This window comes from Capra hircus, chromosome 10, assembly GCF_001704415.2.
Source record: "Capra hircus breed San Clemente chromosome 10, ASM170441v1, whole genome shotgun sequence".
NCBI classification, from domain to species: domain Eukaryota; kingdom Metazoa; phylum Chordata; class Mammalia; order Artiodactyla; family Bovidae; genus Capra; species Capra hircus.
In genome coordinates, this window is record NC_030817.1 from 89,501,534 (window position 1) to 90,056,029 (window position 554,496).

Genomic DNA, 554,496 nt, shown 5'->3' on the forward strand with positions numbered 1-554,496 from the left:
CTGGCCTGAGAGCGTTTGGGAGGGGCTGAAGTCAGGACCTTTGGAAGCGCACTTAGGATCTGGTAGTGATGGGAATCAGAGCAGAGTCTGGGAAGGTCAGAGAATGAAAGAGAAAATGTGCTTGCAAGAGATGCCAAGAATGATCAACCAAATCTTTGGTGATGATTAACCTGGTTTTAGAGAAACAATCATCTTGTGGCAAATTAAAAACACATCTTTCATCCTTACCCAACCGCCAGGGGCAGATCTGAGGCTGAGGAGAGATCTGCAAGCAAACGGTGCTACCAGTTAAGCAAGAATTGGCTCTCTAGTTTAAACAGGCACTTGTCACATGGGTTAGACTAAAAACCTCTCAGGTTTCTGGGAGAGGGAAGGCCTTGACCCCATAGGCAGGGTCTGGACTGCCTTGAGGCTTCCTTCCGGAGTCTATTCAGGAGTGGAGGTGGAGCTGGAGTAAAGGAGCCAAGAAACTTGACATTCAAAGAGAGGAAGTTCGCACACAGGCAGATTGGAGGGCTGGATTATTTAGGGAACGGGGAGACTTATGGTAGGGGAATCGGAGTACCACATCCAGAAGACTCTTTTGGCTTCCTCTGAGTGTGTTTTATTAGGAGAAGGGAAAGAATTAGGAATGAACATTAAAAAGGGAACTATATGAAAACAATGATATTTGAATTAGTAAATTCCAAATTCAGAAACTTGAATATTGCACTATGCGTGAATAACCTGCTTTTAAAAATAACTGAAAGTCACTTATTTCTAGAAATAAAAAAATTACATGCTGAAACTAGAAAGTGTAGAAATACATACACATACACAGTGCAAAGAAAACCAGTTTACTTCTAACCCCAATTCAGCTGTTAAATGTTGGTATATAAAATTCCATCTGCAATTGAACTATTAGGATTTTTCCAGTTTTTTTCCAGTTCTTTAATATTATTAATAACATTCTGACAAATACTATTATACATTCATTTTGAATACTTGTTTTAATAATTTCCTAACATAAATTCATGTAAATAGATGTGCTGGGTAAAAAGAGAGGCAACTTTCAAAAGCTTTTGGTAAATACTGACAAGTTACTCTTCAAATCATTATACAAATTTGCTCTTCCACCATCATTGTAATAGAACACCCATTTCCCCTCATATTCTTGTCAAATCTTCTATATTAACTTGTATTTAATTAAATACATAGCTTGGTTGAATTTTTTTCCCAAACCTTATTGACCATTGGTGTTTCTTCTTTTTATCGGTTTTAGCTTTTAAATTTTTTTGTTTCTTTTCTTTTAAAAAAAAAAACTTGTTGGAGTAGACTTATAATGTAGTGTTTAGTTTTAAGAGTACAGCAAAATGAATCAGATATGTATATTTATTTATTTTATGTACAGAAGTGTGTATATGTTAATTCCATTCTCCTAATTTGTCCCTTCTCCCCACCTTTCCCCTTGGGTAATCATAAATTTGGTTTTGAGATCTATGAGTCTGTCTTTGTTTTGTAAATAAGTTAATTTGTATCACTTTTTAAATTAGATTCCACACATAAGTGACATCATATGATTTGTCTCTGACTCACTTCACTTAGTGTGACAATGTCTATGCCCATCTGTGCTGCTGCAAATGGCATTATTTCATTAATGACTCAGTAATATTCTGTTGTGTAAATGTACCACATTTTCTTTATACATTCATCTGTCCACAGACATTTAAATTGCTTCCATGTCTTCAGTTCAGTTTAGTAGCTCAGTTGTGTCTGACTCTTTGCGACCCCATGAATCGCAGCACGCCAGACGTCCCTGTCCATCACCAACTCCCGGAGTTCACTCAGACTCACGTCCATCGAGTCAGTGATGCCATCCAGCCATCTCATCCTCTGTCGTCCCCTTCTCCTTCTGCTATTGCAAATAACAGTGCAGTGAACATTGGGGTGCATGTATCTGTTTGAATTACATTTTTTCCCCAGCTATTAGCCGAGAAGTGGGATTGCTGGATCATCTTGTTGTTATATATTTAGCTTTTTAAGCAACCTTCACACTGTTCTCCATAATGAAAAGAAAAGTGAAAGTTTAGTTGCTTAGTTGGGTCTGACTCTGCGACCCTTTGGACTATAGCCAGGTTCCTCTGTCCATGGGATCCTCCAGGCAAAAATACTGGAGTGGGTTGCCATTTCCTTCTCCAGGGGGTCTTCCCAACCCAGGGATTGAACCCAGATCTTCTGCATTGCAGGCGGATTCTTTACGATTGAGCCACCAGGGCAGCCATAACGGTTTCCATAATGACTGTACCAATTTACATTCCCACCAACAGTGTACGAGGATTCCCTTTTCTCCACATCCTCTTCATCACTTATTGTTTGTAGATTTTTTTTATGATGGCTGTTCTGACCTGTGAGGTGATCCTTCTTTGTAGTTTTGATTTGCATTTCTCTAGTTATTAGTGATGTTGAGCATCTGTTTTTGGCCACCTGTAGATATCCCTTCTTTTGTGAATGGGTTATGTGTGTATTTTCCCCATTATTCTTTTGGAGATGTACATCTTTTTCTTATTTTTTAAGAGTTTTCTATATGGTAAGGATATCCATTCTTTATCTGTCACATACATTGCAAATGTTTTATTCACAATGTTCTATCTTCTGGCATTAGAATTAATCTCACAATTTTTTAAATGCATTGAAATATTTAAAAAATTTTAAATATATAGTTACATATGTCAATATTTGTGGTTCTTGCTATGTGTGTTATACTTAGAAAATTCTTTCCCACAACAAGATTGAGACATATTCACATATATTTTCTTAAAGTTCTTTAGTTGTTTTAAATGTATGTATATGTGTGTATATTCTATAAATAACCTTTTGATCCATGTGGGTTTAATTTTTATATTTTGTAATTTTGTATATGGATTGTTAATCAGTCATGCTAGCACATTTGACAAACTTTGTTCTGGGGACTTTTGTTCAGAGAGGTGTAGTTGGTGCTGGGAAAATGGATCCTAAGATCAATGAAGTTTTGACCCACTTGTGTACTATAATGCTTATTTTAGGAATTAATAATAATAACCACTAGCAATGTAATAAGGAATCCTAATTAACTTCAACTCTGGGCTTTATAAACATATTTCAGCATGGAACACTCTCTTTGCAACTCAACTACTAAATTCAAACATATATTTTTTGCATGTCTATTTTCAAAGATAAAGGATTATAGGAATTTAAAGATAAACAAGGTATAATCCTTATCCTCAAAAAGTTTAAAACCAAACAGGAATTATAGTTTAACAGAGACTGTTTTAGAGGGCAGAATAGGATGCTCCCTGTTATAAGTGGATGAAACTTCTTGGGCTCATCCACTGAACTTGTACGAGGGCAGAGGAAAGTGAAAAGTCAGACGAGAGTCCCAGTGACTGGCAGCTGGTGCCATGCTGAGCCTGGTCTTTCTCAGTTTGGACTGATGGTGGCACATCCAACCAGGGGCAATGAAGACTGTAGAGCTAGCGTTTAGGTGAGATGAGCAGAGATACAGATTTGAAGACACCAGTATAGAGGAGGATACATAATCTACCTTAGGGTAGATTAACACCTTGAGAGAGAACAGAGGGCTAACACGTGAGCCCTGGGCTGTGGCTACATTTAGGGAGCTTCAAGGAAAGCAGAAATATGGCAGATGGCATCAGAGAGAAAGATGGAGAACCTTGAATAAATTTAGAAGTCCTTGGAATAGGTTTGTTTTATTGGATCATTCCGAGATTACTAAACATTAATTGGTAACTTCCTGAATGAGAAGCTTGAGACAGAGGAGGAAAGGACTTGCTCAGGGAAATATCATAAATCAGCAGCTACATGTCAGTCCACCACATGTGAAAAGCTGAGATAGGAAAGAAAATGGAAATTACATACAAGGACTACATCATTTAGAAATGCAAAGAGTTTAAAATACATTGTTCAGTTGCCATGTTGTGTCCCACTCTTTGCCACCCCATGGACTGCAGCACGCCAGGCTTCCCTGTCCTCCACTATCTCCTGGAGTTTGCTCAAACTCATGTCCGTTGAGTCCATAATGCCATCCAACCGTCTCATCCTCTGTTGCCCTCTTTTCTTCCTGCCCTCAATCTTTCCCAGCATCAGGGTCTTCTCTAATGAGTCGGCTCTTTGCATCAGGTGGCCAAAGGATTGGAGCTTCAGCCTCAGCCTCAGCCCTGCCAATGAATACTCAGGTTGATTTCCTTTAAGATTGACTGGCTTGATACATGGCTATAATTTCAAAATCATCACAAATATATTTTGGCCTTTCTGCTTAAGGAAAAAAGAAACCAGACTAGTGGCAGAAAGAAAGGGTAGTGATGGGCACCCCATGAACTAGGTCCTTTTGAGTTTAAGGGTCAACTCTTTAGTTTTGAAGAGTGTGCAGAAGAATTTGCCAATAATGAGCCAAGAACCGCTGAAAAGTGTTGACAGGGTCACCAAACGTTAGGGTTTGTGAGAAATGTTTGATAAACCATAGGCAAAGGAAGCCTAAGTTCTGATAAAAGAATGCGACATTCATTTGGGTCACAAATAAAAATCTCATCTGCTTGAAACTCTTCTCCCTGCTTCCACAAGGTCATCTTCTCTGGTTTGTCCCATTTCTCTTTGATTGCTGTTCTTTGACTCCTCTTTCTCTTCCCTTTCCTTAAATTTCACATTCATGGACATGGTTTCCCAATTCCAAGTTTCACATCCTCCATCTATAGAATCAATTCCTTAAACTATTCTCAGAAGCTATTTGAATCTTATCCTGTCTCTGTTCAGTGACTCCTCTTTGTCCATAAACAAAATCAACGTCCTCATCCATCTACTCTTGACGATCACTACCTGTAGAAGGGTTTCCTGAGGGTGGGGGATATCAGACAGGGCCAGTGCCAGGAAATGACACTGGTACTGGTGAGGCTATTGGGAGGGCATCAAGGTTGGCACCTCAACTAAACCACTGTATCCAGGTGTTCACCCTCACTCAGCCTGTCTTACCTGGACTCTGGATTATTGTTAGTGCTCCAAAGATGGTCCCCATATATTACCAGTATAATTTTTTAAAATGAATCCTCGCCCCCAATCAAGGAATAGCTAATATTATAGTTAACATTCACTGATTGCTGACTATGTACTAGTCATGGTTATAAAAACTTTATATGCATTAATGAATTTAATCATTATGACTCCTCTTTAAAGATGGGAAAATGAAGGCAAAAAGAAATTGAATAATTTGCGCAACTGGTGAGTGGAGGAGCCTGGATTCAACCCAAGCAGTCTAACTCCTGATACAGTATTTAAACAGCCTAAGTAGGGAGAGAGGAACATAGTATTCAGAAGAGACAAATGGTTCCAGCAGTGCTAAGAGATAGAGTTGGGTGTAAAACAAAAGGGACGAATCCAGTAAGCAGGGGTGGGCAGGCAGCCAAGACTCCTACCTGCTAGAAAGTGACTGGGTCACTCTGACCCGATCATTCTTCCAGACCAGTCCACTCCTCCCACCCTTACATGCCCCCTGGCTTCCTGCTACTCCCATCCTGGAATGTGCTTCTCTGGGGTTACCCGCTCCACACTCTCTAGTCCATGAAAACCTCCTTCAGTCTCTAACATCTTCACTTTCTGCAACCACTCATCACACATACAGAATTTCGCTACTCACACAAGTATATCACCTCACACTGCTTTATATGGTTACGTAGCGGTTTCCTGTGTTTCTTTCTTATCCCTCCATTTCGGTGAAGGCTCCTCAAATCAGGGGCTTTGTACGGTGTTTCATTAGTCCCCTTCCCCTCCTCCACAATCCCTTCATAGTGCTGGCCGCATAAAAGGCATTCAATGAGTACTTGCTTACTCAGATCCAATTATTGTGGGAAACCTTCTTAGTGACCTTTGCATGAATAAGTTCTCCATCTTTAACTTTCTATTTGTATGTGTCACACAATGGAGATCCATTGTTTTAAATTGTGTCCAGAACTTCTGTTTACTAAGTATGGTTTCAGTTATTTCATGAAGACCAAAAAAAAAAAAAAAAAAAGGATTGTTGGCTTCCGGAAAACATTTTTTATAGCATTATTATTGGCAACTCATGCTGACGTGAAACTACTTCTTTACTTTGGCTGAATTTTGAATGAGATTCGCATTCTCTGTGTTTCTTTTGGAGTCAACTCTTCTCTCATGCAAACTCCCTAAGGTTGCCAGCTAAATCTCTCAGTATGAAGCAGAAATGACAATGCATACAGAAAAAAATGATCTGGCTAAAAGTCCAAAATCTGTGTTCATTTTACTGCTTTTAGTTAAAATGTTCTGCAGGCAGCAAGTCCAGAATTTCCAAATGTTTGCCATATGCGTAAGCCCAAGCAAATCAAACAATTTTCAGTTGTAAGTGGGTAATAATCTGGCCTACCTTCAGTCTGACTATTTGGGCTTACAGTGGGAGCAGTAGCAGAAAAATATAATTTCTCATTTCTCAGGTCAGAATCATCCCAGGACTCAGCCAGAATTCTGTACATGCCAGTGACGGCCTCATCTTGCCGATGTCTTTGAAAACCTCATCAAAGAGTTTTCTTTTCTAAATGATGATAAATCCTCATATTCTAATCTAGGAAAGTTATTCAACTTCCCTGTATTTAAGTTTTGTCTTCCAATTAGATTTCAAACTGTAAGTAAGTAAACCATTTTTAACATTCCTTTGTACCTCCTACTTCTATTTCCAGTGCTCTGAAACCCATAATTCAAAAATTTTAACTGATTCATGATCAAGTCAACAAAAGCTTAAATGGCTTTTCCATCAGAGGTTGAAGGTGTTTTTTTGGTATTCTGTATTTAATAGATATGATGATCCTTTATTCATAAATTTTGCTCATAAATATTTTTCCTGTTTTAGTTAGAGGGCCATTTGCACTAAAAAATAATTTTATTTTTCTCTTCCTCAAATTGCACACCTACTTGGTCCCCATCAGCTGGTTTGAGGCTGGCCTCATCTCCACACCCTTGCTTGGACTTGGTCTCTATAGACCCCTGCATGTCTGTTTCTTCTTGCTGATCATTTTCCATTAAGCCTCTCCTTAGTGGAATGCATCAAAATGCTTGCTCATTAAAGAAAATTTCCATTGTTGCCAATATACTTACTATATTCTTCTAAGGCAGAAAAGTATATTTTATTTGTATTTTAATATGCAAAGAATGACTCAAATCAGCTTTATTTGATAAAGCTATGGTTTTTCCAGTGGTCATGTATGGATGTGAGAGTTGGACTGTGAAGAAAGCTGAGTGCCGAAGAATTGATGCTTTTGAACTGTGGTGTTGGAGAAGACTCTTTAGAGTCCCTTGGACTGCAAGGAGATCCAACCAGTCCATTCTGAAGGAGATTAGCCCTGGGATTTCTTTGGAAGGAATGATGCTAAAGCTGAAACTCCAGTACTTTGGTCACCTCATGCGAAGAGTTGACTCATTGGAAAAGACTCTGAGGCTGGGAGGGACTGGGGGCAGGAGGAGAAGGGGATGACAGAGGATGAGATGGTTGGATGGCATCACGGACTCGATGGACATGAGTCTGAGTGAACTCCGGGAGATGGTGATGCACAGGGAGGCCTGGTGCGCTGTGATTCATGGGGTCCCAAAGAGTCGGACACGACTGAGTGACTGAACTGAACTGAACTGAATATTGACAAGAGTGTGGAAAAAGAAATTCTAAATCAATGTTATTGACACTGTAGGGTTTTGGGGGATTCATTGGCAGTATCTACCAACATTTTATTTTATTTATTTTTCTTTCATTTTGCATCTTTATTTTTTATTATTATTGTTTTTTTACTTTACAATATTGTATTGGTTTTGCCATACATCAACATGAATCCACCACGGGTGTACACGTGTTCCCAGTCCTGAACCCCCCTCCCACCTCCCTCCCCATACCATCTCTCTGGGTCATCCCAGTGCACCAGCCCCAAGCATCCTGTATCCTGCATCAAACCTAGACTGGCGATTCATTTCTTATATGATATTATACATGTTTCAATGCCATTCTCCCAAATCATCCCACCCTCTCCCCCTCCCACAGAGTCCAAAAGATTGTTCTCTACATCTGTGTCTCTTTTGCTGTCTGGCATACAGGGTTATCGTTACCATCTTTCTAAATTCCATACATATGCATTAGTATTCTACCAACATTTTAAATGTCCATGTTGCCTTCCCCAGCTGATCCTCTTCTGGGACCTACTTACACAAGTTGTGAAGAGAATTGTGTAGAAGAATGTTCACTGCTTCTGTTATAATAAAAATCTAAAACAACCAAAAGGGCCAGCAATGTTGGATCTGAGAACTAAACAAGGGTTCAATCATGTACAGGGATACTCAGTACCAATAAAAACATTGAGGTAAATCAGTGTGGACTGACATGGAAAGGTGAAAAAAATTCAAGGTATAGAGCAATATAATCGTGTAAACCCATTTCTGAAGAAAATCCTAATAGCAATTCTGAAAGAATACGTGAATAGCAGTCATCTCTGGGTGGTGGGATATCTAGAAACCTCCTTTTCCTGATAGATCATCTGGGTAATGCTTGAACTGTCACAGTAAGCAAGTCTAACTTTTTAAATAAGTAATCATGACTGTGTGATATTTTTATAGATTAATTTACAGTGGAGTTGTCTTTCTTCTTCCCTCCCTTTTATTCAAGCAGGTTCTGTTTTTCATTTCCTCCAGGAAGGTAACAAAAATTAAAAATAGCCTTTCCAGTCATCCTGGCTGTTATGTTCCAAAAGCACAAACCCTTAGGGAAAGGGAATTTATTATGTGCCTAAGCAAACTGTCTTATTGAACAGCGAGGGGAAGGCAGAGTCTTGCAGAAACAGAAAAAGAGGCCACTTGATAGAGAAGCTGAGGGAGAGAATGTGAGAAGCCCTCAGAGGGAGAAAGAGATCTTTCCAGTTTCTAGAACAGAAATAACTTGTACGCTGTTCACTGTTCTCAGTAGCTGGCAGGTGGGGCAGGAGACAGGGGTAAGAAGGGTAAGATTCCAGAAAATAAATGTCTGTATCTAGGCTAGGAGTTACAACTCAGAGGCCTACAGGGGCTGAATAGTTGACATCAGTGAAGGAGGCAGAGATGGTTGTAAAAAGTCAGCAAGGAGTTGTGGGCTGTGGTGTCCTGGAGCGGAATGGCTCACGTAGGATGGTGGTGGTGAACCCACGGTCTGCTGATAGCTGCCTAACAGGAGGGTGGGCCCATCATTGCCTTCTGATTTTTCAATGTAAAGTTTAAGACAAACTTAATTTTTAATTGGCTCAGTTGTACAGGTCAAACTAACTATATATTTTAGTCCATTTGGGCTGCTGTAACAAAATACCATAGACCAAAGGGCTTATAAACAACAGAAACTTATGTCTCAAAATTCTAGAAGCCGAGAAGTCTGAGATTCTGGAACCAGACAATTCAGCCTGCTCCTTGGTTCACAGCCACCTTCTTACTATGTCCTCACATAGTGGAAGGGGCGAGGGGGCTCTCTGGGTCCTCTTTTTCAAAGGCACTAGTCCCTTTCCTGAGGGCTCTGCCCTCATGACCTAATGACCCTCTAAAGGCCCCACCTCCAAATACCGTTACCTTGTGGGTTAGGATTCTAATGTATGAATTGGAGAGAGGAGGGGACATAAATGTTCAGTCCACTGCAGTATATTTGTTTGGTTAAATTCAAACTACAGGCCACACAAGGCTGAAATGATGGAAGGAAAAGATGCAGCCTTACAAAATTCCTGTGGTGCAAGCATTGGCCAAGCCTTAGGAGCTGCGGGCATCTCTTTCCACAGATGCCAGGGTAGACCAGGGCCACATGCTCCTTCCTACCTCCAATGCCCTTTTGAAGACCTCAAACCATAGATGCTGAATTAAAGAAGAGATGAGGAGATGAGAAACCCAAGAGGACCTGATGCTATGCTTTTTATTTACCAGTAAACAGGTGGAGGGAGACAGAGAAATGAAATTGAGTGAAAAATAAAAGGATTAACACTATAGATTACTTTTTGTAATCCTCGTAGGAAAAGCAGAGGTGCGCTGCCTAGCACCCCAGAAGCCAGCTTCTTAAGAACCACAGCTGTGTGAGCTCCTCCCCTGCACACCCAGCAAGCAGAGGCCTCTGCCTCACTACTCCTGCTCTCTTATCCCCCTCACCATCTCCACAGACGCTTCCTTCCCTCCCCCTGCAGCCCATGCCAGGAGGAAGCCCCCCACCCCTCTCTCATCACTGTCATTAGGGCATATGTGGAAGTCAGGCCCGTGTGACTAAGAGGCTGGGAGTGAAAGGCAAGGAAATAAGAGTTCCTGGACTCCCTGGTTGGAAACTGGAACAAGTAGAAATGTAATCAGGAGGGATTTCTCTACTGCTTTGAATATTATAGTTTGGCCTTCTTACATCATGATGTGAAGACTGGCCAGGAAAACTAGATCAACACTTGATTAAAATATATATATATATATTGGTGAGAGGCATTTTACACTCCACCAACCTACAATCAAACTCACGGTTCTCTTCACCGTTTTCTTCTCTTGCATCTCTACTTTCTCTACCTTATTTAGCCCATCGAGTTTCACAGCTTAGGGTCACACCACTACACACGTGGTCAAATCCTAGCTTCCGGTGCAACTTGTCTGAGCACCAGACACACACTGTCCAAGGCCTTGGACACGTCTCATACCAGGACATCCAGGTTTCCCAGAGACCTTTGGGAATGGTAATAAGGAGCTCCCTAGAGTTGAGGGTGCGGGGAGGGTGGACGAGGAAAGTGAAGAGAAATAGGAAAAACGCCCTCCCCTTGCTCCAGGGGAACAGGGAGGAGGGTGTGCAGGCCAGGGCGCTTAGCTTGGCTTGCAAAACACCTGCTGAATTTCAACCCCTGGGCTGACATTCTTCCTCCCGTCTTTCCTTTCACTGTCACTGTTTGCTTCAGTCGACCTGGCATCTCCCAGTCAGCTTAGATGCCAATTCTCCCGAAAGTCTTTCCTGACCCCTGAGCTAGAACTGGGTGCGCCTCTGCACCGTGCTGTTCCCTCTCCATTACGCCAAGCGCACTCTAGAGCAATTCCCTATGATCTGACTTCACAACACCTTAGACATAAAGGGAGCTGGGGGAATGAAGAAACTTAGCTTTCTTCACTATGTGTCTATTAAGCAGTGATCCTATTTCATCTTTTATTTATGATTTAGACAATTGGGCAAGAAATACTGAATTTCCTTGTTTTCTTCCACCCTATTTATTTTGATTCTAAGCCTCCATCTTGCCATGTTGGGGGTATTTTAGTTTCACACACTGTTAGGGCCCCTGCAGGACCAAGACCCTGGGGAGTTTCCTCTGGATGTCAGTCACCAGGACACCAGACACCCACACAGTTAGCCGCTGTGCTGATTCTGGGTGATGCCTGGGGGCACTAGGGTCCTATTCAAGACCAAGAGATACGCAGTCCTTTTTCTGAGGTCTCGCCACCTCCATGGAGCAAGGGCTCTGCACCCCATTCCTCATCCCACTCACCTCCAAGGCTGGGGAAACCCCTCTCACCTCCTGCTTCCCTCCCACCTCTCCTTGGGTTTCCAGCGCAATTTCCTCATTGCAACTAGGCTTTTAAAAATCAAAAATCAGAAAGGGAAGTATCCTGCCAGCAGTTTCTGCTTCCTCCCTACTCTAAGGCAGAGTCAGAACCTGGCTCCCTACTTAAATGAAGATAAAGAAAAAAGTACAGGAAGAAAAGCATCAACTTGGCATGTACACACTGCTGCTGCTGCTAAGTCGCGTCAGCTGTGTCTGACTCTATGCGACCCCATAGACGGCAGCCCACCAGGCTCCCCCGTCCCTGGGATTCTCCAGGCAAGAACACTGGAGTGGGTTGCCATTTCCTTCTCCAGTGAATGAAAGTGAAAAGTGAAAGTGAAGTCGCTCAGTCGTGTCTGACTCCTAGCGACCCCATGGACTGCAGCCTACCAGGCTCCTCCGCCCATGGGATTTTCCAGGCAAGAGTACTGGAGTGGGTTACCATTGCCTTCTCCGATGTACACACTACTATATTTAAAATAGATAACCAACAAGGGCCTACTGTAGAGCACAGGGGCTTCAGCCTACTATTCTGTAGTAACCTAACGTAATAACCTGAATGTGAGAAAGAATAGGTACGTGTATAACTGAATCACTGCTGTATACCTGATACTAACACAACATTGTTAATCAACTATGCTCCAATATAAAATAATAATTTTAAAATTCAACAAAAAAAATCATTTGTATCACAGGAAATTTCTCAACCTTGTCCGCTCCTTCGGGCACCCCTTGGTGTGACTGATGCCTGGCTCTACCCAAAGGTGTCCACATCCTAATCCCTGGACCTGTGAATATGGTACTTTATACCCTAAAAAGGCCTTTGCTGATGTGACTAAATGAAGGATCATGAGATGAGGAGATTATCCTGGATATTCTGAGGGAGTCCAAGGGGCTCAAACACAAGAGTCTTAATAAGAGGGAGGCAGGAGACTCCAAAGTCACTGTGGACGGTGACTGCAGCCATGAAATTAAAAGATGCTTGCTCTTTGGAAGGAAGGCTATGACAAAACTGACAGCATGTTAAAAAGCAGAGACATCACTTTGCCAACAAAGGTGCATATAGTTAAAGTTATGATTTTTCCAGGAGTCATGTATAGATGTGAAAGCTGAACCATAAAGAAGGCTGAACACTGAAGAATTGATGCTTTCAAATTGTGGTGCTGGAGAAGACTCTTGAGAGTCCCTTGGACTACAAGGAGATCAAACCAGTCAATCCTTAAGGAAATCAACCCTGAATATTCATTGGAAGGACTGATGCTGAAGCTGAAGCTCCAATACTTTGGCCACCTGATGCGAAGAGCTGACTCATTGGAAAAGACCCTGATGCTGGGAAAGATTGAAGTCAGGAGGAGAAGGGGACGACAGAGGATGAGATGGTTGGATTGCATCACTGACTCAATGAACAGGAAGCTGAGCAAACTCCAGGAGATAGTGAAGACAGGGGAGCCTGGCATGCTGCAATCCATGGGATCATGAAGAGTCAGACACAGCTTAGCGACTGGACAACAACAACAAACGGTCACAATCAGAGAGTGAAGACATAGGATGGAAGCAGAGGCCAGAGAGGAGAGAGGCACCACTGCTGGTTTTGAATATGGAGGAAGAGACCATGAGCCAAGGAATATAGGCAGCCTCGAGAATGTGCAAAAGACAATGAAATGGGTCCTCTTTTAGACTCTCCAGAAGGACACGGGCTTGCCAACACCTTGATTTTGTGCATGTGTTCTTAGTCACTTTCGTGTCTGCCACTTTGCAACCTTATAGACTATAGCCCACCAGGCTCCTCTGTCCTTGGGGATTCTCTAGGCAAGAATACTGGAGTAGGTTGCCATGCCTTCCTCCGGGGAATCTTCCCAACTCAGGGGTCAAACCCAGGTCTCCTGCATTGCAGGCAGATTCTTTACTGTCTGAGCCACCAGGGAAGCCTGCCTTGATTTTAGCCCAGTGAAACCAGGTTTGAACTTCTGACTTCCAGAACTGTTAAGATAATACAATTGTGTTGATTTAAGTTTCTGTGTTTGTGGTAGTCCTTTACAACAGTAAGAGGTACCTAATAGACACCTGAGGACAAGTATAATATATACCGTGTAGGACCTTATGACATGTCCTGCACAAAGGACTCAAAGAAAGTTCATACAACTGAATTCTCTGTCTCTCATAAACAGATACCTTAAGGATAAAGGTGGCATATTGGACTTAAAATATGGCTTGGTTTACAGGAGTTTGGCAGGATCGTGTTTTGGTTTAAAAATGTATTGTCCAGCGCTTTGTTCTTGTTCTCTCCATCCCCAGCCTGCTATAATGAGAGTTTTCTTTGTGCACTGCTCTCAGGGTGTGGGTAACATGGCTGAAAAGAGAAAGACCCTTTCCAGCACCTGGCTTTTGAGCATCCAGGGAGACACGCACCTAGCTGGAAGGCAAGCATTGAGGGTAAAGGATTTTTTGAAATTTTATACACACACACACAAAATTTCCTTTTAAATATCAGGAGCCACAAGCTGGTCAAATTAGAGCATGGGATTTATATCATGAACCATGTAACAGAAAAAAATGTATAATTATGTAAGAGCCCTTCCTACCAAAAAGAGACATTACACACCCAGGAAGGCAAGAGAGATCCCTGGACTCTGAGACTCAGGCTCAGCTGCACTGGGTCTTTGAGAAATGCCAGTGCCTTGCCCTCTGCTTCTCTGGACCCAGCCAGAAAGAGGGTGGGAGAACAGGAGAAACTACAGGTAAGCTTGGGAGATCCTGTAGCAGAAAGGACTGCTGAGACAAAGCAGATGCAGGTAACCTGGCCCCAAGGGCAGTAGGTAACAAGGTGCTGAGGGCAGCTGGCAAAGCTGCAGAGATAGGCAACAGATACCAGGTATGTTGATGGGACCAGACCAGGCGATGCCCTTCAGTTCGACAAGCGGTGCCATGTGGCGCCTGCACCCTGCCCCAGTGCCAAACGTTCCAAAAGCAGCCTTGCCCCCAACCTCACCATTCATGTGACAGGGAAGACTCATATTTCTGCCTCAGCATTTAATCCAAAGAGATTGCTTGATTAAGGGACCCTGAATTGATAATATTAAATCTTGCAACCATTGGCAGAATTGAGTCCTATGGAGCAAAGTCATTTCAGTATGGAGAGACATAGGAAATTATATTTCCTCACATGAAAAATTTTTACCCTAGTAAAAATTTATACCAACAAATAACTTCAAGCAGAGCTGAAATGGAAACATTTATTGGAGTGACACCTAACTTTTGTTATTTAAGATTTGTTTTTATCCATCAAACTTTAAATAATTCCAACTTATGGTGTCCTATTTAAGGGATTTTCTCCTCTCTTAAGAAAAAAAGATTTTACAGTAGTTCTACTATGGTTTTCTCTTTGAAGCCAAGGTAAAAAATTAGATTTTATAGATAAATTCTACTTTTCATGCGTACGTTTTATCATAGGTATTTTTCTCCCCTTTTCAAATATGAGTTGATCATTAAAGGCCTCATCCTGGAAGCCTCCTTGATAGAAAGGGAAGATAAGAATCTGGATCCACTCAGGGAAAGAAACCCAGAATTGATTTTTTTAGGTGTATCAGCATAACGTAGTGGAAAGTAACAAGTCCAGGAAAGCAGTTGACTTGGCCTCTCGGCTCCCGGGATGGGAGTCCAGTCTCTAGATGGGAGTTCCATCAACTCATTCATACCCTGTTCCCTTTTCCCCCATTTGTAAAGTGAGGCTGGAAAAGATGATGTCCAGGGCAGTGCTTCTCACACTGTAATATATGGGTTTTGAAAAGTGTGGGGATCTCCAGGAGGGCCTAACATTCAGCCTCTAACCAGATCCCAGGTCTGGCTGATGGTGCCCACCCTCAAACCACACTTGGAGTATCAAGGCTACAAAGAACCACCCAGATCTGAAATTGTTTAGTTTCATTAACTCGTGCACGCCTTCAGAGTACTGCCATTTGTTCTCATTTTTAAAAATACATTTTGGACAGCTGAAAAGGGCCCATATTGTCCAAGTCTTAACTGAATTAGGGATTGGAATCGCTGTGAAGGATTGCAGGTCACTAAAGCAAGGACACATCTTTTCTCTCTGGCTCAGTAGTTCTAGCCCCTGTGTGTGCGTGCTAAGTCACTTCAGTTGCGTCTGACTCTTTGCGACCCTGGATGGTACTATGGCCCACCAGGCTTCCCTGTGCCCGGGATTCTCTGGACAAGAATACTGGCGTGGGTTGCCATGCCCTCCTCCAGGGGATCTTCCCACCCCAGGGACAGAACCTGCACCTCTTATGTCCCCAGCGTCGGCAGTGGCTCTTTGCCACTAGCGCCACCAGGGAAGCCCGGAAGTTCTAGTCCCTACAGCTGCATGTTCACATCACCTGGAGCACTTTCAAACACTCCCAGTGCCTCTGCCCACCCTCTCCTCACCCCCGCCCACCCCCAACACACGCACTTACCAATGCACCAGAATGCAATTTAATTGGTCTGGGAGGGGCCCAGGGACCAGGTGTTTCTCAAAAGCTCTGTTTCTCTTGTGATTATAACGTGCAGTGCAGATGGAGGGCCACTGCAGGCCAGCTTCTCCAAGTCTGAAGGCACTCCAGGTATGAACAAGTTGTTTTTACGCTCCCCACAGCTGTTAGCCATTAACTTGGGCATTCTCGTGGAAAGCTCAGTTACATTATACAAGTCATGTAAACATTTCTCTTATGAACTTGTAATTCAATAGGACTTCTCAGCAAGGGAGATGATGCAGAGAATCTAGTTTTGTTTGGTCCTTTTCAGAAAAAAACAGACAATTATCAAATTATACTGCATTCTGTGGCTCTTGGATGTACATGGGCTTTAAGGGAGATTTGGTCTATTTTCCCCTTTGTAAGGCTCCACTTTAACCAGCCAAGTCGGCAGAAGCCAGCAGAGACAGTAAAAGTTCCTGAAGGTTCAGATGTCAACAGGACAATCTCTCCCTGGAGAATAACCCTTCTGGAAGGTCATAGTGGTTAAGAAGCCAGACTGTCAGTTGGAATCCTAGTTCCACCATTTTCTCACTATAGGACTCTGGGCAATTTTCTTAACCCCTGAGTTTCCTTATGGATAAAAATGTAATGGTGTTTAGGTTATGAAGAGTGAGATGGGTTAATGTGTATGAAGTGGTTTTTTTTTTTTTTGTACAATGCTTGTTATGTAGTAATTTTTATTAATATTATCATGCACCCTGTGAGATTAGAAGTGGGATATTACTATTTCCCCCTTTGAAATTATATTTTAACGTTGCCTCAGCAAGACTAGAGCACACGTGTACTTATTTAGAGAATGATTAGAAAAAGGAATGTGGCTGCTCCCAGGCCTGGGAAAGTCAGTCTTAGGTAAATTAAGGCTGAGTGATGGCAGATCTTATGCGCTAGGCCAGAGAGTCTAGATTAATCTTGTCGACAGTAAATAGCCATTTAAATTGTTTGAACCAGAGAATGATGTGATTGTTTTTAAACAGACCTGTTTTAAAACAGACCAGTACAGAATGCAAATGGGGTATGCAAGTGTCTCACCCCTTCTCGAGCTGCTGGAGTTTTTCTGCCCTACTTCTGCAAGTGGTGCTACCACAGGATTTGCATTTGCAACTTGTGGTTTTCCTGAAGCAGAGAAGAGTCCTCAAAACACTGACAGTTCAAGGTCTGCCCCAAGAGGCTGACAGCTGAATGAAACCTTGAAGCCCCAGTGTCCATTCTGAAAACTCCCAGCCAGCGACAGCCCTGGAGTAACTTTATTTTCCCCCTAAATTTTAAAACAGTTATCTGTATCATCTAAGGCACTTTGAAGATTTATATTCCAGTGCTTCCCCCAGCCCCCAGCAAAACCTGAAGTGAAAAAACAAGGGAACTAGGAACAGTGTCATGTACCCTCCTGGAACCACGGAGGTCCTCCAATACAATGGGAATTTCATGTAATGGATAGGAACTCTTAGCCTGCTTCTAAGTATTTCACGGGTTTAGGGTGAAGAAGTTTACAATGAAGATTTGGGGCTTGGCCAGATAAACTGTAGAATGTGGATTTTTCAAAAAACATTTTTACTTTGTATTCGGATATAGCCGATTAACAATGTTGTGATAGTTCCAGACGAACAGTGAAGGGACTCAGCCACAAGAATATGAACATTTTTACAGGCTGAGAAGTTTGCCCAAATCATCTTCCATATGTTAAAACCAGAGTACATAAAATCAGGTTGCTTGACTCCAGCCTTCTAAAAAAAAAAAAACAACAAAACACTCTTAAATAAAATAAATCTATTTCTTCCAGCTCAGAAGTAGGAGGTATTTGGGAAGTGGAGCTGAAGTGATGCAACTTCTAAACCTAATTATTTCCTAATTTGGGGAGAATCCGAAGAATTGAACTGTGGTGTTGAGAAGACTCTTGAGAGTCCCTTGGACTGCAAGGAGATCCAACCAGTCAATCCTAAAGGTATCAGTCCTGAAATGGAAGGACTGATGCTGAAGCTGAAACTCCAATACTTTGGCCACCTGATGTGAAGAACTGACTCACTGGAAAAGACCTTGATGCTGGGAAAGATTGAAGGTGGGAGAAGGGGACGACAGAGGATGAGATGGATGGATGGCATCACCGACTTGATGGACATGAGTTTGAGTAGGCTCCAGGAGCTGGTGATGGACAGGGAAGCCTGGCGTGCTGCAGCCCTTGGGCTTGCAAAGAGTTGGACACAACTGAGCAACTGAACTGATTTAACTCTTAAAATGTTTGTTCTCCCTCAAATAAGTGGTCATATCAAATTCTCAATCATCTAGATATGCGGAAGTTCAACCCATGTTTATTGAGTGCTTACCATGTGTTTCATTAGTCCCTGTGTTAATCAGTTCCATAGCAACGCTCTTGACTCAGGAATATCATTAACGCCATTGAACAGACAAGGAATCTGAAGCATAGAGAAAGGTTAATAACTTGCCCAGAGCTACAGAGATTGAATGGGGCAGAGCCAGGATTCAAACCTGAAATAGAGAACCTATGTGGCTACATGGAAATGCAGTGACTGCCCTGAACAAGATGAGAGCCTCCTGGGGAGAAACGGAGTGCGTGCAACCACGCTGACAACTCAGGTGACTGTGCAGGAAATCAAGAGGACAGGAATGTTCAGGGAGAGAAAAGACACGGCTGTCGGGGTCAAAGAGGCTCCTGAGAAGAGTAGGGTGGGAACTGGGGCAGAAAAAGGGAAGGCATGTAATACTGCTTGGCAGAAAGAGTAAAGACATTCCAGGTGGAAAAAACCAAGTGAACAAGGGATGAAGGCAAATATTAGGCACATTTGGAGAACAGTCCTACTGTGCTTTAGTAAAGAAATGTAGCAGAGGCCATGGAGACTGACTCCACAGAAGCCAAGAGAGGTAGTGAGGGTCCTAACCAGCTGATAGTTCAGTTCAGTTCAGTTCAGTCACTCAGTCGTGTCTGACTCTGGACCCCATGGACTGCAGCATGCCAGGCTTCCCTGTCCATCACCAACTCCCAGAGCTTGCTCAAACTTATGTCCATCAAGTTGGGGATAACATCCAACCATCTCACACTCTGTCATCCCCTTCTCCTCCCACCTTCAATCTTTCCCAGCATCAGGGTCATTTCCAATGAGTCAGTTAGATGAGCATTAGATGGCCAAAATATTGGAGTTTCAGCTTCAACATCCGTCCTTCCAATGAATATTCAGGACTGATTTCTTTTAGGGTTGACTGATTTGATCTCCTTGCCATCCAAGGGACTCTCAAGAGTCTTCTCCAACACCACAGTTCAAAAGCATCAATTCTTTGGCACTAAGCTTTCTTTATGGTCCAACTCTCACATTCATACATGGCTACTGGAAAAACCATAGCTTTGATTAGACAGACCTTTGTTGGAAAAGTAACAGCTCTGCTTTTTAATATGTTGTCTAGGTTGGTCATAACTTTTCTTCCAAGGAGCAAGTCTTTTAATTTCATGGCTGCAATCACCATCTGCAGTGATTTTAGAGCCCAAGACAATAAAGTCTGTCACTGTTTCCATTGTTTCCCCATCTATTTGCCATGAAGTGATGGGACCAGATGCCATGATCTTAGTGTTTCGAATGTTGAGTTTTAAGCCAGCTTTTTCACTCTTCTCTTTCACTTTCATCAAGAGGCTCTTTAGTTGCTCTTCACTTTCTGCCGTAAGAGTGGTGTCATCTGCATATCTGAGGTTATTAATATTTCTCCTGGCAATTTTGATTCCAGCTTGTGCTTCATCCGACATTTTTGCATGATGTACTCTGCATATAAGTTAAATAAGCAGGGTGACAATATATAGCCTTGAAGTACTCCTTTCCCAATTTGGAACTGGTCGTTTGTTCCATGTCCGGTTCTAACTGTTGCTTCTTGATCTGCATACAGATTTCTCAGGAGGCAGGTAAGGTGGTCTGTTATTCCCATCACTTTCAGAATTTTCCAGTTTGTTGTGATCCACACAGTCAAAGGCTTTGGCGTAGTCAATGAAGCAGAAGTAGATGTTTTTTTTGGAATTCTCTTGCTTTTTCTATTACCCAATGGATGTTGGCAGTTTGATCTTTGGTTTCTCTGCCTTTTCTAAATCCAGCTTGAACATCTGGAAGTTCTCGGTTCATGTACACAGACTTTTTTTGGGGGGGCCACATGGCATGTGGGATCTTCCCTGACCAAGGATTGAACCCTCACCCCTTGTACTGGCAGTGTAGAGTCTTAGACACTGGACCACCAGGGAAGTCCCATGTAATAGACTTTGATGTCATGTTTGTTGAATGAATGAAGTGGGGAAAGTGTCAAAAAGAGCAAAAGATGGAAGAGAAAGTAGACTTGATATAAATAATTCAAAGTAAACAATAAAAGAACTTTGAGTTTTCACACATGAGTAAGTGGTGGGTCTGTGAACTTAAATGGAGACATCAAGAAAGCAAACTGGCTTGGAGCAATTGCCAGTCCATCCCACAAGTTTCTGGCAAAGGTAAAATCAACTGAGGTTAGTACAGTGCATCTGTAGCTCTATCTGAAATATACCATCTGCACTCATTTATTCACTAAACATTCTTTTTTTAATTTTTATTTTTACTTTATTTTACTTTACAATACTGTATTGGTTTTGCCATACATTGACATGAATCCACCACGGGTGTACATGAGTTCCCAAACATGAACCCCCCCTCCCACCTCCCTCCCCATATCATCACTAAACATTCTTAAGCATTGTGCCATGTAGTCACTCAACAAATATGTCATATGATAAAGGAGAATTAAGCTGCAGTTAGAACTAAGGTTGCTAATCAACTGACAATGAGATAGGGAGAGTGGCCTGACTCCCCAGGTGAGCTCAATGTAATCACAGGGCCTTTCAGTTCAGTTGAAGAGAGTGGGAGGCAGTGGAGGTGGCAGAGCCAGAAGGAGGTAAGATGTTGGAAGCTCGCTTGGAGAGATGTCCGAAGCTTGCTGGGAGAGATGTCAGATCTCCCCCTGCCACTGCTAAATTTGAAGAAGAAAGGGGGCTGTAAGCCAAGGAATGTGAGCAGCCTCGAGAGGCTAGCAAAGGCAAAGGAACGGATTTGCCCTTAGTACCTCCGAGAAGAAGCAGGCCCGCTGACATACTGATACTAGGCTGGTGTAAAAATCTTCTATTTTGGACTTCTGACTTCCAGAAAAGTAAGTTGCTTTATATTTTTGTTGCGTTAAGCCACAAAATTTATGGCATTGTGTTACAGAAGCAATATAAAACTAATATGCTACTATACATTTTTTATTTAATGAAAATGTAGAAATCTATTTTAGCAATGAGGAAACAGAAGCATATTGATTTGTCCCAATTTTGGTAGTTGTCCAAATTTTGACTACTTAACATTATTCTTTCTTGGCAGCTTCCTGGTTTTCCTTCTACCCCGCTGACCACCTTTTCCTTGGGCCCTTTGCAAGAGCAATTCCTTTTGGTAGTGTTTCTTAGGAATTTCTCCTCAATACTCTCTTTTGAATTCTTTTTCTTAGGTGATCTCATCCATTCCCGTTCCCATCCCCTCTCATTCTGTCCGAGAATATTTGAACTTCTTCAAATATTTCTTTTTATAATGAATTACTCCCTAAGTGATATTCCTAGTTGAGACCCCTCCTATAGCTCCACACTATTTAAGCTTGTCATCTCTCAACTCGACATCATTTGTTGAGCTAGGATAGCATACAAACATTTTAAACCTAACATGTTCAAAATAGAATCAATACCACCGGCAAAAGCAGTTCCCCACCCCCACATTCAATTATGTTTGGCTTAAGTCAAAAAGAAGAGTCAAGCTTCATTTCTCTTTCCCTAACCTTCGTGTTCATCCCATCAGCAATCCATCCACTTCAGCCTTCCTTCGCTACTGCCTTCCTAGTCCAAGTTACCATCATTTTTCACCCCCAAAACCATAGTTGCTCCCCTTCAGCCTCTGCTTCTATCCTTGTTCCTCCATGGATCTATTTTCCTCACCACAATGAAAGTGTCCTTCTTAGGGCACAAATCAGATCTTGTCATGTCCCTTCGTAACACCCTTAAATGGCTTCCATTGGACTTAGATCCTAACTTCTTTGCAATGACCGGTGAGGCTCTGCCCAAACCAGCTCCTGCCCACCTCTTCTGCTGCTACTAAGTCGCTTCAGTCGTGTCTGACTCTGTGCGACCCCATAGACGGCAGCCCACCAGGTTCCTCCGTCCCTGGGATTCTCCAGGCAAGAACACTGGAGGGGGTTGCCATTTCCTTCTCCGATGCAGGAAAGTGAAAAGTGAAAGTGAAGTTGCTCAATCTTGTCTGACTCTTAGCGACCCCATGGACTGCAGCCCACCAGGCTCCTCCGTCCATGGGACTTTCCAGGCAAGAGTGCTGGAGTGAGGTGCCATCGCCTTCTCCCTTCTTCTGCTACTTCTCCCTTTCTATCATGTACGTTTTACCATTCAAAAGGGGCTTCTCTGAGCTGCTCAGTCCCTGAAGTTCTTTCCTGTCTCACAGTCTTTATAACTGTGGCTTCCCATTGGTGGGGTGCATGTGTCCACAAACACAGACGCACACATGTGCATCTCTCGTCTATTACTCATGCTTCAATTTTCAGCCTAACTGTTTCCTCCTCAGAAAGGCCAACAGTAAACCATACTTTCTAAAGCATTTTAACCTTGTCCCCAACCTCTCTTCAAACTGATTCTCTATCCCAGCCTCCTTTCAGGACTTATTATAGCTTGCAGTTATTTGTCATTCTGGTTACTTGTTTGGATTTTCTTTTTTTTCCCCTCCAACTGTATAAGAGGTTTTCGTCTTTTCAGAAGACAAACCCTCTACTTTGCTTTATGAGGCAGGTAGCAACCCCAAACCACAGACAGATTTGGGCCTGCACTGGAGTTTCTTTATTTGGGGAGGGAGGCTTTCTAGAGTGTAAGTTGCAAAAGGGCAGAAACTGTCTGTCTTTGTTACTAGTGTAACCTCAGAACACTATGCCTGACACATAGGGGCTGAATAAATATCTGTTGAATGTTGAATAAATACTGTAAGTACACAGTAATGTTCAAAATGGCACTGAGAGTCCCCATATCACTATCCAAGGGTGTTACAACTACCTAAGTAGTGAGTTTTAATTTTTTTCTAGCACAGTGAAAATAATTTTTTAAATTATTTTATGTATCTTTTTGATTTTTGGCTGTGCTGGGTCTTCATTGCTGCGTGGGCTTTCTCTAGTTGTTGTGAGCAAGAGCTTCTGTTTTGGCAGAGCACAGACTGTAGGGTGGGTCGGCATCAGTAATTGCGGCACATGGGCTCAGCAGGTGCAGTTCCTGGGCTCTAGAGCACAGACTCAATAGTTTCGGTGCAAGAGCTTAGTTGCTGTGAGGCATATGGGATCTTCCCGGATCAGGGATCAAGCTCATGTCTCCTGCATTGACAGGCAGATTCTTTACCACAGAGCTACCAGGGAAGCCCCAGTGAATTTGAATTCAAGTCAATAAAAGATCATAGCCAGTTGAATTTACATTTGCAATATCCTTTTTTATATTCCATTGATTGTGCTTATTTATATATTAAATCAAATATGCATTTAAAAATTTCATGTTATGACAAACAACATTTTTTTAACCTAATGACCTTTTGTACCAATTAACTTCTTTTGACCTTTATTCTTCATTTGTGGTAAACCCACATGGTATAGATGTGTATTTGGAAAAAGGAAATGTGTATTTAGAACAGACCAAATCAGCACATAGGATCACACTTTTTTCCCCCCAAAATTGGAGTGCTAAAGAGAAATTCATGGGCCATATATGATTTGTAGGAAATCCCCAGTAAGAAATAAAAATAGGATATAAAAGAGATTCAGATTATGTATAGCAAATGACTAATTCTTCTCAAATAGGTATTTGGAGATGAGCTAAAATGTAGTACCAGGCAAATGAAATAATATATCAAGCTAAGTGAAGTTGCTCAGTCGTGTCCGACTCTTTACAACCCCATGGACTGTAGCCTACCAGGATCCTCCATCCATGGGATTTTCCAGACAAGAGTACTGGAGTGGGTTGCCATTTCCTTCTCCAGGGGATCTTCCTGATCCAGGGATTGAACCTGGGTCTCCCGCATTGCAGGCAGACACTTTACCCACTAAGCCACCAGGGAAGTCCTAATACTAATATGTTTAATCTCAGATAAGAGTATACTGAATTCATGGTTAGTAGCCCACTCCTTTGAAAAATATCTGTAGCATAAGAAACACTTCCATTCTTCCACCACCCTTCATTAGAGCAACATATATCCAATCCCCCAAAAGGGACAGAGTTGTGCGATCTGTAAGTTTGAGGGATTCATGTTCAATCAGTAAACTTTTATTTTAAGGCTACAGAATGCTAGGTGCTTTGGAAAATAACAAGATGAATGAATCCCCAAACCTGATTTTATATAGGTTATAATCCGGTTGGAAAAATAAGGCAAAATATGCAAAGAGTCAACAACACAGGAGGACTTGAGGTTTTACAAGACAGGACGGTCAGTCTTCAGCTTCCCAGGTGGCTCAGCAGTAGAGAATCCACCAGCCAGTGCAGGAGGTGCAAGTTCAATCTCTGGTCTGGGAGGATCCCCTAGAGAAGAAAAGGACACCCCACTCCAGTACTCTTGCCTGAAAAACCCCATGGACAGAGGAGCCTGGTGGTCTACAGTCCATGGGGTCGCAAAGAGTTGAACATGACTAAGTGACTGAACAACACCAAAACCATGGTCAGCCATGGGGCCCACCTGTAGTACAGATCCTTTACATAAAAGATTTGAGCATCCTTGGATTTTGGCGTCTGTAGAGGTCCTGGAACTGATCCCCCACAGACAGGGAGGCATGACTGTACTAACTGGCTGAGCAGACTCTCCCTAGGTGAACCTTCCATCACAGGCTGGTTCTCAGCAAAGACTTCCCACTTTTCTCCAGGGATCCTGCAGAAGGTTGGCCATGTTGACCTGGTCATGCTGAACTAGGTGAATTCTGTGGTGTCTTCCAAACCTAAGTTAAGAGAATTCATCTACAAATTATTAAGACAAGAACTTAAATCATAAGGATACCAGCCCATTACAATGTCCATATTTTCACAAACACAAGGTGAAGCAGGAGGTGCCCATGGGTACCTTGTTGTCTTGCTATTTACCTTTGGTAGCAATTGTTTTGCTTCGGTCACTATTGCAACCAGAATGGAATTTCTGTCTGGTTTTACTCTATCTGTGTAGCAGTGAAGGGCATGAGTTCTGGAGACAAGCCACATGCACTTGAATTTTGGCATTACTAGTATAGATTTTGAGGGGTGTTTCTTGGCCTTTAAGGCTCAGTTTCCAGTCTGTAAACTGGGAATGACAATGGACCTGCTCATAGTGTGGCTGCGAGGATCCACACATAAATAGTGCTTTAATACACTTAAAGCACTTAGTGAGGAGCCCACAACAGAGAAAACCCTCAGTACACATCACTTGTGATTATACAATTGGCATAATAAACCATACCTTCCTGTGCAGTCCATCTCTTGGATTTCACCTTTAAATTTGCTCTATCCTATTATAGGGGCTTTCTAATTGAATCTGTTTTGCAACTATGATGCTTTGGGAACAGTGGAGTTTGAAAATGTGAAGTGTGCCTTCCTAAACAGATGATACAGGGCAGCATGGTGCAGTGCTGAGAGCAGGGGCCTGATCCAGTCCTGCACTGGGGCCAGCTCTGGGACTGGACAGCATCAAGAAAATGAGAGGGTTACATGGAACTCTCTTTATGCTCTTTCCTGGGTAAAATGGACTGAAGTCTTTCATCCTCAGTGGGGCCCTGGATGGAACGGAACAATCAATCATGAAGACAGATAGGAGGAATGGAAAAATCAAAAGCCTAAACACTGACTATTTAAGGGAGTCTGTGAACCAGAGTACATCCTGTGCATGCTTCACTATGCAATGAATGGTCCTCGTGTACTATGTAAAGCAAGGTGATAATAACTATGTATTCTAAATTACTGAAATTGTCCTACATTTTAATAAGGGTGTACCTCATTCAACTGAGGAGAAGTTAAAGGTGACACCAGCCAGACTGTGCCATACTAATCACATAGAGCTCCTCATCATAAGCCTCCATGCTATGGACAGGGGTCACAGCCTAGCTGAATAGAAGATTGCCTGCTATATAACCCCAATGTGTTGTTTGATTTGCACCAAAGTGTTTATAGATTACAGGATCAAGAACAGATGTAATTGAAAGAATCCTTTTACTGCCTGATAACCACCAGAAGCTTGACTCTAAGCCAGGCCACATGCTCTCTGTGTATTAGAGGCCCCAGGAACCAAGGGCACATGTTTCACTTTCCCCCTTCCTTCTACTCCCTCCCTCAGATTTATCTAGAACCTCTATTTTGAGTGCACTGTGCATTCAAAGAAAAAGATGCAGTGCAGGTTTCCAGGAATTGACAGCGTCACGGAAGAGACAGACACATAAAGTGACAATTCTAGTCTAAGGGGGGATATGTGCAGTGCAGAAAGGTGCTCAGACTATGGAAGCATTAGAGGAGGACTGTCTGGCTAGAAGGCGAGCTGGAGAGGTGGGAGGCAACATAAATGATGAAGATAATTGAAGGATGGTGGATGCAGACTCATAAAAGCTAAATACAAATTAACCAGATAAATAAATGGGATAAGGAGGAATGGGCACCCCAAGCAGAGTGAAGAACATGAACCTAGGCAGCAGGAAAGACCACTGCTGCTGCTGCTGCTAAGTCACTTCAGTCGTGTCCGACTCTGTGCGACCCCATAGACGGCAGCCCACCAGGCTCCCTCGTCCCTGGGATTCTCCAGGCAAGAACACTGGAGTAGGTTGCCATTTCCTTCTCCAATGCATGAAAGTGAAAAGTGAAAGTGAAGTCACTCAATCATGTCCGACTTTTAGTGACCCCATGGACTGCAGCCCGCCAGGCTCTTCCATCCATGGGATTTTCCAGGTAAGAGTACTGGAGTGGGGTGCCATTGCCTTCTCCAGGAAAGACCACAGTGACTGCCAAATTCACCATAATTAGTTCCAAACTGCTGAATCACAAAGTGCAAGGCAAGAGGTGGGAAGATAGACAAAATGGATTGGCAAGGACTGAACTAAGAAAGTCCATTTGTGGGAAGCTAATTAGCCTAGACTAGTGGTTCTCAGTGTGGTCCATGGTCCTGCAGTATTAACATCACCTGGAAATTTATTAACATGTAAATTCTCAGGTCCTATCCCGGACCTTATTTAGTTCAGTTCATTTTAGTCGCTCAGTCGTGTCCGACTCTTTGTAACCCCATGAATTGCAGCAAGCCAGGCCTCCCTGTCCATCACCATCTCCCGGAGTTCACTCAAACTCACGTCCATCGAGTCGGTGATGCCATCCAGCCATCTCATCCTCTGTCGTCCCCTTCTCCTCCTGCCCCCAATCCCTCCCAGCATCAGGGTCTTTTCCAATGAGTCAACTCTTTGCATGAGGTGGCCAAAGTACTGGAGTTTCAGCTTTAGCATCATTCCTTCCAAAGAACACCCAGGACTGATCTCCTTTAGAATGGACTGGTTGGATCTCCTTGCAGTCCAAGGGACTCTCAGGAGTCTTCTCCAACACCACAATTCAAAAGCATCAATTCTTCGGTGCTCAGCTTCCTTTACAGTCCAACTCTCGCATCCATACATGACCACTGGAAAAACCATAGCCTTGACTAAACGGACCTTTTTTTGTTCAATCACTAAAGGCATGTCCAAATCTTTGTGACCCCATGGACTGCAGCATGCCAGACTTCTTTGTCTTTCACCATCTCTCAGTTTGCTCAAACTCACGTCTACTGAGTTGGTGATGCCATCTACCCATCTCATCCTCTGTTGCCCCCTTCCCCTCCTGCCCTAAATCTTTCCCAGCATCAGGGTCTTTTCCAATGAGTCAGCTCTTCACATCAGGTGGCCAAAGTATTGGAGCTTCAGCATCAGTCCTTCTAATGAATATTCAGGGTTGATTTCCTTTAGAATTGACTGGTTTGATCTCATTGCTATCTGAATTAGAAACTCTGGAGGTGGGTCCAGGAACTGATGTTTGTGCAGGTTATTCTGATGTACTCTATAGTTTGAAAAACACTCACCTAGACTTTATCCTATAATAGGAAGGGAACTTTAGAAGAGTGAGATGTGCTGATGCATTTTTAAAGTGGCACGAGTGGTAAAGAACCCGCCTGCCAATGCAGGAGATGTAAGAGACATGGCTTCAATCCTGGATCAGGAAGATACTTTGAAGGAGGAAATGGCAACCCAAGTATTCTAGCCTGGAGAATCCCATGGCCAGAGAAGCTTGGTGGGCTACAGTCCATAGGGTCGCAAGGAGTCAGACGTGACTAAAGTGACTTAGTACACATACTACTGCTACTACTAAGTTGCTTCAGTCGTGTCTGACTTTGTGCGACCCCATAGACGGCAGCCCACCAGGCTCCACCGTCCCTGGGATTCTCCAGGCAAGAACACTGGAGTGGGTTGCCATTTCCTTCTCCAATGCATGAGAGTGAAAAGTGAAAGTGAGGCCCCTCAGTTGTGTCCGACTCTTAGTGACCCCATGGACTGTAGCCTACCAGGCTCCTCCATCCATGGGATTTTCCAGGCAAGAGTACTGGAGCGGGGTGCCATTGCCTTCTCCACATAGTTGATTTTAAATGTTGTTAATTTCAGTACAGCAAAGTGATTCAGTTATTCACACATAGAGCTATTCTTCAAATTCTTTTTCCATTTAGGTTATTCTAGAATATTGAGTAGAGTCCCTTGTGCTATACAGTAGGTCCTTGTTGGTTATCTATTTTAAATACAGTAGTGTGTTTTTGTTAATCCCAAACTCCAAATTTATCCCTTCCCCCCACCTTTCCCCCTTGGTAACCATAAATTTGTTTTCTAATTCTGTGAGTTTGTTTCTGTTTTGTAAATAAACTCATTTGTATCATTTTTTTGATTCCTCATATAAGCTGTATCATGATATTTGTCTTTTTCTGTTTGACTTAATTTACTTAGTACCTCTAGGTCAATCCATATTACTACAAATGGCATTATTTAATCCTTTTTATGGCTAAGTAATATTCCAGTGTATACCACATCTTCTTTATCTGTTGATGAACATTTAGGTTGCTTGCATGTCTTGGCTATTATAAGAAATGAACTTTGGAGTGTAGGTATCTTTTCAAATTATGGTTTTCTCTGGATATATGCCCAGGGGTGGGATTGCTGGATCATATGCTAGTTCTATACTTAGTTTTCTAAGCAACCTCCATACTGTTCTCTGTAATAGTTGTACCAGTCTACATGGCCACCAACAGCATAGGCGTGTTCCCTTTTCTCCACACCCTCTCCACCATTTATTGTTTGTAGCCTTTTTATGATGGCCATTCTGATAGGTGTGAGGTGATATCTCAGTGTAGTTTCATTTTGCATTTCTCTAACAACCCATTTTTTGATTGTTTTATATATATATATACACACACTGAAATATTTTATATATACACTGAACTATTTGGTAAAAAATTTCAGATACCAGATACATAAGCTGTTTGTATATTTTGGAGATTGTTTCCTTGTCAGTCATAATTTTGCTTATATTTCCTCCCATTCTGTGCATGTTTATGGTTTCCTTTGCTGTGCAAAAGCTTTTAAGTTTAGGTCCCATTTGTTTATTTTTGTTTTTATTTCATCACTCTAGGAGGTGGATCCAAAAAGACAACGCTGTGATTTGTGTCAGAGAGTATTCTGCCTATGTTTTCCTTTAAGAATTTTATAGCACCTGGACTTACATTTCGATCTTTAATCCATTTTGAGTTTATTTTTGTGCATGGTGTTAAAGAATGTTCTTATTTTATTCTTTTATATGTAGCTGTCCAGGTTTCCCAGCTCCACTTATTGAAGAGACTATCTTTTCTCCATTGTATGTTCTTGCCTCCTCTTTTGCAGATTAATTGACCACAGGTGTGTGGTTTGTTTCTCGGCTTTCTATCCTGTTCCATTGATCTGTGTTTTTATTTTTGTGTGAGTACAATACTGTTCTGATTACACAGATGCATTTTAAGACTCTGCTCAGGTTGCTACTTCCCCACAAAATCCCCACCCCCGTCAATAGCAAAACCACCATGTTGACCTTCTAGCTCAGAGAAATCTGGAAGACTTCATGGTTTGCTGGCCCAGGCAATATTGGATAGCAGGACCCCAGCCCACCCATCAGATGTTTCTGGAAGCCCATTTCCATTACAAGGTGCATCTTCTCCTATTAATCCTACCCAAACAATGTGAGTAAATACAGAGGATTCTGACATCACTTCTAGCTAGTTCTGGTTAAAGATCAAATTCCTTCAGGCCTACCACTGAGTTCGGCAACCACAATGCTGTCAACATGTCAGCCCACCACTTCACAGGCTTTTACTCCTCCTCACACTTTCCACTGATGCTTCAGAACTTGGTGAACATCAGTCCAGCTTTTCCTTCTTTCCTTCCCAAGTTCCTGCACACAATAACTCAGAGAGAATCCAGCCCTTCCCTGGTCCTGTGGCCACATCTTGATTTAGTCTTTCCACTGATCCTGTAAAAAACAAATCCTTATGTTTCATGATTTTTAGAGATTGTTGCTCTAATGAACAGCCTCTCAAGAAGATGGACTTGCATGTGAAAAGCAAAGTTAATTATATCTTTTGTGTGTGCTAAGTCGCTTCAGTCACATCTGACTCTTTGCAACCCCATGGATTGTAGCCCACTAGGCTCTTCTGTCCATAGTATTCTCCAGGCAAAAATACTAGAGCGGGTTGCTATGCCCTCCTCCAGGGGGTCTTCCTGACCCAGGGATTGAACCCACGTCTCTTAGGTCTCCTGCATTGATAGGCAGGTTCTTTATCACTAGTACCACCTGGGAAGCCAGATGTTTATAAAACTATGGAGCTGGATATACCAACGGTATTTTTCACAGAGCTAGAACAAATAATTTCACAATTTGTATGGAAATACAAAAAACCTCGACTAGCCAAAGCAATCTTGAGAAAGAAGAAAGGAACTGGAGGAATCAACCTGCCTGACTTCAGGCTCTACTACAAAGCCACAGTCATCAAGACAGTATGGTACTGGCACAAAGACAGAAATGTAGATCAGTGGAACAAAATAGAAAGCCCAGAGATAAATCCACACACCTATGGACACCTTATCTTCAACAAAGGAGGCAAGAATATACAATGGATTAAAAATCTCTTTAACAAGTGGTGCTGGGAAAACTGGTCAACCACTCGTAAAAGAATGAAACTAGAACACTTTCTAACACCGCACACAAAAATAAACTCAAAATGGATTAAAGATCTAAATGTAAGACCAGAAACTATAAAACTCCTAGAGGAGAACATAGGCAAAACACTCTCCGACATAAATCACAGCAGGATCCTCAATGAACCACCTCCCAGAATACTGGAAATAAAAGCAAAAATAAACAAATGGGATCTAATTAAAAGTAAAAGCTTCTGCAAAACAAAGGAAACTATAAGCACGGTGAAAAGACAGTCTTTGGAATGGGAGAAAATAATAGCAAATGAAGCAACTGACAAACAACTTATCTCAAAAATATACAAACAACTCCTGTAGCTCAATTCCAGAAAAATTAACAACCCAATCAAAAAATGGACCAAAGAACTAAATAGACATTTCTCCAAAGAAGACATACGGATGGCTAACAAACACATGAAAAGATGCTCAACATCACTCATTATCAGAGAAATACAAATCAAGACCACAATGAGGTACCATTTCACACCAGTCAGAATGGCTGCGATCCAAAAGTCTACAAGCAATAAATGCTGGAGAGGGTGTGGAGAAAAGGGAACCCTCTTACACTGTTGGTGGGAATGCAAACTAGTACAGCCACTATGGAGAACAGTGTGGAGATTCCTTAAAAAAATGGAAATAGAACTGCCTTATGACCCAGCAATCCCACTGTTGGGCATACACACTGAGGAAACCAGAATTGAAAGAGACACGTGTACCCCAATGTTCATTGCAGCACTGTTTATAATAGCCAGGACATGGAAGCCACCTAGATGTCCATCAGCAGATGAATGGATAAGAAAGCTGTGGTACATATACACAATGGAGTATTACTCAACAATTAAAAAGAATTCCTTTGAATCAGTTCTAATGAGGTGTATGAAACTGGAGCTGATTTTACAGAGTGAAGTAAGCCAGAAAGAAAAACACCAATACAGTATACTAACACATATATATGGAATTTAGAAAGATGGTAGTGATAACCCTGTATGTGAGACAGCAAAAGAGACACAGATGTATAGAACAGTCTTTTGGACTCAGAGGGAGAGGGAGAGGGTGGGATGATTTGGGAGAATGGCATTGAAACATGTATAATATCATATAAGAAACGAATCGCCAGTCTAGGTTTGATGCAGGATACAGGATGCTTGAGGCTGGTGCACGGGGATGACCCAGAGGGATGGTATGGGGAGGGAGGTGGGAGGGGGGTTCAGGATTGGGAACACGTGTATACCTGTGGGGGATTCATGTTGAAGTATGGCAAAACCAATACAGTATTGTAGAGTAAAATTTAAAAAAAAGAAAAATAATTACAACTATATACCTCTCACTACAAAATAAATAAATAAATAAAACTATGGAGCTAGATAGAATATAGCTACTGGGAAAGGGTATGTCCTGAAAAATATTTATCATAAAGATAATATCTTCACAACCTACAAAAATATACATTTGGCACATTTTGGGATATTCCCCTGTCATCAGTCAAAAATTACACAGAAATATATAGTAAAACATTTCAGATACCAGATACATGTAAACTTTTGAGAAACTGGTTCATCCTAACTGTAACCATGTAATTTTCAAGCTCTATTTTTAGCAGTGGCATATTTTCTAAGCACATTTACACTGTCTTCCAACATATAAGATAAAAGTGGAACCATTCTGGTTGAAGCTCAGAAAGGGAGGAACAGCATGTCTCCTCTCAGCGCTTTACTCGTTCCCTTTGCTGGTCTCTGAGATGCCTCCATGGGCCCCCTGATTCAGAACCATTGATCTAACTTATTCTCAGCAGGCATGAATAGTCCCACTTCATTATTAAGGGTGAGAGTAGCTATATTAGCCAGAATTCTCCAGAGATATAGGGCCAACACGATGTGTATGTGTCTGTATTCTAATTCACTTTGTGTGTGTGTGTGTGTGTGTGCGCGTGTGTGCGTGTGTGTATGTGTGTAATGTACAATGCATACAGAGGGAGAAAAAAAGGGGAGAGAGATTTCTTTAAAGGAATTTGCTCATGTGATTGCGAGTGGCAATCACTGAAATTCAGTCCCTGAAATCTGCAGATTAGGCCAGCAGGCTGGAATTTCCAGTCTGCAGTCTGGAGTCTGAATGCAGTCCCAGTCTGCAGTCTGGAGTCTGAATGCAGTCTGGAGGAAGGACTTCTTCCTTCTTTCTCCAGGGACTTCAGTCTTTGCTTATAAGGCCTTCAACTGGTTGTGTGAAGCCCATTCACGTGATGGAGAGCAGACTGCTTTAGTCTACTGATTTAAATATTAATACCTTCACAGCAATACCGTCACAGTCTGGTGTTTGACCAAACAACTGGCAGCATAATCTACCTAATTTGGCAAATACATTAACCATCACCGGAGCTGAAACAGAGTGTAGCATCTGATTTTCCTAGATGCTACAGCAGTAAGAAAGAGCTGGGTGACCAGAGATGAAGAACAAACATCTTGAAGTGCAAATATGGCCAAAAATGGTTCTTTGAAATGAATAATGTAAATAGAGGTCTAGCAAGGACTGTATTGGGAAAAGCAGGGAAAAGCAGGCCTAATTTTGATGAATTTGCTCTACAAATTCATATTTGTACAAATACAAATGATAGAGTAGAAATTAGTCACTAAAATGCTGCGAAAAACTGAAAACTTTTCATTAAAGATGTACTGACATTTGAGGTTATTACACCAGCAGTCTGGCGTTTCATGCATAACTGTGACCTATTTCTCAGCAACTGGTTCTTGTTACCAGGGATGTTAATGAAGGAAATGAAATTTTTGCCTGTTGAAAACAGATCATACTTCTTCCCCAAAGGAGTATTAGTTCTTCAATCTAAAAGAAAATAGTTCAGAAGGAGAGGATGAATGATAACCAATATAGATTGTTCATGTATTTAATCACTCAACAAGATTTTAGATCAAAGAAAGCTGTAATCTCTTACACTTCACGGTTCAGGTCTCAAAATGCAACCCACCCACCACCTCACCCTATCCCCCCACCTCCCACCCCACCAAACCCATTGCCAACCTGGACTACAGAAATTATTATGCTGGTAATATAATCTCATCAATTAGCCAGAGCTGTTGGATCAGGGCAGCCATTTCTATATCTACAACCTGGAGGTAATATGGCACAAAAGCTCTTGCCCACAGAGAAGATGGTGACTAAATGACAAATCTAATTTTCCCTTTGACAAAGTATCAAATCCTAAAAAGAAAGTCAGTTAAAAGCAGCTGGTAAGGGGAGCAAAGACTGAAAATCATGGAGACAAGCCACAGGATAGGAATACAGAGATGACCAAGGCACAGAACACCATTTCACAGTCTAGTAGAGGTGTTTGACAAGTAAAAGAGAAATACAGCACCACATGAGAAACACTGGCATCGCAAGGTACACCCAGAGTGTAACATGACATTACACTATGGGAACACAGAGAAGGGATGCTGAGGTGACTAAGGATGGCTTTCTGGAGGGCTCCTTGGACTTGCACTATTCAGGGGTGACATGGGTCCCCAAAGATAGAACTGGATCTTGAGGAATAGAAATCTTCTAGTTCTCAAATTACGATGTGATCGCCACGGAGCCCAGACATGTGTTGTTGGCTGTCTTTACATGACTTCTGGTTCTGTTGCTCTTACTTGGTCCCCATGAGGCCCTAGATGCCTCTTTTCCTTACTCTTTTCCCCCTGTGTATTTAAAGTAAGACTCTCTTATTTGAGACAATCAAGAGAGTCAGTATGACTTGTAACCTGAAGACCAAACATGCCACTTTTGGTTAACTTGTATAAAGCTTTGCAAGTTGAGGCCAAAACACCTAAAAGCCAGAGGTTTGGTTCATGATAAATCATAGTGTCCTTAAAATTCAAATTTCTCAAATGCAAAAAAAAAAGACATACTTCATTTAATTTTTATTATAAAGCCTGAAAGATTTTACTTACACTATTGTGACTGAAGTATACAGTCAAATCAAGGGTATTTATAACCTCCTTTCTAATTAGGGATTGGAAACTATAAAGTCCAAGAATCAAAATGAATGGCTTAATTTGTTCAAACTATTTTTTAAGTGTTAAAGTCATCCACAGAACACTGAATCAAAATGAAAATTAAACACACACATGCACTTTATGAAAATAAGAATTAGATATATATTTTCAAACCTGTTTTTCATTGACATTTTCTTTGGCTCAACCTCTTCGTTCTAGTTGGATTTCCTTAGTTGTCAGACTGCTAATAGGATATAAAAGAAACAAAACATAGACAACTACTGGTAAATGGACAGAAATTTATTCCCATTTATAGATTAATTGGGCCATTAATTACAGTAATTTTACCCACAGTAGTGTTAGTGGCACTATTGGTTGTGCAAAATTATTTGTGAATGGTATCTTACAAGAGATAAAATTACTGAGTTAAAAATTTTAAAAATTCATTCTTTCTAATTTTGAGAAGGCTCAGTTACCACACAGAGTATAACATACATAATGCAAATATATGCAAATTAGAATTGACTTGAAAAGGCTGAACTTAAAATATCAATAAAGTTTTGCATTCAGCACAAAATTAGAAATAAAGTAAATCTATTTTTTAATCTTGAAGAGCTATAATTTTAAGTTGGAGGAGGGATGAATAAATTACCAAATGTGTTTATGTCACTGACATATGCCTTGGCCACGTTCACTAGTAAACATTGTTTGTCAGTCCTATGGGAGCAACTGGATATGAAATATGCAAGTTTTGAATTCTGCCAAGTCTTCAGGAACACATTACTCATAAAGTAAAATTGTGCTCTCTCTGCTCTAGTCATACGCCTGTACCATTCATATCAATTAAGTTTCTTTAGCTTCTGACTGGCATCTGAATCCTAAGAGGCACAAAACAAAGTCATGAATTTAAGTTTCGGGCTGTTAAGTTGTGATGGTTAGTTTTATGTCCCAACTTGACTAGGCTGACGGGGATGCCCAGATAGCCGGTAAAACATTTGATCTGGATGTGTCTGTAAGAGTGTCTCCAGAAGAGGTTAGCAGCTGAATTGGTGAACTGAGTAAAACAAGTGGTCCTCCCCAGTGTGGGTGGGCACCATCCAATCTGTTGAGAGTCTGAATAGATTAAAAAAGGTGGAGGAAGAACACTCTCTCTTCCTGAGTGAAGACTTTCATCTTCTCCTGGCCTCATACATCGGTATTCCTGTTTCTAAGGCTTTTGGACTCAGGTTGAGATTTATCCCATCAGCTCCCCTATTCTTAGACCTTTGCATGTGGACAACTGTCCTGATTCTCCAGCCCATAGATTGCAGATCAAGGGACTTCTGGGCTTCCACAACTGCTTAAACAATTCCTATAGCAAATCTACTCTTCAGTAGATAGATAGATCGATCCTATTGATTCTGTGTCTCTGGAGAATCCTGATACATAAGTGATGCTTAGAAAATCTGAAATGTATAGCTAATTGTATACAGTCATCTTCTAAGCTTTTAGTTCATTAAATTTTGCCATTTTTACATTGTGAAATCCTTTGACAGTCTAAAGAAGGATTATCAATCTATCCCTCAGAAAAACGCCTATGTCCACCTGTACACTCCCATGTGCCTACATGTATCATAGACCTGAAGTAAAGAACCTCATTTGCTACACAGTATTCATAGAAAGGAGGTCCACAGGAGCAAGTGCGCACCCTCTACCACAGCCACCGCTGCCGCAGCTCAGCAGTTTGTAGCATACCACATTCATGTGTATGTTGCATGTGGTCCTGAGTTCAAATTACTTCTCAGTATTTTCCCTTCAACCCTCTGAAAGGCCCTGGGATTTCTATTTGTATTCAGGATCAAAGAATTTTAGACCATTAGACTAAAGATGAAACAAGATGCCTGGTGTGACAAATACTTACAAATATTATTTTTGGTAACCATTAGAAAACAGAAATGACAAGCAAAACAAGATAAAACCAGAAACAGAACAAGCTACTCAGTGCGCTAAATTTCATATAATAAAAGTAAAGCATGAATGAGCTAATTATGGGCATTTTTTTCTCTTAAAATAGTTTCTTAAATCAGTTTCTATCAGAAACACACATACAGGCATACACACACACACACACATACACACACACACACAGATACATATACAAGCATACATAGTCAAGCTCTGAAATTGCATAAACATATCCAGAGTGTATGAATTTTCATTTAGAATGCAATTCTTCATTTTTTAAGTTACAAAATGGTTTATTTAACTGAAATTTTTTATTAAACTGCCTACCATATGTATATATGAAATGATTATCCATTCAGAAAATATAAATAGTGAGTTAAAATTATCAAAATAAGAGAAACGTCTATTTTAAAAAAAGACTCTTAAAAACTATAGAAATCATTATTTTCTCTAGTAGGCAAAAAGCTAAAGACCATTCTCAAGGGGAACAACAACCATTCAAAGACCGTGAACTATCAGATTTCCAGTTCTGTTAGTGGGGATGAAAAACAGCCATTTGATGAAGTTAAGATTAGAGCAAGTGTTAACAAAATAAAGTCAGCTACATATTTTTTAAAAATTCTGATACCATTAAGGGAGCAAGGGAATTACTAGAAATAACTCTGAAATTCTTTCCCACCAATACTGAATTTAAATTCTTTTTACAGCATCTGTCTGTTAATAACTATGAGAAGGAAGAGTGAAACAAACAAAAGAAACAAGTTCCTATATGATAAGTATTGCTTTGTTTCTGGTTCCACTATGAACAAATATATATACTTTTTTAATTTTATGGAATTGGGCTTCCCTGGTGGCTCAGTGGTAGAGTCTGCCTGCCATTGCAGGAGACATCGGCTCAATCCCTGATCTGGGAAGATCCCACACGCCACGGGGCAACTAAGTCCATGCGCCACAACTATTGAGCCTGTGCTCCAGAGCCCGGGAACCACAACTACTGAGCCCGTGAGCTGCAACTTCTGAAGCCCATGTGCCCTAGAGACCCATGCTTAGCAAGAAGAGGATGCTACCTCTTCTACCACAGGGAGCTGTGCACTGCAGCTAGCGTAGCCCCAGCTGGCTGTAACTAGAGAAAAGTCCACACAGCAAAGAAGACCTAGCAGAGACAGAAATAAATACAATTGTAAAAATAAATTATAAAAGAATTTTTAATGTTCTCGAAGTTAAATACTGTATCTTAAATGTTTATAATAATTGCATTTGAGGTGATTTCTAGAGACTTAAAAGAACAATCATAAAGTTTATGGGTTTTGCATTTACCTTTAGAAAGGCAAATAATCTGCATTCTTATAAGAAAATGACTGCTGTGAATTCTTGGGTTCCTGTTCATGATACACAAGATTACTTTGTCTTAGGAAAAACAAATTATGATCAGATGGTTTTTGAAGCAGAGCTCAATCAAATTCCTTTCATGGACTGTGGGAAGTGATTCAGGATGTATCAAAACATTCAGTCTGAAGACATTTTAGGGACTAGTTGTGTCTTTAATGTTTTCCTGAAGCCAAGCTCAGATTTATCTAAGACATGAGAGGCGTGAGAGCCCTAACTTGAGTCTTGGCACATGAAAAGGCCTCTGGAAAAGAAATGGAAAGAAGACATAGCCTCTGAGGAAACCTGGATAACTATGAAATAATGACTGGATGTGACAACCTCTATGCTGGGGCTTCCCTGATAGCTCAGTTGGTAAAGAATCTGCCTGTAATGCAGGAGAGCCTGGTTCAACTTCTGGGTTGGGAAGATCCCCTGGAGAAGGGATAGGCTACCCACTCCAGTATTCTTGGGCTTCCCTTGTGGCTCAGCTGGTAAAGAATCTGCCTGCAACGCAGGAGACCTGGGTTCAGTCCCTGGGTTGGGAAGGACTACTGGAGAAAGGAAAGGCTACCCACTCCAGTATTCTGGCCTGGAGAATTCAATGGACTGTATAGTCCATGGGGTCCCAAAGAATCAGACACGACTGAACGACTTTTTCTTTCTTTCTCTATGAAAGGGGGCTTTATTGGAGGGAATGCAACAATCCAGTGCATAGATTATCAATGATTAAAAATAATAAAATAAACTTCTAGAATTCCTTTATAGCTGTGAAAAAAATACATTTGATGAAATACCTTACGACTACAATCACTTGCAAGCAGAAGGTGCTTGCAGTACACTTAAAAGATGGCGTAATCTGAAACAAAAATTCTCAACCAACAGGTGATAAGTAGCAACTAAGGAAATTTTCTCAATTTTATTCTCTACAAAATCCATTTTTAAATCTTGCCTCAGGCTGCAGTTTTGTCTTCTGAATAATAAAAATTTGGAAAGTCCCAGTGTCAACTCTCCAAGAAGAAATTTCATGGTAACAGCTCAGTGGTTTTCTTTGACGACAAAAACACAGGAAGGCAACGTTACATTCCATCCGCATCAGAGAATGGAGTGAAGGTTGCATTTCCTAGGCCTTCTTTTCTTCTCCTAGAATCTATTCTCCTTCTCTTGTGGGTTCTTCTTTGTGCTGATATATATTATAGACAGTGTTTGATAGAAAACTTTAATTCACAGGTTCCAATTCCTTCTCCCACACACTCACTATGCATCTTAAGTAATATCCTTTACTTCCTTGAACCATAGTCTCATCATTTGCAATACAAAACTGGAAATACCTACCACTCAGGTCTTCCTTCCTAGTGCTTCACTATAATTCATCTTCTAAAACATGCAGTATCTTTTCCCCATATAAATACCTAGGAATTACTTTGGTTTGAAGGCAACTATTTTTTCAATTATTTGTTTTCAATTTTCCAACTTATCATGGATTTTTTTCCACTGTGGCTTTTGAAAAGATACAAGGAAACATCTTACTATTTCTTTTGTCTCATTTCCCCATATTTCTTATTTATTTATTCATAGAAACAAATATCACATGCATACTGTCTGTCCTCTTCCCCCACCATCCTATAAAATGTTACCAATCTGAAGATTTCTGTCTTCACTGACTGTCACTCCATCTTCACTGTTGAAAATTCTTTGAAGGAAAATTGCTCTAAGATGTATCTTTTTACCATCAATCCACACCCATCTGCATGCATTCCCACAATCCCTGCTGCTTACCTACTTCTTCCAACTGACTTGTGATCTATGGGGAAATCTGTTGACCTACAGTGAGCATTTCTAGCTTGAGTTCTGGTTCCATCCTTCAAGGGCTCTAGAAAAGCCCTCTTAAGCAGGAGTTCCCAACTGGGTTCACTATCAGCATCGTTCAGGCAGCTTTTTAACTGTTAAATCAGAGTCTTGGAGGCTGAGTGGGAGAGTAAACACAGGAGTCTATTTTATGAAAAGCTCCTGTAGGTGATGCAAATGAAGACTAAAGTTTGAGATTTATTTGCCAGAACCTCTCAATTATTTTCCTAGCTTATAAAATGCCAAGTCTTATTTTATGGTGATATTATGAAGGTTAAACAGGCAATATATGGGAAAGAGTGTTATAAATTAGAAAACTGAATATAATTATGAGTCAATATTTTGTAGGGTTTAGAGAGGAATAAGTTCATTATTAATCACTTTGGCAGCAAGCAGCATACACAGAACATTAGAAAAGATCAGTACTGATGATCTGACATTCTCACAGTATAAAATCTCAGGGTGGACCAGGATACTACTTTAAAAATGCATAAAGAGGGTTTCTTTTTTAAATTTATTTATGTTTAGTGGGAGGATAATTGATTTACAATATTGTGTATGATTTCACCATATATCAATATGAATCAGCCATAAGTAAATGTATATCTCCTCCCTCTTGAACCTCCCTTCCCCTTCCCACCCCATTTTACCCCTCTAGGTTGTCACAGAGTGCTGAATTTGAGCGCCCTGTGTCATAGAGCAGATTTCCACTGGCTATCTAATTTTACATTTGGTTATGTAAATGCTTCAGTGTTACTATCTCAATTCACCATACCTTCTCCTCTCAGTGTATCTTCCCCACACCTGCCAGGGCCACAAGCCTCTGTATCTCCACTGCTGCACTACAGACAGGTTCACCAGTACCATCTTTCCAGATTCCATATCTATGTGTTAATACATGGTATTTGCTTTTCTGACTTACTTAACTCTGTATAGTAGGCTCTAGGTTCATCCACTTTATTAGAACTGAGTCAAATGTGCTCCTTTTTATGGCTGAGTAACGTTCCATTGAGAAAAGGGAACCGCTTTGCACTGTTGGTGGGAATACAAATTGATACAGCCACTATGGAGAAGAGCATGAAGATTCTTTAAAAACTAGGAATAAAGTTATCATATGACCCAACAATTCCACTACTGGGCACATACCCTGCTGCTGCTGCTGCTGCTGCTGAGTCGCTTCAGTCGTGTCCGACTCTGTGTGACCCCATAGACGGCAGCCCAAGAGGCTCCCCTGTCCCTGGGATTCTCCAGGCAAGAACACTGGAGTGGGTTGCCATTTCCTTCTCCAATGCATGAAGATGAAAAATGAAAGTGAAGTCGCTCAGTCGTGTCTGACTCTTTGCGACCCCATGGACTGTAGCCTACCAGGCTCCTCCATCCATGGGATTTTCCAGGCAAGAGTATTGGAGTGGGGTGCCATCTCCTTCTCTGATATACCCTGAGGAAACCATAATTGAAAAAGACACATATACCCCATTGTTCATCACAGCACTGTGGTATGTATACACATAAAGGGGTTTTAAAACCAGTAAATGAATGCTTTTACTGCAATTTAAAGTTTAAAAAAAAATCTAAAAATAAAATTCATTCTTTCTGACTTGAATTATATTGATTTCATTATGAGAATTTGCTTCCCAAAGTCCTGGTCTTCTAAGAAACTAGAGAAATACCGGAACACCTTGAAGCCAAAATAAAGAAAGAAAATTGATGTGCAAATATTGGTCTCTGTTCTCCCCATACTTTCGTCATTTCCTGGAATTGTAATAACTGAGATGCCAAGAGAGGTTTACTAACTCACTCTCCATTTTGTGCATTTTTTATTGCAAGGGAGTAAATTGTACTCTAATAGCCTGGAAAAATTACTGTAGGAAATGACTTTGGCCCTAGAGAGTTTCTAATTCATTATAATTTCCAGGATAAAACATTCACCTACAACTTTTAAATCCTCAGAGGGTTTAATCTTCTTAGGCTAATGCAAGCAAACAGACTGGCAGAAAGGAACAATTACTCTAAAATAATTGTAACTATCTTTTCAGGAAGACCATGGGGCTTTGCACTCAACCCATCACTGATGTTTTAACTTTTCCCTTTCATTAAAATAGAAATATTTAAAGTTTACTTTTTCACTCTTAGAGGGGAAAATCACCTAATAAGCTTGTAACTTAAATCTACAACCTATGATCCACAGTTCAAGCTCCATTAGTTCAACATCAATTTGTAGTATCTGGCCTCCTGTTCCTCTCTGGCGTCCTAGACACCGTTTCACCAAATACCCTTCTCTCTGTATGGAACTCCTTCTCTTGTTTCATGCACCAGTTGTATAATGAGCTGGCTTATGCTGAAATGACCTGGCGTGTGCAGCCGAAAAAATACCATGGACATCCTGTCATCACATGCTCTTTCATCTCCTTGGAAATTCCCTTAGCAATCTCTACTTATACTCAAAATTCAGCTCAAGTATCATCTCCCCTAGAAAGTTGTCTGGCCCTTAGCTTGTTTAGCTGCCCTGAATCCCCTGGGATTCCCTATCATTCTAGGCACCCCTCGGCCCTAGCACTCATAAGGCAACAGGTGAAAATGGTTTCCATATCTCCCACACGCACTGGATGCTAAGGTCTTTCAGGTAAAGGACAATGCCTGATTTCACTTTATATCCATAGTATTTGGCTTAGGGTCTGGCACTTATGGGCACCACAGATGGTTGAATGAATGAATAATGTAATCTAAAGATATGTTGCATGAAACTTCAGAATCAATTGTGCCATGTGCAAGTATTGCAATTATGCATATTTTCTAATTTTTTGTGTAGCCAGCTTTTGTTTTTTTTAGGTGGGAGGAGGTGAAGTCCACTTCTCTGATAAGCAAGTAGGCAATCCAGTCACCTTGGATGATTCAGAATGTCATTTGAATGCTTCTTACTTGTTAAGCAACTGTAAGCCTGGATCCTCTGGCTACAGAAAAGAGCACATGAAGTCCACTCCCCCTGGGTAGGCAAAATTCAAGAAAGGGTGGGCTTATTTGCATAAGGATATCTTATGCAAATAAGACTTTGAGAGGTCTTCCCAGTGGGCCAGAGTGACCCTCAACCATGCTCAGGAGCAGGGAAGACGGGAAGGAAGAGTCCCCAGAACAAACTTTGAGGGTAGAAAGTTATGATAATTTTTGGCTGAATGCATGACTGAGCTGATAGAGAATGGCAACAGAGAGCCTGGGTCTCAAGAGACGGCAGCTGTCAGAACTGCCTCAACCCTGACTCGGGGCACTGGCACCCTGGGAAAATAGCTATGTACGAACCAAGGGAGCTGGTCATTAGGAGATGTAACAATTGCGGGGATCCAGGCTGGGAAATAGATGGGGAAACAGTGGAGACAGTGTCAGACTTTATCTTTTGGGGCTCCAAAATCACTGCAGATGATGACTGCAGCCATGAAATTAAAAGACGCTTACTCCTTGGAAGAAAAGTTATGACCAACCTAGATAGCATATTGAAAAGCAGAGACATTACTTTGCCAACAAAGGTCCGTCTAGTCAAGGCTATGGTTTTTCCAGTGGTCATGTATGGATGCAAGAGTTGGACTGAAGAAAGCTGAGTGCCGAAGAATTGATGCTTTTGAACTGTGGTGTTGGAGAAGACTCTTGAGAGTCCCTTGGACTGCAAGGAGATCCAACCAGTCCATTCTGAAGGAGATCAGCCCTGGGTGTTCTTTGGAAGGAATGATGCTAAAGCTGAAACTCCAGTACTTTGGCCACCTCATGCGAAGAGTTGACTCATTGGCCAAGACTCTGATGCTGGGAGGGACTGGGGGCAGGAGGAAAAGGGGATGACAGAGGATGAGATGGCTGGATGGCATCACTGACTCAGTGGACATAAGTCTGAGTGAACTCTGGGAGTTGGTGATGGACAGGGAGGCCTGGCGTGCTGCGATTCATGGGGTCGCAAAGAGTCGGACACGACTGAGCAACTGAACTGAGGCCTTTCCTTTGGAGAAGGCGATTTATGGACATAGGAGCCTGGTAGGCTGCAGTCCATGGGGTTGCGAAGAGTCGGACATGACTGAGCGACTTCGTTTTTACTTTTCACTTTCATGCATTGGAGAAGGAAATGGCAACCGACTCCAGTGTTCTTGTCTGGAGAATCCCAGGGATGGGGGAGCCTAGTAGGCTGCTGTCTATGGGGTCACACAGAGTCAGACACGACTGAAGTGACTTAGCAGTAGCAGCAGCAGCAGGCCTTCCCTTGGTATGGAGCTTCTCACTGGAGAGCTTGTGGGTCATCTTCACTGCTATGACTCAGGTGTGTCTTCAGACCAGCACTAACAAGAAGAAAAAAAGCAGCAGACCAGTTATAATCCACCCCCTCATCTCCCACTTTCCCTCCTTGTTCCAGAGACTATGAATTGGTTGCACTATTTTCCATTGCTGTTTCCCAATATAGAGATTGGGAAACTGAATACATGACTTACTTCCCAGCTGTTTTGTAGTTAGGAGTAGCTGTGTGGTCCAGCTCTGGTCCAAGAATGATACACAAACAGAAGTCTCCCAGGACTTCTGATTATGCCTTTGGTTTTCCATATAAAATGGGGAAAGACCTATCTGGTACCACCCTCCCTCCTTTTATCTGCCTTAAATACATTGCTGGACACCTGAGCCTCAGCAAGCGCCTTGCAGAGAAGGGGAAACAAACCATTTCAATATGGATAGCAAAGTGAAAAACAGAACCTAGTGCTACCATGGAACTGCTTTATCTGCAGACTTCTCATCAGGTAAAACAAAACCCTACATATTTAAGCTACTGTCATCTGTTACGTGCAGTTAAAGCATTCTTAGTTGATACCACACTCACACCCCCAGTAGTATTCATCAGACACTAGCACAAGCAATACCTAGACATACGGGGGATGCTGCCCTTAACAGGACATCTGGATGTATGCTACTCAGTACAGAATGATGCTCTTAGGCATGGAACTCTGGGATGCCTGGGGAGACACTGTAGGTATAATTATGCTAATTTTTAAAGTTCAGGTTGGAAGAGCAAACTCCAATTCTAAGGCAAATATGGAGTATATTTATGATCAAATGATTCTTCTACAACCTCTATTTCCAGACCTCTGTGTGAACACTAAATATGGATTTAACCAGAGTGAAAGAAACATTTTTCTAATGTTATATATGGAAAGGAAAAGTAAATTGAATGAGAAGCCTGTTCTAACATAGGCATCTCAAAGTCTAAAAATGAGAACTGAAATATTTAGGTCAAATACAAACCAAATTATTAGTAGTGGTTAACACTTGGCTCTGTAATTAGAGTCAGAGGGAAGTGAGACAACTATTGTGCTTTTTTAGATTTCTGTATTCTTTGAATTTTTGTTACAAGAATGTATTACTTTGCTAACAGGAAAAAGTTTCTGATAAATAAAACCACCACTAAGAAAGTTTCTATCAAATGCTCTCTATGCATTCTTCCATTTAATCCACAACACTATGTGATGAGCAGTATGTTCAATAAAGAAACTAAGATGTAAAAACTTTAAGTAACTTCACAACACCATACAACTAGCTATTGAAAGAATAAGGACTTGAAGACTCTTCAGTCCAAATCAGCCCATACTCTAAGTACAGGGCAATACCGCCTCTCCCAGATGTTTTTGGATATGTACATATTCTTAGCTCTTTTTACCAAGCCTGAATAAGAAACATATTACAACATAGGCATCTCAAAAACTAAAAATAAGAAGTGAAATATTTAGGTCAAATACAAAACAAATTGTTAGTAATAACAACTGACTCTTTTTAAGGAAACTGTCTTCCAATAACTTCCTCCCCTCTCTCCTTCCCCAGAGTATAATTATCTTTGGAAACAAGAATGATCCTACCTTGTTTTAGTGTCTCATTAGGAATTACTATTCACACTTGTCAAGACCATCTAAAGCTGATGCATACTTAAGAGTTCCACTCTGGTAACTTTGGGAAAGGGATTTAAATGCATTGGTTATTCTTAGAATAAGAACTATGTACTCAGGAGGAGTTTCATGGCACAAAGAACTGGTAGCAGGTTATGTTGTTTCTCTAGCCAGGAAATATGTTTAAATGTGTGGAAAATTAGTTTTTCAGAAGCAGACTTCGTAACTATTATAAACTATCTACGTAAGAAACAGAAAATTAGGACTGCACCTAAGGTCAGAGGAAATGAGTACTTTATTTGATTAAAAGGCTGACATGAAATTTCACCTACCACTAGTCAGAACGGCTGTCTGGAATATTTCACAAGACTCCAGATTCTGCATCTGTTTTTTTAATAGCTCTTGAGGCCTATATAAGAACTTGACCCTGGGTTATCCAAACTAAGTCTTGGATGATCTTAGTTAAAAAAAAAAAAAAAGGCATATTTAAAAAGACTATGAAATTACAACCTACAACCATAAAGTGTGAGAACATGAAACAACTCTAAGTGGGAGAGATGTTTGAATTCTCTGCTTATTCAGCAATCCAGCAATAGGCTATTTTAGTATTATTTTATGTATTATATGTATTGACTTTTCAGTGCAAAAAGAAGTATTGCAGTATTTTTTCAGTGCAAAAAAAAAAAGACAGAAAAGCCTTTATAAGGTATCATGCCGCTAAAGGAACATGAAAAAAGACTCAGGTTTAACTCCAAGTCTTGCCATTAAAAAACTGTATGACTCCCAGATTTTCATCTAAAGCTTAGACTTGCATACTCGTCCCCTCAACTCTACATAACCTAGTTACCATTTGGTCTTTCTTTCCCCCCTAGATTAACTGCATTGTGGTCAGAGGGCATGTTCTGTATGATTTTAGTCCTTTAACAATTATTGAGACTTGCTTTATGGCTCAGCACATGTCAGTTTTTTTAAATGCTCCATGTTTGCTCAAAAAGAATGAATATTCTGTGGTCAAGCAAAGTAAGATTAAGTTTATTAAATGATACTTGATAACTTGTGAATGGTTAACCTTGTGTCATATAGTTTAAAACTGCTATTCAGTTCAGTTCAATCACTCAGTTGTGTCTGACTCTTTTCGACCCCAGGGACTGCAGCACACCAGGCTTCCCTGTCCATCACCAACTCCTGAAGCTTGCTCAAACCCACATCCATTGAGTCGGTGACACCATCCAACTATCTCATCCTCTGTCGTCCCCATCTCCTCCTGTCTTCAATCTTTCCCAGCATCAGGGTCTTTTCCAATGAGTCGGTTCTTCACATTAGGTGGCCAAAGTATTGGAGTTTCAGGTTCACCCTCAGTCTTTCCAATGAAGATTCAAGACTTGTTTCCTTTAGGATTCACTGATTTGATCCCCTTGCCGTCCAAGGGACTCTCGAGTCTTCTCCAACACCACAGTTCAAAAGCATCAATTCTTCAGCGTTCAGCTTTCTTTATGGTCCAGCTCTCACATCCATACATGACTACTGGAAAAACCACAGCTTTGACTAGATGGACCTTTGTTAGCAAAGTAATGTCTCTGCTTTTTATTTTTTTATTTTTTTATTTTTTTTTCCTTTTTAGCAAAATAATGTCTTTGTTTTTTATTTTATTTTATTTTATTTTATTTTTTTTTAAATTTTAAAATCTTAAATTCTTACATGCGTTCCCAAACATGAACCCCCCTCCCACCTCCCTCCCCATAACATCTCTCTGGGTCATCCCCATGCACCTGCCCCAAGCAAGCTGCACCCTACGTCAGACATGGACTGGCGATTCAATTCTTACATGACAGTATACATGTTAGAATTCCCATTCTCCCAAATCCTCCCACCCTCTCCCTCTCCCTCTGAGTCCAAAAGTCCGTTATACACATCTGTGTCTTTTTTCCTGTCTTGCATACAGGGTCGTCATTGCCATCTTCCGAAATTCCATATATATGTGTTAGTATACTGTATTGGTGTTTTTCTTTCTGGCTTACTTCACTCTGTATAATTGGCTCCAGTTTCATCCATCTCATCAGAACTGATTCAAATGAATTCTTTTTAACGGCTGAGTAATACTCCATTGTGTATATGTACCACAGCTTTCTTATCCATTCATCTGCTGATGGACATCTAGGTTGTTTCCATGTCCTGGCTATTATAAACAGTGCTGCGATGAACATTGGGGTACATGAGTCTCTTTCAATTCTGGTTTCCTCCGTGTGTATGCCCAGAAGTGGGATTGCTGGGTCATAAGGTAGTTCTATTTGCAATTTTTTAAGGAATCTCCACACTGTTCTCCATAGTGGCTGTACTAGTTTGCATTCCCACCAACAGTGGAACAAAATAGAAAGCCCAGAGATAAATCCACACACATATGGACACCTTATCTTTGACAAAGGAGGCAAGAATATACAATGGAGTAAAGACAATCTCTTTAACAAGTGGTGCTGGGAAAACTGGTCAACCACTTGTAAAAGAATGAAACTAGATCACTTTCTAACACCGCACACAAAAATAAACTCAAAATGGATTAAAGATCTAAATGTAAGATCAGAAACTATAAAACTCCTAGAGGAGAACATAGGCAAAACACTCTCAGACATAAATCACAGCAGGATCCTCTATGATCCACCTCCCAGAATTCTGGAAATAAAAGCAAAAATAAACAAATGGGATCTAATTAAAATTAAAAGCTTCTGTACAACAAAGGAAAATATAAGCAAGGTGAAAAGACAGCCTTCTGAATGGGAGAAAATAATAGCAAATGAAACAACTGACAAACAACTAATCTCAAAAATATACAAGCAACTTCTGCAGCTCAATTCCAGAAAAATAAATGACCCAATCAAAAAATGGGCCAAAGAACTAAATAGACATTTCTCCAAAGAAGACATACGGATGGCTAACAAACACATGAAAAGATGCTCAACATCACTCATTATTAGAGAAATGCAAATCAAAACCACAATGAGGTACCACTTCACACCAGTCAGAATGGCTGCGATCCAAAAATCTGCAAGCAATAAATGCTGGAGAGGGTGTGGAGAAAAGGGAACCCTCCTACACTGTTGGTGGGAATGCAAACTGTCTCTGCTTTTTAATATGCTGTCTAGGTTGGTCATAGGTTTTCTTCCAAGGAGCAAGTCTTTTAATTTCATGGCTGCAGTCACCATCTGCAGTGATTTTGGAGCCCAAGATAAAAATGTCTCTCACTGTTTCCATTGTTTCCTCATCCATTTGCCGTGAAGTGATGGGACCAGATGCCATGATCTTAGTTTTCTGAATGTTGAGTTTTAAGCCAACTTTTTCACTCTCATCTTTCACTTTCATCAAGAGGCTCTTTAGTTCTTTGCTTTCTGCCATAAAGGTGGTGTCATCCGCATATCTGAGGTTATTGATATTTCTCCCGGAAATCTTGATTCCAGCTGTGCTTCATCCAGCCTGGCATTTCACATGATGTACTCTGCATATAAGTTAAATGGGCAGGGTAACAATATACAGCCTTGATGTACTCCTTTCCTGATTTGGAACCAGTCTGTTGTTCCATGTCCAGTTCTAACTTGTTTCTTGACCTGCATACAGATTTCTCAGGAGGCAGGTCAGGTGGTCTGGTATTCCCCTCTCTTTCAGAATTTTCCAGAGTTTGTTGTGATCCACATAGTCAAAGGCTTTGGCATAGTCAGTAAACCTGGTAATCTGGCAAATGGACTGAGAACCCCCAGGGAATTTGACTTTGGAGGCCAGTGGGAATTGATTACAGAAGTTACACAGGACTGGGGAAACACAGTTTTGGAGGGCACAAACAAAACCTTGTGCACACCAGGACCGAGGAGAAAGAAGCAGTGACCCCACAAGAGACTGACTCGGACTTGCCTGTGAGTGTCCAGGAGTCTCTGGTGGAGGCGTAGGTCGGCAGTGGCCTGCTACAGAGTCAGGGGCACTGATTGCAGCAATGGGTGCCTGGCATCTTTTGAAGGAGGTCACCACTATCTTCATTACCTCAACCATAGTTTGGTCTCAGGTCAAACAAGAGGGAGAGAACACAGCCCTGCCCATCAATAGAAAATTGGATTAAAGATTTATTGAGCATGGCCCCGCCTATAAGAACAAGACCCAGTTTCCCTCACAGTCAGTCTCTCCTATCTGGAAGCTTCTATAAGCCTCTTATCCTTATTAGTCATTGGGCAGACAGAATGAAAACCATAATCACAGAAAACTAATCAAACTGATCACATGGACCACAGCTTTGTCTAACTAAATGAAACTGTGAGCCATGCCCTGTAGGGGCAAGATGGATGGGTCACATTGGAGAGTTCTGAAAAAACGTGGTCCACTGGAGAAGGCACTGGCAAACCCCTTCAGTATTCTTGCCTTGAGAACCCCATGAACAGTATGAAAACTCTTATTAGGTGACCACGAATTTACAAGTGTTACAAATTGAACATTTTATTATTATGAAGTGATCTTTTATCTTCAATAATGCTTTTTGCCTTAATCTTTGCTTTGTCTTTCTTATCTGATATTAAGGCTGTCTAATCTGACCAACTTTTTCTTAACTAGAAATCAAATGGCATATCTTTTTCTGTCCTTTTACCTTTAACCTTTCTGTATATTTAACTTGTATCTTTTATAAACTTTGTGTAGTTGACTTTTTGATCCCACCTGATGCTTTTAATTGAAATATTTGACCCGTTCGCACTTGTTTACTAGCATTTGTTTAAATTGCTCTTATTTTGTGCTATTTATCCCACCTGTTCTATTTTCATTTATTTTCCTTTCTTGCTGTTATTTTTGTTACCTACATTTTTTCCCTCTCACCGTGTGAAAGTTTTCTATCCTTTTAGGTGATACCCTAAAAATTACAAAATGCATACTTACTGCCTGTCATAAGCTAAGCAATCAATAACCATCTCCATTTCCCAGGGAACTTAAGAGTACATTCTCTCTATTGACTCCTCTCCCTACTTATACATTGTTGTTGTTAACATGTTAATTCCATCATGTTTTCTTTAAAATTTTGCATTTATGAGTGTTTTATGCTCTCATTCAGATTCACCCATGTGTTTTACCACTTTGCTCCTTTATATCTTTTGTCTTCTCTGCCCTCCCATCTGGGATCTCTTTCCTTCCACATGAAATAAATATCCAGAATCTCCTTATTTTTCTTGATGGCCACTCAGTTCTGAACTGTGTTTATCTTTTCCTTCTTTCAAAAAAAAATTTCACTGGATATACATTCTGGGTTAGCAAATATTTTTCTTGCAGCCTTTGGAAAATATCATGCCACAGCCTTTGATTCAGCTGTTGTCCAGCTTCCAATAGTGTGGATGTAATTGGTCTTTTTCTTTGACATCTTTTAAGATTCTCTTTGCCTTGATGTTCTGTAGTTTCACTGTGTGTCTAGTGTGGATTTCTTTTTATTTAATCCACTTAGAAATTTATAAACTTCTGAATTTGTGAATTGGTATCTTTCATCATTCTGGAAAATTCTCAGTAATTATCTCCATATTTGGTATCTCTGCCCCCATTCTCCCTCTTCTCCTTGTGGAACACCTATTAATTATTAACATGTTAATCTTTCTCTCTCCATCATCCTGGACTTTTAATCTCTTTTCTGTATGTTTCATCTTTTTATTTCTCTGTGGTATATTTTGGATAACTTTCATCACCTATCTTCTAGATATCGCTTGCTTTTCAGCTGTGTCTAATTTAAAGTTTTAATCTTAGTTATTGTATTTTTATTTCTAAAAGTTCTCTGTTGGTTCAAGTCCACTCTGGTAACTTTATTGTTGCCTGTTTTCTGCAGATATGTTCAAGCTTGGCTTTTGCTGTTCCAGTAAATCCTTTAACACATTCATCATAGTTAAAAGTCTCTGCCTCACAATTTCCAATACCTGGGTCATTTCTGAGTTTAGTTGTGTCATTTGTTTCATCTCTTGACTATGAATTTTTTTTTTAAGTCTTAGAATTTTTGACTGAATGCCACACATCTTGTGGAGAACAGTTGAGAAAGATAAATAATATTTATACATGGCCACTAGTGTGAGGGACTGAGTGAGTTAAGTCAGTGAAAACGGGCTTGGCTTTTATTATTTTTACCTTTGGTGTAATACAGCCCGTGTACCTTCAGGGATGGGCTGAAGTCATCTTGCACTTGGGTCAGACCTGGGTGCTGGAGGATCTGTTCTTCTTCTCCACCCGCAGCTTTGAGCCAGTCCTGCTTACCTGCGTCACCCCACAGTCTCAAGCTCCCCCAGTGGTGAACTGCACGTCTCCCATTGATAGCAGATCTCCGCTTGGTGTGGGTGCAGTATCCTGGGCCGAAGAGGTTTTCTACCTCTCCCCAGGGGCCAGAGGTTCTGCATTTACTCCTTCCCCAGCGGCAGTGGGTCTGTGCCTGGGCCCTGGAGGCAGGAAGGTATGCTCTCTCCAGCAGCGGTTAATGTTTTTTGTTCAAAAAAGAGAAAGTCTGAGGAAGTGGTCAGTGTTTCACCTCTGTCACCCAAGAACATTAGATCAACCACTGCCTGCATGCCTGTGTCTTAGAGGGATATCTTCTCACCAGACTCCTGCCCCAGTAGTTCTCACAGCACCCAGGAGAAGCTGGTGGAAAGGAGCTCCCAGGAGAATGTGAACTACCGTCATGTCAAAACTCCCACTTCAGTTCAGTTCAGTTCAGTTCAGTCGCTCAGTCGTGTCCGACTCTTCACGACCCCATGGACCTCAGCACGCCAGGCCACCCTGTCTATCACCAACTCCCAGGGCTTGCTCAAACTCATCTCCATTGAGTCGGTGATGCCATCCAACCTTCTCATCCTCTGTTGTCCCCTTCTCCTCCTGCCCTCAATCCTTCCCAGCATCAGGGTCTTTTCCAATGAGTCAGCTCTTCACATCAGATGGCCAAAGTATTGGAGTTTCAGTCTCAACATCAGTTCTTCCAATAAACACTCAGGACTGATCTCCTTTAGGATGGACTGGCTGGATCTCCCTGCAGTCCAAGGGACTCTCAAGAATCTTCTCCAACACCACAGTTCAAAAGCATCAATTCTTCAACGCTCAGCTCTCTTTATAGTCCAACTCTCACACCCATACATGACTGCTGGAAAAACCATAGCCTTGACTAGAAAGACCTTTGTTGGCAAAGTAATGTCTCTGCTTTTTAATATGTCTCTATGTTGGTCATAACTTTCCTTCCAGGGAGTAAGCGTCTCTTAATTTCATGGCTGCAGTCACAATCTGCAGTAATTCTGGAGCCCCCGAAAATAAAAGTCTGTCACTGTTTCCATTGTTTCCCTATCCATCTGCCATGAAGTGATGGGACGGGATGCCCATGATCTTAGTTTTCTGAATGTTGAGCTTTAAGCCAACTTTTTCACTCTCCTCTTTCACTTTCATCAAGAGGCTCTTTAGTTCGTCTTCACTTTTTGCCATAGGGGTGGTATCATCTGCATATCTGAGGTTATTCACATTTCTCCGAGCAATCTTGATTCCAGTTTGTGCTTCCTCCAGCCCAGCGTTTCTCATGATGTACTCTGCATATAAGCTAAATAAGCAGGGTGAGAGGATATAGCCTTGAAGTACTCCTTTTCCTATTTGGAACCAGTCTCTTGTTCCATGCCCAGTTCTAACTGTTGCTTTCTGACCTGCATACAGGTTTCTCAAGAGGCAGGTCAGGTGGTCTGGTATTCCCATCTCTTTCAGAATTTTCCACAGTTTATTGTGATCCACACAAAGGCTTTGGCATATAATAAATAAATAGTCTATATATATATATATATATATAAATATATAGTCTCTCTCTATATATAAATATAGAGTCAATAAAGCAGAAATAGATGTTTTTCTGGAACTCTCTTGCTTTTTTAATGATCCAGCAGATGTTGGCCATTTGATCTCTGGTTCCTCTACCTTTTCTAAAACCAGGTTGAACATCTGGAAGTTCATGGTTCAAGTATTTATTGCTGAAGCCTGGCTTGGAGAATTTTGAGCATTACTTTACTAGTGTGTGAGATGAGTACAATTGTGCAGTAGTTTGAACATTCTTTGGCATTGCCTTTCTTCGGGACTGGAATGAAAACTGACCTTTTCCAGTCCTGTGGCCACTGCTGAGTTTTCCAATTTGCTGGCATATTGAGTGCAGCACTTTCAGAGCATCATCTTTCAGGATTTGAAATAGCTCAACCGGAATTCCATCACCTCCATTGGCTTTGTTCGTAGTGATGCTTCCTAAGGCCCACTTGACTTCATATTCCAGGATGTCTGGCTCTAGGTGAGTGATCACACCTTGACTATCTGCATCATGAAGATCTTTTTTGTACACTTCTTCTGTGTATTCTTGCCACCTCTTCTTAATATCTTCTACTTCTGTTAGGTCCATACCATTTCTGTCCTTTATTGAGCCCATCTTTGCATGATGTTCCCTTGGTATCTCTAATTTTCTTGAAGAGATCTCTAGTCTTTCCCATTCTATTGTTTTCCTCTATTTCTTTGCATGATCACTGAGGAAGGCTTTCTTATCCCCAAGAAAAAGAAATGCAAAAAAGCAAAATGGCTGTCTGAGGAGGCCTTACAAATAGCTGCGAACAGAAGAGAAGTGGAAAGCAAAGGAGAAAAGGAAAGATATAAGCATCTGAATGCAGAGTTCCAAAGAATAGCAAGGAGAGATAAGCTCCCACTTACTCTAAGCTAATATTCAGTCCATACTTGCCCCTAAATTCTTCAAAAGTTTAGCTTATTTTCATTGGGAGATACTTTTTCATGGGTCTCTCATGTTTGTGCATGATCTATGGAGAGGCACTGACTGCCTCTGTTCTGTCTCAACCACCTTCTCAGCTGGGGTAAAAAGAGATAGTATCTTCCTTTGGAGAGAGACACACTTGATTACTGTCTACTGTAATGAAGCTGTCTCCTTCCAGAGCAAAGGACAAGCATGCTTAATACTCATTATAAAATATTTAGGTTCCTGGAGCTCAGAGTACCTCCCTGAAATGCAACCCACAGCATGTATAGGTGTCACCTGGCCCTTTTCTCATTGCCCTGTGGGACTGGGGATCAGGGAACCAGCACAGATACTGACACTGATTGATACTATTAGGTTAAGTAATGAAGTCCCTTGTCTCTGATACAAGAAACTGTGGCAAGCTAACTTATAATTTCCAGGCAGGGACACATCTTAGACCTTTCCAAGTGTCTTTACTGGCAGCCTCCTATTCTCTGCCAAAGGCAAAACAGTTCCTCTATTCTGTACTTTAAGAGGCCTGTCATTCTGGAATTCAGTTCCTTTGGCTGCCTTCTCTGATGTGTAATAGAAAAGTTTTGATTTTTGTTTTCTTATTAAGATGGGAGGAACATTCTCTTGCAGCTTTCGACATCTTAAATGGAAGCACAACTCCCAAGGTATACCTAGTTGATTATTTTCTATTACCAATGATAGACACGTACAGATCTTTGAATATAATGTTCTGCTTATGCATGTTTAGTAAGTTTTTAAAAGAAGCATAAGTTTGGGTAATGAACTCCAGGAAATGTGAAATGAATGAAATATTTCATCATAAGGGCTGGACCAAGGATGTTTCTTCCAGCATAGGTGAGTCAGGAGAGGGTAAAATAATTTGATTCATGAGGAATGAAATGTTACTCAGAAAGTACATATGCACTGACCAACTCTTACAGAGATTCAGGGAGATACATAGGAAAATTCCAACACTTGAAGGTAGAGAGAGAATGTCTGAAACTCTCACGTATCAACAGGAGGATGTGACAGAAACACCTGAAAAGGATAAAAGGCTAGGTAGAAGCACAGCAAGTGGTGTTTTGAGGATTCATAGATTTTCTCTTTGCTGCTTTTTTCCCTCTCCACACTCATGATCCCTGTTCTTAGCAAACAGAATCTAGATTTCTTCTGTAAGGCTCACTTCTTCTGTACTGTGGAAATCTGGTTAGGGCTGCCAGTTAGTCTTCCCCTAACCAACATTCCCAGGAGTCCCTGAGACATGAAAGACAGGAAAACAGCTGGAGAGAGAGACAGAAAAATTACTCAGCTGGTTAGTTCCTGCTATACAGATCCCCAAACAGCTTTTGTTTGTATTTTTTCAAAGCATAGCTTAACTCTATGAATTACCAATATTCTTACTTTGCTTAAGTTAATCAAAGCTAAATTTCTGTTGCTTGCAACCAAAGAAATCCAACTGATACAGGGAAAGTGGTCCAACAGACAGCATGATAGAGGCCACAGGAAACTTTTAAAGGTAGCCTGAAATCCAGATACTTTATTTAAAATTATTAAAAACACATATTAATAACTGTCAAAATTTCTGGCTATGGTTCAATGACTAATTGATTTCAAGTTTTTATGTGCTTCCAGTTAATGGTTAGGCTGGTGACATTTTACTAATACAAGCTATATTTGGAGTTCACTCTCATATCTCCCATGTAAGAAATAAAAAACAAATGAGAGAATGAACTGAAATAATACAGATTACATGTCATAAGAAAAACATCTAGGAAGGGTGCTGGGAGGAACAAATGATCTATGTTACAATGAAATATACAGTTGACCCTTGAATAATGTGGGGTTTAGGGGAGCCAACCCCTGAACAAACAGCTTTTTTACAGTTAGCCCTCCATATCCATGGTTCCACATCTGCAGAGTCAATCAACCACGGATGCGATAGTACTGTAGAAAGTATTCAGTGAAAGAAATCTACATGTAAGTAGAACGGCGCAGTTCAAATCTGGGTTAGTCTAAGGGGCAACTGTATATATATGAGAATTTTATATATATATTGTATGTAATATATATTATTATATACAAGAGAATCATTATATAACATATATAATATATATTATATATATCTTACTCTGCATTCTTTTTATGGTTATTTCATTACTTTTAAAATATAAGGGAATCTAAGAGTTTGCCATAGATTAGTTTAACTCAAACTTGGGCTTATTGACATTTGGGCAGGATAATTCTTTGTTTGGGGCGGGAGGAGCTATCCAATGCATTATAAGATGCTTATCAGCATCCCTGGCTTCTACTTAGCCCCACTATACGCCAGTAATGTCCCTAGTAATGATGATCTAAAATGCCTCTTGACATTACCAAATGTCCCCCTGGGGGCAAAACTCTCCCCTGATTAAGAAACACTGGTTTTATAGAAAGAGACTCAGACTTAGAGAATGAACTTACGGTTGTTAGGGAGTTTAGGATGGACACGTACACACTGCTATATTTAAAATAAATAACCAAGAAAGACCAACTGTACAGCACGGGGAACTCTGCTCAAAACTGTGTGGCAGACTGGATGGGAATCAGTTCGGGGGAGAATGGATACATGAATATGTATGGCTTCACCGGTGTCACCAGCCATACGTGGCTGCTGAGCACTTGAAATGTAGCTACTCTGAAGTGAGATGTGAAGTAAGCGTAAAATATGCACTGGATTTTGAAGACTTGATACAAAAAAAGAATGTAAAATAACTCACAATTTTTATGTTAACTGAACTATTTTGGGGTGGTATACTTAAATTGGGTGAAATAAAATTAATTTCACCTGCTCGGTTTTATATTAATGTGGCTACAGAAAATTCTAAATTACATATATTGCACATTATATTTCATTGAACAGCCCTGATCTAGAAACTTGAAATGACTCAGTATTACTTTTTAGTTAAATAAATTCTCAAGTCTATCAGATAAGCCAAAAAGACTTTGGGAAGCTTTTCACAGCCCTATAAAATTAGCTCACTTTTGAGTATCATAATTCTTGATTATCATGCCTGAGCGGTTTTTTGGTTTCTTCAAACCAACTACTTCTGCTCGAATGCTTCATTTTCAATGTTCCAATCGATTCCTCTGTGGTGGCAGATTTATCGTCAGGCTGTTCTTTATCACTTTCATGCATGTCAGTTTCTTTTATACACTCGGGAACTTTCTGAGCAAGATGCTCAGATGCTGCCGCATCCATCATACTCAGAAAATCATAAGCAGGCAGAGGAGGCTTCCATTCCTGAGCAGGTAAAACTTCTGCAAGGAAGGTAGAATCAAGGGTTAAAGAAGAACAGATATAAAATCTCATCACATGAATATACTAGAAAATGTTTTATTTTGAAAAATATATTTATAGGAGTGAAGGCCTTATCAGTTTTCTTTATCTATAGGAAAGCTACATTTTATTATCATCATTGTCTAAGAAACTTGATACATTTGTCAGTACTAGACATTTTCATTTACAGGCTGTGCTATAAAGATAGGTATTAATAGGCAAAAAACATAAAGGTCCACAATCTTGCTGCCTGTTAACCCATACTGAGGGTTAAAACATAGCAATATGTGTAATGAGATTACATACAGCCAGGGACAAGTTAAAATGAAGTCTCTTGCTTCCCTCCCTACCCCGCCTTTATCCCCAAAGTACTGTAACTATCGATCATTCCAGATAAAAATTTTGGACCATATATTTTAATACATGTAAATGTATATATACATTTACATTTAGAACAGTTTTGGACCACACACACACACACACATATATATAATTTAGCAAAATATTTCTTATATTTTAAAGCACTTTCTGTTTTGGAAGATTGCTATGGAATCAACTGTACTATAAACAGGCAGTGATTAGAAGCACTTAGGAGGGCTTCATGGCAGTGAGTCTTAACATTATTTTAAAATATTGGTCATTAAAAGAATAAAAAGGATTTAAGCTGATAACATATATATGGGATAAATAGACTAGCTTTACTCCATTTAGTAAACAGATTTCACACAATTTCAGAGTTTAGATGCCTATTCAAAATACTACTTGAGAAATTACATAAGGAAAGGTGCAAACTAAACATTTAAAAATTAAATTCCAATGAAAGAATCTATATACTTTTATATGAAAAGAAAGGAAAGCTCATAAAGTAAAAACCCAAGCATCTCTCATAAATCAAATAAAAGCTTAGGACATTCATACAAACTCTAATTTAGGATTAAAACACAAACAAAAACCTGCATCAGTACATATGTATATCTATACTCATTGATATGATTTCTTCACTCAGGCTCAAGTATATGAAATCCGTGGTACATCAGCAAGGTATTACATTTAAGTTACCCCTATAATTGATGTTTCAAATTACAGTGTTGCCCAGATAACAGACTCAGATATAGTCTACTGTCAGTGTCAATAGTGACAAACGGATAGAATAGCTTCTTGAATATAATGAATAGGTAAGAAGAAACATAACTGTCCTTTGCAATATGCAGATGGAGTATCTTTAAGAGAAGTCCAATTTAAAGCACAGCAAAGATTTAGCAATATTTATTTTCATGGTAAGCTCTGCAGCCGAGTGGTCTGAGACAATGACAAAATGCCTGAAACCGCACATTCTAATTCTGCTCATTATTTCCTCAGGAACTCTACAAAGATCTTAAATAAAACTGTACTCTCCTCACATATGGGCAAGAAAGACACTTATCAAATTAATACTGATAATAATAATAATGACTAACATTGATTGAGGCTTTACTATATATCAGGAATTATGTATTTAATCCTTACAGCCTCATGAGGTAAGTAAAATTATTATCCCAACTTTATATATGAGAAAACCAAGTCCTAGAAAGGTCAGAGAACTTGACCAAAATTAAGGGCAAATGTCAAATAAGAACAGCCAGTGGTCACAATTTCACAGAAATTAAGATGTGCAGCAAGCAAGGTGAGGTGGCATGGTATTACAGACGTGGGCTCTCCTAAGGGTAGCTGCAACATTCGTGTCTCAGACCTGCCTCCCAGGATGTAGTGAGAGCAGGTCCTGGCAGCACGGAGGATAGGCCGCCAGACAGAAAGCTCCTGCGTGGACCTTGGCTTCTTCCCTGCTGCAGAGGCTGCAGGAATAACTTAAGATCAGGAGCAGTGATACAAAGAAATGATGGAAACCAGAGGCACCACCATCATTGCAATGGGAGAAATACTAATCTCTCAGGAAACTCAGAAGAATAATTCTGATCCTTGGTAATGGTTTGAGTTGAGAAATCAAAGCCCCTAAGGAGGCCCCTTGTAGGAAAGGATCTCTATACGAAGAATAGTAAATACTGTAGGTTTCACACTTTAAACGTATGTCTCTGCATACTTCATTTTAATTTTTGAAATAACTGTAACATAGAGTAGGGACTATCGGGAGGAAACAAAGGGAAAAAAACCACACAGTAGTCAAGGAGGCTGGGTCAGAAGTTCAGGTTTGTCTCTGAACATCACATGACCTTTTTAAAAGTTATTCAGTTGAGAGGTACTCTGGCCTGACTTACATATCCTATCTGATGTAGTCAGAGTCCATGAGGCCTCTGTGTCACAGCAACTGCAAAATGACAGCACTCAGAAGCTTCTATAAAATAGCAATGCAGACAGAGAATGCAGCTTATCTGAAGAGTCCAAGAGCTGCACCTGAAAGGTCCCCTCTGCTGTGTGGCTAAAATGAAGAGGCCATCAATGAGTGATAACAACCACAGAAAGGCTTCTTTCAGATTATGACAAACCGAATAGTCAAATTTAGTTACTTTTTTACATTTGTAAATGCTAAAACTAAGACACCATCTCAGAAAACTGAGACTTAAAAATACCGTCCCAGAGGACCCAGAATAGCCAAAATAATCTTGCATACAAAGAACAAGGTTGGAGGAATCAAATTTACCAATTTGAAAACCTATTTCTAAGATATTGTATTCAAGACAGTGGGGTAACTGGCATAAGACATCTGTACAGTTGATAGAAAAACATGTACATGAATGTTCATAGCAGCATTATTTATAATAGCAAGAAATGGAGACAGTATAAATGTACATCAACTGATGAGTGGAAAAACAAAATGGGATATAGCCATCCAATGGAATATTATTCATCCATAAAAAGGAATGAACCACTGATTCATGCTACAACACTGATGATCCTTAAAAACCTACACTGAGTGAAAGAAGCCAGACACGAAAGGCCACATGTTGCATGACTCCTTTCATATGAACTGTCTAGACTAGACAAATCCAAAAAGACAGAAGATAAACCAGTGGTTAGGGAATGAAAAGAGGGGAGAATGGAGAGTGACTGTGAATGGCTACAGGGTTTCTTTTGGGGGTGACGAAAATGTTCTAAAATTCAGTAGTGGTAATGGTTGTGAATGGTACAATCTTGTGTATATAACAACAACAACAAAAAAAAAACCCAAAACACATTGCATTGTACACTTTAAAAGAGTGTACTTTATGGTATGTGAATTGTATTTCAATATCCAAATATCTAAAGACTATTTAGACATAAGAGTTTAGTTAAAACTGCCTAATTTAACAAAAATGAAATGGACAGACCTCCTGGGAAGAACAAGCATGTTGCAACGATTGCAACAAATAAATTCAATAATATGATTAAATATACATAAACATACATAGTGATAGATTCACAAAATGCAAGCTGAGAGACAGCATAACACTGAATTGGAGTTTATATACCAGAATTGTGTGTGTGCATGTACACATATATTCACATGTGTTCACATACACACATACACAAACTCATTTCAGAACTCAGTCATAAACAGCATCAAAATGTTGTTATAAAATAGTTCATTTGGTTTCCAATAACAAAACCTTTATAAGGGCCTTAGGAAACTTCATAACATCACTATTTCCTCAACAGACTGATGATCTAGGTTATTACATGTTAACTAAATCACAGCAACAGGATTGTTGCCACAACTGTACATAAACTAACAAACACATCTATGCCACAAGTACAAACCCACAGAGGTTTTAGAAAAATAGCAACTATGGCATGCCATGTCTTGGGCTTCCCTTGTGGCTCAGACGGTGAAGCATCTGCCTGCAATGCAAGAGACCCAGGTTTGATCCCTGGGTCAGGAAGATCCCCTGGAGAAGAGAATGGCAATCCACTCCAGTATTCTTGCCTAGAGAATTCCACAGACAGAGGAGCCTGGTGGGCTACAGTCCATGGGGTTGCATAGAGCTGGATACCACCGAACGACTACACTTTCACTTTCATGGCATGTCACAAAACCAGCACTGTGAATTCTGGGCCAAGATCTATCTTCTTGTGGTCCAAAATTCTGGCTCTGGAGTACAACAGAGCCATGTTGAAATCCAAGTTTCCTCATTTACTGGTTAATTATATGACTGTGAGCTAGCTATTTAGCTCCTCTACAGGTATGTCCTATGACTCCTGTGAGAATACAGGAGATAATTCATGTGAAGCATGTAACTTCGTGCATGTTATCTACAGAGCATTCGATAAATGTTTAGCCATTATTAAATTTAATATAACAGCACTCATTTTCTGTGGGTAAGAAAATCTACCATAGAGCAGACTGTATGGACAATGCTGTCAGCATATTAATATTTAGAATATTTACAAACATTACCATTCAATTCATTCTGGCATTCATCAGCTATAATTCAAGTTTAAAAATCCATGAGACAAAATGTAAAATTGTACACATTAAAACAGGAAACTTACTGATAGGACTTTCTAGTCCTGCTTCTAATTTCTTCAGCCACAATAAAAGGTTCTGTTTAGTGACAGCCTGGTCTGAAGGAAATGCAAACACGCGGCCACCTGAATGCAGATTCACCACAACAAGAAGAGGAAGGGGAGGCAGGGTACCAAAATATGCCTGTAAGACTCCTCTCCCCACTGGCGTCTTCTTCCTAGAAGAGAGAGCAACTGAACATATTAATGAATATTTCTTTCTATAGCAAAATAACAAGAACAACTGTTTGTAAAACATTAACCTTTAAATACAGCACCATACCAGGAAGTTTATTTTATGGAAATAAGTCCTAAAAATCAAGAGGTCTATAACTACGTTACTAGTAATCAGAGTCGTAAAACATTTCTTTTAACATGAGGTATGTACTGTGTATCTCTTAGGAGAAAAAAGGCAGCATGAGAGTTTTAATAAAATAGACAGAGTCCACAGGCTCATCAATTTTGTCCTGCTATAATCAATATATATTCCTTTCAAACTATAGTCAAGTATCTGATCATGTCAGCTCAAAATTAAATGGCCCAGTCAGTTCAGTCGCTCAGTTGTGTCCGACTCTTTGTGACCCCATGAACTGCAGCACGCCAGGCCTCCCTGTACATCACCAACTCCCGGAGTTCACTCAGATTCACGTCCATCGAGTCGGTGATGCCATCCAGCCATCTCATTCTCTGTCGTCCCCTTCTCCTCCTGCCCCCAATCCCTCCCAGCATCAGAGTCTTTGCCAATGAGTCAACTCTTCACACGAGGTGGCCAAAGTACTGGACTTTCAGCTTTAGCATCAGTCCTTCCCAAGAAATCCCAGGGCTGATCTCCTTCAGAATGGACTGGTTGGATCTCCTTGCAGTCCAAGGGACTCTCAAGAGTCTTCTCCAACACCACAGTTCAAAAGCATCAATTCTTCGGCACTTAGCGTTCTACACAGTCCAACTCTCACATCCATACGTGACTACTGGAAAAACTATAGCCTTGACTAGACGGACCTTAGTCAGCAAAGTAATGTCTCTGCTTTTGAATATGCTATCTAGGTTGGTCATAACTTTTCTTCCAAGGAGTAAGCGTCTTTTAATTTCATGGCTGCAGTTGCCATCTGCAGTGATTTTGGAGCCCCCCAAAATCAAGTCTGACACTGTTTCTACTGTTTCCACTGTTTCCCCATCTATTTCCCATGAAGTGATGGGACCGGATGCCGTGATCTTCATTTTCTGAATGTTGAGCTTTAAGCCAACTTTTTCACTCTCCTCTTTCACTTTCATCAAGAGGCTTTTTAGTTCCTCTTCACTTTCTGCCACAAGGGTGGTGTCATCTGCATATCTGAGGTCACTGATATTTCTCCTGGAAATCTTGATTCTAGCTCGTGCTTCTTCCAGCCCAGTGTTTCTCATGATGTACTCTGCATAGAAGTTAAATAAGCAGGGTGACAATGTACAGCCTTGACATACTCCTTTTCCTATTTGGAACCAGTCTGTTGTTCCATGCCCAGTTCTGTGCATACAGGTTTCTCAAGAGGCAGGTTAGGTGGTCTGGTATTCCCATCTCTTTCAGAATTTTCCACAGTTTATTGTGATCCACACAGTCAAAGGCTTTGGCATAGTCAATAAAGCAGAAGTAGAGGTTTTTCTGGAACTCTCTTGCTTTTTCCATGATCCAGCGGATGTTGGCAATTTGATCTCTGGTTCCTCTGCCTTTTCTAAAACCAACTTGAACATCAGGAAGTTCACGGTTCACGTATTGCTGAAGCCTGGCTTGGAGAATTTTGAGCATGACTTTACTAGTGTGTGAGATGAGTGCAATTGTGTGGTAGTTTGAGTATTCTTTGGCATTGCCTTTCTTTGGGATTAGAATGAAAACTGACCGTTTCCAGTCCTGTGTCCACTGCTGAGTTTTCCAAATTTGCTGCATATTGAGTGCAGCACTTTCACAGCATCATCTTTCAGGATTTGAAATAGCTCAACTGGAATTCCATCACCTCCACTAGCTTTGTTCATAGTGATGCTTTCTAAGGCCCACTTGACTTCACATTCCAGTATGTCTGGCTCTAGGTGAGTTATCACACCATCGTGATTATCTGGGTTGTGAAGATGTTTTTTATAAGGTTCTTCTGTGCATTCTTGCCACCTCTTCTTAATATCTTTTGCTTCTGTTAGGTCCAGACCATTTCTGCCCTTTATCGAGCCCATCTTTGCATGAAATGTTCCCTTGGTATCTCTAATTTTCTTGAAGAGATCTCTAGTCTTTCCCATTCTGTTCTTTTCCTCTATTTCTTTGCATTGTTCGCTGAGGAAGGCTTTCTTATCTCTCCTTGTGATTCTTTGGAACTCTGCATTCAGAGGCTTATATCTTTTCTTTTCTCCTTTGCTTTTCACTTCTCTTCTTTTCACAGCTATTTGTAAGGCCTCCCCAGACAGCCATTTTGCTTGTTTTCATTTCTTTTCCATGGGGATTTTCTTGATCCCTGTCTCCTGTACAATGTCACGAACCTCTGTCCATAGTTCATCAGGCACTCTACAAACTATAAATGGCTACAAACTATAAAATAAGAAGATACTTAAAGAGACAGACAGAGAAAAATAAATGCTATACAGAGTAACACTAACACGAGGAATCCTAAAAAAAAAAAAAAAAGTCAGACTCAAAAACAGAGTAGAAAAGTTGCCAGGGACTGCAGGGTGGGGTAAATGAGGTGAGACTGGTGAAAGGAAACAGACTTCTCAGTTGCAAGATGAATAAGATCTAAGGATTTAATGTATAACACAGTCACTATAGTTGATAATACTGTGCTGTACCATTGAAATTTGCTACATGAGCAGAACTTAAATGTTCTCACTCCACCCCATCCCAAAATTTACATTTATAAAACAAATATATGAGGTGACGGATGTGTTAATTAACTAGATGAAAGAGTTTTTTCACAATGCATACATACATATATGTTTAAATTATCTCAATGTACATTTTAAATATCTCACAAATTTGTCAATTATGCTTGAATAAAGCCGAAAAAAAACTCACAGCAAAAAAAAAGAGAATTATTGTAAAAGAGAATTCAATCTAAAACAAGATCATCTCAGACCATCTGAGGCAGTTTAGTTACTAAAATATCATGATGACTTATATACTGGTTTCATAACATTAACTCCAAAGGTAGTTTCATTCTCTAATGAAAACTTAATAGTATTTATTACTTTCTTTACTTTTTACATATTAAAAAATAAAAACTATACCTACAGATTTAACCAACAAGGAGTAACTGAATCCAAGTATTTCTTTTTTGCCAGCCTCAGTATTGTTTTTTCATGCTGAAGATCTATGCCACCATCACTAAATAAAATAAGTAATGGTTTCTGAAGTCGTAAATAAGTGGGAAGATTTTCCACAGTGATCTCTGGCTGTTTAAAAACAAAACAAATCAAGAAAAAATGGAAATTATAATACATAAAATAGAAAATAATGTTCAAATCACTCTTGCATGTTAGTTTGTAAAATGTATTTCAAACAAATTTTCATTTAAGTGGAGATTTTACTATATTGATTAACAAGTATGAATCTCAGGAGTGTTTTTTATTTAAACTCATCTTGTTTTAACAATGAATTAGTTATTTTCTAAATAAAACTACTAATAGAATTTGGAAATAAAGGAGCTCCTTGTTTTTAAGCATGTAGCATTTCTAGTAATTTCTTATGTTAAAATCTAGATCAAACTAGTCAACACACATATGACAAGTATTTTTCCTCTAGCATAAAAGTTTTTTAAAAATATATAAGCTAAGCTTTAAAGATATAATCTTTTAACACCTATGATTACTTAAAAATTAATAAATCTTAGTTTGTTTCAAAATTGAGTTTTTAGCATAATTAAAGTAATCCAATAATATGCTAAAACAATTTTAAAGGCTCTTATTTTGGAGAGGGTAAAAATAAAGAAAAAGTAGTAAATAAATCTTACTCTTTTTATTAAAAGAGAACATTAAAAAAATATATTTGTAGAAGACAATTTGTTTAGGCTGTTATTAACAAGAATTGAAAAGAGTAAGAAATAAAATACTTAGGATTAAAAACAGCAGTGACTTAAGAGTATTAAAGGCTTCTACGATTTTCCATTTTTAGTATCACATCTATTAATTCATCTTCTGGATACACTTGTGAGCTGGATTAAATCTTCCTACATCAGAAAACAAATCCCCAGCTGACAGATGAGGAAACCAAGGATGAGAAGTTGACTTGCTGAAGTCACACAGCTAAGTAGGAGGAAGAGTTAAATGAAACTAGCAGCCAGGGATTTTGTTTACCAGTAAGCCATCTCACTGGGTCACACCAGAAATCCAAATGAACAATTTTTTTTATCGGAGAAGGCAATGGCACCCCACTCCAGTACTCTTGCCTGGCAAATCCCATGGACAGAGAAGCCTGGTAGGCTGCAGTCCATGGGGTTGCTAAGAGTCAGACACGACTGAGCGACTTCACTTTCCCTTTTCACTTTCATGCACTGGAGAAGGAAATGGCAACCCACTCCAGTGTTCTTGCCTGGAGAATCCCAGGGATGGGGGGCGCCTGGTGGGCTGCCGTCTCTGGGGTCTCACAGAGTCAGACACGACTGAAGCAGCTTAGCAGCAGCAGCACCCAGGGATTTTGTTTACCAGTATGCCATTTCACTGGATCACACTAGAAATCCAAATGAACAATTTTTTTATGGTGCCAACCACCTCCAATTCACCCTCAAACACCAAACTCTGGCACATACTTCTTCCTACTTAGTTCTCAAAGCCACTTTCCTCTGCCAGTTTTCATTTTTCTTTGAATTCTTTCTCTTTGACCACTCAAAATCCTCTTCTCACACCTTCCTCTTTCATGATTTAAATCTTAGGTCCCCTTTTCTCCAAACTCCCCCATGTTGTCTTATGTTAACTATCGTCATTTCTCTTCTACTTGAGTTATGTGCCCTTCCTAAAACTGACAGATCTTATCAAACCAGCAGAACAGATTTGATGGATATGGTGTGATGGAGCCATCACAGCTCAATTCAAAAATTTATTGAGAATTTTAAGATCTTATGCTGGGTGGGTGCATGCGTGTGGGTTCAGTCTCTTGCTTGTGTCCGACTCTGTGTGACCCCATGGACCACAGCCTGTCAGGCTCCTCTGTCCATGGGATTTTCCAGGCAAGAATACTGGAGCAGACTGCCAGGGGGGATCTTCCTGACACAAGGATCAAACCCGTGTCTCCTGCATCGGCAGGCAGATTCTTTACCAGTGCACCACCTGGGAAGCCCCTTATGCTGGGTACTGAATCAAAAAGAAGTAAGATGCTTACTCTGCCCTCAAAGAGTTCATAGTTTAGAGGAGGAGACAAGTGTGCAAACTGCTGTGAGCCAAGAAAAAATTTTAATGTATGACAGTAAGACGACCCCAGTGGCTCAGTGGTAAAGAATCAGCCTGAAATGCAGGAGACACAGTTCGATCCCTGGGTTGAGGAGTTCCCCTAAAGGAGAGCATGGCAACCCACTCCAGTATTCTTGCCTAGAAAATCCCATGGACAGAGGAGCCTGGTGGTCTACAGTCCGTAGGGTTGTAAAGAGTCCAACACGACTGAAGTGACTGAGCATAAATAAGGAAGCCTACTGCTTCTAAATTAAAACTAAAAAACAAGGTAGGGGAGCTCATGGGTGATTTTAGGAAGTGATATTTGACCTGGGCCTTGGATAAGGAAAAAGAGCTTGACAGACTGAAGTGTGTGCTAGAGTGGGGATTCCAGACACAGGGAGCAGAGAGGCGAATGAGAGTGCAGACCCGTGTTAGGCATACAGAGTATCTGCGGAACAGTGATAGTGAAGTGTCCCAGACTCAGGCAGGCCAGAAGACCGCGTGGCTGTAAGACCGCGTGGGAAAATGACTAGAGAGGTTTTCTAGACCCCGGGAATACTGAGAAGATTTTGTACCAAACAAGTCACATGGTCAGGCCTGTTTTAGATGACTGACCAGAGTATGAATTTGTGGAGAGATAGACCAGTAGTGGCAGGCACTGCTCTCTCCTGTCAGAAAGAAAGACTAAGAGTTATGCCAGTTTAGTTAAGGTTAGAAACTCAAAAGTTAGGACTCATCAGCTGGTATAATGACCCATATAAGTTATGGGTATAGATACTAAGTCTCACAAAGAATGAATGTAGCAAAAGAGGAGAAAATGGTTGAAGATGTAATTCTAGAGTGGCAAGATGGCTGAAGGTATACCTGGAGAGGACGGAACTGCAAAAGCCAAAAGAAGAGAGAATCTTAAAAAGGAATGGCACAATCAAGGGTTTTGATGGCTACTCAAGAGGCTACTCAGAGAAAAAGAAAAGGTCATCAAATGTGGTTACTGGAAGATGACTGTTGGCTATTTGAGTATATAAGAGACTATAATTATGTGTGTTCCCATATTCTTATTTATAAAAGCACAAAAATGAACTCAATGTATTTGAGAAAAGTGCTAAACATATAACCCAACAAATAGTTCTAAGGGTGACAGCCTTAAATATACTATTGCTTAATTGTAATAACTACATAGTTAATTAGCATGTAATTAGCTATGATCTGGGGCTTCCCTGATGACTCTGATGGTAAAGAATCTGCCTTCAATGCAGGAAACCCAGGTTCAATCCCTGGGTTGAAAAGATCCCCTGGAGAATGGAATGGTTACCCACTCCAGTGTTCTTGCCTGGAGAGTTCCAATATTCTAGCCTGAAAAACTACACAGGAGCCTGGTTGGGGGGTGGATGGGGCGGGGTTATGAAGTCAGACACAACTGAGTGACTACCACTTTCACTTTCAAAGATATTCAAGACACACTGTCAAGCAGACAAGTGTATACAGGAGCCTGGAGAGCAGGCCCAAGGTCTGTGTTGGCCATATGAATTTGTGAGCCATTACATAGATGGTATACATGTCATTCTGTGGGCTTCCCAGGTGGCGCTAGTGGTAAAGAACCTGCCTGCCTATCAGGAGACATAAGAGATGCAGGTTCAATCCCTGGGTTGGGAAGATCCCCTGGAGGAGGGCATGGCAACCCAGTCCAGTATTCCTGCCTGCAAAATCCCATGGACAGAGGAACCTGGTGGGCTACATACAATCCATGAGGTCATAAAGAGTTGGACATGACTGAGCAACTAACATTTAACTAACTATAAGCATTATTTACCTGGACTAATTTGTCATCAGGTTCATTAAACTAAAGTTTGATGTTATATAAAAAATGTTTATCATCTGGCCATCCTATGCTCTTTTCTATCCAGAGGGAGTCTTTCTAGTACCTAAGGGCAGGCCAGAAGATAGCTTACTCCTAGCTAGCTACTGTATACAGTAAAGTATGTATACAGTATACAGTATACTGGATACAGTACAGCTGTATACAGCTCTCGACTTAAAAGCTCTAACACAAAGCAGTATTAGGAAATTTAACAACAGTACTCATGGAATCTTTTTAAGTTTCAGTTGAGTTCAGTCACTCAGCCGTGTCCGACTCTTTGCAACCTCATGAATTGCAGTACGCCAGGCCTCCCTGTCCATCACCAACTCCCGGAGTTCACTCAGACTCACGTCCATCGAGTCGGTGATGCCATCCAGCCATCTCATCCTCAGTCGTCCCCTTATCCTCCTGCCCCCAATCCCTCCCAGCATCGGAGTCTTGGCCAATGAGTCAACTCTTCGCATGAGGTGGCCAAAGTACTGGAGCTTCAGCTTTAGCATCAGTCCTTCCCAAGAAATCCCAGGGCTGATCTCCTTCAGAATGGACTGGTTGGATCTCCTTGCAGTCCAAGGGACTCTCAAGAGTCTTCTCCAACACCACAGTTCAAAAGCATCAATTCTTCGGCGCTCAGCCTTCTTCACAGTCCAACTCTCACATCCATACATGACCACAGGAAAAACTATAGCCTTGACTAGATGGACCTTAGTCGGCAAAGTAATGTCTCTGCTTTTGAATATGCTATCTAGGTTGGTCATAACTTTTCTTCCAAGGAGTAAGCGTCTTTTAATTTCATGGCTGCAGTCACCATCTGCAGTGATTTTGGAGTCCCCCAAAATCAAGTCTGACACTGTTTCTACTGTTTCCCCATCTATTTCCCATGAAGTGATGGGACCAGATGCCATGATCTTCGTTTTCTGAATGTTGAGCTTTAAGCCAACTTTTCACTCTCCTCTTTAAGTTTCATCAAGAGGCTTTTTAGCTCCTCTTCACTTTCTGCCATAAAGGTGGTGTCATCTGCATATCTGAGGTTATTCATATTTCTCCCGGCAATCTGATTCCAGTTTGTGTTTCTTCCAGTCCAGCGTTTCTCATGATGTACTCTGCATAGAAGTTAAATAAGCAGGGTGACAATATACAGCCTTGACGTACTCCTTTTCCTACTTGGAACCAGTCTGTTGTTCCATGTCCAGTTCTAACTGTTGCTTCCTGACCTGCATACAGGTTTCTCAAAGGCAGGTTAGGTGGTCTGGTATTCCCATCTCTTTCAGAATTTTCCACAGTCTATTGTGATCCACACAGTCAAAGGCTTTGGCATAGTCAATAAAACAGAAATAGATGCTTTTCTGGAACTCTCTTGCTTTTTCCATGATCCAGCGGATGTTGGCAATTTGATCTCTGGTTCCTCTGTCTTTTCTAAAACCAACTTGAACATCAGGGAGTTCACGGTTCACATATTGCTGAAGCCTGGCTTGGAGAATTTTGAACATTACTTTACTAGCGTGTGAGATGAGTGCAATTGTGTGGTAGTTTGAGCATTCTTTTGGATTGCCTTTCTTTGGAATTGGAATGAAAACCGACCTTTTCCAGTCCTGTGGCCACTGCTGAGTTTTCCAAATTTGCTGGCATAGAGTGCAGCACTTTCACAGCATCATCTTTCAGGATTTGAAAGAGCTCAACTGGAATTCCATCACCTCCACTAGCTTTGTTCGTAGTGATGCTTTCTAAGGCCCACTTGACTTCACATTCCAGGATGTCTGGCTCTAGATTAGTGATCGCATCATCATGATTCACTGGGTCGTGAAGATCTTTTTTGTATAGTTCTTCCATGTATTCTTGCCACCTCTTCTTAATATCTTCTGCTTCTGTTAGGTCCAGACCATTTCTGTCTTTTATCGAGCTCATCTTTGCATGAAATGTTCCCTTGGTATCTCTAATTTTCTTGAAGAGATCTCTAGTCTTTCCCATTCTGTTCTTTTCCTCTATTTCTTTGCACTGATTGTTGAAGAAGGCTTTCTCATCTCTTCTTGCTATTCTCTGGAACTCTACATTCAGATGCTTATATCTTTCCTTTTCTCCTTTGCTTTTTGCCTCTCTTCTTTTCACAGCTATTTGTAAGGCCTCCCCAGACAGCCATTTTTCTTTTTTGCATTTCTTTTTCTTGGGGATGGTCTTGATCCCTGTCTTCTGTACAATGTTACGAACCTCATTCCATAGTTCATCAGGCGCTCTATCTATCAGATCTAGGCCCTTAAATCTATTTCTCACTTCCACTGTATAATCATAAGGGATTTGATTTAGGTCATACCTGAATGGTCTAGCGGTTTTTCCCTATTTTCTTCAATTTAAGTCTGAATTTGGTAATAAGGAGTTCATGATCTGAACCACAGTCAGCTCCTGGTCTTTTTTTTGTTGACTGTATAGAGCTTCTCCATCTTTTGCTGCAGAGAATATAATCAATCTGATTTCATTGTTGACCATCTGGTGGTGTCCATGTGTAGAGTCTTCTCTTGTGTTGTTGGAAGAGGGTATTTGCTCTGACCAGTGCATTTTCTTGGCAAAACTCTATTAGTCTTTGCCCTGCTTCATTCCGCATTCCAAGGCCAAATTTGCCTGTTACTCCAGGTGTTTCTTGACTTCCTACTTTTGCATTCCAGTCCCCTATAATGAAAAGGACATCTTTTTGGGGTGTTAGTTCTAAAAGGTCTTGTAGGTCTTCATAAAACCATTCAACTTCAGTTTCTTCAGCATTACTGGTTGGGGCATAGACTTGGATAACTGTGATATTGAATGGTTTGCCTTGGAGACGAACAGAGATCATTCTGTCGTTTTTGAGATTGAATCCAAGTACTGCATTTCGGACTCTCTTGTTGACCATGATGGCAACTCCATTTCTTTTGAGGGATTCCTGCCCGCAATAGTAGATATAATGGCCATCTGAGTTAAATTCACCCATTCCAGTCCATTTTAGTTCGCTGATTCCTAGAACGTCAACGTTCATCCTTGCCATCTCTTGTTTGATCACTTCCAATTTGCCTTGATTCATGGTCCTGACATTCCAGGTTCCTATGCAATATTGCTCTTTACAGCATCGGATCTTGCTTCTATCACCAATCACATGCACAACTGGGTATTGTTTTTGCTTTGACTCCATCCCTTCATTCTTTCTGGAGTTATTTCTCCACTGATCTCCAATAGCATATTTTGGGAAAATATATCCCTAAATTTAAGCTTGGTTAAGAAGTTATGATTTATTCTAATTTTCCTCTTTATAGTTTTCTGTATTATCTGGGGAAAAAAGCTAACATCTTATAAAGATTTCAAAAACATTACACTATTGATGTGCTACAGAGACAGTCATTTAATAAAGCCATTAAAGACAAAAATGTTACTTTAATAAATAATTTAGAAAACCACATCCTAAAAATTTTAATGACTTGATTAATTATAAACTGTAACTTTAATTAGGGAAGGGGAGTTAGTGGTACTGAGGCCACAAAACGACTTAAAGAACACATTCTTTAGCCTAAAATGTAATATTGTTTAGATCATCATGACAAAAGACAACAAGAAGAGGATATCCATTCAGTATTTATAGTTGATAATACTGCTCCCATGTCACTTTAGAAATGTAGAAAAGCATCAATTTATAATATTCTAGCTGTGTTTAATATTAATGTGAAACAATCAAAATCAAGAAATGCAGGTTACATCTGTTGTGCCTTTAAATCCACTATTATACAAAGCAGGCGTCAGAAAAGGACTTTGATAAAACACATTTTTCTCTACAACAGTGTAAGCAATACTAGCTAACATTTGCTGAGTGTTTACCAGGGGCTGCCGTCTATGGGGTCGCACAGAGTCGGACACGACTGAAGCGACTTAGCAGCAGCAGCAGGAAACACTGTACACAGAGCACTGAACACCCATTCTCGTTCAGCCCTTACAATAACCATTTTACGCATGTGGAGAGACGCTTACATACAGCCAGCAAGGAGGCAAGCGAGGACTGGAAGCCTAGCGTGCTACCCTCTGGAATCCTTCAGCCCAGATGGAGTACTTCAACCGGCCATTAGCCACAAGCATCTCAGCAAGAAAAATAATCCAAAGACATGTAAACTTTTGGCAGTGGATTAAAGAAGCTGTATGCATGATGGGTGAATAATAAAACAGAGCAACCCATTGAATCTAGAGCTCACCAAACATCATGCTCTGTGCCAACAAAAGATGGAAAACCATGCATTAAAACACACACAGTTTTAACCGCTCTAGATTTTATTTCAAACATCCTTATTATATACTCACAAATGTTTCCAGTGATGCATTTGTTATTATTTGAACTATGTCTTGCACATGGACGTTAACTAATGGAATGCTCTCTATTTTGCCTTCTTTGTGTCTGGCAAGCAGCAGGGCTGGAAGAGTTACGGTATATTTACTTGACCTGTGGAGAAACGGAGTATTAAAATTCCCAACCGAAATACAGCAAGTCATCAAAAACATGAACAGTTAGGCAAAGAAGTCACAATGGAGGCAGCAAATGGGAAGCCCTACTAAGAAAAAAGGAAAAAAAAAAAATTTCCAGGCGAACTTAGCTCTTATGTGAGGCTATCTGAGCAAGTTCAAGAGCCTTGACAACCTAGATTAGAAGAAAACAACAGATACTAATCTAGCCAGATTTTTCTTTTTCTAGACAATTCACTCATCAAGAAAATGTCTAAATAGGACTAGGAACACACTGAATGGTTCTTAACTTTTTGGACTGCTCACCAAACTGCTGAGCAAGGAGATAGGCATTTATGAGAGTAGGCCTATATTTGCCAGGCACTATACCAGGTGCTTCTAGTTACGTTTTTATTTAACCCTCAGAATGGCCCTGTAATCCTAATTTTACAGATGATGAAAGAGTGATAAATAGCGGAGACAGAATTCACACTGAGGTATTCCAGATACACAGTCTGAGCTCTCTCCATTGAAAGAGAACCTGAACTTGCTTTCTCCTACCACTACTTTTGCTAACTAAACCTAAGAGAAAATCACTGAACAGGAAGAAATGCCTGTGTGAAATTACCAGTGATATGGTAACATTTATATTATGTAAAAACTTAATTCATGCTAAAACAAAGTATAAATCTGAAGACTGAGCTTTCTACTGCCCACTCATCTTAGTGGATGAGTCAGTTGTAAACAAAACATACTCTGAAAACTACTGGTCTAGAAGACAGTGGGTGATTATCCATGTGTCAGTTGAATAGATCTCATATTCCCTAAAAGTCTAGAGTTTGGTATTCACTTTTCAGAAGTCACTGATTTCTTGGATAGAACAGGAGCTCAGTCATCAAATGCGTCATCAGTGTTCAGGATGAAAGATTTAATTAAGCTCAGAAATCACAATTGGAAATAATATAGTCAGAGGGTAAGAAACACAAACAACTCCATGTGCATCTGAAGGTGAGTCATTAGTGTAGAATGTGATGTATATTAATAACATCTAAATTTTCAGTACATTCATTCTGCAGCAATTGAAATATTTGATAGTTTACAGGAGCCCCAAATTCTACAAATAAAGCAACTTAAGTGGCTGGAAAAAGCACTGCTTAAGTGTATGTCTGCAATAACAAAAGTAGAACTATCAGTTCATCACCTAAAACTCTGGGAGAAATATGTAAAAACTCTGATTTTTATGCATACCTTGATGGCAAATCAAAACCCAGACACTCAAGATGTAAAATTCCTTAAAACTATAACTACAAAGAATTTAAACTGCAGGTAACAGAATCCAAAGAGGAAAGATTTTATAGGAAGATGAAGTGCTATGAATCCAATGTTGCCTCATGGGGGGCTCTAGCCTAAAGAAGAATTTTGAGTATGTAAAAATTCTAAATAGCCAGATAGTGCTTTACAGATTTTCCCAGGATGAAATTAAAAATTTAGCTATGTTGCTGCCCTATTTTCCTTAAAAAAAAATCATGTGAAGACAGGTAATACATTATTTTGCAAACTTCCTCCTCCCTAAAATTATAATACACTTACAGTCTCAAAACATCTTCTTGGGAATAAATTCCTGTGGTAACATATCCTTTTAGGTAGCTTCCTGCTTCAGTGAACTCTTCTTTCGCTATAAATATACAAACAAGATAAAAATCTGAAACCTTTAAAGTTATATGTGCTATTCGACTGATGAACAGATTTATAGATGCTGCTGCTTTATTATTAATTATAAATATATTTCAGTGTAGACCTTGTAGCTTCCCTGGTGGTTCAGTGGTAAAGAATCCACCTGCCAAAGCAGGAGAAGTGGGTTCAGTTCCTGGGGAAGGAAGGTTCCCTGGAGAAGGAAATAGCAACCCATGCCAGTAGTCTTGCCTGGAGAAGTCCATGGACAGAGAAGCCTGGCGGGCTACAGTCCATGGGGTCACAAAGAGCTGGACATGACTGAGTGACTAAACAAGTGCAGACCTTACATACCCTGTTGGTTCTAAAATAAACCTGTGTTATCATGATATTTGACTATTATTAAAATGTACGTTAATATAATGCAACATACACAATGCACATAATGTAATGTTCTGAAAATAAATGTACTCTAAAGGTACAGTTGACCCTTGAACAACATTGAATTTGAATTCCCAAGTCCACTTAAACATGAATTTTTTTCAATGAATAGAGTACCTGTATTTTCATTTTATAGACATTTAAACTAGGTGTGGGGAAAGGTTTATGTTCCCCATAAACTCAGAGATGGGGAGATCACAATGGGGAGATGGGGAGATCTCAATCAGAGATGACAAATATGGGGAACCAAAAGAAGGAGGGTTTGAGTCCTAATTCTACCCAAACTGACTGAGCTTCCTGCCCTTGGGTAGATCATTTATCAAACCCATTGTTTTTAAGGCAGAGACAGCAGCATGGAGATTTTTCAGCGCACAGGGGGTCAGCAACCCAAACCCCCTCATCTTCAAGGGTCAACTGTAATTTATAAGATTTATAGTGTTCTGATCATACAGATTTGTTACATAAATATTTGTTGCCTTTTAATCTACTTCTGCTGCTGCTGCTCAGTCACGTCAGTCGTGTCCGACTCTGTGAGACCCCACAGACGGCAGCCCACCATGCTCCGCCATCCCTGGGATTCTCCAAGCAATAACACTGGAGTGGGTTGCCATTTCCTTCTCCAATGCATGAAAGTGAAAAGTGAAAGTGAAGTCGCTCAGTCATGTCTGACTCTTCGTGACCCTATGGACTGCAGCCCACCAGGCTCCTCGGTCCATGGGATTTTCCAGGCAAGAGTACTGGAGTGGGGTGCCATTGCCTTCTCCATAATCTACTTCTAAGGTAAGGTAAATGGAGACAGCTGTGCTACATGGAGCCTGGAAAGACAAGCAGGTATGTGAAATGATGCATGCCTTATACCACAAAACCTAAAAGGACCTATATGCATAGAAAAAGACAGAAGACTGGAAATTCCAGTCCTCTGACAGTGTCTGTGTTAGGGTTCTACAATTATGAGGGATTTCCATCTTCTTTTTTTATTTCCTGTATTTTTCTGTAAGGTGTTTTTGTTACTTTTGAATTTTGATTAATTTGTGTATTAGTCTTGTCCCATTTGTTATGATATGCATATTCAAAATAAGAACTATTATCTCTGTAGGTTTTGTGAATATCTTTTCATAAATAATAGCATATTCTGGATCTTACAACCCAGAAGCAAGTCTGAATTAAACAGCTATAGACTAATGAGAAAAGAGCAGAGATGGACTTTTGTAAATGATGTATTCTTGCCAACTGAAGGTCAGATGATACCTCGGCTGGCTGCATGAAATGTTCACAGCAGTTCAAATAGAAAAACAATGATGGAAGAACTGAATCATAAAGCACCTAGAGGTCTGGGTATGCTGAACCCAGAAGATCTGTCCCTTAGCAGTCAGTACTATATTCATGATGTGAGCACCAACACTGTTAACACTGGGTAATCACCAGATTGTCTAAAAATGATGCATGCTTTCCACAAGACTGAGAAACACTGTAGTAAAGCCACTTACTAGGGTGGCAAGATCCACCTGGAGGCAGCACTGAGAATTCATTTATAATCATAAATTTAATGAGAAATGAGTAATCCATGAAAACATTTTCTTTAGCTTGTGTTACACCAAACTAGAAAAGATACGTAAGAAAACAAGGCAACGAGAAGGAACTGAGTGCCTAAACTCTCGCTTCGAAGAGAAATTTCTCTAAATTCTGATCAGTAATTGATGCCTGTTACCTAAAGCCGTGACATAATGGAACCTGTTTTAGTGACTTCTTTTTAAAAGAAAAAACTGCAGGGAAAGACGCTAACATTCCATATAATTTGCTCATTCATAAGATTCTAAACTCATGAATATGTTTATTGGAAGGCTCTTCATGAGTCTGCTGCTAAGTCACTTCAGTTGTGTCCGACTCTGTGTGACCCCATAGACGGCAGCCCGCCAGGCTTCCCCATCCCTGGGATTCTCCAGGCAAGAACACTGGAGTGGGTTGCCATTTCCTTCTCCAATGCATGAAAGTGAAAAGTGAAAGGAAGTCACTCAGCGTGTCTGACTCTTCGCGACCCCATGGACCACAGCCTACCAGGCTCCTCTGTCCACAGGATTTTCCAGGCAAGAGCACTGGAGTGGGGTGCCATCGCCTTCTCCGCTTCATGAGTCTACTTGTTCATAAATCCTAAGAGTTCCTTGGGGAATGGGAGTATTTAAGACTGTAGACCTCAGATCTATATCCGTTTCCACTAAATCAAAGTGTAAATTCCCCTTTGAATGTTTGAAACCAGGCACATTCTCCTCTTTGGTGAAAACTGCCATGTATGTCAGAATATATGGCAACCCCTAAATAAGGAAATGATCAGTTATCTAAATAAAAAGTTTTTTAACCGCTATAAATATACTTGAGATGTAATATTCATAGTGACTTATGATTGTTTTACTTTAAGATTGTTTTACTTAAGATTGTTTTAACTTTAAGCATATTCAATTGCATAAAATAAATACATTAATTTAGCAATACTGCTTCTTTCCCCTGTTACATTTTATTACATAGTTATATTTATACACACACATATGTAGATTCATCTGTATTTTAGCTCTGTTAGCAAGAGGCAAGAACACCCCAGTAACTAAAAGCATTCCTAACCCCTAGATCTCAGCTTTTAGATTCAATGTCTCACTAAAAGAAACTGGATTCCCTGGAGAACTGGCTGATTCTAGGAATGGGGCTGGGAACATTTTGTGGCAAAAGGACATTCAAAAAACAATGGAGACATAGCAAAAGGTCACAGGTACCAGGGATGAGGGGGAAAAATGTATAATAGAATGAAAGGGATCTTAGGACAACCTGAGCAAATTAATGATAGCGACTGATTGTAATCCATTGAATAAGAACTCAGGTAACCATACTGATAAACAAATGAGTAGTGTGCCAGCTAATAAAGGTAGAAGGAATAATGGAATTGGAAATTGCCCACTTGGCAACTATCACAGTAATACCTCTTTCAGGCAGTGAGTGGATTCTAAAACCGGTATGCAAAAGTAAGATGAGAAACAGGACATTTACAGAGTTTTAAATTATATTCCCACAAGGTATTTATTAACTATAAGGGGAAAAGTAGTAACTTTCTAGTGGAGGGGCCTGAAAAATACACCAGCAGATAAAAGAGACATTTCAGCTTTCATGGGACTCACATTAGTCTTCAAACCATTAGAATCTACACGAACAACAATTAGTGTCTCATACAAAAACTGCTCAGCAAATGCTGCTAGTTAGCATTTGTGAATATAATCAAAATGAACATAAAAATTTTATGGATTCATAAGAGCCCTTTATTGTTTTATGTTTTCTCACTAGATGCTGAAAATCCAACAACTATTGCGGGACAGTTTTTGCAAACAAAAACAAACAAACAAAAAAGAGGAACTAATAACCTGACTTAAAAGGCTTAGAAGCAACCAATCCAGTAAAAAAAGCATCATATCCAGACTACACCACCTTTATGTATCAATACTTCAGCATCATGCTTTTGAAGTTTGTTGAAAGGTAATCATATGTAAATTTTATCATCATTTGTATAGAAATATGGTCAAGTACAGTGTTTCTGGGGGTCATGCAAGTGCCTAAGTGGAAAAGAATCTGCCTGCCAATGCAGAGATGTGGGTTTGATCCCTGGGTCAGGAAGATCCCCTGGAGAAGTAAATGGCAACCCACTCCAGTATTCTTGCCTGGGAAATCCCATGCACAGAGGAGGCTGGCAGGCTACGGTTTATGGACTCACAGGAGAGTTGGATACAACTTGGCGACTAAACAACAACACACTGCTCCTTATGTCGATCTCTAAATAAAATACATATGTATATACACACATATATGAAAAATTCCTCTCAGCAAGTACAATCAGAGAAATATTTTCTCTACAGGTGACTCAGCACCCTAACTTGCATTTTGCCATTTATTATATAATGATGATAAATTGGCAAAAATTTCATCTTTGTTTCTATTTGCTACCAGATAGCTCAGGGTTGAGTTTTAGGATCACTGCATTGTTTCTAGGTATTCTACCTAATTATCTCCTACTTTTATTGCTTGACTCTTATCCTTGTTTTAATGATTTTATTGTATTTGTGCTTTTTATTATCTAAAGACTAATTCTGTTCTGAAGGAGGCCCAGTGTAAATAATAAACAAGAACTTCAGGACACCAGGTACCTGAGGTAGGAAGAAAACAGTCAATGTGGCTGAAAAAACATGAGAAAGGGAAAAAGGAGTAAAACATAGAGTCATTTACTTCATGATTTTTCACAGAATAGAAATTTAAAAGTTATGCCCTCTGGATTTTGCCTTCTAAGATGGTAAGCCACATGGCACATATTAACAGTCTTATTCTTCTTTCTAGTGAGTTCTTTTTTTTTTTTTAATTTTGAAGACAAAGTAGAAAGAAAAAATACTAGACAGCAATTTTTAGAAAGCAAAATTTAATAAGAATCAATAGTTAACAGTATCAACTATATACAATTGTAATGCTGGACATTGGGGATCTTCTTCCCATACAAACATTCTTAAAATATTTCATTCAGATTTTGAAATTCATCTTAAATAAAAGAAAAATGAAAGAGGAAGTTTGCTACATAAATGGAAACAGCATGAGAATGCCAACTAAATATTGTTACTTGCCATCTGCCTCTATAAGGATGAGGTAACCAACCATTTTAGTTGTGTTCAGTTGAACACACCCTGAAAGGAGTTCGGGGTGGGAATCAGGAATGAGGCACTCTGCACTCTGGGAAAAACTGGCGGAACAAGCCTTCAGATAGATATCTTCAGAAGATTTTATGAACCCAATTTCTTGTATCTTTTCGTGTCTAGAAAAGCAGCACTAAAATCATTAACAGAGACATCTGCTCCTTGTGACTAGCAGCAGTCTTCAGTCAAAACGTGTGCCTGACTGCATGTAATCCTCTTCACCACAATTACATATATATTGCCTCCCCGCTCAGCTCTTCAGAGCAGATCCCCAAAACTACTGGAGAGGTTGGCTCCAGGCTATAATCATTTTGCCCCCAAATAAAACCTAACTCACAACTCTCACGTTGTGCTTTTTTTTTCAGTTGACATGATGAAGAAAACACTTTTTGCTACCCATTCAAGAGGTCATCCATCTCCAAAGCCAAGAGAATAACATTCTAAGCCAACACCACTGGTTAGAATAAATGCCCTGTGACTCTCTCTTTAAAACTTATTGAAAGACACAGTCCTTTGAAGGACAAAAAAAGTAAAGAGAGGCAGTTTAAGTATGGAGAAGTTGTAATGTTAAAAGAACACTAGAGCCAACCATGTAGAGAGAGTTCTAATTGCTCAGTTGTGTCCGACTCTTTGCAACTCCGCGCGACCTGCCAAGCTCCTTTGTCCATGAATTCTCCTGGTAAGAATACTAGAGTGGGTATTCCACTCTCCAGGGAATCTTCCCAACCCTGGGATAGAACCCGGGGCTCCTGCCTTGCAGGCAGATTACCATCTCAGCCATCAGGGAAGCCCACTGGTGGGCTTATGATACTATGGAAAACCAATGATACTATGTAAAACAAACAAATTAAACTTATTAGTATAAGCATTGTATCAAAGCTGAAGGCAAAAGCATTAATTTGAAATGCATCAAAAATAAGATGAATTAGTTTTCTTAGGTTAGTCTCCCAAGGAAATAGAAATAAAAGCAAAAATAAATATGACCTAATGAAGCTTACAAGCTTCTGTATAGAAAAGGAAACAAAAAATAAACCAAAAAAAACAACCTATGAACTGGGAAAAAAATATCTGCAAAGGATGCAACCAATAAAGGCTTAAAGTCCAAACTACACAAACAGCTGAGACAATTCAATAACAAAAAAACAAACAACCCAACTGTAAAGATGGGCAGAAGGTCTAAACAGACATTTCTCCAAAGGAGACATATAGGGGCCAAGAGACACATGAAAAGATGCTCATCATCATTATTAGAGAAATGCAAATCAAAACTACAATGAGGTACCAGCTCACACCAGTCAGAATGGCCATCATTAAAGTCTACAAATAATAAATGTTGGAAAGGGTGTGAAGAAAAAGGTACTCTGTTACACTGTTGGTGGGAATATAAAATGGTGCAGCCACTATAGGAAAACAGTATATGAAAGTTGCTCAAAAAACCAAAAACAGAGTTGCCATATGATTCTGTAATTCCACTGCTAGGCATAAAACCAGACAAAACTAAAATCTGAAGGGTTACAAGCACCCCTGTGTTCACAGAAGCACTATTCACAATAGCCAAGACACAACTTAAATGTCCATCAACAGATGAACAGATAAAGAAGATGAGGTACATACATATATAATGGAATACTACTCAGCCACAAAAAAGAATGAACTAATGCCATCTGCAGCAACATGGATGGACGTAGAGATGATCAGACAGTGAAGGAAGTCAGAAAGAGAAAGACAAATACCATATGGTATCACTTATATGTGGAATCTAAAATACAACATAAATGAAATATCTGTGAAACAGAAACAGCCTCACAAACCAGAACAGGCTAGTGGTTGACAAGGAGGGAAGTATGAGGGAGGGAAGAATTGGGAGTTTGGGATTAACATATACAAACTTTTACATACAGGATGAATAAACAATAAGGTTCTACTGCATAGCGCAGGGAACAATATCCTATGACAAACCATAATGGAAAAGAATATAAAAAAATACATGTGTATAACTGAGTCACTCGGAGGTACAGTTGAAATTAATACATTATAAATCAACTATCCTTCAGTAAATTAAAAAAATACGTAACAAATTTTTTTACAATGAAGCATAAAACAAGCAACAAAAATTTGAGTAAGTTTAGAAAACATGTGTAAATGGCTGAAGTTCACTTAGAAGAGTTAATAGGCAAAAAAGATAAATTGTCAAAAAGAAAAAGAGACGACCCAATCATAGTCAACATGCTTTATAAAATAAATAGACTAAGTATCAACAGGTAAAGTGAATAAAATAGAAAACATTTAAAACGATATTAGCTATTCAGAAAAAGACAAACACTACATGATCTGGCTTTCATGGGGTATTAGAGTAGTCAAATTCATAGAAATGGACAGGAAAATGGTGTTTGCCAAGCGCTAGGGAAACAGGGAAAGGGAGTTGCTCTTTAACGAGCAAAGAGTTTCAGTTTTGTAAGATGAAAAAGTTTTGGAAATCAGAATTTGCACACAATAGAAATACAGTTAACACTAGTTAACTATACACTTATATATGATTAAGAGGCTAGGTTTCATGTTATCTGTGTCTTATCACTCACAAAGTTTAAAAAAGAATATTCAAAACAAGAAGACAATATAGCATAAGAAAATATTATAAAACAACAAGAAGAGACAGGTAGCTATTAACTGATCAGAATGATAAGGATTTTCTATAGCTAAAGCAATGGAAGAAATCTCAAAATCAATAAATTTGAAAAAAATTTTAACTATTACATATAAAATTACTAGGCAAAGCTAAAAAGCAAACAACAAGCTGGGGGAAATAATCGGAATATTAATAAAATGACAAAAGCTTAATATCTTTAGTAGATAATAATCTCATAGTAATTCCTTAGACAAATGTTAAAACCTTTTTTTTTTTAAAAATGAATAACATATATACAGTTTACAGAAGACAAAGCTATTCACCTACTGGGAATCCATAGCTATTAAATAGTCTAAAACCTACACAAAGACTCATAAATAAAAATACTCTTTACAATACATAGCAAAAAGGAAATAAAAGAAATTATTTGTTGGTAAACAGTTAAATAAATTATGGTATATTCATCCAATCAAATATTATATAGCCATGATGTTTTTGAAGAATATTAATCACATGGAAAAATGCACCCACTTAATGTTAAAAATAAAAACAGCAGATACTAACCTAAATACACAGTACTAGCCCAATTATATTAAAATGTATATTAATATTCAACACATAAGTTCACAAAAAAAGAGGGAAGAAATTATATTAAAATTTAACAACTCTATAAAGATTTTTATTTTTCTTCAAACTTCTTTGTATTTTCAAAATTCTCTACAATTCAGTTCTCTTTAATTTAAAAAGATACTAATTCTTTAAAAAGAAAACAAGTAAACAAGCCTTCAACTATACATTATGTAATTTAAATGTTCAGTTCCACTTACCTCTTGTCATGGTTGGGCTAAACAGTCCCAGTACTGACATGCTAGAATAGGAGACTAGGTCTTTATATAATTCCCCATTTAAATATTCTTCTGCTTCTTGGACAGACGTAATGTTCACTGGGCATGAAATCCTGTTGCTGGATGAATATTTATAGTCAAAATTAATTTTTAAAAATACTTCTCAGCTTGTTATATATATATATATATATACATATATACACACACTGAATTTAGTATATTTCATAGGATAAACATCTTCATTTTGTCTTTATTTTGTTGTTGATTATTGAGATTGTCTAAAATAAATACAAATACAAAATAAAGACACTATTCTAAATAAACAAACAAAAAAATCAGTCTCATTAAATAAAATTTCTATCTCCCCAAAAGTGCTAAAAAGTAATAGGCTCTTCTCATCAGTGTTCATACTTCCTTAACCTATCCAAGGTGTGTCAAATAAGTAAGGGAATTAGGAGTTGAATAGATCTAAAACTTAACAAAATCTTAGGAAGCTGAATACTTACAGTTGAATAAATCTTAAGAGGTCTTCAGTTCCCAGCATACCAGAGTAAGATACCGGGTTCTGGCCTTCCTTGTACATCTTTACAACAGGGAATTCAGTAACATTTTGCTTGGTACACACATGAGACCAATCTGCACAGTTTACTCTAGCAAGCAGCATAGTGGATGTGCCTAAATAAAAAGAAAATGCACATTTTTATAAATGTTAATGTAGAAAACTCAGTTGTTGAGAACTGTTAATGTCTTTGTATCCCATTCTTATTTCAACTTCTCGGCAGCATGACACACCCCCGGTGCACTCTCTTCCCTTGGTTCTTTGCAGCACCTCCTCCTATTGGCTGCAGCCTCTCCCCAGCTGCCTCCTTTTGTTCCATTTTGCAGGCTCTTCCGCCAGTGGAGTCGGGAGTTCCCTCAAGGCTCAATTTCAGTTGCTTTCTCTTCTTGTTCTTCACTCTCTTTTAGACAATCTCAATAATCAACAACCACCTAATAAATCCTAAATTTATAGCTTTGGCTCAGGATCCTCAAAGTTCCAGATCCATGTATCCATACTGCCTTCTCTAGGTCCCTTTGAACAGAAACATCCTCAAACTCAAGACGTCTAAAACCAAACATGGTTTCTTTCCTCTGAACAGTAGTGAACGTTGCCATCCTGTGCGACTCTGAAAGCAAAGCATCACCTTTCACACCTCTTTGTTCCTAAACTCCGCAGGTCTTACATCATGAATCCACATGCCTTCCAATTTTACCACCTAAATTTTGAGTACCTCTTATATCTGTCCCTTTCTCTTTACTGCCACCACTCTAGTCATCACTTCTCCTAATTCATCTCCCAGAATTTAACATGTCTCTACACTGAAGCTAGAGATATCTTTTCAAAACTCAAATCTATTTTGGTATCAGCCCACCTCTACCAATTTTACCAGTCAGGTCTTTCCACCCTTCAGATCTCTGCATGTGTGACCATTTCAGAGAAGCCTCCATTGACACCTTGATCTACATCTGATTCTTATACTCCTAGAGGACCATGCTCTTTTCCCTACCTCATCATGGAGTTATGTGCTCATTTGTGTTGTTATATGATTTGAGCTTCCTGAGAGCAGGGACTGTGTCTGGTTTCCTCAACTGGTTTTCCAGAATCTAGAGCAGTCCTCGTATATGAATACCTTAAATGTGTGTGAATATACTATCTAGGGCCTCCATGATATTCACCTAGGGCTTCTCTGATAGCTCAGACTTCTCTAATGGCTCAGACAGTAAAGTGTCTGCCTGCAAAGTGGGAGACCTGGGTTCAATCCCTGGATAGGAAAGATCCCCTGGAAAAGGAAATGGCAACCCACTCTAGTACTCTTGCTTGGAAAATCCCATGGACAGAGGAGCCTGGTAGGCTATAGTCCACAGGGTTGCAAGGAGTCAGACACGACTGAGCAACTTTACTTCACTTCACTTCTCTGATAGCTCAGTTGGTAAAGAATGTGCCTGCAATGCAGGAGACCCCAGTTCGATTCTTGGGTTGGGAAGATCCCCTGGAGAAGGGATAGGCTACCCACTCCAGTATTCTTGGGTTTCTCTTGTGGCTCAGCTGGTAAAGAACCCGCCTGCAATGTGGGAGACCTGGGTTTGATCCCTGGGTTGGGAAGATCCTCTGGAGAAGGGAAAGGCTACCCACTCCAGTATTCTGGCCTGGAGAATTCCACAGACTGTATAGTCCATGGGGTCACAAAGAGTCAGACACGACTGAGCGACTTTCACTTTTCACTTTCACATACCCAACCTGTCTCAACGGTATAATTTCATACATATTTATTTAATCTAAATAATTTCTTTTCAGCCTGAGAAAAATATAGCAGAACCTCAAAGAGAAATTCCTACTTGTTCTATACTAATACAGTTGACCCTTGGAAAGCACTGTGCAGGCCCACTTACGGATCTGTTTCAATAGTAAATGCTACAGTGCCATATGACCCAAGGTTGGATGAATCCATGGATGTGGAAACTTGGATACAGAGCAGACGTGTATGCTGCTGCTGCTAAGTCGCTTCAGTCGTGTCCGACTCTGTGAGACCCCATAGACGGCAGCCCACCAGGCTCCCCCGTCCCTGGGATTCTCCAGGCAAGAACACTGGAGTGGGTTGCCATTTCCTTCTCCAGTGCATGAAAGTGAAAAGTGAAAGTGAAGTCGCTCAGTCGTGTCCAACTCTTAGCGACCTCATGGACTGCAGCCTACCAGGCTCCTCTGTCCATGGGATTTTCCAGGCAAGAGGACTTGGGTGGGGTGCCATTGCCTTCTCCGGCAAATGTGTACACGGAGGGCCAAACCTGTAATACTTGGATTTTCTCCTGCATGGAAAGTCAACGCCCCTAATCCCTGCGTTGTCTAAGTCAACTGTATATGCAAAGTTCTCCAGTTCTCCAAAATATGTAGTTAGGTGCAGAGATATCAAAAACCAAATAACAAAGTACCATACAACTCAGCTAATGAAAGAAAGGAAGAAAATCTAATAAAAGGAAATTTTAATATAGTATTAGATCAAAGAAGGAATCTTTGTATATCAATTTATCCTAAATTCTAAATTAGGATGTAACCTACCCATATGACTAAAATTGTGAAACACAATATTTTAACATTTTATCATCAAAAGTTTTAATACTAAAAATCCATCCTTACATTACGATCCTAGATTCTATCTCATAGGGTCTAGCCTGTCTTATAAACCTGCTACCTAAACAATGTCTATTACATATTATGTATCCAATAAAAATTTGTGAAATGTACCCTGATTTATTTCTCCATGAACAAATTTTCAGTGTTTACATTAAAGTATGTTAATACCTGAATATTATATGAGCATACAAAGACAAGTCTTTATTCCTTCTAGGCTTAGATCTACTCTATAAAGTTCTCTTCTCCTTTATTTTAGTCGTTTAGTCAATAAATATCTAGTGGTGCATGTACTGGTGCTTGCTCAGATGGAGCATCATACTATGTATTGCCACCAAAGGACGGGACATGGTGTCATAAAAAACGTAGTTCTCTCCCTTCAATAAGCATCCTCAGTGGGTCTACCACTGCTTAAAATGTCCCAGCAGTCCAAGCTGAAAACTTTGATGTTATCTTTAAAACTGAAAAAAAAGAATACTGATATATATTATTAAAAAATGATAAGGTACTTATACTGAAGTTATCACATTTTAATTTTCTTTGCTGTAATATGGTTTCAATACTTAATCATGTTTCAAATGGAGCAGTCTAATGTTCTAAGATTACTGTAGTATTACACTCCACATATTTTAACAACACAGCAATTTCAAATAAGGAAGAAAAAAACAGACATTTGCTGCCACCTTGTGACTGAGTATAAAATATTCTTCATCCTCTTGGACTAAGAAATAAAAAGTGGCTTTTCCCCAAAACAACATGAAAGATTATACAACTAAACACCCAAAGTATTACAATATTGTCCTAGCTTATAAAATTATAGTATAGGCTTCATCAAATAGACACAAAACATTATTGTTACCTATAGTATGCATTTTTATATGAAGCCCCATGAATTTCCAAAATAATCCACCTATCTGATATCTAATTACTAAAAGAATTGTTATTCATAAAGAACATACTAATTGAAAAAAGAAATCAGGTCTTTAGGTTGGTTAATCTGCTTTTTCATTCTACAAACACATACAACTCAGAGTCCTTGCATTGAGGGGTCAGGTCTTTATTTGGTCATTAACAGAGAAGAAAGTAAGAGAACCTCCTTTCATTTTCATTTGGTATCTAGCCAAATGGGCTGGGAAGGGGGGATAATTCTAGTATTCAGGGACATTTTCCAACTACTATTTTATTACGGTTTATATTTTCCTACTTTTTCTTTTTTCTAATCATTTACTAGTAAGGCTGGAAAACCTAAGAGAAGAAATTTAAATCAGTCTGCAGACTGCAACCATAAAGGAGAACTAGAGAGTGACAGGATTTGCTTTAAAAAATAAATTAGGTATCATATTATCTACAGACTTAATCATCCCTTCACTTGGGGAATGAAATAATCAAACGATGGATCAAATGTAGTTTGGAAATGAATGGAAGAGAAATGGATCAAAAATGGTTTTTTATATCTCAGATGCTTTTATTATTATAGAACATATTGTACTTAGGGTTGACTTTCTGGAATCAACTTCTTGAATTCACAAAAGCTCCATACACACACACACACACACACACACACACACACACACACACACATATATATACACACACACATATACATATATATACACATACATACACACACAAGTTGTATACCAGTACACCTTTTCCACAAAATAAAACAAAATTTATGAAACTCTACTATATTTGCTAATTTATTTACTCAACAATTATTAAACACGAGATATTCTGTAATGTAAGACAATGCACTAAGTCCAATGAACTGAGTATAAGGCATACTTTCTTCCCATAAGGAACTTTACTAAACAATAAAAGAGGCTGTAAGCTAGTGTCCCAAAAAACTAAATGGTGGATGCATTTCTGGAGTAGCCAAGAAAAAGCCCATTTAGCCATAACAGCTTTTATTAACAAGAAAAACAGAGTAAGAAGAAATCATACTAAAGATACAAAGCATGATCTGGACTGCCTTATTTGAATGATTACAAAATATTATACTTACCTAATCCATTACTCTCTCTCTCTTACTAACAGGCCTCCCCACTCCTCCTTTTGTCTTTACTGGGACAGCGGCATAGACATTTTGAGTTCATTGCTTGGATTACTGATTGTCTACCACTGAATCAGTTTTCATAGAATAGTTAAAATAAAAAGATTCTGGCTGTCTATGTCTGATGCAGGATACAGGATGCTTGGGGCTGGTGCACGGGGATGACCCAGAGAGATGTTATGGGGAAGGAGGTGGGAGGGGGGTTCATGTTTGGGAACGCATGTACACCCGTGGTGGATTCATGTCAATGTATGGCAAAACCAATACAGTATTGTAAAGTAAAATAAAGTAAAAATTTTTAAAAATTAAAAAAAAAGATTCTGGCTATTAAGAAATTCCCTACCCATGAAAAGCTAACTGTATAGCTTCAAGAACACTGGGATCTTAGAGCCTTCATTAGACTGTGAGACTATAGTTAATATTTAGTATATGTTTAATAATATTTAACAGTAACTGGCATATAGTAGGCACTCAATAAATGTTTGCTAAATGACTGAATTCAGCCAAAAAGTTTACTGGATCAAGTATAAAGCTATAAGACAGTTTAATGAAGACAATCAAAGGGAATGCTCTTAACAGTTTTGAAACTCATGGTTCCTTAACTTATTAACCGTGGAGTACTGACTTACACTGAAGTTATCACTTTTTAATTTTCTTTGCTGTAAAATGGTTTTAATACTTAATCTTGTTTCAAGTGGAACAGTCTAATGTTCAGTATTAACTTACTATGTTTGTTGTGGAGACACAAACCATAATAATCTGAAATTTTATGTGGTTTTCTACATCTTTAGCGTGACACAATTTTACGAACAGCTATAGCTCAGAACCAGGAAAATAAACATGCCTACAGCAGTGTAATACCTTTCAGTTTAACTGCCACATCGATATAGGACTGCAGAAATGCCATGGATACTGCTTGCCCTACATTAAAATAAAAAATTAGATAGATATTACAACATACATATTTCCAAAGTGTCCATACTTATATATAACAAACATATAGATTAATGGGGTATCAGAATTATTTTATACTAAGAAATATTCTACTATGCAGCACTCAGTATTGTCCACACATTCAAGAGAGTTCCAAATACAACTAATTTTCTACATTCATATGGCAAGGAGTATAGCTGAATGGCTATTGTTTGAAGATAAAAGCAATATAATGCCGATAAACCTACAATAACTGTTAAACATTAGCTTGAATAACATTAAAATAACATTAAATCATTAGCTTGAATAATAACAATTTTCCAAATTAGTAAGCTTAACATCTAGTTTAATCATAATCTTCAATTTATAAGTCAGATATATATAATCAGGGCTTCTCTGGTGGCTCACACGGTAAAGAATCTGCCTGCAATGCAGGAGGCTCAGATCTCCTGGAGAAGGGAACGGCAACCCACTCCAGTATTCTTGCTTGGAGATCCCATAGGCAGAAGTGCCTGGCAGGCTACATTCTATGGGATTGCAAAGAGTCGGATATGACTGAGCGACTAACACTTTGACTAAACTATATATAATCAGTTTTACAACCCTAGAAACAGCTCTGAAGTAAACTGTTTAAAAGTGTGGGACATATGAAAGCTAATGTCATTTTACAACATGTAATAACAGAAGGCACAAGTACAATCTGCCTACTTTAAATGTCCTAATATGCAGTACAGTAGTCACCTCTAAATGTTCATAATACTCACAGCCAGCATAGAAAAGTACTATGCTGTCAGAAGCCGTTACTGTCGCATGAAATGTCTCTTCTGTTAATTCCACAGTGAGTTCCAAAGGTAACTGTTTCTTCCTGTCTCTGTAAACAGTTTCTTCCACTTCATCATCTTGAATTTCTGAAATGTTTGAAGAGAAATTAATGTAAATATAAATGTATAATTTAAAACATTTAAGTTCTCTCAGGCAAGCATATGAAAATTTGGCACTTCACAGAAACTCATGAATTCATACTATCTTAATATTTAAAATGCATGATATTTAGAAAACTTTCCAGTTGTCTGGCTTCCTATCTAAAATGACTGTCAGATGCTTCCTGACCTAGAAATGATCAAGTTTTAGTTAATTCCAAAAGGATTTACTTATACTTGTCAAGAAATAATATAATAAATATAAAATAATAAACTTGTCAACAAATAACATTTGTTTCTAATCAATATATTAATATATAACCTAAAAAAAGTCCTACCACACATTTGACAGTATTTCTTTAGCTTCTACTACATGGCAAGCACTATGATAGACACTAAGGAAAGTGGTAAGCAAAGCAGACACAGTCCCTGACCACACAGTTTCTATCTATGGAAAAATCAGTCAATAAACTCATCACTAAATAAATATACAACTATAAATATGATCAGTTTAAGAAGAAAGGCAAAAGATACAGTGAGAGATTATTAACAGGGAGATTTTAATTGGGCAATCCAAAGTCTACCAGATAATCAAGAAAAGAATGTTTTAGGCAAAGAGAACAACATATGCAAAGACTCGGGGACATAAAAGAGCTCAGCATCCACTAGGCACCAAGGGAAGGCACATTTGACTAAAACAAAATAGACTGAAGGAATGACGTGAGAAAACTCTAGGGTTTCTAGATCATGTGTGTATTAGTCACTCAGTTCAGTTCAGTCACTCAGTCGTGTCCGACTCTTTGCGACCCCACGAATTGCAGCATGCCAGGCCTCCCTGTCCATCACCAACTCCCGGAGTTCACTCAGACTTACGTCCATCAAGTCGGTGATGCCATCCAGCCATCTCATCCTCTGTCGTCCCCTTTTCCTCCTGCCCTCAATCCCTCCCAGCATCAGAGTCTTTGCCAATGAGTCAACGCTTCGCATGAGGTGGCCAAAGTACTGGAGTTTCAGCTTTAGCATCATTCCTTCCAAAGAAATCCCAGGGCTGATCTCCTTCAGAATGCACTGGTTGGATCTCCTTGCAGCCCAAGGGACTCTCAAGTGTCTTCTCCAACACCACAGTTCAAAAGCATCAATTCTTCAGCACTCAGCTTTCTTCACAGTCCAACTCTCACATCCATACATGACGACAGGAAAAACCATACCTTGACTAGACGGACCTTTGTTGGCAAAGTAATGTCTCTGCTTTTGAATATACTATCTAGGTTGGTCATAACTTTTCTTCCAAGGAGTAAGCGTCTTTTAATTTCATGGCTGCAGTCACCATCTGCAATGATTTTGGAGCCCCCCCAAATCAAGTCTGACACTATTTCCACTGTTTCCCCATCTATTTGCCATGAAGTGATAGGACCGGATGCCATGATCTTCGTTTTCTGAATGTTGAGCTTTAAGCCAACTTTTTCACTCTCCTCTTTCACTTTCATCAAGAGGCTCTTTAGTTGCTCTTCACTTTCTGCCATAAGGGTGGTGTCATCTGCCTATCTGAGGTTATTGATCTCTCTCCTGGCCGAATCTTGATTCCAGCTTGTGCTTCCTCCAGCCCAGCGTTTCCCATGATGTACTCTGCATATAAGTTAAATAAGCAGGGTGACAATATACAGCCTTGACGTACTCCTTTTCCTATTTGGAACCAGTTAGTCACTCAGTTCGGAGAAGGCAATGGCACCCCACTCTAGTACTCTTGCCTGGAAAATCCCATGGGTGGAGGAGCCTGGTAGGTTGCAGTCCATGAGGTCGCTAAGAGTTGGACACAACTGAGCGACTTCACTTTCACTTTCCACTTTCATGCATTGGAGAAGGAAATGGCAACCCACTCCAGTGTTCTTGCCTGGAGAATCCCAGGAATGGTGGGGCCTGATGGGCTGCCATCTGTGGGGTCGCACAGAGTCGGACACGACTGAAGCGACTTAGCAGCAGCAGCAGTCACTCAGTTGTGTTCAATTCTTTGTGACCCCACGGACTGTATGTAGCCTGCCAGGCTCCTCTGTCTATGGGATTCTCCAGGCAAGAATACAGGAGTGGGTTGCCATTTCCTCCTCCAGGGGATCTTCCCGATCCGGGATTGAACCCGCATCTCTTGTGTCTCCTTCTCCTGCATTGGCAAGCAGGTTCTTTACCACTAGCACCACATGGAAAGCCATAAGAGGCCATATAAACCAAGAAATTTTGATTTTATTCTATGTATATTGAGTTATGGGTAGATTCTGAATATGTAAAAATCGTTTCATTAACCACAATATATAGAAATATTGAATCATTATGGTATACAACTAAAACTAATATAATGTTACATATCAATTAAATCTAAAAAAAAAACTTTTCATTAAGACAGACAGACCCACCCACCCATTCATTCATCTATCCATTAAAATATGTAGTAAACACACATACATACACATATATTCTGAATTCACAAATGTCCTGTTGGAAGTTTGTACAGATCATATGGTAACACTGGAGGAACATCTAACTTGATTAGAGACAATTAAAGCTTCCTAGAAGCTGACACTAGCTGAACACTACTAAAAGAAAAATGAAACTTAAGGAGGCAGCAGAGGAATAAGAGTAACATGAACAGCATGTACAAAGCAACAGTGGCATGAAAAAGCATGATGAAGCTGGAACTCTGAATGTCGACCAAGCATCTGATAGTAACAATTCTTATCCAAAATCACTGCAGATGGTGACTGCAGCCATGAAATTAAAAGACGCTTACTCCTTGGAGGGAAAGTTATGACCAACCTAGATAGCATATTCAAAAGCAGAGACATTACTTTGCCAACAAAGGTTCGTCTAGTCAAGGCTATGGTTTCTCCAGTGGTCATGTATGGATGTGAGAGCTGGACTGTGAAGAAAGCTGAGTGCCGAAGAATTGATACATTTGAACTGTGGTGTTGCAGAAGACTCTTGAGAGTCCCTTGAGGAGATCCAAGCAGTCCATTCTAAAGGAGATCAGTCCTGGGTATTCTTTGGAAGGAATGATGCTAAAGCTGAAACTCCAGTACTTTGGCCACTTCATGTGAAGAGTTGACTCACTGGAAAAGACTCTGATGTTGGGAGGGATTGGGGGCAGGACAAAAAGGGGACGACAGAGGATGAGATGGCTGGATGGCATCACCGACTCTATGGACGTGGGTTTGGGTGAACTCTGAGAGTTGGTGATGGACAGGGAGGCCTGGCGTGTTGCAATTCATGGGCTCACAAAGAGTCAGACACGACTGATCGACTGAACTGAACTGAACCATTTAGATGTAGTAATAGCATTATGCTAATTTTAAAAGAATCCTTACATGTCTGAAATACAGGGAAATATTTATGGATGAATTTATATGTTTGGAATTAGGTGAAAAATAATAAGTAAAGGGCTATGATTGTAACAGGATTAGCCACTGACTGATAGTAGTTGGGTGAGGCCAGGAAATGGTTATCTGGAGGTTTGTTCTATTATCCTATTTTATGATACATTTATAATTCTCTGTAATAACATATTAAAAAGTAAGGAAGTGAGAAAGACAATGCATTCAGAAAACTAAACTATTATTTTCCATATGATTTCCAATACCATAAAAGACTAGACCTAGATTAGTATCACATCAGCAATTTTTAGCTGTGTGACTCTAGTCAATTACATAACTCTAGGAGTTGCAGTGTTCAAAGCTGTGAACCATAAGACTTACACTAGTAATTTTAAGATACTTTCAAATATCACATTCTATGACACTAAAAGTTATGCCCTCAATATCAAAATTAATAAAGGCCAATTTTCTCATTTACAGTATTTTCTTACTATTCACATATTTTCACTTTCCTGCCAGTCCACTCTTATTTCCTAATCCATCCTTTCTTCTCTTACCTTGTTCTAACACCTTTCTGCTTTCCCATTCTCTTAATAAGCCACTTTAGTTTTTAAATATGTTCACTCCTCAGCTCTACATTTCACCTACTTATCAACATGTATATATATTCTTTTTAGTCACCTAAGTTTTTTTCATACTCTTTTTGTGGAACCCAGTTCATTTAATTCTGACTCTGTGTATTCATTCCCTTTGAAGAGCATTTTTCTGTATATTCCACTTTTACATGGTAACAAACTCCTTCCAAGCCTCATCTATCTTTCCTAATTAGTGAGAAGGAATGAAAATAAGAGGGCAATTGTGTATTTGGGCACAACATCATACTATATTATGAGTCAATATGGATTACAAACATAGGAAATTAAGACCAAACACCCCCCACCCCCAAAACACAAGAACTGGGCTGAGGAGCAAAGACAGGAGAGAGAAAAAATGAGAAGGCAGCACCAGAGGGCAAGCTGAAGCCAGAGAGCCACTAAGTAAATGAGACATGGCAACAAAATTTTGAAAAAGGCAACTTCCACTGAGGACAGGAATCCTGTTAAACTGACACCTGGATGATTCCTGTGACTTTGAAAGTTTGAATATATGAAAGGTGATAGGAACAAAGCAAGGAGCACAAGACCAGAACACAGACCTGCCTGAATAATGATGATGCTATGGAGAAGAACTCCGGCTTAAACCATTAGCAATTCTAACCTCTGTATACCAGAAAACTGGAGCAGTGCTCAAACCATGAAGTTGGTCATATATCAGTTAAAGCTCAGAGGCCTTACTAAATTTATAATACAGATTTTGATCTTCATAATCAACAGATCTCATGAAAAGAATATGCAAATTCCTTCCTTCCTGGGACTCGTAACAACAGGACTACATAAAAAGTATTTACTCAACAGGACTCGTGATAAAAATTCAATAATTTACTAAACAGGATACATTTAGTAAATGCACAAGACATAATCCCTGCCTTAGACGTTTCTAACAGACCAGTACAGAAGGGAGAAAAGCAAATGAGCAATTTCAGAATAGGATATGTTATAAAGAAGTATCAGGAATGATAATGGTCATAAATGAAATTTCAAGTCAGAATGCTCCACGTGCCATTTGTGACTTTGTGCAGATCATTTAACTCTGCCAAAACACAGATTCTTCAGCTACAATGAAGGTGACCTCAGCTAACTCAGAGGATAACAATCAAAGTAAAGAATGTGTGGGAAATAGCCTTGAAAACTGTAGAATACTTCAAAAGGTAAGCAATAGAACAATAAAAAGAAAAACAGAATTGGCAAAATTCTGTTAAAACTAATGTTAAAATTATTTTGACATTATGTTAAAATTAATTTAACGCTAAAATATTAATGTTAAATATTTAAATGTTAAAACAATTATTTTTAACGTTATTAAAAATAACGTTAAAAATAAGTATAAAAATGTTATCAAAGTTTACTCCTTTTACTGTTAACAAGTGGATTCATTTACAACTATAAATATATAACTATTTTCATCAGAATTTCATACCCTAATAGGAATAACAAAAATAAATATTATATTGTGGCTCCTGGGTCCTTTTTAAACAAGGAATAGACCAGTAGCACTGAAAGGACTGATCTGGAGGATAAAGGCACAGGCAGAAAGAGAGAAGCCTGATATATAACAGTGAAAGGTATCACACTAAGCAAAATAGAGCATCTTTGTATCTTTTCACCTAATCAGCTTGCTAAAATGTGATTCAAAATTAATTTCTTCAGGTCTCTTCATATTCTTGAATGTGAAAGTTAATTCACTGAAATGTCACTGACCTTAAGGATGCTGGGCAGGAATGGGAGGGGAACATGAGCATCAAAAAAACACATTACCTATATTTAGCTCTTCCATGTCTTCATATTTGACCATTTCCTCAATGTTCATGGTACTTTCCAGATGGAATACTATTAAATCAATATGACTTAATGCCAAAAATTCCACTTGCGTGTCCTAGAAATACATTAATTTTAAAAGATATGACTAGAATATAATGAACCATTTTAATATATTTTACTTGTTTGACACTAAAAAGAAATTAAACTTGTGAATTTCAATTTTAATATTTAAAAATAAAAATGGGAAATTAACTCCACAATATTAAAAGTATCTAAACATTATAGAAAGATAGTGCATGCTACTAGAAAAGAAGGCAAAACATGGAACTGAAAGTCTCATTTGCTTCTTGTCACAGTTACATTCTGCTGAAATCTGAAGTATTTTAACAGTAAGTCCCACCTCAATACAAGATACAAATATATGCAATTTTATTGCAAATAGCACCAAAATTCTTTTGATATTTTACATGACTTAGTGACCAAATCACCACCACCACTCAAAATAATACTTAATCCTAAATAATTCCACTAGAGAGGCCCCTGGTGGCCTAGCAGTTAGGATTGGGGCTTTCACTGCCCTGGCCTGGGTTCAATCCGTGGCTGGGGAATTTAGATCCCACAAGTTGTGTGGCATGGCCAAAAAGAAGGGGGAAAAAAGTAATTTAATAAAAATAAATAAATAATTCCACTACAAAGTTCAATTGACTGTTTAGCCATAAACATAAAGATAATACCTGGTGCCAGGTATTTTAAGAATACCAAATTATATTCCATTGAAATTATTCCATTAAAATTTCTTACACTAAGGCTCAACCAAAACTTTTTTAAAACATGAAATTTTAGGCCACTAGATTATTTTAGTAATTAACCCTGCTGCAATCTCACAATCAAACTTGCACAGATGAGGAGTTGTTTCTTATGGATGAGCAAAGAAAGTGGTTTCTGGAGATGGAATCTACTTCTGTGAAGCAGCTCTAAAGATTGTTGCTATGAGAACAAAAGATTGAGAATCTTACAAAAACTTAGTTGATAGAGCAGCAGCAGAGTCTGAGGGGATTGATTCCAATTTTGAAAGAAGTTCTACTGTGGGTAAAATTCTACCAAGTAGCATTGCATACTACAGAGAAATCATTTGTGAAAGGAACAGTCAATCAATGTGGCAAACTTCATTTTTGTCTTATTTTAAGAAATTGCCACAGCTACCTCAACCTTCAGCAACTACTGTCTTGATCACTCAGCAGCCATCAACATCAAGGCAGGGCCCTCCATGAGCAAAAAGATTACAACTCAGTAGAAGCTCAGATGACGGTTAGCATTTTTTAGCAGTAACTATTTTTTAACTAAAGGTACATACATTAACTTTTTTAGACATAACGCTACTGCACACTTAACAGACAATGGCATAGTATAAACATAACTTTCATATGTACTGGGAAAACAGCATGAACTTTAATTCTTCTATAAAACCTTTTCCCCAATAACAAAGTCAGTCCTATTTTGGAATCTTTATCTAATAGTAAAAAAAAAAAAAAAAAAGCTTCAGTAAGTATTCTTTTGATTACCTGGTCTAAAAGCAAAGCATAATGACCTCACAGTACACATATCTGAACAGTATTACAGTTCTCAAAGTATTTTACTATTTGATCTTATAAAATATAAGTTAGAAGGAGAGGTTTTATAACTATTTCACAAATGAGAAAACTGAGCTGGAAGAAGTTAATTCAGTTATCTGGGCCCAGAACAAGCAGGAACGGAGTCAAGTCTTCTGACTCTTTAACTCAGTACTCATCAGTCAGTTCAGTTCAGTTGTTCAGCTGTGTCCGACTCTTTGCGACCCCATGGACTGCAGCATACCAGGCTTCCTTGTCCATCACCAGCTCCCAGAGTTTATTCAAACTCATGTCCATCGAGTCGGTGATGCCATCCAACCATCTCATCTTCTGTTGTCCCCTTCTCCTCCTGCCTTCAATCTTTCCCAGCATCAGGGTCTTTTCCAATGAGTTAGTTCTTTGCACCAGGTGGTCAAAATATTGGAGTTTCAGCTCAGCATCAGTCCTTTCAATGAATATTCAGGACTGATTTCCTTTAGGATTGACTGTTTTGATCTCCTTTCAGTTCAAGGGACTCAAGAGTCTTCTCCGACACTACAGTTCAAAAGCATCAATTCTTCGGTGCTCAGCCTTCTTCACAGTCCAACTCTCACATCCATACATGACTATTGGAAAAACCATAGCTTTGACCAGATGGACCCCTGTCAGCAAAGTAATGTCTCTGCTTTCTAATATGCTGTCTAGGTTGGTCATGGCTTTTCTTTCAAGGGGCAAGCGTCTTTTAATTTCATGGCTGCGGTCACCATCTGCAGTGATTTTGGAGCCCCCCAATAAAGTCTCTCACTGTTTCCATTGTTTCCCCATCTATTTGCCATGGAGTGATGGGACCAGAGGCCATGATCTTAGTTTTTTGAATGTTGAGTTTTAAGCCAGCTTTTTTACTCTCCTCTTTCACTTTCATCAAGAGGCTCTTTTTTAGTTCCTCTTCACTTTCTAGCATAAGAGTGGTATCATCTGCATATCTGAGGTTACGGATATTTCTCCCAGCAACCTTGATATCTGAATCCAGTACTCATACTATAGACTTATGGAAGAGAATTTAAGTTTAAACTATCTGACCATTTGTAAACATATCAACAATTTTTTAGCATATGTTTAAAATATTTAGAAGATATTCTGAAGAGTTCTTAATTAAGAAAAATTTAAGGAAATTTTTAAGAATTTAAGAAATTCAAAAATTTAAGAAATTTACAAAGGAAATACAGGTGATCTCACTAGTCAAAGTTATCAAAGACATGCAAATTAATATGGAAACTTTTTTGTGTATAGAAATAATTTTTTTTAAACATTACTACTCAGTACTGGCAAAGATGTATGAAGAACAAGGAATTCTAAATCCTTCTGGTAAAATAATATTTCTGGAAGGAAATTTGACTGTGTATTTTAAAAATCTTTAAAATTCCCATTGACATGTACACACTGCTATGTTTAAAATAAAATGCCTTCCCATGGAAGAAAAGAAAGAAAAATCACATTCAGGAAAAAAAAAATATGAAAGTCAATTAACTTCACACATGAAAAGTAAAACAGTAGAATCCAAAGAAAACAAAAACACTAATCTGAAAAGATATATGCACTCCAGTCTTCACAGTAGCATTATTTACAATAGCCAAGATATGGAAGCAACCCAAGCGTCTATGAACAGAAAAGTGGGTAAAGATGTGGCATACACATGCGATGAAACATCACTCTGCCATAAAAAAAGAGTGAAATTTTGTCATTTCCAATAACACAGATGGACCTGGAGGATATTGTGCTCGATGAAATAAGTCAGGCAGAAAAAGACAAATGCTGTACATTATCACTTATATGTGGAATTTAAAACATAAAACAAATTAATGAATATAACAAAGCAGAAACAGACTCACAGATATAGAGTACAAACTAATGGTTACCAGCAGAAAGAGGGAATGGGGGAGGAGATTAAGAGGTACAAACTACCATGAATAAAATAAATAAGTCACAAGGATATATTGTACAGCATAAGGAATACAGCCAGTAGTTTATAATAAGTTTAAATGAAGTATAATCTATAAAATTTTTAAATCACAAAAAAGATTAATTAAAGTGGTTAAAGGCCCGAGCTCTGAAAAAGAAAAATCTCATTTAACAAAATTTACTTCTAGAAATTTAGCAAAGGGAAATAAATCAGTGATGCCCAAAACAGTGTTTAAAGGCAGGCATCACAGCACAATACCAAGTAATGAAATATAACTGTATGTGAAAGGTAGAATGCATATAGCATAAACCTAAATTTCTTTAAAAATATGCATATGTAGATATGCATATCGGAGAAGGCAATGGTGCCCCACTCCAGTCCTCTTGCCTGGAAAATCCCATGGATGGAGGAGCCTGGTGGGCTGCAGTCCATGGGGTCACTAAGAGTCAGACACAACTGAGTGACTTCACTTTCACTTTTTACTTTCATGCACTGGAGAAGGAAATGGCAACCCACTCCAGTGTTCTTGCCTGGAGAATCCCAGGGACGGGGGAGCCTGGTGGGCTGCCGTCTCTGGAGTCGCACAGAGTTGGACACGACTGAAGTGACTTAGCAGCAGCAGCAGCAGCAGCAGCAGATATACATATATTTATATAAATATACAAACACATGGAAAAAGATTAACAAATGAAAATAACACACAACAGTTGAAAATATTAACAACAGTTATCTCTGAATAGTGGCAATTCATAGAATTTTCCTGTAATAAGCATATGTTACTTTAGGACCATGTGTATTAACCTCTTTTAAATAAGCACACGTTGTAGACCAACATAGGAAATGACCAACCTCTTCTGCTCTTCTGACGATAACATTAGTATCCTGAGGAATGTCCACTTCTGAAGAGTCCCTTTATCAAAATGGAAATAAATGTTATATGTTGCCATCCAGGAGGTCAATCTAAAATTGAACTGAAAATTTTATACTAAAAATGTTTATGAAAAAAGATTACAATTTAGTGAGTCTGAGAAATTTTTCATGTAAATACAGACCAGGTTTTCTATACTCTATCTTAATCTACACCTTCATTTAGTAAAGTTTAAAGGTCTAAATATTAATCAAGCTGATAATTAAAGACTTAAACTCAGCAACTGGCTCTTAACTATATTAGAATCTATTAGAGACTTGAATTTATTTACCAGTGAACACATTACCAAGAAAAATACTAGTGTCTTGCTAAATAGAGAATAGTTACTATTCCATGTTTAAAATACCTTAACAAAAGTAGAACTCCAGCTTTTCCCAGAAGACGCCAAGCAACCCATTCTGCAGTTGTTCTATCAGCTTCATAAGTAGCTTGTTGACCAACAATAAAAACCAGTGGTAATCCTAGTTGTAGATGAACAGTTGAAACTTGTCTAGGATCTCCAGCAACTTCAGTCTTCATTTAGAAAAAGAACAAAACGTCTTCACTATGTGATAATAATGTTCCAACATTTGGATTTAAACCCTGCTAATAATAAGTGAAAAAACAAGTCTGTGAAATAAATCCACAATTAACAAAAATGGTCCCATGGTTTTCTAAGTTTCATGCTCCCATGTACCTATATAATTTAAACTAACATGAAACTAACAAATTTTACAAGTAGTTATACAGATATTTACAACCATAAAGAATAAGGATATCATAGAGAAACCAAAAAAAAGCAATAAATAAAACTGTGGTGTTGCTGAATAAACAGAGATTTGAAATGAAAACAAAACACATAACGAATCCTTCCATATAAGAATTTAACATATATAATGACATATTACAGAACAATGAGGAACATCTGAGCTGACAGCAGCTTGAACACACATCTTACTTCACTCCTTTCAGAAATCCCAGGACAACTTCAGCAGTAGGATTTTTCAAAACAGATGAACATACATACATGAAGGGAAAAGAGTAAAGGCAGCAACGTCTTAGAAGCTAGAGAACAACAAAATCCTAAGCCATGAGAGGAAAGGATAAGAAACAATTTCACTTTAACTGCAGAATCCTGAAACTGCTCAGGAACTGTCAGTTCCTGGAGCCTCTGGAAGAGGGAAAGAAGGAGTAGAAGGGGAATGATGGCAGGAAGGCTCTAGAGTAAGAAAGAACAGACAAAACCTTTGGAGAAGCAGTTAGATCTCTAGATCGTCTTCCCTAACTCCATGAGCTTAGGCGACTACCCCTGCATCATACCAGAAGAAATCTGGGGGGACTGCAGGAACAGCTGAGTGTGAATACCATGCTCAAAGCAGAGGGACAGAGCAACCAGATGCTGAGACTCATTCTATCCCCTCCCCGCTCAGTTTCTGGTAGCTAGCAGCTAGACTTCTGTATTCCAGCAGAAAACTGGAAGATCCTTCTCTGGGGATCCTGAATGACCACAAGTTAAAGCCTAAAGCTACTGACACTGTGGCTCACCAAAAAGCTGCCCAGGTCCAACCACCCTATGGAGCTCAAAGTTAACAAGGCTGATCCACAGTCTCAGAATTTCCAGCCAACTTCTTTAGTTTCATATTCTAAATCATGAACAAGGAGCAATAAGCATCTGAGGAAAGCCTCTAACATGAAAGACCAGAACAAACAGAAAAAAAAGTAACATGGAGGAAACAGATTATTCAGGAAGAAGAAAGGTTCAGAAAACCACCACGGATAAGCTCGAAAAGATGAGAAGATACTGAATCCACAAAAAATGAAAACTAAAGTTGAATAAATCTGCCAGAAAGTACGGCAAAAGACAGCTGGAAAATAGAAAAGATAATAAAATTGAGGGACTAGTTCAAGAGACTCAACATTCAAACAGGAGTCCCAGAAAGAGAGAAGGGAGAAAACAGAAGGGAAGAAATCATCACTGAAATAAACAGAGAAATTTCCCACAACTAAAGGAGCACGAGCTGCCAGATTGAAAGAGCCCACTGAGTAAAACCAGCACGGGGATAAAAGCAGATATGCACAAAGATGCTTTCTTGCAAATTTTCTAATAATAGAAAATCATTTTTCTAATCCTTAAAGTTTCCAGAGAGAAATCTGTATTTAGCTATGGTAGACATAATTCTAAGAGGACTCCCCAAATTTCTGGTGTACTCATTTTAGATTATACCATGTAAGATGGTCACAGCACAATGGAGCAAGATTATCTGCTGGCTTTGAAGGAGAAACTTCCAATTCTTTTTTGAGAGGGCCACATGGCCAGAATCTGAGAACAGACCATAGGAGCTAAGAGCAACACCAGCCATAAGTTAGCGAGAAGGTAGAAACCTCAGTCTCACAACCACACAGAACTGAATTGTCTAGACCTGAATGGGTATAACAGCCTGAAGGAACTGAAAAGCCTGGTTTCTTCTTTGAGTATTTGGAGAACCATAAGCAATTCAATATTAAAAAGTGAAAACAGGAATAGATAAGTAAGGCTGGAGAATTTGCAAAGGACCTGCTGCTAAGTCACTTCAGTCGTGCCCGACTCTGTGCGACCCCATAGACGGTAGCCCACCAGGCTCCCCCATCCCTGGGATTCTCCAGGCAAGAACACTGGAGTGGGTTGCCATTTCCTTCTCCAATGCATGAAAGTGAAAAGTGAGGGTTCCCTTTTCTCCACACCCTCTCCAGCATTTATTGCTTGCAGATTTTTGGATCGCAGCCATTCTGACTGGTGTAAAGTGGTACCTCATTGTGGTTTTGATTTGCATTTCTCTAATAATGAGTGATGTTGAGCATCTTTTCATGTGTTTGTTAGCCATCCGTATGTCTTCTTTGGAGAAATGTCTATTTAGTTCTTTGGCCCATTTTTTGATTGGGTCATTTATTTTTCTGGAATTGAGCTGAATAAGTTGCTTGTATATTTTTGAGATTAGTTGTTTGTCAGTTGCTTCATTTGCTATTATTTCCTCCCATTCAGAAGGCTGTCTTTTCACCTTGCTTATATTTTCCTTTGTTGTACAGAAGCTTTTAATTTTAATTAGATCCCATTTGTTTATTTTTGCTTTTATTTCCAGAATTCTGGGAGGTGGATCATAGAGGATCCTGCTGTGATTTATGTCGGAGAGTGTTTTGCCTATGTTCTCCTCTAGGAGTTTTATAGTTTCTGGTCTTACATTTAGATCTTTAATCCATTTTGAGTTTATTTTTGTGTACGGTGTTAGAAAGTGATCTAGTTTCATTCTTTTACAAGTGGTTGACCAGTTTTCCCAGCACGACTTGTTAAAGAGATTGTCTTTACTCCATTGTATATTCTTGCCTCCTTTGTCAAAGATAAGGTGTCCATATGTGTGCGGATTTATCTCTGGGCTTTCTATTTTGTTCCATTGATCTATATGTCTGTCTTTGTGCCAGTACCATACTGTCTTGATGACTGTGGCTTTGTTGGTGGGAATGCAAACTAGTACAGCCACTATGGAGAACAGTGTGGAGATTCCTTAAAAAATTGCAAATAGAACTACCTTATGACCCAGCAATCCCACTGCTGGGCATACACACTGAGGAAACCAGAATTGAAAGAGACACATGTACCCCAATGTTCATCGCAGCACTGTTTATAATAGCCAGGACATGGAAACAACCTAGATGTCCATCAGCAGATGAATGGATAAGAAAGCTGTGGTACATATACACAATGGAGTATTACTCAGCTGTTAAAAAGAATTCATTTGAATCAGTTCTGATGAGATGGATGAAACTGGGGCCAATTATACAGAGTGAAGTAAGCCAGAAAGAAAAACACCAATACAGTATACTAACACATATATATGGAATTTAGGAAGATGGCAATGACGACCCTGTATGCAAGACAGGAAAAAAGACACAGATGTGTATAACGGACTTTTGGACTCAGAGGGAGAGGGAGAGGGTGGGATGATTTGGGAGAATGGGAATTCTAACATGTATACTGTCATGTAAGAATTGAATCGCCAGTCCATGTCTGACGTAGGGTGCAGCTTGCTTGGGGCTGGTGCATGGGGATGACCCAGAGAGATGTTGTGGGGAGGGAGGTGGGAGGGGGGTTCATGTTTGGGAATGCATGTAAGAATTAAAGATTTTAAAATTAAAAAAAAAAAAGATACAACAGCAAATGAACATTAATTGTATCTTAAAAAAATAAATAAATAAATAAAAGTCTGCAGAACTAAAAAAAAAAAAAAAAAAGAAAGTGAAGTCGCTCAGTTGTGTCTGACTCTTAGCAACCCCATGGACTACAGCCTACCAGGCTCCTCCGCCCATGGGATTTCCCAGGCAGGAGTACTGGAGTGAGGTGCCATTGCCTTCTCCATGCAAAGGACCAGATCATTAAAAACCATGTATATCCTAAGAAAGTAGGCCTTCATTCTGTAAATAATTGAAGCCATTTAGGAACTGCAAAAATTACCAGAACAAGATCATATATGTGTGTTTAAAATATATTACTATGCAAGCAACAGGGAGTATGAACTTAAAGAGAGGGAAATATAGGAATATAGACCAGATCAATTCCTATTACTAAAGTAGTACACAAGACAGAGGAAGATAATAAAATTGAGGGACTAGTTCAAGAGACTCAACATTCAAACCTGGATTGTTTGAACCTGGATTAAAGCACTGGCTGTTAGAATGAAGAATTCGAGAAGATATTTCAGATCTAAAATCAGATGCAGAGAAATGCAGGAATTGAGAATGATGTTCTAGGCTTCTGCCAAGAGTGACTGGACAGTAAATCAACCAAGATAATGGAGCAAGAACAGATGGTAAAAGACAATGTCAGACACGTAGAGTTTAGGAGAAAGACATCTAATTAGTAGTTAAATATATGGGACTGCTGCTAAGTCGCTTCAGTCGTGTCCCACTCTGTGCGACCCCAGAGATGGCAGCCCACTGGGCTCCCCCATCCCTGGGATTCTCTAGGCAAGAATACTGGAGTGGGTTGCTATTTCCTTCTCCAACGCATGAAAGTGAAAAGTCAAAGTGAAGTCGCTCAGTCGTGTCCGACTCTTAGTGACCCCATGGACTGCAGCCCACCAGGCTCCTCTGTCCATGGGATTTTCCAGGCAAGAGTACTAGAGTGGGGTGCCATTGCCTTCACCAAAATATACAGGACAGGAACTTCAAAGAAAAATCTGACCTGAAAATTCAGATTTAAAAATCAAGAGTAGTTAATGCCATAGAAACAGACTGAGGGTGTGTTCTGAGCCCCTATCATTGTGTATGTAGCAAAGCACCCCAAAACCTAATGGCTTAAAATAAAAGAATCATTTCTGTTGTCCATATGTCTACAAACTCATCTCTGGCCCACGTCACATTTGTGGGGCATTTTGACTGGAGGGTGAAGGTTCCACTTTAAAAATGGCTCATTTACTAGTTAGCAAGCTATTGATGACTAGTATGAGCTCAGTCAGAGCTGTGGGCTGCGGCTGCTGCTGCTGCTGCTGCTGCTGCTGCTGCTGCTCCTAGGTCACGTCAGTCATGTCTGACTCTGTGCAACCCCATAGATGGCAGCCCACCAGGCTTTCCCGTCCCTGGGATTCTCCAGGCAAGAACACTGGAGTGGGTTGCCATTTCCTTTTCCAATGCATGAAAAGTGAAAAGTGAAAATGAAGTCGATCAGTCGTGTCTGACTCTTAGAGACCCCATGGACCCTAGCCTACCAGGCTCCTCCATCCATGGCGTCTTCCAGGCAAGAGCACTGGAGTGGGATGCCATCACCTTCTCCGGAGCTGTGGGCTAGGGGCCTCAATTTCTTTTCACGTGTCTTCTCCTCAGGTTTAATTTCACAGCAAAGTTGCCGGGTTTTGAGAATGAGCCTATCATGATAATAAGATGCAGCTGTGCTATGTATCTACAACAATTAAATGTCCAGGAACCCTATCTGCTTAACACACAAACACAGAGATTCTCCAACCTGCATCTATTTTCATATGTTTAGAAGTGAAACAATGCATGTAACTGCAGTGATCATGCATTCAAAGTTTATCAAAAAGCCTGAATCCCAGCTTCCATTTTTATTAATGTTTATAGATAATGTTGACTGGCGAGTAGACAAAATCCTGAGAATTCTTAATATCTCAACATTGGCAGAAAAGGAAATGAGGATGGAGAGAAATAATGAAGAACTGTACAATGAATTCATGAGGGCTTTGGGGGAAGTGGAAGATCAAACCAAAATCAGAGGATCTTCTCCCAAAGGACATAAGATAAATATTTCCCTCTCCCATGTGAACAGAAAGGAAAAAGACTCATACACTGTTTTGTTTTTTCTTAGTTGCTTGAAGTCAAAATCCAACCAAATAAAAACTGACCAAAATAAAGAACTCAAGAATGAAGCCAGTAGAACTGGGACTGATGAGCTCTGAATCTATTTAAATATGAAAGCAGGGCTTTTTTCTTTTAAATGGGAATTATGATTATAGAACACAATATAAATACTATAACTTTTACAATGTAAAATAACACAAAACAAAAATCTGGAGGGCAAAGAGGAACTGAGATGGAAATATTCTCATCTTTTACACCAAGGAGCAAATCAATATTATCCAAAATGAAAATATGCAGTTTTCTTAAAATAATAATTTTCACTTCTCAGTGTTTTCAATAATCATTTCAACACTTAGGACAGTATTTCCTAAACAGCCCTCTAATGATGAAACAATTTCTCAAAAGTTCCATAATTCCTCTAGTTTCTTATCAGTTTCTTTTTCTTCTAGTAAATTCAAATAAGATTAAATATAATGCTTTTTACTATAAAGTAGCTCATGCAATATATGTCCATGGATCCATTCATCCCTCTATCTATATGTATCTATATGAATGCAGAGATGACTGGTTGAACCTAACAGTTCATTTCTGAATGATGGGAATTGGTGGATTAAAAAATTTTCATTCTTTATACTTTGCCACACTGTTTGAATTATTTATAGCACATATGCACAATTTTTATGTAAAAAGGATATGATGAGTGAGAAAGCCTATTGAAGGTTTTACATATGCTCAGGACAACCCTTTAAACATCCAGAGAGAAGTCAGTTGATCACCTACTGAGTCTAAGATTCTTCCAGTCTGACACTAAGGAAAGTGAGACACCAAAAATTCTATAATGCAAATATTTATAAACTTTTAAAACAGGAATCAAAACATTCACAAAAGAGGTCTTTTCTTAGCCTATGATGTAATCTTTGTGATCTTAGAATGGTCACAGTTCATTATAACTACCACAGAATAGTTCCACAGTTCATTATAACTACCATTATAATTACACAATGCTATATTGGGTTGTTCAAAACAACACTTCAAGGCATTAAAATATCATTTTATGAGTACACAGTTTATCCTCTAATCTACCTGTAATAAGGTACTACTCCTAAATCTGCCTAAATGAAATAAATATGTTCAAGGGGAAAAGATATAGCTCATCTAAGTTAAATACATATCTATGAATCAAAACAATAAATTTTACATACAAATTATCTAACATATTTAAATAAGACACATACCAGCAGAGGTGCTTCCATTGTCTTAATAAATCGATGAATGTTCAGCGTAGTCAGTGACTCTTTCATTAGTATTCTCCTACATGGCTGGGTCAAGTCCAAGACTGGTTTACAGTAAAAAAAGTAGAGATGTGGATATTCTATATCCTCAGGGCTGTAAATTAAAAATGAGGGACAGACCAACTTGAAGTTCAATGTGTGATTCTTCTACTATGCAGAAAGACATAATAAATCTCTTTGCCCTAAGCCTCGTGCTTTTGAATTACGGTTTTGGTAAAAGCCTAAAACAGTATAACAAAATTAAGTGGACCAAAGCAAAAAAAGAGAATAAAAGGAATTTTTGAGATGTATAAGCAATTTTTTTTCCTGAACTGTTTCATATGGTAACTTTTAAATTAGGTTAGAGACAGGTCTACACAATTATTTTTAAATAATAGACTGTCACCTTGAGGACAATGAGATTTCCTTAAAATATAGTTGCTTTTCTACAGCTATGCTAAATAAAGCTTTGTAACACAAATCTTCTAGGTTTAATTTAAACCCAAATCTGTTTTGAATAAACTTCAGCCAAAACATGCCTTAAGATAGACACCATGTGACACTTTGTGAGAGTTAGTGAGTTTGTATCTGAAATATTAGAAAACCCAGCAAATGTGGCTTATAATTTGAGTTTTGGCATTCCCTTCAAAATGAAAATTCAAAGATAAACTTATAGTAAGTAAGCTTTGCCAAAATTAAAATAATATTTTATAAATCTTCATATGGCATTAGTACAGTCTGGCAAAATACTACAAATTTCTATTTTTACAATGTTATTTTAATTATTGACACATGCTGCAACTGAGCACCAAGATTCACTACTTTTCATTACAAAGCAATATCTAATAGATTCAATGATTAAAGAAACGATCACTCAAAGATTAGTTAATGCTGACTATGTTAGGCCCTGTGCTAAATATAAAAGACTAAGATGAATAAGATATTTCACATCCTTGAGGGACATGGGCTAAAGGACATATATTTAGTAAAAAAAAAAAAAGAAAAAACCCAAAAAACAAAAACGTGGTTCATAAGGACTATAATATACAGGGTGCTATGAGAAACAAAGAAACATTTCATTCTGCTAAAGTCAGGGAAGAGGAGGAAGGAAGGGGAAAGGAAGATCATCACAGAGATTAAAACAGTAAAAGAATGACTTCTCCAAGAAGATAAGACCAAGGAGTATTTCAGACAACAGGAGCAATACAGTCAAGGCCCCAGTCAAAGCACATAACTTTTTTGAGGGAAACCATAAACAGTCACATATTACTGAATGGGAAGTGTTGAGAGCAAGATGACCCAGCTAGGTTGGACCACATACCATAATTTATGAAATAATAAAATTATGTTAGAAAATTATCTAATCAGAGATAAGCTGGTTGTAGGTAACAGAAACCAAAAAAGTCGGGGTAGGGGGAACTTACTAGTTTAGAAGGGTATCTCACAGAATACAAGAAAAATTCAATTAAGTGGATCAGAGAACAAATGTACAGATCTGAACAGCAAGAGTTCAGGGTCCTTCATTTTGCCATGAACACTTTTTAGCTCCCCACTCTTTCTGCCTTACTTCTACATAGGAAAAACATTCAATAAGCAAGACAGTTAAAAGTGCTGTATAATCCAGTTTCTCCCATGTGCAATTCCAAGTTCCTGGAAGTAGACATCTCATTTGCTCAGGTAAGCCCATGGACTGGTTGACTCTAGGTCAGGTGGCCACCTCTGACTTAACAGACTGTGATAACTATGAAGTAGGGGTAACACCCTTCTTGGCCTATACACAGATACTTTAAGAAGGGAATATGGGGAGGTAGCAGAAAGTACTGCAAGGAGATCCAATCAGTCCATTCTGAAGGAGATCAACCCTGGGATTTCTTTGGAGGGAATGATGCTGAAGCTGAAACTCCAGTACTTTGGCCACCTCATGCGAAGAGTTGACTCATTGGAAAAGACTCTGATGCTGGGAGGGATTGGGGGCAGTAGGAGAAGGGGATGAACGAGGATGAGATGGCTGGATGGCATCACGGACTCGATGGACATGAGTCTGAGTCAACTCCGGGAGATGGTGATGAACAAGAAGGCCTAGCGTGCTGCGATTCATGGGGTCGCAAAGAGTCGGACACGACTGAGCGACTGAACTGAACTGAGCAGAAAGTACATGTGTCTCTACAGCATGCTACCTCTTTTACTACCCATCATATATACCCTTTTCTTGTCTTATCATTAAAAAAAATTGTTATTGGAGTTTTGTTGATTTACAATGTTGTGTTAAGTTTCAGGTGTACAGCAAAGTGAATCAGTTAGACATAAACATATATCCTCTTCTTTTCCCACGTAGGTCATTACGGAGCATATACCCTTCTTAACCATTTCAAACATACTCAGGTCCAACATAACTATTACTATACAAGATTATCCAAAGTTATCACCCTGCAAGAAGAACAGTACCTAGAATACAGACGGCATTCAATAGATAATTGTTGAATGAGAGAATGAAAAAGGAAAGAAAAAATTTAAAAAACAGATGGAAGATTTCTGTGTGTTGATTTTATATCCTGCAACTTTACTATATTCATTGATGAGCTCTAGTAATTTTCTGGTGGAGTCTTTAGGGTTTCCCATGTAGAGGATCATGTCATCTGCAAACAGTGAGAGTTTTACTTCTTCTTTTCCAATTTGGATTCCTTTTATTTCTTTTTCTGCTCCGATTGCTTTGGCCAAAACTTGGTGGTGAAAGTGGACACCCTTGTCTTGTTCCTGATTTTAGGGGAAATGCTTTCAATTTTTCACCATTGAGGATAATGTTTGCTGTGGGTTTGTCATATATAGCTTTTATTATGTTGAGGTATGTTCCTTCTATTCCTGCTTTCTGGAGAGTTTTTATCATAAATGGATGCTGAATTTTGTCAAAGGCCTTCTCTGCATCTATTGAGATAATCATATGGTTTTTATTTTTCAATTTGTTAATGTGGTGAATTACATTGATTGATTTGCGGATATTGAAGAATCCTTGCATCCCTGGGATAAAGCCCACTTGGTCATGGTGTACCATTCACCATTGCAACGAAAAGAATAAAATACTTAGGAATATATCTACCTAAAGAAACTAAAGACCTATATATAGAAAACTATAAAACACTGATGAAAGAAATCAAAGAGGACACTAATAGATGGAGAAATATACCATGTTCATGGATCGGAAGAATCAATATAGTGAAAATGAGTATACTACCCAAAGCAATTTACAAATTCAATGCAATCCCTATCAAGCTACCAGCCATATTTTTCACAGAACTAGAACAAATAATTTCAAGATTTGTATGGAAATACAAAAAATCTAGAATAGCCAAAGCAATCTTGAGAAAGAAGAATGGAACTGGAGGAATCAACTTGCCTGACTTCAGGCTCTACTACAAAGCCACAGTCATCAAAACAGTATGGTACTGGCACAAAGACAGACATATAGATCAATGGAACAAAATAGAAAGCCCAGAGATAAATCCACACACATATGGACACCTTATCTTTGACAAAGGAGGCAAGAATATACAATGGAGTAAAGACAATCTCTTTAACAAGTGGTGCTGGGAAAACTGGTCAACCACTTGTAAAAGAATGAAACTAGATCACTTTCTAACACCGCACACAAAAATAAACTCAAAAATGGATTAAAGATCTAAATGTAAGATCAGAAACTATAAAACTCCTAGAGGAGAACATAGGCAAAACACTCTCCGACATAAATCACAGCAGGATCCTCTATGATCCACCTCCCAGAATTCTGGAAATAAAAGCAAAAATAAACAAATGGGATCTAATTAAAAGTAAAAGCTTCTGTACAACAAAGGAAAATATAAGCAAGGTGAAAAGACAGCCTTCTGAATGGGAGAAAATAATAGCAAATGAAGCAACTGACAAACAACTAATCTCAAAAATATACAAGCAACTTATTCAGCTCAATTCCAGAAAAATAAACAACCCAATCAAAAAATGGGCCAAAAAACTAAATAGACATTTCTCCAAAGAAGACATACGGATGGCTAACAAACACATGAAAAGATGCTCAACATCACTCATTATTAGAGAAATGCAAATCAAAACCACAATGAGGTACCACTTCACACCAGTCAGAATGGCTGCGATCCAAAAATCTGCAAGCAATAAATGCTGGAGAGGGTGTGGAGAAAAGGGAACCCTCCTACACTGTTGGTGGGAATGCAAACTAGTACAGCCACTATGGAGAACAGTGTGGAGATTCCTTAAAAAATTGCAAATAGAACTACCTTATGACCCAGCAATCCCACTGCTGGGCATACACACCGAGGAAACCAGAATTGAAAGAGACACATGTACCCCAATGTTCATCGCAGCACTGTTTATAATAGCCAGGACATGGAAACAACCTAGATGTCCATCAGCAGATGAATGGATAAGAAAGCTGTGGTACATATACACAATGGAGTATTACTCAGCCGTTAAAAAGAATTCATTTGAATCAGTTCTGATGAGATGGATGAAACTGGAGCCGATTATACAGAGTGGAGTAAGCCAGAAAGAAAAACACCAATACAGTATACTAACACATATATATGGAATTTAGAAAGATGGCAATGACGACCCTGTGTGCAAGACAGGAAAAAAGACACAGATGTGTATAACGGACTTTTGGACTCAGAGGGAGAGGGAGAGGGTGAGATGATTTGGGAGAATGGCATTCTAACATGTATACTATCATGTAAGAATTGAATCGCCAGTCTATGTCTGACGCAGGATACAGCATGCTTGGGGCTGGTGCATGGGGATGACCCACAGAGATGTTATGGGGAGGGAGGTGGGAGGGGGGTTCATGTTTGGGAACGCATGTAAGAATTAAAGATTTTAAAATTAAAAAAATAATAAACTAAAAAAAAATAAAAAAAAAACAGATGGAAGAAAATTAATACTGTAAAGTAATTAACCTCCAATAAAAAAATAAATTTATATTAAGAAAAAAGAAAAAATACATTCATCTCTTCTCCATTAAGCGGTGGGGCTTCCCTGGTGGCTCGGATGGTAAAGAATCCGCCTGCAATGCAAGAGACCTAGGTTCGATCACTGGTTGGGAAGATTCCTGGAGAAAGGAATGGTAACCTACTCCAGTATTCTTGCCTGGGAAAAACCACGGGCAGAGGAGCCGGCAGGCTACAGTCCATGGGGTCACAAAGATTTGGAAATGACTTAGCAACTAACACTTCTCCTCCATTAGGTGACAACTCAAAGCCATTGTTAACTACTTGACCTAGAAGTGATGTCATGTGCTTAGTTGCTCAGCCATGTCCAACTCTGTGAACCCATGGACTGTAGCCCACCAAGCTCCTTTGTTCATGAGGATTCTTCAGGCAAGAATACTGGAGTGGGTTGCCATGCTCTCCTCCAGAGGATCTTCCCAAGCCAGGAATCGAACCAAGGTCTCCCGCATCGCAGGCAAATTCTTTACCATCTGAGCCACTGACTACATATTCTGAATCCACAGTCCTTCCCTACCACATTGGGGGCAAGTATGATTCCTCACCACTTTGTTAGCCATGAATAAACCTCTCCAATGTGCCATATACTGACAAATTTAGGGAAAACAGAATAACTGTATGTTTTTAATTCTCATTTAAAAAATGGAGACAAGCAAAAATCTTTCCAGAATATTACCATGTTTAGTCATTGATCATTGTATAGTCTGGTCTTGCTGAACAGATCTGTAAGAAAAATGAGAGGATCCATACCTTGCCAGTAAATATCCAACCCTCCCTTACCAACTGAGCTACAAGGGAAGCCCCCATATTTGAAGCATGTCACTGTTATTAGCAATTATTCATTAGAAAGATAAAGATGATAACAGAAGAGAAAGTACAAACAATCCTCAGAGAAACTGTGGGGCTACCCCAGAATCACCATGGGACTGAGAACAGGTGGGTTCCCCCATCCCAAGATGGGAATTTAGCAGTCTACACTGGCAGTAGCAAAGTAGCTGTCTAAACTACTGCTCATTGTATCTTGAGATGCAGTGACTACATATCATAGAGCTTCATGATACTATCAGCATGTTTCTCAAATTGTTAAGAATATTAATTCTTATACAAATAGTAAACATGCATCAAAGTTTTCTTTAACTCGAGGGAACTAGCAGAATGGCAGTTCAATAAGAAGAAGGAAAAAGGAATGTTGGTTGATATTGTACAGAGCAATAAATTTTCTTTGCAAGTACTTCATTCTTTGCCTATGCACTCCCAACAACCCCCCCCCCACATCATTTCACTTTATCAGTTTTCTATGCACTAACAACCAAATTTACCAAACTGTAAAATATCTGGGATTTAATTGTGTGCGGTTTAACAAATAGTCACTATTTTCTGAGCGATAAAGAGCACTCATTAAAACTCTTGCATGGTTTTAAAAGAGTCACACTATCACCCTTTTGCCTTGCTTTGGATTAATTTTCCTGAATAATATTTTGAAGCCAAACTTAAAAGTCTTTCAAATGCACTGGTGTTCCTACGTCTCTTGTGTCCCTATATACTAAATGGAAGAAAAACTTTATCCCTGGGTTGTCCAGCCAACAAGAGTCCAAAGAAGGTCTCCACCTACAACTGTAAGTTAGAAACTAGACAAGAAAATAAAACATTTAGAAAACATCTGTTCAAAATTGTACTCAAATATATTTAAGATTTTTCTGGTATAGTAACTGATGGAACCCTCAAAGAATCTCTAGAGCTTAGTCATAAAACCTGTTATTTGATCCCCTATCTGATAACTGGGGTAGATATATTTCTAAAATACACATGACCACTCAAGGGCTCACATCTGTGGCTTATCCATATTGCCTTGGTTCACCTTAGTTTAACATCACTTTTGTATCTTTAAGCTCATTTTAGTACAGCCCTTGTGGCTCAGCTGGTAAAGAAACCGCCTGCAATGTGGGAGATCTGGGTTCAATCCCTGGTTGGGAAGATCCCCTGGAGAAGGGAAAGACTACCCACTTCAGTATTCTGGCCTGGAGAAGTCCATGGACTGTATAGTCCGTGGGATCGCAAAGTGTCGGACACAATTGAGAAACTTTCACTTTCACATGATAGTAATGAAGAGGATTTCAGGTTTCATTTATATATTCACATCTGCTTACGATTCCTGTCAGATTAGTCCATGCTGTGAGAGTATGACAGAAAGGCTGAAAAAAGTAATGTGAAATAAGTGAAACTTAAAATAGTTTACTTATGTTTCTTATGCATACCCAATACTTTGCAGAAGGGCAATTTCCGTGGTTAAGACAAATTGGTATGTGGTCCCATACACAAAAGCAGCTTCCATAACAGCTCTGTGCTCTAAAAAAGAGAGGGGAGGTGAGAGGGAAGAGAGGTTAGTTTGTGTGATTTTATTTTGAATACTTTCCTACACCCTTTTATGCTCTACTATGTTTAAAGAAAAATCCTTTGTAGGGATCCCAGTTGGGAAAATGCAGGCAGTTAAAGAAGTTATAAAAAGTCTGTTCTAGTCAAGTCAAGGTAAGAGCAGAACTAAGGAGTTAAAAATGAGTTATACTTGAAGATATATGACAAACCTGTGACAGTTTTTTCCCAGTAGTAGGGAAGAGAATATGAATTCGCCACACAACTTTCATATGTTATATTTTATGTATGAATATGTCTGTATGCTATTTATGGCTTATTTTTTTTAATCAAACTTATTCTTATCTAAAAAGAGACAATTCTATAAGGTATATTTTTTAAATGAACAGTTCCTCTACCCTTGACCCCATTTCCAATTTCCGAGGGACAACTACTTCCAACTTTCTCACTCTTTCTTTAGGTATTTACCTCCAAATCCCTAAATGACACTCTTACACTCTTTATTTCCTGATTATTTGTGTGTGCTAGTATTGTCTATTGACTTCCCACTATGAAAGATGATAAACAGCTCTCTTTTCTGAAACCTCATTCCACAAATGTACACAATTCTATCCCCTCAATTTGCCCAATATAGTCCTAGTTTTTATTAGATCAATAGTCAGTTTTCATATTGTTCAGTTCAGTTTAGTCGCTCAGTCGTGTCCGACTCTTTGTGACTCCATGGACTGCAGTACTCCAGGCTTCCCTGTCCATCACCAACTCCTGGAGCTTGCTCAAACTCATGTTCATCGAGTCGGTGATGCCATCGAACCATGTCATCCTCTGTCGTCCCTTTCTCCTCCCGCTTTCAATCTTTCCCAGCCACAGGGTCTTTTCCAGTGAGTTAGTTCTTCACATCAAGTGGCCAAAGTATTGGAGTTTCAGCTTCAGCATCAGTCCTTCCAATGAATATTCAGGGCTGATTTCCTTTAGGATTGACTGGTTTGATCTTGCAGTCCAAGGGACTTGCAAGAGTCTTCTCCAACACCACAGTTCAAAAATATCAGTTCTTTGGCACTCAGCTTTCTTTATAGTCCAACTCACATCCATACATGACTACTGAAAAAAAACTATAGCTTTGACTAGATGGACTTTTGTTGGCAAAGTAATGTCTCTGCTTTCCAATATGCTATCTAGTTTGGTCATATCTTTTCTTTCAAAGAGCAAGCATCTTTGAATTTCATGGCTGCAGTCACCATCTGCAGTGATTTTGGAGCCCCCAAAAATAAAGTCCCTCAATGTTTCCACTGTTTCCCCATCTATTTGCCATGAAGTGGTGGGACCAGATGCCACAATCTTCATTTTACAAATGTTGAGTTTTAAGCCAGCTTTTTCATTTTCCTCTTTCACTTTCAACAAGAGGCCCTTTAGTTCTTCCTCACTTTCTGCCATAAGGGTGGTGTCATCTGTGTTATCTGAGGTTATTGATATTTCTCCTGGCAATCTTAATTCTAGCTTGGGCTTCATCCAGCCTGGCATTCTGCATATAAGTTAAATAAGCAGGGTGACAATAAACAACCTTGACATACTCCTTTCCCAATTTGGAACCAGTCTGTTGTTCCATGTCCAGTTCTAACTGTTGCTTCTTGACCTGCATACAGATTTCTCAGGAGGCAGGTAAGTTCAGTTCAGTTCAGTTGCTCAGTCATGTCCGACTCTTTGCAACCCCATGAATCGTAGCACACCAGGCCTCCCTGTCCATCACCATCTCCCAGAGTTCACTCAAACTCACGTCCATCGAGTCCATGATGCCATCCAGCCATCTCATCCTCGGTCGTCCCCTTCTCCTCCTGCCCCCAATCCCTCCCAGCATCAGAGTCTTTGCCAATGAGTCAACTCTTCGCATGATGTGGCCAAAGTACTGGAGCTTCAGCTTTAGCATCATTCCTTCCAAAGAAATCCCAGGGCTGATCTCCTTCAGAATGCACTGGTTGGATCTCCTTGCAGTCCAAGGGACTCTCAAGAATCTTCTCCAACACCACAGTTCAAAAGCATCAATTCTTTGGCACTCAGCCTTCTTCACAGTCCAACTCTCACATTCATACATGACCACAGGAAAAACCATAGCCTTGACTAGACGGATCTTTGCTGGCAAAGTAATGTCTCTGCTTTTCAATATACTATCTAGGTTGGTCATAACTTTTCTTCCAAGAGTAAGCATCTTTTAATTTCATGGCTGCAGTCACCATCTGCAGTGATTTTGGAGCCCAAAAAAATAAAGTCTGACACTGTTTCTACTGTTTCCCCATCTATTTCCCATGAAGTGATGGGACCGGATGCCATGATCTTCATTTTCTGAATGTTGAGCTTTAAGCCAACTTTTTCGCTCTCCTCTTTTACTTTCTGGTATTCCCATCTCTCGAAGAATTTTCCAGTTTGTTGTGATCTACACAGTCAAAGGCTTTGGCGTAATAAATAAAGCTGAAATAGATGTTTTTCTGGTATTCTCTTGCTTTTTCGATGATCCAAGAGATGTTGGCAATTTGATCTCTGGTTACTCTGCCTTTTCTAAATCCAGCTTGAACATCTGGAAGTTCATGGTTTCATAATTTCCTTTTGAGAATTTTTTCACTAGTTATAACTATATTTTTTAAAATTTCCATTTAGATTCCTTGCTAATTTATCCCTAAATTCTTCTGCAACTAAGGCCCCCAACACTTCAAATGTATCTGTTTTACTATCTATTCCCTCTCTTTGCAGACATTTCTGCAGAGTCTTCTGATTTGCTCAAATGTGGACTCTGCTACTCAACCTGCCCCAACTTTCATCCTAGGAACTCACTTTCATTATTGTCCTGGGGATTCTCTGATTCTCACTCTTGTGTTGGGGCCTTGGCCTGTTACCCTCATCTCTCCGCTAATTTGTTCCCTCGCTCCCATTTTCTAGCTCCTTTCTGGGAGAGGATATATGGAATAAACATTTTTTGCAAACTTACCCTTCTCAAAGTGGCTTTATTCTACTTTCTTACTAACTGTAGTTGTCTGTATATTGAATTCAAGGTTCAAGTCACTCCCCCTAAGAATTTTGAAAGCATTCCTCCATTTTCATTGGCTCCCAAATCCAAAGTCACCCTGATTCTTGATCCTTAAACCGCATACGTTTTTCTTTCTGGAAAATTTTAGAATAGTGTTCCCAATATTCTGAAAATTCAAAATGAGATCCTCTGGCATGGCTCTACATTTAAACACTGCTGGGATTCAGTGAACCCTTGCAATTTGGAGGCTCAAATCCCTCAGTTCTGGGAAGTTTTCTAAAAGCATTCCTTTGACAACTTCTTCCTTTCCATATCTTATTTTCCTTTTTTTTCCTCACTGCTGTTTCCAGGTAGTTACCTTCCCCTCCCTGACCTAACCTTCTATCACTTGAATCACATTTCATCAGATTACTCCACTCAGCACTCTGCCTTGTCGGAGTCATCTACTACCCCAGCCAGGGTTAACCCCCCTCATCTCACGAAAAATTTAGCTTCTGTCACACTGTCACGCTCTCCGATTTTCCTATCCCCATAGATGATCCTTGCAAAATCCTAGCCTTTCAGTCCTTGGTCTTGTCTGGAAATGCCAGTGATTTCTCCCCAGCCCTACCTTAACCATTCATGGCCACTGTCCTACTTCACCCTTGTAATCACCAATCTGCAAAGCCTCCAAATCTTCAATGTCTAGCACTCCCCCACAAAAAAAACACATACACACACCCTTCCGTCTCTGGGTCACTTGTCTAGTACATAACTTTAACCTTCCCGCATTTACAGTCTTACCGTTTCACTGTCCTTCACCTACCTCAGGTCCTCTCATCCCTCCTAGTCCAGCTTAAATTCCATGGTCAGTCTTTATAATCACTCACCCACCTGTCTAGCCAAAACACAATCCAAGTAAAATCAAACAATCTGCCTATTCTGCACTTACACCCATGAAAGTGAATACGACTGGGGGAAGAAAGCAAGAGCCTGCTAGCGTAACCGTGCCCACGGTCTAATGACTGGCATCAACTATCACTGCTGCGCAACAGCCATTCTTTGTTTTCAGGCCTTCTAAAACAACTAGTTCATCTCTTCTTTCCTCATACTATCTGATCACTTTATTTCTATTTCATTAAGAAAATGAATCAATTAAGTAAAACCAAAAAAGTTCCCAGCACCGTATGTATCTGCCCCCTTAACTAAATGGACGCCAGTATTCTCTGTCTTCTCTCCTAATACCATAGGCAAATTTTCCACGCTCCCAGCAAAGAGCCTCCCCTTCCCCCATTCACTAGGTTCCATCTACCCTAGTCTACTCAAAGATGTTGTTCCAATAATTGTTCCTTCCTTTTTCTCCATAATGTATTTTCCTTTTTCTACAAGATCTTTCATGTCAACATACAAATACGCTTCTTAAAACATTCATCACTCAACCCCACATACTCCTCCAGCCACTGCCTCCTATCCTCCTTCCCTTAATAGCAAAATCTTATATGAGACTCCATAGTCACAGCCTCCAGCTGCTCTCTGCCTATTCTCTTACAGCCTAGTCAGGCACTGATCCCTACCACTCTACAAAAATCATGTGTATCAAGGGCATGGGTAACTTCATATTGCTAAGCATAATGGTCAACTGGTAGTTCTTATCCTAATCAATCTTTCAGCATCCTTTGATACAACTGCTACTATCTCTTCACTAAAACCCTATCTTCACTTCATTACCCACACGTCATTCCTTCCACCTCCTCCACTGACCCGTGAATGATGAAGTATCTAATGAGCTCAGTCTCTTTTCCATCTAGCCTCACTCCCTTAGTGGTCTCCTCTGGTCTCGCAACTTTGTCATAAATGTATATCCCTAGTCTGTATTCCACCATCAAATGCAGACTAGTAATATCCAACTACAACTACCTTGTTGATATCTCTACTTGCCTGTCTAATGGGGATTTCACAAGTATGGTGTCCAAAAGTCGATTGCAGAGCTTTCTTCTCCAAACTGTTTCTAGTCTGCCCCACCTTAGTTATTAGCAATTTCACCATTCAGGGAGGGAACTCGGGCCAAAATCCTAGAGCCATCCTTGTCTCTGCTATCTCTCTCAATCTATAATCCAGGATGTCAGAAAATTCAGTACCTCTTACAATCCAAACTACTGCTAAAATTCGAACGTATTTCCATTGCACTGCTGCTGATACCCTGGTCCAAGCCACCCACCACCATCTCCTGCCTGCATTATTGTGCTAACTTCCCGATTTTCTCCCTTATTCTACAATTGCTCCTTCTACTCTATTCCAAGCCCAGAAGTCAGACTGGTCCTGTTAAAATATAAATCATGGATTTCTGGCTCCACTATGGCAGTGTGAGTCCCTGTATAGTTCATCCCTCTTACTGACTTTAATTACAGACTATGGACAAAATACACTAACCTGAGGGGTCCTGAAAAGCAAACAATTAATAGGCTGATTGTGGGCTATTATTTTACATGTACACTAAGTACTATATAGCCATCAAGCTTTATGTCTATAAAAACAGAATTTTCCAATAAATAGTTTTATTTCATAGAGCATATACAATTTTAAATGTTTTTAACAACATTTTAAAATATTAACTTGTCTATAACCATTAACAAATAAAAATCATGAAAGCATAATTATTATTTGCTCATAAAACATTTACAAATTTATTTATGACAAAATTACCTATTAAGGCTAGGGTGATGTCAAAATTTTTTAAAAGTCAAGAAAAATATGTCATAAACAGCAAACACCAAAATAAAAATGGAAGCTAAGTCAGTCAACATTTACCAAATACTATAAACTACTGAATACTAAATCAGGTACCATGAGCACAGTAACAGCAGACACAGAGCACCTACTATATGCCAGGAACCTTTTTATTTTTTCAAATTCACTTGGTCCTCACAATAACACTAAGAGGTTGGCACAATTATTTTCACCATCTTAGTGACCAGGAAACAGGTTAAATAAATCAGTTGTCCAAGGTCATGTGCTTGCTTCGGCAGCTCAGATACTAAAATTAGACTGATACAGAGAAGATTAGCATGGTCCCCGCACAAGGATGACACACAAATTCGTGAAGCATTCCGTATTTGGGGGGCTTCCCAGGTGGTGCTAATGGTAAGGAACCCACCTGCCAATGCAAGAGACATGGAAGACGTGGGTTCGATCCCTGGGTTGGGAAGATCCCCTGAAGGAGAAAATGGCAACCCACTCCAATATTCTTGCCTGGAGAATTCCATGGACAGAGGAGCCTAGCAGGCTACAGTCCAAGGGGTCACAAAGAGTTGGACATGATTGAAGCAACTGAGCATGCCAACGTCATACTGTAAGTAGGTGGTAGAACAGGGAGTCTAACCTAGGTGTCTGGCTCCAGAGTTCTTGTTCAATCACTATACTATGCTGCCTACTTGAAGAAAGAAAATATAATGGTAAAAGATCCTTTAAATTTATTTTAAAATATTAAGATGGTAGTTAAAATACATTGTGTTAAGTCCTTCAACATAGACGCACAGCAAAGATTAAAGCAAAAGTTGATGAATACCTGGTGTTCCAATGGCTCTGACATATGAGAATGCAATGTTTCTTTTCCCTTTTAGAGCATTTTCTATGTTCTGAAGGTCTCCCAGGGTGGTAATATATTTTACTTCATTAAAAAGAAGAGCACTGAAACAAACAGATATTACTGGTAGAAACATCTGATAGGCACTTAGTTATTTAATACATATTTTGAGTAAGTTAAAGAACCTAATCAAAAAAGAAATTTAATCTTCTAAACAAACTCTCAGTAGTAAGAACCTAAGAATTTCAATACTGAATTAAAATCACTCTCTAAATCATTCTTCTGTCACTGAGAACATCAACCAGGGACAGTTATGAGAAATAACTGCTTATCCTCTAGCACAACAACCTCAATAGAAACTATATTTACTAACATTCTCTTCTGGCCAAATAATCCCTTACAAACCTCTCAGCCATAGACACATTTGAGCCCTTCCCATGTCTAAACTAAAGCCTTCTTTCCATTGCTTATAAGGCCCTGCATGGCTTGGATCTTGCCTACTTCTCCAACATCATTTTGTTCCACCATTCCTCATGTCTACCCTATTTTAGGCAATACCTCAGGGTCTTTGCACACACCGTTCTCTTTGCAGAAAGCTATTCCCTCTGCTCCTTCTCATACATACTGTCTCAGCTTAAAAATCATTGACTTAGAGAAGCCTCTCCTGTATAAGTAGGCCTGCATCATTTTCCTCTTGAATTTCATAATATTTGATCCTTTGTAGTTCTTATCACAATTTGTAATTATTCATCTATATTTTTTACTTGTTTATCCCTGCCTCTCTCATTAAACCATTACCTTCTTGAGGCAGGGACTTTGTCTATTTTGTCAGTATATCCATAATAACTTAGAATAGAACCTGGTACATTTAATGTATAGATCAGAATAACTGATCACATTAGTTCATTGAAAAGAATCTGCTTTTAAAAATTCTACTTCTATATAAATTCTCTGTAACTAACAACAAATTCCACTTAATCTCTACATGCATATCTCTATCTGTGTGTGTATTTTTGTTAAGCTAGACTTTATGAATTTTGAAAGTTGTTCCAGGTCCACATACTTAAATAAGCAAAAATGTTAGTCACTCAGTCGTGTCCAACTCTTTGTGACCCCATGGACTACAGCCTGCCAGGTTCCTGTGTCCATGGAATTCTCCAGGCAAGAATATTGGAATGAGTAGCCACTTCCTTCTTCAGGGGAGCTTCCCGATGAGGGATTGAATCTCATTGCAGGTGGATTCTTTACTGTCTGAGCTACCAAGGAAGCCCAAGGTTCATTCCAATAAATTAGTCAATCAGTTTCCTCTTATTGAAAAACATAGCACTTTCCATTAATATAGCAATTCTCAAATTTTCTGGTCTCAGAATCTCTTTATACCCTTAAAAATTACTGAGCTCTTCAATGGGTTTGCATTTATGTAGGTTTCATCTATCAATAGTTGCCAAAACAGAAATTAAAACAGTAATTTAAAATGTTAATTCTTTAAAAAATAAAAATAAACACCATTGCACCTTAACACTTTTTATTAAAAATAAAAATTTCAAAATGAAAGAAAAGTCTAATAAGAAGAGTGACATTACTTTACACTTTTGTAAATCTCTATAACATTGAACTAAATAGAAGACAGGTAGATTCTCATGTTTGCTTCTTTGTTCACTCTGTTGTGACACCACAGACACATCATGCGGTCTTTACAAAGTGCATTCATGAAAAAATGAAAGTGAAAAAGGCAAATATCTCAATATTATTATAAAAATATCATAACTTCAGGGGCACCCTGAAATGGCTGCCCTAAGTTACACTGCTTAAATATTTACCTACACATTACAGATTTCTTCCACTTTTTAAAAGAAACATGAAACTTAAATTTCTGTAATTCCCAGGGCTCTTGTTTTATTTTTAAAAGAAATATTTACTGAGCAGTACTATTTCCTAGATATTTTCACATGTTTTCATTTAAATCTTCAGGTGGCACTATTGGTAAAGAACCCACCTGCCAATGCAGAAGATGTAAGAAATGCAGGTTCGATCCCTGGGTGGGGAAGATCCCCTGGAGGAGGGCATGACAACCCACTCTAATATTCTTGCTTGGAAAATCCCATGGCCAGAGGAGCCTGGCGGGCTATGGTCCACAGGGTCACAAAGAGTCAGACACGACTGAAGCGAATTAGCACATTTAAATCCTCAGTGATATTCTTGGGAAATTTCTTGATACACACACACACACACACACACACACACACACACACACAGAGGAAATAATCTCAGGGGTTAGGTAACATGCTCCAAGACATACCAGTAGTCACTGGTAGAGATTTTCAAACCCAGGTCACAAAGAGTCAGACATGAATGAGTGACTGAGCAAGCGAGTGATCCACAAGGTAATAATAACCAAAACTAATGACATTCATAATCTCATGATCTCTGGGGTTATTCCCAATGGCTTCCCAACTTTAATATATTATTAAATGTTAATTTCCAGAGTATAGGGACACTTAGGGATCTCTAGGATCCATTCCACGAGCCGGTGCTCTTTTATTCCAGTTCCAAGGAGGAGAAATGGGTTAAAGGAAAAATCTGTCTTAGGATTTTCCTGCTCCAAAGATGCGATAAAACACCATGAGCCTGCTCTGACCTGGGGGCTCTTCCTGCCCTAGAAAGGCCTTCCTTTCCCTTGGCATACTCTTCCTGAGACTCTCCTAATACAACCACTAGGCACATAAAATATCTGGTCAGGAATTCAGCGGGTGTCAGAAAAAAAAGGAGGGGGGAACTCAGGAATCTACTCTACCCTGCTTTTAGAGCAGCAGGTTGCTCAGCCTTTTTTTCAGAAAAAAAAAAAAAACAACACCCACTTTTTATTATGTTCTGTTACTATTCAAATTCTAAAAAATCCAATAAAAAGGAACTGTTACCTTCTATTTTGCCTTACCAAAACCCCTAGGGCAAAATGACAAAGAGAGAGGAGGGAAAAAGGGCAACAGCATGGGGAGACAGACAGACAAGTTACTTTATCTAAATTAATTACAGTTGGCCAGTGGGCTCTGTATTCACAGATTCAACCAACTATGAATGGAAAGTATTCCAAAAAAATAATTCCACAAAGTTCTAAAAAGCAAAACCTGAATCTGCCATATGACACCTGTTTACACAGCATTCACACTGTATTAGGCTAAGTAATCTAGAGATGATTAAAGTTTACAGGAAGGTGTGCATAGGTAAGGGACTTGAGTATCTGAGGATGCTGGTATAGGGGAGAAGGGGTCAGAAAGGGAGGGGGTTTAGGGGGTACTGAAACCAGTCCCCCTCAAATACTGAGGGATGACTGTATATTACGCAAGGCAGAGCCATGTATAAAATGAAATATCCCAAATACTTCAAAAAGCATTTTCTAAATAATACAATTAAAAAAACAAACTGAAGCCAGTGAAATGTGAATTGAGAAAACAAGTAATAAAGTTCAAAAACATCAGGAAGGGACCAGCCTGGTTCAGGAGTTTGAGAGGAAGATATTTCCAGTAGGATCTTTCTCCAAAGCATATACATTCTCCTACTAGCTTACCACTTGAAAAATTCTTATCATCAGAAATAATCTTATAGGCTTATAACATAAGATTTCTTTTCCTCCAAAATTTTGAACAACCAAAATGTGAAGCTTCCCAATTCATTCTTCCACCAACCCAGTATTTTCTGAACACATAACACGTGTCACGCACGATGCCACGCTCTAGCAGAAGGACTGTGTATAAGAGGGCACACTCTGGGGGTACAACCATTACTACCAAAATAGGATGCTTGTGGTGATAGAGGTGGATGTGTTTATAATATTAGTTACTACCAAATTAACAAAGAGCTGTGAGGAATTCAAACCTAAGGTAAGTAATTACTTTATTACAGTTTCTCCCAGTATATCACTATCAAACAGGAACCCAGGTGACAATACTGGGTAGGAACAAATCTGACAGAGATAAAGGATTTAACAATAGCTCAAAACCTATCAGGAAGGGAGCAGCCTGGGCACAGCTCAGGAGTTTTAGAGGAAGACACCTCCAGTAGGATCTTTCCCCAGAGGCTCTATAGCAACATCACCTAAAGTCGCGCTACCCAGGCTCCGCAGTAATGTGTTAAAAATAAATGTTAGCAGAAATTATGATAGTTGAAAATAATTCCCATAATATTTGTAGTTCATATTATTGTCAGGAGTATATTAACCTTAAAAGGAAAGAAACTTTCCATTTGACCAAATATTGCCACAAGAATATCAATTAGCACACCTTAATAAAGAGTTAATGAGATTTAAGTGTTTCTTTACAGCCCTAGACAATCTTTCCTTTTTGGATCATTTGATGATTTCTAGATGCCAACAATGACTAGTGGCGGAAATGGCCTTTATTAGCATTTAGACTCTTTACCATTTGAACCACCAGGGAAGCCCACCTTTGAGATTACAGTGCCTCAGTCTCCTATATCTCTATCTGACTTGCCTCAGGAGTGTTACATAAGGTTTTCTCAATCAACAAATAAAGATTAATTGTTACTTAGTGAAGTAACACTAAATATTATCTTTTTCTAAATATTCCCTTTCTTAATGCCATCTTAAAGCTGGGAAGTGACATTTTCCTTACAGTTTCCAAACTTTTTGGCTATATATATTTTAGAAAATAGAGCTAAGAATTTTTAGACTCTAGATCTATAATCTTACCTCTATTTTAAATTTTATTTATTTTGCACATTTTAACACTTTTGTAGGACTCGAAAAGTATCTGAAAAGTTGAAGAGTGAAAAGTTTACCTCCAATTCTTTCTTCCCATCCTAGCTTTCCCATTCCGTTTCCATAAATCAATCATCAGTTTCTTGTGAAACTATGAAATATTTATACCAAATGCATACAAGAACTGAAGAGTCTCTTGATGAAAGTGAAAGAAGAGAGTGAAAAAGCTGGCTTAAAATTCAACATTCAAAAAATGAAGATCATGGCATCTGGTCCCACTACTTCATGGCAAATAGATGGGGAAACAGTGGAAACAATGAGAGACTTTATATTCTTGGGCTCCAAAATCACTGCAGATGGTGATTGCAGCCATGAAATCAAAAGACACTTGCTCCTTGGAAGAAAAGCTATGACCAACTTAGACATCATATTAAAAAGCAGAGACATTACCTTGCCAACAAAGGTCCATCTAGTCAAAGCTATGGTTTTTCCAGTAGTCATGTATGGATGTGAGAGATGGACTATAAAGAAAGTTGAGTTCCAAAGAACTGATGTTTATGAACTGTAATGTCGAAGACTCTTGTGAGTCCCTTGGACTGCAAGGAGATCCAATCAGTCAATTCTAAAGGAAATCAGTCCTGAATATTCTTTGGAAGGACTGATGCTGAAGATGAAACTCCAATACTATGGCCACCTGATACAAAGAACTGACTCAGTGGAAAAGACCCTAATGCTGGGAAAGACTGAAGGCAGGAGGAGAAGGGGACGACAGAGGATGATACGGCTAGATGGCATCACTGACTCAATGGGTATGAGTTTGAGCAAGTTCCAGAAGTGGGTGATGGACAGGGAAGCCTGGCACACTGTAGTCCATGGGGTCTCAAAAAGTCAGACACAACTGAGCAACTGAACTGAACTGAAATGCATACATGCGATAAATATATATTATATATGCCTTTGTTAGACGACTATTTCTCCTAGATGTCTCAATGTTCCTGTGCAGTCCAGCTCTCCTGAATATGAAAACTGATAGGACACAAAGATGGAAAATGTCTCCTCTTAATCTTGTCTTCTTTTCTCTGAAGCCATCTGCTTCCATTCAAAGGTAATAAAATCTTTCTTATCTTCCCTGGAGCTACACTCATATTTAGGGACAGAAACCTTTATCTCCCACCCCAGGGAATTTAGTTAAATTCCAGAGAAAAAGATAAGCACTCTATCTCTAGAAGGAAAAAGTAGATATGCCAGCTCCTATATAAACTAAGAGATTCATAATTTAAGCTCTTCTCCAAACCTTGCTGTAAATACAGATGTTAAGAATACAGCTTTCACCTTGCAGCTCCGTGGAGAACTGGATAAAGCAATCCAGTACTATTACTCTGACTGCTGTTATTGCTGTGTGTGATTGCCAATTCCAAGACTTGGCATTTCCACAGGTATATATGTAAGGACACTAACATCGAAGACCCTTCACTTCCTTTCTTATACACACAGAATTCTGTTATACTCTAAACACTTGGTTTATTGCATTAATGTATCCTGAAAAATCAATGTGTGAAAAATCTTAATAGACCATTAAGTCAACATACTTTTAATCACTGATGTTTTAGGAATATTTTAAATGTTCCACCAAAAAAAAAATCACAATTTAATTGGCCATTATGGTTCAAAAATATGCAGTTCTATAACTATTTATTGTAGGATTACCCTAGTTTACTGGAGAAGGCAATGGCACCCCACTTCAGTACTCTTGCCTGGAAAATCCCATGGATGGAGGAGCCTGGTAGGTTGCAGTCCATGGGGTCGCTAAGAGTCGGACCCGACTGAGCGACTTTCCTTTCACTTTCATGCACTGGAGAAGGAAATGGCAACCCACTACATTGTTCTTGCCTGGAGAATCCCACAGACAAGGGAGCCTGGTAGGCTACCGTCTATTGGGTCACACAGAGTTGGACACGACTAAAGTGACATAGCAGCAGCAGTAGCAGCATGGTTCAAAAATATGCAGTTCTATAACTATTTATTGTGGGATTACCCTAGTTTACTGGAGAAGGCAATGGCACCCCACTTCAGTACTCTTGCCTGGAAAATCCCATGGATGGAGGAGCCTGGTAGGTTGCAGTCCATGGGGTCGCGAAGAGTCGGACACGACTGAGCGACTTCACTTTCACTTTTCTCTTTCATGCATTGGAGAAGGAAATGGCAACCAACTCCAGTATTCTTGCCTGGAGAATCCCAGGGATGGGGGAGCCTGGTGGGCTGCCGTCTCTGGGGTCGCAGAGTCGGACACGACTGAAGCGACTTAGCAGCAGCAACCATAGTTTACACTTGTTATTCTAAGATTTTACCAACTCAATTCTTCCTCTATTTTCTGAGACTAAGAAATTGTCTAAGACCTTAATCTTTTCTGTTTCAAGTATAAATAACTGTAGATTACTAATCACATACAAATTTATCTGTATGTGTGTATTAGAGGATAATGGAAGAAAAGAACCCATTTACAATAGGAATAGAAGACATAAAATGCCTAGTAATAAATTTTACTGTCCAAACATCTACAAAGAAAAAATTAAAACACTACTAGAGGATAAAAAACTTGAATAAATGGAAAGACATCTGGTTATGGGATGGGAAGATTCATTCAAAGATGCCAAGTATCCCTAAAATAACTTATAAATTTAATGCCAGTAGGATTTAGTCAGAGAGAAGAAGAAATTGGACAACCCAATTTTAAATGTCACATGTAAATAGAATAAAAATGTAATTCTAGAAAAAGAAATATGAAGGGACCTGGATCTTTCGCATGTGCTGTGTTGTGCTGTGCTTAGTCGCTCAGTCATGTCCAGGATCTTTCAGGCAGTAAATTATAAAGCCTCAGTAATTAAGGTAACAGTAAAAAAAAAAAAAAAAAAAGAAAAATAAAAAAACCACAAGACAGATTAATGAAACAGAAAGTCCAAAGTAGGCCCAAATATATATGAGCATTTAGTATAAAAAACGGCATCTTTTTAGATTAATCTCAGTTCTGTTGGGATAACTATTTAACCACCTGATTACTATATAGCTAAATTCATTGCTCATACCATTCACCAAGTTAAATTCCAAACAAAGCAAAGATTTAAACGTAAAAATGAACCACTAAGACATTAAGAGGAGAAATACACCCATATAAATAGAATCTGATCTTTGACAAAGGAGTAAAAGCAATTTAGTGGAGAAAGGCTAGACTTTTCAAAAATGGGTGCTAAAGCAACTGGACATCCACATGCCAGTAAGTGCACCTAGACACTGACTATACACCTTTCACAAAAAATAACAAGAGACCTAAATGTAAGACACAGAAGAAAATCTTGGTGACCTTGGATTTGGCAATGAATTTTTAGATACAACCTAAAGCATGATCCATGAAAAAAAAATTGTAGTGTTGGATTTCACTATTATTAAAAATTTCTGCTCTACAAAAGACACGATTAAGAGAATGAAGAACAAGCCGCAGACTGGGAGAAAACATTTGCAAAACATATATATCTGATAAAGGGCTTGTATCCAAAACATATAAAAGAACTCTTAAACTCAACAATGAGAAAAAAAAAAAGCATTTACAATATGAGCAAAAGATCTGAGCAGATACCCCACCAAAGAAAATATACAGATGTCAAATAAGCATATTTAAAGATACTCAATATCATATGTCCTTAGGAAACTGCAAATTAAAAGGAAATACCATTACACACCCAATAGAAAATCTACAGTTAAAAAGTGAAAGAAGAAAATTAGCAATACCAAATGTTGGTGGGGATGTGTAGCAACAGAAACTCATTCAACGTAGGTGGTAATGCAAAATGATACAGTTTGGAGACGGTTTGGCAGGTTTTTACAAACCGAATCAGTCTTAAAATATGATTGAGAAATCACACCCCAAAGATTTAACCCAAATGAGTTGAAAAACCACATCAACAGAGAAAACCTACACATGAGCTTTATAGCAACTTTAATGATAACTGCCAAAACTTGGAAGCAAGCAAGATGTCCTTCAACAGGTGAAGAGATAAACAGTGATATATCCATACAATGGAATATTACTCAGCAATAAAAAAAGAAATGAGCTACCAAGCCATGAAAAGACATGCAGGAATCTTAAAACATACTGCTAATTATATGCAGCAGCCAATTTGAAAAGGGTACATGCTGTATGATTCTGAAACCGAGCCCCCTCTAAAATCAAGTCCCACTGACAACTTTATGATTAACTTCTATATCCAAAACTGTATTCCTTTCTTGTCCCCTCTGACCTCAACCCTGTGCTAACTGAACAGTAATCAACAGAGTCAGATGACTAAAGTTGCTGCTGTCTATAACATTGTTAACATACTAAAATTGCTGTCATGGATAACTTATCATTAAGGTACAGACTCAGGTTTTTTCTCCAGGGCAGGATGAGCTATCAGACCTCCCTGACTCCCCGCCCTTCCGGGGTCATGGTCCACCCAACCAGATGTTAGTAAACTGTAGGTATCCTGACTTCTGAAACTACAACTAAGAAATGTCACAGAAATGTCACTAGACAATGAATAACCCCAGCTTCTCTGTTCTTCTCCCCCAGCTCCTAACTCAGAGACCAAATTGGAGTGGACCTGAGGTTTGTCTCTCACTCACTTGCTCAGCAGCCTGCAATAAATCCTTACTTTGCTGCAGTCACTGTCAGAGCTTGGCTTTCTGTGAAAATCTGACACATGAGCCCTTTTTCTGGGTTACAGTTCTATTTACACGACCCTCAAAAAGGCAAAACTATACAGTAAAAAGATCAGAGGTTGGGGGGTGGCAGAGAAAGATAACTAAGAGGAGTGCAGGGGATTTTTAGGGCTGTGAAACTTATCCTTTGATAAATAACGATGGATACATGTCATTATACATTTGTATACACACAACTACACAAAAAAGAGTGAATCCTAATAAAAAGTATGCACTTTGGTTAATAATAATGTGTCAATATCAATTCATCAACTGTAACAAAGGTACCACACCAATGTAATATGGTAACAGAGGACACTGAGTACAGAGAAGAAATGAAGAATTCTCTGTATTGTCTGTTCAATTTTCTGTAATCCCAAAACTGCTCTAAAAACTAATCTGCTAAGTTTTTAAGTGAATTGCTTTGTAACAAAAGCAAACGGGAGACCTTGGTACAACTTAAAATCCAGAAGTCAAAAGAAAAAAGATAAATTTGACCTGATAATATATTTTTTTTAATAGGGAAATTCAAAAGATAAATGACAAACAGGAAAATGTACAGTTTCTATCTCCTTTATATACAGAAAGTACTTTGAAATTAATAAGAATAAAAGTTCAAAATGTGATAGAAAAATGGGCAAAAAGTTCAGCAACAAGTTCAGTTTCATTTCTATGAATGGTATGCAACTGAAAAGAGTACAAGATAGGAACTGCTTGCCAGGAACTGGATATTTCAAACTGATGCTCTTAGCACAAAGAAGTAGAATGATGGCTTAAGAGGCATTCTCTTTCCTCGTGGAGGAAAAAAAAAGTACAGCTCTGATATGGCATTCTATTTATTCAGCACCATTCTTCAAGGTTCTAAATATCATTACTGAAAATTTTTGTAAAGTACTGTATTCCACAAGTCATTTTTCTTATACTTTAAACAAAAATGAGGACATTGCCTCTTTGGCATTCTACTTTCCTGATATTTCTTTTTTTCTGCCCAGTTTCTTCTTCCTCTATATGTTTGTACTGTCCTAGAATGCTCCCTAGATGACCTACATGTTGACAACACTCCTCAGGAATGCAAATTCCTACAACTGCCTACTTGAGACTCAGATAAGATGAGCATCTGACTTATTAAACTAGACTCATTTTTTCCTGTAACCTTGCCCTTCTTCCTTTGCCTATCTCAGATGGTGATCAGATCAAATTTGGGGTAGAGTGAGGAGGGAAGGAAGGAAAAGAAGAGATCAGGGATTATTCAAATTAATCGCTACCAAATTCAGTTAATTTCTCCTCTCAGAGGGCTTTTCTGAGAAGGCAATGGCAACCGACTCTAGTCCTCTTGCCTGGAAAATCCCATGGACGGAGGAGCCTGGTAGGCTACAGTCCATGGGGTCACAAAGAGTCAGACACGACTGAGCAACTTCACCTTCACTTTTCACTTTCCTGCACTGGAGAAGGAAATGGCACCCCACTCCAGTGTTCTTGTCTGGAGAATCCCAGGCACGGGGGAGCCTGGTGGGCTGCCGTCTATGGGGTCGCACAGAGTCAGACACGACTGAAGCGACTTAGCAGCAGCAGCAGCAGCAGCAGCAGCAGAGGGTTTTCCTGGTGGCCTGGTGGTTAAGAATTTGCCTCGCAATGCAGGGGACGCGGATTTGATCCCTGACTGGGGAACTAAGAGTCCCATAGGCTGCGGGGCAACTAAGCTCATGGCCTCAATTACTGAGCCCGCACACTCTGGAGACTCTGTTCCACAACTAGAAAGTCTATGCACCCCAACAAAAGATCCCACAGGACACAACAAAGACCCCTTGGCCGCAACTAAAACCCAACACAACCAAACAAATAAGTATTTCTTAAAAATTTCACCTCCTCACCATTAAAAAGAAACCTCCTCTTTGCTATCTTTATTTCCCTAGATTCTACAATGGCCACACAATGGTGTCTACATGTATGTGGATCCCATGGACTTGTCTCTCACCCACCAGAAAGAGCTCTTAAGTGCTAATCTGATCACATCTCTTACTGCCTACAACCTTCTGCTGAACAATCGGTCAATTAGGACAAAGAGTAAAAGTCACAACCAAGCCTTTATTTACTCACTGGGACAGTTCAGTTCAGTTCAGTCGCTCAGTCGTGTCCGACTCTCTGCGACCCCATGAATCGCAGCACGCCAGGCCTCCTCATCCATCACCAACTCCCAGAGTTCACTCAGACTCACGTCCATTGAGTCCGTGATGCCATCCAGCCATCTCATTCTCTGTCATCCCCTTCTCCTCCTGCCCCCAATCCCTCCCATCATGAGAGTCTTTTCCAATGAGTCAACTCTTCGCATGAGGTGGCCAAAGTACTGGACTTTCAGCTTTAGCATCATTCCTTCCAAAGAAATCCCAGGGCTGATCTCCTTCAGAATGCACTGGTTGGATCTACTTGTAGTCCATGGGACTCTCAAGAGTTTTCTCCAACACCACAGTTCAAACGCATCAATTCTTCGGCGCTCAGCCTTCTTCACAGTCCAACTCTCACATCCATACATGACCACTGGAAAAACCATAGCCTTGACTAGACGGACCTTAGTCAGCAAAGTAATGTCTCTGCTTTTGAATATGCTATCTAGGTTGGTCGTAACTTTTCTTCCAAGGAGTAAGCATCTTTTAATTTCATGGCTGCATTCACCATCTGCAGTGATTTTGGAGCCCAGAGAAGACTCTACACATGGACATCACCAGATGGTCAACACCAAAATCAGATAGATTATATTCTTTGCAGCCAAAGATGGAGAAGCTCTATATAGTCAGCAAAAACAAGACCAGGAGCTGACTGTGGCTCAGATCACGAACTCCTTATTGTGAAATTCAGACTTAATTTGAAGAAAGTAGGGAAAACTGCTAGATCATTATGTATGACCTAAATCAAATCCCTGATGATTATACAGTGGAAGTGAGAAATAGATTTAAGGGCCTATGTCTGATAGAGTTCCTGATGAACTATGGAATGAGGTTTGTGACACTGTACAGGAGACAGTGATCAAGACCATCCCCATGGAAAAGAAATGCAAAAAAGCAAAATGGCTGTCTGGGGAGGCCTTACAAATAGCTGTGAAAAGAAGAGAAGTGAAAAGCAAAGGAGAAAAGGAAAGATATAAGCATCTGAATGCAGAGTTCCAAAGAATAGCAAGAAGAGGTAAGAAAGCCTTCTTCAGCAATTAGTGCAAAGAAATAGAGGAAAAGAACAGAGTGGGAAACACTAGAGATCTCTTCAAGAAAATTAGAGATACCAAGGGAACATTTCATGCAAAGATGGGCTCAATAAATGACAGAAATGGTATGGACCTAACAGAAGCAGAAGATATTAAGAAGAGGTGGCAAGAATACACGGAAGAACTGTACAAAAAAGATCTTCATGACCCGGATAATCACGATGGTGTGATCACTCATCTAGAGCCAGACATCCTGGAATGTGAAGTCAAGTGGGCCTTAGAAAGCATCACTACGAACAAAGCTAATGGAGGTGATGGAATTCCAGTTGAGCTATTTCAAATCCTAAAAGATGATGCTGTGAAAAGTGCTGCACTCAGTATGCCAGCAAATCTGGAAAACTCAGCAGTGGCCACAGGACTGGAAAAGGTCAGTTTTCATTCCAATCTCAAAGAAAGGAAATGCCAAAGAATGCTCAAACTACTGAACAACTGCACTCATCTCACACGCTAGTGAAGTAATGCTCAAAATTCTCCAAGCCAGGCTTCAACAATATGTGAACTGTGAACTTCCTGATGTTCAAGCTGGTTTTAGAAAAGGCAGAGGAACCAGAGATCAAATTGCCAACATCCGCTGGATCATGGAAAAAGCAAGAGAGTTCCAGAAAAACATCTATTTCTGCTTTATTGACTATGCCAAAGTCTTTGACTGTGTGGATCACAAGAAACTGTGGAAAATTCTGAAAGAGATGGGAATACCAGACCACCTGACCTGCCTTTTGAGAAATCTGTATGCAGGTCAGGAAGCAACAGTTAGAACTGGACATGGAACAACAGACTGGTTCCAAATAGGAAAAGGAGTAGTCAAGGCTGTATATTGTCACCCTGCTTATTTAACTTATATGCAGAGTACATCATTAGAAATGCTGGACTGGAAGAAACACAAACTGGAATCAAGATTGCTGGGAGTAATATAAATCACCTCAGATATGCAGATGACACCACCCTTATGGCAGAAAGTGAAGAGGAACTAAAAAGCCTCTTGATGAAAGTGAAAGAGGAGAGTGAAAAAGTTGGCTTAAAGCTCAACATTCAGAAAACGAAGATCATGGCATCTGGTACCATCACTGGGACAGTGCTAGAGGCAAAAGGGGAGGAGAGACACTAACTCCACAAGCTCCATTCCCTTCCCAAACCACAGAACAGCTCCAGGCCAAAGCCACTGGGCACAGGAGTCATCTCATTCAAGGAGCCCCAAAGAGCTGGCTCCTATCTCTGATGTGAGTGGGCACCTTTCCTCTATGAGGCCTGATAGACAAAGCCTGAAGCTGCCTGTGTGGTTGGGCCTGGAAGATCCCACAAGGACTGTGGCCCAGAGTTGGCCTCCTCACCCTTCACTGGCTACCCCAAATCCTCAATTCCTTCTCATGGTAAACAAAGGTCCCCTCTGCTGACCCCATGCCAACTTCTCTGCTCTCACCTCCTGCTTTACACACATTTGAAACACAGTAAAAACTACCCTCTCCAAACTATCTTGACCTCCCTGCCTGGGCTCATAGTTCCCTCTGCTTCTTTCACCTTTCATTTCTTCACTGAGCAAACCCCTGTTTATCCTTTAAGACCCACCCCAAATGTTTCCTTTCAGGAAGGCTTCTTACCAAATATCCACCCTCATTCTAGACCCAAGGAAATATTCTCTATCCTGTTGACGTTTAAGCCCTTATGAAGCTCTGTTTCACTTACTATATAATATTTTCTGTTTATATATGTCTTTGCAACAAAATGCTAAATTCTTAGAGGACAGAACTGTATCTTATTCTGTTTTGCATCTCCAATGCCTTAACAAGTATCTGGTACATAGCAGGACCCTGGGAATACTCTATTTGTGGTACTGAAAGTGAAAGTGAAGTCGCTCAGTCGTGTCCAACTCTTTGGGACCCCGTGGACTGTAGCCTACCAGGCTCCTCTGTCCATGGGATTCTCCAGGCAAAAGTACTGGAGTGGGTTACCATTTCCTTCTCCAGGGGATCTTCCCGACCCAGGGATCGAACCTGGGTCTCCAGCATTGGAGGCAGACGCTTTAACCTCTGAGCCACCAGGGAAGCCATTTGTGGTATTAGTGTCCTATAAATCAGCTTTTGTACAGCAAAGGAACAGGACACCACAGCAGGATTGAATGACATAAGCCCCACAGGCTACCCAGTTCAGGTAACAGGGTCTCCAGCTCAGGCAGCCTCTCCACCTCTACTCCCCAATAGTTTCAAAACCACCTTTGTCATGGAGCTAGCGTGAACCTGCTGCTCCAAAATTTGCTGTCAAACTTGCCAAAGACAAGCTTAGTATCCCCTCCCCCATCCCCTGAAGAACCTTTCTCTGATTCTTCACCCTTATTTCTGGGTCAAAGATAGTCATTGGGTGTCCACTGTAAAAAGAGCATAAACGAGTAACCTTCTTGAGAACTAATACATCTATGACTTGAATTTTTTGCTAAGCTTTTTATCACCCCCACTATCAAGATAGCCATCCCTTCTTTATCCTGCGACAGCCCAGGAGCTCTCTGGAATTCCTTCTTCAAAAGACCATCTCTTATCACTTACAACTAGCTGTTCAGGCCACAGGCCTCAGGGTTCACAGTTAGCAGAGATTTCTAAAGACTATTCACTAATATTAGTACTGGAACATGTGATAACCGTACCTTTTCACCTTTGAAGTTGAGAATGTCCTGTAACTTAACTTTCACCCAGAGCTTCCCTCATGTGTCAGCGGGTAAAGAATCTGCTTGCAGTGCAGGAGACACAGGAGATGTGAATTTGATTCCTGGGTTGGGAAGATCCCCTGGAGAAGGCAATGGCAACCCACTCCAGTATTCTTGCCTGGAAAATCCCATGGACAGCAGAGTTTGGTGGGCTACAGTCCATAGGGTCACAAAAAGTCAGATATGACTGAGTGACTAACATGAAATTTCACCCAAAGTCTCATTTTTGTGAGAATCAGGTAGAAGAGAAGGAAGATGGGAGCCGCGCAGAAAATAAGATACTCAATGTCAGAAAAGGTCTCAGTGGCAAAAGAACCACAGTAAACGTTAAATTGAAAAAGTCCATGCAAAGTCATGTCCTGAAAAGTCGTAGCTGTTAGCTCTGTCACCAAAGATATTACTGCTTCATTTGAGGAGGAATGGACTCCAGGTGAGTCTGAATCCCAGGCCTAATGATTCCATGCTAGGAGAGTTAAATTAGATTCACTCACTCAATAAACATTCAATATGTGCTGAGGATATGTGAAATGTTTCTGTACTTGCTGAGCAGGCACAGAGCTACAGACTCCAGAAAAAAATCAGGCAGGGGTGAAAAGGAGGCTAGACATTTCAAAAACCCTAGTAGGAATAGCAAAGATGAGCTTCTGACCTGGTAAAATCCTCACTCCACAGACAGAATCAAAGGCAAGAGCAATAGTATGACCCAGGTGGCCAGGTTGTACCATTTCCTACTTTTATGCAGAATATTTCCATGTTTCTGTATGCTTTGCCATTCAAGAAATTATAAATACCCTACAGGGGAAAACAGGCTTCCCTTGTGGCTCAGCTGGTAAAGAATCTGCCTGCAATGTGGGAGTCCTGGGCTTGATCCCCGGTTGGGAAGATCCCCTGGAGAAGGGAAAGGCTACCGACTCCAGTATCCTTGCCTGGAGAATTCCATGGACTATTTAGTCCATGGGGTCGCAAAGAGTCAGACAAGACTGAGCAATTTTCACTTCACTACGTGGGAAAACAGACAAGCAATATGTATAAAACTGATGCTTACAAATATAATGTTAAGGCCCTAAAGTATTACAATGGATTGCAATTGTCTAAAATGAAATCAATAGATAAATAACAAATGAGTAAGTGAACAAGTGCCCCCTGAACTTACAAGAGAACATGAGCAACGATAGCATCCACGTCAAACAAGGTATCCGTTGGGAATTCTCTCAGTGGTATGTTGCCCCTGTAAAGCATCACAGAAAGATTTCCTTAGCATGCAATTCACTTGTGGCTCTAACACACGGACTGGAAGTTCTTTGATGTTAAAACCTGTGTCTTACTCACTATCCAATGCACTTGCCAGAGCACTGGTCATAACATACACTCAAATACTTACTATACACACCTCATAGACAGGCTCACTTTGAAAAGCTTTGGCTCTGTGGTTGGCAAAAAGACTGGGAAAAAACCTGAGTCCCAACAAGGCTTCCTCCCAGCCTCCCTGTCTCACAGCATACACAGATGCCCCCAAATGGGCTGGGAAGGAGACAAGCAGAAGAGACAAAGAAGGGTCCTTAGCAGCAAGTCCTGGAGGAGAAAGGACCTGTCCCTACTTCCTAGGCCAAATCCCAAGAGTTTGCTGACTCAGATTAGCAGACCCCAGTATGGAGAAATCTATAACCTGGAAATCTGTAGACCCCTCAAAAATAAAGTAGTAAGGCATTTATTTCACACCTAACCTGACATAGCTACATAGAACATTACATATCCTAAGTGCTTGCTTACCAGGCATTTGCAGTCAAAGCTTACATAAGATTCTCATATAATATCCAAAACAACCCTGACAGTTAAGTATCATTCTCCTCCATCTATAGATTAGGAAGCCAACGTGGAGGTAACAAATTTATTACTTAGACTTTTTTGCTAAGCTTCATATGATCCCCACTACACAGAGCTTCCTTCTGGCTTTGTGACATTTTGTATACTTGAATATTTTAGAGGTATAGCTTTATATTTATCCATCCCAGTGAAAAAAAAACTAGTTTACCTGAATAAATATGCTTTCATCAAGTCCTTTTCACTTCCACAGTATTTCGATGTTTCTTCTGTGACACAATTAACCTTTAAAAGATTATATTTAACGCTTAAGAGTGTAGAGCAAATGGCAGAGTTTCTTGGTTAGGGAAACACAAAGGCAAGTTCAATAGTGCAGTGTATCTCCAGATCACAGTTCTTATTTTACTTTTTTTTTCTGGTTTATATGCTGTAACTGCTCACTTATTCAACTGCTTGAGGGAACCCAGAGAAAGAAACCCAGAGAAAAGTTTCTATACCAAAGAGTTATATTTAATCATACACAATTCAATTCAATCTTATGAAGGAAGTAGGAGGCAATGACTTAGAAAAGGAAGGAAACAATAAAGGCAAGACAAAAAAATCATGGGCAAAAGCCAGGAAACAGAGAAGTGAATGGTAAGTTGGAACCACAGAAGCATCTCAGTAGCTAGAACACAGGTATGACAGATACTGCTGGCTCCCCACCACAAATCCATCTCACTCTTTTTGCTTCACTAACAGAATGTCACTAATAGCAAGTGCCCCCATTAAAAGACTTTTCCAGACTCCCCCAAAAGCTAAGGATAGCTATATAATGTTAGGAGAAGTCACAGGTTTGGCATTCCCAGGAGGGTCTTCGGAGAAGGCAATGGTACCCCACTCCAGTACTCTTGCCTGGAAAATCCATGGACGGAGGAGCCTGGTAGGCTGCAGTCCATGGGGTCGCTAAGAGTCAGACACGACTGAGCGACTTCACTTTCACTTTTCTCTTTCATGCATTGGAGAAGGAAATGGCAACCCACCCCAGTATTCTTGCCTGGAGAATCCCAGGGACGGTGGAGCCTGGTGGGCTGCCGTCTATGGGGCTGCACAGAGTCAGACATGACTGAAGCAACTTAGCAGCTTAGCAGAAGGGTCTTAAAGGAGGTTGACTGATACTCATGCTCTTCCCACTCCTTGCTGACAAAGAAAAAAACCTAACAAGACAGGTAGGCACCAGCGGTCATCACGGGCCATAAAGGAGCCTTAAAGGAGAAATCCTTGCTAAGGATGGTGCAACAGAAAGAACGAGTCTGAGTCCCTGATGATTTTAGAGCAGCCGCAACACTCTTGATAGTTTACAATGAAGACTCTATGTGAAAAGCAAGAGGACGATCCTGGCAGCAACATGCAGATGAAATGGAAGGCATGAGAGCACAAAGGCAAGGAAGCGAGTTGACAGAATATCACATCGGTACAGGTCAAAGCTTCCCTCGTAGCTCAGTCGGTAAAGAATCTGCCTGCAATGCGGGAGACCTGGGTTCCATTCCTGGGTCAGGAAGATCCTCTGGAGAAGGAAATGGCAACCCATCCAGTATTCTTGCCTGGAGAATTCCACAGAGGAGCCTGGCAGGCTACAGCCCATGGGGTTGCAAGAGTCAGATACGACTTAGCGACTAAACCACCACCACCACCACAGGTCAAGAAGGGCTTCCCTGGTGACTCAGAGCGTAAAGAATTCACCTGCAATGTGGGAGACTAGGTTGGATCCCTGGGTCAGGAAGATCCCCTAGAGGAGGCATGGCAACCCACTCCAGTATTCATGTCTGGAGAATCCCATGGACAGAGGAGCCTGGTGGGCTACAGTCCATAGGGTTGCAAGGAGTGGGACACCACTGGGTGACTAACACTTTCACTTTCACAGGTCAAGGATGATGGGGTCCTGAAGTAAAGCAGAAAAGGACAGAAGAGATTCAAGAGACTTTTCACAAATACAGAAAGTAAAACTAAGAAGACTGAGCATATAATATGCACCATGGGACACAGAGGGGAAGGAAAGAGAGAGAATGAAGAGGCTGTCAGACAAGGCAAGCGGGTTGCCTGCAACATAACTTACCAAAACTAAGGTTGGAGGAACAGTTAGTATTTTGTTTTGGATTCTGTTAAACTTGCTTTTTCTTTTTTACTGGGTTCTTTGGTTGTTTTTGGTTTCAGGTTAACTTTAATGGAGTTTGAGGAAGCACAGTGACAAGTGGAAAAGCTACATTTGTTTTATTTTTCAAACAGCTACTAAAAGAGAACTGATACCCAGAAAAGATATGAGGAATAGAGAACCAGAATTAAAAGTCAGAGTATAGTCATATCTAAAAGCCAAGAACTTTATTGTAATTAAAAACAAATTTTTTAAACTCAGAGCATAGGGGATGGTTGATGTTATGATAACAGATTCGTGCCTTCATTCACTCAAAACACATTTGAACACCTATCATATGTTAGTCACTATTCTCTTCATTGGGAGCACAGTTATGTTCCAAATTAAAATCTTTCTCTTTAGAACTCATATTCTAAAAGCAGAGACAGACCATTTAAAAACTAAATAATATGTAATGTTAAGTACTATGAAGGAAAAAAAAAACTTACTATGGGGATAGTGTATGACCTAAAGAAGGCTTACCTTCATCAAAGAAGGATTCTCTGAGGATGTAACATGTGAACAAAGAAGTGAAGTAATGGAGTGATGGATGCAAATATAAAAATATGTGGAAGAGATGAGGGGGAAATACCTGCAAAGGCCTTATGGAAATACACATCTAGCAGGTTCAAGTAACAAAAAGACAACTAGCAAGTGTCAGGAATAAACTGAGGAAGGAGGAGGAACAGAAAGTGAGATAAAAGGAAGTCAGTATCCAAAGAGGAGTTTCGATTTTAACACAACTGTAATGGGAAAACTTTCTGAGATCTGATACTTTTGCTTACATGTGGAGAAGGGTTTGGTGAGACAAAAGTGAAAGGAGAAAGGCCAAATAGGCAGCTGTTGTGGTTTCCCAGAGGAGAAGTGAGCATGTTTGGACAAGATACTGGAAATGAAGATACCGGAAGTGGTCAAGTTTGCATGGTTTTGATAGTAGAACCTGAGTGAAAATGAAGGTCGCTCGGTCGTGTCCGACTCTTTGCAACCCTATGACTGTACAGTCCATGGAATTCTCCCGGTCAGAATACTGGAGTGGGCAGCCTTTCCCTTCTCCAGGGGATCTTCCCAACCCAGGGATTGAACCCAGGTCTCTCGTATTGCAGGCAGATTCTTTACCAGCTGAGCCACAAGGGAAGCCTAAGAATATGGGAGTGGATATCCTATCCCTTGTCCAGCGGATCTTCCTGAACCAGGAATTGAACCGGGGTCTCCTTCATTGGAGGCAGATTCTTTACCAGTTGAGCTTCCAGGGAAGTAGAACCTGAAGAACTTATTAATGGATTGGTTATGATAGAAAAAAGATGACCTAAAGGTTTTTTGCTTTTAAATCTACATTGATAAAGTAATATAGTCACACCAGCTTTCTTTTGGTTATTATTTGCATGATATAGTTTTTGTCCTTTATTTACTTTGAGAGTTTCTAAAGCCTTGAAGATACATTTCTAAATATCTTACAATTGGGTTTGGTTATTGTTCCCAGCCTGACAATCGTTTTCTTAACTGGAACATTTATCCATTTGTAATTTAGTGTTTTCTTCATCTACATCTGCCTAAAGAAATCTTAACTTTTGAAGACAATCTCAAAATGCTACTTTTTGTGACGTCTTTCCCAATACCATAATATGACGTCCACTTTGATAATCATGTAAGACTTCTTTCTTTTAAACCTCTACAGCATTTTATTTGTACCTCTTATAGTGACCAAGTTCTGCCAGTTATTAAAATGGTCTGCAGGAATTCTCTGGCAGTACAGTGGTTAGGACTCCAAGCTTTCACTGCCAAGGGCCCAGATTCAATCCTTGGTCAGGGAGCTATGATTCCCAAAGGTGTGCAGTGTAACCAGGGGAAAAAAAAAAAAAAAAGTCTGTGAATGTGTTTTGGATATCTACTCTCCAAAGAAAAAGATCTCAGTCATTTTCCTATCTTGAGAAATGGAATATTTCCTGCCGTATCAGTAAACAAAGGATGTCACGGTCATCAGTGATGGCAGCCACCACTGAAGGTGGGCCCTGAGAAAACTCAGGATGTGAAAATATAGGCTACTGGCACCAGATAGCTGAGGTACATATCAAAGGAATGATTTCAGTGAGCTCAGACTCTTGCATATTCCCATACACAGAAAAGCGCTAAATTCCTTAACTTGAGATATCTGATTTTCCTTTAATTAACAGCAATCAATTTTGACATTCAAATGACCTGCCCTTTTTGACAAAACTCCTACAAAATCTGGTTGTCCCTGTTAACTCCTCAGAGCTCTTCTCTCAGGGTTACTTGAGATGCTGGCTCCTGGGTTTTAAGTCCTAAAAAGTCCCTCCTAAGAAAACATAACTCTCAACTTTTAGGTTGTGAATATTTTTTAAGTCTACAATCCAATAAGAGACTAAATAATAGTGAGCTCATTTCACTCTCATAAACAATACTGAGTATCTACTATGTACCAGGGACTGAGCTAGGTACTCAAGGTCTAGGTCTATCTCTTTCACCACAGTTTCCTTTCCACACAGCTTAAAGTCCTCAACTATAAAAGCTTTATGAACTGTTAGTTCATAAAGGTGATCTTTAGGCATGAACCTTCATATTCTACTCCAGTTAGCAGACACATAGTTAAATTAGTTTACTGACTGCTAGATAAACAGTATGATTATCCCTTTGGAGTGTCATACCCAGTATTTTGTTTCTAAATCTCAATTTTTGTTCAAAGCTTGAGCGCCATTACCATTCTAGAGAATAAACTGGTTCACAGTTAATCGAGACCCTGAGACCTCTATACAAAGAAAACTGACATTTAAAAAAAAAAAAAGATTTTTTTTTAAGGTATGCTTTGTCGCTTAGTTGTGTCCAATTCTTTGTGATCTTTGGACTATAGCCCATCGGGCTCCTCTGTCCACAGGATTTTTCAGGCAAGAATACTGCAGTGGGTTGCCATTTCCTTCTCCAAGGAATATAACTATGATATAATAAGAAATATATATTTGGTCTCTACCCCTCGTTCCTGACACAGAGCTCCTGGTGGTGGTTATGGTGGTTCAGTTGCTAAGTCATGTCTGACGCTTGCAACCCCAGAGACTGTATCCCACCAGGCTCCTCTGTTCATGGGATTTCCAGGCAAAAATACTGGTGTGGACTGCTGTTTCCTCCTACAGGGGATGTTCTTGACCCAGGGATCAAACCCAGGTATCCTGCACTGCAGCGGTCTCCCGCATTGCAGCGGTCTCCCACATTGTAGGCATATTCTTTACTGACTGAGCCTCTAGGGAAGCACCTAAAACCCTGTAATTTCCTGAATGATGGAGTGGTAGGAGTATCTTTTGTTCTAATATTTGGTCCTTTAACCCCAAATATCAGAGTTTCTAAAACCCCTGGAATCTCTGGTAGTGATAAGAGTGTCTGTCTGTATGCAAATGAAATGACTGGCAGTTGGGGCCCCTAGATAGCTTCAGGAAGGGTGCTGGTTGCCAGCAAAAGGCAAGGTTAGAGAGTGGTAACTTTCAGCCCCGCTTCCCAGCTCCTGGACTTGAGACTCTTCCAGATCTTGCCCATGTATTTCTTCCTGGCCGTTCCTGAGATTTCCTTTATAAGAAGCCAGTAACAGTTAAGGAAAGTCTTTCCCTGAGTTCTGTAAGTCTCTGTAGCCAATTATGGACCCTGAGGATGGGGTTGTGAGAACCCCCATCTCTGGCCAAGTTCTACAGAAGTCGTAGGAAAGCTGGGGATCGTTCACTCCCTGTGACTGGCATCTGAAGTGAGAGCAATCTCACAGGACTGTACCCTTCCCCTGAGGGGTCTGTGCTAACGCTGGGTTGTTGGTGTCAGACCTGCTTGGTGTGGAAAACAGACACATTTGGTGTCAGAAGTGTTCTGTGGTGAGAGTGAAGAGTTTCCCTTTAAAAGTCACAGTCAGTTAACTTTTCTGTTTCCTGCCCTGGGAACTCAAGCTGCAGGGATCAAGAGAGACAGTAGCCATCTCTCAAAGGAGGAAGGTTAATGAACTAGTAAAGAAAGAACGCACACAGAAAGTCAGGGAGACACTGATCTGAAGGAATTTAATGATCATTGGGTAATTAATCATTCCACTTTCTGAGGTACAAATCCTAAGTTTAAACTAAATGAAAGGCTCATGAAGCCGTTTAAACCATGAAGCATCTGGAAATTTTCCATAATACCCCACAGCAAGTTTGAACACTTTTTGAGAAATTAAATACGTGATTTCAAATTAGGTTGTCTTAACATTTTTCTAAAAATAAATATGACAACCACAACAGAAGCAATTATAAAGATAGAATATGAAAGAACAAACAAAAACACACACTTCAATTACTTCAATTTTGATACCTCAGTTTGTGCTAATACAAATGTTTTAATAGTTATGAATATCTATTATGATATATTTCTTAGGCAAAATAAAAAGAGCCTATATATAAGACTGAAAAAATGACACTATAGCTCCAATAGAATGCTTTACAAAATAAAGCTCTAAGAATTTTAAATAGCTTTTCCCGCTGTAATTTGTACTAATTTGTACAATAATTTGGAACCATCTATACTTCTGCTTATTCTTATGAAAAAAAAGATAGAAAAAATATTTTTCCAGTTTGAAAAAAATGTGAAACAACATATTATTTTTAGATACTCACTCTTAGGTCACACAGCTGTAAAATGTTTGTCACTAATAATTTATTAACATAAATATGTTTTTACCTTTGCTACTGAAATTCCATAGTCCTGGAGAGGTTTAGCAGCCTCATTCAGTTCTTCAAGAAACATAGAAGTTCTTGGAGACTCTAAAATAAGAAATGTTTTATGAATGTTTTATGACTTGCCCCTTAGGAAAAATGAATTTTTAAAATTAAAGCCAAAAGCTGCAAACTGCAAAAGAAATATATTAGTTTGCTCAATTATATGCAACAACAAATAAGTAGCTAAACAAACCCAATTACATAGTTTTGTACCCTATTTCCTATTGCCTCATTATTCTTATTTCTAATATTTTTATCATGAAATATTTTCATTTTGTGACCTTAAAAGCTTTCTAAACATAAACTGGACAAATAAATGTTTAATTTAAATGGAACAGATGTCATTATTTTTCCAAGTTTAATACTATACACAACACACACGTACAAAAACTTCAAAATTATTTTAACATACCATTTTCAAACCCTAAGTATAATAAAGTGTTAGTCACTCAGTCGTGCCTGACTCTTTGTGACCCTATGGACTGTAGCCCGCCAGGCTCCTCTGTCCATGGAATTCTCTAGGTAAGAATACTGGCGTGGGTTGCCAAGAGATCTTCCCAACCCAGGGTTTGAACCCAGGTCTCCTGCATTGGAGGCAAACTCTTTGCCTTCTAAGCCACCAGGGAAGCCCTATAAGGGAGCCAACAAATATGTGAATTCACTTACTAATTCCAAGAATAGTATTTTTTAAGGCACGAGAAATTTTAATAGAACCGTGACAATGATCAGTTATGTTCAATAGCTGTATTAATTAATTCAGTATAATTAACAGTATGGTTAAAGCAGAGTATTAAACTTAAGCATCAGTATTACTATATTTAAAGTTTTAAAACACTTTAAAAATATTTACATGCTAAAAATATCAAAATGTTTACTTTTAGAAATGACAATGAAATGATATTACTCATAGCTAATTCTCACCTAGTATTTGCTGGATTAGGGACATGAACTAAGTCACTTAATCGTCACAACAAATTTATAAAGCACACACAACTTCCTCATTATGGATGACAAAAAAGACACACAGAGAGATTAAGTGACTTGACCCAGGTCACACAACAGGTGAAGAAGCAAAGTCAGGATTCAAACCTAGGTAGGCATATCACACTAGCAGCTTTAAAGCACATTTTATTAATCCTGACAATAAGTTCTCTCTGAGCATAATGATTAACCACCAATAGAAACATCACAAAAATCATATTAAAATATAAAAAATACTTACCAGCTTGACAAAAATAAACTAAGGTGGCTTTTCCTGGTTGCAATGTACTGAAGAATGTCTGAGGACTCAGCTCTGGAGAGTCTACTGCTGATGTATAAAAAATGCACATCATGACAAAAGAGATGCCAGCTCTAAACACACTGAACCTGGAAGACGTCATCAGCTGCGGCTGTATACAGACAGGAGAATCTATTTTTTTCACTATTTTTTTCTGTTGCCCAGGACAATACCTGGTAAGCGTAGGTATTCGGCAAAGTTGTGCCCCAGGAATTTGTTAAATGAATGAATGAAGTAAAATCTGTAAAAAGAATAATATAAGAAATTCGTCTCAGGTTTGATTTTGCTAATACTTTACTATTTCCTCCTAGTACAAATATGAGAGGGGATGATATATAATGACATTGATTTGATAATACTATTAATTTTTGATACAAAAGATATCAAAGATGTCTGGAAAACACAATACTAAGTATATTATGTTTAATAGCTATTTACTGGTGTGTGTGTGTGCTCAGTTGTGTCTGACTCTTTGTGAACCTTTGAACTGTACAGCCCACTAGGCTCCTCTATCCATGGGATTTTTCAGGCAAGAATACTGGAGTGGGGTGCCATTTCCTCCTCCAGGGGATCTTCCCAACTTCAGGGATCAAATCTGAGTCTCCTGCATCTCCTGCATTGCAGGTGAATTTTTACCACTGAACCATCAGGGAAAACCCACTTACTGGTGTGTGTTAAGCTGTCATTTCTAAGGATTCTAAAATTAATTCTCAAACTTTACTCAATCCATTTTTTTTTAAACAGGGCATTTAATCATTCTCTACCTAGAATGGATTTACAATTAATACTCAAATAGCAATTAAAACCACTGACATGAAAATGAGATCCAAAATATATGTCTACATTCTTGTTACTTTAAATCCTCTAGAATAGGGCTCCACAATCTCTGGGATCTAATGCCTGATGATCTGAGGTGGAGCTGATATAATAATTATAGAAATAAAGTGCATAATAAATGTAATAAATTTGAATCATCTTGAAACCACCCTTCCTGCCCCCCACCCCCATACATGGAAAACTTGTTTTCCACGAAACTGGTCCCTGGCACCAAAAAGGTTGGGGTCACCTACCCTAGAGGATATCTACTGAAACTATTTAAGAACATTCCTTCCAAATATACATTTAGTAACTTTTGATGGATTTAAACAGTTTAGAAAAGCAAGTAGGTCCCTCAACTCATATTTTAATTCAGTTCTATCTTCTGAACACAGATTTAGTCTATATATCATCTTCTTATTTTCTTTCATGCTGTACTTACTCCCATGCTGTTCTCTGTGTCCACTGTCAGTTCTCTTTTCTTATACTTTTGCTACTTTCAAATTTCTTTTGAACAATTTCTTCTTTCAGGAAGCTTTTCTGCTGCTGATATATTTTATCTACATTTAAAAGAACATAGTTTGGGGAAATTAGTTTTTATATTAAACATCATAATTTTAGAAAGTAAAGATACACCAACAGGTATAGGTGAGAATTTTAATTTTAATTATAAATAGATTCCTTATCTTTTAAGCAAAAGATCACTATGTCAAAACAGGAGACAGGAAAAAAAAAGTAGCAAGAATTACTCATAAGGATAGGAGTGGAACTTTTCAGTAAAGAATGAAGAGATTAAAGAATGAAAAATTTAGGGAAAAAAATCATACTAAATTAGACATTTATCATTTCAGTGGTCATGAAAACCATTTACTCTTCAATTTAACATTTCAGGGGTAATGAGAAACAATTTAGTTCTCAATTTACAATAGAGCTGATAAACTAAAACCCCATATACCTTGCTTTTTCAACACTATAAGCACATAAGGTTGTCTCACGCAACAGTTTAACAGCTACTGTGCAACGTGCCTGGCTTTTTTTCCTTCTGTCACAGTCACTGAAAACACTCAGATGGTCGCTGTTTGTCAGCATAGGTCCCAGATGGGGTGCAGCCCAGAGAACCCCCAGATGGTATGCAATGAATACATGACAGAGGAAGAAATAACATAGGTTTGTTGTCTTAAACCACTGAGATTGGTGTGGCAGGAGGGGGTGGATTACTGCAGCATAATCTAGTTTATCTTCACCAGTATATAAATCACAAGTGAGGTGCTGCCTTAACAAGAACCCCACACATAGGTAGGCTCAGGGGCCAAGCAGCAGGAAACTGTTCTGAGACTACTCATGGGAACTCTTTCTCTTCGAGGAAACACAGAGACATGACCTCAACAAATGATTCGTGTTAAGGAATAACAAAACATTTGATAAAACTGTCGCTACAATAATTTGGAAGTGAGAAGTACCTAATGAATTTATGAGCATGTAGTTAGGTTCATGTGGCTAAAGAACTTATTTATGGCCCTAAGAGAAGAGGCTGGAAGACAGAAGATGAGTAGTATGTGATAGTTGCTGTTGATTACGTTTAACGAGGAAATAAAAGAAAGGTATTCAAAGAAGCACCACCATCTAAAAGTCTAGCTGTTCAAAACTTAAAACAATTCCTAAGTCCCCACCTTTGCAGGGTCAGGAAACACACTGACAAAACTGCTCAGCCACAGAAAGAAGGCCATATTCTCCAAAGTCCAACTTCAGATGTGGCCAAAGATGATAAAAATCAAAGGATCTCTTGCAAGCCAAAGCCAAGGACCATAAAGAACTATGCTCTAGGGCATGTGCTAGAATATTAACTGTCACTGGTCTACAGAAGGCAATGGCACCCCACTCCAGTACTCTTGCCTGGAGAATCCCATGGACAGAGGAGCCTGGTAGGCTGCAGTCCATGGGGTCGCTAAGAGTCAGACACGACTGAGCGACTTCACTTTCACTTTTCTCTTTCATGCACTGGAGAAGGAAATGGTAACCCACTCCAGTGTTCTTGCCTGGAGAATCCCAGGGACGGGGGAGCCTGGTGGGCTGCCGTCTATGGGGTCGCACAGAGTTGGACACAACTGAAGCAACTTAGCGGCAGCAGCAGCAGCACTGGTCTACAATAATGAGAAAAACACAGAAATTGACTATAAATGTTTAGCAGCTTTTATAGCAATTTCACAAAGTAAATCTGTGGGCTAGTCAAACGTTAACTAGTCATTTGATATGCTTTTTTATTTCATTTTTCTTATACTTTGAGCCCTAGCAACATCTGTCCAGCAAGGTTCCAAAAACGCTACAGTTCAGTGTCTGGTTTATGTCTTCCATTCTTCTCCTCTTCAAATATTATTAATAAGAACACGTATTGTAGTTATATGTCCCTACAACTACTCTATGAATTCAACAGTGTAAGGGAAACAGATAACTTATGAAGTCCAGAGATCATGGCTACTAAGCATTACTCAGAGATCCCAGACTTTGAGCATGACACAGTGACTGAATGGGAGTTAGGGGTTATCTCCACAGGGAGGAGCCAAGGATGAAGTACATACAGGAAGAAGAATATAGTTGTTTAGTCACTAAGTCGTGCCTGACTCTTTGGGACCCCACAGACTGTAGCCTGCCAGGCTCCTCTATTCATGGGACTTCCTAGGAAAGAAGACTGGAGTAGGTTGCCATTTCCTTCTCCAGGGAATCTTCCTGACCCAGGGATTGAACCCATGTCTCCTGTATTGGCAGGTGGATTCTTTGAAGTACATATAGGAAGGAGAATGTCTACTCACAGAAATGGTAGAGTGTCCAAATGTTTCTAGGTCTCTACATGTGTTAAAATTCTACTTCCCCACTTCCTCGAGTTAACATATGGCCATGACTTGATTTGGCCAATGAGATGTGCAAACTATCATATGTAACTTCCAAAAGCTTTTAAAAGTCAGTGTGTATGTGTCATGATACACTTTGTCTCTGTCACAATGATTGAAAATACTCAAACTGTTAAACCAAGTCTCAGGAAGAGGGCAACATGGGACAAGGCTCCCAGTCTACTAGTGTTAAACATCTTGCTTTAAACTTTCAAAGATTTAGGGTTGTTATTACACTGTAACCCAACCTAGCCCTATTTGTTTTAGTAACAGCTAAGAAGAGAGTGACTTGAACATAAAAACATATCCTAGATCTTAAAGGAATATATTTCAAAGAATTCACAAGAAGTTGACCCAATTTCAAGTTAGGAAGATTTTAAAAGGGAAGATGTCTCTAAAATGCAACTGACTGTTACCACAACCAGTGCCAATATGAAAAGAAAATGAACTCATGTGCAAAAATTTGCCAATACTACACACAGACACCTCCCCACTAAGTGCAGACTCTTAGCTTCTAGATCTGGAAAGAGCCCTCAGTTCTTCAATATGATGCTCCTGGCTGAATAATCAGAGTCAGTATGTAAGATGTAACTTCTGCCTCATCTCTAAACTATAAAGAAGTATGCATGCACAGGTCATTTAAAAGTTGGGAAAAAGTATGTGACATTTAACCAAAGACAAATACAAGAGGATGACAAACACTGTAAGAAAGGATGCATGAAGTTTAAGTACAAAAAGGGCTAAAGCTTGTAAATAAAATTTTAATGACAACAGAAGTCTGTTTTGCTCAGCACCAGAATTCTGAGAAAGGAGGAGGAAGTACCTCAGGAGCAAAAAACACTGATCCTCCTGCTAGTGAGAGGGGTAGACAGGATTTGCCCTTCTGTGCAGATGGAGCAGCTGATGGCCCTTTTCAGTTGAAGCAATCTCATCTGGGAACTGGGTCCCATATATAACACTTGGCAAACAGTTCTCCTTTCAAAGACCACTGTGCTAATCTCCTCTCCCGAAACAACAATATTCAACCATTGTACATCAGGGACACATTTCAAATTTTAGGTTTTCCAGGCACAAGCTTTTCTAGAAGACCCTTGGTTAGTTTCTTCTGTAAAGGCCTAAATTCCCCTTATCATTAAACATAAAACTAACAGTTTCCCCTTTTGAGAAAGAGGAAATCAGCAACTCTAAACATTAAACAAAGATCTGCAGGCATCATTCTCTGGGAAAAGCCACACTTCATATTCTGCAACAAATGGGGCATATAATACTTGCAAAGTTCCTGTAAGAACATCCTGTCAAAAATTAGCTTACTTACAGTTTAACACCGCTATGGGAGAACAGAACCTGTTCACTGAACCGGCCTCCAATAAAATGCTGAATAGATCTCATAAATGATAAATCTCACAGTTTATCATTAATGACCCAAAGGAGGCAATAAAAGGATCAACACATCTCCACTTAAAGAGCTTCCCTGAGGGAGTGAGGCAAATCTTCTATCTACACCTCCCCATATACATGGCCCCAAAAAGGAAGGAGAAAAAGGTGACTATCCTGATTTCCTATGACACTGAAATTAAAAAAAAAAAAAACAAAACTCACAAGCAAAGATGTGAAACGAGTATGTGTGTGTGTGTGCTCAGTTGTGTCCAACTCTTTGCAACCCCATGGACTACAGCCTGCCAGGCTGCTCTATCCAAGGGAATTCTCCAGGCAAGAATACTGGAGTGGGCTGCCATTCCCTTCTCCAGGGGATCTTCCTGACTCAGGGATCGAACCTGTGTCTCCTGTTTCTATAGCATTGGCAGGCAGACTCTCTACCACTGAGCCCCCTGGAAAGCCCATGTGTGGTTTACTCTCACTTTAAGTAGAGAATTTCGGGAAAAAAGAAAAACCCCTTCATGGATAAAATCTATTCATGACCTGATTCATTGATTATAAAATATACAAAAATGCTTGGAGCTGGTGCATGGGGATGACCCAGAGAGATGTTATGGGGAGGGAGGTGGGAGGGGGGTTCATGTTTGGGAACGCATGTAAGAATTAAAGATTTTACAAAAAAAAAAAAAAAAAACATACAAAAATAAAATATGCCAGAAAATAAGTGGCTTTCCTGATTTTCACAAGTGCCTAAAAGCACATAACTCTGAATCCATGCTTAATTGATGTGCTTAAGCACATTGCTGCTGCTGCTGCTAAGTCACTTCAGTCGTGTGCGACCCCATAGACGGCAGCCCACCAGGCTCCACCGTCCCTGGGATTCTCCAGGCAAGAACACTGGAGTGGGTTGCCATTTCCTTCTCCAAAAGCACATAACTGCAATCAATTAAGTCACTGGGGCGAGGAGCTCTCTGAACCCTTTCAAATCAGTGTACTGGCCTAACCACATTCTCTATGAATACATGAGGCAAATGCCTTATGCTGCAAACAAACAAAGATCCTTCTGTAGAGCACTGATTTTGGATTAGGCCTGTGAACTTCTCACTCCAAGTTTACCTGCTCAGCTGTGTTTCATCTGAGGGATCTTCACAGAACAGTACCAGACCTCAACATCCATCAGTTTGTCGGCACACCCTATACAGAACTCAGAACACACCAACATGTGGTGCCTGGCTGAACTGTTGTCCCACAATCTGGAGACTTTTACTTTCCCTGTGAATCTCTTAGCTAGGAAAGAAGGCAGCAGCACGCTTCTTAGGATGGTGAGTTAGGAAAGGCTGACTCTTAGCTACACAAATAAATGTAGCAGTGTCTTTCACAGGGATACTTAAATAACCCATTCTAAGGGGAACACAAATGATTCTCTCATCATTTTGCACTACTTTGCTCATTTTGTTACCAAACAACTCTCCTCCCCACCAAGTCAACAAATATGTCAGTCCACTGTATGTGGGAAGATCTATTTACTCCTCACTTATTTACAGCATTAAGTAATATAATACAGCATTTGTTTCCTTATCTCTGAGCCCTAGATACAGCGCAACCATCCACCCACACACAGGTCCGGTCTTTGAAGGAATACATCTGGAATTTAAAAAGCACAGACTATTACCCTTTTCCTCTCCAGACATCCATCATATACTTAAAATTCTGATTGTCTCGTTTTGCCTAACTTAACGCTCACAGTATCTTTCCAAATTCTAAGTTTTAAACGCCCACTTTCTCCCTACTCAGAAACAGCTTCCATACCCATCCCATTCTCTTTCCACTCCCTTCCCATATCCCATTCCACTCTCTTCTGGAACATGTCCTGAGGGAGGCAAAGGTCTCTTACTTAGACCTTCCGTTCAGCCTTCGCCTCATTCCTCCCCACAAAGGGCTCACTTTTTATAGGCGCTCACGCTAGGGAAAAAGAAGAAAACAAAACAGAAGCATTCAGGTGAGGCCCTATTTAAGCCAAACTCCACAGCCGGGTGGTGCGGTCATTGCTGAGGTAGATCCACCAGGTCCGAATGCCGGCAAGCATCCCTGCTTGCAGATACCATAGCTCTCGTCTCCAGGACCCGCGCTGCCACCTACGTACCCGAGACCTGAGGACAAGACTTGCCGGCTGGGATCTGGACTGCGGACCGACAGTTCCCTCCACGTGAAGGATGAGAGCCAGAAGGCGGGGCCGTGCTCTGCCTGCCCAGTAACCGCGAACCGCTCCCCCTACCTGAGAGCTCACTGTCCTCCCGCCTCCGCAGCAGCAGCCTGCACCGCTCATCTGAGTCGAACGCCTGAGCAAAAAAACAACCCACGAGGCTCCTCCCTGTCCTCGTGGGCCTTCTGTGCGGCCTCTCCAGCCAATGGGAAGCGCGGGGGGCGTGCAAGAGCCACCCCGGTGACAGGCGACGTCTAGTCCGCCCGCCAGCGCTAGTAGGCCGTGCAGTAGTTGGGCCAATCGGCAGCGTGGTTGGGGAATGAAGGGGAGGGAGCAGGCGGGGAAAGCGAATGCCCAATGAGATCGTGGGGTCTCTGAGCGACGGGTCCTATGGCCTGTGGTCTTCCGAGCGCGGCGCCCAGGGGGCGTGCCCTCCTGGGCCAATCGGCTGGAGCCCAAGGTGCGGAGCGAGCGCCTCAAATGCTCGGGTTTCTCAGCTGATTGTCTCCAGCCGAGAGTTGTTTTTTGCATCTACCGAGCCGAGCCGGAGCAGGAGGAGCCGAGACCCCCGGGGGTGGGGGGCCGGGGAGAGGAGGGGGGGGGTCCGAGGAGCCGCGGCTGCTCTCCGCGGGGCTCTGGGTCCTGTCACGGCGCTTCCTGGGGTTGGAGGTTGGGGTGGGTGGGGGGTCAGAGGGACATCCTTCTCCCCCTCGACGGCGGCTCCGAGTCCGGCCCCTTCCTTCCCGCGCTCTTTCGCCCGCCCCCCAGCCCCCTCATGAGGGTGTCCATGCCGGGTCCGGCGGCCGGCCGCGAGCCCTCGACGCCCGGCGGGGGCGGCGGAGACGCGGTCGCTGCCGCCTCAGGCGCCGCGGTGCCTGGCTCGGTGCAGTTGGCGCTGAGCATCCTGCACGCCCTGCTCTACGCCGCGCTCTTCGCCTTTGCCTACCTGCAGCTGTGGCGGCTGCTCCTGTACCGCGAGCGGCGGCTGAGTTACCAGAGCCTCTGTCTCTTCCTCTGTCTCCTGTGGGCAGCGCTCAGGACCACCCTCTTCTCCGCCGCCTTCTCGCTTAGCGGCTCCTTGCCCCTGCTCCGGCCGCCCGCTCACCTGCACTTCTTCCCCCACTGGCTGCTCTACTGCTTCCCCTCCTGTCTCCAGTTCTCCACGCTCTGTCTCCTCAACCTCTACCTGGCGGAGGTAAGGCGGGAGGACCGGCACGCGGGGCCGGGCGGGAGAGTGGGGCCGCCGCGTTTCACTCGGGCAGAGGATCAGTGGCGGGTTGAGGGGGTGGGGTGCGGACCGGGAGAAGCGGATCCGAGAGCAGTCCAGGGAAACTGAGGCACGCTGGGAGTGTGCGCCAGGTTTCTGGCCCTAAACTTAAGCAGCAGATTGATTCGACTACTGAGGGGTTTGGGGAGTTGGGGAGGGGGGGCGGGTGGTGAGTGAGACTGTCTGTTCAGACAACTTGAAACAGCAGGACCAGCCTTTGTCTGGCGTTCCGGCCCTTGTAAGCGAAGGTGTCGGTGTCACCGACAAAGTGGCATCGCAAGAAGTAGCAGCCGGGGTAGCTCTGCCGAAGCTGGACTCTGTTGAGAGAGGTTGGATGCTGAGGTAGCAGCAGCTCTGCTGAAGCTGGACTGCTGCCAGCCATTACGTCACCAGGCAGAGCTGTTCCTCTGCTATTGTTACTGCGTTTCTTTTATTAGAAGCTTATATTCCCTCCTGCATCTCCTTACCCGGGGCTCGATAAGCCTCGCACAGATTCCGTTCGATAGTTCCCCGGCAGGGTTAATAATCAGTAACCAATCCCGAGGGTCAGTATAAAGACCTCCGTAAAACCCCGAGTGTGTTTGCCCCAGTGGCTTCATGCCTCGACTATTTATTCTACCTCCTAAAGCCTAGTCTTTTTTATTTTTTCCAGCGAATTAAGAGAAAATACTAGTTTAACCTGCGCCTATTGCAGAAACAAACCACCAAACTGTTTTTGCAATAACTTGCTTAATAGCTGGCACCTAATCACACCCCCTTTCTCTTTTATGAGGAATTGCTGGTTGGTTTGCATTGTTCTGCAGCGCTTAGGTATTTGACCCATTTCAAACAGGTTTGAGAGTGTAAATTTATCAATCATGTGTGCCAGCTAGTGGTATTTAAGCCACGGAATTTTGAGAATTCCCCCCCCCCCAAAAAAAAAAACCAACAACAACAACAAAAAACACCCCACTCCCCTCCCCCCCACCCTGCAAAAAAAAAAAAAAAAAAGCTTAAGGAGGGGAGGAAACAAGGTGACATCATATGCTTAATACTGACTAATATAGAACAATATTGGTCTATGCAGCTAATCCTCTCAAAGGCTTTTGGAGGTGATGAGAATTAACATGGTTCTGAGCAAAAGTAAAAAACATTTGAGGCAGATTGTGTATTTGTATTTCCTGCGTAAACCCAACTCTTCTCCAGTAATAGCTATAAAGTTGAATGCATAATTTTAAAAGCACAATCATAAATTCAGCTTTTTACCACACTAAAAACAACAGTTAAGAATATGTAACAGAATTCCCAACCATTTGGAAGTCCAAGCAATACAGTGACAAAAACCCAAACAGTAAGCAGAAATAAAAAGCATGGGTAAATAAGTCAAATAAACATGCCATAGTCATATCATTTATTTGCAGGTGTTCTGATCTTCTTGTTGTTGCTTAAACTGTTACAGCACTTCAGTTCTTTATAGTTAAGCTGATACACTGTATTCTCCCTGGCAATTTCTGATACACTACCAGCACATCTCATCACTAAAACTTTGCTTTAGCTTCAGATATAGTTTGCCTAAGCATGATTAGCAGTCCTTAAGCCATGCATATCAGATAATTTGTTTTTTCCTATACCATTTTGACTAACAAAGTCATATTAATGAGGCATTGTAAAACAGTTGGGCATTTCATAAGTAGCTAAACACCCTTTTACTTTTTCTTGAAATATAACATATACCATAAAGTACATAAAGCTTACATATACAGGTAGGTGAAATTTTATATATGCATACACTCATGTTACCACCACCCAGATTAAGATATGCATCATTTTCAGTGCCCCGGAGGTCCCCTTGGAGAAGGCAATGGCACCCCACTCCATTACTGTTGGCTGGAAAATCCCATGGACAAAGGAGCCTGGTGGGCTGCAGTCCATGAGGTCACTAAGAGTTGGGCACGACTGAGTGACTTCACTTTCGCTTTTCATTTTCGTGCATTGGAGAAGGAAATGGCAACCCACTCCAGTATTCTTGCCTGGAGAATCCCAGGGACGGGGGAGCCTGGTGGGCTGCCGTCTATGGGGTCGCACAGAGTCGAACACGACTGAAGCGACTTAGCAGCAGCAGCAGCAGCAGCAGGAGGTCCCCTTGTGCCTTCTCCCAGTCATACCTCTCACCCTAAGGTAAACACAAATTGACTAAACATTATCACAATAGGGAAAAAGCATCTATATTTAAGCTTGAAATTCTGAAAGTATACTTCTATAGCGTAAACTACAGAATATCCAGATTGGATTTTCAGACTTTTGATTGCTGTTATTCCTAGATAGTGAGGAAGATATTTAAATGTCTAAAAGTCTTCCTGTTAAATGGATATCTTGTTTGTGTCATGTACTTTTTAAAAACAGTAAGGTTCTATTATCCTAGAAAACATAATTTGGAAAGAAGCTGGGCTAAAGTTTTTTTTTCCTTTTGGAATGTCTCCTAGAAAGAGTGTAAGTTGTTTGTCTATCCTTGTCTTTTTATAAAACGAACGATTTTAAGACACATAACTATACTTAAAAGAACATATTTTTACCTATTTAAAAAGAGACATTTTTAACCAGAAATCATTTCCATATTCAATAGAAAAAATACAAAGGAATCTGTATTTAAAACAGTTCAGTTCAGTCACTCAGTTGTGTCTGACTCTTTGAGACCCCATGGACTGCAGCACACCAGGCTTCCCTGTCCATCACCAACTCCCAGAGCGTACTCAAACTCATGTCCATCGAGTCAGTGATACCAACCAACCATTTCATCTTCTGTCGTCCCCTTCTCTTCCTCCTTCAATCTTTCCCAGCATCAGGGTCTTTTCCAATGAGTCAGCTCTTCGCATCAGGTAGTCAAAGTATTGGAGCTTCAGCTTCAGTCCTTCCAGTGAATATCCAGGACTGATTTCCTTTAGAATTGATGGTTTTGATCTCCTTGCAGTCCAAGGGACTCTCAAGAGTCTTCTCCAATACCACAGTTCAAAAGCATCAATTCTTCGATGCTCAGCTTTCTTTATAGTACAGCTCTCATATCCATACATGACTACTGGAAAAACCATAGTTTTGACTAGACAATGTTTGTTGGTAAAGTAATGTCTCTGCTTTTTAATATGCTGTCTAGGTTTGTCATAGCTTTTCTTCCAAGGAGCAAGTGTCTTTGAATTTCATGGCTGCAGTCACCATCTGCAGTGATTTTGGAGAAGAGATTTTGGAGCTCCCCAAAATAAAGTCTCTCACGGTTTCGTTTCCTCATCTATTTGCCATGAAATGATGGGACCAGATGCCATGGTCCCATTGAATGTTGAGTTTTAAGCCAACTTTTTCACTCTCCTCTTTCACTTTCATTTTCACCAAGAGGCTCTTTAGTTCTTCGCTTTCTGCCATAAGGGTGGTGTCATCTACATATCTGAGGTTATTGACATTTCTCCCTGCAATCTGGATTCCAGCTTGTGCTTCTCCAGCCCAGCATTTTGCATGATGTACTCTGCATATAAGTTCAATAAGCAAGGTGACAGTATACCGCACTGGAGTATTCCTTTCCCAACTTGGAATCAGTCTGTTGTTCCATGTCCAGTTTTTGAATTCAATTTTGTATCAGTTCCAAGTAACTGGAAGAACTATGGATCACTCTGAACGAATAAGGCTTTCCCAATGAGTTCTTTGTATTACAGCAGAGTGGTAGGGAAAATCTACATGGTGACAAATACAAAACTTAACATTTGGCTTTTTTTTAAACCAAAAGACTCTTATATCTGTTTTAAATAGTTGTGCTTCTTGATTACCCAATCTGTTGTATTAAATGCCAGTTTCATTTTACTTTTGACTTCTTTAAAGTATTTGTTGTATCCACTTCTCACTGATTAAAAACATATAGCAACCCACTCCAGTGTTCTTGCCTGGAGAATCCCAGGGATGGGGGAGCCTGATGGGCTGCCGTCTATGGGGTCTCACAGAGTCGGACACAACTGAAGCGACTTGGCAGCAGCAGCAGCAGTAGTAGTTTAAAATTAAATTCTAACTTAAAGACTTAGTTACAAAGAACCATAGAGCAGTATAAAAATAAGGTTTGTAAAACAACCATTACTACTTCGAAAACATTGTGGTAATTATTCTAAAAATAGGTTTTCAAAAAGTTAAGATTGCCTAAACCACTCTTTCTTTTCTTGACCATACTTGAATGGAATTCAGGTAAAGGGAGGTAGCCCTTTCTGAAATAATTAGATTTACATACTTACCTCCTGGAACAAATAGTTGGAAAAAAATAATAAACCTATGCACTAAGTTTAAAACACCTATTGAACTTTTTCCAGCATGATTAATAGAACATGTACTTTACCAAAGAAAAGTTCGCAGTCTTGTACTTGTACCAGAGAAGGGGTCAATCTTTAAAACAAATTATCTGATTAAACATGCTACCTACCATTGGAACAAGTAAAAGGACTTAAAATGAGAGTTGATAGTATCTTTGCAGTGTTGTTGATGCATGCCAAAATCAATGAGTTCACCTCCACGACCCATACTGACATGTTTTCCTTGCAGTTTTGTAACATGAGTGCCAGTTGCTTAATCACAATAAAATGCAGTTACTAAATCACAATGCCGGTACAGCTAGGAAAATTAAATTCAGAATCTTAACTCTCACATACATGGCTGCTGTCATTGTCCCTGACATTTGATGTATTCTTCCAAATATTGATGGAATGTCAGAGAACATGATGGAGTTCAACTTAACAGGTACTTTCATTTTGTTATAATGGTCTATGATTTCTCACAAAAGTACTTTTATCACCTAAAATAGAAACTCCCTAAGGATAAGAAGTTACTTTATCATATTTTAAACTCATAGAACAGTAATGAATATATTTTTGGATGACAATCTTGAAAAGACCAAAATCTTGAAAATAATTTAACCATCTAAAATTTGAGAGTTAATTTTGATGAATATATGAGGTAAATTATTTGTGTACTTCCTGAGATCTTTATATTTTGTGCCTAAAACATTGCCTGTGATATGAATGCTAAAATTCTCTTAGATTTTCTTGGTTCAATTAGTTACTTCTGATTACTACAGGTAAAATCTTACTGATGAAGTTGCTTTAATATATTAGAGTTTTACTTAGCAAAACTATTTTTATATCATGGCAAATGGCCCATAATAATTAGGGCTTTGCTAATTTTGTTTTAACAAATTCTATTAAACAGAAAAGCTTGCAAAACAAATTAAGTCTCACCTCATGAGTCAGTTACCATCTACTGGAAACTATACTTTTCTCAGTGTTAAATTTTTATCCATAACTGTGATTACAAACTGTTTTTATCCAAATCTACTAAACTGTTCTATCCATTAACTAGATTATATTTTTCTTGAGAGCATCTGTAAAGCAGGAGTTTGAGATATATTTCTATGGCAAAGACATGATTACAATGTCTTACATTCTATGTGATTTAGTATTTTCAAAGCACTTCACAACACATGTCTTCACAATCCCTATGATATAGGTAGGTATAAACAGTGTGATTTATCCAAGGTTTTATGTCTAATATGTATCAGAAATGAGACTACTGTATAGCCCATGAGCTATAAAGTCTTGTCAAGTGGTCTCCTGCCTATGAACTTTTCTGAATACCATTTATACTGCTTATTATTTAGTGTTCGCTGTTTATCTTGCTTTCCCATTTCCCACCATTTCAAACCTTTTCCACTCTTCAGCAAACTTTCTTCCTCCTTCTTAACTCAGCTTATGACCCTCACCTCCTAGTTTATAGAAGTAGAAACCAGGGCCATCTGGAAGAACAAAGACTCAGAGAAATGTCTTAAAATGCTGCAGAGAGCATTTAATCCCTTTCAGTGAATGATTGAGTTTGTAAGTGAGGAAGTTCTTCAGAGACAAGAAGCCATAAAAAAAGAAGTGAATGTGAAATTGTAAAGTACCACACAGATGTTTGTCTTGGGTTTTGGGGGTGGTTGCTTGGTGCTTCCTGCTAACCTAAATCCTGAATTTCAGTGTCTTGGAGTGACAACACATTGGTATGAAGAGGTGACATTGGAGGCAATACCTTGTGGTGAGGTCTAATCAGAGAACTCCTCCCCTCCAGTTAAAGGCTAGAATTCTTGAAATACACATCTTAAGTACATGAATTAGGGAGAAAGAAAGGTTTTCAGAGGTTGGTGGTGGAATTTGTGCTTGTCTCTGCCATGGCTCTGGGTGAAGGAGATACAAATTGAGGGAAAAGGTCTTCTCTGAAAATGGATAGCAAGCTTATTCTCACACAGGTTTGAAGCCTGAAATCACACTTCTGTGATTTTAGAGGAGGAAAAAGCTCAACTGGAAAAATGTAGTTTAATGTTACCCTGACTTGGTGGTAACCTCAAGCACCTGGAGGGAGCAAATCCAAATAATCTGTTGAGAAGTATACTATAAACCCAGAATTCTGACAAAATTCAAAGGAACATGAGCTCAAAATGAAAAATCACGCTGAGGACTCTTCCTTTCAAAGATCGAAGATGTCAGAATTATCAAACATATAGTATAACATGTCTATTTATTTGATTTAATAAGGTAACACTATTGATACATGATAAATAATGTAAATTAACTAGGCACATTTGGAAAGAAATAATTTTTTAATGAAAAAACAATTTAAATTACAAACTGAAATGAACTGAACAAATTAAATAGCTAAAAATAAATCATTAAGCTGAAAGATATGAGGAAGAAATCACCCAAAATATATCTCAGAGAAGTAAAAGATGGAAAATAAGAACAGAGATTAAAGAATTAATATATAATGTATTGGAATTTTACAGAAATTACTTTAAAAAATAATGACTTAGAATTTGCCCAAATTTATGAAAGATGCTAAATTTAAAATTCAGAGAGCAAAAAAAAATCCAAGACAGGTTAAAGGTAAATGAACAAAGAGTAATATCTTAAAATGCCAAAGATAAACTGTGTTTAAAACAACTCGATACAGATATTACAAAAAAAGGAATGAAAATTAGTTTATTTTGGCATTTCATTAACAACTAAGGAATCCAGAAGATGGTGAAACATTTTAAAAATGCTGAGAGAAAATAACCAGCAACCTAAAATTTTGCTCACAGTAACACTGTCAACAACAGGGGAAAATAGAAGCCATGTTGGGGTGACATCAGCAAGATAGTGATGGACCATCCATCCCCCTACAAACATACCAATTCAGCAACAATTCACAAATTCCCTGTGTGAGAAATCCAGAAATTAATCGAAAGTCTCCTGTATAGCAGGTGAACACAAAACAAAATCATCAAAACCAGTGAGGAGGTTTGGGACAGACTCACATTAGAGTCCCTGACCCCAGCGCAGTGCCATACAATTGGGACGAGACCTAGCTCTGGGCTTCTCCCAAAGGAAGGGGTTAGTTCATATGTCCAGCACCCCAGTGTTTTGTAGGGTGCTCCCCAGAGGTGAGACCTTCTATCTTACCAGTCTTGGAAGTCTGAGGTGTCCAATACAGTTTAGCTACCTGGAGGAGAATGGGGATAGCACCTTCAACTGGCAAACAATATAGCTCCCCTACTTCCTCAGCAGAGAGTGAAGAAACCTGGGCTACAACTTCCTGCTACTCCCTGAGGAGGGAAAGAGTTGATCGAGGGCCCCATAGTCTCTGGAAAAGTTGGTTGATGGCAGTATTCTGCTGTTCATGGCCAGTCCATGAAGATTGGGGGAGATACCTATTTTGTATAATACCTATTTTTTGTATAATGTATTATAATGTATAAAACCTATTTTGTATAATGTATAACTAATGCAGAGAGTTGAGGCTGAGGAAAATGAATCAAAGATGTTTCAAACAAAACAAAATAAATATCCAGAAACCCCAATGAAGCAGAGCTATATAATTTGCCTGACAGAAAATTCAAAATGACTGTTATAAGGATGCTAACCACAGGCAACAGACCAAAGCATGAACAACTTCAACAAAGCAGAACTTCAAAAGAGATAGAAAATATTAAGGCAGTTTCTCATCATCCAGTTTTAGGACTTCACACTTCCACTACAAGGGGCATAAGTTCAATCACTGGTCAGGGAAGTATAATTCCACAATCCATGCAGTGTGAACAAAAATGTGTGTATATGTATGTGTATATATATATATATATATATATATAAAGTACAAAATCATGGAGCTGAAGAAAATGAAAACTAAAGTGAAAAATTCAGTGGTTTGTCAACAGACTGGATAATAAAACAAGAGAAAGGATCAATGAATCTGAAGACAAATCGCTGGAAATAATTCAGTCAGAAAAAGGAATAAACAAGGCTAAAGGGACTTTCTGGTACATCATCAAACCAATATACACATTGAATCCCAGACAGAAAAGAAAATACCAGAAAGGTTATTCAGTAGTAATGATGACTGAAAACTTCCCAAAAGTGGAGTAGAAAATAGACATCCAGATTCAAGAAGTCAAAAGAATATAAAGAAATGCACACACTCCAAGACATGTTATAATCAAATTATCAGAAGTCAAAGACCTTTGAATTTTGAAAGCAGAGAAGGAAAAAACTTGTCACATACAAGGGAACCCCTATAAGGCTATGAGAGATTTTTCAGCAGAAATTTCACAGGTCAGAAAACAAGCGGGATAATCTAATTAAAGGGATAAGGGGGAGGGGGTGGGTGTGGGACTGCCAAGTAAGAATAACATACTCTGCAAAATTATCCTTCAAAAAAATGGAGAGAGAATGATTTTCCCAGATAAACAAAAGCTAGAAGAGTTCACTACTAGACTTGTCTTATAGGAAATGCTAAAGCGAGCTCTTCAGGTTGAAAATGATGCTATAAAGTAACACAATAGCATAAGTATGAAACTCATTGATAAAAACAAGTATACAGACACATACAGAAATTGTATTACTATAATGGTGGTGGGTAAATAATTCTGGTATAAAAGGTAAGTAAAATATAAAGACTTAAAGATATTAAAAGATACACAAGATAAATAGATATCAATGATGACACTAAAAGGTTTGAATGTGGGCAGAAGTTTAAATATAGAGTTTGTATGCAATTGAATTTAAGTTATCAGCTTTAAATAGACTGTTATGTAGGATATTTTTGTAAGCCTTAAGATAAACATGCACACATATGCTATAGAAGTTACACAAAAGTAAAAGGGAAAAGAAAACAACATGTATTAATACCAAAAATTAACAAAACAGGAAGACAGCAAGAGAGAAATAACAGACCAAAGAACTATAAGACTAATAGGAAAACATCAACAAAATGGCAATATAAATAATTTCTTTTTAATAGTACTTTAAATGTAAATTGATTAAACTCTGAAGTCAAAGGACATAAGAGTTGCTGAATGAACTAAAAAAATGAAAGACCCAACAATAAGCTATATATAAGAAACTCACTTTCAACTCAAGGACACACATAGAGTAAAAGTAAAAGGATGAAAAAAGATACTATAAAAATAATAACCAAAGAATGTAGGTGTTACTTTAGTTAGACAAAATAGGCTTCAAGTCAAAAACTGTCATAAGAGACAAAGAAGGACATTATATTATGCTAAAAGGGTGAATCCACCAGGAAAATGTAACAAGTATGAATGAGTATGCATCCAACACCAGAGTACCTAAACGTATAAAACAAACTGATAAAATTGAAAGGAGAAATAAGACACTAATATCATAACTGTAAGAAACTTCAATGCCCTACATTCTATAATGGATAAAGCATCCAGACAGAAGATCAATAAAGACAGCAAGCATTTGAACAATACTATGGACCAAATGGCACTAGCAGACATATATAGAACATTTCACACAACAGCAGCTAAATATATATTCTTCTCAAGTCTTAGCATATTTAAGAAGATTAAAATCATGCAGAGGGTCTTTTCTGACCACACTGGAATTAAACTAGAACTCAGTAGCAGAAGTAAAACTAGAAAATTTACAACTATATGGAAATTCATATACTCGTGAACAACCACTGGGTCAAAGAAGAAATCAAAAAGGAAATTAGAAAATAAGTTATGACAAAAGAAAACACAGCATACTACAAATGGGTTGTGGAAAAAGCAGTATTAAGAGAGATTTCTAAACCAATAAGCATCTGTATTTAAAAAGAAGAAAGATCTCAGATGAACAGCCTAATTTTATATGTCTAGGAGCTGGGGGACAAAAGAACCAACTAAGTCCAAAATTAGCAGATGGAAGGAGATAAGAAAGGCTAGAGCAGAAATAAAATAAAATTTAAAAATAATAGAAAAACTGATGAAACTAAGTTTTTTGAAAAGCTGAACAATTGACAGATTCTTAGCTAGCCAATTAATAAGAAAGACAAAATAAGTAAAAGTAGAAATGAAAGATGAGACATTACAACTGATGCCACAGAAATAAACAGGATCATAAGAGGCTACTACAAACATTTATGTACCAAAACTTGAGTAACCTAGAAGAAATGGATAAACTCCCAGAGACACACCAAGACTGAATCATGAAGAAAGTATGAACAGACCTATAACTAACATGGAGAGTGAATCAATAATCAAAAACTTCCCAATAAAGAAAACTCCAGACACATGGCTTCATTGGACCATTCAACCAAATATGAGAGAACACTTCCTAACAAGTTCAGTGAGACAATCATCACCTTGGTACTAAAGTCAAAGATATCACCTGAAAAGAAAACTACAGGTCAGTATTCCTAATGAACATAGATTCAAAAGTCCTCAACAAAATATTAGCAAACTGAATCCAGCAGCACATTAAAAATATCCAACAGCACACCATGACCAAGTGGGAATCACCCCTGAGATGTAAGGATGGTTCAGAATAGGAAAATCAACCGATGTGATACACCATATTAACAGAATAAAAGATTGCACGTTTTCAATAGATCTCAGAAAAGGTATTTGACAAAATTTAACCTCAGATACGCAGATGACACCACCCTTATGGCGGAAAGCAAAGAGGAACTAAAGAGCCTCTTGATGAAAGTGAAAGAGGAGAGTGAAAAAGTGGGCTTAAAAAACTCAACATTGAGAAAACTAAGATCATGGCATCCGGTCCCATCACTTCATGGCAAATAGATGAGGAAACAAAACCGTGAGAGACTTTATTTTGGGGAGCTCCAAAATCACTGCCCATGGTGACTGCAGTCATGAAATTAAAAGATGCTTGCTCCCTGGAAGAAAAGCTATGACCAACCTAGATAGCATATTAAAAAGCAGGGACATTACTTTGCCAACAAAGGTCCATCCAATCAAAGCTATGGTTTTTCCAGTAGTCATGTGGGAAAGTGAGAGCTGGACTATAAAGAAAGCTTGGACTATAAACTTTCAGCTTGAAGCTGAAACTCCCATACTTTGGCCACCTGTTGCAAAGAACTGACTCACTGGAAAAGACCCTGATGCTGGGAAAGATTGAAGGTAGGAGGAGAAGGGGATGACAGAGGGTGAGATGGTTGGATGGCATCACCAACTCAATGGCCATGAGTTTGAGCAAGCCCTGGGAGTTGGTGATGGGCAGGGAAGACTGGCATGCTGCAGTCCATGCGGTTGTAAAGAGTCGGACATGACTGAGCAACTGAAATGAACTGAACACCATTTTATGATAAAACCTCAACAAACTTAAGAATAGGAAAAAAATTACTTCAGTGTAACAAAAAAAGCTACATCATTTTATGTCTTGAGATATTTTCTAATTTCCCTTTTTCTTTCTAATTTTCCTTAACAATAGGAAAATCCAAAGTATATGGGCAAATATTTTGAAAGACACTTGATAAAAGAATACATATTCATGACCAAAAAACACAGAAAAAGACGCTCAAGATTACTTATCAGGAAAACGAAAATTGCAACAATGAGATACCAGTAAATATTGACTGGAAAGACTGAAATTTAAAAGATCATACCAAGTATTGGCAAAGATGTGAATTAATAAGAAAGTATACCCTGATGTTAGGAATGTAAAATTTTATAACCACTTTGAAAAACAGTTGGACAGGTTTTAAAAAGTGAAACACGTCATAAAACAGCTACTGAAGTTCTAAATGCCCAACAGAAAGGAAAGCATATGTCTCTGCAAAAACCTGAGTGTGAATGTTCAAAGTAGATTTATTCACAATGGCCAAAACTGAAACTGACCCAGATATCCATAAAATGCAAAGGGATAAACAAAATATGATATAAAGTATACAAAGGAGTATATTTGGCAGTAAGATAGGAACGTGCTAGTGATAGGCACAACAAGGATGAATCTAAAGTAGGTCAGATGAACAAAAAAATGAGCTCAGCTCATACTATACCACTACATTTATTTTAAATTTTAGAAAACCCAGACACAGAAAATAGATCACCAATTGCTTAGGACCTGAGCCAGAAGGGAAGGATATACAACAAAGAAGCAGGATGAAATTTAGAGGGTGTGGAAAGATTCTGTTTTTGACAGAAATAGTGGTTTCTTAGGTTGTTAAAGTATGACAAAATTCATCAAGTTGTACACCTGCATACATATATTATGAAATCAATGAAATGGATCCTTCCTGAAAAAGGTGCAGAGTTTTGTTTGAAATTTAATGAGAGTAAGACCTAAAGTGTCCAACAAAAGTCCTTATTGTCAAAGCTATGGTTTTTCCAGTAGTCATATATGGAGGTGAGAGTTGGACCATAAGAAAGGCTGAGTGCTGAAGAACTGATGATTTTGAATTAAAGTGCTGGCAAAGACTCTTGAGAGTCCCTTGGACAGCAAGGATATCAAACCAGTCAATCCTAAAGGAAATCAAATCCTGAGTATTCATTGGAAGGACTGATGCTGAAGCTGAAGCTCCAATACTTTGTCGACCTGATGTGAAGAGCTGACTCATTGGGAAAGACCTTGATGCTGGGAAAGATTGAGGGCAGGAGGAGAAGGGGATGGCAGAGAATGATATGGTTAGATAGCATCACTGACCCAATGTACATGAATGTGAGCAAACTCCAGAAGATAGTGAAGTACAGGGAAGGCTGACATGCAATCCTTGGGTCACAAAGAGTCAGACACGACTTAGTGACTGAACAACAACATTAGTTAAAATGAACTCTAAATAATTTACACCTTAACTTATGGGAAGTTGATTTTGTTCTAAGTTTGAACAAGTATAAAGAAAGTACCATACATCCCATGATACACCATCAGTGTCTGCCTCGCTCTGCTATACTGTCCATTGCTTTAGGTTGGTCACTGTTGTATATTTGTTTTGAAGGAAGTTTTGCATGCTCTTCAGCACCTAGCACTGTTACATATGTAGATAAGTGCTTAATGAATTGGATGGTAGGGCAAATGCATGGTAAGGTAAAGGAATTTAAAAGAAATTCTTTTCATCTGCGGAGAATCTCTAGGTTTAGCAAAGTTGAACTTTGCATCTAATTTGTTTTAAGTAAAGACAAACTTTTATGAATTAAGTATCCTTGTTATCTTTTTGTTATAACTTTAAGGGATCTATTTAAAGTAGTATAATTTCATCAATTCTAAAAGTCTGAGTTCTACTCCAAATTCCGTTTTACCTGGCTAATTGATATTTTCCAAATCACTAGTTTTCTGAGCCAGTTGTTTAATTTGTAAAGTGGTTAGTCTCACTGATATCTAAGATGTGTAGTTGTCATTATCTGACAGTGATAAAGCATCTAGAATTTGAGGGTTTCTTAAAAAAAAAATCTCTTCTTACTGTGTGACCTAGTTCTGAAATCTAATACAGTGTCTGTATTAGATTAAAACACACTGTCTGTATTAGATTAAAACACACTGTCTGTATTAGATTAGATTTAACTTAAAATTCACAGTGTCTGTTAAAATCAATCAAAGTTTAGTTTGTTTAGGATGTAAATATTTAAATATATAGAATCATCTGCTTTATAAGATATAACTGTATTTCAAATATATATATTCTAACTTTTAACAAAAATTCAATTATTACAGCTGCTATTTTCCATTAGCATATTGATCATGTGCTACAATTTTTTTCAGCTTTAGTCTCTCAGTATAAAAATGATTGTGGGGGGACAAATTGAGAGAGTAGCACTAAAACATATACATTACCATGTGTCAGCTTAGCCAGTGGAAATTTGGTATATGATGCAGTGAGCTTAAATCTGGTGCTCTGTGACAACCTAGAGGGCTAGAAAGTGGGAGGCAGGTTCAAGAGGGAGGGGACATACCTACGGCTGATTCATATTGATATATGGCAGAAGCCAACACAATATTGTAAAGCAATTATCCTCCAATTAAAAATGAAATTTTCAAAAAAAATGCTTAGGGCTTCCCAAGGGGCGCAGTGGTAAAGAATCCACCTGCCAACGCAGGAGACGCAAGGTGTGCAGATTCAAGTCCTGGGTGGGGAAGATCCCCTGAAATGGGAAATGGCAACCCACTCTAGTATTCTTGCCTGGAAATGGACAGAGGAGCTTGGTGGGCCACAGTTCATGGGGTCACAAATAGTCAAACACAACTGAGCGCACACACACACACATAAAAATGCTTAAGTAGTATTTTCTTAAACTTGTGTGTTCTTTCCACAGCTATCATTTAGAACTTTGCCCAGTTGCTAATCAAGCCACCTGGGCTGGTTGGAGGTGATACTGTGTACTCTAGAACTTTTCTGTCATACCATGGAGTTAGCAGGTTTTAAGCTAATGTGAATGATCACCATCACTGATGATGGTCAAACTGTTACTGTCCTTAAGATATCTAGATGGAAAGAAAATAATCAGTGTTCTTTCTGCTTTCTCCCCTGGGATATTCTATTACTTCTGATACATTCTGCCTCTTTTTATGACCACCATTATCAGTTAGAATGATATTGTCCAATGAATTTGGCTCTCTGTCTCTTTATTTCCAAAAAGCAATTCTGCTATCTTCCTAATTTGAAAAGCATGAAAGGTTTTATGAAAAATCAGTAATATACAATGAGGAATTTTATATGGAAAAACTTTTTAAAGGGTACCACAGTTTCATCACAAATTCAGTTTAGTTTCCAAAGAAGTTTATAATGTATGAAATTCTTAGTTTAGAAATAAATTATGTTTACTCCTTAATATAACGTATATTAAATTTTCAATAAGAAAGCTATGCATGGTAAACTAATGTGTAGCCCATGCTGCTACTGCTGCTGCTAAGTCACTTCAGTCATGTCCAACTCTGTGTGACCCCATAGACAGCAGCCCACCAGGCTCCCCCGTCCCTGGGATTCTCCAGGCAAGAACACTGGAGTGGGTTGTCATGTCCTTCTCCAATGCATGAAAATGAAAAGTGAAAGGGAAGTCGCTCAGTCGTGTCCAACTCTTCGCGACCCCATGGACCACAGGCTCCTCTGTCCATGGGATTTTCCAGGCAAGAGTACTGGAGTGGGGTGACCATAGTAGCCCATAGTAACCTGTTTTATTTTGGGATGATTTTCAATAATGACAGCTTACAAATTTTCCTCCTTAAAAAATTAATACTTCATTCCTGAAATAAATAGTTATTTATGCTTTTTTAAAAATCAACTTCTAGTTAAGTAAAGGGTATAGTAAAGGTACTTTATAGTCTGCAAAAGAGCACAAAATAAAGACGTTAAACTGCTTCTAGGTCATTATATTTTACTAAACAGATTATTTGGTTTCTGAGTATATTTTTCTTGGGCATATTAATTCTGCAGATCTTGCACAATGAACAGGTAGTTGCAGTGACATATGTATGACTATTATTAATAAAGCAGTATTTGCCTCCTTGAAAATTAAGGAATTGAACTCTGTACCATCAAAGATCTAAATGTATAGATGTATCAGAGAAAACCAGGATCCCTATGAGCCTTGAATTAGGAGTCAGGACACCAAGGTTTTAATCCTTTTAATTTCTCGTGTGTTCTTAGTCCACTTCATCTCTAAAGCATAGCTTTATTTATAAAATTAGGTTACTGAATTAAATTTCTAAGGTTTGTTTTTGTCCAGGAGAAACCAGGATAGATTTCCAGTTGTCCTTTCCCAGTAGTCTTATAGACAGTGCTTATTCTCTTAGCAACAACATGTGACAACACCTATAAAGTATTGCCAGCCAGGAGAACTCACCTAAGACATGGTGTCCAGGGTTTTTTTATTGGGAATCAGTCAAATAGGCATGGTCTCCCTGGCGAATTTTAATTACTCAGTCTCCCACCTCTTCAAAGGTCAAACATATTAAGTGGTCTAGGTCATATAAATCATATATTAGCATAAATTATTATGGTGGTCACATGGCTACCATAAATCACATTGTTAGCATAAATTATTTGGTATGGCCCAAGTCCCCAGGTAAACAAAGGTGTTTTTATCAGGCAGGATACTCCAAGGATGCAGAAATACCTCCCAAGTGCTAGGCAAGAACCAGATCTTTCTGTGGAATGTGTAGAGTTTATACAATTATGGCCTGCTGAGTTAATCCCTTATTGCATACCTTTCAGTGAAGTAATTCTCTAAAACCTTCTTGAGAAAATATGCTTGATAAGCAATTTGGGGGAGCTTTTTATGTCAAATATTTTTGTTCTACTGTTATATTTTATTGTTAGTTTAAGCAGCTATAGAATTCTAAGTTGGAGATAATTTTCCCTAAAGATTTTTAAGGTGTTGTTCCACTTTAAATGTTGTGATTGAAGCTTGCAAGCCATTCTGTTTCTTGATCCTTTCCATGTGAATTGTTTTTATTTTCTTGAAACCTATTAGATTTTTCTTTGACCCTAGAGTTCCAAAATGATCTCTCTTCATGTTTTCTATACATTTTGCTGGGCATTGAACATGCCCTTTCAGTTTAGCCATATGTATGCTTTGGTTTGGAGAAACATTCTTCAGTTTTTTCATTGATCTTTCTCCCCTCCTTTGTTTCTGTTCTCTCTTTCTGGAACCCCCTAAAATTTGGATGTTGGACTTCCAAGACAGATCTTTTTCTTACCTCTTCTCTATTTTTCAATATGTCTTTATTCTCTAGGTTTTTGGGGGAAGATTTCTCCAACTTCTAGCCCCTCTCTTGACATTTTCATTTCTATTAGCTTGTTTAATTTCTAAGAGCTCTTTTTTGTTCTCTGAATTTTTTTATTAATAGCATCTTGTTTTTGTTTCTTGAGTGAAGTAGATTTTCTTATCTCTCCAAGTCTACTAATTATGGGATTGTTTGTCTAGTTTTTTGTTTGTACTTTTCTTTTTCTATTAGTTTGTTGGGATCTCCATCTTTCATTGAAAACTTTAGAGTTATCCAGTTATCCTTGGCTGTCTTTTCATAATTAAGAGTGGAAGCTCTCAGCATGTGGGTGAGGCATGTACACAGTAGACAGATTGGCTAGACAATTTGTTAGGGAACCCCTGATACTGGAATTGTTACATTTGGGTCTTTCCTCTTGGACTGATCAGATTTCTCAAGAGGAAAAATCCTTCAGAGAATAAAGCTGTGGTTTACAACACTTTGCGAATCTAGTCATGGAAGAGAGTTTGGGCATGGGAGACTCCCTTTGATTGATATTTATCACTAGTCTCCTTGTTTTTGGAATGGTACCAAACTATCGACTATGCCTGCCATCTAACTCATACTCTAGGTCAGAGTAGCCTCTACAGAGAATAAACACCCAGGTATCTGCCAGAATGAATAAGTGGCATTTCAGGGCATGGACTAGGGAAAGAGATTTAGGGACTTCAGTTCAGTCTCTCAGTTGTGTCTGACTGTTTGCAACCCCATGGACTGTAGCACGCCAGGCCTCCCTGTCCATCACCAACTCCCAGAGTTTACTCAAACTCATGTCCATCAAGTCAGTGATGCCATCCAAGCATCTCATCTTCTGTTGTCCCCTTCTCCTCATGCCTTCAATCTTTCCCAGCATCAGGGTCTTTTCAAATGAGTCAGTTCTTCACATCAGGTGGCCAAAGTATTGGAGCTTCAGCCTCAGTCCTACCAATGAATATTCGGGACTGATTTCCTTTAGGATGGACTGGTTTGATCTCCTTGCAGTCCGAGGGACTCTCAAGAGTTTTGTCCAACACCGAAGTTCAAAAGTATCAATTCTTCACCGCTCAGCTTTCTTTATAGTTCAACTTCTATCCATACATGACTACTGGAAAAACCACAGCATTGACTAGACAGACCTTTATCGGCAAAGTAATGTCTCTGCTTTTTAATGTGCTATCTAGGTTGTCATAACTTTTCTTCCAAGGAGCAAGTGTCTTTTAATTTCATGGCTGCATTCACCATCTGCAGTGATTCTGGAGCCCCCCAAAATGAAGTCTGTCACTGTTTCCACTGTTTCCTCATCTGTTTGCCATGAAGTGATGGGACCAGATGCCATGATCTTCGTTTTCTGAATGTTGAGTTTTAAGCCAACTTTTTCACTCTCCTCTTTTATCAAGAGGCTCTTTAGTTCTTTCTTTGCACTTAGGGACTTAGCTGCTCATAAACAGCTTTTATCCACCTCTGTTTCAGTCACTTCCACTTCTCAGTTCCAGTGGTACTTGGTTCTCTTGGTTCCTGAAACTTTTGAAGATTCTGAAATATTTATCAAGTTGGTTCTCACTCCTCCTCACTACTAGCTTGGGATTCATCACATTGTGTTGATGATCCCTAAGACCACCCTCAGCCTCAGTGATTTGCTAATAGGACTTATGTACCATGGTTACATTTTGTTGCAAGGATAGGGTAAAATCAGTAAAGGTTTCAATATATATGGCATAAGGTCCAGAGGAAACCAAGCACAAGCTTCCAAGAATTCTGAGGAGAGTCAGAGGATATGCTTAATTCCTTCCTTGATGAGTTGTGACAGCACATGTGAAATGTTATTTACCAGGGAAGTTTGTGAGAAACTCAGTGCCAAAGTTTTTTTATTGGAGCTTAGTTATATAAACACTCTTTGCCCAACCCCCAAATTCCAGACTCCCATAGGAAAAGCAAGTGTTGAGTACAAACTATATTGTTTGTACAAATAGCCTGGGCGCAATGAAAAACCTTTCTCATTTAGGGAATGGTGAAAATCTTCCCCCAAATCCCAAGTTCCCAATGCCAGCCGGTTACCAGCCTTACAAGTGGGTAAGGATAACAGTCTCAGGAATACTATGTTAACTCTTTTCTGCACACAATATCCATCTGCTTTCTAGCTTCTAACACTTTATTTATCATTTCCCATATTACTCACATTTATAGGTTTATCTATTTTAAGAAAATCCCTTTAGTATTGTCTTAGCGGAGTTTCAGGTTAGAACAAAATTAGATATGTATCTTCAGTATTAATCTAGAACTTATTGAATTATAAATCAAAACACCTCAGTTTAATTGCATAAAACCATTTTTAAGCAACTTGAAAAAAATCAGGCTAAGCGCTAAGCAAAGAAATCTAAAAAGGTGCTAGTATCCTAAGAAACTGACAGAAAGATATTATATTCTATGTATCCTAGAAACTTATTTAATATTTATTTTAAAAATATTTAGAAGATTAGAAGGAGTTTTTAAAACATGAAATAGGCACTGAAAGAGAATATGTGAGAAAAATCTGACTACTCAATTTATAGCTAAGGTAACTAAAAGTCTAAGTTTTAAAATCTGCAACAGTAGCAATGGCAGACTTGGGAATGGTGCACTGTGTTCCACAGGAACTTAAACTGAGATGGAAACTAAGGAAAGCATTTCTATGAAAGAAAGCTACCTAATTGGAAATACATGCCTTTCTGTTTACCATGGGCTTCCCTTGTGGCTTAGCTGGTAAAGAATCCACCTGCAATGAGGGAGACCTGGGTTCAATCCCTGGGTTGGGAAGATCCCCTGGAGAAGGGAAAGGCTACCCACTCCAGTATTCTGGCCTGGAGAATTCCATGGACTGTATAGTCCATGGGATCACAAGGAGTCGGACACGACTGAGCAACTTTCAGTTTCAGTTTCTATTTACCATGGGAAAGAGATTATATTCACCACAATTTATTTTTGCATCAATTTCAAAGTTTATATAGATATGTCCTCTAATAAAGTTTCTATTTCAAATCAACAAATGAAGGAAAATTGACAAAAAGAAATTCTGTAGAAAAGCACACATTCTATAGGTATTTCAGTATCTACCATTTCTAAGCACCATTGTTCTGCATGCCCTGGGAGACAGTAAATGATACACATTTCCACTGTAACTCTTCCTCAGATATTGAGATACCTGTATTAAGTAAACTCATTAATGCTCCCTGACTTCAGACTGTACTACAAAGCTACAGTCATAAAAACAGTGTAGTACTGGCATAAAAACAGGCTCATAGATCAATGGAAAAGAATAGAGAGCCCAGAAATAAACCCACACTGTTATGGTTGATTAATCTAGGACAAAAGAGACAAGAATATACAGTGGGAAAAAGACAGACTCTTCAAAAAGTGGTGTGGGAAACTGAGGGGCTACATGTAGAAGAATGAAATTAGAATGTATACAAAAATACATATACAAAAATAAACTCAAAATTAAAGATCAGAAGCCATAATCTCCTAGAGGAAAACATAGGCAGAACACTTTGAGATGTATCATAGTAATATGTTTTGGGTCTGTCTCCTAAGGCAAAGGAAGCAAAAGCCACAACAAACAGATGGAACCCAATCAAACATAATAGCTTTTGCACAGCAAAGGAAAACATCAACAAAACAAAAAGACAACGTATTGAATGACAGAAAATGTTTGCAGATACGACTAATAAGGAGTTAATATCCAGAACATATAAACAGCTTATTCAACTCAATATCAAAAAAACAAACAACTTGATTTTTAAAGTGAGCTGGAGACCTGAGTAGATATTTTTTTCCAAGAGAAATATATAGATGGCTAACAGGTACATGAAAATATACTCACCATCACTAATCAGAGAAATACAAAACCAAAAACCACATTGAATATTACCTCACACTTGTCAGCATGGCTATCATCAGTCAAAAAGGGCACAACTAACCTGTTGGTGAGGATGTGGAGAAAAGAGAGCTCTTGTATAGTGTTTGTGGGGATGTAAACTGATAAAACTGCTGTAGAAAACAGAATGGAGGTTTCTCAAAAACCAAAAGGTAGAGCTATACCCTATGATGCAGCAATTCCACTTCTGGGAATATATCTGAAGAAAGAGAACAGACTAATTCAAAGAGATACAGGCACCTCAGTGTTCATAGCAACATCATTTATAATAGCCAAAATATGTAAATAAATGTCCACAAACAAATAAATGAAGATGTATACATACAAATGGAATACTATTCAGCCATGAAAAATGAACTTTTTCCATTTACAGCAACATGGATGGACTTGGAGGGTATTCAGTTCAGTTCAGTCGCTCAGTTGTGTCTGACTCTCTGCAACCCCATGAATCGCAGCACGCCAGGCCTCCCTGTCCATCACCAACTCCCAGAGTTCACTCAAACTCACATCCATCGAGTCGGTGATACCATCCAGCCATCTCATCCTCTGTCGTCCCCTTCTCCTCCTGCCCCCAGTCCCTCCCATCATCAGAGTCTTTTCCAATGAGTCAACTTTTTGCATGAAGTGGCCAAAGTATTGGAGTTTCAGCTTTAGCATCAGTCCTTCCAGTGAACACCTAGGGCTGATCTCCTTTAGATTAGAATGGACTGGTTGGATCTCCTCAAGAGACTCTCAAGAGTCTTCTCCAACACCACAGTTCAAAAGCATCAGTTCTTCGGCACTCAGCTTTCTTCACTTTCCAACTCTCACATCCGTACATGACCACTGGAAAAACCATAGATGGACCTTTGTTGGCAAAATAATGTCCCTGCTTTTGAAAATGATATCAAAGTTGATCATAACTTTCCTTCCAAGGAGTAAGCGTCTTTTAATTTCATGGCTGCAATCACCATCTGCAGTGCTTTTGGAGCCCCCCAAAATAAAGTCTGACACTGTTTCCACTGTTTCCCCATCTATTTGTCATGAAGTGATGGGACCAGATGCCATGATCTTAGTTTTCTGAATGTTGAGCTTTAAGCCAACTTTTTCACTCTCCTCTTTCACTTTCATCAAGAGGCTTTTTAGTTCCTCTTCACTTTCTGCCATAAGGGTGGTGTTATCTGCATATCTGAGGTTATTGATATTTCTCCCGGCAATCTTGATTCCAGCTTGTATAAAAGTGCTACACTCAATATGCCAGCAAATTTGGAAAACTCAGCAGTGGCCACAGGACTGGAAAAGGTCAGTTTTCATTCCAATCCCAAAGAAAGGCAATGCCAAAGAATGCTCAAATTACCGCACAATTGCACTCATCTCACACGCTAGTAAAGTAATGCTCAAAATTCTTCAAGCCAGGCTTCAGCAATACGTGAACCGTGAACTTCCAGATGTTCAAGCTGGATTTAGAAAAGGCAGAGGAACCAGAGATCAAATGGCCAACATCTGCTGGATCATGGAAAAAGGAAGAGAGTTCCAGAAAAACATCTAGTTCTGCCTTATTGACTATGCCAAAGCCTTTAACTGTGTGGATCACAATAAACTGTGGAAAATTCTGAAAGAGATGGGAATACCAGACCACCTGACCTGCCTCTTGAGAAATCTGTATGCAGGTCAGGAAGCAACAGTTAGAACTGGACATGGAACAACAGACTGGTTCCAAATACGAAAAGAAGTATGTCAAGGCTGTGTATTGTCACCCTATTTGGAGGGTATTACACACAGTAAAATAAGTCAAAGACAAGTACTGTGTATTATCACTTATATATGGAATCTGAAAAATAAATGAATGACTATAACAAAAACAGACTCACAGATATAGAGAACAAGCTAGCAGTTACCAGGGAGAAAGAGAAGATGAGAGGGGCAAGATAGGGATATAGGTTAAGGAGTACAAACTACTATATATACAGTATGCAAACTAGAGGGATATACTGTATAATACAGGACTATAGCAAATACTTTATAATAGCTTTAAATGGAGTATAATTTACGAAAAAATTTAAATTTCTATGTTGTATACCTAAAACTGATATTATAATATTATAAATCAGGGCTTCCCAGGTGGCAGGTAAAGAATCTGCCTGCCAATGCAGGAGACGCAGGAAACTGGCTTTGATCCCTGGGTCAGGAAGATCCCCTGGAGGAGGAAATGACAACCCACTCCAATATTCTTGCCTGGAGAATTCCATGGACAGAGGAGTCTGGTGGACTATAGTCCATGGGGTCGCAAAGAGTCAGACACGACTGATTATAAATCAACTATACTCCAATTTCCTAATGTTTGATTAAAAAATAAAATGGCCCATTTATTCAGTTTTTCTTATATTAAGAAAGACCTGAAAAGATATGGCCCCTCTGACTATAAATTGCCATTGGCGAATCATGTAGCTATATATGTTATTTACCATTATAAACTTCTGGAAATCTACATAAAGTAAATGTGTTTCCTGAACTATCCTTCACTGTCTTAACATCTTAGTAAATCATAATTGCTTGACATTTTATGATATTAATTTTTTACCTAGCATCATGTCCTGTTAGCTATATTCTATAAAATACTTGGAATCTACTAATATCAGGTCATCATCTTTAATATTATTATAATCTAAATGTGGTCAAAGCAACTGGTTGTGTTTATATGATGCATTGTAACATATTGCAAATCTGGGAGGACTGCTGACCTTTAATTTTTTTCCTTATTCAGCTCCACTCCCTCTCATACCCATTATTTATCCCATACCATGACCTTTTGAATTACACTTTCTACTCTGTCCCTATTCTCTTCTTCATTTGAACCTTTTAGATGCCTTCACTGAAATCTAGCTTTTTGCAGACTTGTGGGAAGAATAATCGGCTATTTTATGTTTCCCAATACTGTTTACTAACGTTCTACCATCACCATCGCTCTTAAACACATGCCATCTGATTAGATCATCATTGGCTATCATAATAACTTCCACTTCCATGGATGAATCATTACTTTCCTTCTCCTAGTCTGGTCTCTTGTTATATAGATCTTTTTCAAAGCCCATATTGATAACCCATCCAATTCTCTCACTTCAGTGGTTTCTCAAAGCTCTAAAACCTTCCATTTCTATTTGAGCTGCTCAGTAGCATGATCATGCCTTGGATAAGTTCTTGAAAATTAAGCAATTCTTTTCAACCAGTTTCTTCTCTTCCCCTTATACATCTTGAATTCGTCCCTTTATTTATTTTTTACCCTCATCCTAACCTTTACTCACTTTACCCTTTTTGTTTTCCCCACTCCATTAGCTTCTGTCTGATGTGATTTGCATTTAGTACCTGGCCTGTCTAGTATTTCTCTTCTCTTGACTATGTTGTGCCCTTGTGGTTCACTCACCTACTCTTTCTTTCTCTACAGTAGTTCCACGTCACAGTTCTAAATTATTACTTGAAAAGTACAATGTAGTTATCCTAACTTTTTAATGGCATGCATTTTTTTTTTCCTGTTAGGTTGTTTCAATTTTAAAATTAGGAACCCTTTCTGGCCACATCCACTGTCAACTGCCTGACTTTAACTGGACCTGTCTGTTTCTGAAAATAATCTTTTATAGCCCTCTATCCATGTGTTCCAAATGTTTCCCATATTCAAGTGCTTAAATCTAACATCCCTTCTCAGGATATGACCTTGCCTCCTGCTTTACTTAAAAAAAAAGAAAAAGAACCATCTGCCAAATTCCCTCATCCATTTTCTCTATGTCAAAATTGCTACATCCAAATTTCTTATTTTAACAAAGTGGTTTGTAGATTATTTTACATTTTCTGTACAGATCTCCAAGTTTTTACTCAGCTATCTTTTCCTCTGTCTTATCTCAAAAGTATGTGTTTTCCTTTTCAGAGCTGACCTGCCTCACCTAGAGCCTTCTTTAACAATTGAGCTCTCCTTTCCTTTCTCCCACTCTCCTCCATTTACCATTTCACCCTCTGTAGTTCACTTCTGATCAACAGATCATTAAATCAGAAATTGTGACTGTCTGAGGTTTTATTCTATTTGAAAGTTGATAGGTTAGCCTCCCACAGTTTTATAGACATATACCAAAAGAAAGCAGAAGACCCATAGGTCAGAGAAAAAGGCCATTTATTGTTCATGGGAAAAAACAAGAAGCAACCAAAGTAGTGTTTTGAACCAGTTCCCCAAGCCCAGTTCCCATAAGGCAACCAGTGAGGGCCAGATGTTAACTGTGTGTGCAGCAAGGTGTGTTACAGGAGAGATAACCCCAAATAAAGAAGACAGGCAGACCTTGTCTTTATTCTGAAATGTAAGCAAATCTTCACCAAGGAGGGAGATGAAAACTTTACTTCCCTGGAATGTCTTCAGGGAGAGAGATGTTCTCTCTGTTATACCAATCAAAAGATAGATCTTCCCTCTGCCACTGGGATAGACACCATTTCTAGTTTTCAAGGAAGTTCACTGTGTAAATCCCTTGCATAGCGGAAACCCTGGACCGTGCAGAAACATGCAATATTCCAATACATGACTTCCAGTCAAAAAAATATGCAGGTTTCTCTTATCTCCTATCTTAAGAAATATCTCATATAGTCTGTGCTCACTGCCTTTGTTGTCTTACTTCCTTGCTTTTTCTTCTGCAATTCCACTGAAAACTATTCTCTTCAAGTTATCCCAGTCAAATGTTCATTCTTAATTATTCTTGACTTTTTGCAGAATTGAACAAAGGCTATACTTTCTTCCTTTTACCTCTAAGCTACTCCACTGCTTTCTATGACTAGTCTGATTCTTAAGGCTCTGTCCCTTGCTCATCTCTCTTTTCTTCGCTTTTTGGGCTTTTTCACTTTTACTGTAAAATGTGAACGTATCACAGGTTGATTTCTCATTCTACATTTGTTTTCCCAAGTATCTTCTACTTTGAGTTGCAGCTATCACCTCTCTAGGTGGTTATGATTTATTTCTTATATTCCAAAACTCACCTGTTATCTCTATCTCTGCTGCTGCTCCTGCTAAGTCGCTTCAGTCATGTCCGACTCTGTGCGACCCCATAGACGGCAGCCCACCAGGCTCCCCCGTCCCTGGGATTCTCCAGGCAAGAACTATCTCTGCCTATATGTAATAAATTTTAAAACTAAAAATCAATTACATGACCTGCCTTTAAAAATTTTGTCAGTAGGACTTTGATTCTAATAGTTCTTTAGATTCAAAACTTGAGAATGAGGAAAAGTAGACTCCCTCCCTGGTGGCTCATACTGTTAAGAATCTGGCTGCAGTGCAGGAGATTCAGGTTCGATCCCTGGGTTAAGAAGATCCCCTGGAGAAGGGAATGGCATCCCACTCCAGTATTCTTGCCTGGAGAATCCCATGGACAGAGGAGCCTGGACTGAGTTACTAACACTGTCAATTTGCTCAAATGCAACAGCTTTAACTGAAATTCTTTTTGGCATTCTGATCCATTGTCTATACTGACACCTAATAAATTACTCAAGCATAAAAACTATTGTACAGTTTGTGAGAATTAAGTTCTAATCCTTTTACATTTTTATACAAGTCTTCCATTATTGGACAGCTGCTTTTCCCTTCTACTTGTGCCATATTTCTTATACTCACTCACACCACAACAACATACCAAACTACTTGCTTTGACCTAAATTCACTTATTCAAACAGTTTCTGAACCTACTATGAACCAGGCATTATGCTGGGCACTGGGACTATAAATATGAGTAAGTTACAGTCTCTCTTAAGAGGGGGATAAAAATGTGAATAAGTGCCATAGAGTGTGGTTTGTAATGCAAGGATACAGGGTGGTTTCCTTCTTCCTGAGGCACTTATGGTGAACAAAGAATGACACTCGAATAAGGTGTTGAAGGATAAATTAGAATTTGTTATATGACCATGAAGTCTTATTTCAGGTAAAGTAAAAACATGTACAAAGGCATAGAGATGTGAAATGAAACCCCTTATGTGAAAGTGAAAGTGAAGTCGCTCAGTCATGTCCAGCTCTTTGCGGCCCCGTGGACTAGCCTACCAGGCTCCTCTGTCCATGGGATTTTCCAAGCAATAGTACTGGAGTGGATTGCCATTTCCTTCTCCAGGGGATCTTCCCGACCCAGGGATCGAACCCAGGTCTCCTGCATTGTAGACAGACGCTTTACCATCTAAGCCACCAGGGAAGTTGTAACTCAGAATAAGCAGACCGTAAGACTGAAGACAGGGATAAAAGGATACAATGATGGGAAGGTGGAGCTAGGTGGTAAAAGGCCTTTGCTGTGTCAAAGGCGTGTGGGCTTTTTCCTGGAATGGTATGATCAGATTCATTTTTTTAATAAAGTGTTCCAAATAGTAATAATTTATTCTGGCAAGAATGATTGATAGATGCTAAAACTAGTATATGAAAGTTTGAAGAATAAAAGATATTTACTAGAAGTTGCATATCTCAGGAAGCTGCTGTATAACACATGGAGTCCAGCCTAGTACTCTGTGACAACCTAGAGTGGCAGGGTGAGGGGAAGAGAAGAGAGACTCAACAGGGGGCAAATGTATATATAATTATGACTGATTACCGTTGTTGTACTACAGAAACCAACACAACGTTGTAAAGTAATTTTCCTTCAATTAAAAATAAACATAATAATAAAAAAAGAATCTAAATAGCTCTCCACATGATATTCATTACAGTGGGGAAAATAGTGACTTAAACCTGGAGAAACCTGGTGGATACCATCTGATCAAACCAATGATCCAAGTTAACATCACAGTAATGGGGCGAATCAGCATCTTGAGCTTCCTAATATAATGCACTAGAAGAATGCAGTGAGATCATTTCTGTGGTTTTCCTATCAAAATAGGAATATTCTGAAAATATTCTGAATCTAATCATGAGGAACTATCTGATAAACCCAGTGAGAAGCATTCTACAGAATCACTGGTCTGAACTCTTTAAAACTGAGTATCATAAAAAACAAAGGGAAAAAATAACAAGGAACCAAGTATACAATAAACCTATGTGCAATGTATAATCTTGGATTCCCTCCCCCACCCTGTGAATGGCACTTTGGGGAGCAAATGGCAAAATCTGAATAAGGTCTGCAGACTAGATAATGATACTTTATCAATTTTATTGTTTTTATAATTGTACAGGGTATATAAGAGAATTTCCTTTATAAAGGAAGTATTATATACACTGAAATACTTAAAGGTAAAGGGGCATTGCATATGCAACTTACTCTTAAATGATTTAAGTCATATATAGTATGGATGTGAGAGTTGGACCATGAAGAAGGCTGAGCACTGAAGGATTGATACTTTGGAATTGTGGTGCTAGAAAAGACTCTTGAGATTCCCTTGGACAGCAAGAAGATCAAACCAGTCAATCCTAAAGGAAATCAAATCCTGAATATTAATTGGAAGGACTGATGCTAAAGCTGAAGCTCCAATACGTCGGTCATCTGGTGCAAAGAAACAACTCATTGGAAAAGCCCCTGATGCTGGGAAAGATTGAGGGCAGGAGGAGAAGGAGGCGACAGAGAATGAGATGATTAGATAGCATCACTGAATCAATGGACTTGAGTTTGAACAAACTCTGAGAGAGAGTGAAGGACAGGGAAGCCTGGTGAGCTACAGCCCATGGGGTCACAAAAATTTGAACACGACTTAGCGACTGAGCAACAACAAAACATACTCATGTATAGAATTATTCACAGTATCCAAGCAGTATTTTCCACAGTACCCACAGCAGCATTATTCACAGCATCCAAGAGGCAGAAGCTACTCAGGTGTCCATCAGTGGGTGAATATAAAAACAAAATATAGTCTATACATAAATGGAATATTATTCAGGCTTAAAATGGAAGATAATTCTGACACATGCTCATGTGTGATGTACGTTAAACCTTGATGACATTGTGCTGAGTGAAACAAGCCAATCACAAGAAGACAAATATTGTATAATTTCTTTTATATGAGGTACCTGGATTAGCCAAATTCATAGAGACAGAGATTAGAATGGTGATTGCCAAAGTCTAGAGGGGAGAGGAACAGGGAGATATTGTTAGATGGATCCAGAGTTTCAATTCAGGAGGATGAAGAAATCCCAGAGGTGGATGATGATGGTGATGGTTGCATAACAGTGTGAAGGTACTCAATGCAACTGAACTGTACATTTGAAAATAGTTGTAGTTTTATGTTATATATATTTTAGTACAATTTTGAATAAAAATAAAACATGTAGAGAGGTGAGAATAAAGGGAAAATGGCAAAATGCCCAGTTATGTTCTAAAGATACAGATGGAGTTAAGAATGGAAGCAGAGAGACCAATTAAAAGGCTGTAGTAATAATTCAGTATAGTATTAGTGACAAAATAGATACGTCTGAGAATGATTTAGTGGTACAATTTAGAGATTAATAAGGTGATATTTGAGAATCCTTTATCACATCTAGCTTCTGGTAGATGGTAGCACTGTTAACCAAAATGTAATAGATACAAGTAAACTCACAAGCCACTATCTTTGCCTGAACATTTACCTAATACTCATTTCTCCATCATAACTTGACTCAAATGTAGCTTCCAAAGCCCTCCTTGACTCTTTACAGGCTTTCCTGATAGCTCAGTTGGTAAAGAATCCACCTGCAATGCAGGAGACCTGGGTTCGATTCCTGGGTTGGGAAGATCCTCTGGAGAAGGGATAGGCTACCCACTCCAATATTCTTGGGCTTCCCTTGTGGCTCAGCTGGTAAAGAATCCGCCTGCAACACAGGAGACCTGGTGTTCGATCCCTTGGTTGGGAAGATCCCCTGGAGAAAGGAAAGGCTACCCACTCCATTATTCTGGCCTGGAGAATTCCATGGACTGCATAGTCCATAGGGTCGCAAAGAGTTGGACTCGACTGAGTGACTTTCACCTTCACTGACTCTACGCAATCTCTCCTCTTTCGTCTTGCTGCTGCTGCTGCTGCTAAGTCGCTTCAGTCGTGTCCGACTCTGTGCGACCCTGTAGACGGCAACCCACCAGGTTCTGCCATCCCTGGGATTCCCCAGGCAAGAACACTGGAGTGGGTTGCCATTTCCTTCTCCAGTGCATTCCTGGACTGAATTAGTCTTTCTCCATTCTTAGATGTTGTGACAGTATCTTTTGCATTGATATCACCATGTTTCAAAATAGTTAGTTTATCTCTTTCTTTCATATACTGAGCTCCTTGAGGGCAGAAACAGATACTAGGTTTATGAATCCATGGTACCTTTCATAGTGTGTGCTCAGTAATTGTTTGAAATCAGTAAGTTATTTAAAGACTTACACTAGGTTTCTTTATAACCTTCTGTACTTGCCTCTTTCTAGATTCCCCCACCCCACTCCCACTCCCACCCCTACTCAAAGTTCTTATCTATTTCAACAGTCTTGTAACTAGTCTTTCTATGTTTATTTATTTATTTTGGCTGAGCCTCATATGGACATATGCGATCTTAGTTCCCCAAGCAGGGATTAAACATGCACCCCCTGCAGTTGATGTGCAGAGTCTTAACTACTGGACTGCCAGGGATGTCCCTAGTCTTTCTACTTTTGGCCTAGTTTCTCTGTGGCTGCCTGTACATTGATGCCAGATTAATGAAGTATTTTGGAGTGCTTACATGAAAACCTTCATTATCTTCCCACTATATAAAAAGTAAAGTCCAAATTCACCAGTCAGGAATTTAGACCTTCCACCCATGTTCTCAGAAGTTACCATCTTTATATCAAATTTACCTTATCTACACTTATCTTGATTCATCAAGTATTTGAGGACCTGCCTTTTGCAAGACTTTATGAAAGAAGTAAGTTTACTAAATACATGTTTTTCATCTTTGTGTTCATTTTTTGGTCCTTTGTTTCCTTTAATGATTTCATCTTAAGCGGAAATAATATTTGGAGAACACTCAGCCATATTCATATTTAAGTAAGTTGTTCCATCTTAAGATAAGTTTAAAATAGGTTACAAGCCATCCAGCACAATGTTTGGCTCAAAATAAAAGTTCAATAAATGTATATTTATTTCAGTTTAAAATATTACATATTGAAACTGAATTATTTCAGTTTAAAAATTTTAATTTTAAAATTTAAAGATAGAAATTTAAGTTTAAAATTATACCAAAGAAAGTTATTAATTTATTATATTAAGCCTTTGAAAACCTGCCTATTTTTGCTTCAGTGGTTCAACTGCTAACATTTGAGGTTTACTTGCTATTATTACTTGTTGTATCACTTTGAAACGCATATTCAAAGCAAATTTAAGAATACTGTATTACACATGTTTTCAAAACCTTTTTTCTATACTCTTTTTATAGGTTATATGTAAAGTCAGATGTGCAACTGAACTTGACAAACACAAGTAAGTTTCATGAGTAGCATATGTAAATTTTGTTTACAGTATACTTCTCAAGGTAGAAGGGCTTGGTAGTTGAGGGTGCTTTAGCAGTTTTGTGGAAGATCATGCATTTAGATTAGTTCATGTTCATAGAAAGTGGACGGAATAATCTGGTCTTCTCCCTTCAGCAGTATTGCTGCCGCATACCTTTTTTGGTGCTCTGCCGCTGTCCCACTTCAGATGTCAGATGTAGCTTCATAGGGTTCCTCAAATTCTCAAGATCGATTATGCTCTCATAATCAAACAGATTATGCTGTTTGGAGTGAGAATGTAAAGTGTCATTCCATGAAATAAATAATGTTTCTCTACTGATTCACCTCAAAAATGAGATTGCTAAACTGGGGAGTCAGGAGCCTTGGGTTTCAGACCAATTCTTCTATAAACTTGCCAGCAATGCTCCTCATCTAACCTCCTGATGCTTTTTTTCTTAAACTACTATAATTCCCTGGATGTATGGATAATTTCAAGGTTCATTTTAGGTTTCAAGCTATATAATTATTATTTTTATTATTTAACCTGAGAGAATATTAAGATCTAAACTTCTCAAACTAGAACCCTTGTATTTGGCATGTATAAAGATTGATTGTTACAGATTACACATTGCCTTCCATTTTCCTTGTGTAAATTACTTACAAAGGCAAACAACATTTTATGATTTCCGCTTTTGAAAGTGACCCAAAGTAAAGGCTACTAGGATGGCAAGTAAATTTCTGGATTGTGTTAATTTGGAGTATAAATGTATTTGAATTGAGTTACTTTCATATAGATAGCTATTCCAGCTACTTGATACAGAGAGCCACACCTTACCTGAAGAGTTTTTATGAGGTAGTCTAATTTTTCTTAAGGGGAAGTAGTTACGCATTCTACTTTGGGAGTAGTTCTGTATGCATAATAAATAAGCCACTTTATAAGAAGATGGGATACTGATGGGTATATGAAACTCCATATATATTGTCCCTATGTTCCTCTTTAGTCGTGTTTGAAATAAATGTTTGCTATAATCAGATGTTCATAAAGGGGAGAATTGTTTAAAACACATTTCCCTTACCTTCTAAAGTTAATATTAGTGATCAATTTAAATTTATATATGGTATATTAATTTTCCAAGCAAATTTTAGAACCCTGCTAATTCTTAGAATGGAAAGGTCAATGAAAATATGCTCAGCAGTTACAAAATGAAAAATTCAGGATTACTTTAATTAGTTAAGATAATCCTATATTACTCTTCCTGATAGAGGCAACTGAATTCAAGTCCACATGAGATTATTTTTAAACTCATGGTTTAAAATCTGATGCCATTTTTAAATGGCTTAGTTACTAATACCATAATTGCAAAAATATCCTAAGTAACTCTGTGTAATTATTAAATTTGTATTTTATGAAATTACAAACAGTTTAAACTGAAGGAATTATTGTACTTAAAGTAACACACTCAATATTAAATTTAGTTTCTCATTAGTTTTATAAAAACCTAATAAATTCATTTTTTCTTTCAGAATTCTGTTGCATTTGGGCTTTATATTGGCAAGCCTTCTCTTTTTAGTGGTGAACTTGACTTGCGCAATGTTAGTCCATGGAGATATCCCAGAAAATCAGTTGAAATGGACTGTGTTTGTTCGAGCATTAATTAATGATAGCCTGTTTATTCTTTGTGCCATCTCTTTAGTTAGTTACATATGCAAAATTACAAAAATGTCATCAGCAAATGTCTACCTCGAATCAAAGGTAAGTGTGTTTCTTAAATTTATACTTGACAGTCTAACTTCAAATCCTCATCTTATGAACCATATTTTAATGGAAATTTTATATTTCTTTAAAAAGCATTCTGAATGTCAGGTACATTTCTGAGCATGAAAGAATGGTCACAAGAAATTAAAAAGTATTCAAAACTTGGTGCTCACTAAACAATGGTTTTTTAAACAAAGACACTTATCTTGAACATATTGTATTTTCTATGACATATCCTCTGCATTGGAGGCTATAATTTAACTACATAAGCCAGAATGTATACAAATGTATCACAAATAGTCTAATATTCAAGGCCATACTAACAACTTAGGTTTCATCAGTAAAGGTGACAGTATTGCCATTTAACAGATTTACCACTTTATGTCTATATATATTTGGGTTCGCAATGTCAAGATGTCATACTGGTCTAGTGTTGTTCATTTGTATAAAGTTTTAGAAAATGTTACTTCACTCCATAATATGAAGTCCCTATGGTATTTGAAACAGCTAGTAATGTAACTGAATTTATAAATGCCTTGCTTCTCCCTTTCCGTATACTTTTGGGTCAGGAAACAAAAGCCAATGTTAACCTGTTAACAGAGACCCATGAATGTTTCTGCTGTTGCTGATTGACAGTGTGGTTGAGTGGTGAATCGGTATCACAGTGTATATGTGGCATTGGGTGTGGGGTATATGTGTATGGATATTGGGGTGGGGGTTTATATGTACATATGAGCTTGCTTTAATTTGGCATCACTGCCTATTCACTGACAATAAGCAAGATAGTTTCTTAAGCAGTTCTCTGAAATATTTTTTAGACTTCTGTATTATTATTACCCTTAATATAATCCAACTAAAGCATGGAAATCAACTTGTCCCCTAAGTTTAGGTGAAGATTTTAATTTTGTTTTTTAAACTTATATCAATAGAAATATAAATATAGAAACAAGAATAGAAATAGAGGAGAGAAAGAGAGAGAGAGACATAGACTTACTTTCAAATCCATTAATCTTGCCTGGAAATTTTTAAATTCAACTTCTAACAGTTTGCTTCCTTAAAGTCAAATATTTTAGTTAATTCTGGCTTCCATATAAGTGTTAAGAAGAATACAACCACCGCTGTTGTGGTGCATAATCTTTAGATGTAGCAACAGCATCTTTTCATAGTGGGACACCACCAGGATAAATTCCTTACCTCTTTGGTCTAGTGATGAAACATAAATAAATGAGGCTGAATTTGAAGGCTTGTTTTCTGAATACTTAGAAACTTTTTAAGTTTGGTTTTGCTCACTGTGATATACAGAATTCTCTGAATGTAGTTAAGTTACCAATGTGAGGAGGGAAGTTAATCTGATAATTCCTCCAGAATTATTTTAAATACCTTTCCTTTACTATCATATGAAAGATAGTCACTTAAATTTAAAAAGTGCACGGATTCAGAATTCTCTCGGAACACTACAGAGAAACATGTTCAAATACATACCTATAAAGGTAAATATAATATGAGATAGTAAATTATTCGTATTATACGGTTCTGTAGTTCTTGGTTTTCCTAATTAGGTTTGTTCAAATAGTACGTCATCTTGCTTTCACATTTTCTTTGTAAAATCTCTCGACTCATTTTTGTTTTCTGACTTCTATAACAATATATAGTAATGGCCATTTCTTTTATTCAGTCAGCAAATGTTTGTTGAGCATCTGTCTCCTCCACTTTCAAACTGACCTTGTTTCCTGCTATCCCTAAGAGGGTTTCCTTAAAGTTCAGACTTTGATCTTCTGTTTTTCTCTTTATTCTTCCTTCCTTCTTCTACATATTCAGGATAATGAGGTCCTCCATGATTTGTCTCAGTCTTACCAACCTTATTTCTAAGTAGTACAGGTATGCGTCCCTGTCTCCATACCTTTAGGCTGTTTCATCTTCCCAAAATGTCTTTCCACTCCCAGTGCTCTGTTCCGTGGTTTGTCCTCATCTTACCCAACTTTAAGGCGCAACTTTAATGTTTCTCCTTTTTATGACCTTAATTTTGTCCCTTCTTCTTCATCTCCAAAATAAAATTTAGAAATAACTTTGTTTGAATTCTCTTAATTTTATTCTTTTAGCTACTAGATCAGTGCTGTGACTTGGTTCTTTTTCAAAGTAGCAACTCTGACTTGCTTTTTAAATATTCGTTATTATGACTTTGAATAGTTTATTTCTTCTCTTTCAGTTTCTGATTTTCTTACATATGTAAGGTTGTTACTTTGTTCCATATCTATGTTCTTATATAGATACTTAATTTATTATTTTAAATTAAACTAATAAAGGCATTTAGAGCAATATGTTTTCTCAGTACTGCCTTGGCAACTTTCCATAATATCATTACTGTATATTATAGCAACATCTTTTGGATTTCAGCCATGTCTTAAATACTACATATTTACAAATTGGTGTGAATTAAATATTATCTCTACATATAGATAGATACTAGTCTACCTTCACTTTGGTGAAAAGTCTAAAATTCAGATATATGTTCTCTTTGGGCCCCCTAACTTCCACAGGAAGTTATCAGTTTTACCCTCTGCGTGATTGTCCGTGCGTATGACTCTGGCCTCCTGAACAATGTAGAATTTCTGTACTCCAGATTCTTGTTGGAGAAAATATTAGTTGTTAAACTCAAAAGCTTAATTTCCAGAAACATTACCTGAAGGATATACAGTCTATCCGTTTCCTCATCTGTTGCATATCTATCCTCTGCCCAATTCAGTTCATTATAGAGTTGTATTCTGAGACTGCATTATACCCTGGATAGAATTGTCTTTCCTGACATAGACTGGCACATCATGCTTTGGTCTACATCAGGAAATGTGTAAGAAATTTCTTGTGAGAAACATTTGTCTTAAAGTCTTATCGTATTATGTTGTTGTTCCCTAGAAAAGATCTTTTTCTCCAGTTCAGTACCGAGAAAAATATTAAAGTTCTTTTCCCTGGCTCCTGTGTTGTGCAGAGGCAAATCTGTGGCTCATCTTTATATCAGTCACAGGTGATCTCATGATACCCAGTTGTGTTCTGGGTCTACCTCTCATTTCATTTCACACTCTTACCCCATCCCCGCATCTTACCCCATCCCCACATATTCCTATATTTGTTTTTTATTCTGTAAGTATCTCTGTAACTACTTCAAATTCTCTTCTGCAATGAGGATGACATAAATTTAAAAATGTGGTTGGATATACTTTGAGATATGTTTATATCTCTTTTTCATATATATTGATTTTTTAATTAATTTGAAATGACCTTAATGAGAGACAGTGTATCATAGTGATTAAGAGCTAAAAAAAAAAAAAAAAGAAAAAAACCCTGGGATCAGAGAGATAAGGATATAAATAAATCCTGTCTCTCTTGTTCATTGGCTGTATGACCAGTTGAGCAATTGGACAAGTAATGAAACTGTGCGGATTATTCAGATTGGGATTTGAACCCATGGTCTTGCTATCACACACCTGGTCTCAGCCCTTAATGAAGCAGATTCTTGATGTCTCATTGAAGAAAGAATTCAGTGAGAGACAAAGTGATAGGTAAGAAGTGGATTTATTTAGAGAGAAACACATTCTACAGATGGAGTGTGGGCCATCTCAGAAGTCAAGAGGCCCTGAAATATGGGGTGGTTAGTTTTTATGTTGGAGAAGGAAATGGCAATCCACTCCAGTACTATTGCCTGGAAAATCCCATGGACAGAGGAGCCTGGTAGGCTACAGTCCATGGGGTCGCAAAGTGTTGGACACGACTGAGCGACTTCACTTTCACTATGTATTGGATAGTTTCATAGGCTAATGAGTGGGAGGATTATTCCAAATATTTTGAGGAAGGGACAGAGATTTCTAGGAATTGGACTATTGTCAACCTTTTGGTTTTTGACAGTCCAGCTTGAAATTGTCATGGCACTGGTGGGTGTGTCACTTAGCTTTTGCTAATGTGTTATGATGGGCATGTAACGAGGTCCACTGGAAGTCAGATCTTCTGCCACATTGGACCTAGTTGGTTCTAAGTAGTTTTTGTCTTGTCCTGTGGCTATATCAGGAGAAGGCAATGGCACCCCACTCCAGTACTCTTGCCTGGAAAATCCCATGGACGGAGGAGCCTAGTGGACTGCTATCTCTAGGGTCGCACAGAGTCAGACACAACTGAAGCAGCTTATCAGCAGCAGCATGACTATATCAGTTGGACACGACTGAGCAACTTCACTTTCACTTTTCACCTTCATGCATTGGAGAAGGAAATGGCAACCCACTCCAGTGTTCTTGCCTGGAGAATCCCAGGGACGGGGGAGCCTAGTGGACTGCTGTCTCTAGGGTCGCACAGAGTCAGACACAACTGAAGCAGCTTATCAGCAGCAGCATGACTATATCATTCTTTTAAAAGTTGTTCCCTGCCACCTTCCCTCCTGTTTCAGTAACAGCATCTCTAATGGTCACTCTCCTGGTCTGTAGAATGAAAATAATGATAATGTTGATCTCATAGGTTGTTTGCGGATAAGAGTAGTACCTACCTTATAATGTTGTTATAAAAATTAAATTAAAATGCATATAAAGTGTTTAGTATAATTCCTAGCACTTAGGACAGCCTTATAAATGTTAGCTATTATGATCCTAATGTATACAAAAGGATGGTAATGTAGCTTCAAAAAGTTCTTGAATACCTAAAATTGTTGGCAAAATGTGTCTGGAGACAGGTCCTCTATATATAATCAAATTCTCCAAAGGAACAGTGAAAAAAATAAGAATTACCGGAGAATAGGATTTCTCTTTTAAATATTTTAATTTTGACTCTTTATATTCCTTTCTGCACAGATTTTGTAAAGGTTGAAGTCTCTGACATTTTATCTAATAAATGAGTCATTTTTCTTAGAAATTTTTGGAACATGTATTGTTGGGAGTATATAATGACCTTTTTTATTTGTTTTTTAATTATTTTCCTAATATTATTTTAAAACTTTTTGTATATTGCTGACATTTCAAGTGTGTCTCATTAACTTTAGATAAAATGTTTCTTTTTGACAAACTCTTTATAGGGTAAACAAATACTTTATATTTATTAATATGATCATTTGTCAGTATTAGTCCTTTTCTCCAATTAAGTTTTTTGAATTGCTCTTTGCTTTGCCTTTCTTTGTTTGTTTTCTGTGGTATATTTGAATTTATTTACTTTTAATCAGAATTATAATATAACTTTTAACATTAAAATACATACAATAAAATAATTTTTATTCTAATATTAATTTCCATTTTAGGAAAAATAAGCATATTTATAAGAATATAAGAGACATGTTATTTTTAATGGATAAAATAGTGGCACAAAAAAGGTTTCAAATTAGTTAATTTAATTTAAAAGCTCAACTTTTGTACTCACCTTATCTTTGAGTGATCTTTCATACAGATAATCCCAACTTGCCATTATAGGAGCCAAAATAATGGCAAGTTGGGATTATCTGTATGAAAGACCACTCAAAGTTAGGGTGAGTACAAAAGTTGAGCTTTTAGCCTTACATCTCTAATCAAGGACATGTACAATTTTATATCTGGATAAGAGTGTAAAACAAATCATTGTCTGACTCAAGGTTAGCTTGTCTCCCTGCCTAGTTAGCTGTTTGCAAATAATGCATTTTCTGTCTCTCTCTCCTGAATGTCTAACAGTTTTAATTACTATGCAAACCTTTCTGTCCCATGTTCACTCAACTCTTGATCCATATTAATTACTATATTGGGACGGAAGCCATCATCAGCATCTTGCAGAGACATAGTAACATTCAACTAAACTATATTTTTGATCATTCATGGAGACCAGCTGATCCTATAAGACTAAAGAAGTAGTTTATGATTACTTAGGCCACATTAAAGTAACAGGCTATAATACCATTAATGGCGGTCATCCACCACCCTGAAATATGACTTCACCAGAATTTGTTGAGGATGATGGTTTTAAAAAAAAAAAGCATCATCCTCTATAATAGATATGATTGCTACCTTCCCAGTATTCTGATTTCTCTCTTGAGTCACTGGAATTTTTTTCATTCATCTTGAGCTGTGGTGCTTCTTTAATTTACTGCCTTCATTATTCCAGTTCTTATACTGCAAGTCTTATTTCCTATTCCATTGCACCACACACTTGTCCCATTTGAAAAATCCCTGCTTATAACACTGGGTCTTTAATCTTTTATCTCTTCCTAAGCTCAAGTACCTTTCCTTTATACTTCTAAATTCTTCTACTAGACCAGCCAGCATTTTCAGAATTTTTTTTATTTTTCCGTGGACATAAAGACCATCACCTTAAAGCCATCTTATCTGTAACAGTAGAGTCATTAAAGCCAGAGATCTAATTCCATAATGTCTTAGCACCATGAAACTATTTTTAAACTGTTTAGGCCTTATAGTTATCAAAATACATTTTAAACTTACTAATTGAGATTACTTTGTTTTCTTATTTTTGATGCTTAGTTTGGCATTCTAATTTCAAAATGGAAATAGCATTTATGAGATGGATTCAGAAACATGTGCAGGTTTCTACTTCTGCTATTGGCCAAGTAGCTCCTATTGGACTCAACCTTCTGCAGAAAACAAAGATAAATCCTGGAAAAAATATAAAAAGCACTGACAACACTGGAGAGCAGCCTCTTAGAAGAAGGAACTGACACTGCATGAGTTTCCTGTTTTTTACAGCTTCTAGCCTGAGGAAAAGTCCTGTCCATGGGGCAGCCAAAACTTGAAGAGAAACCTGCTGTTTTACTTGCTTGAAGAATCATAGGGCAAAATTCAAGAAACTATTCCAGATGGAAAGTCAGTGGAAAATCTCAGGAAGAAGACAGCCAAGTTGAGGAAGGTCCAAATGCTGATTTTAAACTCTGCCAAATTTTTATCTGATACCTGAACTAGACGTGTTCAGGACATACTCTAAGCGGCAGCACAGTGAAGGTTAAAGAAATTGAACTGAGATTTCAGCTGCTATTCATGCATGAGAGACAGTTTGAGATTTGAGTCTAGCCAGCTTAATCATTTGCTAAAAATAAAAAAATTTTAAGGGAAAAGAAAAAAAAAACAATACATTTTAGAAAACTATAACAGCATCCAAACTCTAAAACATGGCACTCAGAATGTCCAGGACAGAATCCAAGGTCACTAGATATATGAAGAAACAGGAAAACTATAACTCATACTCAAGAACAAAAAGAAAAACTCAAAAAGCAATCATTGGTGGCAGTCCCAGATGTTGACCCAGATGTTGAATTTATTAATGATTTATAATATGCTCAAGGATGTGAAGTAAATATACATTAATACTTGAATGAATGAATAAATAAGAAATCTTAGAGAAATAGAAACTATTTTTTTAAACTACCAGAAAGTTTAAAATTTAAAAATACAGTATTTAAAATTAAATAGTCACTACTTGGGCTTAGCAGCAGATTGGAGATGAAAGAAGAGTCAGTGAACTTAAATCAATCAGAAGTTATCCAGTCTGAAGACCAGAGGATGATGGGGGACAGGGAGGGGAGACGACAATGAAATGAACAGAGTCTCAGGGTCAAATTACATATAATTGGAATTCCCAAAGGAAAAGAGGAAGAAAATGAGATTGGGAAAAAAACGTGTGAAGACATATGACCTAAATTTTCCAATTTTGATGACAGACGTAAATTTGCAATTTCATGAAGCTCAGCAATCCCAATCAGGATAACTATAAAGAAAATCTCACCTAGGTTCATTTCAGTCAAGGTGCTTAAAGTGAGAGTGAAAGTGTTATTTGCTCAGTCATGTCCAATTCTTTGTGGCCCCATGGACTGTAGCCTGCCAGGATCCTCTGTCCATGGGATTTCCCAGGCAAGAATACTGGAGTGGGTTACTATTTTCTCCTCCACGGAATCTTCCTGACCTAGGAATCGAACCCACGTCTCCTGTGTCTCCTGCATTGCAGGCGAATTCTTTACCCACTGAGCCATCGGGAAGTTCTGAAGTACTTATAAACCTAAAAAAAGAAAATTTTTCAAATGGAGAAGAATGGCACATACATAAAGGAACATTGATTCAAAGGATCAGTCACTTCTCATCAGATGTAATAGAGCCTGAAGACATGGAAACAATATCTTTGAAATGCTGAAAGAAAAATATTATCAATTCTGAAATCTATATCATGCAAAAATATTCTTAGAGAATCATGAAGAAGTAAAAACATCTTCAGATAAAAGAAAAAGAAAACAAAAAAGATTCACTACCAACAGACCTACACTATAAGAAATGCTAAGAAAATTTTACAGACTGAAGAGGAATAAAATTGGCTTGAATTTTAGCTCTTCAGGAAGGAATGAAGAACACAGAAATAAAAAATGTGTGGGTAAATATAATTTCTTAATTTCTTTAAAATAAATATGACTGTGCGAAGCAAAAATGATAATGTGAGGCTTAGGTGTGTAGATATAATGCATAATTCTCGGTATAATATATAGAACAACTATAGCACTGTAGCATAAAGGACAGGGCTTATATTGTTGCAGTTCTTATATTTTACATCAAGTGGTAAAATAGTAACAATTATTTAGACTATGAAAAGTTAAGGGTATATTTTATAATCCCTAGAGCAGTGATTCTCAAACGTTTTGGTGTCGAGATCCCATTACAATACTAAGAATTGCTGAGGACCCCAAAGAGATTTTGTTTATATAACTTATATCTACCTATATATACATTTTAGAAAAAATGAGAAATTAAAAATATTCATTTATTCATTAAAATACCAATAATAAATCTATGTTAACATGAATAAAATTTTTATGCTAAATAATTATATTTTCCAAAACAAAAGTAAGTTAGTGAAAAGATTGACATTGTTATACATTTTGCAAATCTCTTTAATGTCTGACTTAATAGAAGACATCTGGATTTTCATGTCTGCTTCTGCATTCAATCTGTTGTGATATGTTGTTTAGGTTGAAGTATATGAAGAAAATCCATCCTCACACATATATGTAGTTGGAAAATGGAGGAGAATTTAAATAGCCTTTTCAGATAATTGTGGATATTCTTCTTTAATACTACACCAAAACTCTGAAGTGGAGGTTTCTTAAAGGTTAGTTGCCATATAGAATCTAAAGCCATATTAGTGAACTTTTTGTACTCTCCATTGGTCTGTCTTACACTTTGAATGAGTTATAACATCATGCATTGATCATAGGAAAAATGGTCACAGATCTTCAAAATGTTGATACATTTCATTAGATAATATCCAGAATCACTTTTGTTAATACCACCACCAATCTCATCAAAGAAAGTATTTAAGTTTGGGAAACTGCCAGTCTTACAGTGGATACAGGTACTTACAAGTTTTCAAAAATTCTAATTTTCACTTGAAAGATCATATTTCATCATTGGCAATAAATATTATTAGATGTTTTCTTTGACATGACAGGCTCATTTCATTTATTTTTGAAAAAAGAAGTATGCTTATTAACCGTCTAAGCAACCATTGTTTGTCTGCCATAGCTGTCTGTTAAGTAGAAAATGGGGTTGCCTGAAAAAAGTGGCTCACAAGTTCAGCTCACAAGTTCAGCTCACAAGTCAAACAACCACCACATAAGTGCTTCTCCTCAAGACAACTGCTGTGCTTCAGTACACAGCAGAATTACTTCAGTGCGTATCTTATCTCATCATGCAGAATATTAAATAGATAGGTACTGTGGGGTCAGTACTTAATAAATATTTTCACTATTTCATTAGGGATATTCTTAAATGAACTTTCTTTTTTCACTGGGAGTGCATAGTAGTAAAGAACACAATACTGTTTGGTACCACTGCATTGATTTGTGCTACAGCCCAGTTTTACCCTCGACTGTTTCTGTATCATTAGTGAGATTATCAGTGCAATTGGCCCAGGATAAATATACCCTCGACTGTTTCTGTATCATTAGTGAGATTATCAGTGCAATTGGCCCAGGATAAATAGTCAGAAGAATTTTCAACACTTTGAATGTTTCAATACTACTTCTCAGGCATTGACATAAGAGTATCTTCTTGTATGATATGTTGGTGCTGACACCAGATGAATACAAACAAAATTAGTCCTGCTATATCAGATTTATTTATTTTTAAGGCAAAAATAGTAACACATCTATTGATAAGACATTAAATCGCTGTGTTTTTAGTTAAATCTTTGAATCAGTGAATTTCTGTCTTGGAAAATGGTAATGCATGTTTCATCCAGGAGGCATTCAGCAATGTTAACTTTTCAAGGCTTTACTAGTCTCTCAGCTATTGTGATTGGTTTGCCACCCAATGCAGTATAACAACTTAGCCTATAAAATGCCTGAGTGGTTTTTTAATTTCAGTTTGCAAAGCTATAAAAACAATTTGTGGTATTTAAATGCTCACCACACCTACATTTACAATTACAATTGTTTTGCTTTAATCTCTGAATGATTGATCTCAAAATGATGCTGCAGCTTAACTTGGACATAATGTTCTGTCACAAAAGACAATAAGGTAAATTATTAACATTTATAAAACTTATTGAAAGGTAGTTCTCATTGCATTTCATTTGATAAAACAGGAAATCAGTTTCACCCAGTTACTTTATATAGATTTCTTTCTTCACTGAGTCATAGAATTCTAACACTTTCAACTTTCTCAGTATCTTAGAAGTAAACAGAGGAGCTGTGTGTAGAGAAAAATATTTGTTATTCTAATGAATATACATAACATAAAATTTACCATTTTAACCATTTTTAAATGTACAGTTCGGGGACATAAAGTACATTTACATTGTTGTGTAACCATCACCACTGGCCCTCTCCAGATCATCTTTATCACCCCATACTGAAACTTTGTACCAGTAAAAAGATAAGTCCCCATTCCTAAGCCAATAATCCATTTTTAAATATGAAAAGAATTATAATTTTTCATTTTAGAGTAAAGTGTGATTAATTTCTAAAATGAGTTTAATGTTTAATATTTTAAGCTTTTATTTAAATGCTTAAATATTATGAAACAAACCTATTAATTGTACCTATTCTTGTTGTGCTGCCATGTAGATACAAGGAAATATTTAGGATTTCATTCCATTTTTTTTTCTTTTGCCTGCACCCTGTGGCTTGCTGGATCTTAGTTCCCCTACCTGAGATTGAACCCAGGCCACAGCAGTGAAAACATCAAGTCCTAACCACTGAATTACCAGGGAAGTCCCCCTTTCTCTTCTTTTCTTCTAGGATTTCAGAATAACTACTTGTTTGGAGATTTCCCTGATGGTCTGGGGGGTAAAACTCCATGCTTCCGCTGCAGGGGGTATGGGTTTGATCCCTGGTTGGTAACTAGGAACCCACATGCCATGTTATGGGCATTGCCAAAAAAGAATATAAACCTTTGATAATAGTGAGGTTCTAGCAGATATATCAGGTATAACTAAAGAAAATTAACAAGAACCCAGTAAAGATACAGAGAACAAGCTGACTTAATCTCTGAAAATGAATGTATTTGTACCCTGAATCTATTCTATTAGGAATCTATTAATAGGAAACATAAGAACACACATGCACATAGAGTGTTGATGCCATCGCGTATCATAAAGCCTCTGGAAGACTCTGCTGCATATACAAAAGAGAATGAAAATATATTAGGCAAGTAACAACTTAGTACTCTTGTTTTTAATCATCTTGATTTTGATTTTTAAAATCCCAGGACCACACTTAAAGGACTGCTGCCCTAGAGCAACCACTTAAGGCAAAAAGAAAACAATAAAGAATAGAAAAGTATAGTTAAAAGTTCAATAGATAAAATGGAGTTCTAAAAGATATTCAATTAACCAAAAGATGCAGAAAATAATGGATAGAGGAACAACAAATAAATATGCAAGGAGTAAAATGTAAGACCTAAATTTAGACATGTCACTAATTGTATTAAATGTTAATGGACTAAACACTCCTGTTAAAAGGTAGAGACTGTCAAAATGAATTAAAAAAATAACAAGACCCATCTATACTCTGACTTCCAGAAGGCACTTTAAATATAAAGATAGACATAAGTTGAACAAGAAAGCTAATATACTATTCATTCAATAAGTGTAAGAAGGCACTTTAATATTAAGCACAAGAATTGTCAAGACAAAGGGTATTACCAGATATAAAAGTTAAGCAAAGAATATTATCAAATATAAAGAGGTACAGTTCATCAAACACATAAAAATAATAGATGTGTATATAAAGCCAAATAGTAGGAATAAAGAGGAGGAACTTACCAGGTAGTAAGAAACAAAGGGATAAAAGTCCCCACAATCATAGTTGGAGCTTTTAGCGCCCTATGCTCAGTCCCAATTAATGAGCTTCAGGAGATGTAGGTTCAGTCCCTGGGTTAGGAAGATCCCCTGGAAGAGGGCAAGGCAACCCACTGCAATATTCATGCCAGGAAAACCCCATGGATAGAGGAGCATGGCAGGCTACAGTCCATAGGGTCTCACAGAGTTGGACACGACTGAAGTGACTGAGCACACACACGTAATCTCTTATACTTAGAGATACAGAATCTAGCAACATTGGTTTAACATTTGAAAATCAGTCAATGTAATTCACTATATTGAGAGAACAAAGGAGAAAAGATAAATAATCATTTGAATAGATGTAGCAAAAACATCTGGCAAAATTCAGCACCCATCATGATTTAAAAATAACCACAATGAAACTTTAAGCCAATAGGTAATAGAAGGAATGTTCCTCAATCTGATAAAAGACATCTCTAAAAAACCTGCAATCTGTGTCACACTGGAAGTATTGAATGTTTTACCCTTAAGGTTGGTAACAAAGCAAGGAAGTCTGTTCTCACCATTTCTATTCAACAGTCCAATAAAACAAAAACAAGGTATAAAATTAGAAATTAAGAAGTAAAACTTTTTTATGTCTATGACTCCTTTGCTGCCCTGCATATAGGATCTTCAGTTCCATCTTTCTAAATTCCATATATATGCATGCATTAATATGCAGTATTTAACTTTCTCTTTCTGACTTAATTCACTCTGTATAATAGGACAACCCAGAGGGATAGGGTGGGGAGGGAGGTGGGAAGGGGATTCAGGATGGGGGGACACAAGTATACCTGTGGCCGATTCATGTTGATGTATGGCAAACACCATCACGATATTGTAAACTAATTATACTCCAATTAAAATAAATTAATATTTTTTAAAAAACCACCTAGCCCATCAAAAAAAAAAAACCACAACTGTCTCTAATTGCAGATAACATGGTTGTTTAAGTAGAGCATCCCAAGGAATCATGAATATAGCAAGTGCTCAGGATACAAAGTCAAAATGCAAAATCACATGATTTTCATATATACAAGGTATAATCAGTTTGAAAATTAAATTCAAAAAGCAATTCTATAGCATAAAAAAACCCAAAATACTTAGGAATCAATTTTGCAAAAAGAAAGCAATACCTCTATACTGAAAATGACTACATATTGCTGAGAGAAATTAAAGATCTAAATCATTGAAGACCATTATTTATGGACTAGAAGAAACAGTTTTTAAGATGACATTTCTGCATAAAAGATCTATCAATAAAATGGTTATTGTAGTGAACAATGCAGAAGGTAGTTCTGAAAAAGAAGAGTTAGACCACATGACTTTGAAACTTAGTGTAAAACCATAGTAATTAAGACAAAGACAAACATAATAGAGAGCCTGGAAACAATCCACACTTAAATAGTCTGGATTTTTGACAAAGGTGCTAAAACAATTCAAAGGGAAAGCTAGTGGTGCTGGAACAACTGGATATCCACATGAAATAAAATGAACCTCTAGCTGCATCTCATGTACACACAAAAATTCAAAATGGGTCACAAATTTAAATATAATTCAAAAAAGCCTAAAGCTTTTAAAACTAAACGTAAGTGATTATCTTTACAATTTGGATACAGGCAAAGATCTCTTCAGTTCAGTTCAGTCATTCAGTCATGTCTGACTCTCTGCGACCCCATGGACTGCAGCACGCTGGGCTATCCTGTCCATCACCAACTCCTGGAGCTTGCTCAAACTCATGTCCATTGAGTCAGTGATACTATCCAACCATCTCATTCCCTATCATCCCCTTCTCCTCCTGCCTTCAATCTTTCCCAGTATCAGGGTCTTTTGCAATGAGTCAGTTTTCGCATCGGGTGGCCAAAGTATTGGAGTTTCAGCTTCAGCATCAGTCCTTCCAATGAATATTCAGGACTAATTTCCTTTAGAAGATCCCTTAAGCAGGTCATTGAAAGTAATCACAAAATAATAATAATAAATTAGACTTAATTAAAATTAAATTTTCCCATCAAAAGGCAAGACTAAGAAAATGCTAAGGCAAACCACAGACTTTAAGAAAATATTTGCGATGCATACATCTGACAAGGAATCATTTCCAGTAGATGGAGGGACTGTCTACAACTCAATAAATTTTAAAAAGACAGACCAATTTAAAAATGGTCAGAGATATGAGCAGACTTTTCAAAAAGAAGATGTACAAATGGCCAACAAAGTATCGTTAGTCATCTGAGGAAATGCAAATTAAAACCAAAATATCCACAGCATGGTTAAAATTAAAGAGATTGACAACTCCAAATGTTATCTAGGAATTGGAACAACTGGAACTCTCATATTTTGTTGGAAATATAAAATTGTACATCCATTTTGGGGAAAGATCTCACAGTTTCTTATACAGCTGAACTTAAACCTATCACATGACCCAGCAATTCCAATCTGAGGTATTTACCCAAGAAAAGTGAAAGAATATGTCCACAAAAAGATCTGAGTAAGAACATTCACAGAAACAGTCTATCAACAGGAAAAGTGAATAAACAAATTCTCGTATAAACAAATTCATGTAATTATACAGTGGAATTATTGGGGTTAACTGTCCTGGTTTGCCAGGGACTCAAAGGATTTCTGGAATACATGACTTTCAGTGCTAAAACTAGGAAAGTTTTTTTAACTAGGAAACTTTTGAGCAAACCAGGAGTTGGTCACCCTAATTGTTCACCTCAGCAGTGTAAAGACCTAACTACTGATACATCCAACAACATGGATGAATCTCACAATATTATGCTGAGTGAGTGATACCTACACAAGAGTTCATATTCTATAATTCCATTTATGTGAAGTTCTAGAGTAAGCAGAACTAAGTTGTGGTAAAAACAAAAGCAGGGGAATATTTGTGTCTGAGGGGCTGGCTGGTGGGGAACGGATGTCAGAGAACATTCGAGAGTGATGGTAATGTTCTTTATTTGTATACACCAGTTGTCAAAACTCAGTGAATGGTAAGTTCAGGTTTCTACATATCTGTGTCCTGAAAGTACCTATAAACAAATACTGAACTCTAGTTAATGGTAAGTATACTGGACTGAGGTCTAACTCTTCTTTACTTGTCAAGTGTGGAAATTTCTAAAACAGTGGTATGTAGGTGTCTGAGGTAGAGGAAGGGAGAATCATTCTTTGAGGATTGCTCCTGAGTGGAATTGTTTGTCATGACTATTCAATTTAGAAAAATTTTCTGTAGCTTCCCAACAGCACTTTCCATATGGCTGAATCCTTATATTTTATTTTATGACCCTATATTTTGTGGGGAGAATCTTAATTTGTTTTCTAAATTGGTGGACTTCTTTCTCTATTATATGTGTGCAATTTGCCTGCAATTTTGCTTTGTTAATTGCTCTGATACTATTCTTTGCTCATACTTCTTTGCAGTTTTTGGTAATATTTACAAGTGTAAGTAGAGAAACTCCATATTATAAGAGCAGTCATAGTATTACTTTTAGCACTCATAGTATTTCTTTTAGCAGTGACTATAAATTTACTTATGGTTATATTAAAGGATGATAATGCTTACAGCATTCCAACTTTTCTTGTTACTTAACTTTTCTGTAATAATATAGTACTTTTAAAATGGAAACTGGATTGCTTTCAGATTAGCTTTTTATTAGCAACATTTTTATGATTCATAATAAATATACACAGTAAAAATGCACATTGTACAAAAGCTTAGTCTTGATTAAAAAATTTAATCTTGCTAGGATTTTATTTTCACACATACTTTTTGCTGTAATAGTGGGTTAGCTCAGAGAAGATAGGCTGTTGCTATCCCAAAATCTTTCAAGATATATTTAACCTTTAAGTTTGCTTTCTTCTCATTCACCTCTAAAAATGTGTTGTTCTTATGAGGATGTCAGTTATAATAATGTTTCTCAATCCTACAAAACTCATTGAAACCGTCTCATAAATTTTAATAACCTATTTCTATGCTGAAATTAATAGATTGTTTAACACACATAACTTCAAAAATTCAGTGCAATTGCCCTAATTATAATATAATGAGAAAATAAAAGGAAAGTAATTAATAAATATTCGACTGTGTAGATTTGAGGGTCTGCCACAGTGGTCGGATGCTTGTATCTACGCACAGAAGTTGTGAATGAGACTATAAATGCAGACTGTTACAGGTGTGTAGCTTTTGCGCTGTATACCACAAGCAGTATTGCTGCCACTTTCATGCCTTTCTGAAATATTTGACTGTTCTTGATAAAGGTCTGAACAAAAAACAAAGGACAAATTTCCCTCAATTTACATGTTATGTGTGTTTCTGGATATGTTGGCCCCTATTTAAAACTATACAAGCATAATCTTTGTTTATAAAACAGATGTAGGTTCTGGCTCAGATCATTATGGATAAGTTTTTCATCTTCATAAATGTCCAAGAGGACTTGGGGAAGTTATGAAGGTCAGATAATTCTCTTATGTGGAGAACTCTCCTATAAATTGTCAGTCTTCCAGCAGCCCTGGCCCTTGTGTGGTGAATGCCATCATTTCCGCTTAATCATTGTGACATTAAAACACAAACTTCTAAAACACCGTATTAGGTGTTTTTCACAACATATGTTTGGCAATTGTGTTATTTTTTAGAATAATGTCTTTAAAATAAAAAGGATTACAAAGGAAACCAACTGTATTCAAATATTTTAGGTTAAGAATCTGCAAAAGTGGTCACCACACCCTTCTCCAATATACACACTCCAGTTGACAACCACTATTATAACCAGTGTTATAACCACTGTTATATAAGGCTTTCTTTCTATATTTCAGGAAATGGTGAAAGCTTTAGCGTTAAAATATTTTGGATTTGAAAGTGCATTTGGGTGCCTGCATCATTTTGTCATCAACATAACAATATCAACAGAGGATTAACATCAACTCTAATAGAACAAAGCAAATAGTACAGAAATTGTATTTCTATTCTAATTTTGCTTCTTATTGGAAATTAAGTGTATCAAATGGACTAATGTTTCTATTTCCCATTCTTTTCTCATTGGGCCTAAACTACCTCTCTGATTAACATCGATCATTGGCCAACTTCTTTATTCATATATTACTTAAGGGAGTAAGGTAACCTTGGCCAAACAAAATCTTCCTCCAGCTGCTGCTGGGCAAGTTGACAAAGAACTTATATGTATTAACAGGGTAGTTGAAACACAAGTGGTTCTAAAAATAGGAATTGTAAAGCATGATAATCAAGAGTTGATTTCAACTGGCACTCACTCAGTGTTTTCTAGGGGTGCATTGCAAGAGGTGACTATATTGTATATGGACAATATATACCATGATAAATGTGCAGGCTGTTGTGATGATGACTTTTATTTCTTTTAGGGTATGTCTCTATGCCAGACTGTTGTCGTAGGCTCTGTGGTCATTCTTCTGTACTCTTCAAGAGCATGTTATAATTTGGTGGTGATCATCATTTCTCAGGATACATTAGAAAGTCCATTTAATTACGGCTGGGATAATCTTTCAGATAAGGTAAGAACCTAGCATGTATTGCAAATCTAAGTGTATGATAATGAAATTAGCCTGACTAGGAGAATGTTTTAAGTGTTTGACTTACAAACACTTTTATGGAATCTCTAGCCACTATCAGTAATCATACTTCAAAGTTCTGTGTTTAAAAATTCTCATTCATATGTAGCAATTGAAATCATTCTTCAGAAAGAATTTCTCCCAAAGTAGTATTTTCTTTTCTTTTTGTGAATAATATCAACAGTATATTAAATCTATTGGTCATAAATCTATTTTACTAATTTGTAAAGGATAGTGTTTAAGTATCTATTCATAAGTTGATATTCTGTCATTAGCTAGTAAATGTGGTTATGTCTTTAATTTGCTATGATGAAATGAATTCTCTCTTACCCAAGAACTACATATAATCTAAATACTTGGTTCAGTTTTAGATGTATGACTTTTATGAAAATTTGGCATTATCAGTCTTGAAAATCGGTGCACATTCATAGTTCCTTGGGTATCTAGGTGTTTTCTGTAGTGACTCCTGGGACCCTTGTTATGCATATTTGACCTCCCAGCATTCTCCATCCTTCTGCTAGAAGTAGTCTGACCTAGGTGCATGTCATATCTTTATTTATATTAATTTAACTTTGACTGAATTTAAGCATCCTGGAATGCTATTTTATCAGGATTTTAATTATCTTTCAAAGAAGGAATTTTCACATTTGGTTCCGTGTGGCAGATTCCCTTCACTCCTTTTCCCATTTCTTTTTCCCCACATCTATTAGAATAGAAACAAATTCAACATGGAATTTAAGCCCAAAAGCATGTTTTTAAATAGTAACAGAGCTGAGCGACTTGCATGTTACATTTCTCTACAGGTGTAACTCAGGGTAAGTGCGATTATTTTGCCTTTGGAGCAGCTGGAACCTGTAGTCTCATTTATAACCCTCCTCAGACTATGGGACCTAAACCACCCATACCACTACCCATGTATTAAAAATATTTTCATAAATTGATGTGTTGATAAAGTTAATACCTCTTTATTCTACTTAACATCAAAGCATTTTATGATCTTTAAAGGATAAATATCATTACATGAGAAGCCATAAAATATGGAAAATTAATTTAAGAGTTCTATGTGCTTTAAGTTGATCTTTTAACTTACCCTACCTGAAGCAAGTTGTTTGTGGAGGGTGATTCCTTACCTGTAAGACTGATTTTAAAACTGCTCGACCATATTCTATTCACAGGCTCATGTAAAAGACATAAGTGGAGAAGAGTATATTGTATTTGGAATGGTCCTCTTTCTGTGGGAACATGTGCCAGCGTGGTCAGTGGTACTGTTTTTCCGGGCACAGAGATTAAACCAGAATTTGGTATGATATCATAACATTACCTAATGCCTGTTCTCCTTATTTTAAAAAATAACAGAACATTTATATTGATTTTCTATTTTTGGCAAAGACTAAAAAGGATTATGGACTCAGCCTCCTTTCTTAGTTGAAAAGTAAATCTTCATATTCTATCTACTACTCTGTTCACAGGCACCTGCTGGCATGATAAACAGTCACAGTTATAGTTCCAGAGCATACTTCTTCGACAATCCGAGACGATATGATAGTGATGATGACTTGCCAAGACTGGGAAGTTCAAGAGAAGGAAGGTAGTTGCACTGAATTAGTACCAACATAGATTAAAAAAAAAAAAAAAAGCTTTAACCCAAGTATGAAAAGGGTGATTTGCTGATATATATCAATAAATAAGATCATTTAACATTGGCACATAGAACAGTAGGTGTTAAACCCATGATGAGACCTGTATTATAAAGAATTATCATCTGCTCCTAAGTCCATATATTACCTTTATTTGAGAAATGCCTTTGGGGGTAAAACGGCACCCTTTCATTTCAGGATCCCTTGTTAGATCACAGCTGATGGGGGTTGGTGAGCAGAGAAGAAATACTATTATATGTGTTTCCATGTCTACTGTGCTGTTCAGAATGCACAGGGAAGCCCTAAATAAAACCTGGGAAGGCTAGCTTCCAAAAGAAATCTTCAGTGCCCTCCTTGTTCCGAAATCATTACAAGTCCATCCCATTAGCTTTGGTATCAGTGCAGAGAAAGCCTTAATGCACACTAAATAATGCTTTGAGTTTGATACAGCATTTTCTATAATCCTCACTTCATCTGGACAAGTTACTTAACCTCAATTTTTTGTCTGTTTTTCATCTGTAAAATAGGGATAATAATAGAACCTCTCTGATAGGATTGCTGTGAAGGCTGAGTGCATATGTGTGTAAACATACATATGTATGTCCTAGAATAAAGACCAGGACATAATAAGCACTATGTTACTATTATTATCTGATAATTAAGTTCTACTAATTTTGAATGGTATTTATTCATTCTTTTCTAATATGTGATACAGAATCAAGGATATTAGATATGTTATTGAATTTTGTAGAAAGCCATTATTTGGTGAAGAACATAATTCATTCAAAACTAGAAGTGCCAACATGAGTTATTATATCCTGATCACAGTCCTTTTTTGCCCCTTTTTTGCAGTTTATCAAATTCACAAGGTTTGGGCTGGTACGGCACCATGACTGGCTGTGGCAGCAGCAGTTACACAGTCTCTCCCCACCTGAATGGACCTCTGACAGACACTGCTCCTTTGCTCTTTACTTGTAGTAACTTAGATATGAACAGTCACCATAGCTTATACGTAACACCACAAAACTGATGACATTACCAAGCTGTGATTCTTCAATCATTTTTCATGAATGTGTATATTCAGTGTGTTTAAATTCCATCTGCATAAACATTCCATTATCCGTTACAACTGAAAACAAAGCCTGGAAATGTGGCTGAGTCCAGTGGAGGACACAGCTGTTACTTTTGACCTCGTCCTGGTAAAATGAAGTACAATGGAAAATTTGGAGCCAGAGAAAAGAAGGATTAGATCTTAAGGGACTTGATGGCCTCCAAACATCCTGACTGTGGAATATCAAACGCATATTTGCACTTTTATCTTTGTTCTGAAAGAGTACACTGCGGTCCCCAAAGTCATACCCAGTGTTCACACTGGGATGTTATGTTGTACATCAAATCAGGAGGCAGTTTCCCTACAAAAATCAAAGCCTGTATATTCAGCAGTGTACTCCATGTGGAATTCTTACCCAATAAAGTTTATAGTGTGAACAGTGCACAGAATGAAGGCATAAAAATGTATCATTCTTTTGAAAGATCTATTGAAAATATGTAATCATTGAAGATAGTTCTTTTAAGCATGATTGTACAGTACTAACTGAAATTATTCAAACAATCATTTTAAAGAAATTATACTAGTAATCCTTTACAGGGAGGACCAGCAGTGTTCTTTGGAAAGCCACAGTCATTTCTTCAAGAGCAAAGAATACTAATCAAAATTATGTGGCTACTTTGAGAATTGGTCAAGTGATTATTCTGTATGGTTAAGATAATGCAGTAGTTTAAGCATGATTCTTCAAGAAAACAACAGCAATTTTTGTGTAGGGAGATATTGATAGAAACTTCTTAGGACTGAAGTTTACAGATGCATTTAAGAATTATTCAGAAAATATACAATTCTAAGTTAAAACATGAATACATTTTCAAAGGCATTCAATTAGCTGAAATAAAAGAGCAAATCTTACCTATTATTCCTATGAATCAGGATTATCCTCAGGTAAATTAAATCATGATGTGTTATTGCAGTGAACTCAAGTGCAATACTTTATAATACATATAATTCTTCCTTTAGTTTTCATTTTTATATCTTGCATATGGGCAAAGCCAAATTAAATTTAATTCAAATTAATTCCAGCACTAGACTAAATGAACAACTTATGTGAAGGTACTAACTAGGTAAGTATAAAAACCAGTGGTTAACATTATTGGAGTACTTTTAGAATTACATTAAAACTGTCTTGAACGTCCTATCTTAGATCTAAAATATATATATATATATGGTAGGCTAAAGTGATAGAGAATTTTAAAATGCACTTTCTACCAGTGTCTATATGGAAAAAAGTAGATGCTAAATACCTCAAGAGCCCAAGGTAACAGGCAACATTGGGAAGTTGTCACAACATGCTTAAAGATGACTATATACGGTTATTTGGTAATCTATTTCTTCAGAACTGGAACTAATACAACTGTCCTTTTCTGTCTTTACTTTGATTAGAAAGTTATGTTCTTTTTCTGCTCTTACATAAAACATCTTTTAACTTTTTGATTGATTCAGTAACTTCACAGAAGTATAACAGTAAGTGAAACCCTAAGAAAAAAATGAAAATTTTAATGCTTTTGATCTCTTGGGAAGCTGGTACACAGACAAAGAAATTTCATCTTTTTATTGTACAAAATAATTCTGAATTCAGTCCAAAGCATAAACTTATACATGTCACTTTGGATTTATAAAATTTATAGTATAGAATTTATAGGTCATGACAGGACAACATACCATGCACTTACCTGAGCATATTTTTACTGCCACTTCAGTTACTGGGTTTCTTTTCAGAATGCCGACTATTTATTGTCTTAATAATGTTAGGTGTTTAATTATCTAGAGCTGTCTAAGAAGATGTGTTGCCTTTGTTAATCCTTGGGGTTCAAAGTGATACATTTTTTCTAGGAAAGCTTCCCCAGACTTCCCTACATAATGCTCCTATTTGACCAGATAAGTGAGGATTACTTTTTAAAAATATTCCAGATAAAATAACCTGGTTTTTTCAGTTGCATTAGCTGATTCTTCCAAATCTGAGATTTGTAAATTTCTTATCCCTGACCAGGGAACCTAAATTCTTGCATTTGTCTCCTTAAAGACATCTCCCACAATAAATCACCAAAGACAAAGAAAGATAAACTTCTGGCCCATTTTTTGTTTAAAAATTTCAAAGCACTAAGAGCACTTTAAGTCTGGTCTTGAAAGAAGGAGTTGTTTATCAAATCAAAGGGCTATCGATCCCCTGTTCATCCTGCACTGAAGCACATGATGACAATTTCAAACCTTCTTTTTGGTTCACTAACTAGAAAAGAATTTCATTGCTTAAGTGTGTAATTCTACAGTGATTAGCAGTACTTGTTTTTATTGTTTCATTTGGATGGTCATTAATTTTGAAACTCTTGCCACTCATTATAGCTGGTAGTAGTTTTATGAAAGATGTAATTTATAGCTAAAGTGGCTTTTTTAAAGCATAGCTGCCTTTTTTATTGTTTAACAGTGTTTCTCAGCTATAAAATCAGTGTCAAACTGGTTATAAAAGTATAGCTGTGGCCAATGAATGTATTTATTTGTTTCACTAAATTGTAACAAAACACTACTGTTAAAAATAAAAGTGTTTGTGCTTTTATTTGGAGGTCTGGTTTTCTTAATCTCTTTTAACAGACTACACCCATTGAGTTTCTGTCATGTAAGGATAAGATGCCTACCATAGAAAAGAAAAGAATACCTAGAGTTCCAAATGACAGTTTACTTTCAGTGAGATTGTCATTACAGATATTCCTCGGCTTGTCCTAAGCAAAAATGCATCGAATACAGCTGGCCTAGAACATTACAGCTTAGACTGAAAGTGAAAGTGAAGTCACTCAGTCGTGTCTGGCTCTTTGCAACCAGGTGGGCTGTAGCCCACCAGGCTCCTCTGTCCATGGGATTATCCAGGCAAGAAAATTGGAGTGGGTTGCCATTTTCTGCTCAAAACACTTGTATTAAACTACAGTTGGGCAAAACCATCTAACACAAAACCTGTTTTGTAACAGAGTGTTGAATATCATGTAGAATTTATTGAACACTGTACTGAAAGTGAAAAACAAAATGGATGTATTCGGTACAGAATGGTTGTGTATGCGTTGTTTACCCTTGTGACTGCGTGGCTGAGCGGGTGCTGTGGTGCTGCCACTGCCCCAAATCATGAGAGAGGTCCGCACTGCGTATCACTAGCCTGGGGGGAAGAGACCAAAATTCAAGAGTGGAAGTACAGTTTCTATCAAATGTGTTCCGCTTTTGCACTGTTGTCAAGTTGAAAAATCTAAAGTCGAACTATTGTATACGTGGATAACTGTATGTACTGAACGTTGAGATGACTATGTACATTAGCTGTACACTAATTAGTATTACACACTAATTTGATATGAAATGCCATACTTTAAAGTACCAGTTATTAGATAGTATGTGCGTACGTGCTAAGTTGCTTCAGTTATGTCTGACTCTGCGACCCTATGGACTACAGCCTGCCAGTCTTCTCTGTCCATGGGATTCTCCAGGCAAGAATACTGGAGTAGGCTGCTATGCCCTCCTCTAGGGGATCTTCCTGAGCCAGGGATCGAACCTGCTTCTCTTACGTCTACCTGCATTGGCAAGTGGGTTCTTTACCACTAGCGCCACCTGGGAAGTACCATCTGGGAAGCCCATATTAGATATTACATGTTTATTGAAACATTAAGCTAAGAAAAATCCTTGTGTGAAAGAATTTACAACACCTCTCTCCTTCCCCTTAGATTCTTAAACAGGTAGAAATTTATCTAGCTCATAATCCTGGACAGCTTTTCTTTGATTATTCAATAAATTCTTCACTAATGTTTTCCCCTGAAAAGAGAGTTCTTACCATTTTTTCCATAATAGGCCCCTTTCATAACTTGCCAAAACCACACCAAATTTCTAATATAGTTTCAGAAGCTTTATTAATCACCTAAAGTCCAGAAATCCTTGGGCGCCTACTGACTTACTGTGAAGAATATTTGGAGTGAAGGTATGATCACTAGCAATAATAAAGTTGTCATTTTAAAAGCAGTTTATTCAACAAACATTTATTAAGTGTTCATATGCCAAAAACTATGCTGTGGAGATGCAAACATGGATAAAGTTCCTTTTCCTGCTCTTAAGGAGCTCACATTCTAGTAAAGGAGACTTAAAAAAAAAACCAATACAGTACAATAAGTGACACAGTAGAGGTAGGTTGTAATTACAGTGGTGACACAAAAGAAGAACTTAGATGATCCTCCTTGGATGGAGCAAGGGTGAATTCACAGAAGTGATTGCTAAGCTGGACCTGCAAGGATACATAGAAATTTCCCAAGTGGGGAAGGATGGCTAGGGCACTTGATAGAGAAGAGCAGGCACCAAGGTGTGGAGGCCTGACGATGCTGCATCTGAAGAACTGTAAGTCTGTTTTAGCAGAACATGAGGTTGGGGGAAACAGAAAGACCCCTATCAGAGTACTTGGTTCACCAAGGAAAGAGGTCTGGTTTCCTCCTAAAGGTTCATGAATTCACTGTGTGTTAAGCAGGGAGTAACGTGAGAGTGCTTCTAGAAAGCCCACTTTGGTAACATTGTGAAACAAAAGAGAGGAGACAGGTTGGGTGCAAGGAAAAGGTTTGTACTTTAGGGAAGAGCAATGAAAATGCAAAGACAGTGATATATCAGAGATATGGAAATAAAATCCAAAGAGATTAGACACTGTCTGGACAGGGGAGTGGAAGGGTTAGCCGAGAGAATTTAGATGATGACGGTTCTAAAATTAACCATAGGAAGGAGCATAGGCATAAGAGTAGGTTTGGGGCAGAATAACTTTTTAAGATACACACAGGTGTCTGTGGGACAACCAAGTGAAGATGTGTAGAAGGAAGATGGTCTGAGAAGTTTGGGCTAAAGATAAGGATTTAAGAGATGACTGAATTGGAAGGACTCAAGAGTGAGAAGTGGTGCTGAAGACAGCAGGAGTAAAAGCCTAAGGAATGACTTAAAGAATACATGAAAAGAGGCACTCAGAGTGAGGGCAATACAAGAAACTAGTGGAAGACAGACATTTAAAGAAAGGGCTGTCAACAGTGTCAAATGCAGAAAAAAAAGAAACGGCTTGTGAACCAAACTGTAGATTTAGAATTGGGATTTAGACTTCAAAAGACAAGATTGTTAGCTACTAAGAAAAAAAAGCCAAGTTTCAGTTAAAGGAGCAAGTGGAGGGGGACAAAGTGAAGACAGGAATATTCTTTCATAAAGTTTAGCTGTTAAAAAAAGAGAGAAAGTAGGGGCATAAGATGAGAGTTAGAGAGTTACGCAGGCAAAATAACCATTTAAACCCATCTACCAAATTTTCAGAGTACCACCCATGTCCTTACACTCCTATATTTGGTGCTCACTTCATAGTCTTTTGAGTCTCTAAGAATACTGACTTCATAGTAGGCTAATACCTTTCTTTTCCTGCCCTATTCAAATTAGGGGGGAAAAGAAATAGAACATATATTATTGAACTTAGTTCTGTGATAATTAATTTAAATATATTGAATACATTTTCATACATTCACTCAAAAAATATTTATTGGACACCTACTATGTGCTTGACACTGTATCAGGCCGTAGGGACATAAAGAAGAAAAAGTATACAGTAGTGTTAAGTAGCATTTCTAAGCCATTATATAAATAAACCCTGCTTTATTAATAATGTTACATCTCAACCTGATATACCTGCTAAGACGTACAGAAAGAGCCCATAACTTTGAGGTATACACTTCCTTTTTTCCTACAATTACTGTGTGCTATAAATTCTTAAACCCCTTCAAATATTTTTATCATTGAAGATCTTCCCTTAATGAAGACTTCTAAAAATTATAGTTTAGTTATGGGGAAAAGAAAGAAATGAATATCACGTGCAAAACCCCAAAATTTTATGCCTATGACTATACAGCATTAAAAGGGTAACAAAATTCAAAAAAAGAATTTTAGATTGGAACTCAAAATGATTCCTTATTCTGAGGCTTATAGTAGTATATAGTTGCAGATATTTTTCCTGAAAAAAAAGTCATTGAAACATTATTCATATTACACATGGTTCAAAGGACATGATGCCTGTAACCGACCCTTCAAGAGAAAAAAATAGTATATGCATGTATATATACAGAGATAGCATGAGCGAGAAAGCAAATATGAACAATTAAGGAATCTGGTAAAAGAATTCTTTGTATTGATCCTATCCTGGAAACATTTCTATAAATTTGAAATTATATAAAAATAAAAAGTTTCCCCAAATTTTTATTCAGAATCAGGGAAAGTACTATGAGAATAAATATATAAATCTATTCAACTTTTCACACTGTTTAGAAATCCCTTACACCCTTGAATTATCATTGTATCTTTCTACACACCAAAATAAGCCAATCAAAATAGCAAAATAACTCTAAAAGTGATTTGTTTCATACCAGTGTATTGTAGGGTTGCCAAATAAAACACAGGACTCCCAGGTAAATCTGAATTTTAAAGGAGGAATAAGTTTTTGGTATAAGTTTGTCCCATATTACATGCAACATACTTATATTAAAAAACTGCTGTTTATCTGAAATTCAAATTTAACTAGGCATTCTGTATTTTTATTTGCTAAATCTGTTCACCCTAAATGTTGAACATTTAGGTTGTTAGTAATTTAGGCTGTTAATAATGGAACATAACATTCTCTTATAAACACTTTTCACATTGGCCATAGTTTAATTTATATTATGTCTTCTTACACAAAATTCTAGTTTGAGAGACTTAAAACATCATTTACTTAGATTTACCATATGTGAATTTGATAATCCTGATGATTTTACTTAATATTAAACATTAAAGATGTACCACATTATCAAAGGTTTACTTTTACTCACAATAATATTACACATAGATTTAACACAATTTAAAAAATTGTTATTTAAAACAACATAATTCCCTTTTACAAAAGCAGCTTTATATAAAACATTTGACTTAAGACTGTCATTGCTATTTATGCCTTTGAATGAAATTCCATTCTTTGGCCTCCACTGTCCAGAAACAGGCACTTTTCAACTTGCTTTCTTTAATGAATATTTTGTAACAAGTTCCTGAAGTTTTCTAATTCTTTCACACTTGTTGAAATTCTGTAAACAAAGTAAATTTCATTCAGAAACTATTTTAGATAACTTTTCTCTACAGGTTATTCACTTTGCATTTTCAGAACACGGAAAAAAATGTTAATTTATTTCAGCAAACATAAAGGTGCATAAAACATTTAATCTGTTTTGATGCATTTTTGTTCTTAATTTGACATATTAAAACTAAGATAACATTCCCCAGAAATCAGTTATTTTTAATTAGTCACAACTAAGTATTAAAGTTTCAAAGTACAAAATTATAAAGTACATATTATATTTTTAAGTATTCATAAGTATATTCATATGCTTATTATTTAAAGTATATAAGTATATACTTTATACCTAGATATAAAGTATAGGTATATACTTTATAAAGTACATAGCATTAAAATATGTATTTAAAATATGCATAAGTATATGAACACTTAAAATAATCAACTTACCATATTTATTAAATATACAAAGAATCAAAGCTTTTGGACTACAAAGAGTGAGAACAGTAAACATGTGACCAAATTGTTTTCACTAACTTATAAAAAGTTTGTTATTTTAAGTATACTTTAGCTCTGTTCTCCACCATGAAAAAAAGTAGCAAAATACTCAAATATAACTGTCAAGCTTCTGTGTACTAAAGAATAATTTATTAAATCAATTTTTAAAGTGAAGAAATATAGCCCTTAGAAATATGTTAGTCTTTTTTAATATAAATCTCTGCATTCTTTAGATTTGATAGGCCAGGAGGAAATGCATCTGTGCTTAAATTTTATAATGTAAGTTCCTAATGTTAAGCTTATTTTCTAATCATTTTGATGAAAATTATTTTTAAAAGCATGATTAGCCTTTTTACACAATGGCAAATTCACAAATTTTAGATGTACACCTACATTACACAACATGATTTTTTCTAGGACCTTCAAAAAAACATTTGGATAGCACACAGATTAGAAAAAGTTTACAAATTCTGTAAGATGAATACTGAAGCACTCAGTGAATTAATAATGATTACAAGAGTCAAGAGGTGATATAATGATTGCATGTATCTACAAAGTTAAAGTATTTCATAAGATCACAGAATTCTGTAGGGAGATAATTTCACTAAATAGGATATTTCTTACCCAGTTTTACCTGATAGTATATGTGTTACATTAGACTTACTTGGCTTGCAAAAAAAATTTTGGTGCAAACTAACCTTCCAAATGCATTAAATAATGATACTATTTCTTGTCTGGTTAGATGGAATTCATAACTGGGTCCACTTTCTGGCATATTTGCAATCAGTTTCTCAGAAAACAAGATCTTCAGAGCAGTGCCCAAACCCTGAGTCTATAAGAAATAAGAAAAAAAGAAAAATCAGAAAATTCCTTGTGCAAAGAAAGAAAACAGGATTGAGCTTGATATGCTTACCTGAAGCTTTCCCCACAGTCGACATTTCAAACAACCAACACAATCCATGATTCTTGAAATATTTCTAAAATGCAGTCGAAAATCCTCCTAAAAATAATTTAAAATGTTATTAAGATGTAGTATATGGTAAAATACTAAGTATCTCTAAGTATCTATGTGCCTCACTGTGTGCAAAACACTGGAGAGCACCAAAGGGAAGAAAACTGAAATCAGTGTACACGGAATACCTCCTGTACACCAGAATCTTTACATATACAATTGTATTTCACCTTCACCACAAATGCAAAAATGAAAGTCACTCAGTTGTGTCCGACTCTTTGCAACTCCATCGACTATACAGTGCATGGAATTCTCCAGGCCAGAATACTGGAATGGGTAGCCTTTCCCTTCTCCAGGGGATCCTTCCAACCCAGGGATCGAACCCAGGTCTCTCGCGTTGCAGGCAGATTCTTTAACAGCTAAGCCACCACGGAAGCCCAAGGTATTATTACAATCTACACCTAACGAATTAAAAACATAAGGTCCAGAGCAGCTAGGTAACTTGCCCAAATTCCCATATCTAGTAAATAGCAAATCTAAACCCCAGGACTGCCTGCCTCCGAAACTAGACTATCTGTAAATATACAGAAAGTAAATGAGATGTTCTATTGTATGTGATTATTAACCACATGTCAATATCAGGAGAGGGGGCAGAAGTTGTATGACATCATTTACCAAAAAAGAAAAAAAGGAAGGGAGAAAGCAATAATAATGGAAGGAGCAACAAGTAAAAACCTTTGGTTTCATAATAGTTAAATGAAAGCCCTTCTCTCTGGTATTAGGAAAAACAACCAGATCTTTTACCATTTATTATTAGCATACATACTTTATTATCATACAAAAATCTACAGAATATGGTGAAATCCATGTACCCTCCACCAAGTTTCAGAGAGAAACTCATTAAACTCATCCAAAAGCAGTATGTCTTTAAGGGGTAAGGAGGAAAGAAAGGAAGCCAAGAACATATCCTTCTTTCACACCAGTGGAAAGTACTAATTAATTCTCCAGTGACTCCCCTGTCCTGAATTTATAGTGGAATCCCAGGCTTACAGTACTCGCAGCAGGAAATCTGACATACATTTCAGATGAAACATTCATTATATCAAATGGCCTATAATTTGGTAAGTATATAATATTTTGTTTGCTTGTTTTTATTGTGCTAAACTACACACTGAGCTCAATCAGAAGAGAACATAAGCAAAGATCTAAAAATGGGAATAAATCAGCAAAGACTGGAACCGACTATTCAAAGCAGACCTCAGTTCACTCTGGAGACAAGTCTTTCCCCAGATGCATCATTCAGCCTGAGACTTTGAAACAGTCAACAGCTGTACCATGTAGAAGATTTATAATAAGGTCCCAGGTCTTATATCTTATTAATTTAATACAAAACCCAAATTATTAATGTTAAATATTACCATATGTTAGCAATATTCTATATCATGTGTTTCTATACCCTTTAGAATAAGTAAGAAGTAATTCTAATTTTCAACTTACTTTTAAAAAATATTTACCCAGCAATATTACTCTAAGTAGATTTTTGGTGATTTGAGGTTTCCTTTAAACTTGTATTTCAACGTCAAATTAAAGAAAACTCACACTTTTAACAAGAATAACAGAAACAGCGCTAAAATTACTCTGCAGTTGATGTTCCCATCCTATGAGGTGCTGACCTCTGGAGGATTTATAGTTGATGTAAAAGTCTATAAAATCCCTGAGTCGACAAGTATTTGTATATAGACAGAACAAATAGCTCACATGTACACACTATAAATTTTCAAATGGATATAAATGTTATGGTCAATAAAACACAGCTTTTACTTTACAAGTGTCAATAAATGCATGGTGGATTTTGGCAGTTATATTTTCACTAATAAAACATTATTATCATGTGGAAAGGCGTGAAAGCTCTTGACTTAGACTTATACTTTAAAAGCTTGGAAGCCTCTAAACAATGATAATGGTTTTGTACAGTGTTTAAACTCAGTATCTGAATCTATGTTCACTAATTCAAATACTTGACTGTGGCAGCTCTTGAGTCTTTGTATGACATATATGGAGAATAAATGTGGTTGCCTAACAAGAGTCAAACTAACATTGTAAAATTAAAACCAAGCACAAACGTTTAAATGAATGTAATATAAAAGAACCAAATTAATAAGCTAGAAATTTACTAGACCAGAACAAAGAGAAAATCCTTATGACTTCCACAAATAACAATCAATGTCCAATAACCTGAGTATATTCTAAAATTAACTCAGATTAGAAAAATGTATTATCCTTAAAATAAACAGACCCTAAGTCACTTACAAATTCTCCTTCTTCATACACATAGTTTTAAGATCAATACTAAAAATTACAGTCAGTGAGGAGAATGATCAAACATTCTGTGGTTAAACAATGTGATCTATATTCAAAGAAACCAATTGGCTAAAACACAATTCTCACCCAATTCTCAGATGTTTTATAAGCCTTCAAGTGAGATCCTATTCTGGGTTGAAGTGAACACTGAATACTTCTCTTTCGTACAAGTCCTCTACTTATAACCATACACTGATAGAGTGTAAAGGAGACAAGAAGAGATATTAAAATAAGCTTATGTGACTGTTCAAATCCGTGATGTTCACTATAAACTACAATTTCAAAAAAAAGTTAATACCAATATCAACAAGTTTCCTTGGTGTTTTATTCTCTTCTTGTAAAAGGACTCAGAAAAATTATGTGTTGAATTTCATAGGATATCAAAGCTGAGTATTTCGGAGTTTCGATAAAATTAAAACAATGTGAGAAATATTTCTAATCTGCACAATATAAAACAAGTAGATGTCAAAACATTCTCTCCATAAACCAGCAAGTGTACTAAAAATAAGACAGATATCAAAAATAGTAGGGGGAAAAAAGTCATCACAGCATCTTCCCCCTCACTTCTAAGTTCCTGGAAGCTGTTTGGGAGGTTATATAAGCACTGAGGTATGTATTTCTAGCAAGAATGCTTTAAGTAGGAGGTAGATGGGCAGTCAAAAATAACTATTATCTAACAGCAAAAAAAAGCAAGAGTGCAAAAAGTATTTTGTTTGCAAGCTATGAAAAACAAGGTTCTTTCAATATCGAAAGAAACAAAAAATTAGAAACAAAGGGATACTGTCATAAATATTCTGATGAAACCAGATCAAGCCCACTTCTACTGAGGACCACCTGCTTTACTTACCTATTCCTTTATAATTGAGAATAATAATATAATTTTACTTAAGTCTTCAAAGTGAAAGTGAAAGTTGCTCAGTCGTGTCCAACTCTTTGTGACCCCAGTCCATGGAATACTCCAGGCCAGAACACTGGAGTGGGTAGCCTTTCCCTTCTCCAGGGGATCTTCCCAACCCACGGATCGAACCCAGGTCTCCCACATTGCAGGCAGATTTTTTACCAGCTGAGCCACACGGGAAGCCCTTCTAAGTCTTCAAAAAGACTTAGAAATCCCTTGAGGATGGAAGCCATCTCTCCCTTTAATGACAAAAATCACACTCTACACACAATGAGTGTTTAAAAAATCTTTTCAGTGAAATTTCTTATTTGTTGTATTTTGAGGTAAATAGATACAAAGATGGTCTTGTCTGGAGTCATACCTCCATTAAGAGGCAAGACAAAGACCAGACCCATCCTGTGCGATCTCAGGTCTTCTGTTCTTTCCAGGACTGCATGCTGACGTACCTAAATGCCTTTGCGTGTGCAGTCACTCACTTATGTCCGACTCGTCGTGACTCCATGGACGGTAGCCCACCAGGCTCCTCTGTCCATGGAATTTTCCAGGCAAGAATACTGGAGTGGGTCGCCACTTCCTTCTCCAGGGGATCTTCCCAACCCAGGAATCGAACCCGTGTCTCCTGAACTGTCAGGCAGATTCTTTACCACTATGCCACCTAAGAAGCCCTAAATGCCTTTAGTTCCCAGGGAATGATATGAATGACAAAGCAACACTATGCCCTCTCCCCCTAAAGAGCATTGTACAATTTAGCCAAAACTATTTTCAGAATTCTCTCCAGTAGAAGGCAGTTTCTGCTTCTCCAGCTCTCGATCCCTTTCCTTTCATTCATAAGCTCTATTTGCTACACAAGAGAATCAGTGTGAAATGAAACCCTTCTGTAAAGAGTACATTCACACACACATTTCCGTTATGTTGAAAACAACACAAACTAAATCTTAAGTTGGATCTGCTTTTGGACTTCCTCTTTTTCTTGAGGAAAAGAAAGATTATGACTCTGATTTTTTCTTATAATTTCAAGAAGTATATTCGGATTTACTGTTAAAAATAAAAACATGGCCTTATAGTCATATCTGCATGTGAGTTTACATTTAAAAATTAAAGTGTAAAATTATTACCTTTAGTTTGTTTGCTTCTTTTTTATTCCCAGCAAAAAATGAATTCTCATCAAAATGCAAAGGAAATGACCTGCATTAAATAAAACATATTCTCTGAATAAAACAAAAGAAATAATCATTTTCATGCATTATAAAATATTAAAAGTCCTGCTAATACAACATTTTGCTGGTCAGTGATGAATAAAACAAGTACAACAGAGTAGAACAGATAGTAAAAATCAAAATTCTGATGCCCCCAACAAATTCTTATCCTCAAATATACAAGCTAACTGTATAACATAGTAGAATTAGGGTCCAAACCCAACCTGTTCAACTAAATATAAAAATAATGAAAGTATCAAATACCAAAAGAATGGTTCTTAAAACTAAAAATATGCACCTCTTAGTATATAAGTCAAATGAAAATAAAACCAAAACTCAATTTTAAAAGACCTATGAGCAAAATTAGCTTTTAATTATTTCTTAGATAATTTTCCTTTAAGTTGATTACTTAAGAATTTAATTTTGGATATCACTTGTCACTCTTATTAATATATAGGTTGTATGAGTTGTAATACACAATTTACTTGATTTCATGAAGTATTTCCAGGAGTAACATTTTGTTTTCTGCATCCTGATCTTTATTTCCAGTGAAGAGTTGAAAATCTGGGCGCTCAAAGAATGGAACCACTTTAGATAAAGCCCTTAATTCTATTAAGTAGAGAAAATACAAGTTCTTAAGTCTTCGTGGACCTTCTCCTTCAGTTAATATTCCATCAAATCGCTGTTGAAATTCTGTAATGTTGTGTCCCCATTTTTTTTCCAACCACGTATCTGAGAAGAAAGAAATAAATATTAAAAAGTGAATTTTAAAATTAAGTTTCATTGTACTTATATTAGGTTATTTATGCTACAGAAGCTAATTTTATTTTATATTTTAAAATGCATAACCAATACAACCATGAAAACTGCTTTACATAATTGAGCCTTTAACAGTTTCATATTAATATTTTATCTTCTAGAACCCATACTTAAAAGGAAAATAAACTCAATTGCTTTACTGAGAAACCAGGGCTAATCCAATCAAATTTCTGAATATAAATATATTCATAAAACCAAGATACAGAAGTCAAAGATGACTATCTGAAATTACTAATGAGTTTGAAGTCCTAATTAAAGTTAATACGATTTTGTTTCTAAGAAGTAAGAGATACTTTAATTCTAGAATAAACATGTTACTGATGAAAATCCAACATGGTCTCATTTTTCAACAGCAAAAAAAAAAAGCTTTTACCCATTAAACTGCAGGCCTGAAGCTGACATCCAAACAGAAGGATTCAGACACAGTAGTATCTAATGAAAACAACTTTGCTCTTGGGAGCTATTTCAATTCCCACAACAAAACAAAACAACATTTCCAAAGTGATGTGTAGATTTTGAGCAGCTTCTTAAAAGAAAGTGAAGACTGCTAAGAATAGGCTGAACTTTTCCTGATAATGTCCACAGTTCCCACATTCCTGATTACTGCCACTTGGGAATAAATTTTTCCTGCCTAATATTCAACAGGGCCAATCTTTTCCCATCCAGGAAATACCAAGGACATTTTAAGAATACCCGAAATTAAGTGCGGTAAAGTGAATAAAAGTGACTATTATATACCTTGTAGAAGATACCGTGCACTCAAATGCACATTAATGCTTGCATGGAGGCCAGATATAAGTCTGTAGAATGCTCTTTTCTCTACGCAGAGGCCTACAAAAGGTAATTTGGAAATAGAAATTTCATATGTGAAACTTGCAAGATATAAAATTAATTTTACATGTATTTTAAAATGAAAAAGAATTAAATTTGTTTAAAAGTGTCCAATTACCTTCTAGCCAACTGTAAAAAGTATTCTCTGAAATTAAAAGAAAAATAAGTCACAAGATTATAAAAATGCCAAAATTTATATTTTTCAAAAGTTTTAAAATATTATAGCAAATTTGTGCCAAACAGCAATTTAAAGGTCCCAGTCTTGTTTGCAAAGGAGAAAGGTTCCTGGTATGGATTCACTTTAAGCGCCACTCAGTTGCTCAATCTTCAGAAGGCTTAGCATTGCCTTAGGTGGCCCTAGCCTTATAACTTTCTGGATAAAGTGTTTTATGTGAGGTCAAAACACAGAAATTAAAGAGTAAATCTATACATAGAAAAATACTTAGCCTTAATAACAATTCATGTTATAAAAATTAAGAACACATTATACACTTTTTAAAATGAGAGAAGTCAAAATTATAAAATAGTATTATTGGAAGTATATTATTAGTCTATGGCTGATAGTATTTTATGCCATGCAATATTTCAAAAGAACAATTTAAGGAAATGTTACAAAAACCAAATATCACTTATATTCTGTGACCTACAGCAATCACTGTTCATATACTTAGACCTGATAATTGCTCTCAGAATTGTGCTCTAAAGAAATAACTCAAAATGGAGGTGGGGGGATAATACATTCAAAGATGATTATGTTCTACATAATTTTTAAAACCTGAAATAACTAAAATGCACAAGGCCTGAGCTAACATGATAGAATACTATGTATCAGTTAACATGACTGAATAATACAAAACTTAAAATGACAAGCGTGCGGAACAGACAATGCATGAAAATGTTTGTTTGAAATAATATGTAAAAAGGCATAAGAAATATTACACCTATGTGAACATTCTATGTCTATATCCACTAGAGATGACAAACATTGTACTATATGGCCCTTTTCACCAAAGTTGTTTATAATAATATTAATAATGAACCAAACAAGCATAAAAGTAATGGAAGAAATGACAAATAGAATAAACATACATTTATATATTTACAGATTACATAAAAACTTAAAACATTTGTGTCAGAAAACTTTATAAACATAAGCAAAATGCAGAGTAAAAAGTATGTTGCAAACGCAACAAAGGATAATATCTTAAGTGTATAAAAAGTTCATACACCAAATAAAAATGCTAAAGCGCCCATTAAAAAGGGTGAATAATATGAACAGAGAATCCATAAAGGAAAAACACAAACGGTAATAACAGATAAAAATGGTTCTGTCACATCAATAATAAAAATGCAAATTAAGCATATCTTGTACAACATAGGGAACAAAGCAAATATTTTTAAATAACTATAATACAGCCTTTAAAAATTCTGACTCACTATGTTGTACACCTGAAACATAATATTAGACATCAACTATGCCTTGATAAAAAAATTAATTAAAATGCAAATTAAAACTGTAAAGACAGAACTTTAAAGAGTAAAGAAAAAATATGATACTTAATTTAGACAAGAGTCAGGTAAAACTAGGTGGCACAATGACTGGAGGGGGTGTAAATTATTAGCACACCCTTTCAATGACAAAAAGAATCTGGTCGTCTGTATCAAGAGCCTAAAATGTCCTTATCCTTTGATCCAGTAAATCCATTTCTAGAAATCTAAGTTGTTATGGATGAATGTTTGTGTCCCCACCCAAAATTCATAGATAGAAGCCCTAAACTCCCCCTTCCTCCCCCTACCATATGATGGTATTTGGAAGTGGGTCTTTGGGAGATAACTAGGCTAAGATGAGGTCATGGGGGTGGGGTCACCATGATGGAATCAGTATCTTTACAGCTATCTGTAAGCCTGGAAGAGGGCCCTCCCCAAGAACCAAATCTGCTGGCACCTTGATCATGGACTTCCCAGCCTCCAGAACTCTGAGAAAATAAATGTCTTTTATTTTAGCCACCTAGTTTATGGTATTTTGTTAGAGCAGCCTGAGCTGATGAGGACACAGGCTGAGGAAGCAAGTTGACATGGTAATAATAATATATAAAATCATAATGTATATATTACAAACATATTAGTATAAACATGAAAATAATGATAATTATCAAAATGTTAGCAGAGAAGCAGTATGAAGTAGTTAAAAGCATAGACCCTGAAATCAAACTGCCTGATTTGAATCCCAAACGCTGCTACTTACAAATCACATGGTTTTAGCTGATTTGCTGAACCTTTCTGGGATTCATTTTCTGTCTATAAAAATGGAAATAAAAATCCTAACAAAATGTCCTAGGATTGTTGGAAGGATTAAATAAACTCATATTTGCAAATTATTTTGAAAAGTACTGGCATGTCTTCTTAGCCATTATTAATGTCAATTATTTTGGGGTTGTGGGATTACAAGTAATTTGTTTCCTTATTGGGAACCTCTATGTTTGGGGTTTATTATTTTTTTTAAGTTAGGACCTAGTCTTCCAAAGAAATTTTCATTTAGTTTTATAGTCCTGAAGTAGATTGTCTGTGAATATGTTCCAATTAGATAATCGCCTAATATGTCAGCTTTCATATTTTACCAGAATGAACACTTAAAATTACACTCATAAATAAGATGTTTTCTCTAAGGATAGCCTCTACAGGTTAACCATCTTTACTTTGATAATGAGACAGGTTAAGATCTTGCAATGGTATTAAAAAACTGAAATAGCTTCGTTTTTCCCTTTTAAAATTTATTAATTGTTTTTTATAAACCCTTGTGTTGAGGGCTGACTTTTCAGTACACAGCAGTGAGGGAGCTGCTCTGCTACATACGAAACCCTGACCCAGAAGCAGGTCATCTGCCAATGGTTCAGCACCAGGTTCCCCACGAATGTGTGGTGCATGATGGGTGAGGGGGCGGCCGCCTTTCTGGCCACGCCCCATGGCCCAGGAGGAAGGGCTCTCCACACTGGTAAAATAGCTTCTTTTAATGTAGCCAGAATATAGCATAAAACTGGGAACACCCAAGGTGGAATAAAGTTATTTATAACTGGAAATTATAGGACCACCACTAACAGTAACAAAATATGAGACACCTTTGCAAAAATAATCATACTACTAAAGAATTTCTCTTCCAAATAGTCTAGTTATGATTTAGTATTTTATTTAGCTGCTACCATTACTATAAAATAAAGTATAATAATAAAAGAACAAAGTTATAAGACTTTGGGATTCTGTTATCTAAAGCAACCCGTAAAAATAATGCTCAGAAGACAGAGAATATGGTGGGCTTCCCTGGCTCAATGGTAAAGAACCCACCCGCCAATGCAGGAGACATGGGTTGGATCCCTGGTAGGGGAAGATCCCATATGCCACAGAGCAACTAAGTCCGTGCGCCAAACCACTGAGCCCACGTCCTAGAGCCCAGGAGCCACAACTGCTGAGCCCAAGTGCCACAGGAGAAGCCACGGCAATGAGCCCATGCACCACAGTGAGAGAGTAGGCCCTGCTTCCTGTAACTTGAGAAAACCCTGCATGGCACAAAGATCCAGCACAGCCAAAAATAAATAAACAAAATTTCTTTTTAAAAGAGAAGTGAATTTAGAGTGAAAGAAAAGTGATCCTTTACATTTTAATAATCTCATCTAGCGAGAGTAAAGCTACATACTGCTGAGTCTTCTCATATTGCTAAACACATGGCCTTAAGAATAACAAATATCATTCCAATCTTATTCATAAAGCAAAAATATTCTCAAAAAGACACAGTAAACCTAAAATACGTTAAAATTTGGGCATTACAATAACTTAAAGAGGTGGCAATGATATCTACACCCAAGAATCAGCACAGGCTTGGAAGCCAGTAGATGAATGCTCTGATCATACCTCTTCAGTTCCGTTCAGTTGCTCGGTCATATCCAACTCTTTGTGACCCCATGGACTGCAGCACACCAGGCCTCCCTGTCCATCACCAACTCCCGGAGTTTACCCAAACTCATGTCCTTTGAGTTGGTGATACCATGCAACCATCTCATCCTGTCGTCCACTTCTCCTCCTGCCTTCAAGCTTTCCCAGCATCGGGGTCTTTTCAAATGAGTCAGCTCTTCACATCAGGTGGCCGAAGTATTGGAGTTTCAGCTTCAACATCAGTTCTTCCAATGAACACTCAGGACTGTTCTCCTTTAGGATGGACTGGCTGGATCTCCTTGCAGTCCAAGGGACTCTCAAGAGTCTTCTCCAACACCACAGCTCAAAAGCATCAATTCTTCAGCACTCAGCTTTCTTTATAGTCCAATTCTTACATCCATACATAACCACAGGAAAAACCATAGCCTTGACTAGATGGACTTTTGTTGGCAAAGTAATGTCTCTGCTTTTGAATATGCTGTCTAGGTTGGTCATAACTTTCCTTCCAAGGAGTAAACGTCTTTTAATTTCATGGCTACAGTCACCATCTGCAGTGATTTTGGAGGCCAAAAAAATAAAGTCAGCCACTGTTTCCACTGTTTCCCCATCTATTTGCCATGAAGAGATGGGACCAGATGCCATGATCTTAGTTTTTTGAATGTTGAGCTTTAAGCCAACTTTTTCACTCTCCTCTTTCACTTTCATCAAGAGGCTCTTTAGTTCTTCTACACTTTCACCAAAAGGGTAGTGTCATCTACATATCTGAGGTTATTGATATTTCTCCCAGCAATCTTGATTCTAGCTTGTGCTTCTTCCAGCCCAGCGTTTCTCATGATGTACTCTGCATAGAAGTTAAATAAGCAAGGTGACAATATACAGCCTTGATGGACTCCTTTTCCTATTTGGAACCAGTCTGTTGTTCCATGTCCAGTTTTAACTGTTGCTTCCTGACCTGCATACAGATTTCTCAAGAGGCAGGTCACGTGGTCTGATATTCCCATCTCTTTCAGAATTTTCCACAATTTATTGAGATCCAAACAGTGAAAGGCTTTGGCATAGTCAATAAAGCAGAAATAGATGTTTTTCTGGAACTCTCTTGCTTTTTCGATGATCCAGCAGCTCTGGTTCCTCTGCCTTTTCTAAATCCAACTTGAACACCTGGAAGCTCATGGTTCACGTATTGCTGAAGCCGGGCTTGGAGAATTTTGAGCATTATTTTACTAGTGTGTGAGATGAGTACAGTTGTGTGGCAGTTTGAGCATTCTTTGGCATTGCCTTTCTTTGAGATTGGAATGAAAACTGACCTTTTCCAGTCCTGTGGCCACTGCTGAGTTTTCCAGATTTGCTGGTATATTGAATGCAGTACTTTCACAGCATCATCTTTTAGGATTTGAAATAGTTCAATTGGAATTCCATCACCTCCACTAGCTTTGTTCGTAGTGATGCTTCCTAAGGCCCACTTGACTTCACATTCCAGGATGTCTGGCTCTAGGTGAGTGATCACACCATCGTGATTATCTGGGTCATGAAGATCTTTTTTGTATAGTTCTTTTGTGTATTCTTGCCACTTCTTAATATCTTCTGCTTCTGTTAGGTCCATACCATTTCTGTCATTTATTGAGCCCATCTTTGCATGAAATGTTCCCTTGGTATCTCTAATTTTCTTGAAGAGATCTCTAGTCTTCCCCATTCTATTGTTTTCCTCAGTGATCATGCCTAGAACCTTCCTATGGGTGACCCAGCGCATCCCAGATTCAGTCAATAAAGAAGAAATTTTCCTTGACAGAGGCCGGGAAATGCCTCACTTTCACACACATAAAATGTATGAGTGAATTATCAGAGTCTGAGGCAGCCTGTCTCTACTGTCTGATCCCAGGCACAAAGAGTCATTTTTCCTTAACCTATGCTGTCCCTGTCAGCATCTTAGATAAACAAATAAATAGTAACTTCTCAAGTCTCACGTGTGGGAAGAAAAAACAAGTTTGCCCACAAACTTCTGAATATAAGCAAATTCATATCTGTCATGTATGATAAAGAAATTATACTTACCTTCGCTTTTACCTGAAAAAAGAAAAAAAAAAGTTCTATTACTGAAAACTCCTTCCAGATGCCCCTTTTAAAATGCTACACTTCCATTACTTTTAGTCCATCAGTTCACCCACATAGATAGCATCTGAGAGTGATATGCTTGTGAATGCAACTCTTTCTGGTCATAAAAGGAATTATGCCTAATTTAACTAAATGGCCTCATTTCCAAGAGCCTGGATAAAGAGTAGTTTCAGCTTGTTCAAGATTTAATGTGGGCTGACAGGAAAGAGAAATGTAATCTATCATCTAAGAGTACTCTTAAATATCTCAAGGACTCACAGTTATTTGGCTGTCAGAGCCTTTTTACCTATTTATTTATCCTACAGCTATAAGACAGTATCTGCTAAGGATCTGTGTTTTTGCTTCAAAACTCCCAGAACTTCATTATAAAAATTTACCTTATTCAGCAATATTTTTAAAGACTATGTGTAAGATCCAACTATGCACAATCCAGCAGTTTGCATGCAGCTGCTCATTAAGTACTGAAAAACTGTCTTCATTTTGCCACTTTTATTTAATGCCATCATTTATTAAAGTACCAGATGCCCATTGCAAATATATGTTATAAAGATAAGACAAAGACAAAATGAAAAATATCATTCATAACGCCCTTGCCCAAAGATAAATACCATTTACATTTTGGTAAGTGTCTTTTTTTCTTTGTGCACAGGATAGTGAGATATTATACTAATTATGTTTTTATAAAAAATATATTAATACATACTGTCTAATACCTGCTTCTTTGCCTAAATGTGCTATTGATCACCACTGATATAAATGAATACAAAATTTTCAGCAACATTTAGAATGGCTATATTCCACTATATAAAAATACCATAACTCATTTAACCAGTTCCCTGATGATAAAGACTGACATTGTTCCCATTTATCTTTAAAATAAGCAAAGGTGGTTAATTAACTTATCAGATCATACTGTGACTGACTTCACATAAGAGTGAAGATCATCTCTTGCCTAGGAATTTGCATCTCATCTGATATTAAATCAACAGTTTCCACTGAGTACCATATGTGACTTCATATAAATCAAAAGCTGTGTTTAAAGACATTCTTTCGTTCTAACCTTAGAATGACTAGTCTGCCAGCCTTTATGGAATGATGCAATCTCACTGCTTTCCAGAAGTAAATTTCTGTTTGTTGACTTTATAAGATCAGCAGTTTTTCAAATAAATTTAAAAAAATGAAAACTATTCCACATTTTCTAAAAGTACATCAAAGAATTCATCAGTAAGCATATCTTCAGAAAACATGGATATGTATTTCCTCGGGAAAAAGCCTGAAATCATACACTTAAAATGGTTTATTCAACAAACTGTTCTGCCTGTTATAGACTGGGCAAGGTTTGTGACTTTCAATTTTACATCCCCTCTGCACCTATCCAGTGCCTAACACATAGTAAATAGTGGATAATCATTTGTTGAAGGAACAAGTGATTTTCACTACTGTAGACAAGACCATTAAATGAGGAGGGCGATTTTCATTGATCATTTAACTATACCATCTATTATGTTTCAGGCTCTTTACTAAGAGATGAAACCAAGAAATGCTACTCATATGTCCAAAGTACTAGGGGAAATCAATAGTTACATGGTGGTGGTGGTGGTGGTTTAGTCACTCAGTCGTGCCTGACTCTGTGCGACCCCATGGACTGTAGCCCACCAAGCTCCTCTGTCCATTGGATTTCCCAGGCAAGAATACTGGAGTGGGTAGCCATTTCCTTCTCCAGGGCATCTTTCGACCCAGGGACTGAACCTGAGTCTCCTGCTGGGCAGGTGGATTCTTTACCACTGAACCACCTGGGAAGCCAATAGACACATAAATAGTAGCAAAATAATGCTAGCAAGTGGAAAGAGCTGAAAGAGGAACAAAATAATACATAAGATCATTTTATGAGGAGAGAGATTACTGCCAGTTAGGGGAGATCAGAGAAATTGATGGAGTGGGCAAGGAAGCATTTAAGCCAGACCCCGAATATAAGCAGAAAATGAAAAATGTTAATGAGATATAAAGTCAACTGAATTTGAAATCAGACTCCCCAGATAAACAATATAATTTCAAGTTTTAGGAAAATGTAACGCAGAAGTTTTTTGGATATTCATTGAACTGAAAGATGAGTAAAAACAACTGAAAGCCTGAACACACACATTCTGCAAAAATATATTAAAAATGTATGATTTAAACTTCATCCTATGATAGTGTAAATTCATTATGAAAATATTCCTTACTAAAGTGTAAATATTTTCAACACCAATTTCTCTGCAAGAATGAGGCATAACTTTTATGAAAACAGGAATATATGATCTCAAATGCTCCTGCCAATCCTTATCTTGCCTCCTCCTTCCTTCTAACCAAAGTTGACTAGCTGATAAATAACAGTGCAAATAAATAACTCACCTTGACCAGAAGCCAAAGGATTTAAAGGTCTTTTAATTGTCTGTGGCCTAGAAACAAAAAATTAAAGTATAAAGTATAAATATGTTATCCATCATGCTATAATTAGTTAAGTAAACGTGAAATTCCCTCAGAAAGTTTGTTAATAATTACGTGCGTGCATGCGTGCTTAGTCACTTCAGTCATGTCTGAATCTTTGCAACCCCATGGCCAGGCTCCTCTGCGCATGGGATTCTCCAGGCGAGAATACTGCAGTGGGGTGCCATGTCCTCCTCCATCCAGGGCATCTTCCCAACCCAGAGATTGAACTGCATCTCTTATGTCTCCTGCATTGGTTAATAACTATATCTAAAATCAAGCGGCTTTACTGATTTTATAAAATATTTATTTTTTCTAACTGCTATAAGGGAGGATGGTTATCCATTTTAGTGATAAAGTTTCTGATCTCTTCCCACTGTAGCAGCCAAAAAGTCATTTCATAATCATTTCTTCAAACAAAGCAAGATAAAAAACACCAATCAAGCTCTTCTCTTAGTTACTAACATATTTTTATATTTGTTATATACATGTGTATGTCATAAAATATACTCGTTTCAAAGACAAGCAGGAAAAAAAGGCAAATACTCAACACAAGCACTAAAATAAAAAGGGATAAAAACAGTTGTGGTTAGATTATTTTCCACTTTGATAGTTTTAAGTCTATCAATTTGCTCTGTGGCCATCAAGTTTGTTATAATTTCAATCAAGATGGTTTTTAATAAGTTTAAAATAAGTATTTAATAAGAAAAAAGAGAGTAATGTCACTAAAATGTTTTTAAATCCCAAATTAAATCTAGTATCACTAATAGAGTATAGGGATCATTTTAATGTACTTTATTTATTTTACAACTGCACAACTTGAGACACTTTGAGAACAGAACACGTAAGCTATATTTTAACATACTCAATTTTAATGCCCCCTACATTGTTTATATTTTAGAAATATTATGCAGACAATGATATAAATCAATTAGGGAACAATAACTAACTAATAACTAATACAAAATCTAACAAATGCTTTAGTTGGGCTCTATTTACATTTATATAAAAAATTAGGAAAAAACCTCTAAAGTAAGTCAATAAATTCTATAAATCAAACATTCCTAATAAGAGTCAAGAGAATTTAAACGAAACACACGGCAGAAATGAGTAAATAATGAAAACTCTCCACTTTCTAAATTGCAGAAATTCTGCAAGTTAAGAAAAGAAACTGCTGATCTCAAATGCTTATATTTGACACGAAAAGTAAAAAGTATTTTTGCCACACTTGGGAACTCCAGAAATCTTCCCAGAATTATCCCCACCTCTGAGATAGCATCACACCCATGTGCACACACACATCCCTTCCAAAACCCAATAAGTACCCTGTTTACAGCCTAGAGGCTTACAAGTAGGTAAACTTGAAGCACGTCTTAGTCCCCCACTGTTCAGAGTGACAGCTTCCATTGTAGTCAGTAGGAGGACAAAGAGGGTTCTTCCACTTACTATGTCTTTGACACTAGACAAATCACTGAACCTTTCCAAGTGTCAGTTTCTCCATCTGTAAACAGTGATGACTACAACACAGAGTTGCTACAAGGACTAAGGAGGAAATGTTTGTAACATATTTAAAACAACAACTGGCACAACACGAGTGCCCAAATATCACTTGTTTATAATAAGTAATATTTTTCTCTGAAAAGAACTTAACTTTAATTTGAAAGCAGATAAAATAACCACAGCAACAAAAAAAGAGGTGTATAGAGCACCGAAAAGAATATGCAGCTATATACCCTAATTTATTCCCTGCACTAACTATATCATCTCTCTGGCTCTAGGTTAGCTCACCTGAGATTCTATAACCCACTTAAGGAACATTTGAGAAATGCCTACAACACTCCCCAAAACGTCCAATACTATCCTAAGTCTTTTAAAAAAGAAAAGTATTTGTTGACATGCATGTCTACATGTTTCCCTAGAGGGAAACTGGATTAATGAATGAATATGTTACTATGTCCAAATACATCCTTTAATAAAGTGAATTTGATTTGTAATTTGAAGTCATTATGATACTGTTTGTTTATAAAGAGAAATGAGCACATCTTCCAGGGATTTTTAAAGGAAAATGACACATACTTAAAACAGTTTTCTTCATAGATGACATTCCATATCTTCCAAGCATCTGGTCCCTTGTAACCCGTGTAGCGCTCGGGATTAAGGAGCAAATCGACATACTCAGCATCAGGAGACTGTATATCTGTAAAATAAAATGTTTTATAATAATCTTTCTTTTTTTTTCAGTTACCTTAAAAAGCTAGTATGACACACTGTATCCCATTGATTCTAAGGCACTACAAATGTTAACAATGCATTTGGGACTTAAAAACACCTTTTAAGGAGAAAAATACAAGGGAAAAGAAGAAGGAACAAAAACATCCACATTAAATTACACACCAGTGGCAAAAGCATCCTGGTTTTATAAACGTTAAAAAAAAAAAGGAATATGTGAATTACAGAATTGAAGGAACATAATAATTCGATTCAGGTAAGCTATCCAGGCAAAGAATATATGTACATTTCCCATCACATTAACCACAAGCAGTTCATAAGTAACTGAGGTAAATGAAGACATATTGGTGCCACACAGTTTGTTACCAAATACTTCCTTTTTACATGACCACTACAAAGCTGTCCCAAAGGCATAATCCTAAATAAGCAAAACATTATAAACAAGATATTTGTACCAGTATTATTTATAAAAGGGAAAATTAGAAGCATCCTAAATGTCCAACAGAGCAGAGCACAGGCTCTGGAGCCAGAGTACCTGGATGAGATGACTGGATGGCATCATCGACCCAATGGATGTGAGTTTGGGCAAACTCTAGGAGCCAGGGACAGGGAAGTTTGGCATGATGTAGTCCATGGGATCACAAAGAGTTGGACACAACTGAGTGGCAGAACAACAAACAACCTACTACTTATTGACTTTGAAACCCTGAGCAAGTCATGTAAATTCTCTATGCCTCGGTGTCCTCATTTGTAAAATGGGGATAATACTCATAGTGTTACTGTGAGACTTAAAGAAGTTTAAAGATGCAGAGTGCTTAGAACAATAATAAGAGTAAAATAAATACTAACTAGTGGCATTAGAAGATCCTCTGGAGAAGGAAATGGCAACCCACTCCAGTATTCTTGCCTGGAGAATTACATAGACAGAGGAGCCTGGTGGGCTATAGTCCATGGGGTCACAAACAGTTGGACACAACTGAGCAACTAACACTTCCATTTCCATTTCCACTGGTATTATGATATATAATAGACCACTTTACAATCAAGAGAACTATTAAGTACAAAGGCAACCTACTAAAATGAAAAGATAAGCACTATAGAAAAGATAATTATAGATATATGTGAAAACCACTCCAAAATTGGTGGGATATTGGTTTCTCATATGTTCTATAAATTTGTATAATGTATTAAAACTTTAAAATGAAACAAAAGAAATATGACCCCTAGTGCAACCCCCTCCATTGTTCTTGCCTAGAGAATCCCAGGGATGGGGGAGCCTGGTAGGCTGCTATCTATGGGGTTGCACAGAGTCGGACATGACTGAAGTGACTTAGCAGCAGCAGCAGCAGTCCTCCAGTTGCCTTATGGAATTAGTTAACAATACAGCAATAACCTAATTTATCTATAAAGTTTAACAGCATGAACTAACAAAGAATGAGGAAGCGAGTGAAAATGGCCTCAAAGCAACCAAAGTGGATGACAAAAATCTGAGCTGAAAGGTGCTTACGTGACAGTCCAGCAAGCTCTCTACAGTATCTACTTCTCATTTAAAAAATTAAGATAAACTAAGCTTGGTTATTTTTAACCCAATTCACAGTTCATTAGAGTCATAAATTAGAAGGAAATTTGCTTCTGGAAACAGCACAGTGATAGCACCTAGAAATAACTGAGAGTTCAAGGTAAAAGTAGCAATTAAAATAACTAGAAATAAAAATAAAAACTTTAAAAACAAATCTGCATGGAATCACCTAGTTTAGGAACAGATAACTCTGTTCATCTCAATTATTAATAGTACTATAGAGATTACTTCAGTATAGCAAATTATAATAAATTTATAAAATATAACACTGACTATCAAAATATACAAATAATACTCAGCATTTAGTATTTTAAGACAGAAAACAAACCACCAAGGAATGATTAAATTTTTAATATTCTGCTTCATTATAGATAAACATTAGCTGACTCTCAATTTTACTTATGACATAACTTCATCTCTCTCCAACTTCATTTTAAAAAGTTAATATAACCATATTTTTCCAGATGACAAAAGTTCAAATTTCTAATTAAGATTAGATGTCAACTACAGGAAAAAAACTATTAAAAATACAAACACATGGAGGCTAAACAACACACTTCTGAATAAGCAACAAATCACAGAAGAAATAAAAAAAGAAATCAAAATATGCAAAGAAACAAATGAAAATGAAAACACAACAACCCAAAACCTATGGGACTCGGTAAAAGCAGTGCTAAGGGGAAGGTTCATAGTAATACAAGCTTACCTCAAGAAACAAGAGAAAAATAAAATAACCTAACAATACCTAAAGCAACTAGAAAAAGAAGATATTAAGAACCCCAGGGTTAGTAGAAGGAAAGAAATCATAAAAATTAGGGCAGAAATACATGAAAAAGAAACAAAAGAGACCACAGCAAAAATCAACAAAGCTAAAAGCTGGTTCTTTGAGAAGATAAATAAAATAGACAAACCATTAGCCAGACTCATCAAGAAAAAAAGGGAGAAGAATCAAATCAACAAAATTAGAAATGAAAATGGAGAAATCACAACAGCCACAGAAATACAAAGGATCACAAGAGACTACTATCAGCAATTACATGCCAATAAAATGGACAACTTGGAAGAAATGGACAAATTCTTAGAAAACTACAACTTTTCCAAAACTGAACCAGGAAGAAATTCAGACCCATCACAAGCATGGAAATCTAAACCTTAATCAGAAATCTTCCAGCAAACAAAAGCCCAGGACCAGATGGCTTCACAGCTGAATTCTACCAAAAATTTAGAGAAGAGCTAACAGCTATCCTACTCAAACTCTTCCAGAAAATTGCAGAGGAAGGTAAACTTCCAAACTCATTCTATGAGGCCACCATCACCCTAATACCAAAACCAGACAAAGACACCACAAAAAAAGGAAACTACAGGCTAATATCACTGACGAACATAGATGCAAAAATCCTTAACAAAATTCTAGCAAACAGAATTCAACAACATATTAAAAGATCATACATCATGACCAAGTGGGCTTTATACCAGGGATGCAAGGTTTCTTTAATATCTGCAGATCAATCAATGTGATACACCATGTCAACAAATTGAAAAATAAAAACCATATGGTTATCTCAATAGATGCAGAGAAGGCCTTTGACAAAATTCAATATCCATTTATGATAAAAAAAAAAAAAGAAACCCTCCAGAAAGCAGGAATAGAAGGAACAAACCTCAACATAATAAAAGCCATATATGAGAAACCCACAGCAAACATTATCCTCAATGGTGAAAAACTGAAAGCATTTCCCCTAGAATCAAGAACTAGACAAGGGTGCCCACTCTCACCACTACTATTCAACATAGTTTTGGAAGTTCTAGCCATAGCAATCAGAGCAGAAAAAGAAATAAAAGGAATCTAGACTGGAAAAGAAGTAAAACTCACTGTTTGCAGATGACATGATCCTCTACATAGAAAACCCTAAAGATTCCACCAGAAAATTACTAGAGCTAATCAATGAATATAGTAAAGTTTCAGGATATAAAATTAACACCCAGAAATCCCTTGCATTCCTATACACTAACAATGAAAAACAAGAAAGAGAAACTAAGGAAACAATTCCATTCACCATCGCAATGAAAAGAATAAAATACTTAGGAATAAATCTACCTAAAGAAACAAAAGACCTATATATAGAAAAATATAAAACACTAATGAAAGAAATTAAAGATGACACAAATAGGTGGAGAAATATACCATGTTCATGAATTGGAAGAATCAAGAATCAACCTTGATTCATGAATCAAGAATCAACCAATATAGTGAAAATGAGTATACTACCCAAAGCAATCTATAGATTCAATGAAATCTATCAAGCTACCAACGGTATTTTTCAGAGAACTAGAACAAATGATTTCACAATTTGTATGGAAACACAAAAAAAACTCAAATTAGCCAAAGCAATCTTCAGAAAGAAGAATGGAACTGGAGAAATCAACCCGCATGACTTCAGACTATACTACAAAGACAGGACTATCAAGACAGTATGGTACTGGCACAAACAGAAATATAGACTGATGGAACAAAATAGAAAGCCCAGAGATAAATCCATGCACCTATGGACACCTTATCTTTGACGAAGGAGGAAAGAATGTACAATGAAGAAAAGACAATCTCTTTAACAAGTGGTGCTGGGGAAACTGGTCAACCACTTGTAAAAGAATGAAACTAGAACACTTTCTAACACCATACACAAAAATAAACTCAAAATGGATTAAAGATCTAAATGTAAGACCAGAAATTATAAAACTCCTAGAGGAAAACATTCTCCAACATAAATCACAGCAGGATCCTCTATGACCCACCTCCCAGAGTAATGGAAATAGAGGCAAAAATAAACAAATGGGACCTAATTAAACTTAAAAGCTTTTGCCCAATGAAGGAAACTATAAGCAAGGTGGAAAGACAGCCTTCAGAATGGGGGAAAATAACAGCAAACAAAGCAACTGACAAAGAATTAATCTCAAAAATATACAAGCAGCTCCTACAGCTCAATTCCAGAAAAATAAATGACCCAATCAAAAAATGGGCCAAAGAATTAAACAGACATTTCTCCAAAGAAGACATACAGATGGCTACCAAACACATGAAAAGATGCTCAACATCATTCACGATCAGAGAAATGCAAGTCAAAACCATAATGAGGTACCATCTCATGCCAGTCAGAATGGCTGCTATCAGAAAGTCTACAAACAATAAATGCTGGAGAGGGTGCAGAGGAAAAGGAATCCTCTTACACTGTTGGTGGGAAAGCAAACTAGTACAGCCACTATGGAGAACAGTGTGGCGATTCCCTTAAAAGACTGGAAGTAGAACTGCCATACAATCCAGCAATCCCACTGCTGGGCATATACACTGAGGAAACCAGAGTTAAAAGAGACATGTGTATCCCAATGTTCATCACAGAACTGTTTACGGGTCAGTTTTCATTCCAATTCCAAAGAAAGGCAATGCCAAAGAATGCTCAAACTACCGCACAATTGCACTCATCTCACATGCTAGTAAACTAATGCTCAAAATTCTCCAAGCCAGGCTTCAGCAATATGTGAACCGTGGACTCCCTGATGTTCAAGCTGCTTTTAGAAAAGGCGGAGGAACCAGACAGCAAATTGCCAACATCCGCTGGATCATGGAAAAAGCAAGAGAGTTCCTGAAAAACATCTATTTCTGTTTTATTGACTATGCCAAAGCCTTTGACTGTGTGGATCACAAGAAACCGTGGAAAATTCTGAAAGAGATGGGAATACCAGACCACCTGACCTGCCTCTTGAGAAATCTGTATGCAGGTCAGGAAGCAACAGTTAGAACTGGACATGGAACAACAGACTGGTTCCAAATAGGAAAAGGAGTATGTCAAGGCTGTATACTGTAACCCTGCTTGTTTAACTTCTATGCAGAGTACATCTTGAGAAACGCTGGACTGGAAGAAACATAAGCTGGAATCAAGATTGCCAGGAGAAATATCAATAACCTCAGATACGCAGATGAAACCACCCTTATGGTAGAAAGTGAAGAGAAGCTAAAAAGCCTCCTGATGAAAGTGAAAGAGGAGAGTGAAAAAGTTGGCCTAAAGCTCAACATTCAGAAAACGAAGATCATGGCATCTGGTCCCATCACTTCATGGGAAATAGATGGGGAAACAGTAGAAACAGTGTCAGACTTTACTTTTGGGGGCTCCAAAATCACTGCAGATGGTGATTGCAGCCATGAAATTAAAAGATGCTTACTCCTTGGAAGAAAAGTTATGACCAACCTAGATAGTATATTCAAAAGCAGAGACATTACTTTGCTGACTAAGGTCCGTCTAGTCAAGGCTATGGTTTTTCCAGTGGTCATGTATGGATGTGAGAGTTGGACTGTGAAGAAGGCTGAGCACCAAAGAATTGATGCTTTTGAACTGTGGTGTTGGAGAAGACTCTTGAGAGTCCCTTGGACTGCAAGGAGATCCAACCAGTCCATTCTGAAGGAGATCAACCCTGGGATTTCTCTGGAAGGAATGATGCTAAAGCTGAAGCTCCGGTACTTTGGCCACCTCATGTGAAGAGTTGACTCACTGGAAAAGAGTCAACTGGGAGGGATTGGAGGCAGGAGGAGAAGGGGATGACAGAGGATGAGATGGCTGGATGGCATCACGGACTCGATGGACGTGAGTCTGAGTGAATGCCGGGAGATGGTGATGGACAGGGAGTCCTGGCGTGCTGCGATTCATGCGGTCGCAAAGAGTCGGACACGACTGAGCGACTGAACTGAACTGAACTGAACTTAGAATAGCCAGGACATGGAAGCAACCTAGATGTCCATCAGCAGAAGAATGGATAAGAAAGCTGTGGTACATATACACAATGGAATATTACTCATCCATTAAAAAGAATACATTTGAATCAGTACTAATGAGGTGGATGAAACTGGAGCCTATTATACAGAGTGAAGTAAGTCAGAAAGAAAAACACCAATACAAGTATACTAACACATATATATGGAATTTAGAAAGATGGTAACAACGACCCTATATGCAAGACAGCAAAATAGACACAGATGTATAGAACAGTCTTTTGGACTCTGTGGGAGAAGGTAAGGGTGGGATGATTTGAGAGATTAGCATTGAAACATGTATATTATCATATGTGAAACAGATTGCCAGTCCAGGTTCAATGCATGAGACAGGGTGCTCAGGCTGGTACACTGGGATGACCCTGAGGGATGGGACGGGGAGGGAGGTGGGAGGGGGATTCGGCATGGGGAACACATGTACACCCATGGCTGATTCATGTCAACGTATGGCAAAAACCAGTACAATATTATAAAGTAATTAGCCTCCAATTAAAATAAATAAATTAATTTTTTTAAATAAAATACTGAAAGGCTATAAACAAACAAACAAAAAAAGTCCTAAGTAAGACAAATGCTTACCTTATAGACTTGTTATAAGAAAAATAAAAATAATATATGAAAAAAAAAGATTTACAAAATACCTATCCTCTACCTACCATTACATACATTATTTATTTCTTATAAAGCTGTCCTTTTTGAAAAAAATATTCACCCTTCTGTAAAAGAAGAAACAAAAATATGTGGACAAGTTATTCAGCCAAGATAACAGAACTCCATCATATACGGAGTGAATTACTGATTTGTGACACAAAAGTAAGCATGTAGCTTTAAAAGGACGCTTTGGTAAAGGTATTCCCGTTCTTTCTCTAATACTGCAGGCCTAATAAAAATATAAGTTGCCATGTTACAAGGCGAATTTTATCTCACATAGCAATGTTTAGGCCAAAGAATCCCTGCAGAAAAGATGGCAAAATTAGGGTTGCTGCTGCTGCTGCTAAGTCGCTTCAGTCGTGTCCGACTCTGTGCGACCCCATAGACGGCAGCCCACCAGGCTCCCCTGTCTCTGGGATTCTCCAGGCAAGAACACTGGAGTGGGTTGCCATTTCCTTCTCCAATGCATGAAAGTGAAAAGTGAAAGTGAAGTCTCTCAGTCGTGTCCAACTCCTAGCTACCCCATGGACTGAAGCCCACCAGGCTCCTCCCCATCCATGGGACCTTCCAGGCAAGAGTACTGGAGTGGGGTGGGAGAGCATTTTACCATCCTTTCCTTATTGGCCTAACACTAGGTATAAGTCCACAGTTCTTTACCCAACACCCCTGGGCCCAAATGTGATTTGAAATTCAGAACTTTTCAGATTTTAGAAGAGTAATATAGTACATGCAACATATGTTGAATATTATTCCAGCAGAGATTGGGGCAGCAACCTTTAAACACATAAATATTTCTGTAGTAAAAAAACATGAATATTCATACTGAGTGAATCTGCACTAAATTTAAGGAGAAAAATAGTCATTTTTCAAAGTTTCAGATTTGGGAATTAGAAACAATGGATTACAGATATGTATCTGCTAAAATATGGTCATGGTTTTCATTAAGTAAAGTTTATGTACTTTTTTCCCCCAAAATAAAGCCACAGGTTAAATATGAGTACTTTCCCTTTTTCTTTTCCCTTTTTGGGGGAGGGGAGTGTTTCAGATTCATCTTTTGCTTATAATTAAAATGATCTATATCATTCTTTTCACTAATTTTTTTAAAAAAATCATTAGTCTGTTCCAAAAGAAGCAAAGTAGGATACAAAAACTCAACTCAATTTAATTTTGTCTAGCCAATTAAAATGCTAACAAGTAAACTTACGAAAAAGCAGATACTGAAAAAAAACAATGGAAGACTGGGAGAACCTATAAATCTAATTTAAAAATCCATAAACCAAACGGTTCTAATGCATTCTAGGACTCCTAGATTTTAATCGTACCAAAGCTCTGGCTTGGTTTTATTTAAATGTCACAGACATAAATCATGGTTCATTATTTTCTTTCCAAAAAACAACACAAATGATCATTAAGGAAAATATTTAACAATCCAAGGTCAGTATAACAAAGCAGGTTACACAAAGTACCTGTATATATTACAAAAGTTAAATATATATATTACTAAGTACACAGAACTGCAAACTCAGGAGGTGATTTTTTTCTCCAGAAACTGGGTTTTCTTTTTAAAATGTTTTATTGTGGTAAAATATACACAACATGAAATTTGCCATTTTAACCATGTTTAAGACTACAATCCAGTGGCATTAATTATATTCACAATGTTGTGCAACCATCATCACTGTCTCCAAACTTTCCTATGATTTCAAACAGAGACTGTAACCATTAAGCAATAACTCCCACTCTCCTTCCTCCTAACTCCTGGTAACTTAAAACCACTTCCTGCCTGTATCAGTTTGCCTATTCTAGATACATCATGTAAGTGGGGTCATAGGACACTTGCCTTTTGCACTTCGCTTATTTCATTTAGCCTAATGTTTTCAGTGTTATCCATATTGCAGCATGAATCAGAACTTCCTTTCTTTTTATGGCTAAATCTCATTCGACTGTAGAGAAGGCAATGGCACCCCGCTCCAGTGTTCTTGCCTGGAGAATCCCAGGGACGGGGAAGTCTGGTGGGCTGCCCTCTACGGGGTTGCCAGAGTCGGACATGACTGAAGTGACTTAGCTGCAGCAGCAGCAGTCCATGGTATGGGTATACTACACTGTGTTTATATAGTCATCTGCTGATGGATACTTGGGTTGTTTCCACCTTTTGGCTGTTCTGAATAAGGCTGCTGTGAACACGCTGTACAAGTATCTGCTTTACTGTTCTCAATCTTTGGGGGTAAATGCTGAGGAGTTGACTGTTATGTCACATGGTAATTCTGTGTTTAGCTTTTCGAGGAACTCCCTCAAAAAGAAACTGAGGATTAGAAACTGAGGATTTTTTTTCTTTAAATTATTTCAAAAGAATATTTTTCTTTAGGTACAATCTTAACATGCATAGTATAAAAAGTGTTATACCATCAACTTCACAGAAGTTGTCTGAGGAATCATCATGCTTGGTCCACTGAAGAACAGCCTTCTGCGTTTCCTCACTTTAAACAAAGAAAATGGAGTTACTCTTTTTAAGTTAACATTTCACCTGAAAAAGCGTAAAATACTACTGCAAATAAAACACCAAACCTCAGAGATTCATCCACAGCCCCAAGTCGTTCAGCTTGCTCACATTCTTCAATGAGACTATTGGCTTCTTCAGAATACTACAACAAAAGGGAAAGAAATAGAATCCAATTAATTGTATTCTTAAAACTTTTAAGAAGACTGTCAAAGGAATTTGAGGTTCTTTTAGAACTAGCATCATCCCCTTGGTTTCAAAACTTTACAAGAAAAAAAAAAAAATAAGCCTCACATTCCTCCTGAAGCTAAAATATAAGTAAAAGGCTTTGCTCTTTGTTTTGTTGGAGAGCACAATTTACTATTATGTTTACAAAATAAAGAATAATTTATAGTCCAAGAACTATCAAAACGTCCACTAAGAAAATCTTTGAGGTTAAAGAAATCAGTTGGCAAGGAGTCATGGGGCAGTGTTCCACTTTTCTAATGACCTAATTGTGAGCATCAGTTTTCTTTTTCATAAAATAAGTGTTTGGGCTAGATCATGTGTGTCTACAATCTATTTCAACTCTAAATACTATGATTCTAAAAATGCCCTGGAGGCTACCAAGTCTTATAAAAAGTACTCCAATATCTTTAGGTGCTTAAAATACATTCTGTAACAATTGTATTTCTTTGCAAAGTCAAAGCCACGATATGAATTCTGCTTGCTGTGTACAAGGGAAGTAAGTATGGATCATGAGACTTTACAACACACCAGGCATCACTACCATACAGCTAAAAGATGACACTGAAGCAGGAGACCACAGATTCAATCACTCAACAAATATAAACTGAGTGCCTATTATGTCCTTATTGTAAGGATGATCGTACAAATGAGTGTCCAGACGAGGACTCTTTTGAGGATAAAAGTGAACACTGAAATAACTGAAATGACATAACTATTTGAAATGATTTGTTTCATCACATTGGTCGACCTAAAGACAATTCAACTCAAAAACCACTATCAAAACGAAAATTATTTTTTATACATAATTAGGACTTCTCTGGGGGCTCAGTGGTAAAGCATTTGCCTGCAACGCAGGGTTTGATCCGTGGGTTGGGAAGATCCCCTGGAGAAGGAAATGGCAACCCACTCCAGTATTCTTGCCCAGGCAATACCACGGACAGAGGAGTCTGGAGGGCTGCAGTACTTGGTGTTGCAAACAGTCCGACACAACTGAGCATGTGCTCACACATACATAATTAAGTATAAATGGGTAAAGGCGTATGATGTATAACTCTTACATGGTTTTTAAAACTCTATGTATTTAAGCATGCTAAGACAGTTCAGGCAAAATTTTAAAAATTAGTGAATGTTTATAAAAAGTGTATAAAATGTCTTTATATTAATCTTGCAACTTTTCAATAAGTTAAAAATTATTTCAAAATAAAAAAGTTAAAAATACTTATCAAAAAGTAAACAAAATTTGTTCAAAAGATAACACACACTTATGTATTTTAATATACCGATCTATATTTAAGCAAAAGTTGTTTATTATTGTGATTACCTGAATATTAAAATGTAAGTTAAGGATAATAACTATTCCTAGCTCTTATTTAATAACTTAGTTAGCTTTGTAAGTCACATCTGTCTCAAAACTATGTCAGTGGCATTTTTTCTGAAGAAAAATAATTTTTCTAAAATGCTTATTATTTTCAATGTTTTACAAAATTGCCCACAATCTTCTTCAAAGTTAATTTTAAGGTTAATTTGAAATCATCCCTACTTTCAACTGACTCTTCTCTAAAGATACAGTTTTTAATTGAGAAGACTTCCCTCCTGGCTCAGCTGGTGAGGAGTCTGCTTGCAATGCAGGAGACCCAGGTTCCATCCTTAAGCTGAGAAGATCCTCTGGAGAAGGAAATGGCAACCCACTCCAGTATTCTTGCCTGGAAAATCCCCATGGACAGAGGAGTCTGGCAGGCTACAGTTCATGGGGTTGCAAAGAGTTGGACACAACTGAGCCACTTTCACTTTAACTGAGAAAAATATTACTTCTACAGGTAAATATATGAAAATATTTTAGCCCACATATTTTCACAGTTCTATTCTTTGCCTCTAAGTACATCTCTTTAATAAATAAGACAAAATAAATAAGACATCTCTTTAATAAATAAGACAAAAATCATTAAATAAATTATCTTCATTTTTTAATTAAATGTTTTGCAAATAGAAATGAAATTGTAAGCGTTCTTAATTTAAATCCATTTCAGGTCATAATTTGGGATTCCCTCATAGCTCAGAATATAAATTTATCCAGTTAAAAGCAAGAGTTCATTAAGAGGAGACTCTTCCCACAAGGGGAGAGTCTCCAAAACACAATTGTAAAATTTCAGAATTTAATCTAGTATACCATTTAAGCTTTCTTCACTTAATATCTAAAGTTCTTTCCTACTTTTCATATCAGTGAATAGCCAGGTCTTTGTTTACAAGTTTTGTTATAATAAGTACAACTTGCTAAAGCTTCAAAAGCTGAAATCTGTTTTGTTCTTTTCTTTAAGCAGTCCATCAATAGATACTTTGAATAATGATTCTCTACTGATTTTGAAAATGCAATCAACATTTAGAGGGCTCATTTCTTTAAAAATGATCAATACCAATGAAGGATTCTTAGACTATTTAACAAAATAGTTCTTCAAAGGCTCAAGCATTTATAAAATTGGATTGATGATGGAGAGCAAAGAAAGTCCACTACCATGCTAAAGTAATATTTTATTCAGCATAAGCATCATCCCCAAAACTTCACAGTCATTACTTAGTATATATATAAATACAAAATCTTATTTTGTTGTTCAGCTGCTCAGTCATGTCCAACTCTGTGACCCCATGGACTGCAGCACACTAGGCTTCCCTGTCCTTCAGCATCTCCTATATATTTTGACAAATATATATATTCTGACAATAGTAATTGTCAAATAGATAGAAGTAGTAACTTCTATCTTAAGTAGTAACATATCACAGCATGTCAGGATATAATTATGAATTATGTATGTACCTCAACCAATTACAATTCTGATTTAGTTAAGATTTCTTGATTTAGTAAGGACATTTCCCGATTTACCAGGACATTGTTTCTTTTTCCTTAATATTTTATTATGTGCCAGGTCTTAGTTGCAATGTGTGGGATCTTTAGTTGTGGCTTGCAAACTCTTAGTTGCAGGGTGTGGGATCTAGTTCCCTGACTAGGGATCAAACCCAGGCCCCCTGCATTGGGAGCATGGAGTCTTAGCCACTGGACCACCAGGGAAGCAGGACACTGTTTCATCAAAATTGAATAGGTGTATCATCCCCCAAAAAACAAATACTTCATCTTCAATTTTGAACTTCAAATGAATTTATACTAACATTCAGTGACAAATGCTTTTCTTCAACAGAATGAACTTCTGAAAATTTTACTTTGAGCATCAACTGAATGAAAAAAAATCAAACAATTTCTGGGACTTCCCTGGTGGTGCACTGGATAAGAATCCACCTGCCAATACAGAGGACACAGGTTCACTCTCTCGTCTGGGAAGATCCCACATGCCTCAGAGCAACTAAAGCCTATATGCCACAACTGCTGAGCCCGCGCTCTATACAGAAGCCCATGCAAAGCAACAAAGACCCAGCACAACCAAAAATAAATCATTTTTTTAAAATTCTGGAATTAAAATGATTATTTGAAACAGCTGATGATGGCATCATTTAATTACATGCAAAGCTCTGCACTAGAGCCAACACATTAATAGCTATGACTTCATTCTTCGTATATGAATAAAAAAATGCAGAATCAAAAATGATCAAAATTAGTTTAAATCTAACACGGAAAAAGTGCAGAACAGTCATTGCCTCTAGGGAAGGAGTATGGATTGACTAGGATGGGATATGAAACAACTTTCTAGGGTAACAGCAATGCTCTGTATTGAAACAGAAGTCTAAGTTACAAAGGTGCATGCATTTAACAAATGCACACTTAAGATGTGTGCACTTCATTATATATCAATTTTATTAAATGTACATGTAAGCAAATATTAGACTCTACTCAATGATATACTTCTAGTTATATATATATTTAGTTAATGACATATAGTGAGGGCAATGTATACTGATGCTTAAAACTTATTCAAAATATATCCAAAAAATAAAATGGTTTAATGGATGGCTAGAAGGATGAACAGATAGACAGATAGGTAGTAAAGTGAGTTTATGAAAATGTTAATAGTAGAATCTAGGTGATTAGTATGACTAGTATGATCCAGTGTTGACAGGAAAATTCCTTCAACTAGGCTGTATGTATGAAAATTCTCATAATAAAATATCAGAAAATTTTAATTTAAAACAGTTATTTAGTCTAAATGGAAAATCACACATCCCAAAATGATATGTAAATGTATCATCTGCAGCTGCACATGTAAAGCTGTCTTAGACACAGTCTTCTTAAAACAACCACTGACTTACAAAGTAGATGCTCAGGCTTTGTCAGCAGATCTGTGTGTTTTGATTTTCATATGATCAGTGATACTTCCATGGTTCTTATGGATGGTAAACAATAACCCTTGTGTGAGTTATATATCATCATCAACTGCTGTGAGAAGTGGAAATTCAGTACTTCATTTTTCATTAAACATGTACTTTCTTTGTCCTCTTTTAGTTCTTTCAGCCAAAAGGATTCACTGTAAAATTTTAGAAGTACTAAATATAATAAGTGGTTGATTTGCACCATGCAATGAAGGATAAAGCCACTATAAAACAGGACTACTCTCTCTATGCAGGACTACTCACCCTCTGCTTCTCATACGTATTTCTCATAAACCTAATCTATAATTTCCCAGGTTTTTCACTGACCAGTCAAATAGCTCCTTAGGAGCTTAGGACATATAACAGGTATGACGCATACCAAGTGAAATGCATGGAATCCTATTTGAAATCGACTGTTAAGAGCTTCCAGGTGTCTCAGTGGGTAAAGAATCTGCCTGCAATGCAGGAGACGCAGGATATGCAGGTTTGACCCCTGGGTCAGGAAGATCCCCTGGAAGAGGGCACAGCAAACCATGCCAGAAAAGCCAATGGACAGGGGAGCCTAACAGGCTACAGTCCCTAGGGTCGCAAAGAGTTGGACTGAAGCGACTGACCACGCATGCACATACATTAAGGCATTTACAAAACAACAAGAGAGACTGGAACCCTGACTTTGGTTATGTGGGGTTTTTAAAGTATCATCTGTCTTAGAGATGCATACAAAGTATTTGTAAACAAAATGATTTATCTCAGACTGGCTTTAAAATAATTGGGAGAATGGAGTGGAAGGGATAGATGAAACAAGATTGACCACATATACTGGTAATGCCTTAAGCTGGGTGATGCATACAAATTTGGGGTTCCCCCTACTTTTATTTTTCTTTTAAGCTTTAATTTTTTAAAAAAAAGGTAAAGAAAGTGGAGGGAAAAGAATTAGAGCCGCTGAGTACAAATAACTTTCAAGGAGTATCACTGTACAGAGGAGCAGAGAAGTGAGGTATTAGTTAGTAGAGGAAGTGAGTTTTTTTAGTTTTGCCCAATACTAGACACATTAATAAGTATATATACAAACCTTGTAGCTTGCAGACTTAATTCCATCAGGAACTTCATCCTGAAAAAAATTTTAAAGTGCTTTTAGATGACAGTTATTCTATCTTCTGAAAAAATATTTTATACTTCTATGATTTATAAGAAGAATTCACAGAACAAATGACTGAAGTTAACAGGCTAATATTTAACTGAGAACAATTAGGCAGTCTTCATATTATTTCTTAAAAATAAACAAAAAATTCAGTAAGTTATGCTGTGGATTGATTACACATATTAGAGAATGGAAATATAAAAACAGAATCTTAGCCATTATTCTTTTTAATGCTCAAACTGTCCCGCATTTGACCACTAGGAGACTAAGTGCTGGCCTGTGTCTTTTTCATGTGGCCTGTGTCTTTAGCTGCCCTGGTGTCTATTATATGTTTCCCCAGTAATCTTTTTTTAAAAAAATATTTCTGTTTATTTGGCTGTGCCGGGTGTCTGTTGCTGGCACGCTGGATCTTTGTTTCAGCATGCAGGAAACTTAGTTGCCACATGCAGGATCCAGTTCCCCAACCAGGGAACCAAACCCGGGTCCCCTGCATTGGGAGCAAGAAATCTCAGCCACTGGAGCACGGGGAAGTCCCTAGCCCAGTAATCTTTAACAGCACTTTTTGTTTCTGTTATGACAATATACTCCAGGCTCATATATTTCTTGTCCCAGTCTAGGAATCGACCATTTTTTAAGGAACTCTAGTTCTTTCCAGAGGAAAATGGTACTAGTTTTTAGTTCTGTGTTGACCACTGTATAACATAGGATCTATCTGCCTGTCCTCAAAGTGATGCTGTGAGTAGAGATAATGATGTATGTGAGAAAGTGCTGTAAATTGCAGGGTCCTATTCTAATGCTAAATATATTCAGTGCAGTCCTGAAATAGATTCCAAAGGGAAAGACCCACACAGAGATGAACACTTTATTGTGTACTCATCTAGACTTTGAACTAGATCAATGTATAGTCTTTTCCTATGACCAGATATTTAGATGGTTTCTAATTTTTTCATATAATAAACCAGGTCAAATGTATAGGTTGATTTCAGCAGAACTGACATTTTTACAATATTCAGTACTGCTTTATGGTCATCTTTGGACATCTGTCGAATTATAAGTGAAAATCTTTGTAGAATTGCTAGGTCAAAGGATATGTACTATTTTTATTGGCTACATCTTTCTAATTAATCTCCAAAAGACTTAACCACTAGAGTGTTCATTTCTTACTCCCGGGCTAATGCTGAATATTGTTTTTCTTTTTCACATTGGCCAATTAATAATGGAAGTGAAAGAACATTGTTCTGATTAACTGTAAAGGTAATAAATAACTCTCAGAGATAGTCCAGCCTCCATGGGCACACAATCTGCCTCATTCAAATATTCTCTGGAATCGGGTGCAAATCAAAAGACATGCATTTTAAAGTCCCATTGTTGTGTTGCATTAGTCGCTCAGTCGTGTCCAACTCTTTGCGACCCCAAGGTCTGTCCATGGAATTCTTTAGGCAAGAATATCAGAATGGGTTGCCATTGCCTTCTCCACTGAAGCCCCGTATGAAGAACAGAATTTTAATTTTTTATCATTTTTCTATCTCCACTGTGTCCCAAAGTATAACCTGAACCAAGTACATACATGAACTGAAAAAAGAAATCAAAGTGTTGACAAAAAGAAACTGGTCTTGGTTCCTCATTTAGCTCAAAAGGTATTAACAAAACATCAGCAGACCTTCTGTAGTAGTGAGTTCATTGTGTTTAACCTTGTACGTGTATTGCACGTGTGATAACCGCACTGTACTCATGATGCAATGTCAATTTTTTTTTCTTCTTTTGGCCACACCATGCGGCCTGTGGGATGTTAGTTACCCAACCAGGGATTGAACCCAGGCCCTCAGCAGTGAAAGTATGGAGTCCTAACCATTGGACAGCCAGGAAATTCCTGTAATGTCTTTTTAAGATACATAATGAAGAATATAATAGTGAGATGTCAAGATTTCAATGTATAATATAAATGCTAGATGGGACAGCTGATTATTTAGGCTGAAGCAAGTATTTCAAAGTATTTGAAATTACTTCTAATCACTCTCTAGTTGTGATAGACTGCCCTACTCAGGAACTACTAGAACTGAGACCAGGCTTGTCCTAAGAGGAATTAAAAAGGCTCATTCCCATGTTGTCATTTGGAATGGAGCTTCTTGGTGTCTCTCTCCTCTGCTCACCCTTTCCTCTACTCCTTGTGTGTACACCTTCAGCCTATCTATTATTGGCTTATCACATTTGTATTGAAATGATCACTTAGTGTTTCTCTTGCAGTACTTCATCATGACAAGTGCTCATCTTACATGCCCAGGTCCAGGTACATGGTAGACCCTCAAAAATATTCACTATTGAATAAAATTACATTCAATTGCTTATCGCTAGTCCTTCACCAGTCTCCACTCCATCTCATCTTCCGCTCCCTACTCTCCACAATGCTACCAATAACCTTTCTGAGTCTTCGGTCTAATTATGGCCCTCCTCTGCTACACTAAAATATAAGAATATTTTGGGGGTGAATAAATACCTTCTGTTGTTGTTGTTGTTTAGTCACTAAGTCATATCCGACTCTTTTGCTACCCCATGGACTGTAGCCTGCCAGGCTCTTCTGTCCATGGGATTTCCCAGGCAAGAATACTGGAGTGGGTTGCCATTTCCTTCTCAAGGGGAACTTCCCAAGCCAGGGACAGAACCTACATCTCCTGCATTGGCAGGCAGACTCTTTACCACTGCACCACCAAGGAAGCCCAAATATCTGTTTTTTTAAAAAAGACTTCTCTCCATCAAGAACCCAGTTCAAGAAAAAGAAAGAGAGGGGGAGGGTATTGGCATGAAAGGCACTTGACTCCAGTTCGACAGAAGGTGCAATAAGTAGGTTCTCTCAGTTTCTCAGTACAAATTGCTAGCTTTCATAGAATTATTTTATTTTAGCATTTCTGTGGGCTCAAGTCAGATAATAAACATCTTAAGTTTTAGCTTCTTCAATGCTAAACTTGGCTGTTTTCTCTAGGATTTACAGTGAAATGGATTTCATCTGTCAGTCCGTCAACCTGGGGATCAATAAGCTATTACTTTATGCGATGCATCTCTCAGGTTGTTCTGCCCTCTCCAATCTTCTTCTGAAGGTGGCAACCCTTAGTTCTACACTGTGTTAAAATAATTACAAATAATGCTGTTGCAAGATGAGATTCAAATTTGCAATAATTGCCAAACTGCTTGTTCTGACTAATGTTAATAATAGCCCATTAAATGTGCAAGTGCAATTAAATGTCTTTAACAAGAATCCACCATAGTTTTAGCATTTTAAAAAGCCATATAAAAAAAGTCCTTGGTAAATTTGAATTTCCTCAAATACTTTTCCTATTACTAAATATAAATACTAGAATTAATGAAATAAAATGAAATATTTAAATAGATATCATTTTAATGATATGCTCATGTTTTAAATCATAGCAACCTAAGGTATTTCCTAAGTTAACCCTTGACTTTTCAAAATGCTGTGTCTATGAGGATTAAAATAACTAAAAACTTGCTTTTTGTTCAGCTAATGATAAAATACTCATAAATAACACTTTACATTTGCCTTATTCCTCATACTAGACACGTATATGTAGCAATATTTACATGTGTACAAATAAGCTGCTTAAAATGACACTATCACTTCACACCCAGGTGGCTCAGAGGTTAAAGCGTCTGCCTGCAATGCAGGAGACCTGGGTTCGACCCCTGGGTTGGGAAGATCCCCTGGAGAAGGAAATGGCAACCCACTCCAGTATTCTTGCCTGGAGAATCCCATGGACAGAGGAGCCTGATGGGCTACAGTCCACAGGTTCACAAAGAATCAGACACGACTGAGTGACTTTACTTTCACTATCAAAAACAAACAAACAAACAAAACACAGATAATAGCAAGTGTTAGCAATTTTAGTGAAGTCACTCAGTCATGTCTGACTCTTTGTGACCCTATGGACTATAGCCTGCCAGGATCTTCTGTCCATGGGATTTTCCAGGCACGAATACTGGAGTGGGCTGCCATTTCCTTCTCCAGGAGATCTTCCCGACCCAGAGATCAAACCTGGGTCTCCTGCACTTCAGGCAGACTCTTTAATGTCTGAGCCATCAGGGAAGCCTCTGTGTTAGGAAAGATGTGGAGAAACTGGAACCCTTGTACACTGCAAGTGAGAAAGTAAAATGGTACAGTCACTGTAGAAGACAGCATCAGTTCAGTTCACTCAGTTGTGTCTGACTCTTTGCCATCCCTGGACTAAAGCACACCAGGCTTCCCTGTCCATCACCAACTCCCAGAGCGCACTCAAACTCATGTTCAACACATCGGTGATGCCATCCAACCATCTCATCCTTTGTCGACCCCTTCTCCTCCCGCCTTCAATCTTTCCCAGCATCAGGGTCTTTTCCAATGAGTCAGTTCTTTGCATCAGGTGGCCAAAGTATTGGAGTTTCAGCTTCAGCATCAGTTCTTCTAATGAATATTCAGCAGTGATTTCCTTTAGTATTGACTGGTTGGATCTCCTTGCAGTCCAAAGGACTCTCAAGAGTCTTCTCCAACACCACAGTTCAAAAGCATCAATTCTTCAGCACTCAGCTTTCTTTACAGTCCAACTCACACATCCATATGTAACTACCAGGAAAACCATAGCTTTGACTAGACGGACCTTTGTTATACCTACTACTGTGGGCAAGAATCCCTTAGAAGAAATGGAGTAGCCCTCAGCCAACAAGAGTTCGAAATGCAGTACTTGGATGCAATCTCAAAAGAGACAGAATAATCTCTGTTCGTTTTCAAGGCAAACCATTCAATATCACAGTAATCCAAGTCTCTGCCCCAACCAGTAATGCTGAAGAAGCTGAAGTTGATAGTTCTATGAAGACCTATAGGACCTTCTAGAACTAACACCCAAAAAAGATGTCCTTTTTATTCTAGGGGACTGGAATGCAAAAATAGGACGTCAACGGGTACCTGGAGTAACAGGCAAATTTGGCCTTGGAGTACAAAATAAAGCAGGGCAAAAGCTAACAGAATTTTGCCAAGAGAATGCACTGGTCATAGCAAACACCCTCTTCCAACAACACGAGAGAATACTCTACACATGGACATTACCAGAGGGTCAATACCAAAATCAGATTGATTATATTCTTTGCAGGGAAAAATGGAGAAGCTCTATACAGTCAACAAAAACAAAACCAGGAACTGACTGTGGCTCAGATCACGAACTCCTTATTGCCAAATTCAGAAGATAGTGTGGTGTTGCTCAAAAAACTGAACTAAGAATTACTAACGATCCAGCAATTCTGTTTCTAGGTATATACCTCAAAGAACTGAAAGTAGAGATTCAAACATATAATTTGTACATCTGTGTTCATAGCAGTATTATTCACAAGAGCCAGAAGGTGAAAATAACCCAAAAGTCAATCAACAGGTGAATGAATAAACCAAATGTAGTACACACATACAGTGGAATGTTATTCAGTATTTAAAAGAGATGAAAATCGAGTGCATGCTCCAATATAGATAACCTGGAAAATATGCTAAGTGAAACAAACCAGACATAAAAGAACAAATATCATAAAGATTCCCCTTATACATGAAGTACCTAGAGTAGTCAAATTCATAAAAAAGTAAAGTAAAATAGTGACTTCCCATGGTTGAAAGGAGGGAGGAATAGGAATTTATTGTTTAATGAGCATGAAGTTTCAGTTTAGAAAGATGAAAAAGTTCTAGAGATGGATGGTGGTGATGGCTGTATAACAGTGTGAATGTATTTAATGCCAATGAACTGTGCGCTTAGAAATGGCTAAAATAAAATGGCAAATTTTATGTTATATGTATTTTATCTCAATAAAAGAAAGTAAAATAAAAATATGTACTTGTAATATAATAAATAAATAAATACTTGTAAAGGAAAAAAATGCTTTCATTGAAAAGGGTAAAATTCTCTGCTTTCAGGGTGGAATACTTCACATTTTAATGATCTCAGAACTCCTAAGCAAGGCCAGTGGTTTTGTTCAAATCCCTGCCAAGGAGGAAAATGAATACATCCTCAGAAAAGGGGAAAGACTGCATTTGTACCTTAATAAATTTCACTTTTTTAATACTACATAGTAGTATGCTGTCTTAGCTTTAGTTAAGACATAAGAAAAACAAACCAAAAGGGACTTTCCTAGTAGTCCACTAGTTAAGAAGCTAGCTGCTAACACAGGAGACAGGGGTTCGATTCTTGGTCTGGGAAGATCCCACATGGCATGGAGCAGCTAACCTGTGCACTCCAACTACTAAGCTTATGCTCTAGAGCCCACGAGTCTCAACTACTGAGCCTGCACGCTGCAACTACTGAAGTTAGTGCACCGAGAGCCTGTGCTCCACAATGAGAAGCCACTACAATGAGAGGCCTGTGCACCACAGTGAAAGTAGCCTCCACCTGCTGCAACTAGAGAAAGCCCGCACAGCAATGAAGGCCCAGTACAGCCAGTAAAAAATACATAAAAATATTAAGCCAAAAGAACAATAGCTTTTATTACTCTCAGTAATAAATCAACAGATTATATTAACCACAAAATCTAAATTCTACTATTATGAAGACAGAATAATACAAAATAGGCTTTATAGTCATAAGCTTAGAGTTTTAATATGTTGATTTTAAACAATGTTATATGGCGATTGCAGCCATGAAATTAAAAGATGCTTACTCCTTGGAAGGAAAGTTATGACCAACCTAGATAGCATATTCAAAAGCAGAGACATTACTTTACCAATAAAGGTCTGTCTAGTCAAGGCTATGGTTTTTCCTGTGGTCATGTATGGATGCGAGAGTTGGACTGTGAAGAAAGCTGAGCGCCGAAGAATTGATGCTTTTGAACTGTGGTGTTGGAGAAGACTCTTGAGAGTCCCTTGGGCTGCAAGGAGATTCAACCAGTCTATTTTGAAGGAGATCAGCCCTGGGATTTCTTTGGAAGGACTGATGCTGAGGCTGAAACTCCAGTACTTTGGCCACCTCATGCAAAGAGTTGACTCATTGGAAAAGACTCTGATGCTGGGTGGGGTTGGGGCAGGAGGAGGAGGGGACAACAAAGGATGAGATGGCTGGATGGCATCACTGACTCGATGGACATAAGTCTCAGTGAACTCTGGGAGTTGGTGATGGACAGGGAGGCCTGGCATGCTGCAATTCATGGGGTCGCAAAGAGTCGGACACGACTGAGTGACTGAACTGAACTGAACTGATATTTAACCTAAGGATTCAAATATTATTTTAGTTCTATTGGACCCTTTCAAAAATTGCAATTATTCCAAAAACCGTGACAGTTCTTAAATGTAGAGACTGTTCTTACTGAGTGACAAGGCTTGACAGCACAATCCCTTCTTCCACACTGGCTGATATCATTCCAGAAAGGACATGGCCTTTTCAGGTTTACCTGCAAAATAAAATTAGAGAAAAGTTATAAAAATAAGAATCTCAAGATTGTAACAGACAGATATTGAATTATGATACTATAACCTGGTCGTGTTATCAGTTGCAATTATTCTACTTCATCCATTTACCAATTGTCAAGTTTCAGTGATAGTGTAAACACGTAGCTGGTCTAAGCAAATGGGTAGACTTGGTCATAAAGACAAAATAGGCTACTAAACAGCTCGTGAACAGATAGCAACTGGAAGCCAAAGTAGTTCATGTCATCACTGCTCAACTTACAATGTTTTTTTTTTTTCTTCCAACTCACAGCCTTTCAATGAAAGTAATAGCTAACAGACAATTGTGAACACAGAGTGTACTGCATAGTACAATGATCAGGTTTTCTATACTCTTTCAACAGATAACTCAAGATAAAACATCACAAGTTACTTGTTAAAATAATACTGGTCAGAATAAAGTCATGCTTCTTAAAAATACTTCTTTTTTTAATTAATTGGAGCAAATCTGATGTTTTGGAATGTTATGAACAACTCATGACTTCGATAACAATATAATAGCTTCTGTTCAGACTTCAATTTAACCAGCTAGATTCCAACACTAGAGTTCAAAACTCAGCTTTTGAAATTAAAAGTATTCAATGGGTCATTTCAGAACCATATGGTTCATTCTTATGAACTGTATTTTCCTAATATAGCCTTACTCAGTTTTAAATAATAAACACAATTTTGCAGCTCAGTGATCCCTAAGAAAATGTAATTATCCATTTAAGCTTTAAGTATTCCTATACCACCCCACAAATTTTTAAATACCTTGTAATATCTAAAGTAGTCACTTTCCAGGAGTTTTTGAAGTCTTGGGAAAAGCCTGTAGTTATTAAATTTATCAATGGTTTCAACATCACAGGTACAATCATCCAAGTAACCACTAACCTGTTACAAAGAAAATGGAATATTATATCAAAACATCATAGATGCAACAGAGTTTTTTCCTCACATGGTTATGATTAAAAGAGCCCTTTACTCAACCAGCCCCTAGCCTCTTGCCTCCATATAATTTTCTGAGTTAGGAGATGGCTATAATTGAGTAATGCTATTGCTCTTACTATTACCTATAGGAATGCAGTGGACATCATTTGTAGGGAGGGTGTACCGAGCTCAAAATGATACACATACCCCCAAAGAGTTGGTTGGTTCCCTGCAGCCATTCAGTATTCCCATCCCACCCTCCAGAATGACCGGGGGTGGACTTCTAATCCAAAACAAGTCATTGACTCCACTCCAGGACTCTGGAATTGAGGCTAAGAAGGAGCAATGTCTCCCTCTGTCACTAAAGAAGTAAACTCAGATCATATTCCATCATGTGAACTGAGGAACACGTAAACCAGCTAGCTGGCAGAGAGAGGAAAGATTCTACAAGATACACAAAGAAGCAGAAATAGAAGATGGAGAACATATGTTAGCTGAATTCCCTAGAGTTTGCCTGCTCCCTCTTCTACCATCTTTCCTGAAGGCATTGCTGCTGCTGCTGCTGCTGCTGAGTCGCTTCAGTCATGTTCGACTCTGTATGACCCCACAGACGGCAGCCCGCCAGGCTCCCCCATCCCTGGGATTCTCCAGGCAAGAACACTGGAGTGGGTTGCCATTTCCTTCTCCAATGCATGAAAGTAAAAGGTGAAAGTGAAGTCGCTCAGTCGTGTCCGAGTCTTCGAGACCCCATAGACTGCAGCCTACCAGGCTCCTCTGTCCATGGGAGTTTCCAGGCAAGAGTACTGGATTGGGTAGCCAGTGCCTTCTCCACCTGAAGGCATTACCACCTTTGAATTCTTTGAGACCCAGTATTCCTATAATTCAGTTGTCTGTCTTTCCTTTTAGTTTCCAACAGGATGTGTAGGTCACGGACAAGGTTGGTGAATGTAAGAAGTGATACTGAATTTATAAGTGAAACAATAATTTGTTTTAAGGATATAACAACCCTCAAATATTGGCCTTGATAAATTTTATAGATTTGAAATGATGCTAAAAATTACTTATCATCAGCAACACTGAGATGGCAAATTAACCACAAAGCCAATCCTGATCTTCAAATGCTTAAAACCAATGTCTTAACTGTATTTAAGAAATCAAATTATTAAATCATATTATAATCATATGCAGTGGGAAAACATATTATAATCAGATAATGTTATCAATTGTGAAGGTAAAATTCTGAGATATTTATTTGGGATTAGGCCAACATCTAACAGAATTAATTAAGCATTGCCTTAAATAAGTAAAAAACACATTATGATTTTTAAGTAACTTTTTAACTTTTTTTAATATACAGCATGCTGTAGAAAAGAGATCCTTAGACTTTGGCATGAATATCTGCATTATAAACTACTCTGGATTATATTTTTGGGAGATGTATTGCCAATAAAATAACAACTTAAAAATCTATTGGTAAGGAAACAAATAAAGAATAATTCATTGAAATACTGAATTTAGGTGTTCTCCTTTTGGAATATGTAAAATCCTACACCATTTTTTAATTGTAGAACATCACAAAACAGTAATGGAAATTTTTCACCTAAAAAATAAGAATACTTGGAATGATGACAGCAATATTCAAGAGATAAGTTTTGTTTGTTTGTTTGTTTTTTATCCAGCTTGCCTAGTCTTATTTGTTTTGGACTAAAGAATTCAGTTTCTAGAAATCTGAGTTACATATTTTGTCACTGTAATAACTATTTTCATTTCATATGCAAATGTGTTCTTGTTTCCTGCTAAAAATTTTCTCAGTATACAATAATCTTAGAGTCCTAATTCTCGGTACCAACAAAACAAAAGTGCTTCTGTGCGTGTGTGTATAAGTTGCTCAGTCGTGTCCAACTCTTTGCGGCTCCATGGACTGTAGACTGCCAGGCTCCTCTATCCATGGAATTCTCCAGGCAAGAATACTGGAGTGGGTTGCCATTCCCTTCTCCAGAGACTCTTCCGGACCCAGAGATTGAACCTGGGTCTCCTGCATTGCAGGCAGAATTTTTACCACCACAAAGGAAGTCCAAAGTCCTTCTAACATAGATAATTTGATTTTTCATGCCTCTTTCTTTTTGTGCTTTCAAGGCAAAACTTCTAAGAACATAAAATAAGCTACTGTTTCTCCCGTTGGATACAAATTATTACACAAAGAATAATAGGCACAAAAGCTGCAAAGGCCAAAGGGATATAGGCCAGAGAGTCACATTAAATCACAAAAGAAAAAAACACAAAAAGACTGAGGAAGAAGGGTTTGAGGCAATCCATTTCTCCCCCTGAGGAATTCATTTTTAAGGTAAAAACCTATCCTCCTCTCTTTGGGGAAGCTCCCCTAAGGTACCACTCACCCCCAGCTACGTTAACTGTCTTTCCCAAGGGCTCCAACCACACTCCACAGACTCCTACACAAGAATGACCTCACTGTACTGAATGTATCTATATTTCACTCCCTCTCACTAAACTTAAGAACCCTGAGAGCAAATTCGTGTTTGTTCATTTTTGTATTCCTGGGACTGAGCACTGTACTTCTAGAAAGCACACAGTAGGTGCTCAACGATTATTTTTGGTTTGGATTGGTGAATAAGTGAATGAAAGCTGTCCACTGTCACTCGCATTCACTGGAGCCCAGCACCGCGCTGCCTAACTGTAACTAGGCACTTTCCTGTCACCTATAATGGAGGTGAGTGCCCCAGACCACGCCAGGTCAAAGGGCAGAAAGGTGCTCACAGGGGAGTGAAAGCAAGCAGCAAAGACAAACAAATCTCTGGGTCCAATATTCTGCTGATCGACATCCTAATTACAAAGAGAGTGATAAGAAGCTCCAAACCAGAAAGAAATACATGATACCTCCAAAGCAGAGGTGGTTTATAGCCTAGAGGCCACCGAGAAGAGAAAGCAGGACAACAGTAGATTTAGATATCTTCTGCCTCTTACCTTAGATATTAAGCGGGAGGTATTACCTACTACAATTCAGCTCGAAGGGCAGCTAAGGTGGTGGAACAGGGGTGACAGGAGCTTCACTGGATGGAAAGAGTCCAGCAAAGGAGAGGCAGGAAGATACTCGGAAATCCAAACCATCTGACTGTTCAGAAAAGCTTGCCAACAGGCAGCAGAACCTGATCCCTGGAAGGAAGTCTACCAGGTATGATACTAGACCCAGTTCTAGAAATTAAAGAACCATCTATGTTATCAGAACAGTCTCAGGAAAAGTCTAAGGTAGAATTCCAGTTAATGGACCCAGGGCAGAACCTTGGAAATGAAGCAAAGTCCTATTACCTAAACTAAGACCAAAAGATAGGTGCTGATATATAAGAAGGATGGCTTGATGCTATACTTCAGAATGTGCTATGGGGGCATAAGTAACCACTATACTATCTCCCAAAGTGAAACAGAACTGTGGCCCTACCATAGGAATTTGAATTTTTTAAAAAATGCACTCCCCTACCTGCTCCCACAACACATACACAAAGTGACTGATGAATGCCAAAATGTGCAGCTCACTGCTCTGGGCTTCAGGTAATAATCAGCCTTGGCGGGGCAGGAGGCCAAACAAATAGGAAGCAATGGAACGGCCCTTGCTGAGGGGTGGTAGATATATGGACCGAAGTAGGCCTAACACTATTCAATTCTGGTCTCCTTAAGAATAGGGAAGTCTTTGAAGGCCTTATATTGCTTTCTTCCAAGCAATCCAGCAATCCCCTTCTCCCACCCTCGAGGGGAGGCAGTGTGTAACAACAGGGTTAGCAGGCAGGCTCTGGAGTTAGACTTCCTAGGGTTGAGTCTCATCCATGATACTTCTTAGTTGTTGACATTCCCCATGCTTTTCAACCTAATGGCTCAGCAGTAAAAAGTTTACCTGCAATGCAGGATACTCAGGAGACCAGGGTTTGATTCCTGGGTCGGGAAGGTCCACTGGAGGAGGAAATGGCAGCCCATTCCAATTTTCTTGCCAGGACAATCCCATGGATAGAGGAGCCTGGCAAACTACAGTCCATGGGGTAGCAAAGAGTTGGACACGACTGAGTGACTAACACTTTCAATTTCCCATCTGAATACAAAAATATCGAGGTAGTCAAAAAGTTTGTTGGAATTTTTCCATAAGATATTATGGAAAAACCTGAATGAACTTTTTGGCAAACCCAACAGAATAGTAGCTCTCATCTCAAAGAGTTCATATCAGGATAAAATGACCTAGTGTAAAGCCCAGTAACTGTTGATCATTATTATTACCCTACCACTGCTTAAATGTTTACAGTGACAGGGATCTTAACTATTCCCCCAAAGCACCCTACAACATTCTTTTTTTAATGAACAAGATTTTTTTTTTAAAGCCAAGTTTGCAGTTAAAATTCTCCAAAAATCTTACATCTGTAGCTCCAAGGGAACACAGAACTGACAATCAACAGTTAACTCCACTACTTTCTCCATTGACTCTGATTGGTTTGAACCAAATTCCAAAATACAAAAGGCAAGGGAAAAGAAAATAACACTGGTCTGCTTGTTCTCAAGTTTTTGGATACAGGTATCCTTATCTTGAGAGTCCCTTGGACTGCAAGGAGATCCAACCAGTCCATTCTGAAGGAGATCAGCCCTGGGATTTCTTTGGAAGGAATGATGCTAAAGCTGGAACTCCAGTACTTTGGCCACCTCATGGGAAGAGTTGACTCATTGGAAAAGACTCTGATGCTGGGGGGGATTGGGGGCTGGAGGAGAAGGGGATGACAGAGGATGAGATGGCTGGATGGCATCACCGACTCGATGGACGTGGGTTTGAGTGAACTCTGGGAGTTGGTGATGGACAGGGAGGCCTCGCGTGATGCGATTCATGGAGTCACAAAGAGTCAGACACGACTGAGCAACTGAACTGAACTGACTGATCCTTTACTTTGCAACAAAAGACAAAATAAAAAACACTATCAAAACAGTTTTTTTTTTCTCTAAATAGTTTTATTGTGTCCTAAAAACTTCCAGTCCTACGGTAGACTATTATTTTTTTGCAAAGCACTGTAAGAGTATACTCCTCATACTTGAATGAAGTAGCTTTTAAAGTGCTCAAAGAAAGCTTTTAAAGTGGCAAAGAACTTTAGTTGCATTTAATTTTACTGAGTTTTGTGACCATTAAAACATACACACAAATACACACACACACACACACACGAGGCATTCATTCGTTGACAGACTGGAACAACTCTGTCAAAAGAAAGCATAGATGCACCAAAAAGACTCTATCCTGGGTAGTAGGCAACTTTCTAAGGACGTAAAACACTAAGAGCAGTTTCTGCTTTAAAGTCTTGGTCTTGCTATAACTAGAATCATTGTTAAATGACCCAAAGCATAGCGACCAACATGAAACACACTTTGGTCCACATGCTTCGTTCAGAAAATGCTGGAATGCAGGTGGCATTCTCTCCAATATAACCTGTTTCAAAGATCCCTCTGACTAAGCTTTAATTCTGGGCTTATTTCCACCCACCACCCAACATATTATTACTGTCTTTTCCATTGTCCTGCCACTCTGACTAACACAAACTTTTTTAAATTGACCTGAACAAGACACCCAGACAGGTAAACTACATGTACATAGAGTCTATCTACAATGCATTCCAAGCAAGAAATAATCCACTTCTGATGTAGCCATTTTGGATTATCCAAACTATTCCCCTTTCATTAGGCTGATGGAGATTTACTGGATTCAAAGAAGTGGACCTGAGTGTTTATTAGCACTAACTATATTGAGTGACAAAACATTCTGAATATAAAAGTTTACAAATGCATTTCTAATTAATTTCACTGAAAAAGGTGTCCATACTGCCTCCTTACTTGGCTTCAATATCTCTTCTTGAGATGACTTCTTTAAAATGCATCCTGGGATTCTGTGAATTGGGACTAAAGTTCAGTTATATTTATTCTCTCGAATGGTGCATAATGAGAAAATAATTGTCGAAAAGAAATAAACTCTGAAAAATCTTCACTTACTTCAAGCCCATATCTGCTACAATACTATTTTAATTTAAAGGAAGGGTGAGTCCTTATTTATAGGATTTTTATACGAAACTGTTCATGTGTTAGACTTCACTGACTTGTATACCAAAAGGTTTAAAAAAAAAGCCAATTTTCTGTGTAAGATATTTTTTTAACATTTTTTTAACAATGATACGAGTGGCAGTTAGGAGGGGGATGAGGAATGTATAAGGGAGACTCATAACTCATACAACTGGTCACTTATTGTCAGCAACTAAACTGAAGCACTATTCTCAAAAGAACTTACAACATACAGTGAAAATGGTTTTACTAGGATGTGATGTCAACTAACAGGCATATGCAATAACTAAGTTTACAGATTCACTGGGGAAAAAAAAATGCATTGGGAGCTATCGACCCATTTTTAATTAAGAATATACTTCAGCTAGTATAGCGTTCACATATTTGATAAGCACCAAATATGTACCAGTCTGTGTACTCTGGAGTGGCAAGAATTGTAAATTGTAATTTTCTAATTTACTTTTTGATCTCTCAAAGTCTGTTCACGTTAGGCCTCAATAAATGCCTGTTGAATTTAGTCCAATTATTTGTAGAGCTTTGCACATACTTCAGTGGCTTTCTGAGGTCCAACAACTACATGCTGCTGCTAAGTTGCTTTAGTGTGTCCGATTCTTTGCAGCCCTATGATTGTAACCTGCCAGGCTCCTTCATCCACAGGATTCTCCAGGCAAGAATACCAGAGTGGGTAGCCATGCCCTCCTTCAGGGGCTTTTCCCAACCCAGGGATAGAACCTGTGCCTCCTGCATTGCAGGAGGATTCTTTCACCCCTGAACCACCACGGAAGCCCTAAATACATGCTGCCCTGGTCCAAATCAGAACCCTCATGTACAACAAGCCAGGCGCCCATGCAGCAGCGGTGAGGAGTGATGTGTGGTAACTCAAGGCAGAAGTGGTAAGGACAGGCAACAGGAAGGAAGATAGGGCTACAACTGGCAACAAAAAGAGAATCAAAAGGACTTTGTGGCCAATGCTAATAGAACCAGAGAAGATCTGAACTTTTATTGCCAAACCTTAGGTGAAAATTTGCTTTTTTAGTTTCCAGCACGGACAGAGGAGCCTGGTGGGCTGCCGTCTATGGAGTCGCACAGAGTCGGACGTGACTGAAGCGACTTAGCAGCAGCAATATTTATTAACTAAAAACAAAACAAAACAAAACACAACACCAAGGATCCCCGCCTCTCCTCAGGCCCCAAAGAACATGATTTACTAAACTGTGAGCTCTTCAGGGCAGGAATTATGCCACTGTATTTCTGTATTACAAATTCTCAGATCAATTTACATAGTGTTTATAAGTGTTTGCTGAATGGATCATTTGCACCTTCCCTTTTCTTTCTCCATTTTTAAAATTTTATCTCTCCAGTTGATACATACATGTCGATATGTTTGTCTCCATTTTTCTCTTCATGTTTATTTGTTACCATCCTCTTCCTCCTCTTCTCACCCCCATCCCTTCCATTACTGACCATAATGGAACTAAATAAGTTAACAGTAAAATCTACTTAAAAGGAACAATTTGGATACCCATCCCTCAATGTTGTATAGAATGTCGTTTTTATAACAGAAATCAACCAAAAGGTGACTTTTAATAATAATGACATTAAAATATCACATCTCCTGGATACCAAAAACCTGTATGTTTCTTTGAATATTTTGCTCAAGGAATCCACATTTCTTACTAACCGAAGGAAATAATTATAAGCTTGTAATCAAACTTGTACACTGAGGACCGGTCTCCCAATTGGAACCAGCAATACGGATGCCGCGGTTAAAGAGTTCCACTACACTCAGGAAAAAGAAAGGACACAGGGCGACCGCGGCCCCAAAGACACCAGGCAGTTGAGCTTAAGACACTGAAAAGCCACACGAAGCCATTCTCCTGCCTGACAGGAAGATATGAGGGCAGCCCCCTTCAAAAGTCCGTCCTGACCAGAAAGGGTGGAGAAGGGACCCAGCAGAAGCACAGCCCACGCTGTTCCAAGCCAAACTGGAAGTTTAAAAGACCCAGCTTCTGTGAAAATAACAAACTGTGTGTGTGTGTGTGTATTCTGTGAAAATAACAAACCAACTAGGTAGAAGCAGACAGCGGTGTACCCATACCTCTCGCCCCAAGCCTGATCAGAAGCGCGGGAGGGCGCCCTGACATCGGTTCAGGGTCTTCGGGTGGGGGACCTGCTCACACCAACCCAGGCGAGCCGCAGAGGACCGAGCCCCGGCCAGGGAGCAAGAGCACAGGGGGCTTCTTCCGGAAGGGTGGAGAAATAAAGACACACCTCCAGCGCCCCACCTGCCCCGGCGCGCGGCACGCAGCGCGAGGCGCGGGCAGGGGTCCCGGGACCCGCAGCCCCGCCGCGCATACCCCTTACCTGGCAGAAGCACCTCTGCGCCGCCGTCTCTGGGGGCTGCTGCTCGCCGTGGCCCGAGCCCAGCAACCCCACGGCGACCAAGAAGCCGATCAGGAAGCCCCAGCGGCGGCCCATAGCCGCTCCAGCCGCTTGTCGTGCCGCGCCTCGGAATCCCCAGCGCTCGGGAGCAGGCCGTGCGTCCGCAGATGAAGCCCGCGCGGGCCAGCCCCCGGCCGCGCCCCACCCCCCGGCCGCCTCCCAGGCCCGCCCTCGTCTCTCCTTCCTCTCAGAAGCCGCCACCTCTCGTTGCAGCCTGCGGACGTGCCGGGGCGCCCGCGCGGGCCGCCTGGGACCTGAGGCCCGCTTCCTCCCCGCGCGTGTGGCTGACGCACCGACCGTCTTCCCGACTCCGCCTAGCCCGGAGAGCCGCGCCCGCTCCCGCCCCGAGTCCCCTGAACGCCCCGGGCTTGGGTACTCGACCAGGCTGCCGCCACCAGCCCCGCGCGGGAGTCGGGGTCCTCCCAGCTCCGAGAGCCCGAGAGCCAGAGCCAAAGCTGGAGGGGGTCTGTCTCTCCCGGCAGGGCCCCGCCCCAGCCTCCTCATTCCGGCCAATCCTTCCCTATCTCAATGCGAAGAAATCAAACCGTGAATTACGTGTCCACGGTGGCCCTGGCTGAGTCATAAAGCTGAAAAGGATACTTGTGATCATCAATACCAGAGCTGTATATGTTGATTTTCTAGTAGTCACATCAAAAGAGCAAAAACAAGCAGGTGAAATTAATTTTAATAATTGATTGACCCAATATATGAAAAATATTTCAAAATATACTCAGTATTCAACGATTCATAATATACTTTACATTTTTAACTGTGAAATCTGTCATATATTTTATACGAACTAGCCACATTTCATAGTCAAGTGTGGACCGAGGTGGGAAATCACTCAATTTTATAGGAGGAAACAGGCCCAGAGAGGTGTGGGGATATGACCTAGGCCTGGGAGCTGGCGTGAGAGAGCCAGGTCCTCTGAGACCAGCCCCGGGACTGGTCCCTCAGCTTTGTTTGTTTGTTTGTTTGTTTCTTAAAGGATACATTTTTCAAGGTGAAACTGGAAAGCTCTCCAGTGTCTTACACATTGCATTAAAAGTTAAAACATTTCAATTTTTCTTTTTTGTAAACCATTTTTTGTTTTTTCTTAGAAAGTCATCACTTATTGACTTAACTCTAGGATATGGTAGACCTAAAATAGATTTTATACTCCTATTTTTCTAACTGAGAAAAATAGGCATAGAATTTATATACATTATTAAAAATCAGTGTCATAGAGGTGAGACTAATACCCTCTGCTCTGTACATCAATGCCAGTGAACATGTAATTAAAAAGTCACTAGTCATCTGTTATCCTAGTGGGCCGAAGTAGCTCTGATCTAAGTATCTACAACATGCTGCTGCTGCTGCTGTTAAGTCTCTTCAGTCGTGTCCGACTCTGTGCGACCCCACAGACGGCAGCCCACCAGGCGCCCCCATCCCTGGGATTCTCCAGGCAAGAACACTGGAGTGGGTTGCCATTTCCTTCTCCAATGCGTGAAAGTGAAAGGAGAAAGTGAAGTCATTCAGTCTTGTCCGACTCTTAGCGACCCCATGGACTGCAGCCTAGCAGTCTCCTCCGTCCGCGGGATTTTCCAGGCAAGAGTGCTGGAGTAGGGTGCCATTGCCTTCTCCTCTACAAGTTAATACAATCACTCTCTTTTTACCTGGAAAGTTGTCTTTTCATTATACTGTGTATGGGTTCTCATATCCCTCTAGGGACAGACCTAACTTATTCGATCCCTCATCATGGGTCTTCCTGGTTTCCTCTTCACCTGGTTCCAATGTCTAAATTAATTTCAATTCAATAAACTTACACTCTGCCAGAATGAGCCTGACATCAGAGATACAAAGATGTATGAAACCCAGTCCCTGCACGTGGATGGACACCCCATGGACGTTAGTATGTCATCTTTATGACAGCTTTACTTTATGTCTCTATTACTGAGTTGTGATCTCTTTTAACTCCCTAAACAGGGATTATGCCTGTGACTCCCAAAAATATTTGCATGCATTTGTAAAAATAAATGAATATATTTCATATGGCTAGAGTATTAACGGGCTTGCATGGTGGCCCAGCTGGTAAAGAATCTGCCTGCAATGCAGGACACCCTGGTTTGATCTCTGGGTCAGGAAGATCCTCTGGAGAAGGGAATGGCAACCCACTCCAGTATTCTTGCCTAGAGAATTCCATGGACAGAGGAGCCTGGCAGTTTACAGTCTATGGGGTCGCAAGGAATTACACGCAATTGAGCGACTTTCATTTTCAGAGCATTAATGTCTGAAGATTAAACTATCAAAATGAGAGACACCATATGAAAAAGAGGAAACTAAATGAATAAAGCCTAAAATTGCAGAAAGAAGCAATCTCAACCTCAATCAGCTCTGAATTTCATGGTGATGTAATAGCCTGAAATTTGGAAAAGTTTAAAAACATCAATATTCCCATGAAAAAGGCTCTATTCCATGACTTAAAACTCTTGCCCAGAACAGATTTCTAGCAAACATATCAGAAACAATCACCATTTAAGATAATCTTTTTTACTTTATTGTCTCCCCCTCCCCCCTCCCGCCTTATTGAAGTATAATTGACAAATAAAATTGTAAGATAATTAAAGTGTATATCTTGGTGATTTGACATACAGCGACATTTGACATTGTGAAAGGATTTCCGCCATCGAGTTAACACATTTATCATCTTACATATTTATCCTTCTTCCCTCCCTTGGTGAGAGCATTTAAGTTCAACTCTCAGAGAATATCAGTGATACATTAGAGTGTTATCAACTATGGCTACTGTGTTACACAGTAGATCCCCTGACTTTATTCATCTTATAACTAAAAGAATGAACCCTTTTACCAACCTCTTCCTGCTTTCCCCACCCCCTTGCTCCTGCCAACCACTTTTCTACTCTCTGTTTCTATGAGTCTGACCTATTATTATTCTATATATGAGTGATGCCATGCGGTACTTGCCTTTGTCTAGTTATTTCACTTAACACAGAACTCTCAAGGCCCATGCATGTTGTAGCAAATGGCAGGATTTCCTTTCTCATGCTAAATAATAGTCTGCTGTATATGTATACCACATCTTCTTTATTCATTTATCCATTGGCAGACACTAGGTTGTTTCCGTACTTTGGCAATTGTGAATAATGCTGAGTAAATGGGGAAGTACAGATATCTAGGGAATCCCCTATTTGCCCAGTGGTTAAGACACTATGCTTCCAAAGCAGGGGGCACGGGTTTGATTCCTGATTGGGAAAGTAAGATCCTACATGCTGTGTGGTGTCAAAAACAAACAAAAGGAAGTATGGATATCCAGGTATAAAGCCAGAAGTGAGATTGCTGGATCTTACTTTATTGTCTTGATAATTATAATTATTCCTTTCACATTTGTAAGGGATTTTAGACTGTATAAATGTTTTTACATATTTGAATGTTTTATACATATTACAAAGATTACTGACATTTCCCTGAGAATTCTTTGGGTTGGTCCTTTGTGTGAGCTCACTTCTTCAACTCTGCCTGCTCTGGCATCATCTTGTCTATGTTAAGGCCCATGAAATAACTGATTAGTCATCAAATAACTATTTAAGGAGCATCCACAGGGTACATAGTTCAACCTTGGATCTCTGAAAGTCCAGCCTCTCATCTATTATAACTTCACTAAACAATATCAAATGTTTTAGAGATGAACAAGGTTACTACTTTGTTATTCTAATACTAGCAATCATAACAATAACATGACTTAGATTTAATGTACACAGCATTTCTTGTTGGAATTCTGATTACTCTGCAAATAACAGCTATTATTATTTTTTTAATGACCAAAGCAGGAAATGGCTTGAGGCCAGTTTCTCAAAATGGGACATGGAGATTTTTGTAAGAAGCTTCTCGCTACATAAAACAATTTCTGACAGAAGGAAATGATTAAGGAAAAAAAATGTGGTCAAGGAAAAAGATTCTTATGACACACAAGAGGAAGAAAGGCTAAGTAAAAACCTAAAATGTCTGTGCTGATATTTGGTTAGATCTATTTATGTAGCGAGTGAATATTTACTGAATGTGTGTGCACACGCCTTATCAGTAGACTTTCTGTTGAGCTGCTTGAGATCATCTGAATTGGAGAGTTGTTTTGCTCAGCCGCTAAGTCACATCTCTTTGTGACCCCATGGACTGTGGCCTGCCAGACTCCTCTGTTCATGGGACTTCTCAGGCAAGAATACTGGAGTGGCTTGCCATTTCCTTCTTCAGAGGATCTTCCTGACCTAGTGATCAAACCTGCATCTCTCGCATTGGCAGGCAGATTCTTTACCACTGAGCCACCAGGGAAGCCCAAGATGGGGCGAGCTGCCACCTAAGTTCTGTCATCATCTTCTCTGCCTCGGGTTTCTGAGAGAGCAAACTATATATAGTAACTGGCTTCACTTCTTAATTTCCCGTTCACACCTTAGCCCATTGTGCGGGCTGGTTGCCAACTCCACCTTCCTACTCCTCTTTACCTGACCTTCTTATCACCAAATCCAATCACCATTTTTCATTGAAATCATAACATCTTCATTGCTTTGACAAAGCCGATTCCTTCTTCCTTAGATTCAATTTTCTACGTGGCAAACACGCCAGATCCTCCTTATAGTTGTCTGATATTATGTAACTTCCTCCTTCATGGGCTGTCCCTCAGCCCTCCTTTAAGACGTGAGTCTTCCCCAGGATTCTGTCCTTTCTTCAGTGCTTTTCTTTATCTATTCTCTACCTTGGAGAAACTTGTCCAATCTCATGATTTTAAATATTTCCTTTATGCTAATAATTCCCAAATCTGTTTTTTCCAGTTCAGATCTCTCCCTTAAGCTTCTATGGGATGCAGCCATCTGGTTTTCTCACATTTGATTACATTACCACATACATATGTAGACAGCAAGAAATCAGAAAGTCAGTCTCAGTTTTCCCCTCTCTTTCACCTCCCATGATCTACTGATGAATCAAATCCCACCAGTTCTGTCATCAGTTTATTCCCTCCTCACCATCCTTATGACCTAGGACTAGTTTCAGCCCTGATTGTTGCTCACCTGATTTATTACAATATTTCCTTAACTGATCACCCAGCTTCTAGGCTTGTACTCCTCAAAAAACAGTCTTCCCAGCTAACCTGATTTCTCAAAAATGTAAATTACATCTCTAAAATCTGCATGCTCTTGATCTGGTGCTTCTGAAGAATTAAATTCAAGATTCGCAGCACAATATTTAAGGTTCCCCACTATTTCTCCAGCTTCATCTCCAACAAGTCTCTGCCTCATAGCTAGTGAACTGCTATTATCTCTATAGAGACCTTGCTGGGCTGGCGGTGCTGGTGGTAAAGAATCTGCCTGCCAATGCAGGAGACATAAGAGGCTTTGGGTTCGAGCCCTGAGTTGGGAAGATCTCCTAGAGGAGGAAGTGGCAGCCCACTCCAATATTCCTGCCTGGAGAATAGACAGAGGAGACTGGCAGGCTACAGTCCACAGGGTTGCAAAGAGTCAGACATAACTGAAGAGACTTAGCATGCATGCGCAGAGACCTTGTTTCCAGATGCCACATCTTTGCTCCCCCTATTTCCACCCCTGAAATGTTTTCTCCGCTGTCCCACACCCATCAACTTAATACACCTGGCTAACTCCTTTAAGGGGCTTCCCTTGTGGCTCAGCTGGTAAAGAATCTGCCTGGAATGTGGGAGACCTGGGTTTGATCCCTGGGTTGGGAAGATTCCCTGGAGAAGGGAAAGGCTACCCACTCCGGTGTTCTGTCCTGGAGAATTCCATGGACTATACAGTCGGGCACCACTGAGCAACTTTCACTTTCACTTTCAACTGCTTTAAGATTCAGCTCAGGCAACTACTACCTCCAGGAAATCCCCCCATCCCTTCCTCTGTGGTTGTATAGATTCCTCTTCTTTGGTCTCATAAGAGCATATAATTGTGCCTACCACATGGAATTAAATATAACTTACGTATAGATTTTCCACGTTCAACAGGCAAGTAGGGAATTTGCCTTTGGTAGTCTCAGTTTTCCCAGCACTCAGCATTATGTTTGCGCTTCACAAGATGACCTCGGAGTGAGTTAGTCAACTTACAAACAAATTAACTAACGAGCGCGAAAAGATGACAGCATGAGATGTCACAGGGCAGTGTATGATTACAATTCAAACAACCACTGTAAACTTGGAAACAAAGGGATCATTTTGGGCAGAAGTAATTTTGGATCAGGGAGAGGACAGAGCAGAATTGAAATTGACAATAGAAAATTAACAAAAGGTGTGGATGTGGGAAAACTGATGACAAGAGAGTCTCAACTACTAATTGATTCATTAGAAAAAAGAAAAGAAAGTTATCTAAAATTCATTTAAAGATTAGGACTCTCCAGTCAAGAAACAAGGGTGGCTACAAACCCAGGGACTCTAGACTCAGCATGATTCCAAAGACAGAGGAAACTCTAAAATGAAGAAGTGTAGATTAAGTGAAATCCCTCCATGCTGAATGTTAAAACTCCTCCCCCACCTTCAGCAGACCACCTGTAATGCTCAGTTTCAAAACTGCAGACCTTATACACTTCTTTCCACTCACCCCATCACTCCTGATCTTTTTCTCTTCCATTCTGAAAGGTGATTGGAATCCCTGCTGGTCCAGTGATTAAGAATCTGTCTTCCAAAGCGTAGGATGTGGGTTTGATCCCTAGTAGGGTAACTAGCAGGCTGAGACAAACAGCTTGTGTACCCCAGTGAAGACCCAGAACAGCCTAAAAAAAGAAAAATAAAAGGGGATTGGAGAATTTTCTAGGAATAAACAATGGCATCAAAAACAACAAAACAGCTGGTCCCCCCCACTCACACTACTGTTTTTTTTTTTTTTTTTACCTTTAGTACCTCACTCATTCTATGATCAGAAAATTAAAGCTCACCAGATTAAGGAAAGCCTCCAGAGTAAAATAGACCCAAATAAATAGGAAAAAAGGAACTCTGAAGAAACAGAGAGGGAAGAAAGGAAGACAATCAAAAAGCTATAGCAGAATCATCAAAGTCATAAGAACGGGATTACATTACAAAGAACAAGCAGGGAACAAGGAAGAGTTCTTGGAAACTAAATATACGGTAGCTAAAATGAGAAGTTTCAACAGAAACACCAGAAGAAATATTGATGAAATCTTCTAGATAGTGAAATAAAAAGACAAAGATGTAGAAATAAATAAGAGATGGGGAAAAAATAGAGAATTAATTCAAGGAGACAGTGTGACTAATAAGAGTACCACGAAGGGAGAACATACAAACAGAGAAGATAGTCTTAGAAGTAATTCAGTAAAATAACCAAAATGGGAGAACGGTTATCTAGATTCATGGGGCACACTGAATACCCAGTCAGTGGATAGAAAATTCTCCTAACAGAGACAAAAAGTCCAGAAAGAAAAAAGAAACCCTAGTTTCTGACAAAAGACTGAGACTCAGCAAGGCACTGCAGAAGCCTGGAAGCTTCAGGACAATGGAGCAAGGCCTTCAACATTCTGAGAATTTTATAGCCAGTTAAACTGCTAATTAAGTAGCAGAGCAGAATTAAGATATTGTTAGAGACGAAGAATAATGTACATTTTTACTCCTTTCTCATAAAATCACTGAGAAGATATGATCCAACCAAAAAAGAGAATAAGCCCAAAATGAGGAGACCTGAATATCGGGAAAGAGAAGATAGTACGCAAGACAGGGGTTAGGGAAGTTCTAGAAGAGAGTTACGCAGCATCCCTACAGAGCCCAGATTAGAGCAAGAGGACCATGGCCTCCGGCGGGGGGTGGGGTGTGGGGTTCCTCTAAGAAAATCAGGACAGGAGGGATACCTAATGTGACTTTCTAAAAAACACTGTTTAGAGAAAAAGTGATTAAAAAAAAACATCGCTAACTAAACACGTTTTAAAATGAGGCAGCTTTTAATCACAGGAAGTTCAAAACAGTTTTACAATAAACCTAATGTAACTATAGCATATTGTTTGACTTGGGTGGCCTCACAATAAGATAAATACTGGACAGCAATTTAACCAAAACTTGTGTATATTGGATAGGGGAGGTGGAGGTAGGGAAAGTGGGAATCTGGAATAATAAAAAGGTGCTGAGTCTTTATCTTATTAGGAAGTCAAAAGATAAATCCTAAAATTGATCTAACAAGAAATAACAGCATAAGCATATTACTTAAAAATGTGGTGGTAAATCCCACCCCCCCCCCAAAATGTTAAGGAATTAAAGAATGGATCTCAGAGGTAGAATAGAATGGGGCAATGGACTCTTTTTCAATCTAAGCCTCATAGTACTTAAAAAAATTTTATGTATTACCTTGATCAAAAAAGGGTATTTCCCACAAGTCTAGGAATTCCAACTTCTTGTTCTACCTCAACATATTACTGCTCAACCATAGAGGCATTCAATTAAGTCCATTCTGATAAGTATTTCAGGGTAGATACTTGAGATGGCAAATTTCTAAAAATTCTAGTGTTGTAGCTGATGTGTAAACAAGAAAAAGTAGTTGCCACCTGCCTATCTGGTACTGTTTCCCGGTTTCTCTCTAGAAAAATATTAGTTCTTGTATTAGTTATCCTTCACCGTGTAACAAATGATCACAAAACTTAGTGGCTTAAAACAACAAGCATTTATTATCTTCAGTTTTTGTAGGCACTGTTACTTGCCCATCTGGTACTGTTTCCCAATTTCTGTCTAGAAAAATACTAGTTTCTATCGTGTTAGTGATCCATCACCATGTAACAAATGATCACAAAACTTAGTGGCTTAAACAACAAACACAGTATCTTCAGTTTTTTGGGTCAGCAGCTCAGGAACAGCTGAACTGGGGTGCATGACTTAATCTCTGATGATGTTTCAATTAAGCCTAGAGCTTCAGTCATCTGAAGGCTTGCCTAGGCCTGGAGGCTCTGCTTCCAAGACGGCTCACTCACATGGCTATTGGCAGAAGGTGTCAGTTCCCTGATGGCTGCTCCTTTCCATGTGAGTCTCTCCACAGATCTGCTGATGTGTCTTCTTAGTGTGACAGATGGCTTCCCCCAGAGGGAGTGATTCAAGTCAGAGTAAGGAGGAAGCCCGAGTGCCTTTTATGGCCTCGTCTCAATGGCTGTGGACTGTCACTTTCGCTTCATCCTAGACCCGGGGGAAGGAAATTAGGTTCCACTTCTTGAAGTGGGAAGTATCAAAGCATTTGTGTACATATTTTAAAACCACAACACCTATCAATGCTACATTAGGTTAGGAGACTATCTGTAAATGATTTACTGAGGATCTAAATACATCTCATCACTGTTCATTATGAAATCACTTATAATGATCCTTTCCTCAGTAACTAAGATATGGCCTAACTTCTCACCCCACTTCTTCTCTGCTCTGCAATATTTTAAGTGCCTTGAGAACTGATGACATTTCTTAGTCTTTTTGTATCCCTGTATATCTATCACAGTGTTTAAAATATTCACAAATTTATTCAATAGTATACATATGTGTGTGCGTGTGTATAGATGCTTTCAAATTGTGGTGCTAGAAAAGGCTCTTGAGACTGCAAGGAGATCAAACCAGCCAATCCTAAAGGAAATCAACCCTGAATATCCATCGGAAGAACTTATGCTAAAGCTGAGGCTCCAATTCTTTGGCCGCCAGATGTGAAGACCTGACTCACTGGAAAAGACCCTGATGTTGGGAAAGATTGAAGGCAAAAGAAGAAGGGTGTGGTAGAGGATGAGATGGTTAGATAGCATCACCAACTCAATAGATATCAATCTGAGCAAACTCTGGGAGATAGTGGAAGACAAAGGATATACAGTCCATATACGTGTGTGTGTGTGTGTGTGTGTGTGTGTGTGTAAAACCATCTTCTGAGGATACAATAATGAAGAAGAAATAGTCATAGTTCTTGTTCTCTCCGAGTTTATAGTCTACTGGGGGAAAAGACACATTTAATTGCATTTAAACATTTGAGCACACTTATGAAAGTACACTTACCAATTAAGTTGCATTTTCTGATGGACAGGGATACAGTCTTAGAGGTGTGTATAAAAAAGGAACAGGACTGTTCTGTTGTAGGCATAGAGAAAATAGACAGGAAGTTCGGCTGAAGTGGAATTTTGCCAGATGGATGAAGAAGAGTCAAAAGAGTTTAAAATGTTGGTGTGTGTTGAACTAACAGACCAGTACCTATAAATATTTATTGAATTGAATCAAACTGAGGTGCCTTTTTTCTTCTTTGCCTCTTCTTCTCTTCTTTACTTCTTGATGTCAGAGGTGAAATACTCTGGTATGGATAGACTAGTTTGACCAGAATAATTGTACCTGAGTGGGAGAAGGACTAACCCTGCTCAATCCACCTTCCTTGCTTATTGTCTAATTGAAATTTCCAGTTATATTTGGAAAAAACAGAATAGAACATTCACACAATGTCTGTAAGATTTTTTCCCAGTAAATTCAAAGACATCTTTTATATTTTCTAATAGCTTAATTTCCTAACAAAATTTTTGGTAGTTAAATTTACTTAAATTTGAACTTTATATACATACATAGGCTGTACCTATTTAAATTCAAACATCAGAGCCGCTGGATGAGATGAAAGCAAATGGAGTTGGGAATGTGACTGATTCTGTTGAAACAACTCTAAATTCTCCCCAGGAGTAATGCTGAGAAGAGGTACAGCAATGTGGACCTGTACCACAAAATCTGAGGTCATTACCACTCTTAAAATAAATAACTTAAAATAGCACTATTGAATACTTGGGGCTTCCCTGGTGGCTCAGTGGTAAAGATTCTGCCTGCTAGTGCAGGAGATGCAAGAGACATGGGTTTGAACCCAGAGTTTGGAAAAGCCCCTGGAGGAGGAAATGGAAACCCAGTCCAGTATTCTTGCCAGAGTAAGATACGATTGAGCATGCACACATGTATTAATAGCTTAGAGGCACACTGTGCTGTTTAATACTCATGACATCCCTATGAGATAGGTAAAACATCCTACTCATTTTACAGAGATTTTTGAAAGATTAATTTGTCCAAAAGCACAGAAATCTTAAAACAGTTCTATCAGGTTTCACGTTCCTTACTCAGTCTACTTCAGCATCTTCATCTTGTGCCCCTCATCTCCACAACCCATCCCTTCTGGTCTCATTGGCCTTCTCTCTGTTCCAAGAAATGAGGTAAGCCCCTTTCACCTTTAGGGCTTCCCTGACAGCTCAGTTGGTGAAGAATCCACCTGCAATGCCGGAGACCTGGGTTCCATCTCTGGGTTGCGAAGATCCCCTGGAGAAGGCAAAGGCTACCCACTACAGTATTCTGGGCTGGAGAATTCCACGGACAGTATAGTCTACGGGGTCGCAAAGAGTCGGACATGCTTGAGCGACTTTTACTTTCACTTTCCTTTCACCTTCAGATCTTTGCATTAGCTGTTTCCTCTGTTTGGAAGGTTTTTCATCAGTTTCTTGCATGGTTGGTTTCTTGTCTCAGATATCTGTCCTAAATTACTTCTCTTCACCTTACTCTGTAACATTATCCTGTTTTATTTACATTAGAGTACAGCATTTATTGGGCTTCCCTGGTGGCTCAGACGGTGACCCGGGTTCGATTCCTGTGTCGGGAAGATCCCCTGGAGAAGGAAATGGCAATCCACTCCAGCACTCTTGCCTGGAAAATCCCATGGACGGAGGAGCCTGATAGGCTACAGTCCATGGGGTCGCAAAGAGTTGGACACGACTGAGCGACTTCACTTTCATTTCACTTTCAGAGCATTTATGGACTATGCCAAAGCCTTTGACTGGGTGGATCACAATAAACTGTGGAAAATTCTGAAAGAGATGGGAATATCAGACCACCTGACCTGCCTCTTGAGAAATCTGTATGCAGGTCAGGAAGCAACAGTTAGAACTTGACATGGAACAACAGACTGGTTCCAAATGGGAAAAGGAGTACGTCAAGGCTGTATATTGTCACCCTGCTTATTTAACTTCTATGCAGAGTACATCATGAGAAATACTGGGCTGGAGGAAGCACAAGCTGGAATCAAGATTGCCAGGAAAAATATTAATAACCTCAGATATGCAGATAACACCACCCTTATGGCAGAAAGTGAAGAAGAACTAAAGGGCCTCTTGATGAAAGTGAAAGAGAAGAGTGAAAAAGTTGGCTTAAAGCTCAACATTCAGAAAACGAAGATCATGGCATCTGGTCCCATCACTTCATGGCAAATAGATGGGGAAACAGTGGAAACAATGGCTGACTTTATTTTTCTGGGCTCCAAAATCACTGCAGATGGTGATTGCAGCCACGAAATTAAAAGACGCTTACTCCTTGGAAGGAAAGTTATGACCAACCTAGATAGCATATTGAAAAGCAGAGACATTACTTTGCCAACAAAGGTCCATCTAGTCAAGGCTATGGTTTTTCCAGTGGTCATGTATGGATGTGAGAGTTGGACTATAAAGAAAGCTGAGTGCCGAAGAATTGATGCTTTTGAACTGTGGTGTTGGAGAAGACTCTTGAGAGTCCCTTGGACTTCAAGGAGATCCAACCAGTCCATCCTAAAGGAAATCAGTCCTGAATGTTCATTGGAAGGACTGATGTTGAAGCTGAAACTCCAATTCTTTGGCCACCTGATGTGAAGAGCTTACTTATTGGAAAAGACCCTGATGCTGGGAAAGATTGAGGGCAGGGGGAGAAGGGGACCACAGAGGATGAGATGGTTGGATGGCATCACCAACTCAATGGACATGGGTTTGGGTGGACTCTGGGAGTTGGTGATGGACAGGGTGGCCTGGTGTGCTGCGGTTCCTGGGGTCGCAAAGAGTCAGACACGACTGAGGGACTGAACTGAACTGAACAGCATTTATTACAATTTGAAATCTTTTTTTTTTAATTTTCCCGCCAGATCACATCCTTAGTACTTCATTCACTGAGTGAAGAAATGAATCAATAGCTTATTCCTTCTGTACCTGGAGATCCTAGATAGTATTGTGTTATACCAACAGGTATACATGGATAAGCCATCAGCGCTACTTAAAGAAATATGTATATTCTCTATTTTACTCCCATATTAGTTTATTACAAAGTCTTCAGTGGTTCCAGGACAGCATGACTTAAAACACCAAGGCTTCTCAGGGGACAGCACCCTGCTTTACCCAGGCAGACCAGCAGGGGACGGTGTAGGTGGAGGTCTCCTTCCACGGGCTCCGGCGCCCTAGACGCAGAAGTTGGAGAAGGGCAGTTCAGAGGCGGAGCCAACCGGAAGGGGCGGGGTCACCTGCGAACCTGCCCTTCCAGGGAGGCTCTTCTCCCTCGCCCCGCCCCGTCCCCCGCCCGGGCGGCCATGGCCATTCCCGGCATCCCCTATGAGCGACGGCTTCTCATCATGGCGGACCCTAGAGATAAGGCGCTTCAGGACTACCGCAAGAAACTGCTGGAGCACAAAGAGATTGACGGCCGTCTCAAAGAGTGTGAGTGCACCTTTCTTTCCACGTAATCTAGTACCTGGACCCGCTTCTGTCTCTGCCGAAGTGGAGGCCTTTTGCCGAGTTCGGCAACCGAGTCCCGGGGATGAGAAGGCCTCAGTCCAGGGACAAGGCGCTTTGTCATTCCGCCCAGTATTTGGGAAGCCGAGCCTTTTCGGGCGTGGAAATGATCTAGTCTGGTCCAGGTGACAGACAGAACATCCCCAGTTCTGAGATGAAAGTGGAAAATGACCCGACAAAGAGTGAGGAAGAAGTTGGTCAGAGATGTTTCCCAGATTGAGGTGCAAGGAGTGCAGTGTTGGTGGAGCCCTGGGACCCGGAGCGGGGAAAAGACCTGAGTCAAAGAAGCTCAAGCACGAGATGAGATTCTAGGGGGGTTGGCTTGTTAGTGGAGAAGAAAGCCGAACATGGGGTTTAAGGGATACGGCGTATCGGTCAGTAATAGCCTTTTTCATCTTTACTCGTGGTTTGAATTGTACTGCATTAATTACACAAGTTTCCCTTACCTCCTGAACTAAATAAAAGAGTTTTGTATTTTTTTCTTAATGCACCGTCACCGACGTAATGAATGAAAACCTTAACCATAATTCTGTGGAGCTTTATTTAGGTTAAAAAGCCAGAAGGTAACAGTGCATGTAGATAGATGAAGTGAGGAGGGTCTAACTCTTATCATTTGGATTTGTAATCTCAGATCTGGAAACGTCAGAAGGTCAATATCTGTTAAGAATGTTACCTAAAATGTGCTCAAAGAAGTTAAGTATCGCCCATCAAGAAAATAAAAATACGTGCTTTCTCTGTAATATTTCGTTTTGAAACATGTCATCTACAAACAGCATTGTTACTTTTGTGTGGTTTGATACAGTGGATATAAAATATATGTAAAGTGAAACAGACAAAAGTTAAGATTTGGTGCCTTAAACTCGCGAAGATTACTTAATTCAAAATGTTCAAATTATATTATTTCAGTAAGGGAACAATTAAAAGAACTTACCAAGCAGTATGAAAAATCTGAAAATGATCTGAAGGCTCTACAAAGTGTTGGGCAGGTAGGTAATGGAGTTTGGGATGTAGAGGGTGATGGTGATTTATTTTTTTAAGCTCTTGGCAAAAAATAATGCTCTCTTTTTTCTTTATTAGATTGTGGGTGAAGTACTTAAGCAGTTAACTGAAGAAAAATGTAAGTGTATTAGATTGTTAGTAGAGAGAAGAAGAGCAGGGTTACCTCCTTTCTGTCACCAGCTTTGAATGCTTATTGCTTAAATGAGTATAATGAAGATAGATGATATTCTTACATAAACTGAGTTTTCTTTCAACTCTTGTCTTTTGGAGAACAGAAATAAAATGCAACCTGCCATCAATGTGGATATATTTAGTTTTTACTTTCTATGTTTCAATTTGTTTTTTCATTTCTTTTTTCCCCTTTAGTCATTGTTAAAGCTACAAATGGACCGAGATATGTTGTGGGTTGTCGTCGACAGGTAACATTTTATATTTGTATAGTGCTTTATAATTGAAAAAAGTGCTTTCAAGTAAGTTATTTACTTTTCCAGGCCCCAAAGGTGACTTGTTCAGATACAGCTAATTATTAGTAAAGCCTAAACTCAAACCATGGATTTGACTCCTGATGAAAGCTCAGTCGTGTCCGACTGTTTGCAACCCCATGGACTATACTGGCTATGGAATTCTCCAGGTCAGAATACTGGAGTGGGTAGCCTTTCCTTTCTCCAGGGGATCTTACCAACCCAGGGATTGAACCCAGGTCTTCCACATTGCAAGCGGATTCTTACCAGCTGAGCCCTCCTGGTAGTCTATTTTTTGCTTGATTGCATTAGCTCAGTCAACTCTACACACAGAGAAATCAGAGAATCTTAGAACTGAAAAATAACTCAGGTTATTTTATTTTAATGTCTCTTTTTGAAGAAGACTTAAAAGATTAAACCTTATAAATTACACTTTAAACATTCAGAAATATTACTTATCAACTTTCCTATAGGTTAAATTGATTTTGTATGAATTGGTTTAGATTAGAATACGTAAACTGAGATAACTCTGACTTTTATTTTGCAGTCAAAAACTGACAAACAGATTTGAATTATTTAGTAACCACTGAAGCCAATTTATGTACTGCTCTGTTCTTTAGGAAATGCCTTTAGCAGATTTTAAAAAACTCATTGGAAGAGTTCTCTCTGAGTATTTGTTATATCAGGTTCAGGTTTTAAAACATTGATCTGACATGGCTATAGAATGGAATTTTACCCAGGGACTAAGTTCAGTCTTAAGATTTTACTTACGTATAAGTGGGATGATATTTTTTAAATCAAAATTTTAGATGCCTAATCCTATAAAGGATATTTATGTCCCTTTTAGGACCCTTTGGATGCCGAAAGTTGGCATTTAAAGATATTTCATGACTGTACGAGGGCAATAGAGCATTTGAAAGCTGAAAAATATTAGAAAGGCCGGAGTATATATTGCCTGTAGATATAAATGAAATAACTTCTTATTGATCTCTGTTTAAGCTCTTGTTTCGAGTACAGTAGTCCTTCATCCATGGGGGATATGTTCCGAGACTCCCAGTGGATGCCTGAAACCTAGGCATATACCAAACCTCTATGTGCTGTGTTTTTTCCTATACATACATACTTATTATGATAAAGTTTCCATTTATAAATAAGGGAGGGGGAACTACTGTATCTGGGAAATATTTTTAGTTTAATCCATTATATTAAACCTAGTTTTTAGCTTGCTTCCACTTCAGGTTGCTCTATCCTGTCCAACTCTTCGCTACTCCGTGGACTGTTGCCCTCCAGGCTCCTCTGCCCATGAAAATTTCTAGGCGAGAACACTGGAGTGAGGTGCCATTTCCTCCTCCAGGGGATCTTCTGACCCAGGCATTGAATCATGTCTCCTGCATTTGTCTCCTGCATTGACAGGCAGATTCTTTACCACTGAGCCACCAGGGAAGCTTCCCACTTCATTTTAACTGGCACTAAATCCTAAACCAAGCACTCTTTGCAAAATTCTGTGAAAAGTGTTCAGTAATTTGTCTGATTCTGAAATTGTATTAACAAGCAGTTTTCTAAACTATTGAAAAGTAACTTTTTTTTGAGAAACAGCCTGAGCGTGATTGAATCTCTTTGGATAGATTCTATCCAGTTCTACCCAAATAAGTTACACTGCCTAAATATGCCAATAAATTATTTAGTATGATTCAACTTAACATGAAATATGTTTGCCATAGTGTCTGACAGATAGCAAAGAAATGAATGAAGGTTGCTGGGAATTTTTAATTCTTTAGAATTAAAAAAAAAAAATCTCTAGAGGGAAACAGTGCATTTCTCCCCTATCTACTGTGATCATGGAGTATATTCTTCTCAAAACCATAGTTTTTAAAATAAATTTAATGGGCATACTTGTAAGGTGCTTTCCTTTCTTCACAAATGTTCACTAAGGGATTTCTATATGTATACTTTGCTACCGGTTTCCTAAGTCACTGTACTACAGTGCCTAAATCAAAATGATGAGCAAAACTATTAAATAGTGAGCCTTTGAAAGTAAAATATTGCAGTCAGTTCTTGCTTCAAAAACAGTCGTTGGCTCCTCAAATTTTGTGTATTAGGGGTTTCACGTTTCACAGTGAGATTGCACAAAAGGGCACTTTTTTAAGAGGTAGCGCTGCATGTTGTTTATAATCTAATATTAGTGTTCTCTCTGAAGGATAAAAATGATTATTTGGCTTCTAACTATGCTCTTGTTATACTGTTATACCCCCTTTCAAGTATTTATGTAACACTTTCTGTTTTATAAAATTAGCTTGACAAAAGTAAGCTGAAGCCAGGAACAAGAGTTGCTTTGGATATGACTACACTAACTATCATGAGGTATGTGTCTTATACTATTTAGTTAACCTTTTATTGTCGTGGAGGGAATATTTTATCCAAAATCGGTGCTTCCTGAGATCACTGAATATTTTGCCACTTTTCTGCTTTTACTAATTTCAGATTAACTTAAACATGATTTTATAAGATCTCCTACAGGTTCTTGTATAAGCAGTCATTTATACTCTTTGTAGGCTGAGACAAAATATATCTTTTAAAAGAAAAGTACACTTTATCATTACAGATATTTGCCAAGAGAAGTGGATCCATTGGTTTACAACATGTCTCATGAGGACCCTGGGAATGTTTCTTATTCTGAGATTGGAGGGCTATCAGAACAGATTCGTGAATTAAGAGAGGTTGGTAGTGTATGCTTTGTTCTCTGAACTTACCAAGAAATGGTACTGGTTTTAAAATGCCTGAAGGCCAGCGCCTGTGGTGTCTGGGTCTCTGGAGCCTGGGCTGCAGTCTGGGGAGGCTGAGAGGCAGATGGCAGCGCTATCAGCTCCTCTCCCTGCCCCACCTCTGTCCTAGGGGCCACGCTCTACCTGTGTGGTGGTAGGTGGGCTGTCTGTTAAGATGTGTCATGTACATTTGTATCAAAAATAAGTAACCATGAAAAAGAAATGCCTGAAGGAAGAGAGAGAATGTAAAATTACTTTGTCCAAATAATGTTGACTGAATATTATATAAATAGTATTTTTGCTGAGAGAAAAATAGCTCTGAAGCTCTAGCTATAAAAATGATAGGTTTTTGTAATTTGGAGATAATCTGGTGTTCAGTTCAGTTCAGTCAGTCGGGTCCGACTCTTTGTGACCCCATGAATCGCAGTACGCCAGGCTTCCTTGTCCATCACCAACTCATGGAGTTCACTCACTCACGTCCATTGAGTCAGTGATGCCATCCAGCCATCTCATCCTCTGTTGTCCCCTTCTCCTCCTGCCCCCAGTCCCTCCCACCATCAGAGTCTTTTCCAAGGAGTCAACTCTTCGCATGAGGTGGCCAAATTTGGTGTTAGAAAAATCTTACTCTTTTTCTATGACAAAGAAGGGGAAAACAACTAAGAATAATTGACATATACTGAATATATTGAATAATCGATATAATCCAATGCTCGTGCCATCTGTTAGTTTGATTATCTTATAATTTACTTGGGTTGGAGCACATTTGGATAGTGTGTGTGATGTAGTTTTTTCCCATAACCTCGTTATGCTATTACCCTTATAATAGAGTAAGTTATCTGTGTCTTACATATTTTATTTTGTTAAATCTGTTTACTGTCATTTAAGAAAAATACTGGCTTTGGGTGGCTTAAATGGTGTGCTGCATTCCATGGGGTCGCAAAGAGTGGGGCACAGCTTAGCGACTGGACAACAGAAACAAGTAAGTTCTTAGGTGAACAATCAAATCAGGATTGCCTTGCTTCACAGCACAGATAGCTTCTTAACAATTCTCTTTTAAGCAGATTACATTGTCCTATTGATTTCATCCTAATTTAGGATGGAGATACTCAGGAATGAATTTGGTTAATTAGAAAAGCTTACATTATCTGATTTTAGCACTTTAAATTTTCTGGAACTCTTATTAAAGGTACAGATTCTTAAGCTCTCTGCATGGTTTTGATGTAATGGATTAGGGGTAGAATCAACAGGAATTAACATTTAAACAAGCATTCTGGGGGAGTTGCGCTAATGTCCAGTCGTTAAGACTCTGTACTCCCGGTGCTGGGACCCTGGGTTCCAGCCCTGGTTGGGAAACTAAAATCCTGTATGCCTCATGGTGTGGCCTAAAAAGCAAAAATAAGCAAGCATTCCAGATGATTATAAAACCAAGCTTTTTAATTTTTTTAAAACCATCTTGAGGAAGTACTGGCTTAAGCATAGATAAAAGCATGTTATTTTCACTTAGTAGTTAATGAAAGGGCAGAGAGAGAACTGGTGCTTCATGAAACAGTGAAATCTTTTACAGTGGTTTGCTGCATCAGCCATAGGAGCAGAATCTCTCTCTCTTTTTCTCTCTCTCACACACAAACACTACAGACATGCAGTCCCTTTTCCATCTGCAGACAGTTGAGAATATTAATTAAACACACACACGCACACCATGAACATGCAGTCCCCTTTTCCATCTGGAGACAGTTGAGAATATTAATTGCCCACAATTTTGGTATGTCTTAATCATACCTTATGTGCAAAACTATTCAATAAAAGTTTCTCTCTCAAGTTACTGGTAAACAGTGGCAGACTTCATTTTTTGGGGCTCCAAAATCACTGCATATGGTGACTGCGGCCATGAAATGAAGAGACGCTTGCTCTTTGGAAGAAAAGTTATGACCAACCTAGACAGCCTATTAAAAAACAGAGACATTACTTTGCCAACAAAGGTCCGTCTAGTCAAGGCTATGGTTTTTCCAGTAGTCATGTATGGATGTGAGAGTTGGACTATAAAGAAAGCTGAAAGCCGAAGAATTGATGCTTTTGAACTGTGGTGTTGGAGAAGACTCTTGAGAGTCCCTTGGACAGCAAGGAGATCCAACCAGTCCATCCTAAAGGAAATCAGTCCTGAATGTTCATTGGAAGGACTGATGTTGAAGCTGAAACTCCCAATACTTCGGCTACCTGATGTGATGAGCTAACTCGTTGGAAAAGACCCTGATGCTGGGAAAGATTGAAGGCAAAACGAGAAGAGGTTGACAGAGGATGAGATAGTCGAATGGCATCACCGACTCAATGGGCATGAGTTTGAGTAAACTCCAGGAGTTGGTTATGGACAGGGAGGCCTAGCATGCTGCAGTCCGTGGGGTCACAAAGAGCTGGACACGACTGAGTGACTGAACTGAACTGAACAAGTTACTGGGACTGAAGAGTTTAAATTGGACAGTCAAATCCTCACCTTTTTGGTCCCTCACTTTGCTTTCTTTGAATCAGTCTTAGGGCATTGAGCTGACTGTGGCTCAATAGCAAGGAGGGATAAGGGAAAGCCTTCCACAGTGATCAATGGAAAGAAATAGCGGAAAACAATAGAATGGGAAAGACTAGAGATCTCTTCAAGAAAATTAGAGATACCAAGGAACATTTCATGCAAAGATGAGCACAATTAAGGACAGAAATGGTATGGACCTAACAGAAGTAGAAGATACTAAGAAGAGGTGGCAAGAATACACAAACAGAAGATCTGTACAAAAAAGACCTTCATGACCCAGATAACCACAATGGTGTGATGATCACTCACTTCGAGCCAGACATCCTAGAATGCGAAGTCAAGTGGGCCTTAGGAAGCATCACTATGAACAAAGCTAGTGGAGGTGATGGAATTCCAGTTGAGCTATTTCAAATCCTAAAAGATGATGCTGTGAAAGTGCTGCACTCAGTATGCCAGCAAATCTGGAAAACTCAGCAGTGGCCACAGGACTGGAAAAGGTCAGTTTTCATTCCAATCCCAAAGAAAGGGAATGCCAGAGAATGTTCAAACTACTGCACAATTGCAGTCATCTCACACACTAGCAAAATAATGCTCAAAATTTTCCAGGCCAGGCTTCAGCAGTACATGACCCAAGAACTTCCAGATGTTCAAGCTGGATTTAGAAAAGGCAGAGGAACCAGAGTTCAAACTGTTAACATCCATTGGATCATCGAGAAAGCAAGAGAGTTCCAGAAAGACATCCACTTCTGCTTTATTGGCTATGCCAAAGTCTTTGACTCTGTGGATCACAACAAACTGTGGAAAATTCTGAAAGAGATGGGAATACCAGACCACCTGACCTGCCTCCTAAGAAATCTGTATGCAGGTCAAGAAGCAACAGTTAGAACTGGACATGGAACGACATACTGCTTCCAAATCAGGAAAGGAGGACGTCAAGGTTGAATATTGTGACCCTGCTTATGTAACTTATATGCAGAGTACACCATGTAAATGCCAGGCTGGATGAAGCACAAGCTGGAATCAAGATTGCTAGGGGAAATATCAATAACCTTAGATATGCAGATGGCACCACCCTTACGGCAGAAAGCAAAGAAAAACTAAAGAGCCTCTTGATGAAAGAGAAAGAGGAGAGTGAAAAAGTTGGCTTAAAACTCAACATTCAGAAAACTAAGATCATGGCATATGGTCCCATCACTTCATGGCAAATGGATGTGGGAACAGTGAGAGAGTTTATTTTGGGGGGCTCCAAAATCACTGCAGATGGTGACCGCAGCCATGAAATTAAAAGATGTTTGCTCCTTGAGAGAAAACTATGTATGACCTACCTAAACAGCTTGTTAAAAAGCAGAGACGTTACCAACAAAGGTCCGTCTGTTCAAAGCTATGGTTTTTCCAGTAGTTATGTATGGATGTGAGAAGTGGACTATAAAGAAGGCTGAGTACCGAAGAATTGATGTTTTTGAACTGTGGTGTTGGAGAAGACTCTTGAGAGTCCCTTGGACTGCGAGGAGATCCAACCAGTCCATCCTAAAGGAAATCAGTCCTGAGTGTTCATGGGGAGGACTGAAGCTGAAGGTGAAACTCCAGTACTTCAGCCACCTGATGTGGAGAACTGACTCATTGGAAAAGACCCTGATGCTGGAAAAGATTGAAGGCAGGAGGAGAAGGGGATGACAGAGCACGAGATGGTTGATGGCATCAACAATGCGATGGATATGAGTTTGAGCAAGCTCCAGGAGTTGGTGATGGACAGGGAAGCCTGGCATGCAGCAGTCCATGAGGTCACAAACAGTCGGTCACAACTGAGCAACTGAACTGAACTAGAACATTAAGAGCAGAATTTATGGTTTTATTAAGACTACTATGACAAAATGCCAACCTAAGAAAATTTTAAATAACATTTCTTTCAGTGACAGTTTTATAATTATTTTTGTTGTATTCAAATGCAAAATAGTGTGGATCTTTTTGGGTTTTTTAGCTTAACTGATTTCTTTTAGTATAACTTTTTTGTTGATGCATAGGTTATATTCAGTGAAATTTTAAATGTACAAGTTTTTAAATGTACAGTTGAAGTATGTTTTGACAGGTTATATGCCTGTGCAACCATCACTTATGCCAAGTGTGTGGTTATTTTAACAAGTGTGTTAAATAAGTAGTACAAATTACCACATGCTTGTTTAAAAAAATGAGTATTTTTATGTATTTATTTGACTGTCCTCATCTTAAAATTGTAGCATGCAAGATCTAGTTCCCCAGCCCAGCCTTCTGCATTGGGAGTGTGGAGTCTTAGGCACTGGACCACCAGGGAAGTTCTGCCACATGCTTTTTAATTAATTTTTAAAGTATTTTAAGCTCTTTAGATTTAAGAGATATCTTACATCTGCCGGATAAAGACCTCTAGTATGAATGGTTTTACATAGCACGAATTCTAGATCTATTATGAATTATGTGTGTACGTTAACAGCTCATATTGTACTTAAAATATTTGAAAGTACGTTAAAATGTTAACTAACTGTTTAAGAAACCTGCAACTTCTTTTCTAGGTAATAGAATTGCCTCTTACAAACCCTGAATTATTCCAGCGTGTGGGAATAATACCTCCAAAAGGCTGTTTGTTATATGGACCACCAGGTTGGTGTTAAGCTATGTCTGTCTCAGTATGAATCAATGAATAAAACAATAAGATATAAATATTTAATGTCGCCATTTCAGCCTTCATTCTGTTCAGAGTAAGGAAGCAACTGGAGATGTGTGTCTATAATTTTCTTAGCCTTGCTTAGTCTTATGTTTCATAAGCATATATCTTAACATATTGTGATTCTAGCCAGTTGTCCCATGTGGTTCACAGACCCATGGGTATCCCAGAGATACTTTCAGGGCATCTGCAAGGTCAGAACTTACTCTTGTAATACTAAGATGTTAACACAGTGAAAAAGGCAGCTAACATCTGTGTTGATGGTGCAAGGGTGCTCATGATATAGCATGAATCAGTTAAGTCAATGGCACAAAATGTTACAATAGTCATTGTCTTTGTGGCCACTCAACATGTGCAGTATGAAAAGAGGCCAGTTTCACTTTAAAATGTCCTTGATAAACTGGTAAAAATATGAACTTTTGATCCTTGAATAATGTCTTGTATTTTGTGAGGAAATGGAAGATACTTTAAAGTATTTCTGTTGCATTCTTAATAGGGTAGATATCTCCAAGAAAACCATTTGTGCTGTTATTCAGTTGCCTGCCGAATTCGCTGCTTTTCACAGAGTGCCATTTTACTTGAAAGAAAAATTTACAATTAGTTATCAGACTGGTTACTAGTAACCTTGCACATATTTTAAAAAAAAATGAAGTTAGCCAATCCTGTTAAACAACTGACCCCATCTGTAACTGTTGATATAATTGGAACTTTGCACATGAAAATTTGTTTTTGAAAACTTTATATCTGGTACTATGAGCTTGACAACTTTTCCATTGTGTTAATACAGGACAGAATGAGATTGGTGATGGTATTAGCAAATATGATTTTTAAAATATTGTATAATGGAAAATGCCAGTATTGGGAAGATTTTAATAATCCACTGTATCAGTAGTTTTCAGATAGCCAATACTTAATATTACAATATCATATCTAAGTAAAGATCCACTCAGTGTGCAGTATAGACCAATGGATTTTAATATGCAAGTTTCCATCATAGTTTGTTACTAAGTAGGGTTTGGTATATTTCTAGAGTTATGTATTTGGTTGGCTTAAAATGAGAAAGGATATTTTGAATAAAATGGAAATTCTGTTCAGGACTTGGCCTCCTTTTGCAAAATTTACTATTCAAAGGATTACATTCTTAAAAGCTTTTGAAAATTTATCTTATTTTCCCTCAAATTTATATTACTTTAAAAAAATCACTTCTTTTTTCATTCCCAGGTACAGGAAAAACACTCTTGGCACGAGCTGTGGCTAGCCAGCTGGATTGCAATTTCTTAAAGGTAAAGGGAAGATTCTTGGTGTAGTTGTTGAAATTAAATTTGAATTGTCTTATGTTTACCTTAATGTTTTTCCTTTAATCAGGTTGTATCTAGTTCTATAGTAGACAAGTACATTGGTGAAAGTGCTCGTTTGATCAGAGAAATGTTTAACTATGCCAGGGACCATCAGCCATGCATCATTTTTATGGATGAAATAGATGCTATTGGTAAGAACAACAGTTTTAAAAATTTATTTTAAACTTTTCTTGAAAGTTAGGAAAACTTTTTAATCTAAAAGAAACTTTTCCATCTTTTTTCACCTCTAATTGCAACTTCTGTGAAGTAGCAAGATGAATTATTTTTTAATTCTTAAAGTTTAACCAATCTTAATAAACTTCAACATTGAGAAAATGAGAAACATACCAAAATCAATTCTAATTTTATCAGTATAATTTTTGTTAATTAATTTTCATCTTAATACTTTAAACCCTAGAACTATCATTTTTGTATTGTTTTCTTAAATGATGCTTAAAGAGGAGGAGTAACACAGAAGTTTCCATATCGTTATTCTAGGTGGTCGTCGGTTTTCTGAGGGTACTTCAGCCGATAGAGAGATTCAGAGAACTTTAATGGAGGTAATATTTGGTGAAAGTGGTTTAGAAGAAAATCAGTATTTATAAAATGAAGTATACATTGGGTATTTGAAAGTCAAAATATATACAGTGGTTTAAATGAAGAATGCACTTACATATGAAATTTGAAAATATTGCCAGGAATGAGCACTTTTCTCTGGCACAGTCTCTAGTAAGAAAATGAGTCCTAGGAAACAATAGGGATATCCAAAAATTTTCATTTGATTTACTGCTGTACTGTTCTGTTGTTTGAGCAGACTAGCTATTTAAATATTTAAATTGTATATTGTACTTACATTGTGAATGTGATCTTGTATTAGTTTTATAGATATTTCACAAGTGACAAATATATTAAAACTGGTAACAGTAAATGAGTTGTCATTATGTATTAGGCTATTCTGGAAATTACTAATACTTTGCTCTATTGTTGACAACAAAAGAAAGCTAAAATTGTTTTGATTATTGAAGATGGATGCTGGGGTATTGAAATGTATATTAAAGCTTTTTCCCACTCTTAAGTTCTGTGAAAGTGATGGCAAGATTTTAAACACATTTTCTAACTTCTATAAATAGATAGGTAGCATTGGTAATACATTGTCAGTTTCTGTCTCAGTGTGGGTATTGGAAAATTGTTTTTTATAAATGTTTCTGGTCTGCTCAGAATATACACAGTATTTCAGAATTAGTTGAAGAGTCTTTTAGAAGCCTTAAATTGAATTATTTTTAAAGCAACACATGCTAGTTTTATTCATGTAGCTGATATGTTATTAGCTAACATTTTGGGAATGTTAGACATATTGACATAAAGAAATAGACATATTGTCAGATTAGCTTTGTTTTAAAGATGTTATTGAATGCGGTTAGATTTTCCAGCATTTACTCAAGAAAACTTTAGAAATTAAAGGAACTATGTCTCAGTATTTCTATATATAATAGAATTATTTGAAAAGATGTTTAATGGATTTATTTTCAGGTTTGTAGAAAATCATTGTGTCCAGTTATGCTAATGTAAATTTTATATCTGGCATACCATAAGCACTTGAAACGTTAGTTATTATTTTCATTTTAAAACTAATTCTATCAAAAAATTTGAACTTGGAAATCAGATCCACATAGTTTAGTTTCATAATTTTTGATTAGATGGATGCCTTCAGATTTATTAGACCTAGTCTGAAAGCTGTAGAAAGGTATATAGTTAAATAATCTACCTTGGAACTTTTAGCATGAAAAATATATCCCTTTATGTAAGAAAAAAATATTTCATCAAATTATCATTCTGTATATCATATATCTATCTGTAAGCAATATATTTCATGGCTTTAGGCATATAAAAGTTGTGTCTGAAGTTTTTTTAATGGTTGGGATATTTTATAAAATGTACCTTTGATTTATATTCACAAATACATTCTTAGCTACTGAATCAAATGGATGGATTTGATACTCTGCATAGAGTTAAAATGATCATGGCTACCAACAGACCAGATACACTGGATCCTGCTTTGCTTCGTCCAGGCAGATTAGATAGAAAAATACGTGAGTTAAATTTCTTTGCCTGCTGTCCATTTCTCTTTGTCTATGTCTATTTCTGTATCCCAAACCTCCTCCTCACCCCCTACGCTGTTTAACAAAGAAAAAACCTGACTGTAATAGAGTTTTTTATAATTTTCTTATTTTCAGATATTGATTTACCAAACGAACAAGCAAGGTTAGATATATTGAAAATCCATGCAGGTCCCATTACAAAGCATGGTGAAATAGGTAAGGAAATAGCTTATTTTTTATATATTCATATTTGGTAACCGTGAAGCAAAATACTACTGGATATTACCAATAGTCTACCAAATTGAGTTTTAGATTCAGGAAACATGGTGGTTTTGAATTCAGCTAATAGTTATTGAGCATCTTCTCTGTGCTGAGTTGTTCTAAGTGCCTAGGATATAGCAATGAACAAAACAGACAAGTTCGTGCCTTCATATAACTTGTCAGGAGAGACAGGTGAAGTGAGTAAAATATTCACTTGACTCTTGAGCAACGTGGGATTGAACTGTGTGGATCGGCTTATATGTGGATCTTTTTCTCTAGCAAATGCTGTAGTACTACCTGACTGACTTTGGCTGAATAAACAGATGCAGAATCATGGATATGGAAGGCTGACTATAAGTTATGCATAGATTTTCGATTATGGAGAGAGCTGATGCCTATACTTTTTGTGTTCTTCAGAGTCAACAGTCTAGTATATTCAGTTCAGTTCAGTTGATCAGTCATGTCTGACTCTTTGCGAGGCAATGGACTGTAGCATACCAGGCTTCCCTGTCTATCACCAACTCCTGGAGCTTACTCAAACTCATGTCCATCAAGTCAGTGAAGCCATCTAACCATCTCATCTTCTGTTGAACCCTTCTCCTCCCTCCTTCAATCTTTCCCAGCATCAGGATCTTTTCCAATGAGTCAGTTCTTCGTCAGGTGGCCAAAGACTCCTTCGTCAGGAGTCTCAGCTTCAGCATCAGTCCTTCCAATGAATATTCAGGACTGATTTCTTTTAGGATGGACTGGTTGGATCTCCTTGCAATCCAAGGGACTCTCAAGAGTCTTCTCCAACACCACAGTTCAGAAACATCAATTCTTCGGCACTCAGCTTTCTTTATAGTCCAACTCTCACATCCATACATGACTACTGGAAAAATCATAGCTTTGAACAGAAGGACCTTTGTTGGAAAAGTAATGTCTCTGCTTTTTAACAGGCTGTCTAGGTTGTTCATAGCTTTTCTTCCAAGGAGCAAGTGTCTTAATTTGATGGCTGCAGTCACCATCTGCAGTGATTCTGGAGCCCAAAAAAATAGTCTCTCAAGGTTTCCACTGTTCCCACATCCATTTGCCATGAAGTGATGGGACTGGATGCCATAATTTTAGTTTTCTGAATGTTGAGTTTTAAGCCAACTTCTTCACTCTCCTCTTTCACTTTCATCAAGAGGCTCTTTAGTTTTTCTTCGCTTTCTGCTGTAAGGGTGGTGCCATCTGCATATCTGAGATTATTGACATTTCTCCCAGCAATCTTGATTCCAGCTTGTGCTCTATCTGGCCCGGCATTTACATGATGTACTCTGCATATAAATTAAATAAGCAGGCTGACAGTATACAGCCTTGAGGTACTCCTTTCCTGATTTGGAAGCAGTCTGTTGTTCTGTGTCCATTTCTAACTTTTGCTTCTTCACCTGCATACAGATTCTCCAGAGGCAGGTCCGGTGGTCTGGTATTCCCATCTCTTTCAGAATTTTCCACAGTTTGTTGTGATCCACAGAGTCAAAGACTTTGGCATAGCCAGTAAAGCAGAAGTAGATGTCTTTCTGGAACTCTCTTGCTTTCTCGATGATCCAGTAGATGTTATGAATTTGATCTCTGGTTCCTTTGTCTTTTCTAAATCCAGCTTGAACATCTGGAAGTTCTTGGGTCACGTACTGTTGAAGCCTGGCTTGGAGGATTTTGAGCATTATTTTACTAGTATGTGAGATGAGTGCAATTGTGTGGTAGTTTGAACATTCTTTGGCGTTGCCTTTCTTTGTGATTGGAGTGAAGACTGACCTTTTCCAGTCTTGTGGCCACTGCTGCATTTTCGATTTGTTTGCATATTGAGTGCAGCATTTTCACAGCATCATCTTTTAGGATTTGAAATAGCTCAACTGGAATTCCATCACCTCCACTAGCTTTGTTCGTAGTGATGCTTCCTAAGGCCCACTTGACTTCGCATTCTAGGGTGTCTAGCTTTAGGTGAGTGATCACACCATCGTGGTTATCTGGGTCATGAAGATCTTTTTTGTATGGTTCTTCTGTGTATTCTTGACTCCTCTTAGTATCTTCTACTTCTGTTAGGTCCATACCATTTCTGTCCTTAATTGTGCTCATCTTTGCATGAAAATGTTCCCTGATTTTCTCCAATTTTCTTGAAGAGGTCTCTATTATTTCTGATTCTATTGTTTTCCCCTATTTCTTTGCATTGATCACTGAGGAAGGCTTTCTTATCTCTCCTTGCTTTTCTTTGGAACTCTACATTCACATGGGTGTATCTTTCCTTTTCTCCTTTGCCTTTAGCTTTTCTTCTTTTCTCAGCTATTTGTAAGGCCTCCTCAGACAACCATTTTGCCTTTTTGCATTTCTTTTTCTTGGGGATGGTCCTGATCTCTGCCTCCTGTACAATGTCTTGAACTCCGTCCGTAGTTCTTCAGGTACTCTGTCTATCAGATATAATCCTTCAAATCTATTTGTCACTTCCACTGTATATTTGTAAGGGATTTGATTTAGGTCATACCTGAATGGCCTGGTGTTTTTCTCTACTTTCTTCAATTTAAGTCTGAATTTGGCAATAAGCAGTTCATGACCTGGGCCACAGTCAGCTCCCAGTCTTGTTTTTTCCAACTGTATAGAGCTTCTCCATCTTTCGCTGCAAAGAATATAATCAATTTGATTTTGGTATTGACCATCTGGTGATGTCCATGTGTAAAGTCTCTTGTGTTGTTGGAAGAGGGTTTTCTAAGACCAATATTTTCTCTTGGCAAAATTCTGTTAGCCTTTGCCCTGCTTCATTTTGTACTTGAAGGCCAAATTTGCCTATTATTCTGGGTATCTCTAGACTTCTGCTTTTGCTTTCCAGTCCCCTATAATGAAAAGGACATCTTTTTTGATGTTAGTTCTAGAAGGTCTTGTATGTCTTCATAGAACCATTCAACTTCAACTTCTTCAGCATTATTGGTTGGGGCAGAGACTTGGATTACTGTGATATTGAATGGTTTGCCTTGGAAACAAAGAGAGATCATTCTGTTGTCTTTGGGATTGCACCCAAGTAGTGCGTTTTGCACTCTTTTGTTGACCATGATGGCTACTCCATTTCTTCTCAGGGATTCCTGCCCACAATAGTAGATATAATGGTCATCTGAGTTAAATTCACCCATTCCAGTCCATTTTAGATCAGTGATTCCTAAAATGTTGATGTTCACTTTTGCCATCTCCTGTTTGACCACTTCCAGTTTGCCTTGATTCGTAGACCTAACATTCCAGGTTCCTCTGCAGTATTGCTCTTTACAGCTTTGGACTTGACTTCCATCACCAGTCACATCCACAACTGGGTGTGTTGTTTTTGCTTTGGCTCTATCTCTTCATTCTTTTAGGAGTTATTTCTCCAGTGATCTCCGGTAGCATATTGAGCACCTACCGACCTGGCGAGTTCATCTTTCAGTGTCCTATCTTTTTGCCTTTTCATACTGTTCATAGGGTTCCCTTCTCCGGTGGACCACTTTTTGTCAGAACTCTCCCCCATGACCCGTCCATCTTAGGTGGCCCTACACTCATGGGTCATAGTTCTTTTATTTAGACAAGGCTGTGGTCCAGATCAGTTTCATTAGTTTTCTGTGATTGTGGTTTTCATTCTGTTGCCCTCTGTTGGATAAGGACAAAAGGCTTATGGAAACTTCCTGATGGCAGAGACTGACTGAGGGGGAAACTGGTTCTTGTTCTGATTGGTGGGACAAGCCCTGGGACAATGCTCAGTACATCTTTAATCCAATTTTCTGTTGATGGGCTGTGTACCCTCCCTGTTGTTTGACCTGAGACCAAACTATGGTGGAGGTGATGAAGGTAGTGGCGACCTCCTTTAGAAGGTCCCCTGCACATACTGCTGCAACCCAGTGTCCCTGACCCCACAGCGGCCACCACCGACCCACGCTTCCGCCAGAGACTTCTGCATACTCATGGGCAGCTCTGGGGCAGTTTCTTGTTGGGTCACTGCTCCTTTCTCTTGGGTCCTGGTGCACACAAGATTTTGTTTGTGCCCTCCAAGAGTCTGTTTCCCTAGTGTGTGTAAGTTCTGGTGGCTTTATGGTGGGTTTAATGGCGACCTCCTCCAAGAACGCTTATGCCATACTCAGATCCACTGCGCTCAGAGCCCCTGTCTCTGTGGCAGGCCACTGCTGACCTGTACCTCCACAAGAGACACACAGACACTGTTCTGGCTCAGTCTCTGTGGGGTCTCTGGGTCCTGGTGCACACAAGGTGTGTTTGAGCCCTCCAGGCGTCTCTGGTTGTATGCAATTTGATTGTAAACGCGATTTTGCCTCTCCTACCATCTTGCTGGGGCTTCTCCTTTGCCCTTGGGTGTGGGGTGTCTTTTTGGTGGGAGCCAGCATTCTCCTGTCGATAGTTGTTCAGCAGTGGGTTGTAATTTTGGAGTTCTTGCAGAAGATGAGCGCATGTCCTTCTGCTCCGCTATCTTGACTTGCCTAATACATAGTTACTGGATGATGATAAGTACTGTGGAGAAAAATAAAACAAGAAAGGGGGAATAGGCAATGCCAGGAGCAGGTATGAACATGTATACAGTTTTGAATGGAGGTAGGGAGGGGGAAGCACAGGGAAGGCCTTACCAAAGTGATTTTTAAGTAGTGACCTAGAAGAATATTTGGGGAAAGATCATGCAGAAGGATCAGCAAGTAAGAAGACCTTGAAGTAGATGCATTCCTGGAACATTCTAGGGCCAGCATTGAGATCAAAGTGTCTGTGGCAGAGTCAGTGGGACAGTAGCAAGTGAAGTGGGCTTCCCTGGTGGCTCAGCAGTAAAGAATCTGCCTACTGTGCAGTAGAGGTGGGTTTGATCCCTGGGTTGGGGAGATTCCCCTGGAGGAGGACATGGCAATGCACTCCAGTGTTCTTGCCTGGGAAATCCCATGGACAGAGGAGCCTGGGGGGCTACAGTCCTTAGGGTTGCAAAGAGTTGGACACAACTGAAGTGACTTTGCAGCAGCAGCAAGTGAAATAAATCATAGAAGTAATGGGAATCAGGTTTTGTAAAACCTTATTGAGGCCACTGAGTAGGAACTTTGGCTTTTGTTTTTAGTGGTATGCATGCCATTGGAGGATTGTGAGCAGAGGAATGATATGACCTTTTTATTATTTAACCTGCTATTGCAGAAAATTGGAAATACATAAAACTAGAGATGACTATAATCTTATCAAGTATTAATTCCCCAGCTTCAGTAATTAACTTTTGGCCAATCTTGTTTCATCTGTAATTTCTTCTACCTCTTACTTTCCCTCTGGCCTTTTAAATTGCAGGCATTATATCATTTGTAAATTTTTCAAAATTCACTCAACTTAATTAAGATCATTCTGGCTGCAACCAGAGGGACAAGGATATAAACAAGAAGATCGATGAGGAGGCTATTTCAGTAATGCAGGAAAAAGATGGTGATGGCTTGGTCTAAGGAGGTAGCAGCATTTTTTGTACTAATGTGATTCTGGACATGTTTTTAAGATAGAGGTCATAGGACTTGCTAATGAATCAGATGTAGGGTGTGAGCTAAGGAGAAGAACCAGGAATGACATAGGTTTTTGACTCATGCAACTGGACAAATGGAATTGCCATCAATTAAATTTGAGGTAAGACGGGAAAGATTAAGTTTTAGAGGGAGAATGAAGAATTTGATTCTGGCAATATTTAATTTGAGATGCCAGTTAGATAGCCAAATAAAGATGTTGATCAGTAATTCTTGGTGCATCAATAGTTCATTGGAGAGGTCTGTGCTGCAGCCAGAAATATGGGTAATGTCAGCATAAAAATGGTTCTAAGGAAGTGACCATGGATAGAGAAGGGTTTTAAAAACTGAGCTAATTCCAGCATTAAGAAGTTGAGAGGAAAAACCATCAAAGGATACTGAGAAAGGGTAGTCACAGAGGTAGGAATTAACCAGGAGCTGGTGGTATCCTGGAAATAAATGAAGAAATTATTTTAAGGAGGGACTAATTTCCTGTCAAATGCTGACAGTGGGCCTGATAAGAAGAGTTCTGAGATTGGATTTACTAGGTGAGGATCATTGGTGATCTCATGAAAAGAAATTTCTTTGGAGTGGTAGGAGTGAGAGCCTTATGCAGATGGATGTCAGAGAGATGAGGACATGAGGCATTGAGTTTAGACACTTCTTTTAGGAGTTCTTTGGCAAAGGGGAGAAGATGTGGAGGTGCAGCAGAAATGGAGATTAGGAATTGGGGGAGTTTTCTTTAAGATGGAGGGATTTACTTTTTTTTTTTTTTTGCTGATGATAATGATCTAGGGGAGAGAGATAAGTGAAGACTAATTGATTAATTGTCTGTGGTTTCAAATAGAGATTCACATATTCTAGGTTGCCTGAGAAGGGCGTCTTATCACAGATTTTCACATTGTAGTAGCCTTTGTTGCCTCTCTTCTTCCTATCCTTCATCAAGTCTATAATTGCTTAGCCTAATCAGCAGATCTTCAAGTCTGTCATGTGGCCAGAAAGGTCATGTAGCTATTACTGTTATCATAGATCTCACCACTTGGAGCTTTCACAGAAATCAGAAAACCTAGCCAGTAGTTATGCTAGCATTTAAAACTATGGTAAAATGATGTCTGATGACTTATTTTTGGTGTAGTTTGTATTTGTTTTAATGATTAAATTCCATTGTGGTTACAGTTGGTTTTGAATGTTCTAGATTTGTTCAAATTACAGACTTGGTTTGTAATTTATAAACTTGGTTACAGTTTTAGAGTCATAACATGACAGGTACATGAAGTTCACATGTGTTTAATTGTGTCTCTGTGTAGAAACAGGTTAAGATGCTTTCAGATCTCAATTGTTTCTTGGTTTTAGAGTTTTAGAAGTACGTTTATTTCTGCTTGGTGCTGGTTTACTTAACAGAAGTATTGCTTTTAGTTGTTGATATTGTGGAATATTGACACAGATCATGCCTAGCTGACTTATTTCAAAGCAAGCTCTTAAGTTAAATTTTCTATATAGTCATAAATCAAGTAAAGGTCTACTGTAACTATTTTTTTTTTACACCTAATTTCCAGTATTTTTCTAAAACAGATTATGAAGCAATTGTGAAGCTTTCAGATGGCTTTAATGGAGCAGACCTAAGAAATGTTTGTACTGAAGCAGGTAAGGCTTTAAAGTACAGTTTTTACTCTTGATTTTGATTTGTTTAATTTGCTAAAAATGAGCTTGGGTTTGTCCATATGCAGAGCCTGGACTTTGCAAGGTTTTGAGTGCTTGTTATTTTCTGGGAAATTGAGTCCAAGAAGTAGGAGAGAACAGGACAAGTGAGATGCAAAGAGGGAAGGCTGTTACAAGGATATATAGCTAAAGTAACTGTTGCAGGCAGGAGGTGTTTGATTCTGATGAAGCTTCAGAGAAACATACAGAATTCTTTCCAGGACTGTCTGGCTGAAATATGGGAGACCAGAGCATTTATTTACCAGCTCTTATCCTCTATTCCTCCATGGGACGAGATCTTCTTGGGAAAGTTAACTTCTTGGCACTTACAGATGCCTCTGGGTAGGGTTTGGAAAAACATACGTGTGATAGCATGCTGTCCCCCTGGAGTAAGTCTGAGACCGTACAAAACTGCCACGCCTGTGCTAGAAACCCAGCCGAGCCAGCACTGGGGGTCACTCCATCTGCTGCAAAATGGTTGACAGGCCTTCTGACACTAGTCAGCCAGTAGTTCAATTTGAAAGGTGGATTTATGAATTTTGTGTTCATGCAATTTGTGGAAATGTAGTAGTTTTTTAGTATGGTTTTCTCTGTGAACTGTATGATTTTTATTTCCGGTTAACAAGTGGCTTTAAAACCCTATAGAGTCACTTAGATTTGTCCTCCACAGAAAATTTTTAAATTAAAAAAATTAATATCTACAGTAGATTTTAGACTTTCATAGGTTGCATATGAACAGTTTTTAAGTATTACGATATGTGATTTCCTCATTTTCATTTTACCTTTAGCCTTATTTTTAACGTTTCTCGTAAATTCACCAGTGTTTAAAGAGGCTGCTCAGACATGCTTCTCCATAGGAGTATCTTCATGGGTATACTGAGTGTCAGTATCTGGATCAAAATCTGCAGGTCCAGAAACTCTCAGTAGAAGTCACAGTAAATCATGCTCGCAAAGACTTATTAATAAGCAAAAATATTGAGGTAAACTCAGTAACCTACACTAAAAGCAAAGCAAAGTGAAGTTGCTCAGTCGTGTCGGACTCTTTGGGACCCCATGGACTCTAGCCTACCAGGCTTCTCTGTCCATGGGATTTTCCAGGCAAGAGTACTGGAGTGGGTTGCCATTTCCTTCTCCAAGGTATCTTTCCAACCCAGGGATTGAACCTGGGTCTCCCACATTGTAGGCAGACGCTTTACCAACTGAGCCCAGGGAAGCCCACAACTTAAATTATGACATTCTCCTTTCAAAATCTACATTGGACCAACTTATTAGAAGATTTTTTGGTGAAACTGAAATCCAAACAAAAGCAGTGTCATAATCTTAAAAGCTGATACCATTAAGTTATATTCTTTTTCCCACATTTTTTAAAGTTTATTTTTAGCTATTTCCCAATAAAGAATTGTAACATGGTGTGGATTAAAATTTAAGCTTTTTATGCTTCTCATCTGGAGACTGAATTTGGTTTTCTTTTTATTCAGCTTCAATTTTTTTTTGTTAACATATCTTTCTGTGAGTTAAAATATATTTAATTCAATTATAGTTGTCTTTTCCCATTCAAATCCTGAGATTATCTTTTTTTTTGGATTAGAATATATCTCAGATTCACTCATTCACTAAAAATTATTTGGAAACAGTAATATGCACAAGGTTTGGAAAAATAGCTTGCCTAATTAAATTACAGCCTTCTAAACAGGTTTTAAAACTTCACTATTAAAAAAACTAGTCATTTCCATTCACCTAATTTCTGAGGATAGCGCAGAATAACTATTGCCAAGATTTCTTATATAGAAATCTTGAAGACAAGAAGCAACCCTTGAAATTTTCTATTGCAATCCAGTCATTTAATCTTAGTGAAAATTCAGTATAAGCAGATCCTCAGTGAAAATAGTAGTAGGATTCATTTATTTAGTAGATAATTTTATTTTACCAGTTTTAACTTATTGGGAAATTAGGTTTGTTTGAAAATCTGGGACCTACATCTATGACACAATTAATGTTTTTCAGAAACACCTACAAACCTTTACCTCCTTGTTAAGTAGTATTTGACAAGTAACTTGTCAAAAATTTGAAAGCAAAAATTGAATTGTGTTATTTGAATATGAAAGTCATTATCAATTTGTACATGAAAAAGGTAAATTTTCTTACATGAATAATGCCATTGGTTTTTGTTAAAGCCGACTGTTGACTTTATTTAATTCTTATTCTCTAAGTTTTTGATTATTAACAAGGAAAAGGTATCAAAATTACTGGAGTTGTTTTGTGTTTTCCCAAACCATAGATCGGAGAAGGCAAATGGCATCCCACTCCAGTACTCTTGCCTGGAAAATCCCATGGACGGAGGAGCCTGGTAGGCTGCAGTCCATGGGGTCGCACAGTCAGACACGACTGACTTGACTTAGCAGCAGCAGCAGCAAACCATACATGCACTCCCTCCTTCCAGGGGATTGCTGCATGTAGAGTTAGGAAAGAGCTGCCTAAAATGTGTATGTATTGTTGATAGTTGGGTTTTGTTCGTTGGCTTCCCTGGTGGCTCAGACAGTAAAGCATCTGTCTGCAATGCAGGAGACCTGGGTTCGATCCCTGGGTTGGGAAGATCCTCTGGAGAAGGAAATGGCATCCCACTCCATACTCTTGGCTGGAAAATCCCATGGATGGAGGAGCCTGGTAGGCTACAGTCCATGGGGTTGCAAAGAGTAGGACACGACTGAGTGACTTCTCTTTTACTTTCACTTTTGTTTTTTCAAGATGCCTTTGGATACAGGGACTGTGTGAGCTGGAGTTAAGTATCCAGATAATTGTTTCATTGTTTCCTAATTTTTGGTTTGGAAAATAATGCTCACTATAGCTATGGAAATTAGTTGAACAATGATAGTGGTTTTTAACAAATTGGAACTGCTTGCTGAGAAGTAGTACATCTGGGTTCCTTCACATTTATTCCGTAGAATAATATTACGTTGTTTACTTTTCTTTAAAGTTTTTTTAATTGAGATATAGTTTTAATTGATATATAAACTAAATTGACATTTAGTCTCATATGTGCAACATAATGATTAAGTATTTGTATATATTATGAAATGACTACCACAGAAAGTCTAGTTAACATTCCATCATCACACATAGAAAAATATTTTTCTTGTGATCTACTCTTAGCAACTTTCAAATATAAAATGCAATGTGAATAAGTATAGTCACCATGCTGTACATTACATCCCCAGGACTTACTTTTTTAAGTGGAAGTTTGTACCTTTTGACTACCTTCAACCCATTTCACTTACCCTTCTTCATTATTTTATAATAAATAATCACATATTAAATATAGCAGTCGTGTTGTTTTATTCTCCACAGGTATGTTTGCAATTCGTGCCGATCATGATTTTGTAGTACAGGAAGACTTCATGAAAGCAGTCAGAAAAGTGGCTGATTCTAAGAAGCTAGAGTCTAAATTGGACTACAAACCTGTGTAATTTACTGTAAGGTTTTTGATCGCTGCATGACATCTATTGGCTTAATTTTTAAAAAGTTAAAGAAAATAATGTATGTATTGGCAATGATCTCATTAATAGCATATGAATAAAAATGTGTATGAATAACATTGTAAAAATTAGTAATTCAGTAATTCTGCTTTTAAGAAGTACAGAGGAAATTTGTATGTTTGTTAATGTTGCATTTATTGCAGCAGAAGTCAGAAGAGTATGTTGAAGCTTTTTGTATTTGCTGTGTGAGTATTTTGTAAAACCTTGAAAATGGTTTGAGATAGTAGTACCAGGGAGCATTTCTTATGACTTATTTTATATCACTTGTTTTCCTCATCCTAAAAAGTTTAATAAAATCTGTTTAATTTAGTTCTCCTACAAATATTCTTGTCTTTTATAAGACTACATTTACAATGGTCTATTAGGTTCTTTAGTAAGTATAATAAACTAATAACCAAGATGAAGTTGTATTTAGATCGTAGATTTTTGAACTTGAAAACAGTACCTACACTCAGTGTTCAAGACCATTTTACTATATGTAACATAGATGTGTGTGTGTGTGTGTGTGAGAGAGAGAGAGAGAGCGAGAGAGAGTCTATATCTGTATATCCCTCCTTCCAGAAAGTCTTTATTTATTTTTTGCCTTCTATGATTAGGCTGTATGATAGTTGATTGATACAGTATATGCACATCCATACCTTTTTTTTAAGATTATGATTAAAAGTAATGTTTGCTATTAAATGTGACTTGGTTTTCTTGATTTTTGTAAGATGATAATTTCCTTTTGAGGTTTATACACTCTTCTCAGAAAAACTTACACATATGTACACACAATTTTGCATATATTAAAACTTGCGAGATGTATTATTTCCCAAGCTGACCCATGGATTCCATAGGTATCTATGGATACCAGGCTCAGAGTGTCTGATGTAGGGGATGTTGATGTCAGAAGTGTTCAAAACAAAAGTTCTGTTACCTATACACAATTCTTTCTCATATTATGTGGGAATTAAAGCTTTAACAAATTACAACAGGAAATCATCATTGGGCATCAATTAAGATTATGTTATTAAAGGTGCAGTTAAAAAAAAGAAACTGTCTTCAGTTTAGTAAACACTGAAGAAATGAATATGACTCAGGTAATTATAAAATCATTCTTCTAATAAAAAACTTGCTAGCAGAGTTATACCTGCCTTTTTATGACTAAAAGAGAACCGTTTACAGATAGTGGTAAAGAAAATGGAACCCTCAAACTAGCCGATTTAATCCTTAAAAAATTATTAAACAGTTCTATTTCTCTGTATATTTAGTGTGTTTCATAAATATGACTATAAAAAGTAATAGGATGTCAGGTTTAGGTCAAATATCAATGTGATCTTTTTTATTCTTTCCATTGTAATTTGCAGTTGTTGGGGGGCGGGGGGTCGTTTTTAAGAGTAAGTTTGGTGTACAAATCTTGAATGTTTAAGTGTGGGTTCCTCCACTAATCTTAATTTTCTTCATCTGTTTAAAAACAAAAAAGATACCATTATCTCCCTAGGCCCAGAGAAAGTGTTATATACCTGAACTTTATTAACAATATCGTATTAACCGATTAAAACTCCTTTTAAAAAGATACTGAAAGCCATATAGTTTATAGTTTACTAATACGTTGAAGTGTAATAAGCTTAAAATTAAAGGAAGAGACCTTCAGTATTATGTACAAATTAGTGAGCTATCAATTTTTCTTATTTAAGATTTTTTCTTGATATTTTCCAATTGTCATATTCCCAAGTATTGTTAAAAGTACACCGTTTCGGTTTGCATAAAAGTGAGTGTTTCATTATCTGTGTCGTATTACATAATTTTCAGGTGAACTCTTCATTACTCTTTTGGTTATAACCTCACCACAGATTGAGCAGGATTCTCAGGAAGGGAGAAAACTGTAGTTTCCTTTCGTATGCCAGTTTCGTATGGGGGCTAGGATGTCTTCAGGGTTCTTACACCAAAGTAGGGATTTGCGTTGGATCCAGAAAGGGCAGAGTTGTTTCAGATTATCCCACTGCCTTTCCCAGGACAGTCCATTCTCCTGCGGCAGCCCCACCTCCTCCACATCTAGCGAGCTCCCGCCCGGGCGCCTCCGGGGCCCCGCCCCCCCGCGTCTGCGCGCTCGCGAAGGGGCGGGGCGGCGGCGCGCTGACACCTGGCGGCCGCAGGCGGGGCGGGCCGAAGGCAAGCGTAGGCTGGGATTGGCTGGGGCTGCGCGGGGACGGAGGGAGGGGGAAGGAGGGGAGACGGTTGTAGGGCTCGTGTTGGTGCTAGAGCTTGGGCGGCCTGAGGGGCGCGGAAGCACGGGGGGAGGAAGACGGCAGCAGCATGGCGGCCGGATACGAGCCGCCCAACCCTCTTCCCGGCTGTAGCCGCCGCTGTCGCCGGGACCCTATAGTCTGCGTGTGTTAGTTGTAAGCCCGCTGCCTCCCGGTCAGTCCTCCTGTCTACCTTTCCTTTCACCGCCACTGCCTGCCCGAGGGTCGGCCGGCGGGTAACTCCCACTCCTACCCGGCCCCACCCACAAACCCGCGGGCCAGGACCATGGAGGACGTGAAGCTGGAGTTCCCCTCGCTCCCACAGTGCAAAGAAGACGCCGAGGTGAGTCTGGCAGTGACTAACACGCACAGGCCTCAGTGGCTCTTCGCCGAGGGGCGGACCCCAGGCCCCAACCGTCGCAGCCTTCACCTGCTGGTAGCCCTGTTGCCTCCTGAGGGCGTCTCGGGACCCCGGGGCGGAGTCTCGCGCTCCGGGGCCGTCTGCCCCGACCACGGCTCCCGGAGTTCCTCTTCCCCTCCGGAGACGCCCGGGCCGGGTCTGGTCTACTTACTTCAGTCCTTTTTCCCCCCGATTCGGCGTCGAGGACTTACTTCAAGTAAGATAACCCTTTTATTGCCAAAGCAATGCAAGGATATGTTTTTAATCTCATTTTGAGGGATAATCTTTGGTGTCATCGATTGACTTGTGGGACACTTGAGCCCACGTGTGGAATTGATGTGGGGCCTGAACTTGGAAGTGTGCCTTAACAAGTTTCCCGAAGTAGTTGGTTTGTTTTGGTTTGATTTGATTTTTGGTGTTTTTGAGGCAAACCGTGATCATCAGAGTAAAATGTCACGAAACTAGCTCATTTGAATCTGAAAACGTCAGTCAAAAAACTTGCCCTTTGGAGGGAAATTAATATGGGGAATAAAATTCTTTATAACTTGGTCTCCTGATTTCTAACTCGGGGTTTTTTTCATCCCACCTTACATCTTCCCTCCCTATCATTTGTATTGCATTTTCCCGCATCTATTCCTAGTTTAAAATGCTTTATGGTATTGGAGACTACTAAATTAGAAATTTTCTGAAGACAGAATGCGCTCTAGTAGTCTCAATTTCTGCTTTTAAGAGATCAGTTTATGGCAGGTATTCATTCTATTAAATGTCTTCTTTTGTGGTTGGTTCACTTTTTTTGATTTGGGGGATCATTTGCTTGTGATGATAATCCTTGAGAATTTCATGTTTTAAGAGTAGATTCAAATAGGAAAAAAGAGAATTTAGGTTAGGTTAAGAATGATTTTATACTTTTTTCTTTTATATGGAATAATGTGAATGAAGAGTATGCTTATATATCTTTGAAATGATTCAGTAATTTCAACACTAGGCAACCTTAGAAATAATGTAGAGCTTTCCCACTTTTAAGATGAAGAAATTGTAGCTTACTAAGAATAAATGGTATTCCTAGTGCACTTTGGTGTCCTCATTCTTAATTCATTGTCCTTTTAAATACACCTCAATTCTTCCCTGTTCTCGTCTTAATAGTTCTAGTTTAAAATGTTTACATACTTTGCATCTAATCTTATTAAATGATAATACATCTTATCTTTGCAAAGATTGTAAAATTCTTAGGAACACAGCTTGCTTCTTTCCTACTTGCTGCTTTTCCTGTGTTGGAGAGAAGTAATACTTAACCCTAGTACATAATGATATTCATATCGTCTACTGAAAGCCAGATCGTTCCTTATTCTGTAGCACTGGATGTTTGTTATCTCTCAGTTACAAGTGACAGAAACCAGAGGAGCGTAAGTAACAAGGAAAAGAAGTAACTAAATCCAGAAAGTTTGGAGTGCAAACTGGTCTCAGAGACTTGACTGCAGCTACTACTAAGTGTTGTGTTGGAGAAGACTCTTGAGAGTCCCTTGGACTGCAAGGAGATCCAACCAGTCCATTCTGAGGGAGATCAACCCTGGGATTTCTTTGGAAGGAATGATGCTAAAGCTGAAGCTCCAGTACTTTGGACACCTCATGCGAAGAGTTAACTCATTGGAAAAGACTCTGATGCTGGGAGGGATTGGGGGCAGGAGGAGAAGGGGATGACCGAGGATGAGATGGCTGGATGGCATCACGGACTTGATGGATGTGAGTCTGAGTGAACTCCGGGAGATGGTGATGGACAGGGAGGCCTGGTGTGCTGTGATTCATGGGGTCGCAAAGAGTCAGACACGACTGAGCGACTGAACTGAACTGAACTGCTAAGACGCTTCAGTGGTGTCCGACTGTGTGACCCCATAGACGGCAGCCCACTAGGCTCCTCCGTCCCTGGGATTCTCCAGGCAAGAACACTGAAGTGGGTTGCCATTTCCTTCTCCAGTGCATGAAAGTGAAAAGTGAAAGTGAAGTGGCTCAGTCTTTAACACTAACAGACTTGACTAGATGGTATTAAAATGCAGCAGTACTGCCCCTGCCTTTCGTTAATGCCTGTCTCTATTTTCTGTCAAGATCTGTTCTTTTTCTTGGGCTTCTCCACAGGTATCAAGTTTGACCATCAGTTGCTTGAGGGTCAGACCCTTAGAGCATTCACATTAAGGGGGAAAGGCACTTTTCTCTAAGCTTTAGTGTTTAAAATCTAGTGGATTGGCTTATCCTTGGTATCAGTCAGGAGAGCCAGGAAGGGGTGAGTATAGTGAGGGATCCAGTCTAGGTCGCACACTTCCTGGGCTAAGGGGACCGAAGTTTATCATTGGTAGCCCTCCCACCAAGATGATAGGAGCATTTCACAGAAGGTGGAAGATGCTTTCTGGCCAGACAGAACTATAAATAATCATCAATTAAATAGGGCATCTAGTTAATTACACATGGTAAAGTGTCTAATAAAACAATGTTAATTTTTTAATTTCCAGTGAAATATGTAAAGTGGCAAATGATCTTACACGATTATGGTGACTAGCCAGCATAGTTTTTTCCACATAGGAAGCACTCCCAATCACATGCCAGTCTTGCTTAAGTAAAAAAATTCAAGTACAGTAATTTCAGTGAAGACTGTTAATGATTGATGTAATCAGGATATGATAACTTTATGATCCTGTCACCTCTATAAAAATATTACTTCCAAGTTTCTTGAAATACTGCATAGAGCAGTCTTCCTAGGATGGTTGCTAGCAAAAATTTAGATCAGCTTGCAAAAAGATTGTCATTCCTTTAAAATTGCTGTAATTTCCTGTTGTTTTGAGGATGAAGTTCAGACCCTTAATGTCATCAGCATGGTCCTGTGTGAACTGGCATCACCTGCCTCTCTTAATCATGTTATGAGCAACTCTTCCCCTTGCTCCATTCGGGCCCTATCCATAGTCACCTTCTCTCCATTTCTGGAATGCTTCTATGTTTTTCTCCCTACCTTAGAAGCCTTTAAGCTACAATTTTCCCCTGCCATGACTGCCAGCACATTCCCCTTGCCCTCTCCTGATTAACTACTTATTCTTGGCCTAGATCCCACTTGAGGCATCATATCTTCAGAGAAGCTTTCCCTGATTTTGCCAGTTCCTCGTGTCCACTCTCCCATCTCCAGATTAGTTCAATGCCCAGGTGTCTGAGCTTCTGTAGCACTTGCTGGACTTCCCCAGTGGCTCAGCTGTAAAGAATTTGCCTGCAATGCAGGCTACTCAGGTTTGATTACTGGATTGGGAGGATTTCCTGGAGGAAGAAATGGCAACACACTGCGGTATTCTTTGCTGCGAAATCCCATGGACAGAGGAGCCTGGTGGGCTAGAGGAGTCCAAGGGGTCACAAAGAGTCGGGAACCACTGAGCGACTAAACAACAAGGGTAGGCTCACTCAAGGAACTTCTGAAAAATAACCAAGCCTGGACTCCTTTTCTGAGTTAATTGGTTTAAGATGGAACTAGATAATTCCAGTGGCAGTTAGTTTAGAAATAACTGATTTGGACTACTTCTCTGTTTTTCCATATCCTCCCAACCCTCTCATTTTTAAAGTAAAAATCTCTTTTGGTCCTTTGGTTTAAGCAGAACTTGAGCTAGGCCAGAAGGAAAGAGCTTACTCTGAAGAGGACCTTTTTGGGGGTGGGGAGCAGTGAAAGAAACTATAATACTGCTTTTTCTGTTTTGTGAAGTGTCCCAGCTCAGGTATAGTATTCTGATTTTTTTTCCCTTAACTGCCCCAACCTGTTGTTTAAACAGTCCTCTTGGTATTTGTAAACATTATGTTTCAACTAGCGTAAGTTGGTACATTTATTTGTTTATTGGTCTTTGAACATTTTTATAGCATTTTTTCTGTCCCCTAAGTGTGACTTTATTATAGGTCATTTGCTTGAGAAGTAAGAAGAGAGCCTGAAAGACGTTTTAATATGTGGTATCTTCTAGCTCATTATTGATTGAAGGATTTTCACTTGTGAATTCCCATCAGAAGCATGGTGTGTTTCACAATTAAGGATATTTTGGCTTAACTGGCTTGCTGTGGTTTGAGAAACATAGTTGGACTGCTCGGCTAATCAGCAGAGTTTGGGAAATTGATTCTACTAATTAATTACAGGAGTAACTCAAAATACATCATATCAGTTATAATGAGAGTCTGCTTCATTAACACTAGCATCTCTAAAGAGGTGGATTTTTGAAACAATGTGGGCAGGCTGAGATTAAGGTTGAGTGTGATATATGCAAGACTTGGTTATTAGATATATGTTCAGACAGATACATGTCTGGTAGAGCAAGACTGTGAGCATAAATGACTTTCAAAGTCCTGATGTAAAGGCAGAATTGGTAGACAAGGCATTTGTTAAGATTTGTTCTGAGATCAGGATCTGATGCTGACACCAGGAAATGCTCCAAATGAAATTTTCTATGAGAAAAGACGTTCTAGGTTTCAAAGGAACCATGCCTGTTACAGCAAGTCATATAACAGGTGAATAGGAGTAATTTTTATCTGTCCGGTGAATAGGAGTAATTTTTCATTCTCTTCTATACAGCTTGCTTCTTACTCCTTTATTATGTCTTCTGTAAATACAGCATATGTGTTCTATCGAATACAACCTTATGAGAAGCTCAAAATTTATTTGAAGCCTCTTGTTTCACTTAAAAATTCATGTAAATTTTGAATTCTGTTCATATGTTCATGTTTGTTTTAATATGAATGTTCTAAGATAGTGGTCAGTGAAAATATTTTTTTCCTCAGGGGGTTTGAGGGAGGTGGAATTTATGATAAAATTGACACCAGAAGGAAGCACATGTTTTTCCTGTGGCTTTAAGTGCCATCAGGTATATTGCCTCATATTCCCTAGAATATATGTACACCACTTCTCTATATATGGTCCTCTGTTGTTCTTCTTTTGTCACACATAATGTAGCTATTTCAGTTTTGGTAAATTCAAATGTACACATTTCTTTAATTACATTCTTTCTCACAACTCTGACAAGTTTTTTCAGAATATAAGGCTGCTAGAGAATCTTTAAAAAAGAAAAGTAAGATCCATAGAGTGTAGTGCCGTGAATCTCCTCAATGCATATTCTTTGCAGGTACTGTGCTCAATGGTTAAGGGTTCTGTGACTAAAGTGACAAGAGTATTTGACTTGTTTAACATTTTTTCAATATAAGAAGGTTATAATATATTGGTAAGTTATAAAAGCAGATAAACAATTCAGTTTGTACAGTTTGATTACATTTACCCCTCTACTGGCTTGTAAATCATATACTTTTTCCTATTCTATTAATCTCTATAAGCTAATCATATAGTCTATATTTGTTAAAGTATAACTGTATGTTTGTTTATAGTTCCTTCTTACATTGAAAGACTGTATAGTGTAGTGATGAACAAACTACTTGAAGTCAGGTTATGTAGGCTCTCAGTGCCTAAAGTAGAAATGTAAAATAGAGACAGCAGTACTTTTTCTTAAAAAAAACATTAGATGTTCTTTAATAAGAGTCTGCTGGTAGTAAACTCTCTTTTGTTTGTATGGAATTGTCTTTTATCTCACTCTTGTTCTTGAAAGATGATTTTCTCAATATGTATCCTAGACTAACAGTTATTTATTTCACCACTTTGAATGTATTACTCTTCTGTCTTCTGGCGTTTCATTCTTTTAGTTGAGAAATCAGTTAGTTGAATTATCTTTTCTTTATATGTAATCTGTTGTCTTTGTCCGGATTCTCTCTCCTTTTGATAGAGATTATAAAATTTACATAGAGTATAATGCAGATATTATGTACAATGAATGAGTTTTGTTAAATATATACACCAGTGTTTACTGCTTCTATCAAGATATAGACCATTTCTCCCAACATAGGAAGTTAGCTCATGTTTCCAAGCAGCCCCTACCACACCCCACATTAGGCAATGAATATTATAATTTCTATAGCCATAGTGTAGTTTTGTCAGTTCTTGAACTTCATATAAATGGAATCATGCAAAAGAAACTGTTTCATTTGTGACTTTTTTCACTGATCATAGTATCTGTGAAGTTCATCTCTGTTGTGTTTATGAGATGTTGATTCTTTTTTGTCGCTGAGTACTGTTTAATTGTATGAGTATACTATGTATAGACGTTTGGGGTTATGATGAATAAAGCTGCTTTGAATACTCTTGGACAAGTCTTTTTGGTGGACTTATGTTTTCATTTCTCTTTAGCAAATCTTTGTTAAGAATTGCTCAATTAATAGAGTAAGTGTATCATTAGCATTTCATTTTATACTCCCATCAGCAGTGTTTGAGAGTCCCACTGGCTCCACATCAACACTGGCATATATAGTACTGTCACTTTTTAACATTAGTCATTAGTGGGTATGTAGTAGTTTTAATTTGAATTTCCTTAATGACTGACTAATGATGTTGAGCATGTTTTCATGTGATATTGGCCTTTTAGTTACCTTCCATGAGATGTCTGTTCACTTATTTTCCCATTTTAAAAATTAGGTTTTCACTTTATTGTTGGTATTTTGTATTTTGGATACAAGTCTTTTGTTGAATATATGTACTACAAATATTTTCTTTCAGTTTGTGGCTTGATCTTTTGTTTTCTTAGCAGTATACTTCAGTTGATCAGAATTTTTTAATTTTCATTAAATCGAACTTACTAAATTTTTTTCCTTTGTGCTTAGTACCTTTTGTGTTCTCTTTAAGACATTGTTTCGTTTCCCAAGGTTGCAGATATTCTTCTGTGTTTTCTTCTAGAAATTATATCATTTTTGCATTTATGTTTACACACAAACACACATACTTTTTTTTCATTCATTCAACAACTATTGAGTGCCCACTGACTTCCCCAGGTGGCATTAGTGGTAAAGAACCTGTCTGCCAATGCAGGAGATGGAAGGTAGGTTTGATCCCTGGGTTGGGAAGATCCCTGAAAGAGGAAATGACAGCCCACTCCAGTGTTCCTGCCTGGGAAATTCCATGGACAGAGAATCCTGGCAGGCTACAGTCCATCGGGGCTGTTGAGAGTTGAACACAACTGAGCTCCTAAGCACACAGGAGTCAAACATTATTTGGGTCAAGTCTCATAGACCACACAAAGCTGCATCTCTTTGATTGACTGTGTGCCAAGCACTGTCATCAAGTATTGGAAGTAGATTACAACAATGAAGACACATGAGACATTTGTGTGTGTGCACATGTGTGCATGTGTGGTCAGGATCAACATTTATTTTATTTTCCAGACATTTATTCAGTTATTTCCAGCATCACCTGCTGAAAGACTTTTCTTTCTCCATTGAATTACATTGGTGTCTTTTCAGGAAAATTAATTGGCTGCATATATGTAGATCTTCTGGCCTCTATTCATATTTTCCATTCTTCTATTTGCTTTTAGTGTGTGAAAAAAAAAATCTTCTTTCTGTGTTTGCTATGCTGAGCAGTTTCCTCTTTTCCTGTTTATCTGTGCATTTCTTTTCCTTATAAGCTGCCTATTTCTAAGGTACCTTTAATAGTTTTGGGAAATTCATATTAATATTGTATATAATATGTCCCCTTTATTTTTTCACCCTTCCTTCTAGAACTTAGATTCTATGGATGTTAGACCTTTTACTTATATCTTACCTGTCTGTTAACTGCTCATATTTTCCAACTCTGGATTTAGGTCATTTCATTAGTTCTGTTTTCTAATTCACAAATTCTCTCTTTAACAGTGTCCTTTCTTCTGTTTAGCCTATCTGATGACTTTTCATTTCAGTTGTACATTTTCAGTTCTACATATTCCTTTTGGGTCTTGAAAAAATTGATTTCTTAATTTTTGGTTATACTTAAGGGTACTCTTTTTTTTTTTTGCATTCCAGTCCACTATAATGAGAAGGACATCTTTTCTGGGTGTAATTCTAAAAGGTCTTGTAGGTCTTTATAGAACCGATCAACTTCAGCTTCTTCAGCGTTACTGGTTGGGACATAGGCTTGGGTCACCATGATATTGAATGGTTTGCCTTGGAAACGAGAGATCATTCTCTTGTTTTTGAGATTGCGTCCAAGTACTGCATTTCGGACTCTTTAGTTGACCATGATGGCTACTCCATTTCTTCTAAGGAATTCCTGCCCACAGTAGTAGATATAATGGTCATCTGAGTTAAATTCACCCATTCCAGTCCATTTTAGTTCGCTGATTCCTAGAATGTCAGTGTTCACTCTTGCCATCTCCTGTTTGACCACTTCCAATTTGCCTTGATTCATGGACCTAACATTCCAGGTTCCTATGCAGTATTGCTCTTTACAGCATCATCAAGGCTGTGTATTGTCACCCTGTTTATTTAACTTATATGCAGAGTACATCATGAGAAACAACTGGGCTGGAAGAAGCACAAGCTGGAATCAAGATTGCCAGGAGAAATATCAATAACCTCAGATATGTAGATGACACCACCCTTATGGCAGAAAGGGAAGAGGAACTAAAAAGCCTCTTGATGAAAGTGAAAGAGGAGAGTGAAAAAGTTGGCTTAAAGCTCAGCATTCAGAAAATGAAGATCATGGCATCTGGTCCCATCACTTCATGGGAAATAGATAGGGAAACAGTGGAAACAGTGTCAGACTTTTATTTTGGGGGGCTCCAAAATCACTGCAGATGGTGATTGCAGCCATGAAATTAAAAGACACTTACTCCTTGGAAGGAAAGTTATGACCAACCTAGATAGCATATTCAAAAGCAGAGATTTTTTTTGCTAACAAAGGTCCGTCTAGTCAAGGCTGTGGTTTTTCTAGTGATCATATATGAATTTGAGAGTTGGACTGTGGAGAAAGCTGAGTGCCGAAGAATTGATGCTTTTGAACTGTGGTGTTGGAGAAGACTCTTGAGAGTCCCTTGGACTGCAAGGAGATCCAACCAGTCCATTCTAAAGGAGATCAGTCCTAGGTGTTCTTTGGAAGGACTGATGCTGAGGCTGAAACTCCAGTACTTTGGCCACCTCATTCAAAGAGTTGACTCATTGGAAAAGACCCTGATGCTGGGAGGGATTGGGGGCAGGAGGAGAAGGGGACGACAGAGGATGAGATGGCTGGATGGCATCACTGATTCGATGGACGTGAGTCTGAGTGAACTCCGGGAGATGGTGATGGACAGGGAGGCCTGGCGTGCTGCAGTTCATGGGGTTGCAAAGAGTTGGACACGACTGAGAGACTGAACTGAACTGAAGGGTACTTTCATAGTGAATGTTTTATCATATCCACAAAGACAGCAATATTTTTTATTGTTGTAATTAATATCTGAAGTTTTTGTGGATGTGATTCAGTTGTATGGCTTCTGATACTGGCTTATTTCCTCCTTTTTTAAATGAATTTTTAAATTGTGAGTTCTTAGAACTTAGCTTTTGAATTATTACTGATTTAGGTTTAGGGTATGTTCCTTCAGAGAGAAAATGCATTTACTTCTCCCAGGACACTATCTATTCAGGACAACTTGACATTAAATTTTCACTTGGTCTCATGAGTCAGACTGGTTAAGACCTCATCCCACTAGTACCACCACCACCTACTCAGACCCAAAGATAGGAAAGGCAGGGGTACTCATTTCTGTGGGGATAAAGTAATCTTCTACTCCCTCCAGCGTGTTTTCACTGAAGGTATTGCCCCTTGGGGACCCAGCGTTTTGGTCATAATCTCGTTTCCCACTTTGAGCAGGTCCTAGGCTTTCTCTCAAGTGCAGTGCCATTTAAAGTAAGACCATGGTGAGAATGTGGAACAACTAAAACTCCCATCCATTGCTGGTGGGGGCATAAATTGCTTTTGGAAAACTTTTGACAGTGTCTGGTAAAGCCAGATATAGGCTTACTCTGATTGTCATTTAATTGCCACTTATATATTCGAGAGAAATAAATGCATATGTCCATCAAAGGTCATATAAAAGAGTTTTCACAGCACCATTATTCATAATTGCCCAAACCTGAAAGCTACTTAAATCTCCATGAACAGGAGAAGGAGTCAGTTGTGACTGCACAGCAATAAATTACTGACATACGCAACAGCATAGATGAATCTCATAGACATTAGGTTGAGATAAACCAGACCTAAAATAGTACTGCTGTATGATTCTTTCCTGGTGGTTCATTAGTAAATAATTCTCCCGCCAGTGCAAGAGATGAGGGTTTGATCTTTCGGTTTGGAAGATCTGGAGAAGGAACTGGCAACCCTCTCCAGTATTCTGGCCTGGGGAATCCCATGGACAGAGGAGCTGAGTGGGCTCTGGTCCATGGGGTCACAAAAGAGTTGAACACGACTTAGTGACTAAACAACAAATGATTCCACTTACATGAAGTTCTAGGACAGACAAAACTAAAATCTGTAATGATAAGAGTCAATCTGAGGACAGGAGATACTGACTGAGAAGAGGAAAGAGGGAACTTTCTAGGATGATGGAAATCTCCATCTGTGTTGTGATTTTGTGGGTAAGTATATTTGTGAAAATTATCTGAGCTCTACATTCAGATTGGTCATTTTAGCACTTCATTCTTACATCCATTTTAAGAGCCGACTCATGGTAAGAGATCCTGATGCTGGGAAAGATTGAAGGGAAAAGGAGAAGGGTGTGGCAGAGGATAAGATGGTTAGATAGCATCATCAACTCAGTGAACAGGATTTTGAATAAATTCTGGGAGATAATGATAGTTAAAGTTGCTAAGTCATGTCCAACTTGTTGCGACCTCGTGGACTATACAGTTCTTGGAATTCTCCAGAATACTGGCGATTCACCTGCAATGCGGGAAACCTGGGTTCAGTCCCTGGGTTGGGAACATCCTCTGGAGAAGGGAAAGGCTACCCACTCCAGTATTCCAGCCTGGAGAATTCCATGGACTGTACAGTCCATGGGTTGCAAAGAGTCAGACTCCACTGAGTGACTTTCACTTTCTGGGAGATAGTGGAGAACAGAGAAGCCTGGCCTACTGCAGTCCATAGGGTCAGCAAGAGTTGGACATGAGTTAGGGACTGAACAACCTGCTGTCCTCATAAAATGAGTTTGAAAAGTGTTCCCAGTTTTTTTGTTTTTTGGGAAAGTTAGTAAAGGATTGATACTAATTCTTCTTTGAATATTTGGTTGAATTTACCAGTGAAGTTGTCTGGTTCTGGACTTCTTTGTTGGGATGATTTTGATCACTAATTCAATCTCCTTGTTGTTTCTTCAAATCTTATTATTGGGTTTTAAGAGTTCTTTTTATGTTCTATATAGATACAGTTTATTTATCAAATACATTCCTTACAAGTATTTTCTCCAGTTCATGGCTCCAATTTCAGTTTTTAACTGTGAATGCTTCTTACACACAACAGATATTTGTATCATGATGGAAGTCCAGTTTATTGAATTTTTTCTTTTATGTATTGTGATTTTGGTGTCATATTTAAGAAGTATTAGCCTAACCCAGTCACAAAAATATTCTCATATGTTTTCTTCTAAAAGTTGTTATTTTGGGTTCACATCTAAGTCTACAACATTTTTGTTAAGTGTAAGATATGAATAAAATTTTATTTTTTATTAAAAAAAAAAGAACAGAAACATAAGACTGAAAAGACTAGCAGATCTTCTCAGGATGCTGTGTTTCAGTGTTTACTGCCCTTGCTGGGTTTGTGCTTTCTTGTGTTTGTGAGTGTGTGTCTGTCTGGGGACCCTCACTTAGTTCATCTGTGCATTTAAAGATACTTTTGAATTTACAGTTAATATGCCTCAGTTAAACTTCATTGGCTATGATACTGCCACTGTGCAAAGCTAAAGATACTTTGGAAGATATATTTTAACAGTCATTTGGTTTCTCAGGGTTTATAGACCAATTCTACATTGTTGAGAGTTTCAAGATTTGAAACAAAAAATTTATTTTGTTTCTCTTTATAAAAAAAAAAAAAAGGAATGCTGATGGTCATTGTAGGAGTATATATTCTCTCTTTACATTACAGAAGTATAACATTTCTACCTTCTGTGTTAAAAATACTTTTCTGACTTGGGGAATCTGGATAGAGGGTAAAGGGAATTCTTTGTACATTTTTTTAACTTATCTGTAATTCTAAAATTTTCTAAAGAAATTTAAAAAACCTTTTTGCAGTTTTAATTTTAGAAACCTAATTACTATTTTTAATTCTGAGTTTCAAGCAACTAAGCTAGAAACTTATAGAATGTAGTCCATTTACAAATGAAGACTACCTGTAGTGTATTTGATTCCTCATTTCAACTCACTGTAATTGCTTTTTTCTTCTTCTAACTTTTTCTATCTTTGCCATTTTGCGTTGGCATTTTGCATGGAGAAGGAAATGGCCACCCTACTCTTGCCTGCAAAATCCGAAGGACAATGGATGGAGGAGCGTGGTAGGCTACAGTCCATGGGGTCGCAGAGTCGGACATGACTGAGTGGCTTCCCTTTCTAACTATTTTATTTTGGTCTGCATTCCAAGAATGAACTCTGTACTGATGTAAAGTGTATCTTTAAAGGGGCTTGAACTAGACAGAATCAAGCCCAAGTGAGATATGGGAAAGGCTATTTGATAAGCATCTAGCAGTTTAGATCAGGCATGGCAGATAAATACCTATCATATTCTGTTCTTTTTTCATCCGTTGCAGATGTTCAATGACCACAGCACTCTTTTCTTCCTTGAATTTTTCTCCACATAGGGTTTAATTAATAGCTGTCTGAAAGTGAAAGTTGCTCAGTCGTGTCCAACTCTGCAACCCCATGGAGTATACAGTCCATAGAATTCTCCAGGCCGGAATACTGGAGTGGATAGCTTTTCCCTTATCCAGGGGATCTTCCCTACCCAGGGATCGAACCCAGGTCTCCTGCATTGCAGGCAGATTGTTTACCAGCTGAGCCACAGGGGAATCCCATGAATACTGGAGTGGGTAGCCTATCCCTTCTCCAGCGGATCTTCCCAACCCAGAAATTGAACAAGGGTCTTCTGCTTTGCAGGCAGATTCTTTACTGGCTGAGCTATCAGAGAGGCCAATAAAGTGAAAGTCGCTCAGTCGTGTCCGACTTGGCAACCCCATGGACTATACAGTCCATGGAATTCTCCAGGCCTGAATAGTGGAATGGGTAGCTTTTCCCTTCTCCAGGGGATCTTCCCAACCCAGGGGTCAAACCCAGGTCTCTCGCGTTGCAGGCAGATTCTTTACCAGCTGAGGCACAAGGGAAGCCCAATAGCTATCTACTGTCAATTGATTAGAGGTGGCAAAATGACAAGGTGTCTGTTTTACATCTCTGATTTAGAGTATCATTTTTGCGAGAAACATCTGGAATACCTATACTTTTAATTACTGAACTATTCAGTCTGTTTTAAAGTGACATAATCATAATTTTGGAGGCCTGACTACTTAGAGTCAACTTAATCATTGTTTCTTGTCAGTTAAATTTTCACATATTTATGAAGCCACTTGATCTGCTGTGTTTATAGAATATTCTCTAAGTATAATGTATTTTTAAAAAATCCGTACATTTGTATATTACATCTTTGACCTTTAATTGGGTGACATTTTTCATAATGTTATTTACTTTTCTTATGTTTTCCTTCCATTTTTAAGGAGTGGACCTACCCTATGAGACGAGAGATGCAGGTATGACAACCTTCTTTATTCCAGCCAACCTGTATTACTGTTACTATCATTATTAAATAATTTAACCTAATTTCACAAAGGATTTGAGTCCCATTGACTCATGATCTGTAGGTTCATCACTGAGTATTTTAAATATTAACATATTAAAAGTTAATTGTGGCTCTTAAAAAGATGGGAGATGAAATTTCTTAGAATTACTGAAATAGTTATATATGTATGTGCTTAATGAGTCACTTTGTTTTTCTTCATCTGAAAAATTGGGCACAGTATTTGTATTATTTCTGAAAGCAGTTTGCTTTCTGTGTTTGTGTAGTTTGGATAAACTCTGGAGAGTAGACTGTAAAGCAGATCACCCTTTTCGCTTAATTGTTCACATTTGTGTCTGATTTCCAGTCAACTTCAGTTAATTTAGTGAAGTTCTCCAGAAGATTGAGTTGAATACTCACACTATGTGGAGGAGAAAATGGCAACCCACTCTAGTATTCTTGACTGGAGAATCCCATGGACAAGGGAGCCTGGCAGATTACAGTCCATGGGGTCGCAAAGTGTCGGACACGACTTAGCAATTACAGAGATACAGAAAGCAAACTAGTGGTTACCAAAGGAGAGACAAAAGTGTGGTGGGACAAATTAGGTGTCTGGGATTAAGAGATTAAAAACGCCTATGTGTAAAATAACAACGTTTTTATTGTATCAGATAAAGAATTATAGCCATTACTGTATAATAACATTTAATGGAGTATAATCTGCAAAAATACTGAATTACTATGCTATACACCTGAAACTATAATATTATAAATCTACTATACTGAAATTAAATTTTTTTAAATTTTAAATAAAGAATAAGCAGGTGAATTTTCCACAGGAAATTGATAAAGACTATTTTCTGGATGGTACAAACCAACATTTAATAAAGGGAATTTATGGAAAAAAAATACAATATGGGATGAATGAATTAGTGATAGCTTGACATTGTATGGGAGACAGTGATCAAGACTATCCTCAAGAAAAAGAAATGCAAACAGGCAAAATGGTTGTCTGAGGAGGCCTTACAAATAGCTGAGAAAAGAAGGGAAGGTAAAGGCAAAGGAGAAAAGGAAAGATATACCCATTTGAATGCAGAGTTCCAAAGAAAAGCAAGGAAAGATAAGAAAGCCTTCTTCAGTGATCAGTGCAAAGAAATAGAGGAAAACAATAGAATGGGAAAGACTAAAGATCTCTTCAAGAAAATAGATACCAAGGGAACATTTCATGCAAAGATGGGCACAATAAAGGCCAGAAATGGTATGGAACTAACAGCAGAAGATATTAAGAAGAGGTGGCAAGAATACACAGAAGAACTATACAAAAAGATCTTCATGACCCAGATAATCACAATGGTGTGATCACTCAACCTAGAGTCAGACGTCCTAAAGTCCAAAGTCAAGTGGGTCTTAGGAAGTATCACTATGAACAAAGCTAGTGGAGGTGATGGAATTCCAGCTGAGCTATTTCAGATCCTAAAAGATGATTCTGTGAAAGTGCTGCAGTGAATATGCCAGCAAATTTGGAAAACTCAGCAGTGGCCACAGGACTGAAAACGGTTAGTTTTCATTCCAATCCCAAAGAAAGGCAATGCCAAAGAATATTGAAACTACTGCACAGTTGCACTCATCTCACACGCTAGTAAAGTAATGCTCAAAATTCTCCAAGCCAGGCTTCAACAGTATGTGAACTGTGAACTTCCAGATATTCAAGCTGGATTTAGAAAAGGCAGAGGAACGAGAGATCAAATTGTGAACACCCGCTGGATCATCAAAAAAGCAAGAGATTTCCAGAAAGACATTTACTTATGCTTTATTGACTACGCCAAAGCCTTTGACTGTGTGTATCATAACAAACTGAAAAATTCTTAAAGAGATAGGTATACCAGACCACTTTACCTGCCTCCTGAGAAATCTGTATGGCAGTCAGGAAGCAACAGTTAGAACTAGACATGGAACAACAGACTGGTTCCAAATCAGACAAGGAGTATGTCAAGGCTGTATATTGTCACCCTGCTTATTTAACTTATATACAGAGTGCATCATGCAAAATGCCGGGCTTGATGAAGTAGAAGCTGGAATCAAGATTGCTAGGAGAAGTATCAATAACCTCAGATATGCAAATGACACCACCCTTATGGCAGAAAGTGAAGAAGAACTAAAGGGCCTCTTGATGAAAGTAAAAGAGGAGAGTGAAAAAGTTGGCTTAAATCTCAACATTCAGAAAACTAAGATCACGGCATCCGGTCCCATCACTTCATGGCAAGTAGATGGGCAAATAGTGAGAGACTTTATTTTGGGTGGCTCCAAAATCACGGCAGATGTTGACTGCCACTATGAAATGAAAAGACACTTGCTCCTTGTAAGAAAAGCTATTACCAACCTAGACAGCATATTAAAAAACAGAGACATTACTTTGCTAACAAAGGTCCATTTAGTCAAAGCTATAGTTTTTCCAGTAGTCACGTATGGATATGAGAGTTGGACTATAAAGCAAGCTGAGTGCCAAAGAATTGATGCTTTTCAACTGTGATGTTGGAGAAGACTGTTGAGAGTCCCTTGGACTGCAAGGAGATCCAATCAGTCCATCCTAAAGGAAAGCAGTCCTAAATATTCATTGGAAGGACTGATACTGAAGCTGAAACTCCGATCCTTTGGGCTCCTTATGTGAAGAAGTGACTCATTGAAAAGACACCGATGTTGGGAAAGATTGAAGGTGGGAGAATAAGGGGACAACAGAGGATGATGATTGGATGGCTTCAATGGCTTGATGGACATGAGTTTGAATAAGCTCTGGGACTCGGTGATGGACAAGGAAGCCTGGCGTGTTGCAGTCCATGGGTCGCAAAGAGTTCGGCTATGACTGAGCAGCTGAACTGAACTTACTACATAGCAAAACTTTTTGTTGAGTTTTTCAGCTCTGCCACTCCCAAGGTCAAGCAGTGTCTCTCCTCAGGAATTCCTTGACCTCTAAAAAACCTGTTTCTCTTAGTGAAAATTCACTTATTAAAAATACATGATTACCTGTGAGGTATTTTACTTGGTGCTATGGGGAATGCAAAGATGAGTAAAATCTAGTTTCTACATATAAGAAGCTATTAAATTAAATCTATACACAAATAATTCTGATATCCCATAGAATTGAAGTACAAAATTGTATTAGTATATAGGGTATGGTATATCCCTTCTGAAGAGCTTCTATATTGAATTCTCATAGAATAAATTTTAATTCATGATTCAGATGTTATTTATTTAAATTGCTGAATCTTGTGCTACTTTTCATTTGACTGAATAAGATTTTGTGTAATTCCAAAAGGATGATATTTTTTATAACTTTAATTTCTAGATTGTAGCAGAGAATAGAAGTAAAATTAGAGGTGTTTTAGTAATCGAAAAGACAACAATACTAATTATACTAAAAGACAAAAATACTAATTTTCAGACTGCTTATAAAAAAGCACTGTGGAAGTTCAAATACCTGACTTTTCAGAATTAATTTAAATTTTAAATGTGTCATCCTGTTATATACAGCACATCTGCATTTCTCTTCCCAGTCATTTGCTCAGTGTTGCTAGAAAATTCTCCCTAAATAATAAACTTTTAAGCAAATTATTATAACAGCTATGAAAATACTTACATGGTACATATTTTGTGTAGATTTAAATTACTGGTGGTAAATAGCTCAATATTTTTTTCTAGGAAATTCTGCCTGGTTTGTTTTTAGGCCCATATTCTTCTGCCATGAAAAGCAAGGTAAGAACTTTAAATTAGAGTCATCAGTAGACCTTATTAACCAACTAGTTGGGGTAAGTTTTTTTAGTAGAAAAAGTTTTGTTTGAGGAAGGGTCCACTGATATTGCATATTACCAGTAATTGTGACTCTGGAGTACCTACTTCTTTTCAGATTTTATTGGATCAGTGATTCTCAAGTGTTTAACAACAAATCACAAGTGAGGTTTTGTATTTTTATTTTCCTCATGAAATCCGTGTGTTTAAAATACTTGCCCCAAACGGACCTTTAATAATTTATTTACCTTCCAAGATACCTGATATTGCTAATCTGGATATTGGACATCTGTAATTGCTAATTATAGTTTCTGAGAAATATGAGATGTAATTAAATCCCCAAATAAGATTATTTAACATATTAGTTAAAGGGTAAAATAGAATATGCGTGATGAGCGTGTACAAATACATTCATAGAACCTACATATTTTAATTGAAATGATTCAAATTTTGTTTGTTTTTCCAAGCTATGGAGATCTAGAACCTCCAGGTTGTAAAGTATTGTATTATATATCTAGGTGTCCTGTATATTTACGCTGAAATCTATTTCTTCAGTTACACAATTGAAAGGGTAGATCTCATTCAGATGTATGTATTAATAGCAGTGTTGTTACCAATTCCTAGAGGATTCAGCCCTATGAATTATGTTAATGCTAATTCTCTTTGAATTATAATATAAAACATTATATCACAAATGTTTTCCCTAATACCCTGCCTATTTAGAAGTCGGTTTGATACCTGAATAGGTTTTTTAAAAACCTTAGAATTAAAAACTTTTTTTGAAATAATTTGATAAGTTAATGTCATTCATTTTGGAACTGGAAAGCTTTTTGACTGTTGAGTCATATCTAAGAGTAATAGTGGTAATTTGATGGCCTGCAACTAAGTTGAGAAGGTGGGATGTTGATAAAAATATTTATCTAAATAAGTACTTAGAAAAAGATATAGTAGATAACTGTAGACTTTATAACTATAGATCTACTTTGTAAAAACAAAGTTATTGCCCAAATAATGTAATACTCACAAATACTGGGGTTCAGAATGATTTGAGACTATATGCTTTTGGTATTCTCACTGTGCTTTATAAATATACGTATTATACTCTTTGTCATATTAATTTGTAAGTATTTGTTTACAGATACGTTGTCTCAAAACCTCTTCCCCCCTAACTTTGCTGTGGTCTCATTAGACTGAAGAAAAGCTTCAATGGCAAAATTTGATTATTTTCCACCATAAATCATTATAGTTCAGCCCATATTTCTTTTCATATCATCATATAAAACAGTAACATCAGAAGAATAATAGAAATAAAGAAACCTTAAGGAATAAGCTCCTAATAAACTCATTTAGTTTGGCCTATCTTTTATTACATTCAAATACAGTTTTAATAAAAGGGATATATTTAGGGTCTTTGTAGGTAGTGAACTGTTTCTTTTTATAAAATTTTTTCTGTTTGCAGGTATGAGATAAGGTTATAGTTTGCTTTGTATAAATAAAAGTCTGTTGAAAACTAAAAAAAAAATATTTTGTGTGCTGTTATATTTGGGTTCCGTCTTAAGGTTTGTTTTTACTTGGTAATCTAATGTGCCTTCCAAGCTTGATAAAACAAACAGGTTTTATCCTTGATTATATATGTCTTGTAGTTTCTCATATTAATGAGTAGGTATGAAAAGTTCATATATCAGAGATCAGTGATAGACAAAGGAATGAATACTGAATTCACTTTGGGGGTTTTCTAAATGTGAATATGGAACATTGATTTATTATTAATCCTGCCAAATTCTTAACCTCCTTTCCCCTATCTCAGGATGTACTCAGGAAATACAAAGATAACTGAACTGTAATCTATGCCAGACATAATTTTGCTGCAAAAATTAACATTTAGAAACCACATTTTCTTGGCTTAAGCTGCTATAATAAAATACCATCGAGTGGATGGTCTCAGCCACAGACATTTATTTCTCATGGTTCTAGAGGCTGGGAAGTTTGAGATGAGGGCGCCGTCATGGTTAGGTTTTGGTGAGGGCCCTCTTCAAAGGTTTGCTTCCTTCTTGAGGTAGTCTCACATGGCAGAGGGATGAAGCTCTGATGCCTCTTCCTCTTGTAAGAGCACTAATTCCAGCATGGGTGCTCCACCTCATAGCCTCATTTATATCTAATTACCTCCCAAAGGCCCCAGAAACGAATATCATTACCTTTGAGTTTAGGGCTTCAACATAGGAATTTTAGGGAGACACAAGCATTCGATCTGTAACAGGTAGAAATTATTCTTTAACTTTTTCCATGAATTATTAGTATTGCTGTTCTATTAATAGAGAAAGGGAATTAAATATATAGGATTATAAACTGAAAATAGAAAACACAGGCTTATTAATAATTCTGATTCTTCATGATTTGTTCATTCATTTCTTGAACATGTAATAATTGAACAACAACTATGTTCCAGGCACTGCTTTATACATAGTGTAAATCAGTGAACAAAGTCCTTATTCTCGTGGCATATATATTCTAACTATATAAATAACATGTTGTCTGTAAATTTCACTGAAACCTATAGTCACGTACAAATAAAAACTTACAGTTTTTAGAGTTATCATGTTAAATTTCTTTAAATATAGAGCCACAAAGCATCACAGAATAATTTGGAGTTGCCAGTTTTAACTTTAGGAGAATTTTTAAACCCTAGAAGTTAGTTTTTGTGAATTGTATAAATTAATTCTGGCTTAAAATAGAAAAACTGTACTTCCTGGGAGATGCAGAGAGCAGTCTAGAGATTTGGGCTCCAGCACTGCTATTAACTAGGTCAGAAATGTTGAATAACTTTATGTTAGAGTAGTTCTCTCTAATAAATAAGAAATGTAGCCAATATGTATAACTGCCATTTACTAAAAATACTTGCTATGTGTCCCAGTCTCTATGCCAAAGATTATCTTACAGAATTCTTACAACTATTCAGTGAATAGGTATTGTTTTCCTAGTTTTCACGTGAGAAAATTGAGCCACAGTGCTCAGGTCATTAGCAGAGCTGGGATCTAGAGCTTGGCCTCCATAGCTCATGACTCTGTATGTAGCCCATGCCTTTAACCACTATATAGTATTAAAAATAAATAATAAAGAGTGTATAAATGTAAATTATAAATAAAGTATGTTATACATAATATAAAGGTCAAAGGGTTAATATGTATAATGAAGGTAGAGTATTGTTTCCCAAATAAATTATCTTTAAGGTCATATCAAGCTCTAAAATTATAGATATAAAATAATTCTATAAGCCTTTTGAGAACATGTAGTGTATTTGTCTTGAATCATTGAAATATTTTGCTGATGACTTCAAGCATGTTGTTATGAAATTAGCTTTGATTCCTTGTATTTAAAGCTCAGATGTGGCTGTATTAACTATAAAGTTGAGTCCTGTGCATTTTCAAATCTCTATTACAGTAAGATGAAGTTTTGTATTTCAAACTATTTCTCTCTTTTTTTAAATAGCTACCTATACTACAGAAACATGGAATAACTCATGTAATATGTATACGACAAAATATTGAAGCAAACTTTATTAAACCCAACTTTCAACAATTATTTAGGTAAGAATTGTTGATGTAACGTATAAAAATGTTATGGGTATCAAACATGTAATGTTTTATTTTAAGTTGATTTTATTATATTGAACTTTGTATATATATGTCTTATAAAGATGGGTCATACAGTACATCATTTAAAGAATAAATATTTTAAATAAGTAATTTATGCACATAATGTAGAATTCTAAATGTTCAAAAGAATGTGTACTGAAAAATAGTTTCCCTATTCCTGTCCTATAAATAGTCAATTCCCCTCTCTACAAGTATCCATTGTTACTTCTTTTTGAGTATCTTTCTGGAGTTATGTTACATATATATTCACAGATCAACTTAGGCTTTTTAAAAAAAAATTATGTATTTTGGAGATTGCTTCATATTATTACTTAGCTACATTCTTCTCTTTTTTTTTTTTTTTTCATTGCATCTTCTGGCTAGTAGAACCTCAGTTCCCTGACCAACTGGGCCACATCAGTGACGGCCTAGAATACTAACCACTAGCCCGCCAGAGAACTCCTGTGTTATTCTTTTTAAGTAGACAGTAATCTATTGTATTACTCCACTAAAATCTGTTCAAACTATCTCCTATTGTTAGACATTTAGATTGTTTCCAGACTTTTGCTAATATAGTGACTATCCCTCTATGTCATTTAATTCATATGTGAATATATCAATAGGATAAATTTGTAGTAGAATGACTAGATTAAAGAATGTGAGCATTTAAATTTTAATAGATGTTACAAATTGCCCTCCAGTGAGTTGCATCAGTTTGCATTCCTAGTGCAAAGTGAATGACAGTGACTCCTTCCTTGGTATCTCTCTCAGATAGAATTATAAAATATTTTTAATTTTTTCCAGTCTTGTTCATTTGCTAGTTCATGTCTGACTTTTTGCAGTCCATGGACTGTAGCACTCAGGCTGCCCTGTCCTCCACTGTCTACTGGAGTTTGCTCAGATTCATGTCCATTGAGTTAGTGGTGCTATCTTAACCATCTAATCCTCTGCTGCCCCCTTGTCCCTTTGCCTTCAATCTTTCCCAGCATCAGAGTCTTTTCCAGTAAGTCAGCTCTTCGCATTAAATAGCCAAGGTATTGGAGATACAGCTTCAGCATCAGTCCTTCCAATGAATATTCAGGATTGAGGTTTTTTAGGATTGACTGGTTTGATCTCCCTGCAGTCCAAGGGACTCTCAAGAGTCTTCTCCAGCACTGCAGTTAGAAAGCATCAGTTCTTCAGTGCTAAGCCGCCTTTAAGGTTCAACTTTCATATATGTATATAACTACTGGAAAAAATATAGCTTTGACTATAGGGACCTTTGTCAGCAAAATGATGGTTTTGCTTTTTAATACGCTGTCTAGGTTTGTTGTAACTCTTCTTCCAAAGAGCAAGTGTCTTTTAATTTCATGGCTGTGGTCACCACACCATGCAGTGATTTTGGACTCCAAGAAAATAAAATCTGTCACTGCTTTCACTTTTTCCCCTTCTATTTGCCATGAAATGATGGAACTGGATGCCATGATCTTAGTTTTTGAATGTTGAGTTTTAAGCCAACTTTTTCACTCTCCTCTATCACCCTTATTAACAGGCCCTTTAGTTCCTCTTCACTTCCTGCCATTAGAGTGGTATCATCTGCATATCTGAGATTGTGACATTTCTCTTGGCAATCTTGGTTCCAGCTTGTTATTCATCCAGCCCCACATTTCACTTGATGTAGTCTACATATAAGTTAGATAATCAGGGTGACAGTATACAGCCTTGTTGTCTCCTTTTCCAGTTTTGAGCCAATCAGCTTTTCCATGTCCATTTCTAACTATTGCTTCTTGTCCTATATACAGGTTTCTCAGGAGGCAGGTAAGGTGGTCTTGTATTCCCATCTCTTCAAGAATTTTCCACAGTTTGCTGTGATCCACACAGTCAAAATTTAAAGAAGTAGAAATAGATGTTTTTTCTGAAACTCCCTTGCTTTCTCCATGATCCAGTAAATGTTGTCAGTTTGATCTCCAGTTCCTCTGCCTTTTCTAAATTCAGCTTGTATGTCTGGAAATTCTCAGTTCATATACTGTTTAAGCCTAGTGTGAAGGATTTTGAGCATAACCTTACTAGCATGTGAAATGAGCACAATTGTATGGTAGTTTGAGCATTCTTTGGCATTACCCTTCTTTGAAATTGGAATGAAAACTGACCTTTTACTGTCCTGTGACCACTGCTGAGTTTTCCAAATTTGCTGACATATTTAGTGCAGCACTTTAACAGCATCATCTTTTAGGGTTTTAAATAGCTCACCTGGAATTCCATCACTTCTACTAGCTTTGAGCTTCCCAGGTGACACTAGTGGTAAAGAACCTGCCTCCCAAAGCAGGAGATACAAGAGACGCAGGTTTGATCCCTGGGTTGGGAAGATCCTCTGGAGAAAAGAATGGCAACCTACTCCAGTATTCTTGCCTGGAGAATTCCATGGATAGAGGAGCCTGGCAGGCTGCAGTCCATGGGGTCTCAGAGAGTTGAACATAATTGAGCAACTAACACACACTACTAGCTTTGTTCTTAGTAATGCTACCTTAGCCCACTTTACTTCACACTCCAGGATATCCTGCTCTAGGTGAGTGACCATACCATCGTGGATATCCAGGTTATTAAGACCTTATTTGTATAATTCTTCTGTGTATCCTTGCCACCTCTTCTTAATCTCTTCTGCTTTGGTTTGGTCCTTACAGTTCCTGTCCTTTATCGTGCCCATTGTTGTGTGAAATGTTGCCTTGATATCTCTAGTTTTCCTGAAGAGATCTCTAGTCTTTCCCATTCTGTTGTTTCCTCTCTTTCTTTGCACTGTTCATTGAAGAAGGCTTTCTTATCTCTCTTTGCTATTCTCTGAAATTCTGCATTCAGTTGGATATACCTTTCTTCCTTGCCTTTCACTTCTTTTCTTTCCTCAGCTATTTGTAAAGCCTCCTCAGACAACCACTTTTCCTTCTTGCATTTCTTTTTCTTTGAGATGGTTTTGGTTACTGCCTCTTGTACCATGTCATGAACCTCCATCCATAGTTCTTCAGGCACTCTGTCCACCAGATCTAATCCCTTGAATCTATTTGTCACCTCACTGTATATTCATAAGGGAATTGATTTAGGTCATAACTGAATGGCCTAATGGTTTTCCCCACTTTGTTCAATTTAAACCTGAATTTTGCGATAAGGAACTCATAATCTGAGCCACAGTCAGTTCCAGGTCCTGTTTTTGCTGACTGTATAGACCTTCTCCGTTTTCAGCTGCAAAGAACATAGTATGATGTTGGTGTTAACTATCTGGTGATGTCCATGTGTAGAGTCATCTCTTGGGTTTTTGGAAAAGGGTGTTTACTATGACCAGTGTGTTCTCTTGGCAAAACTCTTTTAGCCTTTGCCATGCTTCATATTGTACTCCAAGGCCAAACTTGTCTGTTATTCTGGGTATCTCTTGATTCCCTACTTTTGTATTCCAGTCCCTTATGGTGAAAAGGACATCATTTTTTGGTGTTAGTTCTAGGAAGTGTTGCAGGTCTTTGTAGAACTGGTTGTCTTCAGCTTATTCAATATCAGTGGTTAGGGCATTGATTTGGATTACTGATGTTGAATGGCTTGCCTTGGGGACGAAGCAGGATCATTCTGTCATTTTTGAGGCTGCACCCAAGTACTGCAGTTTGGACTCTTTTTGACTATGAGGGTTCCTTCATTTCTTCTAAGGAATTCTTGCCCATAGTAGTTGATATAATGGTCATCTGAATTAAATTCACCCATTCCAGTCCATTTTAGTTCACTGATTCCTAAGATGTCAGTGTTCAATCTTGCCATCTCCTGCTTGACCGTGTCCCGTTTACCTTGATTCATGGACTTAATATTCCAGGTTCCTATGCAGTATTGTTCTTTATGGCATTGGACTTGACTTTCACTACCAGACACATCCACAACTGAGTGTCATTTCCACTTTGGCCCAGCCACTTTATTCTTTCTGGAGCTATTAGTAATTGCCCTCTGCTCTTCCCCAGTAACATATTGGACATCTAACCTGGAGGCTCGTCTTCTGGTGTCATATCTTTTTGTCTTTTCATACTGTCCGTGGGGTTCTCCTGACAGAAACACTGGAGTGGTTTGCCTTTTCCTCCTCCAGTGGACCACATTTTGTCAGAACTCTTCACTACGACCCGTCTGTCTTGGTTAGCCCTGCATGGCCTCGCTGGTAGCTTCATTGCCTTATTGCAAGCCCCTTCACCACCTGATCTGGAGTAAATAAATTGCTCTTCAGCCTTGTGATCTCCTGGAGTAAAAGTTGTGTTGTGTAGTTTTAGTTTGGCTTTCACATTTATCTTAAAATGATGAGGTTGAGTGTCTGATTTTTTTTTTTTTCTTTATTTTACTTTACAGTACTGTATTGGTTTTGCCATACATTGACATGAATCCACCACGGGTGTACATGCGTTCCCAAACATGAACCTCCCCTCCCACCTCCCTCTCCATAACATCTCTCTGGGTCATCCCTGTGCACGTCTGATGGTTTTTAATGTTCTTTATTTTAGCTTCACTTAAAAAGTAAAGCATATATTACACATGATACAAAGACTAAAGGGTCATAAAGGTATGAGAGGAAAAATTTCTTTCCTTCCCTAAACCCAACTACCTGATTTATCCCTAGCTAGGAGGCAGGTACTGTTAACTCTTCTTTGGATATCATTCTAGAAGTATTTGTATAAAATCATATATGTTAAAAGTCTTTTAATGTTCTGCTTTATTTTTTTAAAAATGAAAACAACCTGAATGTCCCTCAGTGTAAGATATTCTAAAATATATTGTGTGAATACATAATAGACTATGTAGTCATGAAAAAGAATGAAATATTTGTGTATGTGCTGATATAGACTAATCTTTACGATTTATTGCATGAAGGAAACAAGGTGCAGAGCCACGTGTGTGCTCTCACAGTGTTTAAAGTATGTGCAGTAATTAGGCATTATTCTTGTAGATGTGTAGGAAATTTCTAGACTGACAGACTAGAAACTTGACAGTGGTTACTTCTGGGAAGGGAAATTTAGGATCTGGGATCTACACATTTTTCAGTTAAAGAAAATTAGTTTTAAAAAGGGGATTGCATGTAATCTAAAATGAAATAGATTGATTTTTTTCTAATTGCAGAAGATACACTTGTTCTTTATACATATTTATGAAAATACAGAATGACACCAAGAAAAATATTTTAAAAGCCATCCATAATTCCACAACCCAGAGGAGCTTGACTTTAACATTTTGTTAAATTTCCTTCTAAATTTTTTGTGTTACGTATGTTTCATGTATACATGGGCTTCCCAGGTGGCACTAGTGGTAAAGAACCCACCTGCTAATGCAGGAGACATAGGAGACGCAGGTTCGATCCCTGGGTCAGGAAGGTCCCCTGGAGGAGGGCATGGCAACCCACTCTAGTACCCTTGCCTGGAGAATCCCCATGGATAGAGGAGCCTGGTGGGCTACAGTCCATAGGGTGGCAGAGAGTTGGGCACAACTGAAGCAACTTACAGTGCGCGATTGCATGCACATCATGTATACACACATCTAGACTTGTATATATTAAAGAAAATGACAGTGTTATATTTTAAAGTGCCATACTATACCTTTCTAATTTTTGTTTTTAGTGCCAAAATGTCCTGGGTATAGCTTTTCTGTGATAAGTCCTGAATTTATTGAAGTTGCTACCACCAAAGTAACTATTAAAGCAATATTGACTTTACATTTTAATGTTATAACTCAATTACTTAACTAAGTAAGTTGTGTTAATAAACAGATCGTCTTGGATGGATTAGAAATGAAAGTTTCTTTGTTTTTTTGGCTGGAGGTGGGGTGAGGGGAGTGGTTGTTGAGGCTGTATGACAAGGCTTGCAGGATCTTAGTTTCCCAACCAGGGATAGAACCCTGTCCCCAACAGTGAAAGCACCGAGTCCTAACCACTGAACTGCCAGCAGATTTCCAGAAATGGCAGTTTTTCACAAGATAAAGTAAGGCTTGTATATTGAAATGACTTATTTTAAATGTTTTTCAAGGTGTAAAATTTGAGGACAGACGGTCTTTGGGTTGCTTGTTGCTCTGTTGTAGGTTAGTTCAAACAATGAATGTTTGACTCACGGCTCTGTCAGACTGCTGCATTCTATTTCCATTAGTTTTTTCTCTCTCAGGCTTTGGTCTGTCTCTGAATTGTCCTCTGTAGGGTTGTGAGGAAGGGTGGCAGGGCCATCCAAAGAAAACTCTTCTAGTCTTAGGGAAGTTGCTAGGAATAGAAGAATAACAAAGAGGAGAAAATAGGCAATTTTTGTCTTTATTTTCTAGGTCTACTTTGATCTAGAGGAAAATTTCTTCCTGTTTATGATTTTTCTATTTTAAGAAGATAGACTTTTTTAATATACATATCAGAGAAATGTTAATGTGTTAACTGTTCTTTAAGGCTTTAATTGCTGTGCCTTCAAACATTACAAAATATATGGCTTGGTCCTTGGGAATATGACATTTTGAAAGTTATTTTCATGGTTGTCAAGAAATTTTTGTATTTTTTATATATGAAGAGTTTTATCTGAAAGTGTGCTTAATCATACAATATTCTATTTTCAGATATTTAGTCTTGGATATTGCAGATAATCCGGTTGAAAATATAATACGTTTTTTCCCCATGGTAAGTAACAGTATTTTAATATCATTTAATATTTATGATTTGCTTTCTTAATTGTGCTTTTAAAACTTAATGAAACATGATTTTCTCCTATACTGCTATTATTTGTAATGTCTGAAAATTGTGGGATTGTATTTTAAAGAAAATTGACTATTTTAAAAATCTTTTTTATGATCTCCAAATATTTGAGAAATTGTATTTCAGATTTCTTAAATGCAAAATAATATTTAAACTTATAATAATTATATCTGTAGCATTTTGGAAATTTTTGATGTAAGGTAATTTTTATTCATATAAATTAGGAAAATATTTTCAGTATATTTTGTTTCATTATGTATATATGTTTGTATTGTATGCTTATGTTACTCTGTGTTTTATTATAACACACTGTCTTTTTCCTTCAGACAAAAGAATTTATTGATGAGAGCTTACAAAGTGGAGGTAAATAATTTTTCTTTCATTTAACTTATGTTTATTTTTAGGAAATTATTCATTATAGTTAATTTTTAGTATTTGTCTTAAATGAAGAATATGAAAATTATAATTATGTATAATAGACTTTCCAAATTTCCCAAAACTTATTTTATTTGGATAGACTTTCTTAAATATCTCTATAGAACTATTTTCATGTTGTCAGCTTTAAATCTTTTTACTCTAAAAGTCTATTGTAGTTTCCACACAGTTAATATAAATAAATTCAAGGATTTGAAAATTAGTAAGTATCCAAGTTGTGTATGCAGAATACATAAAATGCTCAAGATTTATTTTACTGTGGTATGATACATGGTTTCAGTATATTTTAGCTGCTGCATCAGGTATCTTTCTATCAGAATAACTATTTCTTGTTTTTCAGGAAAAGTTCTTGTCCATGGGAATGCAGGGATCTCCAGGAGGTATGATGTTAGCAATAATCTTTCTTTCTCCAGCATTTAATTAATGAGTATGTTTTCTGTTTTGTTTTTTTTTTCTAAAATATTTTCCCCCTCTTTAGTGCTGCCTTTGTTATTGCATACATTATGGAAACATTTGGAATGAAGTACAGGTAAGAAAGTATTCTGAAACCTAGCCACAGTTTAAATTCTCATTAAAATGAAGCTTAACGGAGACAATTTGGGCACTAGAAGTCAATAATCTACTGATTTTTGTCATATAGTTATGGTTGATTAATGAGGCCCTCTTATCCTGTGATTAGTCTCTTAACCTCTGTAGCCTATCTGCCTTGTAGATCCACTTGGGCTATTTTGTTACTTTATGAAGCTAGTTGTTTTATTATTTTAAAAACCCAAGATAATTACAGTTGGAGTTACCCATGGAAAACTGGTTGCTTACTACTAGGAAATTGGTTAATCTAAGTTTTAAAATTCTTATTAGACAAAGATGTAATTGCTTTCCTTGTTTAAAAGGTTAATTTATTATGTTTTCCTTTAACAGTAGTTGGGTGAAAAATTGCTTAATTGTTTTATTGCCTATTCACAATTTATTATTTGTTTTATGCAAAATCATCTTTTCCAAGCATATTGCATAGATGAAAGGGAGAGAGAGGCTAATGTGCTTTTCACCCTAAAACAAAGCTGGCCAATGTACAGTATTTCCTTTCTTAGAGTGTCTTGTACAAGTTACAAATCTACTGTAGTCATTGATACTCTTTCACTCATGTCCCAGACTAATCCATTACCAAATTCTGTTTTATGTCCTAAAATATTCCTTGATTCTGGCTCTTTCTCATTATTGAATCACCCTAATCAAGCTCTAGTCATGTCTCATTATTTAATCTCCATAATACAAGCTCTTCCAATAGTTATCATCTTAGTGGTCTTCTGTTTTCTTTCCTCTAGTCTGTTCTGTTCTTCACACTGATTGTTTCAAAAGATAAATCATATTTCACCTTACCCTAAAAAGCTCTCAGAGGTTTCTGATCCTTAATAATTCTAAATGTGGCCAGTGAAACTTCACATGACATGCCTGTATCAACCTTCCGTTCTTATGCTGTGTACTCCGTTAACCTTGTCCATTTGAGCTATGTTCAACATTGGATCCACATGCCTGACACATAGTGGACATTCAGATCTTTTAGTTCATTTGGTATTTTTATCTTAAAATTATAATGGAAAAGTTTGCTTAAAGGTGTTCTTAAATATTATTTGAATACAACTGTTTTGTGTTTATTTCATTGAAAAGATTAATGCTTGGTAGATTTTGTTTTATATATATATTTTTATTATTTGGTGCCATGTCAGCAATACTAGTGAAAATAACTTCTATTTATTGGGTCTCTGCCAGATGCCAGATACACTTCTGGACACTTTTATCTCAACAACACAAGGAAGTCCATATGTTTCTAATTTAACCAGTAATAAAATCTGAGCATGTAGTGTGTGTGACACATGCTATACACGATATGTTATACTTACTATCTTCCATATTCACAGTAGTGCTTAAAGATAGGAATTGTTATGATCCCCAAGTTACACATGAAAAAAATAAAGCTTAGAGAAGTTGAAAAGTATCCCCTAGAACACAGCTGGGAAGCAAAGGATTTTCCCACTGCAGTTCACTACCTCTCTGTAGTACAAGCTGTCTGATTATGATTTTCTGTTTTAGGTAAATTGTTAGGTAAGTTCCTACTTTAGATAAATTCTGGGAAAATTGAGATTAATTCATGAAATAATGTTACTGCCTTAGTTTTCCTATGTTTTTTGTTTTCAGAGATGCATTTGCTTATGTTCAAGAAAGAAGATTTTGTATTAATCCTAATGCTGGATTTGTCCATCAACTTCAGGTAACTTCTCTCTTTTTCCTCGTTAAGGCAGTCAGCTGCTGCTGCTAAGTCACTTCAGTCGTGTCCGACTCTGTGCGACCCCATAGACGGCAGCCCACCAGGCTCCCCCGTCCCTGGGATTCTCCAGGCAAGAACACTGGAGTGGGTTGCCATTTCTTTCTCCAATAAGGCAGTCAGAAAATATGATAATTAAAAGCTTGTATTCCTATAATTTAGTTGTAGTACTTGGTAAATACTTAAAAATTGCCATAATCTGACTAATTTCTTTGTTCAAGTTTGAATCTATTTAAAAGTATTTTTTTAAAGCTGCCATTGACAAGAAAAAAAGGATTAAAAGCACATTGTTAAATCTAAAGTAAAACAGTTGATCTTAGACGTGTCCTCCATTTTCCCTCTATTTTGATTACATACAAAGCATAAGAGAAGTTTGGTTCAAAGTGTGTTACATGTAGCAGCTTTTTCTGTTTTATATGCTTTATCTTCTCCGTGTTCTTTCACACTTTGATGATGTGTAGAAGATACACTAAAAAGAAAGTAAACCTGTGGATTATCTGATTAATTTTTTCCAAGATGAAAAATCGTAAGTCAAAGAATGTGCTCTGGCTGATTGCATCCAGTTATGCAGGAATAAATCTTACATTGAAACATTAAGAGCACTACAAAATGTGTTAGTTACCAAACTTTATTTACTTCATTTTTATTTTATTTTTTATTATTTTTATTTATTTTTTGCCATCTCTACAGTGTTTAAATTAACCTCACATCCATCATTTCGGTCAGTCCCATAAGCAAAGCAGTCAGATCAAATGGCGTTGCTTGGAAACTTCCATGTAGGAAGAAAAAAATTTTCTTTCCAGTTTAAAAAAAAAATCTTTTTGCTTTCTGCACGCTGACATAGAGGTAAAAGAAAAAAAAATGACTGCAACTTAAATATGGAAGAACTCTTTGCATAAATCCACAATTTTACACATTTATCTCAATCATGTGTCAGTGGGAAATCACCAACTATTTCAAAACAGGAAAAATTATATGACAGAAGAAACAAAAAACTTGACAAAAAATATATCTCGGTATGAAAAGTACTGTGTCTTGGTGTCTTCACATCCTCCTCTTCTGTGTACTTATATACAACACATTGTTTGCTCGGATAAACGCATCCCCGTACTTGTTCTTCAGCTGTCCATTTACATACTCCTCTGTCTGCTCCAAGGCTATATTCATGTATCCAGGCAAGCCAGGACCCCTCGATAATCCACTCCTGAATTTAATTTCACAACAACTGATTGCCCGATGATTTGCTTCAGGAAGTCACTGGGTGTTTGCTTCCGCAGACTCACTTTAACAATCATGATCAGAAATCTTGCGGCCGGGATCCGAACCCCTACTCTGGCCACCCACAAGCCTGGCCTCCGCCGACCCACCGGGCGAAACCAAAACTGAAAATCCATTTTTATTTTTAATTCACTTTTAGTTTTTATTTCATTTTAAAAAGAGAAAAATAGGTCATGAATAAAAAAATAAAAATTCAGTAATGCTTAAGAAGAATACTTGAAAAGTAAGTCTCCTTAATAGTATATTTTGAAGATCATATATAGCTCTACCTCCATAATATTTGTGTGTGTGTTTCACAGTTTTATGTGACCAGTTCCTTATACATAGGGCTTTAAGTTGTTTCCAGTCTTTCATGATTTTAAATAACATTGGAAAGAATGTCCTATGTGTGAATGTACCTGTAAGATAATTGATCAGAGTAGAATTGCTGGGTCAGAGGGCATTTGAAAGTTGATGTTGCTGAATTGCCTTTAAAAAGACTCCGGGAATCAAAGAGTACCTGCTTACGCATACCTAATCAATACCAATAGCTAAAGTGTTTTATGAAACTTTTGGATCATTGTTGTCATAGTGGTAAAAGTGACAAGTGCTTATAGTTAGCCCATTTTTCTAATAGGTTGTTGGTCTTTTTCTCATTGGTTTGTAAAGATTCTTTGTAGAAAATTTATCTGTAGCCAGTGATTTGAAGGCTTCCCTCCTGGCTCAGATAGTAAAGAATCCACCTGCAATGCAGGAGACTTGAGTTTGATCTCTGGGTTGGGAAGATCCCCTGGAGGAGGACATGGCAACCCACTCCATTATTCTTGCCTGGAGAATCTCCATGGACAGAGTAGCCTGATGAGCTACATACAGTGCATGGGATCGCAAAGAATTGGACATGACTGAGCAACTTAAGCACAGCACAGCTAATGATTTGAAATGCCATTTTTATTATATACCAAATTCTAAATCCACACTTGAGTCTATTTCTGACTTTGTATTTTGTTCCATTGATCTGCTTATTTCTGCCTTTGTATCAAAGTTTTAAATGCTATAATATTTGTAAATAGTCTGTATTACTTATATTAAGTAATTTAATCAAGATTTCCTCCTTAATGTTCTGAAATTTTCCTGCCAAGTTCTTAACACGTATTTTGTGGTGTGAACTTTACTGGAAAGGGTGCAGAAAGAATTGACACCTTTAAATTTTCCAAAGAGTATGTTTCTAAGAGTATGTTCCATTTATTCAAGTCAATTTCTGTGTCCTTTAGTGTTTTAAAGTTTTCATTGTATAAAATATATGTATTTTTTATGAAATTTATTCCTAGCTATTTTCTTTTATTCCATTATAATTAAAATTGTTTTTTCAAATTTCTTTCTAGTATGTTTCTAATTACTTATTTGTTTATAGGAAAGCTGTTTATGTTTTCAATTGGCAATCTTACTAAACTCTAGGACCAATTCTAAAGAATTTTCCAGTTGATTGTCCTACATTTTCATCTTCAAATCATAATAATTTTGCCTCTTTTCTGATTTTTTTTCTTTCTCACTTTGATGGTCATTGTATCAGAACAATTTGATAAGTAATAGTGGTGTGATATTCGTACTTTATTCTTGATTTCAGTGTCATTGCTTTTATTATTGCACTGTGTGTGTGTGTTTCAGTGAGTATTTGCTTGTGCATATTTAAAAGGTTTTTTATCAGAAATAGATACTGATTTTTAACTTAAAACAATTTTTTATGAAATGACTAGTTTCATCCTTTAAGTCATTAATATGATGAATTGAATCACATTATGTTGGACTTGTTAATTTTGAATCATTTTGATTCACAAATGAATCTCACTTTGTTATGGTAGACTATATTCCATTAATGTGTTGCTAGATTCTGTATGTCAAAAAAAAATTTTTTTTTTTTTAAGATTTTGGAGTTAGTTGAATAAGTGAAACTGGTTTATAATTTTTTTTTCTGTACTACCATCTTCTGGTTAGAGTGTCTGTCATGGTTTTCTCATTTTTAAAATGAAAACTTGCCTTCTCTTTATGTGATCTATGAGTGAAGCTGCTCAGTCGTGTCCAACTCTTTGCGACCCCATGGACTGCAAGCCTACCAGGCTCCTCCATCCATGGGATTCTCCAGGCAAGAATACTGGAGTGGGTTGCCATTTCCTTCTCCAGGGGATCCTCCTGACATGGGGATCGAACCCAGGTCTCCCACATTGCAGGCAGACACTTTAACCTCTGACACCAGTGCTCTAGAACAGTGTAAATTAGATTGGAGTTAACTGCTTCTTAATGTTTGATATATATATAGTACCTGTGAAATCACTGGACCTTGATTTTTTCAGTTTAATTGTTATTAATTATTTCATTCATTCATGTATTTTGAGAGTGAACCAATTCTTGGACAGCTTTCTTCATTTGGTTAATAGTTAGGTCTGATTTTCGTAGACTGTTTAGGTCTCTTTGGATGGTTTCATAATCTTCTATATAATTTCATTGGATTTGAGATAAAATTGAAGAAAATAATGTTTTGTATTTTTTGATATCTTCTAATTTCTGTGGTTATTCTTTTCATTCTTTTTTTCTAATTTGGTATATCAGTGCTTTCTTTTTCCCCCTGATCTGGTTAGTTTATATAATTTTTCTGTATTTGAATTTCTTCTTGCTTTGTGCTTTCCTTAGGTTTTTGTTGTTTTTGCTGCTGCTGCTGTTATTCTTTTGTGGATTTTCTCAGGTGCTTGCTTAGTCGCTCAGTCGTCTCTGACTCTTTGCAACCCCATGGACTATATCCCTCTGTTCTTGGAATTCTCCAGACAAGAATACGGGAGTGGGTAGCCATTCCCTTCTCCAGGAGATCCTCCCAACCCAGGGGTCAAGCTCGGGTCTCCTTTACTGTCTGAGCAGTAAGAATTCAAGACTGTAAATTATCCTCTTAGCATTTCTTTAGCCATATTCTACATATTGTACATAGATTTTGCTATGTAACATTTTTATTCTTGTTATAATTCGATATTCTGTCATTTCACTTTTGATTTTATTTTTTACTTAGTATTTGAGAGTTTTCTTTATAAATCATATAACTAAATTTTAAATGTTTTGTGGTATAATAAACAGTTGTTATTATGACTATTGGAAAAGAAGATATATTCTCTGTTTTCAGGGCATAAAATTCAATCTGCAGTCATCCTTCTATATCTGTGAGGAATTGGTTCCAGGGCCACACACACCCCTCTACTCCCTCACCATGGATTCCAAATCTTATATAAAATGGCATAGTATAGTCAGTTCTGTGTATCTGCGGGTTCTGCATTCATGGATACAGAGGGTACATTGTATTTGTTCACTTCATCTTTTGGGGGCTTAGAGGTGAACTGAAACTCACTTTGCTCTGTTTCTGTTTATTTCTTTAATTCCTCTAGTTTCTTTGCCAATTTTAGTGCTTCATTATTTGGTAGATAAAATTCAAGTAGGATCTTCATTGTAGTTATATGTTCATTGTCCAGTTATTTTACTTTGAAATTAACCTTAATATTGTGATCCTTTTTTGTTTGCATTTGCCTTGTGAGTTTCTTCATTGCTTTTCTTTCCGCCTTTGTAAATCAGTTTGTTTTACATGGATTTCTTGCATGTGCCCTATGGCTGGATTTTGTTATTTTGATTTGTTACCTGTATTTGTCTTCAATAGGTGAATTTATCCCACTATTTTTGTACTAAAAATGACATACACTTTTGTCTGTCATTTTATTTTCATATCATGCTTTCTCTTAAAATACATCTTTTTTAAACTTTTCACTACAAATTGATGAATTTTTTGTTTGTATTCTTTTGATACTTTTTAAATTTATAAGTTGTTTACTTAATGGGCACAATCTAACTTTATAGTATATACATATGTTCCTTGAGTTATCACATTTAAGTAACTATCAATGGATTTCCAGTATAAAAGATAAAAATTTATATACCTCTACTTTCTTCCTTCCCCTTCACAACCTGTTTTGTTGATACTAATCTTAGTTCTTCTAGGAGGTACCGCTTACACTTCTTAAAATATTTAAATATTATACCTCTTGTTACTTAGCAATATAGGATAATCCACTTAAACTATGTCCTGTTACATTTCCTGGATTTTACTTTTTCTACATTGTTACAAATTATAATATTTGCATTCTATGCTATAACGCATTTTCTCATTGTTCATGCTGAGTTCTATATTTAAATAGGATTCTAGCTTCTTTATTCAACTCCTGGAGTTTGAGCATTATTTTCAAGAAGAGTTCTTGGAAACTAAGTCCTAGCATTTTGGAAAATGTTTTTCTGTTGCTCTTATGTTTGTTTTGGCCACACTGCATTTCATGTAGGATCTTAGTTGCCTGACCAGGGATCAAACCCATGCCCCAGCAGAGGAAGTACGGAGTCTTAATCACTGGACCACCAGGGAAGCTCTGTTGTGTTATGTTTGAATGGCAATTGGCTAGATTAAAAAAAAATTAATACTTTTTCTCTTATGAGTTTGTACACAGACCTAACATTGAATAATTGTCCCTAGAGAAGTCTGACGGAGAAGGCAGTGGCACCCCACTCCAGTACTCTTGCCTGGAAAATCCCATGGAGAGAGGAGCCTGGTAGGCTGAAGTCCATGGGGTCGCTGAGGGTCGGACTGAGCGACTTCCCTTTCACTTTTCACTTTCATGCGTTGGAGAAGGAAATGGCAACCCACTCCAGTGTTCTTGCCTGGAGAATCCCAGGGACAGGGGAGCCTGGTGGGCTGCCGTCTGTGGGGTCGCACAGAGTCGGACACGACTGAAGTGACTTAGCAGCAGCAGAGAAGTCTGAAGGTAGCCTAATTTTTAAAACTCCTCCCTCTTAGAAGACTTGATTGGGAAGAGGAGGTGTTGTCTGGATGAGCATAGGATGCTTTATTAAGTATATCTTTTTGATTGCTCTATATTAATTTCCTTTTAGTTATAATATGCCCTACCACTTAGAGATTCACATCTTCCTTTATACAGAAAGTTTTCTTCTAATGCGTATTTGACTATTGTTGTTCTTTTTCACTTGCCTGTTTTTTTCTCCCAGAGACATATTTTATATTGTTTTCTTTTTTTTTTCTTCCATATCTACCATTTTCTCTGTAATTATTTTCAACTTTGTTTTTTTGTCTTTTGGCTTGATTTTTGGCAAGCTTTTCTTTCCTTTCCCATGCTTTGCTGTTTCATCAGATGTTTATTTGACATTGTTATAAGCAGTGGCAGTAAAGCAGAGAACAAAACAGAAATCCCTGACTTCATAAAACGTATTTTAATGAATTAGACAGTAAACCAACCTGGTGGGCTGCCGTCTATGGGGTCGCACAGTCGGACACGACTGGAGCGACTAAGCAACAGCAAACTGAAATATAGTAGGTCATGGAGAAGGAAATGGCAGTATTCTTGCCAGAGAAATCCCATGGACGGAGGAGCCTGGTGGGCTACAGTCCACTGGGTCGCAAAGAGTCAGACATGACGGAATGACTAAACTACAACAACACAAAAGTAGTAGATCATATGGTCATAGGTCACAGACAAAAATAAGAGAGCTGTTAAGGTCATATAAAGAAGTGTGACATTAATCGCATTTTTGAAAGGTGATCAGGAAAGGCCTTATCGCAAAAATGTTATTTGACCAAAGACCTGAAGAAATTAAGAGAATGAGCTATTTTGATACTTGGGGGAAAGCATTCTAGTTAGAGGGAATATGTGCAAGTGCCTTGAGATGGGAGTATGCATAGTATTTTCAAGAAGTGTGAGGAGGTCAGTATAGCTGCAACAGAGTGAGCAAATGAATAGTAATAATAGATTAAACCTGGGAAGTAAGGGGCCACGTGATAGGCATTTATAGGCCATTATAAATAAGGCCTTTGACTTTTAAGTGAAGGAATAACTGGGTCATCTGTGTTAAATGTAGTATACCATGTGTATATACTGTAAGGGTTGTTGGGGTTAGGGCAGAAGCAAGTACATGAGTTACAAGGCTATGGAGTGATGGGAGGGAGTCAAGAGAAAATACGGATTTAGACAGAAGTGATTGTTGATGAAAAGAGATCAGATTCTGGATTTACTTGACAGTATAGCTTACAGAATTTGCTATTGGATTGGAGAAGAGAGACTGGGATGATTCTAAGCCTTTTAGTCTGAACAGCTGGAAGAGGAACTGTTGCTTTCTTGTATAGGAGAAACTGCATGAAATTTGAAGGGAATAAAATCGAGACGTTTTTGGTCATGTTAGGGTTAAGAGAGCTATTAGATAGTGGGCAGGTCTGCACATAAGCCTGGAGTTCATGAGAAAGAACCTTATATCTAGGGGTTTTCGGCATATGGATGCTACTGAAAGCTTTAAAACTCAGTGAGATCACCAGAGAAGGGAGTGTGGGTAGAGAAGGATTTCAAAACCAGAAACTTCATGTACTCCCAACATGTAGAGATTGAGGAGATGGGGAATCAGCAGAGGAGGCTGAAAAGAGTGGCCAAAGAATTGGGAAGAAAACCAGGATGGTCTGGTGCTTGGGAAGTCAAGTGAAGAAGGCATTTTAAGAGTAGGAGATGATCCTTTGTTTCAAAGGTTGATAGGAGTACGTCAAGGCTGTATACTGTCACCCTGCTTATTTAACTTATATGCAGAGTACATCATGAGAAATGCTGGGCTGGAAGAAGCACAAGCTAGAATCAAGATTTCCAGGAGAAATATCAATAACCTCAGATATGCAGATGACACCACCCTTATGGCAGAAAGTGAAGAGGAACTAAAACGCCTCTTGATGAAAGTGAAAGAGGAGAGTGAAAAAGTTGGCTTAAAGCTCAACATTCAGAAAATGAAGATCATGGCATCTGGTCCCATCACTTCATGGGAAATAGATGGGGAAACAGTGGAAACAGTGTCAGGCTTTATTTTGGGGGGGCTCCAAAATCACTGCAGGTGGTGATTGCAGCCATGAAATTAAAAGACGCTTACTCCTTGGAAGGAAAGTTATGACCAACCTAGATAGCATATTCAAAAGCAGAGACATTACTTTGCCAACAAAGGTCCATCTAGTCAAGGCTATGGTTTTTCCAGTGGTCATGTATGGATGTGAGAGTTGGACTATGAAGAAAGCTGAGCGCCAAAGAATTGATGCTTTTGAACTGTGGTGTTGGAGAAAACTCTTGAGAGTCCCTTGAACTGCAAGGAGATCCAACCAGTCCATTCTAAAAGAGAATAAAAGGACTCATGGAAGAAATGTTACAATGAAAGAGAAAACAGAAAAGAAAAGAAAAACAGAAAAAAGAAAATAAACCACAAAAATAATGACTGAGGTGGCTTTGTTGATTCTCTTTGCAACCCCATGAACTGCAGCACGCCAGGCCTCCCTGTCCATCACCAACTCCCGGAGTTCACCCAAACTCATGTCCATCGAGTCGGTGATGCCATCCAGCCATCTCATCCTCTGTCGTCCCGTTTTCTTCCTGCCCACAATCCCTCCCAGGATCAGAGTCTTTTCCAATGAGTCAACTCTTCCCATGAGGTGGCCAAAGTACTGGAGTTTCAGCTTTAGCGTCATTCCTTCCAAAAAAGGAATGGTCTGTTCTCCTCTTTGTTGATTCTCTTACAGTCATTATTTTTGTGGTTTATTTTCTTTTTTCTGTTTTTCTGTTGAGCTCTAAGAGTTATGTCGTCTCTTTCATTGTTACATTTCTTCCATGAGTCCTTTTATCTCTTCTTTGAACTCGTTTCAGAAATGCCATATCTCATTGATTTTATGGAGAATTATTCACAAATTTCACCTGCCTCGTGTAATTTTCATGCAGTTTTCTTCATATATGGACTTTGGTTATAATGTTGCTTTTTTCCCCTTACAAACACCTTTACATAAGACTTATATTGGTTCCTTTTTGATTATTGGTCATCTTTGAACTGGAGACGTTCTTCTTAGATAAGCAATTTTCCCAATAATAAAGTTGTGGGAAGAGATTGGGAAATATAGGCAGCTTAAATTTTCCCAGTTGTTTTGGAAGACTTTCTCACCAACAGTTTTTTCCAGTAGTACGACTCTACTCAGTGAATGGAGAAAAAGAGCCCCTCTGTCACAAGTTTTTCTTGTTTAGGTTCATAAATACTACATGCACATTGGAATCACCTGGGGAAGTTTACCCATACCATTAAATGAGAATCACTGGCAGGGGGCAGCCAAGGAGAGCGGTAAGCTGAGTATATATACACTGGTTTTAAGACTTCTCAGGTGACCCTCAGGTATAGTCAGGCCTCAGAATTAGTGATTCAGTTTTTACTTTTAGCTGACCAAGATTAGCAGATGCTTGGCAACAGTTTCTCCTCTACCAGGCTTGCTTCTTGCAAAAATGCCAGGTGTGGATGTTCACATTTTCCTTGATAGACCCACACATACTTCATACTATGCAAGGGCTTCTAAGATTTGTCTTAGGTCTGCCACCTCTTTTGGAGAACTCTAAATTGTACCCACTTTGTTTGATGTATGCAGCCAGGTATCTTCTGTGCATAGCTTAGTCTGGTTCCATTTTTTTAATGTTATTGTGAAATATAATACACATACGTAAGTGCATAAAGTATAAGCAAACATCCATGTGACTACCATCTAGATAATGAAATTGAACATTTTCCAGAATTCCAAAAGTCCTCTTGAGACCTCTTCCTAATTATAATTCTCTTTCTCCTGTCATAAAGGTAGGCACTGTTCTTTTTTCCTTACTTTTCTTTCTCATATTCAGGGTTATCGATGTTTTGTAGTTTCATTAAATCAGGAGTTCTCTATATATCTTGTTCTATCTCTTCCCTTTAAGGAAAGAAGGTACATGAATGCCTTTATTATTTCATCTTTAACTGAAAGTAGAGACTGTTGATTTTAAGAAATTAGAACCAGATATATACTTGAACCAGATATATGCTTGAAGATTGAAGGCGGGAGGAGAAGGGGACGATAGAGGATGAGATGGTTGGATGGCACCACCAACTCAATGAACATGAGTTTGAGCAAGCTCCAGGAGTTGGTGATGGACAGGGAAGCCTGACGTGCTGCGGTCAATGGGGTCACAAAGAGTCAGACAATGAGTGACTGAACTGAACTGAATATACTTGAATCCATTAAGTGCTTTATATTAGTCTGATTTTTTAATATTTTATTTCATTTTCTTAAGTCAGAGATCTGCCCCAGTGGCAGAGAATATGTACTGATTGCTAGTTCAGTGTGTAATACCCTAGTGCAGGCTATTGGCTTGATTTAATTTATAGTCTCATCAGTATATGTGAAATTATAAGATAGGAATTTTAAGCATTTTTGTTATGCCATATGGCATTGGAGTTTTCAGTATAAACTAAGAATACCAGTAATGCATGCATTAACCACTTTTTAAATTTCATTTTGTTTTGGGTATCCAAGAATTTAAATGTATATTCAAGTTAATTAAAATCTTTTCTAGGAATATGAAGCCATCTACCTAGCAAAATTAACAATACAGATGATGTCACCACTTCAGATAGAAAGGTCGTTATCTGTTCATTCTGACTCTACAGGTAAGGATTTTTTCATTTTGGAGCAATTTGGGGAGATAGATGATATGAAAAGTAGAAGAGAAGACGCATCTGTCACTTATTAGCAAGTTACACTGAGCAATTTAAATTGTTTAGAAACTTTTCAATGGGCTATTGAATTAAAATAATTTGAAATTTTAATTTTATGATTAATTATGTATTATACAGAGCTTCTGTGTGTAGGCCACTAGTTAAGTAGAACATGCTGGTTGGAAGATCAGATTTCCATTTTGTTGAGCTTTAAATGTTTAAGTAGTTTAAAGTGAAAGTGTCAGTTGCTCAGTGGTGTCCAACTCTTTGTGATCCCATGGACTGTAGCCCGCCAGGCTCCTCTGTCCATGGAATTCTCCAGTCTAGAATATTGGAGTGGGTTGTCATTCCCTTCTCCACAATTTAGTATAGCTGTGTTGCAAAGATTAAAATAATAAGAGGGGTCTGGTACCAGAGGCCCTAAATACACTTAGGTGATCTTACTGAAAATAAAACGTGGCTACTAAGTGAAAGCAGGGTGACTCAGTTTCTCTTTTGCCATAAATATTTGTCCTTTTTTCTTCCCTAGAGTGTTTCCTCCCCCATTTAATGATCCAGGTTTGCTCTCAAAATCTTTTTTAACTTTTACATTCCTCTCCAAGACCTTGCTACCATTTTTTGTCTCCTTTCTTTTTATTAGAGCATTCATGGAATTTATTACTTTATTATTTTTCTCTCCCAGAGTTCCTTTCAGCCTTATTTGCAGCAACAGCCTTTTAAGTTAGGAAAAATAGGTTACATACCTGGTTAGTGTTGGATCTAGAAATTGAACACTGGTGATCTCATCCACAAGTCCATCACTATATTATACCTCCTTAGTGATGAAACTATATAACCACTCTTCAAGCTTAACTTCCTAGTTGTTATTGACTCTTTAGTTTGCAACTTCTATGTAGTCATTTTCCAAAATGGGAGGGTCTGTTTCTTCAGTAACAAAAATTCTTTCTTTTTATAATACCTTTAATCTCAGTATAGTTAGGTCTGTATTGGCCTCCCATCCTAAGTGTTCCATATATTGTGGCCAGACATATTTTCATGAAAGATAATTCTAATAGTGGTTTTCTTCTTATATAAAAGTCTTCATTGGCTTAATTTTTTACTGAAGCAAACACATCATAGATAGTTAATTAAAGGCCCTTATGATCTTTATTTGTATCTCTGAATGTACCTCTATATATGCACAGCAGAAAACTGAGCTACTAATGCTTTCCCATGTGTCTTCTATTCTCCACCTAGAAAGCATCACATCCAGTCTCTCCATAAAAACTTGGTTCAGATGTCATTGCCTCAAGAAAACATGATGATTAACTTATTCTTACAGTAATTTCTAGTTTTTCCACCATAGAGCTTTATCTGTACCTCCTCACTTTCTGCCTGGAATTAGTTATCTATGTCTCTCAACCTCCTTTAGTAGAGTGCAGATGTGGCACTGCATCTGAATCTGTTATAACAGCTGTGTTTAGACTTAAGGCTTTCCAGGTGGTGCTAATGGTAAAGAGCCTAGCTGCCAGTGAGGAGACATAAGAAACATGAGTTCAGTCCCTGGGTCAGGAAGATTCCCCTGGAAGAGGGCATGGCAACCTACTCTGGTATTACTGCCTGGAGAATCGCATGGACAGAGGAGCCTGGTGGGCTGCAGTCTATAGGGTCGCAAAGATCGGACACAACTGAAGCGACTTAGCACGTACGCACACATTTAGACTTATTCTAATGACTAGTATATTTTCTTCTTTATTCCATCAGTACTATATTTCTGTTCTTTTCTTATTAATCTTATAGTGAAATACTAGTTTCCCATTGGAATCCAGTCCACCCTCTGGACTAACATTATTAACCATGATTTAGCACAACTTTTAGGGCATAAGTTTGAGGTGATGTAATTATTTGGCAGATAACGCAGCAAACCCTTTACCAGTTCAGTTGTTCCCTAAAGTTTTCCTCCATTGAGACTCAAATTTCTTGATTATGATTGTTGGGCATGTACAATCCCACACATACTCTGTGTGGGAAATTTCTGTACTAGCAGACTGTGATATGAGGAGTAGATAAAAGAAATTCTCTTATCTGCTACATGCCTTCCTTCCGGTTCTACACTTGTTGGTAACAATCAGTTTCACTGGAAAAACATTTTTGACAGCATCTGTGAAAGCAAAAGGATAGTTACATCTACAAAATAAAATTATAACTTCATAAAGTTATATGAAGTTCATAAATAATGTTCTGAGTCATGTTTCTGATGGATGCCTATAAAATGGTAACCAAACATTTATGAACTGTTATTTTAAAAATTAATGTTCATTATATAAAATAACTTAATAATTATTAAGAGGGACAGTGTCATGAAGATATTAAGTTCTTTGGGTAATCTGTAACAAAAGTATTTTATCAGTACAAAGGTTTACTAAAAATTCAGTCATGAAATTTTCATTGTCATATATATGATAACACTTCATGAAAAATGAAGCCTTTCCTAGCTGTAACATTCTAATGAATGAATTTAAGTTCCCATTATACTATATATTATGTTCATGCAATAACTTTTAGGCAGTTTGAAGAGAACACATGAAGAAGAAGATGATTTTGGAAACATGCAAGTGGCAGCTGCACAGAATGGCTGATTCAAGAGCAACATTATAGAGGATGTGAATTTCTATTTGAGGAGAAAAATACTACAGACAGTAATAATGTAAAATGGTAAAAACACAAGTAGTTTCTTTTCAATTATGTTGCTTCCAGACGTGTTTCTCTGCGACTTGTTGAGCAACATTTTAAGATGTTGGACTTCTGTAATAGATGGCACTGATGGTTTCACTCCTTTTTTTTTTTTTTAATTCTTTACAGTTTTATTATAAACCAAGAATTTTGGACTTGCAAAGAGGTATTATTGCAATAATGCACTTTTCATACTTGAAATTTATTTGTATGATATAAAGTTGTTACTTTAAACAAAATGCAAGTTAGGGGGATTTGTTTATAAAATCTGGGTAATTTATAACAAAAGAATTTCCTAAAGTTTGCTAAAAATTCATTTTATGTTCTACATAGTACATTTTTAAAATAATTTTACAGTTCAATTTTATGATGGAGCCTCTTACAGAAACATTAACAAATGTAGGAATCTGCCACATTTCTTTTTCTAGTATAACTCAATAGTTTATCTTTTAATTTTTTAAACTTCTTGGTCCCTTATTAATAATCTTTAAATCATGACAGCCAACTGTCTTTATTTTAACATGATCCAAGTATTGCTTCCTTTCCTATTACCTTCCTAATTTTATTCTATAGAAAGAAAAAGTTTAATGAACAAAGGAAAATGTTTGCTTTATAATACCAGATGTTCACAAATACAAGGAGAGTTTTAAACTTTCCTTTAGCATTCTTAAAAGCCAAATGTTCTATTTCTTCTTTTTGGAGTCGTGTAGCCCATTTTTTCTTTGTCCAAAATGGTTCTAAATATAATAAACCAATGTAGCACTATTTTTCCTAAACAAAGCCCAAAAAAGAAAAGTGCCTTGCCTCATTAGAAAAAATAATATATCCTTATGACCTCTAAATTAGTATGTAGAACAGTGAAAAGTTTTGAACATTTTTCTATAATTTTTTTAATGATAAATTGATTTAAACTGAAAGTCTTAAGGCTTGAAGAAACCTGAGTAAATTATTTGAAATATGGAACATTTACTCCTTCATTTTATGTTGTCTTAATGATTCTGTGAGATTGTTCTGGCTCAGACAGTAACTTTTCTTTGAGGATGCATTTTTTGTAGAAAAGTGATTGTGGAAGACTTCAGTGTATACAAATTAGTGTTGTAATCAGTTCTTTACATTGAGTTAATCCAAATTTCCCCCATAATTTGCATTAGCAAAGTCACTTTATGGATCCTAGGTTCTCCATGTTTTTATTTATACATATAAAAATTGTTCTTAAAAAACATTTTTACTATTTTAAGTATGATGTTGGGGAGGAGAGGAGTGTTTTAACTTTTTATAGTTGATGATTTAGGGTAGCACAAATGAAACTCCTTTGTATTTCATTTTTCTCAGTCCTCTCTTGAGGTGCTTTACTGATGAGAGTGATTTCCATACCTTCCTTTGGTACCAAGAGGTACCACATAAGGTAACCTATTATACCAACTTATCTACTTTGCTTTCCTCCCTGAGGTGAAATAATACAGGAAAAGTTTTTTTATGCAGCATAACAGGAGAGTGGAAGTGAATCAAAACTGCTTTGTTAATTAAGCGTTAATTCTGTTGACCCAGATGGTTTTCTTTTGATTTCTCTTCCCTTCCCCTATTTTACCACCCTAAAAACAGCATATTGTCAGTCCCTTGAGGTCTTGTATTCTGTTGTATGATTGGTGTGTTGTATCACTGGGTGTGCTGGTCTAGTATAGTCAAGATTTGCATTGAGTGTTCAGAAATTCCAGTTGGTAAAAGTGCCAGATAACACAGCTTCCCTGTATATAGATTACTATTGGGTAGGTCAGCAAGGACTCTTTTGCAAACTAATAATCTATGATGCTCCTTCCACAAAAACTGCTTAAAAGAATCTTCATAATAGTCCATTTAGGTTTTAAAAATGAGGCAGTTAAGATTTTCTAAATTGATTTCTTAAAATATACATATCCTCTCTAGTAGTCTGGCCAAGAATACAGGTTTGGTTATTGAATTATATTCGGTAATTTTCCACTTTTAATCACTGTAATTTTTATGTTGTCACTAAAGTGCCTGCCCAGCACTGTAAAGACTCTCACAGACACTAGAAAAAGGGACTTCATTTTCTTGAGTACAAATTAATATGGACAAAAACTTTATTTTTTCTTTCATATAAGAACACTGCAAGTTTTTTTTGAGTATATTCTTCCATCCAGTGTTCAACTGGTTCTTCTGGTAGCTCTTCCTATTCTTTTTATTTGGTTCCGTTTCTATAATTTCTCTATTTCCTTTGATATTTTGTGATAGCTAATTATAGTACATTCAACCAATCATGATTTATTTTATAGAATATTTGAATAATATATGAGTGACTCAGCACCCAATTATAAGCATTAAATATTAATCTGGGCACAGAATTTAAAATATCACATCAGAACATAGGAGAACTGCTTTATTGTCCATTTTGAAAGTATGAAACTTAAATATTGAAAATATTCAACTAGAATAGCAGTATTTTTACCTTGTAATTTCAGTCCATTGGTCTGTGTTAATTTCGTATCAGGTGTATAAAGAGCAGTTACCTTTGTTTATTTGTATCTACTCTGTGGTGGAAATGTTAAACCATGATAGCTTTTGCTACCAACTTTCAACCACTTAACTTTCAGAGCAGTATATTTGTTTTGGGAGGATTTTGTGCTTCATCTGAGTTTAGAAGTAATGTCAGAAAATGTTAAGCATGTCCTTTTAAAGAAAATATAAGGTTTCTAATTGTCTTATTACCATGGTAATTTAAGTGAATTTAGAAGTATTTAACTGCAATCTTGAATTATAAAGTTGGGATGCATATATAGAGATATATATCAAAATCTCAACTTGATGTAAAGTAAATGAGCAGTTACCTGGCGGATTTTTTTTTTTTAATAACTGTTTAATCCATAATTCCATAGCAGACTTAGCTTCACCTCAATATTTTTGTCCATTCATCAGTGCTCCAATAAGAAAATGATAGGAAATAGCTGAAAATTACTAAAAGATTTTATTTTTTTTTTTAATTTATTAGAAAAATAAGTTGCTAGGGTCTTTGAATGCTGGATTTTTTTTGTCTTACCCATCCATGGCAGCTAAAAAAAAAAAAAAATCACTCAAAATATTCAGGTTTACATGTTAGCTCTCTCTCATAGGGAGTTGCCATACCTCACAGTTCAAAGTGTATTCTATAGATCAGTAACATTATACTGACATGTAATTGCAATTTACTATGCAGCAAAAATGATTCAAGAAGAAAAATAACCTACAGTGTCTATTTACCTTTGTATAGACAATTGCTTAAGTTACTCTGCTTTTAACATTTGTACTTGGATAAAATGCTTATTATGTATGTATAGGAATGTCACAGTGCAAGATGCTGCTAGCTCAGGCACAAAGTATTAAAATTATTTTGTGAAGATTGGTGGTTGTATTAAAACTGTTGTGCCATTATACCTCAAAAAAGATTGAAAAGTTCATTTGTACTGCTTATGCCATAACCGCTTGACTTAGATTGTTGTCTTCTAGGTAAAAGTAACCCAGTTTTAATCCTGCACACGGATTAAATATGAAGGACAAATGAACATTGGATAATGAGAAGCACTTAAGGGTATTTTCTAAAACATTGTGATTACACACATAAAAATTATAGTCAGTACAGGGAAGTCCCAAGTTTAGGCTCAAGGTATTTTTTAATGATTATTTGAACAAGTTTGGAGTTGAAAGTGAGGGAATTTGTGTCTGAAGGAAGAGGTAAGGCCATTCATAGAACAGCTTCCAGCTCATTTAAAAAAATACTTCTTGCTTTTAGTTTTCCCCTTGTTAGCCTACCTACATAATATCCTTCATCAAATCTGAGATGTCATCATCAGCATCACTACACCATCTTTTTGATCCCACTAAAAGGCAAAAATATTGCTGAATAAATCATGACAAACCATTGATCATAAAATGCATCCAGATTTCCAAATGTTACATGTAAAAAAAGATGTTTTAGTCAGTAAAATACAAATATATAAAACACATGGAGCAAAATAAAAATCACAACTGCCACTTGATTATACCTTTTCAAAAGTGAAGAGTACTCAAAAATGTATTACTGAAATGTATCTATGCAGTTTTTTTCATACTCAAGTTTACCCACAGGATGCCTTAGTGAAATCAAGCTTCTCTGGTTAACTAAAACTAAATGCAGATCATCAATTTCCTCAGTGACACAATTTTTATGTGTTATACCTTACCTACAACTTCTGTTTCCTATGGGGGGAATTCAAGATAAGACCGTAAGAACATTATTTAAAGGGATTTATTGAAATAGCCACCTTATAGTTTTACTTCACATTGTTTAGTGGTAAGAAATGTAATAAAACATTTGCCTTTTACTAGGGTCCCACCCCCACAGCCACATAGGGATCTTAGCTCCCCAACCAGGGATCAAACCCATGCCCCCTGTACAGGAAGCAAGGAGTCTCAACCACTGGACCACCAGAGAAGTTTCCATTAGGGTTATTTTTTAACATGGGTTTTTAAGTACCAGGATATACCTAATAAAGCTACTGTTACCAAGGTTATAGGACTCCTTTTTTTAAAAAGCGAAATTTAGTTTTGTTGCTTTCACTAGGAACACACCAGTTCATCTGCCTAGGTCATCAGCAGGTAAGTAGCACACCTTTTATTAGTAAAGAATTTCTATTATTTAGAAAGTTAACTAGCTTTGCTGCATGGAGGGAAATATGAAATCTAGTTGAAGCAGGTGTGGGTCAACAGGATGAGAAACAGGTGGTTTTTACTTTCTATTCTCCTTTTACAAAGAGTACACTAAATTAAAGTTTTACTAACCCTGACTCGACCTAATAATTTCAACAGACAACTCAAGAAAAGCACAGGAAACATTAGGATTCTAACAAAATTATTCATATGAACAGGTTTAATGTAACATGGAATGCAGAAGATAAGAACCAGTAGTGAAGTATCTAATTCTTATTTCAATTAAAAAAAAAATTAAAATCAAAATAGGATAGTGACCAGAATAATAGTACCATTATAGTCACATTAAATAGAAAAGCTTCCATCAACATCTTAAGGATGTAATAAATGCAGTCTGATACATTTCAAAATGTTCCACAACTTTGTAATCCATTTTTCATAAAAATGTTAGAAGACAGGCTTTGGACACCCCATGGAAAGATGAGAAATAAGGTTAGAAATATATAATATACCAGATTTATTTACTAACTCACTGTTAAAAAGTACCTTATATTTTTCTTAGATATTTAAACAAATGAATAATTATTATATTTCACATATAAGACAGGTAGTACTTCAGCTACATTAGAATTATAACAACTTTTAGGTGTATATTTAATTGTCACATTTTATAAGTTAATCTTCATTTCTACTTCTTGTAAAGGTTCACCAGGTTGTCTGCCAGTACAGTATTAGGATTGGCAAATGTTGGACTGTACTACATTTAGTTATATCTAACATCCAATTTCATGTAACATGTGAAATGACACACCCTTAACTGGTATTTAGATATATTTCTTTGAAACAAAAATACTAATTTTATGAATGTGATAAGAAACAATCTTATTCACTGTATGCTTTTTTTCTTTTAATGAGCAGTACAGATAGCAGACACATAACTCCTTACTACCTATACTCTGACCACTAAGAAATGAAGCCAAACTTTAGAAAAATACAATGCAAGAAAAGATTCAAGTTAAAAATATACTCCTTTGGTTAAAAATCATCCCTTTAATAATTTATTTGTAATCTAAACTCAGCATGTCCCACCAGCCCAAAGTAATCTTCTAAGTGTCATTATACTTGTATAACAATCCAGTATTTATAGAGGTCACCTGGTTGCAGCAACAAACTATTTTAACTCAAGGAAGAGAGTATAGCCTTGCTGCATCAGTTCCTTTGATAGATGTCTTTCTTAAAAGATTTTACTTTAGAAACCTCCGGCACATGTAGTTTTCTTCAGATACTGTATATCCAAACTTTTTGTAGAAACCAACATTTTGTGGTAGACATTCCAGGGTAATCTTATAACAGTTCAGTTTCTTGCTTAGCAAAGTAAGGGTTGATAATAACCTGAAATTTTAAAAAGGGTTGGGGGGAGAGGCATAGAGCATTTGTTAATAAAAACAGATATTAATAACAATGTGAGTGAATAGTTTACAAAACTTTGTTTACATTGCAAATAGGTTTATATTATGGCCTTTCTCACTATATTCATTTAAAATTCAAGTTACAAATATATAAAGCATTTAAATCACCCAAAGCATTTTATTTTGTTCCAGATATACTTTATGTAGTAATCTCTGGTCTATTAATAAATAGAAAACTCACCCCAAACCCTCTTTACAAGTAGATTTTAAAATTAATGTTAACACCAAAGACTGGCAGCCTTTTTAAAAATATGGCCAAAATTAAGTCTTTGTATCTAAATTCTATTCATACTATTTAGTCAGTGTTGAATAGTCAAGACTGTTCAGTCAACATTCCCACATAAAGTGGACAAATAATTGCTTTGTTCTTTATCATTGTAAAAGCTACCTAAATATCTGTGAAAGAATGTATCAGGTTACCTATGGATTTAGTCTAATTAATATGAAGTGGAAACAAAAACATATACATCTTTATAAATCCTTAAAGAATCCAAACCAAGTATAAAAATGTGATTCTAACTGCCTTAAGGAGAGAAAACTAGGAATTTCTCATGTTGCCCATATAGAAAAAAACCTCATCATTCTGAAGACGGAACCTCTTGCTTGAAGTTACACAATTATAAAAGGTATGGCTAAGTGAACGTGCACCAGAAATACTAGAAATTGGTCTCTTTTGTTCACTGAAGTGAAATCGCTCAGTCATGTCTGACTCTTTGCTACCCCATAGGCTGTAGCCTACCAGGCTCCTCTGTCCATGGGATTTTCCAGGCAATAGTCCTGGAGTGGATTGCCATTTCCTTCTCCAGGCGATTTTCCCAACCCAGGGATCGAACCCAGGCCTCCCGCATTGTAGACAGACGCTTTACCATCTGAGCCACCAGGGAGGATATTTGATAGGTATCAAATACTTTGACTAGTATCTAGCACATGTGTTTAATATTTACTGAGTGAATTCCTTAAAACTCAGAAAATATTTAAAAGTAAATTCTAACCTATGAAAGTTAAAAGACTTAGATAAATGTATAGAGGATTATACAGTGTAAGGCCAGTTCAGTATATGGTTCTAAAAGTCATATGACTGAGAACATGTCGTTTGTTTTTAAATATGATAGACAAATTACTTGACTCACCAAAAGTTTCTTCTTCCTAGTAATATGAAAAAGTACTACTATTAAAAGTTAATAACTTTAAGGTGTTGGCTGTTTTAACAATACAGTTCCAATTTCCAAACTTTATGGCAAAAATTATATATAAAAATACTTTTCATTAAATCCAGTCTAAGCTATAGAGTGAGAATGGGTTCATAATTAATGAGGCTTAAAAAACTTCAAACAGGGAAACATTTTTAACAAGTATCTTGGCAAGAAAATGTAAACTGAAACACAGAGAGTAGCTACTTTATCTAGGGTTACCTTGTTTCTGCCTACTTACAATTTGCCAAGCTGCTTTCCTCTGCATTCATCACTAACAACAACATCTTCTACTCGTCCTCTCTGAAAATATTTACAATGTTTAAAAGACTAAGCATGTAGGTTTTGTTTTTAGTTAAATCAACAAATGATGGTAAGAACTCATTGATAAATAAATGTTTTATAAACCTTCAAAAATTGCAAATTTTTAACTTATTATAGAGGAAATAATACAGTGAATCAATTTGTGACCTAATTCACCCATATCCTGAAAAATCCCATCCCATTATTTAAAAACAAATCTCGGAATCCACATCACCAAAATGTAATCTTGTTATTAAGGTACTACATCCACTATCCTATTCCTGCTTAAAAGCAATTTATTTCAGACATACAAATACAGTATACTAATTTCTAGTACAGAAACCACATCAAAATTCATACCTCACAGAATATATTCCAAGTGTTTCAATCATATTCTCACTGAGTTATCTAGATCTTGTTTTCTTTACTATTTCCTGTGAATCATGAGGAGTGAAGGGACTCTACAGGCATTAGAAGGGTCATGATTAGAACATATTATTCTGAACCTTTTACCAGTGGGAAACTTATGGGAATTGGTGTTAATGTAGTACATTTCAAGTGTCATTTTTGAAAAAAATTAGCATTAGTGATTCCAAACATTACTGCCAAATTCCACAGTGCTGACTTGATTTCTCTACGTCTGTACCAGTTCTCTTCAAGAAGATTAGAGATAACAAGGGAACATATCATGCAAAGATGGACTCGATAAAGGACAGAAATATTACGACCTAACAGAAGCAGAAGATATTAAAAAGAGGTGACAAGCATACACACAAAAACTGTACAAAAAAGATCTTCACAACCCAGATACGATGGTGTGATCACTCACCTAGAGCCAGACATCCTGGAATGTGAAGTCAAGTGGGCCTTAGAAAGCATCACTACGAACAAAGCTAGTGGAGGTGATGGAATTCCAGTTGAGCTATTTCAAATCCTGAAAGATGATGCTGTGAAAGTGCTGCACTCAATATGCCAGCAAGTATGGAAAACCCAGCAGTGGCCACAGGACTGGAAAAGGTCCGTTTTCATTGCAATCCCAAAGAAAGGTAATGCCAAAGAATGCTCAACCTACCCCACAATTGCACTCATCTCACACGCTAGTAAAGTAATGCTCAAAATTCTCCAAGCCAGGCTTCAGCAATACATGAACCATGAACTTCCAGATGTTCAAGCTGGTTTTAGAAAAGGCAGAGGAAGGAACCAGAGATCAAATTGCCAACATCCACTGGATCACTGAAACAGCAAGAAAGTTCCAGAAAAACATCTATTTCTGCTTTATTGACTATGCCAAAGCCTTTGACTGTGTGGATCACAATAAACTGTGGAAAATTCTGAAAGAGATGGGAATACCAGACCACTTGACCTGCCTCTTGAGAAATCTGTATGCAGGTCAGGAAGCAACAGTTAGAACTGGACATGGAACAAAAGACTGGTTTCAAATAGGAAAAGGAGTATGTCAAGGCTGTATATTGTCACCCTGCTTATTTAACTTATATGCAGAGTACATCTTGAGAAATGCTGGGCTGGAAAGAGCACAAGCTGGAATCAAGATTGCCCGGAGAAATATCAATAATCTCAGATAGGCAGATGACACCACCCTTATGGCAGAAAGAGGAACTAAAAAGCCTTTTGATGAAAGTGAAAGAGGAGAGCGAAAAAGTTGGCCTAAAGCTGAACATTCAGAAAACGAAGATCATGGCATCCAGTCCCATCACTTCATGGGAAATAGATGGGGAAACAGTGAAAACAGTGTCAGACTTTTATTTTGGGGGGCTCCAAAATCACTGCAGATGGCGATTGCAGCCATGAAATTAAAAGATGCTTACTCCTTGGAAGGAAAGTTATGACCAACCTAGAAAAGGTCCGTCTAGTCAAGGCTATGTTTTTTCCAGTGGTCATGTACGGATGTGAGAGTTGGACTGTGAAGAAACCTGAGTGCTGAAGAATTGATGCTTTTGAACTGTGGTATTGGAGAAGACTCTTGAGAGTCCCTTGGACTGCAAGATCAGTCTTGGTTGTTCATTGGAAGGACTGATGTTGAAGCTGAAACTCCAATACTTTGGCCACCTGCTGCGAAGAGCTGACTGATTTGAAAAGATCCTGATGCTGGGAAAGATTGAGGGCAGGAGGAGAAGGGGACGACAGAGGATGAGACCATCCTTATGGCAGAAAGTGAAGAGGAACTAAAAAGCCTCTTGATGAATGTGAAAGAAGAGAGTGAAAAAGTTGGCTTAAAGCTCAACATTCAGAAAACTAAGATTATGGCATCCGGTCCCATCACTTCATGGCAAATGGATGTGGAAACAGTGAGAGACTTTATTTTGGGGGGACTTCAGAATCACTGCAGATGGTGACCGCAGCCATGAAATTAAAAGACGTTTTTGCTCCTTGAAAGAAAAGCTGTGACCTACCTAAACAGCCTGTTAAAAAGCAGAGACATTACTTCACCAACAAAGGTCCATCTGTTCAAAGCTATTGTTTTTCCAGTAGTCATGTATGGATATGAGAGTTGGACTATAAAGAAAGCTGAGAGCGGAAGAATTGATGCTTTTGAACTGTGGTGCTGGAGAAGACTCTTGGGAGTCCCTTGGACTGCAAGGAGATCCAACCAGTCCATCCTAAAGACCAGTCCTGGGTGTTCATTGGAAGGACTGAGGCTGAAACTCCAATACTTTGGCCACCTCATGCAAAGAGTTGACTCATTGGAAAAGATCCTGATGCTGGGAGGGATTGGGAGCAGGAGGAGAAGGGGACGACAGAGGATGAGATGGTTGGATGGAATCACCGACTCCGTACACAAAAGTTTGGTTGAACTCCGGGAGTTGGTGATGGACAGGAAGGCCTGGTGTGCTGCGATTCATGGAGTCGCAAAGAGTCAGACACGACTGAGCGACTGAACTGAACTGAACTGATACCAGTTCTAACACACACAACAATTCATATTAATAACATTTTCTGTCTCACAGCTCTTAAGAGGATGGGAAAATGACTAAGTGATTTCTAGAAAGCAAAACTATTCCAGGCGATATTTTGCTCTCATTTTGCATTAAAAAGCAGTGGGAAAACAGACTTGTCTGATGGAAACTCGAAGTTGATATCCATTTTACTCATAAGCATTAATGTGAACACATACCTTAGCACAGGAATGGATGAATTTATGTTCTATTATCAGAGTTGCTGTAGCAACTATCTGGCCTAAAGTTACATCTTCCACAACTGTAACATAGTAATCCCCAGATTTCTTCATATGCTCAAAAGATTCTGTGGAAATTGGAAAAGAGTGTTATATAGACATTAAACTTTATTAGATGCCAAAAAAAATATTAGAATTAGCTGAAATAGTTTAATGAATATTTAAAGCTATTTTACTACAGTAAATTACAACTTTGTGTCTAGAGAAAATGTCAGTTATTAAGAATGACCATGTATTTGAAACATCAGCAGTCAGTACTGAGTAGAACATAGTACATACATTTCAAAGATCTACTAGCAGAATGAAGGAAGGCTAATACAGCTATTTTACAATCTGATAAAGTAGTTTTCAATTTTCCTTTTGTGATCACAAGTGTTTCATGATTACATGACCCATTTTAGAAATACAATCATTTTTGCTTGCTTTGAAAGCACCCTATGAAATAGATAAAAAATAAGTCTCCATTTCCCAGTAATTTTTCCAAAGCCAGTTAGCAAATAGGAGCAAAAATGGAATAAATAGCTTCCCCTCAAACTGACTTATTATTGATGAAATAACAATTTCTCATCTAATATTCCCGCAAAGAAAAATTTCAGAATAAAAACTGAGCCCAAGAGTATTAACATACTGTTTATTTCCAGTTATATTCTAGTAATGGGTCTGAAATAGGAAGAAATAGATTCAAAGAAGGAAAACAATGACAAAATAATAACCTTCATTTCAAGAGGGTCATATATAGTACAAAATAAAATTACCTATTGAAGAAAATGAAGAAGATAGGAAGACAGTGTTAAGAACACTGGATGGAGTTAGGAAGGTTGTAGTTTTTTCCTTACCAACAACTCCCTGTGATTTTGGGGAAGTCAATTGACCTTTCTGGGTTTCTATCCTCACATATTTTTATTACATTTTTTGATGATGAAATTTCTCTGCCACCCAGGTTCTATGCTATAGTAATTATCTAAAAATACCAGGTATTGTAAAACAGTAGTAGTTAGTTTTGGATTCTAGAATAGATTGGCCACATTAAACAAATAATAGCTAATTTGTTATCTGAATATTTTCTAGCTATTTGACTAAAACAAGCAGACACTGAACAGAGTTTGAAACAAAAATAAAATCTTGTTTCCCTTTATTTCTTTTTCTTCAGGAAAAAGAGGCTGTAGGACTTACTCATAAATTGTTCTGGGCTGACAACTCCAGTCTCCGTCAGCTGACCTAGTACCTTAAAAAAACCTAGTTTTGAAAAACAGATTTCAAGTCATGAGAAGAGCAAATATATATTAAAAGCAATATAGATATATTATATGGTCAAGCTGGTGGGCATTATTTTTTCAAAACTTTCTGTAATGAACCATTCTTATTTTAAAAGATTAAACAAACCCATTCTTTCTATATAATCAATATGTAAAACAATAATAGATTTTACTAATGTTTTTACCTGCATAAGATTTTTGGAATAGTGCTGACCTTAAGACTCAGTATATAGAACCAGCATATACAGTTTTAAATGTAATTTGCAGTAGATTCAATGCAAGGGATGTCAAATTTCCCCAAATACGTGCTTTGGTTTTACTTAAAAATGCAAGATTTTCATTATGACCAAATATATTATTTGTAAAATACAACATTGTTGAGACAACAGTTTTTTTAAAGATTACTGATTAATGTTATGTTAACATGAACAGCATAGAACTTTGGGAATCTTAACTTTTATATACTGAAGAACTGATTTGACCAAAATAATTTAAGATTTCCTGACAAACTGTAAAAAATTGATTTTTGATTACTGAAATTTAAGGATATTGTTTTGGAGAATTTAGATATTAAAAAAAGGAATACATGTAGACAAAACCTTTTGCAACTATCCAAGGCAAATTATCTACATTCTCATTTTCCATCCAGATTTTTAGAGAAGATTCTTAACTTTTGTGTCATTATACAAGGTTAATTTCCCCCTTTTGGCTGCTTAATTAGGAAGGAGCACTGTTCTATATAAGTGGTATAATACAGTACTATAGTACAGTAATATCTGGCCTATACACATTGTAATTAAGTTCTCAGTCACTTTAAAATTTAAGCACAAAAAAGTAATATGAAAGTCAAATATTTAAAAAAATTATCAGCATCATCATGTATGTGGAAAAAATGCTAACTGTAAGTCTAACTAGCATTTGTAAACTGAGCCCATACCTCTATTCAAATCAGCAGTACAAAGAGGCCTCAAAACCAAACCTTCTCCAGGATGTGTTGGGGAAATGGCTGGAGAAAATGTAGCTGTATTCTGACTCCAGTCCACTTCTTTGAGTAGACTTGGGTCAAACATAGGAGTTTCATCAGGTTTCATCTTTGCAGTAAGATCTAAAACAAAATTTTAAATGTTAAGGCATTTTATTTAATAGAAGATTTTTGATTGGCAAGATTGTCAATTTCTTAATAAAAATAAATGGCACTTAGGAAAATCTTTAACAGGTATGCAAGATACTTATTTTAGTCTATCCTGAATGTAACATCAAATGCCACAGCTAGAGCTATATAGAAAACTCAGAAATTCTGTCATATAATAAATGAATGACTAAATTTAGAAGTTGTTACACTTTTAAACTCCATTTTTCTAACAGGACTTTTAAAACATTTTTTCCTATGGACCAGTGCTACTAGCGTAGCATTTTGAATAACTGACTTTTAAATGACTTCCTTTATTTATTTTTTTTTACATTACTGGATTAAGGAATAATTTGTTGGTTTTATCTGATACTAAGGAAGACTACTGAGGATGTACCTTTAAAAAAAAATATGAACCATGAACAGAATTCACTGGAATATTTGGCCTCAGCTATGATAAATTCACACTAAGTATCTATTGGATTTTGATAGCAGGTTTTCTAAAAATCTAGAAGTTGCTCAGCTGCATCTAAACAACTTTTTAAGAATAGCCTGTTTTTCATGCTATTGAAAAATCAATTATGGTATTTTTCTCTCTTTTTTGAACATTCAGAAATGGTCAGGTTCTTATTAGGTAGGTGTAGTCTTAATAAAACTGAAACTAAATGAAAGCTATAATGCTAGAATGAAAATCATGAAGCATAGAAATGGGTGGGGGGGGGCACAGTTCTGTAGAAGAGGGTTGCTGGAGGAAACAGTCTTCCAAACAACTACTAGGAGACTGTGTGGTAACACTAAACTTTCATTTCTAACACCACACCCAGTTAACAGAAGCCAGAGTTGATCCTTGAACAGCACAGGTTTAGGGTGCCAATCCTCCGTGCTGTCAAAAATGCACAGTAGAAAATTCGCATACAACTTGTACTCTGCCCTCCGTATCTCTGGTTCTGTAACAGGGGATTCAACCTACTTTGCAATGTGTAGTACTGTAATACTACTGAAAAAAATCTGTGGGTAAGTGGATCCTTGAAGTTCAAACCCATCTTACTAACGGTTAACTGTATTCTATTTGATACCTGCCTCTAGTTCTTTGAAACAAAGAATTTAACGACAAATCTATGTATATGCATAATATACTACCATAAAGCAATACAGGAAAAAATTAAAGTCCACTTAATAGAATAACTTCCCCCAATAACACAACTTCCAGACGTTTTCATTTCATAAATCACAGTATGTCTAAGGGCAACAATTTTTAGCTTTTCCATAAAGCTAGATTGTATTGTATAACCCAATGTAACTATATAGGGAAGGCTGCAATCTAGCAGAGGCTTTGGGAAGGTAGTGTGGTGTAATAATAGAAGTTATTATTTGTTCAGCACTTATTATGTGCCAGGCATTGTTCAAAGAACTTTACACATTACTGACTCACTGTAATAATCCTAGAGTACTGAAGATGATTATCTCCATGTTAACAGATGAGGAAATGCAGGTGTAGACAAGTAACTTGCCCAAGGTCACAAAATTATAATAGCAAAGCTGAGATTGAAACCTAGACAAGGAAAGACCACAAGCTCTAGAGTCAGACCTGATATTCAGATGTCAACTGTCTGATCATGGCTATGTAAATTAAACAATGTTTCTTCATTTGTAAAATGGAGATGAAACTGTTGAAAAAATGGCTTAGTGTATACAAACACCTGACAGTGAGTCGCACACTACGTGCTCAACAAGATATAATTGTTAGCTACTAATTTAAATTTTATTTTTTTATATGTTCATGTTAACTTTTCTAACATATATTCGTGTTTTTTCACTTTTAATTTAATTCATGAGTCATACTGCTGGGTACAGCGGCTACAACAAGGTTATGCTTATGGTAAACTGAAAACATTCTTGGAAAGGAAGAAAAAACTTGCTCTAAACACTATGCTTGGATCTAAGAACAGTAAGGAAAGGAAATTGTGATGATTAAAACAATCATTCATAAAATTTAACCAGCTTATGGTCTATTTGGGGACTTCCTTCGTGGCTCAGCAATAAAGAATCCACCTGCAAAGCAGGAGATGCAGGAGACTTAGGTTTGATCCCCGGGTCAGAAAGATACTCTGGAGGGGCATGGCAACCCACTCCAGTTTTCTTGCCTGGAAAATCCCATGAACTGTAGTTAGACATGACTGAAGCGACTGAGCACACACCCAGGGTTCATTTGAAACAGGTTTTTTTTATAAGTAATTTAAGTGCGTGCACTTTATTTGTCCCAGATAATTGGGCCCCTGAAGCTCTTGAGTACTCTGATCTGAAAGAAGGGGCTTCCCTGATAGCTCAGTTGGTAAAGCCACCACCTGCAATGCAGGAAACCCCGGTTCGATTCCTGGGTTGGGAAGATCCTCTGACGAAGGGATAGGTTACCCACTACAGTATTTTTGGGCTTCCCTTGTGGCTCAGCTGGTAAAGAATCTGCCTGCAATGGCCTACATAATTCCATGGACTGTTTAGTCCATGGGGTACCAAAGAGTTGGACATCAGTGAGCCACTTTCAGTTGGTAAAGAATCAGCCTACAATGCGGGAGACCAGGGTTCAATCCCTGGGTCAGGAAGATCCTCTGGAGAAGGGAATGGCAATCCACTCCAGTATTCTTGTCTGGAGAATCCCAAGGACAGAGGAGCCTGGCGGACTACAGACCATGGGTTGCAGGGTCGTACATGACAGAGCGACTAACACACAAAGTTTAGTCAAAGCAGCACTCATAACCTATATTTGGAAAATAAGAATTTCAGGCTAGTTAAAATTCTTAAAGCATTCTGGATAGAAATAAGAATCCATATTCTTATCACAATCAAAAATTAATATCAAAATGTTTATATGAGCTATTTTATAAAACAGAGCTGTCTCCCGCATTGCAGGCAGACGCTTTACTGTCTGAGCCACCAGGGAAGCATATTTAAGATTACCTTCTTTTATTTCACCATGTCCCCATGTAGTAAAATTCTGTTCAGTTCAGTCGCTCAGTAGAGTCCTACTCTTTGTGAGCCCATGAATCACAGCACGCCAGGCCTCCCTGTCCATCACCAACTCCCGGAGTTCACTCAAACTCACGTTCATCGAGTCAGTGATGCCATCCAGCCATCTCATCCTCGGTCATCCCCTTTTCCTCCTGCCCCCAATCCCTCCCAGCATCAGTCTTTTCCAGTGAGTCAACTCTTCGCATGAGGTGGCCAAAAAAGTTTCAGCTTTAGCATCATTCCTTCCAAATTCTGTTGGTGTCTAATTTATTGAGGAAGTTAAAGTAAGATGTGATTTGACACTAAATTTTAAAAGATTTTAGAAAAGAGCAAAATTGTTAAGTTTGGTTTGCAAAAGATAATTTTCAGTGTCTTAAAGTGCCCCCAGGTACCACGTTAGGAATTTGAAGCTGAATTCCATCATCACTGGAGTCTTATTTGGGGTTTGGGGTTTTTTTGGCCAGGGGTGGGGGTGAGGGGTGTGCTGCTTGTGGGATCTTAGCTTTCCAACCAGGGATCGAACCCAGGTCTACGGCAATGAAAGCACCAAGTTTTAACTGCTAGACTGCCAGGGAATTCCCTCGTTGGGGTCTTACTTTGAAAATTTTAGATTAATTTTTAAAAATGAACCCTAACCATCAAGTATTTGTCAAAAACCTGTTTAACTACTAAGTTAGCATGTATTTAAAGGCCCATAATGCCTAAGATTAGCACAATAAATGCCTAGTGAATGAATAACAAATGGTATAAGACTTATCTGGAGCTCATTCAGAAAATCCAGAAGAAACAAAGATTTCCAAACTGCCACAAATTATATCACAAAAACCATACAGCAAATTCATTTTTACTAAGATCACATCAGTTGGTTGACCGTTCTTTGGACACAATTTCAACAGGTTTCTCACCATCTTTACTGATATACAAGGGGATGAGCTGCTGCTAGGAACAAGCAACTGAGAGCAACAAGTAATAGATACTGGGAATGAAGATTTCAGAAGTTGATATAAAAATTTAAAACAATCTAAGGTCAAATCTAAACGTCTTTATATCTCATGAGCTCTTGGAGCATTACTTTAGTTAGTACACGGTTAAAACAGGAAGGGGGACCTTGTGCTGTTTGAGACTTTGGGGATCGTCTACATACATTTCATAACAATTTCAATAATAATTTGAATTTTGTTTGAACCTAAGAACACTTCATTTACTGATGATTTTAATAGGCCTGGCTATATTATGCAATTACACTTCAGTTGATAATTTTAAAATTTCTTGATAGTTTATTTGATTCCTATAATTTAGGCCTTATTCCCAGTCTATCCATGAGCAAGCTATAGCACGTGGAGCTTTCCAGACTTGACCTCAAGGAAATAGCCAATGAGTGAATCTTAAATCCTCCAATGTCGTTCTTGCCCTACAGTACCATACTCAGTAGAGGCCAATCTTTACATCATCGTGCCAGACTGGGAGCTATCTCCCCTGTTCTAAAAAACGTCAGTGAATCCTGCCTAATGAAACTGACCTAAATGATTTCCTGAGATCCATTGTAGGATTCATTCACGAGTGTATATCCTAAAAAGACTAGTCGCCCTTCAATTTTGTATGGCATTTTAAGAGTTCGATTTACATAAATGTTAGCTCCTGTAAGAGAAGTCACAATACTTAGTGTCTCTAGAGGGTAGAATCCCCTGGAAGAGACAAAGGATGTCCGTCTTTCCCACAGTGAAACCCCAATTTAATCAGTGCAGGAGGTGATCTTCGGAGCAGAATCAGGTCCTCAAGTGGCTCCTGACCGCCGTGGGGTGCTCCTCCGAAGGGAACGGGGGCCAACGGCGTTCATGCCCATTTCAAAACCGAAGGCGGCAGAGACTATGAACAGCTGTCTCAATCCCCCACGTTAAAGCTGCCGAACGAAGAGTTAATTTCACCCTAGTCTCTGCTCCTGCCTTGCTAAGGCCACCTCCTGCATGGCTGGACCATTGGCCACCATCCCTAACCTCTGCTCCAGGCGTGCGTTCGCTCAACTTACTCCAAACTGCCCTCTACGCCCCCATGTGCACCCAGGTGGCGAAGATAAATGCCTGGATCCCCGAACGGAATCTGCCCCCGCCCCTCGCCGGGCCTAGCTCGCCTCGCCCGGGGGTAGCAGTCACACCTGTTTGATAAACCTGAAGGCAGGCCCAACCCGGCACTCAGGGCACCCGGTCCGGACCCGCTCTCTCTCCCGACCCCCAGACCCTCTCACCCGTAGAGGTCAGCAGTCTGCGCTCCTCTCCAGGCTCGACGGATTCTCACCCACCCGGGTACACTGCACTGGATCCGGATCCGGCTTCAGAGCCAGCCCCACCTCTTCCCGCCTCCCGCGCTACAGCCCGCTGCACCTCGGCCGCTGCGCTCGCAGCCTCCAAGACGTGGCAGCACCAACGCCTCCAGCCCGCCCCTGCCCGCTTACGCAGGGCCGCGAGCAGGGAAGGGGGAGGTGGCTGCGGAGGGGGCGGGGGCGAGACCCGGAGAGCGGAGCGGAGTGGAGGCGGGACCTGCGGCTGACGTCAGCACGTGGGGGCGGGGCCGGGAGCCGGTGGAGATTTCTCTGGGACTACAACCGGCCGGCGCGCCGGGAGGAATCCTCATCTCAGCTCGCACCTCCTCGCTTGTCAGGCTCCCATTACAGCCTCGGTGTCGCGGTTTAACTGGAAAATAATTTTGCCTCGGAATCAGCTAAGCTCTGTAATGGTGACTAGGGTGTGTATCTTTGATTCGGAGACCGCAGTCTCAGCGCCTTCCCCTCTTGTTTGCCCCTTGTTGCACCTTCCCTTCAGAGTCAATTCATTCATTGATTAGGACTTCGGGTACTCACTGGAGGCTCGAAGCTCCTCATCCCCAGTTTTCTGAGTCACAGATCCTGCCTCTGTGAGGTGGACCCCCTGCATTCTACTCTAAGACTACGTTTTATTTCCCGCTCAAACCCTTTTTGGATGAACACGGTGACTCAGCTGCGGCGACTTTGCCTCCCAGAAGGCAATTGACAATGGGTGGTCATTTTCAATCTTGAGTCTAGAAGTGTTACTGGCCTCTCACATGATGATAGAGAGAGGCGTAGAAGTCAGGGACGCTGCTAAATGTCTTACAGTATACAGGACAGCTCCCCACAACAAACAATGACCTGGCCTGAATGTCAGTATTGCTAAAGTTGAGAAACCTTGGATTAGGATAAGAAAACTGACTTCTCTGACCTCCTACCTACCAAGCGACTTACCTAACTAGCAGGTGTCCTCATTTCACAGATTGGGAAACAACTTCAGAGATGTTAACTGCTTTACATAACCAAAGTTATATAGCCAGTAGCTCTTCTTCCTTGTCTTCTATCATAAATTTCAATTTATCGACTACTAATCCTACTTCAAAGGATTAGCATTTTCTGCTTATTTGTGACACTTAAATTTCAGATAACTTTCTGATTGATGTATTTCAAACCTTCAAATATCTCTATCCATCCTTGTTTTTGCCTTCATGTATACAAAACAATTAAGATATAAACAAAAGTAAACACTAATCTTAAGAAGGGGGCTTCCTAGGTGGCACTTGTTCAATTGCTCAGTCGTGTCCGACTCCTTCAGACCCCATGCAGCACTCCAGTATTTCGTGTCCTTCACCATCTCCCAGAGCTTGCTCAAACTCATGTCCGTTGAATTGCTGATGCCATCTAACCATCTTGTCTTCGGTCATCCCCATCTCCTCTTGCCTTCAATCTTTCCCAGCAATCAGGGTCTTTTCCAATGAGTCTGCTCTTCCCATTAGGTGGCCAGAGTATTGGAGCTTCAGCTTCAGCATTAGTCCTTCCAATGAATATTCACAACTGATTTCCTTTAGGATTGACTGGTTTGATCTCCTTGCAGTCCGAGGGACTCTCAAGAGTCTTCTCCAGCACCATAGTTTGAAAGCATCAAATCTTCAGTGCTCAGCCTTCTTAATGGTCCAACTCTTACATCCATACATGACTACTGGAAAAACCATAGTTTTGAATATACAGACCATATTTATTGGCACAGTAATGTCTCTGCCTTTTAATACACTGTCTAAGTTTGTCATAGCTTTTCTTCCAAGGAGCAAGCGTCTTTTAATTTCATGGCTGCCATCACTGTCCGCAGTGATTTTGGAGCCCAAGAAAATAAAGTCTGTCACTGTTTCCATTGTTTCCCCATCTGTTTGCCACAAAGTGATGAGACCAGATACCATGATCTTTGTTTTTGAATGTTGAGTTTTAAGCCATCTTTTTCACTCTCCTCTTTCACTTTCATCAAGAGGCTCTTTAGTTCCTCTTCACTTTCTGCCATTAGGGTGGTATCATCTGTATATCTGAAGTTATTGATATTTCTCCCTGCAATCTTCATTCCAGCCTGTGCTCTATTTAGCCCAGCATTTCATGTGATGTACTCTGCATATACGTTATATTTAACTTATATAGCAAGGTGACAATATACAGCCTTGATGTCCTCTGTTCCCAATTTGGAACCAGTCCACTGTTCCATGTCCAGTTCTAACTGTTGCTTCTTGACCTGCATCGGAGAAGGCAATGGCATCTCACTCCAGTACTCTTGCCTGGAAAATCCCATGGAGAGAGGAGCCTGGTAGGCTGAAGTCCATGGGGTCGCGAAGAGTCGGACACAACTGAGCAACTTCCCTTTCACTTTGCACTTTCATGCATTGGAGAAGGAAATGGCAACCCACTCCAGTGTTCTTGCCTGGAGAATCCCAGGGACGGGGGAGCCTGGTGGGCTGCCGTCTCTGGGGTCGCACAGAGTCGGACACGACTGAAGTGACTTAGCAGCAGCTTGACCTGCATGCAGGTTTCTCAAGAGGCAGGTAAGGTGGTCTGGTATCTCTTGAAGAATTTTCCACAGTTTTTGTGATCCACACAGTCAAAGGCTTTAGCGTCATTAATGAAGCAGAAGTAGATGTTTTTCTGGAATTCTCTTGCTTTTTTCGTAATCCAACGGATGTTAGCAATTTGATCTCTGGTTCCTGTGCCTTCTCTGAATACAGCTTGTACTTCTGGAACTTCTCAGTTCATGTTCTATTGAAGCCTAGCTTGAACAGTTTTGAGCATTACCTTGCTAACATGTGAAATGAATGTAATTGTGCGATAGTTTGAACATTCTTTGGCATTGCTCTTTGGGATTGGAATGAAAACTGACCTTTTCCAGTTCTGTGGCCACTGCTGAGTTTTCCAAATTTGCTGGCATATTGAATGCAGCACTTTAACAGCATCATCTTTTAGGAATTGAAATAACTCAGCTGGAATTCCATCACCTCCCCTAGCTTTGTTCTAATGATGCTTCCTAAGGCCCACTTCCCACTCCAGGCTGTCTGGCTCTAGGTGGCACTAGCGGTAAAGAACTTGCCTGCCAATGCATGAGATGTAAGAGACATAGATCCCTGGATCAGGAAGATCCCCTGGAGAAGGAAATGGCAACCCACTCCAGTATTCTTGCCTGGAGAATCACCATGGGCAGAGGAGCCTAGTGGCCTAAAATCCAAAGGGTCGCAAAGAGTTGGTCACAACTGAAAAAACTTAGCATGCGTGCAATCTTAAGAAACATACAACCTTGTTTTCTTTCAGACTTCTGGCCCTATGTTTACAACAAGTTCCTCCTGAGCAAAAGAACTCTGTGGATTTTATAATTTATCAGTGAAATAATCAATTACAAAATTGATCACAAACCACAGGAGTTCTAAGAGTTACCCCAGAAGATCTGCATTCAAGACATACTACTCCCTCATTGTACCATGAGAACCCATTTCTTCCTCAACAGTCAGATTCAGTCAATCTGGCCAGACAGTGACCCTCTTTTCTTTGACTGTCAAGATGAGCTCAAGGTAGCCCAGTGACAGTATCAACTTATAGTTTAATAGAACGATTGATGTGTCCTCTAATGATTTTTTTACAGTTTCTTTTAAAAAAAATAGAATTGGCATAAAACATTGTATTAAATATTAGTTTTAGGTCTTCAACATGATGATTTTGATATATGTATTATATATACGGGGAAGTGATCACCACAGTAAATTTAGTTAACATCCATAAACTCACATTATTGCAAATTGTGTGTGTGTGTGTGATGAGAATTTAGGATTTGTTCTCTTAGCAACTTTCAGATATACAGTACAGTGTTGTTAACTATGGGCTTCCCAGATGATATAGTGGTAAAGAATCTGCCTACAATGCAGGAGGTGCAAATTCAGTCCCCGAGTTGGGATCCCCTGGAGAAGGAAATGGCAACCCACTCCAGTATTCTTGCCTGGGAAATCCCATAGGCAGAGGAGACTGGCGGCCTACAGTCCACAGGATCACAACAGAATCAGGCATAACTTAGCAACTAAACAACAGTTGTTAATTACAGTCACCATGTTGCTCAGTTCAGTCGCTCAGTCATGTCTGACTCTTTGCAACCCCATGGACTGCAGTACCCCAGGCTTCTCTGTCCATCACCAGTTCCTGGAGCTTGCTCAAACTCATGTCCACTGAGTCGTTGATGCCATCCAACCATTCCAGCCTCTGTTGCCCACTTCTCCTGCCTTCCATCTTTCCCAGCATCAGGGTCTTTTCCAGTGAGTCAGTTCTTCCCATCAGGTAGCCAGAGTATTGGAGCTTCAGCATCAGTCCTTCCAATGGATATTCAGAATTTATTTCCTTTAGGATTGACTAATTGGATCTCCTTGCAGTCCAAGGGACTCTCAAGAGTCTTCTCTAGCACCACAGATCAAAAGCATCAATTCTTTAGCACTCAGCTTTCTTTATAGTCCCAGCTCTCACATCCATACATGACCACTGGAAACACCATGAAGTGAAGTGAAGTTGCTCAGTTGTGTCCGACTCTTTCTGACCCCATGGACTGTAGCCTGCCAGGATCCTCAGTCCATGGGATTTTTCAGGCAAGAATACTGGAGTAGGTTGCCATTTCCTTCTCCAGGGGATCTTTCCAACCTAGGGATCGAACCCAGGTCTCCCGCATCGTAGGCAGATGCTTTACCGTCTGAGCTACCAGGGAAGCCGGAAACACCATAGTGAAAGTGAAGTCATTCAGTCGTGTCCGACTCTTTGCGACCCCAAGGACTGTAGCCCACCAGGCTCCTCTATCCATGGGATTTTCCAGGCAAGAGTACTGCAGTGGGTTGCCACTTCCTTCTCCAGGGTATCGGATCTTCCTGACCCAGGGGTCGAACCCAGGTCTCCTGTACTATAGGCAGGCGCCTTATCGTCTGAGCCACCAGGGTAGAAGAGTGATCCATAGCTTTGGCTATACGGACCTTTGTTGGTAAAGTAATGTCTCTGCTTTACAATATGCTGTCTAGCTTGGTCATAACTTTTCTCCCAAGGATATATTTTTTTTGCTGTTAGTTTTAGAAGGTCTTGTAGGTCTTCATAGATTCATTCAACTTCAGCTTTTTCGGTATTAGTGGTTGGGGCATAGATTGGATTCCTGTGACATTGAATGGTTTGCCTTGGAAACGAACAGAGATCATTCTGTCGTTTTTGAACTTGCACCCAAGTACTGCATTTTGGACTCTTTTGTTGACTGTGAGGGCTACTTCATTCTTCTAAGGGATTCCTGCCCACAGTAGTAGATATAATGGTCATCTGAATTAAATTCACCCATTCCAGTCCATTTTAGTTCACTGATTCCTAAAATGTTGATGTTCACTCTTGCCATCTCCTGTTTGACCACTTCCAATTTACCTTGATTCATGGACCTAACATTCCAGGTTCCTATGCAATATTGTTCTTTAGAGCATCAGATTTTACCTTGTTCATTAGTCACATCCACAACTGGGCACTGTTTTAGCTTTGGCTCAGCTTCTTTATTCTTTCTGGAGCTGTTTCTCCACTCTTCTCCAGTAGCATATTGGGCACCTACTGACCTGGGGAGTTCATCTTTCAGTGTCCTATCTTCTTGCCTTTTCATACCATTCATGGGGTTCTCAAGGCAAGAATACCGCAGTGTTTTGCCATTCCCTTCTCCAGTGGACCATGTTTTGTCAAAACTCTCCACCCTGACCTGTCCATCTTGGGTGGCCCTACAAGGCTTGCCTCATAGTTTCGTTGAGTTAGACAAGTGATCAGTTTGGTTAGTTTTCTGTAATTGTGGGTTCCATTCTATCTGTCCTCTGATAGATAAGGATAAGAGGGTTATGGAAGCTTGCTGATGGGAGGGACTGGCTGTGGGGGAATCTGGGTTTTGCTCTGATGGGTGGGGCCATGCTCAGTAAATCTTTAATCCAGTTTTCTGTTGATGGGTTTCTTCAAAATCACTGCAGGTGGTGATTGTAGCCATGAAATTAAAAGACTCTGGCTCCTTGGAAGAAAACTATGACAAATCTAGACAGCGTGTTAAAAAGCAGAGGCATTACTTTACCGACAAAGGTCTGTATAGTCAAAACTATACTGTTTCCAGTGGTCATGTATGGATATGAGAGTTGGACTATAAAGAAAGCTGAGTGCTAAAGAATTGATGCTTTTGATCTGCGGCGCTGGAGAAGACTCTTGAAAGTCCCTTGGACTGCAAGGATATCCAATCAGTCAATCCTAAAGGAAATCAGTTCTGAATATCCATTGGAAGGACTGATGCTGAAGCTCCAATACTCTGGCTACCTGATGGGAAGAACTGACTCACTGGAAAAGACCCTGATGCTGGGAAAGATGGAAGGCAGGAGAAGGGGGCAACAGAGGATGGGATGGTTAGATGGCATCACTGAATCAATGGACATAAGTTTGAGCATGCACCAGGAGTTGGTTATGGACAGGGAATCCTGGCTTCCTGCAGTCCATGGGGTTGCAAAGAGTCAGACACGACTGAACTAAACTTCTTCCAAGGAGCAAGCATCTTTTAATTTCTTAGCTAGAGTCACCATCTGCAGTGATTTTGGAGCCCAAGAAAATAAAGTCTCACTGTTTCCATTGTTTCCCTATTTATTTACCAGTAAAGTAATGGGACCGGATGCCATGATCTTTGTTTTTTGAATGTCGAGTTTTAAGCCATCTTTTTCACTCTCTTCTTTCACTTTCATCAAGAGGCTCTTTAGTTTTTCTTTGCTTTCTGCCATAGGGTGGTGTCATCTGCATGTCTGAGCTTATTGATATTTCTCCTGGCCATCTTGATTCCAGCTTGTGCTTCATCCAGCCTGGCATTTTGCATGATGTACTCTGCATATAAGTTAAATAAGCAAGCTGACAATATACAGCATTGATGTATTCCTTTCTCAATTTTGAACCAGTCCATTGTTCCATGTTCGGTTCTAACTGTTGCTTCTTGAACTGCATCAAGGTTTCTCAGGAGGCAGGTAAGGTGGTCTGGTATTCCCATCTCTTTAAGAATTTTCCACGGTTCCTATGTTGTGTGTGTGTGTTTGCTAAGTTGCTTCAGTTGTGTCTGACTCTGCGACCCTGTGGACTATAGGCCACCAGTCTCCTCTGCTTCAATGTTGGATACATGTAAATCTATAAATGCTGTATCTTCTTATTGGATTGACCCCTTTATCATTCTTCTTCATCTCCTATTATAGGTTTGTCTTTAAGTCTTTTATCTGATGTAGATATAGCTACCACAGTTTTCTTTGGTTTTTGTTTGCAGAGACTATTTTCATCACTTTTTGTCTGTTCTTAAAGCTGATGTAAGTCTCTGGTAGACAGCATATATTTCAGTCTTGTTTTGTTTTTTATCCATCAGCCATTCTACATATTTCAATTGGAGAATTTATTCCGTTTATATATAAAGTATTAATAAGTATGAACTTATTGCCATTTTGCTGATTGGTTTCTGGGTGTTTTGTAATTCGTTTGTTCTCTTCTTCTCTTGCTCTCTTCTGTTGTGATGGGTGGTTTTCTGTGGTGGTGACCTTTAATTTCTTTATCTTTTGTATACCTACTATAGTTTTTTGCTCTGTGGTTATCATGAGGTTCACATGAAATATGCTATATTTGTTAACAGTCTATTTTAAGTTGATAATAACTTAAGTTTGCACACATTCTGAAGCTCTACGTTTTTACCCCCTTCACATTTTATAGTTTTGATTTCACAGTTTGCATCTTTTTATCTTGTGCATGCATTAACAAATCACAGTAGTTGTAGTTATTTTCCAGGTTTATAACTGACTAACCCACCACCCTTAAAACATTAGATTATTCTGAATTTAACTCCATGTCATTAAAGTCTTTTTCTGGGATTTTATCTTGTTCTTTTCTTTGGAACTTATTCCTCTGTGTTTTCCATTTTCCCTGACTGTCTATATTGGCTTAATGCCATGTCTCAGTCTTGAAGGAGTGGTCTGATTTAGAAGATGGAACTTCTTCAACGCTGTTGTAGCTCATGCCTCTCACTTAAACCTTTGTGGTTATCCAAGCAGCCTTCTGTGTTCTTACAGGCTCCCAGTAGTTCAGGATCTGCCAAGATTTGTCTGCATCCCAAAGGGGAGGATCTCAGTCAGCATCTAGAGGTGGACTAAATGGAAGCCGGATCCTCAGGCAGCATACTTTAGTATGTGAATATTTTCCTTCAGGGGAGGACTGGTAAATGAATCTGTCTGCTCCCTCTCTGCTGAGCCCTGAGGGGATAGCCAGTTTAAAACTTTTTTTCTTTTTTGCTATCATCCCATTGAATCCATGAACACAAGGCCCACAGGTCATGCCAGACCTCTGAGGGGCAATCACAAAACCCCAGGGGGCAGATGTGGGCATAAGCGCCTTTCTCAGAGACACCAGTAGTACAGAGTGGGGCACAGAGCCAGCATTAAGGTGGTGCCCACTGGCCTCCCTGAGCTGTGGAGAGGAGTGTTGTCAGCCCCTCAGGCCACAGCTATTAACAGAGCTAATAGTCTTCTCTCATAGAAAGACTGGTCAGTTCAGTCTGCTCCCTCCACCCTGGGCTCGGAAGGGATAACTGGTGAAAAGGTGTTTCTCTGTTAGTTACAGTCCGGTGGGACCCTTGAACAGAAGCCTCACTGGCCACCAAAGCCAGGAGAGCAAGTGGCATCCTCCAGGCAGCAGCCGCAAAACCTGGGGCATCAGACATGCACATGAGCCCCTTTCTGGAAGATCCCAGCAACCTGGACGAGGCATGGGGAGAGTGGGAAGATGAACCCACCAGCCTCCGTGGTTTCTGGAGAGCAATACAGTCGGCCCTTGGAAGCCTTTTAAGTTAGAAGCCTGTCCATTGGGTTTCTAAGCTTAGTGACTATCCTCTTTCATGGAAAGACTAGGTGCATTTCAGTCTGCTGCCCCTGCGCTGGGCCCTGGGGCTTAACCACAGGGAATCCACACAGTCTAAGAACTATCTATTGGATTAGTTTGCTATAGCCTTGTGGGTCTCATGTCTGCAATCCCTGTTGGCTTTCAGAGCCGATGTTTTGGGGTCCATTTCTCAGGTGGAAGTCTTAAGAGTTGTGATACCAGCAGCGGGGTCCAGACCCTTCAGTCCTCTGGGAGAAGCTGAGTTGTGAGTTCTCTGCTGGTTTTGTCACTGCCCGGGATGAGGTTTACGGTGAGATTGTGTCCCACCTACCCGTTCTGATGTTGGGGGGTTTGGTTCATCTGATGTGTTTGAGTTGCTCAGTTAGTTTCCAGATACTTTCGAAGGAAATCGGGCTGTGTGTAGGTATAGATTCAGTGTGTCTGTTAGAAGTGGTTTCAGGATTCTCCTGTGTTGCCATTTTGAAGCAGAAAAACATTTTTCAGTTTCTTATAAGAAATGCTGCACCACCAACATTCTTGTTGGGATGGGTAATGATATTATGTGGGAAACAATGAATATCAGTGATTGAATTGAAAAGCGATTCAGGATGTGGGGTTCAATGAGAAGTTTTAAGAATACCTTAACCAATTTATTTTCTTCATCTTTTTCTCTCAGTGTATGCACAAGAACTAGATATAATGATCCATGTTTAGTTAAGTATAAAAGACTCTTAAGAGTTAACATTCCAAGTAAGAAGAAAGTATGTGTTATAGTTTTTAATTGGCCATATTTTTCTTTCTTAGTGGTTTATAATAAACTAACTTTTTTATTATATACCACTAAGAAAAACTAATAGTGCATCTTACAGTAGGTATATCTGAAATAAACTGCTTCATTTGCTTTTCATATGAATACTGTGAGATCAGGCAAATGAAATTTGGGGAATTTTCATTTTCTTACTGGTGAGGTTGTATTTTATTTTATACTTTTGAACCTAACCTAAAACACTAGTTCAGAGATTTGTTTTCTGTAACATTCAACCACAAACTTAGAGCATTTTTACTGTTGAGTAGATCATGTTCCATAATGACACTTTTCTGAAAGTGGGATATTACAAATGAAAGATGACAGATGGGAGTTAAGCATAGGTGTTTTATGCATGGAGTCAGGGAACACTCAGATATGACAGAAAATCCTGGATAGGAAGCAAAAGATTAAGCCTGGGAGAAATGTGGTGGTATGCAGCGTTTCTCAGGTCTGGTCAAAGTGCTTTCATGACATTTATTGTTGCGTTATAGATTTAGGTCCTGTTCTTGAATCTTTCAAAGGTGGTTCATTTCTCCTAAACTGTGCCTTCAGATTATATAGCTGTCAGTTTGCCTGGACTGGTACTCAAGTTCTTCCTTTTATGCAGAAGAAACCAATTCTGGAAGGATTATTAGTTTACAGAATCGGTGGGAAGCCTGGTGAGACCCAAGATCAGACAATGATGATAGAAGCAGCCAGTATCCCAGTGAGCTGCTCAGAATCTGGGACGACCAGGATTTTGGCCTTTCAGTTTCCTCCTGTCCAAAGTCAATTGTTGTTCAGTTCCCAAAATGGGGATTCAGATCATGGGCAGCCAGCAAAGCTAGTTATACACTGTATTATTATATATTATGCCATAAATGTTTTAATATCACTGAATAGAGCAGTTAGAAATGCACTTAATATAGCCATATTTAGCTGTAAGGAATTTTTTTTATTATTGCATTTTTTTTTTTAAAGGGCACTGTTAAGTACAGTTGTTGTTCAGTTGCTAAGTCATGTCTGACTCTTTGCAACCCCATGAACTGCAGCCAGGCTTTCCTGTCCTTCACTATCTCCTAGAGTTTGCTCAGAACTCATGTCCATTGAGTCAGTGATGCTATCTAACCATCTCATCCTCTGCTGCCCCCTTCTCCTCTTGCCCCCAGTCTTTCCCAGCATCAGGGTCTTTTTCAGTGAGTTGGCTATTTGCCAAAGTATTGGAGCTTCAGCATCAGTCCTTCCAATGAGTATTTATTGTTGATTTCCTTTAGGATTGACTGGTTTGATCTCCTTGCAGTCCAGAACTTTCTGGAATTCTTTTAAGGTTTTGCTCCATATTTGGTTGAATCCACGGATGCACACTTGTAGATACAGAGGGTCAACTGTACTTCATGGCAAATAGATGGGGAAAAAATGGAAACAGTGACAGACTATATTTTCTTGGGCTTCAAAATTACTGTAGACAGTGACTGAAGCCACAAAATTAAAAGACACTTGCTCCTTAGAAGAAAAGCTATGATAAACCTAGACAGTATATTAAAAAGTAGAAGCATCACTTTGCTGACCAAGCCCAATAGTCAAAGCTGTGGTTTTTCCAGTAGTCAGGTAAGGATGTGAGAGTTGGAGCATTAAGAAGGCTCAGTGCCAAAGAACTGAATCTTTCCAATTGTGTTGGAGAAGATTCTTGAGAGTCCCTTAGACTGCAAGGAGGTATGATGAAGTAAGTTTTGTGATTATTTTCAGAGGATGAGTGTTCCAAGAAAATAAAATGATGTGTGGTTTGGTGATATGTACATGAAAATGCATTTTTCTATTTTTGTATGTGTTTAAAGTTTTCCATGAAAAAAATTAAAAACAAAAATATAGCCATGACTCTTTTGTAACCTCATGGAGCTTGCCAGGCTCCTCCTCTGTTCATGTAATTTTCCATGGGTTGCCATTTCCTCTTCCAGGAGATCTTCCCAACCCAAAGACTGAACACGCATCTTTTGTCCCTTGCATTGGCAGGCAGATTCTTTACCATTGGCACCACCTGGGAAGCTAAACATTTAAAGGCATGAGCAGGTGCAAGGAATGGAATTCTCCAGGCAAGAATACTGGAGTGGGTAGCCATTCCCTTCTCCAGGAGATCTTCTCGATCCAGGGATTGAACCCGGGTCTCCCACATTGCAGAAAGACTTATTACAGTCTGAGCCACTCGGGAGGTCCAGTTGTAAGACTCACATCTAAATTTTATGTCTGCATTTTGGAAAAGAAAAATCATGATAGAAAATTTAATAGATCTTCAACATTTTCTAAAAAAAAAAAAAGAGGCTTTATCAATTTACTTCCTCAGAAACAGTGTTTTAACTTGTTTATTTCTCTGCATCCTCATTAACTCTGGATACTGTACAGTCTAGCATTTGATTACATTTTGCTGTTTATCACTGCATACTTGTATATGTTAGTCTTGTTTTTCTAATTATTTGTTAAACTCATAATCATTACTTTATTATCTCCCTTTCAGTCATTCCTTTAACATGTTTAGACATATTAGAAATTCTCTATGGAAATTATGGAATGAGAAATAAAACTTAATGATGACTTTGTTAAATATAATATCAGTCACTAATCATTCTCATAGCATTTTGCTATGTTGAGAATGTAAAAGAAAAAAGTAAGCCACATGAAATATTATATCCACAAGCGACTTAAAAGTTTTGAGGATTAGAGAGCTCAAAAATACTTTAGGCACTTTTTTCAAGTAATTGGCCAATGTGAGGTACAGTTGAATAGAGACTTTTCTTAGTCACATACTTGCCATGATTCTTCCACTAGAAATTTTGTTCTTTCAGTGATTTCCTTTCTGTTGCCATAGAATTAGCCTACATTATGCAAACATTTGAGTAAATTCAGTTTTTCCTTAAAATGACCAAGAGTCTCAACAGTTAGATGACTGTGATTGAAACAAAAAATGAAATCAGCCCAGTTTGGCCCAGAGTTTACTGGATTGTCTCACACTTACTTGACCAGATTGTGAGGGCACACCCAGGCCCCAAGGAGGAGTGTCTGAGAGAGCACTCACTTAGAACCACCCTGCATTTAATGGAAGTGGTGACAGGCTTGGTCAAACAGTGAGAAACTCTTGTCAGATTGGTCTGTTGTTAGTCACACAACTGGAACATCATGTTTAAAGGAAAGTGCATGATGCTGCTAGGAAGCTATGTTGGAAGAGCTGTGGCCAAAGAAAAGAGAATTCAATCTAGAGAGAGCTGCACTTCATTGACCCAGACGACTTGGAAGTCTGATGCATAGAGACTCTTGTTTTCATAACTTAGTTCACCCCCGTTATGATGTATTCTGTGAGGCAGAATCTCTATTTTGAGAACAGTGTTGTTACCTCAGAAAGGAAGGATGACTGCATTATCCTGACATTCAGTTGGAAACATTTTTAGGATTTAGAATGATTTATTTTTTCAGTATCAGACTGTCTACTCACCGGCCTTATTTAATCATGAAAACAGCTTTAGAATAGTGGCCATACCTCTATGTCAAACACAGAAAACATAATAGCATCATTATAATTCAAAGGTCGCAAAACTGCTTTGAGACAATAAATGGTTATTTGGATCTCTGAACTTCAATTTCCTCCTGCAAAACGTGGAGACACAGATTATCCTCCTTCTGTATTTTACTGGTATGGTTTGAGTATACGAAAATCCCAAGCCTGGTTCTTCCAGGCAGAAACCTGAACAAAGGGAAACATAAAGAATCATAAAAGAACCATTCACATGGCCTTCATATGTTCCCTATGTTAATTACTAATCCTCCTCTGAAGGAAGGATTTCCTTAGATTTCTACCTGAGGATAGAGCTTTGCTTTATACTCCTCTAAAGCACAGATTCTCTATTCAATGATCATTCATTCATTCTTTTGTGTGTTGATCATTTGCCAAATATTAAGATCCTACCATATACCAAGAAACAATGCTAAGGACTGGAGATCTAAAGAGAAATAAGATAGACAACTTCCAGCCCTTATGGAACTGATAAAAGAGCGAGGGACACCAACATTGCAAATATCTATAAATGACCTGAGATTATGCAGACGTAGTGCAGGGTGTTGTGGGAGCTTTCAACCTGTTTGGGAGGTCACAGTGGATTTTTTGAGATATCAAAGCTAAACAAGAAAAATGAGGAGAAGTAGGCTAGGTGAAGTATAGAGGGGAAACCGATTTAGGCAGAGGCAACAGCACTGGATTGATTTTGAAGTACTGTGAGAGGAAAGCCAGAGTGGCTGTGGTGAGAGGCAGGAGCCAGTTCTCAGGGGCCTCACTGAGGGCTTCGTCTCTGTTCTGAGAGTGATGGGAGGGAGGCCAATGGAGTTTCCTATCTATTTATTTTGTTGTTTTATATGTTTAATCAGGGAAGTGACATGGTCACTTGCATTTTTAAAAGATCATTCTAGGCACTATGTGCAGAATGGAGGAGATGATCCTGTACAGATACATGTAGAGAAAGCAGTTAGGAGGCAATTAGAGGAAACAGATTAGGAAGTTGGCAGAGAAGAGGAAGAAAAAGTGGACTGAGTCAAGAGATACTTAAGGGACAGAGTCAATAGGATTTGATTGTGAAGAAAGGATGAATCAAGGCTGACTTCTAGATTTCTGGCCAAACCAAATGGGTGGATGTCATTTATTTAAATAAGGAATCCTGGAAGAAGAGAAGGTTTGGGAAGGAGAGTCATGAATCATAGTTGACCAGCACATAGCATACACAATAAGACATTTAGAATATAAAAACCTTAGGATGCAAATTACATATAGATATACAAATATAGGTTCTCATCAAAATTATGTTTATTACATAATCCCCAAGTCTTCCTTCATAAATTCTGGATATTTATATCCGTTTAGTGGTTGTTTACAGTCCTATTCATGGCTATTTCATGTTCTTTTAGTCCAGGCATTCAGGCTTGTACTGGCTTTAGCTTTATATTGCACCAAGTCTACTCATTTTTATGGAAGTCTTCCCAGGTGGCACTAGTGGTAAAGAATCCGCCTTCCAATGCAGCAGGTGCAAAAGACTCAGGTTCGATCCCTGGGTCAGGAAGATCCCCTGGAGAAGGAAATGGCAACCCACTCTAGTATTCATGCCTGGAAAATTCCATGAACAGAGGAGCCTGGAAGGTTACAGTTCATGGGGTCACAAAGAGTCAGACAGGACTGCGCACGCACACACACATACGTGCACACATTTTCTTATAGATTCTAAAACTGTTGCAAAGTCAAGTGGGCCTTAGGAGGCACCACTATGAACAAAGCTAGCGGAGATGATGGAATTCCAGTTGAGCTATTTCAAATCCTAAAAGATGATGCTGTGAAACTGCTGCACTCAATATGCCAGCAAATCTGGAAAACTCAGCAGTGGCCACAAGACTGGAAAAGGTCAGTTTTCATTCCAATCCCAAAGAAAGGCAATGCCAAAGAATGCTCAAACTACCACACAATTGCACTCATCTCACACACTAGCAAAGTAATGCTCAAGATTCTCCACGCCAGGCTTCAACAGTACGTGAACCGTGAAATCCCAGGTGTTCAAGCTGGATTTACAAAAGGCAGAGGAACCAGAGAACAAATTGCCAACATCCGCTGGCAAAAAGCAAGAGAGTTCCAGAAAGATATCTATTTCTGCTTTATTAACTATGCCAAAGCCTTTGCCTGTGTGGATCACAATAAACTGTGAAAAATTCTGAAAGAGATGGGAATACCAGACCACCTGACCTGCCCCTTGAGAAACCTGTATGTAGGTCAGGAGGCAACAGTTAGAACTGGACATGGAACAACAGACTGGTTCCAAATAGGAAAAGGAGTACATCAAGGCTGTATATTGTCACTCTGCTTATTTAACATATATAGAGTACATCATGTGAAATGCCAGGCTGGAAGAAGCACAAGCTTGAATCAAGATTGCCCGAAGAAATATCAATAACCTCAGATATGCATATGACACCACCCTTATGGCAGAAAATGAAGAAGAACTAAAGAGCCTCTTGATGAAAGTGAAAGAGGAGAGGGAAAAAGATGACTTAAATCTCAACATTAAGAAAACTAAGATCATGGTATTCAGTCCCATCACTTCATGGCAAATAGATGGGGAAACAATGGAAACAGTGACAGACTTCATTTTCTTGGGCTCCAAAATCACTGCAGATGGTGACTGCAACCATGAAATTAAAAGATGCTTGCTCCTTGGAAGAAAAGCTGTGACCAAACTAGACAGCATTTTAAAAAGCAGAGGCTTTACTTTACTGACAAAGGTCTAGTCAAAGCTATGGTTTTTGCAGTAGTCATGTATGGATGAGAGAGTTGGACTATAAAGATAGCTGGGCGCCAAAGAATTGATGCTTTTGAACTGTGGTGTTGGAGAAGACTCTTGAGAGTCCCTTGGACTTAAAGGAGATCCAACCAGTCCATCCTAAAGGAAATCAGTCCTGAATATTCATTGGAAGGACCGATGCTAAAGCTGAAACTCCAGTGCTTTGGCCACTTGATGTGAAGAACTGACACATTGCAAAAGATCCTGATCCTGGGAAAAATTGAAGGCAGGAGGAGAAGGGGAAGACAGAGGATGAGATGGTTGGATGGCATCACCGACGTGATGGACATGAGTTTGAGTAGCTTCTGGGAGTTGGTGATGGACAGGGGAGCCTGGCGTGCTGCAGTCATGGGGTCGCAAAGAGTCAGACACGACTGAGTGACTGAACTGAAAACTAATTTCTTGTTTTCTCTTATCTTGAAATGTCTCATATAATATCTGATTCATTTGAAGATCACTCCCACAAATTGAAGTTTCTTTTTTTTACTATACTTTTTTCCCCATGACATTCTAATAAACTCAAACACCTTCTACCCTCCAGCTACTAATCTTCCCTATGTTTTACCAGTTTTTCCAAAGCTGAACAAAAAATGAGAAAGCTATTATGAAGCTTCATCACAAGCTACTATGCCAAGTGTTGCTGGGGGACACCTGTTTCACAGTAATGAAACAGGACTGAACTGAATGTCTATAAATCTTCACAAAAGACACAGCTAAAAATAGGAATATAAGAAGGTTGAAAATAAAAGCATGAAAAGTATATATCAAGCAAACAGAAAAGCAAGTATAAATCTATCACTATCAGAAAAAGTATGCTTTTAAAGCTAAGAGCATTATTAAAAAGAGAGTCACTAGATATAAGAATCAAATCAGCAGAAACAACAGAGAATTATAGAGAAGTCCCACAAATTATAATGAATGATTTTAATACCAATTTCTCAGTGGTAGATCAAGCAGACAAAAAAAATTAAAGAATATAGAAAAATTGAACAAAACAATGAATATATTTGATTCAGTGGACCCATAGAACATTCCACCCCAAAACTGTAGAATACACATCTTTCAATGGAATATTTGTACCATATATTGAGGTATAAAGGAAATGTGAACAAATTTCAAAAGACTGGTATCATATATATTGCTTTCTTTGATCACATTGGGATTAAATAAGAAATATGTACTGAAAAAATATTAAAAGCTCATGTTTGGAGACTAAGAAACATACTCATGAACCACTTAGAAAATAGTGGGAATTTGAGAGTCTTTAAACTGAATGTTAAAAATGTTGCATATCAAAAAATGATGGGGATTGCTGTTTCTATACTTGATGTAATAATTGATATTAGGCTTAGCTTCGTGCCGTAAATGACTATGAAGGTGGCAAAGCACAGAAAATGACTGCTCTCAAGCAGTGGGCAACAGCACAGGTCAGTGATCCTTAAACATAAGGGAAACGTGAAATGACCTTTACAATTGCCTTCCCTTTCTGAACAGGAGCACTTTTTGGTGTGTGGTGCAAGAGGTGGGCTGAAGTGCAGAGCAGCCGAGTAGAAGAGGCAGAAATCAGATTTGAGTTGCTAAGGTGACTGCAATTTATGAGCCAGTACACCCAAAATGATGGAGCTGTGAAGAGGGGAATCTCATAGGAGGTTGTCTTCAGGAGTGTGGCTAAGTGCTTGACTGCACATATATAAGTCAAGGCCATTGTGAGATTGGCCAGGAGAGACTATTAGGGGACTGAGAACTTAACAGAAACACCATTGCTGAAAGATTGTGGAGTTCTAATCCATCCAGACTGGAGGGATCTTATTGAGTACCTGGGCATTCAGTTGAAACTCCAGTAAGGTCCATGCCTTAAATTAAGGACAAAACCAGAATAGGATCAAGGCAAGGCCAAAATAAGGCCTTTGTAATATAAGGAATAAGAAAAAGAGTGAAGCAAGGAAGGAGGGGGAGCTAGTATGAAACTGTATTATGGAGCTGGCCATCATTACATGCCAGAGATTGCTAGATCTCTTGGAATAGTCCTTCAATTCTGTCGCTCAGTCATGTCCAACTCTTTGCAACCCCAGCAAAAGACTGCAGCACGCCAGGCTTCCCTGTCCATCACCAACAATCTTTCCCAGAGTCAGGGTCTTTTCCAATGAGTCAGTTCTTTGCATCAGGTGGCCAAAGTATTGGAGCTTCAGCTTCAGTCCTTCCAATGAATATTCAGGACTGATTTCCTTTAGGATTGCCTGGTTGGATCTCCTTGCAGTCCAAGGGACTCTACAGAGTCTTCTCCAATACCACAGTTCAAAAGCATCAATTCTTCTGCGTTCAGCTTTCTTTATAGTCCAACTGTCACATCCATACATGACTACTGGAAAAACCATACCCTTGACTAGACAGACCTTTGTTGGCAAAGTAATGTCTCTGCTTTTTAATATGCTGTTTAGGCCGATCATAGGTGTTCTTCCAAGGAGCAAGCGTCTTTTAATTTCATGGCTGCAGTCACCATCTGCAGTGATTCTGAAGTCCTCAATAATAAAGTCTGCCACTGTTTCCATTGTTTCCCCATCTGTTTGCCATGAAGTGATGGGACTGGATGCCATGATCTTAGTTTTCTGAATGTTGAGCTTTAAGCCAGTGTTTTCACTCTCCTCTTTCACTTTCATCAAGAGGCTCTTTAGTTCTTCTCTGCCATAAGGGTGATGTCATCTGTGTATCTGAGGTTATTGATATTTCTCCCGCCAATCTTGATTCTAGCTTGTGTTTCCTCTAGCCCGGCATTTCGCATGATGTGCTCTGCATATAAGTTAAATAAGCTGGGTGACAATATACAGCCTTGATGTACTCCTTTCATGATTTGGAACCAGTCTATTGTCCCATGTTCAGTTCTAACTGTTGCTTCTTGACCTCCATACAGATTTCTCAGGAGGCAGGTCAGGTGTTCTGGTATTCCCATCTTTTTCAGAATTTTCCCCAGTTTATTGTGATCCACATAGTCAAAGGCTTTGGCATAGTCAATAAAGCAGAAGTAGATGTCTTTCTGGAACTCTCTTGCTTTTTCGATGATCCAGCAGATGTTGGAAATTTGATCTCTGGTTCCTCTGCCTTTTCTAAATCCAGCTTGAACATTTGGAATTTCACAGTTCATGTACTGTTGAAGCCTGGCTTGGAGAATTTTGAGCATTATTCTGCTAGCGTGTGAGATAAGTGCAATTATGCTGTAGTTTGAACATTAAGGAATAGTCCTTATGAAGTTTTAAGAAGCCTTTGGACTTTTGCACTTAAAGACCCCAAAAGTACCTGAGTACAATTTTAAAAGAATGATTTAAAAAAATTTTAAAGAATGATTGATTTTCTCCCAAAGGTAGGTGGTTGGTATCTGTAAACTAAGATCCTCCTAGACCTCATTCATATCTCAGGTTCCCTTTAATCAACATCCAACACATAACTGGTGGAAATGAATAGCGGGAATAATTGAAATCCATAGAATAATAGCTATCATTGAGTAAGCACATGGCAGTTTTATATAATGTTTGATCCTCACAAAGTAGCTTTTGTTATACTGATTTTATTAATGCACAAACTGAGATTCAGCTAATTTAAGGAACTTGGCCAAGGCCACAAAACTAGTAAGAAGCAGACCAGGTTTGGAACCAGATCTTTTATTTTTTTGTGTGTGAACTCCTAAAACAATGCTTTTTCTAGTATACCATGAAGCCTCCTAGAAGACAGGATTGAGATTCCTAAATCTCCTTTTAGCCAGTACTCTTTAAAAAAAGCTTATTTGTTTTTAAAAAGTAGATCATTCAAAATACATGGTACAAAATTCGAGAAATAACAAGAGCATCCAGTGAAAGTTCTTCTTTTAACCCTGTCCACTCACTCAGTTCCTCTTCATGAGCAACTAATGTTACCAGTTACTTGTGTATCTTTCCCAAAGCATTTATAGAGAAATACAAATATTCTTTTTCATGTGTTTAACAAAAGTAACATACATGCACACTAGTCTCACCTTGGGTTTTTGCTTTTTACTTAACATCTTGGAATTCACATCCATACTCCTACCCAAAGCTTAGCTAACACTTTGAAATACTCTCATCACTGGAACTTTTATTATTAAAGAATACCAGAGGTAGTATACTGCTGTTTCCCCTGTCCTACTTATCCACTCCTGAAGGAATAAACAAGAAGCAAAATAGTGAAGAATCAGGCAACGGGAAAGGAATGGAGAAACATCAAATACAAGCTCAACAGTGGCTCTTAAAAGACTTCTTTTGTTTTCTCTCAGGTTGCTTTGGCCCTAATGCATCTGCAATTTTCAGGTGTGTTTCATAAAGTAACTTCTGTTACTGTTGCCTACTGTGTTTTTGTTCTTATGCATGAGTGGGATGTGATTGTGTGTTTGTCCTTCTGGCATCTCAGGCCATCTGGCCCCCAGTATTCCAAGATGAAAAGATATTGTGAAAATGAGTGGGAAGCCAAATCTTAGTCTTCAAATTTCATAGTCCTAAGGTCTCCATCACACAATGTGGCACTTGATTGCATTTAGTCTAATGCTTTTCACTAGCTGTTTCTTTTATCTACAGTATTACAGCCTTCAGGGCTGAGACCGTACCTCACAGCATGCTACTAAAGCCGCAGTAGGGGCATATTAGTGAGTCCTAGAGGACAGAAGATAGATTTTGTGATCTTGATACTTAATTCTGTATTGACAAGATACTAAGAGAGCTGCTTGGGGATGTGGGGAGAGGTGAGGATGGAAGTAGATTGGAATCGCAAGGAAGATTTCTTGGGATATATGTGCTAGTCCACCCACATTCCTATATCAGCATCTCAGCTGGGATGAGCTGAGAGGGAGAGAGAGAGAGAACGTATTTTGAGAAAGCTTCTTAGGTGATTCTCGTATTCCTCCATCCTCATACCCCTAATTGACAACTGTGGCTAAGAGAAAGGAGAGGCACAAAGACAAGAGCCTCTCAAATATCCTCTTAAGCTGAAAAGCATTAAACAGTTTATTTTTAAAATATTTATTTACTTATTTGGCCATGCTGGGTTTTAGCTGTGGCATGTGGGATCTAGTTCCCTGACCAGGGATCGAACCCAGGCCCCCTGCTCTGGGAGTGCAGATGCGCAGTCTTAGCCACTGGACCACCGGGGAAGTCCCTTAATTTATTTTAAAGGGAAGAAGATAGGGTTTTCTTTTTATTTCCTAATTTTCTTCTTGTCATCATAGTAGTACACAGAAAGAGCAAACAGTAATAGTGAAAGCTGTCTATACACATAATCTAAAGAGGCTCAGATGGCTGTGTTTGTGGTTTCCAGGTATTCTAATTTGTTCGGTTAAGGTTGTTCTATCTTCTTTGTCTTTGCTTCCCAAAAGATTCACTCAGAAAGATATTAATGTCCAATAATATATACACTAATATTTTCTAATTTTCTAATTCAGTGCTCCCTAAACTTAAATGAGCACCATGATCACCTAGAGGATTTGTTAAAGCACGGATTTCTGGATTTCCATTCTCAGATTTTCTGATTCAGTACATGTAAGGTGGCATCTAAGAATTTTCATTTCTAACAAATTCCCATTTGATGCTGATGCTGCTAGTTTGGGGACCACGCTTTGAGAATGACTGTTCTAGTGACTAATTTCATACTTACCACTGTCGAGGGGGAGGGAACCCTAAGAACTAACAAGAGTGATTGAGAATGACAATCACAATATATGTCAATAGGAGAAGATGTTGTAATGCACATTTATGAAGAAGAAATGCTCTTAGCATAGTAAAGTCCAGAAGTGTCTCCAGCATTCAGAGGAGATTTCTGTGTAATGAGAGCTTTTGACCTAAAATCCATCCTTCCAATGTGAGAATTCTCATTTAAAAAAAGGGGGGGGTGCAGAAGGAGAAGGTTACCACCCATCTTGGTGTTCTTTTTTCCCAGTCCAGCATAAAATGTTTTGGATACACTTACTTTTCTCTGTCTTTATTGTCATGACCCTGTTCCTAATTACAATCATCTCCCAGAGATCAAATTGCCAACATGCGCTGGATCATCAAAAAAGCAAGAGAGTTCCAGAAAAACATCTACTTCTGCTTTGTTGACTACGCCAAAGCCTTGAACTGTGTGGATCACAAAAAACTGTGGAAAATTCTGAAAGAGATGGGAATACCAGACCACCTGACCTGCCTCTTGAGAAATCTGTATGCAGGTCAGGAAGCAACAGTTAGAACTGGACATGGAACAACAGACTGGTTTCAAATCAGGAAAGGAGTACATCAAGGCTGTATATTGTCACCCTGCTTATTTAACTTATATGCAGAGTACATCATGCGAAATGCTGGGCTGGAAAAAGCACAAGCTGGAATCAAGATTGCAGGGAGAAATATCAATAACCTCAGATATGCAGATGACATCACCCTTATGGCAGAAAGCAAAGAACTAGAGAACCTCTTGATGAAAGTGAAAGAGAAGAGTGAAAAAGTTGGCTTAAAGCTCAACATTCAGAAAACTAAGATCATGGCATCCAGTCCCATCACTTCATGGCAAATAGATGAGGAAACAGTAGAAACAGTGGCAGACTTTATTTTGGGGGGCTCCAAAATCACTGCAGATGGTGACTGCAGCCATGAAATTAAAAGACGCCTGCTCCTTGGAAGAACGCCTGTGATCAGCCTAAACAGCATATTAAAAAGCAGAGACATTACTTTGCCAACAAAGATCTGTCTAGTCAAGGGTATGGTTTTTCCAGTAGTCACGTATGGATGTGAGAGTTGGATTATAAGGAAAGCTGAGCGCAGAAGAATTGATGCTTTTGAACTGCGGTGTTGGAGAAGACTCTTGAGAGTCCCTTGGACTGCAAGGAGATCCAACCAGTCCATTCTAAAGGAGATCAGTCCTGGGTGTTCATTGGAAGGACTGATGTTGAAGCTGAAACTCCAATACTTTGGCCACCTGATGGGAAAAGCTGACTCATTTGAAAAGACCCTGATGCTGGGAAAGATTGAGGGCAGGAGGAGAAGGGGTCCACAGAGGATGAGATGGTTGGATGGCATCACCAGCTCAATGGATATGAGTCTGAGAAAACTCCGGGAGCTGGTGATGGATGGAGGCCTGGTGTGCTGCATTCCATGGGGTCGCAAAGAGTTGGACACGACTGAATGACTGAACTGAACTGAACTCACCTGGATACTCCATGGTCTCCCAGTAACTTGCCACTCAAAATGTGGTTCATAGACCCACAGCATCAGCATCATGTGGGAACTGAATAGAATTTCAGGCTCTCAGTTCCCTGCGCCCCATGCAAGAAACAGCACTTTAACAAGATCTCTAGTTTATTTGTATGCACATTAATGTTATAAAGCAGTGTATGTCGCTGTTCTATCAGTTTTCATTTTTTTCACTTTTCAGTCCATTCTCCTCAGCTGGAGGGTGACCCTTTCAAAACAAATTAGATCATAATGTTGCCCTCCAACAAAACTGCTCTGAAGGGGTCCCATAGCTCTTGAAAGTCAAGCTCAGTATCTTGGCCCACAGGCCTAAAGTGAGCCAGTCCCTTCCTCTCTAATCCATCCTCATCCTGTGTCTTGTTCCTCTCTCTCACTGGGCTCCAGCCAGACCTTACTTCTCAGTTTCTCTCACAGGTCAAGATTGTTCTTACCTTCCAGCAAGTTGTTCCTTCTGCCTGGAATGCTCTCCTCCAGCATCCACTGCAAATCTAGCTCCTCCTCCTCTTTCAGCTCTCAGCCTCTGCAGGGAAATTTACCTTGGCTTTGTGATTAGAGCTCCATTTCCATCCTTATTTATTTCCTTCATAGTGCTAATTTATAATCATTTAATTTGTTGACTCCACCTTGAAAAAAAGGATTAAGCCTCTCTTGGTCACAGTGTCTGGCACCCAGTATGCACTCAGGAAATATCTGCTCGAGGAATGACCTCTTGTTTTTTTTACCGAGCAATGGAAAATTGGGTTGGAGGTGGGGAGTAACCTTGGATTTTAACGATAACACAGGAGACGGCCTGTGTGTTTTGAGGGAAGGGAAGGAAGCGAGGATTTCAACAAAAAATGAAGAACAGAAAACAAGGTGGAGGGATGCAAAGGGGAAATTTTTGTTGGTTGAGGCATCATCCATATGGGGACACTCTGACGGGACGGCTGGGTGGGCCCACTTCTCCTGTGAGGTAACACGGCTAGGTGGTGAATGATTTAGGTCATTAATTTGGTGCATGGTCCCATCACTTCACGGCAAATAGATTGGGAAACAGTGGAAACAGTGGCTGCCTATTTTTTTGGACTCCAAAATCACTGCAGATGGTGACTACAGCCATGAAATTAAAAGACGCTTACTCCTTGGAAGAAAAGTTATGACCAACTTAGACAGCATATTAAAAAGCAGAGACATCACTTTGCCAACAAAGGTCGGTCTAGTCAAGGCTACGGTTTTTCCAGTAGTCATGTATGGATGTGAGAGTTGGACTATAAAGAAAGCTGAGCACCAATGAATTGATGAGGAGAAGACTCTTGAGAGTCCCTTGGACTGCAAGGAGATCCAGTCAGTCAATCCTAAAGGAGATCAGTCCTGAGTGTTCATTGGAAGGACTGATGTTGAAGCTGAAACTTCAGTACTTTGGCCACCTGATGCAAAGAGCTGACTCATTTGAAAAGACCCTGATGCTGGGAAAGATTGAAGGCGGGAGGAGAAGGGGACGACAGAGGATGAGATGGCTGGATGGCATCACTGACTCAATAAGCATGGATTTGGGTGGACTCTGGGAGTTGGAGTGATGGACAGGGAGGCCTGGTGTGCTGCGGTTCATGGGGTCGCAAAGAGTCAGATATGACTGAGCGACTGAACTGAACTGAACTGATGCTCACCACCTACTCCCAGCCTCTTGTCAGCTGAACGGTTAGCGTTCAGTGGTTTGAATTTGAAATCATTGCCTACCCAGACAGAGAAGGAGAGAAATAGACTTCCACTTCTCCAGCAGCCACCTAAGAGGCCCTCAGTGCCAGTGACAGGGACACACAGAACCCCACCCTGTGTGGCGCTGTTACTCAAATGGTTAAGCTTATATTTGTAACTAATGCTCTTCTCTCTCTTGTCAAAGGATATCTCCTTTCAGTCTCCCCACTTGCCCAGATCTTCTTTTAATAGAGTGGAACAGTTCTCATTTGCACTACTGCGTTGCGTGTTGTGGTTGATGAAGTTAGTGTGAAGATTAGAATGCTGATAGAGTCCTTAAACATATGTACTTCCTTCTGCTCCTAAACATCTTGAATTTCTGAACTAACAAGAAGACATACTTCATTCATGTGTCAATTTTGTTAATGCTGACTTCTAGGAGGAGAAGGGGACGACAGAGGATGAGACGGCTGGATGGCATCACCGACTTGATGGACATGAGTTTGGGTGGACTCCGGGAGTTGGTGATGGACAGGGAGGCCTGGCGTGCTGCAGTTCATGGGGTTGCAAACAGCTGGACACCACTGAGCGACTGAACTGAACTGAACTGAAAGTACTGAAAAGGCGGTTGTGAGTAGTACACCATAAATAAGGTACTGTGGGTTTTATTCTGTACTGGTCACTTAGATTTTTATAGAGAAAACCTGACGTGGTTATAAATATCTCAGCCAGTTATTCAGAACAGTGTTTTTCACACTTGAGAAACCAACAGCCCTCCGTAAATACTCCTTGTAGATCTCTAAGAGTATGTCAGCAGAGGAATATTGACTTAATAAGCTAAAAGTCTTTACATAAAAATACTTCTTAATTGTGAATTATGATGAGGGATAATTTGTAAGTGATAGACAACAGTTTTAAAAGCAATCAGGGATTTGGGGACCCTAGTTTACAAAATCTTGAACTATATACATAGTTCATAGTTGAGAGAGTGAAGACATAGTTACTCCTCATCACTGAATGGAGAAACAGTGCCATAGGCTTGTCTGTCTCCCTCAACTAAAATAAATAATTGTTTAAACAATGTGGAAAGTTCCCTAAAAGAAGTGGGAACAGTAGACACTTTACTCTGAAGATAATAGAAATTTTCCTGGAGGATGTGACATTTGAATCGAGTTTGGAGTTTATGCAGGACTTTAAAAAGCAGATGAGAGAAGGGGGAAAAAAAATCCATCCCAGGTGGCAAAAAACAAAAACAAAAAAACATTATATGCAAAGGTGGAGATGACAAAAATCATGACTTACTGCTGCTGCTGCTAAGTCGCTTCAGTCGTGTCTGACTCTTAGCGACCTCAAGGACTGCAGCTCACCAGCCTCCTCTGTCCATGAGATTTTCCAGGCAAGAGTTCTGGAGTGGGCTGACATTGCCTTCTCCGTCATGACTTACTAAATAACTGCAAATTGTGCAGAGTATTTGAAGTGCAAGACATATGGGAGAGTGGTAGGCAGTGAAGCTAAAAAGATAGAATTTAGACCTCCAAGGTTCCTATACTTCATCCAGAGAAAGTTAGACTTAATGCTGCAAGTGATGGGGAGCCCCTGGTAGAGTTTAAGCAGGGTGCCGAGGTCAGATTTGCACTCTCAGAAAGTGTACACTGCCAGCTACATGGAGAATGAATTGAAGGGCGACAGAACAGAAGCTTGGAGATGAGTTAAGAAGTTACTGTTATGGCTCTGCATGAAGATGAGGAGTACCTTAACTACATTCAAAGGGGAGTGAACAAGAGAAAGAAATATTTAGACATATTAATGGAGTAAATTGCTAGGACTTAGTAAAATTTGGACATGACTATGAACGTGAAGAAAGACTCAGAGGTGAATCCTGAGAGTCTGTCTTGGATTACTGAGTGGTTTACAGTGTCCTTAAACAATAGGTGGGAATAATGAGAGACTAGTTTGGGAAATGAGCTAATGGTTTAGTATTGGGTATGTCGTCTTAGTTGCTGGGAGATGTCTATAGAAGGAAATGTGAAACATGGGTTCAGATAGGAGATCAGGACTAGAGAAAAAAGATCCTGAAAATTCTTAGTGATCCCTACCATTGTAAGGTTGCTGTCCATACTCTTAACCTTATCACTGGGCCTGGTAATTCAAGTTCAGTTTGTGGATATAGATGAGGTTGTCCAGTGAGAGTTATAAACCATGAGAAGAAAGCCAAAACTGAGACCCTGAGAAACACTAATGTTTAAGAGAGGCATGAAGGAAAAGAACTTGCAAAGGAAATTGGGAGGTAGCGAGGAAGAACAGGTAATATCAGCTGCCTTGGGGATGGGAGAGGGTGGTGCAGAGAAGAAATATAAATGAAAAAATTGGAGCGTTTTAAGTGTCAGAAATTAGTAGGTAATGATGAGTAGTTTGGAAACTTGTATGTTGCCTCCAAACTGAGTAGCTGCCCATTGTCACAGGAATTGTAGCCCTAATGTCAGATATTTCGAGTTTTTCAAAAGACATCAGAAATTTCAAGTTTTATGCCAAACATTTTCATACACAAATGTTTATTCCCGTTAAAACGCAAGCAAAAACTATGTATGGCCATACTTGGTAGGATATTTGAGGTAAGAAAACCAGAGAATGGCACCATCATTGGATATACGTTGTGAGAACACTACCTATCTGAGGCCAGCTTCCCTGGTAGCTCAGTCAGTAAAGAATCTGCCTGCAGTGCAGGAGACTCGGCTTTGATCCCTGGGTCGGGAAGATCCCCTGGAGAAGGAAATGGAAAACCACTGCATTATGCTTGCCTGGAAAATCCCATGGACAGAGGAGCCTGATGGGCTGCAGGCCATGGTATCACAGAGTCACACTTATCTGTACAAAAGTGCTTAGACAAATCAAAATGGAAAGAGTTGTATCTGATGGTGCCATTTTCTGGGGTTAGTCTACCAAACGTACACCACTGTCAAAACATCTGAAACTATTAAAAAGAATGGCTATAGACTTTAGGTTTTTTGTGTATCAGAATGTATAAAAAGAACTTTTCCAAGATGGAAGTTTCTGATGAATTCTGTTCAAATGATCGTTTATTACTATTTGCCATATCTGACTATTACCTCTGTTCAATATAGCTTTTGTTTGCTCTCTCTTTTCTGGTAGAGCCAGATAGTAAGTATTTTAGGCTTTGTGGTCTCTGTCGTGACTGCTCAACTCTGCTGTTATAGCACAAAAGTAGACATTGACAATATGTAAGCAAATGGGCATCGCTGGATTCCAGTAAAACTGTATTTATAAAAGCAGGCTATGCAGCACTGTTCATATTAGGTAGGACATGGATGCAACCTAGATATCCATCAGCAGACAAATGGATAAGAAAGTTATGGTAGATATACACAATGGAATATTACTCAACCATTAAAAATAACTCATTTGAGTAACTTCTAATGAGGTAGATGAAACTGGAGTCTATTATACAGAGTGAAGTAAGTCAGAAAGAAAAACACCAATACAGTATATTAATGCATATATATGGAATTTAGAAAGATGGTACTGAGAACCCTATATGCAAGACACAGATATAAAGAACAGACTTTTGGACTCTGTGGGAGAAGGTGAGGGTGGGATGATTTGAGAGAATAGCATTGAAACATGTAGAAACAGGGCACTCAAAGCTGGCACACTTGAACAACCCAGAGGGGTGGGATGGGGAAGGAGATGGGAGGAGGGTTTGGGACAGGGAACACATGCACACCTGTGGCTGATTCATGTCAATATATGGCAAAACCACCACAATATTATAGATTAATTAGCCTCCAATTAAAATAAATAATTTTTTTAAAGGGACAGGAACACTAAGCTTGGTAGTCAAAATAATCAGGTACTTCTTAAGACATCACTTTTTATGAATATGCCAGTGGCTGGAGGGGTAGCATAAGAATATGGGCAGGAGCTTTGGGGTAGTCTGAGCTGTGCCCGGATTCTAGCTCTGCTGTTTCCCACGGCATAGCCTTAAGCAAGTTACTTTGTCCCTTTGGTCCTCAATTTTCCCATCTGTAAAACAGGATGATGATAATCTCGTAAGGTCAGTGAGTGGTTGATTGACATGGTGTCTGTAAAGCTTCTGTGGTGTTTGTCATAGAAAATGCCAAGTGTGGATGATGGTTTATTAGCACCAAACACTACTGCTACTCTATGAGTTACAAGTTTTCAGGAAACAGTTTTTTCAGCGTTTTCAAAAGTGGTTTTTAAATAGTTTCAACTAAACGTGCTCCATTTTCAGAAATACACACTAAAGAATAAGAGCTGTATGAAGACAGTTATCTGTGAGAATGTCCACCATGCTGTTAGCTGTAACAGGAAAAAGAAACCTGTATAAATTCCTAAATTTATTTCACAAATTGGTAAAATAAATTCTAGTACACCAATAAAATGACTAATCACTCTTCCAAAAAACAGGAAAAAAAGCAGGTGATGGGCCAGATTTGATCTGTTGAGCTTCCCCTCCACTGGAAGCATACCTCTGGGAGAATCAGTGTTCTGTGAATAGGTAAAGCCAAAGAAAACACAGGGAGAAAAAAATTTATCTTTTTTTCCTAAACTCTTAAAGAGCTTAATGCACACAAATGAGCAAAATTAGCTAAATGTCCTTTTCCATACTCACTAATATTTGTGTAGCTTTTGTTTGATTGTAAAACATAGATGAAACTAACTTTTATGGACATGAAGTGATTACTTTTGCATTATCAGGAGATCTGGTGGCATTAGCACTGAAGTTAAGTGTGGCTCAGCTGATAAAGAATCCGCCTGCAATGTGGGAGACCTGGATTCGATCCCTGGGTTTGGAAGATCCCCTGGAGAAGGGAAAGGTTACCCACTCCAGTATTCTAGCCTGGAGAATTCCATGGACTGTATAGTCCATGGGGTTGCAAAGAGTCAGACACGACTGAGCGACTTTCACTTATGTCAAAGTAAGAAGGGCTGGGACAAAAAATGTGTATGCCTGTGTATATAATATACACACATATATGTGTGCATAAAGACCACATATATTTTATATATATCAATTTCAGGTCCTTTTCTGGTTCAGAACTTGGTACTTTTTTCTATGTCTAGTGACTTTTTGTTTGATATCATAGATTATAAATGTTATGCTATTGTTTGCCCTTTGTTGTCTTTCTTCAAAGAGTTTTAAAGTTTGTTTTGGCACAAGATTAATTGTTAGGTTACTTGTGGATTGACCTGATTTTCTTGAGGATTATTTTAAGCTTCACTGGAGTGTGCCTAGAATAGCCTTTAGTTTTGCTTTAGTAAGAAGCCTTGACCCACCCTGGGGTTTCTGTTGATTGCCCTATGGCTCAGTGAGATCTCTCTACTCTGGCTGGCTAGAACTTGAACAGTGTCTAACTCCCTGTGTGCTAAGAATTGTTCAGTTTACATATTCTGGTAGTTGTTCTTTGCCCGGCTATGTGGAATTTCACCCTGTGTTTGTGCAGACTGGTGTTCAGCCAAAGATCAAGAAGATCTCTGTGCAGATTTTGAAAGTTCTTTCTCTGTATAGCTCCCTCCTCTCTGGTACTTTGTCCCACAAATTCCAGCTCCCTCCCCTCCTCGAAACCCAGTCTCTGTCTCCTTAATTTCACGAGACCACTGTGCTCTGAGTTTTTCTTGTGAGAATGTTCACCATGCTGTCAGCTGTCCTATAGTCTCAAAGTTGCCACCGTGTGGGACGCTGGAGCATTTTATTTTCCTTCTTCAGTTATCTGTCTTTCCCTGGCATTTGCAAACAGTCGTCTCATATCCTTTGCCCCGGTTTCTGATTGTTTACTATGGAAGAGCAAGTTCTGTGCTACTGACTTCTTTATGATCAGTAGTGGAGCTCAGCCTCTTTAAGATGCTGAATCCTCCAATCCTGGTGTGTTTATTTAGGTTTTCTCTGAGATTTTAGATAAGCTTTTCAAATTTCTCCCTAAATTCTCTCCATAGAATCTAAAATTTAGAGCTTGATTTATTTCCAAGTTTTCATACTTTTCAGTTCAGTTCAGACCCCACGAATTGCAGCACGCCAGGCCTCCCTGTCCATCACCAACTCCCGGAGTTCACTCAGACTCACGTCCATCGAGTCCGTGATGCCATCCAGCCATCTCATCCTCGGTCGTACCCTTCTCCTCCTGACCCCAATCCCTCCCAGCATCAGAGTCTTTTCCAATGAGTCAACTCTTCGCATGAGGTGGCCAAAGTACTGGAGTTTCAGCTTTAGCATCATTCCTTCCAAAGAAATCCCAGGGCTGATCTCCTTCAGAGTGGACTGGTTGAATCTCCTTGCAGTCCAAGGGACTCTCAAGAGTCTTCTCCAACACCACAGTTCGAAAGCATCAATTCTTCGGCACTCAGCCTTCTTCACAGTCCAACTCTCACATCCGTACATGACCACAGGAAAAACCATAGCCTTGACTAGACGGATCTTAGTCGGCAAAGTAATGTCTCTGCTTTTGAATATGCTATCTAGGTTGGTCATAACTTTCCTTCCAAGGAGCAAGCATCTTTTAATTTCATGGCTGCAATCACCATCTGCAGTGATTTTGGAGCCAAAAAATAAAGTCTGACACTGTTCCCTTATGTCATTGCAAACGGTATTTTTTAAAGTTATTTTTTACCTACTAATTGCTAGCATAAAGGAAAAAACAAAATTTTCAAATTGCTTTTTCTACCCTACAGTAATGTAGTATACTGATTTTCCTATGCAACAATTAATTGAAGTATTATTTTGAATTACTTAACTATAATTTTCAAATAATGAATGAGAGTTTTCTTTAATTCTAACCCTTATATATATATATGTATGTGTGTGTGTATACATATATATATATATATTATTTTTTTTTTTTCTTTTTCCTTGCTGTCCTTCACTGTTGAAGAACTACCATGTAGGGACTTCCCTGGCCATCCAGTGATTAGGACTCTGTGCTTCCAATGCAGTGGATGTGGGTTTGATCTCTGGTTGGGGAGCTAAGATCCCACATGCTGTGTGGCACGGCCAAAAACATCTACAGTGCAGTGTTGAATAGAAGTTCCTTTCTATTTCTACTTGACTAAGATTTTTTGAAGTCATAAATGTTGAATTTTATTGAAAACTTCCCACGTCTATTGAGATATTTGTATGCTATTTCGCTACAATTTCGTAAAGTACATTGTTTGATTTTTATTCCAGTGTGAAACCAACTTTTTACATCTGAAATAAAACCAACTTGGTCATGGTACATTTCCCTTTTTATACTGTGCTCGGTTTGTTTTGCTATTATTTTGCTGAAAGATTTCTGCATTTGTATTTGTGAGTGAGATTGTCCTGTACTTGTCCTTTCTCTTTCTGTAGGTTTTCACGTACATGTTACACTAGCCCCGAAACATTTTGGAATTAGTTCTTGAATATTTAATAGAGCTTGTCCAGTAAGCCATCTAGGACTGGAGTTTTCTTTGTAAAACGTTTGAACCTCTTTATCTCCGATAGGGCTTTTTGCCTTAAAGTTTTTTTTCCTCTCATATTAATCTGCCATGCTAGCTATCTTTTGGTTATATTTGCAAAATGTATATAGTTTAACATCTTTTTACTTTAAACTTTCCTGTCTTATGTTTTGGGTGTCTTTCTTTTGCAGAGGGCATCATTGTTTTTTAAAAATGCATGTGTTTTTGGCTGTGCTGGGTCATTACTGTGCGCAGGCTTTCTCGCTATGTGGCGAGTGGGGGGTACTCTCCAGCTTTGGTGCACAGGCTTGTGCTTTAGAAAGTACATTTTCCAAAACACTTTCTAAGTGTTTTAAAGAGCACAGTATTCACTGGGCAAAAATTTACAGATACCTGCATAACTGAAGCCAAATTTATGACAGCAAAAAAAAAAAAAAAAAAAAAAAAAGCCCTTCAGGAGTCTGCCACCAAAAAACCTTAGTACACTCTGCCTTACCCCAGAAAATGTGTCTTTTGGCTTTCTCAGCCTGCGAAGTGGGATGGTTTAAAAACAAAAGTAAATTTTGCAAGCAGTTTTACTAATACCAGCCTAATGCAAAGTATTCACACAAAGAAGTAACTGAAAAATTGCTTCTTTGGATAGATGTATGCTGGCTCAGGGGAAGGTACTGGTAGGGATTTCTTTGAACAGGTTTAAACTGTTTCCCTTCATAGACAACCAAGAAGGTATCACAGCAAACTGGTAAAATCCAAATACGATGAATGGCTCCATTGTTCCACTTTACAAAGTTGGCTTTATTCAGCAGATTCAGCTAGCAACTGGAAGTGGGAATTATACATTTCTGTACAAAATTACTATGATGAATATTTATCATGGAAACTATGAGTTATTTCAGATTCTTCACTCATACATCATAGAAATTACAGTATTTGTGGTAAAAAATCATCATCTTTCTAAAACAGTTGTTTGATGGATATGTCTCTTAAGACTCTAAAAGAAGCTGACAAAGTATCAGAGAATATTTTAGCCCAATAAATGACATAAATGACTTACGTTCTTACCAGATAATACTTATCAAAATATCACCAAAATTAGGCTAAAATTGTTACAGTCAATCACCTCTTTTGTGATGCTCTATGTATATGTTTTCAGAGATTAGCCTGTCATAATTCACAAAGGTTAAAAAATTGTTTGCAATTTGTATGTATATTGTTAGCTGAATCTGAGTTCTCAAACTCCTATGACTCAAAAAAGAGAAACGAAAGTGCTTAGATGCTAAACTTATGTTTGCTATTGGCTGCCATTTAGTTTGTGTCCAGTATTTGTGTCTGATAAAACAAACGGGAAACTGACAAAACAAATGGGAAACTCTTTCCTCCTTGATGCTAAATTAAAAATAAAGTTTAATATTAAAACAAAAAATGGATCTATTGAATAGAGGCAAAGTTGGCCTAAACTGTCATTGTTATCCTGTAACGGGTCACTGGAGGCAGCTGAGGTGGACAGCTCCAGTGTTCCCACCAAAGTGCCTGGAAAAGCAGGGGGATGTGGAGAGGGGCTGCCTCTGCCTGGGTGTGTCATCACAACACATTAGGTCCTTTTCCATCGTGTTTTTAATTGTAGTTTTTCCACCAGAATGGACAAGTACACCATGTTCCGTTTATTTCATATTAGGACCTAGTATGTTCAAGGCTCTGTGCTAAATTCTGTAAATAAAATGGTGAATAAGTAAAATACATCAAGTGTTCACAGGTAAAGATTTTATCACCATTTGAGATAGTAGCAAAAACTATAGCAAGATTTCCTGTGAAAATTAAAATTTCTTGTGAAGGCCTGTGTAACGTAGTAAGCACCCAATAAACGAATGCCACATAAATTGTATGCAACCTGTAATCCTTGATTAGATCTTGTTTGTTTGTGTTTTTTTTAACAACTGTAAAGGATCTCCTTGGAACAATTATGGACATTTGGATTTCAAGTACACATTAGAGCATTCTTGTTAATTTTCTTGAGTGTGACAGTGACGCTGGGTTATGGAGACTATCATTGTTCTTAAATTTTGCTTGAAGTATTTAGGGTAAAGTGTTATGATATCTGTAACTCAGTTTCAGTGTTTCAGAAATAAGTACAGTTACATAAAGAATGTTAATAATGGTTAAAGGTGAGTGATAGGTGTATGGCTGCTTATCATACTATTCTTGCATCTTTTCTGGATGTTTCAGCTCAGTTCAGTCACTCAGTCCCGTAACTTTCGAAATAAAAAGTTGGGGAAATTTTTTATTTCATTTTGTCTTCCCTGTTAAAAACAATGTACGATTGTGCAGTTCCCCAAAGGGAATCTATTCCCAAAAATATGAACTAGAAATTGGAGGCCGTACGGATTTAAGGCAGTTTCAGAAAGGATTTTTGTTGCTTTTCTTTTAAATCTAAGTTACGTCAGGGGTAAACTCAGACCTTAGGCAACACTCTTTCTGAACTTTGTCACAATAGTTACTTAACCTTTATTTGATCGAGCTTCATTTTACTTAGTACATTCACATTTGCCAGAGAAATTGTGTCTTCATACCCACCAGCAAGGTACTTGTCACTTAGTCCATACAAATGTTCCCAGTATGGGAGGCCTAGAAGGTGGGAGGCTGGACCCAAGGCCTTCAGGAGATGCAATTTCACTTGGCGAGCTCACAACTTAATTGGAAGGTTAAGCATGAAGAAGCTGAAGAACACACTCAGAACAATCTAGAAGGCACAGATGAAACCAGTGCCATTCCAGAGGGGGCTACAAAGAGGCAGCTGTTCTTAACAGCAGTGTGGAAACAGAGTGCTGTAATATTCTAGATGTAAACAGTGACTGGACATCCAAAGTCTTCATACCTTTCCATACACCAAAATTTTCTTCAACTTCAAGTGGATTCAGTGCGCCGTCACTGGAAATCTTTGATGCTACCCGCATTTTCAACCCAGGCATTATTTTCTCTGAGTTGAAGCTGACACTATATTTTAATCATGGAGAGATTGTTTTCTGACCATGGTTTTCATCAAGTCCACAATGCCCTAAAGGGTAAAGAATACCTCCAGTATACCAAATATCTACTGTACACTATGATACATCATATCTAGTAATCATGACATCTGTGGGCCTTAGAGTCAGACTTAAGATAGTGTCATGGTTTCTTTCAAGCAATGCCAATTTTCTCAAGGTTTATCCCATAAAAAAGTGGCAGTAGGAAAACAATGAGTTAAATTTGCATAGGAGCTAAGAAGTCTTGCAGACGCTGTGACAGATTTATTTTAAGAATTTGGTCCTCTATTGTAGAGACTGTGAAAATTTCAATACATTTATTCAGGCAACTTCTGCTAACATAAAATTTATTGACTTGCTATTTTGCTGAAGACTAAAGATTCTTTACCTTAGGGAAAATGTGTAAAAGTATTTCTTTTTACCTCTAGGTGGTGCCGTGTATTGTTCTGTTAGGCCCAAGACTGCCTAGTTTTGAAGTGTTGTGTTTTATTTTACAGGTGAACACACTGAGACTCATTGAAATTTTGTCTTAAGATAAAGAAAACTTGATTTGAGGCAGATCTTGGACTTTTTTTTTTTTTGCAAAATGTTTAATGTATGGTTTATTTGAGGAAAAATTAGTCATCCCATCATTATTTCATACAGTTCTACATATACTGTTTGTGACAGGTTTAAGAATTTATTTCACTTTATTGATTGATAAAATTTTCTGTAAGACGTTATAAAAGAAAATAATATGCCCAATTTAAGTGACAATAGATTGTTAGGAAAGATAATGAGATATCATATACATAAATATATCTATATGTATGTCTAAATATTTTACCAAAGAACTCTCAATGGCTGGAGGATACAAAGAGGAAATATAAATTGCTAGTAATTATGTAAAAATAATTTAAACTCATTAATAATCAAATCAAAACTGAGGAGCAGTATAGTGCCTCTTTTTCCTCCCAGATGAGCAAGAAGTCTGTAATGTTCAACCTCAGAGATACAAAGGCATTGGTAAGACAGGCTCCTTGTCTACTGGCAAGTAAGTAAGTAAGTAAGTGTTAGTCGCTCAGTTGTGCCTGACTCTTTGCAACCCCATGGACTTGCAGCCCACCAGGCTCCTCTGTCCATGAGATTTTCCAGGCAAGGATACTGGAGTGGGCTCCCATTTCCTTCTCCAGGGGATCTTCCCAACCCAGGGATCGAACCCGGGTCTCCCGCACTGCAGGCAGACTCTTTACTGACTGAGCTACAAGGGAAGCCCCCTGTCCACTGGCAAAGAGAGTGTAAATCAGTGCAACTTTTCTGAAAATTAATTTGGCAGACGTCAACAAGAACTTTAAGTTGTTCAAACCGATCTAGTAGTTCAAAGTCTAGGCTCCTCTCTGTAGGAATAATCAGGAATGTGGACAGTGATTTATTTATTTATTTACATTTTTAAAGAATTATTTGTATTGCTAGGACCTAGAAATACAGTTGATTATTTATCTTTGGCCGCTCTGAGTCTCCGTTGCTGGGCACAGCCATTTTCTGGTTATGGCGAGTGGGAGCTACTCTCTAGTTGTGACGCGTGGGCTCTCCTTGAAGTGGCTTCTCTTGCTGTGCAGCACAGGCTCTAGGGCACCAGGCTTCAGTAGTCTGGCATGCGGGCTCTAGAGCATGGGTTTAGTACTTGTGGCTCACAGGCTTATTTGCCCCTCCGCATGTGGAATCTTCCCTGACCGGGGATTGAACCTGTGTCCCCAACATTTGCAGGTGGATTCTTAACCACCGAGCCTGCAGAGAAGTCCTATTTATTCTTATTGGTTTTGGCTTCATTGCGGTGCCTGGGCTCTCAATTGCCATGCACAGGCCTCTCCAGTCACAGTGTGCGGGCTTCTCTCTGCTTGGGTTTTGTTGCTTCATGGCCAAAGGGGTCTAAGTTCCCCCACCAGGGACTGAACCCTTGTCCCCTGCATTGGAAGGCAGATTCTTAACCACTGGATCACTGGGGAAGTCCCTGGACAATGATTTATATACAAAGATATTGGTAATAGTATTATTTATAAACATTGATAAATAAGAAAATCATTATATAAAGTGGGCTTCCCTGGGGGCTCAGACAGTAAAGAATATGCCTGCAATGCAAAAGACTGGGGCTCAGTCCCTGGGCTGGGAAGATCCTCTGGAGGAGCGCATGGTAACCCACTCCAGTATTCTTGCCTGGAGGGTTCCATGGGCAGAGGACCCTGGCAGCCTACAGTCCATGGGGTCACAAAGGGTGGGACACCACTGAGCGACTAACACTCACACTTTTTGATATACGGCAGCCATTTACAAATTACTTGCAAAATAATTTTAAATGACAAAAAGAGAGGTTTATAATACTTTACTGAGTTAAATATAAGGTTAAAAATCTATAAACATGGTTTTATCTCATAAAATACTACTGCATTTGGAGAAAAATAATGAAAAACATAAGCAAGCATCAATAAAGGTCATCTGGATGTGTCCCAGGAGGAATGAGTGCTTTTCTTCTTTTTCTCTGTGTCTTTCAAGTTTTCCACAAAGTATACTTTCTACAGAAGTACAATAAGTACATTTATAGACAGAAAAATAAATGTTATTTTCTAAAAAGAAACAGGTAGTGTTTTAAGTGATTTTGAAACCTGTCACTCTGCGGGTCATCTGAGGCCAGCACCTTTTCTGCCTTCCTTGTTTGCTCCCTTGAACTGATGGTCAGAGGGAGGAAACCCTACCGCATCACTTCCATGGAATTCCACTACAGAATTATTACATACGTCCCACTCGCTTTCCCTTTTAACGCTCTGATTAAGAGTGACGACATTTGTAAACTCCAAAGTCCGACATTCATTTCGGACAGTAGTGACTAATCACCACATCTAAGCAAACTTCCCTGAATGTCTGTCGCCCACTTTTCTTCTGCGACATTTTCTTCCTCTTTCTTCATTGTATTCTGTAGTTTTTATTGACACAGTTTTTGAGATCTATTTTGGGGCCTTATAATGCTTATCAAGTTTTCTAACTAATATAAAGGTCACATATTCAGATATCTTGCTAGCTGTTCCTTAGTTCATCCTTGAACTGGTTGACTGAAAGGTTCTCAGTTTAATTGAAACAGCCTCTTGTTAGTTCCCAGTTCACAACTTAAAGCCCTTCATTCTTGTCACTGGAGGAAATGTTAGCTCACCTGAACCTTCCTTTCTTAATTCAGATTGTCTTGTAATGATGCAGCTCTTAAAAAGCATATTCAGGGTTATATAGTGAGAAAGGACTAGAGGTAAATTGCAGGAGACCTTGACTTTTGTCCTGGGGCTCAGTTAGAAGGACAGTGAGGAATGAACTGGTTGAGCATTTCCATCTGGCACTGATTACTTGTGTGATCTTTGGAAAATTATTTATCCTTGATTTCTTTGCCTGTAAAGTTAAGGTGGTGGCCCAGATGACCTACGACTTGATCTGACAGAGGAGCAGCATATTTGAAGTTGTGCTTGCAAGGGAAAATCTGGGTCAAAAAGGCTCCCATACATTTGAGGTTCCTTCTGATTCGGAAATGTTTTTCTGGTCACAGTGTTCCTTTGAAACCACACAACTCAGGTTAGGACTTGAATCCACTGTCTTTTATTGATCACATACCTGGCATCAGGACTTACTGAAGCTTCAGGTTCTTTATGTCTCAAAGCAAAAGAAATTCAAATATTGTTGGCCTAAAAGGCAAAGTGATAGTTAAGAAGTTGATTTACTGAGAGAGAGACATTCTCCATAGAGAGAATGTGGGCCATCTCAGAAGGCAAGAGGCCCCAAAATACGGGGCGGTTAGGTTTTTTTGACCTACGACTTTCATAAACTAATGAGTAGGACGATTATTCCAACTGTTTTGGAGAGAAAGGGCAGGGATTTTCAGGAACTGGGCTACTTGCCCTCTTTTCTGCCTTTTTGTGGCTGGCTTTGGAACTGTCACGGCCCCTGTGGGGGTGTCATTTAGCTGATGTATTGCCGTGCGTGTATAATGAGGCTCAGGGTCCACAGGAAGTCAAATCTTCCACCATCTTCCACCTAGTTGGTTCTAACCAGTTTATGTCACATCCTCAAGGGCTATTTCATCCTGGTTTTTAAAAAACGTGTGTATCTTTTTGGCTGCATGTGCGGCATACAGGATCTTAGCTCCCTGACCAGGGATTGAACTCTTGCCACCTGCAGTGGAAGCGTGGAGTCTTAACCACTGGACTGCCGGGGGAGTCCCTACTGCCATTCTTTTAAAGATTGTGTCTTGTCCCCTTGTATCCTGCTTCACCTTTATAATTTCATAATTCAAAACCTTTATAATTTCACCTTTATCTACAGTAGGTGCCTTGTGGGTCCTTGTCTTTCAAGGTTTTGCCCATAGCTTAGAGGCCACTGTTTGCTTTTATTTCTTAGTTATTCAGAGAAGGAAGTATTTAAGTGTTGGAGCTGGTGGCATAAAAGCTGCTACTAAAGCCCTGGGATAATGTCTTGTATCAGCCACAGCCATGAACACGTCTGGAAGGGCACAGCAGCATGTGCATGAATGTTCCTTTGTTTTACCCAGGGATGTGTTAGCAGAAGCTCTTACGTGTAGCCATTCCCTAATCCTCCCCATCCAGGACCTGCCTTAAAGAGGATAGAACACATAGCTGGTATGATTTGAGGGGATACCAGGCAGGATGCTTCATTCAGAAATGCTTATTCCACTGCCTCTTAAGCCAGCGTTATTAAGCTTAACTTTGGCTCTTGAAAGCTACCACAAGTGCTTCCAAACACACCTTTCAAAAAATGGAAAGAAATCTAATCTTAGAAGAACAGGAACATTCATAGAGTACAGTGGGTCAAGTTCAAACTAAAACTTTCAGTGAGACATTAAGAAAGATATTTCAGTGTATATTTCTTCTGACAGGAGGCCAAGGTCATCTACTTCTCACCCCGCAAACAGCACATCATTAACATCTTCACATTTCTCCCTACTCGTTCCTGGGTTATCAAGTGTACCATTCTTTAATGCTCAGTCACAAAGTTTACTCTGAGTAAGCTGAGAGTTCTCAGTTTACCTGCGTGTGTGAGTTGCTGTTAAAAAAGATTTCAGATTAAGATTTCCTTTGTGCCTGTTTTTAGAAGTATTTATTTGGTCTGAGTCATATTCCATTTTTGGTGTGTTTATAGGCAAACTTTTTACACTTGTCTCTGGGTGTTTTGTTTAACTACATTTAAAGGCATTAATAATGAAGTAATGTTTAAACAAGAGGTTATAAAAATGTATTAAATACAGGGGAAATTTTTATACCTTTTTATTGTAAATTGTAAGCAATGAACAGCTTTATTTTCTGTCAAAGTTTTAGCATTATAATCTATAAACATAGTGTTATATAAGCTTATAACATAAATTTATACTTTTAAACTGTTTATATTAATTGGTGAGGAAGACAAAAGTAGATTCTGAGAAAACAGAACTGTGAGCATCCCAGATGAATAGAGTGTGACCTTGTTTGGCCAGAGCTTACCTAGTGAGGTTTATGATGTGCTTGACCTGTCCTGTTCATTAAATATATTCTCTGAAGTTTTAGACACTTATCCATTTGTTCAACAAATTCTGTTTTATTTACCCACTGTGTTCTGGACACTGCTTGTATCTGCAGCTATGAAGATAAGGCTTCCCTTCAGTGTGAGACAAAGACAATGATGACGTGATGATACACAAAATATGCTTGAGATGCCAAGAGGTTCCTGGGAAGGAGCTCCCGGTTCTGCTGGGAGAGTCGGGGGAGGCCTTTCTGAGGAGGGAGCACACCCTCCCTAATGAGTATACACCCGCCGTCAGGAGCTGGAGCAGGAGGAAGCAGGTGTGTGTGCTGCACGCTTGGCTGAGGAGCCCTGGGATGCTGGCCGCAGGGCACCTCGGCCTGCCTGAAAGGTTCTGGGAAGGTGCTTGGAGAAGGACCACTAAGGAGGAAAAACATGGAACAGGGGACTCTTCCAGGAGGGCCAGGGCACAGGGGTGTTTGCATGCTTTATTTCAGGAATGACAGTTAGCTCAGAAAGGCCAAGTGCCAGGGTTTGTGAGGGGAGGTGATTAGGGAGGGTGTGGGATTTTAACAGTAGCTAGTACTTAGTTCTTACCATGTGCAGGGCACCGTTCTAAACCCTGAGCATCCGTTAGATCTTTTACTCCTCATATAACGCTATGAAGCTACTATTATTATCTCCATTTTCAGACGAGGACATTGTGGTGGCATTAAAATACGTCCACAGACTTTTTAATCTGCTTCCCTATAAGTAGACCCTAACTCCTCTCCCCTTGAGTCTGGGCTGGCTAATAACTGGCTTCCAACTAATAAAATATAACAGAAGTGACCATTTGTGACTTCTGAGACTAGGTCATAAAAGGCATTAGAGTCTCCTTCTCCTTTTTGCTGTCTCATTCATTCTGGAGGAAGCCAGCAGCCATCTGATGAGGACACCTAAGCAGCCTTATGGAGAGGCCCACATGGCATGAAATAGATCCCTCCTGCCAGGAGCCTCCTGCCATCTGCCCTGTGAGGGAGTGATTTTGCAAAGAAAATTTAGCCTCCGTCTTGTCGAGCCCCAGCCTCGACTGCAACCTGTGTAGTGTGGCTGCTTCCAAATTCCTGATCCCCCAACGTCTCTGGGATAAGTATTTGTTCTTTCAAGCTCCTAAGTTTTTTCCCCCTTATGGCTGTGCTGGGTCTTCCTTGCTGTGCGGGCTTTTCTCTAGAAGTAGAGAGCAGAGGCGACTCTCGAGTTGTGTGATAACGCCTTACTACGGTGGCTTCCCTCGTTGCGGAGCACAGCCTCTAGGGTACTTGGGCTGCAGTAGTTGCTGCACCCGGCAAGCTACTAAGTCTTGAGGTAATTTGTTACACGGCACTAAGTAACTAATACATACACCGAAGCATCACACATTAGTAACATTTCCAGGGTCACACACGTTATAAGTTATGAATTTGAAATTTGAACTCAGGCATTCAAACTCCAGACTCTATTCACTTCTACAATACTATTCTGCCTTGAAAAGTAGGTGGGCCTCTTTTTCTGGCGATCTAGTACTTATATTAATAATACACTTACACACACACACACTATCTTCCTTTCTTTCTGTTTCTTTGTTTCTTTTTTAGGACTTGATCTTGATAGCGATAGGAAACCACTGACAGCAGTTGTGTATTGGAAAGATCCTTTGGTGTGGAGGCCTGACTGTAAGGAGTTCTAACTGGAATTAGGAAGAATAGTGTCAGGTGATGGGATAATCCAGATGGGGAATGTGAGGTCCTAACTAAGGCATGGGATGGAAAGGATTAGGCAGGTTCAAGAACTGTTTCATGGGTAGACTTGAAGGACCCTAATGTGCTGACTAGGTATTTGTGATGCTCGGCTGTGAGAGGGCGGGAAGTCACTGGATAGATCTGGGGTCATGGTGGGTGGGTGGGGGGGTGGATGGGGAGGGGAGTGCTGAGCTGGTGGAAGAGCAGGGGAGGGTTGTGAGGAGCTCTGCCTTGGCCTCGGTGTATTTGAGACATTTAAGAGATACGTGAGAGGTAGGGTCCAAGCGCTGCTAGAGAGGTCTGAGCTGAGAGGGGGACCTGGGAGTCCTCCGCCCTCCTCTCAAGGATGCTGACGTGAAGCATGGACTGCTGCGTCCTGGGAGAATGTGTGGAATGAGAGGACGAGAGTCTATCCAAGGAGGCCTGGCCTAACCTTGATGGGGGCTGGGCAGAGAGAGGAGCCAGGGAAAGGAGAACCAGGGAAAATGGCATGAGAAAACGTAGGGAGAGAGAGGTTTGAGCAACAGAGTATTATTCCGGCGTCAGATGCTGCCTCTGTATCTGACAGCTGCCACTTTCCGAGTCCGTGAAACCTGACCCCTGTGACTTCTAGGCCTGCCCCGAGAAAGAGCCCCATCCCCTCCCCCATGGGCATCTTTCCCCAATGCCGCAGGCTGAAGCACCCCCGAAGGCTCCCTGGGGAGCTTCGTGTGGTTGCCTGGCCTTGGCAGATCAACTTACTTAACTCATTTCAGTTCAACCAACATTTATGTAAAGTTGAGCACATAACAAATGATTTGTTGGATGACTAAATACTTACTAATAATACATGCAGGACACTGGTAGGGCCAGGCGTTACTCTCTTCACACGTGCAGAAGTAATATAAGAAGATTGTTTCACAAGTCCATTGACTTACTGAGTAGCTGCAGATTTTAATGAGGGCTTGATATCTCCTATAGAGACACGGAGTTTTGTTTCTGTTGTGGAAGAACTATTCATGTTACTAACAACAGGAAAAGGAGGCCATTGAAATTTTTCCTAATATTTTACTGTGTCTACAAAGGTAATCTCAAAAGTTAACATGGATTCTTAAGCTGAAATTTTTAAAAGGGCGTCTTTAATGAAATAAGCTTCTTTCAACTCCAGCTATTCTAATGGCAGCTTCCTGGTTTAGCTGACAGTCATTATTTGTAAAAGTTGTATTTAAGTTAACTGAAATGTCAGTACTTAAGCTCTCTTCGTGGTTAGATATGGTGATTAGAGTCTCTTTTAAGATTATGCTCGGATTTTCTATTAGGAAAACCACAGCGGAGCCATGACGTAATAGGTCCATAATAAAGTTTCAAAGGTCTGATGACTTTTATGTACTAAGTGCTGAGTTTTAAGAAATTGAATTCTGTGACTTTCCCATTAAAGGCAAGCAGAAGTCTCCCGCATCTTTAAGTAATTAAGAGAAACCTTTACTGAGTCCAAGCTCGCTCTTATCGCTGCATGACGGGTCAGTGAATTCATTGAGAGATGAGGTGTTGAGTCAAGGAAGAGATTTTAACCAGGGAGCCAGCTGACTGAGAAGGCAGGCTGCCAAGTCGCTTCAGTCGTGTCCGACTCTTCGCGACCCCATAGACTGCAGCCCACCAGGCTCCTCCATCCCTGGGATTTTCCAGGCAAGAGTACTGGAGCGGGGTGCCACTGCCTTCTCCGGAGAAGGCAGGCTAGCACCCCAAAATAAACATCTTGTCAGGGCCCGGTTGCCAGGTCCTTTTATGGATCAGAGATGGCGGGGAGGTGAGGCAATAAAGAAAAAGACTATTCAGTCCTTGCAGATGTCCCCTAGAATGGCAAGCCTCAGGCCTGGGAATGTGCTATTTTCACTTCTTACAGTCCTTCACAGGTGGGCCGCTCAGGTCGCAGGCCATTTTGTATGCTTACAGTAACAAATAGGGTTAAAGTCACAGAAGCAAATCCGGTGTAAATTTAACACTTCCAGGTTACACTTCCTTAGGAAAGACACACATCCAGAAAAATTCTCAACAAAAGGTTAAAGCTGGAACAAGATGTGGTACATATATACAGGAGACTATTTCTCACTCTTTAAAAACAGCTACTGAAATTAGGGAATTAAGACACTGTTAGCCACAGGGATGGACCTTGAAGGATCTAGGCAAAGGGAAGCCAGACAGGCAGAGGAAGACTATGGTATAGGATTTACCTTCCCAGCAGAATAAAAATAGACATACAAGGCAAAAAATTTACAATCCAAAAAGAGACTCAGAGAATTCAAAGACAAACAAAGGGTTCCAGGAAAAAAAAAAAAAGTGAATGGCCTTGAATGAATTAGGAAGTCCTTACCCTCATAGACAAGAAATGTGACTCTGTAATAGATAATCCACAAGGAGTATTCTTTTCTCTCCTTCCATCCTCTTCCTTGCACAGATCCACAGAAATCTGATTATCTCTAAGAGATAATCCACAATAATTAAGTTTTTTCTATGAATACACAGAAAAGTATAACTGAGATATATAATTCAGAAGGACCTGATGTTCAGCACTCTTCTCATCCTTCTATGGCAAAAAAAAAAAAAAAGAGAGAGAGAGATGTCACGCGAGTGTATGTTCCTCGGTTCTTTGTCTCATCACAACAAAGATTTGGAGTGACGGACGTTAAAGCCCCCTCGGCGGGTCACAGCTCTCAGGTCTTAGATAGACCGTGTTATAGCTCTCAGGTCTCGAAAGGACCATATTATAGCTCTTAGACAAATCAGTGTTACAGCTCAGTGTTACAGCTCTATTTTATTTAGAAGATAGCAGGAAAATCCGTCTTCGAGGCATGAGGGCACGTTGACCCAAAGACACGAGAAGAGCGCCCCAGCATGGGAGAGAGAGAGTGAGCTAGCTTTGGCTCCTCTTTTTACATGTTTCTCTCTCCCTGGGCCTGTCCTATGTAAATTGGGCCAGCCAGGAGTGTTGTTTGTTTTAACTGAGGTCCTCACTCCGTTCCTCGGACCTTCTTTTGTTCTATTTTTGCAGGCTTTTCCCTTCTTTGTCTTTTAGCCACCGCCATCTTGGACTCCTTTTCCCTATTGTACCTACCTAACAGAGATACCCCACCCCATAAATACATATGCCTGAGTCAGGAGGCTGTACGCTGACAACAGTCCCAAGACTGCAGATCGAGTGTACTGCACTGCAGCATTGACAAGATGGTGAGAGAAGGAGAGAAAAGCAGTGCCTACTCTCTTATCTCTGCCCTCCCTGACTTGGGATGATATCCCTGGAGCCTGGGCGGGCTTGAGTCTCACTGCTGAACTGGGGATGGTTGACACAATCCGGCAGGGTGCCCTTGGTTGACCCTTTTAAAGGGCTACTGTCTCCTACATTCTGGCTGGGACCAGAGTCCTGCGTGGCATCAAGGCCTCAAGGGATTTGAAGGCAAGGTTCAGCTAGCCTTGACCTCTCCTGGGGTTGGGGATCCCAGCTCAAGCCTCGTTCCTGAGGGTGCAGCCTCCTAGCACTAGCTCCTAAGCACCCTCAGCAGAATCCTATGATCCTGGAAAGATTCGCTAGGGCGGGCTGTTTGTGTGTTGCTTTAGAGGGAAAGATTACTGAGACTCAAGCCCTTTTTGGTTAGCTCAGGCACATTTCTCCCAATTTCACTGCCCAAGAAGCAAACTTTCCCTAAGGTTTTTGTTACCCCAGGAACCAAAGGTAGGCCTGAATAATGCTGCCACCCTGTGGACATTTTCTGTAACTACAACATTTTCTCCCGTGTTCACTGGCAACTCAAATCACAGGGCTGGATTTCTGTTAATGACAGAAATTAACATTATCCGCCTCAGGAAATGTCCTGGGGCGGGTAATGGAGAAATAAATTCCAAACACAGATGAGTTTCAGTAGCCCAGTTGTCAAAGGCAAATGCTCCTGACAACCGTTTAGGAAAAATAAAGCCAAAACAAAGTCAAACCTTCACAAGAAGACAACATACTGCTGCTGCTGCTAAGTCGCTTCAGTCGTGTCCAACGCTGTGCGACCCCATAGACGGCCTCCTACTAGGCTCCTCTGTCCCTGGGATTCTCCAGGCAAGAACACTAAGGATCCCTAGCTGCTGGAGGAGTGCCATTCAAAATGACAATGGGGCATCAAATCCCTCCAGGCACAGTGGTCATATCTACAACTGATAAATGTGGGAGAGAGCCTGGAGGAAAAAGAATCCTCCTAAGCGATCTCTGGGAATATACATTGGCAACAGTCAGTAGAATGGACAGTTTCTGAATGCCTGAGAAAAACCACTCAGAGAGATTAAAACTAGGGTCTGACATTCTCTCACCTCGGCCCATATCCTGAGAAAACCACTGATCAAAAGGCACGGACACCCCAACAAAGCGTCAGCCCTGCTTCCGATAGCCGAGACACACTACCAGCAAAACCGGCAATGAGGGACTAAAGCTGAGAAAAGGTGTGGTACATATATACAGAAGACTCATAAAAAGCCACCACTGAAATTAGGTAATTATGACAGTACTAGCCACAAGGATGGTCCTTGAAGGATCATACACCGAGGGAAGTCTCTCAGGCAGAGGAAGACCACGTATATGAGGTGCCTTCTGGGCAAAATAGAAGTGGACGTGCAAAGCAACAAACTTACAGCCCAAAAGGAGACTGAGAATCCAAAATCAAACGAATGGCTCCAGAGAAGCGTAAGTGACAGCCTGGGGATGGATTAGGATGTCCGTGCCTACATACATGAGAAATCTGTATTGTAATAGGTAGTCCACAGGGATTATCCCCTTCCTTCTGTTGCACAAACCAGTAATCGAGAAACCAAGCACCAGACTCGGAGAGTTGGAGAACTCAGGTTTATTACACCGGCGGGCCCAGAGGAGTTAACACTAAGCGCTGAGCCCTGAGCAGGGGTTGCAGAGTTTTTATAGACAGACTATAGTGAGCAACACTACCTGCTAGTAAGCTGGTTTAAACTAAGGGGTTTCGTGTGTGTGGGAACAGCAGTCAAGATGGGGAGGGAGATGCCTGACCTTTACACAGACAGGCATGGGTAAACCTGCAGGACTGGACAATTGCAAACAGCAGGACAAGGGTGAGTGAGATAAGCTCCAGTTCCTAATAACTGTAAGTCCCGACTTTCTGAGACTACATGACCTACGTGATCCAGACTTTGCAAGGAGCAAGCTGAGTTACAGAGTCAGAAGGAGCAGGAGGTTATGTAAAATTTTAACTTTTCCTCTTCATTCCCCCCTCTTAATGCTTCTTTCACTTGTTGTAGAAAGCATCATCTCATGTTCTGGTAGGACATTCAGAGCTCCCCATCGTTTAGGGGGCTCTGTTGAGCTATTACCATTTGTAACTTTATGGATTTAATCCTAGAACTGGGTTGTGAACTGGGTGATTGCATTGAGAATACAAGGGCCAAACAAGAGTGCCGCAAAGAGAATGAGAGAGAGGACCTATTAAAGGGAGAAGCCACGATGGCAGCTCCAGATACTGTTCCAATTACCCCAGAAATTGCCTAGTTCCTCTCTCCTTTTTATGATTTGTTCCCTTAGCTTTTGGGCCATGTCCCTGACTATTTCTGATTGGCTTACATAAAAGCAGCATTCTTCATTCAAGAAGAGGCAGAGTCCTCTCTTTTCAGCTGTCAGTAGGTGCTGCTGCTAAGTTGCTTCAGTCGTGTCCAACTCTTAGCGGCCCCATGGACTGCAGCCCACCAGGCTCCTCCTCCAGGCAAGAGTATTGGAGTGGGGTGCCACTGCTTTCTCCAGTCAGTAGGTCTAGCCCTCTCCTATTCTGTAAAACCAGAGTTTTACAGTTCTGTAAAGCCAGGGAGTCTAGTTGGTCCTGTAACAAAGAGCACAGCAATAATACCAATTAGGGACAGAGGCCAGGGTTGACAAAGAAAATCCATCGATATCTTGATAGCCAGATCCTCAAGCTGCCTCTATGTGTTGACCAGCCAGCTGCCAGAGTGTGGCTGGAACAAGGCTGAAGAGTCTTCAAGCTTCTGCCATGTATTGACTAATCAGCTTCTGGAGTGACTAAAGCAGGGCTCAGCATCCTTTATGGGTGAGGGCTGTTGCCTTTGGAACCGGACCTTGGGGAGTTTTTTAGGGTCCTGAACTTCTTTCCAGGTGTCCTCCTCACAGGAAGTAGCTATCTTCTTGACACTGGTGTGGTGGATGCAAGGGATGACGCCTGTAACTTTATCAGCAGTAGGGATTGCCAGGACGACCGTGTGAGAGCCTGTCCAAACTGGCTGAAGTGGTTCCCTCGTCCAATCTTTAACCCATACCTCATCTCCTGGCTGATAGGAAAGAACCCAATTGCCCAGGTAAACGGGTGTCCTCTCTAAGGTTTCTCAGGCTATCTGGCAGAAAACTTTTCCAGGGCCTGGAGGTTTCGGGACATCTCCAGTTCAGCTAGTTGCTGGTGGTCTCCCTTGAGCTTTTCTATCACTGGGGGGTGGTCTCCCATATAAGATCTCAAGGGAAGCTAGCCTGAGGGCCTCGGGGTACATTTCCACAGAGGGAGATGAGAGTCCACAGAAGGATAAGGCAGCTTGTTCTAGCATTGTCTGGGTGTTGGCTGGGGGATATTCTTGTCATACTACTACTTGAAGAAACAGACTTAACAAGAAAGTTAAAGATATATGGCCCAAAGATTAATAGACGTAGGAAAGCTGCTGAGGGGCTAGCCAGGAGAACCAGGTCCAGACAGTGATTCGTGACATTATGTTTCTCTAGGTATGAGAAGATGCAAGAATTTAGACTCATAAAAATCTTTACCTGAAAACATCTGACTATCTGAAGGCCTGTTTTTTTTTTTTTTCTTCTTTTTTTCCCAGATCACAGAGTACCTTATTTTTTGTCTCTATCCTTTCAAAGGGGTGTTGAAGGTCAGCATCTTGTAGTGGTCATGAGCTAATCTTTGTAGAGGCAGCTGGCAAGGGCCAACTTTCAGTCAACAGGGCCCCTTTATAGTCACATATTTGACCATGTTTTGGGGGCATTTCATGGTCACTGTGACCCGCGGTGCTGGGAAGGCTCATTCCCAGGTCTAGCAAAAATTCCATTGACAGGTCACTCAGTGTGTTGTCACTAGGCCAGGCCTTACAAGTAACAAAAGTCTCTGCACCATACCTGTCTTGCTAGCCTCGTGGTCCAGGAACATATTTCCTCTTGCTGCTGCTTCCCATATCTAGGGCTATGTTATTACCATTACTGATCGCATATGGAACTGCATATCAGCATTTCATCTCAGGCTCAGTCACACATTTGGTAATGCAAGAAATAATCTGAAACAAGCTGCATGGAAAATAATATAGCTAGCTGTTATTAGTAAGGTCACAAGCAAGAACTGAAGTCAAGAACTTTTACTGGGTATAGCCTGGTATACCCCAGGTCATCTGACTCAGTTAAATGATAATACTCAAGTGTTAATCTCCTGGTGTACATCATGGAGTATGACCTTTACCCAAAGACTGGTTACTGAGACAAGCTTTAGAAAAAATTTTAGAGCATCCTTTTTAATAACTTCATTAAATCTTTTAGCGATATAACATAACAAGGAACTATTTCAGAAGTGTTAGTAAGCACAGACCTTAATTAACAAAACTAGAAGTTAACCTTCAGTAAAACATAATTTTTTCTTTTTTGAGAACTCATTGTGAGGACATTAACATTGTAGCCAGGGAAGTCTTTAACGCATCAAATAAAAATGAGGTCTGTCAGGGAGCAGGGAAAAGCCAAGCGGCCATCTTGGATTTCCTATAGCCCTGGCTCTTTGATTTTCAGCTGCTGTTTATCCATTTTTAATTTCCTGACTTAGGAGCAGACTGTTGCCATGTTTTAAGGACGTCTGGATAGCAAAAGTCTAACCATGAGGAGTTATTTTTTGTAGAAGCAGAATGAGCTTTGTCTACATGTCCCACAATCTTAAATAATGTTTATTTACTTTACCAAAGTAAAAAAAAGATTTTAAAAACAAATATAAATCACTTAAAGACAAAGAAATTCATAATCTGGTTCCAAATAGGAAAAGGAGTACATCAAGGCTGTATATTGTCACCCTGCTTATTTAACTTCTCTGCAGAGTACATCATGAGAAATGCTGGGCTGGAAGAAGCACAAGCTGGAATCAAGACTGCCGGGAGAAATATCAATAACCTCAGATATGCAGATGACACCACCCTTATGGCAGAAAGGGAAGAGGAGCTAAAAAGCCTCTTGATGAAAGTAAAAGAGGAGAGTGAAAAGGTTGGCTTAAAGCTCAACATTCAGAAAACGAAGATCATGGTATCTGGTCCCAACACTTCATGGGAAATACATGGGGAAACAGTGGAAACAGTGTCAGACTTTATTTTTGGGGGCTCCAAAATCACTGCAGATGGTGACTGCAGCCATAAAATTAAAAGACGCTTACTCCTTGGAAGAAAAGTTATGACCAACCTGATAGCATATTGAAAAGCAGAGACATTACTTTGCCAACAAAGATCCGTCTAGTCAAGGCTATGGTTTTTCCAGTAGTCATGTACGAATGTGAGAGTTGGACTGTGAAGAAAGCTGAGCACCGAAGAATTGATGCTTTTGAACTGTGGTGTTGGAGAAGACTCTTGAGAGTCCCTTGGACTGCAAGGAGATCCAACCAGTCCATTCTAAAGGAGATCAGCCCTGGTTGGTCTTTGGAAGGAATGATTCTAAAGCTGAAACTCCAGTATTTTGGCCACCTCATGCGAAGAGTTGACTCATTGGAAAAGACTCTGATGCTGAGAGGGATTGGGGGCAGGTGGTAAAGGGGATGACAGAGGATGAGACGGCTGGATGGCATCACCGACTCGATGGACATGAGTCTGAGTGAACTCCAGGAGTTGGTGATGGACAGGGAGGCCTGGCGTGCTGCAATTCATGGGGTCGCAAAGAGTCGGACACAACTGAGCGACTGAACTGAACTGAAGAAAACTTTGTTCTCTAACAGAGAGAAGACCAAATTCCAGTCTGGTACCAGCTTACTGTTAATAACAAAATTTGTTTATCTGCTTAATCTTAGAAAGTCTTTTCCAAAAATCTTGAAGAACTAGCAGTATTCTTCTAAAGGCATGAGAGTAAAACCATAGAAGGCATGTTTAAAAATCTGATTCTATTGCAATTGACAAAGAAACCTGGTCATAACACTTTAATATGATAACTAGAATTATAATTGACCATATTTTATAAGGGCATATCAGATCTATATGAATTTCACATAATTCTAGGATATCTATATTAGTAACATCAACCATACAGTATAACCTGAGAAGATTTATCACCCCTTCAGCAGTGCTTCTTATGTAATTTAACATGTGCAATGAACCCAGGTAGCTTAATAGCTCTTTGGGATGTCTCAGGGGCCCTCTGAAGCACCCCAAAGTTAGCTAGAAGTCAAGTTATTTAGGAAATTTTGTCAATAAATGTCGAAAGGGTTTATAACACTCAGTCAGGCAGGATCATATAAATTACTGTGAAATAATAGTTATTTACTTAGCCAAAGTTAGCAAAAGATTTCAAAGGCAAATATAGAACAGATCAATTCAGAGGTAAAGAAACTTAAATCCATTATTAAAAGCAGTTCAGCATCTGAAGAAAGTATGTCCTCCTAACAGAGAGAAAGGCCAAACTCAAGTTTTTGCACCAGCTTACTTTAAACTCATTTATGTAAACTTAATTAAATTTATTTTAAACTTAGTCAGTCCTAACCATGCCCAAAACTTTTTTTCAGGGTCCACTTTCCACCAACCTTTTAATCACTTTCTGTAACAGCCACCTATAAGTCAGACCTACTTTCTTTTCCCCTTATAAAATATAATTTTATTTTTTATACCTTCTTTACTAAAAACATACATCCTACTTTCCTTATTAGATTAGCAAACAAACATTAATACTAGATATTTAATATTGAATATTTTCCAGTTCATGTGAATCTGAAATTTATTTAGGTTAATTTTTCTTGTATTTGGAATTGTTTGATTTATAAGCACTTACTTTTCTTTAGGCCAATTAAATTAGAACTCATTTATGATTTCAACAGTATTATCAGAAAAAAACAAAAGACATACACTGAACATACATAAATCCAGACAGTCAGACAGAGAGAGATCTTACAGTTTTCTGTTTGAGATTTAAAATATCTCTTTGGCCCCTTTTTTTTTTCTTGCTTAAAGTTCTAGTTTGCCCAAGGCTGAGGTCTTAGGCAAAGTGGGCTATGTATTTCAAGGACCTGGAAAGGGTTAACTTCAAGCTTTTTCCTAGGCAGGCCTTTTAATAAGCTAAATGTTTTTAATTGCATATGCAAAAAGAATTGGTTTTGCAGTTTCCAAAAAGAAAAATTTCTCTCATTCTGTTCAATCAGCAATCACGCTCTCACAATCTTTCAGAGGCTATCACAATGCCTCCCTTCTCCTGAGTCCCCAGGTTTCCTTAACTGTTGCTCCCTTCCTGGGAGCTCCAAGGAGGTTATCAGTCACAAGGCCTCCCTTCTTCCGAGTCCTCAGGTTTCCTTAACAGTTGCTCCTTTCCTGGGAGCTTCAAAAAGATGATCAGTCTCCTCTCCTACCCATTGGGGTAGAACCTGACTGGGGAGTGCCCTGGGCCCTTACCTGATGCTGTGGCCATTCCTGGTGAGTTGGTCCATCCCTCCAGTGAGTCCAGTTGGGGCTCAGCTGTCTGGAGAGTCAGAACACCAGCCTGAAAGAGACCCCGGAATGCTCTCAGGTGGCAAGCGTCCTTGTTCGTCTTGGAGTTCCTTTGCTCCAGCCCAGCCGAGCCGCCAGTCCAACGACTCAAGGGGCTGGCATGGTTGGAATCTCACTGGGGCCTCCAGAAATGTTGCAGAAACCAGGAATTGAGAAACCAAGCACCACGCTCGGAGAGTTGGAGAACTCAGGTCTATTATGCTGGCGGGCCCAGAGGAGTTAACCGTCTAAGCTCTGAGCCCTGAACAAAGGGGTTACAGAGTTTTTATAGACAGACAGCGGGCAACGCTAGCTGCTAATAGGCTGGTTTAAGGTTTCGTGCATGTGGGAACAGCAGTCAAGATGGGGAGGGAATACCTGACCTTCACATGGACAGGCATGATCAAGCAGGTTTTCAGGGGCTGGGCAATTGCAAAGGGCAGGACAAGGTAAGTGAAATAAGCTCCAGTTCCCAGTATTATAAGTCCCCACTTTCTGAGACTACGTGACCCACGTGATCCAGACTCTGCAAGGAGCAAGCTGAGTTTCAGAGGCAAAACTTGCAGGAGGTTATGTAAAATTTTAACTTTTCCTCTTCACTTCCTTTCTGCCTCCCATATGTAGACAGCAATCTGTATCTCTAACGACAGAAATCTGTATCTAAGAGATAATCCACAAAAAATTGTCTCCTAACTTCTTTATATACACAGAAAAGTGTATCTGAGATAGGTAATTCACAAGGACCTGATGCTTGGCACTCTTCTTGACTTTCTGTCTATGTTAAAAAGTTCAAAAATGCAATAGAGATACACCATGGACATGTTATACCTGAATCTGGCAGCTATACACTGAAGATAAGCACAACACTGCAAATCAACTATCCTCCAACATAGCATCGGCATGATGTTAAAGAAAAAGAAAGACAAGCAGTGCCTGCTTCGTTCCCCTGATCGTCCTGACTTGGGTTGTGATCCATCCTGGAGTCTCTGCAGCCTGGGTGTCCAGGCTAGATGGCTGTGTTTTTGAGACAGCCTGGCAGGGTGTTTGTTGAGCCCTAGTTAAGCATATACAGTCCACTGTGCTCTGGTTCGGACCAGAGACTCGAGTGGGATCAAGTCCTTGAAGACCTTGGGGGCAATAGTCTCCTAACCTCCATGTCTCTTCATGCTGGAGTTCTCAGCTCAAGCCTCCTTCCTGAGAGTGCAGACTCCTAGGCACTGATGCACAGTCAGCAAGGTGCTGTGGCTTCTGTTAGGATTAGTCTGGAAGCCGTGTGTGTGTGTGTGTGTGTGTGTGTATCTGTGATACTTTATGGGGAATAAGTAGTGAGACACAAGCCCTTAAATGTTCACTCAGGTACTTTCCACTCTATTTCACAACCCTGGAAGCCATCTTTGCCTAATGCTTTGCTTGCCCCAGGAACCAGTTCAGTTCAGTTCAGTCGCTCAGTTGTGTCCGACACTTTGCAACCCCATGATAAGCAGCACGCCAGGCCTCCTTGTCCATCACCAACTCCCAGAGTTCACTCAGACTCACGTCCATCGAGTCAGTGATGCCATCCAGCCATCTCATCCTCTGTCATCCCCTTCTCCTCCTGCCCCCAATCCCTCCCAGCATCACAGTCTTTTCCAATGAGTCAACTCTTCGCACGAGGTGGCCAAAGTACTGGAGTTTCAGCTTTAGCATCATTCCTTCCAAAGACCAACCAGAGCTGATCTCCTTTAGAATGGACTGGTTGGATCTCCTTGCAGTCCAAGGGACTCTCAGGAGTCTTCTCCAACACCACAGTTCAAACGCATCAATTCTTCGGCGCTCAGCCTTCTTCACGGTCCAACTCTCACATCCATACATGATCACAGGAAAAACCATAGCCTTGACTAGACAGACCTTTGTTGGCAAAGTAATGTCTCTTTTTGAATATGCCATCTAGGTTGGTCATAACTTTTCTTCCAAGGAGTAAGTGTCTTTTAATTTCATGGCTGCAGTCACCATCTGCAGTGATTTTGGAGCCCCAAAAAATAAAGTCTGACACTGTTTCTCCATCTATTTCCCATGAAGTGATGGGACCGGATGCCATGATCTTCATTTTCTGAAAGTTGAGCTTTAGGCCAACTTTTTCACTCTTCACTTTCACTTTCATCAAGAGGCTCTTTAGTTCCTCTTCACTTTCTGCCCTAAGGGTGGTGTCATCTGCATATCTGAAGTTATTGATATTTCTCCCAGCAATCTTGATTCCAGCTTGTGCTTCTTCCAGTCCAGCATTTCTCATGATGTACTCTGCATATAAGTTAAATAAGCAGGGTGACAATATACAGCCTTGATGTACTCCTTTTCCTATTTGGAACCAGTCTGTTGTTCTATGTCCAGTTCTAACTGCTGCTTCCTGACCTGCATACAGATCTCTCAGGAGGCAGGTCAAGTGGTCTGGTATTCCCATCTCTTTCAGAATTTTCCACAGTTTCTTGTGATCTACACAGTCAAAGGCTTTGGCATAGTCAATAAAGCAGAAATAGATGTTTTTCTGCAACTCTCTTGCTTTTTCCATGATCCAGCAGATGTTGGCAATTTGATCTCTAGTTCCTCTGCCTTTTCTAAAACCAGCTTGAACATCAGGTAGTTCACGGTTCACGTATTGCTGAAGCCTGGCTTGGAGAATTTTGAGCATTACTTTACTAGTGTGTGAGATGAGTGCAATTGTGCGGTAGTTTGAGCATTCTTTGGCATTGCCTTTCTTTGGAATTGGAATGAAAACTGACCTTTTCCAGTCCTGTGGCACCTGCTGAGTTTTCCAAATTTGCTGGCATATTGAGTGCAGCACTTTCACAGCATCATCTTTCAGGATTTGAAAGAGCTCAACAGGAATTCCATCACCTCCACTAGCTTTGTTCATAGCGATGCTTTCAGTGGGCATCAAAAAGTGCTGCCACCTGTGGACCTGTTCTGTAACTACACCTTGACCAAAGGCATTTGATGGCACCTCCAATTCACAAGGGGGCGGGGGATGCTGCCAATGACAGCTTGCTTCAAGAAAGGTCTTGAGGTAAATATTAGAGAAATAAATTGTGCATAGATGGGGAAACAATGGAAACAGTGAGAGACTTTATTTTGGGGAGCTCCAAAAGCACTGTAGATGGTGACTGCAGCCATGAAATGAAAAGACACTTGCTCCTTGAAAGAAAAGCTATGACCAACCCAGACAACATATTAAAAAGTAGAGACGTTACTTTGCTGACAAATGTCTATCTATTCAAAGCTATGGTTTTTCCAGTAGTCATGTATGGATGTGAGAGTTGGACTATAAAGAAAGCTGAGCACCGAAGAATTGATGCTTTTGAACTGTGGTGTGGGAGAAGACCCTTGAGAGTCCCTTGGACTGCAAGGAGATCCACGCAGTCCATCCTAAAGGAAATCAGTCCTGAATATTCATTGGAAGGACTGATGCTAAAGCTCCAATACTTTGGTCACCTGATGCAAAGAATGGACTCAGGAAAAGACCCTGATGCTGGGAAAGACTGAAGGCAGGAGGAGAAGGGGATGACAGAGGATGAGAGGGTTAGATGGCATCACTGACTTGATGGACGTGAGTCTGAACAAGCTCCAGGAGTTGGTGGTGGGCAGGGAAGACTGGCGGGCTGTAGTCCACGGGGTTGCAAAGAATTGGACACGACTGAGCGACTGAACTGAACTGAAATTGCAAACACACCCAACTTGCAAGATGCCAATTAAGACATAAATTTTTCCACACCTGTCTAAATGAAAAAAAAAAGAAAGAAAAAATACCCTAACCACCACAAGACAAGATTCTAGGTATCCCTAATTATTGCAGGAGGAATGCTAATCAAAGTGACAACAAGAAATCAAATCCCAGCAGTCAAGAATGACTATTCTCACAAGTCTACAAACAATATATATGGGAAAGAGAAGGGAGGAATGGGGAACCCCCAACATGCTCGGCCGAAGGAACACTGGCAACAGCCGCTAGAACTGACAGCCTCTACGTGGCAGGAAAAAAATTCAAGAGAGCTAACCCTAGGGTCTGACATTCCCACATCTCAGCCGATATCCTGGGAAAACCATTATTCAAAAAGTCACATGCACCCCAACGTTCACTTCAGCACCACTTACGGGAGCCGAGACAGACCCCGTGAAATGTCCGCTGAGAGATCAAAGCTTAACGAAGACCTGGTACTTATAGACAGTGGACTATTATTTAGCAATGAAAAGCCGCCACTGAGATTATGAATTATTCCACCTGTAGCCGTAGAAATGGATGCTGGAGGATCACATACAAAGCAAAATCAGCCGGACAGATGAAGACAAGAGTGTGTGATGTCCCTTCTAGGCAAAATTTAGAAAGAGATACAAAGGAACTAAATTACAACACAAAAACGGACTCTGAGAATGCAAACAAGGATTTTTAAAAAATTAAAAGGCCAAGGAATTAATTAGAAGGTTTGGAATAACACATACACAGATATTTGTGTCTATACTAGACACTCCACAAGGACGTGGTGATCAGCACAGGGAACTATGCTGACCTTCTGCAAAAACCTCTATGGCAAAAGAATAAATAGGATTTGTATGTACGTATATGTCATAAATGAATCAGGCAGCTATACACTGACGACAAACAGAAAACTGCAAAATTATTATACTCCAACATAGCACAGGCATGAGATTAAAGAAAATAAAAGCGTTGCCTTGTTTATTCCCTCCAGCCTTCCTGACTTGCACTGCTATTCCATCCCTGGAGCCTGAGCAGGCTTGGGTCTCATCGCCGGATTGGGGTGGGGTCAATACAGCCGAGCAACGAGCCCTTAATTGCGACCCCTCTTAAACGTCTTCTGTCTGGTTTCCCTGACTGAGACCAGAGTCCCTAGTGCTCCCAAAGGATGGGAACCCGACCCTCTGGGACCTTGGAAAAGTTACCTAGCCCCCAGGACCTCTGGTGCTGAGGTCCCCAACCCAAGCTTCCTTCTTGAAAGTGCAGCCTCCTAGGCCCCTCAAGAGGGTGCTGTGGCCCCGGCTGGAATGAGTCTGGAGGGGAGGGGTGAAGCTTTAGGGGGAAGAAGTGAGACCCAACCCCTTAAAGTTGCGCAGGCACATTCCATTCCAATTCAATTCACAGCCCAGGAAGCCAAGTTGCCCAAGGAACCAGAGGTCGCCAGGAGAAAGTGCTGCCACCTTGTGGACACGTTCTGTAACTACAACAGCCCCTCCACACGGGCACCTCTGTTTCTCTAGCGTTGGGTCTGTTAATGACAGCTGTCCTCAGGACATGTCCTGCGGCAGGAATTGCAGAAATAAATTCCAAACACAACCGGCTTTCAGGAAGCCAACGGCCACAGGTGAATTTTCCTCACACCCTTCACGAAAAAAACTAAGACTCAAACTTCTTCGACAGGACAAGATGCTCAGCATCCCTAAATACTGCAGGAATGCCAATCAAAATGGAGACAAGAAATCAAGTCCCATCAGTCCCATCAGAGCATCCTCAGGAGGCTACAAACACAAGGCAGGAGAGCCTGAGGAAAGGGAACGCCCCTACACAGTAGGTGGAAAGGCACACTGACAACATCCAGTATAATGCAGTCTCTGAATGCCTGAAAATACACTATCAAGAGAGGCTAGGTCTCAGATCACTCACTCAGTTGAGTCTGACACTTTGCGACCCCATGGACTGCAGCATGTCAGGCTTCCCTGCCCATCACCAGCTCCCGAAGCTTGCTCAAACATGTCCATCAAGTTGGTGATGCCATCCAACCATCTCATCCTCTGTCATCCCCTTCTCCTCCTGTCTTCAATCTTTCCCAGCATCAGGGTCTTTTCCAATGAGTCTGTTCTTCACATCGGGTGACCAGAGTCTTGGAGCTTCAGCTTCAGCGTGTCCTTCCAGTGAAATTTCAGGACTGATTTTTCCTTTAGCACTAACTGGTTGGACCTCCTTGCAGTCCAAGGGATTTTCAAGATTCTTCTCCAACACCACAGTTCAAAAGCATCAATTCTTCAGCACTCAGCTTTCTTTATAGTCCAGCTCACATCCATACATGACTACTGGAAAAACCATAGCTTTGACTAGATGGACCTTTGTTGGCAAAGTAATGTCTCTGCTTTTTAATACGCTGTCTAGGCTGGTCATAGCTTTTCTTCCAAGGAGCAGGCGTCTTTTAATTTCATGGCTGCAGTCACCATCTGCAGTGATTTTGAAGCCCAAGAAAATAAAGTTAATCACCGTTTCCATTGCTTCTCCATCTATTTGCCGTGGAGTGATGGGACCAAATGCCATGATCGTCATTGTTTTAATGTTGAGTTTTAAGCCAGCTTTTTCACTCTCCTCTTTTACTTTCATCAAGAGGTTCTTTAGTTCCTCTTCACTTTCTGCCATAAGGGTGATGTTGTTGGTGGAGTGTGCAATTTCCTCGGTTCTGTCTTGCTGCAGCAAAAATTTGAAGCGATGGATGAATCGGTGTTACAGCTCAGTTTTCTTAGGAAAAACAAAGGATAGTACATCCTCGAGGAGTGAGGCCGGGCTGACCCAAAAGACAAGATAAGAGAGGCCTCAATCATTCTAGGCTTCCTCCTTTTATACACTTGTCTCCTCCCGCCTCAGCCTGCCCTATGTAAATTGGGCTAGCCAGGAGGGCTGTTTGTTTTACCTGAGGTCTTCACTCTGGTCCTGGACCTTCCTTTGTTCTATATTTGTGGACTCTTTCTTTTTTTCCTATTCTAACTACCAAACAGTGTCATCTGCGTATCTGACATTATTGATATTTCTCCCGGCAATCTTGATTCCAGCTTGTGCTTCATTCAGCCTGGCATTTTGCATGGTGTACTCTGCATATAAGCTAAATAGGCAGGGTGACAATATACAGCCTTGACGTACTTCTTTCCCAATTTGAAACCAGTCTGCTCTTCCATGTCCAGTTCTAACTGTTGCTTCTTGACCTGCACTCAGATTTCTCAGGAGGCAGGTAAGTGATCTGGTATTCCCATCTCTTGAAGAATTTTTCACAGTTTGTTGTGATCCACACAGCCAAAGGCTTTGGCATAGTTAATAAAGCAAAAGTAGATGTTTTTCTGGGACTCTCTTGCTTTTTTGATGATCCAGCGGATGTTGGCAACTTGATCTCTGGTTCCTCTGCCTTTTCTAAATCCAGCTTGAACATCTGGAAGTTCACAGTTCATGTACTGTTGAAGCCTGGCTTGGAGAATTTTGAGCATTATTTTGCTAGTGTGTGAGATGAGTGCAATTGTGCAGTAGTTTGAACATTCTTTGGCATTGCCTTTCTTTGGAATTGGAATGAAAACTGACCTTTCCCAGTCCTCAGCCACTGCTGAGTTTTCCAAATTTGCTGGCATATTGAGTGCAGCACTTTCACAGCATCATCTTTCAGGATTTGAAATAGCTCAACTGGAATTCCTTCACCTCCACTAAGTTTGTTTGTAGTGATGCTTCCTAAGGCCCATTTGACTTTGAGTTCCAGGATGTCTGGCTCTAGGTGAGTGATCACACCATTGTGGTCATCTGGGTCATGAAGATCTTTTTTTGTATTCTTCTTCTTCTGTGTATTCTTGCCACCTCTTAATGTCTCCTGCTTCTGTTAGGTCCGTACCATTGCTGTCCTTTATTGGGCCCATCTTTGCATGAAAACTTCCCTTGGTATCTGTAATTTTCTTGAAGACATTTCTAGTCTTTCCCTTCCTATTGTTTTCCTCTATTTCTTTGCATTGACCACTGAGGAAGACTTTCTTATGCCTGAATAAGACATTTCTGAATGCCTGAAAATACACTATCAAGAGAAGCTAGGTCTAGGATTTGACATTCCCACACTGATAAATCCATCATTCAAAAAGGCACATGGATCCCAACCAGCACTACAACATTACTCACAATACTCACAATACTCTCAACAGAGAGACAGCAAAATCTTCACCAGCAGATTAACCTTGAACAAGATACATATGTATGATGTACATATATATCATGGACTATTAGCCATAAAAACCAAAACTGAAGTAAGGAAATTATGTCACTGGTAGCCACAGGGATAGATCTAGAAGGATCATTCCCTAAAGGACGTCAGGCAGACAAAGGAAGCCAGTGACACAAGATGTCCCTTCTAGGCAAAATAAAAAAGGTGAAACGAAAGAAAGAATTTACGACCTGAAGACAGACTATAAGAATTCAAATTCAAACCAAGAGTTCAAGGAAAAAGTGAAGGGCATGGGACGAATTAGGAGGTTGGGACGAACAGCTGTATCTGTAATAGTAATCCACAAGGATTGTCAGCTTCCTTCCTCCCTTCCACATATACACAGAAATCTCTATTTCTCATCTATACACAGAAATGTGCATCTCTAAGAGATACTCCACACAGACTATTTTCTTCCCTCCTCACATATACAGAACACTGGATATGATGGATATGAGGACCAGATGCTCAGCACATTGCTTGACCTTCTGCAATAAACTCTATGGGAAAAAGAAAAAAACACAAAATGACTAGACGTGTTCCATGGATACGCCATACCTGAATCAAGCACAGGGGGCAGGCTGACTCTACTCCTGCTACATTGGCATGAAGTCAAAGGAAAGGAGAGAAAATCAGTGCCAACTTTATTGTTTCCAGCCTCCCTCATTTGGGCTTCTATGGCATCTCAGGAGCCTGACTAGGCTTGAGTCCCAAGGCTGGACTGGGGTGGGGTCTAGACAGCCTGGCAGGGTGCCCTTCATTGAGCCCCTTTTTAGGTATTATTATTATTTCTGAATCCCTTTGAAAATCACAACTGTCTGCTTGTCTCAGCTGGGACCAGAGTCCCGAGTGGGATCAAAGCCTGGAGGATCATGGAGGCAACAGTCACCAAGCCTGCACATCTGCTGCTGCTGGGATTCCCAGCTCAAGCCTCTCTCCTGAGAGCACAGTCTCCTAGCACCTAAGTACCCTCAGCTGGGTGCTGTGGCCGTGGTTTGGGTTAGTCTGGCGGTCAGGTGTGTGAAACTTTAGGGGGAAGAAGCAATGAGTCACAAGGCTGCAGGTATTTTTCTCTGGCACATTCCACTTCAGTTCACAGCCCAGGAAGCCCACTTTCCCTGAGGCTCTGGTTATCTGAGGAACCAGAGGCGGGCAGGGGAAAGTACTGCCTTGTGGAGACTTCCTATAATGATAACACACCACCTGTTCAGTTCAGTTCAGCTGCTCAGTCGTTGACTCTTTGCGACCCCATCGACTGCAGCACGCCAGGCCTCCCTGTCCATCACCAGCTCTCGGAGTTTACTCAAACTCGTGTCCATTGAGTTGGTGATGCCATCCAACCATCTCATCCTCTGTCGTCCCCCTCTCCTCCCACCTTCAATCTTTCCCAGCATCAGGGTCTTTTCAAATGAGTCAGCTCTTCACATCAGGTGGCCAAAGTATTGGAGTTTCAGCTTCAGCTTCAGTCCTCCCAAAGAATATTCAGGACTAATTTCCTTTAGGATGGACTGGTTGGATCTTCTTGCAGTCCAAGGGACTCTCAAGAGTCTTCTCCAATACCACAGCTCAAAAACATCAATTCTTCGGCGCTCAGCTTTCTTTATAGTCCAACTCTCACATCCATACGTGACCACTGGAAAAACCATAGCCTTGACTAGACAGATCTTTGTTGACAAAGCGATGTCTCTGCTTTTTAATAAGCTGTCTAGGTTGGTCATAACTTTCCTTCCAAGGAGTAAGTGTCTTTTAATTTCATGGCTGTAATCACCATCTGCAGTGATTTTCGAGCCCAGAAAAATAAAGTCAGGCACTGTTTCCCCATCTATTTCCCATGAAGTGATGAGACCAGATGCCATGATCTTTGTTTTCTGAATGTTGAGCTTTAAGCCAACTTTTTCACTCTCCTCTTTCACTTTCATCAAGAAGCTCTTTAGTTCTTCTTCACTTTCTGCCATAAGGGTGGTGTCATCTGCCTATCTGAGGTTATTGATATTTCTCCTGGCAATCTTGATTCCAGCTTGTGCTTCCTCCAGCCCAGCGTTTCTCATGATGCACTCTGCATATAAGTTACATAAGCAGGGTGACAATATACAGCCTTGACGGGCTCCTTTTCCTATTTGGAGCCAGTCTCTTGTTCCATGTCCAGCTCTAACCACCTGTGCTTACTGGCATTTCTATTTCAAATGTCCCTGTTGTTCAGTCACTCAGTCATGTCCGACTCTTTGTGACCTCATGGATTGCAGCCCGCCAGGCTTCCCTGTCCTTCACCATCTCCCAGACCTTGCTCAAACACATCCGTTGAGTCAGTGATACCATCCAACCATCTCATCCTCTGTCATCCCTTTCTCTTCCTGTCTTCAATCTTTCCCAGCATCAGGGTCTTTTCCGATGAGTCAGTTCCTCGCATCAGGTGGCCAAAGTATTGGAGCTTCATCTTCAGTCCTTCCAATGAATATTCAGGACTGATTTCCTTTCGGATTGCCTGGTTGGTCTCCTTGCAGTCCAAGGGACTCTCCAGAGTCTTCTCCAACACCACAGTTCAAAAGCATCAATTCTTCGGTGCTCAACTTGCTTTGTAGTCCAACTCTCACATCCATCCATGACTATTGGAAACACCATAGCTTTGACTGGGTGAACCTTTGTCAGCAAAATAATGTCTCTGCTTTTTAATATGCTGTCTAAGTTGGTCATAGCTTTTCTTCCAAGGAGCAAGGGTCTTTTAATTTCATGGCTGCAGTCACTATCTGCAGTGATTTTGGAGCCCAAGAAAACAAAGTCTCTCACTGTTTCCATTATTTCCCCATCTATTTGCCAGGAAGTAATGGGACCGGATGCCATGATCTTTGTCTTTTGAATGTTGAGTTTAAACCAACATTCAAATTTCTTGGGGATGTTGTCAATGACAGCTGCCCTCAGGCCATTTCCTGGGGTGGGCATTGAGGAAAGAAATTCCAAACACCATGGACTTTTCAGGAAGTCAACAGCAAAGGGGAATTTTCCATACAACCTTTAAGAAATAATGCAAAACCCAGATCTCCACCACAGGCCAAGATGCTCTACATCCCTAATTACTGCAGGGATGCCATTGAGTAAGAAGAACCCCCTACCCAGTCGGTGGGAAGGTAGTCTGGCAAAACGAAGGATAGTTGACAGTCTCCGAAGGCCTGAAAGTAAACTATCGAGAGAGGCTAAGCCTTGGATCTAACATCCTCCCATCTGGTCCTAGATGCCGAGAAAGCCATCTTTCCAAAGACACATGCACCCCAACGAGCACTGCAGCACCAGCTATAAGAGCAACACCGATAAACAGCAAAATCCTCAGCAACAGACTAAAGCTTCAACAAGACGTGCTCCGTATGGATGATGGACTGTCGCTCGGTCATACCAAAACAACACTCAATGAGGAAACTGTGCCCCTGGGATCTGATCGAGCCTACATGGGGCTCGTGGCAGAATGGCTCATGATGTTGACCTCGCAAACAAAGAATAAAATCACAGTGACCCTTGAGACTGACCAAATTGCCCAAATGGCACACTGTTTTCCCACTGGCACCTACCTTCTCAAAGCTGCAAGACCACAGGATTCCAGACCTCTGGCTACGAGACCACAGGACTCACCTACAGGCTAAAAATTAACTGTCCCTTCAGAGAATTCTTCATCGGCAGATTATAAGAAAGACCCCATTGGAAAGGGAGGACACTGGTTCTGCTAAGGGCCAGTCACCTTCTTTTTTCCCTCTAATAAATTTCCTTGTCTTGCCTGACTGCCCAGCTGGCTCTGTTTTTCTCTGCACTCATCTTACATTCTGGTGCTGAAACCTGGGACGGAAGGTCCACCGCAGCTGGGTGGTGGGCTCCTCTCACAAGCACACCTCCGGTGGTCCCTTCTGTTGGACCTGGCCGAGAAACTGAGATGAGCTCCGGGATGGGACCATCCACCTGTCTTGCTGGACTGACATCCACCCACCAGCCCACATTTCATCCATCTGTTTCAAGGGGGAGTGAAATCCCATTCCCTTGGATCTTCTCTCTCTCTCTCTCTCTCTCTCTCTCTCTCTCTCTCGCCTTGTTTCCAAGCCCTAGCGCTAGGCAGGAGGATCTCCATGGCCCTCGGGCCCTCGGCCTTGCGCTCCATCTGACTTTGAAATTGGGGGGCACCCATTTCAAAGCAGACTGTTATTACTCTCTGAGAAGGTCCTGAGAACTGGGATGCCTTTTCTCTCGGCCCTTTCTCCTTGCTCTCCCTCACCCTTGTCTACCCTTCCCATTCGGCCACAATGGGAAATTCTCAGTCCCAGCCCTCAAAATCTGCTCCTCTAGGATGCCTTCTCTGAGACCTAAAAGCCTTGGGCTTCCAAGGGGCGATTGGACCAAAAAGACTTATTTACTATTCTAACACTGTCTGACCACAATACACTTGATAATAGGTCCCAATGGCCAGAAAACAGAATTCTGGATTATAATCCTCTACGGGACATCAGTAACTTCTGCCGCCACAACAGCAAGTGGTCAGAGATCCCCCATGTCCAGGCTTTCTTCGCTTTCCGCTCACGACCCTCCCTCTGTGAATCCTGTTCTACTTCTCAAATACTCTTAGCCCACTCTGGGCCACATCCTCCTCATACAATGTCTCCTGATCCCTGTTCAGACTTTTCTTCTTCTTCCTTCGATCCTTCTGACCACAGTCCACCCCCTATCGCTCCCAATCCCCTTGCAGCTGCTCCAGACCCAGTTTCACAGCGTCCACCTTACGCCCCTTCCTGCCTCCCCCCTTCTCAAGCACAGGCCTCCACCACCACTCCCAGCCCCACTCCCCTGCCCTTGCCTGAGATAAGCTCTGAGACCTCAGCCCCACGCTCTACCGCAGGGTCCCAAGGCTTTACCCTGACCTCCCTAGATCCCCTCCCATATCCAGTCCTGAACAAGCAGGAAACTTTACAGCAGGACCCCTCGCCTTACCCTGCTCCACTCCTCCCTGTATGGGAAGCAGCTGGAGCAGAAGGCATTGTTGGGGTTCATGTCCCATTCTCCCTCACCGATCTATCTCAAATCGAAAAGCAGCTTGGCTCTTTCTCTTTAGACTCTGATAATTATCTGAAAGAAATCAAGTATCTTACCCAGTCTTACAACTTAACCTGGCATGATATTTACATCATCCTTTCCTCCACTCTTCTCCCAGAAGAGGAGGAATGAGGATGGCAAGCCTCTCAGGCACATGCTGATGAGATACAGAGGACAGACGACACTAAGCCCACAGGGGCCATGGCTGTCCCCCGAGATGATGCCAACTGGGGTTTTCAGGCAGGGAGACCTGGAGGAGCAGCCCGTAGTCACATGGTTGCTTGCCTCATCACGGGCCTTCAAAAGGCAGGACATAAAGCCGTCAACTTTGATAAGCTCCAGCTAATAACTCAAGGACTAGATGAAAACTGGGCACAATTTCTGGCCAGGTTAATGGAAGCCCTACAAAAATATACAAGATTAGACCCCACTTCAACAGAGGGCATCATTGTCCTTAACAGCCATTTTATCTCCCAGTCATCCCCAGATATCTGCAAGAAACTAAAAAAGGCAGAAGGCCCTCAAACCCCTCAATGAGACCTTTTAAATACAATTTTCAATAACCAGGAAGAGAAGACAAATCTAGAGAAGGCCCAGGGTGATCAGGTTAAATACCGCCTATTAGCCACTGCCCTACATGGCTCCACATTTCCACCAATCAACAAAGACAGGAAGCCCCCTGGGCCCTGCTTCAAATGCAGCAAAGATAGTCACTGGGCCCTCATGCCTAAACCAAGGCCCCCTCCAGGTCCGTGTCCCAGCTGTGGCATAAAGGGACATTGGAAGGTCAACTGCCCAAATCCCCCTCCAGGGATCCGGACATCTCCTCCTGGTCCCGAGCAGGAGTCCTCCGACCCAGCTCTGCCCAGCCTCCTTGGACTTGCTGCTGAAAACTGAAGGTGCCCAGGGCCCCGGCTCTCATCACCTCTACGGAGCCCAGGGTAGCTTTCTTAGTGTCAGTTAAGCCGATCTCTTTTCTCATTGACACGGGTGCCGCTTACTCTGCTGTGCCTGCCTACTCTGGAAACCCCAAGGTCTCTCAGGTCTCTGTTACAGGGGTTGATGGTTTAATATCTACACTACGAACAACCGAGCCTCGACTTTGCACACTTCAGGGTACCCCATTTTCCCATTCTTTTCTCATACTCCCAAAATGCCCCACTCCTATTCTTGGAGAGACCTGCTCTCAAAATCCAAAGCCTCTATTACTGTCCCAGGCCCATCTTCTGATCTAGCCTGGCTACTGCTCCTCAACCCCACCTTCTCTTCCCCCACCCCATTGCCCTCCTCGTCCATAAACCCCATAGTTTGGGATACAGACAACCTATCTGTCACCTCTCACCATGCTCAATTCATATCCGCCTCAAAAATCCCTCTAAATTCCCCCAATCACCCACAATATCCAATCCAAAAACATCAACAAGGGTTAAAGCCTATCATCACCAAACTCCTACATCAGGGTCTCTTGTGCCCAAGCTACTCTCCCTGTAACTCCCCTATCTTACCCATCAAAAAGCCAAAACGGCTCCTATTGCCTGGTCCCAGGCCTGAGAGTTATCAGTGTGGCTGTCATCCCCATATACCCAGGAGTTCCAAATCCCTATACTCTTCTCTCGTTCCCTCTTCCACCACCCACTTCACTGTTCTACACCTCAAGGATGCCTTTTTACCATCCCTTTACACCCAGACTCTCAAGGCCTCTTTGCCTCTATCTGGACCGATCCAGACAATCATCGCTCCCCACAGCTGACAGGGACAGTCCTCCCACAAGTCTTTCGTGATAGCCCTTATTTCTTTGGCCAAGCTCTAGCATCAGAACTAACCTCTCTTGACCTTCCTCTGAGTACTGTCCTCCAATATGTGGATGATCTCCTCCTTTGTAGCCCTTCACTTACACACTCTCAGCAACACACTGCACAACTCTTCAATTTTCTAGCCAATCGAGGCTATTGAGTATCTCCTACCAAGGTTCAGCTCTCTCTTCCTAGAGTCACTTATCTTAGAGTCCTTTTATTACGAACCAAAAGATGTATTACTACTGATAGAAAGTCCCTTGTATCTACCCTACCACTCCCTACATCAAAAACAGATCCTGTCCTTCTTGGAGTTAGCTGGGTATCTACACTTCTGGATTCCTAATTTTGCCCTCTTGGCACAACCCCTGTATCAAGCCACTCAAGGAGATCTTTTAGAACTAGAGATAAAATCAAATATCCGTTCAGCCTTTAAAACCCTTAAGCAAGCCATTCTCTCAGCCCCAGCTCTCACACTTCCTGACCTGTCTTGCCCCTTTATACTCTACTGAAAGACACAAAATTGCCCTAAGAGTTTTGAGACAAAATTAGGGCCCCTCCTTCACCCCTGTTACTTATCTGTCAAAGCAATTAGATGCCACTATTCGAGGACGGCCAGCCTGCCTACATGCTCTGGCAGCAGCTGCGCTCCTCTCTCAGGAAGGTAAACAACTTCCTTTTGGAGCACCCACGGTCATTGATTCACCACATGACTTTAAGGACTGTCTCACAAATCCATGACCCTTCTATCTCCTTCACACATTCAGCTAATTCATGTCACCCTTCTTGAATCTCCCGAGTTTTCCTTTGAACTCTGTCCTACTCTCAACCCTGCCACCCTTATCCCGCATTCTTCTGAGCCTCCCACCCATACTTGCAAAGAGGCATTAGAGGACCTGATGCCCCATTTCTCCCACATTTCCTCAATACCTTTAAATAACCCTGACTTTACTTGGTATATTGATGGCACTCCTCTACCACATCAGAAGGAAAAAAGGCAGCTGGATGTGCCGTTGTCTCTGACACCGAAATTATTGAACCCCAACTTGGCCTCTCGGGAACCTCTTCCCAAAAGGCAGTACTTATTGCACTAACTAGAGCGCCTTCCCTCGCAGCTAACAAGAGAGCAAACATATACACTGATTCTAAGTATGCTTTCCACATCATACACTGACATGCTGCCATCCAGAAGGAGCGAGGGCTCCTATCTGCCAAAGGTTCTCCCATAACTAACACCCTGCTCATACTCCAACTTTTAAAAGCAGCTAATATGCCAACTGAAGTAGGCATCCTACATTGCCAAGGTCACCAGAGGGCCTCAGACCTCATTTCATGGGGCAACAACACCGCAGACAGTGAAGCAAAACAAGCCTCACTCCAATCACCAGCTCAACAACTTATAGTAATCTCCAACATAAAACCCCTTCACCTCCCCGAAGACACACGATTGTTACAAGAGGAAGCACAGCCACAAGGGGACTGGGTACAAAACCAGGGCTGCCGTGTCCTTCCCCAACCTCAGGCCACACCGATTCTTACAGACATTCATCAGGCCCTACAGGTAGGCACTAAACCTCTTCATCACCTCTTAAGACCCCTTATGGCGTCACTGACTCGATGACCATGAGTCTGAGCAAGCTCTGGGAGTTGGTGATGGACAGGGAAGCCTGGCGTGCTGCAGTCCATGGGGTCACAAAGAGTCGGACACGACTGAGCAGTTGAACTGAACTGAAGACCTCTTATCACCTATCCTAACATTCTTTCACTTCTATACGTCACTCACTCTTGCATTATCTGCTCCCCAGTCTTACCACAGGGGGCCCTAAAGCCTGTTCTCTCACTCTCAACATGTCAGTCTTGAGGGCATATCCCAGGAGAGGACTGGCCAATTGACTTCACGCACATGCCTCCAACACGAAAATTAACACTCATGTTCACTGTCAGAGACACTTTCTCAGGGTGGATTGAGGCTTTTCCTATGAGATCAGAAACTGCCTCAGAAACTGAGTAACACTTGAGTTTCTCATATGAGAAGTCATCCCTTGCTTTCATCTCCCACTCTCTCTCCAATCTGATAATGGGCCAGCTTTCATTTCCCAAATCCCTCAACAAGTAGCCCAATCTTTTGGCATAACCTGACAACTACATATTCCTTACAGACCCTCCCTATCCCACTAATTCATAACCGACCGAAATGGGCAATTCAATTCATTCCTCTATAAATAAGTATAGGAATAGCAGCTGGGATTGGAACAGCGACTGCAGGACTCACAGCCTCTTTAAATTAGTACCGAAGCCTTTCTAAAGACCTCACTGAAAGCCTAGAAGAAATGGCTACTAGCCTTATCCCTGTCCAAAACCAGCTAGATTCCCCGGCAGTCGTGGTCCTCCAAAACAGAAGAGGACTAGACCTTCTGGCGGCAGAAAACAGGGGCCCGTGTCTATTTTTGGAGGACGTGCGCTGCTTCTACACCAGCAAATCAGGCGTTGTAAAGAAAGAAAGTGAAAGTTGCTCAGTTGTGTCCCACGCTTTGCAACCGGACTATTCAGTCCATGGAATTCTCCAGGCCAGAATGCTGGAGTGGGTAGCCTTTCCCTTCTCCAGGGGATCTTCCCAACCCAGGGATCGAACCCAGGCCTCCTGCATTGCAGGCGGATTCTGTACCAGCTGAGCCACTGAGTTGTAAAGGAAGCAGCAAGAAATCTGACAGAAAGAGCCTCTAGAGCATATAAACACCCCAGTCACTCATGGGAAAACTGGCGAAGCAATTGGAATTGGCTGCCCTGGGTCCTACCTTTGCTAGGCCTTCTTCTTCTCCTTAGCCTTATTTTAACTTTTGGCCCATGTTTAATACATCTTTTTTCAAAATTTCTTCAGGACCGCTAATGAGCATTTACCAACTGAACTACCCATAAGCTACTTCTAGCTCGCTCAAACACTTTGACCCTACACAAATCCCCTTGACTCACATTCCAGACTTTTCTCATCTCACCCCCATGTGCCCCCGTCCTGCAGAAACCAGTTAGGTAAAATTGACCTTAGGCTCTTATCCCAAATCAAAAAGGCTGAATGTTAGAGTCTATTTGGGGGTTCATGGTAGAAATGGCTCATGATGTTGACCTTGCAAACAAAGAATAAAATCACAGTGACCCTTGAGACTGACCGAATTGCCCAAACAACATTCTGTTTTCCCACTGGCACCTACCTTCTCAAAGCTACAAAACCACTGGATTCCAGACCTCTGACTATGTGACCACAGGACTCAACTACAGACTAAAAATTACCCATCAGAGAATTTTTCATTGGTGGGGTATATGAAAGACCCCTTCAGAAAGGGAGGGCACTGGTTCTGCTTAAGGGCCAGTCACCTCCTCTTTTCCCTCAAATGAATTTCCCTTTTCTTTGCCTGATGCCTGGCTTGCTCTCTTTTCTCTGCACTCGCCTTACAGTAGCCACAGGGATAGATCTAGAATACTCATACACTAAGGAAACTCCACCAGACAGAGCAAGGCAATAACTCAAGATGTCCCTTCTAGGAAAAATAAAAAGAAAGTGAAAAAAAGAGCTAATTTACAACCCAAAGAGGTTTTATTGAGTCCCAGCTCACTCTGCTCCCCACAAAGTGATGTCTCTGCTTTTTAATATGCTGTCTAGGTTTGTCAGAGCTTTTCTTCCAAGGAGCAAGCATCCTTTAATTTCATGGCTGCAGTCACCATCTGCAGTGATTTGGAAGCCCAAGAAAATAAAGCCTGTCACTGCTTCTACTTTGCCCCCTTCTATTTGCCATGATCTTGATATTTTGAGTGTTGAGTTTTAAGGCAGGTTTTCACTCTCCTCTTTCACTTTCATCAAGAGGCTCTTTAGTTCTTCTTCACTTTCTGCAAGTAAGAGTGGCTTATCTTTAGGAATGCAACCTATCACATTAAAGATCAGAGGGGGAAAACACTGTAATTTCTATTAAGAATAACACTTGACATCGAGTGTTCTATGTTTTCCTCTAAGAGTTTGATGGTTTCTGGTTTTACATGTAGATCTTTAATCCATTTTGAGTTTATCTTTGTGTATGGTGTTAGGAAGTGTTCTAATTTCATTCTTTTACATGTAGCTGTCCAGTTTTCCCAGCACCATTTATTGAAGACACTATATTTGCCCCATTGTATATTCTTGCCTGCCTCCTTTGTCAAAAGGCAGACTTCCCTAATGGCTCAGATGGTGAAGTAAGTGTCTGCCTACAACGCGGGATACCCGGGTTCAATCCATGGGTCGGGAAGATCCCCTGGAGAAGGAAATGGCAACCCACTCCAGTACTCTTGCCTGGAAAATCCCATGGATGGAGGAGCCTTGTAGGCCACAGTCCATGGGGTCACAAAGAGTTGGACACGACGTAGCCACTTCACTTTCACTTTGTCAAAAACAAGGTACCCATAGGTGTGTGGGTTTATTTCTGGGCTTTCTATCTTGTTCCATGGGTCTATATTTCTGTTTTTGTGCCAGTACCATACTGTCTTTGTCAACAAAGGTCTGTCAAGTCAAAGCTATGGTTTTTCTAGTAGTCATGTATGGATGTGAGAGTTGGACTATAAAGAAAGCTGAGGGCTGAAGAATTGATGCTTCTTCAATCTCAAGAGAAGACTCTTGGGATTGGCTGTTCATTGGAAGGGGTGGGTGTTCATTGGAAGGTCCTGGGTGTTCATTGGAAGGATTGATGTTGAAGCTGAAACTCCAATACTTTGGCCACCTGATATGAAGAGCTGACTCATAAAAAGACTCTGATGCTGAAAAAGTTTGAGGGCAGGAGGAGAAGGGGAGGACAAAGGATGAGATGGTTGGATGGCATCATCGACTCAATGGACATGGGTTTAGGTGGACTCCAGGAGTTGGTGATGGACAGGAAGGCATGGCATGCTGCAGTCCATGGGGTCGCAAAGAGTCAGACATGACTGAGTGACTGAACTGAACTGAACACTCTGGTTACCTCTGAGAGGATACTGGGAGTTTTCCAGGCAGTCAGGACAGAACAATGGGTGCAGAGGTGATGAACAGAAATAATCACAAATGACTCAGCATACCTAAGATGAAGAAGTGTTTGGGTATAAGAGAAGGTGAGGGAAATTTGCAAGGTTCAGATTAGGAGCACTTCTTTTTTTTTTTTTAGAAACAGTTTATTTTCCATCGACTAAATTTCCATTTTGGTGGAAGTTTGTGGAAGTTCTACAAGTGTTTGGAAGAACAGCTTACGACCACTCAGTGGTGGTTCCTACCCATTCAGTGGCCTGAGCCTTGGGAGCTGCAGACCAGTCTTCAGTGGAAGGCGGAGCACTCCAGGCTTCAGTGGGGAACTGCTGAATAGGCACCTTCAGACCAGTCTGCCACCTCAGGCTGAGTAGCAGTGAACTCTGGAGCTGGAGCAGTCCATTCACCCTGAAACTCCTCCATGGCCACAGCCTTCTCAGCGGCTGCCTGCTCTTCCTTTTCAGTCTCTTCAGGATCTCTGTAGAAGTAGAGATCCGGCACGACCTCCCATGGGCGTTCTCGGGAGATGGTGCCACGCATGTGCAGAACTTCCCGGGCGCGCATCCACGTCAGACGCGCTGAGTGCGCGCCCTTTTTAGGATCTCAGAGTAGGATACAAGAACTGAGAAAACAGGAAAGTCAAGTACTGCCTGAAGAGTTAGGAATATTGAAGAAGAGGAAAAAAGCTATTTTTAAAATGGTTTCACCTCTCCTTAATTAAGCTCTCATTCCTTAAAATCATACTTTTGCAGCAAGTATTCAACTCCACTCACTGGGCCAGAGACCCTTGTGGTGGTAGCGAAAAACTTGCCCCTCGTGTAGCACGCTACCTACACTTGTGAGTTCATCGGCCAGCGGCCTCAGCTCCAAGCTCTAACAGTGTGCAGGGAGCACTTCTGTGTACCACTTCAGAGGCTTTGATTTTGCACACAGGAATGGAGGAAACACTGAAACTTTGGAAGGGGAGGTTGGTGTTTGAAGGAAGACCCCCTGAAGGCAGAAGGCTTCTCATGGGGCTGATCTAAATGACCCCAATAAGACCTGTTTTTTGTTTTTTAATTTTAAAATTTACTTTATTACTTTTACAGCTTTATTAGGAAATAATTGACATACATCACTGTGTAAGTTTAAGCCATACAGCATGACAGTTTTGACTGATATGTATTGTGAAATGAGTAGGCTCAGTTAACATCCATCTTCTCATTCATCATTTTCTTATCTCACGAATTATGCTTTGAGTACTTCATAAGACGTTAGAAGATTCATGTATCTCTAGCTGAGCTGTGCTCATTCTAATGCCTTTAAACAGAATTGTAACAGTCTCATTATTTTTCTTTATTTTAATTGGACTATACTTAGTTGCTTTACACTGTTGTGTTAATTTCTGCTGTACAGCAAAGTGAATCAGCCACGTGTATACACATATCCCCTCTTGTTTGGATTTCCTTCCCATTTGAGTCACCACAGCACTGAGTAGTTTCCTGTGCTGTATAGTAGGTTCTCATTAGTTATCTGTTTTATACATCACAGCCTTGTCCTGGCAAAGGGGCTTGCAACACTCAATGAAACTATGCGTCATGCCGTGCAGGGCCACCCAAGACAGACAGGTCATGGTGAAGAGTCCTGACAAAACGTGGTCCGCTGGAGAAGACAACGGCAACCCACTCCAATATTCTTGCCTGGAAAACCCCATGAACAGTGTAAAAAGGCAGCAGTCCATGGGATCGCAAAGAGTTGGACACAACTTAGCAACTGAGCAACAACAAAGTAAATATCAGACCCAATTTTAAAATAAGTATTTCCTGTTACTTTTGTAGAAGTACAATGGAAATATCTAGATTACTGGTGAAGAATCAAAGCTACTCCATTTTGTAAGGTTCTGGGAAAAGAACCTTTGGAAATCCCCTGACCTCACCCTACCACCTGTGAACCAATCAGAACCCTCGGCCAGCCCGGGAAATTCAAATCAAGCCGGGGAAAGGAGAACCAATCAGAACTCAACACCTACCCCTTCACCAGAAGGTGACCAGTCAGACCCGGAGACTCCCGTTTTTCAAATTTTTCTCGCGATAATACCCTATATAAGCAATGTAACCCAGAACGCAGGGCTCCTCCCTATAGCTGCTGTGTCGGTATCGGTGGGAGCCCCAGCTCGAGCTTGGTAATAAAAACTCTCTTGCTTTTGCATCAGATATCGGCTCCCTGGTGGTCATTGGGAGATTTCGCGACTTGGGCATAACACTGGTAGTTGCTGTTCCTTAAACTGTTTCCTTGACGTACTGAAGTATAATTGTCATATGCAGGGGTGCATGCCTTAGTCATGTCCTACTCTTTGTGATCCCATGAACTGTAGCCCACCAGGCTCCTCTGTCCATGGGATTCTCCAGGCGACTATACTAGAGTGGGTTGCTATTTCCTCCTCCAAGGGATCTTCCTGACGCAGGGATCAAACCTGCCTCTCCTGTGGCTCCTGCATTGCAGGTGGATTTTTTTACCCACTGAGCCACCGGTGGAGTCCTGTAACTGGCATATAAGCAATGATGTTCTGTGCTGTGCTTAGTTGCTCAGTCACGTTCAACTCTTTGCAACCCCATGGACTGTAGTCGGCCAGGCTCCTCTGTCCATGTGGATTCTCCAGGCAAGAATACTGGAGTGGGTTACCATGCCCTCCTCCAGCGGATCTTCCAAACCCAGGGATCGAATCCAGGTCTCCCTCATTGCAGGCGGATTCTTTATTATCTGAGCCACCAGGGGAGCCCGTAAACAATGATAGTTTGGAGGAAAACAGTAAAGCTCTATCTGATCAGCTGTGCTTGGTGTGTCTCACAGAACAGAGTGACTCAGAGATGGAGGCGTGAAGGGTATTTCTAAATTCATGTTTAGGAAAGTGAGACTGATGGTACTATTAGCTCCACACACACTTCATCACTCGCTGTCATCTCCATGACCTAAAGCAGATGGACTCTAAGATACCATGTTGCAGTAAAGTGTATAAAAAATAGAACCACAGTGAATTTATTTCAAATAGTAAATGCTCAAGTACAAGACTGAATGTATCATAAAAGAAAGGACAGTGGCAATTAGAAGAACCAAAAATACTGAATCCAGGGACTTCCCTGGTGGTCCAGTGGCTAAGACTCCACGGTCCCAGTGCAGGGGGTGTGGGTTTGATCCCTGATCATGACAGGTTGTTGCTGAGTCATTAAAGATGCTGGGATTCTTGGCCTCCAGAGGAGAAGAATTCAACCTGGGGCCAGTGATGAGGCTTGATCGCTCAGAGCTTTTGTGTAATAAAGTTTTATTGAAGTATAAAAGAGATAGAGAAGGCTTCTGACATAGACATCAGAAGGGGGCAGAGAAGTTATATACCTACTGGCAGGCTGCTAATTAGAGAAAGGAAACACCTCAAAACTCAGAGAGTGGCACCAGGCCTCTCATCTGCAACATGCATTTTGGCATAACATTGGCAAAAGGTGAATTGACCCAGGCCATTAAACTGCTGCTGCTGCTGCTGCTAAGTCGCTTCAGTCGTGTCCGATTCTGTGCGACCCCACAGACGGCAGCCCACCAGGCTCCCCCATCCCTGGGATTCTCTAGGCAAGAATACTGGAGTGGGTTGCTATTTCCTTCTCCAATGCACGAAAGTGAAAAGTGAAAGTGAAGTCGCTCAGTCGTGTCCGACTCTTAGCGACCCCATGGACTGCAGCCTACCCAGGCTCCTCCATCCATGGGATTTTCCAGGCAAGCCATGAAACTATTGACCTGAATCTTGAATCAAGGCAGGTTTCCAAGCAAATACATAGTCTCATTAACATAGCTTAAGAGAATATTTTCATAAGTAAAACACTAGCTTGTTGAGTAAAACAGACTGGTTTGTCAGGTCAGTTCAGCATCTTAGGCACTTGAAGAAAGACAGTCTTAGGTAAATACTCAGTTCATTACCATAGCTTAAGAAAAACATTTCCATAAGAAAACACATTGGCTAGCTCAAGGTTTGAGAAAAGTTAAGTTCAGGTGGAGCCAGGCGTTGTCATGGCAACGTAGAATGAACATGGCAACAACAAAGAAACCTTTTAATTTTGTGTAGAGAAGGGAAACAAATCTGACACTTGCAGTTTGTTTCCTCCTGCCACTTAAGAGAGAGAGGAAAAAACCTCTGACCCTTGTAGCCTATTTTCTCCATTTGGAGACCCCTAGCCTTCCTGCCTGTTACCCTCTCAGTAGATCCCACATGTCACAACTAAAGAGTCTGCACGCTGCGGTGAAGATGAGACAGTCCACACACTGCAACTATGGCCCAGGGCAGCCAAATACATTTTAAAATAAGTTTTAAGAAGAAGAAATATTGAGTCCATTGTTACTAAGTAAGAATATTGAGTAATGTTATATGATTACAAAGAAATGTTACAAGATGGTGAAATGTACTGAAGGAAAATATTATTGTAACAACATTTAAACACTTCAGATAAACAAGGACTATAACCATCATTTTATTGCAAGAAAACTATGCATGCTATGGCTGACAAAAGTGGCCCTTATTTTCCTCATGTAATTGCCTCTCTTTTTGTCATGCTATTCTGCCAACTAAGGAAGCCCACTGAGATGCTTCCTGGAGGTTTGCAGCAGGCTGAGTCTGCACTCCCAGAGCCCAGTAATTTTTCCAAGTGAAAACAACTTGCTTGACTTACAAATCTTGACTTACAAAAAATTGTTACAACATATTCCTTAAGTGTAGAGTAGGGAACTGTGACAATTCCCACAATTATAATACAATGTAACATGGGAAATAGATGGGGAAACAGTGGAAACAGTGTCAAACTTTATTTTTTGGGGCTCCAAAATCACTGCAGATGGTGATTGTAGCCATGAAATTAAAAGACGCTTACTCCTTGGAAGAAAAGTTATGACCAACTTAGATAGCATATTCAAAAGCAGAGGCATTACTTTGCTGACTAAGGTCCATCTAGAAGGCAATGGCAACCCACTCCAATACTCTTGCCTGGAAAATCCCATGGACGGAGAAGCCTGGTAGGCGGCAGTCCATGGGGTCGCTAAGAGTCGGGCACGACTGAGCGACTTCACTTTGATTTTTCACTTTCATGCATTGGAGAAGGAAATGGCAATCCACTCCAGTGTTCTTGCCTGAAGAATCCCAGGGACGGGGAAGCCTGGTGGGCTGCCGTCTATGGGGTTGCACAGAGTCGGACACGACTGAAGCGACTTAGCAGCAGCAGCAGCAGCAGCAGCAGCAGTAATCTAATACAAAACAAAGGAAAACTTGTTCTCCTCAAGCACTGGGGACGACAGAAACATTTCAGAGCCCACTGTGGTTCACTGTGAAAACTAGCGTGTTTACATCAATAAAAACTAGACTAACGTTTCTGATGGCTGTTTCTCGGGAGTAAGTAGACTGATAATCATCACAGCTTTATTTCCAGGGAGACGCACTTGGAGGAGATGAACCCAAGGTGCCTTCTCTGATGAAGGAGGAAGCGCACTGTTTGCTTGGATGACTGTGGGGCTGACCTCCACTCCCTGGCTTTGCTCTCACCTAAGGAGCAGTTCGGACTTCCCAGGTGACTCAGTGGTAAAGGATCTGCCTGCCAAGCAAGAGACATGGGTCGGAGCCTTGGGTCAGGAGGATCCCCTGGAGAAGGGAATGGCAATCCACTCCAGTATTCTTGCCTGGGAAATGCCACGGACAGGGGAGTCTGACGGGTTCCAGTCCATGGGACCCCAAAGAATCTGATGCAACTGAGTGACTAACACTTTCACTTTGAATGAGCAACCGCAAGGCAAAGGGAGGCACTGAATCACATCCATGACCACCAGCGTTTACAGCCTCAGCCAGACCTGGGCTGTGAGGTCACCCAGCCTGGGACCAAAGGCATGAGATGAAGAAGAGGAGCAACGAACGCCTGTGTCCTGTGTGGTCTGCCCTCAGGTACGTACGTCTGTCTCCTTTTTACAAAACGACATTTGGAGTTCCTGCGGCAGTTGGGTCCCTAGCATCCATTAGGTAACTTGGTTTAGCCGGCCCCGCCCCAGCTCCCGCCCCTGCACCGATGCACTCTCTCTTATTCAGGCACCAAGTGGAAGCTCAGAGTTCTCCATGCACAGCGGGCATTTCCACCTCCCTAGGCATGGAGACCAGACCCTCCCACCCCCACCCTGCGACGACAAGCCCTCCATCACACATGCATGGAGTCAGGGGCGTGAAGCCTCTGTGAGCCTAAAACCAACACACTAAGATCCAGGGGCACCGTATCAAGTATCAGGACTAACAAGTGGGACTTCCCTGTAGGTCCACTGGGTAAGCTTCCACCTATCAGTGCAGGGGACACAGGTTCAATCCCTGGTCTGGGAAGATCCCACATGCTGCGGGGCAACCAAGCCTGAACGCGACAACTACTGAAGCCCGTGCACCAAGAACCCACAGCATGTTCCACACAAAAAAGAAGCCACCGCAATGAGAAGCCCTGGCGCTCGCGGGAACTAGAGAGGAGCCCCCTGTCGCAGCAACTAGACAAAGCCTGAGTGCAGCAAGAAGACCCAGCACAGCCGAAAATGAAATAAAAATCAAAGCCAAAATATAAGACTCACAAGTGGTCCATGCTCTGTCTCAAATCGCAAACTATAACTGTGCTGAAAAGTATGAGTAACACATTTATTGACTGCAGTGACCTACTCTTAGAAGGGAGCTTAAAAATAAACCATTTTAATGATCTTTGCTGTTTATCTGCTTTTTAAAAGCAACTTTCTGTTAAACAAATGTTTTCTAATGATCAATAAAGCGAGCTAGTATCAACTCACGTTCTTTACAACAGAAAGAATACACACACATGAAATATTTGAAAGTGGGAAAGTGCCTTTTTTAGAGTACTATGGTTATAGAAGGATTCGTATGCTAGAGAAAGTGTGTATCATCTCCTAAGATGGTTTCACATTCATGAGACAGTCAACATTTCATCCTCCAGCTGCTACTGGACCCCTGGGTATTTCTAATACTTTTTCTTTGTTTGACAATATGCTCAGTTGCTCAGTCATATCTGACTTTTCGAGACCCCATGGACTGTAGCGCACCAGCCTCCTCTGTCCATGGGATTCTCCAGGCAAGGATACCTGGGCATGGGTTGCCATGCCCTTCTCCAGGGGATTTTCCCAACTCAGGAATTGAACCTGTGTCTTTTGCACCTCCTGCACTGGCAAGTGGATTCTTTACCACTGCACCACCTAAGAAGCCTTAATATGATGTTGCAAACTTAAAAACAAATCCCCTGTGTGATAGAATTGGAGGCTAAATGTAAATCTACTGGCTGTTCACACTAAGTCGACAAGGCCTCTCTTTACCACCCCCTCCAAAGCCATCCTGTCACTGGGAGCAGGAGCCACAGTCATGACAATAAATAACCTGTGAGCCGTGAGTCTCCTCACTCCCTCTCCCTGGTCCCAGACAGACAGGCTTCCTCGCCGCGCCCCTGCCTCGGGGTCTTTACAGGTTCTGTTCCCTCTCCTGAGAACAAGCTTCCACAAGTGTCCCCTTCATTTCTGGCACACAAGGAGCTCCTGCACTCTCAGGCTGTTGTTCAAATGTTACCTTCTTAGAGAGATACCCTTAACCATCTTTACAAACACTGTATCAGCACCAGAAATTCCTTAAACAGCTTCCCTGCCTGTTTCGTTCACAGCGCTTCACGACATATATCTCTGCAGTTTCCTTTATTTACAGGTTTATGAATCCCCCGTCTTCTCTTTCTCCTCACCAGACCTTGAGCTCCATGAGGACAGGTTTCGACTGCTTATCCGTTGCTTGCAGCCCTAGAGCCTACTCAAGCGCCTAATATGCAGTCAGGCTTTATGTTTTGTTTTGTTAGTTTGTTTTCTAATGGGGTATAGAGACTTTGCAACGTTGTGTTCGTTTCTGCCATACAGCAAAGTGCATCAGCTGTACGGGTCCATCAGCCCCCTCATTTCTGGATCTCCTTCCCATTTCAATCGTCACAGAGCACGGGGGAGAGCTTCCTGTGCCGTGCAGTAGGTTCCCCTGAGCATCTATTTCATGCACAGTAATGAGGGCTGAGGCGTAATTTCATATCAAGTGAAATATATATATATTTTTACTATTCAAGAATATCTGCCTCTGAAGTCATATCTTAGAATGTGAATTATCACCAGCACACCAACGTAGAGCAACCATGCTCATCCTAACCCTATTCTGCCTGAGGCCTTGCAATGTCTCCCACATTCTCCTGTGGTCCACACCGAAGTGGGGATGCACAAAGCCTGACTAGTAAAATTCCATCGCCTGGTTCTGGTGACTCAGCCCTGACATGACATTGAAAGTCAGCATCAGTGCTGTGGATGGAACTGTTTCGAAGGCTGAATGTGGTAATCAGGGCCAATATTTAATCAATACACTATTTAAACAAGAAGTGAATACTCTCATCTCCTCACAAATATGTTTTTATGGATTCTTCTCTTTCTTAAATCTTTGTCTTTTTTATTTCAGTACTACAAAATGGACATTAGGCCATTTATTTGAAAGGCTGTTTTATTTTTCATGTCATTTTTAAATTGTCTTATGAAACAATATCATCTTTATTCATGCAAACACAATGCCATAGTCAAACAGCTTCAACTTGTGTTTACTTTAAAACAGTTTCTGCTCTGTTTTCCAGATGATTGTACAGGAGGCAGTGATCAAGACCATCCCCAAGAAAAAGAAATGCAAACGGGCAAAATGGCCATCTGAGGAGGGCTTACAAATAACTGAGAAAAGAAGAGAAGCTAAAGGCAAAGGAGAAAAGGAAAGATAAGGATATACCCATTTGAATGCAGAGTTCCAAAGAATAGCAAAGAGAGACAAGAAAGCCTTCCTCAGCAATCAATGCAAAGAAATAGAGGAAAACAATAGAATGGGAAAGACTAGAGATTAAACACAAGCTGGAATCAAGATTGCCAGGAGAAATATCAATGACCTCAGATATGCAGATAACACCACCCTTATGGCAGAAAGTGAAGAAGAACTAAAGAGCCTCTTGATGAAAGTGAAAGTGGAGAGTGAAAAAGTTGGCTTAAAGCTCAACATTCAGAAAACGAAGATCATGGAATCCGGTCCCTTCACTTCATGGGAAATAGATGGGGAAACAGTGGAAACAGTGTCAGACTTTATTTTTTTGGGCTCCAAAATCACTGCAGATGGTGATTGCAGCCACAAAATTAAAAGACGCTTACTCTTTGGAAGAAAAGTTATGACCAACCTAGATAGCATATTCAAAAGCAGAGACATTACTTTACTGACTAAGGTCCGTCTAGTCAAGGCTATGGTTTTTCCTGTGGTCATGTATGAACGTGAGAGTTGGACTGTGAAGAAGGCTGAGCACCGGAGAATTGATGCATTTGAACTGTGGTGTTGGAGAAGACTCTTGAGAGTCCCTTGGACTGCAAGGAGATCCAACCAGTCCATTCTGAAGGAGATCAGCCCTGGGATTTCTTTGGAAGGAATGATGCTAAAGCTGAAACTCCAGTACTTTGGCCACCTCATGCGAAAGGTTGACTCATTGGAAAAGACTCTGACGGTGGGAGGGATTGGAGGCAGGAGGAGAAGGGGATGACAGAGGATGAGATGGCTGAATGGCATCACTGACTCGATGGATGTGAGTCTGAGTGAACTCTGGGAGTTGGTGATGGACAGGGAGGCCTGGCGTGCTGTGATTCATGAGGTCGCAATTGAACTGAGAGATCTCTTCAAGAAAATTAGAGATACCAAGGGAACATTTCATGCAAAAGCTGGCACAATAAAGGACAGAAATGATATGGACCTAACAGAAGCAGAAGATATTAAGAAGAGATGGCAAGGATACACAAAAGAACTGTACAAAACAGATCTTCAAGACCCAGATAATCACGATGGCGTGATCACTCACCTAGAGCCAGATATCCTGGAATGCAAGGTCAAGAGGGCTTTAGGAAGCATCACTATGAACAAAGCTAGTAGAGGTGATGGATTTCCAGTTGAGCTATTTCAAATCCTAAAAGATGATGCTGTGAAAGTGCCGCCTTCAATCAGTAAGTCATTTCAGTCACTCAGTCATGTCCGACTATTTGCAGTCCCATGGACTGCAGCACACTGGGCTTTCCTGTCCATCACCAACTGCTGGAGGTTACTCAAACTCATGTCCATTGAATCGGTGATGCCATCCAATCATCTCATCCTCTGTCGTCCCCTTCTCCCCCCACCTTCAATCTTTCTCAGCATCAGGGTCTTTTCAAATGAGTCAGTTCTTTGCATCAGGTGGCCAAAGTACTGGAGTTTCAGCTTCAGCATCAGTCCTTCCTGAATATTCAGGACTGATTTCCTTTAGGATGGACTGGTTTGATCTCCTTGCAGTCCAAGGGATCCTCAAGAGTCTTCTCCAACACCACAGTTCAATATACCACCAAATTTGGAAAACTCAGCAGTGGCCACAGGACTGGAAAAGGTCAGTTTCATTCCAATCCCAAAGAAAGGCAATGCCAAAGAATGCTCAGACTACCACACAATTGCACTCATCTCACATGCTAGCAAAGTACTGCTCTAAATTTTCCAAGCCAGGCTTCAACAGTACATGAACTGTGAACTTCCAGATGTTCAAGTTAGATTTAGAAAAGGCAGAGGAACCGGAGATCAAATTGCCGACATCTGCTGGATCATCCAAAAAAGCAAGAGAGTCCCAGAAAAACATCTACTTCTGCTTTGTTGACTATGCCAAGGCCTTTGACTGTGTGGATCACAACTAACTGTGGAAAATCTTTCAAGAGATGGGAATACCAGACCACCTTTCCTGCCTCTTGAGAAACCTGTATGCAGGTCAAGAAGCAACAGTTAGAACTGGACATGGAACAACAGACTGGTTCCAAATTGGGAAAGGAGTAGATCAAGGCTGTATATTGTTACCCTGCTTATTTAACTTATTGTGCAGAGTGAATCATGAGAAACGCTGGATTGGATGAGTCACAAGCTGGAATCAAGATTGCTGGGAGAAATAGCAATAACATCAGATATGCAGATGACACCACCCTTATGGCAGAAAGTGAAGAGGAACTAAAAAGCCTCTTGATGAAGGTGAAAGAGGAGAGTGAAAAAGTTAGCTTGAAACTCAACGTTCAGAAAACTAAGATCACAGCATCTAGTCCCATCACTTCATGGCAAATATATGGGGAAACAGTGGAAAGTGTCAGGCTTTATTTTGGGGGGCTCCAAAATCACTGCAGTTGGTGATTGCAGCCATGATATTAACAGATTCTTGATTCTTGGAAGAAAAGCTATGACCAACCTAGACAGCATATTAAAAAGCATAGACATACTCTGCCAACAAAGGTCCTTTTAGTCAAAGGTATGGATTTTCCAGTAGTCATGTATGGATGTGAGAGTTGGACTATAAAAGAAGCTGAGAGCTGAAGAATTGATGCTTTTGAACTGTGGTGTTGACTCTTGAGGATCCCTTGGACTGCAAGGAGATCCAACCAGTCCATCCTAAAGGAGATCAGTCCTGAATATTCATTGGAAGGACTAATGCTGAAGCTGAAACTCCAATACTTTGGCCACCTGATGTGGAGAACTGACTCATTTGAAAAGACCCTGATGCTGGGAAAGATTGAGGGCAGGAGGAGAAGGGGACAGCAGAGGATGAGCTGATTGGATGGCATCACCGACTCAATGGGCATGAGTTTGATTAAACTCCGGGAGTTGGTGATGGACAGGGAGGCCTGGCGTGCTGCAGTCCATGGGGTCTGAAAGAGTTGGACACGACTGAGTGACTGAACTGAGAGAAGAGTGTTCTAAGAAGATTCTGGGGGCTTCTCTGGTGGCTCAGTGGTAAAGAATCCACCTGCCAATGCAGGAGACATGGGCTCCATCCCTGGTGCAGGAAGACCCCACACGCTGCGGAGGAACTAAGCCTGTACCGCAACTATCGCGCCTGTGTTCTAGAGCCCGGGAGTGACAAGAGAAGCCACCACGCACCACACCTGGAAAAAAGTCCACACAGCAATGAAGACCCAGCTCAGCCGTAAGCAAATAAATTACAATTTTTTTAAAGTTTTTTCTTTCTTTCTTTCTTTTTTAATTTTTTAAATTTTAAAATCTTTAATTCTTACATGCGTTCCCAAACATGAACCCCCCTCCCACCTCCCTCCCCATAACATCTTAAGAAGATTCTGTGCTGTACAGTAGGTTCTCGTTCATTATCTATTTTATTCATAGTATCAATAATGTATACATGTCAATCCCCATCCCCCAAATCATCTCATTCCTCTGTCCCCCTTGGTGACCTAAATGAGAAGGAAATCCAAAAGAGGGGATATAGTTATCCATATAATAGATTCACTTTGCAGTGCGGTGGAAACAAACAGAACACTGTAAGGCAATTATACGCCAATAAGTTTGTATTTTAAAGGAAAAAAGAGATTCTGGTCTCACGCACCATTTAAACCCTACCTTAAAAACAGATCTCTCTAAAAAGAATGAGTCAGGTGAAAGCAGAAGTGGCCTTGAACCTGCTAAGTTGCTTTAGCAGGCTTATACAGTCACCTGAGACCACACTTGTGAGTTTCTATATCACACAAAAACAGCATGTCAAGGATTCAGGGTGGTTCAGTATCTCAGGCACTGATGTGCTTTGTAAACAAACATCTGATGAGGAGACTTTCGTGTGGTTCCCAGGAACAGTCCATTTATTCTTCAGAATCTGTCATTTAGGAATCGCCCTGTTGGGAAGACCTCGGTCAAGACAACGTCTGAACTGTCTTCCTATGTGGCCATGAATACCTCGTCTCCAAGACAACCAGTCACTCACACACACATGTCTGCCACGGAGTTCATCACATCCTGCTGACACAGTCACGTTCTCAAGCTTCCCTGAATTATTTGCACAGATGTCCTCCCAGCTTGTACATACAATGTGTGGTCTCTGAGTATAGAGAGGATGAAGTCGGACTAACAAAACTGCAGGTTCAAAGCTTTAAAAGTTATTATCACATAAATGTCACTGGTGACACCTTGCTCCATTACACTGGATAAGAAGCAAAAGTGTGTCAATGGCTTCAGCTGTGTCTGACTCTGCGACCACATGGACTGTAGCCCACTAGGTTCCTCTGTCCATGGAATCCTCCAGGCAAGAACACTGGAAGGGGTAGCCATTCCATTTTCCAAGGGATCTTCTCAACTCAAGACTTGGTAATCAGTAAATCAAGTCAAAACCGAATGTGCACTTTTTATTGGCACTAAGGAATGTTGCTTTTGCTTATAAGCTCCAAGGACTTCTTCACGACATTTTTATGTTTGAGTGTCATTTTTTCCCAATACTCCAGGCCTTCACCACCCCTGACCTCAAGAGAAACCACTTTACAGAGGCTAACCTACTCAGGTTTCCTCACTGCCTCGCTGCCCCGGGGCCAGGAACTACCCACCTCTGTTCCGGTTCTGAATCCCACGTGGGAGAACGAAACATCTGGAGTGGAGATGCAGACGTGGAAATTACCACAGGAGCCAGTCCTGGGGTAGGAAACCCTTACCTGTAATTTATGAGTTGCCTGAGGCTCAGGGATGACAGCCTGTGTTAAAAACTCCAGAAGGACCTAATGATGGAGGGACACCCACAAGATTGTGGGCTTTTCCCTGAGGAGTTCAACCTGGTCCTCACATTAAATACCAGTGAGAAAACCCTTTATGCTCTAACAGAGAGAGCGCTCTGTTCTTCTTAACAAAGCTGCACTTGGGGAAACCTAGGAATGAGAGCCTAACCCATCTGGGGTCATCAGGGCCTAACTGAAGGAGCAGAAAGAAACAAATGAAATGGATGAACCAGTTTGTTGTTGTTCAGTCACTGAGTCACATCAGACTCTTTGGAGTCCCATGGACTACAGCACTCCAGGCTTCCCTGTCTTTCACTGTCTCCTAGAGTATGGTCAAACTCATGTTCACTGAGTCAGTGATGCCATCCAACCATCTCATCCTCTGTTATCTCTTCTCCTGCCTTCAATCTTTCCCAGCATCAGGGTCCTTTCCAATGAGTCAGTTCTTCACATCAGGTGGCCAAAGTATTGTAGCTTCAGCATCAGTCCTTCCAATGAATACTCAGGGTTGATTTCCTTTAGGATTGACTGGTTTGATCTGTTTGCTGTCCAAGGGGCTCTCAAGAGTCTTCTCCAGCACCACAGTTTGAAAGCATCAATTCTTTGGTACTCAGCATTCTTTATGGTCCAACTCTCACATCTATACATGACTACTGGAAAAACCATAGCTTTGACTAGATGCATCCCTGTTGGCAAAGTGATGTCTCTACTTTTTAATATGCTGTCGAGGTTGGCCATAGTTTTTCTTCCAAGGAGGAAGTGTCTTTTAATTTCATGGTGCAGTCATCATCTGCAGTGATTTTGAAGCCCAAGAAAATAAAATCTGTCACTATTTCCATTGTTTACCCAACTATTGCCATGAAGTGATGGGACTGGATGCCATGATCTTTTTGCAATGTTGAGTTTTAAGCCAGTTTTTTTACTCTTCTTTTTCACTCTCATCAAGAGGCCCTTTAGTTTCTCTTTGCTTTCTGCCATTAGAGTGGTGTCATTCATCTGCATATGAGAGGCTGTTGATATTTCTCCCGGTAATTTTGATTCCAGCTTGTGACTCATCCAGCCCAGGGTTTCTCATGATGTTCTCTGCATAGAAATTAAAGAAACAAGGTGACAATATACAGCCTTGATGTACTTCTTTCCCAGTTTTGAGCCAGTTCATTGTTCCATGCCTGGTTCTAACTTGCTTCTTAACCTGCATTCAAGTCTCTCAGGAGGCAGGTAAGATGGTCTGGTGTTCCTATCTCTTTAAGAATTTTCCACAGTTTGTTGTTATCCACACAATCAAAGCCTTTAGCATAGTTAATGAAACATAAGTAGATGTTTTTCTGGAATTCTCTTTCTTTTTCTATGATCCAATGGATGTTGACAATTTGACCTCTGGTTGCTCTGCCTTTTCTAAATCCAGCTTGTACATCTGAAAGTTCTTGGTTCGTGTACTGCTGAGGCCCATCTTGATGGATTTTGAGGATTACCTTGCTAGCATGTGAAATAAGCACAGTTGGTGGGTTGTTTGAACATTCTTTGGCATTACCCTTCTTTGGGACAAGAATGAAAACTGATCTTTTCCAGTGCTATGGAAAACTCACTGCTGAGTTTCCCAAATTTGCTGGCACACTGAGTGCAGCACTTTAATGGCGTCATCGTTTTTGGGGTTATGAAACAATACTGGCTGGAATTTTATGCTCAACCTACATAAGACTAAAGATAAACAGGAAATCCTGAGAGACACCAGAGTGGGGGAAAACAAAAACAAAGCACCTTGTCTGGTGCTGAAATACCTCTCTAGGTCCAAGGTGGGGCTGCTCCTGCCTAGGGTGCTGTGGCAGCAAATTGAAACTACATGACTCTTGTGTCTCTGGACATGTTCTTCTTGACCAGAAACACTGCATATCCAGTCAGTCAATCCCCAAAGGCCAAGCCAGTTCTGGGCTCTATGCTTATTACCTTGCTCCTTCTTGTCCTAAACAAGATTGACTACATTGCCCAGACAATCAGAAATTTTCTATTTGTCTCCATCTTGTTCTTCATTTTTTCTTAGGAAAGCTTCTTGCTTTTTGCAGTTTTCCAAATGGAGACTGCTGCTTCATGAAGTGTTAAAGTTTGTTTGTAGTTCCTGAATTTTCTTTAATCATTCTCTAACATCCTAGATGAACAAAGCTAAGGATTACATTTGATTTCTCAGAATCCATGACATCAAGAAGAGAGTACAGTATTTAGTGTTGAGAAAAAAATGACCAACTTAAAATTCTCTATCCTGCAAAATTATCTATCAAAGATAAAGGAGAAACATAGACGTTCTCAGACACACAAAGACTGAGTGAATTTGTTGCCTTGGAGGAAATGGTTTAAAAAAATTGTTTAGAGAAGGGGAATAATAAATTGTTTAGACAGAAGGAAAAAGTAATTGTTCAGAGAGAAGGTCAGAAACTCAAGCCTATATAAAGGAAGAAAGAGCATTGAGGAAAGAATAAGTGAAGTCAAAATAAACTTTTATTTTTCTTAGTTCTCATGCATCTATCATCTATCATGCATCTATTTTGTTAAATAATACTACCAACGATATAGTCAATTATGTAATCATATATTATATACTTATATATACTTGTGTATGCTTCTATATGGGCTTCCCAGGTTGCTCAGCAGTAAAGAATCTGCCTGCCAATGCAGGAGGTGCAGATTTGATCCCTGGATTAGGAAGATCCCCTAGTGAAGGAAATGGCAACCTGCTCCAGTATTCTTGCCTGGCAAATCCCATGGACAGAAGAGCCTGGCAGGCTACAGTCCATGGGGTCACAAAGAGTTGGACATGACTTAGTGTCTAAACAACAACAACATGCTTGTATATACATTTTAAAAACGACAGCAAGGATTCAGGGATTGAAGGAAGGGACTAGGATTATTTTGTTATTTTAAGGTATTTATACCACCTTTGAATCATGACATTGTTTGAAAGTGGCCTATGATTAGCTGTAAATGTATGATGCAACCACTCTAGGGTAACCATTAAAACAAGTAAAAAAGAATATTTAAGTGAAATGCTAATAAAAGGGAGAAAATGACATCATACAAAATGCTTAGGTAAAGTCACAAAAAGCAGGAAAAGTGGTCAAAAAAAATTAGATGGTGAAGGGCAATAAATAAACTACAGTAACAAATATGGTAGATACGAATCCAACTACATCAGCAATCACTTTGAAAGTCAGTGATCTAAATGACCAATTGATTGTAAGCTGGGTCAAAACAGCAGACTCAATCACACATTGTCTATAGGAAATTCACACCAAGTATAAAGACAAACAGATGAAGGAAAATCCACATATAAACAGTAGTCCAGAGAAAACGGGAATAACCTATTAATTTCACAGAGAACAAGCTTCAAAGCAGGGAAAAGTATCAGGGGTAAAGAGGGTATTAAATAATGATAAAGGGATCAGTTATCAAGAAGACATAACAATCCTTCATGTGAATGAACATAATAATGGACAAACTGTGTGAAGGAGAAGCTAATAGAATTGCAAAAGACGTAGGTAAATCCATCATCTGAGCTGGAGATTTCAACTCAAGTCTATTAGAAATGGACAGATCATCAGGCAGAAAATCAGGAAGGAAACTCAACAATAACATCTAGGAACTTCCCTCGTGGTCCAGTAGTTAAGAATCCACCTTGCAATGCAAGGGACACGACTTCAAACCCTGGTTCAGCAACTAAGATCCCACATGCCACGGAGCAACTAAGCCCATGTGCCGCAACTACTGAAGCCACGTGCTTTAGAGCCCGCACCCCCAGCTACTGAGCCTGCAGGTCACAACTAGAGAGTCTGTTAGCTGCAACCAAAGATTCCACATGATGCAACGAAGATCCCACATGCTGCAACTAAGACCCGACACGGGCAAAGAAACGAATATTAAAAATGTACCATTCATCAACTGGATATGATTCACATCTACGAATTATGGCAACAGCAGAATGCAGGTTATTCTCATGCTCACCTGGAAGATTCACAGAGATACACCATGCCACATTCTGGGCCACAGACACACTTTAACGAATTTAAAACAACAGACATCATACAATGAGCCTCCCTGCTGGCACAGTGGAGAAGAGTCCATGTGCCTTTGCAGGGGACACAGGTTTGATCTCCAGCCGGGAAGATTCCACACGCCACAGAGCAGCTAAGCCCACGCACCACAGCTACTGAACCTGTGCTCTAGAGTCCACACTCCACGAGGGAAGCCACCTCAAAGAGAGGCCCGTGCAGCACAGATGGAGAGGAACCCCTGTCTGTCACAGCTAGAGCAGAGCTCACAGCGATGAAGGCCCAGCACAGCCAGAAGTAAATTCTAAAAAACAAAAGGAAACTACAGACCAACATCTCTCATGAACATAAACGTGAACTACTGCTACATGGAAATATTAGCAAATAGAACCCAACAATGTATAAAAATAGTTATACACCACAATCGAGGGTGGTTTGTGCCAAGTATGCAAAGTTGGTGCCACATTTCCATTAATTTTAATTTTAAAAAGAATAGTAATCCTGGTTGATCACATCTGGCTTTTTGCTGGGAGCCAGCATAGGGAATCCCGCCTGTGGCAAAGGTCATGAGGAAGAGGCCTGACAGGCAAAGGCGAGATCAGGCCTTGAGGGAACCCCCCTGGACCTTCACGAGCATTCACCCCCAAAATAGAGTCTCCGTCTTATTGCATTATGCTTTTCACCAACTCTTCTGGCATTAACAGCAGGCTATCCCCCACCACCTTTCTCTGAAAAGAGTTAACTTAGAGCTCCAGTTAATAAGTCTCCTGGGCGTAACAAGAGTGTTTCAGTCCAAAAACTCCTCTGATGGCTCTCTAGCCTGCCTGACGAGTTTATCCGGCCTCTTACAACCACACATGTCATTGTTCATAGCCTCGCAACCGTGAGAGGCACGAGACGCTCTAAACTTTCTAAATACACAGTTTTTTGAGAAGTTAGAAATTATTAGTGTAGTATTAGTGAGTTGTTAGAAATATACCAATGGAGGGTTTCGTTGTCGAGCCAATATTTGCTGCTAAGTCTCCATATGCCTTGTTCCTTATATACATTAACTGATATAACTGGCAGATGGGAAAATAAGTAATAACCTTTGATATTAATCACATCAGACCTTAGGCTAGTAAATTCTTTTCTGGATTATAGCCCACTGCACTTTTGCCCTGCAGGAATGCAACTTTATCTGGTCCCTTTGGAGGGTGGCGCCTGGTTTAAGAAAAATCACCCTTGGAAAAAATAAGTGTTCTGGTTGACTGACCATTATCAGAAAGAAAGGGTCATAAAATGTTAGCAGGCCCCCTGGCCAGAAGATGATGTAAAACCACCTAAGACCTTTGTATGCATGCATAAAGAGTGCCTGGTCTTGATAAGGGTCAGGTCTGTTGACCCTGCATGACTTTGTATGCATTGATCTCTATGTACAACTTAAAGTATAAAAGCTTCCCTGAAAAATAAAGAGACGGACCAGTTCCTGGAAAGACTGGTTTCCCCTGTGTCTTCTTTTCTTTCTCTCCTTTTCAGGCTAATTCCCATCTGGAGCACAGAGGCTCACCATGTCTACTTATTTGCCCAGGCTTCTAAGACCCACGCGAGAGGGAGCCCAAGGCAGGGCACCCTCCGCTATTCAAGCTGGCGCCTATGGCCTATGTAGACAGTGCAAGTCCCTTGTCTCGGGGCTTTATTGGTCTCCTGTGTAAACAAAGGAATACAGCCTCTTTTCTCCTCTATTTTCTCCATTACACTATTCTTTCCTAATTTCTCTTTCTATCTCTAAATAAATAATCTTATCTAATTGCCGATGCCATCCCTGCTTCGAATTCCCTGGATCCACCGGGGCCGTACCCCAGCAGCTTTTAAATTTATCTTGTTAAGTAAAAAGTTAGAAAAAGCAATAACTCAAAAGTATGGCCCAGGGATGTTCCGTTCAGCTCCTGCTACGTATGTGTCTCCCCCAGATTTATACATTAGACCTTGATGCCCATGTGATGGTATTAGGAGGTGGCCCGGGAGAGACTCTTCATCGTGAGAGTGGAGCCCTCAGGAATGGGGTCAGTGCTGTTACAGAAGGACCGTGGAGTCCCTGCCCCTTTCTCCCTGCGAGGTCCACCTGGACCTGGCCCTGACCCCAACCACACTTGGCCTTCAGCCTCCAGCACGGTCTATTATTTATCAGCCTCCACGGCTGTGGTCTTTCATTACAGCAGCCCGGCGGGACCAGGGCCCTCCCCTCAGTCTACTTCCGTGAAAAATGTTCTGCGTGTGTGTTGCGTGTATTCTGTGTTCTGTGAATGTGCTATGCAGGTGTTCTCTGTGTGTGTTCCGTGTGTGTGTGTGTTCTGTGCATATGTTGTGTGTGTGTTGTGTATGTGTGTGTGTGTGTGTTGTACAGAATAAGGCCACTGACTCTCACATTTTACAGGGATGAGCCCTAGGAGGTGATCAGATAAGCAGGGTTTCCTCCTTCCGAGCTCTTTGCTCCAGATCATCTTTCATTGTCATGAGGGTGACACTCTTATCCATTCAATAATTTTAATCATTTGTTGCATGCTGAGAGGCATGGCAGGGACTGAAGTCTGATACTCCAAGTTGCGTGGCCCATGGTGGTAGCTGTGGTCCTCCTGCTGGGGTCCTGGGCTCTGGGGACTGTCTGATGTAGGCATGTTCTCCATGTTGTCATGTCTACCACCAGAGACCATCATAAGGGAGTTGGTGATGAAGCTTGCTTTGTCCTTTCATGACCTCTCTTTTCCTTCAGGATCTTGAGCAAGTGTTCAGGTGTCCTGGGTTTGAGAAGCAGATTAAATCACACACATTCATGCTCAGGAACTTCCATGCAAAAGCCAGTCTGATGGATCTGAAGGATTGTTTTCTTTCTACATGAAATTCTGTGGGCATACATTCTAGTTCTCTAGATGAAACTTGCTTACCCATGCTCTTTGACGGTAGCATGATGACTAACTTACTCAGAGACGTGAGATTTAAGCAAAGGAACAGCATTGAACTTGGGTTTACAGAAAGTTCTAAAGCTCCATGTGCCCAAAGGAACAGAGTTACAGCATCCTGCTTGTTGCCCTGAGGACTAAGAGCCTTCCACTCTTTCAGATGTAGAATAACCAACGTCCTTTTCATGCAGTCACAAACTATGGAAGACAAAAGATGTGCTGCTTCTTTCTCATGTCCTCAAATTATTGAAATTATCTGATAAAGGAAGACACTAACTTAAAATATCATACCATGCCTGGATCTAGTCAACAATTTTCCAATTAAAAATCCCATGGCAACTAGCTAATTTGCCTGTTTCACTGGTTGGACAAATGTTTTAAACTATTGTTCTGTGCCCTATCTTAGATTTACAGTGATACATATTAGCAAACAAATGCTAGTTATCTGCATGTCTGTATAACTGCTGCTATATATGTAAATCCCATTTTTAACATTTTAAAATGACATTTAAAAAATGTATGAAATAGCCTCCCTCAGCATTTAACACTGTTGGAGAAATCTAATTCCGAGAGTGTCATCATTGAAATGCCATTAAACATTTAATACTCTCTCCCTGAGATTGGCAAAAGAGTTCCACAACATTTGCATCAGAGCTTCTTCAGTTTCTTCTTTTTCATAATTTTACGTTTAATACCATCTTTCTGTTTTATCTAAAGTAAATACATTGCCAGAAATTCTCATTTGGTGAGAATTAAGAACCTTTCAAAACATCATGCTACTTTCTGCCTCTCTGCTATTCATCACTTTTATGAATGAAAGACACAAATAGGTACAAAGATACATCAGGATCCCTGACTTGTGTCCTATCTACAAGAATGTTTGGACGATGGCCACTCTGACTGGTGTGAGGCGGTATTTCATTGTGATTTTGATCTGCATTTCTAGTAATTAGTGATGCTGAGCATCTTATTATGTGCCTATTGTCCATCTATTAATTTGGGGCCAGCATAAATGTGGTTTTGAACTGTGAGTTTTAAATCATTATAACTAGGCTCAAACATATCTTTATTAATCAAAATAGGAACCATTAGAATCAACACATTTTTGCCAATGAGAAATAAGTTTGTTTATTCCTGTAGCAAAAAAAAAAAAAATCCATGCTTTGGGATATGACAAACTCTTGGACAGCTTTTTTTGCATCCTGCTGGTTGTGGAAGTGTTTTCCCTGTAAAAAGTCATCAAGATGCTCGAACAAGTGGTAGTTGGTTGGCGAGAGGTCAGGTGAATATGGTAGATGAGGCAAAACATCGTAGCCCAGTTTGTTCAACTTTTGAAGTGTTAGTTGTGTGATGTGCAGTGGGGCATTGTCATGGAGAAGACTTGGACCCTTTCTGTGGACCAATGCCAGGTGCAAGCCTGGAGATTTTGGTGTATCTCATTGATTTGCTGAGCATACTCCTCAGACATAATAGTTTTGCTGGGATTCAGAAAGCTGTAGTGGATCAGTTCGGGCAGCAGACCACCAAACATTCACCATGACAGTTTTTTCTTACAAGGGTGTCTTTGGAAAGTGCTTTGCAGCTTCTACTCAGTCCATCCACTGAGCTGGTCTTCAACAGTGGTCTTCAACAGCTCATATTTTTAAAAATGGTACATATTAAATAATTTCATTGAGATTTTTGATATTATAAGTCCATCTGGGCAACGTGTATGTTATATGACACACACACTCTCGCCAACTGACTACCACTTGTTCAAGCATCTTGATGACTTTTTGGAGGGAAAATGCTTCCACAACCAGCAGGATGCAAAAAAGTCTGTCCAAGAGGTCATCATCTCCCGAATATGTGTTGCTGTTGCGTTACCTGAAGAGAGAAGTTACATTTTTAAAGGCTCTCATTTGAGGTTCAGTAGAGAAGAAAGGCTAAACTCTTTTGTTAAGCAACCATTATAGAATAAATAGATCACAACAACATTTACAGAGCTTAGCTTTCATCAGGGAGAAAGAAAAGCAGTAAGCAAAGCAAGCCAAGCGTGCCTTCCTTTACCGCAGATCCCCAGACACCAGGGGAAGGGGAACAACTGTCCTGCTGGTGCTGCTGTGTAGGAAGCAAAGCCCTCCTCCTTGGCTCGGAGCGACACGGTGTCTCAGAGGTGGCCGAGGCTGTACAGAATGAGAGATGAAGCATTTCAGCCTCAGAACCAGAAAAAACAGAAATGCCTGGACAATCACAGTCCATAAAAGGACTACGAAATGGATTTCACTGTGTTTGTTCCAACTTGGCCAATTCTTTCTGTGTTTTCTTAGAGTTTCCATAGAGACAGCCTCACAAAATGATCCTCTTCTAAGCCACAGAGAAAAAAACATAGACAAGAAAACAAGGAAACAAAGAGAAGACAGAATTCAATTTAAACTTATAATGATGGGAAATGGAAGAGAAATCTTTTTCTTTTGCTGGTGTGATTACTCGGAAAGGCAGTAATTTTGCTAAACAGACTTTTCTGATGGCGCTCAGGAATGGCCTTGCACTTGCTCTTCTACTGCAAGCCTCGAATAGTGGAATTCTGTAGAATGAAAATTCTGGGGAGAGCTATCTAAATGCTATTTTACAGGGAAACATTGATTTTTTCCCCCCAAGCAATCTCTTTTAAAAATTATCAAAGTTATACATCTATGGGAGAAAATTCATTACTTACTGCAAAAGCAAACAGAAAGTTTTGATCATTTTCTGTGATTCCACTGCCCAGAGAAAACTGCCACTAATGATATTTCTGATTAGGGTGTGTGTGGATAGACACACAGTTCCTTGTTCTCTCTCCACAGCATTCCACTACATCAACTTCCTGCTTAGAGGCACGTGCATTGCTGTGTTTTTTAAGAAATGATTTTAAACTATTATGCAAGCAAAGCTTTAAATATAAACCTGAAATGGTACACTCATGACTTCCTTCTGAAGAATTCCAACTACAGGACCTGTTTGCATGTATGGCTTCCATAAAATTCTCTTGTGTATAAATCATGTCATGGGTTTCCTCGGTGGTCCAGTGGTGAAGAGTCTGCCTGGCAATGCAGGGGACGTGGGTTTGATCCTACATGTTGTGGAGGAATTAAGCCTGTGCACAACTATTGAGCCTGCGCCCTCGAGCCAGGGCTCTGCAACAAGAGAAGCCACTGCAATGAGAAGTCCACACCCCAGAGCTAGAGAGCAGCCTCCACTTGCCACAACGAGAGAAGAGCCTGAGCAGCAACGAAGACCCAGCACAGCCAAACGTAAATGAACAAGCTCATTACTTAAAAGTGAACTACTGCATTTGATTTTTAAAACTATCCCGTGACCTGCATAAGCCCACTCTGACCATGGTTAAAAGTTTATCGTATGGATGAGTAAATTGAAGCTGTTTAATGGAAAGGCAAAAAGTCGAACACGACTGAGAGTCTGAACCGAACTGAATTAAGTGGAAAGCCGCACTTGAACTGAGCTGTATCTCCATAGATTCTGCGTGATTTTACAAAAGCAAATGGCAGACATGCCCATGGTGCATCAAAGTGTTGTCCCGTGTATCAGTTGTAAGAAATTGACAAAGTGAAAGTGAAAGTTGCTCAGTCATGTCTGATTCTTTGCGACCCCATGGACTGTATAGTCCATGGAATTCTCCAGGCCAGAATACTAGAGCGGGTAGCTGTTCCCTTCTCCAGGGGATCTTCCCAACCCAGGGATCAAACCCAGGTCTCCTGCATTGCGGGCAGATTCTTCACCAGCTGATTCTTTACCACCTGGGAAGCCCAATAAATTGACAAACTCCATGTAATGACCGTGTGGTGACGTGCCAAGAGTGGTGTGGCTGGGTTTAATACAGATGCTCTGTGTCAGCTTCCAGCTTTGTTCCTGGAGAGGCTCCTGGAACTGGGATTTTGTTTTGTTTTGTTTTTCACAAAAGCCACCATACAGAGCTGCTTTAAATTATCACAACTTTGCCTTCCCTGAGGCAAAACTGTGTCCCTGTCCCATTGTCCAGTTAATTCTGCTGAATACATGCCCCTTCCCCTCTAGCCCAGCCACTGGGCAAGAAGTAGACAGCGTGAGGACCTAATTGTGCTCCAGCTAATAAAATCCTGTACAAGCCCCCATGTCCTTTTCTTCTGAAGTAAAATGCTGACTCAAGGTACTGATGAACCTATTTGCAGGGCAGCCCTGGAGACAGAGACTCGGGGACACAGTGGGGGAAGGAGGAGGTGGGACAAATAGAGAGAGTAGCATTGATGTATACACACTACCACGTGGGAAGCTGCTGTCCTGCACAGGGAGCTCAGCTCTGTGCTCTGTGATGACCTAGAGGGGAGGGATGGGGAGGAGGGAGGCTCAGGTGCGAGAAGATATATGTACACCTCAGCTGATTCACTTCATTGTACGGCAGAAACCAGCACAACATTGTAAAGCAACTATACCCCAATAAAAGAGATAATATATGTTAAAAAAAAAAAAAAAGACATCCCTCTGGACCTGCCATGTACCTCAAACAAAATAAGCAATAAAGTACATTTTAATAATCTTCAAAAGAAAAAAAAATGTTAAATATTTCAATTCTAATTTTAACCCAACCCAAACTACTACACTGAATATCAATATATCACCTAAATGCATAAAACTTATACATACAAAATCCTACTCAACCTGGTGATGTAGCTTAATAATTAAGGTGAAGCCCTATAAATACCTGGATGGATTTAATAACCCCATAAACACACAAGTTCCAGTCTACTAATGTCTAATATTGATACAGTTACACATGTACTTGTCTGCATCTGGTGAGAAAGGTCTCTAAACATAGAAGATTAAAAGGAGCAGACACCAGGTACACAAAAACAACGCCTGTGTAACCCTGCCCCATGGGAAGTGGCAGGGATGGGAAGGTAAGCCGTAAGAGGAGGCTCAGCAGGTAGAGAACCCCCGCAAGGCAGGAGCCACACAAGACGCAGGGTCCACCCCTGGGTCGGGAAGATCCCCTGGAGGAGGAAATGGCAGCCCATTCCAGTGTTCTGGCCTGGAGGATCCCATGGACAGAGGAGCCTGGCAGGCCACAGTCCATGGGGTTGCAAAGAGTTGGACACCAAGCACACACAAGAGGAAGTCTGAGTGAGTTATGTCAGCTAAATAGGGTTGGCACATGGTATGTCAGCTACTTTGGTCCTAGGATTAACTCAGTAGGAATCCAGTGTAAAGCATGTTAAGGATTACCTTAAAGTTAAGTCCTACTGAAGCTGTAAAAATCCATAGCTAAAAGAAAATAAACGACAAAATAAAAATAACCCTTTGTACGTTACCTATTTGGCATAGTCAATAAAGCAGAAATACATGTTTTTCTGGAACTTTCTTGCTTTTTCGATGATCCAGCAGATGTTGGCAATTTGATCTCTGGTTCCTCTGCCTTTTCTAAAACCTGCTTGAACATCAGGAAGATCACGGTTCACGTATGCTGAAGCTTGGCTTGGAGAATTTTGAGCATTACTTTACTAGCATGTGAGATGAGTGCAATTGTGCAGTAGTTTGAGCATTCTTTGGCATTGCCTTTCTTGGGATTGGGATGAAAACTAACCTTTTCCAGTCCTGTGGCCACTGGTGAGTTTTCCAAATTTGCTGGCATATTGAGTGCAGCACTTTCACAGCATCATCTTTCAGGATTTGAAATAGCTCAACAGGAATTCCATCACCGCCACTAGCTTTGTTCGTAGTGATGCTTTCTAAGGCCCACTTGACTTCACATTCCAGGATGTCTGGCTCTAGGTTAGTGATCACACCATTTTGATTATCTTGGTCGTGAAGATCTTTTTTATATGGTTCTTCTGTGTATTTTTGCCACCTCTTCTTAATATCTTCTGCTTCTGTTAGGTCCATACCATTTCTGTCTTTTATCGAGACCATCTTTGCATGAAATGTTCCCTTGGTATCTCTAATTTTCTTGAAGAGATCCCTAGTCTTTCCCATTCTGTTGTTTTCCTCTATTTTTTGCATTGATCGCTAAGGAAGGCTTTCTTATCTTTCCTTGCTATTCTTTGGAACTCTACATTCAGATGCTTATATCTTTCCTTTTCTCCTTTGCTTTTCACTTCTCTTCTTTTCACAGCTATTTGTAAGGCCTCCCCAGACAGCCATTTTGCTTTTTTTGCATTTCTTTTCCATGGGGATGCTCTTGATCCCTGTCTTCTGTACAATGTCACGAACTTCCGTCCATAGTTCATCAGGCACTCTATCTATCAGATCTAGTGCCTTAAATCTATTTCTTACTTCCACTGTATAATCATAAGGGATTTGAATTAGGTCATATCACCTGACCTGCCTCTTGAGAAACCTATATGCAGGTCAGGAAGCAACAGTTAGAACTGGACATGGAACAACAGACTGGTTCCAAATAGGAAAAGGAGTACATCAAGGCTGTATATTATCACCTTGCTTATTTAACTTACATGCAGAGTACATCATGAGAAACACTGGGCTGGAAGAAGCACAAGCTGGAATCAAGATTGCTGGGAGGGGAGAAATATCAATAACCTCAGATATGCAGATGACACCTCCCTTATGGCAGAAAGTGAAGAGGAACTAAAAAGCCTCTTGATGAAAGAGGAGAGTGAAAAAGTTGGCTTAAAGCTCAACATTCAGAAAACAAAGATCATGGGATCCGGTCCCATCACTTCATGGGAAATAGATGAGGAAACAGTGGAAACCGTGTCAGACTTTATTTTTGGGGGCTCCAAAATCACTGCAGATGGTTACTGCAGCCATGAAATTAAAAGACGCTTACTCCTTGGAAGAAAAGTTATGACCAACCTAGATAGCATATTCAAAAGCAGAGACATTACTTTACTGACTAAGGTCCATCTAGTCAAGGCTATGATTTTTCCAGTGGTCATGTATGGATGTGAGAGTTGGACTGTGAAGAAAGCTGAGCGCCGAAGAATTGACGCTTTTGAACTGTGGTGTTGGAGAAGACTCTTGAGAGTCCCTTGGACTGCAAGGCGATTCAACCAGTCCATTCTAAAGGAGATCAGCCCTGGGATTTCTTTGGAAGGACTGATGCTGAAGCTGAAACTCCAGTACTTTGTCCACCTCATGCGAAGAGTTGACTCATTGGAAAAGACTCTGATGCTGGGAGGGATTGGCGGCAGGAGGATAAGGGGACGACAGGGATGAGCTGGCTGGATGGCATCACCAACTCGATGGACGTGAGTGTGAGTGAACTCCGGGAGTTGGTGATGGACAGGGAGGCCTGGCGTGCTGCGATTCACGGGGTCACACAGAGTCAGACATGACTGAGGAACTGAACTGAACTGAACTGATGTTACTTATGAAAGTTAAGAGAATATTAAGAGTTCTCAACACAAAGAAAAAATATTTTTATATTTATTTAATGTTGTATCTATATAAGATTGGATGTCCAATAATTTTTTTGTGATAATCACTTCATCATGTATATAAGTCAACTTATTACAGTGTATATTTTAAAATTATACAGTCTCTATATGTCAATTACATCTCAATAAAAGTAGAAGACAAGTTTTTAAATTAAAAAATAAAATAATATAAATAAGCCACGAAACTGACTTTGACACTTCTGATGACACCACAATGAAGATCCACACTGGGATTAGATATCCCGCTATGCTTTGACCTACATTCACATATTATAACAACAAAATTATTCACCAGAGTAGGATAAGCATTAGCCTAAAAGCCAGAGAACTTGGCGGTGATTCACATTCCTCTAGAGAAGCTTGTTTGATAATTGACAGGCTCTGGTAAACCCTATCCTAGGGGAGCCTGGGGGAGGAACAGCAGAAAACAAAATTACCATAACTGTTAGATGTTTGGTCAAGGCATAGCCCATGGGAGGGGAAGATGTAGGCTACATTTTGTACCTCAGGAACATAACTTACACAAAAGTTTTTAGGAAATAAAAAACCAAAGGAGAATTTAGTGGTAAATAAGGAATATCAATAACCTGGGATATGCAGGTGACACCACCATTATGGCGGAAAGGGAAGAAGAATTAAAAAGCCTCTTGATGAAAGTGAAAGAGGAGAGTGAAAAAGTTGGCTTAAAGCTCAACATTCAGAAAACAAAGATTATGGCATCTGGTCCCATCACTCCATGGGAAATAGATGGAGAAACAGTGGAAACAGTGTCAGACTTTATTTTTGGGGCTCGAAAATCACTGCAGATGGTGATTGCAGCCATGAAATTAAAAGATGCTTACTCCTTGGAAGGAAAGTTATGACCAACTTAGATAGTATATTCAAAAGCAGAGATATTACTTTGCCAACAAAGGTCCGTCTATTCAAAGCTATGGTTTTTCCAGTGGTCATGTATGGATATGAGAGTTGGACTGTGAAGAAAGCTGAGCACCGAAGAATTGATGCTTTTGAACTGTGGCGTTGGAGAAGACTCTTGAGAGTCCCTTGGACTGCAAGGAGATCCAACCAGTCCATCCTAAAGGAGATCAGTCCTGGGTGTTCACTGTAAGGACTGACTCTGAAGCTGAAACTCTAATACTTTGGCCACCTCATGCAAAGAGCTAACTCATTGGAAAAGACTCTGATGCTTGGAGGGATTGGGGGCAGGAGGAGAAGGGGATGACAGAGGATGAGATGGCTGGATGGCATCACTGACTCGGTAGACATGAATCTGAGTGAACTCTGGGAGTTGGTGATGGATGGGGAGGCCTAGCATGCTGGAATTCATGGGGTTGCAAAGAGTCGGACATGACTGAGCGACTGAACTGAACTGAACTGAACTGAACTGAACATAGAAGAGGAGATAAGTCCTGACAAGATGAGCATCCTGGAAAGTGTGCTTGGATGGATCGAAGTGAAGCCTAGAGAGGATTTTAAACCTCAGAACACTATGCTAAAACCAGACCAAACTTCCTGCCAGATTCAAGTCTCATAAGTAAATAAAAGATGGAATATTAAAGCTGGTGCTACAAAGTACCATAAAGGATGATGAAAGAAGTTAAATATCCTGGAGCCAGAGGAGCTGCTTATGGACAGTTTACAAGAACAAACTCATCCTGTGATTTATGAGTAGAGCTAATAAGCCTTATAAGCCTGGCGATAGCTGGTTGTCCAGAAAAGAACTTTAGTTCAACTTTAAATATTACTGAAAAACATACCTTTTAACATAACTTTCAGTATTTTAAAAGATTCAAGTTTTTAGATACAGATTTTTAGTTACAGGGTACAAATGTCTCTGGGCTTCCCTGGTGGCTCATTCTTTACGAATCGCCTGCCAATGCAGGGGACTCGAAGATGCCTGGGTCGGGAAGATACCCTGGAGGAGGGCATGGCTATCCATGCCAGTGTTCTTGCCTGGAGAATCTCCATGGTCAAAGGAGCCTGGTAGAACAGGGCAGGCTAAAGCCTGGTGGGCCATGAGTCCATGGGGTTGCAAAGAGCAGGACGTGACTAGGCAACTAAACACAACAACATACGTCTCTAGAGAAGAAGCATATACAATACCACAGCTGGTTTAAAAGCAGTCATCAATTAAGAAAGCAATCAAGGTCAACCACACAATCACCTAAATACCAATAATAAATACATCAACTATTAATTAATACCAGACAAATTATTAATATACAACACACAGAAGAACTATACAAAAAAGATCTTCATGACCAAGATAATCACGTTGGTGTGATTACTCACCTAAACCAGACATCCTGGAGTTCAAAGTCATGTGGGCCTTAGGAAGCATCACTACAAACAAAGCTAGTGGAGGTGACAGAATTCCAACTGAGCTATTTCAAGTCCTAAGAGATGATGCTGTGAAAGTGCTGCACTCAATATGCCAGCAAATTTGGGAAACTCAGCAGTGGCCACAGGACTGGAAAAGGTTAGTTTTCATTCCCATCCCAAAGAAAGGCAATGCCAAATATGCTCAAACTACTGCACAATTGCACCATTCTCACGTGCTAGCAAAGTAATGCTCAAAATTCACCAAGTGAGGCTTCAACAGTATGTGAACCGAGAACTTCTAGTTGGTCAAGCTGGATTTAGAAAAGGCAGAGGAACCAGAGATCAAATTGCCAACATCCTTTGGATCATCAAAAAAGCAAGAGAGTTCCAGAAAAACATCTACTTCTGCTTTATTGACTATGCCAAAGCCTTTGACTGTGTGGATCACAATAAACTGGAAAATTCTGAGAGAGACGGGAATACCAGACCACCTGACCTGCCTTCTGAGAAATCTGTATGCAGGTCAAGAAGCAACAGTTAGAACTGGACATGAAATAACAACTGGTTCCAAATAGGAAAAGGAGTACATCAAGGTTGTAAATTGTCACCCTGCTTATTTAACTTCTATGCAGAGTACATCATGAGAAACGCTGGGAAACTGGATGAAGCACAAGCTGGAATCAAGATTGCCAGGAGAAATATCAATCACCTGAGATATGCAGATGACATCACCCTTATGGTAGAAAGTGAAGGAGAACTAAAAAGCCTTTTGATGAAAGTGAAAGAGGAGAGTGAAAAAGTTGGCTTAAAGCTCAACATTCAGAAAACGAAGATCATGGCATCCAGTCCCATCACTTCATGGGAAGTAAATGGGGAAACAGTGGAAACAGTGTCAGACTTTATTTTTGGGGGCTCCAAAATCACTGCAGATGGTGATTGCAGCCATGAAATTAAAAGACGCTTGCTCCTTGGAAGAAAAGCTATGACCAACCTAGACAGCATATTAAAAAGCAGAGACATTACTTTGCCAACAAAGGTCCGTCTAGTCAAAGCTATAGTTTTTCCTGTGGTCATGTGTGGATGTGAGAGCTGGACCATAAAGAGAGCTGGGTGCTGAAGAACTGATGCTTCTGAACTGTGGTGTTGGAGAAGAAGTGAAGAAGTGAAGTTGCTCAGTCGTGTCCGACTCTTTGCGACCCCATGGACTGTAGTGTATCAGGCTCCTCAGTCCACAGAATTTTCCAGGCAAGAGTACTGGAGTGGGTTGCCATTTCCTTCTCCAGGGGATCTTCCCAACCGAGGGATCAAACCCGGGTCTCCCTGTCTGCAAGCAGACACTTTACCGTCTGAGCCACCAGGGAAGACTCTTGAAAGTCCCTTGGACTGCAAGGAGGTCCAACCAGTCCATCCTAAAGGAAATTAGTCCTGAAGTATTCATTGGAAGGACCGATGCTAAAGTTGAAGCTCCATACTTTGGCCACATGATGCAAAGAACTGACTCATTATAAAAGACCCTGATGCTGGGAAAAATTGAAGGCATGAGGAGAAGGGGATGACAGAGGATGAGATGGTTGGATGGCAACACTGACTTAATGGACATGAGTTTGAGCAAGCTCCGGGGGTTGGTGATAGACAGAGAGGCCTGGTGTGCAGCAGTGCATGGGGTCACAAAGAGTCAGACTCCACTGAGCAACTGAACTAAACTGAATTTATTAATGAATAGAAGCAATATTGTTCATACTAGTAACAAGAAATGTTTCTCCTTGCATAAAGCTTATGTCAGAATGCATAAACCCACTGATAGTTAACAGTAAAATAAACCTAAACTAATACCTAATTATTTATTAAAACAATTATGAGTCAGCATGTTACTGCAAGAGTACTTGGGGTCTGGCTGCTCTCTGCTCAAAAGCCAATCAAGAGGCCAGGCTGGCGGAAAGGAAAGTGTGCTTTATTTTAGATGCTGACAATTGCGGAGAGCTGGTTGGTGGACGCCTGTCCAAAGGCCATTCCCACCACCGCAAGCAGGGGGTGAGAGCTTCTATAGACGGCTGGGGGCGGGTGGGGAGGAGGGGAGAGCGGGAACAGGGAGGGGGACTACTGCAGAAGCAGCACAGTCAGCTCTGACAGTCACCCTGAAACTGGTCATCTGAGCAGCAGCAGCTTGTTTTAAGGACAGCTGCCCTTCAGTCCCAGGGCCAGTTACTCCCGTTTCTTTGTGGCCACTTCTCTGAACTGTGGCAGCTTGTGTCCTGGGTACAGCCTGGCCATCATGCAGTCAGCCTCTCCACCTGGGGTTTCAGTATCTATAAGACGGCTCACAGCACGTGGCTCAGAATATCACCTACAGACCCTGAGGAAGGAACTGAAGGCCCTCGGCGACGCTTACTGACAGCATTGTTGCTGTTTGGTCTCCTTTGCCTGTTTCGCTTTCCTTCAGCATTTCTCATTTCTCTGATTAAACTTGCTTTTTGACTGATACTCTCCACAGGCGAAAGGTAGGCGGAGGACATGGGGGTGGGGGGCCAGGACGACAGGGTCCTGCTCTGTTTCAAGCACAGACGTACATTCAAGGAAAGACTCAAGTGCATGAACTCAGCAACCACAAATCCCGCCTGTTGTTTCAAGAACACTGCCTCTCGTAGTTCTGGTATTAGAGGCAGGGCCTGTCTGGTGACATCCCTCTAACTGTCACGGGATCCTGTCTGCGGACACATAGCATGGATATTATTTGAATAAGGACTTGCAAGAATGGCTACATTTGGGTTTTACCAAGTATTTTATTTTTAATTAAATTTTTTTGTTTTTTATATTTGTAATTCATTTACCATAATATACGGCTGAGGCCGGTCTGGCACAAGGGATCTTTCAGCTGTGGCATGTGGGATCTCGTTCTCTGACCAGGGGATGAACGTGGGTCCCCTGCATTGTACGCACAGACTGTTAGCCCCTGGACCACCAGGGAAGCCCCTACCCTGTCCTTTAATCGCTGAAACTGACCTTCCTGGGAAGAGGTGGGAATAAAACAAGAGAAGATCCTATGAAGTTTTGATTAATCCATTAATCCAAAAAATAATCAAATTTTAAGGGAAAACATAGCAGGTCCTCTGCCTGCCTCCTGTCTGCAGAAAATCTTTAGACTCCCAGGCTTCTCTGCGTTTCGAAGAGTACATTTAACCAGAGAAGTGAGAATATGCAGAAAGAAAGGAAAACTGTCAAAAAAGAAAGAACAATAACTTAGCCATTAAACAAAGTCAAGGATCTATGTTCCTCCCCAAGGGCTGTAGAAAATGTCCTGAGCCGTATCCTGTGAGCTGTCTTACACGCGCTGAAACACCCATCAGGTGGAGAAATTGCTTGTGGGCAGCACGCAGACTCCAGACCCATTAGACTCAGAAGGTGATGATGCTCGTTCCCAATGACCTCGCCACCAGCCAATCAGGAGAAGGTCCCCGAGCAGATCACCCACTCCATAAGCCCTTCCTTACCCTTGTCTTTCCCATGAAAGCCTTCACGAAGTGGGGCCTTTTAAACACGGCCTGCCCTGGCCGCCTTGCTCAGCACCCGCAACACACGCTTCCTTTCCTTCCCACAACGTGCGGTCAGTGCGGGCTTCACTGTGCCAGGGCCAGAATCTCAAGTAGGGTTCAGAAACTGTACACCAAGCGTTATCGGGCACTTAGCAGAACACGGAGCACAGCTGCCCCAAGGCACCTGACCTCATGTGAACGCAACAAGAGGAGACAGATGACCACAGGTAAATCAGGGCGACATCCTCAGCTCAGATGCTGGGAATCTCAGGGGAACAAGGCACGCTACAGGGAAAGGGGAGAGAGGCGGTCTCTGGGTACACACGATCCTGAATCGTGGAGGGGGGTGAGACCCACACAACCCCCTGACCCTGCACCTGAGCTCACACGTGGACACTCTCAAAGGTGACCCCACCCCCAGACCCTGTACCTGGGGTCACATGTCCACAGGTATCCACACGGATAGACCTTAAAGGATCATTTCTAAGAGAAGTCAGTCAGGCATAGGAAGACAATAGTGTACCATGTACCTTCTAGGGAAAATATCAACAGCTTCAGTTCAGTTCAGTCGCTCAGTTGTGTCCAACTCTTTGCAACGCCATGGACTGAAGCACGCCAGGCCTCCCTGTCCATCACCAACTCCCGGAGTCTACTCAAACTCATGTCCATTGAGTCAGTGGTGCCATCCAACCATCTCATCCTCTGTCATCCCCTTCTCCTCCTGCCGTCAATCTTTGCCAGCGTCAGCGTCAACAGCATCAGCAGCTTACAAAGTATCAAATTTGTTAGCCAAAAGAGACTCAGATTTCAAACACAAAGTGTTCAAAGAAAAGAAAGAATAGAACACGAAGGGCCTGAAAATGAATTAAAAGATCTGAACTAGCATAGACATAGAAACCTGTATGTGTAATCAATAATCCCCAAGGATTATCCTCTTCCTCTCTCCCTTCCTTCCCTCCTTCTGCATACACATGGGAATCTGTACCTCTAACCTATACACATAAATCTGTATCTCTGGGAGAGAATGCACAGAAATTATCTCCTACCTCCCTTCTTTGTATACACAGAAAACTGTATCTGAGATACACAATCCACCAGGACCTGATGCTCACAAACCTGTTTGACCTTCTGTGGCAAAAAAGAATAGACATATCTCATAGATATGTTATCCCTGAATCAGGCAGCTGTATGTGACAATCAGGATACTGCAAATTGACTATACTGCAACAGAATATCGGCATGATATTAAAGAGAAGTAGAGAGAAGCAGTGCCTGCTTTATTCCCTCAGCCTTCCTGACTGGGGCTGCTACCTCATCCCTGGAGCCTAATTAGGTGTAGGTCCCACTGCTGGACTGGGGTGAGTTTGATACAGCCTGGTAGGGTGGCCTTCTCTGAACCCGTTTTAAACATCTACTACCTGCTATGTTCTGGCTCAGACCAGACTCCCTAGCGGGATCCAGGCCTCCAGGGACTTAGGAGCAAATATTATGAACCACGCACGTGCCCTGGTGCTGGGCATTCCAGTTCAAGCCCCCTTTCTGGAGTGCAGCCTTTCTAGGCACCTAAGGACACTCAGCAGGGTGCTGTGGACCCAGTAATAATCAGTCCGGGGTGTGTGTGTGTGTGTGTGTGTGTGTGTGTGTGTGTGTATGTGATGCTTCACAGGGTAAAAGTAGTGAAACACAAGCCCTTAGGTGTTTGCTCAGGTACCATCTACTCTAATCCACAGCCCAGGATGCTGACTTTCCCAGGAACCAGAGATGAGCTTTAAAAAGCACAGTTGCCTGTAAACATTTCCTGTGACTGCAGCTTGACCAACGAGGCTGAGCAGCACCTCTAATTCACAAGGCCTGGGGTTTCTGTTAATGACAGCGGCTCTCAGGAAATCTCCCAGAGTGGGCTTGCAGAAATAAATGACAAACACAACAGAGCTTCAAGAAGCCAGCTGTCACAGTAAATTTTCCTCACACCCTTTAACGTAAAGGAAACAAGGGAAAAAAAAGAAAAGTAAACCTCCAGCGCAGGAGTAGACGTGCAGCGTCCCTAATTGCTGCCGGAATACCAATCAAAACAGCATTGGGAAATCAAAGTCCACCAGTCAGACTGGCCATCCTCACAAGTCTACAAACAATGAATGCAGGTAACCCCGCTCCATGTTCAGTGGAAATGGACATTGACAACAGCCACCAGAAAGCACAGCCTCCGCCTGTCAAAAAAAAAAAAAAAAAAATCTCTCAAGAGAGCCCATCCTAGGATCGCACATCCCCACACCTGGGCCAATATCCTGAGAAAGTCATCATTCAGTAAAAATACATGCACCCCAACGTTCACTGCAGTTCTACTTGCAACAGCCAAAACAGGGCTTGAGAAATGTCCGCTGACAGATTAAAGGGTAAAAAAGATGTGTTACCTATAGACAACAGCCATAAAAAAGCACCACTGAAATTATGAAATTATACCACTGGTCACTTGGAGGATGGACCTTGAAGGATCCTACACTAGGTGAAATCAGCCAGAGGAAGACAACAGCATTTAATGTTACTTGTAGGAAAAATTTAAAAAGAGATACAAAGGAACTAACTTACAACCCAGAAAGAGACTCTGAGAATTCAAACACAGAGGGTTCCAGTGAAAAAAAAAAAAAGAAAGGGCAGGAATGAATTCAGAGGCAGGGACTTACATACACACAGAAATCTGTAGGCATAACAGATAATCCAAAAGGATTATCTCTTTCCTTCCTTCCGTATATACACAGAAGTCTGTAGCTGTCAAAGATGCTCAAGAAGGACCTGATGTTCAGCAAGTGGAATTTTGCTTGAGCTTCTGTAATAATCTCTATGGCAAAAGAATCCAAAAAGGAATAGATATGCTGTATAGATATGTCATAAATGAATCAGGCAGTTGTACACTAACAGCAAGCACAACACTGCAAATTGACTGCACTCTGACATAGCTTCAGCATGAGATTAAAGAAAACAAAAATTGAAAAATCAATGTCTAATTTACTCCCTGCCACCTCCTAGACTTGGGCTGCTATCGCATCCCTGGAGCCTGAGCAGGCTTGTGTCTCATGTTTGGACTGGGGAGGGGTTCCTGAATATAGCCAAAATGTTTAAAAAAAAAAAAGATGGGTAACCCTGTTATTTTGACCCCCATAAGGTGCAATAGCCAAGACTGGGAATCAGGCTAATTGTAGAAGCACAGTTGGAGCAGATGATGGGGTACTTGTACACTATGCGATATTCCTCAACCATAAAGAAGCAGGAACAAGTGCCAAGGCCAGCCACAGGAAAGTAGAGACGATCATTCTGAATGAAGTAAGGGACACAGGGAGAGACAAGTATCAGTATCTTATGATACCACCTCTGCTGCTAGGCTGCTAAGTCACTTCAGTCGCGTCCGACTCTGTACGACCCCACAGACAGCAGCCCACCAGGCTCCCCCGTCCCTGAGATTCTCCAGGCAAGAACACTGGAGTGGGTTGCCATTTCCTTCTCCAGTGCATGAAACTGAAAAGTGAAAGTGAAGCCGCTCAGTCGTGTCCAACCCTCAGCAACCCCATAGACAGCAGCCTACCAGGCTCCTCCATCCACAGGATTCTCCAGGCAAGAGTACTGGAATGGGGTGCCATTAGCACCTCTAGGTGTAACCTAAAGATGGATACAACTGAACTTCTTGCCCAGAGACAGAGCCTCACAGACTTAGGAAAGAAACTTCTCATCACCAAGACAAAAAGATGTGGGGCATGGAGAAATCAGTTCCTTCAGGGTTGCTTCAGACTAATGTATGCACACTGCTGTTTACAAAATAAATGACCAGGACCCCTGCATAGCACAAGGACACTTGCTCCACACTGCATGATAACCTATATGGAGAAAAAACCTCGATATGTATTAATAGAAGTGAAACTAGTTGTGGTAGAAGGGGAAAAAAAAAACACCCACAAGACTGTAATTCACCTATATACTCCAATTCAAATGAGATAAAAACAGCAAAAGCAAAAGAAAAGGGCTGGGTCTGTCTCCCTCAGGACATAGTGACCTGGGCTGATGTCACAGCCCTGGAGCCTAATTAGTTTGGGCCCCAGGATTGGAGTGTCCTGGGGCTGAGGGAGCTGGGAGCATGTGGCAAGCAGTGAGCCTCCGCAGTGAACCTGGAGTGCCTGCTGCCTTTCAGATACAGGCAGGATAATTTAAGGGATTGGAATTTATTAAATCCCTTATATATATACATTTATATATATTTAATATACATCAAATAGATAATCAAAAAGTACTTAATAGCATAGGGAAGTTTATTGAACACACTGTGATCATCCATATGTGAAAAAGAAACCAAAAGAGAATAGAAAAGTGTCTATGTATTAATATAATTGAATCGAGTTCCTGGACATCTGAAACAAACACATTAGAAATCAATTATATTCCAATAGAAAAGAACAAGAAAACGATAGTAAAAAAAAAAAAAAAAAGTGCAGCATGAAGAACTGCTGCCGCCTGGTGGCCATTTTCTGTAACAACACTAGGAAGAGCGGTACAGCTGGGCATTTAACATTCACGGTCTATAAATTGTCAACTAAAAAATAGTCACAACCTGAAAGTAGAAAGTTATTTTCCTTGGCGGGAATGTTTACAACTCCAAGCCTGAGAGACAGCATCTGAGGAGCTCTGAGAAAACTGCTCCAAGGAGGCAGGACGGGGAGTCAGTCTATATACAAGTTTGCGACAAAGGGAGCAGGCAGTCTGAAGAGCAAAGATCAGATATCCAGTTAAGGAATTTAGCGTTCCGTGTACGGGAAGATGCGAGCCTCTGGGCTCACTGCGTTCATTCCTTCCTTATGAACTTCAGCTATCTGGGGCCGACCCTGTTTCCTAGTTCACCCTGCTTCTTGCATTCCTCCCACTTCTCAGCAATCACCATGGGGGGTGGCAGCATTCTCTGTATCACAGTTTGGGGAGCCCTCATTCACATTTGGAGGCCAGAACTCGCTGATGGCTGTGATGTGTCTTGTTTATTAATATGGCAGGAGATGTTTTCATTTCACAAAGTCAGAAACACCTGCCCTCCTAAGGCATGGAGAAATTCCTTAGGGGTGCTCACTGGGAAAAAATCTAAAACAAGGCAGACATTAACAAAGCCAATTTCAAGAAGTAGGTTTAACTCATACCCTTTAAAATAATCACAAGAAAAGACGTCAGCATTACTATTTATTTCCTTCTCCAATACATGAAAGTGAAAAGTGAAAGTAAAGTCAATCGGTCGTGTCCGACCCTCAGCGACCCCATGGACTGCAGCCTTCCAGGCTCTTCCATCTGTGGGATTTTCCAGGCAAGAGTACTGGAGTGGGGTGCCATTGCCTTCTCCTTACTATTTATTAGAGAAATGCAAATCTAAACTACAGTGAGGTATCACATCACACCAGTCAGAACAGCAGTGGCCAAACCCTCTAAAAGCAGTAACTGCTGGAGAGGGTGTGGAGACAAGGGAGCCCTCCTCCTCCAAAGCTTGGGATGTAAACTGGTAACGGCCACTATAGAGGACACTGTGAAGCCTCCTTCAGCCATGCAATTAAGAATGAGGTTGCAATGCTCCTTAACGCCATACACAGAAATAAACTCCAAATAGATTTAAAAATCTAGCTGTAAGGACGGATACTATGAAATTCTTGGAAAAAATATAAACAGGAGACAACTTGACATGAATGCAGCAAGTTCTTTGTGGATCTACCTCTTAGAAAAATGAAAAATAAACCACAAATCAGAAAATGGGACCAAATTAACCCTAAAAGCTTTTGCATGCCAAAAGGAAACTCTCAAGGAAAGATAGGGACAACCCTCAGAATAGGAAGAAATATTTGCAAAGGAAGACACCCACAAGGAATTCATCTCCAAAACATGCAAACAGCTCATGCAGCTCAATATCAAAAACACATGAAAACCAAGAAAAAATAAAATGGGCCAAAGATGGAAATGGATATTTCTCTGAGGAACACCTACAGATAACAGATAGACACAGGAAAAGATGCTCAGCATCACTAATGACTAGAGAAAAGCAAATCAAAAGTCCAATGAGGTAAGCACTCATATTCATCAGATTGGCCACCTCTAAACATCTTAAAGAATAAATGCTAGAGAGGGTGTGGAGAGAAAGGAACCCTTCTGCACTGTTGTTTGCAAGGTACTTAGGAGAAATCTTGGCTTTCTCTGTCCACTGAAGCTGAATAAAAAGAGATGGAGACAGAACTTGGAGGAAATAGAAAGGTGGTTTTAATCCTCAGCCAGTGGAGAGGGGATCACAATGGGCTCGTGCCCCCCAAACTGTGCCCCCCTCCTCCATGAGGAGTCTGGGAGCTTATATAAGGCAAGGGCTCGCAGTGATGAGGAACAAATGTGCTAGAATCTTCTCAGAAACAGTCATAGGCTGGCATCAGTAACCCAGTGATTGGGTCTGGCAGGTCGGTGGCTCTGCAGCCTTCTTTCTGAGGTGTAACTGCAAGGGGAAGGGTGTCGTAAGGGTTGGCAAAGGACAATAGGTGTGGAGTGCAGCTCCTGCAGAGTAGGGGCAGAAAAGGAGACTAAGTTACAGACATGTGGAGTTAGGAGCAGCTAATGATGGTCCACACCGAAATCAGATTGATTATATTCTTTGCAGCCAAAGATGGAGAAGCTCTATACAGTCAGCAAAAACAAGATAGGGAGCTGACTGTAGCTCAGATCATGAAGTACTTATTGCCAAATTCAGACTTAAATTGAAGGAAGTGGGGAAAACCACTAGACCATTCAGGTATGACCTAAATCAAATCCCTTATGATTATACAGTGGAACTGAGAAATAGATTTAAGGGCCTAGATCTGATAGACAGAGTGCCTGATGAACTATGGACGGAGGTCTGTGACATTGTACAGGAGACAAGGATCAAGACCATCCCCATGGAAAAGAAATGCAAAAAAGAAAAATGGCTGTCTGGGGAGGCCTTACAAATAGTTATGAAAAGAAGAGAAGTGAAAAGCAAAGGAGAAAAGGAAAGATATTCCCATCTGAATGCAGAGTTCCAAAGAATAGCAAGGAGAGATAAGCAAGCCTTCCTCAGCGACCAATGTAAAGAAATAGAGGAAAACAACAGAATGGGAGATTAGAGATCTCTTCAAGAAAATTAGATATACCAAGGGAACATTTCATGCAAAGATGGGCTTGCTAAAGGACAGAAATGGTATGGACCTAACAGAAGCAGAAGGTATTAAGAAGAGGTGGCAAAAATACACAGAACTGTACAAAAAAGATCTTCACGACCCAGATAATCACAATGGTGTGATCACTAACCTAGAGCCAGACATCCTGGAATGTGAAGTCCAGTGGGCCTTAGAAAGCATCACTACAAACAAAGCTAGTGGAAGTGATGGAATTCCTGTTGAGCTGTTTCAAATCCTGAAAGATGATGCTGTGAAAGTGCTGCATTCTATATGCCAACAAATTTGGAAAACTCAGCAGTGGCCATAGGACTGGAAAAAGTCAGTTTTTATTCCAATCCCAAAGAAAGGCAATGCCAAAGAATGCTCAAACTACCGCACAATTGCACTCATCTCTCACACTAGTAAAGTAATGCTCAAAATTCTCCAAGCCAGGCTTCAGCATACGTGAACCATGAACTTCCTGATGTTCAAGCAGGTTTTAGAAAAGGCAGAGGAACCAGAGATCAAATTGCCAACATCTGCTGGATCAACAAAAAAGCAAGAAATTTCCAGAAAAACATATATTTCTGCTTTATTGACTATGCCAAAGCCTTTGACTGTGTGGATCACAATAAATTGTGGAAAATTCTGAAAGAGATGGGAATACCAGACTACCTGATCTGCCTCTTGAGAAACCTGTATGCAGGTCATAAAGCAACAGTTGAAACTGGACATGGAACAACAGACTGGTTCAATATAGGAAAAGGAGTACGTCAAGGCTGTATATTGTCGCCCTGCTTATTTAACTTCTATGCAGAGTACATCATGAGAAACGCTGGGCTGGAAGAAGCACAAGCTGGAATCAAGATTGCTGGGAGGGGAGAAATATCAATAACCTCAGATATGCAGATGATACCACCCTTATGGCAGAAAGTGAAGAGGAGCTAAAAAGCCTCTTGATGAAAGTGAAAGAGGAGAGTGAAAAAGTTGGCTTAAAGCTCAACAGTCAGAAAACTAAGATCATGGTATCTGGTCCCATCACTTCATGGGAAATAGAGGGAGAAACAGTGGAAACAGTGTCAGACTATTTTGAGGGGGCTCCAAAATCTCACTGCAGATGGTGATTGCAGCCATGAAATTAAAAGACGCTTACTCCTTGGTAGGAAAGTTATGACCAACCTAGATAGCATATTAAAAAGCAGAGATATTACTTTGCCAACAAAGGTCCATCTACTCAAGGCTATGGTTTTTCAGTGGTCATATATGGATGTGAGAGTTGGACTGTGAAGAAAGCTGAACAGCAAAGAATTGATGCTTTTGAACTGTGGTGTTGGAGAAGACTCTTGAGAGTCCCTTGGACTGCAAGGAGATCCAACCAGTCCATCCTAAAGGAGACCAGTCCTGGGTGTTCATTGGAAGGACTGATGCTGAAGCTGAAACTCCAATACTTTTTGGCCACCTCATCCAAAGAGTTGACTCACTGGAAAAGACTCTGATGCTGGGAGGGATTGGGGGCAGGAGGAGAAGGGGACGACAGAGGATGAGATGGCTGGATAGCATCACCGACTCAATGGACATGAGTTTGAGTGAACTCCGGGAGTTGGTGATGTACAGGGAGGCCTGGCGTGCTGTGATTCATGGGTTTGCAGAGTCGGAAACAACTGAGTGACTGAACTGAACTGAACTGAACTGAATGTAAAAAAGAAAAAAGAAAAAAAAGACAACTAGAAATGCTTAGGCCTGCTCACTGTTCTCTTTATCTTCTTTGTTCTCAGGAAAGAAAAGAAAAAATCTTGCTCCTCTTTTTTTTTTTCCCTTTTCACTGCAGCAAATTCCCTGTCATTTTATTTCCTCTGTTATCAATGGAGAAAGGGAAATAGGTGTCATTCTTGTTCTTGTCTGTTTGAGGACAAAACCTCAGTTTTGCTCTGTTTGATAACCTCCAGCTGTTCCGCCCAGGGGCCCAGCTATCTCCTACTTCAAATTTTCCTTGAGAGATGTGAACCCCAAGAAATCCTTTTTGGGTTGATGAGGGATAGAAAGTCAGTCTTTTGTAGCTTGACTGCTGACATGGTGTAGGAAGCATTTAACAGGAGGCTTCCCATGTGCTGTTTTGGATCTGTCATGAATCCTCTGTTCCTTATTAATTCCTGAATATTCAGGAACTAGGAGGAGTGGCAAACGGCTCCCGGGGCCGAGGAATGCACACATTTCCTTCGTTAGTTTTTCCATGCGGTGATAAGTAACCATTTACAACCCTCTTCCTTTTTATGAACCATACAGTAAAAGTGATTATTTACAACCCTCTCTCTTTGATATGGATTGCCTTATGTTTCCTTGATAATTCGTAAGTCTGGACTTTTGATCTTTATCTTTGCTGAAAATAGCTACCTTGTAAGACAGTATATATACCCACACTAACTTGAATAAAACACCTTTGCTCCATCAGAGCTTGGGTCCCCGTGTCTTTCTTTCTTTCTCTCCTCTCTCTCTCCCCTTGGCTAATTCTCTGGAGCGTAGAAACCCGCCAGGCTCACTCTCCTGCCGGGGCTTCTAAGACCCTCTAGAGAAGGCGCACTGTGCTTTCACCCCCTCAAGGGGGTGCCTGGTGCCTTCGAGAGTGCCGCAAGCCCTGTGTCAAGGGCTTTATTGGTTTTCTGCGTAAACCAGAGAATATCAACCTCTCTCTCTCTTTTACTTTCTTTTTGTCGACTCTGGACCACTAGGTTCCAGTCCATTAAGAGACCCCAAACAACATGGGACTCCTAGACCCTATCTAATTGAGGTCACAGAGCTCTGGCCCTGTTTTATTAAGGGGCCCCTGAGTGACTTTTGTGGTTGTTCCCACAGGATCTCTTCAGAGGAGTGGCTGTAATCTCTTTGGGGGCGTGGGTTTTCTCTCTGCGTCATTATGATCTTGATGTAAATCTGTTGTCATCTGGAGAGTCAAGTCTCAACAGGTAGTTTAAGAAACCAGAGGCCACAGATCAGTAAAAGAGTTATTGTGACTAGGATTCAAAGAGGGAGTGAGAACCACTTGACCTTTGATGGCGATTTTGATTGTGGTCCAGATAGGGTCAGTGCTTGGGTCATCCTGTTCAAAGGGATGGAGCCATTAGGACTCAGAGATAGTTGGAGGAATGACAACCTGAACATTAATAGACAAATTAGGAAGAAATTAAGCCTGAATCCTAGTTTATACTTAACACTTTGAGGGGACTTGGAGTCAGGCAGCCAGTTGTCTAGGTTTATCTATGTAGGTCTTAAGCTTTCATGTGGCTATTGGTCATTACACATTTTTTTTTCTTGTCAACGTATGATCCAGCGCAATTTCCTCATTTAAATGTATAACAGTTACAAGAAGAGACCTTTGAAAAGTAAGATTGTAGTCACCTGCTGCTAGCAGACTTGGTCTTCAGAATGGGTGGTGGCATCCTAAGTCTGGCACAGCTCAGAAAACTCAAGCTCTCAACAACACAAGGACCTGTTTGAAGTCACACCATGGTGTCACCTAGTTATTTCCATAGCTGCTCTTAGCAGCTGTCACTGTTAGTGATATCAGTGTTTCTCTAGGTTAGAGAAGATATAAGAATCGAGGGTCATAAGATCTCCTCCCCAAAGTGTCTATCTGAATGTCTCTTCTGCAGTGTTTTTACAGAGCACAGAGTGCCTCATTCCTAATTTCTATCCTGAACTCCTTTCAGGGGGTGTTGAAGGTCAGCGGCTTCAGTGGCCATGATTTAATCTTTGTAGAGGTAGATGGCAGAGCCCCTTCAGGGTAGTGAATCTGACCACTGTTTGGGGGCATTACATAACCATTTTGTCACACACTTGGTAATGTAAGGGACAACACTTTTAAAAAATTAATTTATTTTAATCGGAGTATAATTACAATATTGTGGTGGTTTTGTCATACATTGACGTGAATCAGCCACTGTGCACATGTTCCCCCCCCGCCCCATGCTGAAGCCCCCTCCCACCTCCCTCCCCACCTCATCTCTCTGGGTGTCCTAGAGCACCAGCTTTGAATGCCCTGCGTCATGCGTTGACCTTGCATCAGTCATCTGTCTTACATATGTTAATAGACATGCTTCAGTTCTATTCCCTCAAATCGTCCCACCCTCTCCCTCCCCCCCAGAGTCCAAAAGTCTGTTTTTACATCTGTGTCTCTCTTGCTGCCTCGCATGTAGGGTCGTCATTACCATCTTTCTAAATTCCACATATATGCATTAATATACTGCATCAGTATTTCTCCTTCTGACTTACTTCATTTTGTATAACAGGCTTGGGACAACACTTTCGAAACAGGCAATATAGAAAACATATAGCTAGCAATAATAATAAGGTCATCAGTAAGAACTAAAGTCAAGAGCTTCCATTATGTGTAGCCCAGCATATACCTAAGTCATCTGACTTAGTTTGTTCCATACCAATCCTTACTTTTTAGGGAAGCTATATACTGACATTGTCCCAAAGGCACCCAGCCTAGTTTTCCACTGTTATTAGACTGATTATCCTTAGTATGATTTCATAGTGCCCAGTATAGAGGAGACTTTCAACAGTTGCAGTGTTAGGGGGCAGGGAAGCAAACTTAGTTACAGACAAGCAGAGCTCGGAATGGCTGGGGAAAAAAAAAAAACAAAAAAAAACTAGGACTATTCAGGTCTGCCCACTGTTCTCTTTATCTTCTTTGTTCTCAGGAAGGGGAAAGAGAAAAACTCCTTTCTATCTTCTTTTTTCTTTTTACTGCAACAAATTCCTCTTTTTTCCCTTTTCACTGCAACGCAAGTACCTTAGGACCCAGCAGTCCCACACCTGGGCATAAACCCAGAGGAAATAAATATTTAAAAGACATGGGAACCCCTGCAATCTCAGCCCAACAAGGTACAATAGTCAAGTCTAGGAAGCAAGCTAAATGTAGAAATTACAGATGAATGGAAGCAGAGGATAGGGCCCACGTACACAATGCAATATTTCTCAAAGATAAAGAAGTAGGAAGTAATGCCAAGTCCGGCACAGGAAATAAACTAGAGATGATCATTCCAAGTGAATAAGGGAGACACGGCGAGGCAAGCGTCATGTGATATCACCCCTGGGTGTAATCTAAAGATGGTTATAAATGAAGTTCTTTCCCAAAGAGGCACAGCCTCACAGATTTAGAAAAGAAACTCTGGTCACCAAGAAAATCAAGATGTGGTAGGCTGGGGGGAAAAAAAAAAGCAACAACCTACAAGATTGTAATTCACTCCTGTTCAAATTGTAGGGTAAAAAAAGAGAAAAATATAGAAAAAGAAATGCTGGTTCTACTCCCCTCAGGCCACAGTGACCTGGGCTGATGTCACATCCCTGGAGCCTGACTGGCTTTTGTAGGCAGGCTGCAGTGTCCTGGGGCTGAGAGAACTGGGAGTGTGTGGCAGGCAGGGCGCCTCCACAATGAACCTGGAGTGCCTGTTGCCCTTTGCAGAGCCCCCAACCTTCAGAAACAAGTGGGAGAAATTAAGAGTCTGGAATTGACATAGACACATATATCAAATAGAGGATCAAAAAGTAACTACCGAATAGCGTAGGAAAGTTGCTGCTGCTGCTGCTGCTGCTAAGTCACTTCAGTCGTGTCTGACTCTGTGCGACCCCATAGACGGCAGCCCACCAGGCTCCCCCATCCCTGGGATTCTCCAGGCAAGAACACTGGAGTGGGTTGTCATTTCCTTCTCCAAGGAAAGTTGATGAACACACCGTAATCACCTATACATGAAAATGAACCCAAAGAGAATAAACACACATCTCTACATAACCGAATCATGGATCTGTACAGCTGAAATAAACAAATCAGAAATCAACAATATTCCAACAAAAAATAACAAGGAAATTACAGGGGGAAGAAAGAAAGAAGAGTGGGACGTGAAGAAGCGCTGCTCCCTTCTGGCCTTTTAACACCACCATGAAAAGCAGTGCTGCTGGGTGTTTAATATGCATAAGGATCAAGGGGCTGTAAGCCAAAAATACCTGCCTTCAAGAAATGTCCGAGGTGTCACTGAAAAAAAAAAAAAATCAAAACAAGGCAGGAGTTCAAGTGGCCAATTTCAAGAGGTAAGTTTAACTCTTACCCTTTAAAAGAACCACATGAAAAGATGTCAGCATCGCTAAATATTAGAGACGTGAAAATCAAAACTATGTGAGGTATTTCCTCACATAGTTCACAGTGACCATTGTCCAAAAGTTGACAAATAATAAATTCTGGAGAAAGTGTGGGAAAAAGGGAACCCTCCCACACTGTCAGTGAAACCAGTCGCAGCCACTGTGAAGAACACTGCAGGTTTTTAAAGAAATGGTCATGAGAATGAAATTAGCATACTCCCTAACAGCATACACAGAAATAAACTCCAAATAGACTAAAGATCTAAATAAATGGACAGGCAATATGAAACGCTTAAGGGAAAAAGCAGAACACACTTTGACATAAAATGCAGCAAGTTTTTCTTTGACCCACCTCTTAGAATCATGAAAAATAAAGCGAAAAGAAATAAATGGGACCTGACTCCCCTTAAAAGCACCGGCGCAGCAGAGGAAACCATAAACACAACAGAAAGACAAACCTCATAATGGAACTAACATGTGCAAACAAAGACACCACGAGGAATTTCTCCCCAAAACATACGAACAGCTTATGCATACCTCGGTATCAAAGGAACAACCCAGTCAGCCAGGGGCACAAGATTTAAATGGACCTTCCTCCACAGAAAAATACATGCGAAGATGCTCAGCATCTCTAAGAATTAGGGAACTGCGAATCAGAAGTACAATGTGGCAGCACCCACACACGTCCGAATGGTCAGCATACAAAATCTACAACAATAAAATGCTGGAGAGGAATAGAGGTAAAAGGGCCCTCCCCGCTGTTGGTGGGAATGAAAGTCATTAAATCCACGAAGGAGACCAGGACAAAGGTTCGTTAAAAACTGAACAGAAAAGTACCATAGGACCCAGCAATCCCATTCCTGGGCACAGATCCAGAGAACACCGTAATTTTAAGAGACTGATGCACCCCGATGTTCATGGCAGCATTGTGTACAATAACCAAGACATGGATGAAACCTAATGGGCAAAGAAAGATGAATGGGTAAACGAGATGGGGTGGACACACACAGAACAGCATTGCTCAGCCATAAAGAGGGTGACATCACGCCACGTGCAGCAACAAGGAAGGAAGCAGAGACGATCACACTAAGTGAAGTAAGTAAGCCAAGGGAAGACAAGTCTCATATGATAGCTCTCGGAGGTGGAGTCTAAAAATGGGTACAAATGAACTTCTTTACCAAACAGAAACAACCTCACAACACAGCGAAGTACCTTATGGTTACCAAGAAGGAAGGGGGGTGGGCAAAGGAAATGCGAAGGCGGAGATGAACAGACACGCACGACTCTGTAAAACGAGCAACAAGAGCCCACTATGGGACGAGGACCCCTAATCAACACTGCATAATGAACTACATGGGAAGAAAACCCAAAAAGAACGTGTACGCGGCTATGCACTAGTGAATCGTGCTGCTGTACACGTGAAGCAAACAAATAAAGTCTCTACAACACTGTAAGTCACTATACACCAACACAAGATACAGATTACAAAAAGAGAATGCCGACTCTATTCCCTTCGGGCCTTAGTGACTTGGGCTGCTGCCATAGTCCCCAAGCCTTGGGTCCCTTGGATGGACTGTCTTGGGGCTGAGGGAGCTGGGGAGGACGTGCCAGCCAATGGGACGAGCCCTGCCCCATGGACCTGGTGAGCCTGTTCCCCTCTGCACCGGCCCATGACCTCCAGATCCTGGCGGGTCCTCCTGCACTGAAACTACACCTACTGCGCCCAGAGGACGTGGAGCCTCTGGGCTGGAAGAGCTTTGGAATGCCCCTGGGCTCCATGTCTCCAGGTGATAGGGTTCCCACCTCCAGCTTCCTTCCTTACGGTCACCCCACCTATGATGAAAGCACCCTCCACAGAGTGGTGTTGCAGGAATTGGGTTGTGTCCAGGGGATAGGGGTAAGGAAGGAAGAAGGAATGGGATGCAAGCCTTGGGTGTTTCTTCTGGCACATTCCACTCTAATTGACAATCCAGGAACAGGACTTTCCCTAAGGCTCTGGGTTCCTCCAGTAACCAGGGTGGGGGCATAAAGACACACTGCCGCCTTGTGGCCATTTCCCATAACAACAACTTTGAAAGCTCTGCTAACGGGCACTTAATATTCACTAGGCCTGTGGGCTGTAAGTAAAAAAAAAAAAAACCTGCCCTCAAGAAATGTCCTAGGGGAGGTCAACAGAAAAATATTAAAAACAGAGCAGGTGTTCAAGAAGACAATTTGAATGAATAAGTTTAACTCACACTGTTAAAAAAAAAATCACATGTAAAGATGTCAACATGGCCAAATATAAGGGAAATGCAAATCGAAACTTCAAGGAGGTATAACCTTACACAAGCCAGAATGGCCGTAGATGGAAACTCTACAAGCAATAAATGCTGCAGAGGGTGTGAAGCAACGGGAACTCTCCTACATGGATGCTGGGAATGGAAACTGGGGGCAGCCACTGTGGAGGACACCGGGCAGGTTCCTTAGCGATGAAAATGAGAACGAAATTAGGATGTTCCCTAACACCGTACACAAAAATAAATTCCAAATAGATTAAAGATGAAACTCTTGAGGAAAAGAGCACATGCCTTAACATAAAACGCAGCAACTTCTTTTTTGATCCACCTTGTAGAATCATGAAAATAAAACAAAAAATAAACAAATGGGACCTAATAAACATTAAAAGCATCTGCACAGCAAAGGAAACCATCAGTGAAAGAAAAAGATAACCCTCAGAATGGAAAAAAAATTCCTTGCAAACAAAGATACCTAACAGGGAATTTCTCTTCAACACATACAAACCACTAGCACAGCTCAACATCAAAAAACAAACAAGCCAATAAAAAAATCAGCCAAAGAATAAATGCACAATTCTCCGGGGAAGTCATAGAGATGATAAGAAAGCAGATGAAATGATGCTCAGCATCACTAGTTCTTCAGTTCAGTTCAGTTGCTCAGTCGTGTCTGACTGTTTGCGACCCCATGAATCACAGCTAGAGAAAGGCAAATCGAATGTACAATGAGGTATCACCTCACATTGATCAGAATGGCCACGTTGAAAACTACAACAGTCAAGTCTGTAGAGGCCGTGGAGAAAAGGGAACTCTCCTCCACGGTAGGTGGCAATGTCAGTCAGTATACTCACTAGGGAGAACATTATGAAGGTTCTTAAAAATCTAAACATAGAAGTCACTGGGTACCCAGTGACCCAGCAACTCCATACCTAGGCACAGATCCAGAGGAAATCAAAATTTAAAAAGACAGCTGCACCCAGCGATCATGGCAGCACTAGGTACGATAACCAAGACACAGAAACAAGTGTACAAGGACAGGTGAATGAAGACAGAGCATGGGGTACAGGCACACAACGCAATGTCACTCAGACAAAAAGGAGGACGAGGTAATGCCATTTCCAGTTACCAGGAAGAAGCCAGAGCTAATCATACCAAGTGACGTGAGATGGAGAGTGACAAGTACCGGATATTACTTCCTGCGGAATCTAAACATGGATACAAATACACTTCTTTACAAAAGAGAAGCATGAGCCTCATAGACTTGGAAAAGAAACTCAAGTTTACCGACAAAGAAAGGCGGTGGGGCAGGGAGTAACTAGCTGCTTCAGATCAATATATACACCTTAAAACAGATGCTAAAGGGCTCATAACAGTCACAAGTCCAAGAGGGCTGTTAATGACACCTGCCCGCAAGAAATGTCCTGGGGTAAATCATTGGGAAAAATTCCAAACAGGGCCAGCATTCCCTCACACTTGCCACAGTGGCCACTGTGGCAAGATCTCCAAAGAAAATCTCCAAAGAATAAGATCTCCAAAGAAGAATTACTGCAGAGACTGTACAGAGAATAAAATCCTCCCGCAGCCTTGGTGGGAATGTAAATGGTGAGGTCCCGAAGGAAAACAGCACGGAGGTTCCTTGAAACACTGAGCACAGAGGTATCGCATGATCCTGCGATCCCATTCCTCAGCTTGGGTCCAGAGAAAACCACCATTCAGAATAAGACGTGCACCTTGATTTTCAGGGCAGCACTATTTACAATGGCCAAGACACAGAATCCACCAAAATGTCACAGAAAAGTGAAGACGGTGTGGTGTAGCTATACACTGGAATACCACTCAGCCATAAAACAGAATGAAATGATGCTGCTGGCAGCAGCTCGGATACACCGAGAAATCATCACACTATAAATACTTTTCAGAGAGAAAAGGACAAGTATCCTAAGCTATCACGTACAGGTGGAATCTGTAAGTTCAGACCAATGAACCAATTTACAAAATAGACTCACAGACTGAGAAAATCAAACTATGATTATCAAAGGAAAATTAGAAGGGGCAAGTAAATTAAGAGTTTGGGATGAAAATATACACATTAATATATATCAAGGTGATAATGAAAAAGGACCTACTGAATAGAACTGGAGGCTCTGCTGAATAAACTATAATAACATATACGAGGGGAAAAAAGAAAAAGAATAGGTATACGTCTATGAATAACTGAATCAAGTTCATGTGAAGAGGAAAAGTTAAAAAGGTTAGGTAGCCTCCTGCTCCTTCTGTCTGTGTAACTCAGCTTGCTCCTTGCAGAGTCTGGATCACGTAGGTCACGTAGTCTCAGAAAGTCGGGACTCACAATACAAGGAACTGGAGCTTATCTCACTCACCCATGTCCTGCTCTTTGCGATCGCCTAGCCCCCTGCAAACCTGCTTAAACATGCCTGACCGTATATAAAAACTCTGTAACCCCTTTTTTCGGGGCTCAGAGCTTGGAGTATTAACTCCTCTGGGCCTGCCGGCATAGTAACCCTGAGTTCTCCAACGCTCGGAGCGTGGTACTTGGTTTCTCAAATACTGGTTTCTGCAATATTTCTGGAGGCCCCAGTGAGATTCCAACCACACAGCCCCCTTGAACCGCTGGACTGGTGGCTCAGCCGGATCAGAGTGGAAGAGCGCGGAGACAAACAAGGCGGCTTGCCCCCTGACGGTATTCCAGGCTCTCTTTCGGACAGGTGTTCTGACTCTGCGGACAGCCAAGCCCCGACCAGACACATTGGAGGGATGGACCAACTCACCAGGAATGGCCACAGGATCAGGTAAGGCCCCAGGGCCAGTCCCCAGTCAGGGCCTACCCCAATGGGTAGGGGGGGAGACTGATCACCTCCTTGGAGCTCCCAGGAAGGGAGCATCAGATAGGGACACTGGGGACTTTCGGGGAAAGGGAGGTGTTGTGATATGAGTGATTGTGTACGCATGATTCCTAACCGAAGGAAGTGTAAGTGAGGTCCACAGTCCTCGGACTATGGAGCCTGAGAGGGTCCAAAACCTGCAGTTCCATGACAACCTCATAAGGCTGGAAGGTGGTTCCCGTCTCTGGGGGTTTGATCCCTCCCTGTGAAGCTGATCCAGGTGTGGGGTGTAATACCGACCTGCCAATGCTAAGAGGCATCTTAAATCTCCCTTGGGAGAGCGGCCAGGCGGATAAAAAATGAATGTGAACGAGTGTGCGGCCTGATTCGCTTGCGCTTCAGGCTTGATTGTGTGGCTTCACGGCCTTCGAGCCTACAGAGTCCAAGTGGGCCCTATCTTGCGGTTCCGTGGTGACCTCATACAGCTCAAGGCAGTGTCTGCCTCTGGGAGACCCAGTCTATCCCTGCAAGACAGATTCGGATCAGGGATTTACACTGATCTGCCAGTGGTAAGAGGCACCCAAGTTCCCCCTGGGGATGTGGCCAAGAGGGCACCTGAATGGTCTCCCCTTTTGAGAGGGCACCCACCCTTGTCTTTGCAAACCTTTGTTTGACTCAGGGCAGGATACCAGGGAGGGGAAAATTACTGGTTACTGGCTATTCTTCTGTCGACTGACTCCTTGAGCTGACATCGAAGAGATTAGGTTTTCCTCAAAACACAGCCAGGTAGATTACATTTGTCAACATGGGTGGAAATTCCTCTAAGCCAACAGTTTTAGATTGCATGATAAAGAACTTTAAGAAGGGCTTTGCAGGAGATTACAGAGTCAAGATGACCCCCAGGAAGCCTCATAACTTTTGTGAGCTCGATTGCCATCCTTTGACGTTCGATGGCTGCCAGAAGGCACTCCGGACCTTCCCACTGTCCAAACAGTGCCCCAGGAAGTCACTGGGACTCCAGGACCTCCAGATCAGTTTCATATGTAGACTCCTGGCTTCTAATAGCACAGACTGCCCCCATGGGCAAGATTTTTCACAAACAGACAGGGCCTGAGTAGGGTATTTGTGGCCCAAACACTCAGAAAAAAGAAAGAAGAGAAAAACCTATATTCCGGAGAGATACAGTGGAAGACCAATTGCTGCCTCTGCCATATGTTCCCCTGACTCCACAAGCCCCGGCACAGCCAGCACTGGACCCATTGCCGGACAGTCCGCCCTGCCCCAGTGTCCCCCGCACCACCTGAGCCAGTAGGGAAGCAGCTCCGCTCAGCAAAACAATTTAACTAGCTGGCCGCCGCCCATCAGATGCCACTGCAAGAAACTCAAGGTCCTCAACAAGTGAACGGGGATGCCTCAGTCCAGCCTGGTCGCTCCATCCTCTATTATCAGCCCTTCAGCACTACTGATCTCCTAAACTGGAAACACCATGACCCAGCGTACTCTGATAAACCACAGGCTATGATTGACGTCCTAGAGCCCATTTTCCACACCCACCAGCCCACATGGGATGACTGTTGCCAGCTCCTTATGTCTCTCTTTACCAATGAAGAAAGGTGACGCATCTTGACAGAAGCCCAAAAATGTCTCAGAGGACAAGTCCCCTCAGAGGTCTTAGATGTAGAAGGATGGGCATGAGAAGCGATGTCAGAGACGAGACCTAATTGGGGTTTCAATACCAGAGAAGGACAAGAAACCGAGTCACTACTGTGATGCCCTTCTACATGGACTTTGAGCAGGAGCCAGAAAGCCCACCAATATGCCCAAAATTTGACGATAATCCAAAAAGCTGATAAGGCTTCCACTAATTTCTATGAAAGACTGTGTGAAACGTTCTGAATACACACCCCATTGCACCCCGAGACACCCGAAAATCAGCAGATGATTGACGCTGCCTTTGTGGCTCAACCCTGTGCAGACATCCAACGATAGCTCCAAGAGCTGGAAGGCTTCCCTGGGATGAGTGCCACACAGCTCCTGGAGGCAGCAGGTAAGACTTCGTGAACTGAGACCATGAAGCCCAGCGAGAAGCAGATAAAAAAATGAAACAGAAAGCAGCCCTGCTAGCAGCGGCACTGAGGAGCTCGGATCCAGTGAACCAGACCGTTCCCTCGTGGAAAGGGGAAGCCAAGCAGAGACCACCACTGCACCGTGACCAGTGCACCCCCTGCAGAGAGACCGGACCTGGAGTGCCCTCATCACAGAGGACATCCGAAGGGTCGAACAAGTTCAGTCAACCCAGCAAAGAAAGGTACCAGCCGGAGCTGGCTGTCCAAAACCTTATCGGCCTGGCTAGAGCAGAATCAGACTAGGGAAGACCGCGCTCCCTGATCCTGGGCCCACAGTCACGATGAAAGCAGGGGGCCAATCAATGACTTGTATGGTGGATACCAGAGCTGAACACCCCGTGGTCACCACGCCGGTGGCTCCCCTCACAGGCTGAGCGGCAACGACTGTTGGGGCCACAGAGGACATGGCCCATTCTGCAAGGCCTGTTCATGTCATGCCATCTGGTGACTCATGAATTTCCCCACTTACTGGAATGCTCCATTTCCCTGCTGGGTAGAGACTTACTGACAAAGCTGGGGCCACAGATCACCTTTGCCCCTGGAAAGCCTGCAAGCCTCACCCTGGGCAGCCAATTGCCTCTGATGATGGCCGTGCCCAGGGAAGATGGATGGCATCTCTGTTCCTCAGGGAGGGAACCAATAAGCACCCCCAGACTGCTAAAAAATTCCCTGATGTCTGGACAGATAAGGAGCCCCCAAGGTTTGGCCAAAACCCATGCCTCCATTGTAGTGGACCTGAGTACAGAAGCCACTCCTGTTAGACAGAAACAATATCCAGGACCACGGGAGGCATGGCTGGGAATTCAGGACCATACCCAGCGTCTACGAGATGCCGAGATCCTAATCGAAGGTCAGTCTCCCTGGAACATCCACTCTTACCAGTCGAAGAGTCTGGAGGGAATGACTAGCACCCTGTCCAGGACCTCCATGCCGTCAGCAGTGCAGTGATCACCATCCATCCAGTGGTCCCAAATTCCGACACTCTCCTGAGTCTCTTACCCGCTCAGGCAAGCTGGTTCACCTGCCTCGACCTCAAGGGCACGTTCTTCTGCCTCCGGCTGTCACCAGCCAGCCAGCCCTTCTTTGCCTTTGAATGGGAAGACCCCCACACTGGGAGAACGATACAGCTGACTTGGACCCAACTACCACAAGGCTTCAGAAACTCACCTACCCTGTTTGGTGAAGCTCTGGCTGCGGACCCTGCTGCCTTTCCTGGAGAAATTTTCGACTGCACCCATTCTAGTATGTGGATGACCTGTTGCTAGCCAGTCCCGCCCACGGGGACAGCTGGAGAGGCACCAAGGCCCTACTGGCTCTACTCTCCACCACAGGGTACAAGGTGTCAAGGAAAAAGGCTCAGATCTGCAGACAGGAGGTCAAGTACGTGGGGTCTGTCATCTCAAAAGGGCCTTGGGCGCTTGGACATGAGAGGAAGCAACCCATCTGTTCAATACCTTGGCCAAACACCAAGAAAGAAGTCCGTGAGTTTCTCGGGGCTGCTGGATTCTGCCGGATCTGGATACCAGGTTTCTCTGAAATTGCCAAGGCTTTGTTTAAAGCCATAGCAGGGTCTGGTAAGGACCCCCTCGAGTGGGGAGCTGAACAGGAAAAGGCCTTCAAGGAGATAAAGACACTCTTGACCAGAGCTCCAAAATTAGGGCTGCCAGGTGGGACACGGGACTTTAACCTCTTTGTACGTGAAAAAATCCCACTGCATTGGGGGTCCTCATGCAAACAGCTGGGCATGGCAGCGCCCGGCCGCATACCTGTCCAAACGACGGGACCCAGTGGCCGGGGGTGGCTGTCATGCCTCCAGGCAGTACCTGCCACTGTGGTTTTGGTCAGAGAAGCAGATAAGCTCACTCTATGACAAAATATAAATGTAAAGGTTCCCCATGCTGTTACTGCCCTGATGAACAGCCAGGGGCATAAGCGGCTGACCAACTCCAGGATGATTCACTATCAAGGACGGCTTTGAGAAAACCCACAGGTCCAACTCGAGACTGTGTGGATGCTGAACCTTTTTACCTACGCCACCTTTTTATCTGCGGAAGTGGGACCCGATCATAATTGTGAGGAGGTCATAGATGAAATTTACTCAAGCAGGCCGGACCTGACGGACATTCCCCTCCAGAACCCAGAACTGCAGCTATTCACTGAGGGCAGCAGTTTCATCCATTCGGGCAGCACAAAGCAGGCTCCGCCATAGCAACACCTGATGAGGCAGTGAAGCCTGAGGCCTTGCCACAAGGGTGGTCAGCACAGCGGGCTGAGCTACGGGCACTCACCCAGCGCTAAGGCGCGCTGCAGGGAAACGAGTCAACATCAATACTGATTCAAGGTATGCCTTTGTTACTTTACACGTTCATGGAGCCATTTATCAAGAAAGGGAACTATTGACAACAGGGGGAAAGGAGATTAAAAACAGAAAAGAAATCCTTCAACTGTTAGAAGCAGTCTGAAAGCCTTCCCAAGTGGCAGTTACCCATTGTAAAGGCCATCAGTGAGGAACTGATCCAATCAGCAAAGGAAATTGGTTCACCGACCAGGCAGCCAAGGAGGTGGTGACCCTACTGAGCCCTACAGTGGGCCCCGAGTGAGTCTTTATGGTGCTCTTGACACCAGAATTGCCTCCTTCCCTGAGATACACCAAGGAAGAAGATCAATGGGCTCTAAATGAGAGAGGAATAAAAGAAAAGGAGGGCTGGTGGAAGCTCCCAGACCACAGACTCTTTGTCCCCAGCAATATAGCAGTCCAGCTGGTAAAACATCATGAGACAATTCATTCAGGAAAAACAGCGCTAGAGAGCTTACTGAGCTGCTACTATTTTGTTCCTACGCTCCCAACCCTGTGTGCCCAGATCAGTGCTAAATGTGTGACTTGTGTGCAAAACAATGCCAGCCAAGGACCAAGACCCAACCCAGGGGTGCAGACAGTAGGGACACTGCCCTCTGAAGATCTAGAAGCAGACTTTACTGAGATCAAGCCCTATAGGGGCTATAAGTGTTTACTTGGGGTAGTCTGCGCCTACTCGGGATGGCTTGAAGCCCACCCCACATGCACTATATGGGCACGAGAAGTGTTCAAGGCCCTACTAAGAGACATAATCCCAAAAGGTGGGCTGTCTCTCTCCATAGGGCCTGCCAATGGTCCAGCTTTTGTGTCTGAGATAATTCAAACTTTATCCAGGATGCTGGGAATCTAATGGAAGCTTCACACCGCTTACAGGCCACAGAGCTCAGGGAAAGTTGAATGCATGAATCAGGCCCTCAAGAGTACATTAGGTAAACTCTGTCAAGAGACCCAGTTATCTTGGGTCAACCTGTTACCCCTGGCCTTACTCTGAGCCTGATGCACCCCGAGGTCCCCAGGCTAGTCTCCCCTTGAGATCTTATATGGGAGAACACCCTCAATGATAGGAAAACTCAAGGGAAATCCCCAACAACTAGCTGACCTGGAGATGTCCTGACACCTCCGGGCCCTGAGAAAAGTCTTCCACTATATAGCCCAAGAAACTTTACAAAGAACACCCATTCCCTTGGACAACTGGGTTCATCCCTATCAGCCAGGAGATGAGGTATGGGCTAAAGACTGAAAAAATGAACTACTTCAGCCAGTTTGGACTGGCCCTCAGACGGTCATCCTGGCAACCCCTACTGCTGTTAAAGTTACAGGCGTCATCCCTTGGATCCACCACACCAGAGTCAAGAAGGCAGGGGCTTCCTGTGATGAGGACACCTGGAAAACAGTTCAGGACCCCCAGATCCCCTCAAGGTCTGGTTCCAAAGACAACAGCCCTCACCCACAAAGGTCGCTGAACCCTGCTGTAGTCGCTCCGGATGCTGATTAGCCAACGCACAGCAGAAGCTTAAGGATTCCTCAGCCTTGCTCCAGCCACACTCTGGCAGCTGACTGGTCAACACACAATGAAAGCTTGAGGACCCGGCTATCAAAATATCTATGGATTTTCATTGTCAACCCTGGCCTCTATCCCTGATTGATATTATTGCTGTGCTCTTCACACAGGACTAGCTTCAGTCGCACCCAAGGACTGGGATTTGGGTCAGAAGCTGTGGTTAGCTGTCTGTTATCTCACTGTAGTGGGAAGCCTCATTCTTATCAGATGTCTCAAGATCGATTCTCCCTACTAACTAAATTGCTCACAATATAACCTTCACGATAGGCTCAGTTGCTATAGCCGTGACAACCCAAAGACGGGGAGAAAACCTTTTGCTAGAGTTCAATTATCTGTCACGTGCAGGCTGCTTTGCAGCCTTTTGGTGCCCCTTGCTCTGAAGAATTGATGCTTTTGAACTGTGGTGTTGGAGAAGACTCTCGAGAGTCCCTTGGTTAAGGAGATCCAACCAGCCCATTCTGAAGAAGATCAAACCTGGGATTTCTTTGGAAGGAATGATGCTAAAGCTGAAACTCCAGTACTCTGGCCACTTCATGCGAAGAGTTGACTCATTGGAAAAGACTTTGATGTTGGGAGATTGGGGGCAGGAGGAGAAGGGAACGACGGAGGATGAGATGGCTGGATGGACGTGAATCTGAGTGAACCCCGGGAGTTGGTGATGGACAGGGAGGCCTGGCATGCTGCGATTCATGGGGTCGCAAAGAGTTGGACACGACTGAGTGACTGAACTGAACTGCTCTAACAGATGGTGCTGATCCTTATCCATCATGTACCTGTCAACTTTACAGTCAACCCTTGGAAAATCACTTACTCAACCATCAGCTAGAACAATGTATAGATAGCCAACCCTATAGGCTGATCACCCACTGCCTTAATAACCCTGTGATGTATGCCCAGGGGCCTGGGGGCCAAAATGTTTTCCAGTCATGCCCCCCACTGCCGCTACCTTTCCCCCACCAGAGGATCCAAACCCCAGGCCATATCCTGACACCACGGCATTGCCATCATGCCCCTGTGCCTCTGTCTACCCCCAAATGCCATGCAGATGCTACAACCCAGAGCAGGTGTCTGTCTGCCAAATAAATGGAAAGACCTACTGGACATGGACAATAATGCAGACAAGCAAAATCAAGGACCAACTTTGCCCTAAAAACTCAGGCTCTGCCTGTTGGCAGTAAGACCCAGGATAAAGAGTTAACCCCACTTTAGACCCTCGTCTGGACCAGGTTCTCAGTGCAGCTCATCGCCTTCTCAACGACACCAGCCCCAGCTGGCCGGGGATTGCTGGCTCTGCTCATCCTTAGGAGCTCCACGGTACTTAGCTACACCAGTACCATTAACAGATGCAACAGCCATGGGAACTCCCAGAGTCTCCCTTATAAGGGCCAGTCTTAAGGACAATTGAGTTAACTCAAAAGGCTCCAGAATGCTTTACAAATGATGGAGGAACTGAACCTGTAGGCCATTTAGCCAGGGACGAATGTATTCAAACTTTAAAAGGTGAGTGGCCCATTCAACATCTGACAAACACAAGACGGTGCCGCCCCTATCAAGGCCTTTTCTTTGAGGGACAGATGCTTGCTTATGTCTACCAGTCAACTGGATGGGTATCTGCACCTTAGCTTTCCTCGCTCCCCAGATGAATACTGTCCCTAACAAGCAGACTCTCACTGAACGTCTGGCAGGACATACACAGTCAAAAAGAGCCATCCAGTTCATACCTTTACTATTTGGTCTGGCCGTTGAGAGAGTAGCCAAATCTTAGGTGGCCTTACAGGAGCAACTAGACTCCCCGGCTGAGGTGGTTTTACAGAATAGGAGAGGGCCAGACCTACTGACAGCTGAAAGGGGAGGACTCTGCCTCTTCTTGAACAAAGAATGCAGCTTTTATGTAAACCAATCAGGAATAGTCAAGACAGGGCCCAACAGCTAAGGAAACAAATCATAAACAGGAGAGAGGAAGTAGCAAATTCCTGGGGTAATTAGAGCAGTATCTGGAGCTGGCATCGCGGCTTCTCCCTTTGACAGGTCCTCTCCTCATATTCTTTGCGGCATTCTTGTTTGACCCTTGTATTCTCAATGCTGTTACCCAGTTCATAACCTCTCGAATTGATTCCATAAAGTTACAAATGGTAATAGCTCAATATAACCCCCTAAACGATGGGGCTATGAATGTCCTACCAAAACATGAGATGATGGTTTCTACAATGAGTGACAGAAGCATCAAGAAGGGGGGAATGAAGAGGAAAAGTTTAAATTTTACATAGCCTTCTGCTCGTTCTGACCCTGTAACTCAGCTTGTTCCTTGCAAAGTCTGGATCATGTAGGTCACATAGTCTCAGAAAGTGGGGACTCACAATACTAGGAACTGGGCTTATCTCACTCACCCTTGTCCTGCTCCTTGCAATTGCCCAGCCCCTACAAACCTGCTTAATCATGCCTGTCCGTGTATAAAAACTCTGTAACCCCTTTGTTCAGGGCTCAGAGCGTGGAGTGTTAACTCCTCTGGGCCCGCTGGCATAATAAACCCGAGTTCTCCAACTCTCCAAGTGCGGTGCGCGGTTTCTTGAGTACTGATTTCTGTAACACATGTACACCGAAAACAAACAAAACATTGGAAATAAACTCTGCCCTAATATAAAACAACAATAAATTACAAATTAAATTACATGAGCTCGGCCTAGAGGAAACCAGACAGTGGGGACCCTATGAGTTAGGTTTATGCCATGCTATGGGACGACAGAGGATGAGATGGCTGGATGGTGTTGGTGATGGACAGGGAGGCCTGGCGTGCTGCGATTCATGGGGTCACAAAGAGTCGGACACGACTGAGCGACTGAACTGAACTGAACTGATGACATCAATACATGACACCACCAAAGGCTCTGTTACTCAGCGGAATGCAGAGCAGCGACTCACTCAAAGGTGCCTGACCTCGTGCGATTGTGACCATATGAAGAGAAGAAAAAGGACTGCAGGTTAATCAGGGCAACACCCTCAATTCAGATGTTGGAAATCTCAGAGGGGACAAGGCACACATATGTAAATAGCACATGTGGGGTCTGCGGGTACAGGATCCGACCCATGTGGATAGGGTGAGACCCACACAATCCCCAGATCTTGCACCTGGGCTCACACGTCCACCGTCTCCAGGGTGACCCCCTCCCAGACCCTGAACCTGGGGTCACACAGTCAGTGTCCAGGGTGACCCCCTCCCAGACCTTGCCCCTGGGGTCACATGTCCACAGTCTCCAGGGTGACCCCCTCCAGACCCTGCCCCTGGGGTCACATGTCCACAGTCTCCAGGGTGACCCCCTCCAGACCCTGCCCCTGGGGTCACATGTCCACAGTCTCCAGGGTGACCCCCCTCCCAGACCCTGCACCTGGGGTCACATGTCCACTGTCTCCAGGGTGACCCCCTCCCAGACCCTGCACCTGGGGACACATGTCCACTGTTTCCAGGGTGACCTCCCTGCAGACCCTGCCCTGGGGTCACAGGTCCACAGTCTCCAGGGTGACACCCCTCCAGACCCTGCACCTGGGGTCACATGTCCACCGTCTCCAGGGTGACCCCCTTCAGACCCTGCCCCTGGGGTCACACAGTCAGTTTCCAGGGTGAGCCCCTCCATACCCTGCACCTGGGGTCACACATCCACAGTCTCCAGGGTGACCATCCTCAAGATCCTGCACCTGGGGTCACATATCCACAGTCTCCAGGGTGACCCCCCTTCCCAGAACCTGTACCTGGGGTCACACGTGCACAGTCTCCAGGGTGAACTCCCTCCAGACCCTGCCCCTGGGGTCATACATCCACAGTGTCCAGGGTGAGCCCCTCCAGACCCTGCCCCTGGGGTCAAACATCCACCGTCGCCAGGGTGACCCGCTCCAGACCCTGTCCCTGGGGTCACATGTCCACCGTCTCCAGGGTGAGCCCCTCCAGACCCTGCACCTGGGATCATACAGTCAGTGTCCAGGGTGACCCTCTCCAGACTCTGCACCTGGGGACACATGTCCACCATCTCCACCGTGACCCCCTCCAGACCCTGCACCTGGGGTCACATGTCCACCGTCTCCAGGGTGACCCCCTCCAGACTCTGCACCTGGGGTCACATGTCCATAGTCTCCAGGGTGACCTCCCTCCAGACCCTGCCCTGGGATCACATGTCCACAGTCTCCAGGGTGACCCCCTCCAGACCCTGCACCTGGGATCACATGTCCACTGTCTCCAGGGTGACCCCCTCCAGACCCTGCCCTGGGGTCACACATCCTCAGTCTCCAGGGTGATCCCCTCCAGACCCTGCACCTGGGATCACATGTCCATAGTCTCCAGGGTGACCCCTCCAGACCCTGTACCTGGGGACACATGTCCATAGTCTCCAGGGTGACAACCCTCCCAGACCCTGCACCTGGGGTCACATGTCTACAGTCTCCAGGGTGACCCCCTCCTGACCGTGCACCTGGGGTCCCATGTCTACAGTCCATAGTGTGACCCCCTCTCCCAGACCCTGCCCCTTTGGTGGCAAGCCCCTTGGTTAGGACACCAGGCCTCTGCTGGTTGGGCCCCTTCGGTGGACACGAGTGAGTTCCTTGAGCACCTGACTTGGCAGATGTAGAACTATCGGTCAGTCTCCTTCCCTGCCGGGAGCCAGCGTGAGGAACTCCACCCATGGCAAAGGTCATGAGGAAGGAGGCTTGGCATACACAAAGGCATGATCAAGCCTCAGGAAACCCTCTGTTTCTGAGCATCTACCTCCAAAACCAGAGTCTGTTTTATGCTCTCACCTACACCTCTGACTTTACGGGGGCTCTCCCCCCATCTCCGGTTCTCTCGGAGAAGGAGTAAACGTGCAGCTCCAAGTCAGTAAAAATTCCTGGGCATGACAAGAGTGTTTCAGCTTACGGACTCCTCTGAAGGTTATCTAGCTGGCCTGTATAGGTTCGTCAGGCCACATGTGATTGTTTACAGCCTCCCAACCTGAGAGGCACGAGATGTTTTAGACTTACTAAAGGCAAATTCCTTTGGGAAGTTGGAAATTGTCAGTATAGTGGGATGGGTAGGAATTATATTAGTGAAGGATTTTTTGATTTGCTGTACCAATAATTGCTGCTAATTCCCTGCCCTGGATGTGACAAGGGCAAATAATTGTTTACTACCTCTCAACCATAAACAGCACAGAGAGTTTGGAGTATTTTGAAAGTCTTAATTAGCATAGGGCTTTTCTCATTGTTGAGTCAATGATGGCCGCCAGGCCTCCATATCCTTAGGCACCTGGGAATATATTAATGTATTTGGAATATAGAAAAGGAAATATAGTAGCTTCTAAGGTTAGCAATACTAGACTTTTTGAGTTAATGAATCTTCTCTTTTGTAATAGATCACTGTACTTTGTTATAAATCACTGTGTCCTTGCTATGTAAAAATGTAACTTTATCACTATCTTAAGACTAAATAGATCTTAAGGGGAACATTGGTGAAAGGATTTTCATTTGTTGGGCTGATGTTTGCTGCTAAATCTCCATATTCCCTGCCCTTATAATGAATATAACTAACATATAGGAGAAATAAGTATTAACCTTTAAGCATATAGGAGAAATAAGTATTAACCTTTAAGATTAATCATGTTAACCTTTCTTGATTGTAACTCCTTGTTAATTCCTTTCTTGATTGTAACTCACTACACCCTCACCCTATAGGAATGCAACTTTATTTGGAGGGTGGTGCCTGGTTTAAGAAAAAACACCCTTGGAAAAATTAAGTTTTTTGGTTATCAGAAAGAAAGGGTCATAAAATGTCAGCAGGTCTTATGGCCAGAAGATGATGTAAAACCCCTAAGACCTTTTTTTTATACATTTATGTGAAGCACCTGATTTTGATAAAGGTCAGGACTGCTGACCCCCACGTGATTCTATATTCATCCCTATGTGTAACAAAAGGTATATAAGCAAACCCAAAATAAAGAAATGGGATCAGCTTCTGGAAAGACTGATTCCCTCATGTCGTTCTTTCTTGCTCCCCGTTTTTCTGGCTGAATTCCCATCTGGAGCGTGGGTGCTCACCATGTCTGCTCACTTGCCCCGGTTTTCAAGCCCACATGAGAAGGAGCCCAAGGAGGGGCACCTTCCGATATTCAAGTGGCACTGGTGGCCTAACGTAGATGGTGCAAATTCCTTGTCTTGGAATTTTATTGGTATCCCACATAAACCAAGTTATTCAGCCTCTTTTTCTCTCCTACTATTTTCTGGCCGAATTCCCATCTGGTACATGGGTACCCACCAAGCCTACTAATTTTGCCTGGGCTTCTAAGATCGGACCTGGGGGGCCTCAGTGCCTCCTCTCCTTCGGGAGAATGGGAAGACGCCTGTGGCCTATGTAGGTGGTGATTGGTAGTCCATGCAAACCAAGTTATTCAGCCTCTTTTTCTCTGCTAATTTTCTAATCCCTCTCTATCTGTTATTAAATAAGTTATTTCCAAGGACGCTGACTCTGTCCCCACCTTCGAATCACCCTGGATCCACCGGGGCTGGACCCCAGCATTCCCCCACACTTGCCCCATAGAAGTCCTCCTCTTTCCCCTTCAGTTCTTCGTGATATTAACTGGTTTTACAGGAAACACTACCTTGGGGCTGGCAGTCTCGGTCTTTTGTTGTCCTGCTGAGGTGCCGCGAAAACACACTAGACGCTGGGCTGGAGATGAGGGCAGGTCTGGTCTCTGTTGCTGGAAGGAGAGCACAGCAGCACCCTCACCTGCTGCCCATTGGCTTTTTGCCTGATTCATGTGCCCTGCAATCAATTGCCCAGATAAACCTGTTCCCCTCTTGCCATGCTTGTGCTGGTGAATTGGAAAAATTACCAGGTAGCTCACCTGAGGAGTCTCCAGGAGCCCCACGGATGGGGAACCTTGCAGGGGTAAAGAGGGAATAGGCACAGGCCTGTGTAAAACGATACTGTAAAGCATTAATGCCTAAACACAAGTGGAGCTCACATGTATGCTTCCCTTTTTCTTGGCTTTGTGTATATGGTCTCCCTCTGCACATGATTCTGACCCACACAGACAGAGTGAGATTCACACAGACCCCGGACCCCCCTACCTGGGGTTACACATTCCTTGGTCAGGGCACCATGGCTGTGATCGGTGGGCCTCCAAAGTGTAAACAAGCCAGGTCCATGTAGTCAAAGCTATGGTTTTTCCAGTAGTCATGTATGGAGTAGTCATGTGAGAGTTGGACCATAAAGAAGGCTGAGTGCTGAAGAACTGACGCTTTTGAACTGTGGTGCTGGAGAAGACTCTTAAGAGACCTTGGACAGCAAGATCAAGCCAGTCAGTCCTAAAGGAAATCAACTGTGAATATTTATTGGAAGGACTGATGCTGAAGCTGAAGCTGCAATACTTTGGCCACCTGCTGGGAAAAGCTGACTCATTGGGAAAAACCCTGATGTTGAGAAAGATTGAAGGCAGGAGGAGAAGGGGACAACAGAGGATGAGATGGCTGGATGGCATCACCGACTCAACAGATGTGAGCTTGAGCAAACACCAGGAGATAGAGAAGGATGGGGAAGCCTGGCGTGCTGCAGTCCATGGGGTCACAAAGAGTTGGACAGACTTAGAGACTGAACAGCAACAAGCAGGTAGCCCACCTGAGGTGTCACTATGAGCACCAGGGGAGGTGAACTTGTCAGAGGGAAAGACTAGGAGCCCTACCTCAGCACTGACCCCTGGCAGGGCCTTGCAACACCAGTCAGAGAAAAGCACGGTTACCCAGAGAAACCCACCTCCGCTCCAGACCCCAGGCATCTGAGCACTGACATTCAGACGCAGGCTCAGAGTTTTCCAGGACAGAGGCCAGGCCGGGTCTCTACCCAGGTCTCCATGTCCTACCACACAGAGAACCCCGGCAGGTGTAAATATTTTCATTGTAGAAGCACACGGTCTCATCTAAACATAATCAGTGTAGACTGGACTTGGAGAGGTCTGAATCTGCCATGTAGACAGAACTTGGTCAGGTTCAAAGTAGCTTAGGGCTGCGCTCCCAGGAGGCACAGGTCTCCCTGCCAGACCTTAGGGGACTGTCCTTCCCGGGGTCTCTCATGGTTGGACAGGGGTCTCACCCGCACTTGGGAACTAGGATGTACCCTTCTTGAAGAAAAGATCATCCCTGGGCTCCACATTTCACCCACATCAGGAAACGGAACCAAAGCTTTGTCACTAAACATCTCAAGGGGCAAAACAAAGCTGTGAGCAGGTTCTGCGGCCACATGGTGGTCAGGGCCCAGGGGAGAGCCACGAACCTCGAGCACAGCCCAGGGTCCTACACGCACAGACCGGAAATGGCTCGGCTGTAGCGTCCCAAGCTTCCAGCAGGAGGCGCTGCCCCAGGCGCCCAGAAAGGACAGTCCCCTAAGGTCTGGCAGGGAGGGCGGGTCCATCCATCCTGATGATCAGTTGGAGGGGAGGACGCTCAGGTCCTGCTTCCCCGCAGGGTAGGGGGAAGGTGGCTGACACCTCCTAGGCTCCCACTCAAGTGACGTCGTGCCGGGGCTGATGTCCACAGGGCACTGCGCTGCATCTAAGCAGAGAATGCTGGCAGAGGTGGAGCATAGACGCCATCAGAGCAGAGAACCCACAGAGAGCTTCCACCTGCACCCGCCTGCCCACCTTGGGTCCCAAGCCCCCAGCCCATGACCCACTACCACCCCCACTACCCCTACCCCACCCCTTGGAACACATATGCACTGCATACCTACACACACCATGCACACAAACAGCACATGTCCTCAAACAAGTGTACACACACGCAAAACACACACATGGGGAATAAAATGAGTCTATTCTGAAGGAGATCAGCCCTGGATGTTCTCTGGAGGGAATGATGCTAAAGCTGAAGCTCCAGTACTTTGGCCACCTCATGTGAAGAGTTGACTCATTGGAAAAGACTCTTATGCTGGGAGGGATTGGGGGCAGGAGGAGAAGGGGACGACAGAAGATGAGATGGCTGGATGGCATCACCAACTCGATGCACGTGAGTTTGAGTGAACTCTGGGAGCTGGTGATGGACAGGGAGGCCTGGCGTGCTGCGATTCATGGGGTCGCAAAGAGTCTGAGCGAATGAAGTAACTAACTAACTAAAGCATTCGTTCCTAAACACAAGTGAAACTCACATGCATTCTTCCCTTCTTCTGAGGTTTGATGCTTTTCAAAATAAAAAAAATTTATATAGTAGTTAATGGTTAATGACTTTTGGGTCATGGAACTTTCTGAAGTTATTCCACAAATATTACAAGACCTGAGAGATGAATGTAGACATTCCATGCGTCCCACGACAGAAGAACGGACAAGCAGGCCATGATCCATCCACACAATAAGTGTTGTCAAGCCTGAAAGGAAGGCAGTTCTGACACAGGCTCCAGCGTGGATGAACCCTGAGGGCATTATGCTCAGTGACTAAGCCAGACACGGAAGAACAAATGATGTCTGAGTCCGCTCATACAAGGACTAGAGCAGTCAGCTCCATAGACACAGAAAGCAGGATGGTGAGTGCCAGGAGATGCGGGAGGGGAATGCGGACTGAGTGTCTCTTGGGGACTGTTTCGGTTTTGCAAGATAGAAGTAGCGACTGAGCAACAACAGCAGTGCACACGAGCGTGCACGGGCAGCATTCACAACAGCTGAGACGATAAGTAACCAAGATGCACGTGGCAGATGAATGGATAGAGAAGTCATCTATGCATAGAATGGGGTGTGATTGCCATGAAAAAAAAATCCCATTTACAGGGATAATCTAGAACAATCATAGATTAATCTAGGACAGTCATAGCAAGTGAAGTACTTCAGAAGGAGAAACTGATACCAATGAGCTATTTTATAAAAGCGAAATACACGCCCAGTCTTAGGAAACAAACATGGTTACCGAAGGGGAGTGGTGGGAGAAAGGGATAAATTAGGAGGTGGGATTCATTTATACTCACAAATGCATGTAGAATATAGAATCAGCATGAACCAAGGAATGTTCAAACTACCGTACAGTTGCACTCACCTCACATGCTAGTAAAGTAATGCTCAAAATTCTTCAAGCCAGGCTTCAGCAATACGTGAACCGTGAACTTCTGGATGTTCAAGCTGGTTTTAGAAAAGGCAGAGGAACCAGAGATCAAATTGCCAACATCTGCTGGATCATGGAAAAAGCAAGAGAGTTCCAGAAAACACCTATTTCTGCTTTATTGACTATGCCAAAGCCTTTGACTGTGTAGATCACAACAAACTGTGGAAAATTCTGAGAGAGATGGGAATACCAGACCACCTGACCTGCCTCTTGAGAAATCTGTATGCAGGTCAGGAAGCAGCAGTTAGAACTGGACATGGAACAACAGACTGGTTCCAAATAGGAAAAGGAGTACGTCAAGGCTGTATATTGTCACCCTGCTTATTTAACTTCTATGCAGAGTACATCATGAGAAACGCTGGGCTGGAAGAAGTCAGGCTGGAATCAAGATTGCCAGGAGGAATATCAATAACCTCAGATATGCAGATGACACCACCCTTATGGTAGAAAGTGAAGAGGAACTAAAAAGCCTCTTGACGAAAGTGAAAGTGGAGAGTGATAAAGTTGGCCTAAAGCTGAACATTCAGAAAACGAAGATCATGGCATCCGGTCCCATCACTTCATGGGAAATAGATGGGGAAACAGTGTCAGACTTTATTTTGGGGGGCTCCAAAATCTCACTGCAGATGGTGATTGCAGCCATGAAATTAAAAGATGCTTACTCCTTGGAAGAAAAGTTATGACCAACTTAGATAGTATATTCAAAAGCAGAGACATTACTTTGCCGACTAAGGTCCATCTAGTCAAGGCTATGGTTTTTCCTGTGGTCATGTATGGATGTGAGAGTTGGACTGTGAAGAAAGCTGAGTGCCGAAGAATTGATGCTTTTGAACTGTGGTGTTGGAGAAGACTCTTGAGAGTCCCTTGGACTTCAAGGAGATCCAACCAGTCCATTCTGAAGGAGATCAGCCCTGGGATTTGTTTGGAGGGAATGATGCTAAAGCTGAAACTCCAGTACTTTGGCCACCTCATGCGAAGAGTTGACTCATTGGAAAAGACTCTGATGCTGGGAGGGATTGGGGGCAGGAGGAGAAGGGGATGACCAAGGATGAGATGGCATCACTGACTCAATGAACGTGAGTCTGTGTGAAATCCTGGAGTTGGTAATGGACAGGGAGGCCTGGAGTGCTGCAATTCATGGGGTCTCAAAGAGTCGGACACGACTGAGTGACTGAACTTAACTGAACTGAATGTACTACACACTCTATAATAATGTGTATGTGGAAAAAAAAAGATGAATCAATATGCTTATGGAGATAACTGATGAAGAATCTCTACACCGACAAACACAATGGTGTAAGTCAGCTATCCTCCTAAAAACATAAATGCTAACTTTAAAGAACAAAAAACAAAAAAACAAGGATTAATGAGACACAGGCTTTTGGCCTGTGCCAGAAGAAACCACGGACTAGGAGTAACCCTAAAGCTCTGGTTACTATAGTAACAGGAGAAGAGGATGAAGAAATTCTGCCTCCCTGTGGCCATTTCCCACAACAGAAACTTTATAGCTATTGCTTATGCTGCAGTGAAATAAGAAACATTTTTTTCTCTTTGGTCTTTTGATTCCTTCTCTACTTTAGCTGTTCCTGATCTATAGTCTGCATTGATAACTAAGTTTTCTTTTTTTCAGAAGATTAACCTATTGATTTTTTTGAAACAATGCCGAAAGGAACAAGAATATAGGAACCTTATACCTTTGTGGAAACAAATGTTTTTTTGAGGAAATAGAAAGGTGGCTTTAATCCCTAAGCTGGCACAGGAGAGAACACAGTAGTCTTACGCTCAAGAACTGTGTCTCCCCCATAATGGGGAATCAAGGGGATCACACAGTTGGGGCTCATAGTCAGAGGCTGGAGATAAACAGCAAATATGTAAGGATACTGTATTCTTTCTTTTTGCATTTTTGTTTCAAAATAGTCACTAGGCTGGCATCAGGAAGCCCAGTAACTTGGGTCTGGCAGGGCCAGGAGTTTTGTCCCTTGTCTTTTGTGGATTGCACTGTGGCTTTCTTCCTGTAACGCAAACAGAGGGGAAAACAAACTATAAGGGGAGTTTTGCAGAGAGAGTACCATAAAGATAAGCATCAGGATGTAACTAGCATAAAATTAAAAGATAATAGAAGCAAAATATGGCTCATGCAGAGTTAGAGGGCGATATGTGTGGGATATTTTTGGAGAAAGGATTGGCTACCCACTCCAGTATGCTAGCCAGCAAAATTTTATGGACAGAGGAGCCTGGTGAGCTACAGTCCATGGGATCACAAAGAATCAGACATGACTGAGTGACTAACACACACACACACACGTAGGATATAGTTTACATAACAGGTTAGTCTTCTGAAAAGAAGGAAACTTAATTATCAATGCAGACTAGATCAGGAACAGGTAGGGTACACAAGGACTCAAAAGGCAAAAGAAAACTGTTTTCAATTTCACTGAAACACTTATAAACACTTCAAATTCACAAAGACTGCTGGGCTCTAAATGATACCAGCACTTTAAAAACTTCCATGGGTAACTAATTGAAATAAATAAAAACTGGGCAGACTCTGAAGAAGAAAATTTCCAGTCAATTCCACACACACTAGTTAAAATCAAAGCCCACGGAAACATACTGCACATCAGGAATTGTTAGAGATGTGCAAATCAAAACCATAGCGAGGGAACACTGCATCTGTTTGAAAGACCATCTTCAGTTTACAAAGGTGAATGATGGAGAAGACAAGGAGGACAGAGAACACTCACGGTGCTGATGAGATATGTAAATGCTAAGAATCACTGTGGAGAGGAGTATGGAACCGCTTTTAATTTTTAGTTAAGTTGAGCTTCCCTGGTAGCTCAGTTGATAAAGAATCCATGTGCAATGGAGGAGACCCTGGTTCAATTCCTGGGTCAGGAAGATGCCAGGAGCCAGCACGAGAGATCCCACCCATGACAAGGTCATGCAGGACTCAAGGGACTCCCTGGGCTGATCCCATCCATGACAAGGTCATATGGAGAGACCTGACGAGCAAGGCGGGTCAGGACTCAAGGGACCCCCTGGACCTGCTCGAACATCTACCCCAAACCAGAATCTGTCTGTCTTACTATTTTATGCCTTTCACCAACTCTTCTGACATTTACAGGGGGCTATCCCCGACCACCTTTTTTCTGGGAAAAATTAACTTAGGGCTCTGGTTGATAAATCTCCTGGGCATGAAAGGAGTATTTCAATTCAAACCCCCTGTTAGCATTTTAGCTTACTTGGCAGGTTTATCCAGACTCTTGCAACATTGTTGAGCCAATGCTTGCTGCCAAGTTCCCACATCCCTTATCCATTGTATTCCTGGGAGTGCATATAGTTAGGGTGTAGAAGAAACAAGTAGTAGCCTTAACGTTAGCAACATTAGACTTTGAGTTAGTAAGTTCTTTCTTTGTTGTAACCCACTGAATCCTTGCTCCATAAAAATGTAACTCTGTACTTTAAGGGTGACACAGGCTAGGAATTTACGAAGAAACACTTCAAGGGAAAATTATTGCTCTGGCTGACCAACCTTTATCAAAAAGGGGTCATAAAATAGCAACAGGCCTCTGGGCCAGAAGATAATGCACAAAAAATAAGACTCTTGCAGGAAGGAACCTGATATAAATAAAAGTTAATTCTGATGGAATGTTGAGTTGACTCTGCATTTTTCACTTTGCTCAATGTACAAATCAGGGTATAAAAGCTCCCTCTGAAAATAAAGTGACGGTCTTCGCTCCCTGAAGCTTGGTCTCCCCGTGTCATTCATTCATTCACCAATGTCGTCCATCCTAAGGGTATCCCTGGACTCTGCTGAAGCTGGACCCCGGCAGGAAGATCCCCTGGAGAAAGGATAGGCTACCCACACCAGTATTCTTGGTCTTCCCTGTGGCTCAGCTGGTAAAGAATCCACCTGCAGTGCAGGAGACCTGGGTTCCATCCCTGGCCTGGGAAGATCCCCTGGAGAAGGGAAAGATTACCCACTCCAGTATTCTGGCCTGGAGAATTCCATGGACTGTATAGTCCATGGGGGTCACAGAGTCAGACACAACTGAGAGACTTTCACTTTCACCAAGGCAAACACTGATTTTAGCCCAGGTCACAGGAGGCCTTAAAACATGTCCTGCTCAGCGTTCCCCCATTGTCAGCACCAACAAGGGCAGAAGGTGCCTGAAGAGCAGCTCTGCCTGAAGCCGGCAGACAGCCTCGGTGAGGGACATATCAGTCAAGTCTCTTCCTTGTCAGGTGGTTAACAAGGCTCCCCTTTCATAGCAAAGGGCTCCTTAACTCCAAATTCATTTTGCACAGAGAAGAGGAAAGAATCAGACATAAACTATAAACTAAATCAAGTATCTTTATTTTTAACTTTAAATATAAAAAGTGAAGGATAAAAGCAGTAAAAATCACACTTTAAGTGAATAAATTACAAACTAAATCAACTATATATTCTGACATATTAAAAAAGAGGAGGAGGACAGAAGTAACACAAATTTCTATAAGTGACTGTGTGGGTACCACCCAAGTTCTCTAGTCAACTCCACCGCTAGACTCGGCTACAGACAACATCCAGGAACCAGAGCTGCTTTTTCCATCACACCAGGAGGAGCCCTCTTTGTCACCGGGGCACAGAGAGAACCCAAGTCTGTGCCTTCAGGCATCTTTTCTGCCAGGCTCCAAGCAGAAGGCTCACCTTGAGTTGTGATCTTCATCTTCTCCTACAGGTTAATGATGGGAAAATGAGGCAAAGGAAGCACTAGAACTTGGGTACCTCCCCTTTCTGCAGCTATTTTATTTTCTTCTCTTTCTGTAACTGACTTTTTTTAATCAAAAGAGAAAGGGTATATTTCCACAGTTCTCCTCACTGGGATTTTGGGCTTCAAAGGTACTCCATCATGGGGCAATTATCGAGCTCTTATCACTATTGACTGCTCCTCATCCTCATCTTCTCGGGTGGGTTTTGGGGTTCTCTTCTTCTGAACAAAGGCAGGAGTCCTGGGGACAGTGAGTGGAATTTCTTTCTTCTCAGGAACACCCACAACACCTAACAAGATGTGATAAGGGCAAGGCTTCACATAAATTTAAAGTGTTCATCCTTCAGTACCCTCTTTGCTTCTTGCTGTTTGATTCTTTTCTCCGTTTCAAAGTCAAGGCCAATAGGCACAGTGGGTGGCTGGCTTCTCTGGCAGTTTCTTAGGGAAAATGCCCCCACTGTAAAGAATTCCAGAATCCAGTTTCTGTGCTTTAAATTTGTAGAGCCCTGCTTCTACAGGATTACATTTCTTGGATTTTGCATTTGTTTCCAACACTTCCACCACGTCTTGCTGCATTTTTTTTTCTCTTCTCTGACTCTGCTTCTCAGTACGTTTTAGGATCTTCTATATATGGGAAGAAGAACCTGAAAAAGAATAGATACGCGTTTATGCATGACTGAATTAAGTTCTTGTACACCTTACACAAACACAACATTGGAAATCAACTCTATTCCAATATAAGATCAAAATGAAATTGCACAGAAAGAAAAAAGAAAGGGGCATGGAAAAATGCTGCTGGCACTTTCCATGACAACAATGTGTAAAGCTGTGCTGAGGGGCACTTAATATTCAGAAGGCCCGTGGGGTTGTGAGTAAACAACACCTGCCTTCAAAGACTCTTCTAGGAGTGTTTGTCAAAATACAGGGCAGACTTTCTTTTTCTTTTTTCTCTTTTTTTGCTTTATTTATTTATTTATTTTTCATTCAACCAGTATTTATTTTTTTATTTTTATTTTTTATTGTCATCATATTACATTTATTTAGTCTTAAAAGTCCCCTGATCATCATTTTTTTTATTGTATTCCTTTTCTCCTTCTAATTTTTTTTTAATTTTATTTTTACTTTATTTTACTTTACAATACTGTATTGGTTTTGCCATACATTGACATGAATCCACCACGAAGGTAAATGCATTCCCAAACATGAACCCCCCTTCCACCTCCCTCCCCATAACATCTCTCTGGGTCATCCCCGTGCACCATCCCCAGGCATCCTGCATCCTGCATCAGACATAGACTGGCGATTTGTTTCTTACATGATAGTATACATGTTTCAATGCCATTCTCCCAAATTATCCCACCCTATCCCTCTCCCTCAGATTCCAAAAGCCCACTCTACATATCTGTGTCTCTTTTGCTGTCTCGCATACAGGGTCATCATTGCCATCTTTCTAAATTCCATATATATGTGTTAGTATACTGTATTGGTGTTTTTCTTTCTGGCTTACTTCACTATGTATAATCGGCTCCAGTTTCATCCATCTCATTAGAACTGATTCAAATGTATTCTTTTTAATGGCTGAGTAATACTCCATTGTGTATATGTACCACAGCTTTCTTATCCATTCATCTGCTGATAGACATCTAGGTTGCTTCCGTGTCCTGGCTATTATAAACAATGCTGCGATGAACATTGGGGTACACGTGTCTCTTTCAATTCTGGTTTCCTCGGTGTGTATGCCCAGCAGTAGGATAGCTAGGTCATAAGGCAGTTCTATTTGCAGTTTTTTAAGGAATCTCCAGACTGTTCTCCATAGTGGCTGTACTAGTTTGCATTCCCACCAACAGTGTAGGAGGGTTCCCTTTTCTCCACACCCCCTCCAGCATTTATTGCTTGCAGATTTTTGGATCGCAGCCATTCTGACTGGTGTGAAGTGGTACCTCATTGTGGTTTTGATTTGCATTTCTCTAATAATGAGTGATGTTGAGCATCTTTTCATGTGTTTGTTAGCCATCTGTATGTCTTTGGAGAAATGTCTATTTAGTTCTTTGGCCCATTTTTTGATTGGGTCGTTTATTTTTCTGGAATTGAGCTGCATAAGTTGCTTGTATATTTTTGAGATTAGTTGTTTGTCAGTTGCTTCATTTGTTATTATTTTCTCCCATTCAGAAGGCTGTCTTTTCACCTTGCTTATATTTTCCTTTGTTGTGCAGAAGCTTTTAATTTTAATTAGATCCCATTTGTTTATTTTTGGTTTTATTTCCAGAATTCTGGGGGGTGGATCATAGAGGATCCTGCTGTGATTTATGTCGGAGAGTGTTTTGCCTATGTTCTCCTCTAGGAGTTTTATAGTTTCTGGTCTTACATTTAGATCTTTAATCCATTTTGAGTTTATTTTTGTGTGGGGTGTTAGAAAGTGATCTAGTTTCATTCTTTTACAAGTGGTTGACCAGTTTTCCCAGCACCACTTGTTAAAGAGATTGTCTTTACTCCATTGTATATTCTTGCCTCCTTTGTCAAAGATAAGGTGCCCATATGTGTGTGGATTTATCTCTGGGCTTTCTGTTTTGTTCCATTGATCTATATTTCTGTCTCTGTGCCAGTACCATACTGTCTTGATGACTGTGGCTTTGTAGTAGAGCCTGAAGTCAGGCAAAGTTGATTCCTCCAGTTCCGTTCTTTCTCAAGATTGCTTTGGCTATTCGAGGTTTTTTGTATTTCCATACAAATCTTGAAATTATTTGTTCTAGTTCTGTGAAAAATATCGCTGGTAGCTTGATAGGGATTGCATTGAATTTGTAGATTGCTTTGGGTAGTATACTCATTTTCACTATTTTGATTCTTTCAATCCATGAACATGGTATATTTCTCCATCTATTAGTGTCCTCTTTGATTTCTTTCATCAGTGTTTTATAGTTTTCTATATATAGGTCTTTAGTTTCTTTAGGTAGATATATTCCTAAGTATTTTATTCTTTTCGTTGCAATGGTGAATGGAATTGTTTCCTTAATTTCTTTTTCTACTTTCTCATTATTAGTGAATAAAAATGCAAGGGATTTCTGTGTGTTGATTTTATATCCTGCAACTTTACTGTATTCATTGATTAGCTCTAGTAATTTTCTGGTGGAGTCTTTAGGGTTTTCTATGTAGAGGATCATGTCATCTGCAAACAGTGAGAGTTTTACTTCTTGTTTTCCAATTTGGATTCCTTTTATTTCTTTTTCTGCTCTGATTGCTGTGGCCAAAACTTCCAGAACTATGTTGAATAGTAGTGGTGAAAGTGGGCACTCTTGTCTTGTTCCTGACTTTAGGGGAAATGCTTTCAATTTTTCACCATTGAGGATAATGTTTGTTGTGGGTTTGTCATAGATAGCTTTTATTATGTTGAGGTATGTTCCTTCTATTCCTGCTTTCTGAAGAGTTTTTATCATAAATGGATGTTGAATTTTGTCAAAGGCCTTCTCTGCATCTATTGAGATAATCATATGGCTTTTATTCTTCAATTTGTTAATGTGGTGAATTACATTGATTGATTTGCGGATATTGAAGAATCCTTGCATCCCTGGGATAAAGCCCACTTGGTCATGGTGTATGATCTTTTTAATGTGTTGTTGGATTCTGATTTCTAGAATTTTGTTGAGGATTTTTGCATCTATGTTCATCAGTGATATTAGCCTGTAGTTTTCTTTTTTTTTTGTAGCATCTTTGTCAGGTTTTGGTATTAGGGTGATGGTGGCCTCATAGAATGAGTTTGGAAGTTTACCTTCCTCTGCAATTTTCTGGAAGAATTTGAGTAGGATAGGTGTTAGCTCTTCTCGAAATTTTTGGTAGAATTCAGCTGTGAAGCCGTCTGGACCTGGGCTTTTGTTTGCTGGAAGATTTCCGATTACAGTTTCAATTTCTGTGCTTGTGATGGGTCTGTTAAGATTTTCTATTTCTTCCTGGTTCAGTTTTGGAAAGTTGTACTTTTCTAAGAATTTGTCCATTTCTTCCACGTTGTCCATTTTATTGGCATATAATTGCTGATAGTATTCTCTTATGATCCTTTGTATTTCTGTGTTGTCTGTTGTGATCTCTCCATTTTCATTTCTAATTTTATTGATTTGACTTTTCTCTCTTTGTTTCTTGATGAGTCTGGCTAATGGTTTGTCAATTTTATTTATCCTTTCAAAGAACCAGCTTTTGGCTTTGTTGATTTTTGCTATGGTCTCTTTTGTTTCTTTTTTTTTTTAATTTTTATTTTTACTTTATTTTACTTTACAATACTGTATTGCTTTTGCCATACATTGACATGAATCCACCACGGGTGTACATGCATTCCCAAACATGAACCTCCCTCCCACCTCTCTCCCCTCTTTTGTTTCTTTTGCATTTATTTCTGCCCTAATTTTTAAGATTTCTTTCCTTCTACTAACTCTGGGGTTCTCCATTTCTTCCTTTTCTAGTTGCTTTAGGTGTAGAGTTGGGTTATTTATTTGAGTTTTTTCTTGTTTCTTGAGGTATGCCTGTATTGCTATGAACTTTCCTCTTAGCACTGATTTTATAGTGTCCCACAGGTTTTGGGTTGTTGTGTTTTCATTTTCATTAGTTTCTATACACATTTTGATTTCTTTTTTTTGATTTCTTCTGTGATTTGTTGGTTATTCAGAAGCGTGTTGTTCAGCCTCCATATGCTGGAATTTTTAATAGTTTTTCTCCTGTAATTGACAGGGCAGACTTTCAAAAGCCAATTGCTAGATGTTTCACTCATACCCTTTAAAAAAAAAATCACAGAAAAAGATGTTAACCTTGCTAAATATTAGAGAAATCCAAATCAAAACTACAATGAGGTATCACCTCACACCGGTCAGAATGACAATTGTCAAACACTCTACAAAGAACCAAGGCTGGAGAGGGTGTGGAGAAATGAGGACCCTCCTCCATCGATGCTGGCATGCCAACTGGGGACAGCCACTATGGAGACAGTGTGCATGCGTGCTAAGTCATTCCAGTCGTGTCTGACTCTTTTCGACTCTATGGACTGTAACCTGCCAGGCTCCTCTGTCCATGGGATTCTCCAGGCAAGAGATACTGGAGTTGGTTGCCTCCAGGGGATCTTCCCCACCCAGAGATTGAACCCACCTCTGTTTCCCGTGTTGGCAGGCGGGTTCTTTACCACTAGCGCCACCTAGGAAGCTCATGGAAACAGCATGGAGATTCCTTAAACAATGAAAATGGGAACGAAATCACAATATTCCTGTCGACTTGAAAAATATTCACACCCTAAAAGTTGAGAGTTATGTTTTATTCAGTGGGAATTTTTAGGACTTCGAGCTCAGGAGGTACCATCTCAAGCAACCCTGAGAGAACTGCTCCCAGGATGGGGAGGGGAGGAGCCAGATTACACAGAGCTTTGTAACAAAGGGCAAGTAGTCTGAATATCAAAAGATTACTGTTAAAGAAAGCCAGACATCCTGAGTCAAGGAATTTAGTGCTTTTCTGTGTATGGGAAGATGCAAGAGTCTGGGCTCCCTGAAATCATTCCTTTCATATGCACATCACCTATCTGGGCCAGAATCCTGATTTCACATCCTGAGCTTCCTTTCCTCGGGGCTCAACTTAGGGAGTGTCTGCAGTCTGATGGCTGCTAGTGAGCAGATATTCTTCTCCTTCCTGAGTTCCTGAGGTCTCACTGGCTCATACTGGAGAGTTGCAATTGCTGCTGTGTATTGTCACCCTGCTTATTTAACTTATATGCAGAGTACATAATAAGAAACGCTGGGCTGGATGAAGCACAAGCTGGAATCAAGATTGCCAGGAGAAATATCAGTAACCTCAGATATGCAGATGACACCACCCTTATGGCAGAAAGTGAAGAACTAAAGAACCTCTTGATCAAAGTGAAAGAGGAGAGTGAAAAAGTTGGCTTAAAGCTTAACATTCAGAAAACTAAGATCATGGTATCCAGTCCCATCACTTCATGGCAAATAGATGGGGAAATGGTGGAAACAATGGCTGACTTTATTTTTCTGGGCTCCAAAATCACTGCAGATGGTGATTGCAGCCATGAACTTAAAAGACGCTTACTCATTGGAAGGAAAGTTATGACCAACGTAGGCAGCATATTAAAAAGCAGAGACATTACTTTGTCAAGAAAGATCCGTCTAGTCAAGGCTATCGTTTTTCCAGTGGTCATGTATGGATGTGAGAGTTGGACTATAAAGAAAACTGAGAAGAATTGATGCTTTTGAACTGTGGGGTTGGAGAAGACTCTTGAGAGTCCCTTGGACTGCAAAGAGATCCAACCAGTCCATCCTAAAGATCAGTCCTGGGTGTTCATTGGAAGGACTGATGCTGAAGCTGAAACTCTGATACTTTGGCCACCTCATGCAATGGACTGACTCATCTGAAAAGACCCTGATGCTGGGAAAGTTTGAGGGCAGGAGGAGAAGGGGATGACAGAGGATGACAGGGTTGGATGGCATCACTGACTGGACGGACATGAGTTTGAGCATGCTCTGGGAGACGGTGATGGACGGGGAAGCCTGGAGTGCTGCAGTCACTGGGGTCGCAGTGAGTCAGACGTGACTGAGCAACTGAACTGAACTGAACTGAATTGGTTCTGAATATTCACAAGGCAGGCAGGGCTGGAAAGGACACCTGCCCTAGTCGACGTTCAAGAAGCCAGTTCCAACAAGCAAACTGTACTCTCACTGTATAGGATCAAAAAGCACATGGAAACATTGTTCACATGACTAATTATCAAATCAATGCAAATCAAAACAACACTGAGGAATGGTCAGAATGGCCATCATCAAAAAGACCTACAAAGAGTAAACGCTGCAGAGGTCAGAGACAAAAAGGAATCTTCCTTCTTTCTTGGTGGGGGTGTAATTGGGTGCAGCCACTGTGGAAAACAGCATGGAGGTTCCTTAAAAAACTCAACACACAGGTACCATATGATCCAGCAATCCCACTCCTGGGTTCAGATACAGAGAAAATCATAATTTGAAATGACTCATGCACCCTTATATTCAGAGCAGCACTATTTATTAGAGCTGAGATGGAGAATCAACAAACACGGCCAGAGATCAAAAACGGAAGACTTAGTGAGACAATTTAGACACTAGAATTCTCCTCACTCATAAAACAGAATTAAATAATGCCATTGGGAGCAGCAAAGATGGACCAAGACATTACCATGTGCAGTGAAGTAAATCAGAGAGAGAGAAATATCATCAGATATCACCTACAGGAGGAATCTATCAATTTATACCAAAGAACTACTATACAAAACAGAAAAAGACTTACAAACTTTGAAAACCAACTTACAATTAACAACAAAAAAAAAGTTAGGGAGAAGGGTAAAGTAAGACTTTTGCATTATCACATACACACTCATATATATCCAATAGATAACCATAAAGAACATACAGAGTTGCACAGAGAACGCTACTGAACACACTGTTCAGAGCAAGAATAGATATACATCTAGATACATCTGAATCAAGTTCCTGGACACCTAAAACAGCACAGTGGAAATCTGCACTATTCCAATATATAATAAAGAAAGTCAAGACCAAAGAATGTTCAAACTACCATACAAGTGCACTCATTTCACATTTTTGCAAGGTAATGCTCAAAATCCTTCAAGTTATCCTTCAAAAGGATGTGAACTGAGAAATCCCAGATGTTCAAGCTGGCTTTAGAAAAGGCAGAGGAACCAGAGATCAAATTGCTAGCATCCACTGGATCATAGAAAAAGAAAGGGAATTTCAGAAAAACATCCACTTCTGCTTCACTGACTACACTAAAGCCTTTGACTGTGTTCAGTTCAGTTCAGTTCAGTCACTCAGTCGTGTCCGACTCTTTGCGACTCCATGAGTTGCAGCATGCCAAGCCTCCCTGTCCATCACCAACTCTCGGAGCCTACATCAAGAGGCTTTTTAGTTCCTCTTCACTTTCTGCCATAAGGGTGGTGTCATCTGCATATCTGAGATTATTGATATTTCTCCCAGCAATCTTGATTCCAGCTTGTGCTTCTTCCAGCCCAGCGTTTCTCATGATGTACTCTGCATAGAAGTTAAATAAGCAGGGTGACAATATACAGCTTTGACGTACTCCTTTTCCTATTTGGAACCAGTCTGTTGTTCCATGTCCAGTTCTAACTGTTGCTTCCTGACCTGCATATAGGTTTCTCAAGAGGCAGGTCAGGTGGTCTGGTATTCCCATCTCTTTCAGAATGTTCCACAGTTTGTTATGATCCACACAGTCAAAGGCTTTGGCATAGTCAAGAAAGCAGAAATAGATGTTTTTCTGGAATTCTCTTGCTTTTTTGATGATCCAGTGGATGTTGGCCATTTGATCTCTGGTTCCTCTGCCTTTTCTAAAACCAGCTTGAACATCTGGAGGCTCACATAATTTGCAATAAGGTATACTAATTACTTCAGTTGCCCTTTGTTTTAAAAGTCAGTCACTACCCTGCTGGCCTTTCAGGTAAATAGGACTTACCTAAAACACTTAGCAAAGCATTAAGACTTAAATAGTTACAGAAGAATCAGGCTTGTCCTCTATCAGTTGTAAAATTTCTATTGTTTGTAAGCATGAAATTAAAAGATGCTTGCTCTTTGGAAGAAAAACCATGACAAACCTAGATAGCGTATTAAAAAGCAGAGATTACTTTGCCAACAAAGGTCCATATAGTCAAACTATGGTTTTTCCAGTAGTCATGTGTGGAGTGAGAGTTGGACCATAAAGAAGACAGAGTGCCAAAGAATTGATGCTTTTGAACTATGGTGTTCAAAAGACTGTTGAGAGTCCCTTGGATTGCAAGGAAATCAAGCCAGTCCATCGTAAAGGAAATAAATTCTGAAAATTCATTGGAAGAACTGATGCTGAAGCTGAAACTCCAATACTTTGGCCACCTGATGCAAAGAACTGACTCATTGCAAAAGACCTTGATGCCAGGAAAGGTTGAAAGCAGGAGGAGAAGGGGATGACAGAGGATGAGATGGTTGGATGGCATCCCCAACTCGATGGACATGAGTTTGAGCAAGCTCTGGGAGATGGTGAAGGACAGGGAATCCTGGTGTGCTCCATGGAATCACAGAGTCGGACGTGAATGGCTACTGAACAGCAACAACAAAGCAGGAGAGGCTATTCTCAATGTGCAAGGGTGAGAATGGATTTTATACTATGATTTACCCCAGTTTCATGGGGTCATGAAGAGCCGGACACGACTGAGCAACTTCACTTACACTCTTCACTTTCATGCATTGGAGAAGGAAATGGCAAGCCACTCCAGTGTTCTTGCCTGGAGAATCCCACGGACGGGGGAGCCTGGTGGGCTGCCGTCTATGGGGTTGCACAGAGTTGGACACAACTGAAGGAACTTAGCAGCAGCAGCAGCAGCAGTTATTTCAATAAAATATTTAAGAATTGTTTCAGGAAGAGTGAAGAAACAAATGTTGACCAATATTCACTTGTCCTTTTAAAATGCACCAATAAAAATTTGAATCATCAGCCATTCTGACTGATTTTGAACCAGGTGGAACCATCTTATGCCCTAGCATAACTATTCTGATTTCTGAGGATAAGCGGGCATGTGTAATCCCCCCAAACCATAGATTTTGCTCTCAACAAAAGATTAGAATCAAGAAAATATAATTATCAACAGATCAGATGTCTTACTTCTGTTAGAATATGTAACAGAGTGGGAGCTATTCAGGAACTCTTACAGGGACCAAACGAATTTAATCGGCTTTGCTGAATGCCATCTTGCTTTTTTATTTCTTCTTTCTCCCTTTCTCCTCTCCTTTCCTCCTTTCTCCTTTCTTCAGACACTCATACTGAGCACACTTGTTTCTAAGCTTACTTTAAAATTGAAGCATAGTTGATTTCCAAAGCTGTGTCGGTTTTCAGGTGTACAGCAAAGTGATTCAGTTTTGCATACGTATATATCTATCTTTTTCAGATTTTTCCCTTAGAGGTTATTACAAAATATTGAGTATAGGTCCCCATACAACATAATAGGTCTTTGTTGATTATCTGTTTTATATATGTCAGTATATATATGTTAATCCCAAACTCCTAACTTATTCCCTCTCCTTCCCCTTTGGTAAACATGTTTGTTTTCCATGTCTGTGGATCTATATCTGTTTTGTACATAAGTTAATTTGTATAATTTTACTAGATTCCACATATAAGTGCTGTCATGATATTTATCTTTTTCTATCTGGCTTACTTCACTTAGCATGAAAATAGGTCCATCCATGCTGCTGCCAGCGGCATTATTTCATTTATTTTGATGGCCGGTAATATTCATTGCATATATATATATGGGCCATATATATAAATATATGCAATGAATATTACCGGCCATCAAAATAAATATATATATATATATATGGGCTTCCTAGGTGGCTCAGACTGTAAAGAATCTGACTGCAGAGAAAGAGACCCAGGTTTGATCAATGGGTCAGGAAGATCCCCTGGAGAAGGGAATGGCAACCCTCTCTAATACTGTTGCCTGGGAAATTCCATGGACAGAGCAGCGTGGCAGGCTACAGGTCATGGGATCTCAAGGAGTCACTCACAGCCAAGCAACTTCACTTCTCAGGAATCAGACTGCTTGCCCCTTCTTGCTGGGAGATCATCTGGCAGTATGTTTTGCCTAATCAGGGTAAACACAGGCATGGCCATCCACATTCCCAGAACACTCCCCACCGATATTTTTGTTCAGAATTGGTGCACTGTATGTATGCTATGAGTGTCTTTACACAGCTCTAAATGAGGAGGGAAACGTGTTATCTTCAAGCTGGAAATCCAGGCAGTAAGGAAAGTCACTATATCCTTCCTGTGAAAGCTGGATTGTTGCAGTGCTGCTTGCCACTTCTTAGTGGGAAGTCATCACCCAGTGCACTTTCAGCGAATTCAGCTGAGAACAGGTGTGGAAGTCAGCACTCACAGAACACCCCCCACTGATCTCTTTAATCAGCGAATGGTGCAATCTGTCCTCGGGCTCCCTTACACAGCTTTCTAACTACAGGGACATTTGCTGTTCTTAACACGGGATTTGGAACCTGATGGTAGACGCAGCATTTCTTCGTGTGGCTGCAATTCCTTGCTGCTGGATCATTTCCAGTGGAATGTAAACTCCTTTGGTAACAAAACTAGATGGCTCTCAGCACTCTCAGACACACAGCCTGTTTCCTCAAGGGCAGTCCCAGGATGACCCAGGTATGGGTTCACAAGGCTCAGAAATGCAAGGAAACATACTGGTTGTTTCTTTGGAAATTAGGGCCTCTGTGCAAACCTGGAGTTCTCACGTCTTAGAATCTAGACTGTTGCTGATTGACAGATGCCTGAAAAACACTCTCTTTTTTCCCTCTCATTCATCAGAGGAACATAGACTTCACAGCATTCTGTTTGCTGAGAATAACAGACTGCTCTAAATTCTTGCTTGGAGGTCATTTTTCAGTAACCATTTCCCCTCACCTGTGTTGAAGTAGGGAAAGCCCCCACACAGGGACAAGCAAACAAACTTCAAAATGTCTGTTCCATCAAGTTTTCTCTGTAGGAAGGATCCAGTGATCTAGGTCTGTCTGGAAAATTCTTGGATACTGCAGGGACACATACTGAGCATGAACCTGGATACTGGACCTTCTCGGCTAAATTAGCATTTTCTCTCTGTTGACCCTAAAAAGGTGTCACCTAGCAGTTGCCTAAAAATCCATCCAACTGCTGTTTTCTTACTTGTGACAGCAATATCTTTGGTGAATCTTTTGAGATATGTGAAGCAAGAAGGCGGCTTGCAACTCCTAGCCGCTGGCCCATTTCCAGTGGAATGCCAACTAATCTAGGTAACAACAGTATGGCGCTCGTGCTCTCAGACACACTCCTGCAGCCTGTTCCCTCATGGGCAGCCCCAGCATGACCTAGGAATGCGTTTATAAGGATCGGAAAGTGCAGGGAAACATGCTGCCTTGACCCTGGAAATTAGGTCCTCTGTGCAAACCTGGAGTTCTCACATCTTAGAATCTAGACAGCTCCTGATAGATAGATGCCTGAAAAGCACTCTTTTCTTGCCTTTTATTCTTTGAAGGAATGTATGTTTCCCAGCATTCTGTTTGCTGAGAGTAACACACTACTTGCAAATCCTTGCTTGGAGCTCATTTTTAAGTAACAATTTCCCCTCATGGGTATCACAGTAGGGAAGGATCACATAACTACAGGTAGAAACAAAGAAAAAAACCCACATTTCATCAGTTTTTCTCTGTAGGAAGGATCCAGTCATCCTAAGTCTGTCTGGAAAATTCTTGGCTAGTGCTTGGACACATACTGAGTGTGAACCTGGATACTGGACCTTGTTGGCAAATTAGCATTTTCTCTCTGCTGGCCCTAAAAGGGTGTGGGCTAGCAGCTGCCTAAAAATCCATCCAATTGATGTTTTCCTACTTATGACATCAATAGGTTTGGTCAAACCTTTGGGATTTCTGAAGCAAGCAGGCAGCTTGCAACTCCTTGCAGCAGGATGATTTCCATTAGACTGTCAACTAACCATTCACCATCACTTCCTCTGGGACAGTCCCTTCTTCGTTTACAATGATAAGCTTGCCTTCGCTGAGTTCCTCTAGCTGCATATCTAGAGGCTTTGGAACAGCAGCAGGGCCAACTTTCCCACATCAGTGATTTCTTCTACAACTCCATCTGTGCTCAAGTCTCACTTCTAGCTTTATCGTTTTCATTTCTTCTGCGCACTTTCGTCTTTACTGGCCAAATCTGGTTATCCACTTTGTAAAACGTCACACGGGTGACAAGGAGACAGCACAAGAATGTGCTTTGCCATCTGAGGGAGCTGGCTAACAGATGGGCAGTGACCAAGCCTAGCAGGATTTGAGAGAAGCAAGGTGACTACCAGTCCCTGGTCTTGAAGCACACGTGTTACATAGGGACGGATTTGTGGACTTAAGAGCTAGCAGGGGAGATTGTACTTCATGTAACTACTTACAACTGATATACCGTAGTAACTGAAATTTGAACTGTGCTGTTAGGGAACTGGTTTCTTTAACTAAGCCATTGTCAGTGAAATTGATGGGCCTGGGAATTATATGAATCGAGGACTACCTATACACTGCTTGTTTACATTGACCCAGTCAGACTTGAAGCTGACTGACTGCTGAGTAAATAAATGATTACACTGGGGCTGCCTAAATAATTCAGAATAACCTCCCATCTCCAAGTCAGCTGATTAGCAGCTTTAACATTATCTGCAAACTTAATTCCCCTTTGCTATTTAACCTCATATATTCTCAGGATCCTGGGCTTTGGCTGTAGACATCTTTGAAGGGCCATTACTCTGCTGACAGTAACTCGTGACTCAGTAGGATTAAGGGCCCTACCCTCCCTCTAACTCCCTCAAAACTCCCATCTTCTAATTTCTCTCATCTACACTTTGACATCACCAAGCTTCCCATCATTTATATACTGTTCTGTACCCATAATTAAACCATTTGTACTACATTCATGGATTCATCCTAAAATCTGAAAAATCAGTAACTTACTTAATTTTACTGTATAATTCTAGGGTCAAAGTAATTTTCCTCTCAGAATTTTGAAGGTGTTACTCCTTTGTGTTACTAACATCCAGTGTTTCAAATGAGATGTCTGATGCTAATATGATTTTATCTGGGGGATTAGGGGTAGGAGGAACTCTGTTCCCAAGTATTCTATCCACAGGAGATTGGGTGGGGGTGATGATGGGTATAATTTACTATTTAAGAATTTCTATTAATATTCTTGCTTTTTCATGAAGTTTCACCCTGGCCCTCTCTTGGCTCTAGAGGGCCTTTCCAGGGTTCTTTTGCTGGACTAGTGCCCTCCTTGGGAGCATTTCCCTGACTTGTGGCTTGTATTTCAAGTAGCAGCTTCCCTACCCAGCCTCAGGCACCACCATTTTCCTCTTCCAGTTTTCTATTTTTCAGAAGCTGTCCATATTTGTCATCCACCCTCATTTGCTTTAATGTAAGGAGCTTGTTCCTGTTATTCCTTTGAAAGTGAAAGTGTTAGTAGTTCCGTCCTGTCCAACTCTTTGTGACCCCATGGACTGTAGCCAGCAAGACTGCTTTGTCCATGGAATTCTCCAGGCGAGTATATTGGAGTGGGTAGCCACTCCCTTCTCCAGAGGATCTTCCTGACCTGGGGATTGAACCTGGGTCTCCTGCATTGCAGGCAGATTCCTTAAGATCTGAGCCACCAGGGAACTATCATTTTAAAGGGATGAATGTAAGATCCCTATCTTATACCACTAAAATAACTCAAAATTAATTAAAGACATAAATATAAGATCTGAAATCATAAAACTCCTGGAAGAAAACATAAGGAAAAAGCTCCTTGACTTCGGTCTTGACAATGATTTCTTGGATATGACACTTAAAGCACAAATAACAAAGGCAAACAAATGAACAAACAAACAAAAAAAGTGGGGCTATATTAAACTAAAACGCTCTGCATAATTTTAAGTCAACACAACCTATGGACTGGAAGAAAATATTTGCAACACACATCTAATAAGGGGTTAGTATCTGAAACACGCAAGCAACTCAAACTCAATAGTAAAAAAATCAAATAATCTGATTAAAAATTGGGCAATGGACTGGAATAGGTACAGGTACGAGAAAACTCCATATTGCTGATCATCAGGGAACTGCAAATTGAAACTATAATGAGATATCTCATCATACTTGTTATGAAAATGACAATAGATAAGACAAGCAAGACAAGGCTTGCAAGGATGTGGAGAAAAGAGAACCCTAGATCACTGTTAGTGAGAATGTAAATTGTACAGTCACTGTGGAAAACATTATGGAGGTTCCTCAGAAAATTAAAAATAGATCTACCATATGATTCAGCAATTCTACTTCTCAGTACATATCTGGAGGAAGTGAAACCACTATCTGGAAGAGACACCAGTGCACCTGCATATTCACTGCAGCATTATTTACAATAGTGAAGACATGGCAAAAATCTGAGTGCGTATCAATGAATGAATGGATAACGGAGTGGTGAGATATATAATAGAATATTATTCAGGCATAAAAAGAGAAATCCTGCCATTTCTGACAACATGGATGGGACTTGAGAGTGTTATACTATGTGAAATAATCTGACAGAATAAGACAAATTATGTATGATCTCATTTATAAGTGGAATCCAATAAAAGTGAATTTACAGAAAAAAATAAATGTAGATATTGAGAAAGATGGGTGATAAATGCTATCACTAAATCTGCCATTTTTAACCTCAAACCTCTTCCCTTGTGCTTTAAAACTCTTTCACCAGAATGGAAATATAAGACAAGCCTCATCACATGAGCTATCCTCATCCTGAGGTGCCCTGGTAACTCCTTGTCCTGATTTGGGCATAAGAGCTCAAAATGGGACATGATGGGGTTCCCTTGCCCTTGCCTCCCATCACCTAAGAGCTTGTAGTTCCTGGCTCACTCACTTCCCTGAAAGCCAGGGACTCCACTCTATGGTAGTTTTACTATGGTAAAACTGAAGCCCAAGAGTTCATATCTTAACAATTTGATTCTATTAATATCTGAACTAACAACTATTCAAAGGCCTGTTTGCCTTCTGTATAATTCCCTGTAAAACTCCTGTGTATCTCCTGTATAATTCCTATATAATTCCCTGTATAACTGACTCATAGATAACTCTGATTAGGTTGTCAATGACAAAATGTTCCTTGCCATTCAGTTCAGTTCAGTTCAGTTGCTCAGCCGTGTCTGACTCTGCGACCCCATGAATCGCAGCACGCCAGGCCTCCCTGTCCATCACCAACTCCCGGAGTTCACTCAGACTCACGTCCATCGAGTCCGTGATGCCATCCAGCCATCTCATCCTCTGTCGTTCCCTTCTCCTCCTGCCTCCAATCCCTCCCAGCATCAAAGCCTTTTCCAATGAGTCAACTCTTCTCATGAGGTGGCCAAAGTACTGGAGTTTCAGCTTTAACATCATTCCCTCCGAAGAAATCCCAGGGCTGACCTCTTTCAGAATGGACTGGTTGGATCTCCTTGCAGTCCAAGGGACTCTTAAGAGTCTTCTCCAACACCACAGTTCAAAAGCATCAATTCTTCGGCGCTCTGCCTTCTTCACAGTCCAACTCTCACATCCATACATGACTTATCAGTAAATAAATAATGGTACAGCCATCAAGCCATCAAGCCATCACATCATAAGGCCCCAAAAGTGAGCCCCGAGGGAACTCAGGATAGAAAGAATGCCTGCCATCTAGCGGTCAACTGCTGCAGTCACTCTGATGTGCGCCTTGAGGAGACTCAGGATGAGAAAGTACAGGGTACTGGCCCCAGACAGCTGAGGAGTGATTTCAGCGAGCCTGGACTCTTGCATCTTCCCATTCGTAGAACAGCGCTAAATGTCTTAACTTGAGATATCCGCTGCTGAGATATCTGGTTTTCTTTACTTAAGAGTAATCTTTTGCTATTCTGACTTTCTGATCTTTGTTGCAAAAATATCTATATACCCTAGCTCCTCCCTTATCTTCTCAGAGTAGTCCCTTAGAGCTATCTGAGAAGCTGTGTCCCAGGCTTAGGTCCCCCACTCTGTCTGCCAAGTAAAACATTATTTTCAACTGTCAAGCTGTGCATCTTTTTTTTTCAGTCAGCAAGGTTAGATATTATCTCCTTTTGGAGATTTCCATGGAGCAGGGCTTGAGGAAAGATGCTAACAGGAATCACCTACTGACCAGGGTCCAGGCTGATCGCCCCCTGCATCTGGTTTCAGTGGACGTATAGGTGGGGTCAGCATAAATTTGGCATTCTTGGAGACATAACAGCCAAAGGACTTTACATTTACTGATATTTCTTTCTCCTAAGCCCTGCACGTCACACCTACTCTTAGGGTAGAAGCTAAAACATTCTGTCTACTCCTTTTCCAAAAGTCTCTGTGTTCCAGAGGAATTTAAAAGAAACAGCAGCAGGAAATCCAGTACTTCTAAAAGGGAAATCTCCCCAGGTTATCTCAGGATGAGAGTATGAAGTCATTACTGTTCCCTTGTCAGGGGCTGGAAGGTGAACCTGGAGACGGCCTATGTAGACCACAGACAGTTCACAAGTTGGTGTCTAAGGTTGAGGGGAAGGCGATGGCACCCCAGTCCAGTACTGTTGCCTGGAAAATCCCATTGACAGAGGAGCCTGGTGGGCTCCAGTCCATGGGGTCGCTAAGAGTCGGGCACTTTCACTTTTCACTTTCATGCACTGGAGAAGGAAATGGCAACCCACTGCAGTGTTCTTGCCTGGAGAATCCCAGGGACGGGGGAGCCTGGTGGGCTGCCGTCTATGGAGTCGCACAGAGTCGGACACGACTGAAGCGACTTAGCAGCAGTAGCAGCAAGGTTTTCCTTGGGGGAGATTTTTTTTTTTATTAACTTATTTATCTTTATTTTTTGGCTGCGGTGGGTCTTCGTTACTGCATGTGGGCTTTCTCTAGTTGTGGCAAGAGAGGGGCTACTGTTCGTGGAGGTGTGCAGGCTTCTTGCAGTGGCTTCTTCTGTTGCAGAGCGCAGGCTCTAGGCATGTGAGCTTCAGCAGTCACAGCTCTTGGGCTCAGTAGCTGCGGTACACAGGTGAGCTCAGAGGCATATGGGATTGTCCCAGACCAGGGATAGAATCGGGGTTGCCTGCACTGCAAGGCGGACTCTTAACCCTCGGACCACCAGGGAAGTCCCCTTGGGGGAGATTTTAGTTGACACTTTCCTCTGCTACATGGACAGTCCTCTGCTTTCCTCCTTCTCTTGTTTCTACCTCTACACCTTTAAGTCTATAACATGGCCTTAACTCTGCATATTTTACTGATTGCCCTTACATTCCAGCAAAAAAACTAAACACAACAGAACATTGGTGCTTGTTCCGTTCCTCAGTGACTCAAGCCAGGAGCCCCCATTTTGGATTTCATACTTTGAAGGATGGGTCAGAAATGACTGTGCCTAAGGTTTCATTGATTTCTTCAAATGATGTAGTCCAGTTATGGACCAGGAGCCCACTGCTTTTAAATAAAGTGAAGGAATAGGAGTGTTTAATCTTGCTTTCAGTGCTAGAATCAGCATAGGAAAAAAAAATACAGGAAAATATCAAAAATTGTTGATTCATGATGTCAGTTCAATAAATGCATCCTTTCTTTTCCCCTTAAAGCAGCTGGTTTTTGTTGCTGTTTTTGTTGTTTGTTTGTTTTGTATTTTAACTTTTCATTTGGGTTTCAGAGTTGTTAACGTTCATTGCTGGGGCCAGTGTGAGGAAAGCAGGAGAGACTCCATCTTGAAGCCTGTCATTCATCCGAAAGTCAGGATGTAAACTGGGCCTGAACCCTGCCCAGGAGTGAGGGAACCACTGCTAATGAAAACCAGGTCTCCTGGAGACTTTCCTCCCTACAGATGGCAAATGGAGGTTATAGTTGAGGCCAGGTTGCTCCTGTTAGATTAACCATGGAGACATCCCTCCTTGATGTATAATCATTGTTCCCCTCCCTGCTTTAACCTTAATTGCTTGTCCTCCTAGCACTTACTTGTAAAACTCAATCATATACAACAAAGAGGTTGCTAATGTGTAACCAGTCGCCTAGCAGGGGTTCAGTTCAGTTCAGCTGCTCAGTTGTGTCTGACTCTTTGTGACCCCATGAACCACAGCATGCCAGGCCCACCTGTCCATCACCAACTCCCAGAGTCGGTGATGCCATCCAACCAGCTCATCCTCTGTCGTCCCCTTCTCCTCCTGCCCTCAATCTTTCCCAGCATCAAGGTCTTCTCAAATGAGTCAGCTCTTCGCATCAGGTGGCCAAGGTATTGGTGCTTCAGCCTCAACACCCTGACTGATCTGCTTTAGGATGGACTGGTTGGATCTTCTTGCAGTCCAAAGGACTCTCAAGAGTCTTCTCCAACACCACAGTTCAAAAGCTTCAATTTTTCGGTGCTCAGTTTTCTTTATAGTCCAACTCTCACATCCCTATATGACCACTGGAAAGAGGGTAAAAAACTGGGCCTCTCAGAAATATCAAGGTCCTTGTTGAGAACTGATTCCCCTTGGACCCGCTGGCATAATAAACTGTACTCCACTGTCTTGAGTGTCCTCCAAGGTGTGTTTTGTGACTCCGGGTTCCACAATATTTCTGGTACATTGGCTGGGAAGCCCTCGGAGAGACAGGCCCATTGAGCCTCGGCCTGCGGCTCGCTGGGATGAGAGCCTCCAGGAGGGGAAGGTGCCTCCGGCTCCGGATCGGCTCCTGTTTCAGTGACTTGTCCTTCCAGGCAGACTTCACAAGAGTGTTGTCAACAGAAGGGATGTGCACATGTAGGTCCCACTGTAATAGTGGAAGAAGGGGCCTGATCAACCCCTTGGGGCTGGATGAGCGTGTGGCGGCTGTGTCCTCATAGGCTTGGTGGGGAATTGTTTACTGAAATAAGTGGTACTCTGTTAACTAGGCCTGTACTGACTGACTGTCAACGTATCTTTTGGTTTCCAAGGGACTGCCCCCTTTGCTGAGACACCTCCTGTTCTCTTTAGGGACTCTGGGATCTCCCAAAGCATTGTTTGGGGTCGGATTGGGAACCATGGCTTTGGACGCACGTTTGCCTGCACCAACCAGTGATAAGACGGTCTTGGATTTAGCAAGGATCAGACTTGTGCAGAGAAGAGTATGTGGAAGTCTTAACTGATTGGATCTGGCTGGCTACCGAGAGAGGGAGAGGAGTATGAGAGGTAATAGAGAAGGAAACTGGAGAAGGAAATGGCAAACCACTCCAGTGTTCTTGCCTGGAGAATCCCAGGGACGGGGGAGCCTGGTGGGCTGCCGTCTCTGGGGTCACACAGAGTCAGACACAACTGAAGTGACTTAGCAGCAGCAGCAGCAGCAGCAGAGAAGGAAACTGAGAGCAGGATGGGTAGTGGAGAATCCAAGCCGACCGTTCCAGGATGCATGATTAAAAACTTCAGAAAGGGCTTTGGAGGAGACTATGGTGGAAAGTTAACCCAGAATAAGCTTAAAAGCTTTTGTGAGATAGACTGGTCATCCTTTGGGGTAGGATGGCCCTCAGAGGGAATCCTAAAATTGGACAAAGTTCGGGCTGTGTACTCTGTGGTAACTGGATAGCCAGGCCACCCAGATCAGTTTCCATACATTGACTCATGGCTACTAATTGCACAAAACCCACTCCCTCGGGCCCGGGTATGTTACCTTGACAAAGGAGAAACCAAGATTTTGCTGGTGCAGGCAGAACCCAGGCAAGAAAAGTCAGGAAAAAAAAAAATATATCAAGATCCAGAGGAAGAGGAGCTTCCACTTCCTCCCCCATACTGGGAACACATGCGACTCCCAGAGCAGGAGAAGGAAGTAAGGAAAGAGAGAGATTTTCCTCCCCCAGCTCCCCCAGTGGAGGTCGCTCCTTTCCCTCCTACTGCACCACCGAGTATGATGGGAGTGACTGTGCCAGCATTATACCCGCCTCCCTGGTTCAGAGGAAGGGAAAAGGGGAGAGCCAAGTGTTCAGAGCCGGATGAGGTCTACAAAGAAATCTCAAGAGAGAAGTTTTGCAGATGCCTCTTAGGGAGTCCAGGCAGCACCGCAGGTGGGGTCTGTTCAGTTCAGTTCAGTCACTCAGTTGTGTCCGACTCTTTGTGACTCCATGGACTGCAGCACGTCAGGCCTCCCTGTCCATCACCAACTCCTGGAGTTTACTCAAACTCATGTCCATTGAGTCGGTGATGCCATCCAACCAGCTCATTCTCTGTCATCCCCTTCTCCTGCCTTCAACCTTTCCCAGCATCAGGGTCTTTTCAAATGAGTCAGCTCTTCACATCAGGTGGCCAAAGTATTGGAGTTTCAGCTTCAGCATCAGTCCTTCCAATGAATATTCAGGAATGATTTCCTTTAGGATGGACTGGTTGGATCTCCTTGCAGTCCAAGGGACTTGTAAGAGTCTCCTCCAACACCACAGTTCAAACGCATCAATTCTTTGGCGCTCAACTTTCTTTATAGTCCAACTCTGACATCCATACATGAATACTGGAAAAACCATAGCCTTGACTAGATGGACTTTTGTTGGCAAAGTAACCTCTGCTTTTTAATATGCTGTCTAGGTTGGTCATAACTTTTCTTCCAAGGAGCAAGAATCTTTTAATTTCATGGCTGCAGTCACCATCTGCAGTGACTTTGAAAGTGAAGTCGCTCAGTTGTGTCCGATTCTTTACAACCCTATGGACTGTAGCCTACCAGGCTTCTCCATCCATGGGATTTTCCAGGCAAGAATACTGGAGTGGGTTACCATTTCCTTCTCCAGGGGATCTTCCCGACCCAGGGATCGAACCCGGGACTTTGGAGCCCCCCAAATAAAGTCTGTCACTGTTTCCATTGTTTCCCCTTCTATTTGCCATGAAGTGATGGGACCAGATGCCATGATCTTAGTTTTCTGAATGTTGAGTTTCAAGGTGGGGTCAGATGGGCACATTCATCCTGGCCCCACTGCTTTTTACTACCAGCCATTCTCCATATCTAAGGAAAGGGGACTATTGATAAAGAGATAAAAAACAAAGAGGCAATTCTGCTGCTGTCAGAAGCACTGTGGGAACCCGCTGCAGTGGCAGTAATGCACCATAGAGGCCACCAGAGGGCAGACACACCTCAGGTGAAAGGGAACTGTCTGGCCGACCAAGTGGCAAAGCAAGCAGCCGGCCAGGACAATACGGCAACCAAACTTACGGTGATGCCTGCGGTGTCTAGCCTACTAACCACCAAGCGGCCCCAGTCTATGATGAGGATAAAACCACCTGGGTACGAACTGAGCAAGATTTTAGCTCAGTATCTTGTCATACCATGTCTAATAGCCTTTTGTGCAGATGCAAACCACGCATGTGTAATCTGTGCCAAGAATAAGGAAACATCTAGAAGTGGACTTCACTGAGGTAAAGCCATGCCAAGGATACAGATGTTTGCTGGTGATGGTATGTACGTTTACGGGATGGGTAGATGCTTACCCCACCAAGACTGAAAAAGCAAAGGAAGTGGCCCGATTCTTGCTGAGACACAGTATTCCTAGGTTTGGGTTCCCTCTGAGTATAGAATCAGATAGTGGGCCTGCATTTGTGGCTGAATTACTCCAACCGGTCTGCAAAGCAGTAAACATTAAGTGGAAACTGCATGCAGCGTATAGGCCATAAAGCTCAGGAAGAGTTGAGAGAATGACCCGGACCATCAAGGTGACTTTGGCAAATGGCTGCAAGAAACTGGTGCCCCCCTGGATGGACGTGCTGCCATTAGTGCTAATGAGGATCAGAATGACCCTTGGTCCCGCAGGTATTCCCCCTATGAGATAATGTTTGGGAGGCCTTCTCCACTTATTCGGTCAGGAAGGGAGGCAGGAGGAGGTACCCCTCATCCAAGGTAAGGAGCAGCGGCTGTGCTTTGCTGGAGCAGCCATGAAGAGATACCCCACGCCCAAGGTAAGAGAAATTCAAGTAAGATGGTAGGTGTTGCAAGAGGGCATCAGAGGGCAGACACACTGAAACCATACTCACAGAAATCTAGTCAATCTAATCACACTAGGACCACAGCCTTGTCTAACTCAATGAAACCAAGCCATGCCCATGGGGCAACCCAAGACAAGTGGGTCATGGTGGAGAGGTCTGACAGATTGTGGTCCACTGGAGAAGGGAATGGCAAACCACTTCAGTATTCCTGCCTTGAGAATCCCATGAACAGTATGAAAAGGCAAAATGATAGGATACTGAAAGAGGTACTCCCCAGGTCAGTAGGTGCCCAATATGCTACTGGAGGTCAGTGGAGAAATAACTCCAGAAAGAATGAAGGGTTGGAGCCAAAGCAAAAACAATATCCAGTTGTGGATATGACTGTTGATAGAAGCAAAATCTGATGCTGTAAAGAGCAATATTGCATAGGAACCTGGAATGTCAGGTCCATGAATCAAGGCAAATTGGAAGTGGTCAAACAGGAGATGGCAAGAGTAAACATCAACATTCTAGGAATCAGTGAACTAAAATGGACTGGAATGGGTGAATTTAACTCAGATGACCATTATATCTACTACCGCGGGCAAGAATCCCTCGGAAGTAATGGAGTAGCCATCATGGTCAACAAAAGAGTCCAAAATGCAGTACTTGGATGCAATCTCAAAAAAAAAAAAAAAAAACCAGAATGATCTCTGTTTGTTTCCAAGGCAAACCATTCAATATCACAGTAATCCAAGTCTATGTCCCAACCAGTAATGCTGAAGAAGCTGAAGTTGAATGGTTCTATGAAGACCTACAAGACCTTTTAGAACTAACACCCAAAAAAGATGTCCTTTTCATTATAGGGGACTGGAATGCAAAAGTAGGAAGTCAGGAAACACCTGGAGTAACAGGCAAATTTGGCCTTGGAATACGGAATGAAACCCAGCAAAGACTAATAGAGTTTTGCCAAGAAAATGCACTGGTCATAGCAAACACCCTTTTCCTACAACACAAGAGAAGACTCTACACATGGACATCACCAGATGGTCAACACTGAAATCAGATTGATTATATTCTCTGCAGTCAAAGATGGAGAGGCTCTATACAGTCAGCAAAAACAAGACCAGGAGCTGACTGTGGCTCAGATCATGAACACCTTATTACCAAATTCAGACTGAAATTGAAGAAAGCAGGGAAAACCGCTAGACCATTCAGGTATGACCTAAATCAAATCCCTTATGATTATACAGTGGAAGTGAGAAATAGATTTAAGGGCCTAGATCTGATAGACAGAGTGCCTGATGAACTATGGAATGAGGTTCGTGACATTGTACAGGAGACAGAGATCAAGACCATCCCCATGGAAAAGAAATGCAAAAAAGCAAAATGGCTGTCTGGGGAACCTTACAAACAGCTGAGAAAAGAAGAGAAGTGAAAAGCAAAGGAGAAAAGGAAAGATATAAGCATCTGAATGCAGAATTCCAAAGGATAGCAAGAAGAGATAAGAAAGCCTTCTTCAGCAATCAATGCAAAGAAATAGAGGAAAAGAACAGAATGGGAAAGACCAGAGATCTCTTCAAGAAAATTAGAGACACCAAGGGAACATTTCATGCAAAGATGGGCTCGCTAAAGGACAGAAATGGTATGGACCTAACAGAAGCAGAAGATATCAAGAAGAGGTGGCAAGAATACACAGAAGAATTGTACAAAAAAGATCTTCGCAACCCGGATAATCACGATGGTGTGATCACTCATCTAGAGCCAGACATCCTGGAATGTGAAGTCAAGTGGGCCTTAGAAAGCATCACTACGAACAAAGCTAGTGGAGGTGATGGAATTCCAGTAGAGCTATTTCAAATCCTGAAAGATGATGCTGTGAAAGTGCTGCACTCAATATGCCAGCAAATTTGGAAAACTCAGCAGTGGCCACAGGACTGGAAAAGGTCCATTTTCATTCCAATCCCAAAGAAAGACAATGCCAAAGAAATCTCCAACTACCGTACAGTTGCACTCACCTCACACGCCAGTAAAGTAATGCTCAAAATTCTCCAAGCCAGGCTTCAGCAATACGTGAACAGTGAACTTCCTGATGTTCAAGCTGGTTTTAGAAAAGGCAGAGGAACCAGAGATCAAATGGCCAACATCGGCTGGATCATGGAAAAAGCAAGAGAGTTGAAAAAACATCTATTTCTGCTTTACTGACTATGTCAAAGCCTTTGACTGTGTGGATTACAATAAACTGTGGAAAATTCTGAAAGAGATGGGAATACCAGACCACCTGACCTGCTTCTTGAGAAATCTGTATGCAAGTCAGGAAGCAACAGTTAGAACCGGACATGGAACAACAGAATGGTTCCAAGTAGGAAAAGGAGTACGTCAAGGCTGTATATTGTCACCCTGCTTATTTAACTTCTATGCAGAGTACTCATGAGAAACGCTGGACTGGAAGAAACACAAGCTGGTATCAAGATTGCCGGGAGAAATATCAATAACCTCAGATATGCAGATGACACCACCCTTATGGGAGAAAGTGAAGAGGAACTAAAAAGCTTCTTGATGAAAGTGAAAGAGGAGAGTGAAAAGGTTGGCTTAAACCTCAACATTCAGAAAATGAAGATCATGGCATCCGGTCCCATCACTTCATGGGAAATGGATGGGGAAACAGTGGAAACAGTGCCAGACTTTATTTTTGGGGGCTCCAAAATCACTGCAGATGGTGACTGCAGCCATGCAATTAAAAGATGCTTACTCCTTGGAAGAAAAGTTATGACCAACCTAGATAGCATATTCAAAAGCAGAGACATTACTTTGCCGACTAAGGTCCATCTAGTCAAGGCTATGGTTTTTTCATGTATGGATGTGAGAGTTGGACTGTGAAGAAGGCTGAGCGCTGAAGAATTGATGCTTTTGAACTGTGGTGTTGGAGAAGACTCTTGAGAGTCCCTTGGACTACAAGGAGATCCAACCAGTCCATTCTGAAGGAGATCAGCCCTGGGATTTGTTTGGAAGGACTGATGCTAAAGCTGAAACTCCAGTACTTTGGCCACCTCATGGGAAGAGTTGACTCATTGGAAAAGACTCTGATGCTGGGAAGGATTGGCGGCAGGAGGAGAAGGGGACAACAGAGGATGAGATGGCTGGATGGCATCACTGACTCGATGGACGTGAGTCTGAGTGAACTCCAGGAGTTGGTGAGGGACAGGGAGGCCTGGTGTGCTGCGGTTTATGGGGTCGCAAAGAGTCAGACACGACTGAGCAACGAACTGAACTGAACTGATGCACCCATACTCACCAGGAGATTTAGTATCGGTAAATGATTGGAAACAGCGGATGGTATCCCCCACCTGGAGAGGGCCATACACTATTGTACTAACCACTCCCATTCCAGTTAAAATTTCAGGTATTACTCCCTGGACTCACCACACTCGGCTCAAGACAGCAGCGGAGGGTAAGGGACACTGCCCACACTAATCCACAAGAACCACTGAAGACCCGACTCATCTTCCATCAACGACCACATACCCATGATGGAGCTGGTACAGATGACTCTGCTATTCCTAGTCGGCATGACAACCCTACTGGGACTGCAGACTCAGGATAAGGTGCTCCTGTCCTGGGCCCACTTGTATGTGAACTTCTGTAACACTTCTAACTGTTGTGTTTGTGGGGCCATGCCTTTGTCAGTGATCGGTGGACTTCCCTGGTGGGTGTCTCCCCTCCGCAGAGGGGACTTTAGCCCCCTGCTTTCTTTTTTTTGAGACAATAACGGGAAACATTTCTTTGATAACTCACAACCTGTCGCTTCTTTCTTGGTGTAAACTGGACTCTAATCAGATTGATCAAGGCCATGGGGTGACATTTAAAGCAAATGCAAGCTTTCCAGAAGTAACAAAAGCCTATACTTTTTACTTAAAAAATTTAAAAAAAGATAAAAACTCTATGGCCAGTAAAAAGGGCCAATCCATCATGTACTTTGAACAATTTTACCAGATATGGGATAAATATATTCGGATGACTCCAGAAAAAGGCCAACCTATTGTCCCTGCCCCTATCTGTTGGCAGCAAAGGGAACAAAAGAGTGGATTTGGTGACTGTCCCATAGATCCAAAAGAATTAAAATATGTGGGATACTTATCCTCTGAGCAATGTGAAGAAACATAAGAGGTCACTTATTGCCCAGATTTACTAGCTCACTGGCCTGGCTCAGACTGGAAGGGCAACCCTGGGATCTGATGGGTGGCCCCAACAGCACCCAATGACTGTATGGATCGAACTTACAGCCTTGGCTTCCAGTCAGTTGGGTCGGCCGCTACACTTTAGGAGTTGCCTTTGCTCATGGAAGTATTAAGCCATCCTTACAACAAGCCCTAGTAAATTTGCCTTATTGACATGCAGTGGGCAAGGTCTATATTTCAATGGTGTGATTACATAGCTGCCTTGTTTGTACCATCTATAGAAACAACAGACATTATGATTAAAGTCGAAGCTCTAACTAACTTCATGAAACAGGCCCTCCTGGACAACACAAAGGCAATCCAAGTTTTAAATGAAGAACAAATACAAATGAGAAAGACAGTGATTCAAAATTTGATGACTTTTGACATACTTGGGCTTCCCTGGTGGCTCAGAGGTTAAAGTGTCTGCCTGCAATGCGGGAGACCTGGGTTCAATCCCTGGGTCGGGAAGATCCCCCTGGAGAAGGAAATGGCAACCCACTCCAGTATTCTTGCCTGGAGAATCCCATGGACGGAGGAGCCTGGTGGGTCCCAAAGAGTCGGACACGACTGAGCGACTTCACCTTCTAACTTTCACTTTCTTTCACATACTTATGGCTGCCCAAGGAGAGACTTCTGCTACAATTAAAGTTAAATGTTGTGTATATATCTCTGATTTATCTGGCAATGTATCAGCTGCTCTAGACAGCATGAAAAACCAGGCAAAAGCAATGTCAAATGATAATCCTCCTTTTTGGATGTTGATATTTTCTTGGATCAAAGGTGATTGGTAGAAAAATCTTTTTGTAATTATTTTGTTAATCATTGTATTACTGATTTGGGGGCCTTGTATTCTTTAGTGTATACCTCGATGTGTAGCCTCCAGACTGACAACCCTGCTGCAGTTACATAGCCCCCGTGTACAATACCTACCCATGACTGATGCCCATTGCTAAAGATGAGTGTCAAGAGGAGGCAATGTTGGGGCCAGTGTGAGCAAAGCAGGAGAGACTCCATCTTGAAGCCTGTCATCCATCTGAAAGGCAGGATGTAAACTGGGCCTGAACCCTGCCCAGGAGTGAGGAAACCATTGCTAATGAACCCTCCCTACAGACGGCAAATGGAGACTGTAGTTGAGGTCAGGCTGCCCCTGTTAGATTAACCATGAAACATCCCCCCTTGATGTACAATCATCGTTTCTCCCCGCTTTAACCTTAATTGCTTGTTCTCCTAGCACCTACTTGTAAAACTCAGTCATGTACAACAAAGAGGTTGCTAATGTGTAACCAGTAACGTAGTGGGGAGTATAAAACTGGGCCTCTCAGAAACAGCAGGGTCCTTGCTGGGAACTGATTCCTCTTGGACCCGCTGGTGTAATAAACTGTACTCCACTGTCTTGAGTGTCCTCCGAGGTGTGTTTTGCAACTCCAGATTCCACAACAATAATAAGATTGAATAGTGATTTTATAATGATTATTTGCCTGATTTACCCGAATATTTATTTCTAAGAGAAGAAATTGGAAACTTTCAAAAATCTACTCAAAGCCTGCTACATATTTTAATTAGAAAGGCAAAGCCTCTCTATATTCATCTACTGAATTTTCTTGAAGTGAAGTGAAGTTGCTCAGTCATGTCCGACTCTTTGCGGCCCGTGGACTGTAGCCCACCAAGCTCCAATGTAACTCAAATCTGAGTATGTATTACACATCTCAGAGACGGTGGGGTAGGGTGGGGAACATATACATATTATGTGCAAAGAATATACATACATATTTGTCAAATTAAAAAATCGTCACAACCTAAAAAGTTCAGAGTTACGTTTTACTTGGTGGGAATTTTTAGGATTTCAAGCCTGGAACACCAGCATCTCAAGGAACCCCGAGAAAACTGTTCTGAGGAGGTGAGAGGGGGGGCCAGGTTATACCCAAGTTTTGAAACAAAGATAGTCTGAACATCAAAAGACTGTTGTTAATTAAAGAAAACCAGATATCTCAAGTTAAGGCATTTAGTGCTTTTCTGTATATGGGAAGATGCCGAGAGTCTGGGCTCACTGAAATCTTCCCTTTCGTATGCATCTCACCTACCTGGGGCAGTATCTTGTGTTTTTTCACATCCAGAGCTCCCCTTAGAGAGTGGGAGTTCTATTGGCTGCTAGTTATCATGTATGTTTCTCCTTCCAGAGTGCCCATAGGGCTCAGGGACTCACACCGAGGGCTGGATTCGCTAATGACTATGACATCCTTACTTACTGAAAAGGCAGGAATACTCCATTTCTCAGAGCTTTTCCACTGATATGGAGACTAGGCCCTTAGTCCAAGAGAACTTTAAAAATATTTATTTGTTCCCAGAAGGGTTGAGCAATGCTGAGAAATCTGTTGAACAATGCTCTACCCTCTTCATTAACTTGGAATTTGTTTTCCCTGCGGTATTACACAGGAGTATTTTCCTTTGTATTATTTATACTCAAAGGGCTTATCAAGCAAATTAATAATGTGAAATGGATTAAAGGTAAAAATCTTTAAAATACTGAGGCAAAACTTTTAAAGCACCCATTTGAGGCTTGAAAATTAGTTTTCTCTAGGCACAAAATAACAGGGTGATTACAAAAGATTTCTTCAAAGTTTCCCAAAGATTTCCTAAAAATCTTGACCAGGAAACATATGGTTAGCTTATTTGTTGTCATTACCTGAATTTGGAAAAATAAAAGCACTTTTCTTTAAAAATTCCTCTGCTGCTGCTGCTGCTGTTAAGTCGCTTCAGTCGTGTCCGACCCTGTGCGACCCCATAGACGGCAGCCCACCAGGCTCCCCTGTCCCCGGGATTAATGGAGAGATAAAAAGACAATTATTTTAAGATGTTAAGGCAAACAGGAGGAGAAACTGGGGGCTCCAGTGTCCTCAGAAGCTGCAGCTTCAGTGGCCTGGAAGGACAGAAGCCACACCAGAGAGGATTCAGGAGAGTGGAGCACCAAACTTTCTTTTCTAGAAGTTTTAAGACAAAGAAAAGAGGAATAGGTGTGGTACTGGGTTAAAATGAGGTTGCTTGTTGTTTTAAGAAAAATCTGACTATGTTTGTAGCTTGAGAATGATTCAACAGAAAGGAAAGACTTAAAATGTTGGAGGAGACAGCATTGAGGAGATAGGAAGTAATGGAACTAAAGGTAGCATGAGGGTACAATGGAGTGATTAGAGTTAAAAAAGAAGCGGAATAATTTTTATTTTAAGTTGGACAGGTCAAGGAAGGTCAATACAGGGTTAAAAAAAGTCCAGGGTGGTGAGGTTGGAGTCCTAAGGCTGCTAATGTGCTCACCAAAGCAGGGGAGTAAATCAAGAAAGAGGACTCCACAAGGCCAGATGTCCAAGAAGAGAGTGGCACAGGTGAGGCACAAATTGTTAGGTAGTCAGTGTAGGGTTGAGAGCCTCAGTCTTCTTCTAATTTCAACTTATTCACTCCGTTAGCCCAAAGCTCCAGTTTCTAGGCATTCAGAGGAATGCCTCCCTGGTCTGGAGGGTCATAAAACTTTCAGACCCAGGAGAAGACAATCATTAACTGCTGTCCAGTATATCAAGAAGAACTGCAGGTAAATCATTAACTCTTAAACATGCATCTGGTTCCTAAATAATGGTCTGGGGTCTTGAGATAGTGTTGAGGGATGGCGTCTCAATGTCTCAGGAACTGAGAAGCTGGGAACCAAAAGAAAGCCATAAAAATGAAAAATTGGACATTGCAACATTCAAATTGATTGGTCAAAAATGATATATATTAAAGTCACAAGCCAACCAAAAATGTACAGATCAATACTAGTAACGATATAAGAACTGCTGTTACCTCCTTCTTTTTGGGTCTCTTCACCCCCTCTCAGGGTCTATGCTGAGAAGTTTGTATCTCTATCCTTTAAAATAAACTTTGCCTGTGTGTTTGCGAGTTTGAACAATTCATTCTTTGGTTCCATGAACAGAACTTGGTTTTCACATCTCAAGGGTAATGCCAGGAGGGCAACCTTCAGTAGCAGCCTGGAGGGATCCAGGTTGCAATAGTTTGGAGAGCTCTTAGGGAAAGAAAGGGCTCTTGGGGAAAATGGAATTGATAGATTACCTGATGTTGTTGATTATCTGGGAGAAGAGATGACAGATCAGATGGACAAATGGAAAAAAGTCAAGATTAGGTACCAAGGAAACCATGCAAGTCAAACATAACTTCAGACACCTAGTACATGCTGGATGCTACGTGCTGCTGCTGCTGCTGCTAAGTCGCTTCAGTGGTATCCGACTCTGTGCGACCCCGTAGACGGCAGCCGACCAGGCTCTGCCGTCCCTGGGATTCTCCAGGCAAGAACACTGGAGTGGGTTGCCATTTCCTTCTCCAATGCACGAAAGTGAAAAGTGAAAGTGAAGTCGTTCAGTCATGTCCAACTCCCTGCGACCCCATGGACTGCAGCCCCCCAGGCTCCTCCGTCCATGGGATTTTCCAGGTGTACTTTAATATGTATACTTTTATTAATCCTCCTCATTTAAAGAAGAAGAAACTGAAGGACAGCGAGATGAAATCAGTTGCTTAAAATCACAGATCTAATAAGTGACAAAAGCAAAGGTCTAATCCCAAGGTCTGGCTCCAGAGTCTCTAACCCTAACCACTAGAATATACTGCCTCTCCAGGAAAGGGGAATGAGAATGAAAAATAGAAAGAGACAAGAAAGAAATGCTGTCATTATACACTCTGTGGCTATGCAATGAATAATTCTTACTAGCCATAGCTACATATTAACTTCCTATTAATTTATAAAATTAATTATGTTATTTTGTGAAAAACGTGATGTGATTAGACTGTCAAGATAGCAGATAGAAGTGCTTAAGCTTTCAGCCCACATGCAACATAAAAGATAAAACACAACAAATATAGTCAACAGGTCAGGAAATAAAAGCACAAAATATTATTTAAAAATATGCAGTTGGGACTTCCCAAAGACTCTGCTTCCACTACAGAGGGCATGGGTTCAATCCTGGTGGGAAAACTAAGATTCCACATGCTGTGCAGTGTGGAAAAATAAAATAAAATAAATGTTAAAAAAAATACGGAGGTAATAAGGAAAAACTTCTTGAATAATTGAAAGTGATTACCTCTGCGGAGGGGACTGAAAAGGATCTGAGGGAGATGCTACTTCTTTTTATTTTATGTTTTATAATATTTGCAACGTTTAAAAAACATTGTATAGGAAATCCCCTGGTGGTTCGGTGGTTAGTGCTCCACACTCTCACTGCTGAGGGCCCAGGTTTGATTCCTTATGGGGGAACTAAAGCCCCACAAGCCAAGTGGTGTGGCAAAAAATCCACAAACAAACAAAAACCATTGTACATATATTAATTTAATAGAAATGAAGGAGAAGGACTGGGGTGGGGGCACTATAGCACTTGGATTGTTTTTTGCCTGAGTCCCAAAATTTATAGCTATTTTTTCCTACATGAATACTTCCTTGTTTACCTGGAACTGAAATTAATTAAACTTTCACTATCAGATTGAGGTCCCAGGACCTTTATAAGAGAAGACTGGAGAAATTTCTTCTTTTCTATTTAAATACCAATAGAATGCCTCACTAGGTTTTCTTTTCATAGTTGAGAAAATTTTAGGGAATTAGAATAATTAGTTTTGTTGGCTTTTAAGCCATTCTTGAACTAGAAATTAAAATTTGCAATGAAGTTTTCTAAAATCAAAAGTTATAAAACAGCAAGTGCATGACTATTTTTTTTCTCTAATAACATATGTATATCAATATTGTTTTCAGTTCAGTGAGTGTTTTTAAACTCAACATTGCCTTCTCCTTCCTAAAAGGGGGGAAAAAAAAAGAAAAAAACACTTCAAATTCGCAAGGAGAAAAAAGCAAATTATAAGCTTGTTATTTATAGTACGTCATATATATATGCATGTATAATTAACCTGTATAAAAGGAGCTAATTTAGTTAATTTAAGAACATTTTTGTGGGGGGAATATTTCACATGGTCTGCCAAGAGCTACAGTCTTATTAAAACAGGCCTTTTATTGCTTATTCCTGAGAAAATTACCTATATGTGAGGAACACTGTGCAACTGTCTTTCTTGAAAAGGCCTGCAGAGCACTTAAAATAAAATTAAGGTGCCACTGTTTTCTGTCATGCCTGCTGACATTACGTCTGTTCTCTTTGACTCACCACAGATGCAAAGGATGTTACCGACCAGACCTTAAGGAGTAACTGCAAAACCCTCAGAACCAGGAAAGGAGGAAAACTTCAGACTCGGCATGAAGACAAAAAAGAGTTACCAGCTAGTCCATTTCTACAGAGATCAAGCCATTAGCACTGTTGCCCACAACAGTGCGCCCAGAAGGGACTTCAGGATGGAGAAAGCCAAGAAGCATTCTGCATTTTACCCCAGAGATAGTTAAGATGCATCTCTAAGGTAAAACATCCTGGCCCCTATATAATTAAGAGGCATATCTATGAAAAAATTTCAAGAATCCCAGATTCCTACCTTTTCCCATTCATAGAAAAGTATTGAAATAATTAAAAATATTGAAATTTCAATTATTTCAATAAAAATATTGAAAATTGAAATAATAAAAAAGTATGAAATAATTACCTTGAGATTAGTAGTTATCTTATGTTTGACCACGTTTTTTCCCCAGCTAAAAATTTATTATTTACATTATTTATTTATTATTTACATTTATCCTGGCTTTCCCCTTCTCTCTCTGAAGCCAATTTCTCAATTTGGTCTTATCTGAGAGGCCATCTCCTGGGCTATGATTCACAGTAAGGTCCCTGAATACAACTGAACTCACTTTACATTGTGTATTTTTCTTTCAGTTGACAGTGGCCATATTCCTTTGAGATCTTCCAGAAGAGAGGAAGAATCAGCCTGCATAGATTATTTAACATTTTTAAACTGGTTTATTAATACCAGTCATGTGGGACTCTGCGCCCCCATGGACTGTAGCTGGCCAGGCTCCTCTGTTTATGGGATTTCCCAAGGAAGAATACTGGAGTTGATTGCCATTTCCTACTCCAGGGGATCTTCCCCACCCAGGAACTGAACCTTCGTCTCTTGCATCTCCTGCATTGGCAGGTAGATTCTTTATCAATTTAATTTAATGCATGGTTAGTCCCCATTCTGCAGATGATAAAACTGAGGCTCAGAGGTCATCCAGCCAGTTCTTGGTTGAAGCTAAAATTTAAAACTTTATAGCTTTAGAAGTTCAGGCTTCCAGTATGCTTTTTGGGTACCTTGGGCACAGTCTACAAATTCTCTGGTCATTAAGTTGTGTTATCTCTTTGCCAGCTGATGTTAATATCATCATAGAATCCTTCCACATTTGACGAAGATTTGAGAAAAAAAAGCTCAGGATTCAAGAGGCCTGGATCCTACTACCAGCTCTGCCTGTAACCCAGTGGTATGCTCCAATTTCCCTAAAAGGTGAGGAGACTTCATAGCCCCAGCAGGCTCAAACTGAAGTAGATTTCACACCTTCCCCTCCCCAGAAGCTGCCTGACTCTTCCCAGGGGAAGAGCAACTCCTGGCACCCAAGTAGTCTCCCAGGGTGAGAAGTGCGCCCAGAATGACATCCCAAACAACAGTGAACCTGACTAGACAGTCTCAGTGAGATCCTTGGCTTCTGATGAGTCATAGACAGCCATCAAGCAGGTGGCTGCACCAGTCTGGTACTGTTTAGGCTGGTTTTGTCGTTGCTGTTTTAAATTATTATTTTAAAAATTTTAGTTGGAGCCATTTCTCATTACTTTCCATGGCTCTGAGTAGGGCCTGCTCCATTATTGCTCTTCCTCTAAATGCTGGCACCTGAGATTCAAGGAGATTCTGTTACTGACCACCACTCTTGGACCCTTTTAATCAACAGAAATTGATAAGGGGCTAGAGGAGAATTTCAGGCAAGAAACTCCAGCCCCAATAAAGGTTGAGAAACATCACAACCTCAGATATGCAGATGGCAGAAAGCAAAGAGGAACTAAAGAGTCTCTTGATGAGGGTGAAGGAGAAGAGTGAAAGAGCTGGCTTAAACCCAAATATTAAAAAAAGAAAACTAAGTTCATGGCATCTGGCTCCATTACTTCATGGCAAATAGATGGGGAAAGGTGGAAGTAATGACATATTTCCTCTTCTTGGGCTCTAAAATCACTGTGGATGGTGACTGCAGCCATAAAATCAGAAGATGTTTGCTTCTTAAAAGGAAAGCTATGATAATCCTAGACAGTGTGTTGAAAAGCAGAGACATTACTCAGTCCACCAAGGTCCATATAGTCAAGGCTATGGTCTTCCCAGTGGCCATGTACGGTTAGGAGAGCTGGACCATAGAGAAGGCAAAGCACCAAAGAATTGATGCCTTTGAACTGTGGTACTGGAGAAGACTCCTGAAAGTCCCTTGGATATCAAACCAGTCAACCTTAAGGGAAATCAACCCTGAATACTCATTGAAAAGGACTGATATTGAAGCTGAAGCTCCAGTATTTTGGTCATCTGATGAGAACAGGTGACTCATTGGAAAAGTCCCCGATGCTGGGAAAGTTTAAGGGTAGAAGGAGAAAAGGGCGTCAGAGGATGAGACAGCTGGATGGCATCACCAATCCAATGGACATGAACTTGGGCAAACTTTGGGAGATGGTGAGGGACAGGGATCCTGGCGTGCAGCAGTCCATGGGGGCGCAAAGAATCAGACAAGACTGGGCTACTGAACAACAGTTTCATCACCAGGGAATAGAAGCAAGAAACGGGTACGCTTGCGAGCTCTTGGAGGGAAGCTGCGTGTGTCCTTGACTGGTGTAACAATAGGGATGGAGGAGTGGGTTTGGCAAAAGGTTAACCTTATTATGGGCTTCCCAGGCGGCACTAGTGATAAAGAACCCACCTGCCAATGCAGGGGATGTAAGAGATGTGGGTTCATTCCCTGGGCCAGGAAGATCCTCTGGCCAAGGGCACGGCGACCCACTCCAGTGTTCTCACCTGGAGAATCCCATGGACAGAGGAGTTTGGTGGGCTACATTCCATAGGGGTGCACAGAGTCAGACAGGACTGAGCACGGGTACAGGTACCTTACTATGTCTGTCTACCCCTTTGGTGGTGCAGTGTACAGGGATCATGCATAGTACCCTGCTTTAGCTCCTGGCACCTCAAAAACTTGTAGTCTGTGGCTTTTTTTGTATCCTCTTGCTCAAGGTTGTCTCAACTGAGCATGGGTGCAGTTATTTTTAGTCACTTATAATTTCCCTGTATCCTACTGTTCAAGAAGGTTGTCCAGGTGCAAGCACTCTGGAAGCCTGTCTCAATTCTAGAAGAGTCTGTGCTGCTCATAATCCAAGCATTGGTTCCCATGGACTTTTCTCTTACTTTCCATCTCCTCAACTGCCGACAGACACTACTTTGCCAAAGGCGAAGGTCAGATTTGTGTCATGCCCCAGGGGATCAGACACGTGCTTTCCAGTCCGTGTATTGCTTTTTCAGCTTTACTGTTAAACTTTAGGCAAGTTATTTAAATCGCCTGAGTTTCAGTCGCCCCATTTCTAAAATACAGAGAATAATCCTTATTTTAAGGAATGAAAGGCATTTGGTGCAAAGTTTGCACTGACAGAAATTCCTCTTCTTGGGGAAGTGGCCATGAGGAGATTTAGGTAGGGAGAACTCTTTCTGTATGTCACAAATATCCGTGCTCACTGGCATCAGACTCTTTGTGACCGCATGGAGGTAGCCCGTCAGGCTCCTTTATTCAAGGGATTTTTCCAGGCAAGAATATTGGAACAGGTTGCCATTTCCTCCTCCCAGGGGTCTTCCTCCACCCAGGGACTGAAC

The 554,496-nt window shown here is 40.0% G+C and overlaps 7 protein-coding genes, 1 non-coding gene and 2 pseudogenes across 10 annotated transcripts; 4 read left to right on the plus strand and 6 right to left on the minus strand.

Annotated features, from left to right (window-relative positions):
• On the minus strand, nt 56,696-156,635 carry TXNDC16 (thioredoxin domain containing 16). 2 transcript variants are annotated; one of them, XM_005685096.3, is made up of 21 exons: nt 156,558-156,635; nt 150,463-150,580; nt 149,148-149,445; nt 147,888-147,970; nt 141,231-141,304; nt 140,352-140,426; nt 123,791-123,912; nt 117,119-117,209; nt 109,825-109,975; nt 102,615-102,781; nt 102,190-102,250; nt 97,789-97,906; nt 91,860-92,003; nt 91,024-91,083; nt 85,450-85,618; nt 84,926-85,062; nt 76,239-76,323; nt 74,511-74,649; nt 66,219-66,379; nt 62,963-63,153; nt 56,696-58,479 (listed from the first exon to the last, which is right to left on the minus strand). In XM_005685096.3, exons 3-21 carry the CDS (start codon nt 149,305-149,307, stop codon nt 58,211-58,213), a joined length of 2,457 nt encoding a protein of 818 aa, XP_005685153.2. In that variant the 5' UTR covers nt 149,308-149,445; nt 150,463-150,580; nt 156,558-156,635; the 3' UTR covers nt 56,696-58,210. The 2 variants fall into 2 exon arrangements, with proteins under 2 accessions (XP_005685153.2, XP_013822194.1); XM_013966740.2 differs by having other exon boundaries at nt 156,426-156,613.
• TRNAW-CCA lies at nt 138,474-138,545 on the minus strand. The gene has a single exon. It is a non-coding gene; the product is annotated as a tRNA-Trp (tRNA).
• GPR137C (G protein-coupled receptor 137C) lies at nt 157,208-212,565 on the plus strand. Its single transcript, XM_018053663.1, has 7 exons — nt 157,208-157,680; nt 188,978-189,021; nt 190,554-190,782; nt 208,462-208,611; nt 209,844-209,969; nt 210,138-210,256; nt 211,158-212,565. Exons 1-7 carry the CDS (start codon nt 157,261-157,263, stop codon nt 211,333-211,335), a joined length of 1,266 nt encoding a protein of 421 aa, XP_017909152.1. The 5' UTR covers nt 157,208-157,260; the 3' UTR covers nt 211,336-212,565.
• Nucleotides 215,398-269,148, minus strand: ERO1A (endoplasmic reticulum oxidoreductase 1 alpha). The gene is made up of 16 exons (XM_018053664.1): nt 268,808-269,148; nt 260,198-260,317; nt 259,306-259,389; nt 251,923-251,961; nt 246,380-246,456; nt 246,218-246,291; nt 236,613-236,733; nt 234,462-234,508; nt 232,011-232,022; nt 226,156-226,182; nt 225,945-226,037; nt 224,873-225,119; nt 224,307-224,376; nt 219,894-219,980; nt 219,679-219,812; nt 215,398-218,495 (listed from the first exon to the last, which is right to left on the minus strand). Exons 1-16 carry the CDS (start codon nt 268,919-268,921, stop codon nt 218,435-218,437), a joined length of 1,407 nt encoding a protein of 468 aa, XP_017909153.1. The 5' UTR covers nt 268,922-269,148; the 3' UTR covers nt 215,398-218,434.
• Nucleotides 282,214-306,610, plus strand: PSMC6 (proteasome 26S subunit, ATPase 6). Its single transcript, XM_005685094.3, has 14 exons — nt 282,214-282,355; nt 283,337-283,416; nt 283,508-283,547; nt 283,796-283,848; nt 286,184-286,251; nt 286,493-286,607; nt 291,714-291,801; nt 293,087-293,148; nt 293,231-293,354; nt 293,701-293,762; nt 295,172-295,292; nt 295,437-295,517; nt 302,630-302,701; nt 306,101-306,610. Exons 1-14 carry the CDS (start codon nt 282,229-282,231, stop codon nt 306,217-306,219), a joined length of 1,212 nt encoding a protein of 403 aa, XP_005685151.1. The 5' UTR covers nt 282,214-282,228; the 3' UTR covers nt 306,220-306,610.
• Nucleotides 308,494-357,158, plus strand: STYX (serine/threonine/tyrosine interacting protein). 2 transcript variants are annotated; one of them, XM_018053665.1, is made up of 11 exons: nt 308,494-308,856; nt 322,494-322,526; nt 326,249-326,302; nt 329,822-329,919; nt 336,535-336,595; nt 336,997-337,033; nt 337,446-337,485; nt 337,584-337,634; nt 339,299-339,371; nt 350,150-350,243; nt 352,836-357,158. In XM_018053665.1, the coding sequence occupies exons 1-11, from the start codon at nt 308,800-308,802 to the stop codon at nt 352,907-352,909; spliced, it is 672 nt and encodes a 223-aa protein (XP_017909154.1). In that variant the 5' UTR covers nt 308,494-308,799; the 3' UTR covers nt 352,910-357,158. The 2 variants fall into 2 exon arrangements, with proteins under 2 accessions (XP_017909154.1, XP_017909155.1); XM_018053666.1 differs by lacking the exon at nt 337,584-337,634.
• On the minus strand, nt 339,445-340,806 carry LOC108636841 (annotated as a pseudogene).
• Nucleotides 357,875-371,652, minus strand: GNPNAT1 (glucosamine-phosphate N-acetyltransferase 1). Its single transcript, XM_005685091.3, has 6 exons — nt 371,469-371,652; nt 366,029-366,196; nt 365,009-365,071; nt 363,776-363,903; nt 360,581-360,642; nt 357,875-359,072 (listed from the first exon to the last, which is right to left on the minus strand). The coding sequence occupies exons 2-6, from the start codon at nt 366,180-366,182 to the stop codon at nt 358,925-358,927; spliced, it is 555 nt and encodes a 184-aa protein (XP_005685148.1). The 5' UTR covers nt 366,183-366,196; nt 371,469-371,652; the 3' UTR covers nt 357,875-358,924.
• Nucleotides 437,555-438,121, plus strand: LOC106502525 (classical arabinogalactan protein 9-like). The gene has a single exon (XM_013966900.1). It carries the CDS (start codon nt 437,555-437,557, stop codon nt 438,119-438,121), a length of 567 nt encoding a protein of 188 aa, XP_013822354.1.
• Nucleotides 444,992-465,393, minus strand: LOC108636898 (annotated as a pseudogene).

Excerpts from the sequence above, each read along its gene's own strand:
- TXNDC16 (XM_005685096.3), bottom strand. The coding sequence starts at position 149,307 with ATGACGTCTTCCAGGTTCAGTGTGTTTAGAGCTGGCATCTCTTTTGTC. Across the intron at positions 76,324-84,925 it reads TAGCCCAACCATGACAAGAG|CGAAAGAAGAGTTCACTGAA; the intron begins GTAAGTGGAACT and ends GTATATTTATAG. Across the intron at positions 74,650-76,238 it reads CAAGAAGATGTTTTGAGACT|GTCAAGTAAATATACCGTAA; the intron begins GTAAGTGTATTA and ends GTTTCTCCACAG.
- GPR137C (XM_018053663.1), top strand. The coding sequence starts at position 157,261 with ATGAGGGTGTCCATGCCGGGTCCGGCGGCCGGCCGCGAGCCCTCGACG. Across the intron at positions 189,022-190,553 it reads ACTGAACTTGACAAACACAA|AATTCTGTTGCATTTGGGCT; the intron begins GTAAGTTTCATG and ends TTTTTCTTTCAG. Across the intron at positions 190,783-208,461 it reads ATGTCTACCTCGAATCAAAG|GGTATGTCTCTATGCCAGAC; the intron begins GTAAGTGTGTTT and ends TATTTCTTTTAG.
- ERO1A (XM_018053664.1), bottom strand. The coding sequence starts at position 268,921 with ATGGGCCGCCGCTGGGGCTTCCTGATCGGCTTCTTGGTCGCCGTGGGG. Across the intron at positions 246,292-246,379 it reads GCTGTGGATGAATCTCTGAG|TGAGGAAACGCAGAAGGCTG; the intron begins GTTTGGTGTTTT and ends CTTTGTTTAAAG. Across the intron at positions 226,038-226,155 it reads TTTTTACAGTTGGCTAGAAG|GCCTCTGCGTAGAGAAAAGA; the intron begins GTAATTGGACAC and ends TACCTTTTGTAG.
- PSMC6 (XM_005685094.3), top strand. The coding sequence starts at position 282,229 with ATGGCCATTCCCGGCATCCCCTATGAGCGACGGCTTCTCATCATGGCG. Across the intron at positions 286,252-286,492 it reads ACTACACTAACTATCATGAG|ATATTTGCCAAGAGAAGTGG; the intron begins GTATGTGTCTTA and ends TTATCATTACAG. Across the intron at positions 302,702-306,100 it reads AAATGTTTGTACTGAAGCAG|GTATGTTTGCAATTCGTGCC; the intron begins GTAAGGCTTTAA and ends TATTCTCCACAG.
- STYX (XM_018053665.1), top strand. The coding sequence starts at position 308,800 with ATGGAGGACGTGAAGCTGGAGTTCCCCTCGCTCCCACAGTGCAAAGAA. Across the intron at positions 308,857-322,493 it reads AGTGCAAAGAAGACGCCGAG|GAGTGGACCTACCCTATGAG; the intron begins GTGAGTCTGGCA and ends TCCATTTTTAAG. Across the intron at positions 337,034-337,445 it reads TGAGAGCTTACAAAGTGGAG|GAAAAGTTCTTGTCCATGGG; the intron begins GTAAATAATTTT and ends CTTGTTTTTCAG.
- GNPNAT1 (XM_005685091.3), bottom strand. The coding sequence starts at position 366,182 with ATGAAACCTGATGAAACTCCTATGTTTGACCCAAGTCTACTCAAAGAA. Across the intron at positions 365,072-366,028 it reads TACTGCTGATTTGAATAGAG|GTTTTTTTAAGGTACTAGGT; the intron begins GTATGGGCTCAG and ends TTTCAAAACTAG. Across the intron at positions 360,643-363,775 it reads TCATCCATTCCTGTGCTAAG|AGAGGACGAGTAGAAGATGT; the intron begins GTATGTGTTCAC and ends AAATATTTTCAG.
- LOC106502525 (XM_013966900.1), top strand. The coding sequence starts at position 437,555 with ATGTCTCCTGATCCCTGTTCAGACTTTTCTTCTTCTTCCTTCGATCCT.